This window comes from Anabrus simplex, chromosome 1 (assembly GCF_040414725.1).
Source record: "Anabrus simplex isolate iqAnaSimp1 chromosome 1, ASM4041472v1, whole genome shotgun sequence".
Lineage (NCBI taxonomy): Eukaryota > Metazoa > Arthropoda > Insecta > Orthoptera > Tettigoniidae > Anabrus > Anabrus simplex.
The window spans coordinates 1,262,421,683-1,262,911,222 of NC_090265.1; the positions used below are offsets into that span (position 1 = coordinate 1,262,421,683).

At 38.7% G+C, this 489,540-nt stretch overlaps 2 protein-coding genes across 4 annotated transcripts; one reads left to right on the plus strand and one right to left on the minus strand.

Moving 5' to 3' along the window:
* Positions 1-220: 220 nt before the first annotated feature.
* On the minus strand, positions 221-68,872 carry ND-B16.6 (NADH dehydrogenase (ubiquinone) B16.6 subunit). Its single transcript, XM_067137670.2, has 3 exons — positions 68,679-68,872; positions 26,992-27,142; positions 221-821 (listed from the first exon to the last, which is right to left on the minus strand). Exons 1-3 carry the CDS (start codon positions 68,770-68,772, stop codon positions 614-616), a joined length of 453 nt encoding a protein of 150 aa, XP_066993771.1. The 5' UTR covers positions 68,773-68,872; the 3' UTR covers positions 221-613.
* A 48,155-nt stretch (positions 68,873-117,027) lies between these two features.
* Positions 117,028-449,988, plus strand: Hacd2 (3-hydroxyacyl-CoA dehydratase 2). Of its 3 annotated transcripts, none has more exons than XM_067152070.2 (11): positions 117,028-117,297; positions 117,646-117,738; positions 168,394-168,510; positions 193,810-193,920; positions 194,871-194,991; positions 200,332-200,436; positions 248,055-248,182; positions 322,994-323,106; positions 378,101-378,223; positions 380,262-380,380; positions 443,459-449,988. In XM_067152070.2, the coding sequence occupies exons 2-11, from the start codon at positions 117,655-117,657 to the stop codon at positions 443,539-443,541; spliced, it is 1,104 nt and encodes a 367-aa protein (XP_067008171.2). In that variant the 5' UTR covers positions 117,028-117,297; positions 117,646-117,654; the 3' UTR covers positions 443,542-449,988. The 3 variants fall into 3 exon arrangements, with proteins under 3 accessions (XP_067008171.2, XP_067008173.2, XP_067008172.2); XM_067152072.2 differs by having other exon boundaries at positions 200,335-200,436; XM_067152071.2 differs by lacking the exon at positions 117,028-117,297 and adding an exon at positions 117,452-117,501.
* The last annotated feature ends 39,552 nt before the right edge of the window (positions 449,989-489,540 follow it).

Here is a 489,540-nt window from a genome sequence, read left to right on the forward strand (position 1 = left end):
GTGTGAAAATGGGAAAGAACAGAAAACCATCTTCAGGGCTGCCAACAGTGGGATTCGAATCCAGTATCTCCCGGATGCAAGCTCACAGCCGCGCACCTCTAACCGCACAGCTTCAACCATAGTAAAATATGATTTTAGAGAATTAGTCCCATGTAACAACCACCTATTTTCAAGGTGATGCTAGCTAGATGTGTTAAAGGTATTTAGGTATCAGAAGAAATTAACTATTGAAGGCACTTTATTTCACACAACATGAAGTTCGGGCAAATAAACATACAAAAATAATTATTTTCTACGGAAATCTTACGATTTGTAAATCTATAACAATTTAACTGAGCGAATTTTAAATTAATCCAAAATTACGGCTATTCTGTGACAACCATCCTTCCCTTTTTGAGCAGGTAGAAACTCAACCACTCGATTTCTAGAATTTCATCGATATATACATACAATTTCATCAAATAAAACTCTTTTATTACAAGATTCTCCATGTACAGCAAAGCAACAATCTGGTACTGAAATTCTTCTAGTAAGAATACCTTAAAATGCATAACTATACTCTACATACAAATTACAATAAATACAATCTGAACCCATTTACTAGCGGATAACTTCATGACCAAAGCTTCAAATTGGCTCGCTTAGCATAATCCCTGAATGATGAGTGTACATAGTATTCCTGGAAGAGAGGTTTCACTAAAGTATCTTCTGGCAATGTTTTATAGATGGGTTCCCCGTACCATGTGCCAACTTGCCAACCTTCAACATTCTCCATAAGCTTGGCTTCTTCGTCACGATTTCTTCGCAACTGCTTGAGATACCTGTGAGAAAAAAAGAAAAGAAAAAAAAAAAATCTCATGATTCTGAGGAAGTATTGATGTTGAAGATAAACATCAAGAGAAAATTATATGCAACCTAAACATGCTTATTGAACATACTTCATGGAAATTACCAACCTACTAGAGAAGTTGGTATATATATATATATACATATATATATTTTTTTTGCTAGTTGCTTTATGTTGCACTGATACAGATAGGTCTTACGGCGACAACAGGACAGGAAAGGCCCAGGAATGGGAAGGAAGCGGCCGTGGCCTTAATTAAGGTACAGCCCCAGCATTTGCCTGGTGTGAAAATGGGTAACCATGTGAGCCGTATCCTGATGGCCTATATGGGATATCAAGTCATATATTTGGCATATCAAGTAATTATATAAAAGTGGACTTCAGTCAAGCATTGGAAAAGTAGCAGATTACAGAACAGTTGAGACCCGAAGTCCTGGAGTCGTAATGTCGCTGTATGTTTCGCGAAGCTTGCCTGAAACTGTGGGAAACTTTCAACTTTACCAAGAGATAGCACATCCCAGCACTTGTAGAATTCGTTGGCCACGAGGAGCGTTCAGCCAATTAGGAAGCGAGGGTGTGGCTAATATGAATTCTGGATCGCGCAGAATTAAAATCCCAGGTTGACCAACATTGATATCTGAGTGAAGTGTGCAGTGAGAAAACTAAGTCAGTTCTGTTATTTGGAGGTTTTCCATTGGTCTGAGAGCAAGAAAGAGTAAGGAATAAATTATAGCAATTATCTGAGCCGTAGCTTAGTTATCAGGAGTGCATCTGATATTCATTTTAACAAAGCACAAAGTCAGTGTTTGTAACAAGGACTCTGACTGGTTGAGTATTTGAAAATGTAGGGAATCCCCTAGCCACAACGGCGTTGGCTATGTTACTTAAGCGCCCCACTTGTCGGGAGCGTTCTTCTTCTTTCTGGGTGTGTTGTTATGAAGTGAACATCGTTCTGTACTTCTTTATCCGTGCGCGAGCATCAGTGTCGTACTACAGTGTGCACAGGACGCGTAATTGCTGCAACATGGGCAGAAGTCTAACACTGTAAGGTCGCACTGACCAAAGACAGTGAATTTATTTTTGTGAACAGTGCTATGTAAACTGGGTGCAGTTATAAGTCGCCAAGTGCGCTATGTCGCAAGTTCTTATATTAAAGAAACAAACGGTAATATCAGCCGCAGACTGGTAATTGAATGAGAGATGCTCATCCGCATTGTACTTACGGGCCGGTCGCGTATCGCGAAAGACTATTCGTATAGAACTGCGAGCCGCTCCAAATAAGTGTATTTAAACCCTTAACATCTATTGTACAGTGAATATTACGTGTGTGTTTTGTGTTGTATTAATGTTGGCATTAAATTACGGCTAACAAAGGGTTTATTCGGCAACATGCATGGAGAGTGGTGAAGAGAGATTGACCAGAATCTTGTGCGTTGCTGTTATACAGGAACTAACCTCAAGAAGATCGCATCACCTATAGAAGAAAGAAGATTGGTTCCATGTGTTGAAAGCCTGTTGAAGATGGAGTAGACCCCCATAGGAGCAGGGATGCATGTATTATAATTAAATGGCATGTTTTATGAATTACGATTAATACAAGTGAGGCTTAGATTAAGGATTTTCTTTAGTGTAATTTTTGCCTGACAGCATGTGTTCATTTTATATTTGTGAAGATGTCAATACGATAGGCGGGGATCACATGTTTTCTCTTTATTTCTTTTACTTTATAATTAGCTAGATGGGATATTGAGGGAAATGTCAGGATTTGATTTTATTTGTATGAATTATGCATGTTATCTAGCATAAGGTTATTCCTGTATTTTTGTTTGATAGAAATAGAAGGATTAGATTGCCAAAATCATCAACCTCCCGAGTTACACACTCGCGGCGCCGAGACAAAATTTTATTAATCTATTTAGAGAGATTAGCGACAGATAGGACGCATGCTGCATGTATTACAGGAGCTGTGAGACGTGTGGAGCTGTATATGCACCGTTGACTATAATAGATTCTTCTAATGCGGGTTGGAAACTGTTTTGAACAATGATTTGAGAGGGAATCGAACCATGATCTGTAATGAGAAAGGCTGATGAGATTACAAGATATACATGAGAATAGGCCTGTGATTGTATTCTGAGATATTATTGAGAATCAGAATTGCCGCGAAATAAATGTCAGGTCAGTGAATATGATGTGTGTGTTGAATTATAGTAGCACGCTGGCAATATGTACGATTGTGTATGTGAATTTCCAAGCAGTTGTTGAGATATGAGCTCGCCCTACAGGTTCGCTTATCAGCCAAGGTTATACAGACATCGTGAAGTGAGAAGCTATTTCTGTAATATAATCTTGTCAAAACAGTGACCAATTTCCCAGAGCAGACTTGAGTTTTAACATTCTTTTCAGCCCACTGCAAAGCAGGAAATATGTGCGCAAATGCAGCAAGAGGAATGCAATATTGCCCATTGCTTTCCATGTGTTTATTAAATCATTATTTGTTTTCTCTTTACAGGATGGTGTTTTTATGTGATTTCATGGTGATTTTGATGTGTTTGCTTGTTGATTAATGGGGAACAGCCCGAGTGCTGAGTGTATGGTTGTGGTTAATCTGGTTCTTACTAGATCTTTTGGTGAACTGCGTTTCACGTCGAGTCAGTGTAGTATATAAGTTTTCCCCATCTGATCCAATGTAAATACTTGAATATGTAACTGTTTTGCTTATTGTAAATATAGCGTAGGGAAATGCCACTAGTATTTTTCGTAGTTCATATCATGTCACACTGCGTCTTAAATCACGTTTAAAGGCAATTATCGCGGCAATTACCCTGAATATCAATCCGTATAATGGTGATACTTAAAATGGTGCTACTCCATGCGAACGGGAACGTTGGACTATAATGTGGAGTTATTTTGAAACTCATAAATATTTAATGTTGTAATTTGGAACTTTCATTTAATCATTTTATTTGATCTGCGTAATTAATGCTTGTTGTCCATATTCACTTTTGTTAGATTTAATTTCTTTCAATGCTAGTTTCACAACTTTTTATTATTTGATTTGATTTGTTTTGTAGTATGATTCAGGGTTATTTTATGTAATAAACTCATCTTACCCCATATCAGTGTTTCTTATTCGAGATAAACCTCCATTATTCCTGTCGTACTTAGAGATAAGTTATAAACTTCGACATTTAGACTTACCCACGACATACCCAATCTGAGTTAGTCGGACATTTAATCAGGAAATGGAGGCATTGTCCTAGCGGGTTATTACCCCTGGGTACGGTACACACGGAAAACATCTTCAGGGCTGCCGACAGTGGGGTTCGAACCCACTATCTCTCAGATGCGAGCTCACAGCTGCGCGCTCCTAAGCACATGGCCAACTAACCCGGTTACTAGAGAAGTAATTCTTAATCAGTTATTTCAACGAGGTATGTTTCTTTAACCCAGTCTAGAAAGCCAAGAATAACAGCTGAGAGGACTCCTCATGTTGACCACACGACACCTCATAATCTGCAGGCCTTCAGGCTGAGCAGCAGTCGCTTGGTAGGCCAAGGCCCTTCAGGGCTGTAGTGCCATGGTTTAGTTTCGGTTAGTTATATTTCTTTAATTTTGGTCTGAAGGAGGCGATAAATCTAACAACAAAGGAATATCATACTTTAACATCTTTAAATGCAAATGGATTAAGCTAAGATAACTACCGAGGTAATTTTAGGGAGCTTAACAACAGTTCATCATCCCAATGTCCACCTCCACAGTGAGCTACATGCACCTCAATATTATCATCTCTCACCCAGATGCGCAGGTCACCCATGGGCATCAAATAGAAAGACCTGCAGCAGACGAGCCTAATATGTCCTTGGATACTGCTGGTACTAACAGCAATATATAACTAACTGTATAAATATATAAACTCACTGATATATATACACTGATACTATGAGGAACACCCACTGTCAAAAGAGTACATCATTTTCCTGACATTCAATCCTTATGCCTTTTTGTTCACCTGTACAGTAAGGCTATAAGAGATCTGACAGCTAAAGTGCTTTTTCAAATTAATGTCCTGAAGAACTTCAATTACAGTCCCTAGTCCACTTCCAATAAAGGCAGTGGTGTGCAAATTATTAACAAAATTTAAATACAGAGAGTATTCATTCATTCATTAATTCATTCATTCTGTTTCACCCAGTAATGGAACATCATTTTAACTGTATCCTCGCCCAGCTAAGATTTACATAGTAATCCTGAATTTCTTCCTGGTGTTGGTTTCTTTCTTTCCTTAGTCCATGCCTTTCCTGTTTATAGTTTCAGCTTTTTGAGATAACCCTGGATGTTTAGAAATTTCTTCTTAAAATTGAGTCATGCTCTTGGAAGTCTTAATGTGTGATCCCGTTTCCTTCAAATCTTTTTCACTTCATTGAATCAGGCCCTCTTGGTTTTCTTGTTCCGAAATTAGGTAAAGATCTGTTTGGTCAACCTTGTTGGGCTCATTCGTGTCACATGTGCATAAAAGGCAATCATTTCCTGCATTGTCATTATCATCATTTTTACAGTTTCAGTTTCCCAGGTACTGTTGGTGAGCCTTTTCCATTCTGTCTTATTGAGATATGTTCTATTGTTAATGAAGTCCTTCACGGTCCTTCCCAGATCTGCAATGTCCATTCAGTGTGTTCTTGGTCTTCCTACCAGGTTCTCTCCAGGTTAACATAAGCTGTCCTTGTTGGCTCCATCCTCATTATGTCCAAACCACTTCAATCTGGACAGGCAGACCTGATCTAACAACGATGTATCAATCCCAGCTTCATTTCTAACCATATCATTCCTTAACATGTCCAGTTTTGTTTTTTGAATTGTGGACCTCAAGAACTTCATCTCAGATGCCTGCAACCTTGATGAGTCGCCGTTAGTGAGGGTACATGTTTCGATACCATAGATTGGTATTAAGTTTTGTTTCAACATCACCAGCTTTGATTTTACTGGTTCTTGGGGATCCCAGAGGAGTGTCTGTACTTGCTGGTAAAAGTGAGAGTCTTCTGCACTCTATTTGCCACCTCCTTTGTAGCTAGGGTATCTCGAGATATTACACTGCCAAGGTATGTAAAGTTTTCCACACTTTCTACTGGATGGTTTCCTAGCATGATGTTTGCTGGTCGTAACGACTTAACCCAAGTGAAGGATTATGTAGCTGTAAATAATCGACTCTTCACATATTCAGAAGTTGAAAGATGTCTTTAGGAAGTGATAGGCCTTGTAAGTGCGGAAGACTGGAACAAGGTTGTGAGACACACGAAATCCGTGATAAGTGAAACTTGGGAGAAGGAAAGTATCACAGACGATGACAACGCTGACAGTGATGGTGTATTCCCTTTGCAGGATTTTTTTCCTTCCTTTGGAGGAAATGAACCTATCAGCAATACGAGTTGTTCTGAATAGTGAGTAGGAATTTCATTTTCTTTTTTCCATTGTCATCTTATAGCCTTATCGCCCTACCTTTGTTCATGGTGCAATTTCAAGAAAGCAAATTAGAATGAATTTTTGAGAGACTTGGATAAATATGTTTGATGGATTCCCTCAAATGCCAATAATTACGGAAGATTCGTTGTTGCTGTACTAGCTGTTACAAAAACTCATATTCCAAAAGGCTACAGGAAAGAGTACATTCATGGCTGGATTTATGTTTCCAAGGAACGTTACAAGGTCTCTGTTACTAGCAGAAACTAGGAAGTTGCTGATAGGCTCCTTCAAAGCTTGGACAGTTCTCAAAGTCAAAAATGGGTGTAGAGACTGTGGAATTTATTGACTTCAAGAAATACAGGACACAAGCTTGGTCCCTGTTGAGGAAATTGGGTACTGCTCAACCAACAGTCTGTGAGATAGCCACAATAGCTCCTAACAATGTTGCTGCATGTCTGAAAGCCCAAATTCAGATTATTCTCATCCCTTTCTGCTGAGACTGAAGTAGCCCTGAAGGACATGAAGACTGGAAAAGCTCCAGAATTTGATGGACTACATTCCGAATTCCTTGTCAACTGTGGTCGAAATGCATGTTTATGGTTGAGTAAGTTTGTTACCAACATTCTACAGACTAGTAAGTTCAGGGGTCGAAAAATACCAGGCACCCAGTCGCCATGGTGCCTGAACATTTTTACCTGGCAACTGAATTTTCAAATTTGGTTTTGAAAATTTATTTTTTAATTCCGGAGTTCCCTTATATGTACCACTTTATAAAGTAACAAGTTGTTGGTACTTCACATGTTAACTGTAGCTCATATATTCTAATATCTGCAATAAACATTTTCACTGCTTTTGGCAGTCTTGAATTCTGTAACTGGCGCTTCGTACCTTGGAACTTGACATTTCAGTTCTGCGTGAGAGTTGCCTAGTGGTCATGAGAGACATTGTTGTAACCCGTCAAACAAGTGGCCTTTTACGTGGACACATCATAAATCAAGTTCCATTACAGATGATCAGTTATTGGTAGCCGAGTACAAGGATCAAACCAGAGTTGTGGAGAAATGCAGAGAACTACTATGTTAAATAAATTCACACATTCCATTACCACCTTCCTTCCCGTGACTAGCTGTTCCTAAACTATTGCCGCCAAAGCAGTGCTGATAAATTCCCGTGGAATTCATCCGTTGCATTTAAAACATACGGAATGACGTGTTTATTAATTCTTGTATCTTCACTTAACATTATCTATACTTTTAATTTGATTACAGCATCTTGGTATTGAACGGTTTTCACTTTAGAAACACAGTTGTTTTCATTCCTGTTTGGTCATGGAACATTGGCAACGTTGCATCAGACATCGAAGCATGCGAACTCAGAAGTCATTTAACGCTGGTGATTTATTGTTGTCTATTATGTATTTACGTTTCTGTGTTATATTGAGAAAATTGACAAAATGAAATGAACAGAACAGCACAAATTGACTGATGCGAGTAAAAAAACTGTGTACTCTTTCGATTTCCTCGTTAGTAGACCCGTAAATGTAACACAAAGTGATACAGAAGTGAGTGAATGTGAGAAAACATTTAATGGAATTGCTGATTGTAGTGTTCAGGACGACAATGACCAGTGTGAAATTTATGGTGTTCAAGACAATGAGGAGACAAACATTAAAAAATAGGTTGATATTTCAAAATTCTGAAGTTGTATCCAGACTTTCAGGACCATTTAAACTGGAAACGTTTAAAAAACGCAGACTGACAGCCGGTTTGATCCGACCCACTGAAAGAGCAACATTTTTTCAAATGCCTCGCATTGTATGCTGGAGTAGAGACAAAGCAGGACTTCTTCAAGATAAGTTCCAAATGTCAAATTCCTAGGTGTTTGGGCAGAAACAAACAAATATTTCCAAATAATGAGTGTGACTTGATGAAACCTGAGGATGTTCTTTAAGAACAGAACACACCATTCTTTGTTTAACTTAGTGTGTATTTTTATTCCTTCTTTAATAGTGTGTTTTTACAGGTAAATATTCATTCTGAATTTGTGTGTTCGACAGACTGAAAAGCTCTTAAGTTACATTTAACAGAGTCAACACTGGAAAGTATGGCTTCGTTCTTAAAAAGAAAAAGTTCTAATACTGTCTGGGTTGGTAAAGAACAAAAGGTGACCAAGGGAGGTCAGAGAGGATAGATGAAAGTGAGATGCGTGGCACAATTGAAAGCAATGCCAGGACTCAGCTAAGGGCCCAATGATCGCCAACCCACATTCCCAAGTTAAGAGCCACTGGGGCCCTTTCTAGTCACCTCTTATGACAGGCTGGGGATTACATGGATGAATTCTATCACCCGCACCTACATGGGGAATTCCTTACTTATTGAGGCAAACTAAAATCACTGCTATTCTAAAGCCTGGGAAAATCAATACTAAACCAGGGAGTCACAGACCTATCACCCTATCGAGTGTATGCTACAATCAGTAGAACTGCTGTCTCCCGAACAGAATTGCTCCTAGAACACTAATAGAGGAAATAACCCATAGAGCAAGCAGGATTTAAGGTCTCACTGCAGTTGTACAGACCAGGAGTTTTCACTAACATCATTTACTGAGGCAGGATTCAAACAGTTTTTGAAGACAGCTGTGGCATTCATCAATCTTAAGGCACTGCATGGAAAGGAGGTCTGATTTACAAGCTAATCAGAGTAATTCCCTGCAAGACTGTTCCCAATGTAGTCAATAACATGCCGAGTAACAGACTGTTTGGAGTTGTCATGGGTAGTAGAGTTAGTGCACAAAGAAAACTAAGTGACAGACTACCACAAGATTCTGCCCTAACTCCACTCCTTTACAGCTTTTGTATAGCTGACATGCCTAAGACAAAATCAAGAAAGTGTGGATGTGCAGATGATTGGGCAACAGACACAAGGAACTCAAACATAACAACCACCAAGGCCATATGCACAACAGATCTAAGTGTCCAAGGGGACTATTTCTACAAATGGAGACTCAAACCAAGTATGACAAAGACTGAAGTTTGTTCCTTCCACCTGAACAACCACATGGCTAACATGGATCTCAGTGTTTTTTTTATAATGTCCTTTTACCACACAATCGTCCAGCTCCGTGGCTAAATAGTTAGCATGCTGGCCTTTGGTTACAGGGGTCCCGGGTTCGATTCCTGGCAGGGTTGGGAATTTTAACCATAATTGATAAATTCAATTGGCACGGGGGCTGGGTGTATGTGTCGTTTTCATTATCATTTCATCCTCATCACGATGTACAGGTCGCCTATGGGCGTCAAATCAAAAGACCATCTGACGAGCTGAACATGTCCTTGGACACTCCCTGCACTAAAAGCCATACGGCGTTTCATTTACCACACAATCATTCCAAGTATCTGGATGTTATTTTGGACAGAACGTTATCCTTCAATTAACATTTCTTGAAGACTGCTGCAAAGCTGAGATCACATAACATTATGCAGAGACTATGCCGAAAAACATGGAGCTTTAATGTTTCAACTCTTCGGCTATTGGTCTTGTTCTATCTGCAGCTGAATATTGTACACACACACCTCCGTGATTGAACAGCTCTCACATCAGGAAGGTTTATGTTGAAATCAACAAATCAATGCAACTGATCTCCGGTACGATGAAGTGCACCCTGCTAAGAATGGCTTACGGTTGAGCTTCATCCTTCCAACTGATCTCCATAGGTGTAATGTTCTGGTCAAAGAGTACCATAAGATACTTCAAATTCAGGATCTTCCTATTCATGCTGACATACCTGGTGGTTGTCTAACAAGACTATGCTCCTCAGGAGTTTCAAGACATGCACCATTAGTCACATCTAAAGTTCCTGGATTTGATCTATCTCGCAGGATATGGTCAAAACAAAAGCAGATCAGGACCAACTGTAGAGTTTGTGTGGACTCTGTGTTGAAGAGGAAACAGCTACCTTCTCGAAAGTGTGATATGGAGCCGATAGAAAAAGAGTGAAGGACATCTTTCAAGATTGTCCCATAGAAACCTACGGAGGAGATAGCAACAATTTCACTTGAGAGTTCTCTCCTCAGCATTCGAAGGCAATGTCTGAGTCTATTAGTAATGCCCGTCGACTGCTGTTCTCTAAAAGAAATTCAAAATGAAAGAGGATATCACGTTTTTGCAATAAATGCGTAAATAACATGGCCGATAGCAGTTAACTAGTTAGAAATAAAGGCTGAATTAACCATTGCTTAATTTTTAATGTTACATACCAAAATTAAGTAAGAATGGGATACACCTCAAGCTATGGCAGAGTACATCACTGATTCAGAGGGCAGTTTATATTTTCTCGCGTCTAGTTAAACTGCGGAAAAGCTGTTCCCCTGTAAATTTGTAGCGAGGTTATCATTTCTCTACATGCGCTTGAAAGAAGTTTTCATGATAGATATACGTTATTTAAACCTAAGAATTTCATTTTTTGTCCGTATTGAACTGAGAAGGATGATAGGAAAAACTTAAAACGGTCCACCTTTTCAATACAAAAAGTTATATTTTATTTATAACATGTATTTGTACTTGGAACTAGTTTCGACGCTGTGTTTGCGTCATCATCAGCCAAAATGGGAAACAGGCAAGCATGTAGGCATTTATGTTACACAAGGCGTTACATTAAACAATACACATCTTACAAGGAGATAAAAACAGGGACGAATATAGGAAACAAATGAATCGTTGAGAAAACAAAAGTTATACAAATTAAAAATAACCTTAACCACACATCTTGCAGTGCGAAAGTGTTCTTCTTGAATGATTCCTGAATGTAAAACACACGCGCACACATTTCTGAGGAGCCAGCAGGCAGGACAAAGTAAAGTGAAACCTTAAGAGTTCTTCTGAGAAGAGTTCATCATTTTTCTATGTTCCGACTAACTAATGAAGTCTCCCTTGAGTTCCTGATAAACATATACAACAGGAAATTCTCCTTCACTCTCCATGCCTGGAAGGCATCCTGGAAGGCCTTTTCCGGAATGTCTTTTAGAGCCAATGTAACATGCGCCTGGATTCTTTCAACGGTCCACCTTTTCAATACAAAACGCACGCGCACACACTTCTAAAGAGCCAGCAGGCAGGAAAAAGTAAGGTGAAACCTTGAGAGTTCTTCTGAGAAGAGTTCATCATTCTTTCTATGATCTCACTAACTAATGAAGTCTCCCTTGAGTTCCTGATAAACATACACAACAGGAAAATTAAACAATACACATCTTACAAGGAGATAAAAAACAGGGAAAGTTATACATATTAAAAATAACCTTAACCACATATCTTGTAGTGCGAAAATATTCGTCTTGAATGATTCTTGAATACAAAACACACGCGCATACATTTCTGAAGAGCCAGGAGGCAGGAAAAAGTAAAGTGAAACCTTAAGAGTTCTTCTGAGAAGAGTTCATCATTTTTTCTATGTTCCGACTAACTAATGAAGTCTCCCTTGAGTTCCTGATAAACATACACAACAGGAAATTCTTCTTCACTCTCAACAATAGCTATAAAGATCAACGGTAAATTTCATTTTAAATATTGTGTAGAGACGTGAAAGCATGATCTTGAATATAATATAACTCCTTCATTTAACCCAATTTTTTACACAAGGTGTTATATTAAACAATCCACATCTTACGAGGAGATAAAAACAGGGACGAATGTAGAAACAAATGCATTTTTGAGAAAGCAAAAATTATACATATTAAAAATAAGCTTAACCACACAACTTGCAGTGCGAATTTGCCTTGAATGAATCCTGAATACAAGATGCACGCACACACTTTCTAAAGAGCCAGCAGGCAGGAAAAGGTAAGGTGAAACCTTAAGAGTTCTTCTGAGAAGAGTTCATCATTCTTTCTATGTTCCAACTAACTAAAGAAGCCTCCCTTGAGTTCCTGATAAACATACACAACAGGAAATTCTCTTTAACTCTCAACAATAGCTATAAAAGAGCAACGGTAAATTGTATTTTAAATACTGTGCAGAGATGTGGAAGCATGATCTTGAACATGATATAACTTCTTCATTTAACCACCTTTGAAAGTTTCTCTCTATATTACATAGCTTCATTAACAACCATTCTGTAGCTGCACAAATTAATCTTGTAATCTTCATAGGTCCGGTATTCAGCTTGACAAGAATATAAAATAGGTATTAAGGAATACATTGTTGAGAGTTTGGAGGTTGACTGTGCCAGTATTGGTGGTGTATTGTTGCAGCGTTATGTGTAGGGTGGGGGCAGGTTTCTATGATGATTATTGCGGGACATAAGGCGGTAAAGCTATGGCACGAGATGAAGAGGAACAGAGCGTGTTGGATAGTTTAGGTCTGGGCAGCGGCCGTTGTTGGATTAGGAGGGGAGAGGGGAGGGGCGGTAGGGGAGGAGGGGTGGAAGGGGGGGAAGTATGGAGGGTGATGTGGTGAAAGTGTGTGGCGTGACAAAGTATTATGCATGATTTGAAAGACAGATCTGTTTTTCGGGATATTCATGTTTTTGAAAATTTCAATGAGAAAGTCGAATAGGATCTTTGGTTTCTCTGAGATATCATTTAAGTTTAGGTTGGGATTGAAATATTGGTCTAAATGAATATAGAGGTTTTCAGTGACGTCTAGGAAAGAACCTTTGTTTAGAATATCTAATACTTCAAGATCTTGATTTATTTCAGTAAAGTTGTGCTTAAATTCTTTTATATGTAGGCCGACCGCGGAAAAACGGTTGTGTTTTATGGCATTGACATGTTCTGCATATCTGATTTTAAAGCTGCGTCCTGTTTGCCCTAGGTAAGAACTTTTGCAGTCTTGGCAAGAAAACCTATATACACCTGATTTAGAAAAAGGACTACTTTTATTTATTGATAAAGAGTTGTGTAGGATCTCTGTGCTTCTATTGTTAGTACGAAAGGCTATTTTAACGTTGTGTTTTTTAAAAACGTTAGTGACGTTGTAAATTTCTTCATTGAAGGTAAATGTGGAAAGCGTGGCAGTGCTAGTATTGTCTTTTATTAGGGTGGTTTTTGGGCGGTGTCTGAATTTATTGATTATTCTTTCAATAAAGGATTCATTATATCCATTGAATTTTGCTATAGAGCGAATGGTGTTCAATTCTTTATTTAAGTTTTTTCTTGACATTGGAATTTTGAATGCTCGGTCTACTAAGCTATTATATGTAGCCGCTTTGTGTGTTTGGGGGTGTAGTGAGTCATTTCTTATAGTAGTGGCCGTTTGAGTGGGCTTTCTATAGATACTATATGTGAACGAAGAGGGGTGCCTGTTGATTGTTAGGTCTAGGAAGTTGATGGAGTTGTTTGTCTCTGATTCTAAGGTAAATTTAATGTCATGATCAATATTATTAAGGTTTTTGAGGGTGGAAGGCGCGTCTATGGAGCGTTCATCTAGGATTATAAATGTGTCATCGACGTACCTAGCCCAAAATTGGATATTAGCAAATTTGATGTTATTGTCGATGGCGGTGTGCTCTAGGAAATCAAGGTAGATCTCTGCTAAAATTCCTGAGGCTGGTGAACCCATAGCCAAACCATCTTGTTTGTAAATGATCTTATCGAATGTGAAGTAGTTATTGTTAATTAGTAATCTTAATATGGTCATAAAGTCTTGAACTTCTAGTTTACTTAGTTGATTGTTAGCAAGTAAGTTCTTTTCGATGATCGGGAATAGTGAGTTGGTGTTTATACTGGGATACATGTTGACTATATCAAAGGAGTGCATTGAATGATATGGTTGAAGCTTGAAACTGTTTAGTTTGTTCACTAATTCTACAGTGTTCCTGATGGATTTATTTGATGAGAATTTATAATGTTTATTAAGAAATTGTTGGATAAATTGAGATAATTTATACAAGGGGCTTGGTCTGTAGTTTATTATGGGTCGAATAGGGACACCGGTTTTGTGGATTTTGGGTAGTGCTTTAGCTGTTGGTAGGCCTGGGTTCATAGTAATTAACTTTTGTTTTTCTTGTTCAGTGAGGAGAAAAGATGTGCTCTTTAGAATTTGTTTCAGTTGCCTTTGAATTGATTGTGTTGGGTCTTTCTTAACTATTGAAAAGGATTCATTATCTAAGAAAGTTTTGGTTTTTTGAATGTAATCTGTTTTATCCATAATGACTGTTGTGTTGCCTTTGTCGGCCTTGGTAATGATGAGGTGGTTGTCTTTGACTTTCTTTTTAAGATTGAGAATTTGTTTTCTTTCAGTAAGGGAGTCTTTGTTGATTTTGGTGATAGGGGTCGCAGTACGGTTTTTTGAGAAAAAACTTTTGTTTAATTGTTTTTTTACGTCCATTCTGAGTTCGTCTTGTAGTTCATATGGCATTTTGCTGATAGCAACTTCTGATTCAACTACGAGTTTGGAGGCTGTAAGGGCCGAGTTGAAACAAGGCCAGTTGTGCTTTGGACCTTTCGAAAGAATTCTTATATCGTCCTCATTTAAGTTGGTGGTGGAGAGATTAATTACTGGAGGGTGGAATTGTTGTAGATTGTCATTAACGAGGTTAGGTTTGCTGTTAGGTTTTGGAGGGGAGTTGCTGTGTTTTTCCTTATTTTTAACTGCTACAAGTTTTTTCTCTAGTGTTATCTGTTTTTTGGACAAAATATTGAACAACTTGATTTGGACTTCATCTTGAAAAAGATTCCACTGAGCATTTGAAAGTAAGGTGGCTGCCTCTAAGTGAGTTTCATATAAGCGATGATTTAAAAACGACTTTTTCTTATAGAGAAATTTTAGTTCATTTTCTAACCAAAGTTTGTTTGTCCTAACCTGAACATCTTGTTGATAGGGAGGAACAAAACGTTGTTTCGTGACGCTTTTTAAAAAATTAGGGGTTAAATTCTGTGTAATGCATTGTTTGATAAATGCTATATCCTTGCCTATTTTCCCAATTTTGATTTTTAAGCCCAAGTAATGATAGGCTAACGACTTTGCCTGGTTGGCTGCTTCATTTAAACCTAAGAATTTCATTTTTTTGTCCGTATTGAACTGAGAAGGATGATAGGAAAAACTTAAAACGGTCCACCTTTTCAATACAAAAAGTTATATTTTATTTATAACATGTATTTGTACTTGGAACTAGTTTCGACGCTGTGTTTGCGTCATCATCAGCCAAAATGGGAAACAGGCAAGCATGTAGGCATTTATGTTACACAAGGCGTTACATTAAACAATACACATCTTACAAGGAGATAAAAACAGGGACGAATATAGGAAACAAATGAATCGTTGAGAAAACAAAAGTTATACAAATTGAAAATAACCTTAACCACACATCTTGCAGTGCGAAAGTGTTCTTCTTGAATGATTCCTGAATGTAAAACACACGCGCACACATTTCTGAGGAGCCAGCAGGCAGGACAAAGTAAAGTGAAACCTTAAGAGTTCTTCTGAGAAGAGTTCATCATTTTTCTATGTTCCGACTAACTAATGAAGTCTCCCTTGAGTTCCTGATAAACATATACAACAGGAAATTCTCCTTCACTCTCCATGCCTGGAAGGCATCCTGGAAGGCCTTTTCCGGAATGTCTTTTAGAGCCGATGTAACATGCGCCTGGATTCTTTCAACGGTCCACCTTTTCAATACAAAACGCACGCGCACACACTTCTAAAGAGCCAGCAGGCAGGAAAAAGTAAGGTGAAACCTTGAGAGTTCTTCTGAGAAGAGTTCATCATTCTTTCTATGATCTGACTAACTAATGAAGTCTCCCTTGAGTTCCTGATAAACATACACAACAGGAAAATTAAACAATACACATCTTACAAGGAGATAAAAAACAGGGAAAGTTATACATATTAAAAATAACCTTAACCACATATCTTGTAGTGCGAAAATATTCGTCTTGAATGATTCCTGAATACAAAACACACGCGCATACATTTCTGAAGAGCCAGGAGGCAGGAAAAAGTAAAGTGAAACCTTAAGAGTTCTTCTGAGAAGAGTTCATCATTTTTTCTATGTTCCGACTAACTAATGAAGTCTCCCTTGAGTTCCTGATAAACATACACAACAGGAAATTCTTCTTCACTCTCAACAATAGCTATAAAGATCAACGGTAAATTTCATTTTAAATATTGTGTAGAGACGTGAAAGCATGATCTTGAATATAATATAACTCCTTCATTTAACCCAATTTTTTACACAAGGTGTTATATTAAACAATCCACATCTTACGAGGAGATAAAAACAGGGACGAATGTAGAAACAAATGCATTTTTGAGAAAGCAAAAATTATACATATTAAAAATAAGCTTAACCACACAACTTGCAGTGCGAATTTGCCTTGAATGAATCCTGAATACAAGATGCACGCACACACTTTCTAAAGAGCCAGCAGGCAGGAAAAGGTAAGGTGAAACCTTAAGAGTTCTTCTGAGAAGAGTTCATCATTCTTTCTATGTTCCAACTAACTAAAGAAGCCTCCCTTGAGTTCCTGATAAACATACACAACAGGAAATTCTCTTTAACTCTCAACAATAGCTATAAAAGAGCAACGGTAAATTGTATTTTAAATACTGTGCAGAGATGTGGAAGCATGATCTTGTACATGATATAACTTCTTCATTTAACCACCTTTGAAAGTTTCTCTCTATATTACATAGCTTCATTAACAACCATTCTGTAGCTGCACAAATTAATCTTGTAATCTTCATAGGTCCGGTATTCAGCTTGACAAGAATATAAAATAGGTATTAAGGAATACATTGTTGAGAGTTTGGAGGTTGACTGTGCCAGTATTGGTGGTGTATTGTTGCAGCGTTATGTGTAGGGTGGGGGCAGGTTTCTATGATGATTATTGCGGGACATAAGGCGGTAAAGCTATGGCACGAGATGAAGAGGAACAGAGCGTGTTGGATAGTTTAGGTCTGGGCAGCGGCCGTTGTTGGATTAGGAGGGGAGAGGGGAGGGGCGGTAGGGGAGGAGGGGTGGAAGGGGGGGAAGTATGGAGGGTGATGTGGTGAAAGTGTGTGGCGTGACAAAGTATTATGCATGATTTGAAAGACAGATCTGTTTTTCGGGATATTCATGTTTTTGAAAATTTCAATGAGAAAGTCGAATAGGATCTTTGGTTTCTCTGAGATATCATTTAAGTTTAGGTTGGGATTGAAATATTGGTCTAAATGAATATAGAGGTTTTCAGTGACGTCTAGGAAAGAACCTTTGTTTAGAATATCTAATACTTCAAGATCTTGATTTATTTCAGTAAAGTTGTGCTTAAATTCTTTTATATGTAGGCCGACCGCGGAAAAACGGTTGTGTTTTATGGCATTGACATGTTCTGCATATCTGATTTTAAAGCTGCGTCCTGTTTGCCCTAGGTAAGAACTTTTGTAGTCTTGGCAAGAAAACCTATATACACCTGATTTAGAAAAAGGACTACTTTTATTTATTGATGAAGAGTTGTGTAGGATCTCTGTGCTTCTATTGTTAGTACGAAAGGCTATTTTAACGTTGTGTTTTTTAAAAACGTTAGTGACGTTGTAAATTTCTTTATTGAAGGTAAATGTGGAAAGCGTGGCAGTGCTAGTATTGTCTTTTATTAGGGTGGTTTTTGGGCGGTGTCTGAATTTATTGATTATTCTTTCAATAAAGGATTCATTATATCCATTGAATTTTGCTATAGAGCGAATGGTGTTCAATTCTTTATTTAAGTTTTTTCTTGACATTGGAATTTTGAATGCTCGGTCTACTAAGCTATTATATGTAGCCGCTTTGTGTGTTTGGGGGTGTAGTGAGTCATTTCTTATAGTAGTGGCCGTTTGAGTGGGCTTTCTATAGATACTATATGTGAACGAAGAGGGGTGCCTGTTGATTGTTAGGTCTAGGAAGTTGATGGAGTTGTTTGTCTCTGATTCTAAGGTAAATTTAATGTCATGATCAATATTATTAAGGTTTTTGAGGGTGGAAGGCGCGTCTATGGAGCGTTCATCTACGATTATAAATGTGTCATCGACGTACCTAGCCCAAAATTGGATATTAGCAAATTTGATGTTATTGTCGATGGCGGTGTGCTCTAGGAAATCAAGGTAGATCTCTGCTAAAATTCCTGAGGCTGGTGAACCCATAGCCAAACCATCTTGTTTGTAAATGATCTTATCGAATGTGAAGTAGTTATTGTTAATTAGTAATCTTAATATGGTCATAAAGTCTTGAACTTCTAGTTTACTTAGTTGATAGTTAGCAAGTAAGTTCTTTTCGATGATCGGGAATAGTGAGTTGGTGTTTATACTGGGATACATGTTGACTATATCAAAGGAGTGCATTGAATGATATGGTTGAAGCTTGAAACTGTTTAGTTTGTTCACTAATTCTACAGTGTTCCTGTTGGATTTATTTGATGAGAATTTATAATGTTTATTAAGAAATTGTTGGATAAATTGAGATAATTTATACAAGGGGCTTGGTCTGTAGTTTATTATGGGTCGAATAGGGACACCGGTTTTGTGGATTTTGGGTAGTGCTTTAGCTGTTGGTAGGCCTGGGTTCATAGTAATTAACTTTTGTTTTTCTTGTTCAGTGAGGAGAAATACAAATACAATAGAAATTTAAAATACAATTTACCGTTGCTCTTTTATAGCTATTGTTGAGAGTTAAAGAGAATTTCCTGTTGTGTATGTTTATCAGGAACTCAAGGGAGGCTTCTTTAGTTAGTTGGAACATAGAAAGAATGATGAACTCTTCTCAGAAGAACTCTTAAGGTTTCACCTTACCTTTTCCTGCCTGCTGGCTCTTTAGAAAGTGTGTGCGTGCATCTTGTATTCAGGATTCATTCAAGGCAAATTCGCACTGCAAGTTGTGTGGTTAAGCTTATTTTTAATATGTATAATTTTTGCTTTCTCAAAAATGCATTTGTTTCTACATTCGTCCCTGTTTTTATCTCCTCGTAAGATGTGGATTGTTTAATATAACACCTTGTGTAAAAAATTGGGTTAAATGAAGGAGTTATATTATATTCAAGATCATGCTTTCACGTCTCTACACAATATTTAAAATGAAATTTACCGTTGATCTTTATAGCTATTGTTGAGAGTGAAGAAGAATTTCCTGTTGTGTATGTTTATCAGGAACTCAAGGGAGACTTCATTAGTTAGTCGGAACATAGAAAAAATGATGAACTCTTCTCAGAAGAACTCTTAAGGTTTCACTTTACTTTTTTTGCCTCCTGGCTCTTCAGAAATGTATGCGCGTGTGTTTTGTATTCAGGAATCATTCAAGACGAATATTTTCGCACTACAAGATATGTGGTTAAGGTTATTTTTAATATGTATAACTTTCCCTGTTTTTTATCTCCTTGTAAGATGTGTATTGTTTAATTTTCCTGTTGTGTATGTTTATCAGGAACTCAAGGGAGACTTCATTAGTTAGTGAGATCATAGAAAGAATGATGAACTCTTCTCAGAAGAACTCTCAAGGTTTCACCTTACTTTTTCCTGCCTGCTGGCTCTTTAGAAGTGTGTGCGCGTGCGTTTTGTATTGAAAAGGTGGACCGTTGAAAGAATCCAGGCGCATGTTACATCGGCTCTAAAAGACATTCCGGAAAAGGCCTTCCAGGATGCCTTCCAGGCATGGAGAGTGAAGGAGAATTTCCTGTTGTATATGTTTATCAGGAACTCAAGGGAGACTTCATTAGTTAGTCGGAACATAGAAAAATGATGAACTCTTCTCAGAAGAACTCTTAAGGTTTCACTTTACTTTGTCCTGCCTGCTGGCTCCTCAGAAATGTGTGCGCGTGTGTTTTACATTCAGGAATCATTCAAGAAGAACACTTTCGCACTGCAAGATGTGTGGTTAAGGTTATTTTTAATTTGTATAACTTTTGTTTTCTCAACGATTCATTTGTTTCCTATATTCGTCCCTGTTTTTATCTCCTTGTAAGATGTGTATTGTTTAATGTAACGCCTTGTGTAACATAAATGCCTACATGCTTGCCTGTTTCCCATTTTGGCTGATGATGACGCAAACACAGCGTCGAAACTAGTTCCAAGTACAAATACATGTTATAAATAAAATATAACTTTTTGTATTGAAAAGGTGGACCGTTTTAAGTTTTTCCTATCATCCTTCTCAGTTCAATACGGACAAAAAATGAAATTCTTAGGTTTAAATGAAGCAGCCAACCAGGCAAAGTCGTTAGCCTATCATTACTTGGGCTTAAAAATCAAAATTGGGAAAATAGGCAAGGATATAGCATTTATCAAACAATGCATTACACAGAATTTAACCCCTAATTTTTTAAAAAGCGTCACGAAACAACGTTTTGTTCCTCCCTATCAACAAGATGTTCAGGTTAGGACAAACAAACTTTGGTTAGAAAATGAACTAAAATTTCTCTATAAGAAAAAGTCGTTTTTAAATCATCGCTTATATGAAACTCACTTAGAGGCAGCCACCTTACTTTCAAATGCTCAGTGGAATCTTTTTCAAGATGAAGTCCAAATCAAGTTGTTCAATATTTTGTCCAAAAAACAGATAACACTAGAGAAAAAACTTGTAGCACTTAAAAATAAGGAAAAACACAGCAACTCCCCTCCAAAACCTAACAGCAAACCTAACCTCGTTAATGACAATCTACAACAATTCCACCCTCCAGTAATTAATCTCTCCACCACCAACTTAAATGAGGACGATATAAGAATTCTTTCGAAAGGTCCAAAGCACAACTGGCCTTGTTTCAACTCGGCCCTTACAGCCTCCAAACTCGTAGTTGAATCAGAAGTTGCTATCAGCAAAATGCCATATGAACTACAAGACGAACTCAGAATGGACGTAAAAAAACAATTAAACAAAAGTTTTTTCTCAAAAAACCGTACTGCGACCCCTATCACCAAAATCAACAAAGACTCCCTTACTGAAAGAAAACAAATTCTCAATCTTAAAAAGAAAGTCAAAGACAACCACCTCATCATTACCAAGGCCGACAAAAGCAACACAACAGTCATTATGGATAAAACAGATTACATTCAAAAAACCAAAACTTTCTTAGATAATGAATCCTTTTCAATAGTTAAGAAGGACCCAACACAATCAATTCAAAGGCAACTGAAACAAATTCTAAAGAGCACATCTTTTCTCCTCACTGAACAAGAAAAACAAAAGTTAATTACTATGAACCCAGGCCTACCAACAGCTAAAGCACTACCCAAAATCCACAAAACCGGTGTCCCTATTCGACCCATAATAAACTACAGACCAAGCCCCTTGTATAAATTATCTCAATTTATCCAACAATTTCTTAATAAACATTATAAATTCTCATCAAATAAATCCATCAGGAACACTGTAGAATTAGTGAACAAACTAAACAGTTTCAAGCTTCAACCATATCATTCAATGCACTCCTTTGATATAGTCAACATGTATCCCAGTATAAACACCAACTCACTATTCCCGATCATCGAAAAGAACTTACTTGCTAACAATCAACTAAGTAAACTAGAAGTTCAAGACTTTATGACCATATTAAGATTACTAATTAACAATAACTACTTCACATTCGATAAGATCATTTACAAACAAGATGGTTTGGCTATGGGTTCACCAGCCTCAGGAATTTTAGCAGAGATCTACCTTGATTTCCTAGAGCACACCGCCATCGACAATAACATCAAATTTGCTAATATCCAATTTTGGGCTAGGTACGTCGATGACACATTTATAATCCTAGATGAACGCTCCATAGACGCGCCTTCCACCCTCAAAAACCTTAATAATATTGATCATGACATTAAATTTACCTTAGAATCAGAGACAAACAACTCCATCAACTTCCTAGACCTAACAATCAACAGGCACCCCTCTTCGTTCACATATAGTATCTATAGAAAGCCCACTCAAACGGCCACTACTATAAGAAATGACTCACTACACCCCCAAACACACAAAGCGGCTACATATAATAGCTTAGTAGACCGAGCATTCAAAATTCCAATGTCAAGAAAAAACTTAAATAAAGAATTGAACACCATTCGCTCTATAGCAAAATTCAATGGATATAATGAATCCTTTATTGAAAGAATAATCAATAAATTCAGACACCGCCCAAAAACCACCCTAATAAAAGACAATACTAGCACTGCCACGCTTTCCACATTTACCTTCAATAAAGAAATTTACAACGTCACTAACGTTTTTAAAAAACACAACGTTAAAATAGCCTTTCGTACTAACAATAGAAGCACAGAGATCCTACACAACTCTTCATCAATAAATAAAAGTAGTCCTTTTTCTAAATCAGGTGTATATAGGTTTTCTTGCCAAGACTGCAAAAGTTCTTACCTAGGGCAAACAGGACGCAGCTTTAAAATCAGATATGCAGAACATGTCAATGCCATAAAACACAACCGTTTTTCCGCGGTCGGCCTACATATAAAAGAATTTAAGCACAACTTTACTGAAATAAATCAAGATCTTGAAGTATTAGATATTCTAAACAAAGGTTCTTTCCTAGACGTCACTGAAAACCTCTATATTCATTTAGACCAATATTTCAATCCCAACCTAAACTTAAATGATATCTCAGAGAAACCAAAGATCCTATTCGACTTTCTCATTGAAATTTTCAAAAACATGAATATCCCGAAAAACAGATCTGTCTTTCAAATCATGCATAATACTTTGTCACGCCACACACTTTCACCACATCACCCTCCATACTTCCCCCCCTTCCACCCCTCCTCCCCTACCGCCCCTCCCCTCTCCCCTCCTAATCCAACAACGGCCGCTGCCCAGACCTAAACTATCCAACACGCTCTGTTCCTCTTCATCTCGTGCCATAGCTTTACCGCCTTATGTCCCGCAATAATCATCATAGAAACCTGCCCCCACCCTACACATAACGCTGCAACAATACACCACCAATACTGGCACAGTCAACCTCCAAACTCTCAACAATGTATTCCTTAATACCTATTTTATATTCTTGTCAAGCTGAATACCGGACCTATGAAGATTACAAGATTAATTTGTGCAGCTACAGAATGGTTGTTAATGAAGCTATGTAATATAGAGAGAAACTTTCAAAGGTGGTTAAATGAAGAAGTTATATCATGTTCAAGATCATGCTTCCACATCTCTGCACAGTATTTAAAATACAATTTACCGTTGCTCTTTTATAGCTATTGTTGAGAGTTAAAGAGAATTTCCTGTTGTGTATGTTTATCAGGAACTCAAGGGAGGCTTCTTTAGTTAGTTGGAACATAGAAAGAATGATGAACTCTTCTCAGAAGAACTCTTAAGGTTTCACCTTACCTTTTCCTGCCTGCTGGCTCTTTAGAAAGTGTGTGCGTGCATCTTGTATTCAGGATTCATTCAAGGCAAATTCGCACTGCAAGTTGTGTGGTTAAGCTTATTTTTAATATGTATAATTTTTGCTTTCTCAAAAATGCATTTGTTTCTACATTCGTCCCTGTTTTTATCTCCTCGTAAGATGTGGATTGTTTAATATAACACCTTGTGTAAAAAATTGGGTTAAATGAAGGAGTTATATTATATTCAAGATCATGCTTTCACGTCTCTACACAATATTTAAAATGAAATTTACCGTTGATCTTTATAGCTATTGTTGAGAGTGAAGAAGAATTTCCTGTTGTGTATGTTTATCAGGAACTCAAGGGAGACTTCATTAGTTAGTCGGAACATAGAAAAAATGATGAACTCTTCTCAGAAGAACTCTTAAGGTTTCACTTTACTTTTTCCTGCCTCCTGGCTCTTCAGAAATGTATGCGCGTGTGTTTTGTATTCAGGAATCATTCAAGACGAATATTTTCGCACTACAAGATATGTGGTTAAGGTTATTTTTAATATGTATAACTTTCCCTGTTTTTTATCTCCTTGTAAGATGTGTATTGTTTAATTTTCCTATTGTGTATGTTTATCAGGAACTCAAGGGAGACTTCATTAGTTAGTCAGATCATAGAAAGAATGATGAACTCTTCTCAGAAGAACTCTCAAGGTTTCACCTTACTTTTTCCTGCCTGCTGGCTCTTTAGAAGTGTGTGCGCGTGCGTTTTGTATTGAAAAGGTGGACCGTTGAAAGAATCCAGGCGCATGTTACATCGGCTCTAAAAGACATTCCGGAAAAGGCCTTCCAGGATGCCTTCCAGGCATGGAGAGTGAAGGAGAATTTCCTGTTGTATATGTTTATCAGGAACTCAAGGGAGACTTCATTAGTTAGTCGGAACATAGAAAAATGATGAACTCTTCTCAGAAGAACTCTCAAGGTTTCACTTTACTTTGTCCTGCCTGCTGGCTCCTCAGAAATGTGTGCGCGTGTGTTTTACATTCAGGAATCATTCAAGAAGAACACTTTCGCACTGCAAGATGTGTGGTTAAGGTTATTTTTAATTTGTATAACTTTTGTTTTCTCAACGATTCATTTGTTTCCTATATTCGTCCCTGTTTTTATCTCCTTGTAAGATGTGTATTGTTTAATGTAACGCCTTGTGTAACATAAATGCCTACATGCTTGCCTGTTTCCCATTTTGGCTGATGATGACGCAAACACAGCGTCGAAACTAGTTCCAAGTACAAATACATGTTATAGATATACGTTAGGTTAGGTGACGATGTATGAAGATGAAAACTGGAACATTTGCCACAGAGGCCTCCGGAGTGATGCTATAATTTTTTCAAAATGAAAGGAAATGCACACTTTCACGTTATATCGGATTTCGAAAAATAACAAACGAGCAAGCCAGAGTGTGGATATCATCCACAAAATCGCGAGTTTTGAACAAACCAATTGCCATTTCACACCGATTTTAATATATATGGGGTTTTCCCGATTTAAAAAAAATCGGACATAATTTTTCGCCATTATGAATTCTCACTATACAGTATAGTAGGCTGGAACTTACTCACTTTCTCTCTCTGACTAACCCTCTGAAAGAGTATAGTGGCATCATGTGAAAAGTCATAACAGGATCTCTGTCTTGAGCAAGATTAAATTAATGCATGTTCTGTCCAATCAGATGCCCGGTATGTGTGATAATGCGGGGGCGGGGAGAGAGAAGAATACCTCAATACTGAAAAACATCTGCAAAATTTTGACAGAGAATTAAACGTTGACAGTTTACCAACTTAAGTGCCATAATAATAGCTTTTTAAGATTTTGATTCAATACTATTCAATAAAACTTCCAACAAAGGAACAATAATTATTACACATGTATTATTACCATTAGATAGAAGTATGGTGCGATTATATAATTAAAAATAATTTAGTATTTGTCTACACACTAACTAACACATACTGTCAGACTAAAGAATGTGCGCTGTAAGTGGTCCACCTGTTGAGCTGGTGCTTGTCCTCTTGGACGACCATCAACTTTTCCCTCTACAAGAAGTTTCTCCAACTTCTCTACTTTCCTGGCTATAGGGCCAAACTGTTGGCTATCTCGTTTTGATGCAAGCTTTTGCAATATTGATTCTCTGGTGCTATGCATTGTCCAGGGTATTTGAAGCAGCCACCAATAGCATCATATTTCCGCAGTAACAAAGTGGTAGCAGCCGGCTTTCGTAATGGTCCATATCCCAGCCCCACATGAGGGAACAAGAAAGCTGATTGTTTGGAGAAGCCTGATTTTAGTGTTAACCCATTCAAGTCACATTGTTGACTGTGGAATCAGATTTAATTTGCCCGCCCTTAGTTTGAGCGTACCCTTCACACAAAAACATGCAAAAAATAAAAATGAATGTAGATAATTCACTGACATTTTGCATTCATGCCAATAAAGGTTATGACATATCCATTCTTCATTCCTTGAGTGACTGCTGGTTGTGGTACAATTGTTTCGTTTGAAATAATTTCAAAAAGAGCAGATCCGCGTACTCTAAAAACATTGCAATTTTGGATGGTGGACAGGCTATACATTTTTTGTATTTCTGAAACACCACTCTATTCACGAAATGGATATATATCAGGATTATTGTCATCTCCAATTTTCAATCACAACGATTCTTTTGTGTCACCAGCCGTGCGCGTTTGGAACAACCTGGCACAGCACTTTCACTCTCACATTCTTCAATATTCTGCTCTCTTCAGTAACTCTTACTGTTGTTATCACTATCCTTGAACTCCAATTTATTTTCCAAAATGTAATACTGCCATATTCACCATCTAAAACAATGTCTACAAGTGATTTCCATCTCTCGTCGACATTACCACAAAACTGGTTCTACAGCATTATGAATATTGATGAAAATAAACTGTTATTCAACAATTCCAGTGTCGCATAGAAATACAGACAGCATTGTTTACTAATAGTACATGCCTCTAGTTCCCTACAGTGTGTATTCTTAGAAATTATATTTCAAAAGAAATGTAATATACGATGATAAGCGAGGCACTGAGTCATTGTGAGCTCAGCTCGCCATTAGATTCATGCGCCAAAACACCGCGCGCGACCACAGTTAGCCGTGAGGCGAATGGATTAATGGTAATAGCAGTGTCTTTCTATAGAGGAGCTCCTTGTCATCACAATACATCTGCAGATTAACTCACTCTTAACTACCCTTCCACAATAAACCATAATAAAAACAGCACAATATTTCTGAGGAAAATTTTATCAGATATATGTTTCGAAAAAGGATGATATTGTTATCTTTCTTTCATACTCACTAAAAAATGTAACTGAACTAGTGAATAATAAATTAACATACTCTCTGTCACGTTCAGCAAGAAGCAATGGATAAAGAGCAAGTTTTGAACTTCTCATTTCTATGTCTTCCTGTTTGACTTTCTTGTAGTTCAAGAAGTAGAGGAATATAGCACCAGCTGTTATTCCAAAATAACCAAGGATCATGGTATAACCTGCAAGGAAAAAATATATCAGAAATATAGCACAGATAAAATTATAAGAGATAAGAATAAAACATTGTATGAAGATATAAACACAGTATTTTTTATAGGGTAACCTTTTTACAGTGACCTAAAAGTGGTATTCACCACAGTAGTAACGAGTTCATTCATCCGTCACTATTTCATATTGTACATCAAACGTAAGTTGAGTCAACGCCAATATGGTATTCTACAATGATATTTATAAATTGTTGTATATCTAAATAAGTCAGTGGTAGGCAAGGGCACATTTGCAGTTGGATAGTCATAATGGCACATTCAAAGCCCAAGAATATCAGTGCCTAAATGCAAATTTCATGATTAACGAGAACAGTTCTTCTTTGCTTCTAAAGCAAAGAATGTCCTTAGCCTTTTATAGTCCACAATGCTAATGGGATTTAGATAAGTGTGCCATCTACTCATTCGTGTAAGTAACTGTTTCATGACTGCACTATCAAATTCCAAAACAAAATACAGATCCTATTTGACTAACATCTGTTGATGCAGCTGAAAATAGTTTTGTGCTAGTTACATTTTCTGACGTGTTTCAAAATGGTGTCAAGTAGAGGTATGGACCACACAGGCCGGAGTTGTATGGAAAATAATATTAAGTTGGAAGTTTATAAGAGGCCATGACCAAGTTAGAACATACCATTTGAAAAGGCTGTGAGGAGAGAACAGAACAGTATCAAATGAATTGTTTCGAAAAAGAAGTAAAATATAATATGTTATTATCACACTTATGAAATTGACAGATACAGACATGATGTAGATTAGTTCTGCTGCAAGGGAAGAGGAGAATAATTGCCACGATAGTTGGAATTACGAAGATATTACCTTAAGTAAAAGGAAAAATACAGCCTAATACTTGTTATTTGACATTGAAGAGTGTAATCTGATAAAAAGTTAGATGTTGGCTTTTCCGGCGTTTGCTCTATTAACCAGCGTTTCGTCTTAGGTCTGACACTAGACTCGTCAGAGTGGGATTTGTCAGACCCTACCCACTGACGCTGGGTGTACACAGGTGAACTTATCAGAAGCCTATTTAAGAGGCACAATCTGACGAGTCTAGTGTCAGACCTAAGACGAAACGCTGGTTAACAGAGCAAACGCCGGAAAAGCCAACATCTAATTTTTGATCAGATTTTTGTTATGCTCTATTGGTGGAAAAATATCAAATTCCCTCCATGGGAACTTGGAATTTCCATTGAAGAGTGTAGTCCCAGCGTAAAATACGAAAATTTATTTCAAATACGTTCACCAGTTGGACCGATTCCAAGTGAAACTATACGTCAAAGCTAATCACAAACAGAGTTTAAAGAAGAAAAATATACAGAAATCATTTTCTGAGAAGAAGAATTGAGAAATAATATCGGAGATACTGAACGCAGTATAAAATATTTGACTGTCCGAATTGATAAGACAAGGATATTGAGAAGAGATTAGTATAAATTAGTATAAATGGACGATTACTTGTTGGATTTCTTGGATTTTATCATCAGCTCAAGAATGAAGAAGCAGATGACTTGCTAATTACGAGGTGGATTGATCTGGAGATGAATATGGACCGGCCAAAAGACCAGACCTGATGAAAGGAGAAATTCCAGCCGTTCCACAGACCGCAACCAGTTGAGGACCAATGATGTGATGCGGAGAGCTGCAGAGGATGACGTGATTGTTGAATGACAAGCTAAGTTTGCTAGATATTAGTTCTTAATTAAGCTAGACATAATTATCTAATATAACTTACAATAAGTGTGAAATATTTAAGAAGTTAAGTGACTCAGTGAATGATACCATACTAAGTTATGACAAGATCGATATCTCAAAAGAAGTGGTTATACATATGTCAAGTGGATTAGGATAGCAAATTAGAATGCGATCATTTGCAAGAAGGAATGTAGATTACACACACAGCTGGAAATGAGTATTTGCACGCATAGATTTCATTAATGGATTTTGTGAAGCCATTCATGCAAAGTCAGCATCATTATTGGATGAAATAGAGAGGAGTTATGATTGATACGAGATATTCCTTGTCGAATTATGCCATCAAATGGAATTACGAAGTAATAGAGGTTAAGCATTGTTAAGAAAGATGATCCAAATAAGCTAATATAAATGCAACAGAATTTTATACTTCTTAATAGATGTATTTATTTATGAAGAGGTTATGGTATAAGAAAAATGGTTACGTTGTTAGTTTAATTGAATTGCTTGAGTGATATAGAGTCAAGAATGGATTTAAATGAAGTAATGCAATAGGAAGATATGTTGCAGTAAGACATAAATATGGAGGCTAAATGTTTAAATATTCAAATTTGGATCAAATTCGTGATGCAAGAACACTGAAAGAAATTCATTGAAGGATTAACATAATACAAGGTATGCACGACATACCCATATGTGTAGATGAGAATAAATGGTTTCCGCAATGTCAAATACAGCTGTTGTAGGGAAATACTTTTAGCAAATGACATACTGTGGTAATGCATGTAACGGAAGATGAACTGAGTGTGTAGCCTTATTGAATAACATGTAGAATATCGAGATATCATGATTGAAAGTTAGAGGAATCACTTAAATCAACTTGTCATTAGAATATAAGTTTCGTGAAAGATCAAATGCATGTCATGAGGAAACGATTAGAGTTAATTAAGAACTACTGTAGTTAGAAATTGAGGTAGGTTATTTTATATTTCGAGAGATGATTCATGATTTATTTACAGTAGAAGTCCGTCATAGCGAGAATTCATAACATAGACAAATTTACTCGCTATAACGGATTGTCGTTATATCAGATTTTTGTATAAAAGTCGGAAAACCCTTCATGCACTTTAAAATCGGTATGAAACGGCAATCAGTTTGTTCAAAACTTGCGTTTCCGCAGATGATATCCACACTACGGTTTACTTGTTTATTTTTCGTAATCCGATACTACCTGAAAGTGTATGTTTAATTTCATTCTGAAAAAAATATAGTACCGTATTTCTCCGAATCCAGGATGAACCCCACTTTTTCCTTCAAAAAATTTAAATCAGTCTCAAAAAAAGTTTGTAAAATCATATGAATGCCTTGTTGTACAGTAGGCCTACGCATTTTTAGACGCCGAACATTGACTTTCGTCACCCCGTTTTTTTTTTTTTTTTTTTTTTTTTTGCGGCAGCACAATTATTCTTTATTTCCGCGGGTTTAAGGACTATTAACTTAACATTGGCATCATAATACCGAAGAGAACTCGTTGAAAATTTTCCGGCAATACCTATTCCATGTGTCTCTACAATGCAACGATCCATCAGGTAATTATTCTTGCTGTCTATAAAACTGTTACTTTTACGTAGCGTCAGATATAACCGGCTGCCGCTACACGCACGTCTCGCTTGTCGGGTTCGGCCAAATTCACCGGCTAGCTATGCATAGGCCTAATCGCGAACGTTGAAAGTCAACGAAGTAGTTTATTGCGCCACGGTATGGCCATTCCGCCCTTGCGTTTTTCGTGCACATACCTCACAATTTCATCTTCGACTTCTTTAAAGCGTCCTTGTTGCGGACCACTGAATGCATTTTTTGTACAGTACGCATTTTTTTAGCTCTGTCTTCACGCTAACGCCAAATATTGGCTTTAGTTAGGCCAATGTCGTATTTTCTTGCGGCTGCACAATTATTCTACATTTCCGCGTGTTTAATAAACATTAACTTGAAATTGGCATCATAATATAAACTAGAACCCGTTGAAAATTTGCCGGCAATACCTTTTCCACGTATCTTTACAATACGACTATCCATCACAAAAATATTCCTGCTGTCTATGAACCTTAATTTTACTAAGCGTCAAGTACAATAGACGCGTTATGACTGCCACTGAGTAGCCATGGCTTTTCTAATAATTCGAAGGGTCGCATACTTCGATGCCATTCTGCAGGTTTGAGAAACACAGAGGCACTGCACAACCGATTGTCGCGGCTAGCGATGTGTAGTAAAGAGGCGGTCGTTTATTGTCAACGAGTTCTGTGCGCGTGTGAAAAGAAGCAGCAGTGGTTACCGCGGTAGTTGCCAGTGGTATCCCAAGGAACTTTGGTCAGCGGCTTGTGACGTCAACGGGAAGAATAGGGCTCTCTAAAGACTAGGTATGCTCGCCCGCCATTATGGTTCATTCATGCACTGCGTTGGTAAGGCAGTTGACCGCCCCAGCCTTGTATATCCCTCTTTTACTGTTCTCCTCTCTAGAAAGTAATACTAAACTAACATATTGTAAAAATACTCATTCTCAGTATTACTCAAACGGTTACTCAACATTCATTTGCTTTTAAATAAACTAGGTATGAACTCTCACTGGAGAAATATTAGAAGAAATAGATTACTAATAAACCGGTCTTTATTGTTATTATATTATTGATAAGTAGAATAAGTTGTTCGTAAGCTATGCGCCGCGGTACCGTCAAATGAAATGAGGGACACCGTGGTATTGATATAGGCTACTGTCATTCTTAAATCGGGGAATCTGACGTGGTAATCGGTCAGTGTCGAAGATATATAAATTGTGATATAAGATTTTGATACCATATGATCTCGGACGGTATTTCATACTTGCGTGAAATTGATTCAGCGCTATTTTCAATGTTGCCGAAATAATAAGAAAAATATTCTGAAATGTGATGTACGAAGACGAACACACCCAAGTAACTAGGAATCAATCAATCAATCAATCACTATTGATCTGCATTTAGGGCAGTCGCCCAGGTGGCAGATTCCCTATCTCTTGTTTTCCTAACTTTTTCTCAAATGATTGCAAAGAAATTGGAAATTTATTGAACATCTCCCTTGGTAAGTTATTTCATTCTCTGGCTCCCCTTCCAATAAATGACGTTTTATTACAGTATTTACAAGCAATAATATTCCATTCCGTACATTCTTGTTAAAGTCCACAACAGCATGGGATCGAATTTTGAATAAATGTCTAACAATTTTTCTTTTAAATTATAGCTGGTACATTTATCATTCAAAATTATCTCCTTTACAAGATTTGCACCATTTTGCATTATATAATGCTTATAGTCCCTATAGAAGACCTCATATTTGAAAATAAATTTCATAACTTCACAATTCGGTTTCTTTAGACCAGCCAAATAAAAAAAATACGAACGTTTCACAGCTTGAGTCGGAAAGCTCATAGTTCTGTCTGCATATAGGCCAATAATGCATTTGCTGTAATGCCACTAACGTTAAACAAATTATTTCTGTCATATAAAGTTAGTTTTGACAAATATTGTAGCTGTGGTGTTTGGATGTTGAACTCCTGTTGCCGGACTTTGGGGGCAAAACTGAATATTGAATGATCAATGAGACTGAATTAACGGGTGTAGTAATGTCAGTGGGAGCTGGATGCAGGTTTAAGTTAGCAGTTGAAGTAGAAGGTGTAGCAGAGGCAGTGGAGGCATAATGCAGACCAGAAGGGAATCTAGACTACCTGTATCCCGCAGTAGAGACATTACTGCAATTAAGTGCAGAATAACCCACCATTATGTAATAAATGTCCACACAAATATAGCACTATTCTGTCCCTCAAGTGGTGATTAAAGCAATACGTTCGATGTGACGAAGCGAGCGCTCGTAGGAGAAACTAGAGTTTGATCACATGGCCCATTGTGCATGTATGAACCAAAATGGCGGCTAAGCATACCCATCTTATAGAGCCTTAGGGAAGAACAAATCTACGGTCTGTTATATTCTCTTGCATTAAATGTTGAATGCAAAGTGATATTTATCGTTTCTTTTGCGCTTTCAAATTGGAACGTTTTTCTTTTATGACTTGGAACATATATTTAAATCATGATAATGTTTAATGAATAAGAGAAAAAAATATCGTAGGGCAAATTATAGTGCATAATGAATGTCCCAGCCTCGTAAGTCTTAGACATGTTTTTTTTGTTAATAATCATATTAAAATGAATTAGTAGTTCTTAAAATTGTCTTAACATTTTTCTTCTTTATCAGACAAGACGGGTGTGGATTTCGCAAGGCTATCCTTCCACTATCTGCAGGCTACCACGTCTTAGCATGCTACGGCGCTCAGTGGGCTGTTTTTGCCACGGTATATTTTAAATATCCTTCAAAAGGTGAAGTTAGCAACATTGTCATCGGCTAAAGCTTAATGTTTTATGTTAAAACAGGAACTGCAATCTATGGCTGTTAAGGAGATACAACCCAGAGTAGGTTCTTTACTGCATTCTTCTTCATTGCTTCCCATTTGGACTTTTTGTTCAAATGTCTGTTACGAATGAAAGTCCTTGTCCCTACATATAAGACAATGATTTTCCTATAGACTTTGGAAAATTTCGAGTGTATAGTCGATGTTAAAGTTTCCATTACTTTGTAGCACCTTGAAATACAGTGTCCGTGGCAGGAGGCAAAAATAACTTCAAACTCCATTGTCGTAGCCAACCACTCAGGGGAAAGAGAAGTAAATCCACCTTTAGAAATAACAGTCTTGTTCAAGGGATAGTTTCGGATCATGACGACATATATCCGTTTTTGTTCCCAACGAACTGCCAATGCTTTTACAGTTGTATGCGACGTAACCTGTCAAGTATTTTAAAGCATCGTCTGTTACATCTTCGTTGGGAATCGTTATAACAGCTCAGGTCAGTATCAAGTTTTCATCACTTCCATCAAAACTCAAAACATCGGACTGGTTGTCAGTCACTTCGATGCAAATTTCGCTGGAAAGGAAATTCTGAAATTCTTCCGTTCCTTCGTCAGGTGGCAGGGTGTCAGAAAAAGTTGACTTCTGTCCTCAGCAACAGAGGCTCCACGAGATAGAGGCATATCGTTCGCGTTCCCCGTTAGTATTAAGAGGCGCATTCTGTTCTTCACTTCGAAAGGAGTGGGATTGTTATAAAATATACCGAGACCCCGAAGTCTAGAAAAATAATTTTCCAGACAGTCTTGATTCGGGCTGGAAGTAAAAATGTACTTTGCCCCAATGCCTTTCCCATCTCTATAGAGTCCAATAAGGGAGTTTGTGGATCTTAAAAACAATTTCTGGAACGGAAAAAGACTGCTTCTTTTCCCCAGCAGCATATTCGAGCAAATGTCAAAAAAATCTTTTTAAAGTGTTTTCTTGACTTCGATGTTTGAGGCCACACTTCTAAGGGGAGCTTTTTCGTCGTTAGGGACCCTTGAGTTCAAAACATCGAACACATCATTTATCAATTCAATAATATTCCCCTCATTATGTTTGTGTAAAATATATTTAATTGCTTGGGCAGTGCGACGTGAAAACAGCTGTGCAGCCATTCTGACGAGGACGTCCAGTAACGTTCAGGTGAACCTCTGGTATATGGTGTACGATTGAAAGGTAACTTTTCTGATGCCTTAGGAGATCTATTAGTGTGTGTCACAGTAGTTCCATCTGTCAGTGATTTCAACATCATGGAATTTTTTTCCTTAGCTCCGAAATTTCCTAGTCTTTCATTTATATATCTGGATGAGGAGCGGGTTCTGTGTTGGTTGACTGGTCTAGTGTCAGTTTCGTCGGAGATAAGGTGTCTTATCCCGTTACGGCCCTTTTCCTAACTGATCTCGTGTCACTGTGGTGTTCTCGCTCCGTCATAACCTAAACAGAAAAGAAAGGTACCGGTATTGTTGGTTTCTGAGCATGTTACTGTTAATAACAAGCATTTCAAGTCTGAAGTGTAATTTTAAATTTAAAATACATAAAATAAAAGCCGAGATTAAGGAAAGTTAATGTGAATTACTGCACTAGCCTGTTTTATTTCCATGCCAATTCGGTATTATCTGGGAAGGAACAGCGTCCGATTTCAATATGCTCCGTACTGGGAGACCCAGTGGTTCATTTTTCAAGTTTCGTTCATAATCATCCAGAAGAAATTGTTCTGAACATATTTTTGCAATATTATCTTGTCCATTCGCTTACACCGAGCTACCCATATATTTTGGAGTGCCCCATTCTTTGGGAATCGATGGTAAAGTATGTCCTGAGTTCTGTAACCGATATTATTACACAGAGCAACGGCACAGTTAGTTCTATTTGTACTCATTTCACTTAAATACTTAGAACACTAAAGAAACCAATCGCCTGTTAAATGAGAAACGAAGTGTTTTCACAATCAAGTTAGATTTTATAACATAGACCTCACTATTTATCACACACAAGCTCAACACAACCAAGACTTCAAAGCGAGTGGCGAGTTCAAAGCTTACTGTATCTTCCCAGTGACGTCACATTAGACTTGACTCGTTTGCCACCAAATGCGCGGGAAGCCGGAACACACTCCCCTGGTGGTATCCATTAACTTACTGTTAGGCCGCGAATGCAACAACCCTTGAGTTTTCGCATGAGATTCTGAGAAAAAAAAGTCTTGGATTCGGAGAAATACGGTATCACTCCAGAGATTTCTGTGGCAAACACCTCAGCTTTCTTCTTCAAACAGCGTCACCTAACCTTACCGTATATGCAGCCTATCATGGAAACATATTTGAAACGCATGTAGAGAAATAACCTCCTCGCGAAAAATTTACATGTAAATAGCCGCGAGAAGATATGAAATATCCTCCGAAATCAGTGATGTACTCTGCCATATGTTGAGGTGTATCACATTCTTACTTAATTTCCGTATATAGGCCCCTAACATTAAAACTAAGATATCGTTTACTTCAGTCTTTATTTTTCACGAGTTCACAACTGCTATCGGCCACGTTATTTAAGCATTTATTACGAAAACGTGTTATTCTCTTTCATTTCGAATTTTCTTTAGAGAACAGCAGTCGATGGGCATTACTAATCAACTCCAACATCGCCTCTGAATGTCAACGAGAGAGCTCGCAAATGCACAAAGTGACAAAACTATACCGCACCGAAGATGCAAACGTTTCAGTTTTCTTATTCAAACCGAGTCACGTATCCTAACTTAACCGTACTATACGTATGATTAAAACACACTTCAAGCGCCAGTAGAGAAATTATAGCCTACCATTCTCGCTATACATTTTCATAATAGCCTTTCCGTAATTTAACAAGACGCGACAAAATGTAAACTAACCTCTGAAATCAATTAAGCACTGCCATATCTCGAGGTGTATCCCATTCTTACTTAAATGCAGTATTTAACCTCAAAATTAAGCGGCCGTTTAGTCAGCCTTAATTTTTAACGAGTTAACAACCGTTATCGGACACATTTACGCATTTATTACGAAAATATGTTCTCTTTCATTTCGAATTTTCTTTACGGAACAGCTGTCGACGGATATTACTAATCGACTCCGACATCGCCTTCGAATGTCGACGAGAAAAATCGCTAGCGACACAGCGAGGAAACGATACCGAAGGTAGTCGATCGCATGCACTATCATCGCTGGGGTACATAAATATCGGTAACGGAAAAAATCGCCGCGCTTAGTAACGGATGCGTCAGTGATAGGGTTCTCGCTGTAGCCGAAGGACGATGCACAGGTTAATATAGGAATCTTGAAGGGACAAAAAAGTAGTAGCTATAACGGAGTTCTCGTTATATACCGTACTCGCTATAGCGGACTTCTACTGCATATACGTAAATATGTTAGACTAGGATGATAGGTGCCGAGATTTTGGAAGGCAATAGGGGTAGTAACCTTGCACATCATTCAACATAAAGATCTACATACAAGTGATCAATAAGAAAGTGATTCAGATTGTAAGATTTAAAAAATATTTTTTTGAAACGAATTAAGTGTTATGATAGAAACACGAATCTAAAATTTTCTTTCAATTTAATAATGTAATTGAATAATTGGAGGATTTTTATACAAGATGAAATGTAAAAGATGTTAGCTCATGTCAGATATTAAAACTATTTTTCTTTTGAAAGCCAGCACTGACTTTAATGAGATACCTGTATATAATAATTGATGTTATATAACTGGAAGAATATCAGCATATTCTACGTTATCTTTTCTTTCACATTTAATTAGCATAATAAATTTCTTCTTTTGATTTATTTTTAAATGAGTGGTTATGTGAATTGTAGATGTTAGAGGTATGTTGACTTAGTTGAGTTATTCATGTGGTCTACTATAAGACCTGCAGTCATTGCCTGATTCAAAAATGCGATAGGATGGAGACGTTCATCTGGAGATATACATGTCACGCCCGATCCGAGTCTTTTTTCTGAATCCGCGTTAATCTAAACTTTTTTAAACGGAGAATTACCCCGAGAGAACACCAGCTACTGGGACATTTTTATGTGTGTCGTACCTGGACCCTGGATGGGCGCAGTTTTAACTGAAATAAATCCAAACTTTGAATTAACTACAAAAGCAAAAGAAATTCAATTACAAGTAAAATCTTGTAGGTAACTTATAATTTGTTTAATGTACTCCAAAGTACACATATATATAAAATCAGTATTTGTCCAAGAATCAGCTGCTACCACTGCAGTCATCCATTTGCACATCTATCTACGGGTTTATTCCAAACTATACGGTGTTTGCTAGCTTTGCGGGTTGCTTATCAAGTATTTCAGAGTTTACCCATACATGGCCAACTGCAACGAGTTTAAAATCCACTCAACTGGTCAATCCCAAAAGATGCCTGTTTAAGAGGGCAAAGATAATAATGAAACGATTATTCACCTAAACAGAAATCCAGGTATTATTAGTAACATATTCAATGTACTGTTATGTGTAAACAGGGTAGATAAATGAATACAAAAACTGGTAGTCTTAAACATCCATAAATTTATCGACTGCTACTAAACTACTTTCACATGAACATACAACTTACATGGCACAGTACAGAATTCACAATTACACAGTTCGCACTCGCAGTTGCTGTGTTCATTCACCAACTCTTTCACAGACCTCAGTTCACAGCCCGCACATCATTCTCCCAACTCGGTACAATGTACACTGCATGTACTTCAGTAGATCTTTGTTCAATGTCCCATGCTGATACTCAGTGATCTCTCCCACACTGCACTGGAGAGACAATGCTCCCTCACAACAGCTGGCCCCCAGAGACTCAACTCACGGCAAGACACACAGAACGACCCTCAGTTCTACAGACAGGACACTCCATAGGCTGCCTCATTAACTTCAGGGTGTAAATGTCCATAGCAGTACTGAGTCACACACAACTCACCTACTGAGCTCCATTTGACCAAACTAACACATTGGACCAAACTGAACTACTAACTCGCTGCTGACAAGTCTCGCATGTTATATACCCGAGAGGCTCTTCGACATACATTGGTCACTAGAAGCTCATGGAAACCTCTGGATATGGAAGGCACTCTGTTCACGGTTCTTGTTTCTGCACCTCTCGAGGTCTCCAGCGACATAGTGGCCAATGACAGTAACTACAGCAGGGTCTGACCAATGCGCGCCGGCTCTCCCCCGTCAGATTGGCTGTGCGGTGAGTAGCGGGGCTGGGGGGGCTCCAGCACGGTGACGACACTTCTGGTGGGGCCATAATTGATCACTCCCTTCAGTCTTGCTGCATAAAACAGCGAACATACCACAGTATTTAAAAGCCTGCCTAGTGGCCATGATCAAAGTGGATGTTCAATGGGAGAGATCTCTGGAGATCATTCTGGCCAGAGTGCAGTAGCTGCTGAACACCATGAAGAGCATGTCACATAGTAGCAGCAGTATGAGCATTATCCTGCTGAAACAGTACATCACTTTCCTGTTGTAGGAATAATACAACAGGTCAAACAACGTCCTGGATAAAGCGAGCACTGTTTAGCGAACCCTCCATAAACACCAAAGGTGAATGGGAATTGTAGCTTATTCAACCAAACACTATGATTCCTGGAGTTGTGCCCACATGTCAGGGACAAAAACTCTCAGGAGATGAAGCTCACCAGATCAATGTCACACATGTAAATGGCCATCACTCCAATGAAGGCAAATATCTGCTCTCAATGCTTAACAAAACATAGTGGCATGACATTCCATTCTCAATGCGATCCTTACGTGATACCACAGGAGATGTGCACAATCGTGTTTTAACAGAACACGAAACCGGACCAAAAATATGTGTTCCCTAGTGCCACATTTGTTTGGATCTCTACTGCGGATGTGTTACAGTCTGCCAATGTTTCCATAACAATATGCGGATCATTACATGTCCATAATATGTGGCCGTCTCAAATGGTCTATGGATGTGGGCCTGTTTAACTGTGCACTGCTGATAACACTGCCATAGTAAGGATGCACCATGACCAACGTGTGCAGCAGTCCATCAATATGTCTACCCTGTGTCGCAAAGTACTACATTGCGGCCCTTGTCAAACACCTGTAATTGCACAACAGGGACATGTATCCGTTTTCCTGGCAAGGTTATAACTTGAGTACTAAACACGTAAACAACATTAAACCTTCCAGGCGCATATGATACTATCTAGTGCGTGGCTGGACACAGCACAAATAACTGAATGGCATCATGCAATCTGTTGGCCGATGTCCTTAAAATGTTCATCAGTTAACTACAAAGTGGACCAAAAGTAAGGTTATATGGGGCAAAGTAAAAGTCACTTATGATTAATGAGCACTGGTTACTCGATATTACGTTTCAATTCGATGTTCCCAGTTGTGTAAGACATCTACTAGTGTGGCAGGAGTGATTTTTTAAGCGGCGCTGATAATCCTACCTTTGAGGTGGTTCATGTTGTTAGGGGTGATTGGTGATCTGTCTAGATGTCACTAGCTGGATTCAGTTCACCCATAGTGAAATTAATTTCACTTGTTGGTCTCTTGCTGATTTGATTCCCATGGGTACAAGCTGATTAGCTCAAATTGGCACACTGCTGGCAATCAAGAATGAGTTAGCTAAAAAATTTATTATTTCCAATAAAGGATCAATTATGATGGAATCTTGCTAATATGTCAGAGGTCTGGGAACAAAAGAAAAGACCAAGATTTATCAATGAAACCTGACTTTTGGTCCAGGCTGTACAATCCAGCAGTATGCAACTATTGTACCCATGATCAATACATCACTCTTAAGTGTTTATTTTCTGGCTGTGCATTTTCAAATAGCCTCTTCGATGAATGGTATCGGAAGAGCGTAGTTCATTTAATGTTGACTATCAACTATTCAGTTTTCAAGACCAAGTATGAATTTACTGCTGTATTTTAATTTGAAATTAATATGATATTCTAAATGAACCTGGAGTTTTTTAAAAATATTTTGGGTGTTAGTTTACCATTACTTTTTTTTATCTGTACCTCCTGCTCTACTGAATATAAGGAAAGACTCCATAAGGTGATAACCACCTGCCAATTCCATGTCTGGCTCCATGGCTAAATGAATACCTGAGAACTTTACAAAAACAAATATCAGGAGATTTTGATATGAAAATCAGGAAAAATCGGGAGTTGCAATTGCTCAAAACTGCTTATGCTAAATGTCTTGCACAATACATACATTAATCTAGCAAGCTCCATGCATCATTTCGTCAAGTCCACATTTAAATGAACACATATTTCCAGGGAAGCTGAGTTGAATCTAAATCCACAAATATTTTACTCTCATAGGTATTCATATACCTTCCTTCCATCTTACTGATTTGCAGAAGCTTCTCCATCAGCAGAAAATTGCTGTTGATTAAAAGCAGCAGCAGCAGTGGCAGAATTTGCCTGTCTGAGAAACCCTCTGTCAAAGGTTTGTTGAAAGCAGTTGTCCTGTAGCCTTGATTTTACTGTCAACATCCTCTGGTGGTTTTTATCACCAATAGATGACCTGAACCGTGTTCGTGTTTTAGTCACCTGATAATGTGTGTAAAGAAGTAGAATCAGAGATAAGGCTGTTTGCAGATGTTATTCTATACAGAGTAATAAATAAGTTTGTGAGCAACTTCAAAATGACCTCTATAATGTAGTGAGATGGAGAGTAGGCAATGGTGTGATGATAAACGGGGTTAAGTCAGGTTGTTTCACAAATAGGAAAAGTCCTCCCAGTTTTAATTACTGCGATGATGGGTTGAAAGTTCCTTTTGGGGATCACTGTAAGTACCTAGGTGTTAATATAAGGAAAGATCTTTATTGGGGTGATCACATAAGTGCGATTGTTAATAAAGGGTACATGGCTGTGAGGGTTATTTAGTGGTTGTAGTAAGGATGTAAAAGAGAGTGCATGTAAGTCTCTGGTAAGACCCCAACTAGAGTATGGTTCCAGTGTATGGGACCCTCAGCAGGATTACTTGATTCAAGAACTGGGAAAAATCCAAAGAAAAGCAGCTCGATTTGTTCTGGGTGATTTACGACAAAAGAGAAGCGTTACAACAATGTTGCAAAGTTTAGACTGGGAAGAATTGGGAGAAAGGAGACGAGCTGCTCGACTAAGTGGTATGTTCCGAGCTGTCAGTGGAGAGATGGCATGGAATGACATCAGTAGACGAATATGTTTGAGTGATGTCTTTAAAAGTGGGACAGATCACAATATGAAGATAAAGAGGACAAGTTGGGGCAAATATTTGTTTATAGGAAGGGGAGTTAGGGATTGGAATAACTTACCAAGAGTGATGTTCAATAAATTTCCAATTTCTTTGCAATCATTTAAGAAAAGGCTAAGAAAACATCAGATAGGGAATCTGCTACCTGGGCGACTTGCCCTAAATGTAGATCAGTAGTGACTGATTAAATATCCTCTCACAATCAGTGCTACTGTGAGGGATTGTTATAATACCAAGAGTAACACAAAGTAATCTACAATATTTTAGGCTCTCATCACCACATCTTAATTTTCCCACCATCGACCACTGCACATCAATTCTTTCTTCATTAAGATCTTATCTGGTATACGAGGACGGTTTGAAAAGTTCTCGGAATCACCACTAGATGTCAATGCTAGAGCAACAAGGTTCCCGCGCAATAATCACACATCCTTTGTGAGTGAACACGTTTCGCGTCAGTCCTCTAGCTGCAGGAGTGTGATAGTCACAACTCTTTTTTGTTGTTCCCGCGTAGTGATTTGTGACAATGGAAAAAAAACTGAGATTCAAGCAGTGATTAAATACTTTGTAAAGAAAGGTATGAAAGCAGAGGAAATTCATGCCGACTTTCAGAACACACTGGGGGACTCTGCTCCTTCATTTTAAACTGTTGCCAAGTGGACCAGCGAGTTTAAATTTGGTCGGGAGAGCTTGGATGATCCGCGTAGTGGACGGCCAAAAAGTGTTACGACCCCAAAATTTATCGCAAAAGTGCATAAAATGGTCACGGAGGATCGTCAACTGAAAGTGTGGGAGATTGCTGAAGCTGTAGGGATGCCTTCTGAACAGGCATATTATATTTTAACCGAAGAAATGGGTATGAAAAAATTATCCGCAAGATGGGTGCTGCGGCTCTTGACATTGGACAATAAACGCACCAGACTGGAAATGTCCGAACAAAGTCTGGCCCGTTTTCAGTGCAACCAACAAGATTTTTTGCGCCGGTTTGTGACTACAGATGAAACTTGGGTCCACTGCTATACCCCAGAGACAAAACAGTAGTCCAAGCAGTGGAAACATGCTGATTCACCACCACCAAAAGCAAAGGCAGTGCGTTCGGCCGGAAAGGTCATGGCATCAGTTTTCTGGGATGCAAAAGGCATTCTGCTGATAGATTATCTTCCTACTAGCCAAACAATTACGGGGCAATACTATGCAAACCTCCTAGACCAACTACGGGAAAAGATACGCCAAACAAGGCCTGGTTTGGCAAGGAAAAATGTCACCTTTCATCAGGAAAACGCTCCGCCGCACACAAGTGTTATTGCCATGGCAAAACTTCATGAACTGGGGTACGAATTGTTGCCACATCCACCTTATTCACCTGATTTGGCACCATTAGGCTTTCATCTATTCCCGAAGCTGAAAATTTTCCTTGGTGGATGGAGATTTTCTACAAGGGAAGAACTGACAGCCGAATTGGAGAGGTATTTTGCAGGCCTGGAGGAATCTCATTTTCGAGGTGGGATCAAGGCATTGGAACATCGGTGGACCAAATGCATTAGTCTACAGGGAGACTATGTTGAAAAATGAAAGCAGTTCCACCAAGGTAAGATACTTAATTCTAGTACATTCCGAGAATTTTTCAAACCACCTACGTATCATCTATCTGAAATGCACAGAATTGGGACTGTCATTCATCCATGGCTTCATGCTCTTCACCTGCATCTGCATTCAGTAACACTGGAAACTTAGCTACAAGATACATCACAGATAAAAATGAAACCTCAGATGCATATGTAATTTGTGCAACTGTTATATTCTTCAGCATTCCATTCGTCAATGGAAACTTGTGGACAATGTAGTCACATATGGCAGCGAAGTACTTTCGAAGTGATGAGAATAATTCCTCCTTCTCGTCATGCTTCAGATGCTCTGCGAATTGGGAAGTGCTACTACCAATGGCCAAGTCACAATCATTCTGTTGGTTTCCCCTGCTGTTGTAATCGTCCTCCAAAAGAGAGGAGGATTTAACCACTGAAGGTCGTACAAATTTCGCTATCAAATTCCTTAATGTGTCTCGCAGCAGATCTAGCAGTAAATGGATGTGAGACACACTTGACTGCAAAATTACATTTGGTTTCTCAAACGTAGGTATAACATTTGATAAAATCAAAACAAAGCCTTATTTAAATTTGATGACAGGAACATAAAAATCCTTTCTTCACAAGACAGACTGCACTTAATGAAGGAACCCTGTTTAGTTGATTTAGGTGAAGAAGTACATGAGACTGGTGATTCATTGGTTCTTTTCCTCGAAGGGGCAGTAACCTCTACTGATGTTTGTTTCATCTTTGGAATACAATAATTTGAGACTTCCAAGCTGACCTGTTTTATCAGACTTCACTTCATAATTGAGCAGACTGGACAAAGGTTGCCACTGTTCCAACAACCTGAATAAATATTTGCCCACAGAAAGTCAGTGGGTGCACAGATGCTTTAAAATTTTTCTTGTCTCGACGTAGTACAGTTCCTGAAATTGTTACAGTTTATCTTTTCTCTTAGTACTTATTTGCAGAAAATAGTATACATCTACCAAATAATCATCAATCCTGAATAACAATCATGATGCTCCCTTTTCTGCAGCCAAATTTAACAATAGAGGCTTCTGAGCCAGTGCTGCCAACCAGTGTTAGCTAAAAATCTCCAAATTCGAGATTAAAATTCGCTAAATTGAATTAAGCACCATAATCCAGTTGCACTTTATGCGTATGATAATCATTTAAGAAATCAAATTCACATACCTAGTCAGAAGAAAAATTTCTTAACTTTCCAAATCCTCCACAGCAGACAATGAACGTTGCATGGTTTTGCTGATATAGGCCTATACCAATTTTATACATAACTAGAGACAGGAATTTGCCTATTCCTCTATTTTATTCCTATGTTCAGATAAAACGTGTTATTGGTACGAACTTTAATAACACACTCAATTACTATAAAAGGAATTTACAAACGACGTTTCAATGTTTTCCGGTAACACTCTTGTTCTCTCATGCATAATTTTTTTGTACTGGGAGTAAGATCTCTCAACATCACATGAGGTGACTGGACAAAATAACAATGAAGTTACTTCATCTGGTTTTTATTTTTCTGACAGCGGCTACCTTCCCAGAGGTTTGGTCAAAACTTCCCCTGACTTCTTCCACTTACTTAGGCTTTTGAGATATAAATCTGTTTTAGGGTATTCTTAGCTATATTTCATTGGTTTTGTTGTGCCTATAAATGCCTATTTGAAGTATAATTGCCTATTTGATGCCATTTGATTCTATTTTAAAAAGTCTATTTTCTTCCAGTGCACTATGTTGTAGCTAGTGTGCTCGACAGAATTATCTTTTTTTTTCTCAATATCTGTTTACCCCACAAACAAAAAATGGTAATTCACAGAAGTCACCAGAAATAGTTCTAGGGAAACTTCCATCACGAGAAACAAGAAACAATTTGACCTCGAAGCCTTCAACCCCTCCAACCTCCTAAGACATATGCGAGAACCAGTCAACTTCGAACTATGTTGCACAATCCATATGCCCTGTACCTCCCTTTCGATGCAAACTGTTGTACGCGAATGTTTTACGTTCAGAACGTGCTGTGATTTACTGTGAAGTGGAAGAAGTAGTGGGTTTGCGGCAATGCCCAAAGAAAAATTGTCAGTCCTACTGGCTGAATGAAGCATTGGATCACAGGGGATCCCAATTTCACAACGGATGGAAGGGTAGTCTGTCAAGCTTGCTGTAAGGAGGTAAGTTCGTCTGGTTTTTTTTTTTTGTGATTGAGAACTATGATCGCATTTCATTATAGCATATAAAGGCCTATTGATTTATGTATTGTGGCAAGTTGTTTTGTTGCAATGCTGTATTAGTCGTGAACTTTCAATAATTTATATTGCTAAAATGTAAATAATCATTAAATTACTGAACGTGGAGTTAGAACGCCAGTGGACTGTCACAGAATGGATGAAAATTAAATCAGTATTTGAACTGGGATTCATTTCCTATGAAAAGAGAGATTTAAAACTGAAATGTAATTTTTAAAACTCCCTTTAAAAAATCATGAATTCTATTACACTTCCGCTAAGCCTTTGTGAAACACAGGTTGCAGATCCAATGTAGCCCGGCTAGGACGATGCCACAGCGTGTTTTACAAGGTTGCCAAGACTATCTGTACAAGACCAGGCCAGCAAAAAGACTGTTGGTCTGGATTGGTGAGGCCCGGTTAGTAACCGTTGTGCTTGGGGTGGGGGGAGAGGAAAGAGAGTCTGAGGGGCAGAAGCTCCCAGGTTAACAAGCCTCTAGCATCCCCTCTAGAGTCTTGCTAACTTGTGACAAAAATAAGGTTATGGGTGCATGTCACGACAATTTCAAATTACTGCGGTTTTTAATTTTGAACGAGGGAGATGGCCGTATGGGCACACATGATGCAGGATCTATTACAGGCAACAGAAAATAGTCCTCATGACAGCTGACCTGGCTGACCAAAGCCGGCGAATAGAAACAAAATGTTCACAAATCTGAGATTTATAGTGCCTCTGTTTTCATTCTTCTATATAAGTAAGAATACTGCTAGGGCCAGCTTGGTGGGTCCTTGGCAAGCATAAAGGACGAATCTCTCCTCTACGCTACTCCGGTATCGTTTCACGTCTTTTTTATTATATTTTTCACCCGGTTAATGCTACATGATACTACCAAATTATAACGGAAAATCCTTGAGGACATATTTCCATGTAAGTTACTAATTCCCTTCTTCCTACTTTAAAGTTTTGTACTTCTAGAGATATCATCTGTAATAGTCCTTTTTTATGAAACAAATGCATGATATATACGAAGCATGATTGCCAATTAGTCCAAGTGTAGAAATTTAAGATATAGGGACAGTGTAATTTATGTCAATTTTATTATTTTTCAGATCAAATGTGAGAAAAATACCACATAGATCAACTTAGAAATACTGAGATGCATGTGATACGAGCACAAAAATCTGTATCAACGCAGCCTTTCTACCGGTCCAATTCAGGCAGCGACCAACAACCATTGTCTTCAGACCTATGCACTGCAATGTTGGGAGCTAATATGCCCCTGCATAAACCACAGCGTCTTCAAATTTCAACAAGCTGCTGGGAGCAATCACCAATTTGGAGAAGAGTGGCATGCTCCTGATGAAGTCATTTAGGATTGTGGAAGAAGTCAGGGGAAGTTTTGACCAAACCTCTGGGAAGGTAGCCGCTGTCAGAAAAATAAAAACCAGATGAAGTAACTTCATTCATTGTTATTTTGTCCAGTCACCTCATGTGATGTTGAGAGATCTTACTCCCAGCATGAGAGAACAAGAGTGTTACCGGAAAACATTGAAACGTCGTTTGTAAATTCCTTTTATAGTAATTGAGTGTGTTATTAAATCATAAGTAATTTTCCATGCCTATTTAGTTGCCTATTTTACATGTTAGTGCCTATTTAAATGCCTATTTTGGCTAATATAGGAGCCTATATGCCTGCCTATTTTAACTATTTTTAGTGCCTATAATTCTTGTCTCTAAACATAACTTTTCTGAAAGTTCGTACCAATAACACGTTTTATCTTAGATTTATTGTTGTTATTTTTATTATTTACAATCTGCTTTACCTCACACTGACACAAATAGGTCTTATGGTGACGATGGGATAGGAAGGGGCTGAGAGTGGGAAGGAAGTAGCTTTAGACTAGAGCCCCAAAATTTGTCTGGTGTGAAAATAGAAAATCAAGGAAAACCATCTTCAGAGCTGCCGCCAGTGGGGTTCGAACCATGCAAGCTCAAAGCAGCGCGCCCCTAACCGCACGGCATAAACTCCCTCGGTCCGATTCCTTAGCTTTGCACATATGACAGCTTCCTCATAATCACATATTAAATTCAATAACACTTCTAATAAAAATTAAGAATACTGCCACTACAATTTCAAACAACACAGGGCTACTATGGTATATTATAACACTTATTGTCTCAAAACCCAGCAGTTGCTATATGCGGACACAAGGCTAAAAATTACGCATCTCTATTCCCTCACAGGAAGTATGTGATAGACATGACCGGTCTCTGATAAGCCTTTTGAAAATAGCTTGAACTAATGCTTCACACGTGTGAATCGGTCATGCACTTTGATGCCATTACTTAGCAAATGCATAGATTAACATACTGCATCACACGCCCACGCAATTATGCGAAGCGCAATGCTATTTATCTTCTTTGTAACGTAATCAATTAAAATTTGTCAGAATTGTCTCCAAATGGCTCCTAAAATCACTAGAAAAGTCACTAGTCGCTATCTTTGAAATTCTGTCAATAAATTACTAAAAAAGACTCCATATCTAGCGACTAGTCTTAAGAATAGACTAGACTGATGCAAACGAACAGGAACATATCACCCAAGAACGAGAGATTGAGAATTAATATACGCGTCGCAATATACAGGTTTCAATCAAGAAAGCGGCCAATGAGCGAAAGACATCCAGCCACTGGCGTACAAAGGTGAAATGGCGGGATATGAAAACAAATGTTTGAAGTTCACCAAAGTAAGCTAAAATCGGGAGAAATAATAAAATAATCAGGAGGCGGGAAAAAACTGTCGAAAATCGAGAGTCTCCCGCCTAAATTGGGAAAGTTGGCAGGTATGCTAAATGGTTAGCGTGTTAGCCTTTGGTCACAGGGTTTCCGGGTTCAATTCCCAGCAGGGTCGGGAGTTTTAACCATCGATTATGTAAACAAAGTATCTATGAAATGTCACTGTAATACTTGTCCCAAATGGAACATAATAATTGATTTTACACAAATAAAGTGAAAAATCTGCGGTAAATTAAGAAATACTGTCGTTACTAGAGAAATATGTATACATACTTACGAGCTGTAGACAAGACTCCCTTATGTTGTATTCCGCTGCTCGTGCCGTCTTTTGTTTTTTCTTGAGGTCCAGGGCTAGCACCGATGAATGGGAGTGCTATGTCTCTGAATTCTCATTATCTTTGTCCATATGACTAGCATGGCAGTTCAAACAGCAAAATAACATGATCCCTGGCCCAATAAATATATAATTTAACGAGCGAGTTAGGGTACAAAACGAATGAGCAACACGAAGAAAACAACACCTAATTAATTCAAACAACTTCAGTACGCAAGGACATCACACACGAAAGTGTCAAACAAAACACATACGGAAGCGCTGCGACGTAGCAGAAAAAATAGTTGTAAGTTAGTAAATTATGTATCCATATTATTCTCTACAAGTAAAATATTTTACTATTTTGTAATTTACAGCAGATTTTACACTTTATTTGAGTAAAAGCAAGTATTATCTTCCATTTGGGACAAATATTACAGTGACATTTCCTAGATACCTTTAATTTATGTAACCTTAACCATCATCGGTTAATTCCACTGGCACGGGGCTGGGTGTGTGTGTCGTCATTTCATCCTCATCATGAGGCGCAGGTCACCTACGGGAGTCAAATTAAAAGATCTGCACCTAGGGAGCTGAAGTCCTAGGATACATCCTGGCATTAAAAAAGCCACACGCCACTTCATCATCACTGGGGTACACAAAAGGAGCCTACCCGAAGATTGCAATGATTTGTGATCAAAATAATAAAAGCAATCGGGCGTACCCTGGGCAATGTCAGAGAATGAATAACCTGACGGCTGATCCTTTCACACCATAAACATCCACACCTGAGCCCTTTTCAGGGCCACAGTTAACAATTATCTCTGTTAACATAGAAGGCATAACACCACCCAAAGAAGAACTGCTACAAGAACTATGCAGTAAGCATCAATGCCATATACTGTGCATACAGGAGACACACAGAAGTAGTGATATGGGCAGGCCAAAAATAGACGGAATGCGTCTCGCCATTGAAAGACCACATGATAAATATAGAAGTGCTATTTTTGTTCATCCAGATATCATCCACAGAGGAAAATAACATTGAAATCCTTACTGTCCTGGCTAATTTTAAGGAGTGTCCCAGCCGCAGGGACTTTGAAGCCGCACAGAAGCGACAGAAAACCATCCTCAGGGCTACCGCATGGCCAATTTGCTCAGTCCACTACCATGTTCCTTGAAGAAACAAAGTTGATTAGCTTGATCCCATTATCATATGCAGGCTATATTTTTCAACAGCAGGTCAATACAAGTTTTCCTGTTCTATCTCTGCACTCATATCCCCAAAAATTATTTCGCAGTTGCCTCTTTGCACTCACTATAGCCTACAGCTCAACCAACTCATCATAAAACAATCTCTGCATCGCTTTTGTCTTCAGTTGAACAGTATGTACAGATGAAGCTATAGTTGAAAAACTTTCCTTGAAGTCTGTGGGATTTAGCTTCAAAATTCAGAATGAGGAGTTTTCTTATTCACTGCAAAACTAGTTCCAAATATGTGCCCCTTTGTACGGCACCTGTAGAATGCTATATGATCCTTTTCTAAAAATCCACTATGTGCCCATCTCATTTCTTGGATAGTAGTCAGTGTTCTCCCTAAGACATTTTTAATTGGTGCACCACCCTGCAGTCTTTACAGACTGGCTAACATAACCCAGATATGTGCTAGTTACATAATATTAATACATATTTGAACCATTGGGTGCTCCAAATTAAAATATTAATCCTGTAAAATGTTCCTTTAAATGATAAATCTTAACTATTGTCAGCATAACTGCATCAATTACACCGGAGTTAAAAGGTTCAGCATGACTATTACGTAGTCCCGCGCTAGAGCAGTGTCTTGATTAGCGTGGAATCGCAAGCGAGCACTCTATTCTGCATGATGTCAAGAACCCGTATGGCATTTCACAACAACCGAGTAGTAAGCCCCAGTATTCCACGATTTGGAATGAGGAACACTAAAATACAGTAGTTCAATTTTGCAGTTAATGTTTACCTTTCTGGTATTACTGTTAATGCCCTGAGGGAAATAAATTGAAATTGTATCATATTCAATTTATTTATGTAGTATTCCCCACCCGGCTACTCTTTCCTGCCAACCGGCTAACAAAAAAAATATAGCTGACAGACATTACTGGGAAAACACTGTGCTTCAATGATTTCAAGAAGGTCTTCGACAGAGTTCAGCTGGTGCGTTATTGGACATGGAGTTCAGCATGGAATAATGATAAACATACTGAAGGAGGCAGGTATAGATGACAAAGATAACCACATAATTAAAAACCTATATTGTGACTAGCCTTAGAGATACCCATGCCATTTAAATTATGTCAACCTCTAATGCTTTTGTAGAAAGGGTTTCCTTCCTTAAGAACTTACAATGGGAATACGCAACAATTATGTTCACAGATCTCAAAAATATGATTTTTTTAAAAATGTTACTAATAGTTGCAAGAACTATTTTCTGAAAGTGAAACAAAATAGCTTTTAGAAATAGCCAAATAAAACAATACGGTTTCAAATCTTGAATTTCATAAATAGATTCGTGCTCCTCAAGTGTTTTCTCCCCAATATATGAGTTGAAAGTTATAAGATAATCGGCTATGTGGGAAACGATATGAAAGGAATGTGACTGTAGCAGGTGATCTCAATTTACCAACTATCAATTAGGAAGGTAATATGAACAACAGGGAACAAGACTAACAAATGGAAAATAAGCTAACCTGGGAAGGACACTTGAATCAGTGATGGAACCAACTAGAAGGAAGAATATTCTGGATGTGGTGCTGGTAAAAGCAGTTGAGGTCTATACAGAAACTGATGTAACGGATGGTATTAGTGATCAAGAAGCTGTTTCTGTCATAGTTAAATGTAATAGGAAGGTCGTAAAAGTAGGCTTATTAGGCAGTACCATATAGCTGATAAGACAGGTATGTGGGAGTTTTAAATGTAATTATGATCAGATGGAAAATGGTAAATAAAAATGCAAACAGACAGTGGGATGGGTTTAAAGCAATTGTTCAAGAATATGAAAACAGGTACCGGTATGTACCTTTAAAGGTGGGAAGGTGATGATACTTGTTGTTTAAAGGGGCCTAACATCGAGGTCATCAGCCCCTAATGGTACAAAATGAGACGAAATGGAATGACAAATTAAAAGTCCAAAATCCTCCACTGACCAGAATTCAAAACGTGAGGACAAAGAATGAATGGATGAATATGAATTTAAAACAATCAGTGGATGCGACCCGCAATGCCTTACATTCACAGAAACTGACATAAAACAATAGTATTACTGACCAAGGGACTGCTGCTATAGCAAAGCACTGAATCGATGATGCTTGCAGTCTAAAGGGGGTCCAAAATCCAAGTTATCGGCCCCTCATAACTGTACTTACCGCTAGGAAAGTAGAACCATGGTATTTGACATGTTGTGGCACTAATCAAAAGTAGCAGAGACTCGCGGTATTCCACACATTATGGTACTACTCACAGGTTATGATATTCGACATACTGTATAACACAGACCTATGGTGTTTCTCACATTGCGGTGCCATATTACAGGCAATGCAACCCTATGGTGTTCATCACATAAGAGTACCAACCACAGGGACCTGCACTATCCTGTGGTGTTCCTCATATAGTGGGTACTAATCATAGGCAAGGCAGAACCATGGTAGCTATCCTCCCATGGTCTTGCTCATACAGTGGTACTAATCACAGGTACTGCAAAAGCCGACCGCACGGTGCTCCTGTGTGCTACTAATCACAAACCTATTTGGTACCTAATATAGTGATACTACGTGCAAGTAAAAGCGGCCCATGGTGTTCCCCACGTGGTGGTATTAATCACAAGTAGTTTCATGGTTCTAAGACAATCATCCCTTGTTCAACCCGTTTAGTCACCTCTTACGACAGGCAGGGGATACTGCGGGTGTATTCTTCGTCTGCGCCCCCCACCTACAGGGGTTGTGTGTTTGGTTTGCAAGAGGTATTTTATTTCTGGCAAGCCGGTTAGGACCCTCCTATTCGCCACTAAAGGTGGGAAGGAATGTTAAAGATCTGCTATATTATCACGAAGATTACAGAGACTAAGGAGGTGCAGGTCGGAAAGAAATAGAAATGGTTCTGGAAGTAAGGAGAAATTGAAGGACCTTACTACGAAATTGAATCCAGCAAAGAACTAAAGATAACATGATGGCAAGCATTTTTGGCATTCATACAAATTTTACTGAAAAATGGAAGGGTAAGTAACTTTAAGGCAGAAGGACATTCAAGGAATCATCAATGAACAAGGAGTGTGTGTATGTGTAGATCTAATAACAACAACAATAATGTAATTTGGTTTACATCCCACTAACCACTATGATCATCATCTAATGGCCAGGCAGGCATCAATTTTTGGGAATGAGAATGTCTCTCATAGTGTATTGACACTGCCAGTGGCTCCAAGTAGCCTACGCAGTGGCCTCGACGGTATGCACTAGCCATGCGTCTTGGTGGGTGTGCTATTTACCAACTGATGAGCCCACACTGGGGCGAAACGCTGGCAACCAGGGATGAGTTAATTGGAAAATTTATAATGTCCAATAACGGACCATTTATATTGGTATTATAAATTTACTCATTCTGGACAAATATTTCAGATTACCTATGGGAATCAACATCTATATCATCTGGTGGCCAGGGAGGCATTAACTTTTGGTAATGAGACAAAGTTTCTCATAGTGCATTGGCACTACCGGTGACTCCAGGTAGCCTACGCAGTGGCCTCCACGGTATGCACTAGCCATGTATCTTGGTGGGTGTGCTATTCACCAACTTAGCACACTGGGGCGAAACACTGGCAACCAGGAATGAGTTAGCTGGGAAATGTATAATGTCCAATAACAGACCATTTACATTGCTATTATAAATGTACTCATTCTGGACAAATATTTTGCATTCCCTGTAAGAATCAACATCTATATCATCTGATGGCCAGGCAAGTATCAATTTTTGGTAATGAGACAGTCTTTCATAGTGCATTGGAACTGCTGGTGGCTCCAAGTAGTCTACGCAGTGGCCTCCACGGTATGCACTAGCCATGCGTCTTGGTGGGTGTGCTATTTACCAACTGAGGAGCCCAACTTAGCACACTGGGATGAAACGCTGGCAACCAGGAATGAGTTAGCTAGAAAATTTATAATGTCCAATAACAGATCATTTATATTGGTATTATAAAAGATAGTGTTACGAAAATGTTGCAAACTTAGGGCTGGGAAGACTTGAGGGAAAGGAGACTAGGTCCTTGACTAAGTGATATGTTGCAAGCTGTCGGTGGAGAGATGGTGCATAATAGAATTAATAGAAGAATGGGTGTTGTTTTTAATAGTAGGAAGGATCATAATATGAAGATAAAGTTGGTTTCAAGGGGACAAACTGGGACAAATATTAGTTTATAAGAAGACGAATTAGGGATTGGAATAATTTACCAAGGGAGATGTTCAGTAAATTTTCAAATTCTTTGCAATTATTTAAGAAAAGACTAGGTAAAGAGCAGATAGGGAATCTGCCACCTAGCTGACTGCCCTAAATGCAGATCAGTGGTGACTGACTGAAACAGACTTGCTTTTTTAGTTTTTTAGATAAAACTTTTGTTTTCTAAACATTCTTCTCCAGGGAATTCTAACCAAAGGGCGATGCACCTTTGGACTGTCTGCAAATACTGTTGGCTGTTAAGCTCAGATATCCCGAATTTGTCCAAGCATTTCTGCAATGTATCTGGAGTACTACCACAAGGTAGGTGCTGAAAGATATTTCAGTCCAGTAAATACAATTTCTTGGTAAAGGTATATAATTTCCCTTCAGCATGAAGTACAGTTTAGGATTATGAGTCTTTTAAACCTTACCTTGTAAAACATGTAGGAGGAAACTGTTCGCTGCCAATTCCAACCTGGCCCCAGAACTATTATATATAACATTTACCATAAACACCGAGCAAACATCCACTGCCATTCGCTGAGATTTATTAAATATTGAACAACCTCCAGAATTCAGAACAGATTCTGTAGGCCAATAGTCTGACATTCCCTTCTATAGGCTCTATGCTAAGTATGACCAGCATGTTAGTTCAATGGATTTTATCACTATCCAGGATGTGCACAGACCAATCTTGGAGTGTTTAGTCAACAGTTGACAATCGTGTGGGGGAAGTATGGTATTACCAGTCTTGGCTCAGTGGGAAAAGTATACTGTTGATTGATTTAATTGTAAGTAATAATCAGAGAACATGAATGAAAGTATAAAATACTCAGGTATGTTCTATGATTTCCTTCAAAAGTGTGACTGATTCATGATAAATTCTTCTCTTTCTTATAATTAATCTGATTTTTGCATAAACATAAATTTGTTTTTTTCTGTTTCACTTTATCCTACCTATAAATTTCATACGTCATATGTACATTGTTATTATACTGGCATTTATGCATTTGCTTTTATCCTACTAGAATAATAATTTTTTTTAAGGTAAAATCATACAAATGAAACTTGAAATATAAATATTATTAATCACCCATGCCGAGAGAGTTTGCCTTGCGGTTAGGGTCGTGCAACTGTGAGCTTGCATTCGGGAAACAGATGGTTCGAACCCCACTGTCGGCAACCCCGAAGGTTTTCCATAGTTTCCCATTTTCACACCAGGAAAATGCTGGGGCTGTACCTTAATTAAAGCCACAGCTGCTTCCTATCCTATCGTTACCATAAGAGCTATCTGCATTGGTGCGACAAAGTAAATTGTAAAGAGATTGAATCACCAATACTACCACAAACGTACTTGATGTTATTTCTTTTCAAGAGGTTAGAATGACATATTCAACTTTTTCATTTCATGTATTTAAAGGATGGTGGTGGTGGTTATTGTTTTAAGAAGAAGTACAACTGGGCACATCCTCTATTCATTTAGGAGAGCGGAGGACTTTCATAGATCGTGTCTCTCTCTTTAATTGTATTGCCTTATTAGTTAAGTACTGATGATGACCGTCGAAACATGTATACTATTAGATAATATTTTGTATCAGTCCTAAAGACTGAATAGTAGTGCATTGAACTAGGTGGAATAAAACTAGCTTTTTAACTGTCTTTTGATGTATCAAAAGGTGGCTACCCTACTTTACAGCATAAAGGCTTAGGCTTCAATCAGGTGTGGTATTAATGTATCACCATTCACTTGGCAGATGTGTGGTTACACATTTTAACCCTGATCTTCGACCGGGTTCAGAGATAAATGTTTATAGTTCTTAACGTAGCGGGCCGCTAGCTTCCATCCCCTCGGTACGTTATATTGGACTCGTCCACTATCAGTGTGCGTAAACAATTCACCCCTCATGCTCCTCAGTTTCAGCCTGAGTGCATTGCTTTACGGACCCGGTCTAAAACTCCTGGCGCGCCCCACAGGCAACCGTTGGCCAATGACTGTTTTTTACTATCTTGAACATACAATAAAATTAAATTCTTTCAAGGTCCACCTATTCAATACAATGACGTTTTATTGTGATTTAATCACATGTCAAATAGTCAAATGGTACTAGTTTCAGCATCTATGTGCCATCATCAGCCTTGAGTACAAATTAAAACAAGATATATATTCCTGAAACATATAAAACACATTTTAACTCATTATAAAATAACATACAATTAATGTGGTGATACATGAAATACGATAAAATTATGATACAATTGGTGTGATATAAAATTCTTAAAATTCCGGCTGTTCGTTACATAATTCAGTCTGTGTGCATCCGGGATAAGTGAATTTTTGCAGTTGTATGCTGTCTATGTGAATGACATTTGTTCCTTTAGATATTAGGTGGTACCAGGGAAGTTTACTTTGATCATATAAGATCGTGATGGAATTAGAGATGAATTCCCACTTCAATTTGAACCTGAAGGAGAAATAGCCAAGTTAGACATTGGAAGCAATGTGTGGAAGTTACTAGAAACATTAGAATCGTTGAATGATGATTGACTCACCTTCAGCAGCATGTAAACGTGTTGTTACACAGACGGAGCCGGACAAAGTGTGTGGGCACGGTAAAGGAGGCGGGGGGAAGGAAGGAGGCAGAGCTCTTGTGGGGGAATGGAACTAAGGCGGGGCGGAAGGATGGGGTAGTGGGGGTAATTGACGGGAGTGTGTATTCCGGATTACTTGGAAAATCGAACTGTTTTTCGATAGTTTGGTATTTTTAAGCCAATCGATTAAAAGATCGAAAAAAAATATTGGGTTTCTCGTAAATCTCATTTAAATTGTAATTGGGGTTAAAACATTGGTCGCAGTTGATGTAACAACTTTCAATTATATTTATTATGGGTCCCTTGTTTACTGTTTGAAGAACTTCCATATCTTGTTCAATGTCGGTAAATTTGTGATTAGTGTCGTGCATATGTATACCCATGGCGGAGAAATTGTGTCTCATCGCGTTGACGTGTTCCGAATATCTAATCATAAAGTTGCGTCCTGTTTGACCTATGTAGGAGCTGTTGCATTCATTGCATTTTAGTCTATATATTCCAGATTTGGAGTAGATACTGGGGGTATTGATTGATGCAGAGTTGTGTAAAATTTCGGAGGTTCTATTGTTAGTTTTGAATAAAATTCGTACATTGTGTTTTCGGAAAAGGTTGATGATTTTGTGGACATCATTATTATAAGTGAAGGTGGTTGAGATAGGAGTTTTTTCTTTTTTCTTTTATGAGTTTGGTTTTAGGCCTGTACCTATATTTATTATTTGTTCTATAAACTGCCTGTTGTACCCATTGAACTTGGCAATTGCCCTTATGGTATTAAGTTCGTTATTAAGATCTTTCTTTGCCATGGGTATGGCGAAGGCTCGATGTACCATGCTATTGTATGCTGCACTTTTGTGCATTATGGGATGTATGGAATCTTTGTGTATAGTGTTAGCAGTTTGTGTAGGTTTCCTGTATATTTTGTAAGACAGGCCAGATGTATTTCTAATAATGGTTATATCTAGAAAATTGATTGCTTTATTGGTTTCTGACTCTAGTGTGAATTTAATGTATGGGTCAATACTATTCAAGTCTTGAAGAGTGGATTCCGCGTTCTTGATTGATTCATCCATAATGACGAATGTGTCGTCTACATATCTAGCCCACATGATAATATTTGGAAAATTGTTATTATTGATTTTTGTATGTTCTAAGTTATCTAAATAAATATTAGCCAAAATTCCTGATGAAGGTGATCCCCTCGCCAGTCCATTCTGTTGACATATAATTTTGTCGAAAACAAAGAAGTTATTGTTGATGACCAAGTTTAGAAGCTGAATGAAATCTTGTATTTCTAGTTTGCTAAGAGAACTATGTTTACTTAGATTATTTTCAATGATTTTTGGAAGTTTAGAAATTGGTATGCTCGGGTACGTATTTTCTATATCAAAGGAGTGGAGGGAGTAGTTAGGTTGTAGGTTTAATACCTTTAATTTCTCAATCAGTTCAGTAGTGTTTTTAATGGATTTGCTGGAGAGAAAGTGATAATTTTTTGTTAGGAAATTTTGAATGAATCGGGATGCTTTGTAGAGTGGACTGGGTCTGTAGTTGATAATGGGTCGGATAGCAATATTAGGTTTGTGAATTTTTGGAAACCCAATATTCTTTTCGATCTTTTAATCGATTGGCTTAAAAATACCAAACTATCGAAAAACAGTTCGAGTTTCCAAGTAATCCGGAATACACACTCCCGTCAATTACCCCCACTACCCCATCCTTCCGCCCCGCCTTAGTTCCATTCCCCCACAAGAGCTCTGCCTCCTTCCTTCCCCCCGCCTCCTTTACCGTGCCCACACACTTTGTCCGGCTCCGTCTGTTTAACAACACGTTTACATGCTGCTGAAGGTGAGTCAATCATCATTCAACGATTCTAATGTTTCTAGTAACTTCCACACATTGCTTCCAATGTCTAACTTGGCTATTTCTCCTTCAGGTTCAAACTGAAGTGGGAATTCATCTCTAATTACATCACGATCTTATATGATCAAAGTAAACTTCCCTGGTACCACCTAATATCTAAAGGAACAAATGTCATTCACATAGACAGCATACAACTGCAAAAATTCACTTATCCCGGATGCACACAGACTGAATTATGTAACAAACAGCCGGAATTTTAAGAATTTTATATCATACCAATTGTATCATAATTTTATCGTATTTCATGTATCACCACATTAATTGTATGTTATTTTATAATGAGTTAAAATGTGTTTTATATGTTTTAAGAATATATATCTTGTTTTAATTTGTACTCAAGGCCGATGATGGCACATAGATGCCGAAACTAGTACCATTTGACTATTTGACATGTGATTAAATCACAATAAAACGTCATTGTATTGAATAGGTGGACCTTGAAAGAATTTAATTTTATTGTAATCCCACTTCAATACAGAACCAATGAAATTCATAACTGTAAGTATCTTGAACATTACCCGAATTAATTGGTATATTATTTACAAGCATTCGGAAGGTAACTTCAACATTCAAAGGCATAATTATTTGAAAGAACTGAACCAACAGCTATGTGTGAGATATTTGCAAGAACAGAATTCAAACTCTCCCAACAGGCTAAAAATGAAACATTTGCTAAATATTTGGATTGTCTGAAGAAGAGCAGCTCTCTGCAGCTCCACAAGAACTAGAAGGGCCTGGAAGATGTGCCTACTGTAATAGAAAAATTAACAACAGAAAAACCTAGATGCCATGTGGGTATGCCAGTGACATATCTACAAAGAACACTCGGCAGTTGACATGTGTTCGGTGCAGTGTGAAAAGTCAAGAATCTAGTGACGACGCAGAATACACAAGTATGAAGGACGAGTTCCCCACCTAACCAATACTTTATTTTACATAACGTCAATATTATTTATATAAAAGGACAGTACCGGTTTCGACCTGTAAATAGGTCATCTTCAGCTGTTGAAGAACCTGCTTAATAGCGACTGTACAGAATAAATACTACTAAAATTAAAATAAACATGAATGCCACTATTCTAAAAAATACTTAACGTTAAGATATATACATATGGTACAGTTTTGGGGGTTAGAGGGCTTTTTCCCTGACGCCATGATAGTGTTGGAAATTAACATTAGATATCCGAGCCTGACACCAGAATGTCAGTGATTCTTCATGAACTCTAAGAATTGTATCCAATTTCAACCTCAACAAATATAATTTTTGAAATATGTAAACATCACGGGGCCAGGATAAAAGCCCTTTAACCCCCAAAACTGTACCATATGTATATATCTTAATGTTAAGTATATTTTTTTTCTTTAGTATAGTGGCATTCACTAACATGTTTTTCAGCATTGATATACACTGAGAATACGCTATGTATCTGTAAACAGGTTACTGAACCTCTTATTCTAATGAATACGACGTCCCCGCATATCTGCTGACCAACAATATACTTTGAAACATCTCATAAAACCAATGGACATAGTATTGGCATTTAACATAGATATTCGAACTTGACACCAGAACGTCAGTGATTCTTGATAAACTCTTAGAATTGTATCCAACCTCAGCAAATATAATTTTTGAAATATGTAGAAATCATGGGGTCAGAGAAAAAGCCCTCTAACCCACAAAACTGTACTATATGTATATATCTTAACGTTAGGTATTTTTTAGAATAGTGGCATTCATGTTTATTTTAATGGCATTTTTGTTTAATTTTAATTTTAGTAGTATTTATTCCGTACAGTCGCTATTAAGCAGGTTCTTCAACAGCTGAAGATGACCTATTTACAGGTCGAAAATGGTACTGTCCTTTCATGTAAATAATATTGACACTATGTAAAATAAAGTATTGATTAGGTGGAGAACTCATCCTTCATACTTGTGTATATTACACGCACCTTTTAGTGGTACATGCACACCCTAGTGCTGAATCGGTCTACCTGGGTTATCTTCGCGATTCGTATTGGCAACCTTTGAAACACAAACTATGAATCGCCTATGCATTGCTGTGCGATATCTGGTGTACAATTTACTTACTAGTACTGTTGTTTACACAGCAAAGCTAAACTATAGAATTCATGCTAGGAACAATATTCGCATCGAGAAGTATTATATAATGTTAAATAATGTATGTGTGACACAGTTGTTGGCATAGGATAATTTTTTTGAAAATTCATATCGATCATATTATCGATTCAATTCAGATTTCATTTCCATTCAGCTGGCAGTATAACCGGAACCGGGAGAGCTCCCTCCTTATTCCTCAACCCCGAACAAAGTAATATAGCTAAAAGGTGCATGGACTATACTTGAACTATCAATACGGACTATGAAGCTAATAGATTATAGTATGACGCAGAATGAATGTCAGTTGTTTAATATCAAATTTTTGTTTTGTCAAAATACCCTTGACCATTATTTACAAGTTGGTGCAAAATTATTTACGAGCTCTGTAACATTTAAAATAGTTTTTGCTTAATTTGTGCTATTTTTTCATGACCCGGTCTAAAACACTGTGCGCGCCTCCTCACAGGATTATTTTTACGCACCCTCTCCAGGGTTAAGTAACACAGCAGCACCCACTATTAGTGAGTTTACCAACACTAGATCAAATTTAGTTTACCAACTGTAGACTTTTATCAGCAGCAGCAACTATGAAAAATGAAGAAACATCCTGAAAAGTCTGTTCTTGAGGCCTCTAAATACACACAGTTCAGACCAGTCTACGAACTTGCCAAAGAGTCCTTCCTAATCAAGGACTTTTGACAAATTTGTTCTGCCTTCTACAGGCAGCTGGATAAAACTGCCAGAAGGGAGAGAAGACAGAAGAGATCTCGCTGAATTTCTACATAACAGAGCCATTCTAAACTGAACTTGGTCCAGCAAAAACCAAGAGCTTCACCAATTCATCAATTATCTTGCAGTACATGGTGATCACCACAAAATTTGCAAGACAAAATCATACCTCGATCCAGAACCTGAATGTGCATGTGAATTCCATGATGTGGTGGTTGAGATAATTGTTTTAACCTCTTAACATGAAGCCAGAGTATACTTGGGGTTTTATATATTTATATAAAATAAAATCCCGAGTATACTCGTGAATGTCGCTCATTGGTTGGTACCTAATTTAAAAGCCCGAACATACGCGTTTCTTGTTGTTTCTCAATATTTCTGCCAGATGTTTATAAAATTATTACTTTAGGGTCCTATTTTTGCCAACAGATGTCTCCGACTCAACCGTACTGGATGTCGGTGACTCAGGCAGTTCGTTTTCGCGGCTTTGCAGCGATGTAGCATTGTGTGTTGATCCTTGTTTTAGGACGTTTCAAATAGCCATAAACATTTGAACAGTAGTGAGTGTCATGTTGTATTACTTGCCATCTGTTTAGTGCTGTGTTATTTATTTTAGAACCCGCAAAAAGCAGGAACTTTTCAGTGGCTTATATTTCATTGTTAAGTTCGAAAAATGTATTTTTATTGGTTTTTTTTTTTTTTTTTTTTTGCTAGGGGCTTTACGTCGCGCCGACACCGATAGGTCTTATGGCGACGATGGGAAGGAAAGGCCTAGGAGTTGGAAGGAAGCGGCCGTGGCCTTAATTAAGGTACAGCCCCAGCATTTGCCTGGTGTGAAAATGGGAAACCACGGAAAACCATTTTCAGGGCTGCCGATAGTGGGATTCGAACCTACTATCTCCCGGATGCAAGCTCACAGCCGCGCGCCTCTACGCGCACGGCCAACTCGCCCGGTATTTTTATTGTTACCACTGTCATTAGTTTTCAATAAATAGCCCATTTTAACAATAAAAAATTAGGTAAAAAAGGTCACAATTTTGTAAATAATTGGTATGTTAAGAGGTTAAGAGAAATTTCAAGTGGGCAACCATCCTCTATTAACATTTATCATACATACATACATAAATACATACATAATCATTATAGACTGTTATGCCTTTCAGCATTCAGTCTGCAAGCCTCTGAGAATTTACTAAACGTCGCCACAATCCTCGATTTGCAACTAGTGTTGTGGCCTCATTTAGTTCTATACCTCTTATCTTTAAAACGTTAGAAACCGAGTCTAACCATCGTCGTCTTGGTCTCCCTCTGCTTCTCTTACCCTCCATAGCAGAGTCCATTATTCTCCTAGGTAACCTATCCTCCTCCATTCGCCTCACATGACCCCACCACCGAAGCCGGTTTATGCGTACAGCTTCATCCATCGAGCTCATTTTTAAATTAGCCTTTATCTCCTCATTCTGAGTACCCTCCTGCCATTGTTCCCACCTGTTTGTACCAGCAATCATTCTTGCTACTTTCATGCCTGTTACTTCTAACTTATGAATAAGATATCCTGAGTCCACCCAGCTTTCGCTCCCGTAAAGCAAAGTTGGTCTGAAAACAGACCGATGTAAAGATAGTTTCGTCTGGGAGCTGACTTCCTTCTTACAGAATACTGCTGATCTCAACTGCGAGCTCACTGCATTAGCTTTACTACACCTTGATTAAATCTCTCTCACTATATTACCATCCTGGGAGAACACACAACCTAAATACTTGAAATTATCGACCTGTTCTAGCTTTGTATCACCAATCTGACATTCAATTCTGTTGAATTTCTTACCTACTGACATCAATTTAATCTTCGAGAGGCTAATTTTCATACCATACTCATTGCACCTATTTTCAAGTTCCAAGATATTAGACTGCAGGCTTTCGGCAGTCTCCCATTAAGACCAAGTCGTCAGCATAGGCCAAACTGCTTACTACATTTCCACCTAACTGAATCCCTCCCTGCCATTTTATACCTTTCAGCAGATGATCCATGTAAACTACGAACAGCAAAGGTGAAAGATTACAGCCTTGTCTAACCCCTGTAAGTTCCCTGAACCAAGAACTCATTCTACCATCAATTCTCACTGAAGCCCAATTGTCAACATAAATGCCTTTGATTGATTTTAATAATCTACTTTTAATTCCATAGTCCCCCCAGTATAGTGAACATCTTTTCCCTCAGTACCCTGTCATATGCTTTCTCTAGATCTACGAACCAAACACAAATGCCAATTCCTCTCGTAGCATTTTTCAATTACCTGGCGCATACTGAAAATCTGATCCAGCCTCTCAGTGGTCTGAAACCACACTGATTTTCATCCAACTTCCTCTCAACGACTGATCGCACCCTCCCTTCCAAGATGCCAGTGAATACTTTGCCTGATACACTAATCAACGAGATACCTCGATAGTTGTTGCAATCCTTCCTGTTCCCTTGCTTATAGATAGGTGCAATTACTGCTTTTGTCCAATCTGAAGGTACCTTACCAACACTCCACGCTAATTTTACTACTCTATGAAGCCATTTCATCCCTGCCTTCCCACTTTACTTCACCATTTCAGGTCTAATTTAATCTATTCCTGCTGCCTTATGAAAATGGAGTTTATTTACCATCCTTTCCACTTCCTCAAGCATAATTTCACCAACATCATTTTCCTCCTCCCCATGAGCTTGGTTGTTTGCAACACCACCAAGATGACTTCCTTTTACAATGAGAAGATGTTCAAAATATTCCCTCCACCTCTTGAGTGATTCCCTGGGATCTATTATGAGTTCAGCTGAATGACTCAAAACACTGTTCATTTTCTTTTTCCCTCCCTTCCTAAGATTCTTTATTACTGTCCAGAAAGGTTTCCCTGCTGCTTGACCTAGCCTTTCCAGGTTATTACCAATATCTTCCCGCAACTTCTTTTTGGATTCAACAACTATTTGTTTCGCTCTGTTTCTTTCAGCTACGTACAAATCCCTGTCTGCCTCGGCCCTTGTTTGGAGCCATTTCTCATAAGCCTTCTTTTTACATTTACAGGCTGCTCTCACTTCATCATTCCACCAAGATGTTCGCCTTTTCCCGTCTTTGCACACAGTTGTTCCTAGGCATTCCCTTGCTGTTTCTACTACAGCATCCCTGTATGCCACCCATTCACTATATATATCCTGAACCTGCTTACTATCTACTGTTCGAAACTTCTCACCAATCATATCCATGTACTTCTGTCTAATTTCCTCGTCCTGGAGATTTTCTACCCTTATTCGTTTGCAGACAGATTTCACATTCTCTACCCTAGGCCTAGAGATACTTAGTTCACTACAGATCAGATAGTGGTCTGTATCATCGAAAAATCCGCGAAAAACTCGTACATTCCTAACTGATTTCCTGAATTCAAAATCTGTTAAGATATAGTCTATTATGGATCTGGTACTCCTGGCCTCCCATGTGTAGCGGTGAATAGGCTTATGCTTGAAGAATGTATTCGTAACAGCTAAACCCATACTAGCACAGAAGTCCAGCAAACGCTTCCCATTACCTTAGCTTCCATATCTTCCCCACATTTACCAATCACCCTTTTGTATCCTTCAGTTCTATTTTCAACTCTCGCATTGAAATCGCCCATTAGCACTATTCTATCCTTGCTGTTGACCCTGACCACGATGTCGCTCAATGCTTCATAAAACTTGTCAACTTCATCCTCATCTGCACCCTCACATGGTGAATACACGGAGACAATTCTAGTCCTAATTCCGCTAACTGACAAATCTACCCACATCATTCGCTCATTTACGTGCCTAACAGAAACTATGTTGTGTGCAATGGTATTCCTGATACAGAGCCCTACACCAGACTCTGCCCTTCCCTTTCTAACACCCGTCAAGTACACTTTATAATCTCCCATCTCTTCCTCATTATCCCCCCTTACCCAAATATCACTTACTCCTAGCACATCCAGATGCATCCTCTTTGCTGACTCAGCCAGTTCTACCTTCTTTCTTCCATAAGCCCCATTAATATTGATAGCTCCCCATCGAATTCCATTTCGTTCGCCAAGTTGTTTCCAAGGAGTCCCTCGCCTGTCAAATGGGAGTGGGCCTCCATTACTCCCATACATCTGAGGCTTGCTTAAAACGTTCTGAGCTCGGTAAATTCATGAACCAGGATGCTACCCTACTTGCACATAGTCCAAGTGAGGATCTCTCCTCTTACGGGTTATGGACCACCGGTGAATTGTATAGTCCTAGCCGCCTGAGCACAAGGAGGGCCACGACTCAGAATATGTCTGAGATGCCCACTCCCATTCCATAGCAACTGGTATCCCGACTCTCAGGACCACTTACTAGGCCACTCAGCTGTTGCCCATGGTTCACGAACTAGGACGTGACTACAGTAACCCACAAACATGAAACATTTATCATAGGAAAAAAATAGAAGGTGTTTGACACTTAACATGAAGGTATCAGCCAGTGGAACACAAAGGCTACGAAGGGTGTGAAAATACAAAGACTCCCTAGGCCTTACAACGCTAGTACCATCGGGGTCAGAAAAGAACACGAGTTGACCGAGTGAGGTTGGTTAGGATAGATGAGTCAGGCGTCTGGCACAAATTAAAGCAATGCCAGGATTCATCTAAGGGCACCGTGATCGCTAACCCACGCTCCAAATTAAGAGCACATGAGGCCCCTTACAACAGGCAGGCGATACCGTGGATGTTATTCTACCACTCCCATCCACAGGGGGATGTGAATTCTGTAACCAATAACATGTAGTGAGCTGTGAGAAACAAGCAATTCCATCACAGACTTCAGGACCATCTTAAACTATGAAGCTCCACATTATGCACAAGTTGCGTGCATTGTAATTTAATAAGAATCTTTTATGTCTGATCTTCATTACAAGAACAATATGACAAGCACATGAACATAAGAGTTTTAAATTCTAATCACTACACAGGTTTTATAATAAACAAGAATGTTAAATATAACCAAACAATTACCTTTAAATATAAAATATCAATGGAGAGAAGGAAAGGGCATTAAACATTTTTTTTAAACCAATGGCTACAATAAAAGCTCAACAACACATCCTAAACAATTCCGGATAGCCACTTCTTGCAAGATTCACTGAAGGTTTAGTCCACGTTTATATAGTGAGTCAAACAAACTCATATACCACTGTAAATAGTAAGTGTTTATGAATCGATATGTGGACAATAATTTATGTTCGCATTTCATGTGTGGAACAATACAGGTATATCTTGAATTACTAAGTCACCACAGGCTAGTTAATGTATCCCTTAACTTAAGATATAACAGATTCTTTGTCCATATGTTGTGGGGGCACATCAAAATGAAACTCATACAGTCCTACAAGGGCAGATAAGAGGGCAGTACAAATCATTATCTGCGCACTTTTTCGCGATAGATTTACACCCTAGTGCTGAATCGGTCAACCTCGGCAATCTTCGAGATTCGTACTGGCAACCTTTGAAACACAAACTATGAATCGCTTATGCATCGCTATGCGTCATCTGGCATACACTTTACGTACTAGTACTGTTGTTATTTACACAGCAAAGAAACTATAGAATTCACTCTAGGAATAAGATTCGCATCAAGAAATGTTATAGAATGTGTGTGTAACACAGTTGTTGGCTTAAGAAGATGAAGGTTTACAAAATTCATATCGATCAATCATATTATCGATTCAGTTCAGATTTCATTTCCATTCAGTTGGCAGTACTAACAGAACCGGGAGAGCTCCCTCCTTACTCCGCAAACACGTACACAAATCTATCGCTAAAAAGTGCGCAGATAATATGTATGCTTGTGTTTTGACACAACATTCAGTTTGTTGTGGAGAGTTGTGAAGTACAGACAAGTTCCAGTGCTGTCATGGGGCGTCAAAGAGGACAATCTTCGAAAGAAGAAAGAGAAACTGGTGATTTTTCTCCATAAGAGAGGAAAATCACTCCGAGAAATTGGTAAACTTGTAAACAGGAGTCATGCAACTGTACAGTGCATTATAAATATATACAAAAGTACACGCAGCATTGAAAATAAAGACAAAGTGAGTGGAAGAAAAATGTTCAACCTCAGGGAGGAACGTTGGATAATAAGACAAGTGAAGAAAAATCCAGCGATTAGTGTTCCGAAACTGGCTGTGGTGGCTGAAGAACATACCAACAGGAGAGCACATCCAGAAACTCTTTGACTTATCCTACGGAAAAGTAACAGGCATGGACGAATAGCTAGGAAAAAAACATTTGTTAGCAAGATTAATAGGAAGAAAAGGTTGAGCTTCGTTAAGGAGTATATAGAAAAATATGTTTGACTTCTTGAAGACCGTTATTTTAGCATACGAAAGCAAATACAATCTCTCTGGGTCAGAGAGAAAGGTTAATGTCTGGAGGAAACCGATGAGGAGTTGAAACCTATCAATCTACATCCAAGTGTCAAACATGGAGGAGGTAGTGTAACTGTCTGGTGGTGCATGTCGGCTAGTGGACCAGGAGAGTTGACTTTTATTGATGGGACCATGGACAAATGTGTATCTAAATATACTGAAAGAATATTTACGACCTAGTGCTGAAAAGCCTGGAACACTTGATCGATTTAAGTATTACCAACATAACGACCCAAAGCACATGAAGTACAGATGTGGCTGCTGTATAATTGTCCAAAAGTACTCAAAACACCTCAACAGTCACCAGACTTAAATGTAATTGAAAATCTATGGCATTACTTGGAAGTAGCAATAAGAAAACACCAGATTTCAAACAAAGATGATCTGCAAATGGCTTTTGTGAAGAACGGAAGAAGATCGATCCATCTTATTGCGAATAATTGGTATAATCTATGCCTAACCGTTTGAGTCGTGAACAGTGCTAAAGGGTATCCTACAAAGTATTGACTGTTAAGAACATTGGTTATTAGAGATTGCTCAGGAACTACTTGAAGTGTGTGTTTTACTTTGACCTGCTTCACCCATGTTTAAGAATAATGTATTAATTTTCTTTGCGAGTTTAAGAAACAGGAGTTGATTTACAATGTACCTTAGAAAAATGTGTATTTGTTAAACCAGAATCACGACTATAGTTACTTTTTTGGTGAATCCAAATAAAGAAGATTTCCTCCAGTGTATGCGTTTCATTTTGACTTACTGTAAGTAAATACGACGGAATATGTACATAATTAACTGGCTTTAAAATGGTAACACAACCTCAAAGTGAATGAAAATAAACAATCAGTAGAATATTGAATAGTACTTAACCACTAAAGTAAGTCTTGGCGGGGACTCTTGCATAGTTTATAGGTCGATAGCCGCCCGGGGGCGGCATATCCTGTAACTTTTCGCCACTCGCCATTATACTGATCAACCGAATGTCCAGAGCAAAGAAGATAGGTCCAGAGGATCCCCTTCTTCTTCTACATGGAACGGTCCGGAAGGGGAGCTCCGTAATTAAATTCAGCCGACTCTTCTTCTTATTCTACTGCTTCCTCTTCTCCATGAAAGATTAATGGGCACTTTATTTCCACCCAGTCACATTAAGGATTAAAGAATATACAAGTAACACTTTCTCAAATTACACTCAAATGTGTATACAATTAAATAACTCGCCATATCTCTTGGATAAATGTAATAAGAAAATTGCCAAGAACTTTGTATGGTATTTGTGTAGGACTAAATCTTCAATGATCCACTTCGTTATCTAGGGGAGACTTGCAACGATATTTTGGAGTAATTAATCACCGTTCAACCTGTTAACATTTATTGATGGATGCAGTATTTTGGTATCCGTCTCTTGGCACAGGCCAGAGCAAAGTGTAGCTTACACCCGAAGTCCCAGTATCATCCATGGCTGTGACAATATGGAAGCTGCTGGGGTATGGGTGGTGCTGAGTAATGACATTCGGAGGGTTATGAAAGGTGTTGCTCATAGAATCAGTCATGCTGCAGGAGCACCTTCTGGTCCAGTGAGGAAAGCAATGGCAAACTACCTCACTCCTCATCTTGCCTAGTACGCCACTTTTGGGCTCTGCCATTGGTTTTTGCAGTTTCCTTATAACTGCATAGCATTTAGTGGTGCTATATGAGGATACAAACAGCCTCTAGGCTGATGACCTAACGGACAAACAATCACCGTTATCCTCCCAAATTTGACTTGGTTGAAAAGACGCTTCAATAACAAGGTTACCCGATAACTTCTGTAACAACCTGAGGAAGACACTGTGATGTGGCACATAAACAAACATGTAAAGGAAACCCTACCCAGCCTATAAGGGCCCCATACACACTCAGACTTAGTCGGAGGTAAGTCTGCGCAAACCAGTCTCTTCAGACATGTCTCTGTGTGTATGGCCGATAAGTCTGCCGACAAAAAGTCTGCAGGCAAGTCTCTGACATTATGGCGCTGCTTGAATTCAGCCAGAGACTTTGCGATGAAAGCGCTATCTCAGAGTTGTGGCAACAACTGTAAACTTGGTAACCTACAAATATGAAAACTAAAATCTCTTTTTGCGCGTCTTCTTCGTGCAGAGCGCTACATTATATACAAATAACAAATCATATTCTATACCGACTATCTAATTAATTTCAATCCGTACATATTTTTCAACCATCCGAAGCGCAAAATTGTAAACAGAAAACAGTTGAGCGCGTCGTATTCAACCTCGGTAAATAATCATTTAGTCTGAGCGTGTGTGTGCAACTGCATACTTCCGACTTACCTCCCGGAGGCAAGTCTGTGCAGGTAAGTATTCCTGAAGTTTGCGCGTGTATGGGGCCCTTATGCAATATACACAGAGGAATACCACAAGGTCACAAGGTGCAAAACGCCAGGATGAACCTTCTCGGCGACTTACTACAAGACAAACATGTCCGGATCAAAGAGGGAAAGAATAAAGGAGTAACGAACTAATGGGATAGGTCAAGATTAAATGTAACACGACACAATTTATAGTAACAAATGAATTACCTCAACATGCAGAGTATCGGAAAGACTTCAAATAAATGAAACGACCTGTAAGGATTGTCCTGCTACGTCTAAACAAATGAAATAAGATAGCTGCCGAAACATGTGACTACGTTCCGTGAGGGGTAAAAGTAATATCTAACGAGAAATATAACATTATAACTATATCTTTCTATCGTCCAAATATATATTAAGCGTCGTCAAGAGCTCGGGAGCAGGTTTATGTAAGAGACAAGCCACATTTATCGGTAAAGAATGTTATAGGCTGATTAAGCGCGAAAACAAGGGGTGACGTACTGCATCAATATTTGTGTAGTACTGGTGTAGTAGAGGTATCCATAGAAACTCTTACTACAATTCTGTTGTTGTAATTAGGATAGGCTTAATTGCAGTTTGGAATAGTGTAGTTCATGTATATTACTTTCGATATTCAGTAATTAACAGCAGCTTTTATCCTGTTAGGGGGTGTAGGATAAAAAATAGAGTACGACAAAGTAGTATTGTAGTGTAGTCATATATTAATTACCTTATTGTTGTGTGATATTTGAGTACTATCGCAGACAATATATCCCTCCGTTAATTTATTTTTGCAAATAAGTTATTTCATTTTTATTTTCATTTATTCCTAAAGAATGGCTAAGGAGCGCGAGTATACGAACTGTGGGTGTGGCCAGGATTTGAGGGTATGAGGGAGGAGTTGGAGAGTTTGAGGGAGATAATTAGGATTCTCACAGAAGAGAGGAAGGAAGATAGGACACCCTCAAACAATGTACAGGTTACAGTAGGTGTACAAGAGGGAGAGGAAGGAAAGGAATAGTTGTAGAAGACAGGTGGTCTAATGTTCTAAGGGGAAGGAGATTGCAGGCTAATGGCTCTATTCAGGATCAGAATTCAGGACAGGTGTCTGTGCGAAATCGGTACAAGTCACTCCAAGTAGAACAACAGAGGGAAGATGAGGGACAGGGAACTGTTGCTGAGATGTGTGGAAGTAGGAGGAAGGGAAAAGTTAGGAAAGGGATATGTAGAGTAGAGGATAGGAAAATACAGGTGGAACAGGGTCATGGGAAGGAGAAAAGGGAAGAGGAAATAGCTTCTACAGCTATGAGGAAAGATAGGGCTGTCCAGGAGGGGAGGGAATCAAATGAGATGGTTAGGGTTGAGGCTCTGGTCATGGGGGATTCCATCGGTAGACACGTGGGGAAAGTGTGTGGAGGAAAGGGAACCAGGGTAGAATGTTATCCAGGAATTAGGTTGAGGCAGGTGTTGAGGAAAGTAGAAGAGAGGGAGGAGGATAAGGAGAAGTTGGTAGTGTTTCACATTGGTACCAACAACGTAAGGCAAGCTGATATAAGTACCAACATAGTTGGAGATGTGTGGGATCTGGTAAATGCAGCACGGGTGAAGTTTAAGAAAGCGGAGATTGTTATTAGTGGAATACTGTGTAGGAGAGATACTGACTGGCGGGTTATTGAGGAATTACATGAGAATATGGAGTGGGTATGTGGGAAACTGGGAGTGAAATTTCTAGATCCTAATGGGTGGGTATGAGATAAGGATCTGAGCTCAGATGGCCTTCACTTAAACCGCAGTGATACATATCAGTTAGGATAGTTGTTTGGAAGGGTAATAGGGAGGTACATTCAGGGAAACGGGGTGGCCTAGGGAGCGGTCATAAAGGAACAGGGAATTGGAAACCAAGTAGGGATGACATAAAATTGTTAGTTTTGAACTGTAGAAGTATTGTAAAGAAAGGAATAGAATTGAGTAATTTAATAGATATACATTTACCAGATAGTGTAATAGGAGTTGGATCATGGCTGAGAAATGATATAATGGATGCAGAAATTTTCTCACGGAACTGGAGTGTGTATCTTAGAGATATGATAGGAATGGTGGGAGGGGGAGTACTCATTCTGGTGAAAGAAGAATTTGTAAGCTATGAAAAATTTAGAGATGAGACTCATGGAATTCTAGGTGTAAGGCTCATTTCTAAAGATAATGGGCAACTTGATATATTTGGAGTGCACAGACCGCGAAAGGGTAGGACTGACACGGATTCGGAATTATTTGATAAGATAATCAGCTATGTAGGAAACGACAAGGAAAGAAATGTGATTGTAGCGGGACATCTGAACATAACAGATGTCAATTGGGAAGGAAATGCGAACGACAGGAAGCATGACCAACAGATGGCAAATAAGTTAATATGGGAAGGACAGCTGATTCAGAAAGTGATGGAACCAACCAGAGGGAAAAATCCTGGATGTGGTGCTGATAAAACGAGATGAGCTCTATAGGGAAACTGAAGTAATAGATGGTATTAGTGATCATGAAGCAGTTTTTGTTGTGGTTAAAAAGAAACGTGATAGAAAGGAAGGTCTTAAAAGTAAGACTATTATGCAGTACTATATGGTTGATAAAGCAGGCATGAGGCAGTTTCTAAAGAGTAACTATGATCGGTGGAAAACGGTAAATAAAAATGTAAACAGACTCTGGGATGGGTTTAAAGAAATCGTTGAGGAATTCGAAAACAGGTTTGTACCATTAAGGGTGGTAAGGAATGGTAAAGACCCACCTTATTATAATAGAGAAATCAAGAGACTAAGAAGGAGGTGCAGACTGGAAAGAAATAGAGTTAGAAATGGCTTTGGAAGTAAGGAGAAATTGAAGGAACTTACTAGGATATTGAATCTAGCAAAGAAGGCAACTAAGGAGAACATGATGGCAAGCATAATTGGCAGTCATACAAATTTAGTATTAACATGTCTGATTGTTATCACACAACTTCTTCATGACCAACATTTCTGTTTGAGGCTGGCTCAGGAGACCCATCTCCAGCACTGTCTTCATTCATTAGATCACTTCACTTTACACCCAAATTGACAAAACTACACCCAGTGAGTAACTTCAAAAAACAACGTTAACTGCGACCAGTGGCGTATTCTGGGATCAAGATGTGGGCTACCACTAGACTTATGTTAGCCGTTTTCAATATTTGGTTTAGTGAACATGAAACCTTCATCGTTTTGAGCTGCATCCACTACCCAACGGAGAAGCCTGTTGTGTTATCAAGGCTGCTTCTCAAGCTACTGCCCTGGTCTCTGCCATTGCCAATACTCAACTCCGAGCAGTGGTGATGCTGATGCTGACCTAAGACTTAGCAAATTAAAGTCCCGCTTTGTGGCAAACTGGATGGAATGCTTCTCTTTGGTCCGATGCTCCCGGTTCAAGTTTCAGAGTCATCACCCTCATATTGTTAATACCCCTAGCTTGGGGACTGGGTTTTTATGACATCTTCGCAATTCATTTTATCCTCGTTATGTCACACAGCGTATACAGATGCCATGCACCATTATTATTATTATTATTATTATTATTATTATTATTATTATTATTATTATTATTATTATTATTATTATTATTATTATTATTATTATTATTATTACATTAAATAAAAATGTTGCATTTTACAGCGGCCATAATAGCTTCCTCGAGAGATCAGTGGTGGTGTCCAACCCATGAACGCGGTTAGTTTCCAACCAACAAAAAATAACACTAAACCTGAAAGAATGCATTTCATTTTAGCAGATCTAGCTATAAAAAGAAAACTAAATCTACTCCTATAACAACAGCCCTGCAGTGTCATCTTTCAAGGATGTAGAAGTAAACGGGTGTGAAATACCACCGCTCTGATATCTATAAAATTAAGTCAGAAGTACGAGGTGAGGAAGTATACACGATGAGTAACGCATGGTTGATAGTTAGCAGTGGCGATCACCCCGGTCCCAAGACCTATCGGACATACGTCAGCATGACCCGTGAGGTGGGTCGAGGGGAGAGGGACTACAGTCTGGGCTGCAATATCAGTCTCCGATGCCTTGCTCTCTGAAACACGTGCGACGTCCTAACTCACAACAATTTTTAAGTTTTGTAAATGGAACAATGTGTCAAATGCTTACACTATAATGTGCTTTAGACTTCCATTATTCACAATTGCGGTGTGGGCGTCGCCGATAGCCTTGGTAGCCTTCAGTATACGCCACTGAATGCGACACACTTCACCGCGAGAATAAGTCAACCGCGTGTCGCAAAGAATACTTCTTCTTCTTGAAAGGTGTGGTTGGACTCATGTGTTATCGTCCAGTCACGAAAACATTAATTACTTCAACACTGACACATGTATCACTCGTATTGTACGTTAAAAATGTAATTGATAGAAAAACATACCATAGGAGTCACACAAGAAACGATGATGACATATAAGACAGAGGTTAAAGTGATTTATATCCCACCAAAATTATGATAAACATTTTGCAATGGAAGAGTGAGCATAAAGAGAATGTCAGAAGATTATAATACAATATGTGCATCATCAAGAAACTGATTTATGCTGTTAACAAGAGTAGGAGTTAGAGAGTATAATAAACACTAAATACTTGTGGGGAAGGGGATGCCCATGTTAAGCAAAGAGGATAGGAAGCGCTGGCGGGAACATCAAAAGCAGGACAATGTAACAGGAGGTGATTACTGTCAGTATCAGACAAGCCACAAGCAGTGGAAGTTGGGGGAGGAATGTGAAAACGATTTTTATATTGGGGAGTAAGGGCATGATTAAAACGTAGACGTATAATAGATGTGATATGGCGCCGAGAGTACGTACCATAATAAAACCACGGTTTAGGAGGAATAACAGGTTGTAATTGATGATAAAAACGTCCCTTTTCTCGTGACGTTTCATTCCAATCGGACTGCCAATGTCGATATGCTATATCCCGCACTTCATGAATGAGATCAGAAGGGGGGATGGCAAGAAAAAGAAGGGGGAGATTGTTGTGATGCTCGTTTATCTGCCTGATCAGCAGTCTCATTCCTCATGATACCAGAGTGACTGGGAACCCAAACTAGAGTTGTATAAACACCAGAACGAGTAAGGATATATAAGAGATACTTAACGCTATATAAGTACCAATTAGGGGAAGAAAGAGGCGAGCATAAGGCATGCAGAACATTTTGTGCATCCATGAAAATCGTAACCTTATCATAAGCATGTGACCTGATGCTTGCCGAATAGCAAATAATGCGGCGGTAAAAACAGAAAAGGCAGAAGGGAGGGAAAACTCAGAGAGAGTATACGGTTGGGGGATATAAAAGCTGCTCCAACGCCGTGTGCTGATTTTGATCCGTCAGTATAAGTACTTACTTCCCTTATGTAGAGGGAAAGTCGAATAAGTTTAATTGCAAGAGGGGAAAGAGGAGTAGAATGTGTTAGACAAGAAAATGATTCAGAAGAAGATATAATTACTTGAGGACAAAAGGATTGACTGCCATAAGGGATAGAGTATAAAGGCAATGTGGGTAAACGGAGGAGCTCAACTTCTCTTGGTATTAGAGAACGAAATGCGTATATAAAGCAGGGACACGGTTTCCACGGGGAGATTTGGAAGAATAATAAGAATGTAAAAGTCGTAGCTTGGGGATAAGCTGAGACCGGGCGACAGTAAAATGTTTGAGGACATACTTAGCGGCTATGGTCTGTCGCCGAATCTTTAAAGGCTGTTCACCGGCTTCTATTAATGACATTGGTTGGTGTAGTTTTAAGTGCTCCTAAACAGACAAGTAGTGCGCGGAATTGTATTGTATTTAAACGTGCAAGGGTAGTAGCAGAAGCGGTGTCGATAAAAGGAGCACAATAATCTAGTAAGGATCGAATAGTTGCTCTGTAAAAGAGAATAGCTGTAACGGGCTCAGCGCCCCAACTTCGACGGGTGATCGTACGTAATATAGAAATAAAACGATCAGAGAGATGAAGAGAGACCACATAAGGAGTCCACGATTATTTGTGGTCCAATATGACTCCAAGGTAGGGATGCTGATTGACAAAGGGGATGGTAAGACGATCAAAAAGGAGAGGAGAAGGGTGAGGTGCGCGAGTATGGGTAAAAAGGATTGCAGCACATTTGGAAGGCGAGAGTGAGAAGCCATGTTCATGTAACTAGAGAGCAACCTCATGAAGGACACACTCTATTTTTCTCCTACACACATCAACACTATCATGTGATACGTATAAAGTATAGTCGCCTGCGTAAGCTAAAAATCGTGCGTTCTTTGAATTTATACGTTCTAAATCTCGCATATAAAGCTCAAAGAGGATACAGCTTAGTATATCACCCTGCGGGACTCCATGCGAAACGTGTCTTCCCGGAAACGGGGGGAAGGGGGATTTGAGAATGATAGTACGAGAAGTATACAGGCGTTCTAATAGAGAAATAAAAGCAGAGGGAAAGACAAGCGAATCAAGGCAAGACCATAATAGGTGTAAAGGAACGGAATCATAAGCTCCTTGAATATCCAGAAAAACAGTAATAGTGCTATGTTTACGATGTTTAGCTAGTAGGAGACCAGTCAACAAAATATTGAGTGGATCTTGTGTGCTACGTCCTTTAAAAAAGGTATCCTGATATTTAGGAAGGATTTGATGTTTCCCCATAACCCAAAGAAGACGCCGAAGTAGAATTTTTTGAAAAGTTTCCTAACACATGAACTTAAAACAATGCCACGATAACTTAAAGGAGAAGAGGGATCTTTCCCAGGTTTAACAATTGGCACTAAATGAAAGTTGTTCCACTGCGTCGGTACCTGTAAGGTGAGAAGGATATTATTAAAAAGAGAAGACCTTGAAGACAAGAAGACCGGTATGGGGTAAAAGTCGGAGCATAGTGTAAGTGATACTATCAGGACCAGGAGATGAACTACGAACTGCTTGTAAAACGGACTGTAATTCGGACATTTGGATGGGTTGAAGTAAAACAGAAAATTGGGAGGATATGGGACGGAAGGAAGAAAAGGGAGGCGAAATTGTGAAGTCAGGTGTTACAGTATATAGAAAAGAATGAAGGACATTAGGCAGAATAATCGAATGCGCAGGGTGCACAGAAGTAACACGGGTGAGCGCGCGAATGGCGTTCCAAAGGGATGTTGCAGATACGCGATGATTAAGAGAGGAGATGAAGGCTTTCCAAGACTCGCGTCTCTTTGCATTAAATATGCGTTTGATACATGCATTATGGCGTTTCAATGTTAAATAATTAGCTAGCGTTATATTCTTACGATACAATTTAAATAAAGCTGTTCGCCGCAGTATTAACTTGTGACATTCGTCGTCCCACCAATGTATTTTTTGATAAGGACGGGGACAGAGGGCGGGGATGAATTTGCATGGATGAAAAGTCTCAACATATGAGGAGAGAATGCGTAGAAGGGTAGGATATTCTAAGGTATTGGGCGTGTATTGAAGGAAATGGGTGTGAAGGAAACTACAATACGATTGTTTATCAAAATTTCGGAAAGACCGAATATTACTGAGCTGGGAGGGTGAGAATGAGGAAAAGGGTGGTTTACAGACACCAAAAGAAATACGAATAGGGAAATGATCACTGAGATGAGTGTCACGGAGTGTATGCCACACGGTATTAGGAGTCATGTGGTCATGGCAGAGCGAAAAATCAACAGCACTAGGGGATGAACCAGGAGGGGTGAGTCGAGTTGGGGACCCGTCATTTAAAAGGGTAAAGTGATGGGATTGAGATGTCGTAAGAAAATTTGTCCCTTTAGACGTATCTTTAGAACTACCCCAGGCAGTACGGGAACAATTAAAATCACCAAAGAGAAAAACATTGTCAATGGAATCAAATTGGGTAAGGAATTGGGACCAGTGAGAAGTAGAGATATAAACATCAGGAGGACAATACACATTGATGAAATATATATTTCGCACGATAATACCTAAAGCAAGAGTATTTGGAATGCAATGCGTCAGAGGAAAGGGGACATATGGAATAGACTTATGAATAAAAATGGCAAGGCCTTCACTTCCATTAGTATCAAGGCGTTCGACACGAAACTCAGGAAGATGAAAAAGGGTGTCTGCATAAAACCACGTTTCTTGTATTATAATGATGTTAGCACATGTTTCCTGAATTAATAGTTGAAGTTCATGTTTTTTATGAAAAAGACTTCCTGCGTTCCACTGCAAAACGCGTATCATATAGGGTAAGGATATGAGCGATGCGATCTCGTAGTTGATAAATTACCGGTGAAATGGGAGACTCTCCTCCCACATTCTGAAGAAGCAAGAATAAGATTTGTTGGATTTCTTGATGTACTTGGTTTCTTTGCATTAACAGTTGCGAATCGTGGGATCGGGGCGAGTAACTAGGGCCCGAAGTAGAGGGAGGTGGTGCTGTGGGAAGAGAAGATGATGTTGTAGCAGGCGGAGGAGAAGATAATGGAACCCGGCCCGTAGAACCAGGGTCAGGGCGTACCAAGGCAAGATAACCAGTTCTATCATAACCCGGAGTCAAAGGCCGAGGGGCAGATTTCTGGATTACTTGTGTAAATTTACGTTTTCTACAAAAATCTTGAACAGGGCAAGAAGAGACTTGTTCTGGTACCAGGGGGGGGGGGGGGAGAATCCTGGGGGTGTTGAGACGGATGATAATGAGGGAGGGAAGTCTTGTTCTTAGCATCTTGAAATGAGATATGTGCCGTGCTCATGACCTTCTTTATCTCTTGTTGATATTTGTGTTCCAGACAAGTTATCGCTCTCGTTGATGTGGGCCTTTGCAATACACACATTTTGCAATCTGAGATGTACAATGATCGGTGGCGTGCTCCATTGAGCACTTCCCGCAGCGTGCTACCTATGCACGACATTGGGCCTGCGTATGGCCATATCGGAGGCATTTTCTGCAGAGAACAGCGGAAAAATGAAAGGCTCAACATGCAAGTAGACTTGGAATAAAGACACTTGTGTAGGTAACTTTTGGGCTCGAAAAGTAATTTTAATTGACCCAGTGGGACATATCCATCATTGGAAACAATGCGACGATTGAGACGTTGTACTGCTTTAACCGGCACTGTTGAAGTAAGATAAAGTCGAATGTCGTCTTCAGAACGGTTCTTATCCACATCTCGAATAATCCCCACAAGAAAAATATTAGAAGACGGGATGTATGCCAGGTATGTATTAACGTTCGAAATAGCTTTTTTCGCCCAAAAATGCCATTTTAATTTTTTCACTAGAAATGAAAGCTTGAAGTCTCTACTTCAAAATAAGATATAATTCTTACATATATTCCAACTGTAAGTATCCGAAAATAAGATTTAAATAGCCACGTGCGCGCGTGATAAGGGGCGTGGTTGCAGTGTCCTGCTTACATGTAAACATCTTGTCAGATTTTCTTATTCAAATTTACCTCTTTTGTGTGACATGCTTCCTGAGTACATAGTTCATGGTTCTGACTAACAGATGTCAATACTTGTATATTCCAAAGACTTTTATTTCATTGACAGGCAACAGATATAAACAAACCTTCCTTGTGGCCAAGTGGTCTTTCACATTGTGACCAATGAGCTTGTTTCTCTGTGAGTGTGTATAAAATGGGTTCTAAAAGCCGATGTAGAGCAAAGAAAAAGAGAAATTTTCATGGAAACAGACATAGCAAGGTGAATGTCAGTGTTACTTGTGCTATCAGTATAAATAGTGAGACGGAAAGTTGGCCTAATGTAAGGGAATCATTTGCTAGTGATTCTCAGTCCAAACTTTCGTCTGTACATATTGAATCTGATAGTGTTAGTGACATTTACAATATCATTATTGACATAGAGTGCTTTACACATATATTACCGGCATTAGCTTGCCTTGTTGCTTCAGTTGTAATACAGTTTTTGTAAAAAACCTAGAAATTCTGAGATTTGGTTGGGGAATGTCCCTTGCATTGTTTTGCAGCAACTGTGATCATGAATTCCGCAACTGACAGGAGCACTCATCGATAAGATGCAAAATTATTTGAAATTGCTTTACGTTCCAACACAAGTAGTATTTTCGCCATGTCAGATGGCATATGGGCCACATTGTGCCATTTGACAGCAACAAAGGACCGTCCCACCCACCATAGGTGTCCTGTAGGAACTCATATCGGTGAGCTAAAGCAAATAATGAGATAGCACAATTTTAATTCAAACCAGGCCTGTCCTTTGGCATTCTTCAAGCAGTGAAGCCTATATATGAGCGACTCACCGACCCAGAAATGCTAAGTCATTGCATGGATTGACTCAAAATAATGAGTCATTCAATGCCATGGTATGGGGAAGGTGTCCTAAGGAGACATAAATGTGGGGCTTGATACCTTAAAATTAGGAGTGATGGTTGCTGTTTGCCATTTCAACTGGGAGAACGGAGTGGAAATAGAAATACTGAAGAGGATGGGAATTGATCCTGGCAAGTACACATCATCTGGTGTACTTGGAGCTGATGCAGTACGGTTGCACAAAGGTGCAAATCAAAGTACTGCAGAACAAAAGCAGAGAAGGCAGTACTTGAGAGGCAGAAGGACACTAAAAGAAGACAAGAAACTTCTAAAAGAGGGTTCAGCCTATGGAACAGGCAAGTTTCTAGGTGCCCAAATAAGTGGGTTCTGTTCATAACTTAGTCCTAAAACTTCAGTGCTGTTTTTCTTGAATGTACTTTTTTGCACACCTTCCCACATTTCATATACATTTAAATATCCTTAAAATTGAGATAGAAAAATCAATGATAGATTAAATTAAAGCTAATGAATGTGGGAATGTTGTAAACAAGTACTTTCTTAATATTGTGAATATTGTTATTGTTATTATTATTTTCATAGCCATTGTAACACGGATGATTAATTATTTTTAAACTTTTCACAAAAATTATGTCTAGCTCCCTTTCTGTTTTTGATAATTAGAAGATCCTAGTTCACAACATTCTATGAATGAAATACTTCAACTTGGTGAAAACAATTTCAAGATTATAACATTTTTGGAAAATTTATGACATTTTGAAAATTTATGTGTTTTTTTAATTAAACTAAATTTTGGGGTGAAGGTAAGGCACAAAATTTTGATTGCATTATACGAAACTGTTAGTCTAATATTTTTTGTTTTATGGTACGAAACTCAAAAAAATCGGTTCAGAATTTTGGATTTTCCTTCGAAACTTTAGAACATACCTTAAGATGTAGAGATGTGAGCATAGGGTGGCACAGAAAATCGTTGGCTTGCCCCGCATTATTAAAAATTATTTGTAGGCGATTACGACATTTACGGGAGATAGACTGGACGGAAATATTACGTTCATAAAAATGTCTCCCAAGGGCAATAGAATGGAGTTGCCCTAAAAATTTTTTCCAGAGATTCAACGTATACAATGTAAGGTCCAAAGTGTGAATGGGAATAATGTTCACGTTCCATAGGCGGCAGTACATTGCCACCATTAGAATTAGAATTTTGTGATAATTATGAGTCTGTCAAATTTGATTGAGCTGCCGGGTTTCCAGAAGATTCGTCTTGCATCCGAACATCTTCCTCCTGCGCGACAACTAACTTATCTCCTAACAAAAGGCTATCACCTCCACTGAAGGCAGCCATAATAACACACGGCACTAGCACTAAAACAAGAAAAAGGGATCCTCACAACCAAGTACTGAAAACACGGAGCACACGACTAAGCGTATCGTACTGTGTAAGTACTAGGTAGCGACTGGAGGCACAAAGTTCTTCAAAATATACCAGTAAATAAACTTCAAACTATTTTCTGAAGTTCAAACAACACCTCTCTAACGTTGCCAAGGTAAACAATGCGATCGCAAAGAATACGAGCTAACTGATTTCGCCCAGTCACTACTGCTTTAATTGTTTTCTCTCTTGATGCTTATGGGCTGTCTTACTGTTACCCAGTCACAATGCTTATTGATAGAAGTAATCACTCGAAAAAATAGTGAACCGTAACACACATACAGAAGAAATCTTAAGCATATGCAAAAGGATATATAGACATGTTGAAAAATCTCAATATTGCCAATGTTTTCATAGATCAGATACGAAAATAATGATATTGTACACCGTTCCAACAGAAGCAGGTGCGTACTGTCTGATGTTCGACAAGAGAAATATGAAGGTTTTCAAACTCAACTGAGCGTCATCAAGAAATTGATTAATAACATGGGTTTCCGCTGGGGAGAGTTCTGATAACAAACAGGAAATAGTGGTAGGGAAAGGAATTTTCGTCCATGTGAGACTGCGGAATTAATTACGGCGTGGGGGAAAATATGCAGGACATTGAAAAACTAAATGATTAAGATCGCCGTCTGAATCACCGCACACACAATAAGGCAGATTGGCCAAACGAAAACGGCATTTATACTGGGTGGTATGAATTAACACGAGTAATTAGTATATACTCATCATTTCTGAGTATATACTCCACTTCATAAGAATAAATTTCATGAGAATGCACTCACTTACTGAGTATATACTCATGTCATGGAGGTGGTGTAATATAATGTACCATTCTGTTAATTATAAGAATGGATATTTAACGCTGATAAAATAATGCGCAGCAGGACGCTAACCGCAAAGGCGTGATGCTATACCAAGCGCGGGAACTGAAGGGGATTCCCGAGGCAAAGCGTGGCCATGTGTGACGAAGAAAGAATATGTGAGTAAGAAAGAAAGAGAGATGGGATTTTGTCTGGGGGAGAGACCTGCAATCTTAACAGAGATTTTCAGCGGGAATAGACAGGCTCACCACATTACGGAAATTGAGTCGTAATTCCTATATTTGAAGGTTTTACAGGAAAGTGAAAGGATGGAAATCAGTGCCAGAATTTTACGAAGCCATAGGTACATCAAAGTCTATTAATACATAATCGAATAAATAACTACGTGGGAGGCCTACTGCCGTGAGAAAATATTTCGAGGCCACATGCCAATCTCAAGTTGTTTCCCGGGACTTCCCAGCGCGTCGCGTGGGTTCCTGGATTCTATAAGAGCAGAGAAAGGTGGAAGGAGGTATTCAGTCCATGATAAGATCGCTGTCCGTGGGCGTCGCGTCTCTGCTGATATTAGCGCCAGAAATCTTTGTCTAAGACAAAGATTGTGACTAATAAGTGTTGTGGCGATAATTTGATTCAGTAGCTTCGAGATTCGTAAAATTCCCGGTAGAAATTTAAGTAAATGACAATATGTAGACGTGTGCGGAGAGACCGCGAGTGTTTAAGTATGTGACGCAAAGAGTGCTACCTGTGTAGACTTTCATTATGAGGCGAAGAGAGAGGAGTGGCGACGGGCGAAAAAAAAATACCAATAACAATAAGCTAGGATAGTTGGTTTTATTCCGGTCAGATGTAGAAGACTAGATTAGCGAAGCAGGAATAGTAAAGTCTGTTTCGAGATTCCAGATATCCAGGCCTGATTCCCATGTCAAAGGGAATAAATAGATCGGGAGGTGGTGTGCTGTGAATAAACTGAGTATTTCATTTTAGTGAAGAGCGGTGAGGTGTGCAGGAGACTGGTGTCACGAACTGCCGTCCACGACCCCAAGAAGGTGACCAACGGGCCACCCAGGCGGAAGAAGACATCACGAACATGGTACACTGGAAGAATGGACCTAAGGGAACGATCTGGGACAACGCTGCCGCCATGACTGTTTAAGCATTCGCAGTCAACCCGGACGGTGAGGGAGAGGTCTCTAAGATGATAGATAAGTGAACTACAATTAACATATAGGTGTAGGGTTGGGGGTTGTTATGCAGAAATATGGTGATTAATTTGTAAAGAGTAAGGGATATGATTACGGCCCATTAGGCCATTTATAGAGATGTTTTCTTTATATATCCTAGGGTAAGGCATATACATTTATTTTATAGAAGATATGGATTAAGGAAGCTTATGTGATAGTATTGCGGTGTACATAGTCGTAGGGAAGCTTAATTACGAACTTAGATCAATGTTTCTTAGTGCCTAGCATCAGACGATAGCTGCTTGTAATCATGGGTTATTTATGATAGTGTACCATTTCTCTATATTGGGAAGGGAATCTGTCTGCATAACGTAGAGCATGCATGCTGCCCGGATTCAATTGTTTTACTTCATGTTCGTAATGTGTTTGATCAACAGTGTGTGGGATGAAACTACACCGTTGGCTATGTCACGAATATCTGCGACCCCTCATACTCTGCCTAGTATAGGTTTGAACCCTAGACTTGAGGGTTAATAGGAACACGTCGCATTGGGTTGACGGCGAGGTTGATGTGTATAACAGAGTGTAATACTCCATATGGTATAATCGAGACCCAGGGTGGTCTGTCACGGGTGTTGGACAGTTAAAGAAATGTATGTGATTCCTCACTCATTATGTGGCGATCTTCGTCATGTGTAGAAAAAAGGTTGAAGGAAGAGCAGAGCTCTGCACGCTTGGGAACTAGGCTATGTTTTTATTTTTGTTTGTTGTGAGGGTGCGTTTCACGGCCAAGTCTTGGAGGTCGTTTCCCCTGCCTGCACAGCAGGGAGCCTCGCCGCCATTTTTAAATGGACGGTGGTGTGAGGAATTCTTTCTTGCAGGCGAGACAGGCATAAGACGGCGGTTTCATTCATTCATCTTTCTTTCTCTCTTTCTTTCTTTATTTTGTTTGTTAATTGTGGTGCGTTAGGTAGAAACTGGGCACTAAGAAAACTAGCTTAATCAGTACATTTTGTATATAAAGTTTGTTTATGAACCTAGGCGTGCATCCATTGGATATGTCATGCGAGATAGGAAAGGATATGCGTGTAGTCGTAGATTTAAACTTATTATTTTGTTGTATGCAGTTCCCAAATATGTGTGGGGACCTTTTAGTGGCTATATTTCTGCAGGACAATTTCTCACCCTGGCATCATATACTTTATTTGTAGGTACAGCGATGCTGTTCCGTGTAAGGACACATTGTTTCCTTGTTTCACTTATCGTCTTCCGCACGACATCAACCAGCTAGTGTATATTTTTTTTATGTTTATCTTTGGATTTATGATGTGAGCCTTTGGGGCATCCATTTTAGCACTATTAGTGCAATCAATTGTAATATAAAAGAAAAGAAAATGTTGGTTTGAGAATACACAACTTTGGCTCAAAATGTTAGTAAATGCGTTTGTCTTCCTCATTTCGTAAGCATACGTATAGAACAATTTTTTTTATCTCCCTACTCTCGTTCGCAAGAACCCTGCAAACGACCTTTTCCTGCCGACTGCAGTTGGGCTGGCGCATTCATCAAATAACAGGTAAGAAGGTAAGATCGACCATGCAGTGTTGTTTATGCCCTATAGGGTACAATAAACTCACAATTGTTACAGTCTGAGAGTAGATTTTCATTTGTGGTATAAATAAAAAGGAGTACATCCACAGATTGATGAGTATAATCTCATTCTGTTTTGAGTACGGCGGCTATGCGTCTCAAGTATGAGCATTTACTGACTTTATGCTCTTAAATTTATGATGTAAATGGCTGAGGTTATGAATAATGTGAGAACTGTTTCCAGGAGGGACATGGGCATGTGAATTCTAAGAATCTTACGTCTAACTCAATTTTCAAAATTGAATTTATTTGGACAAGAAAACAAGAGGTGCTATTTAGAATATAGTTAACTTATAAGCATTTTTAAGACTATTAGGTCACCCTGGATTTCAATGTGGCATGGAGGACTTGGTACCTAACAAAAATTGAGTAAACGTATTGTTGAGGTTATGTACTTTGCGACTAAAGCTGCAGTGTGAATTGCATTTCCTCAAAATAATACAAAACTTACTCTTACCAAACCAGAGCGGCATACAGTAAATTTATCCTCAGAAACGGCTGCTCTTGATTTCACTCACGTCTTTTACGTTTTCGCACACGTTTCTGCATTCTACAGTATCAGTACCGGAACATTGCTTATAAATTGTTTTAAACGGACTCTCGAGCGTCGGACCTTAAGAACAGAAGAGAATAAAGAAAAGATGGCGTCTAAACAGAAGTCGGTGTGCGGGAGCTGCAATGAAAATATTCAATTAAAAAGGACTGTATCATATGTGACGGCTGTGGTAAGTCTTATCATAGAACATGTGTCGAACTTAACAGAAGAGTATCTAAAAACTTATTTCCTCTAAAACCAGTAAGTGGTATTGTGGTGATTGTGACGACAGTGAGTGTGTTAGCAAAAACAATAGTGACTGCCCTAACTTCAAGGACCTGGCTAGTGTGATTTACCAAATCAACAATATACTCAATAAATTGAATCTATCGAGTGTGAACAGAAGGATATTCAAAAGTCTGTATCGTTTTGTGCCGCAAGTTTTGACGAAATGAAAGCTGAACTAGTCAAAATGAGTGATAATTTCAACAAAGCTATGACGGAAATCACTGTTCTGCGAAACCATGTTCAAACACTTCAAAAGGGAGCGTGATGTAACTAACAACGAGATACAGCAGCTCAGATCTGAAAATAACGAGCTCCAGCAATATGTTCGCATAAATAACCTAGAAATTCATGAGCTGCCTGTGGTTATCAATGAGAAGCCTGTCCAAATCGTGAAAGATATTGCCAAGTGTTTAGGAATAGACATAAACACCAATGACATTGACGCGTGCAACATACTTCCTCAGAATAAAACAGAACTACCACCTCCTCTGTTGGTAAAATTTTGCAGTCGCTTGAAGAAAGAAGAAAAACTAACAGCAAAGAGAAGCAAACCGAGATTGACCTCCACTGATGCCGGGATTCAAGCTAAGTCACGGAATGTATATATTAACGAACACCTGACATTCCAGAATAAATATCTGCACAAAAAGTCAAGGGATATTCGACAGCAAGGATTTCAGTATGCTTTCTCTCAATTCTTCCCAGCCCAAACATTGCAACATTTTTGTAACGCCAATCTTTTGTCGGAAATTACCCAGAACAAATCGAGCTGCTTTTTTTAAATTTTTTCCAGTTCTTGAATCAGGTAATCCTGGTGAGGGTCCCATACACTGCAACCATTCTCTAGTTGGGGTCTTTCCAGAGATTTATATGCTCTCTCCTTTACATCCTTACTACACCCCCTAAACACACTCATAACCATGTGCAGAAATCTGTAGGTACCCTTTATTTACAATCCCATTTATGTGATTACCCCAATGAATATCTTTCCTTATATTAACACATAGATACTTACAATGATCCCCAAACGGAACTTTCATCCCATCAATGCAGTAATTAAAGCTGAGAGTCTTTTCCTATTTGTGAAACTCACAACCTGACTTTTAACCACATTTACCAATATACCATTGCCTGCTGTCCATCTCACAACATTTTCGAGGTCACGTTGCAGTTGCTCACAATCTTATTTATTACTAGCTGATGTACCCGTGCTTCGCTACGGGATTCTCAGAAAGACTGACTTTGTGGTTTTCTTAACCTGAAATCAACATAGGTCATTACAAAAACGTAAGTATGAATGTAGCGATTAAAAGCAATGCTATCATATAAAATACTCGATCAAATTGAAAGCTGCACATTTTATCACTTTTAACGAACAGTTCTGCGGTTTGATTGCGGTGCCAATCTCTGTCCAAAGTTCCAGAGCTGGGATGACCAGGCCGCAGATTGCCATGAACACTCATCTGCCATTATTCCGCTAAATATGCACACTGTTCATTCCGATCAGTGCCTCAGAGTAGGGATTGAATAGCCCGAATGCTATGATAATCCAGTGTGTTACGTACAAGTAGAATCAGAAAATTTATAAACCAGGGGAACGTCATGCTAAAGAAGAAAGTTATCTAACTCCCCAGCTACTTCCCATCAATATTCAGGCAGGCTATTAAACTCTGTACGACTGTGCGAGTTGACCGTGTGGTTAGCCGTGCGCAGCTGTGAGCTTGCATCCGAGAGATAGTGGATGCGAACCCCATTGTCGGCAGCGCTGATGATGGTATTCCGTGGTTTCCCACTTTCACACCAGTCAAATGCTGGGCCTGTACCTTAATTAAGGCCTAAGGCACTCCTAGCCCTTTCCTATCCCATCGTCGCCATAAAACCTATCTATGTTGGTGCGACGTAAATATAAAAAATACTCTGTACGCAGCAGTAATTCCATCTACCGGAGATGAAGGGCAACAGATGACACAAAGCACATCACGACAATGGTCAATGTAATGTTATTGTTGATCAATGTTATGAGCTTTCTATAATGTAGGCCTTCACATTTAGTTTTCTTTCGACTCTGTGAGTTGTAAAATATTTTATACCATAAACTGTAGTTTCTTATTCTCCGACTTTACATACCGATTTTCATTAAATACTGTTTACCCATTTCTGGTTACTCGGCGCTGAGGGACTTAGTAACAAAAATCCAAAATCATGAATATCTTTGTGATCATAGCCAGTACGGTAACAATGTATAAGACATGAATAATAGGAAATTTAATTCTATATAACCCTAGTTGTATAGCATTCATCGATTACACCTCTAATAAGAAATATTTGAGAATTACATTTTAGTCCTTCCCCTAAACTACCATTTCACTCAGCGTGAATAAAATAATTTACAGCCTAGACTATAGCGACTTATTTCCTGACTTTGCATACCGATTTTCATCAAGATAGGACTACTAATAACAATATTTGAGAATTATATTTTAGGCCTTCCCCTAAACCACCATTTTTCTCAGCGTAAATACAATTATTGATAGCCTAAGATTGTAGCAACTTATTCCCCAACTTTGCATACCCATTTTCTTTAAAATACGACCACTAATAGCATAAATAGTTGAGAAATCAATTTTAGGCCTTCCCCTAAACTACCATTTCACTCAGCGTGAGTAAAATGGTTTATAGCCTAGATTGTAGAGGCTCATCCCCCGACTTCACATACCGATTTTCATTAGACTACTAATAACATAAATAGTTGAGAATTCAATTTTAGGCCTTCCCCTAAACTACCATTTCACTCAGCGTGAGTAAAATTATTTATAGCCTAGATTGTAGAGGCTCATCCCCTGACTTCACATACCGATTTTCATTAAATTCTCTTCAACCGTTTTCTCGTGATGCGTGTACATACATACATACAGACAGACAGACAGACAGACAGACAGACAGACAGACAGACAGACAGACAGACAGACAGACAGACAGACAGACAGACAGACAGACAGAATTTACGGAAAAGTAAAAAGTGCATTTTCTTGTTACTATGGACATGACCGATAGAGAAATAACATTATTTTCAAATTCTGAGCAATGTACAGACAAAACTCTTATTTTATATATATAGACTCTATAGAGAATAACATCATCCGCAGAAAGCCTTACCTTTGATTCCACTCCTGTTCTCATATCATTTATAAATATAAAGAAACATAAAAGGTCCGATAATATCTGCTATATCTTTCTGGAATCCTACAAGTTGAGCTTCAGTGGAATAACCTTTCCTAAAACAGAACTGCCTTCTATCGAACCAGTTATTAATTTCACAAATATGTCTCATATAATCAGAAAGAATGCCTTCCCAAAGCTTACATACAATGCATTTCAAACTTACTGGCCTGTAATTTTCAGCTTTATGTCTGTCACCCTTTCCTTTATGCACAGGGGATACTATAGCAACTCTCCATTTATCTGGTATAGCTCTTCCGACCAAACAATAATCAAATAAGTACTTCAGATATGGTACTATATCCCAACCCATTGTCTTTAATATATCCCCAGAAATCTGATCAATTCCAGCCGCTTTTCTAGTTTTCAACTTCTGTATCTTATTGTAAATATCATTGTTACCATATGTAAATTTTAATATTTCTTTGGCCTTAGGGCCAGTTGTACGAACAAGGAATAAAGCTGGGATAACTCTTATTCCGGCGTTAGCGCCAGAAACCAGTTGTACGACGACTGGATAAGTTGTATTCCGAGTATAAGCTCGGAAAACGTTATACGGGCGTGAGACGGTGGGATAGTGCGTTATTCCGAGAATAAACATGGCGGATATGGTAATAGAGTCTGATAGTGAAGATTAAATCCTTCGTGATTTATTTTTAAGAACAAGGAAGAAGCGGAATGTGAGACCTCGTCCAGATTTATTTAATAATTTTGACGATAATGAGTTTTTCATCAGATTTCGCTTGACGAAAGAGACTGTTTTGCGTGTTCTTGATATGATCAACGATCGCTTGGAGCATACGACTGACAGGTAGGTTAGCCTAATATTATTTTTAATTGATTTAAATTAATCTGCTGTGTCTAAATTGTAGTGTAGCAACGCTTATCATCAAATATAGAACTATGTTTATTGCCGTTGTTGGAAGTAGGCCTATTTTAAGTTTAATAAGTTACTTTGTGGAACTGTATGTCACTAGGAATTTGTTACATATGTGCTCATACAGAAAACTAGTAGTGCTTCCCTACAGTAGTTTCACAGGATTTCTTGATTTGTGAGCCTGCAATTGTTCTATGGTTTTTAATGTTGTATGGAACAGGAAAACATTTGTGAGGATTTAAGAAGTTTTCGTAATGTTTAGTAAACTGTTAAAATTCGCACCGTGTATTCGTGTGTTCTTCTGCTATGTTTGAGTTTACTTATAGTTTTCCTATATTTTTATTATCGCATTTTGGAATGTACGGTAATGCCTTAAATTCTACAGAAGTGTAACAAAAGTGGGGTTAAAATAGAATGCGGTTAGGCCAGTTCTACGAAAATTTATGAACATTACAGAGTATAAAAAGTTGTTTCGAATTAATGTTCCATAGTAGGGCTATTGCATTAGCATCTCTTGAAGAAAAACAAAATAACTGTAGCCTATATGAAATTGCTGGGATTTGAAAAATCAATTCTTAATATAACAGTACAAACAATGTAGTACCGTACAATTACCGGTATATAGTTTAAAAAGGAATTTGCTTCCACAAGATTACTTCATTCAAAAATGTAATTATTAATCACTATAGGCCTATATGAAAGAAAGAGCACTGCAGATAGAAAGCATCAGGCTATAGTTCTATTTCATTGTTCTACTCTTGAAAATATTTTGAAAAAATTTCATGTCTATGTATTAGTACCTAGCCTACTGTACATAATGGAACATCTAAATATTCTTCATAACTCAGCTTACAAAAGTGATCATTATTGTTACGGTGTAACGCAATTTACCCTACCCTGTGAACCTATTTTGAACTGGCAACATCGCCGTAGAAAAAACTTAATTATTCTATACGACTAAGCGTATGGTTTCCCTCGTACACTAAGAGATTTAGTGATACTCATTGAACATTATCTATATGCCTTATTGTGGACTAATGACTACGTCAATACATTCTCGCAATTATGTATGGTGTGGACTGTTTCATTCCTCGTCTAATATGTGCTGCTACCTTCCGTCAATCACCCACAATTGAGTTCCCCTCCCCGCGCGCTCTTCTACCTATCGGAGCGCGGCTACTGCCTGAGGGAGCAAGCCTCGCCATTTTGTACTATAAACAGTTCGTTGTTGAGAGTCATGGAGTGCAGTTGCGTTAATGGGATTCTCAAGATGTTGGCGTGTTGTTGGAAAATAGACCCCGGCTGAGGGACTTGAGATATGGGTTTGAAACCCATTTTACTTCTTCTGCATCGTCCTATTAAAAAAAAGGTTTTAACTAATTCTGTCCTGGGAAACCAAACTCTTCAGGAAGCGTCTGTAAGTATGTGAGGATCTAACTCATCTTCGCTGAGCGTCTGCTTCACTCAAGTAAGTGGTTCATCATTTGGCAAGTTATATCCTGTGATTATGAAACTGCGAGGAAATTCATGTGATCCGTGTTTCGAAATTAACTATTCCATGGTGAAGTTTGTGCAATTAATATTTTTTTTTGGGAAACTACAAACCGGACGGACGTGTGGTTATTTCTACTAAAATATCTAGCTTATAGGCATGTAAAGACTATGAAAATAAGGAGATTTACTTATTAACCATCATTTTCACCCGTTAATTAATCATGTAAATTCAAATTGTGTTGCGGCACTCGGTTGCCTTTATTCTTTGCGAGGTTTTGCAGTAGCATATAATTCTAGTTTCCTTGTTCTTTTTTTAGGGAATCTTGTTTTTTCCTGTTGTTTCGGTATTTTAAGTTTAGTGTATTTCTAGCTTTGTGTTGGGTTCCTCGCCTTGGTTATGCCTTGTACCTTATTGGGGGACGCGGCGTGTTTTTTGGGTTGCCATGGCAACGCTTTGCTTTTGGGGCGAGTTTGTTGATTGTTGCCGGTGGGTTTTGCGTGTTGGTTGTGAGACCTAAGATTACTGATGTATTTTCGACTGATGTGAAAGATTTCCCTATCCTCGCTTGGTCTCTTCTTGTTTTCCTCCTGTTTTTCTGTGTGATTATCGCTCGTGACTTGAATTTTGCCCTTGTAGTTTATTAATTGGGCTAGAGTTTTATGTTTCTGCGAAGCCTCATTTTGCTAACTATTTCAATTAAACTGATCAAATGAGTGGGTTTTCCCAAGGTTTAAACTTTAGTTTTAATTTCATTTTAGTTACGTTAACAAACGGGCACGTGTACACTTTCTGTAGTCAATTTAAGTTTTTATTCGTATAATTATCTATAATAGTAAGGTTATCAATCCGAACCTTTTCTTGTAATGAATTTGGTGTTATGAATTAGAGGCATTTCTTTTTAGCTAATGAGTTCCATCAGTGTTATTACCTGATAGGTCTACGTTTTCAGTCTGTGTTATTCTCTTTTTTTTACTGTTCATTTTCAAACTAAACAATTTTATTCTCTCAGATGGGACGATGTTAGTTTTGGTTAAATGATAAGATTTCATTCCTTGATTAAAATTTTTGAAAAGTTAATCAAGAGTTTTCTTTCATTATCCAATGGTTCAGCGCCGGAACAAGGAATTTTATCCATTTCCTCTGGGTGATTTTATGGGCCCCATGGTAAGTACCTGATTGGTGTAATTTTCCTATCTTTGTTTCTGACTTTCGTCTTGCTTTTGGTAACTGTCTATTTCACACCGATTCATAGGTTGTACCGACCGGTGTTTGTTTGCTAACCGCTAGTGTAGTGACTTACTGCGCTGGTGGCTTAGTAAAGTGGTAGCAGAAAGCTCTGGTTGTGTTTTTTTCTTGAGAGCGCTGCTAACCATTGTCCTCCTTTCCCCCTTCTTTTTTTCCCTGGGTAATTGTACTTGTGACGGCGTTGAATGGCTGGATTATGAGGGAGGACTATGTATGATAACTATATGCATAATTGTGAAAAGAAGTGCAAGTATCTTTCCTAATTCTTTTGAACTCTGTTTCATGTTCATTCATCATGTCCCGAGCGGTGTTGTTTCCATATCATTTGCGGAAAGCCGAACTTCTGTATGAGCTCCAGGTTCGTGGCTTGGAGACTGACGGCACTGCTACTGAATGTGCAGCTCGTTTGTCATCCCATCTCCAGGTTCCGATTGATCTATCTAAGGTAGAAGTTAACAACTCCGGTGAGTCCATTCTTGAGATTAAAAGTAACGTAGAGGAGATTCAATCCTTCAGAAATGAATTTATTGAGGTGACGCCTACCAAGGCCCAAGTAGATCGGCTCAAGGCTAGATCATTCCACTATTGTGGGCGGATTCAAGACCTTTTAACCATTAAACCTGCTGCAGAAAATGTTAGTGAGTTAACACGTTTGTTATGTCTCGCCTCTAGTATCTCAACTGAGTTAGACCTGATGTTAGCGTGTAGAGAGGTAGAAAAGTTATCTGAGGTTGACAGGCAAGGTCCTTTGTGTCCTAACCCTAATAACCATCCTAACCGAGTTGCTTCCAATACTAATGAACAAGAGTCTACCTGTGTTCCTACTTCTGTGTTAAAAAGCCTTATCTCTAGGTTAAACGTTACCCCTTCTCATAATTCCCTTAAGGAACTGTTTAACGGAGTTAAGAATTTTACTGTGAATTCGATCGAAGAAACTTTAAGATTCCTAAGATTCCTTGTAGAAATCAAGGAATCCGCTTGTGTATACTCTGTTGACGATCTGGGCATGTATAGAGCCTTATTTTCCCATTGCGAAGGTATTTTAAAGAGAGAAATTTCTGAGGCTATTTCTCAGAGGTGTAAAATTGATAATTTTCATGAACTAATTCTTGATAAATTTATTCCCTCCTTAGCCCTTCTGAGTCTCATTCCACAACATTGCTTCAGGACTCAGTACCTTCATGAAAATTTGCTAACATACATTGTTGATGTGAAATTCTTTTGTAAGGTGTTCCGAATTACGGTCCCTGAAGAAGAAATGGTGACTCGTATACTAAAAGGGATATCTCCTGCCTATCGGTCTTACCTTTCCCTCACGAGGTGTCCTACTAATTTCAGTGAACTTGAGGCCGCGTGTTCCTTTGCAGAAGATGTAAAGCACGGAGACGCGTCCAGATCGGTACACCTACCTCCCCCTATTTATCCCAGTTATCCAGTGGGTCCTAAAACTGGTAATGGTTCTAATCTTAAAGCATGTTTTGTATGTGGTTCTGTCGAGCATCTCAGGAATTCTTGCCCTTCCAAGAACAGGAAACTGGATATTTGTTGCTATTTGTGTGGTTCTCGGCAACATTCCAAAAATTCCTGCCCTAACTCCTTCCATAGACGTAGCAAATGACAAAAGGGTAATGGTAAACTATCTGCATTTCAAAATTCTGTGAATTCAAACAATGTGAATGAAGTTCTCTGTCCCCCCGAATGTAATAAAATATATGGGCTCGTTTCTTCCCATGGTGCTTTCACTAAGGTGGAAGTAAATAATGAAGCTGTCCTTGCATTGGTGGATTCGGGTAGTATGGTGAATTTGATTGATTTTGATTGGTATAATTGCCTGAAGAGTGGCTGTAAATTTTCTGAATTGCAACCCGTTGGCATTAAATGTGTTGCAGCTAATGGTAAAAAATTGGATATTTTAGGAACTGTGAGAGTAAAACTAAGAATAGGAAATTTCACTTGGAAAATTACCTTCCTAGTGGCATCCCAACTACCCTGCAATGTAATTTTAGGATCTGGATTCTTGTCAAAAACGGGATTAGTTCTTGATCTTCAGGACAAAATGTTCTTTTTTAAATTTTCCCCCACCTGTAAATTTAAATTGATTGAGAGTTCTAGGGGTACCCTTAATGTCTCTTGTGTATCTGGGTCTGTACCAGATGAAAGTAGTGGTATTGAAAACTTAAAACTTGATCATTTAAGTAAAGAAAAGGCTGAGGTAATCCGTGTTCTCTGTAGTGAATTTCCTGAAGTATTCACCAGTAAATTAGGGCTAACTGATGTTCTTGAATATGATATCGAACTAACTGATACCAAACCTGTGAGGTCTCCCCCGTATAGACTCTCTCCTCCACGTATGTTGGAATTAAAAAAGATTATTGAGAAAATGCTCGCGGAAGGGTTTATCCGTCCTTCTACCTCTCCATATGCCTCTCCTGTTTTCCTTGTACCCAAGCCCACTGGTGGCTTCCGTGCTGTTTTGGACTATAGGAAATTAAACCAGAAAGTGGTTCTTCAGTCTATTCCGTTACCTGACCTGCACACCTGCTTTGGGTGGTTTTCTGGGGCAAAGTTTTTCACAGTACTGGACCTTAACCAGGCCCACTATCAGATTCCTTTATCTAAGCGGTCGATACCTCTTACTGCCTTCATTACTGACTGGAATTTGTATGAATTTCTCCGGCTCCCGTTCGGTTTGAATTCTGGTGCTGGTGTTCTCACTCGTTTGCTTGATTCTATTACTCTGATATCAAATTTAAATGCGTTTTAACTATCTTGATGATGTCGTTATATATTCTAAAACCTTTGAGGAACATGTGACCCATGTTCGGGAAGTTCTTGAGCGCTTGAGGAAAGATGGCCTCACCGTTAAGCTATCTAAGGTAGCCTTTGCCCAAGCGAGTATGTCCTTTCTTGGACACGTTGTCTCTTCAAATGGAGTTTCCATTGATCAATCCAGGACACAGGCCATTCGTGAGTTCCAGCCTCCTAAAGATGTCAAAGGCATTGCCCGTTTTGTGGGAATGGTTAACTTTTTCAGAAAATTTATTCCCAATTTCGCTGAGGTAGCTGCTCCTCTCAATCATTTAAGGCGGAAAGATGTGAAGTTCTTCTGGGGTCCTCTTCAACAAGAAGCTTTTGAGAAATTGAAACTTGCTCTGTCGAACGCTCCTGTTTTGGCCATACCTGATTTTTCTAAACGCTTTATTGTTCAGACCGACGCATCTGGAAAGGCTATTGCTGGTGTTCTCCTGCAAGAGTACGAGGATGGACGCAGAACTGTTGCATATGCCTCCCGTGTCCTAACTGATCTTGAGAGTAAATACTCTGTTTACGAGTTGGAGTGTCTTGCAGTCCTGTTTGCCCTCGAAAAGTTTCGGCCATTTGTTGAACATGTAAATTTTGACCTGGAGACAGATAATCAGGCTTTGTCGTGGGTTTTGAACCGGCCCAAAAGAACTGGGAGGATCACTCGATGGGCACTTATAATTTCTGCCTTTAATTTTAAAGTTAAGCATATCAGAGGTACAGATAATGTCATCGCCGATAGTCTAAGCAGAATGTTTGATGGGGAACCTTGTCCTAAGGAAAAATCTGATGTTGTAAATTTTGATGAAAGTAATGTCGTTGGAGTTAGTGCCATCCTTAATAATCTACCTTTACTTTACCATGAATTTGAAGATCATCAGAAATCTGACCCTGAATTAAGTGAGATCATCGACAAAATTAATAATGGAACTCTTGTGAAGCCTTACTCTCTTGTCAAGGGGGTCCTGTGTTGTAAGGGTCGAGGAGACCATAGTTTCAAAATTGTTGTGCCCAAGGTGCTAATACCGATTATCTTCAAGTATTATCACTACTGTCCAATCGGAGGTCATTTAGGTGTGTTCAAGACAAGGCAGAAAATTAGGCAGTTTTTCATTTGGAAAAGGATGGACTGTGAAATCAGAAACATGATTAAGTCATGTAAAATTTGTGCCATCAGTAAACCTAGTTTGAACAACCGTGTAGGTTTGTTATCATCCTCACAAGCCTCTCTCCCGATGGAGCGACTATTCATCGACTACGTGGGACCAATGGTTCGATCTTCTCAGGGGAACACTCATATCTTTGTGTGTGTCGATGCGTTCTCACGGTTCACTTGGATCTTGCCTACTAGGTCTACCACTTCTCGGACTACTATTAACTGTCTAAATTATATCTTTGCTTCTTTCGGCCCTCCCAAGTTCCTTGTTTCTGATAATGCCAGTGCTTTCACTAGTCATCTGTTTAAAAGATACCTTTTCGAGTTGTGTATCTCACATGTCACAACCACTCCTTATTATCCAAACCCATCTTATGCTGAAAGAGTAAATAGAAATTTGAAGTCTGCGTTGATAACCTATCATCACCATAATCAATCTAAGTGGGACTCCTGTTTGCATTGGTTAGCTCATGCTTTCAACTCTGCAATCCATGAGTCTCATGGAAAAACGCCCATGTCCCTTATGTTTTCTTACATTCCATATTCCCCAATGTCAAATGTGCTTGCCATTGATGATCTTTTGCCTGATCTCTCTAAACCACATGATGTTCGGAAGGTTTGGGACGAAGCAAAGAAAAACCTGTCCGTGTCATATGAGAAAGCCAAGAAAAGGTACAATTTGGGTAGGAAATCAACTAGAGTGAAGGTTGGCGATTCAGTCTTCATTAAATGTTATCCCATCAGTAAAGCTGTTAATAAATTTTCTGCCAAACTGGCGCCTAGGTATCAAGGTCCTTGCACCGTATTACAATTTCTGTCCCCGGTATCTATGTTAGTGTGTGACCCGGTTGCTAAAAGAATTAGGCGTGTCCATCTGTCTGAAATTAAACCTGGTTGATGTACAGTACTGTTCTACTATTTCCCTTCCTTTGGGGTTTCTGTTTTGTCAAGCACCTGGGGTGCTGGAATCAACATACAACTGAGAACTGCATTTCAGTGAGCTAATTAAACAATTAACACGTTACGGTTTATTGTAAGTGTACTTGTCAGTTTCATTTAGGTACATGTTTCTGTGACTTTGGAACCTAAGGTTGTTATGCTTCTATTTGTTTTGGTACTGCTGATGTTTCAGGTGTGAACATGGTGGTTTGGTGGTGTGTGGAATTTATCACATGTCTGTTTCTTGGGGTTTGTTAGCAATAAGTTTCCTGAGCTGTACACCTAATATCTTACCTTTTCTGGGTTTAAATTTTTATTTATCATGTCAATTCTGCCTTGGCTGTGAGTAGGATTTGATAATGAATTCTTCGAGTCTGCCTTTTGTCATCCTTGATACTCATACTGTGGTATTGCAAAAATGTTATGACCGTGTCCTGTTGATATGTATTTAACCTCCTGTGCAGGGTATGTAGTTGGTAGCCTTCTGAACTATTGGTTGCTTGTTTTAATTTTGTCACCTGGGTGATCGTTCTAAAATATATTTTTAAAAAAAATTGGTCGAGTTTTAACTATCTGGTGGTTGATTTAATCATGGAATATTTTGTTCCTATCCTTGACTTGTTTCTGGTGTTGGTAATCTTATCATAATTTATCTCTTTGAAATTAGGTTTAATATCTTATTCTGCATCTTATTTGTGGGCTACGATCGACTTTCAATAATAACTGTGCCTGAGTGCCATTTGTTTAAGCTTCGAAGATTAACACAGTTACTTACCGCTGATCAGTTTCTGCTATCCTTTTGTTTTGGTGAAATCCTTTGGGGTGGTCTGTTAACCTGTGTCGGAGTTGGTAGACCGTTTGCTTCGTGCATGGATCTTGGATCTTTATGGTTTTCCATCTCTAGCTATTGGTTTCAGTCCCTCTTCATATCAAATGATGCGTTGCCCTTTGATAATTATTCTAAGTACTGACAGTAGTACCTCTATTCTTAGTAATCTCAATTTATTCCTTATTTGGCTTATGGTTTTCCTTTGGTTGAATGTATTACCCCATCGTTTTGAAATTTGGTCCTGTTTTAAAACTACTCTTCCTCTATGGGTGGTATTAGGTTGTCCTTTATGACGTTTATGGATCTTGTTGTATTTTAATCCACGCATTACCGTTATCGCCACACTACTGAAATATTTTCTTGAATTTACTATCTTCTTGTTGATCTTATCGTTCTGTGCGAGTTGTGGAGTGTATGTTGGGGTGTTATCTGTACCACCTTCCATCTATTGATATTATGTTGAGTAGAGAAGTCAATACATGGATTTGAAGCCTGAGAAGTTATCTTCTTTTACCTTTGTGCTTGGTTTCCTGGTCCTGAATTTGGTGGTGGTGTGGTTTTGCACCATGAATTGGTTAAGATGTTGTGCGGCATGTCGTGGTAGAGGGTCCCTGTTATATTGTCTCTTAGTGCTGGTTACCATTGCTCCTGTGAGGATTCTGTGAGTCAATATTAGTTGTGTTATTGCACTCTGGGTGGTGTTTAAGCACCTTTGATTGAACCATTGTGTCTTTGTGAAGATGGAAATTAATTAAGCAGTTTGTGCCTGCAACTCGTATGGTATGTTATGAACTTGGTGAGTGAAAATTGTAATTACCCGCATAACCTATTGCCCTGATGTCATCCTTTTTTCCACTTATAATATTGTAAAGTTCAATTTTGTTAATCCTACCTTCTATGGTTGTTTTTCCTTTAGTTAATTTGCTAACATTAGTAGTTATCGTTGATTTGTCTGCTTACCGTTCTGCATTCTGGATTGTTGAGCGTGTTATTGCTTACCTAGGTGCTATCTCCTTTTGGAGTCATCCTGCCTATTAATTTGATGATCCCTTAGTGGAATTCATCCTTTCTTCTGTATGTTGTCTAGTAAATTATTATCACCAACATCGTTACCTACTATATATATGTAATATTTCCACTCTCCTGTTGGTGGGGAAGAGGTCCTGCTTACTCATGGGCAGCAGTGTGTATCTACGGATATAACCTATTTTTAAATAACCGCGTAGTGGCGAGGTTCTTTGGGCTATCAGTTATGTGCGATGTTGGGTTATTGCCCATCACGTCCCCAGTAGTCATCTAATTGAGGTATCTCATTAACTTTTCTGTTTTAATTGGGTGTACTATTGTGGAAGGTGTTCTAGTTTTTCCTCTTCCAATGTGGGTTGGTTATGTGACTCCGTGTTATATCCTCCTGAAGCCTTATCCATCAATTCTTGAATGGTACTTTCCTCTGTGCTAGTTTGTTCCTTGCTTAGTGTACCCCCGCGGAATGATTGTCGATGACAAACTGTTGCGCTCCCTACACCTGATAGTACTAGAGGTCTCCAACTCTTTCTACCTAGGGTTTCCTTTGCTTGGAAAGGCAGTTACCATAAACTCAGTTATGGCTTCACAATGTTTGTGCCCTGATCGGTAGTTGCTCAGCTCGATGTGTGCTTTTTGAATAATCTCTTCTTCTGGGTTATGCGAGGTCAATTACTTATGATTTAAAATCTGCCATCCTTTATGATCTAATTAGTTATTTGGGTTGAGTCATGGTGGGTTCTTAACAATTAATGAACCAGTGGCTCACTGATCTGTAGATCTCAGTCTGTTTAAAAAAAAGAAGGCGTTCTTACTCATCTTATCCGTCTGTGGGTGTTTAAGTAAAGCTGTGTTTTGGGGGATTGTATCTTAGTATATTGCTGGTTTTGGGGATTTTTCTTATAGTGATAAGGGTTCTCCGGTGGGGCACGTGAATTGATTGTTCTCCTTGTGGCTCCCTGTATAGGTAGAAAACCTTAGTGGATGTCACGTCCATTGTTCTCATTCACCTCCTACGTTTAAGTTTAGTGTACTGAACCATTTGGTACATTGAGGTAAGTACTGTAAGCTTGACATTTATGTTTCACCCTTGGAGTAGGGTGGGTTAAAATTACCCTTGCCTGTGTCTATCTATTATGTGTAGTAATCTTGTGATTTTTTTGGGTGCTGGTAGATTATTAGGTTCGTACCTACTTAGTTAAACCTAATTTGTTTTCTTGTGTAATTTTGTTTGGTGGGTCAATTGGTACGATTTAGTCTTGAGTCCGCCTTCTACTAAGTTAAGCTATGTGTGATTTATTATTGATTTTATAAATTTTCTTTACTGTATGTATCACCGGACTTGTTTCTTCCTTGTGATATTTCCTTTTCTTTTGCTTGTATGATTGACTATTATGTCAAAAGGAAATGGGCGAGATATTGCATTTCTTGGAAACCTAGAGAATATTTATTTCCTAACCTGTAATAAAGTACTTAATCTTAATATTCTTTAAACGTGTGAATTGTAATATGTAACAGGCTTTACTAGAAGCGCACTGCCTAAAGAGTGTAAATTCAGCTAAACCTAGCTGTTTTAGACGTTAGGTAAATGGAACCCTGTTTGAGGGAAGCGTGATCTCTTTACTAAACTCTTGCCACCACAAACTTGAACTGAAGTGAGGATTGTGATATTAATATGACTCAAGGTCGGTGTGTTATTGTTATGCATACATGATGTCGTCATTTGTGGTCTCTATCTAATGTGGACATGATTTGAAATTTAGCTTACTTCTTGACCACTAAACTGAACTGGGAGCTATATCAGTGAATACACTAGGGTTCGGGGGGAGAGGGCTGTTACGGTGTAACGCAATTTACCCTACCCTGTGAACCTATTTTGAACTGGCAACATCGCCGTAGAAAAAACTTAATTATTCTATACGACTAAGCGTATGGTTTCCCTCGTACACTAAGAGTTTTAGTGATACTCATTGAACATTATCTATATGCCTTATTGTGGACTAATGACTACGTCAATACATTCTCGCAATTATGTATGGTGTGGACTGTTTCATTCCTCGTCTAATATGTGCTGCTACCTTCCGTCAATCACCCACAATTGAGTTCCCCTCCCCGCGCGCTCTTCTACCTATCGGAGCGCGGCTACTGCCTGAGGGAGCAAGCCTCGCCATTTTGTACTATAAACAGTTCGTTGTTGAGAGTCATGGAGTGCAGTTGCGTTAATGGGATTCTCAAGATGTTGGCGTGTTGTTGGAAAATAGACCCCGGCTGAGGGACTTGAGATATGGGTTTGAAACCCATTTTACTTCTTCTGCATCGTCCTATTAAAAAAAAGGTTTTAACTAATTCTGTCCTGGGAAACCAAACTCTTCAGTAAGCATCTGTAAGTATGTGAGGATCTAACTCATCTTCGCTGAGCGTCTGCTTCACTCAAGTAAGTGGTTCATCATTTGGCAAGTTATATCCTGTGATTATGAAACTGCGAGGAAATTCATGTGATCCGTGTTTCGAAATTAACTATTCCATGGTGAAGTTTGTGCAATTAATATTTTTTTTTGGGAAACTACAAACCGGACGGACGTGTGGTTATTTCTACTAAAATATCTAGCTTATAGGCATGTAAAGACTATGAAAATAAGGAGATTTACTTATTAACCATCATTTTCACCCGTTAATTAATCATGTAAATTCAAATTGTGTTGCGGCACTCGGTTGCCTTTATTCTTTGCGAGGTTTTGCAGTAGCATATAATTCTAGTTTCCTTGTTCTTTTTTTAGGGAATCTTGTTTTTTCCTGTTGTTTCGGTATTTTAAGTTTAGTGTATTTCTAGCTTTGTGTTGGGTTCCTCGCCTTGGTTATGCCTTGTACCTTATTGGGGGACGCGGCGTGTTTTTTGGGTTGCCATGGCAACGCTTTGCTTTTGGGGCGAGTTTGTTGATTGTTGCCGGTGGGTTTTGCGTGTTGGTTGTGAGACCTAAGATTACTGATGTATTTTCGACTGATGTGAAAGATTTCCCTATCCTCGCTTGGTCTCTTCTTGTTTTCCTCCTGTTTTTCTGTGTGATTATCGCTCGTGACTTGAATTTTGCCCTTGTAGTTTATTAATTGGGCTAGAGTTTTATGTTTCTGCGAAGCCTCATTTTGCTAACTATTTCAATTAAACTGATCAAATGAGTGGGTTTTCCCAAGGTTTAAACTTTAGTTTTAATTTCATTTTAGTTACGTTAACAAACGGGCACGTGTACACTTTCTGTAGTCAATTTAAGTTTTTATTCGTATAATTATCTATAATAGTAAGGTTATCAATCCGAACCTTTTCTTGTAATGAATTTGGTGTTATGAATTAGAGGCATTTCTTTTTAGCTAATGAGTTCCATCAGTGTTATTACCTGATAGGTCTACGTTTTCAGTCTGTGTTATTCTCTTTTTTTTACTGTTCATTTTCAAACTAAACAATTTTATTCTCTCAGATGGGACGATGTTAGTTTTGGTTAAATGATAAGATTTCATTCCTTGATTAAAATTTTTGAAAAGTTAATCAAGAGTTTTCTTTCATTATCCAATGGTTCAGCGCCGGAACAAGGAATTTTATCCATTTCCTCTGGGTGATTTTATGGGCCCCATGGTAAGTACCTGATTGGTGTAATTTTCCTATCTTTGTTTCTGACTTTCGTCTTGCTTTTGGTAACTGTCTATTTCACACCGATTCATAGGTTGTACCGACCGGTGTTTGTTTGCTAACCGCTAGTGTAGTGACTTACTGCGCTGGTGGCTTAATTATCCTGGCGTGACCTAATGTTTAGTATGAAGTATATCTGTGGGTATGGGCTAGATCAAATTTGTTACTATTATTGGCCTGCCTCGTCCTTAGATTTGACCATATTAAAGTAGCGATGCTAGTAATGCCATTCCTTGTGCAGCCAGTCTCTGTTATGAATGGTGGGAAAATGTCTCTTATAGGGTCGGTTGGTGCATGCATTTCAGTGGGCTTGGCTAACTGGTATGTAATATCAATTTCTGGCTCAGTTAGGTTAGAACAACAGTTGAATAGCTACACTAATAATGGACAAAGTGTCATAGTTTTGAAAGTAAAAAAAAAGAAGATTAAAGGAATAATAATAGCTTCTCCTTTTCAGGAATCATTCCATCTCCCCGATGAACCAGCTGCTGCTAACACTGAGATATTTTTCTTGCGGAGATTTTGTTATATGTGCAGCTGACTACTGCAGCATTGACAAAGGAACTGCAAGCAGAATCATCCACAAAGTTGCAGAGTCAATTGCTCGTCAAGCTCCAACATTCATCAAATTTCCAGACTCACGGATGGAAATTGCTTGCATACAACAAGACTTTTTTTAAATAGCTGCTTTTCCTCGAGTGACAGGAGCAATAGATTGCACACACATAAAAATCAGATCTCCAGGAGGAGAAAATGCAGAGGAATATAGGGGAAAGAAAGGTTTCTTTTCCTATAATGTAAAGACTGTGAGCAGTGCAGACTTAAAAATTATTGACATTGTTGTAAGGTGGCCAGGTGCTGTACATGATCAAACAATTTTTAATAATTCTGCACTCAGAGCTCGATTTGAACGTGGTCTAAATGGGGAATCGTGTCCTTCTAGGTGATTCAGGGTATGCCTCAACACCCTACCTTTTAACTCCCATTACACATCCAAGGACACCTGCAGAAAATCTGTACAATGAGTCACAGATAAGAACAAGGAATGTAGTTAAGAGGACATGCGGGGTGTGGAAGAGGCGTTTTCCAGTACTGGTAAATGGAATTAGATTGAAGACTGAAAGGGTGGAAGCAATAATTGTGGCAAGTGCTGTGCTTCACATTTTAGCAGTCGAAATGAACGAGGACTTACCTGAAATAGACTCCCAGCTTCAGGAAGCTATCAATGCTGCAATTGAAGATGAGAGAGGAGCAGTGGCAAATGAGGATGTGGGATGTCGTGCTGTTAGGGATAACTTTGTGGATTACTTTGGATCTAGGCTTTAGGTTTTCAATCAGAACTGTATGAAACAACTTTTCTTTTTATTTAAATCTTTTATTTTGTCAGATTTTTAAGGGTCTCCTCCTTAATTTTTATATCTAGTTCTAAGCTCCTTTTCTTTATAAGAAAGAGAGCTTCTTCTCTTTCATCTCTTTTCTGCACTTCTCGCAATTGTTCCTCCAGCAGCCTCTTCTGCAGCTGAGCTACTTCAGTCCTAGCTGTGACCCATGGTTCAATTTTCTTCCCCGTTGCAGACAGTGGTAAGCTCTTCTTTCTAAATATTGGCTTACGAAGACTAAGTAGAGGACGTTCTACCTCCGCCTCTCTTGTGTTGGTACCCGAAGTACCTGCAACTATAAAAGCAATCTTATATTTTCATACTAATTGTTAGTATGGAAAAGGATTTTTTTGTCATAATAGGTACATACAATCATGATTTTCCATCTGCAACGGCAGAGTAGGACTACTTGATTGGTCTGTTGAATAAGAGAAATGAAGCCTATTATAATATTGTATCACTTCTTATTTTCACTTACATGCCAGCAGAATGTAATTGCAGTGGGACACAAATTGACAAGATTATCTACAGTTAATGATTTAATTTAATTAATATTTATAGCTGGGCTGTTTGCATAATCTATCACTAAAAATGGTATTTTTTTAAATGTAAGGTATATAGTTTGTTTAGTGTGAGACAGTTCACTGAATGCACACCCGCTCAAACATGAACAATTGCACGGTATTGAGCCTTGTGGTGATTTCTCTACCTGGCACAATAGCAAAGTCAACAGTAACGTAGGAGACAAAATACTGTGTAGTCGACATACTTTGTCCTTGTGGCAGCCTCCGCATGGGGAAGTTGTAATAATAATAATAATAATAATAATAATAATAATAATAATAATAATAATAATAATAATAATAATAATAATAATAATAATAATAATAATGTTTGTTGTGGGTACTCACAAAGTTTGTATTTAAAGGGGAGATAAATTTAATTTTGATCATAATTAAATTAAGAGTCCGCCTCTGTGGTGTAGTAGTTTGTGTGATTAGCTGCCATCTCCGGAAGCCCGGGTTTGATTCCCGGCTTTTCCATTATATTTGAAAACTGGTATAGGATTCAGCCTCAGGAAGTCACCCAAGTAGAAGGTGGTTCGATTGTCTCCTCAGTCATCATCGAAGTGGTCTTCCGTGGTCTCCCCACTTCTCTTTCAGGATATTGCCGGTATGGTACCTAACTTACGGCCACTTCCTTTCCTCTTCCTTCCTTGTCTACCCCTTCCAATCTTTCCAGTCCCCCACAAGGCCCCTGTTCAGCATCACGGGTTAGGTACAGGACCTCATCCACAGTTGTAACCTCAACACAAAATCTCACGCTCCAGGACAGTCCCCCAGAGGCGGCAGAGGTGGCATCACTCACTGAGAGTCCGAGGGGGGGGGGGAACCAACCCTGGAGGTTAAATGGATAATGATGAAATAATTAAATTAAAGCCCACTTTCTTGAACAGTTGCTAAAAGAAGGCTAACTACAATGAGTTGTTTAACACAGTGTAAAGATTCTTGCGTTTCCTCAATCTTTCCCCGGAAAATGTCAGCTAGCATGATGTTCACTTTCGCGAGAGTTACAAACAATGCAAATCTTTAATGCAGCTGTAAAACATGGTATATGAAGTCAACATAAAGACGTTGAACAACATTTGATTCACAGTCCCAAGCTAAGAACGAGAAATTGCCTCTTCCAGACCTTTATAATCCTCCTCACAGAGTTCTGTGTGTGAGTTATGTTGTTATTTATAACGGTTTTGAGGTCTCATCTTAGGATGTAAGTAGCACAGAGTTAAACACTTTTTATTAAATGGCATCCATGATCTCGTAACAAGACCACTTCATTAATTGTCCCTACCGCAAACCGTGCTCCGACATGGGAGTTAAATATTGTACGATCATGTTCAGAACCTGGCCATCTAGCAAATACATCCCTGATTTGAAGGTTAGGATCACTAATCACTTGAACATTAATAAAAAAGTATCCCTTCAGAATGCAGTATATTGCAGCTGTATTGTCTCCAAATGATTGGATTCTTATGTTTGTATTGAGCCATTCCCTGAATGCCTCAATATACGTAATACGGTAATCTTAGCAACGCATCAATTATTCGCATGCAAGAAGCAGGGTACGAACTCTGAAGTTCCGTTATAAGCAAGCTGGGCGCGGTATGGAATGGAATTTTCCAGAGGGTAGCTCTCCAGTTTGAATTCGAAGCGAGTCGTTGCCATGGTTACTATGCACGCTACCCATGTTCAAACTTTCAAACTTTACTGAATTTTGTGTGGGAGTGGCTAGATTCAAACGAAGAGAGCTCTACAACAAGATGCCAGGATGACCAACTTCGAACTCGCAGTAATGCATCTCGAGATCGTCAGCGGTCATTTCCCCATTAAGCTAGGATTCCACAGTTCCAAACTAAAGATCACCTGCAGTCATAACTATCATTCACTCTTGGATCGTAATAATGTCATTTCGAGTCTCTATTCAATAATTTCATTTGAACGAGAAGTCGTTGACAAGGAGAAAGCCGGTCAACCGTCACCCAGCTACCGTTAGCCGTGGGTGCGCCTCGTGACACAAAGGGGTAGGTGGATACTTAAGGAGCCCTAGCGGGATAAGCGTCCTCATTCTTCTGAACTTGGTGGTGCGAGTAACACGCTGTCCGCGAACGGGAGACTTTCTTTGTATTAACAAAGGACCGTTATACACTTGTGCGCGTGTATAGTTTACTTTATTTTCATCTCGAGCAAGACAGTTACAGGACAGTTTAATGTCCTAAGTTATAATTCGCCGTGTCCATAGACCACGAGTTGGTCCCGCGAAGATTTTACTTAGAAATTCAAATTAATTAAAGCTCGAGCGCTGCACGTGAGATTGATGAACACCCGAACTGTGACCGGTATCTCACAGCGGTTTTTTGAGCGGGTTACATGTGTCGTGTGCGTCTCGTACATTTAGCCGCTACATAAACTTATGTCGATTGGGTTTGAACCCTTAACTGATGACACATACTTCGGACTAATATTTATGCGTAGGCTGAGCCAATTACAGCCCAACATCAGGATCGGCATCGTGTAAAGTGTACACGTTAAGCGGCGAAGAAGTTGGTATTAATCTACTTGTATTCTGCAGAAACCCAGGAGAGAATCATGGAGGAACGTGGTATCTACGTCCGGACCTGCTAACCATTGTGTAGCACCGGAATTATGAGCAGCTAAACAGCCTAGACATGTGGCTGTGGAATCCGGGGTGAATGACGACTGACTACGAAAGATAAGTACCAGAATCCAATGTTAAATGGCATGATATACTAGTAGGGAAAGTACATTCAGGTTAGGGAAATTAGCTACTAGTTAGTCTTGTTAAATAACAGCTATTACAGCTGTAGTCTGGTTTGTTTCATGTAACGGTAAATATTTGGCAAAGTGGGTGTGCATTCTCTTCGCCTATGCCGCTTGTACATACTTATTTTAGTTAAAAGGGTAGAGGGTCACGCATTAGGCATTACTTAGTCTGTTTGTGTTCATTTTTTTTTGCTTGTGTGTTTTATGTTATTCCACGTTTGCTGTAGTTATTTGGGGAAGAGAGTCATTGATATGAACAAAGGCCATCCGCCAACACCGTTGGGTAATTTACATAATTAGCAGCATAAAGTTAGTCAGGTAATTCTCTGCATGCTATATTAATATTATTTCAGCTGTCTCGGAAATTGTTGTGCGAGCCTGTCCTACGTTGAGATAGTTAGTTTCTTTCAAAAATTGCGGGAAGGCAAGTCAGGGGTAACACTTGGGGACGAACCCAAGATAATTGAGAGGAGAGGCTTGACATGCTTGAGGCTTGAAATGAGGCCTAATATATGTGTTAAGGCGAGATATGCCTTTGAAAATTGAGGGAGCCTTAATACGTGAGTGCTAAGTTAGCCAGCAGAGAAATGTAAAGAATGCATCGGCTAAGAAGTAGAGAAGACTTTTCTTCACTTGTTTTGCCTCGAGAATATTTGTGTAGCAGGCCAAGACCTGACCACTTGCAGTACCGTTAGTCAAGTGAACCACTGGCAGAGAATATGTCTCCCCTACTGTGTGAAAGTGAAAGTCGCCCTGAGGGTGCCTTCCCTCGACAGCTCAGTATTTGTTTTTCCTCAACAGCTGTTTGTTACAGAGCCGAGAATATTGACAACTTTTTGTCTGTAAAGACGCAAAATCTGACGCCGTCTGCATACGAATTCGACTCCCCAGATGTCATCATTAGTGTGTATATATATATCTGTATGTAGTTCTTTCCACAGGTGTGATCTTCTGCATTGTTTATGTGATTTATGTCTTGTTGTGTAAATTTTGGTGCATGTCAGCTCGTCAGCTGATTTCATTGATTTCCAGTTCTGCCTGGACTGATTTGGTGAGCCCGCGAGCCCACGGTCGAAGCTGTGTAGTACATAAGTTAATTAGGGAACCCCCTTATGCCATAGTGTCTTTATATGTTTGTATCCGCAATTTAGACGGACTGTAAATATTTGTATTAGCTATTTCACGAATGTATTAGTCCTACCGGTTCATCACAGAGACGTTGTGTTACAACACGGCCTACGGGCAATCATATTGGATTTATGGTTCTTATCCGGAGTAGTCAACCATTAAAATACGATGGGTCAAATAATTTAGTCGTCAGATAATTTAGTCGTCAAATAATTTAATCGTCAATAATTTAATTCAATAATTTAATCGTACACAGGTGGTCACTATTGCTGTCGCAAACATACATTTTATTTCTCTCTATTATCCACCGAAAATCAAAGGCTCATATTCTAATTGGACACATTTTTTTCTCGCAACTTCCGCACCCTTTTATCCTCGGCGGCGATCTAAACTGTCGCTATCGGAGCTGGGGATGCGAGGTCTCTCGTTCTAAAAGGGAATAAAGTAGCCAAAATAGCTGCATTATATAATTTCCGCATTTTGAATGATAGATCGTCTACGAGTGAAGTCACTTTTTGAAAAAAAAAAGGGTGTTTTCGATTTAACAAAATATACTAGCGATCTGGCACACAGAGTCGAATGGGAGGTAGTAAAGGACGCTCATTCGAGTGATCGTTTCCCCCTTCTTTATTGTCTTTGCTGACAGTCAACCTGCCGCTATGCCCCTGCTTAAAGTGAGTAGGCGCATGTTACCCTTTAATACAACCCAGTTTCAACTGTTTTTGGTTAAAAAGTTATCTGATTTTGACGGTCAACAGTTGCCCTACAATAGTTTTACATCAATTCTCATTCAGTATTTAGATCTATACCATTCTAAGCGACCACATTTCCGACCCAAAACTCTACAATATGCACGCTGGTGAGATGCTGAGTGTGCTGCTGTAATTTCACAACGGAAGGCAGTACTTCGGTCTCTTCGACGTTTTGGAACTTTCCAAGCATACTTACATTATAAAGTACTGGTCGCCCAAATTAAAACGGTAATTAACGAAAAACGCCGCCTGGCTTTGAAAGCCTTTAGTTCCTCTCTTAATGGGCAGTCATAGTCCAAACATATATGGCGACCGATTGCCGGTCTATCCAACAGTTTTATTCGTACTCCATCTACTGTCCACTTCAATTTGGAGGCTCTTTTAAGCTTCTTTTATCAAGTAACCCCAGATTTTGTATCCCCACAGTATAGTTTTCATTATTTCTATCTCCAATAAATTTACTTCTCTCCTTAGTTCAGTTGATATCAACGAATTAAATCTCGCTCTCCAAACATCACATACTTCGGCTCCTGGACTGGATGATATATCGTCTTCAGTATTAAAATAACTTTCACTTTTGGCGTGCCAGAACTTACTGCAGATTTTCAATCGTTGCCTTGAGTCTGCTCAGATTCCTTCCACCTGGAATGAATTTTATTTGGTTCCCATCTTGAAACCAGGGAAAAACTTTTTTCTTCTCGGCAGTTATAGGGGCATATACCTTGGATAATGCCTTCTGAAAATTTTCCAAGAAATTCTCTAGTCTATTACAATTTACTTCCCAAATACCAATTTGCCTTTCTATCGGGTCGTTCCGCCACTGACGCTATTAACCGTTTGTTAACCGATATTATTCTAGCACGCTGTCGAAAAGAACCCTTGATGGCTATAGTTTTTTGACTTACGTGGGGCTATGATAATATTGACCTCCAAGTGTTACTTCAAAAATTGCTCCTTTATAACTTCCGGCCGTTCTTTGTTAATCTTCTCTTGAACATGATTTCGCACAAAATTCTTCAATTAAAACATTTTCCTCATTTCCAGGCATGCATAACGTCTACGGGGCTTCCTCAGGGGGACATTCTCAGTCCTATTTTATTTACACTATTTCGATGTCCCTAGAGAAAATGATAACACGCAGTGCTCGTATGTTACAATTTGCCGATGACCTGGTTATATATCTTAGTCTCCCGTCCCTCGAAGCTATTTACAGTTCCTTACATACGACTCTTCTGGATTTTGCTACTTGGCTTCACGATCATCAATTAGAAGTGATCTACGAGAAATGTAGAGCGGTCGTTTTCTCTTGGTCCCAGCGTACTGATCACCCGCCTGTCCTCTTTCATGGTCTTTCGATCCCGATTGTGCAGTCGACTAAATATTTAGGTATTTACCACGACAGGAAATTATTATGGCACTCTCAATACTTTGTGGGAATGTCTCTTCCAAAAAAACATTATACTTTGCCTTACGGCGGAGATCCTGGGGATTGGATCCCAGTACAATGCTACTGTTGTATCGAAACATCATTCGTTCGACCTTTGATTATGGCTCGGTTTTCATAGGCACGGCGGCCAATCAAAAGCTTGCTAAATTGGACTCGATTCAGGTACAATTTTTAAACTGTATTGGGGCTCTGCAATCTTCCCCCAATAATGCAACCTTGGTCGAGGCTGCGGAATTCCCATTACATTTGAGAAGTAAATTGCTTGCCTTCATGTTTATTCTCAGAACTCTCTCTCTTACCTTTCACCTACTCCTTCCCAAATTATCGTTACTCGTACGCTACTACCAGGAACGAAGTACTCCCCTACGCCGTTACCCAGCCCTTGCCTGGGCGTATAATTTCTTAAACTTCCTTCGCACTTCTATTATTCGTACCCCGTCCACATCTAATTATCTTCTTCCCTTTCAAGCAAACTATTATGTCCCTTCCGTTATTTTACCATAATTCGGTGGTTCTCAACCATTTGGTCCGTTCTGGACACACAGTGCTAGGAAGTACGTATGTCTAGCTTTGTACTAGTACCAGGATGTTCATTACCTTTCACCAATATTCTATACTGATGGGTCCAAACTTCACAACCCTTCTGGTCTAGGGGCTGCTGTTTTCTCATCCGATTTACACATTTCAAAACAATATTCACTCCCGTCGGAGACAGCTATTTTTACGACGGAGGTTTTTGCTATCCGTCAAGCCTTACTATGCATAAATTATTCGCCAGTAGACAGTGCCTACATTGCATCAGATTCCCTGAGTGTGCTCCAAGCCTTAAATTAACCCCGTTTCCGGAAAACTTGGTATATTCGAAATCTTCGCAAACTCTGTTTCGATTTACACCAATTAGGTAAAAGGGTTACCTTAATTTGGATTCCTGGTTATTCCAATATTAAAGGTAATGAACAGGCTGATGCTTTGGCTCAGGTGGCAGCTTAAGGTCAGGGCGTTGCGTACCATTTGTCATTACCCTTCACTGATTATTGGAGCGGTTGTCGAGATAAGATCAAATAATTTTGGCAGGGTGATTGGAGTCACCCCTCGTGTCGAACAGTTCGTAGTTTGTTTACGCCCCTTCTAAATATTCCGAAATCTCCGTGATTTACTCAACATTATTATACTAGACGTCACATCACTAATATTATTCGTTTGCGGCTAAATCATACGTGCACGCCTGATCAGTTACTTCGTATGAAATTGGTCGATTGTAATACCAAAGGAATGGAAGGAATCTATAATAATACCAATTTATAAAGGAAAGGGTGATAAGAGGAAACCAGAGAACTACAGACCAATCAGCCTGACCAGTGTAGTTTGTAAAATACTGGAGAGTTTAATATCAAAGTACATCAGAGGGATATGTGATGATAAAAATTGGTTCATGAGGAGCCAGTATGGATTTAGAAAGAAATTTTCTTGTTTTATTTGTTTTACGTCCCACTAACTACTCTTTTACGGTTTTCGCAGGATTTTCTTGTGAGGCACAACTGGTGGTATTTCAGAAGCCCATATCAGATCAGTTGGATTCAAGAGGGCAGTTAGATTACATAGCCATAGATCTTTCCAAAGCCTTTGATAGAGTGGAACATGGAATATTATTAAAGAAATTGGAAGGAATAGGATTGGACGTAAGGGTTACACGTTGGATAAAACTATTTCTAAATTCAAGGGTTCAGAAAGTCGAAGTTAATAATGTATCACAGGAAGAGAAAGTTTGGAAGGGAATTGCACAGGGTAGTATAATCGGTCCATTACTTTTCTTAATATACGTAAATGATTTAGGGAATAATGTCACATCAAACATAAGATTGTATGCAGATGACATAATTGTTTATAGGGAAATAAATAACATTGAGGATTATTCAGAATTACTAAGGGACCTTGAGAGTATCCAACAATGGGTTGAAGAAAATAATATGAAGGTTAATGGAGGCAAATCAACTGTTACAACATTTACAAACAGGAGTTTTAAAACTGAATTTGAATATACTTTGGATGAGGTAGTTATCCCAAAAGATGGCAAGTGCAAATACTTAGGTGTGAGATTTGAAAGTAATTTGCACTGGAAGGGTCATGTGGATGACATTGTTGGGAAAGCATACAGATCGTTACATGTCATAACGAGGCTACTTAGAGAATGCAACAAAGAATGAAAAAAAGTTTCTTAAGTATGGTTTGTCTATTATTGGAATATGCAAACAGTGTTTGAGTTCCTCACCAAGAATACCTAATAAAAGAAGTAGATAGCGTGCAGAGGAAAGCAGCAAGATTTGTAACAGAGGATTTCAGGAGAAAGAGTAGTGTATCAGAAATGTTAAAGGAACTTGGGTGGGAAACTTTAAGTAAGAGAAGGGAGAAAACTAGACTTATAGGATTATATAGAGCCTATACAGGAGAAGAAACATGGGGAGATATCCGTGAGTGGCTTCAGTTGGAAAATAATTATATCGGCAGGACTGACCACAAATATAAAATTAGAAGGAATTTTAGCAGAAGCGATTGGGGTAAATTTTCATTCATTGGGAAGGGTGTGAAGGAGTAGAATAGTTTACCAGGGGTAGTGTTTGATCCTTTTCCAAAATCTGTACAGATATTCAAGAAGAGAATAAACAGCAACAGAGAAAATAAATGAAATGTTAGAAATGTTAATTTAAAATTTAGTGCTTGACAATAATGTATTTTAGTGTACCATTTGCCACCGAGGTAGACACCTCATTTGCAAATAAAAGATTTTGATTTGATTTGATTTGATTTGATTTGATTTGAGTCTAACCTCTGTAAATGTCGTACTTCGGTTGGTACAATTAGCCATATATTGTTTTAATGTCCGTTGCTCGAAGTTAGTAGAATAAAATGGTTACAGCCACTCTTTAGGCAACAATTCGTGTTACCCACTCTATTGTCATGTTGGATACTCAATCCCATGCCCACTACGGGGGTTGTTCTATCGAGTTTCCTTTCTGACACCAGCACTTTCCTTTAATCTCTGTCCCTTTGTCTCTACCTTTTATATTGACCCGGTCATGTTCCTGTGGTAGCAGATCGCCGAGATACATTCTTCTGTCGTGAAGCTTTGTACCTTGTGTCCTTGTGCTACTCCTGTGTGTTGTAGATTTGTCGTAGAATTCATAACTTCCTTTTTTTTAAAAAACTTTATTTCTTGCGTTTTCGCCTCCTCCATTTTTTAAAATGTTCCGGTCAGTGATTGGTTACACCGCTATCACACGAAGCCCATTCAATTATCAAGACAAGACAGCCTTCAAGTAGAAGAAGTATTCCTATTCTACCTGTACCTACAGTAGGTCCATAAGTAGGCGATATGTACAATTCTCTTACATGCATTGATATTGATGTGTGTTGGCCCGTTGCCTACGAAATATACAAGGCCGGGACATAGCTACTAATTTGTCGCTGAAAAAGCGGCCCGATCGTGTTCACGGTTTGGGCGCTAGATGTCAGTTTTCTGTTCATTTCTTGGCGGACTTTAACATTGTGATATGCGGAGTAATTGTGATGCTTGTTGATTTTTTTCAATTTATTGTGAATATTGCTTCTGTCGGTGAGTGTCTGTGAGGTTGAGAATAAGGAGCACTGTTGTGTACCTCTCTGTATTTCGGATGACATTAAAAAGGCATGAAAATTGACTTTCCATAGTTTCCCTTTCGAGTACGGTTTAAGGGAGAAATGGAAGCAAACTATTTCTAGACAAGGTGATAGAGTAGGATCTCTTTAGGTACCGGTACCTAGCAATTCTTTTCATAAAACTGACTTCAGTGTAAGCACATCAATAAAATTTCCTTCTGTTTTCTATGTGTATCCTGTTCACAAACAGGAAAATGTCAAACGCAGGGAGCGTCCAGCTCCCAAAAATGATGTATTGTCATCAAAATTTAGTTAAAGTTCCGAATCAGATAAAGATGAACATACCATATCTTCATACGTCAGGCACAAACGAAAAAGGAGTACAAGTCTCGTTTCCATATCAGGAACGTCTACGAGTATTTCTGTTAAATCTAAAAAAATTACGGATGAGAAAATTAAATACCGGATTACAGAAAATAATCTGTAAATTGAGAAGTAGGATACGGGTGATGAAATCAGAAAATAAAGTTTTATTGTCTCTGAACTTGACCAAAAAGCAAACCAAATTGAAAATCGTGCTAAAATTGGTCTTTTAGGAGCTTTATTCTTAGAACGAATTTAATTTTTTGCTTCTTTCTTCATCCGTTTTTCCCTCGGACTCAACGAGGGATCCCACCTCTACCACTCAAGGGCAGTGTCTTGGAGCACCAGACTTTGGGTCGGGTGATACAGCTTGGGAGGATGACCAGTACCTCGCCCAGGCAGCCTCACCTGCTATGCTGAACAGGAGCCTTGTGGAGGGATGGGAAGATTGGAAAGGATAGGCAGGAAAGAGGGAAGGAAGCGGCCGTGGCCTCAAGTTAGGTACCATCCTGGCATTTGCCTGGAGGAAAAGTGGGAGACCACGGAATTCCACTTCTAGGATGGCTGAGGTGGGAATCGAACCCACCTGTACTCAGTTGACCTCCCGAGGCTGAGTGGACCCCGTTCCAGCCCTCGTACCACTTTTCAAATTTCGTGGCAGGGCCGGGAATCGAACCCGGACCTCCGGGGGTGACAGCTAATCACACCAACCACTACACCACAGAGGCGAACACAAATTTAATTTTACAGGAAGAGAAAAGGGAAATACGGTGAAACGTCGCTAAATATTTGCGTAACGGGCATAACATCGCTCACCAAACTGCGGCTTCAATACGAATGTCAAAATATCGGATGTGCGGAGGAAAAGATTGGATCGCTGATAATTGGTGAAAGGTGATTACACCCAAAGTTATTTATGACCTAAATCTCGATCCGCTTGTCGGATACTCTGATGCACAATTAAGGGAATCGGTAAGAAGTGACAAACTCGCTATCAGTTTTTTCTGCTTCTTTCGTGAATTACCGTACTTATTTCGTTTACGCATATTGTAAGAAATACGTTGTAGAAAATAAGTCAGACAATTGCTCTTGGGCTACCTTTGATCTCATATCTGTTTTCTGCCTTCTGAAATTACTAGTTTTAATGAATTTTTATAGTTTTTCGTATTCGAACGTGTTGCAATGAGCGGGCGAGACAGATCAGAAAAGAGAACTCTAGCTGCACTTGTCGAAGTATCTCGAGGACGAGTCTAGTGTGCTGTATTTCCCTGCCTTGTGTATCTCATATCCAACGGTTGGTCATGCTGAATAGAAGAACAAGAACCGTATGAATCCGCTAAATCTAAAGAGGAAATCGATGCCGCAACTTTTCAATAAAATCTTGCATTTTCAATATTGATTGGTTTGTTTCAAATAATTATGAATGCGTTGTTTATACTACCTGTAGTTTATGTTGTAAAAAAATAAAACAGATAATTTGCGAAAAAATGCACAATATCGTAGGAATATTTCTATTTGCGGTAACATTAACGACGTATAATCAAGCCAGAGGTGCCAAGTATTACGTGTTATCTATTTGATTTTGAGAGTGGCTGAGTAAGTAGTCTCGGAGTTCACTTTTAAAGATCATTTGTATATTATTTATATATCAGCTTTTGCCGTCTATGTATTAATAATTGTTCAGTTCAAAGAGTTCTTAGTTAACCTTACTTGGGAATGACATGCATAATTTTATTCCGATGTAATGCTCGTAGTCTCGTAGTACAATAGCGGTTTCTGCCTGAAGTAGAGCTTTTGCAAGTTAGTGGTCTTTCTGTCTATATTTTAGTTTGTCGTGGCTTATGCACATATCCGAGTAGTCCGAGCACATGTAGAATTTCATGTACCGTACAGTAAGTGGCATTTAATGGGTTCACAGCTTCGTTTTTTTTTTTTAATTTTCAGGAATTCGCAATGCCCGAAGTTTTAAGTCCGTTCGTATATTGGGCCCAAACTGAAAGTAATGTGACACTGAAAGTAGAATTGAAAGATGTCAAGGTAACTACAGACTAATTATATTTGTACCACTCTTGAGTTCTCACTTGTGTTTATGTAAGTTAGACAAATTTTGAAACTTTTTGCTGAATCATCTCATAATAAAGTTTTAAGTTATTTCCTGAATTGTAGGCCCCCTAGACATTCCTGTTGTCCACTGTGGTGTGTTCTGTTGGTGTATAAATGTGACAGACTGGACCTAGATGTGTAAGATGAGGTTAAAGAAATGCTGGATTTACCGTTAAATTGCTATTCTGTATGCAAGTGCTCTTCAGAGTTATGTGTAACCTTGTTATGAGTTTGCTGAGCAGCATCTAGCACGTGAGTGGTTGATGTTAAAATCTCTTAGTTGTAACTGACGAAAACCATAAGCTACATTTCTTGGAAGAGACTTTCTACGTATTTAAAAGTGTATTAGATTTGCATAGCCTTTAATTTTCTTTCTTGGGAGATGAATGTGGGGGATAATTTATTTTGGATGCTAAATCATGTCTGTTATCTGGAACACAGCTTTTTTATTTTTTGTGACAAATTTTAGGTTAGAAAATGATAAGACTGAATGGTGATCTGTATCACCTGGAAAATAAATTCATGGCATATTTTGGCAGTACATGATTCTTTTTAAAGATGAAAATTAAACATGCCTCTACCACTTCAACTTGTTTTCCTGCACCTTGAGAAAACCTACCTAGATCATGCATAATGTAGAAATGGGTAGTTTGAGTCATGATGACCTGATTCGGCTTGCACTTTGACAACTCTGTGTCTCAGAGTACCTTGTGAGGTGGGTGCAGCTGCTTTATGCAGTGCAGAGAAACTATGTCCGAGACACTGCAGGAGCATCTGGTGACTTTGACATTACAGTTGACATCTACGAGGACTGGCCCCAATCATTACTTCGTACATTCTTTTGATGGTCATTGTTATGGCAGACTTACACTGATTGTTATCCTGGACCTTTTTACACTGATGGCATCATGCTAGCTGCTGAAAGCAAACTTGATTTGCAGTAACGAATTCAAAAATTGAATAATCAATCAGTTGGAAAAACAATAAACCCTGTGAACCATGTGACCTTGCCGCAGTGGGGAGGCTTGTGTATCCCAGTGAAGCAGATAGCCGAGCGAAAGTTACAATCATATTGGATGAATATCTTGAGAGAGATTAGACTAACGAATGGTTGATCGAAAGTGGGATAGCAGCCTTGCGGAAGTTGCAAAGGGGGCAGTCTGGATGATTGGCTTTGTAATAATATTTAACATTGCTTGATTTGTTTATACTGCTACACGGCTGAAAGCAACGGGGAATCTACAACTGTAACTAACTCCCGCGGACATACAGCTCTCTCTGCATGAATGAATGTATGATGTACTGATGATGGCTTCTGCATGGGTAAAATATTCCAGAAGTAGAGTAGTCCCCCATTCGGATCTCTGGGCGGGGATTACACAAGAGGGCGGGCAACCATCAGGAAGGTAAATACTGACATTCTGCAAGTTGGAGTGTGGACTGTTAGAAGTTTGAATTGTTGTGGTACGGTAGGTTAGAGAATCTGAAAATGGAAATGGTTGGACTAAATTCAGATATGGTTGGTGTAAGTGAAGTACGTTGGCAGGCAGAGCAGAACTTTTGGTCAGAATACAGAATTATTATCACAAAATCAAACATGGGAATTGCAAAAGTTAGTTTAAAATGAATAAGAAAATAGAGCAGCGGATGAGCTACTATGACCTGCATAGTGAACGGATTATTTTTTTCAAGGTAGACACCGAACTAATGCCCATCAAAATAGTGCAGGTCTGTGTTCCTTCTAGTTCAGCAGATGATGAAATTGAAAGATTATCTGAAAAGAGAGAAGATTTACAGTGGTATATAAAAAAGGAGATAATTCATTTTGATGGGAGACTGGAAAGCAGTTGTAGGCCAAGGAAGAGAAGGTAGTGATGTATTAGAAGATTTCAGACTTCACCGGGCGAGTTGGCCGTGCGCGTAGAGGCGCGCGGCTGTGAGCTTGCATCCGGGAGATAGTAGGTTCGAATCCCACTATCGGCAGCCCTGAAAATGGTTTTCCGTGGTTTCCCATTTTCACACCAGGCAAATGCTGGGGCTGTACCTTAATTAAGGCCACGGCCACTTCCTTCCAACTCCTAGGCCCTTCCTATCCCATCGTCGCCATAAGACCTATCTGTGTCGGTGCGACGTAAAGCCCCTAGCAAAAAAAAAAAAAAAAAAAAAAAAAAAAAAAAAAATTTCAGACTGGGACAAAGAAATGAAAGAGGATGTTTGATGGTAGAAATCTGCATCAATCATAATTTAGTCCTTACTAATACTTGGTTCAAACCCCCACAAACAGATGATCAAAAACATTTATACCTGCAGTAAACTTTTTACAGTCTTATTATGCTGCCGAAAACCTGCACGGGTAGGTACAAATGTATCAGACATTTAAAATAGTCCATAATTAGTCAAAAGTATATTTAGACTACTCTAATTAGCCTGTTTTCTGTACAAGACCTGGAGATACTGTAAGGTATCAAACAAACTTCTTAATGATTAGGCAGAGATTCCAAAACCAGTGTTGGATTGAAAGGCCTTCCCAGCAGCAGATATGGTCTCTAATCACAACTCGGTGGTCATGAAATGCCATCTGTTGAAATTGAAGAAAGGAGCTACCTTGCTGGATATTTGACGGCCTGAGACATTGCCAACTAAACCACTACTACTGAATCTTCATCAGATTGCACATTAATTTCAGGTGGTTCAGTGAATATTTCCCTTACTTGGTCCTCTTCACTGTCATCCGTCAGCCTCCAAAATATCCAGAACTTCCTTTTAGAGTTATGTCTCTGCAAAAAAATCAGGACATGTGTAAAGAAAAACTAATTAGAGTAGTCTAATTATACTTTTGCCTAATTATGGACTATTTGAAATGTCTGATACATTTGTACCTACCCGTGCAGGTTTTCAGCAGCATAATAAGTCTAAAAAAGTTTACCGTAGGTATAAATGTTTTTGATTATTGTTATTGAGATGCAGAAGCTAAGGTAAGGACACAGATATGCAGTAAAACAACAATAAACCCAAAGGATTTAAAAGTGTACATTATTATGTAAGGGAGTGTGCTGCGTGTTATGGCATTAATGGAGTAAGATAAGTTGGTATCCCTTTGATTTTATTCAGGGAAAGTCGGTGAAAATGCAAAAAATTTGCATCTTTTTGAAAAATGTTATAAAATGTTTTTAAAAGAACTTAACACTGACCTTTATTGCATAGGGCACAATCAATGCAAGGTGTTGTGTAATCAGTAAAAAGCAAGGTTCCAGGTAAATATTCACTAAAAAAAGAATTGAAATGTTCAGTTTTATTTGTCGGTCAGGGTATATTGTATGTCATATGTCCCTGTTTTATATATACATCCCAATTTAATAATAATAATAATGCTATTTGCTTTACGTCCCACTAACTACTCTTTTACGGTTTTCGGAGACGCCAAGGTACCGAAATTTAGTCCCGCAGGAGTTCTTTTACGTGCCAGTAAATCTACCGACACGAGATTGACGTATTTGAGCACCTTCAAATACCACCGGACTGAGCCAGGATCGAACCTGCCACATTGGGGTCAGAAGGCCAGCGCCTCAACCGTCTGAGCCACTCAGCCCGGCGAACATCCCAATTTAACAGTAGGCCTGAAGACTTTTGAAAATGGAACTTGTCAGCTAAGTGCGAGTAGAGACCCTTTCATGACATTCTTTCATGTAAGAGGTCTACAGAAATAAGGCTGTGGGTATCGGAACTGTCAGTTGCTAGCAGCATTGTCGAGCAAGAAAGGGTTCTTTGTCTAATTTTGCCATTTTTATGTGATCTGTCTAGCTGTGAATCCTGAAGCATTCATTGAGTTGGCAGTCTTATTTGGAAAGATCGAAGAATAACGAACAGGGAACTTAAATGTTTGAATAGCTTGAAAGCAGAGGAGCACTGATTCAATAGCCAACTATTAGGATGTTAAAATATCTGTTCTTAATGGATTTCTTGACTGCCTTTAAGAACTACAGGATGTAATATAAAGAAAAAGTGAAGAATAGTGATTTGCTCAACAAATAAGAGATGTAAACTTTTCTTGAGTATAATCTACAGTAGGCTACATTGCTTTCTGCACTTTGGAATCACTAGCAAAACATCTGTCACTGCTTTCTTCTAGTCCAAACATGCTATTGCAGTTTGCTCTCTTATACAACTTAATCTTAGGAGAATAGGCCATAGACCTGAATCAAAGATATCTGATGGCACCCTCTTCAGCCATCTGTCAAAATTAATTAACCCTCATGGTAGCCATACACCTACAGGACAACTGCATATCAAGATTGAAGCAGACCATTAATTTAAGTAGCTTATAGATGGAGTAAATATAGACGGCCAGTGTTGAAGGCATGTACTGGTTGTCAGCAACTGTCCATCTACTTACCTCGTCTATAGGGGCATTTTCTACTTCAGCGCCTACTTTCATGTGGCAACAAATAAAAATTAATGGCTTGTGAGGCGGACAGTATTGATCACGTGACCTAATGGTGGCCAGTTCTTGCCTGGCTAAACATGCACTTCGTGTCGAAGAACAGTGATTTTCCATCAGTGAATCGTTAAGCATGAGTTCCAGTGCAAATGGGAAGACTGAGAATAAGGATCCAGAGAGGAAGAAAGCTGTGAAATTGAGTTCTGACTATATTTTTTCAAATAAAATTCATAAAATTCTTCAACAATTTAAAATTTATATTTTCCCTTCTGTAAACATGTCACCCCCCCCCCCCCCCCCGTTTTTTCCTTTTTGTGATTACCCCCTGTGGATGGGGGACACTGATGAAGAATGCACCCTGGTACCCCCTACCTGTTGTAAGAGGTGACTAAAAGGGACGACCAAGGGATGATGGACTTAGAACCATAAAACTACTTGTGATTTGTAGTATTACATTAGGAACACCATGGGCCTGTGTTTCCTAGGAGCAATACCATTATGTGAGGAACATCACGGGTCTGCGCATTGCCTGTGATTCGTACCATTATGTGCATACCACCAAGGCTGGGGAGCAGGTGCTCGGCTGCACAGACTAGTGTCCAGCGAGAGAATGTGCTGAGCGCTGCGCTTGAATGTGTTGTATCCACTGTGTCAGAATAGGTCTGCATAACCTGTGAGTAGTACTGCTATATGAGGTACACCATGGATCCACGTTGCCTGTGGTTAGTACCACTATGTAAGGAACACTATGGGATTGTGAATTGCCTGTGATTAGTACGACTATGTGAGGAACACCATGGGTCTGTGTTGCCTGTGGGTGGTACCATAATGTGTGATACACCGTGGGTCTACATTGCTTATGATTAATACCACTGTGTGAGCAACTCAGTGAGTATACATGGCCTGTGATTAGAACCACTTTGTGAGGAACACCATGGATCTAGTCTGTGACCGTGATTAGTCCCACTTCGTGAGGAACACCACAGGTCTGCGTTGCTTATGAGTAGCACCCTTATGTGAAAAACACCATGGGTTTGTGTTCGCCGTGAATGATGCCATTATGTGTTATTTACCATGGGTCTATATTACCTGTGATTAGTACCACCATGCAAGGAACACCATAAATCTACATTCCTTGTAATTAATAATACTATAGGAGGAACACCCTGGTTCTGCTTTATTAGTTATTAGTACCATTATGAGGGGCTGGTGACTTGGATTTTGGACTCTGGACAACAAACATTAACTCAGAAAATACGGCATTGTGAATTAGATCCACAGATTGTTTTGGATTTATGGTAATTTTTTCATCATAATTAGTTTTAGATTCTAGTCAGTGGATACAGTTTGAAGTTTTAATTATTGTTTCATTTCGTTGCACCTAGCTGTTAGACCCCTTTAAACGACAAACAACAACAACATCATCATCATCATCATCATCATCATTTTTTTGTGATTCTCATTAAGCTGCTTCTTCTTCCTCTTGTTTTATTTCGGCCAACTAAGGACCACATCATTTCAACTGTTTCCTTTGAGCTTTAATGTTGGTCTAGTATTCCTTCATTCGTAGATGGTGTTGCTCCTATCGCTCTTTTGTCCATGCCTTTCCAGTTTTCAGCTTCGGCTTTGGTTGGAAACTCTGATGTTTGGAGTTTTTTCTTAAGTGGGTGACGCTCCTGGGTATCTTAAAATTAGATCCTAATCTCCTGCAGATCTTTCTGTACCTCACTGAACCATGCCCTCTTTGCCTTTTTCTCTTGGAGGAAAGTGAAAATGCGGTTGATTAACCGTGTTGACTTCATTTGGGCCATGTGTCCATAAAAAGTAATCCTCCTTTTCTGCATCACGTCGGTTATTTTCTCCACATGCAAGTACAACTCCTGGTTGTGCTGTCTTCTAAACTCGCCATTGTCTTTGACTGGACCTAAGATTTTCCTCAAAATCTTCCTTTCCTTCGTCTTCAATTTCTCCATCATGCCTTGTCTGTTCATGGCAAGACATTCCGCTCCATATAGAGCCTCTGGCTGGATGACAGTGCAATAATATTCAATTTTTGCATTCAGAGATATAGATCTTTTGTTATAGACATTTTTAGTCAGATGGTAAGCCATTTCAATTTTATTCATGCGTGATGCAAAGGCTTCTTTTTCGGACATGTTAGGTTCTATCCATTCACCAAGATACTTAAATTTTTTAACTCGTTTGACTTTTCTGTGAGTCCCTTCTAGCTAATATGGTGCCAGTTTGATGTTTGTAATGAATTTCGTTTTCTCAAAGGAGATCTGGAGGCCCACCTTTGCAGCTTGTGTTTGAAGCTGGTTGATCTGCTTCATGGCCACATCCAAGGAATCAGCGAAAACTGCATGATTGTCTGCTCCTTCATAATTCATTTCTCTGCGCCATTCACGGATCACTTTCTCAAGAACGCAGTTGAACAACAGTGGTCAGAGACCATCTCCCTGCCTAACTTCTGTCTGTATTTCAAAGGCATCTGAAGTCTCTCCTCTGCACTTCACTTTTGAGATGGTGTTGGTAAGAGTCTGTTGGATGATCGCTCTTGTTTTATCGTCCAAGCCAAATTCCTTTGAGATCTGAATCAAAGTAGTTCTGTCAATTGAATCATAGGCCTTCTTAAAGTCGATGATAGTTACTACGAAAGGCTTGCTCCTTAGTTTAAGATATGAAAGGAAAGATTTCAGATTCATAATCTGCTCCACACATGACCGTCCCTTCCTGTAACCTCCTTGGTAATCACCCAGCTCTGGGTCTAGCTGTTCTTCTGCCCTGATTTAAAGAGCTTTCGAGAGAATTTTGTAGGTTATATGTAGGAGGGAGATGCCGCGATAGTTGTTAACATCTGACTTATCGCCTTTCTTATAAAGTGGATGGATTAGGGCAGATGTCCAGTCACTTGGAAGTCTTTTGGTATTCCAGATTTCATGTATGATGTCCGTTAATTTCTCCACTGCATTGTCACTAGCAAACTTCCACAATTCAACTATTATCAAATCTTCACTCAGCGCTTTATTGTTCTTCAAGGATTGGATAATCTGTCTGATTTCCTGTTTCGTGGGTGGGACTGAATTTGGGTGGACTTGTGTTTTATCTTCAAATGTGAATCTGGATATTGAAGCCTTGCAGTTAAGAAGGGATTCAAAGAATTTTGCAATGACCCGGCAGTTTTCCTTGTCGTTATGGGCTAGTTTTCCATTGGAATCTCTGAACTATAGGGTCGGTGGATCGTATTCCCTCATGTTTGATTTTGAATGTTTTATAAAAGTCCGTTGTATTGTTCTTCTTGATCCTGCTCAATTTGAGCCAGCTGTTGTTTATCAAAAGCACGTTTAACGCTGTGTATGTTTTTTGCTGCATTCTCTCATTCAAGAAGTTTGTCCAGTTGACTTGGTTCTTTAGTGAGTTCCATTTCTGCCAGGCTGGGAAGCAGCAACGGAGACGCACCTGCACAGTATGTTCTCAAATGCCAAACTTCCAAGTGGATTCCAACTACCACGTAAAACATGGTCTGTTCTGAACAGAATAAGAACAGGCCATGGCAGATGCAGAGACATGCTGTTTAAATGGAACAAGTTGCCGACAGCCGCGTGTGACTGTGGAGCTGCACGACAAACCATACATCATATTGTCAGAGAGTGTGAAACGCGGGCATACACAGGCAGCAAAGTGGATTTCCTCATGGCAACTTCAGAAGCAATACAGTGGATCAGTGATCTTGACATTCCTTTGTAGGGAGCCTTTTCTTGTTCATTGTTTTCTTGTTATGTAAATATGTATATAATTTATATCTGAACTCAACGTGATTGTATGGGCCATATGCTAAATAAATAAATAAATTTCTGCCAGGCGAACTGTCTTTGCCTTATCGCTGCATCGCATTCACTGTTACACCAAGCATGCTTCCTGGGCTTAGTAAGCTGAACTGTCTCTTTAGCTGTTTCGACCAGGACCTCGAGCAGTTGTTCCCAGTTCTCTGCATTCACAGATTGTAGTTTCTGCATGAACTCATGGTTAGATCCTAGTTTTTCTCTATCAAACCTTTCAAACTTTTTGGCTCATACTCTCCTTGTGTTTCTTGGGAGCAGTTTGATTTTCATCTTGATAGTGATCTGAGTCCAGTTTTGCATTTCTTAGAACTTAAACATTCTGAATTTCTCTCTGAGCGTTCTGTGCGATCGTGACATGATCAATCTGGAATTCACCAAGGTGAGGATTTGAGGATTTCCAGGTCTTCTGTTTCTTGGACAAGTGTTTGAAAGTAGTAGACTTCATTACGAGGTTAGCCTTTCTCCATTACGATTAGTTCTCTGGTGAGCAGGATAGTTTCCAACGATGTTTCGGAACTTTCTCTCTTTGCCTACCTGGGCATTGAAATCTCCAGGCAAATGGTATGTTTGTCTGGCATCTTGGATAAAATATCCTCAAGTTCTTCCCAGAATCTATCTATCTATCTATCTATCTATCTATCTATCTATCTATCTATCTATCATAGATATCTATTACCGAGCGAGTTGGCCGTGCAGTTAGGGTTCACACCAGGCAAATGCTGGGGCTGTACCTTAATTAAGGCCACGGCCGCTTCCATCTCACTCCTAGGCCTTTCCTATCCCATCGTCGTCATAAGACCTATCTGTGTATGTGCGACGTAAAGCAAATTGTAAAAAAAATTACGAGTATGTACTGTACTTTTAAACATATGAAAAGTGTTTAATATAGATGTTTGGCATTGTTTGTAAGAATTAAAATACATTAATTATTTGTACTATAAAGATACTTGCCTCTGACTATTTTTACAGCATTGTAATTATAGCTTTTAGAATTTAGGCAAAAAATGAAAGAGAAAAGCAGATATTGTGCTGGCAAGAATTGGAAACAGTAATGCTAATGATTGCAAACTATCACCACTGGATAGATAATGCAGTGCAACGTCAAGCTTTTGGTGCGCTGATATTGCTTGTCTTGTGTCTTTCATAGAAATAAGTGGTTCCACTATGTTCGAAAGCTCTTCGAGATTTTCAATACTGATTGCAAATGTCTATTGTACTCAGGAGGATCGTCAGATGCTAATTTGCAAAAGAGTGCCACAGATGCCCCTAGAATATCTCTTATCATCATCATCATCATCATCATCATCATTGTACAGTTCCAGTTTTCCGGATACTGTTAATGAGCCTCTTCCACTTCTTGCTGTCCATATACAACTTGTCATGAAGAACATCATCCACTGTCAATCCTACTAGATCAACCTTGATCTTGTCCATTCATTGGGTTTTAGGTCTTCCTGCAGGTCTTCTTCCCTCCACCTGTCTTTACAAATTTGTTCTGGCTGTTCTTGTAGGCTCCATCCTCATCACATACCCGTACCACCTTAGTCTGGATGTGCCGATTCTGTCTAATAGGGATGTCTGTATTCCGGCTTTTTTCCTCACCTCTTCATTTCTGAACTTGTTCATCTTGGTCTTCTGGATGGTGGATCTAAGAAATTTCATCTCTGATGCTTGCAGTCTTGATGAATCTCTTTTTGTGATGGTGCACGTTTCAATACCATAGGTCAATATTGGTATAAAATAGCTGTTAAACATCATCAGTTTGGCTGGTTTTTCTTAGAATTGTTGGTAGAATTCTGATCCCTTTTGCACTCTGTTTGTAATTTCCTTTCTGACCAAATTATCGCTGGAGATTACACTTTCAAGGTAGGCCTAAGGAAAACTATCCACACACTCTAGCTGGTGGTCTCCTAGTTTTACACTTGCTGGATGCCCTTCTCTATTGACTGCAATCACCACTGTCTCGCTGATGTTAAGGTTATATTCCTGGAACTGGGATTTCCATACATTGAGTCTGGTCTGTACTTCCCCCTATGTTTTACCCCAAATCATATCATCATCAGCAAAGACCATTGCATTCAGTTCAGCTAACTTTTCCTTGACATTCTTCATTATATTATCCATAACAGTGATGAACAGTATTGGGGACAGTGCACTTCCTTGCTGAACTCCACTCTTGGTCTCAAACCATGATGATCGGCCTTCCCCAATTTGTACACAACTAGTACAGTCAAGTACAGTAGAGACAATGCGCGACACTCTGTGAGATTCACAATTAAGTATTTATTTATTTTCCACCTAGTCGATACAATGATTGCTTAAGGCAATTTTTAATGGTCAAAAGTGGTACATGTTTCGTATATTATCAACATCTTCAGCCACATAACACTGTTTAGATGAAAAATATATAAAATTGACAAAGTAATGCTTTAGAGGAAGTGTCCTTAAAATTAACATAAGATTGACAAGATTAAAACAAACAAATAACTCAAGAGAAAATATATAAATTATTTCTACAATAGAAAGCAGTCGTCAAGGAAACACTTGCACAATATTCCATACAGAAATTGTCCTAATAAATATTCTTTCTTTAATAATTCATGAAAAAAGATCAATTTATAAATTAAAAATTATACAATTTATAAGTAATTATCGAAATGAAGAAATCCTGATATCACAGTGCGGCTCTTATTATTAATTTAGATGAAAATATAACTAATTCCTAGTTGTCAAATCTTATTAAGCCTGCTTTCCTTTGGAACAGTAACTCCTGTCATTCTTTCACAGTTTTGCGCCGGGTGTAATATTGATGATGCGTTCTTCCTTGCTCTTGCACCTGAGGAGGTGGAGGAGCGGGGGATATAGGTGTGTCAAGAACTTCTTTGCTGTCACCTATAGCTTCAACTGAGGAGGAATAAGTTGTAGGGCTATCTGTAGGTGGAGAAATTCCAATTCTTTTTTCTTGATCCTTCTCAAGCATTTTCAAATATACTAGAATTTGATAATATAAAGGATTCTTATATTCTACAGCCTCATTAAGGTTATCATTTTTCTTTACAAGTTGGTCTAGATGAATGTACAGGTCTTCATAAGTGTTCATTAAGTTGCTCTTTTTTAACTTTTTTATGATGGTCAGGTCTTGTTCTAAGTTGGTAAATTTATGACCTGTGGCAGTCATGTGTGATCCCATTGCTGAGAATCTTCTATGTTTTTCAGCATTCACATGTTCCAAATATCTAACTTTAAAATTGCGGCCAGATTGTCCTATGTATGTATTCTTACATTCAAAGCATGTGAGTTTATATATACCGGAATCAAAAAATTTATCTTTTTCCGAGAGATTTATTGTATCATGGTTGAAAATACTATGTTTCATGTTGTTATTGGTGGAAAATGCAATTTTGAAATTTTTTCTCTTAAATAAATTTGTTATTACATGAATGTTTGGATTATTATATGTAAACTTGATATATTTTTCAGTTTTACTAGGTTCGACTGCTAATTTAGATTGTTGCTTCTCCGAAAATTTATTAATTATTTTATCAATCATGTTATTGTTGAAACCATTCAAGAGGGCTTGTTGTCGGATAAACAACAGTTCTTTATTCCTTTCAGATTTGGATAAAGGAATACTAAACGCTCTGTTAACGTAACTATAATATGCTGATCTTTTCTGTGCCTCAGGGTGTAACGAGTTGTTCTTGATAGTGGTCAGTGTGAAAGTGGATTTTCTGTGTATTTTGAAAGAAAATACTTTTTCTTCTCTTGTTGTGACTATGTCCAGAAAATTCAGTGATTTTTCAACTTCTTCTTCTAAAGTGAATTTTATATTGGAATCCAAATTATTCAATATATTTAAAACTTTATTGCTATCGGTGAGTCTGTTATCTATTATAGCGTAAACATCGTCCACATAACGTGTCCAAAAATCCAAACCCTCTATTTGATTAATAATTTTCGTGTGTTCCAAATAGTCTAAGTATATATTAGCCAATATTCCTGATGCTGGGGCTCCCATTGAGAGTCCTTTTTGTCGGTAAAAAAGTTAAAAAAGGGCAACTTAATGAACACTTATGAAGACCTGTACATTCATCTAGACCAACTTGTAAAGAAAAATGATAACCTTAATGAGGCTGTAGAATATAAGAATCCTTTATATTATCAAATTCTAGTATATTTGAAAATGCTTGAGAAGGATCAAGAAAAAAGAATTGGAATTTCTCCACCTACAGATAGCCCTACAACTTATTCCTCCTCAGTTGAAGCTATAGGTGACAGCAAAGAAGTTCTTGACATACCTATATCCCCCGCTCCTCCACCTCCTCAGGTGCAAGAGCAAGGAAGAACGCATCATCAATATTACACTCAGCGCAAAACTGTGAAAGAATGACAGGAGTTACTGTTCCAAAGGAAAGCAGGCTTAATAAGATTTGACAACTAGGAATTAGTTATATTTTCATCTAAATTAATAATAAGAGCCGCACTGTGATATCAGGATTTCTTCATTTCGATAATTACTTATAAATTGTATAATTTTTAATTTATAAATTGATCTTTTTTCATGAATTATTAAGGAAAGAATATTTATTAGGACAATTTCTGTATGGAATATTGTGCAAGTGTTTCCTTGACGACTGCTTTCTATTGTAGAAATAATTTATATATTTTCTCTTGAGTTATTTGTTTGTTTTAATCTTGTCAATCTTATGTTAATTTTAAGGACACTTCCTCTAAAGCATTACTTTGTCAATTTTATATATTTTTCATCTAAACAGTGTTATGTGGCTGAAGATGTTGATAATATACGAAACATGTACCACTTTTGACCATTAAAAATTGCCTTAAGCAATCATTGTATCGACTAGGTGGAAAATAAATAAATACTTAATTGTGAATCTATTGAAGTGCGATACGGACCATGAAGCTGATTTTATGTAACTCTGTGAGATATCGAGGGACAGCGATTAGAGCTCTGTCTAGCGGAGTGAGATGGGAGTTACTGATTCTGTCATAAGAGCACGTGCATTTGTTTGTGAAGTTTTTAGCGTTATTTATGCGTTTGCATTAAGTTGACATAAGTAAATAGTAGCGTGTGTTATTCCTTTATATCTCCTCTCAATATGAGTGGAAAGATATATTCTTTGTTTGGCTGCAATGGCTATAAAGTACAGAATAATTCACAGTCTTTCTTCTGCTTCCCTCGTGACAAGAAAATGTAAGTAAATATTGTGTTTGCATAGATATTCTTCCAGTTACAAAGTGATTTGTATAGTACTTCCAACATTTCTAACCTGCGCGATCCATATTTTAACTGGTTTAAAATATAATCTTATTTTATTGTATAGTGCAGCAGTTAACCTTCAATACCAATGTGTTGTTGTAAGTGTGATCTGTGGGCTTTGATTTAAATCAATGCAAATGCATATGTGTGTGGCTGGTTGTGTTCCAAGTTAACCCATTTGGAATGCTGTAATGCGTTGTCAAGCACTGAAGGAAATATGGGTGATTTAAGAAATGTACATATTTTGTTGAAACAATATGACAATGCAAATTTGCTTTACCCCAATGTAATGGCAAGTATTGCTTATAGGGAAATTTTGAATGTTCTTGAGGGTAAATTTATAGACTTTCTTTTTGTTACTAGGCTTCAAGTTAAAAGGAAAATTGTCCAGTTCTTAAATATAAATTCATTGAATCATGTGTGTAAGGAAGGTGCCGATATTTTTATTGACAAGTGTCTTAATGTGATGAAAACGAAATGGCATACGGCTCACCAGGTGCAGGTCTTTTGATTTGACACCCGTAGGCGACCTGCGCGTCGTGATGAAATGATGATGAAGACAGCACATACACCCAGCCCCCGTGCCAGGTAAATTAACCAATGATGGTTAAAATTCCCGACCCTGCTGGGAATTGAACCCGGGACTCCTGTGACCAAAGGTCAGCACGCTAACCATTTAGCCATGGAGCCGGACTCTTAATGTGATGATACAATACGTTTAAAAGAGAAAGAGAGAGAAAAAAAAAGACAAATCTAGACATGAAAGTTCAGGTAGGAATACTAAAGCTAAAAAGGTAATGCATGAATGAAAGATCAAGCCCTTTCACAGCAGTCCATTTGACATCTTGGTTATATGTCTAATTTCAGTCTTTAAATAATAACCTGTTAAATAAATTTTCATTTATTTATCCAGAATTGCGTTTGCAACTTTGAAGTTATTAACTTAGTTACACTTTCTTTCTAGACGTAATTTATTTATCCATTTCCGCATATGCATTTCCATTTATATTTGAAATTAGCGGTAATTTTCAGGTCACGCCACTAGGAGCGCCACTTGCGTATTGTCTCCCATTTTAACAAGGCTAAATCTGGAAGTGTCACGTATTGCCTCTACTGTATTTGGTACAGTCTTTGTACAACATCTGAATTTTCCTTACCATTCCTTCAGGCACATTTCTTTTCCTCACACACTTCCAGATCTTATCTTTTATAACACTATCATTGGCCTTTTCTATATCCAGGAATAGAATGACCAGGTTCTTGCCTTTCTTCCAATACTTTTCTATCAGGATGTGGGTGCTAAAAATTAGATCCATTGTAGATCTGTTACTTATGAATCCATATTGCTCCTCCTCTGTGGCTCAATGATGGTTCTCAATCTCCTTTCTATGATCTTCTCTAGAATTTTTAGCCCATAAGACAGCATGGTTATTCCTCTATAGTTGGTGGGTTTCCGTCTGGTGCCTTTCTTAAACAGGGGAATTATAATGCCCTTGCTCCAATCTGCAAGTATTTTGTTGTCTGTCCATACGGCATTTAGTACTCTGTGCAGCCATTGTATACCCTGGATGCCTGCTGCCTTTATAATGTTCACATTCACTTCATCTGCACCTGAAGATTTTCCTTTAGGCATAGATTTTAAGGCTGTCTCAGCTTCTGTCCAGGTGATGGGAGGTTCTTCATTGTAGGTTTGGATTTCCGGTTCTGTATTTTGCTCGTGAACTGGTCTATTCAGTAGGTGGTCGAGATGGTTCTTCAGGACTTCTCTCATGTCACTTTCTGTCCTAACAAGATTTCCATTTTCATCTTCAAGTGCCTTTACAGTATTCATTGGTTTCCTTTTACCTCTGATAACACTGTACAGTAGTTTCTTATTGCCTCTGCTGCCTTCCTCCATTTTCTGAGTGAATATATTTCATGCCTTGGTCTTTTCTTCTGTAACTGTTCTTTTAACGTCCAGTTTCGTGTTTCGGTATAATTGTTCGAGGTTTCTGATCTTTGCCTCATCTCTGGTAAGATCCAGTTTATTTTTCTCCCACATCCAGTTTCTTGTTTCAGTATAATTGTTTGAGGTTTCTGATCTTTGCCTCGTCTCTAGTAAAATCTGGTTTATTTTTCTTCCGATCCCTTTCTTTCCGCAAGAGATTTCTTTCCCTGATTGCTGTTCTCACTCTTTCATTCCACCAAGGTGTTTTCTTCTCCCTTATTTTCATACTTATCTTTCCGCAGACTTCAGTTGATTCCGTAACCAATGTGTCCCTTAGTCTGGTCCATTCTGCCTCTCCAGTTTTCCTGTCATCTCTTGGTAACAGGGTTTTTATCTGGTTCTGATACTCAGTTCTTTTATCTGTTCTGGAGTTCCCATACTTTGATTTTTGGCATTTTCCTGTTCTGTACTTTTGGCACATAGAATTTTCTCAGGTCCGCTACTAATAGACGGTGATCACTGTCAAGGCTCTCGCTGGGTATTACTCTGACATTTGTTATCATTCTGCTCCTTTCTTCATCCGAGATGACATAATCAATTACAGTCTTTTGTAGTCCATCCCAACTGTATTGTGTTATCTTATGGCTCTGTCTCTTGAACCAACTATTTTTCGCCACCAACCCATTCCTCATACAGAAGTCAAGGAGATTTTCACCTTCCATATTTCATCCACCATATCCATGAGGTTCCATTACGTTCTCATATCCTGTTCTATCCATCCCAATCTGTGCATTCAGATCTCCTATGATGATTACTCTCTCTTTACTAATAACTTTTTCCAAATCTTCAAGAAAGTGGTTCTTATCCTCTTGACAACATCCAGCTTGAGGTGCATACACCAGTACCAAAGCTAGTTTTTCTTTCCCTAAATGCTCCACCGTACCAAATCGTATTCTCAGCTTTTGCTGCCGTTGAGATCTTCACTCGTTACCCTGAGCTCTGGGACCCTTTACCAGATGTTACACACCGGGTCAGCGTGCTCTGGGACTCACATAGGCAGCGGCGCCACTCCCTGGGCAGGGCTGCCTCTAAGAGGGTCCCTACCTGTTACCTAGCATATCTCTTCTACCAACCCAAATCCTACTTCTCTTTAAATCTTCTTGAAGTTCCTCATATAAAACCACTACACGCTCATCATACACTTCATTAAATGCCTCAATTAAAGGCTTTATAAAAGTCTGAGATATTACATTTAATGAATTTCAGCTTAGTAACTTAACAATAAAGCAGTGATCTCACTAATGTTGTTCCCTCAGTATTTCACTGCTCACTGGCTGTCTGTACTTGCCCCATGTGTAAGATTTTACCGTCAACCACTTGGCCAGTCCTTGCCTCCAACACTGGCCACCTCCGCTTTCCCCATCTATAAGATGTTTTATTCAGGCTGAGCTGACAGTTGTGGCCTGTCAGTCTGATCTTCATGTCCAGGACTGCAGTCCAACTGTCTGTTCACCATTCACACTCAGTCCACTTATAACTGATAATTGATCTAGGTGAAAAGCTTGATTCCAATTCATAACAGCCTATATTTATTTATTAAAAAATTAATTTTGGTTCTGTATTGACATCACTAAACATGTATGTATGTTGGTTATTCAGCCCAACCGGGCGAGTTGGCCATGCACGTAGAGGCGTGTGGCTGTGAGCTTGCATCCGGGAGATCGTGGGTTCGAATCCCACTGTTGGCAGCCCTGAAGATGGTTTTCCGTGGTTTCCCATTTTCACACCAGGCAAATGCTGGGGCTGTACCTTAATTAAGGCCACAGCCGCTTCCTTCCAACTCCTAGGCCCTTCCTATCCCATCGTCGCCGTAAGACCTATCTGTTTGTGATACAATTGCCAAAGTGGCAATTGGCAAAAATAAAGGAATTGTATCACAAGTAGATCTTCAATACGGACAAGGAAAATGAAGTTTATAACCTGCAAGGCCTATCTGTGTCGGTGTGACGTAAAGCCCTTAGCAAAAAAAAAAAAAAAAAAAAAAAAGCCCGAAGGCTGGTTTGATCCTTCACAGCTCCACCAAAAGCTATAATAGATAGCCTAGCCATCAATGAAGAGGCATATTAGGGAAATGAGGAGTGAGGTAGTTTTCTGTTGCTTTCCTCACCAAGCCAGAAGTTGCTGTTGCACATCAGTCTGCCAAGACCACTGAAATGCATGCACCAACCGACCCTATGAGTGATATTTTCACACCATTCATAACAGGGACTGGCTGTAAAAGGAATGATATTACTAGCATCGCTCATACCTTGGTCGCTTTCATATTGTCAAAGCCAAGGATGAGACTGAGACAGACAGATCAGTGAAAGTAACAAATTGCTGTATCATGTTATCTTATGGCTCTGTCTCTGTCATAGTGCACTGTAAGCACTACATCTTTCCAATAAGGGTTACTAAACATGTACAAATGCAAATGTAAAAGGTCCACCAATTCAATACATCATATATTCAGATAAAATTATTACCTTACAGAAAGTCCAATTATTGGACATCTTCAGCTAATGCCATCAGTACTAAACCATTAACCTAAAATATTAAAGGAACAATGGAATAAAATCTTTGACTCATTAAAACCTAAAACAAAACATCAAATTAAAATATGAATAGACAGTTCATCTATCAAGTTGTAAAATCACACATTCTGGCAAGCTTATCACTAAAGTCTTAAAATTGTTCTTTGATGTGTTGATACATAAGGTCTTGACTTGATGTGGTGAAATCCAAATTATGTGTCGCATATAACAAAGTACATAAAAACGTTTAAATGAGGATATATGGCATGGATTAATCTTCACTACGGGATTGGATTCTCAGAAAGACTGACCTTGTGGTTTTCCTAACTGAAGTCAACATAAGTCATTACAAAAATGTCAGTAGGAAAGTAGGGATTAAAAGCAATGATATAATATAAAATACTCGATGAACTGAAAAACCGCACATTTTGTCACTTTTAACAGAGTACTACGGTGCCGATCTAACAGTCCAAAGTTCCAGAGCTGGAATGTCCAAGCCGCAGACTGCCGTGAGCACTCCCCTGCCATTATTCCATTAAATATGCACACTGCTCATTCCAATCAGTGCCTCAGAGAAGGAATTGAATAGCTCGAATGCTATGATGAATGAACCATTATGTTACGTACCAATAGCTCGAATGCTATGATGAATGAACCATTATGTTACGTACCAATAGTATCAGAAAATTTATGAACCAGAGGAATGGCATGCTAAAGAAGAAAGTTATCCAACTCCTCAGCTACTTCAGGCAGGCTGTTAACACTCGCTACGACCGGGCGAGTTGCCGTGTGGTTATAGGCGCGCAGCTGTGAGCTTGCATCCGGCAGATAATGGATTCGAACCCCACTGTCGGCAGCCCTGAAGATGGTATTCTGTGGTTTCCCCATTTTCACACCAGGCAAATGCTGGGGCTGTATGCTAATTAAGGCCAAGGCCACTTCCTTTACACTCCTAGCCCTTTCTTATCCCATTGTCGCCATAAGACCTATCTATGTCCGAGCGACGTAAGGCTAATTAAAAAAAAATACTTGGTGCGCAGAAGTAATCCTATCTATCGTAAATGAGTGGCAACAGAAGACACAAAGCACATCACAAACAATGGTCAATGTAATGCTATTGTTGATCAATTTTATGAGCTTTCTATATTGTAGCCCTTCACATTCAGTTTTCTTACGACTCTGTTATATTAGGGCATCTTTCAAAATTATTTATAGCATAGACTGTAGTTCCTTATTCTCCGACTTCACATACCGATTTTCATTACATTCTGTTTGCCCATTTTCTCGTGACTCTATGCTGATATGGACTAAGTAACAAAAATCCAAATTCATGAATATCTCTGTGATCATAGCCGGTACGGTAACAATGTATAAGACATAAATGATCGGAAATTTAAAACTATTTAACTTCAGTTATGTAAAATTTATTAATACGACCACTAATAACATAAATATTTGAGAATTACATTTTAGGCCTTCCCCTAAACTACCACTTATCTCAGCGTGAATAAAATTATTTATGGCCTAGATTATAGCAATTTATACTCTGACTTTGCATGTTGAATTTTATTAAGATAGGACCTCTAATAACATGAATATTTGAGAATTAAATTTTAGACCTACCCCTAAACTACCATTTTTTCTGAGCGTGAATACTATTATTTATGGCCTAGATTGTCATGACTTATACCCCGACTTCGCCTACTGATTTTCGTTAAGATATGACCACTGATAATATAAATATTTGAGAATTAAATTTTAGGCCTTCCCCTAAATTACCATTTTACTCAGTGTGAATACAATTATTTACGGCCTAGATTGTAGCAACTTATTCCCCAACTATGCATACTGATTTTCATTAAATTCTCTTCAGCCGTTTTCTCGTGATGCGTGTACATACATACAGACAATACCAATATAAATGGTCCGTTATTGGACATTATAAATTTTCCAGCTAACTCATTCTTGGTTGCCAGCGTTTCGCCCTCGTGTGCTAGGGTGGGCTCATCAGTTGGTACCTAGCACACCTACCAATACGCTGGCTAGTGCATACCGTGGAGGCCACTGCGTAGGCTAACTGGAGCCACCGGCAGTGCCAATGCACTAAGAGACTTTGTCTCATTACCAAAAATTGATGCCTGCTTGGCCATCAGATGATATAGATGTTGATTCCCATAGGGAATCTGAAATATTTGTCCTGAATGAGTAAATTTATAATACCAATATAAATGGTCCGTTATTGGACATTATAAATTTTCCAGCTAACTCATTCTTGGTTGCCAGCGTTTCGCCCTCGTGTGCTAGGGTGGGCTCATCAGTTGGTACCTAGCACACCTACCAATACGCTGGCTAGTGCATACCGTGGAGGCCACTGCGTAGGCTAACTGGAGCCACCGGCAGTGCCAATGCACTAAGAGACTTTGTCTCATTACCAAAAATTGATGCCTGCTTGGCCATCAGATGATATAGATGTTGATTCCCATAGGGAATCTGAAATATTTGTCCTGAATGAGTAAATTTATAATACCAATATAAATGGTCCGTTATTGGACATTATAAATTTTCCAGCTAACTCATTCTTGGTTGCCAGCGTTTCGCCCTCGTGTGCTAGGGTGGGCTCATCAGTTGGTACCTAGCACACCTACCAATACGCTGGCTAGTGCATACCGTGGAGGCCACTGCGTAGGCTAACTGGAGCCACCGGCATTGCCAATGCACTAAGAGACTTTGTCTCATTACCAAAAATTGATGCCTGCTTGGCCATCAGATGATATAGATGTTGATTCCCATAGGAAATCTGAAATATTTGTCCTGAATGAGTAAATTTATAATACCAATATAAATGGTCCGTTATTGGACATTATAAATTTTCCAGCTAACTCATTCTTGGTTGCCAGCGTTTCGCCCTCGTGTGCTAGGGTGGGCTCATCAGTTGGTACCTAGCACACCTACCAATACGCTGGCTAGTGCATACCGTGGAAGCCACTGCGTAGGCTAACTGGAGCCACCGGCAGTGCCAATGCACTAAGAGACTTTGTCTCATTACCAAAACTTGATGCCTGCTTGGCCATCAGATGATATAGATGTTGATTCTCATTCAGGACAAATATTTCAGATTCCCTATGGGAATCAACATCTATATCATACATACAGACAGACATAAATTACGGAAAATTAAAAAGTATATTTCCTTGTTACTGTGGACACGACTGATACAGAAATACCATCCTTTTTAAATTCTGAGCAGTGTACAGACAAAACTCTTATTTTATATATATAGATTGCAGTGAACTTCAGCAGTGAACCATTGAACCTTTTGAGGTCTTGCTATTGACAATTGTATATAATACATAAATAGTGCGAGGTCAAAAAAGATAGAAAAATCTGAATTAAATTAAAGACCAAAGAGAAAGAACCTGAACAAGAATTTGGAAGTTAGGTGACAACTTACTCTCTGCTGGCCCCGTTGGAACTTCTCAGACTGGTCTGCAGCCTTATTACAATGCGACAGGTTCTCTGGAATCTTGGTGGACATCTACATCGACAACCTCGAAAATACAAAAATCAATAATATACAAGGTATCCCTGTCTGGATGAGATGTGGATGACGTTTTTGTTATAATCAACCAATCTATAATTTCGAAACAATTGGAGGAGTATGTGGATATGGTAGAGTACATCAGCAGCAGGATAATGAAACTTAGACTGAGAATTAGGAACAAAGTGAAGGACTTCATACAAGTCTATGCACCATTGACAAGGAACAAAGAGGAGCATATTGAGGAATTCCTGGAGAAACTGGAAAAGGAGATAACTGATGTGGAAGTGATTATAATGGGAGACTTATATGCACAGATGGGAAATGAACGACAAGGAAAGTATGAAGTAATTGGACCATATGGATATAGGAAAGTAATGAAGGAGAGAAACTAGTTCAGTTTTGTGAGAAGAATGGAATGATTGTGGGTAACACATGACTTCAGAAGCAAAACAGCAGGAAAATAACAAGATATGGCTGGGGTGACAGAAGAATAAAGTCAGTAATTGAGTACTTTCTGGTGGAAAGGACAAATCGCAGACAGTTGATGGATGTAACAGCTTTACCAGGAGAAGCATTCGATGGAGACCATAGTCATGATAGTAAAAATGAGAATGGGGAGAATGGAAAAATTAACCCAATGACTGTCAAGATCCGATGAGAGCCGATGTTCTGTGCATCGTAAAACTGCCGCGATCCAATGAGATCCGATACTGTAAAGGCTGGTTTTCAAATACAGTTTGTTTAGATTTAATGCAACAAATTTCTCGTGGGTGCATATTGGTTGATCCTTGGTATCTCTAGCTACAAGTATATACCATTTTTCTCTCTAAAGGGGTTATAACGTCTTATTTTCTTTTTCTTTCTGATGTTGGTCCGCGCTGACCATGTTGTGCATCATGACCGTTGCGTGGCAAATCTCGTAGCACAGGGTCTGTTTATGTTTGGCGTTAGGTATTTTTAAAATCATCTTGTTTGTTATACTGTGAATTTCTGCAGGATAAGATGGCAAAATATTATTTGGAACACTTATGTGATGATGTGATGAAGACATTCAGGCTACGTTGTTAGGAAGTGACAGTGAGAGTGATATTTCTTGTAGTGAATATGAAAACAGTGAGCAGACAGTGACGGTTTACGCCACACGGATATTAGGCCTAATGGTGTTATCCTCCTCCTCCTCCTCCTCCTCCTCCTCCTCCTCCTCCTCCTCCTCCTCCTCCTCCTCCTCCTCCTCCTCCTCCTCCTCCTCCTCCTCCTCCTCCTCCTCCTCCTCCTCCTCCTCCTCCTCCTCCTCCTCCTCCTCCTCCTCCTCCTCCTCCTCCTCCTCCTCCTCCTCCTCCTCCTCCTCCTCCTCCTCCTCCTCCTCCTCCTCCTCCTCCTCCTCCTCCTCCTCCTCCTCCTCCTCCTCCTCCTCCTCCTCCTCCTCCTCCTCCTCCTCCTCCTCCTCCTCCTCCTCCTCCTCCTCCTCCTCCTCCTCCTCCTCCTCCTCCTCCTCCTCCTCCTCCTCCTCCTCCTCCTCCTCCTCCTCCTCCTCCTCCTCCTCCTCCTCCTCCTCCTCCTCCTCCTCCTCCTCCTCCTCCTCCTCCTCCTCCTCCTCCTCCTCCTCCTCCTCCTCCTCCTCCTCCTCCTCCTCCTCCTCCTCCTCCTCCTCCTCCTCCTCCTCCTCCTCCTCCTCCTCCTCCTCCTCCTCCTCCTCCTCCTCCTCCTCCTCCTCCTCCTCCTCCTCCTCCTCCTCCTCCTCCTCCTCCTCCTCCTCCTCCTCCTCCTCCTCCTCCTACTACTACTACTACTACTAGTGACGAAAGTGAAGATGACTATCTTAATTTGAATTGGCGGGATGCAAGTCAACATTACGACTAACCTAACCACAATTTTCAATTTCAAGAAAACACTGGTCCAATACACACACTCCCTTCAGATGCCCTACCAATACAATATGCCTTCCTATTTTTCACAGCTTCACTTCTAAGTATTTTAGTTATTGAACAAATCCTGTAGATATGCCAAACAATTTATTGAAAAGGACATTAATCTCTCTCCATCCAGAGTGAGAAGCTGGAAAAAGGTTACTGTTGCAGAGATGAAAGGTTTTATTGCATGTATTCTAAGTATCGGAATAATTAGAAAACCAACAGTTGAGTCCTACTGGTCTTCTTCTCCATCCCAATACTAGCCCTGGTTCCATAATGTGTTTCCAAAAAACAGATTTCAGCTACTACAAACAGTTTTCAATATGACAAGACAATTGTAAATTTCCTACTTCAGGCCAATCTGATTATGATCCCTGTGTAAAGTTTTCTTCCCTTTTGGAACATGCCAGTACATTTTCTCTGCATTATTATGTACTGCATCAACAATTATGTGTAGATGAGAGTCTAGTTGGAACTAATAGCCATACCCAGTTGAAACAGTGCCTGCCTGACAAGCACCACAGTGGGTAGGGGATAAAGTTGTGGATGTTGCTATTGATGCTTTCACGGCCCGTACTTATAGACATGATACTGTATAGGCTTTTGGGCTTATGCCGTGTCAAGAAAATAAAGTGAAAGTCTTTACGTTTCGCAGGGAACTGTGTTCTGCGTCATCCAAAGAAAATCTTGACTGTCCACGAGAAAGGCTTCTTAAACAATGACTTTTGAAATTTAGAACGTTATAATAGAAGTGGAAATGGTACGTTCATTCGTCACCAGATGGCTCTCAGGACGTGGCACAGTGCTAGCGTTCGAAGCGGAAGCTGACTGAACCATCTGAATCAGTCTAAGAGGTTCACATAACATGTGTACGTAACATATGACATAGACAGGTGTATGACATTGACACAAGCCTGGAGTTGTGGATGTTATATGACACTGTTGTGAACTACTGTCTGGCCTTTTTTGTTTATTGGGGAGCTAAATCATTAGTGGACAAAGATGAAATTAAAAAGGATGGGCTGGGTTTTGTTGTAGTAAAGAAACTACTCAAAATGGGAAATTATCTGAACAAGGGGTTCCATATTTTCATGGATAATTTCTTTACTGCCATTCCTCTAGCCAGATATCTCTACCAAAATTGCACATTTTCAACTGATACAATTAGGAAAAATAGAAAATTCATACCTAAAGGTCTTCTGTTGAAGTTCAAAATGTGTGAGAAGAAATTTTTTAGAAGGGGGCCTATCTTGGTTGCAGGCTGTAGGGAAAAGCAATCTCAAAAACAACAAGTACTACTTCTGTCAACAAAGTCTAGCACCAGGGATAGCAAGAAAAATAAAATTATAAAAAATAAGAGAAAAGAATTTGTAATACCTGAAATTGTTCTGGCGTATAATAACTACATGGGTAGGATTGACACGTCTGAAATGATGATGTATTGCTATCTGGAATAGCACCAAACTGTCAAATACTGGAAGAAAGATACATTTAATATTTTTTGGGCGAATTATTCTAAATTCTTATATTTTATATAAAGAAAATATCAGGCCTAATAAACCAATGACCAGATTACAGTTCACAACTTCAATAATAGAATCTTTGGTGAATGACTGGCTGGAGGAAAGAACTGGCATCCAAGGGGAATTAGTTAAATTACCTGGAACAAAGAGATATACCAATAATTTTCCGATCAATCAAGTACTAAAACAAGGAGATTCTGTATCACCTACACTTTTTAATGTGGCATTGGAGGGGATCATGAGCAAACTGCCAAGCAAGTTAGATGGCACTATATTCAACAGAACATCCCAGAGTATGGCTTTTGCAGATGATATAGCCATGCTTGGGAAGAATAGAAAGTACCTGCTCAAGAACTACACAATTTTGGAAAGTGAAACGGCTACATTGGGGTTGGTCATAAGTAAGGAGAAAACAAAATATATGATCAACACCAGAAATAAAACAAGATGGAGAGGCACAGAGCAGTTCAGGTATTTGGGAGGAATAGTCATGGAAGATAACGTAGTACCAGCAGAGATAAAGGCAATAATAACAGAAGGCAACAGATGCTGTTATAGTTTCCATAACTTGTTGCGATCGTCAAACATTTCAAGGCAGCTGAAGTTGACAGTGTATGGAACGATTATAAAACCTGTAGTTATGTATGGATCGGAAAAATGGCCAATTGCACAACAAATTAGAAATGCTTTGGATGCATGGGAACGTAAAGTGTTGATGAAGGTATGTGGTGCAATATACGAGATGGGTGCCTGGAGAATTAGGACCCACAAAAAGCTGTATGAACTCTATAAGATTCCATCAATAACTGGAGATATAAAGGTTAGAAGATTACGGAGCATGTGCAGCGAATGGAGGAACAGCGAGTGCCAAGGAAGGTGTTAGTCACCAAGCCCGAGGGAAGTTGTTCAGTGGAACGACCAAGATTACGATGGCTGGACGATGTAGACGTGGACTTGAGAACACTAGGAATACGGAACTGGAGAAAGCTGGCCGCTTCAAGAGACGACTGGAGGAGACAAGTAATCGACAAGGCCCAGGTCCTTCAAGGACTGTAGCGCCGGATAAGAAGTAAGTAAGTACATGGAACAAAGGAAAGAGAGTATTGTATGTGTTCTAGAACGGATGGTAAGAGGAAACGATCTAGGTCTGTCTGCGGAAATTGTGAAAAGGGACTCCATCCAGACTGTTTTCCTAATCACAAGGCATTTGCCAAAAAAGTGTAAAACTAAACTTATGAGGACTGTTTTAAATATAGAACTATAAAACTTTTCAGTACAACTACATATTTCAGTGATTCTAACAGTGCCATTAAATTTTATGTGAAATAACTTTTACTATGCCAAATATTTATTCAAATTTACATATTTAATTATAGAAACTAGAAATTAATTAATAAATTTTTTAAAACATAGAAACATAAGTAACAACAACGCAAATCACGGGACATATATAAGGATGTATCATAAACCAAGAAAAAATTTCATCAATATAACTTCAAAACTGAGGTGAGTAAAAAATGATCAGTAAACCATTACATTTTGCCTTAAGTTTAGGCTGGCAGTTTCAGCAGTACTACAGCAGTTTAGCTTGGCAGTGAAAGGGTTAAAGGAGATAAGAGATAGTCAAATACAAATGTGGAAATTACAAGATAAGAATGTACAGGAAGATTTTCTGGAGAGACTGAAACAACAAATTCCAGTTACTGAAGTAGGAAATGTGGACGATGAATGCTCCATATTCAAAAGGGCATTTGTAAGTGGAGCATTCGACGAGAGTGAAAGAATTACGAATTACTTCTAATGAAGTTGAAGTCCATTGGATTATCACAATATGCTTTATCGTGGTTTGAATCATACTTGTCCCGTCTTTCTCAGAAAGTTGTCTTCAGCCTGGAAAGTAGTGAATACTGGCATACCCCAAGGTGACACCATGGTGGAATGAGGTGAGAGAAGCAGTGAAAGAAAAGAAGAAAGAATGGAATAGAGACCAGAAGATAAAAGCAAAAGGAAGTATCTTGATAGTAAAAGTAAATGTAAGAAATTGGTAAAAGAAGAAATGTTGGGAAGAATTTACACAAAAGATGGAAACGGATGGAGCTGGCAGTAAATTAAATGAAGTGATAGGAAAGAAAGAGTTTATTCAAAGCTGATGAAAGGGGAATGTGGAGAGTTGAGTTGATAACACATCCAGAAGAAATGAAGAGATAATGGAAGGAATATTTTTATAAACTGCTGAATGTGAGAAATTGTGCAGAGGAGACAGTAGTAATATGGTGTGATGACTCAAAAATAGAAGATGATATAGCAATGTTAGAGGTGGAATTAGAAGTCCGTAAAGTCAAAATTGGGAAGGCACCAGGGGTGGGTGAAATTAGTGTGGAAATGATAAAGGTTGCTGGACCTGTTGGACTACAATGGATGTACAGACTGCTAAAGTGCATATGGAAGCCAAAACATGTGCCAGAAGGCTGGGGAAAGGAAATAGTAATATCAGTCTTTAAAAAGGTGGACGTAAAAGTGTGTGATAACTATAGAAGAATCACACTCTTATCACAAGTGGCAAGAATACTGGATATTAGCGAGGAAAATGACAAGTAAGGTAGAAAGAGAGTTGCAGGAGGAACAGTGTGGCTTTAGAAGTGGAAGATTTATAGTGGACCCAACCTTCAGCATGAGGCAATCAATGCAAAAGAATTAGGAACATGAAAAGGATCTGGTCATGACATTCATAGATCTAACAAAGGCATACAAGTGTTCTCAAGGAAAGTTTGGCCACGAACCTACTACGCTGGCGTAGCAGGGGGAGAGGTGATACTCCCAGGTGGCGGATAGTGGGGTCCTAACTGGCTTGCTGGTGAACTTGAGTGAAATAAAATATCTTTTGCGGACCAACCACCCCCACTCTATCGGTGGGGGATGCAGACGAAAAATACACCCATGGTATCCCCTGCCTGTTGTAAGGGGCGGCCAAGTGATGATTGAATTAGAACCATGAGACTACTTGTAATTATTACCATCACGCGAAGAACACCATTACTTGTGAGTAGTACGAGTAGTAGTACTATGTTAGGTACACAATAGCTTTGTGATTAGTAGCAACAGAGGGTGAATCAGCATGGGTTTTACAGTACCCGTGACTAGCACCACTATATGCAGAACACCATGGGCATACGTTGCCTGTGATTAGTACCATTGTGAGAAACACCACTGGTATGTGCATTGCCTGTGATTAGTAGCACTATGTGAGGAACACTATGGGATAGTATGAGTCCCTGTGATTAGTACACCTATGTGAGGAGCACCATGGGTTTGCGTGCCTATGAGTGGCGCTGTAATTTGAGGAACACCATATGTCTGCATTACCTGTGCATAATAAATTACCTGTGAGTAGTACCACAATGCGTGGAACACTTATGATTAGTACTGCTACATGAGAAATACCATGGTTCTTACTTTCCTATGGATAAGTACCATTATTAGGGGCCATTGACCTGGATTTTGGACCCCTTCAGACAACAAGCATCATTAATTCAGGATTGTGCTTTGGAAGCAGCCCCTTGGTCAGTATATAGTAGTGTTGGCTACTGAGTGAATGATTTGAAGCAGTGCATCGATTCATTCAAGTGTACAAGTGGATTGATTCATAGGAACAGCGAGCTCACTGCACACGATTCAGTTGACTCGCAGCAGATAGTGTTGAGTGGCGCACTCACGGATCAGTGAGATATAATCAACACACAGTTCACGGTTCATTATCGGCACACTGGACATTTACAATTACAAAGTTTTATTATGATCCACCTGTTCAATATATTATAATATTGTCACATTTAAAATATTTTCATAAAAAAAAAAAAAGTTATATGTGGGACATGTTTCGCTCCCTTACAGAGCATCATCAGCCAAATCTGAATCTCGAAGAATGGTTATGTTCGTAAATAATGACTTAAAAACTATTAAACCATTTTTCAGAAATTTAAACCTACTCTACTAGAATATCATAAAATAGATATTCTACTCTACTAGAATATCATAAAATAGATATTCTACTCTACTAGAATATCATAAAATAGGAGCGAAACATGTCCCACATATAACTTTTTATTTAATGAATATTTTAAATGTGACAACATTATAATTAAGGCTCGGATGTTTAGGAAAAGTCATATTTTTTTCTTTGCCTCTATTTTCTTGCCTGATTGGATGTTGGTGCAAATCAGATGGTTATCGTCGCAATTAAGTGATTTTTATATGTCATATAAATGCATATTTTGGCTATTTTTGTAATAAGGTAATATTTTGAGCTATTTTCGTAGAAGCTTCATATTTCGGTCATATTTTGGTGGCTGGACGACAGCTGTAGCTGTGCAAAATCATCTTTAACTTACCGTATGCGAACTAGTGCTCACAAAACTGCTTCTCTGTATCACATCTGCAGTTAATACAAGTGGAATACTGTGCCTCTTCTATCAAGATTGGACAGGAATTGTTTTCCAACAGTTTGTTAGAAAGTCTGGCATATATACGGTATATAGTCAAACTTTGGAATTATATCGAGCGCAATTAGTCATTTAGAAATTGCTAGCTTAGAAATTCATGCAAGTATTGAAATCCAGTACAACAATCATATGGAATAGTTGGTGAGAATGTAAAACGGAATTTTCGAAACACTCGCCAACTATTTTCGAGTCCTATTTTGTAATTTTTACGTCATATTTCAACACTTTTGAGGTCATATTTGCTTGCTTATTTGGGCTATTTTTAGGTCTTAAACATCCGATCCCTAATTATAATGTATTGAACAAGTGGGTCATAATAAAACTTTGTTATTGTAAATAACAGATTTCAATACGGATTAAAACATGAGATTAGTCACTTACACTGAACATTGGCGGGGAGCCGAACTTCTGCTGCAGCAAGACATACAGGGCCATGGCACACTGAAAAAATCGTAGGCAATCAAGGATCAGTGAGACACAACACATACATGGTTTATTAACAGTACACTGGACATTAGAAGTGTATTGATTGGCTGGATCATTAAACCTAACACTAGTTCTTAATTTAAGCCAATCAAGATGGATCTACATGATGTTCGTAAATTGTAACACTGGACATTGGCGGGGAGCCGAAATTCCGCTGCAGCGAGACATACAGAGCCATGGCACACTAACAGAATCGTACGCTATAACAGACTCCCGCTCTCAGCTCATTTGAAAATAATACACACTTGCATTCACTGTCCTTTTCTTACAGGGAGGTTTAAATAATGGATGGATTTATTTGCAGTGTTAAAAAGGTAGTCAAAACATAATTCCAAAGTAACTAGCTAGTAAATAGGTAGGCTATTAGATTATTCTATTTATTAGTTTAATGAATCAGTATTATAACTTAGTCGACATTCGACAATTAATGAAATCAACTCTCTAGCCTACCTGATGACTGTAAGTCATGCTCGTTACCATTCAAAATTGTCTTTGTATATTGGGAAGAACTGCTCAGTATTTTCTTAGTTTGTGTGTCACATCATTGCACAAGACTTCACTAATCGAATCACGAGATCATCAGTTATGTGGACAGTGGTTAATCGAGCTGACTGATGCAATAACTCAAATAAAAATATGTTGAATTGGAAAACCACAGGGCTAATGTACATCTCGGGTAGCCTAAACAAAATACGGTGATTTAACAAATCATCTGCTGATAGAAAGATTAGACTCGGAAACTGCTAGGGCATGCCCCAGGAGCAATGCGCAAGGATTCCGCCTGCCCCTTGTGAGAAATGAGTGAAGGATACCGGGTCATGGGCGGGCTTGGCTAAAGGAGCAAGTTCAAGTGAGAATTGGAACCCTGAATGTTGGATCTGTGACGAGGAAGGGTAGAGAGGTTGTGGATCATCAAAATTTGATGCGAAGAGGTGGCTGCCAGGAGAAACCTGAATCTGAAAGCTAGATGACGTGTAGAAAAGCAATTCATAGAATGAAGACCAGATACAGCAGCAAGCATTGAATGTTGTTGTTGCTGTTTCATTAGTACACACTACACAGATTCAATAGGATCGGTGACTCTAATGTGCCGTGAATCGGATCACTGTATCGATTCAGTAACGTGAATGGAATCAAATTAATTGATTCAGTAAGATGAATCGAATATCCCATAACTAGTAAATAGGCCTACTATTGTTTTAAGATAGTTTCTGGGAAGGTGGGGCATTGCAGATTGAATCCACTGTTTGTTTTAAGTTCATAATCATTGTTCATCATCTCTTTTTTTGAATTCTAGTCAGTGGATTAATTTTGGAATTATTTTTAACTTTCAATATTGTGAACTGGATCTGCTGATTATTTTAAATTCATATTCATCTATTCATTGTTCTGCTTCGCATTTTGAATTCTGGTCAGTGGATGAGCTTTGGACTTTTAAATTGTCATTACATTTCGTCTCATTTCATACCATTAGGGGCTGATGACTTAGATGTTAGGCCCCTTTAAACAACAAGCATCATCATCATCGAAAAGGTTTGGGAAGCCATGGCCAAAAATAGACCGGGTGCACAAACTGTAAAAATGGTGCAAGCAATGTACAACTGCATCAGCAGTACACAGACTCCAGTTGGAAAGACCAAATGGTTTAGAAATGAAACTGGACTAAGGCAGGAGAGTGTGCTCTCACCTCTTTTATTTTTAATGGTTATGGATGAAATTGTAAAGGAGATAAAAGCATTTGGGAATAGCAAGATGAAGTTATTACTATTTGTGATCTGGAGAACGGACAGCAAAGAAGTATAAGAACAACTTGATGTACTGAACGAGAAAATTGAAAAGTATAGTATGAAAATTAGCACAGAGAAAAGCAAGACCATGGTGATATCAAGAGGAGAAAACTAAGGGAAAGGTAATGTGAAAATTGGTGATCAAAGCCTTGAAATTGTTGACAGTTTCAAATACCTAGGGAGTGAATTAATGCAGAATACAAGGCTGGACATGTAGATTAGCAAGAGAGTGCAACAGGGCAATGCATTCTACCAGAGTGTAAGAAACCTTGTCTGAAATAAGGAAGTACCAAGAAAGTGCAAAGAGAATGTAAAAAATGTATTATACACCCATGTAGACTTACGTGGCTGAGACCTGGACAATGACCGGTAGGGAGGAGAGTAGATTTCTGGCCAGAACTATGATAGGAAAGACAGATTGATAAATGAAGATGTGAGAAAGGAGGTCAAAATTGAAAATCTAAATGAGAGAATTTATAGGAGTATACTAAGATGATTTGGACATGTAAAGAGGATGCAGGAAAAAAAGAATACCAACCCAGATGGTGGAGATGAAATTCGAGGGAAAGAGAGCGAGAGAGAAATCTAGAACACCGGGTGAGTTGGTCGTGTGGTTAGGGGTGCATGGCTGAGTGCTTGCATCCGGAAGATAGTGGGTTCAAATTCCACTGTCGGCAGCCCTGAAGATGGTTTTCCATGGTTTCCCATTTTCACAGCAGGCAAATGCTGGGGCTGTACCTTAATTAAGGCCTTGGCCGCTTCCTTCCAACTCCTAGGCCTTTTCTATCCCGTCGTCGCCATAAGACCTATCTGTGTCGGTGCGATGTAAAGCCACTAGCAAAAAAGTAAAAAAAAATCTAGAACAAGGTGGATCGATTCAATAAGGAGAAGGAAAAGGAGGATAAGAAACCTGGACTGAGACAAAATGATGGAAGAGGAATGATGGAAGGAGAGAGGAACGTGGAGAAGTACTATAAATGCCCCGACCTGTTAGGAGCTGGATAAGGGGAAAGTAGGAGGATGATGGTCATATTATAATTTTAACATTTTTATTTATTTATTTATTTATTTATTTATTTATTTATTTTTTTTGCTAGGGGCTTTATGTCGCACCGACACAGATAGGTCTTATGGCGACGATGGGATAGGAAAGGCCTAGGAGTTGGAAGGAAGCGGCCATGGCCTTAATTAAGGTACAGCCCCAGCATTTGCCTGGTGTGAAAATGGGAAACCACGGAAAACCATTTTCAGGGCTGCCGATAGTGGGATTCGAACCTACTATCTCCCGGATGCAAGCTCACAGCCGCGCGCCTCTACACGCAAGGCCAACTCGCCCGGTAACATTTTTATTTAAATTAAGGCGTTGTTAACATGGTACGTGTTTTCTTTGTCGAGTTTCAAACACAGGATCTTCAAATTGCATAGTAGATATGTTTTTCTTTCTTTTCCTGGAACAGACAGGCAGCTGGTTTAGAAAACCTGATTCCAAGAAGGAGCTGGCAGCTGGTTTAGAAAACCTGATTCCAAGTAGGAGCTGCTGTACAGACGTCTTTTAGCACATCTTTCTGGACAGGTTAGATTGTGACATGATATGTGAACTCACGGAATGTGACGATAGTACGTTTCTGCCTTTGAATTGGATGTTGCTGCAGTAGATATATTTAGCTCAGAAGCAATTAGCAAACAAGGAAATTCCATGTTATCTTTTGCCCAGTTCTTCTGTGACGGGTCCAGTTACAGCTCCCTTCCCCTTTCGCTACCAACGAATTTCAAGAGATTGTCACATTTACAGTACTGCAGTGAATGCAATCATGCTGAAAGCGAAGTGCAGTGAAATGTGTAAAATTAAGAAATTATGTGAAAGAGTTTGGTGTAGAGATCTTCAGTCGATGGGAAGGTTGGAAGGGATAGGGAAGGAAGTGACCATGGCATGAAGTTAGATACCATCCCGGCATTTGCCTGAAGGAGAATTGGCAAACCACGGAAAATCACTTTGAGGATGGCTGAGGAGGTATTCGAACCCCCATCTACTCAGTTGACCTCCCGAGGCTAAGTGGACCCGTTCCAGTCCTCGTACCACTTTTCAAATTTCGTGGCAGATCCGGGAATTGACCCAGGCTTCCGGGGCTGGCAGCTAATCACACTAATCACTACACCACAGAGGTGGACTCATCACAAAAGTGGTCAATATAATGTTACTGTTGATCAATTTTATGAGCATTCGATATTGTAGGCCTTCACATTTAGTTTCCTTCCAACTCTGGGATATTAGAGTAGCTAATATAAAGGCAGTCCTTCCTTCTTTTATGACTCCCTCTTGTCTTATTCTTCAAGTGATCGTTTCTTTACAATTTTTCTCATTTTTTATAACCATCTTCACATTTCTCCTTGTCAACATGGACCGATGACCACACCGTTTTACACCTCAAGACAATCGTGATAGAAACCATCGCCAGTTAACACTATTAAACAATATTTCCATGTTAACAATGCTTGGCGTTGATATGGACCAAGCAACAAAAGTCTAAATTCATAATTCTGTTATCATAGTCGGTATGGTAAAACTATATTAAGATATAAATGATTGAAATTTGTATTCTCTATAACTTGTGTTATGGTATGTAATACTTTTTAATAGAACCAATTAAAAAAAGAAATAGGCACCTTCCTCTAAACTACCATTTCATTCAGCATGAATAAAAATAATTTATAACCTAGACTGTAGCACGTTATTCCCAGACTTTGTATACCGATTTTCATTAAATTCTTTTCACGCATTTTCTCATGGTTTGGTATTGATATGGACTTAGAAAGCTAAATTCGTATCATAGCTGGTACAGTAAAAATGTATTTGACATAAATGATCGGAAACTTAATTATATATAACTTTAGTTATGTAGTATTTATCAATAGGACCATTAATAACAGGAATATTTGAGAATTACATTTTAGGCCTTGCCGTAACTACCATTTCACTCAGCGAGAATAAAATTATTTATAGCCTAGATTGTAGTGCATCATTCCCCAACTTTACATACCAGTTTTCATTAAATTCTCTTGAGCCATTTTCTCATGATGCCTGTACATACATACATACAGACAGACAGATAGGCAGAATGACGGAAAATTAAAAAGTGCATTTCCTTGTTACTGTGGACACAACTGATACAGAAATTCCATTCCTTTTTAAACTGTGAGGAATGCACAGACAAAACTCTTTTTATATGTATATAGAATAGCATGCTAAAACTTCGTTTTTCAGACTTTTTAGGGAAACCAAGCAAGAACTGCACCTCTAGGCTATGATACTGAATGAATGTTGAAGGTTTTATTGTACTGTAGCTCTCTGCCAGTTTGTATGATTAAATGTGTCTGGTGTATTATCGTGGATCACGTTTTGGTACTTAAAGACATATAATGTTAGTAATACTCTAATACTTGTTACCTATCCCTAAAATTCATATAATGTTTTATAATTTTTAGGTAATATTTTGTTTTTATGTCATTTAGGTAGTTTTTAGGGCATATTTGCTTGCATATTTTGTACTTCTGTAGGTCATAAATTTCCGAACCGTACTAATAAAGTAAAATGTTGTGTGTTATGATAGCAGAAAACCATAATAAAGAACACATTATTTGTAATCTTGCTGCTTTTCTTTTGAATTTAATCAAATTACTTCTCTAATATCATATGACAAAATATTGCAGAATTGACAAATTAGGAAAAAAAAAAAAAAAAAAGAAAGAAAAAACCTTTACTTCAATCATTAGTAATTATGTATACTCCATTTTATCCACCTTCATAGCTGAACATTAAATTCTGCTCTATGATAGGACTGAGTAAATGCACTGTTAGTAGATCTGAGAGATGAATTGGGTGTAATAGTGACTATTCTGAATAGTTGTTTCCTCTAGGGTCTGTCTCATACTTCCTCTGGCAAATGCTGGGTTAGTGCCTGTTTTTATTGTATCCATTTAGATTACAGGTCTCATACACTATAGCAAAACCCACCAAATATCGGGTTGTTGGACAATTTCCTTATTCAAAAATTTACAAAGATAATGGTAAATGATGTCCCAAACACCTAATTTAAATAAATAACCACCTTCAAAACAATGTCACGTCGTCATCATTATGTAGTGTCTGTCTCCATAGCATAACGGTTAGCACTATTAAACTGCTGTCCTTGGAGGCCTTGATTCGTTTCCTGTTACTGCCAGAAATTTAAGAATGCCAGGAGGGCTGGTAGATGGCTAAAATGATACATGCAGCTCACCTCCATTGGGGGTGTGCCTGAAAAAGCTGCACTACCTCGGGATGAGGACACGAGTTTACTTGATCACCATTCAGTGCTCTGTCTGTTTAACTGTCTTCTAGCCGGGCTGAGTGGCTCAGACGGTTCAGGCGCTGGCCTTTTGACCCCAGCTTGGCAGGTTCGATCCTGGCTCAGTCCGGTGGTATTTGAAGGTGCTCAAATACATCATCCTTGTGTGAGTAGATTTACTGGCATGTAAAAGAACTCTTGCAGGGCTAAATTCCGGCACCTCGGCATCTCAAAAAATCGTGAAAGTAGTTAGTGAGACGTTAAAGCCAATAACATTAGGAAAAAACTGTCTTCTTCTGCCTTTCTTTTCATTCTTTCATAGCCTTCTTCTGTTGGGCATATATCATCTTGAATCTGGTATCATTTTCTTCTTTTTCTGGCTCTCTTTCCAGATACCAATCCTTCAAGTACCTCCACTAGCAAGCATCCCCTTCTTAAATTATGTCATATCATCAAGTTCCTTTTTTTGTTCTTGACGATCACCACTGACCAACTTGATTAAGAAGATATACTCAAGACAAAGAAAGACACTGTCTCTTGTCTAACATATTTTATGAATTTTAAGATATCTTCCATAATTATTTATTAGCTGAAGATAACCCAATAAGGGTCGAAACATGTACGGATTTTATCATTTAGATTTAAGTGGTTAGTCCAAACTTGTACTGAATAGGTGGACCATTATAAAGAATTGTCTCATCAATAATGATCTGTAATAGGCTTGTTGAAGATAAACTCAAGAGTGGTGGTGGTAGTGATGGTGGTGATCACCAGGTCTGTGAAGTGTACAGCTCCAATGCTATGAGTGATAGAAAAGTATGTGAGTGGGTAAGGTTATTCAAGAGGTCGGGAGAATGTTTATGACAAACAAGGCTCTGGTTGGTCATCTCTGATGAGCTACAATATTGTGCTTGAGGTTGAACACCACCCTTTGTGCAAACAGACAGTTCACAATATCCTCTATGTCACTTCACTTTCCACGTGTTTCAAGGCCAGTTTTCTACAAAATTTTGTCAGAAGTTGAACTAGAGAATGTTGTACAATCATTGGGTTCTGAAGATGCTGACCAAGGAACACAAAATGAAGAGATATGTTTATGCTTTGACATTTTTGACCTGGTACTATGAGGTAGATATTGGACCGCATTGTTGTAGGGGACAAGGCACAAGTGTTCCACGTGACCAACGAATCCAAGCATCAATTAATGAAATGGCAACACACGTCATCTCCGATGAAAGTGAAATTTAAGCAAACTTTCTGAACTTGCAAGATGGCAAACGTGTTTTAGGACAGACGTGGTGTTCTGCTTGTGGGCTTCATGCCACCAGGGACAACAGTCAATGCAGCTACTACATACACTCTATTAAAACAAAAACGATGCACCGGGAAGGCATTGTCCGATTGTAAGGAAATTACGTATGCAAAGATTTTTGGACCAAACATGCAAATGATTAAAGTTTAGTGTCCATTGAATGAATAGCGGGAGCTCCCGTGCATCCGAACTGCGCATGCATCAGATGTATATAAGGTGTGATTCTGAAGTGTATGCTCAAAGTAGCTGTTGCATTCGACTGCGATATGTTAACATTGGCTGTAAGAATGCCATGCCGAGGATTCGTGCTCATTATGAACAGATATCAGAATTTGAAAGAGGTCGTGCGATCAGATTGAAAGAAGCTGGTTGGTCAAATCGAGTTGTTGCTGGACATTTCGGTCGAAGTGATGTGGTGATCAGACGATGCTGGCAAGCATGGGTCAGCACCGGCAGGCATCAGCGTCAGGACGGCAGTGGTCCACCGAAGGCCACAACAGCACGGGCAGACAGAGAGATTGTCAGAACAGCTGTCACAGCACCGGAGTCGTCGTTATCAACGATCCAGCGTGTGACCTGCACACACATGTCCACCATGCCCATCAACAGACGCCTGAGAGAGAGGAATTTGCGCTCACGCTGCCCGTTACGCCGCTTACCACTCATGCCTGTTAACCGTCAAGCCAGATTATAGTGGTGCCGCACTAGAGCAACGTGGAACTGCGCTGACTGGGGACGTATAGCCTTTAGTGATGAGTCCCGTTTCCAACGGTGCCCTGACGACAACTGCAGACGTGCTTGGAGATGTCCAGGCCAGCGTAGGGATTCTGCCTTGAATATCGCACGCCACACAGCCCCACAACAGGGGGTGATGGTCTGGGGTGCCATCTCCTTTGATAGCCGGACCCCACTGGTAGTCATTCCTGGCACACAGATAGCGCAGCGGTATGTTGATGACTAAGGCTCGGAAGTTCATGCCCTAAAAAACTAAGAAATATGCAAGCAAATATGCTTTTAAAAACTTGAAAATATGCCATTAAATATGCACTATTAAAATGACAAAATGGCAGTAGACAAGTCAGGTTAGTATTGATGATAACTAGAGCCCGGATTTCCATGCACTATCAAATCTCAAAATATGCATGCATTCATGCACGATCATATGGGAAAACATGCACAATAAACTGGAAAATATGCACTATCAAAATTCAGTTCCTTTTGAAACATTGTACAACAACTAATTTCTCCAAATAGTCTTGATTTTAGCTCACCCGTTTATATGTCAGCACATTCTTAAGCACAGAAAATGACCTTTCTACGTCACAAGAAGTGACAGGTGCATACTTAATTGTGGACTTTTGGGACAAAGTGAGGTCAAATTGTACGTCATTTGCACTTTCACCACAATACGTCTTTTTTAAGCTTGACGAATTCAAAATCATAACTTGAATGGATCACTTTGTTCAACCTATCTGTACCTGCCCCAGCTACTTTTCCGTGCGATGATTGCAGACACATTTGAATGTCCTCAATAACTGGTAACGATTGTATGCTGCAATAACAAAGACGTGTGGCAATTGAGAGTTCTGGGTAGAAAATTCCAGGATAACAACAGAAGAGGATTCAATGCAAAACCAAGGTTTGGAAGCTAATATTGCAGTAACGCGGCACCACAGAAGAGTGATACAAGTTCTGTTTTGTTCATCTAACATAAAAGAAAAAATGAGCCATCAATGGGTAATGCACAATGTACGGTTCAATTTATAGCAATGTATAACTGGGACACCTTATTCCTAAAAATTACAGAGATCGACGTGGAGCCTTCCGGCTTACGTCAATGTTTATTCAAGCAACAGATAAGAAAGTGCTTGGTTAAATTGGATTATAGGACCTCTACTGTATGTACTAACTTTGGTTGTAACATAGGATACCAGGAATAAACTCTCTCCGTCTGCCAGTAATAGACATACTGTGTAACATGGAAAATCAACATACATAAAAGGCACTATCATGCAAGTTACCATTATATATGCGCCAAAGTCAGAAGAAAAGTCATATTATGCAATATTAAACGTTCAAACATTCGCTATTAAATCCAAAATCTACAAAATATGCATTATGCATGAATTTTGTTCTAAAAAAGGCCGAAACATGCAAACATGCACGGAAAAAGAACGGTTATTTGGAATTGTTAAGCCATAAAATGCATATTTGCAAAGTTTGAGAAGTGTAAGTATCTTATTTAAAAACATGCATTTGCATGGAAATCCGGGCTCTAATGATAACAATAAACTTACATTTATTCCTTGGAGGTTGAAGCAGAAATGGTCCCGCTGTCAATGCTAAGTGATGAATTGCAGTTCACAACCATCACTTTGCACAAATTTTCAACTGAAAAACATAGTTTGTTGTCTTGCAAAACACTTTTGTAACGTGAAAACTTCTTTCCACATCACAAGGTGTTACTGGGGCATATACAAAAATGATGTTAACTGCTCCACAGAAAGAGGCAAGTCTCTTGGTGTGACAGACGGTTTTCCTTCCAGAATGTCTTGAATATCGCACAACTGTTTATAACCATGATTTATTGAAGTTGCATAAAAATAATATTTCAATAATCATTTTTTAAAACTTCGCTCCAGCTTGAAAGTCTAAGGTATAAGACAAAAGACTTTGTCCAGTGGAGCATTATCAGGAAACGAACCCATAACGCTGGCAGCATTTCCTTGCTGGATAGCAATTCCTATCCGCTGCCTCAGGAATTGTGTTGAAGAGGAGTCTCCAGTGATTTATTTATTTATTTATTTATTTATTTATTTATTTATTTATTTATTTATTTATTTATTTATTTATTTATTTAATTTATTTATTTTTTCTTTCACTTTTTGTCCTATACTACCAGGAACAGAATTTAGATTGGCTATTGTTTTTTCAAAAACAGTAATTATTTCCTTTAAGATAGATCCTACAGCTTCCAATGATGTTATGGCGGTTGGCAAAAAAGAGAAATGGGCATTTATAAAAATAAGATTCTCTTCTAACACAATGCCTGACAGAATATTTTGCACTGTTTTTATTGATGCAGTTTCATTCGAGTCCAATGAATTAAAAACCTCTTTGAATAATTATGCAACGTGCGTTCCATAAATAATGCGACCAAATTCATAAAAAAATTATTTATTGAATATATTCGTACGAATAATCAAAAATCTTCAAAATAGCACCCTCTTGCGTCGATACACTTCTGGAGGCGGTGTTTCCATGCCTGGAAGGCCTTTTCCGGAATGTCCTTTAGAGCCGATGTAACATGCACCTGGATTCTTTCAATCGTGTCCCAATGTTTTCCTTTCATGACTCCTTTTAACCGAGGAAACAAAAAAAAAAAGTCAGCGGGAGCCAGGTCAGGACTGTTGGGAGGCTGGGGAACCAATGGGGTGTTGGTCCTGGCCAGGAAGTCGTTGACATTGAAGGCACTGTGTCTTGACGCGTTGTCGTGATGAACTTTCCACGTGTCCTTGATGTCGCTTCAGCAGCGCAAGACCCTCCTTTTCAGTCACAATGCGGAAAACGGTTGTTGTTGCCATGTTTAGAGTTTGTGCTATCAATTGAAGGCTCAGCCGTCTGTCAGAGTTCAAACAATCGTGCACACGCGTCACATTTTCGTCGACTCGTGAGGTTGATGGCCGTCCACTGCGAGGTTCGTCAGTGATCTCCTCTCGGCCCTTCATGAACGACTTGTGCCATCGGAAAACTTGTGATTTGGACAAGCAATCAATCCCAAAGGCCTGCTGAAGTAATGGAAACGTTTTGGTGGCGGACTTCCGAAGTTTAACACAAAATTTTATTGCGTACCGTTGCTCTACAGAACGATCCATTGTGTTTTGTTACATGAACTCAAAACGGGCTTGATGGAAACGCATGCCCTGACTCTCCGGCAGCTCGTTGCTGAATGAGACGAAGAGCGTTTGAAGCTAACACCCCCTCAACCTAGCCCAGCAGGTTAGAACATACTGCGGTGTACAGTTGCGAGAAAAAAAATTGGTCGCATTACTTATGGAACGCACGTTGTATGTGCTGAGCATAGTACAAAGCTGCATCCAGCCATGTTCTCCGTTGTGTTAACACTGTCGCAGGAGGAAGTGGTATATTGGGTGCTGTTGATCTAAACAACTTGACTCTTGAAGGAGATTTAACAAAAATTTTCTTTGAACAGGCCACAAACCGATCTACCAATGGGAAAGAATTGTGTATTGTCTCTGCAATGCGATTAAGAGCATGTGCCAAACAAGTTATATGAATTAAGTTAGGAAAAATGCCTTCAGTGTTTGTCCTGATTTTACCATATAAGTACCTGCATCGGTAACAAATAAAGTAGCCGGTCGTATTTGATTCCAGATGGCCATAATAATTTCAGTGAGTCCATCACACACTGCGTTACAGTTACGTTGTTAGTGGCCGACAATCCACACACATTAAGAAGATATGGTATTGTCTTTTGTTCCTTATTTAAGGCACCCACAATTATATTAGCAATAAATTGGCCCTCAGTATCAGTGGCTTCATCATAGACAACTACACAAACTGATCCGCTAATTCAGTTTGTAAATTTGACAATACGTTATTGTAACAATGTCCTACGTACGTCTTACGCAATGTACTTGCTTCAGGCACATGTTGTCGAGTGTATTTGGCAAGAAAATGTTTTAATGTGGGGTTATTAATTTTATACAAGGGAATATCAGCAGTGGTTCATAGTGTGGGTTACTGTAGTCACGTCCTAGTTTGTGAACCATGGGACCGGGCGAGTTAGCCGTGCGCGTAGAGGCGCGCGGCTGTGAGCTTGCATCCGGGAGATAGTAAGTTCGAATCCCACTATCGGCAGCCCTGAAGATGGTTTTCCGTGGTTTCCCATTTTCACACCAGGCAAATGCTGGGGCTGTACCTTAATTAAGGCCACGGCCGCTTCCTTCCAACTCCTAGGCCTTTCCTATCCCATCGTTGCCATAAGACCTATCTGTGTCGGTGCGACGTAAAGCCCCTAGCAAAAAAAAAGTGAACCATGGGCAACGGCTGAGTGGCCTAGTAAGTGGTTCTGAGAGTCAGGATACCAGTTGCTATGGAATGGGAGTGGGCATCTCGGACATATTCTGGGTCATGGCCCTTCCTTGTGCTCAGGCAGCTAGGACTATACAATTCACTGGTGGTCCATAACCCGTTAGAGGAGGGATCCTCACATGGACTACGTGCAAGTAGGGTAGCATCCTGCTTCATGAATTTACCGAGCTCAGAATGTTTTAAGCAAGCCTCGGACCTATGGGAGTAACGGAGTCGCACTCCCATTTGACAGGCGAGGGACTCCTTGAAAACAACTTGGCGAACGAAATGGAATTCGATGGGGAGTTATCGTTATTAATGGGGCTTATGGAAGAAAGAAAGTAGAACTGGCTGAGTCAGCAAAGAGGATGCATCTGGATGTGCTAGGAGTAAGTGATATTCGGGTAAGGGGAGATAACGAGGAAGAGATAGGAGATTATAAAGTGTACTTGACGGGTGTTAGAAAGGGAAGGACAGAGTCTGGGGTAGGGCTCTTTTACCAGGAATACCATTGCACGCAACATAGTTTCTGTTAGGCACGTAAATGAGTGAATGATGTGGGTAGATTTGTCAGTTAGCGGAATTAGGACTAGAATTGTCTCCGTGTATTCACCATGTGAGGGTGCAGACGAGGATGAAGTTGACAAGTTTTATGAAGCATTGAGCGACATCGTGGTCAGGGTGAACAGCAAGGATAGAATACTGCTAATGGGCGATTTCAATGCGAGAGTTGGAAATACAAAAGGGTGATTGGTAAATGTGGGGAAGATATGGAAGCTAATGGAAATGGGAAGCGTTTGCTGGACTTCTGTGCTAGTATGGGTTTAGCAGTTACGAATACATTCTTGAAGCATAAGGCTATTCACTGCTACACATGGGAGGCAAGAGGTACCAGATCCATAATAGACTATATCTTAACCGACTTTGAATTCAGGAAATCTGTTAGGAATGTACGAGTTTTCCGGGGATTTTTCGATGATACAGACCACTCTCTGATCTGTAGTGAACTAAATATCTCTAGGCCTAGGGTAGAGAAAGTGAAATCTGTCTGGAAACGAATAAGGGTAGAAAATCTCCAGGACAAGGAAATTAGACAGAAGTACATGGATATGATTAGTGAGAAATTTCGAACAGTGGACAGTAAGCAGGTTCAGGATATAGAAAGTGAATGGGTGGTATACAGAGATGCTGTAGTAGAAACAGCAAGGGAATGCCTAGGAACAACTGTGTGTAAAGATGGGAAAAGGCGAACCGAACACCTTGGTGCAATGATGAAGTGAGTGCAGCTTGTAAACGTAAAAAGAAGGCTTATCAGAAATGGCTCCAAACAAGGGCCGAGGCAGACAGGGATTTGTACGTAGATGAAAGAATTACTGGAGAGGTGGTGGGAATATTTTGAACATCTTCTCAATGTAAAAGGAAATCATCCTGGTGGTGTTGCAAACAGCCAAGCTCATAGAGAGGAGGAAAATGGTGTTGGTGAAATTATGCTTGAGGAAGTGGAAAGAATGGTAAATAAACTCCATTGTCGTAAAGCAGCAGGAATAGATGAGATTAGACCTGAAATGGTGAGGTATTGTGCGAAGGCAGGGATGAAATGGCTTCATAGAATAGTAAAATTAGCATGGAGTGTTGGTAAGGTACCTTCAGATTGGACAAAAGCAGTAATTGCACCTATATATAAGCAAGGGAACAGGAAGGATTGCAACAACTATCGAGGTATCTCATTGATTAGTATACCTGGCAAAGTATTCACTGGCATCTTGGAGGGGAGGATGCGATCAGTCATTGAGAGGAAGTTGGATGAAAACCAGTATGGTTTCAGACCACAGAGAGGCTGTCAGGATCAGATTTTCAGTATGTGCCAGGTAATTGAAAAATGCTACGAGAGGAATAGGCAGTTGTGTTTATGTTTTGTAGATCTAGAGAAAGCATATGACAGGGTGCCGAGGGAAAAGATGTTCGCTATACTGGGGGTCTATGGAATTAAAGGTAGATTATTAAAATCAATCAAAGGCATTTATGTTGACAAATGGGCTTCAATGAGAATTGTTGGTAGAATGAGTTTTTGGTTCTGGGTACTTACAGGAGTTAGACAAGGCTGCAATCTTTCACCTTTGCTGTTCGTAGTTTACATGGATCATTTGCTGAAAGATATAAAATGGCAGGGAGGGATTCAGCTAGGTGGAAATGTGGTAAGCAGTCTGGCCTATGCTGACAACTTGGTCTTAATGGCAGATTGTGCTGAAAGCCTGCAGTCTAATATCTTGGATCTTGAAAATAGGTGCAATGAGTATGGTATGAAAATTAGCCTCTCGAAGACTAAATTTATGTCAGTAGGTAAGGAATTCAACAGAATTGAATGTCAGATTGGTGGTTCAAAGCCAGAACAGGTCGATAATTTCAAGTATTTAGGTTGTGTGTTCTCCCAGGATGGTAATATAGTAAGTGAGATTGAATCAAGGTGTAGTAAAGCTAATGCAGTGAGCTTGCAGTTGCGATCAACAGTATTTTGTAAGAAGGAAGTCAGCTCCCAGATGAAACTATCTTTACATCGGTCTGTTTTCAGACCAGCTTTGCTTTACGGGAGTGAAAGCTGTGTGGACTCAGGATATCTTATTCATAAGTTAGAAATAACAGACATGAAAGTAGCAAGAATGATTGCTGGTATAAACAGGTGAGATCAATGGCAGGAGGGTACTTGGAATGAGGAGATAAAGGCTAATTTAGGAATGAACTTGATGAATGAAGCTGTACGCATAAACCGGCTTCGGTGGTGGGGTCATGTGAAGTGAATGGAGGAGGATAGGTTACCTAGGAGAATAATGGACTCTGTTATGGAGGGTAAGAGAAGTAGAGGTAGACCAAGACGACGATGGTTAGACTCGGTTTCTAATGATTTAAAGATAAGAGGTATAGAACTAAATGAGGCCACAACACTAGTTGCTTATCGAGGAAATTGGCGACGTTTAGTAAATTCACAGAGGCTTGCACACTGAACGCTGAAAGGCATAGCAGTCTATAATGATGATGTATGTATAGTGCGCGAACCTTTTGTTGAGCCCTAGTTCCCATTCAGCACTATGGAGCTCAGGGCTCAAGAGAAGTTTTGCGTACTATATGTATGTATGTATGGATGGAATATCAGCAGCTAAAAATGCTTGGGTCAAGTCGTAAGAAAATTCACTAATCCTACTTCCTAAACACTCTAATAGTTGTTTTTGAACAGGCTCTTTATTTGCGAGTTTTCTAGTTAAATTCTTATGTTCTGCTGTGTTTATGTGTTGAACTATTTGAAATCTTTTCTTGCTCCCTGTAGTTTTCTCACACGCTCCACAGAACAGTACCCAATTATCTGTAAATATTAAGTCACCTGAAAACTCCTTCTGTAAATGAGTTAATCTACAACTCGAAGTTGTTCTTATTTTCGGCATTTAAAGAATTTTTTAACAGACACTTTATTTGCGAAACATAGTTTGGTCACAACCAGTTCACAACACCGTTACTCGACTCAATGGACAGCCAGTTGACAGCTAAACACAAAACATGAGGGTAGATGATGAAACAGGGGATTCACTGCGTGACATCATAACTCCTCACCACGTGACAAGTTGCATCATCATGCTCAACATTACTGCCAACATCAACCAGATGAAAAAAGCTGATTAGAAAATACTGTAAAAAGCATTAAACTGATTCAAATGTGCCATATAGGCACTAAAATATTAAAATATCATGCGTTTATCAAAATCACAAAAATATGCATTTATATGCACCATAAAAGCATGTTCAAATGACTGAAAATTCCATAATTTGTGCACATAATGTATAAGCATACATTTTTAGCCCCTAAAAAAAAACCATGCAAATGCATGAACTTCCGAGCCCTATTGATGACATTCTATGGCTGGTTGTGTTACCGTTCCTTCAGCGACATCCAGGCCTTGCTTTCCTGCACACGGCACTTGGTCGCCTGATCTCTCTCCCATAGGGCACATTTGGGACGTCATGGGAAGGCGATTGCGAACATCCCGGAATGTCGCCGATTTAGCCAAACAGTTGGAGACCATTTGGCACAAAATTCCACAGGACACCATCTGGGACCTTTATCAGTCTATGCCATGTCGAGTGACAGCTTTCATCCAGGCCAGGGGTGGACCATCACCTTATTGACGTCCTCACTTTGTAATGCTCTACCTCTGCAATAAATCATTTGATTGTTCTGCACTTTTGATCGTTTGTTTTTCTATGCCTGTTCCTCACATCCACCGATTTTGATGGCCATCGGACAATTCCATCATGGTGCGTCGTTTTTTTTGTTATACAGTGCGACCTCGACTAAATTTTCTCTTCGCAGTACTGAATAAATGCCTTGGCCGAGTCTGCCGGAGTGTTGTTGGTTCACAACAATGCAAGACCTCATTCTGTACCTAGAATGCAAGCTCACATTAAATTGTTTGATTGGCAGCAATTCAAACATACACTAGCCCTGTGACATCCATCTCTTCCTGTATCTGAAAAGGTTCCTTATTGGCAAGCATTTCCATACTGCCGAGGAAGTGAAAACAACATTTCAGGCATGGCTCTCATCACAAGTGGTAGACTTCTATGATGAGGGTTTACAAATACTTATGTTACAATACGACAAATGTTCGAACAAAAATAGAGACTACATGGAAAAGTAGTTGAAAATGTGGGACGAGACATAAATTTCTCAATAATATTCATTAGTTTTTATTTTACTGCATAATGGTCCTTATTAAAAAATATCGCTCGTTGTTCTTAATCCATCAGAATACATGCAAATGATGGATTGGGTGTTGTCGGAGGGATAGCCTCTCGCGATCCCTGTTGCTTGGCTTCTTCTCCGTCCAAGTTCCAGCCGCTGTTTTGGCTTCCTTCCTCGCTCTCTTCGTTGTACCTCTGTAATATGGACTGTTGCGAGGTGGTCTGTCGATATGAAATATGTTGATTTTCAATACAGAAATCTTCAGTTCTGTGTCTACGGACGTTCCTGATTTGCTTGTGGTAGCAGTCTGCTCTACTGGAGCTTCTGTTGCCATTTCTTGTTTTGAGTCAGCAACAGCCTGTCCAATTGGGACTTCTGTCTCCATTTTTAATCTTGGGCTTGCTCCCGGATCTGCTCTACTGGAGCTTCCATGGCTTCCCTTGATGTCGAAGTTTTTGAAATTGGTTCTTTATAAGTATCTATATTTCAATTAATCAAAGGGTTTTTGCCCCTTCTAGGGTCCTGAGCATCGTTCTCACCATCCGTGGTGAGGCACACAGCCAGACATTGTCCTCCCGCAACTCAGGCTCTCCGTAGCAGAGACCACGTCCCTCAGTCGTCCATCCAGCGGTCCGCCTCAGGTTTGTTCCCCCTTCAGTAGGCATACTCACATGGTCTGCACTTTTCATTATCGTGACTGAGTTCACAGTCATGACTTTCCCCCTAGGTTGGGATCGCCCCTTTTCCAACCCGCAGCTCCTCCAGGCTACGTAGAGCAAAGTGATGTGTTGGTTCCAGCGCCCCCCAGTGAGCCTTCACCTCAATCACTAGCCCCACTTCACCTGAACCACCATATCACCCATGTGAAGGAACCATGGATGCCTCTCTGGCATATGTGGGCGAGGCCTTCACTTCCAAGTCTTGACTTGGGCTAGTAGCAATCACAATGCCTCAAGACGTTTTCTGGCAATGCCTGTTTTTGGTCCGCAAGAGGGTATTTTATTTCCCTCAGACCCTCCAGACAAGTCCAGAGGACCCCCTATCTGCCACCTGGGACGCGCCTGATAGGGGAACAGGTAAGAAAGCCCCCACAGGAGTGTGATGTAAAATTCAGATTGTTTCTCACTTTCAGACGAAGTAAACTTAAAACTAGACTCTTTTGTTGAGTATGTAAAAAGCTAGATACTATCTGGTGGGCTGCAGTACCACATACATGTCAGTGGTGACACTGGCACACTGCTAGACAGTGTGCGACTCTGCATTTATTACCCGATACCAGAATCGATTCCGAGGAACTACTAGCACCATCTGTGATGTGGATATGTAAACACATGCAGCACGAATGTGTTCTGTAATGTGAGTTCGTTTTGGTTTATAGCCAGGTTTCTTTACAAGCATCCCTGCTCTCATTGTACTGTCATGGAGTTATACACTCTAATGCGACTGTAATTTGATCTGAAAATATGATTCTCTGTTTGAAACTAATCAAATTGTATGGATTGGAAACAAATCAAAACTTGTATGGGTATTATGACATAATATAACACTACTATTTCAACAAAATACAATTGTACCGAAGCGACAACCTTAACTAATGTTAAGCTGTGATGAAAACAAAAATAGTAATTCTGACAGTTTCTCATTATAATATTTAGCAGTAGTATGAAATTTCTTCTTCCTCTTCTTTTTCTTCATTTTCTACCAATTTTCCCACATTTGTGGGGTCGCGGGTGCGAACTGTATCACACATGTTGATTTGGCCTGGTTTTACAACAGGATGCCCTTCCTGATACCAACCCTGTATGGAGGGATGTAATCACTGATGCATGTTCCTGGGTTGGTTGATTGTGTAGTGTGTTGTCTGAATATGAAGAGGAAATGATGGGACAAACACAAACACCCAGTCCTCTGGCCAAAAGAACTAATCAGAGGCGATTAAAATCCCCCACCCGGCCAGGAATCGAACTCGGGACCCTCTGAAGCGAAGGCCTCAATGCTGACCATACAGCCAATGAGTCGGACAGTAACACGAAATGTTCATTGCAAATTAAATGTAACGGAAGACAGGTATGCTACGAAACAAGTGGTATACTTATTAAAAATGTGACTTAATTCCACAGATTAATACGTTTATACTAGTGATATTTGAAAACCACATTAGATAAATACAGTATTAGCATAAATAACAATGTTGATTGCTACACGCAGTGTCGAAATGTGTAATGTTATTTCCAGACTACCAGGATAAATTGTTATTTCATTAATATGTGGCAAAATTCATTCGTGATAACCAATAAGACATTTCACTGTATACAAAAGAAATAGTAAATATTGTACGTTCAAATTTGCCCCACTTATATACGGAAGACTCACTCTAGTGAGTGCGCCCAGCGCACTCTGGTGACGTAATCGGAAACCGATTCCTCGCATGCAACATTGAGTGCGACCGTGGAGTCGTAGGAACCGATTCTCGCTATTCCAGGCGTCATTCATGCATATCACTACTATATAGTGACAGATTCCTGCTATCATACCACTGGTGTGCAACCTTCACATTCCAGACAAGTGTGCGGCCTCCCTAATTTAGTTTTATAGCTAGTCCATTATTCGTTTGACAATTCACTTCCAATACTACTGTTAAATTTGGAGATACTATCCCATGCAATCTTTCGTTGACATAAGCAACTTTCTTTGCTTATGTACACGTTTGTTTACATACACGTCAGCATGATTTTGCCTTGATTCTTCTCCCTTTGTGCTATGCATAATTGGGATAGCAGCATATTTCACATCTTGAAGTGCCGATCCCAAAACTATGCCTGAATAATACCCACACACTCCTGCAGACCAGCACAGATTGTCAGTCTGTTTGCACGCTCACTAGAACACAGGCCTGATGACCAAAGATGTTACAGTCCCCTTAAAATCATAAGTACAATGGACTCCACATTAACACTTGCTATTAGATACTTCTTTTGTTTATGGGACCGACGACCAAGGGTATCTGAAGCTGATAAAATGGAAACAGAATACTAATATCAAACACAACATATTTTTCTTAGTGCAGCTGCCCATTGACAAATACAAAACCGATCTGGCAAGAATATTTCAGGGCAGCCTTTAACTGCTATCACAATAAATGGATCCTATGTTGTTTTTAAGATCAGAAATGAAAGCCCTTAATTACTGTTGGCTTGCTATTCTGATTTATTCACTTTCACGTATGAGAGAAATAATTTGTTGTTATTGGTGTAAAATATGGAATGTTTGATTTTTTAAATACTTTTTCCACCAGCTTTGAAATATGTTTGCTTTGTTTCAGAACCCTGATGTTACATTATTAGAAAAAAATTTGCAGTTTACTGCAGAAGGACATGGAGCTAAGGGTCCACATAATTATGGCTTCAGCCTCAACTTCCATTCAGCTGTTGATCCAGAAGTAAGTGAAGAGAGAGGAATTAATTGTTTTATTATAAGCATGCATAAAGAAAGTCCATAACACTGAGTGTTGCTCAGAACAGTCTATTGTTTATTATTCTTTGTGGATTTTTGCAGTAGGCTCTTTATATGGATTTGGCCTAGTTTTATGGCTGAGTACCCATTCTGACGGCAACCCTGTGTGGGAGGGATGTAAACACTATTGTATGTTTTGGCATGGAATACTTCTATACTTTTGGAAATATGCTTGGGCTGATTAGTGCTTGAATGAAGTAATCCTGGTGAGGGTCTCATACAGTGGAACCATACTCTAGTTGGGGTCTTACCAGAGACTCATATGCCCTCTCGTCTGCATCCTTACTACAATCCCTAAATACCTTCAGAACCATATGCAGATATCTGTACCCTTTTTCTGTTTATGTGTTTACCCCAATGTTGATCTTTTGTTGTATTAACACCTAGGTACTTACAATGATCTCCATAAGGACCTTTCACCCCATCAACGCAGTAATTAAAACTGAGAGGACTTCTCCCATTAGTGAAACTCTGAACCTGACTTTTAACCCCATTTATCATCATACCATTGCCTGCTGTCCATCTCACAACATCAAGGTCTTCTTGCACTTGCTCACAATCTTGTAACTGCAAAAAGCCCTGTTTCTCCCTGATTCCAGTTCTTTACTCATTCTTATAAGAAAATATTTAAGTTCCAATAATACTGCCTTGAGAAATTCCCCTCTTAATGATTACAGGATCAGATAATGCTTAAACTACTCTAATTCTCTGAGTTCTATTTTCTAGAAATATAGCTATTCATTCAGTCACTCTTTTGTCTAGTCCAGTTGCACTAATTTTTGCCAGTAGTCTCCCATGATCTATCCCATCAAATGCCTTACATTTATGTCAATCGCAATACAGTAGACTTGACGTCGTGAAGCTAAAATATCTGCCATATCTTGGCTGAAATCCTGCAAGTTGAGCTTCAGTGGAATAACCTTTCCTAAACCTAAAATGTCTTCTATCAAACCAGTTATTAATTTTGTAAACATATCTAATATAGCCAGAAATAATATTTTCCCAAAGCTTACATGCAACAAATGTCAAACTGACTGGCCTGTAATTTTTGGTTTTATGTTTATCACCCTTTTCTTTATACACAGCGGCTACTGAAGGAACTCTCCATTCGTTTGATATAGCTCCTTCATGCGAACAGTAATCAAATAAGTACTTAGATACGAGGTGTGTTCAAAAAAAGACCGAACTGTGGCTAGAAAAACTTTATTATGTAGCTTACATCATTTCACAGACTGTCCCCTTCAAAATAGTCCCCTGCACTATCAACAGCGTGTTGCCAACGTTTCTTCCACTTTTGGAATGCTTCCTGGAATGCACTTTCTTTGATGGCGCGAAGTTTCCTCGTCGCATTCTCCTTGATCTCTTCAATGTCTTGGAAACGATGTCCTTTCAAGGTGGTTTTCAATTTGGGGAATAAGAAAAAGTCTCCTGGAGCCAAGTCGGGAGAATAGGGCGGACGGGGCACAACAGGAATTTGGTGTTTTGCCAGATAACTGCGGACCGAGAGAGAGGCATGTGCTGGCGCATTGTCATGGTGCAACATCCAGGATTTGTTTTCCCACAGTTCAGGCCTCTTCCTATGCACAGCATCTCTCAAATGCGTTAAAACATTCTGGTACAGTTCTTTGTTCACTGTCTGGCCTGTCAAACGACGATTTCCACGAATCACTTCACGAACTCTCTCGACATGCCGGTCGTCTGTTGATGTGGAAGGTCGCCCAGGCCTAGGGTCTTCAGTGACAGACGTTCTACCGTCTTTGAAACGTTTAAACCACTCGTAGCATTCTGTACGACTCATGCATTCCTCTCCGTACGCTAGCTTCAACATTTCAAATGTTTCCACAAATGTTTTCCCAACTTTGAAGCAGAACTTCATGCACACGCGTTGTTCCTCAAGCTGTTTCGTTATAGAATTCGACGAACATGTGACACACGCAATCACTTCAGAGGCTCTAACTCAACTGATAATGCAGGCAATGGAATGCGGAAAGCAGCGGTCTGTTGTCAGAAGTTGCCGCTAGGCGCCGCCACAGTCACAACTCGCTCAATGTTGCGGTTTGCGCGCAATTTACAAAGTTCGGTCTTTTTTTGAACACACTTCGTATAATACTATATCCCAACCCATTCTTTAGTATAGATAGATAGATAGATAGATAGATAGATAGATAGATAGATAGATAGATAGACATGATTTATTTTAACTGGCAAAGTTAGGGACACGTGTCCCTGTCTTACACTTAACCAGTGAAATACATAATTAACATAAAAATATATAACATACTGAATAAATGAAAAAAGAGACTGAAACAAATTACTACGGTACTATGCCATCCTGCTGTACATAAAAATAACTATTATAATACACAATATAAATTAACATTTTGCTTCCTGCGAAGAAATTAACATACAACAAAGAACGAATTACAATTTCAATAATAATAATTATATTATTAATAATAATATAGATAAACCTACTAATATTTACAATTAATTTGTCCAATTCCAGAAGTATATCACATTGACGAATGTTCAGTTTTCATGTGTTTACTGTGGGTGAAAAACATTGCAAAATGGGGATAGGGATAAGGATAACTATGCAGGAAAACCACAGCTGAGTACTTTCTAACACTACTGAATAATAATAATAATAATAATAATAATAATAATAATAATAATAATAATAATAATAATAATAATAATAATAATAATAATAATAAGAAGAAGAAGAAGAAGAAGAAGAAGAAGAAGAAGAAGAAGAAGAAGAAGAAGAAGAAGAAGAAGGAGAAGAAGAAGAAGACTGTCACACTACGAGCTCGTTTCATAGAGATATTTTGAACACGTACTTTTAAATCTTCCATGGTTTGATATCCCTCTGACCTCCTGCGGAAGGAAGTTCCATTCACGGCTGGCCACAACAGTGAAGGAATTGTTGTAGGTTGAGGATTTATGCTTAGAAATAGCGAGCAGTGTCGAGCTCAGCGCTGGTGTTTTTATCATTGTGTTCAGAAAGGCTATGAAATCGTTCATACAGGTAAGATGGGGATTGTAAGGTAAGGATTCGGTGCAATGAAGTCAGGGTATGCAGCTTGCGTATGTCTTCAAGGCGTAGCCAACCGAGGTCGACGTAAGACTGGGTAACATGATCTGAAATTTCAGATTACATATAAATCTTACACAGGCATTCTGTGCACGTTGTAGTTTATCTCGAAGCTCGGTTTTCACATCTTTGTAAACTACATCACAATAATCGAATATTGGAAGAATGAGGGTTTCAACTAGTTTCTTCTTTAAACTGAACGGAAAAGTAAATTTGAAATTATTTAATGTGTGCAACGTAGCAAAAACTCGTCTACTCACAGATATTATCTGATCCGTCCACGAGAGGTGCTGGTCAGTGGTTACTCCGAGATTTTTTACGCTCTTGCAAAAGGGCAAAACTTGATTTTGAAGTTTTTTTTTTTTTTTTTGCTAGGGGCTTTACGTCGCACCGACACAGATAGGTCTTATGGCGATGATGGGATAGGAAAGGGCTAGGAGTTGGAAGGAAGCGGCCGTGGCCTTAATTAAGGTACAGCCCCAGCATTTGCCTGGTATGAAAATGGGAAACCACGGAAAACCATTTTCAGGGCTGCCGATAGTGGGATTCGAACCTACTATCTCCCGGATGCAAGCACACAGCCGCGCGCCTCTACGCGCACGGCCAACTCGCCCGGTGATTTTGAAGTTGTACATCGGAGATGGACATGCGGAAATTGTCGGAAATAAGTCTTGGGTGGGCAATTACTATAGTTTGGGACTTTTTTGGGTTCAAAATAAGTCCATGCTGGTAAGACCATTTACTTATGGCCTCTAGATCCATTTTAATTTTCTCGATTGCTGTCAAAACGTTTGTTGGTTTTGCATGGATGTACAATTGTACGTCGTCAGCATAGATGTGACGTTTACAATGTGTCAGCTGTTTAGCTAGGTCGTTGATATAGACAGAAAATAGCAAAGGAGCAAGGGTTGACCCTTGTGGGACACCTCTTTTTACATATTGCCACGAAGAAAATGCACCTTGATTGGTGACACGTTGTTGACGTTCGTGTAAATAAGCTCCCAACCATCTCAGAGTACTGTAGGAGAACCCTAGGTGATAAAGTTTGGATAGGAGCAACTCATGGTCTACAGAGTCAAATGCTTTGCTGAAGTCCAATAATACTAGGATAGTCAGTTTTTGCTCGTCAATAGCCTGTCTTATATCGTCGGTCACGCTTAGTAAGGCAGTACATGTATTGTGATTGCGTCGGAAACCTGACTGGTATGGGTCTAATATGTCGTGGTCGTTGAGATAGTTGGTGATTTGATTATGCACTATGTATTCGAGTCCCTTGGCTACTATTGACAGTAAGTATATTTATAGGTCTGTAGTCACTGTTTAGTCTAGGAGATTTTATCTTTGGTGAAGGATGCACCAGGGCCATTTTCCAGACAGTTGGAAATACACTATTTTGAAGGGAGAAATTGTATATGAATGTCAATACTGGAATAATAGCGTCGATAATTTTCCTTAGCATTATAATACATATATTGTCCACCACTGTGGATTTAGTTTTGATTCGCATGATAGCCGCTTTCACTTGAAGGGGTGAGACATAACTAAAATAAAATTTGTCTCTGCCTACGGGTGGTGTGTTGTAATTTGCACACAAAAGATTTTCTTTTGCTTCTTCGTTTAATTGTACATGGGAGGATATGAAGTGATTATTCAGTTCATCAAGAGAAGCTTCCAAATCGTCTACCTTGTCCGGTTTATTTAGTCCAAAATGGCAGATTGACTTCCATAAAGTAGCGGGTCTTACGTCAGGTTTTATAAGGTCAATTGTCAATTCCAGCTGCTTTTCTAATTTTCAACTTCTATATCTTATTGTAAATGTCATTGTTATCATAGATAAATTTCAATACATGAGTACTAGTCATCTCCTCTATCTGGACATTATCCTTGTAACCAGCAATCTTTACATACTGTTGACTGAATACTCTTCTGCCTTGGGCAGTTCCACACATACTTACTCCCCTTGTTCAGTAATGATTTCTGGAATGTCCTTCTTGGAACCTGTTTCTACCTTGAAGTAACCTATATGTACTCTTCCTTTTTCACTAAAATTTGTATGGCTGCTAATTATGCGTGCCATCATGTTATCTTTAGCTGAATTCTTTGCTAACTTCAATTTCTCCTTACCTCCACAACCATTGCTAACTCTATTCCTTTCCAACCTCCACTTCCATTTTAGTCTCTTTACTTCTGTGTTATAATATAGTGAGTCTACTGTTCCTTATCACCTTTAAAGAAATGTACCTGTTTTCACATTCCTCAACAATTCCTGAAATCCATCACGCAGTCTGTTCATATTTTTATTTACCGTTTTCCACCGATCATAATTTCTTTTCAAAAACTCCTTCATGCCTGTCTTTTCAGTCATGGTACTGCATAATAGTCCTACTTTTACAAATTTTTTTCCATCAGATTTACTTTCAACTACAACAAAAACAGCTTCATGATCACTGATACCATCTGTTACTTCAGTTTCTCTATAGAGCTTATCTGGTTTTTCTGGCACCATGTCCAGAATATTCTTCTCTCTAGTTGGTTCCATCATTTTCTGATTCAGCTGTCCTTCCCACATTAACTTATTTGCCATTTGTAGGTCATGCTTCCTGTTAGCAGTACCTTCTCAGTTGACATTTGGTAAATGGAGATCACCAAGATCACCCGCTACAATCATGTTCCTTTCCATATCTTTTGCCACTTAGCTGATTATCTTATCAAATAATTCTGAATCAGCATTTGTGCCACCTTTTCCAGGTCTGTACACTCCAAAAATAACAAGTTGCCTATTATCTTTAGATATGTGCCTAACACCTGCAATTTCATGTTTGTCATCTTTAAATTTTCATAGCTTACAAATTCTTCTTTCACCAGAATGAATACTCCCTCTGCTACTATAAACGATCTACGATAAACACTCCAGTTCCATGAGAAAATTTCTGCATCCATTATATCATTTCTCAGCCATAATTCAACTCCTGTTATAATATATAGGCCGGCCCCGTGGTTTAGGGGTAGTGTGCTTGCCTCTTACCCGGAGGCCCCGGGTTCGATTCCCGGCCAGGTCAGGGATTTTTACCTGGACCTGAGGGCTGGTTCGAGGTCCACTCAGCCTACGTGATTAGAATTGAGAAGCTATCTGTCGGTGAGATAGCGGCCCCGGTATAGAAAGCCAAGAATAACAGCCGAGAGGATTTGTTGTGCTGACCACACAACACCTCGCCTTCGGGCTGTGCAGCGGTCGCTTGGTAGGCCAAGGCCCTTCAAGGGCTGTAGTGCCATGGGGTTTGGTTTGGTTTTATAATATATGGTAAGTATATATCTGTTAGACATTTGGGAGATAGTGGGTTCCAAACCTATTGTCGGCATCTCTGAAGACGGGTTTCCATGGTTTCCCAATTTTACACCAGGCAAATGCTGGTGCTGTACCTTAATTAAGGCCACAGCCGCTTTCTTCCCACTCCTAGCCATTTTCTATCTCATCATCGCCATAAGACCTATCTCTGTCAGTGCAAGGGAAAGCTAATTGTAAAAAACATATAACTTATATATTTAATTACATAATTATATTCCTTTCAATCAATCAGTCAATAAATAAATAAATAAATCAATTAATCACCACCAATCTGCATTTAGGTGCCGGTCCCCTGGTGTAGGGGTAGCGTGCCTGCCTCTTACTTGGAGGCTCCGGGTTCGATTCCTGGCCAGGTCAGGGATTTTTACCTGGACCTGAGGGCTGGTTTGAATCCACTCAGCCTACGTGATTGGAATTGAGGAGCTATCTGATGGTGAGATAGCGGCCCTGGTCTTGAAAGCCAAGAATAACAGCTGAGGATTTGTTGTGCTGACCACACGGCACCTCGTAATCTACAGGCCTTTCGGGCTGAGCAGCAGTCGCTTGGTAGGCCAAGACCCTTCAAGGGCTGTAGTGCCATGGGGTATGGGGGGTATAATCTACATTTAGGGCAGTCTTCCAGACGGCAGATTCCCTGTCTGTTGTTTACCTAGCCTTTTCTTAAATAATTGCAAATAATTTTTAAATTTATTGAACATCTCCCTTGGTAAATTATTCCAATCCCTAATTCCTCTTCCTCTAAACAAATATTTGCTCTAGTGTGTCCTCTTGAATTCCAACTTTATCTTCATATTGTGATCATTCCTACTTATAAAAACACCACTCAGAGTTATTCGTCTACTAATGTCATTCCATGCCATCTCTCCTCTGACAGCTCAGAACATACCACCTAGTCGAGCAGCTCGTTTCCTTTCTCCTAAGTTGTCCCAGCCCAAACTTCGTAACATTTTCGTAATGCTACTCTTTTGTTGGAAATCACCGAGAACAAATTAAGCTGCTTTTCTTTGGAAATTTTCCAGGACTCGAATCAAGTAATCCGTGTGAGGGTACCATACTCTAGTTGGGATCTTACTAGAGACTTATATGCCCTCTCCTTTACATCATTACTACAACCGCTAAATTCCCTCATAGCCCTATGCAGAGATTTGTACCCTCTATTTACAATCCTGTTTATGTGATTATCTCAATGAAGATGTTTCCTTTTATTAACACCTAGGTATTTACAGTGATCCCCATAAGAAACTTTCACCCCATCAATGCAGTAATTAAAACTGAGAGGACTTTTCCTATTAGTGAAACTCACAACCTGACTTTTAACTCATTTTATTATCATACCATTGCTTGCTGCCCATCTGGCAACATTGTTAAGGTCTCTTTGCTGTTGGTCACAATCTTGTAATTTACTGGTATTTATTATTCTATACAGTATAACATCATCTTCAAAAAGCCTCATCTGTGGATCCAGTTCTTTACTCATATCATTTATGTATCATGTATGTAAGAAAACATAAAGGTCCAATAATACTGCCTTGAGGAATTCTCCTCTTGATGATTACTGGACCAGATAATGCTTTCTTTAGAATACCTCTACAGTTCAGCACTATCATTTTTTTGTCATCCCTGCTTGACTTCCAGATCCTTGTACCCTTATCATCACTGCTTCCTAGTCCACCCCGGTTCCCTGAGTTACCTCCATATAACCCTTATAAACAAACTTCTTAACTTATATATACCACTGTGGTTCGAGTGAAAGCCATCTGAGCGCAAGTTCCTATCTCCTGCTCTCCTGTTCGGATCCAGAAATATTGTTTCCATTTTTCCACATACCCATTCTGTTGTCTCATTTAAATCCCTGATCATCTTCCCGTCAGTACCCTCCTATGCAGTATTCCACTGGTAATATTCTCTACTTCCTTAAACTTCATCTGTGCTGCATTTTACCAGATCCCACACATCCCCAACTATGTTGGTGCTATTGTATTGAGAAGCTATCTTTGACCCATTGTAAGTGCTTTCTGAATCTGTCATCCTCATTATAATTATAATTTCTCCTTATCCAGCCAGGTTGGGCCATTTATGGTACTTCTCCACTTTCCTTCCTCCTTCTTCCTTTCTTCTTCTGTAATTCTGTTTCATTCCAAGCTCCTAATTCTTATACTGATCTTGATCAAATCTATTCGTCTTGCTCTGGGTCTCACTTTGCTCGCTTTCTTTAAAACTTTGTCTTCATCATCTGTTTTGGTATCCTTTTCTCCTCCATTTTCTTTACATGTCCAAACCATCTTAGTCTATTCTTCTCATTTCTATCATTCCTTCCGGACATCTTCATTTCTCACTCTATCTTTCCCTGTCTTTCTGTCACACTTCTTGTGAATTTCATTTCACTGGCTTTCTCTCACTGCCCAGGTCTCCACTGTATATTTCAGCATGGGTGTTGATTATGTAGTTCATCTTGTATATCAATTCCTTCATCCAAATTAGATTCTGTACATTCTGGTAGAATGCATTTACCTGTTGCACCCTTTTGCTTTTCTTTAATTCAGTCTTGTATAGTGCATTAGTTTGCGTCCTAGGTATTTGAAACTGTCCAAATTTCAAGGTTCTTAACTCCAATATTTATGATTCCTTTCCCTACTCTGTCTCCTCTTATCATCACCATCGTCTTGCTCTCCCCCACATTAAATTTCCTACTATATATCATACTTCCTCCCCTGCAAACCATGTGGCCTTGCACGGTGGGGAGACTTGTGTGTCCCAATGATGCAGATAGCTGAGCCGCAGGTGCAACCATATCGGATGGGTATCTGTCCAGAGACCAGACTAACAATGGTTCATCGAAAGGGGGGTAGCAGCCTTTCGGAAGTTGCAAGGGCGGCAATCTAGATGATTGACTGATATGGTATTGTAATTATACTCAACATGGCTTAGCTGTCTTGATACTGCATGTCATAGAAAGAAAGAGATCCACCTTATCAATACTAAATTTAGTATTGATAAGGTGGATACTAAATTTAGTATTGATAAGGTGGATCTCTTTCTTTCTATGACATACTATAGATATCAATACGGAACATCATGAAATTTATTAATCAAGTCTTGATACTGCTACACGGCGGAAAGCAACGGGAAACTACAGTCGTAGCTAACTCCCAAGGACATGCAGCTCTCTCTGTTTGAATATTGTACTGATGATGGCTTCCTCCTGGGTAAAATATTCCAGAGGTAAACTAGTCCCCCATTCGGATCTCCAGGGGGGGACTACACGAGAGGGGGCGATCATCAGGAAGATGGATACTGACATTCTTTGGAGTGTGGAATGTTACAAGTTTGAATCGTTGTGGTAGGTTAGAGAATCTGAAAAGGGAGATGAATAGACTAAAGTTAGATATAGTTGGTATAAGTGAAGTACGTTGGCAGGAAGGGCAGGAATTTTGGTCAGGTGACTACGGAATTATCAACACAAAATCAAATAGGGGAAATACAGGAGTTGGTTTAATAATGAATAAGAAAATAGGGCAGCGGGTAAGCTACTTTGACCAGCATATGAAAGAATTATTGTCGGCAAGATAAACACCAAACCAATGCCCACCACAATAGTGCAGGTCTATATGCCTAGTAGTTCAGCGGATGATGAGGAAATCGAAGGAATATATGAAGAAAGAGAAGATTTAATACAGTATGTAAAAGGTGATGAGAATCTGATTGTGATGGGAGACTGGAATGCAGTAATAGGTCAAGGAAGCTAAGGTAATACTGTAGGAGAATTCGGATTGGGACAAAGGAACAGAAAAGGAAGTCGGCTGATTGAATTCTGCACTGATCATAATTTAGTCTGTGCCAATACTTGGTTCAAATGCCACAAACGACGGCTGTATACGTGGACGAGACCTGGAGACATTGGAAGGTATCAGATAGACTTCATTATGATTAGACAGAGATTCAGAAACCAGGTGTTGGATTGCAAAACTTTCCCAGGAGCAGACGTGTACTCTGACCACAACTTGTTGGTTATGAAATGCCATTTGAAGTTGAAGAAATTGAAGAAAGAAAGGAATTCAAGGAGATGGGATCTAGACAAGTTGAAAGAAAAGTGTGTGGGGGATTGTTTCAAGGAACATGTTGCACAAGGACTAAATGAAAAGGCTGAAGGAAACACAATAGAGGAAGAGTGGATAGTCATGAAAAATGAAGTCAGTAGGGCTGCTGAAGAAATGTTACGAAGGAAGAAAAACTCAACTAAGAATCAGTGGATAACTCAGGAGATACTAGAACTGATTGATGAACAACAAAAATACAAGAATGCTAGAAATGAAGAGGGCAGAAAAGAATATAGGCGATTAAAGAATGAAGTGGATAGAAAGTGCAAGGTAGCTAAGGAAGAATGACTGAAAGAGAAGTACAAGGATGTCGAAGATTGTATGGTCCTAGGAAAGGTAGATGCTGCATACAGGAAAATCAAGGACACCTTTGGAGAAAGGATATATAGGTTTATGTATATTAGAGTTCAGATGGAAAGCCACTTTTAGGGAAAGAAGACAAAGCAGAAAGATGGCAGGAACGTATCCAACAGTTGTATCAAGGTAAAGATGTAGATGCTTTGATTCTGGAACAAGAAGAGGCTGTTGATACTGATGAAATGGGAGACCCATTTTTGAGGTCAGAGTTTGACAGAGCTCTGAGAGACCTAAATAGGAACAAGGCACCTGGAATTGATGACATTCCGTTTAAATTACTGACTGTCTTAGGAGAAACCTGCATGGCAAGGTTATTCCATTTAATGAGTAAGATTTATGAGACAGAAGTGCCATCTGATTTTCGGCCGAATGTTGTTATACCTATTACCAAGAAAACCGGTGCTGACAAGTATGAAAACGACTGTACCATTAGTTTAGTATCTCATACCTGCAAAATTTTAACACGTATTATTTACAGAAGAATAGAAAGACAAATTTAAGCTGAGTTGGTAGAAGATCAATTTGGCTTCAGAAGAAATGTAGGAACACGTGAAGTAATCCTGACTTTAGTCTGATCTTAGAGGATCGAATTAAGAAGGATAAGCCAACGTTCATGGCGTTCGTAGCTCTAGAAATGGCATTCAGTAACGTTGAAAGGACCAAGCTATTTAAGATACTGAAGGTGATAGGGATCATATACCGAGAATGAAGAATTATCTACAATCTGTATACAAATCAGTCTGGAGTGATAAGAATCGAGGGCTTCAAAAAAGACGCAGCGATCCAGAAAGGATGAGGCAGGGCTGCAGTTTATGCCCCCTCCTTTTCAATGTTTACATATAACAGGCAGTAAAGGAAATCAAAGAGGAATTTGGAAATGGAATCACAATCCAAGAAGAGGAAATCAAAACCTTGAGATTTTCCGATTATATTGTTATTTTATCTGAGACTGCAAAAGATCTTGAGAAGTTGCTGAATGGTATGGACTACATCTTGGGTAAGGAGTACAACATGAAAATAAATAAGTCCAAAAAAAAGAGTGCAGTCGAACGAAGTGAGGTGATGCAGGAAATATTAGATTAGGAAATGAAGTGCTAATACAAGTAGATGAATATTGTTACTTGGGTAGTAAAATAAGTAACGATGGCAGAAGTAAGGAGGATATAAAGTGCAGACTGGCACAAGCAAGGAAGAGCTTTCTTAGGAAAAGAAATGTGCTCACTTCAAACATTGATATAGGAATTAGAAATTTTTTTCTGAAGACTTTTATCTAGAGCGTGGCATTGTATGAAAGTGAAACATGGAGATAACTAGCTCAGAAGGAAAGAGTAGAAGCTTTTGAAATGTGGTGTTACAGAAGAATGCTGAAGGTGAGATGGATAGATCGAATCATGAATGAAGAGAGATACTGAATCAAATTGGTGAGAGGAGATAGATTTGGCTAAATTTGACTAGAAGAAGTGATAGAATGATAGGACACATCTTGAGACACCCAGGACTTGTTCAGTTGGTTTTTGAAGTAAGCGTAGGCGGTAAGAACGGTAGGGGTAGACCAAGGTATGAATATGTCAAGCAGATTAGAGCAGATGTAGGATGCAATAGTTACGGCCAGTATTCAGGAGATAGTGGGTTCGAACCGCACTGTCGGCAGCCCTGAAGATGGTTTTCTGTGGTTTCCCATTTTCACACCAAGCAAATTCTGGGGCTTACCTTAATTAAAGCCACGGACGCTTCCTTCCCACTCCTAGCCTTTTCCTGTCCCTTGGTTGCCGTAAGAAAAAGCCTTACATCTGATATGTTTTTAGGCCTATCTGTGTCAGTGCGACGTAAAGCAACTTGCAATAATTACGTAGAAATGAAAAAGGTAGCACAGGATAGGGTGGCATGGAGAGTTGCATCAAACCAGTCTAAGGACTGATGACTAAAACAACAACAACACCACCACCACCATTTCATAGTTTTGTCATTCAATATGTCCAGATGTGCTTGTACTTCCTTAGTGTCCATTCCCCACACCACAATATCATCAGCAAATGGCATTCATTATCTTCATCGTTCTTTCACCAAATACATCTTTCGACTTCTTCATAATTTCATCCATTACCAATGTAAATAATAGTGATGACAGCATGACAGCATGCTTCCCTATCTTAGCGCAGTGACGTTCCTAAACCATATTGTCCTCCAAACGTAGGTCTGGACACATCTAAAACATTTGCCATATATTTATTGCACGTAGAATTTTTGTGGGCTGTTTGCCAACCCCCTTTCTCACCATTGCTTACCATACCTTTTCTCCTGGTACATTATTATGTCTTTACTATATTGAGAAATGTCATCACTAGATCTTTGCCATACTCCCAGTGACTTTCCATCAACTATTTCATACTAAAGATGGGATCCACTGTTGATCTGCCATTTCTAACTGTCTTTCCACCTTTTCTCTCAGTCTCGTTTCTATTATCCTTTACTTTTTTTTTAACTTGTGATATATCGTGTGATTCCTCGATAGTTATCACATACTTTCTTGTCCTCCTTAAACACTGGTATTATTGTTCGCTTTTCCCAATCCTGTGGCACATATACATTTTACCAATTTATATGGCAATTGTAGGCCAACGGCCCTTTATCATCTCCATGCTTATTTAATCTATCCAACTGTTTTTTCCACTTTCATTCTTTTGACTGCTAGTTCCACTTCTAACATAGTAATATACCTCTCTCCTTTTAAGTCCACACCCTGCACTACTAGCATCTTTTCTGTGATATTTTCCACATTTAATAGTTTGTCTCTTCTGTCTGTGTTGATAACTCTTCACTCTCAAACAATTATGGGGCAGCATTCTTGTACACCGAGGAGAAGTTTACGCAGCGGAAATCGATAATATTATTATTACAATTATTATGCTGCTGATTCTGGACCTCGAACAAAACTGACCGAAAACCAGTCATTAGCTGGCCTTGGGTCTCATAAGCCAAATGAACTAAGCGTAAGAGAGTAAGCCACAAATAATTTAATCAAGATGTAAGATTGAATGAGAGATTTATTCTAATAAAACACCAAGAAAAATAATGACCCTAGGAAAAGGATTGAGAACAATATCATTGCAATTCTTACATCAGTCATTCATCATCACCAAGACCGACTACAAATATTGCAGTCTACTCCGAATCAGTTTCATTCCTTGTGCAATATCTTTTTCTTTTTTTTTTTGCTAGGGGCTTTACGTCGCACCGACACAGATAGGTCTTATGGCGACGATGGGATAGGAAAGGCCTAGGAGTTGGAAGGAAGCGGCCATGGCCTTAATTAAGGTACAGCCCCAGCATTTGCCTGGTGTGAAAATGGGAAACCACGGAAAACCTTTTTCAGGGCTGCCGATAGTGGGATTCGAACCTACTATCTCCCGGATGCAAGCTCACAGCCGCGCGCCTCTACGCGCATGGCCAACTCACCCGGTATTGCAATATCTTTACCTTTTTTCCATCATAATCGTCAGCCTTGACCCAAAATGAGAGTGAAGTAAATATTTCTATTATATTTCCACCTTCACATCAGATCAAGCTAAAATAGTGTTTCTGCCACACACAATCAAAAACATTTTCATCAACTATCAACTATGTCCCAGAAAACTCAAGGAACGGTAAAAAATATCATGGTTGACATCGAGATGCGCCGAGCACAAGAGAAAACAACTCTAATTTTTCAATTTTAAGATTGTATATGAACTTGATGTTCACGAGTGTATAGAATAATGGCCATCACTCAATATTGAAGACAACTCATCACCCAGAGATGAGATTTTATATTTTTGACTCACAAGCATTATCTTGTTGTAAATTAGGGTTTTTAAACTTAGCATAAAATAGATATTAAGGAGTTAATTATATCAATTTGTTGTATATTGTTATATTGCCTGGTTTTTCATTACTTACTATGCAGCTAATGATGGTGTCTAAATGAGCGCCAAAACTAGTTCTGCAATAAAAATATAAAATATATGTTGTAAAAACCATCTAACAACATCGTACTTTTAGTGAAAAAGGTGGGACCTACAAGATTTGTAATTCAATTGTGACCAGAAAAATTAATCAAACACGATTAAAATCCCTGACCCGGCCGGGAATCGAACCCGGGACTCTCTGAACCGAAGGCCTCAACACTGTTCATTCAGCCAATGAGCCGGACATCTTGCATAGGAAAATATCATGGCAATATTAAATATCATAACACTCCAATATATTTAATCTGAGTGATAGACAATATACATAAATCATTAGTATCCAATACAACTCCTCATTCTTCAAATTTGACGTATAAGCCATATTTTTATATTTATTGCTCTAGATCACATACAATACTTTTAAATCAACTCTCTATCTGCTATTTACAACCTTTTCAATAACAATTCATTAAAATAATAATTCAGTCAATAATTTCCTTTTTACATCTCTTTCCTTTTTTCTTTTTCTTTTACAACATCTGCCTTACTTCATATCTTTTTTAGACAACATGGCAACACACAGTTTTTTTTGTTGCTTAAAATAATTTAATTTTAAGTGAATATGAACGTGTATAGATTGTCCATGCTTAGGCAACTACATTACAAATACAGTACAATATAGCGGGCAGCCAGAGCAGGTCAATCTAGAAAAGATTAAAAAATACAAACCCACTATCCCATACTACAAATCTAAATACCACCTTCAGGAAATTGAAATAATAGGGATAGTAATAGAAATAATAATTGTCGCCACGCGGAAGTGCTTCCAACTTCTAATGAAGCTCATCCCCGAAATTGTGACTCTTGTCGTCAGAGGGACCTTCAAGATCCTGAGACACCACCTCTACAGTCCGGCTTCATGGCTAAATGGTTAGCGTGTTGGCCTTTGGTCACAGGGGTCCCGGGTTCGATTCCCGGCAGGGTCGGGAATTTTAACCATCATTGGTTAATTTTGCTGGCACGGTGGCTGGATGTATGTGTTGTCTTCTTCATTTCATCCTCATCATGACACGCAGGTCGCCTACGGGAGTCAAATCGAAAGACCTGCACCTGGCGAGCCGAACTTGTCCTCGGAGACTCCCGGCACTAAAAGCCATACGCTATTCATTACCACCTCTACAGCACTGAATTTAATTTAGAGTTTTCTTCAATTAATAGAACTGTATAAATAAAATTTGATATGTTTCACCTTGTTTTTTTAATGGCAGCCTGTAAATACAAGAGCTTTTCCCTAAATAAATGGAAATGTATATACAAATCAATATAACATAATATTCAAAATTAATAAATAAAATATACATACTTCTACTTGTACACCTACATATAATACAATTGAATGCTGTTTCATGACTATTACCAATAACTGGAAAGTGCATGAAATGGTAATAATAACCAAATACATATCAATATACGCAGGTGGTTTGAAAAGTTCTCGGAATGTACTAGAATTAAGTATCTTACCTCGGTGGAACTGCGTTTATTTTTCAACATAGTCTCCCTGTAGACTAATGCATTTGGTCCAGTGATGTTCCAATACCTTGATCCCATCTCGAAAATGAGATTCCTCTAGGCCTGCAAAATAACTCTCCAATTCGGCTGTCAGTTCTTTCTTTGTAGAAAATCTCCATCCACCAAGGAAAATTTTCAGCTTGGAGAATAGATGAAAGTCTGATGGTGCCAAATCATGTGAATAAGGTGGATGTGGCAACAATTCGTACCCCAGTTCATGAAGTTTTGCCATGGCAATAACACTTGTGTGTGACGGAGCGTTGTCCTGATGAAGGATGACCTTTTTCCTTGCCAAACCAGGCCTTGTTTCGCGTATCTTTTCCTGTAGTTGGTCTAGGAGGTTTGCATAGTATTGCCCCGTAATTGTTTAGCCAGTAGGAAGATAATCTATCAGCAGAATGCCTTTTCCATCCCAGAAAACTGAGGCCATGATCTTTCCTGCACCTGGCGAGCCGAACTTGTCCCAACTGACGAGCCTAACTTAGCACACGAGGGCGAAACGCAGGCAACCAAGAATGAGTTAGCTGGAAAATTTATAATGTCCAATAACGGACCATTATATTGGTATTATAAATTTACTCATTCGGGACAAATATTTTAGGTTCTCTATGGGAATCAACATCTACATCATTTGATGGCCAGGCAGGCATCAATTTTTTTGAGTCCAATGGTCCAGTAATGGACCATTATATTGGTATTATAAATTTACTCATTCGGGACAAATATTTTAGGTTTCCTATGGGAATCAACATCTACATCATTTGATGGCCAGGCAGGCATCAATTTTTGAAAATGAGACATAGCTCTCATAGTGCATTGGCACTGCTGGTGGCTTCAAGTAGCCTATGCAGTGGCCTCCACGGTATGCACTAGCCTTGCGTCTTGGGTGGTGTGCTAAGTCCCAACTGACGAGCCTAACTTAGCACACGAGGACGAAACGCAGGCAACCAAGAATGAGTTAGCTGGAAAATTTATAATGTCCAATAACGGACCATTATATTGGTATTATAAATTTTCTCATTCGGGACAAATATTTTAGGTTTCCTATGGGAATCAACATCTACATCATTTGATGGCCAGGCAGGCATCAATTTTTGAAAATGAGACATAGCTCTCATAGTGCATTGGCACTGCTGGTGGCTTCAAGTAGCCTATGCAGTGGCCTCCACGGTATGCACTAGCCTTGCGTCTTGGGTGGTGTGCTAAGTCCCAACTGACGAGCCTAACTTAGCACACGAGGGCGAAACGCAGGCAACCAAGAATGAGTTAGCTGGAAAATTTATAATGTCCAGTAATGGACCATTATATTGGTATTATAAATTTACTCATTCGGGACAAATATTTTAGGTTCCCTATGGGAATCAACATCTACATCATTTGATGGCCAGGCAGGCATCAATTTTTGAAAATGAGACATAGCTCTCATAGTGCATTGGCACTGCTGGTGGCTTCAAGTAGCCTATGCAGTGGCCTCCAGGGTATGCACTAGCCTTGCGTCTTGGGTGGTGTGCTAAGTCCCAACTGACGAGCCTAACTTAGCACACGAGGACGAAACGCAGGCAACCAAGAATGAGTTAGCTGGAAAATTTATAATGTCCAATAACAGACCATTATATTGGTATTATAAATTTACTCATTCAGGACAAATATTTTGGTTCCCTATGGGAATCAACATCTACATCATTTGATGGCCAGGCAGGCATCAATTTTTGAAAATGAGACATAGCTCTCATAGTGCATTGGCACTGCTGGTGGCTTCAAGTAGCCTATGCAGTGGCCTCCACGGTATGCACTAGCCTTGCGTCTTGGGTGGTGTGCTAAGTCCCAACTGACGAGCCTAACTTAGCACACGAGGGCGAAACGCAGGCAACCAAGAATGAGTTAGCTGGAAAATTTATAATGTCCAATAACGGACCATTATATTGGTATGATAAACCCACCAGATTGGAAATGTCCGAACAAAGTCTGGCCTGATTTTGGTGCAACCAACAAGATTTTTTGCGCCGGTTTGTGACTACAGATGAAACTTGGGTCCACTACTATACCCCAGAGACAAAACAGCAGTCAAAGCAGTGGAAACATGCTGATTCACTACCACCAAAGAAAGCAAAGGCTATGAGAGCTATGTCTCATTTTCAAAAATTGGTTGCCTCATAGTGCATTGGCACTGCTGGTGGCTTCAAGTAGCCTATGCAGTGGCCTCCACGGTATGCACTAGCCTTGCGTCTTGGGTGGTGTGCCAAGTCCCAACTGACGAGCCTAACTTAGCACACGAGGGCGAAACGCAGGCAACCAAGAATGAGTTAGCTGGAAAATTTATAATGTCCAATAACGGACCATTATATTGGTATTATAAATTTACTCATTCGGGACAAATATTTTAGGTTCCCTATGAGAATCAACATCTACATCATTTGATGGCCAGGCAGGCATCAATTTTTGAAAATGAGACATAGCTCTCATAGTGCATTGGCACTGCTGGTGGCTTCAAGTAGCCTATGCAGTGGCCTCCACGGTATGCACTAGCCTTGCGTCTTGGGTGGTGTGCTAAGTCCCAACTGACGAGCCTAACTTAGCACACGAGGGCGAAACGCAGGCAACCAAGAATGAGTTAGCTGGAAAATTTATAATGTCCAATAACGGACCATTATATTGGTATTATAAATTTACTTATTCGGGACAAATATTTTAGGTTCCCTATGGGAATCAACATCTAAATCATGGTGGGTTTATTGTCCAATGTCAAGAGCCGCGGCACCCATCCTGCGGATAATTTTTTCATACCCAATTCTTTGTTTAAAATATAATATACCCATGCAGAAGACATCCCTACAGCTTCAGCAATCTCCCACACTTTCATGACCATTTTATGCACTTTTGCGATAAATTCTGGGGTCGTAACACTTTTTGGCCTCCACTACGCGGATCATCATCCAAGCTCTCCCGACCAAATTTAAACTTGCTGGTCCACTTGGCAACGGTTGAAAATGAAGGAGCAGAGTCCCCCAGTTTGTTCTGAAAGTCCGCATGAATTTCCTTTGCTTTCATACCTTTCTTTACAAAGTATTTAATCACTGCTCGAATCTCAGTTTATTCCATTGTCACAAATCACTATGCGGGAACAACAACAAAGAGTCATCACTATCACACTCCTGCAGCTAGAGGACTGACGCACCACGTGTTCACTCACAAAGGATGTGTGATTATTGCGGGGGAACCTCGTTGCTCTAGCACTGACACCTAGTGGTGATTCCGAGAACTTTTCAAACCGTCCTCGTAAATACCAATCTACAAACAAAATTATTTTTTAAAAAAAATTAAGGATTCAGTTCTTGTACAGTTACACTGTATACTCTTTCTTCCCACTTCTTGTAAGTCCATACAGCATCCTTTTACCCCCATTAACATTCTCTTCTATCTCTCACTTGAGTCCCTCCCAACTTTTCTTTAACCACTACTTTTTTACATTTCCACTTTGTATTATTTTCCTGATATTTCGTTCTGCTTTTTTTTGTCTCTGTTTTATTCTTGTTATGCTTTCATAATTTCTGCCACTGCTTTCTTCACCTTCTCATTCCACTGTGACATCTCATTCTCTTTCACTCTTGGGGATGTTCTGCCTCAATGGGGATGTTCTCGGCACAACTTACAAATCCCCTTTTAAACTTGGACCATTTCTCTTCCACACTTCCCAATTTCGTGTCTGGAACAAAGTCTTAATGCAGGGGGAACATAAATAAATGCCACCCCCACACCTTTTTGCTGAGGGGAACGGTTTTTTCCCGGCTGTACTAGCATTTTTCTTGGTTAAATGTTGACATTGTTGTCTGAGACCTGCAACAGGTAACTGAGATACTCCTAAACACATCAAATTCACTACTGTTTTGTTCTGGTGGCTACTATAGCAAGAATTCACAACTGCAAAAAAAATTTACTCACCATAGCAGATTGTCATTATATCAGATTTTTCATAAAAGTCGAAAAAAAGACCGTGCATTCATAAAAATGGTATGAAACAGCAATCAGTTTGTTCTAAACTTGCATTTTTGCAGATGATTTCCATACTGCGGCTTACATTTTAGTTGTCAGTTTAATTCTTTAAATTGTAATAATATCACTCCAGAGGCTTCTGTGGCAATAGTTTCCTATTCGAACAGCAGCACCTAACCTAGCGTAACCGTATGGGTATGTATCATGAAACATCTTTTAAGCCCCAGTTGGGTAACAATAACCTTTTCACAATAAATTTATGTGGGAACCTCCGAAATTAGTTATGTACTCTGTTGTATCTCGAGGTGTATCACATTCTTACTTAATTTCAGTACCTAGTATTAAAATTAAGCAATTATTAGCTTCAGCCTTTATTTCTAACAAGTTAACAACTGCTATCGGTCACGTTATTTACACATTTATTATGAAGACATGTTCTCCTCTTTCGTTTCAAATTTTCTTTGCAGTACACCATTCGACAGGTATTACTATTAATAATACCATAGGTTGCGCCATTACTGCGTCCAATAACGGCGTATTAAAATTCTCCGACTTCTCAGATGATCTTAGGATATATTTATAGTAAGTCTTTGTTTAACGTGGATCCTGAAGAGTGGTTCAGTAGCTCCAAATATCGTGACCTATCATATCCTGAGATGGACGTCTCCACCCTACGCACCGGATTTAATGATTTGGAAAGACAAGAATCACGTCACACTTACCAATAAACTACTATAATCTATTAGTTTCATGGTCCGTATTGATAGTTCAAGTACAAGTATGAAGGATGAGTTCTCCACTTAATCAATACTTTATTTTACATAGTGTCAATATTTTTTACATAAAAACAGTACCGGTTTCGACCCGTACATAGGTCATCTTCAGCTGCTAGAGAACCTACTTAATACTTAATACTTAATACTACTAAAATTAAAATTAAACAAGAATACCATTAAATAAACATGATACCATTATTCTAAAATTACTTAATGTTAAGATATATACATATGGTACAGTTTTGGGGTTAAGGGGTTATTTTCAAATATTATATTAACTGAGGCTGGAATCAGATACAGTTCTTAGAGTTAATTAAGAATCACTGATATTCAGATGTCAAGTTATCTGTGTTAAATGCCACTATTATGTCCAACAGTTTATGAGATCTTTGAAGTGCATTGTTGTGCCGAAAATATTACGGGGGTGTCGTGTTCCTTAGAATAAGAGGTTCAGCAACCAGAGTATAAGCTATGTGTCCGTGATCTGGTTGCTGAACCTCTTATTCTAAAAATATTTTAAAATGTACATGGAAATATCTACAACATTTGTAATGTCTCTACATGTATCTGGATAATAAAACCTTACAGTAAGTTTCCAGAACCCTTCATATATACCAAATTATAGTACAATAAGTCTAACATACGAACATTATGGAATTTTCTACCGCTTTCGACTCTATAGATTTTGAGGTTAAACAATACACAATACGTATTTGAGGTTATACAATTCTATACTACATATTTACAGGGAAATCATACATTAATCTTATTTAACATTTAATAAAAGATAATTTAGCCTTATATAAACTAAAATTAAAATATATTACACATAATAATTGAAGGTTTTACACCAATTATGATGTCGTACCTACGACACTATGTAACTCCTTCCGTGTGTTCCCTCAGTCTTAATCTTTTAGGACATTGTATCCATGATTGATTCATGTTGTGGATTCGTGTAGTAACATCCTAGTTTGTAACCACAGGCAATGACTGAGTGACCTAGAAAGTGGCTGTAAAATTCAGAATTCTGTAGGCGTAGCCATGCATTAAACTGTCAGGTGACCCCTCAAAACAAAGTGAATAGCGGTGCGTCTGAATGTCGTAGAATAGTAGCGTGCAATTCAGACATATTCTGTGTTATGGACTTCCTTGTGCTCAGGTGGTTTGGACTACCTGTTCAACAGTGATCGTAAAGTTGTTAGAGTGAAAAGTTTATCACAGAGACTATGTGTATGCTTAACATTGTCTTTAGCAAGCTTTGAATCTATGGGAGTTTCACATCCGTTTGACAACCCAGGGATACTTCGTCTTTAATAATCACAAACATGATCACCACCACAGACCAGGGATTCCTTTAAAACAATTTTGAATTTGTAATTTTTTGGGATATCATCTGGGTTTGCAGAAGAAAGCACATAGAATTGGCTTAGTGAGCAAGGTGACCCAGTCTAAAGAGAGGAAAAATATGGGCAGTACTGTATGATGGGAACGAGAAACATGTTTAGAGTGTAGTAGTGATGATGACTACAATAATGAGGATAATTGTTATCAGTTTTAATATGCACTGATGTGCTAGAATTCTATATGTAGGAGTTACTGAAGTCTGGGTACGGAGTGATAATTAGGAAGAGACTGGGGATTATAAGTCTTTCTTAACAGGTATAAAAAGCAGGATAGGGGGAGTGTGGACTGTCGTTAGGAAAACCTTACTACATGACATACCAGTAGTTTCTGTTTGCTGCATTATTGAATAAAAAATATAGATGGATTTGGTGGTAACAAGAATTGGGACTAGAATTATCTCTGGAATAGATGAGTGTGAAGTTTCATGGAACAGTGAGTGATGAAGTAGTCAGAGCCCATTCTTGTTTAATTTGGTTTGAATATTGAATATACTGTATCTCTTTATCCTTAGTATTTTATGAGAGCGCATAATGTATTATTGTGTGGTACTTTGCTTCATGTAAACAATTTTGTGTATGTACTGTTTAAAAATTATATTTTATGTTATATATATATTTTTTTATTGTTGGTAAATTGGTATTATTATTGTAGTCTCTCAAAACAAGGTGACCCAGTCTAAAGAGAGGAAAAATATGGGCAGTACTGTATGATGGGAACGAGAAACATGTTTAGAGTGTAGTAGTGATGATGACTACAATAATGATGATAATTGTTATCAGTTTTAATATGCACTGATGTGCTAGAATTCTGCTCTAAAAAGGGGTTCTTCAGTGAGTTAATAGATTTACTTATGTATATTCTACATTAGTATATATATATATATATATATTTATTGAACAAATCAACGACTTCCCGTAATTACGGGTTGCCACAATGGACAAAGTAAAGCTTATCAGGATACAGAATGTTTTTATCACATAGAAATATAGTGATGATATTGATTTTTTAGGTTATGGAGGTCTGAACAGGTGAGATTTTAGGATGTGTACAGATCCACGTATGGTGGTGGTAACTATTCTTTCAATGCTGTTCATAGGCAGGTCAAACTTCTTCCAGAATTCTACGAACAAGGCAGGTATTGTGCCACGAGCACCAATCATTAGGCTGTTAATCTCTATTTCATTCAGCTGGTATTTATTTTTGTAGAATGGAATGGTGGGTGCATAAATGTTCTGCCTTTCAAGATGAACTTCAGTAGACTGGCCACCATGGTGCTCGAATCGGATGGTCGGATCGATAATGAAGCCTTTCTTGTCATTATCTTTAAAGGCAAGTATGTCAATTCGTCTTGTACTCCCCTGTCGTAGACAAACCGTGGACTTCTTCATATACACGGAAGTTTTTGCTATGGAGTTCTTCTGCAATCAGTGATCTTATCTTGTGCTGACGTGAGTTGCTCAGTACTTCGTCGTAGGGACAAGAACCCAGAACATGAGCCAGTGTTTCTTTCTCTCTGACGCATCTGCGACAGAGGTTTCCGTCCTGAGTTCTGCCCGGGATAGTTCGTACTGCGGAAACATTTGATGTCATCTTGATTGCCTCTCGCCATTTGCTACAAGAAAGTCCCTGGTGATGCCTAATCCAATTATTGGCCAGAGTGTATTCTTTATACAACTCTACACCGATCCTCTTCTGAGGCGAAGAGCACCAAGTTGCCATTTCACGACTTCTTAGTTCTTGGCGGATTTTTCTTGGATTTGGAAGGTCACTGCCTTTATTGGAGGATCTGTTTATATCTGTGATGTTGAGGGACTGTAGACAATGCGTCGTTGCGGATGTCAGAGCATCTTTAAAACGTAGCTATTGCTGGCTCGGCGAAGAGCGTTGCATGCGCTTATTTGTTGCAGATGTACTTCCCAGCTTGCTTTGAAAAGTCCGAGGCTAGAGAGGAATGCAAAGTGCCTATTTTACTAATACTATGTAATATTCTAGTCCTTTTGAGATGAGTTTTTTAAGATGGTTAGAAATAGCTTTAGGTTTCAGATTTTCCTAAAAACTTTGTTCATTGTTGCCATAAGAACTATCTGTGTCAGTGCGATGTAAAGCAAATTTTAAAAAGTAAAACTTGATTCTAAATTAAGATACACCTGATACTTATACCTCAACCCTCCCAGTTCGTGTTGCCAGAATGATCACTACCCAAGAGCTTGATTTTGCCTTATTGGATATACATAAGATACTTTAATTTCCATGACTACTCTGTCCCACATTTTTAGGCTGTCAGAACACAAACAAATTGTATTTAAGACATAAATTACTTTAAAGGATTTTATAAATAGATAGTACAGTGAGATTCTCAACTGATGTTTGTCTGGCAAAGTGACTTCCTTTTTATTTTGTAATTTTTTCTTACAAGTTACATTGTAAGCAGCCATAATTAAATAGTTCCTTTTTATTTTTGGACATGCAGATTATTTCCTTATCTATGAACAATATTTCTAGTTACGTAAAGAATTTCTGCTCAATATATTATTCAAACTTACTGCTTAATAATATGTCTGTACAGTGGTATATTTCTGGTTTGTGCTCCTAAAAATGGACTCATTATATATGGTACCTTGTAATTTATCTCTTCTTTATAGGGAAGCCAATTTAAAGTTTCAGAAAGACAAGTAGATTTCATCTTGAAGAAGAAGGACAGTGGATGGTGGCCTCGTTTAACTGGCACACCGCAGAAACCAGTATGGTTGAAGGTATGGAAGAGTGCTCACATTGTACTTTATGCAGAGTATTTCAGAAATATTTATACCACTTGTAAAAGCGTCTCAGTGTTCTACATTCTGACTTTTCATTCCTATAAATCAGGTTCAGATATCATTTACTCCTAAAATGGGAGGCAAGATATACAGGGTGAATTTTTCTGCATAATCCGTTCTGGATTTTACCGTTTGAATTCTTGAATTGTGTTGTACCCAGGTATAACTTTGACCATATCAGTTACATTGTAAGGGCAATCTCTGAGCCTGTGTTATATGGATCTGTATTGAAGAAAGTAGAGTAGTTATAGAGCCAACTGTGGTGGCACAGTTGGTCAGTCATTGACATCATAATCCTGACTGAATTCAATGTACTTGACTTCCAACATGTTAAAGAACTTTTGCAAGACAAAACTCTAAACACTCCATCAACTGTTAAGATTATTTGATGAAGTAAAATCTTTTTCCTACTGCAGTTACCATCTTCACAGATGATTTAAATTATAAACTAAGTAGTATATTACTTGCAATAATTTCTTCATTTTTTTGCATGTATGTAATTGCGGGCTAACTTACTAGTGTTCATGAATCTATCCTGTATAATATTGCTATGAAAGATCTATTTTGTATTATGAAATTAATGTAAAATTAATTATTATGAAAGACAAATGCCACAAGAGATGATAGGACACTAGAGCTTCGACTGTCATTACTTATGACTAGCTCAGTTTGGAAATTGAGTGTGTGTTGGAAAAATCATATAGCATATTATATTTTAAAATACAGTACAGAGCAGAATAATAAGACTAATTAATTAGTTAGATGATGCAGGATCCAAACATTGTAGTTATAATGCTACTAAAATTATCTTGGCTAATTCTATAGTTTAAATTTTACTCATTCTCATGTGTCAACCTGTGATTTGATGGTAATATTATATTTTTTAGATTGATTTTGATCGTTGGAAATCTGAAGATGATTTGGATGATGAAGAGCCTCGTGATGTTATGGGTGATTATCCAGGGCTATATGACAGATTGGAGAAGGAAGAGTTGGGTTACAGAAAAGGTTAGGTATAAATATGGCAAAATTAAAAATACCCTGATTTTTAAAAATTTCTTTTTCATCACATTGAAATATTTTATACTATAGCCTGCCTGTTACATCTATTCACAGTTTTTCACTGGCTTTCTAGCTCCCTCTGTGGAGCACTGGTAAAGTGTCAAACACTGGACCCCAAAGTCGTAGGTTCAGACGTGGTAGAGGTAGACAGATGTTTGGAAGGTAGATGTTGATACTGTATATAAATGATCTCTGGTTACACTTCACTGTCAGTGTTAACCAGACAAAAATGACTGAAATTTGGCTATAGCTTGTCCATTCAAATTCCTCTTCCTTTGCTATTTGGTACAGTAAAACAGAACGTCTAAATGGATAGGCAACCAACATATATGACATCATATCAAAATGTTGTTCTACTACTGTCTGTCTCCATTGCATTACAGTTAACGCTATTAGCTTCTGTCCTTGGAGGCTGGGTTTGATTCCCGGTACTACCAAAGATATAAGAATGACAGGAGGGCTGGTATGTTGTTCAAATTGTTCACGCAGCTCACCTCCATTGGGAGTGTGCCTGAAAAGAATTGTAACCCATTGGGATGAGAACACGAGTTTACCATCTACACCACCAACCACCAATGATAATTGCTTAATAAATTTGAGCAGGAGAGGAAATTTTATTCTTGTAAAGCCAGAAAGCTAAGACTCCATGGTATCATTATTATAACTTTGTAATATGCATCATTCATTGTTGCTATAGCTTTCACTGGAACATCTCTGTACCTTAATAAATTCCGTACTTTGTGATGAAAACCACTCGTAAGTTGTATCTTCTTGCTGATTTTCATATCTGTTCTTGAATTATCCTTTATTTCACTTCATGAATACTAGAAGTTTTCCACCATTTCAGGGTCTTTGTCTTTATGTTTTATTGCTCTTTTCCTCCTTTCTTCAGCATCATACTTTTCTCTACTTGATAGTGGGTGTGCATACATATTTCTCTCTTTCTCTCTCTTTCGGGTTAGGGGTGTGGAATAAATCCTTGGTGAGTAAAAGGGGATAACCCTAAGGGGTTCTTAGCTTTGGGTGGGCTAGAGCGCGTATGTGTGCACGCCACCTTCCATTGATTTCATCCTTCCCATCTGACGTTCTTCAATGGATTCTTGTTTGCCTCTGACTCTAGCAGTTTCTTCAGTTTGCAAAGCCTATGAGTCTTTAATTTTCATGGTCTATGTGGTCTTTTCTCTTCTTTTGGGGATACCCTCATTTTTTGAAGGATCAGACTGTTTCAGTTTTTTTCTCTTCTGATTAATGTTAAAGGGTATGGTTGCCTAGTTGTATTTCCACTTAAAAATCACTCAAACCTCCACCACTCTTTTATCATCAGTCCCCATTATAAACTGTAAAGGCTGAACTGCACTATACTGTATCAGTCTCCTTTCAGTTTCAAACTGTCCTGCTTATCCAATGGCATTTAGACACAGTTGTAGCGTTTACTTTCCTATATTCATTAATTTTATGTATAGGCAATTATGATAGGGTCCTTGCCCTAAAAGTTATTTTATATCTTCTGTGTTTCATTCAACCAATCCCAACATGGAGTCGTGATCTTTGGAGTCACCTCTAACGTGGGGAATGGCAATTGTGTGATGGATTGTATGGTAAAGTACCAAATGAAAACACTCTTTATATGGAAGTATTGTTAAGAATGCATTATAGAGTTTACTTTCTATTCTGTGTGTGACGTTTCTTTTTGACGGCAGATTTGAAGATGCCATCTAAGGACAGATCTTATTAAATATAGTATTATAAATAGAACTGGGCTGAACAATATTGGATAACATCAGAGATTGAACCCATCGTAAGTCCTATCAGTTTGTAGACAGGACATCAGGCATTTTGCAGAACTTTTAACAAATAAGATGACCTGTTGGGAAATTTTTTAATTATTCCTGTTAACAAATGCTGGGATGATTGGCATACATGTTGGGCCACTGGTTTTCTGAGCCCAAGTTACCAGGCCAGCACAGTTAGGTGGTATTTGAAGATGTTCAAACATGTCAGCCTTATGTTGGCAGATTTATTGACATGTAAGGCAATTCCTTTGGGACAAAATTTTCAGCACTTCAGCATTTCCGTAAACTGTAAAAGTAGTTCATGGGACATAAAACCATTAACATTTGATATACAGGGTGAGCAAAAACTGCTGCACGTTGAGGCCGGCATGCAGTTCCTCGTCAAAATTCATGACAGAAGTTTATCTTGTAAAACCTAGTCCCACCAATAGGTTTTATAGAAATGTGAGTTAAGAAACGAGGCTCTGGCTACGCTGTAACGGTGTGCAGCGTGGCCAGGCACAGGTCGCATGAACTTGGCGCTCTGCCGGAGCTGTCTCATTAGCTCATTGAGACGAGGTAATGCCATAAATACCGGTTGTGCAGACGCGCCGATGTTCGAGACGCGTTCGCGCCGATTTTTTTCAGTTAATGTATCAAATTGTATCCAATGTACACCTCCACTATGCAATACACTATGTTCTGTCTTACTGTTACAGTTACCTTTATTTAAAAATTCAAACATAACATAAACTTCTGACAGACGTAAACAACCACTTTGTTTCGGCCATGGCACAAATAAAGCCAGTACGTAGAACATAATAGTGGATACAGTAACATCATCTCTATCCAGTGCGGTACAAGGAAACACAATACAGTACAGTAGGTAGGCTACACTGGCTTGCCTATTATGCTACGCACAGTAATTCCATAGTGTGCGTGTGACATCCAGTTTTATCTTCACGGAGCCAGTACGTACACTTATGAGCAACATCCACTTCACAGCAGATGTTCAAAGCGACCACTTTGCATTTGCAAACACTTCGCCACTCACTGGAGCATACTTTGCCGGACCCTATGCAACACACCTGCATCCACCATTGCCGATGCAGCATGCACACGAACTATTAGTTCTTGTACATCCATGGGTGGAATACTATAAACATGTTCCTGTAAGGGTCCCCACAAATAAAAATCTAGTGGATTAAGGTCCGGGGAACGTGGAGGACAGAATATTGGACCTCCATGACCAATCCATTTCCCCGGAAATGCTTCATTTAACCAGTTACGCACAGTCATTCCAAAGTGTGGCAGTGCACCATCATACTGAAACCATAGCTGTCACCGAACACCAAGTGGAACGTTTTCTAAAGCGTCAGGCAAAGTATTGATCAGAAATGTACGATAGCGGGGTGCATTCAACTTGTCTGACAATAGGTAAGGGCCTAAAAGCACTCCTCCCACGATTCCAGCCCACAGGTTTATGCCAAAGCTTGCTTGAAAGCCACATTCATGGGTGACATGTGGGTTGTTGTCAGACCAATAATGGCTGTTGTGATGGTTGAAAATACCTTCCCGAGTGAAGCTACATTCGTCACTCCATATCACATTCTTTATAAAATATTTGTTATCTTCAACTTGTTGCGAAAAGCCATTCATAGAACTGTACTTGTTGAATGTGTTCTTTTGGCCGCTGGTGTTGAGTTAACATGTAATGATATGGATCCAGTTCTTCATCGTGCAACACGTCAACAGCCAGTGTTCGAGATACCTGGAACTACCATGCAATATAACAGGTACTTCGCCGAGGTGATTGGTGAACAGCTTGAAGATGTCGTCCTCTGTTTGTGGAGTGCGTGTAGTCCTTGTATGACCTCTGTCCACTACTTGTGGACGAAGATTACCAGTTTCCCTCAGGCGTTGCTTAAGGCAACGAGAAAGATGGCCATGGCACAAATAAAGCCAGTACGAGATGGCACCTTTGAGGGTACTGTGCTGCATACTCACGAGCAGCAGCAGAAGCCTGGCTATTGGATGCATCCAATACTAAAAGCATATCGACGTATTTGCCGTTTGTGTACTCCATCAGGAAGCTGCCCTACATGCACTTTACAGGACCAGTTACGGTTGTGCACTGCGTGGTTAGTCGACTCATGCATTCAGTTGAATGGATCACACTGTCATGTGTTCGACTATTGTCATGTGACAACAGGATGTCATGCTTACAAACGCAGTTACACGATGGGAACTAGGGACCTGACGTCACACACACACAAAAGAAAAAAACAACCTGACATAGATTCGAGCCGTTGCTCCATGCAGCATATGGGTTTGATAACCCAGCAGTCTACTCATTGAGCTGCGCTGGCGGGTACAATAAAGAGGGATGATGCTTATTTCTCTATTACATTCCAATGCGCTGTAGGATGTGACAGTGTTGCCAGCTTCTCGTTTTTGACTTGTTTTCCAACAGCACCAGATCCAATTTGGCTATAGAAACTTTTGTCTTGCAAGAGTAGGCTATGCGCTGGCATTAGATTTTACCCTCTCCCTTTCTACTATCATATATCACATCCCATTTCATCTCGTGAACTACTCTGATGTGGTTGACGTCAGGCATCTGATCATAAAAACTTACTATGAAGATTCATCTCGCTTCATACCCAACCCCATAGAGAAACAGGATGAGGGTTGGACACGCGCGCGCGCGCTCACACGCACGCACACACACACACGGACACACTCTTCTTTCTCTCTCTCGCTGATATCCAGGGTGGTCGGAAACATGAACTGGGAATATGAGCATTAGAGTGTTGGCCATACTGATAAATAATTTGTAAAAAATTATTTCATATATTGCACCGTTGTCATTTTATGAGCTGTGGAAGTTAGCTGATAAGATGACTTTGCGGGCGAATTAAAATGGGCTTTGTGAGGTGGCGTTGCTAAATCTGCACGTGGTTTAAGGCTGGCTTGTCAGTGGGAGGATTTGAATATGGACCTCTGAACTTTCAGGATCTGCCATAGCAAGTACGCTATGGTGACACCGGCTGAAACCCACGGTGTGTTTTGTTTGATGCTGATTTCTCAGCGTGACTCTCAAGTTAGTGCATCCGATTTCTTGTAGTTATCTTGCACATGCTATATGATTGTCCTGTCAACAACGGGTACTACAGCTAGTATATATTATTGCATAACACACACCTCCAGCCTCACCTCCACCCCACACTCGCAGCAGGAACTGATTTATTTGTGTCTACTCTGTGAATATATTCTTACTATTGTCAATCATTTTTTACAATTTGTTTTTGGTGTCTTCTTATCTCTGGTTGTTTTGGTAAAGATAATAGTTTTGAGGGTTTAATTACTTGTTTATTGGATTTTAACCAATGGTGATACCTACCATTTTTATAACAGAGGGGAAGTCTTAAATTCAGTTTATCTAATTGTTTTGCAAAAATATGTGGTAATGATTACCAGAATTTAACTTTGCAATTCTTACTTTTTCCTTTAGAAGACATGAGGAAGGTGTACTTAGTATTCTACAACCTGGCACAGTTCATAGGATTCATGTATATTCTCACAGTGATAGCAGTCAGATACTCCCGCGATGGGCCTGGTAAGTATTTGGTATATTTTGTATGTAACAACCTATTGGAATTTTAACAGTCAGAGTAAGGGAGGGCATGTCTCGGAATTTTCTCTATTCTTTTCTGTACTAACTGATATCCTGACTCTCAGGCCCATGTACTGGGTCACACTGCTATTGCGAACTAGGATGTGTGAACTTTGTGAACTAGGATGTGTCTGCAAGAAATCTGGCCATGAACTATAGAGCAAAAGTAATGGTCAAAATTACTTGCTTTTTATTGGAAGAATATTTCAATATTTTCCATCCCAAGTTGAAGATAACTCTTGGGTTTATTTATCTTGATATTTCCTTTTTCTGAAACAGTATGAACATTTGATTGTGATACTGATTACATTTTAGGTTCCATATTACCTTGAAATTTCCTTGGGTAATTGGAAGGTTTTCAGATGTAAGCCTTGTCTGATACGTATGATAACAAATAATAGTACCCTTGGATGTTGGTATAGTTGGTATTGTTTGAACTGTTTAATGAAGAGGGAAAGTGAGGATGTATTGGCTTACGTAAGGGTTTGATTTTTTAATTGATTTTCTAAATAGACCTCATCTTATAAAGTACTTTCCTGTCAGAATTGTGCGAATCATCATCATTGTTGTTTTCTGTTTGGTCAGTGGTATCCGTTCAACAAGTGCTCATAGCAACTCACCTTAAACTTGCAATGATAAGTGATGTCCGTAATGTTTGCAAGCAGGAAATTCTATAACTTGGATGGAAGAACATTGTAAGCAGTAGTATGGTGTAGGGGTATGTTTAGAGTAGTTGTATTTTGTACTGTGGTCTTGTGACGGGATATTAGATTCATTTTATTCCGTTCATGTTACTGAATCGATACAGTGAGCCGATTCATGGTTCAGTAGATTCATCGATCCTATTGCATGTGTGTAGTGTGTACTGATCAGACAGCAGCAACAACATTCAATGCTTGCTGCTGTCATCTGGTCTTCATTCTGTGAACTGCTTTCCTATGCGTCATCTAACTTTCAGATTCAGTACTATACTTGCTTATTATATTACAGCACAAATTTTACGTAGTTAATAATAATGATGATGATGATGATGATAATAATTGACATAACTCAAATTTTAGACACTACCTAATGGTTTTCCACAGTTCTCTGAATGTGAATGTCACAACTCTTGTATATATAGATTTAGATGTAAAAATACCTGTGTCCACAATGATGATGATGATGATGATGATGATAGCAAACACTCGTAATCGAGTAGGTTTGTCTTCCAGGTAGGATGTCTCTTCATCTATGTGTTCGGAGGTGACTATATAGTCCAGTGCGGGAGTTACACAATTTTCCACAGTGATGACAGGTAGTCCTAGGTGGAGCAGTCATGTTATTTCTATGTCTTCTCAGCACTTCTTTTTCTTTCCTACGTTGCCTCTTGTCATTCGCTGTACGTCGGCGGTTTTCTTCAAAAGACAGTGTGCCGTAATGGACTAGTGATCTCCAGGATGAACGGTCAAGCGCTAAGCTCTCCCAGTTATCAACATCAATGTTACATCTCTTCAAGTTAGCCTTGATTACATCTTTAAATCGCTCCCTCTGACCGCCTACATAGCGTTTACCTACTGATAGCTCAGAGTAAAACACTTGTTTGGGAATGCGATTATTGGGCATGCGAACTATGGCCTGTCCATCGTAGCTGGCGTCTTAAAACCATCAATTCTATACTTGTGGTGTGTGCCTCTTCAAGAACGCTGATATTTGTGCGCCTGTCTTGCCAAGTTATTTGCAGTATTCTCCTCAAGCAACGTTGATGATACTGTTCCAGATTCTTATGGTGTCGACTGTAGCATGCCCAGGATTCAGATCCGTAGAGTAAGGTTGGAACTACAACAGAATTGTACACAAGAATCTTTGTTGTGACATTGACATCGTGGTTGTCAAAAACTCGAGATCTTAACTTAGCAAAGGATGCTCCTGCACGGTTAATTCTGTGTTGGATTTCTGAATCTATATTTGCGCTTGATGAGAGGGTGCTGCCAAGGTATGGGAAGGTGTTTACAACTTGAAGGCTCACTCCATCAATTGTGACATTGATATCTCTTTGACCTTCCCCAGGGGCTGGTTGGTATAGGATCTGTGTTTTGCTGGTATTCAATTTGAGTCCGATCTTGTTGTACGCAGCAGAGAAAGCATTCAGGATTTTCACAAGCTCTTCTTGTGTCGGACCTACGACAGCATTATCATCAGCGTACTGTAACTCAACTAATGCTGCAGATGATGTCCGAGTTCCTGCCTTTAAACGGCTCAAATTAAAAAGTTTACCATCCATCCTGTAAGTTATATGAATTCCTGGAGGGAGATCATCTCTGACAAGTTCCACGACAGTGGTAATATACAAGGAAAACAAAGTGGGGGCTATCACACAGCCTTGCTTAACACCGGTATTGATATGGAATGGCTCTCCAATAGAGCCGTTGCGAATGACAGCTGCCATCATATCAGTGTAGAGCAATTTCAAGATGTCAATAAATTTCTGCGGAAAGCCATATAGAGCTAAAATTTTCCACAAAGCTTCTCGGTTCACAGAGTCAAATGCCTTAGTAAGATCAATAAAGGCAATATAAAGAGGTCTATTTTGTTCTCTACATTTTTCCTGGAGTTGACGAGCTGTGAATATCATATCTGTGGTTCCTCTAGAAGGCCTGAAGCCACACTGACTTTCTGGAAGTATTTTCTCCACCAGGGGTACAATACGATTTGCCAAGATTCGAGCAATAAGCTTTCCCAGGCACGACAGTAAGGATATTCCCCGATAGTTACTGCAGTTTGTTCGATCCCCTTTCTTAAATATGGGAACTACCAGACTGTCTCTGAAATCAGGAGGCATTTCTTCTGTGCTCCAAATTTTGACAATCAGTTCATGTATGTGTCTTACTAGTTCCTCACCACCTTGTTTGAGAGCTTCCACTGGTATACCATCAGAACCAGAGGCTTTGTGACGCTTCGCTTGATTGACAGCATGCTTAACTTCATCTAATGTTGGTGGGGAGCCAAGTTCATCATTGATGGGATCTTGTTTTAATATATCATTCACCTGTTCATCAATAATCGAATCCTGGTTCAAGAGGTCTTCAAAATGCTCTTTCCAACTATTCATGATGGAGTGCTGATCTTTTAAAAGTATACTCTTATCGCTGGACCAAAGAGGATTCCTCCCAAAGGTGGTGGGACCATAAACTGCTTTTGTCGCTTGGAAGAACTGTCGTGAATCTTTATCTGCTAGATATTCTAACTCTTTTGCCTTTGCTGTCCACCATGCATTCTTGAGCTCACGGGTTTTTCTTTGGACATTTGCTTTGGCAATATTTACGGCTTGTTTCTTAGAGTGGGAGTTCATGTCCCTTCGCCATGCTTGCAAGGCTTTTCTCTTCTCTGAGATCAATGCTTCAATTTCTTCATCATTTTCATCAAACCAGTCCTGATGTTTTCTGGTCTTATATCCTACTGTTTCTTTGCAAGCATCTTGAATAGTGGTCTTCAGACTCTCCCAGTGTTGCGTTACATCAGGTTGATATTCCTTCGGCAAAGTCCGACGAAGGAGCGCTCTGTATTTTGAAGTAATTTCTGCATTGCCAAACTTCTCAGTGTCAAAAGTATGTCTGAAGCTCTTCCGTTGTTTCCTCCTCTGGGTGGACAGTGACAAATGCATCACTGATCTAATAAGTCGGTGATCTGTCCAACAGTCATCAGCTCCCGTCATTGCTTTGGTGATGAGAACATCGCGTAGATCTTGCTTGCGGACAATCACATAGTCAATGAGGTGCCAGTGTTTCGACCTAGGATGCTGCCATGATGTTTTGAAGCGATCCCTTTGGCGAAAGATGGTGTTGGTGATTATCAACCCATGCTCAGCACATTTTGAGAGGAGTCTAGTATCATTGGAGTTTTCACTACCAACTCCCTCCTTGCCAATGACACCATTCCATACTTTATGGTCCTTTCCCACTCTGGCATTAAAATCACCAAGCAAGATGATTTTATCTAGTCGATTGATGTTTGATAGGATGTTATCCAGATCTGAATAGAATGTTTCTTTGATGTCATCATCAGAGTCTAATGTGGGGGCATATGCGCAAATTACTGTGGCATGCTGGTCGCCATTTAATCGAAGTCTTAATGTCATGATGCGTTCATTATGTCCAGTTTGGAAGCTCCTGCAGGTCTCTGAGAAGCTTATTCTTGATAGCAAAGCCTACTCCATGTGTTCCACAATAAGTAGCCCACATATTAGATAATTTTGCAGTGCTGATGATATAGCTTTAGCTACAAGTCATAGTAACCTGAAAGAAACGAAGAACATTTTAACTGATGACCTTTCCATTCTTAGTGACAATTTTCTGAAATGGACTGCAACCAAACACCAGCAAAACTGGGGTGTCCTGCTTCCATTTAAATAACAAAATGGCAAGCTGTACTCTCCAAGTGTCCTTTAACGGTAAGGTCCTCAGACACAATAACTATCCAAAGTACTTAGGTATAACATTAGATCGGACACTCTCCTTCAGGCAACATCTAGTAAATACAGCAGCAAAGATTAGGAGTCGTAACAACATTCTGCAGAAGTTGTGTGGTACAACGTGGGGTGCTTCTGCAACTACCTTAAGATCTTCTGCCCTTGGTTTAGTTTTCTCTGCGGCAGAATATTGTGCTCCTGCGTGGATCATCTACTGCCATGTGAAACTTGCGGACACTCAACTCAACAGCACAATGAGGATTATTTCAGGCGTAATAAGATCAACTCCTACCCACTAGCTCCTGTCTTGAGCAACGTCATGCTTCCTTCATTCCATAGAGCACAACCACTGTTGAGAGAATACTCCAAGATAAATGAGAACCCTGACTTGCCCATCCACTCCAATATTCCTGACCTTCCGAGGAACTGGTTGAAATCTAGACATCCACCAGTTAAGCTCGCTCAGAAGCTCACAGAAGACAATTTCAACCCCTATGCCCAATGGAAGGAAGAATGGATCTCAGAAGCAGGTGAACATCTCTAGCCTTTCTTCCCACCTAATTTGAGGTCTGATCTCCCAAGAACAACTTGGACCATCCTTAATAGGATTTGATGTGGTCATGGAGTCTGTGCTGCATCCCTGTATAAATGGGGAAAGCTACAATCCCCCAAATGTGACTGTGGTGCTCCTTTTCAAATCATTGAACACATTGTAAAGGTGTGTAGCAGAACAGCCTGCCCTGGAGATTGGTTTGATTTTCTAGAGGCCAATACAGAGGCTCTAGAATGGATAACAACTTTGGACATTAAAATATAATGTACTTGCTTTCCTGCTTCTGTATATATATGCCATATGATTAAATAAATAAATAAATAAATAAATAAATAAATAAATAAATAAATAAATAAATAAGCCCACATATTAAATATAAATCAAATAAGTTGCTTTACGTCGCGCCAACACAAATAGATCTTATGGTGATGAAGAGATAGGAAAGGGCTAGAAATGGGAAGGAAGCGGCCGTAGCCTTCATAATTGTATGGCCTCAGCTACCGTTTGCAGACATTTCGATTTGATGCCATCTGGCTGTCTGCTCGTCAATTTCGACGTTCCGTTTTTACTATAGGTCCGCTAGATGGCAGACAGAGTAAACCGGATTTCTCTTGGGTGTCTATGGCTGAGATTTAATTAATTTTGTCGGGTAAATACCAAATGTATCACCAGAGATCTTTTACATGCCGTAGCCTTAATTCAGATACATCACCAGCATGTGCCTGGTGTGGAAATGGGAAATCATGGAAAACCATCTTAACGTTTGCCGACGGTAGGATTCAAACCCGCCATCCCCCGAATGCAACTCGTAGCTACGCAACCCTAAACGCATGGCCAACTAGCTTGGTCATCTTTGAAAATGTCTTTTCCTATCAGCAGAGGATTTTCTAAATCGTCATATTTGTTTGACTACACGAGATGTACAGTATCCCACTGGTTTTCGGATTAAACATCTTTTTATTTAAGCTATTGCATCAGTCTGCACACTTATTCACTGTCCATGTACACCAGTGATCTTGTGATTCGATTATTGAAGTATTGTGCATTGATGCGACATATGAACTGAGAGAATACCGAGCGGTTCTTCCGAATATAAAACAGACATTTTTGAGTGGTCATGAGCCTGATTCGTAGTCATAGGGTAGGCTAGATAATAATGTTATTGGCTTTACGTCCCACTGACAACTTTTATGGTTTTTGGAGATGCCGAGGTGCTGGAATTTAGTCCCGCAGGAGCTCTTTTATGTGCCAGTAAATCTACTGACAGGAGGCTGTGCACCTTCAAATACATTGCACTGAGCTAGGATCGAACCTGACAAGTTGGGGTCAGAAGGCCAGCACCTTAGCTGACTGAGCTGCTCAGCCAGGCAGGGAGGCTAGAGAGCTGAGTTTAATTATATGTTGAACGTCAACTAGTTATAAAAATACTGATTAAACTAATACGGTAAATAGAATAACCAAAATAGCCTACCTACTTACAAGCTAGGTACTTTGGAATGATGTTTTGACTACCTTTTTAAAACTGCAAATAAATCCATCTATTATGTAAAACTCCCTGTAAGAAGAGGGCAGTGAATGCAGGTGGGTATTATTTTCAAATGAGTCCGTGATTGCGTGCAATTTTTTCGGTGTGCCATGGCTTACTGTATGTTTTACTGCAGCAGAAGCTCGGCTACCCGCCAGTGTCCAGTGTTACAAGTGATTAAAATCATTTTGGGTCCGTATTAACTCTCAGTATACTTCTTAAAATATACAATTTGTTTATTAAACAGTCACCTATTCAACAAAATAAAATCATTATAATTATTATATGATCTTTTTTACATTTGATTATAATGGGACATGTTTCGCTTGTATTACAAGCATCATGAACCAATTATATCTTCTCTAGGCTACATCAGGATCCTGATTTTGTTATTTATATATGAGACTAGCTGATGTACCCGTGCTTTGCTATGGGATTCTCAGAAAGACTGATAGTGTGGTTTTCCTAACTGAAGTCAGCATAGGTTATTACAAAATATGTCAGTAGGAAAGTAGTGATTAAAAGCAATGTTATCATGTAAAGTACCCCATCAAAGGAAAAACTGCACATTTTCTCACTTTTAACGAACAGTACCACGGTGCCAATCTAACAGTCCAAAGTTCCAGAGCTGGAATGACCAGGTCGCAGACAGCCGTGAACACTCCTCTGCCATTATTCCGTTAAATACGATGCACACTGCTCATTCTAATCAGTGCCTCAGAGTAGGGATTGAATAGCTCGAATGCTGTGATGAACCACTGTGTTATGTACCAGTAGTATCAGCAAATTTATGAACCAGAGGAATGGCATGCTAAAGAAGAAAGTTATCCAACTCACCAGCCACTTCCTGCTGATATTCAGGCAGGCTGTTACACTCGTTATGACCCGGTGAGTTGGCCGTGTGGTTAGGGGCGCGCAGCTGTGAGCTGGCATCCGGGAGATAGTGGATCTGAACCCCACTGTCAACAGCCTTGAAGATAGTATTCCGTGGTTTCTCATTTTCACACCAGGCAAATTCTGTGGCTGTATCTTAATTAAGGCCACGGTCGCTTCCTATCTGTATCGGTGCAACGTAAAGCAAATTTTTAAAAACTCGCTATGCAGCAGTAATCCTATCTATCAGAGATGAGTAGCAACAGAAGACACAAAGCACATCACAACAAACAATGGTCAATGTAATGTTATTGTTGATCACTTTTATGAGCTTTCTATATTGTAGGCCTTCACATTTAGTTTTCTTTCGACTCTGTGATATTAGGGCGTCTTATAGAATTATTTATAGCATGGACTAGTTCCTTATTCTCCGACTTTACATATTGATTTTCATTAATTTCTGTTCACTCATTTTCTCGCGACTCGGCGCTGATATGTACTTATTAACAAAATCCAAATTCATGAATATTTCTCTGATCATAAGCGGTACGGTAACAATGTATGAGCATAAATGATCGGAAATTTACTACTACATAACTAAAGTTATGTAGTATTTATCGATACAACTATTATCATATAAAGAAAGATAATTAAATTTCAGGCCGTCCCCTAAACTACCATTTAACTCAGTGTGAACAAAATTATTTATGGCCTGGATTATAGAGACGTATTCCCCGATTTTGCATACCGATTTTCATTAGGATAAGACCACTAATAACATAACTATTTGAGAATTAAATTTTAGGCCTTCCCCTAAAGTACCATTTTTCTCAGCATGAATACAATTATTTATAGCCTAGATTGTAGTGGTTTATGTTCCAACTTTGCCTACCAATTTTCATTAAGATACGGCCACTAATAACATAATTATTTGAGAATTAAATTTATGCCTTCCCCTAAACTACCATTTCACTTAGCGTGAATGCAATTATTTATGGCCTAGATTATATTGACTTATTCTCCAACTTTGCATACCAATTTTCTTTAAGGTATGGCCACTAATAACATAAATATTTGGGAATTAAATTTATGCCTTCCCCTAAACTACCATTTCACTTAGCGTGAATGCAATTATTTATGGCCTAGATTATATTGACTTATTCTCCAACTTTGCATACAGATTTTCATTAAGGTATGGCCACTAATAACATAAATATTTGAAAATTAAATTTTAAGCCTTACCCTAAACTACCATTCCACTCAGTGTGAATAAACATTTTTATGGCCTTGATTGTAGCAACTTATTCTCTGACTTTTCATACCGATTTTCATTAAGATATGGCCACTAATAACGTAAATATTTGAGAATTAAATTTTAGGCCTTTCCCTTAACTACCATTTCACTCAGCGTGAATAAAATTGTTATGGCCCTAGATTGTAGTGACTTATTCCCCGGCTTCGTATTCCAATTTTCATTAAATTCTTTTCAGCCGTTTTCTCGTTATGCGTGTACATACATACAGACAGACAGACAGAAATTATGGAAAATTAAAAAGTGCATTTCCTTGTTACTGTGGACACGACTGATACATAAATTACATGTTATAAATCTCATATTATGTTCCGTATTGAAATGTACTTAAAATCAAATAATAACATTAGATTAAAAATTCCACCTGTTCAATACATAAGTGTTTTTTATTTAAATTTAAGATATAGTTCTTAAGATATTACATACAGGGACATGTTTCACCCATGTTGAGGGCATCATCAGCTTAAAAATCTCAAACCTAAAAGAAAGATAGATCAGGATCCTGTGTTTTTATACTTAAGTAAGAGGTACAATTTGTATAGATTTTTGCGAATGTCTTGTTTTTTAAAATGTGGTAACAAGTGGTTAGTTAGAAGTTTAAAAATAATATGTAAAATTGCTGCACTGAATTAAAATTTGGTAAATTATGGTGCCTTATTCTGGAGATGGCATAAGTAGCTTATAATAGCTTAATAAATTAGGAATAAAAAACACTCTTAGTGGTAGTAAGTTGTTCAAGTGCTTAGGAGCGAAGACAGGTTAGCTGGTAGATAAAATTGCTGCGCTGAAATAAAATTTGGTAAAATATGGTGCCTTATTCTGGAGATGGCAAAAGTAGCTTATAATAGCTTAATAAATTAGGAATAAAAGTCGCTCATAATGGTAGTAAGTTGTTCAAGTGCTTAGGAGCGATGACACACACTACATATTTTCTTCAACTCACATCACAAAATTAACATCACAACTGTCAAAGGGACATAACACCTCAAGCTCTACACAACCTCATATAGTTTCCTTTTGACTTTTAATACAAGAAGCTACAACCACATCTACCAGCTAATTTTATTATAAATATAGCTACGTTTTCCGACGAATACCTGTCAACGCTCCTAAGCACTTGAACAACTTACTACCAGTAAGAGTGACTTTTATTCCTAATTTATTAAGCTATTATAAGCTACTTTTGCCATCTCCAGAATAAGGCACCATATTTTACCAAATTTTATTTCAGCGCAGCACTTTTATCTACCAGCTAACCTGTCTTCGCTCCTAAGCACTTGAACAACTTACTACCACTAAGAGTGTTTTTTATTCCTAATTTATTAAGCTATTATAAGCTACTTATGCCATCTCCAGAGTAAGGCACCATATTTTACCAAATTTTAATTCAGCGCAGCAATTTTACATATTATTTTCAAATTTCTAACTAACCACTTGTTACCACATTTTAAAAAACAAGACATTCGCAAAAATCTATACAAATCGTATCTCTTACTTAAGTATAAAAACAATCAGGATCCTGATCTATCTTTCTTTTAGGTTTGAGATTTTTAGGCTGATGATGCCCTCAACATGGGTCAAACATGTCCCTGTATGTAATCTTAAGAACTATATCTTAAATTTAAATAAAAAACACTTATGTATTGAACAGGTGGAATTTTTAATCTAATATTAGTGTTTGATTTTTTGATACATAAATCCTCTGAGCAATGTATAGACAAAATTCTTATTTTATATATATAGATTATCCCTAAGAGTCTGCTAATATTTTACATGTTATGATTAAATCATACACAGTTATTTTTATTAAAACATTCAACATTAGACTGTGAAGTGTGGATTGAGTTAAACTTTCTATAATGTTCTTTTCATCTTAACCTCAATAATAGAATGCAAGTTGTAAAACATCGTATCATAATAAGATACTAGTAAAATACTGGTTGAAAAACTCGTGTTAAAGTTCATGATCTCTCATTACAATGTATTTAAGCATCTTATTGTTGAATTGTTTACATAAAATGTAGACTCCTTCCTTAATTATGTTAAAGAAGCTTTAGAAGTAACTAGCTGATGTACCTGTGCTTCACTACAGGATTCTCAGAAAGACTGACAGTGTGGTTTTCCTAACTGAAGTCAACATAAGTTATTACAAGAAACGTCAGTAGGAAAGTAGCGATTAAAAGCAATGTTGTTATATAAAAAACTCCATCAAATGAAAAACTGCACATTTTCTCACCTTTAACGAACAGTACCACAGTGCCGATCTAACAATCGAAAGTTCCAGAGCTGGAATGACCAGGCCGCAGACAGCCACGAACACTCCTCTGCCATTATTCCGTTAAATACGATGCACACTGCTCATTCTAATCAGTGCTGCCTCAGAGTAGGGATTGAATAGCTCGAATGCTGTGATGAACCACTGTGTTATGTACCAGTAGTATCAGCAAATTTATGAACCAGAGGAATGGCATGCTAAAGAAGAAAGCTATCCAACTCTCCAGCCACTTCCTGCCAATATTTAGGCAGGCTGTTACACTCGGTACGGCACGGCGAGGTGTCCGTGTGGTTAGGGGCGCGCAGCTGTGAGCTTGCATCTGGGAGATAGTGGATCCGATCCCCACAGTCGGCAGCCCTGAAGATAGTATACCGTGGTTTCCCATTTTCACACCAGGCAAATTCTGTGGCTGTATCATAATTAAGGCCATGGCCACTTACTTCTCACTCCTAGCCCTTTCCTATCCCATCGTCACCAAAGACTCATCCGTGTCGGTGCAACGTAAAGCAAATTTTTAAAAACTCGCTATGCAGCAGTAATCCTATCTATCGGAGATGAGTGGCAACAGAAGACACAAAGCACATCACAGCAAACAATGGTGAGTGTAATGTTACAATAATCAATTTTATGAGTTTTCTATATTGTAGGCCTCCACATTTAGTTCCGTGATATTAGGGCGTCTTATAAAATTATTTTTAGCATAGACTGTAGTTCCTTATTCTCCGACTTTACATACCGATTTTCATTAAATTCTGTTCCCTCATTTTCTTGTGACTCGGCGCTGATATGTACTTAGTAACAAAATCCAAATTCATGAATATCTCTGTGATCATAGTTGCTACGTAACAATGTATAAGACATACATGATCAGAAATTTACTACTATATAACTTTAGTTATCTAGTATTTATCAATACGACCACTATTATCGTAAATATTTGAGAATTAAGTGATATTAGGGCGTCTTATAAAATTATTTATAGCATAGACTGTAGTGCAAGTAGGGCAGCATCCTGCTTCATGAATTTACCGAGCTCAGAAAACTTTAAGCAAGCCTCGGACCTATGGGAGTAATGGAGTCCCACTCCCATTTGACAGGCGAGGGACTCCTTGGAAACAACTTGGCGAACGAAATGGAATTCGATGGGGAGCTATCAATATTAATGGGGCTTATGGAAGAAAGAAGGTAGAACTGGCTGAGTCAGCAAAGAGGATGCATCTGGATGTGCTAGGAGTAAGTGATATTCGGGTAAGGGGAGATAATGAGGAAGAGATAGGAGATTATAAAGTGTACTTGACGGGTATTAGAAAGGGAAGGGCAAAGTCTGGGGTAGGGCTCTTTATCAGGAATACCATTGCACGCAACATAGTTTCTGTTAGGCACGTAAATGAGCGAATGATGTGGGTAGATTTGTCAGTGGGAGGAATTAGGACAAGAATTGTGTCCGTGTATTCACCATGTGAGGGTGCAGATGAGGATGAAGTTGACAAGTTTTATGAAGCATTGAGTGACATCGTGGTCAGGGTCAACAGCAAGGATAGAATAGTGCTAATGGGCGATTTCAATGAGAGAGTTGGGAATAGAACTGAAGGATACGAAAGGGTGATTGGTAAATGTGGGGAAGATATGGAAGCTGATGGGAATGGGAAGCGTTTGCTGGACTTCTGTGCTAGTATGGGTTTAGCTGTTACGAATACATTCTTCAAGCATAAGGCTATTCACCGCTACACATGGGAGGCTAGGGGTACCAGATCCATAATAGACTATATCTAAACAGACTTTGAATTCAGGAAATCTTTTAGGAATGTACGAGTCTTTCGGGGATTTTTCGATGATACAGACCACTATCTGATCTGTAGTGAACTAAGTATCTCTAGGCCTAGGGTAGAGAAAGTGAAATCTGTCTGCAAACGAATAAGGGTAGAAAATCTCCAGGACGATGAAATTAGACTGAAGTACATGGATATGTTTAGTGAGAAGTTTTGGACAGTAAGCAGGTTCAGGATATAAAAAGTGAATGGGTGGCATACAGGGATGCTGTAGTAGAAACAGCACGGGAATGCCTAGGAACAACTGTGTGTAAAGATGGGAAAAGGTGAACCGAACACTTTGATGGAATGATGAAGTGAGAGCAGCCTGTAAATGTAAAAAGAAGGCTTATCAGAAATGGCTCCAAACAAGGGCCGAGTTAGACAGGGATTGGTACGTAGATGAAAGAAACAGAACGAAACAAATAGTTGTTGAATCCAAAAGGAAGTCTTGGGAAGATTTTGGTAATAACCTGGAAAGGCTAGGTCAGGCAGCAGGGAAACCTTTCTGGACAGTAATAAAGAATCTTAGGAAGGGAGGGAAAAAGGAAATGAACAGTGTTTTGAGTAATTCAGGTGAACTCATAATAGATCCCAGGGAATCACTAGAGAGGTGGAGGGAATATTTTGAACATCTCCTCAATGTAAAAGGAAATCATCATGGTGGTGTTGCAAACAGCCAAGCTCATGGGGAGGAGAAAAATGATGTTGGTGAAATTATGCTTGAGGAAGTGGAAAGGATAGTAAATAAACTCCATTGTTATAATTGTCCGGTCCCAAGTCCGGAATGAGAAAGGAGGAGGGTTTGCTGGTCTGGCACCCAGCTGTAAAATTGCCAACGCCGAGTGTTGGGCGGCGGGAAATAACCTGACTCCCTAAGGGGGCCAACGGCTTCGGGCGAATGAGCCCCTTTGGGTGGGGTGATGGTCCCCACAGTGGAGGAAATGCCACTGGAATCCATTATGCAGCGTCTGTTCTCCAGGTTAGGGGCGGCTGCACAAGGCGTCTGTACTCCAGAGGAGCGGCCTCATTATCACCTCACTGGATCACATCCAGAGTTGTAATTCGGGACCTAGTCCCACACAGGTGACACCTTGACAGTCAACCATGGAAGGTCTTTTAAGGAATACTCCACCGGCTGAACCAAGAGTTCAGAGAAGGCAGCATTCGGATACGGTGGGCTGCCACCTGAAAGATACCGTGAAGCGAATGAGACAAAATCAAGAATCAAACCAAAGCAGATAACATACTTCTCTACACACAACATAAACTCACTCATGCAAACCGGTAAACTAAAAGTGATCACCGACATAATGGACCAACACAAAATTCTTATCATGGGATTACAGGAAATTAGAAACACTGACCAGGATGCCTTGGAATCTCAAGGGTACAGACTTTATAAAGGTATACCCGGGAAGAGAGTGATGAAGAATGTCCCACAATTTGGAACAGGATTTTTGGTCAGCCTTAAAATAATAAACTCAGTTCAAGAATTCAGATCACAGTCTCCACGACTCTCAACGCTCACCTTAAAGGCATCTAATAAAATCTATACTATAATAAATGCCCATGCTCCCACTAATGATAAAAACAACTCCTCAAAAGACCAGGAGGAAACAGGAGAATTTTGGGACCTATTGGACCAGACCATAGATAACATCCCCAAACACCATATAAAATTATTAATAGGCGACTTCAACGCTCAACTAGGCAGAGAAAGAAAATACCGTGACATCATCGGAAAATGGCCAGCACACAAGAAAACAAATAAAAATGGAGAGAGACTAGTTGACCTGTGTAGAAACCATAATTTAATCTCAAAATCTACATGTTTTAAGAGGAAACCTCAAAAACTCAAAACATGGAAACACCCTGACTACACTAAAGGAGAATGGCAACTGGACCACGTCTGCATGGACAAATACCACCACAAAGAGATCTATAACGTCAAAGTCCTCCGAGGAATAGACACAGGTTCAGATCACTACGTAGTTAAAATTAAAATTAAACTCACTCCCCAGAGGAGACAACAAAAGCAAGCCCTTAAAACTAAAAGAAAAATAGATCCTACCCAGCTAATCAACAACAAAAATTACCAGAAAGCAACTGAAAAAATAAAAATCACAGACAAACTTGAAGACTTAGTACACAACCTTAAACAAATTGCAGAAGACCTAGCTCCAATTAAACCACGTAAAAAACACCAATGGTGGAACAGTGAATGTGATGAAACAGTGGAGAAAAGACATCAGGCATGGCTATTACATCAGTCCCAAAAGACAGAAATATCCTATCAAAAGCTAGTAAAACAGAGAAAAGAAACTACCCAAGTCTTAAGAAGAATAAAAAGACAACATCATAAGGACACCCTGCAGTTAATTGAAGAACAGTTCAGTAAAACTAAATCAAGGGACTACTACAAAACCTTCAGAAAGCAGCTCCAAAAATATGAACCCCCGACCCTACTGATGAAGGATGAAGATGGTAAGCTGGCCCATAACAATAAAAACAATGCAGAAATTCTGGCTAAACATTTCAACAAGCTTTTAAATTGTGAGGAACCTACAGAACTCCTTCATTTGGACACCAACACCCCGATAAAAACATCACCAGAAAACATCAATCCCCCCACAATAAAGGAAGTCTACCAAGCTCTGAATAAATTAAAAAACTACAAAGCGCCAGGAGAAGATCAGACCTTTGCGGAAATCTGGAAATATGCAGGAACCTCAGCAAAAGTTGCCCTCCATCAACAACTTGTCTCTATCTGGATTAAAGAAGAACTACCAGAACACTGGACAACAGCCCTCATTCATCCTCTGCACAAAAAAGGGGACAAAACCGACCCTAATAACTACAGGGGAATCTCTCTCCTAGACATAACATACAAAATATTTTCAATAATCATCCTTAATAGGATAAGTTTACAACTTGAGAAAGAACTAGGAGAATATCAAGGAGGTTTCAGACCCTGGAGGAGCTGTCCTGATCAGATCATGAGTCTTAAGTTGATAATGGACTATAACAGGAGAAGAAACAGAGATATGGTGATAACATTTGTAGATTTCAAGAAAGCTTATGATTGCATCCATAGAGAATCTCTGTTTAAAATTTTAAGACACCTTGGACTACACCCCAAATTAATAAACATGATAAAATTGACTCTCACCAATACCAAGTCAAAAGTGAAGTTTAGGGGGGAAACATCAGAGACATTTGAAATTAAAACTGGACTACGGCAGGGAGATGGGCTCTCACCACTATTATTTAACTGTGCTCTAGAAATGGTAATGAGGGAATGGTTTAGAAAATGTCCCCCCAAAATAAAGATTGGCCGAAAAATCAAAACAAATTGCCTGGGTTTTGCTGACGATTTAGCATTACTAGCAGTGGACATAAAAGAAGCAAAAACCCAGATATCAGAACTTCAAAACATTGCAAATAAAATTGGCCTCAAAATATCATTTGAAAAAACAGAAATTATGCCCCAAAAACCAACACAGCTAAAAGAAGTCACCATAAATGGTAATAAAATCAAAATAGTAACTCAGTTTAAATATCTTGGAGAAGTAATAACACATAACTTAAATGAAAAAATCTCAATCCAAGTAAGAACAAATAGATTAGCTAAAGCACAAAAATTAACATGGGATATCTACAAAAAGAAATGTCTATCAATAAATACAAAAATAAAACACTACAACACAGTTATAAAACCGGAAGCTACATATGCAGCAGAAACACTCTTTTACCTGAATAAACAATCAAAGACTGACAGACTTCAGAAAATTGAAAGGAGGATTGGAAGAACCTGTATCAACAAAAAATATCAGAAAGATGGACAGTGGCGGTTAATACCTAACAAAGTCGTGTACAAAGAGCTAGAACCCATTACAGATACTATGCGTAAGAGGAGACTGGGATTCTTTGGACATATCATGAGGATGCAGGACTCGAGACTTCTGAAACAACTAGTACAACACAATCTCGTCTCAAAAAATACCACAACAGGATGTAAATGGATCAGAGAAGTAAGAGAGGATCTGAAGGAAATAGGCCTTACAACAGAAGACACCAAAAATAAGATAAAATTGAATACAAAACTCAAGAATACAAACCTCCGCTTTACCCTTACACAAAACAAACCAACAACACGCACATTTTCAACTGAGGAAAGGGCACGAAGATCGGAGCGTCTGAAGAAGTACTGGGAGGACCGCAAAGCCCGAACAATCCCTTCAAAGAGACCTGAACGACGGACTGACTAAAGTGATCCTATGTGGTCATAAAAGAAGAAGAAGAAGAAGAAGAAGGCAGCAGGAATAGATGAAATTACCTGAAATGGTGAAGTATAGTTGGAAGGCAGGGATGAAATGGCTTCGTAGAGTAGTAAAATTAGCGTGGAGTGTTGGTAAGGTACCTTCAGATTGGACAAAAACAGTAATTGCACCTATCTATAAGCAAGGGAACAGGAAGGATTGCAACAACTATCGAGGTATCTCATTGATTAGTATACCAGGCAAAGTATTCACTGGCATCTTGGAAGGGAGGGTGCGATCAGTCGTTGAGAGGAAGTTGGATGAAAACCAGTGTGGTTTCAGACCACAGAGAGGCTGTCAGGGTCAGATTTTTAGTATGCGCCAGGTAATTGAAAAATGCTACGAGAGGAATAGGCAGTTGTGTTCATGTTTCGTAGATCTAGAGAAAGCACATGACAGGGTACCGAGGGAAACGATGTTCGCTATACTGGGGGACTATGGAATTAAAGGTAGATTATTAAAATCAATCAAAGGCATTTGTGTTGACAATTGGGCTTCAGTGAGAATTGATGGTAGAATGAGTTCTTGGTTCAGGTTACTTACAGGAGTTAGACAAGGCTGTAATCTTTCACCTTTGCTGTTTGTAGTTTACATGGATCATCTGCTGAAAGGTATAAAATGGCAGGGAGTGATTCAGTTAGGTGGAAATGTAGTAATCAGTTTGGCCTATGCTGACAACTTGGTCTTAATGGCAGACTGTGCCGAAAGCCTGCAGTCTAATATCTTGGAACTTGAAAATAGGTGCAATGAGTATGGTATGAAAATTAGCCTCTCGAAGACTAAATTTATGTCAGTAGGTAAGAAATTCAACAGAATTGAATGTCAGATTGGTGATACAAAGCTAGAACAGGTCGATAATTTCAAGTATTTAGGTTGTGTGTTTTCCCAGGATGGTAATATAGTAAGTGAGATTGAATCAAGGTGTAGTAAAGCTAATGCAGTGAGCTCGCAGTTGTGATCAGCAGTATTCTGTAAGAAGGAAGTCAGCTCCCAGACGAAACTATCTTTACATCGGTCTGTTTTCAGACCAACTTTGCTTTACGGGAGCGAAAGCTGGGTGGACTCAGGATATCTTATTCATAAGTTAGAAGTAAGAGACATGAAAGTAGCAAGAATGATTGCTGGTACAAACAGGTGGGAACAATGGCAGGAGGGTACTCGGAATGAGGGGATAAAGACTAATTTAGGAATGAACTCGATGGATGGAGCTGTACGCATAAACCGGCTTCACTTTACAATGGCGAAAAATGAAAGTATCCTCCTAATCAATACATCATATATTCCGTCATTAGACGGAGTAAACAAGATCAGACATGTTTCGGCTCGTTTGAGCCATCTTCAGTGAAAAAAATTAGGGGGGTTGGAATAATTTACATAATATGAGTTGAAAAAATGCTAAAAAAGATAATGAAAGCGCAAATGAAAAAACAAACAAAAGAGAGCCTATACGGAAACAAAATTAGCACAAATATACAATATTTACATCAATATGCAGAGCAAAAAACAACTTATTGTGACAAAATTCAGTGAAACAGGTGTTAATTTGAAATAATAATAGATACTAAAAACTGCGTTAACCTAAGAAACAAGGGAATGAGAAAACAAATGATGTAGATGGAAATGAATAATAGTAGCACATGGTGAGGTTGTGGACCTCATAGTTTACAAACTATTGGTTTATAAAAATCACAAAACAGTTTGAAATCGCTGTCAAAATCATCTTAGTGGAAACCCATCACGTCAAATTGGTCAGGAGGAGAGCGGGAGCAAACATTTTAAGAGAAACCAAGCCTGAATTAACCTGCAGGCGAAAAGCCTGTGATAAGGAGGAAAAAACACCATGAAATTTAAGGCTTTAGAAATAAACCGGCTTCGGTGGTGGGGTCATGTGAGGCGAATGGAGGAGGATAGGTTACCTAGGAGAAGAATGGACTCTGTTATGGAGGGTAAGAGAAGTAGAGGGAGACCAAGACGATGATGGTTGGACTCGGTTTCTAACGATTTAAAGATAAGAGGTATAGAACCAAATGAGGCCAAAACACTAGTTGCAAATCGAGGATTGTGGCGACGTTTAGTAAATTCTCAGAGGCTTGCTGACTGAACGCTGAAAGGCATAACAGTCTATAATGATAATGTATGATAATGTAATGTAGGCTGTAGTTCCTTATTCTCCGACTTTAGATACCGATTTTGATTCAATTCTGTTCACTCATTTTCTTGTGACTCTGTGCTGATATGTACTTAGTAACAAATTCCAAATTCATGAATATATCTGTGATCATAGTCGGTATGGTAACAATGTATAAGACATAAATGATTAGAAATTTACGTGTATATGACTTAAATTATGTAGTATTTCTTGATACGACCACTATTAAGAAGAATGGACAACTTGTAATACGACCACTATTATCATAAATATTTGAGAATTACGTTTTGGGCCTTCTCCTAAACTATCATTTAACTGAGCGTGAATAAAATTATTTATGGCCTAGATTATAGAGACTTATTCCCCGACTTAGCTTACCGATTTTCATTAGGATAAGACCACTAATAACATAAATATTTGAGAATTAAATTTTAGGCCATCTCCTGAACTACCATTTATCTCAGCGTGAATACAGTTATTTATAGCCTATAGACATGGTACTGTATAGGCTTTTGGGTTTATGTCGTGTCAAGAAAATAAGATGAAATTCTTTACTTTTCGCAGAATCTGTGCTCTGCGCCATTAGAAGAAAATCTCGACTGTCCATGAGAAAGGCTTCTTAAACAAGTGAGGCATAAGCCCGAAAGCCTAAACAGTATCATGTCTATAAGTACAGGCTGTGAAAGCATCAATGGCAATATTTATAGCCTAGATTGTAGTGACTTATTTTCCAACTTTGCCTCCTGATTTTCATTAAGATACGGCCACTAATGATGTAAATATTTGAGAATTAAATGTTAGGCCTTCCCCTAAACTACTGTTTCGCTCAGCGTGAATACAATTATATATGGCCTAGATTATATCGATTAATTCCCTTACTTTGCATACCGATTTTCATTAAGACTAGCTGTTACCCACTGCTTCGCTCGCGAGGATTTCGTAATTTGATAAAAATTACTTGTTCCTCGGTACTGCACTAAGACATTATCTGTAAATCCCTAAAGTATAAAAACTCACACAAAAATTGCATTTCATTTACCCCAGAACCTCTTTGTGGCATTCCCTTTTGGGGCTAAGATAACCAGGCTACTGGCAGACCTAAATCTGGAACACGGGACATGGAACTCTATCTTTGAGAAACAGTCCTCTTTCATATCGAAAAAGAAGTTTTCTTTATTTCTAAAGGAGATTCCAAATACCAAATTTCATGTCTGTAACATCTTAGTTTTAGAGATATAAGTATCCTCATAAAGAGAATTCAACTCCTTCTTCACTTATTTTCGATTTCCAGCTTAAGTTGATTTTCCAAAAACAAAAAGTACGTGTTTCTTTATTTTTAAAGGAGACTACAAATACCATTTTCACGTTTGTAACATGTTACATTCATGAGACATTATGTAGGTATACTCATTATAAGAACTGCCCCACTCCTTGGCTGAGTGGTCAGCGTTGAGGTCTTCAGTTCTCAGGGTTCAGAGTTTGATTCCGGGCTAGGTTAGGGTTTTTAATCGCGTGTGATTAATTCTTCTGGCTCGGGGACAGGTTGTTTGTGTTTGTTCCAACAATCTCCTCTTCATAATCACTCAACACACCACATTACCAACCACAACAGGAACACGCAATAGTAATTACATCCCTACACATGCGGTTGCCATCAGGAAGGGCATCCAGCCAAAAAACAGGGTCAAACCAACATGTGCGACACAGTTCACACCCGCAACCCCACAGATGTGCATAAAATGGTAGAAGAAGGAGAAGAAGATACTTATTTTAAAAATTCACCCGCTCTTTAAAATTCTTATTACCCTCTTAAGTGGATTTTCCAAAAAAAAGTGTGTTCATTTTTAAAGGAGATTCCAAGTACCAATTTTAACGTTTATAACTTTTCCTGAATTATACTGTATGTATCCTCATATAAATAATTCAACTTCTTCCTCACGTCTTTTCACCCCCCCCCCCCATTCTTAAGTATATTTTCTGAAAACGAACATTTGTGTTCTTTCATTTTTAAAGGGGATTCCAAATACCAATTTTCCATGCATTGGTTATCCACAAAATTGCTTGGAGAACATTCAGTCCCTTTGTCAGTGTTTGAAGGATTATTTCATTCCCGTTAAGTTCTGTCTGATACTATGTGTTTCATCACTAACTGTCTGTACATAACCTTGAAGTTCTGGATCACTCCTTGGTCAAGCGGCTGAGAAACTGCTGTTACATTTGGTGGGAAAAAGACAATCTTCACATTTTGCAAGTTAATTGTATCCGGATGCGATGCTGCATAATCGAGGAATAATAACATTTTTCGTTCCTGGCATGTCATTTTTCTGTCCAATTGTCTTAGCCACTCTGTCATTATTTCTCTGGTCATCCATGGTCAAGCCTCAACAATTCGTAACTGCTTTCTGAAAGCTGGGTTTCCCGCTAGTGGTGGACATCCCGAAATAGAATTGGATACCCTTCCTGACAGCATGGAAACAAGTCAACAGTTGATTAATGCAGTAGGTTACAGTGTACAAGTGAACACCTATATCAAAATTGATTCAGATATTCCAACAGAGTGTGAGAGTGGAGACACAAAAATTATTTTTCAGTCAATCCAAGGGAAGAAGGACAAAAATAAAGATTCTGACGAAAGCACGAGTGAAGGTGATGCTAATGACGACTTATAAGAAAATATGGAATTTTTTTTTTTTTTTTTTTGCTAGTTGCTTTACGTCGCGCCGACTCAGATAGGTCTTATGGCGACAATGGGACAGGATAGGGCTAGGAGTGGGAAGGAATCGGCCGTGGCCTTAATTAAGGTACAGCCCCAGCATTTGCCTGGTGTGAAAATGGGAAACCACGGAAAACCATTCTCAGGGCTGCGATAGTAGGGTTCGAACCTACTATCTACCGAATACTGGATACTGGCCGCAATTAAGCGACTGCAGCTATTGAGCTCAGTAATATGGAGATTAATGTTCTGCCAAAAAACCTCATACAGTGAGGCACTCGGCTTTTTTTTTTTTTAAGCGATTGAAAGAATTCTATTATAAACAAAACGATGAAAAAGGTGTAAGTTTGACCCAGGATTTAATTGCACATAGTGAAAATATCATTGCTAAACCGAAATGGTCGAAACAAATGAACATTAAGGATTTTTTCAAGTGCTAATGTTTTACTGTACTGTGCTAGAGATTGCTACATCTACATATTGATTTAAAGTCTCAAAAACTCGTATGTTCTTCTTAATTTTAACATGGTGAACGGTAATAGTGTACAGTGTGCTCAATAGAGGTTTCCATAGAAGTGTTTTTGTCTCTTTAATACAGTACATCGCAGCTGCAGCAGCCCATCTACAACTTTCTCATGTGATTACAGTGCAGTATATTTTACAATACTGTATACAGTATACAATTAAAGGTACATTTGCGAGAATCGTTAACACATACAATACATAGGTTATTGTGTTCCAACTTATGTTTAATGGTACCGGTTTTATAACTCTCTCGAGCGGTCACCCCTTCATAACAGACATTTCTTTTGGTCCTGAAGGTGTCTGTTATAGAGAGGTTTTACTGTATATAGATATATAGATTAGGGTTGATATTGCCGCTTAGTTGGAAGTGCTTGGAATCTTGTAATATGAGCTAGTCAAATGGGATTGCGTGTTGAATTTCCCACAGCGGACTCACAATTACACCCATCGTTTAAGTTGAACATTCCCTTTTAGACTTTTTTTTTTTTTTTTTTGCTATGGGCTTTACGTTGCACCGACACAGATAGGTCATATGGCGACGATGGGATAGGAAAGGCCTAGGAGTTGGAAGGAAGCAGCCGTGGCCTTAATTAAGGTACAGCCCCAGCATTTGCCTGGTGTGAAAACGGGAAACCACGGAAAACCATTTTCAGGGCTGCCGATAGTGGGATTCGAACCTACTATCTCCCGGATGCAAGCTTCACAGCCGCGCGCCTCTACGCGCACGGCCAACTCGCCCGGTCCCTTTTTGACTAGCTGGTATTACAAGATTCCAAGCACTTCCAACTAAGCGGCGAAATCAACCCTCATTAGTTCTAAAGCTTCTTTAACATAATTAAAGAAGGAGTGTACATTTTATATAAACAGTTCATCAATAAGATGCTTAAATACATCGTTACGACAGATCACGAACTTTAAGACAAATGTTTTTCAACCAGTATTTTTCTAGTATCTTATTATGATACTATGTTTTACAACTTCCATTCTATTATTGAGGTTAAGAAGATCAGAACATTATAGAAAGTTTAACATACAAAAGTATTCAATGTGGTGTGCTCAATCCACACTTCACAGTCTGACGTTAAATGTTTTAATTAAAAAAAAAAAAAAACTGTATAGAATCTTATATCATAGACTTATAAATATTATTAGTGTGACCTTACCATGCTACATTCACTAATGGTTCGAATGAAATTATGGGTATGCCTCGGCTGGTGTCAACGGAGATCCATGAAAGTCCACTCATGGGCGCGGAACTTTGACGAGGATTGGTCGTAGGTCACACCGTTTAATGTTCAGCCTTAATCGACATCACGAGAATGCATTTTCTTATAACTACTCAAAATTAATCTAAATCTTAGTCTACAAATAAGAATAACGAGAATCATTTTGACTTGGAAGGATATTCCGATTTAATGAACTCATTTCCGTATGAAATCTACCAATAATATTAATTGAGTCTGACAACATGATTGGATAATCAGTAAAATTGAATATAATAGTAATAAACGCAAATAATTAAATGTCTCCATACTTTTGTTGGTTACTGTATCAGTCACAACAAATGCAATAACATTATACAATTGGTTAAACATATTGGCGATTATCCTAAAATTTCAAATAATACATCAAAAACCAACATGAATTTGCTGAAAGCTTAAATAATTGATCATGACTTTAATTAACCACATCATCCGATTCAGTCCATGACAAGAAATATGAAAATATTTATTCATTGATATCTGTTTTGTTGGCTCAAAAATCATGTCTTCCGGTATTCTATTACTATCAAATCATTGCATAGTTTAATGAAATCTTTTTAACTGTTAACAATAGTCTACATCCAACGTTGTGTTATTCATTAATAACATTATCATGAATATCCAAGAATAAGATCGTAGCTCATTTCTAACAAATAATAAACCAAGTTATAAGACGGGATCAGCATATTCCTGGAATTCTAAATTGCTCCACCTAAATGAACAAGTATCTAAATACCAATATCATCTAGAATAAGAATGATCTGGAATTGATGATTCCATAGCATCCAGCATCGTCTGTGACTCCTCCTATAAAATCTAACTTCCTACCAATGACTACGAATGCTACGTGCTACATAAACAACTACTTAGCAGGAAATACTAAATAAGGCATTACATTATATGACACTAACATCATGTCCAATTACATCATAATCTGCATTTCTAAGTGATATCATTCGGTATCGAGGATCTTCCAACCACAATTAAATACTGAAATGAAAAAAAAAATAAAAAAATTAACCTCATAACCGCATCACTGATTATTGTATATAAAGACTATTCACATGATCTACATTAATATCCTTTGGGAAAATATCATTTTGAAAATCAACTATCCACTCTTAAATGCTTGTATATTCTCAACATTAATCAACTCCTTCGCATGACGAACACCAAACCTACTCCTTTCACATTAATCTCATTGGAGTTCTCGAAGATTGCATTACCCTATTCATAATGCTTCATCCCCAATAAACAGTTACACAACAAAATATCACACACATAATCCTTTCATTTATATTGACGATCCTATCTTCAACCTTCCTATCTTTTTTATGTGTGTGTCAGGCTCAATCCTAATCCATTGTCCACAGTATACAAGCATATTCATCTCTGAAGAAATCTCTTTTATTTAAAATACGCTTGAAAATCACCATAATCAATGCCATGAAAACGTAATGTGAAAGATACCAACCTTGACACATATTGATTACATTATTACCATTCCAATACAAAATATCTATGGTTCGTTGGAAAATCATTTTACAAAGACGATATTTCATAAATATAATGGACATATTTTTAGTAAAATTCCTGCATAGCTCTCACGATTGCGTGCACAACCAAATAAGTAACATACGGATAATAAGGATCCCGATGGTACCATCATAAAGAACTCATCACACTCCACAAAATATCACGAAATTATTTAGTGACGATCCTATTATATCACTCAAGGTTTCTTCCATAAATCGTGTCACATTCTGACAATGGGAAATAAACTACTCTACTATAAAACAGCTACATAATAGAATAATGAAAGACAATCCCTTTGGGGTACTTATCATGCTGACGGATTCAGGAAATGCAGCTCCATCGTCTCACCTGTTAAATATTATGGATTGGACACTTTCAATATATTTCGAGACCCTCCAGGACACCATACTGGGTTTAGGCCTGCATGGTCTTCTTGGTTGACATCCTACAATAATAATCCATTACATATATCGGCATCATGACCTGAAACTTGTACAATAGTATTAATACAATGTCATATACCAATATAAATCTACCAGCGTTTTAACTTAACACCCGCCTTATTATCCTTAATTAAATTCTATCCTATGATTTACAATGCAGTTCTCGTATTTCCTAGATATCAGCTATTCAGATTTTGAATAATTTATAATCGGATCTCTTTCTATCGTAACCGTCTTAATTTATGTTCAATCTCCTTCTCATAAACACATTGTTTTCCTTAAAACAAACCCTATTCTGATGTTCAATAATAATATCAGCTTGCGTTCTTTTAGTTCATCATAAATCCTTGGCCGGTAACCTCCTTTCCATATGTTTTTGATATTTATGGATAATCTCTTGGATATTAAACATTCTTATAATTGGGAACCAAAGTACAGGAACATGCTTAACAATCCATTTCATCTTCTCAAGTTATGCACCAATCGATTGCTTCATAATATGACTATTTGAGTACTCGGATTTATTCCGTGACAACTAGATAATGTATAACCAACGTAGATAAAGCCGAACTTAGTCCGTATCATTCAATCCATTCCATGGCCTCCATCGTATATCTTGTTATCGAAATTAGACGTCACACATACAGTAGATATTTACTTTACTCTTCCGTTGAGCTATGACATTTCATGTAGTAGTATTTGTTTATACAGACATTACTTTTCTGGACATGAATTATATGTATACCATGAGGTTCTGAGCTTATGAATTTATCTATATCTCCAAAATTCCGTTCCATTTATTGTTCAGTTGAGCGAGTTCTCTCGACTTACTAGTGTGTGGGGACATATAATGACTGGATGTGGTTTCCGTAGACTTCTTCTTCTTTATCATAAACTTCAATTGTTCCTAAATTCCCAATCCGGAATCCATTGGAAGGTTACATTAGATTTTTAAAGAGTTGTGTTTAACCAGTATTTTACTACAGATGTGTTATGACAGCATGTTTATAACTTTCATTCTCTTATTGAGATCAAGAAGACAAGAATTTAAAGAGAGTTCAGCATAGAAAAAGTATTCAATGTACTGTTTTTAGTCAATCCACACATCACAGTCTAATGTTGAATGTTTTAATAAAAATATCTGTGTAGAATTTAATCATAACATGTAAATATTAGTAGACTCTTAAGGGATAATCTCATATACTAGGTGTCCGGGTTGAAGGTATAATAATATAAAATTTAATAACCTGAGAAATAATGGAGATATTTATTTGCGGTTTGTTTCTACAACTAGGGTAACTCAAAATATTTTCTGTGTTCGCTTGCGGTGGTGGTACCACATGCGCATGCGCGTAACTGCATTGTTCATGAGAAGTAACCCTGTGGACTTCACAGCAGAAGGTGTTCTGTGTGCTTTCGCTCATGGAGATAAAATCCGTTACACTAGTACAACATAGATTTGGCGTGAGTATGGACTGTTACCAACTGATGATGTTCCCACTTAGGTGACAATCATGAAATGCGACAGGCGCTTTTGAGAATCTGGGACCTTGCTGTCGATGTCAGGCCACCACCCAAAGCACGGAGTTTCAGAGGCTACTGTTGATTTAATCCGTGAGTCCTTCAAGCGGAGCCCCTAGAATCCCCGACATTACGCCACTTGATTTTTTCCTGTGGGGGTTTGTCAAGAATCAAGTGTACCAGACACCAGTTCGTGATCTACCAGATTTGCGTCATCGCATTCATGCAGCTATCGCAAATGTTATGCCTACAATGCTGCAGAACACTTGGAGAGAAGTGGAATACCGATTAGATGTCTGTCGTGCCACTAATGGTGTGCATATCGAGTTTTATTAGGTATGTAAACGAACATTTTGAGTTACCCTACTTGTAGAAACAAACTGCAAGTAAATATCTTCACTACTTCTCAAGTTTTTAAATTTTATATTATTATACCTTTAACCCGGACACCTTATATAAATAACAAAATCAGGATCCTGATCTAGCCTAGAGAAGATGTAATTAGCTGATGGTGCTTCTAATACAAGTGAAACATGTCCCATTATAATCTAATGTAAAGAAGATCATATCCTAATTATAAGGATTTTATTGTATTGAATAGGTGGCTGTTTAATAAACAAATTATATATTTTAAGATGTGTGCAGTGTGCTGATAAGGAGCCGTGTGTGTCTTGTGTCTCACTGAGCCGCCGTAATTGTGCACGATTCTGTCAGTGTTCCATGATTCACTGTATCTTGCTGCAGCGGAAGCTTGGCTCCCAGCCAATGTCCAGTGTCCTGCTAAGTGAGCCGTGAGTGTGCCACTCAGCACTGTCCACTGCGAGTCAGCTGAATCGTGTGCCATGAGCTCGCCGTTCCTGTGAATCGATTCACTCGGACACTTGAATGAATCGATACACTCCTTCGAATCATGCACTCAGTAGCCAACACTACTGTGGTCATGATAGGATGAGATATAAGAGAAAAGTGAAGAAACCTATATGAGAATGTTTGTGGAAAATAAGAGATTTATATACTTAATATTCTGCATGTAAAATGCACAAATCACCGGGCAAGTTGGCATTGCGGTTAGGTGCACGCAGCTGTAAGCTTGCATCCGGGAGACAGTGGGTTCGAACCCCACTGTCGGCAACCTTGAAGATGGTTTTCCATGGTTTCCCTTTTTTCACACCAGGCAAATGCTGGGGCTGTACCTTAATTAAGGCCATGGGTGAATTGTAACTTTTTTGTGACTATTGATAAATAATGTCATGAATAAAAATATATAAATAAATAAAATACTTGAAATAAATTATTAATAAAAATAATTAACTGATATGTCCGTAGTATGGGCGCCACAGTTCACCAGAATGGATCCCTCGAATTTAGATAGAGCATGATAATTCTTTATATCCCAGGGCGTGTACATAATACTGCGTACTGGTACATTTGCTTCAGGCCTTTCCTAACCTTCTGAAAATGACTAAATAGGTAGGAACTGCACCTAGGTTCATCAATAACTCCACTGATTCTAAAATATCTAACTATTTTCTTAATAAAATCCGTGCATGAGCACCTCATCAACACACCAAAATACACTTATATTGCACAAACAAAAGATTGCTGGAAGACTCCATATTTACAACAACAACAATGAAAACAGTGGGAAAACGAAAGCGAGAACTAAGTCACCATTTGCAGTTAGTTCGTTGAACAATGTACATACATGTATATAAGAACCCTTCACTGTCTTTGTATCAACACGACTTGTCGATTCTCATAATCGGCCTCCGAATCCCAAAATAGCGGGATCAAACCCGGCAGAGGTAGTCGGATTTTTGAAGGGCGGGAAAAAGTCCATTCGACACTCCATGTCATACGATGTCGGCATGTAAAAGATCTCTGATGATACATTTGGTATTCACCCGACAAAATTAATTAAATCTCAGCCATAGATACCCAAGAGAGATCCGGTTTACTCTGTCTGCCATCTAGCGGACCTAGAGTAAAACGGAACGTGGAAATTGACGAGCAGACAGCCAGATGGCGTCAAATCGAAATGTCTGCACACGGTAGCTGAGGCCATACGATTATTATTATTATTATTATTATTATTATTATTATTATTATTATTATTATTATTATTATTACATCACACAGGTACTATACCTCGTAATACTGTGTTCACAGACTTTAACACTTGTTGTAAAGATATATACATTTGAGCAACTCACGCTTGTCAATCCTGAGCATAAATTATGGAAAGTCTGAGATAGCTTTCACCAACATATAATGCCAGGCCGCCACAAGTGCTACAATACCTAATGCGTAAGCACTCCACAATTTGTCGATCAGCCACTTTCCATGAACATAACAAGACTACGTTCCACGAACGTTTGAAGTCCAGTCCATTGTAGCAATGGCACTCGAATACCGTATATCCAGTTTCACTCCCATGTGTTAGCACTACTTCCTTCCCTACAATGTGTTGGCACTACTTAATTCTGGTACAGTGTGTGAGCACTCCTTCTTTCTCGTACCATGTGTCAGCACTCCTTCTTTCCCGTACCGCGTGTCAGTTGTGGTTCCTTTCCGCTGTGATGTCGAAGTATACAAAGACCTCATCTCTCACATGATTCGCCGTGATTGATCCTTGTCAGCCAATCATGGTAGATCCTCTTGTCAAAACCATGCCCTGAACTACTTCTTGATCCCAAGACATAAACAAACTCTCTGGGGTGTTTCACATGAGTCATAGAACTTTCCTAGTACAACATCAACAAGCTCATGTGATTCTGGGCTATTCACATGATTCATCAAACTTACCGATAACAACAAGTACATCTCATAAGACACTGGGATGTCCGCACAAGTCATACAAATTACCAGAGTCCAATATAGCAATGTTTTCCCACTCGTTGTTCAAAACAAATTACTCATACTACATATATGGAGATCTCCCAGCTTACAAATATAAGTGACAAAATATACAAATAAAATACTGATAATAATAATAATAATAATAATAATAATAATAATAATAATAATAATAATAATAATAATAATAATAATAATAATAATAATAATAATAAAAAATTGAATGTTGACAGTAATATCTCTCACTTGTACATATAGTGCGAGGGTGTGATATATGTACTATCACATGCTTCCTTCCCACTCCTAGCCCTTTCCTATCCCATTGTCACCATTAGAACTATCTGTGTTGGTGCAACATAAAGCGCCAGGCCGAGTGGCTCAGACGGTTAAGGCGCTGGCCTTCTAACCCCAACTTGGCAGGTTCGATCCTGGCTCAGTCCGGTGGTATTTGAAGGTGCTCAAATACGACAGCCCCATGTCGGTAGATTTACTGGCACGTAAAAGAACTCCTGCGGGACTAAATTCCGGCACCTCGGCGTCTCCGAAGACCTGAAAAAGTAGTTAGTGGGATGTAAAACAAATAACATTATTATTATTATTCAACATAAAGCAAATTATAAAAAATAAAAAATAAATTTAAAAATGCGCAAAATTAACTTCTGAACTGTTCATTCAATCCAATTAATGTATGATTTTTTTTCTCATATAGAAGAGGTAACATATGAAGTTCATGGTACAGTTGCACTCAGAGGAATGAGACCTCTTTTTAAGATAGTGATTTATGAGCATCATATCACAGATTCTGATCATGTCTTGTGCAGCTATTCATTTTCCAGTCAATTTTCTTTTTGCTGTCATAAGCTATTTCAGATGACATAGTATCACAATAGTCAAATGTAGGTAGTGTAGAGTGTGAATTAGTCAGACTCTACATTGAATTGAGAATATACTGGCACTACCTGTGAAATTTCACAGCTTTCTTCACAAGTAAACAACACAGAGAGATATATCTACTTAATATTTTGCATGTAAAAAGCACAAAATTAATTTCTAAACTGTTAAATTTAAATCTATTTGCTGTATGATTCTCTCTTTCCAAGTCTGTGCTTAAACTGACCAAGTGGTTTAAGCATGTTGTTGCTTATACTTCTGAACAAAACCAAAGGATAAAATCACAACAGAATGTTTGAGCAATCGCTATTCCTAAGTGGAAGAATAATTCTGATAAAAATATAACTATTACTTTTTCTCGTACCCAGCTTGGAGGACCAAACGTTGTGTGTCTGTCCAAACAACACCTCTGTGGGTATTCACAATTACAAACAAAAAAATAAATAAATAAACCATTGGCTAAATTTACTCATTCATTTATTATTTCTCTGTACATAACTTAAACTACTGTAGATCATACACACTAACTGTTGGCAATGCTATGACCTGAGGAGACCATGTCACCCTAGCCTATGTCTAGTGGCCCATGTGACACCTAAAATTGGTCTCTGGACAATACTTCATTATCTTTACAGTCAACCATATATTGCCACTTCATTGCCTAACATGAACAGTGAAGAGATATTCCTCTAATGAAAGTAACGTAGTAATTACCTCAATATAATGCCACTCCTGCTTACCACCTCCTGCCATTGGTAGCAAGGTACATTAAGTGCCATACAGTGTTAAGCGTGTACTTTATATATTGTCACCTGTTGATTTAAAATTAATGGCAGGAACCTGGAAAATTTATCTTCAAGTGGAAACATGGCTCTTATATAATTCTTTAGGAATGTGAATAGGCTGGGTGCTATCGACCCTCATAAGTAACTCATTATCTTGTGTGATGTAGTGCAAGGGATTTACTGTACCTGCTCTGGGAGAATGATCGTGGCATACAGTGGGAATTTCCTTATTGCATAATCACTGTGGACTGTTTCTGAGAATAACTTTGGAACTCTGATCAAAGCAATTTGAGGGTAAAGATCTGTCAGCACCTCACCTTGATTTATTTTGAACTTCAGTCCTCTCTGTAAATCTGCCCTGTGTGTGCAAATTTTTACAGTGAATAAATGCACAACAGTAAGTGTAAGAGAATGAAGTGTTGGAGACATTCTAATTGAAAAAGTTATGTGGGCAGATGAATCATCTGTCAGCCAAGAAACTGAAATGTGATAAGTGTGAAACTAGAAGAATGTTTGGTTATTCTGATACCCCTAGTCAGGGAACAGTCTGGAGAAAAACACATAAATTTACCTAATGCATGGATTTTCACAAAACTTTGTGGGAATGTCACCTAAATAAAAGTAGGGATATAACAAAAATTTATTTCATATACAAATGGTCTAATAGTTTTTCCAAAAGAAATTGTTTTGAAACTATTTTGTGAAATGTTTAAGTTGTAATTCCATTTTTTCATGAAATTTAATTGAGATGTTAATGAAAATTTGGAATTAGGCAGATAATACTTATTTAAAAGGCACTGTGTATTGATTTTTCTTTACATAATTAGAGATATATTGTACTAAAGTTTGTGTAATTTTTATGTTCTAAAATTTTGGATTTAAAGGAAAAATTCTGTAGTCAAAAATTCCATACACAAATTTCCTAATATAGCTGCAATACATATACCTTATACATTTTGTTACATTTGATAGAATATTATGGGGAAAAATGGGAATAATATGTAAAATTAGAATTGGCAGGAAAATGGAAGTGAAGTTCAAGTGACATTTTCTTCCTGATCCATTACCTATAAAAGTCACCAGAACTGTATGTTTTTCTTTCCTTTTCTTTCTTAGTATATTCTGCATCAATATTGGCAACTCTTCTTCTTCTCCAAAGAATGGTGGACACTTTGTTTCACTCTACAACGATCTCTCTAATTACTCAGGTGTCTCTTTACTTCGCACATCCAACTCCTATCTGGAGTTTTGGCAACTTCAGTACTATATTGTCTTTGGTTGACCAATGAAACATACGAGAATAACAAAGCTTGTATTTACAAACTTCATAATCCATTTACAGGAAAACCAATACAAGCATACAATGTTGCTCAATGATAGTCGAGTACTGAAAATTTAGTCCGTAGCAGGTTTTATAAATTCATTCGGAAATATGGTAGATCTCACAGCTCAGTTTAGAAATTGCAAAGGACATGCATATTTGAACAAATGAAAACATGACAATGACATCGTAACCTAACAAAGCAGTTCAGCTGTGTGCAGAGTGGCAAACAAAGCATTATTAAAGTGATAAATTGCTTGAACTCAACGGACTAACTTTGTGACAAGAACGAAAAATATATAAGTAATAATAATAACAACGTAAACGTTTCCACCTTTTCAATACTAAAATATATTCACAACATTATAAATTACACGGTACTAGTTTCGACCCAGCTAGGGGTCATCATCAGCCGTATTGGAGCAAAGATCACTTTTGGCGAAATCCTAAGAAAATGTTATTTTAAAGAATAACAAGTGAAATGAGATGTTATTATGGTAATAGTTAATAATACAAGGAATATACATACTAAGAGGCTTTTAACAAAGAATAAAGTATAAATGGGGTGTTGTAAAAATTATAATCATGGAAATCAGTAAGTTCTTGTATTGAAATGACATATATAAAATTATATATGGCTTAGGAAGAGGGCTTAAGGTGGGGCTGAAGGGTGTGGGAGAAAGTGTAATTGTCTTGGAAAAGTACCTTTGATTAAATTTAGGATTGAGTTTAGGTTGGCTGCATTATTGTTTCTGAGGATAGTGATAAATAGATCGAAGAGTATGTTGGGTTTCTCTGAGATTTCATTGAGATTGTGACTGGCATTAAAGTATTGGTCTAGGTGTATGTAGTAATTTTCCATTATGTTGAGTAAAGGGCCCTTGTTTGCTAATACGAGGATGTCCATGTCTTGTTCAATATTGGTGAAATTATGGTTATAATCTTGCATGTGTTGGCCGATGGCTGAAAACCTGTTGTATTTTATTGCGTTAGTGTGCTCGTGGTATCTGATAATGAAGTTTCTCCCGGTTTGCCCGATGTAGTTTTTTTTACAGGTGGTACATTTGATCCTATAAACTCCTGATTTTAAAAAACTGCTGGTCTTGTTGATGTGTGAAGTATTGTATAAAACGTTCATGTTCTTATTGTTGGTTTTGAAGGCTATTTTAACGCCTTGTTTCTTAAAGATGTTGGTTAACTTGTAGATATCATTGTTGAACGTGAAGGTGGAAAATGTTAGAGGTTTGGTTATTTCTTTTTTGAGGGTAGTTTTTGGGTGATGTTTGTGTTTATTGATTATCCTTTCTATAAAATGATTGCTGAAGCCGTTGAATTTTGCGATTCCGCAGATTGTGTTGAGTTCGTTTTTTAGATCTTTATTGGACATAGGTATGCTGAAGGCTCGGTGAACTAGGCTGTTGTATGTGGCTCGTTTGTGGGACTGGGGGTGCACTGAATCTTGGCGAATGGTGGAGGCTGTTTGAGTGGGTTTTCTGAAAATTTTATAACTGAAAGAATCTGAGTTTCTAGTGATGGTTAAATCTAGAAAGTTGATTTTTTGATTTGATTCGGATTCTAGTGTGAATTTGATATGAGGATCAATATTGTTGGGTCTTAAGAGGGTGGTGGGTGCGTTAATTGATTTCTCATTCATGATTACAAAGACATCGTCGACATATCTGGCCCAAAAGAGAATGTTTTCGAATTCGTTGTCAATTTTGGTGTATTCGAGGAAGTCCAGGTATATTTCTGCTAAGATACCTGAGGCCGGTGACCCCATTGCCAAACCATTTTGTTGATATATGACATTGTCAAAAGTGAAGAAGTTATTGTCGATGATAAGTTTTAATATTGTGATAAAGTCTTGTATCTCTAGTTTGCTTAAGTGGCTGTTTTTGTTTAAATTGTTTATAATTATCGGAATTAATTTTGATACTTGTATGCTTGGGTACATGTTTACAATATCGAAAGAGTGGATGGAGTGATCCGGTTGCAAATTGAACTTGTTTAGTTTTTCTACTAGCTCAGATGTGTTTTTAATAGACTTTTAGTATTGAAAAGGTGGAAACGTTTACGTTGTTATTATTATTACTTATATATTATTCTCAGTTCAATACGGACCAAAAATATGAAATTCATAACCATTAAGAACGAAAAACTCAATCCTTTCAAATGTAGCCATAATTTTTTTCTGCCAAAATGACCATAATATTGATTTTTATCTCCAGACTGTGGCCTTAAGTGTAAGAGGATGAAGTGTTGGAGACATTCTAAGTGGAAAAAAGGTATGTAGACAGATGAAACATCTCTGTCAGCCAAGAAACTGAGAAGTGCTGAGTGTGAGAAGCTAGAAGACGCTTTGGTTATTTTGATATCCCAAGTCAGTGTAAAAAATGGAAATGCTACCGATGAGGTCATTGAGGAACAAGCAAAGCTTATTGATGACAAATTAGGTGTTACAGACATGGCATATAGCAATGGTTGGCTATTTATTTACACTGTTTATGCCCACATTGGAGTACCAAAATCAAACCTTATGCAACAAAGTTTTCAAAGAAGAAGTTCAGCTTTTAACATTTGACAACTTTTTTCTGTCCCAAAACTTCTTCATTGAGATGATCTTGTGGTCCGTTCTTCTGCAGATATAACATACCGCTTACATTGCAAAATTTTTAGTGATAGTCTTGTGTACTTGTTATTTAGAATCCGTTTCTCTTCTCTCTTTTCAGTTTGATCTTTAGTACGTAATTTTCAGGTCATCTGAATCCATTTGTATTTCTTTAAACCGTGTGTTTTTGTTTTACTATTCCAAAAGAAATCAAAAACTTGTTTCAGGAGTCTAGTATTTGGTAAGCGGTATTGCAATCCTCCATTTTCACATCTTGTCAATGATCAATTCACTTTCCTTGTAAAGTACTGAATTCGGCAAAAGTATCCATTGGCCATCAATCTGGTGTTTTTTATTAATAATTGTCCAAAGAATTCTTCTATCAACTTTCTGAAGTTTGTCTGTTGTTGACTGGGTATTCAGTTTAAATAATGTTTCACTTGCATATGTTGCTTCTGGCATAACGACGGAGTAATAATGTCAAAATTTAGCATTAATCGAAAGAGACTGTTTCTTGTAACTTGGCCAGGTAATTTGTTGTGCTCGTCTCAGTTTTTGAGTTCTACTATCTATGGATGCTTTTTCTGTAGCATTCCAAGTCATAATCACACCAAGATATTTAAATTTGTCTACAAACTTTATTTTCTGACTGTTATTTAACATAATATGTGAAGTGTCAACTTGAAAAGATGGCATCATTTCTGTTTTCTCAAAATAAATTTTCAACCCAACCTTCGCTTCTAATTGTTCCAATTCCTCTACTTGAAATTTAGCTCCTTCAGTATTATTTGCTAATAATGCTAGATCATCAGCAAATGCGAGACAATTTAGTCGAATATTTCTTCCAATCTTAACAGTCGGTGGACATATCTTATTCCAATCGTGCATAATTTTTTCCAGCACACAATTAAACAACAACGGGGACAATCTATCTCCCTGCTGAAGATCATTATGAATTTTAAATGGCTCAGAGGTTTAATTTCTGAACCTAACTTTAGGTTTTGTTAACAATTTTCCGATGTAAACCAAATTCAGTAAGGATATGCAGTAATGATTCAAGATGGATACTATCATAAGCTTTTTGAAAATCAACAAAAGTGTTCACTAAATTTTTGCTCCTAATCCTTTGATGTTTTATAATTCATCTGAGACTGGCAATTTGATCTGGCCGTGCGGTTAGGAGCGCGCATCTGTGAGCTCGCATCCGGGAGATAGTGGGTTCGAACCTTACTGTCAGCAGCCCTGAAGATGGTTTTCCATGGTTTCCCATTTTCACACCAGGCAAATTCTGGGGCTGTACCTTAATTAAGGCCACAGCCCCTTCCTTCCCATTCCTAGGCCTTTCCTGTCCCCCCGTTGCCATAAGACCAATCTGTGTCGGTGCAAAAAAAAAAAAAAAAGATCTGGACAGCTTTGTCCTGGACGAAAAACACCCTGATATTCACCAAATTCACTACCAAGTTGTTCATGAATTCTGGAATATAAAATCTTAGAAAAAATTTATAAGTGATATCCAGCAAAGAAATTCCTCAATAGTTACTAGGATCTGATCCATCACCTTTTCTTGTGTAGTGGGTGTATAATTGCAACATTCCATTCTTCAGGAAATTTTTCGGTATTCCATGTGTCAATGAGATGTTTATGTAAATTCCGAATAGTCTGTACATTTGCATTCTTCCAAAGTTCCGCTGCTAGTTGATTCTATCCCGCCGCTTTAAAATTTTTAAGTGAATCAATAGCTGCCCACACTTCATTGTAAACCGGTGGTAAGATCTTTTTCAGAGGTGTTTTATTTCTGGGATACAGATCAAATTCAAAATAATCTTCAGATTCATCACTATTAAGTATTGTCTTGAAGTATGCAGCCAAAATTATTGCATTGTCATAATCATTATGGGCCACCTTTCCATTCGTATCCTTCATCAGAAGAGTAGGGGGAGTATAATTTGTTTGGTATTGTTTAAATGTCCTATAATAGTCTCTTGTTTTATGGCAATTGAAAGCTTCATCAAAAGATTTTAATGTTTCCTTCTGATGGTTCCTTTTAACTTTCCTGATTTCTTTGGCTGTTAATTGTTTAGCATTGATTAATTCTTCCCTAGAACTTTCAGTTTTTTGTTGCTGGTCATTAAACCAAGCTTTATGCCTACGTAATATTGCTATATCACTCTTTATTCCACTGTGCATGTTTTTTCGTTTTTTAATGGGAGCAACTTCTTCTGCTAAGGTTTTTAATTTGTTAACAGTGATCCCCAAGTTGTCACATAAAAGTGTTATGGGTTTCTCAAGTAAACTGGATTATTAATGACTGAACTAGGATCATACATTCTTTTTCTAATGGATTTTTGCAGTTTATTTCTCCTTCTAGGAGTTAATTTGATTTTAATCTTTGAGATGTAATGATCTGAATCAACATTGACACCACGAAGAACCTTTACATTATAAATTTTTTAATGAAATTTCCTATCTTTGGCCACATGATCTATCTGAGACTCACCTAACTTAACATTAGGACATTTTCAAGTCATTAATTTATGCGGTTTTCCTTCAAACCTTGTCGTCTCCAAAAATGAGTCCATGGTTAATACAAAATTCAGTTAACCATTCATCATTCTTGTTTGTCAATTTATGTGCTGGCCATCGCCACACCACTACACAAAATCTCCTCTCACGTCCAATCTTTGCATAGAAATCTCCAAGTAAAATTTTAATGTTAGTATCAGGTATATTCATAACCAATTGGTCAAGTTCATCCCAAAATTGATCTGTTCCCTCCTTGTCAGTTCTGTTTTTTTCATTTGTTGGTGCATGGAAATTTATCAATGTGTATATCTTGTTTTCAGCTCTAATCATTAACAATGCTACTCGTGGGGAATTTGAGGAAAAATCAATAATAGAATCTAGAATTCTATTGTGTACCAAGAAACCAACTCCGAATTGAGGAACATTCCACATAACTCTCTCACCTGGAGGTCTTTTATAGAGATGATACCCACCTGATTCAATTGGGTTCTGATCATTATTACGTAATTCTTCAACAGCTGTGATCACAATTTTGTGTTGATCCATAATATCAGTTAGATGCTTTAACTTACCAACCTTCATCAATTGATATTTAACATTGCCAAATATGAGAACTTTCCTGGCTTGTTGAACTTAAGTACATAGTTTGATTAGTCTGTATGATTGTTCATTATGTCTCTAGGCGCTCAAACTCGCCTTAATCTTCTATCTGACACTCCACCGCATCCGAATGGTGTCTTCGCTTGGATGATTATATAATAGCTGTCCAAACCGGTGGATTCTTTCAATAGAGGCCTCCTCATGCTAGGTTAATCGTCTGATCAATGATCAAAAGTCTGGCCGTGGTCAGGGTTTACAATTCCAGACGTGATCTGAAAAGGTGATGAATGAAATATGATGAAAAATGAGATTGTGGAGAGTGTTTGGTCCGCGAGAGCTATTTTATTTCACTCAAGTCCGCCGATAAACCGGTGAGGACCCCCTTATCTGCCACCTGGGATGTGCCACATCAGGGTATCACCCCTCCGCCTGCTATGACACTGTAGTAGGTTTGTTTGGCTATTTAATAAGAATTAAAAAACGCCATGGACTGACGGAGCATGTAAAGCATGGTGAGACTTCAGAAGTTGACTTAACGGTTGTGCAAGAGGGCCATGAAAACTTTTCAGCATTCATTAAAAATGATTATGCAAGTGATGTGAATAATTTGGATGAAACTGCTTTATTTAATCGTATGCAACCTGATTGATAAAACTATATCCAATGCTACTGTAAAGGGTTGCAAGAAATACAAGGACAAAATAACCATTCTATTTTGTACCAGTGCCAACGGAAGTGATAAAAGAAAGGTGACAGTGATCGGTAAGTCTACTAAACCTTGGTGTTTCTAAACTTTTAACTCATTGGTTTATGTTGAGTATAGGAATAATGGAAAGGCATTGAATGACTGCTGTTGAATTTGACAAATGTATCAAAGACTTCAACAATGATGTGAGAATAAAGAATGATGTTACTCATTCTTGATGATGAACTTTGTCACAAACTCCCAGCTAAAATAAACAACATCAGGGTGGAATTTCTTTCTCCTCAATGCACTCGATATCTTCAGCCTATGGTTACAGGAATAATCAAAAGTTTTAAAGGACATTCTAGGTGATATCAAGGAAAAAAAAAAAAAAAATCATCTCCGACCCCTTGTAGAGAAATGGGACTAAAGGGTAGACATACAAGTGAAAAAAAAAAAAAAAAAAAAAAAAATCATTCAAAGATGGGGATTCAGGTGTCAGGTGTTTTTTTTTTACAATTGGCTTCACGTCGCATCGTCACAGGTAGGTCTTATGGCGACGATGGGACAGGAAAGGGCTAGGAGTGGGATGGAAGCGGCCGTGGCCTTAATAAGGATGCTTTGTTCTATATCAAAGTTGCTTGGAGAGAAGTTTCAACTACAATAACAAGGAGCTCCTGGTCCCACACTGGAATCACTACTGAAGCTGATTCATATGAGGAAGACCAAGACAGTCCAAGCATTAGAGGAAACTCTTAAACTTCTTCCAAATGGTGCAACTCTCACAGTAAAAGAACTCATAGCAATGGACCAAAAATAGCCAGTGTTTCAGGGACTTGTGGCTGACAACATTGTTAACTTAGTAAAACCATCAAAAAGTTCAAATGACAGTGAAATACCTGAACTGGTGCATCAGAAGATCACTACTAGAGGGCCTGAAGATTGCGTAGACCATTTGTACGGTTAATTTTGAACAAATTTCTTTCTCAACGGAAATGGTCAATCACCTCATTGCCATTCATTCAGCTATTTTAGTTCACAGTGAGATCTGTTCAGTCCAAGATCAGTTCATTTTTTGAAAGGATTTAATTTGCAGTGTTATATCAGAGATGTACTGTATACTCCATTGAAATCATTTTTCAGACCTGATTTAAGGTTCTGTACTTTTCTTATGATAACTGTATAAAAATTGCATGTAATATCTGCCACGTTATTGTAAGAATACAAAACCTACATAAATTAAATATTGAATGAATACTATTCCAGAACATTCCTGTAAACGATGTCTCTATATAGCATAAGTCATTGAAATTAATGTTTTAAAATGTGACCTCAATTTAACACCACCCTCTTTATTGCGCCATTTACACTCTGAATAAATGATGGCAGTATAACGAGGATAACTGTATGTAAGTTAATTACTTTTATTATACTCTACGTATCTACTAATATTTTTTATTAAAGATAATTATAGATATTTATTTAAAATATCTGGTTTTCACTACCTTGGATGGGAACAAGTATCCTCTTCTAGAAAGTGAAAGTTTGCTTCAAGAAGTATTGAAATTCATAAGAAAGCCACTCAAATTCAAGGGACAACATATTTGTGTAAAATTCAGATTCTACTTCCGATCAATGAAAACCTTCTACACTTGGAAATAATTGAGCTGAGATCGGCACATGGATAGATTGGCCGCTTGAAAGAAGTAGGAATGGTTCAGTTTTGGACTGATATTGATTCAAGGTTATTCCCATATGTTGATGAAACGTGATTTACTCTTAATAACGTTGATTGGCTTAATGTACATTTGTGAATCAGCCTTTTCCCAGTAGAGGAGATTACTCTGACATCATATGAACCTCAAGTTTTTCAAGTTAGTAAAGAACAAAAAATGTCTCTTTGCACATTGTCATTTATATGTATAATTTTCAGTTATGCAATCTGTATAATTTCTGGAGGTAAAGTACTATAAAATTGTATATTATTTCTGTATTTTCTGTTAATACCACCTAAAGTTAATAAACATTACTCCATATGCAAATATGTATGTCTTTGTAGTAAGTAAGTGTGGCCTGCCTGTCATTATAAATTTTTCAGAATGGTCCGATGGCAAAACTAACTGAATAGCTCTGCCCTAGATCTTCAACCCACCCTGACCCTGTACTACTTTCAAAATCAAATCAAATCAAATCAAAATCTCTTTATTTGCAAACGAGGTGTCTACCTCGGTGGCAAATGGTACACTAAGATACATTATTGTTGAGCACTAAATTTCAAATTAACAAGAGACGAAGAACATTTTCCTAGAATACAATATTATACAATTTATGCTAAAAATTTTTTTCTATTAAACACACAGCTCATCCTTAATAATTTTATATTGTTTACAAAATTCTACTTATAATATCTCCTGTACTACTTACAAATATAGTCAACTGATATACAGTATGTGGAATTACTTCAAATGATACTATACAACTGGTATAAGATTAAAATTTACATTCATTGCATTTATTTTTTTACCCATTCTGGAACCTAAGTAGCATAACGACCCGCTACGTCTTAACCAGAGCCCCTTTTGCCACCACTTTTCAGAGTTCCTGAAGGGCCTTCACAGCTACCGTAGCGGTCCCAGGGCCCACGAAATCCACACTGTACTTCACCCCTACAGGCAGTCCCCTACTTTGGCTGTCCAAACTCCTTAGACCAGGGGATGGAATTAATTTATTCACAGACATTTTTTATTTACATTAACCTGCACTGGTCGAATGCCCTCTAACATTTCATTTATTTTCTCTGTTGCTGTTTATTCTCTTCTTGAATATCTGTACAGATTTTGGAAAAGGATCAAACACTACCCCTGGTAAACTGTTCCACTCCTTCACACCCTTCTCAATGAATGAAAATTTACCCCAATCGCTTCTGCTAAAATTCCTTCTAATTTTATATTTGTGGTCAGTCCTGCCGATATAATTATTTTCCAACTGAAGCCTCTCACGGATATCTCCCCATGCTGCTTCTCCTGTATAGGCTCTATATAATCCTATAAATCTAGTTTTCTCCCTTCTCTTAGTTAAAGTTTCCCACCCAAGTTCCTTTAACATTTCTGATACACTACTCTTTCTCCTGAAATCCCCTGTTACAAATCTTGCTGTGTTCCTCTGCACACTATCTATTTCTTTTATTAGGTAATCTTGGTGAGGATCCCAAACACTGTTTGCATATTCCAATAATGGACGAACCATACTTAAGTAACTTTTCTCTTTTAATTCTTTTTTAATTCTTTATTGCATCCTTTAAGTAGCCTCATTATGACATGTAATGATCGGTATGCTTTCCCAACAATGTCATCCACATGACCCTTCCAGTGCAAATTACTTTGAAATCTCACACCTAAGTATTTGCACTTGCCATCTTTTGGGATAACTACCTCATCCAAAGTATATTCAAATTCAGTTTTAAACTCCTGTTTGTAAATGTTGTAACAGTTGATTTGCTTCCATTAACCTTCATATTATTCTCTTCAACCCATTGTTGGATACTCTCAAGGTCCCTTTGTAATTCTGAACAATCCTCAATGTTATTTATTTCCCTATAAACAATTATGTCATCTGCATACAATCTGATTTTTGATGTTATATTATTCCCTAAATCATTTACATATATTAAGAAAAGTAATGGACCGATTATACTACCCTGTGCAATTCCCTTCCAAACTTTCTCTTCCTGTGATACATTATTAACTTTGACTTTCTGAACCCTTGAATTTAGAAATGTTTTTATCCAACGTGTAACCCTTACGTCCAATCCTATTCCTTCCAATTTCTTTAATAATATTCCATGTTCCACTCTATCAAAGGCTTTGGAAAGATCTATGGCTATGCAATCTAACTGGCCTCCTGAATCCAATTGATCTAATATGTCCTGCTGAAATCCCACCAGTTGTGTCTCACAAGAAAATTTCTTTCTAAATCCATACTGACTCCTCATGAACCAATTTTTATCATCACATATCCCTCTGATGTACTTTGATATTAAACTCTCCAGTATTTTACAAACTATGCTGGTCAGGCTGATTGGTCTGTAGTTCTCTGGTTTCCTTTTATCACCCTTTCCTTTATAAATTGGTAATATTATAGATTCCTTCCATTCCTTTGGTATTACACTATTATTTATGACATAGTCAAAAAGAAATTTTAAATAAGGCACTATGTACCACCCCATTGTCTTTAACACCTCCCCAGTAATTTGATCACTTCCTGCTGCTTTTCCTTGCTGAAGCTGTTGGATTTCTCTGAAAATATCTTCATTTGTGAATGAGAAGATTCTTGTTTCCCTCTGTGTCTCTCCCTCTCTATCTTCTGTTTCGGTTTCCAACTCCTGACAGTCATCTACTGAATCTCTGAATTCCCTACTAAATAGGTTTGCTTTCTCAGTATCTGTTAAATAGTGTTCACCCCCTTCTCCCACCATTGTAGGAATTTGGATTCCTTTTCCTTTTTGATTCCTGATATATGAATACAGCTTTTTCCATTTCCCTTTGTGGTCATTACCCTCTTGAAGTATGCCATTCATATAATTCTCTTTTGCTTCCTTTTTCACTCTATTCAGTTCCCTCATTAGCTGTTTTCTAGTTTCTCTACTCTCCCTACCCCCTTGGATTTTCCTGTTTACTATTCTACATTTTCTTTTTAATTTCCTTATTTCCCTTGTATAATAAACAGGGTCTGAAGTCATTTTACCCTTCTTAACAGGTACAAATCTCTTCTCTCCTTCCCAAATGATTCCTTTAAATTTAGCCCAAAGTGTATCCACATTACTCCATTCACTTATCCAACAACTGAATTGTGATTTAAGGTAAGTCCCAAATTCATCAACTTTAGTTTTTCTGTACAATTTCTTGTCTTGTGTGACCCTCTTATTAAGCCTTTTTGGTACGAGTCCTACATCCATTATTACAGTCTTCACCAGAATCACCCTCCCCCCTCCCTCCCTTTTTATCTCCTCGGTCTCTATAATAGACTGTGTACCCATCTGGAAATACTTCTCTATTACCCAACCCTTCTCTCAACCACGATTCCACTCCTATCACCACATCAGTCTCATAAGATTCCATTGCAAGTTATGAATCTCATTCCGTATTTTACTTTACAAAAGAAAATATTTATAAAATCCTCCTATCAATACAAGTCAAGTCATCTGTTAGATGAAGCAAAGTCTATACATGTTTCAGCCTAATCTCAAGGCCATCTTCAGTAGTAAAACAATGATTACATAATATGCAAACAAATTAAAAATCGTAATGATGTGAAGTGACAGTGATCATGATCCTTCACCAGAATAAACACCCCCCTCCCTTTTTATCTCCTCGGTCTCTACGATAGACTGTGTACCCATCTGAAAATACTTCTCTATTACCCACCCCTTCTCTCAACCACGATTCCACTCCTATCACCACATCATGATCACTGTCACTTCACATCATTACAATTTTTAATTTGTTTGTATATTATGTAATCATTGTTTTACTACTGAAGATGGCCTTGAGATTAGGCTGAAACATGTATAGACTTTGCTTCATCTAACAGATGACTTGACTTGTATTGATAGGAGGATTTTATCAATATTTTCTTTTGTAAAGTCATAAGATTCCATCAATGTATCGAATTTTAATTGTTTATTTACTACACTCTGACAGTTTACCAAGAGCAATCTCAGACCCCCTTCCTCCCTAAAACTTGACTGTTGCAATCTGGTAACTTGAAATTCCTTACTTTCCTGAGTTTCATTTTCTAGTTGACTGAGCCAGCTTGAAGTACATCTGGCTCTTTCTACTAGTTTTCCTGGTCAGTATTATAACTCAAGGGAGTTGCCTTTTTTACAGTACATATCTTAAGATTAATAAAATATAGACCAATATTTGCTATCTTTTGTTTACCTGAATTGTTTAGATGAAGGCCATGCTTTGTGTAACAGTGTCTCTCGAAACTGGTGCTATCAATTACCTGTGTATTACGAAAATGTTTAAAATTTTTAACCATATCTGTATTAACTTTTGTCCACTTCAGTGTTCACACATGAGTCTAATCAAATCATGCCTGTGGGGCACGTTCACTACAAAGATGTTAGTGTGAGTCAGCTTACCTAGTGTATATTTAAGTTTAGAAATGACTTTCTTAGGTTTTGAGCTACGTCATTCGTCCCGCCGATGATCACTACTGCATCACAACTTCCAAGATTTCTTGCTGCCTGTTCCGTGTTTTCCAATACCTTCTTGATTGGGGCCCCAGGATAGATGACGGCCGATGCTGCAATATCTTCATTGTTCATTTTCTCCGCAATTCCCCTCGCCTGGCTATCACCAAATATAAGAATGTTCGACACTTTCGCCGGTGCACTGTGTGGGATTTTAGGCCTAACTTTGCTGCTTCTCGTAACGGATTTTGCGCTATACGTTTGACTGCTTCCCATACGGATAAGTCCTTGCGTATCGCTTACTTCCCTCAGGACTGAAAATCTATTTTTGGTGTGAATTACAAAGTTGTCCTTATTTAACGGTACACTTTTCCTCGTAGAATCTGAAGCAACTTAACACCACGTGCTAGAATTCACGGAGCCATCTGTATTCTGAGTGTTTACTGGTACCGGTACTTTCGATTCCAGTAAACGTATCTTCTCCTTTAAAATCTCATACTCCGCTTTTAATGCTTGTAAATCCTGTTGCAATAAAGAGAGAATTACAAGTACATTATCATTACCTCCATCCTCCAAGGAATGAGACGCCTGCGATTCGTTGACCATTGTAGGCCTAGGTTTGTTACCGCTATTGAAATTGCTCTCGGCACAGCTCACGTAGGTCCAAGTATCTTCATTTTTAGCAAAACCAGCACTACTCATACACTCAAAATGGTACCAAATTAAACACTTTTCACACTGGATACCATTCTTCACTCGCTTCTTGTTTACACCACACTTATTCCCGATTATTTCGCAAGAGAACCGGGAGCTATCTTCACTCACATCCTTCGCTGACGCTATCTTGACCTTACACTTTGTATCAAAGGGAACCTCTAACAGTTGCTGCTTCCATGTTATCTTCTGTGATTCATCAAAATGAATATGTTAAGCAGCTTGACAGAAGTATTTCTTGAAATTTTTTACAGTTATAAGACCAAAAACATTTTTCTACAAAAGAAATCAACTTGTAAAATATCTTGCTGCACTTCCTCACTGCATATACTACCTCATCAGATACCACTATCACGAATCAGACCTTCATGATCATTTTATACGTAAAAGCAGCAAGATGTTTTACAAGATGATTTTAATATGTTTGTGTGTCATCTATGTATTTTAAAATGTCTTTGTATCCAGGGTATTTTAACTTGTATTCTTTATGATTTTTAATATTAACTGAGGACGATCCCATAAGGATTGAAACATGCACTCATGTCAAATACACTGTTTATTGTAACTGAATAGTTGACAAGAGTATTGTATAAGTGGACATGTTTTAATAAGGTTTCTTTTGTAGTAACATTTTTTGTCTTATAGTTGTAAGTCAGTACAGAACAAAACATGAAATTCATTTGTTGTAATTCTTTTACAGTGTCGATAATTATTATTTTTATCATTGCATAATACAGTAATTAAACCTATGATGAAGAGCTCATGTGAATTGGAATATGCAATGCAAGTTACTTCTTTTTGGCTTTTTCTAATTTATATGTACCCGATCTTGTTACTCAGTTTGTTACATTTCGTTATGAAAGTTTGTTCGTTAATTTGTTGACAGTGCAAGTGAGAAATGCTCACTGTAGCTGCATTTTGTGCTTTGAACTTAAATATTGTTTGTAAATTTGTGATACTTACTGTACAGTATGTACATATTGATATAAGTACAGAGGATATTGTAGAATTCCGTTTATAATAATATGAGTATATGTTGTGTGATATCTGTGCAGGCTGTATATGTGTTTTATGTTTCATAATTTTTGTGTAATAATGTGACAACGTTTTCTTGATAGATTCTATGGAAGGAACCTACCAGGCTGTTGGCGGTGCAATGAAATTTTGCCAGCTTATGCAAATTCTGGAGATCATGCACCCTTTGTTTGGATATACAAAAGGAGGTGTCCTTGCACCATTTATGCAGGTGATTGTATTTATATTTCTTGGCTATTTCCATAAGTATTTGTAAGGTTTTTTCCCTCTAATAGTTGTTAATGGGCATTCTTCTTCTTCTTCTTCTTCTTCTTCTTCTTCTTCATCTTCTTCTTCTTCTTCTTCTTCTTCTTCTTCTTCTTCTTCATTATCATCTTGCACAGTTTCCAGCCACTGGCCAGGTTTGTTTAGAAAAAACTCTCCATCGTTTTCTGTCTTCCCACGATCTTTATAGTTACTTTGGTCCAGTCCTCCCCAATTTACTTCACCTGCTCTTCCACTCCTCTCAGCTATTGTCAGCTATCTTGTCTCCTCAGTTCTACTTCCATCTCTTGCATCTTCCCAGGTATCCTTTTTCTCTATATTCTCTTCAAGTGTCCATATCAAGTAACCCTTGATTCCTCTATCCTATCCTGCAATGGTTCCACTTGCACTTCTTATTTCTTATCCTTTTCTGCTATTATTTTTCTCTCTATGTGCCATCAAATGGATGTAAACTGTGGGTGACTGTGTGGATGGAGTGCCTCCAGGTGTTTCTGTTTTCAACTAGACATTTCAGATCCTTCAGTGATGAATTTGTTGCTTCTTTGATGAAGTCCATCCACGTCGGTGGCAGCTGTCCTCGTCTCTGTGTTTCCTTCAATTTTTTAAGTTTAATCATTTTCTTGATAGAATAAGAATATCTCAATATATGCCCGAAGTAACTCAGCTTTAACTTCACAAGAAAGGCCGCAAGGGATATAGATCTGGTCTGAGCTTCTGAATAACCCACTTATAGTAAAATCTCATTAAGACATTTCTGCAGGGAACAAGGAAAAAGAACGTGTTAAGCGAGAAAACGTAGTACTGAATACATGAACAAAAACTATCCAACAGGGATATGAAAACACTAGATACGATTTTTTCCAAAACTTCGGCATTTTACATCGTGTATCCACCTTTACAGTGTGAAAACTATATCTACCATTTCTAAAGATGAGAGGTGAATATTAAAAGGTGTGAAGAACATGAGAGAACAAATATGAAAACTTTTCCCGTTAGGGATTATAAAATAACAACAGTGCACTCAAATGTGTGAAAAACTGACAAATATGAAAACATTTGCATGGGTGCCCATGAAAATATCAAGTATTATTGCAGATCACACTCTTTCTAAAACAAATGGTGGTAGAATCCTTTTATTTTGGACCAGTGTGTTATTAAACTTGATTTTATGGTCTCACGCTTAAACAAAGAATTGGAAGTTACACTCGACCATTTGTGGCTGCACCATTTTGAGCGCAAAACTTCAATTTGACTAACTTGAATGATCGAGTCAAGACTCGAAATCGAAACTCAATGGTGCGAGTTTTGACATTTACGCTGCCCCTGCATGCTTAAAGGTGCATGTGCCAGTCCACTTTCTGATAGATTTTAATTTTGTCTTCATTAGTACGGAATTTTACAACTTTTTTCCGAATACATAACTAGACTGTCACAAGACAAATATGCACCACGCTAGCCAACTTCACACGATTACATTCCTAATCCAGATGCAGGCTAACAATTGACAAATATTCGCTACCCTTCATTGTACCACTGAACAGAAAATAAATTTTGAATTTCTTAATGGAGTGCGAAATACGAGCACAAACAGGCTCACTGTGTTATTCAGCAATCTCGCTGTTAACCGGCAAGCAAAACTGAATGGCTAATGGCTCGCTCCCTGAAGGTGCAACATCCTGTGAAGTTTAGGAATTCAAGGCCTTTTCTTTTCCCATTATCACGCAACTGTAGTGAGGGCTCTTTCTTACCCGAATTGGAAATCTTCCTTTCACAAGGAATGACAAATGACATTTTCAAGGCTAGGAAAAATGTGATCATACTAAGCAGTAATAGCGAATATTCATGACGCGAGAAGTGAGGTATTTTTATATGCATTTAATACGACAAGAATCGGGACTTCAACTTTACGACGTGTTAAGCGGGAAAACGTGTTAATGAGGAATGCACTAACAAGGTTTCACTGTATTTAGTTTCTTGTCAGTCCAAGGTATGTGTAATTGTCTTCTCCAACACCATAACTCAAAATGCATTAATGCATCAATGTGCTTCCTGTCCTTTCTGATTGTTGTGTGCACAGATACACTAGGGGGATCTGAAGATCTTATCAAGTCTTTTGAATGCTGCCTTACTAAGAGTTTGTCTGCAGTGAATTTCTGGACTGTCAGAGTCATTGTCATTGATGTTTGATCCCAAAAGAGAGAAACTATCTGCCGTATTAATCACACCATCATGCATCTTCATGTTTGATGGTAACTCTGTTGATAATCTTGGTCCCATTCTTTCACTCTGCTCCTTAATTTTAAGTATGGTTTTAGCTATCAAAGTGGCATCATCCGCTTATCTTAGATTATTTATATTCAGACCGCTTGATCATAAATCCTATTCTTCATCTCATTGGCCTGGATCTTGCATTTCTATCTTCTACTCATTAACCATTAGTATTGGGATTTACACTGATGAGCAACTGAATTAGAGATAGCTGCCATTTTGGATGAATGGCGCTGCAATCAACCTGGCAAATGTAATAGTACATGACTGTGATGTCTTCAGACCTTGCACTGGTCGTATGAGTAAGTTAAGCTCAGGATGAGTAAGGCATGAGACCTCAGCACATTTGATAGCAGCCAAATTGTTGATTCCAGACCTATGGGACATTCTTTCTCCAAAGTCTTGCAGGCATTGAGCTTTCCACTGCTAACTCTGTCAAGAGGGCATCATGAGTACGTGGATTTGGGAGAAACTACTGCTTCCAGGGTCAACTCCCATGGTATACCGTATTTACTCATGTATTATACTCCCTCGCGTATTAAATCCCCCTTGGCTTTTTGAGATGAAGAAAATAAAAAAAGCAAAATTCGCATATAAGACACCCCAACGTAATTCGTCAGAGAAGAACGATTTTGCTTCAAAGCAGGTACAGGCCTTATACAGTTCTGATGACATCACACAAATTTGTGAATAGTTTTGTCCGTACGACCCATGCAATGAAAACGCGTCGAAGTCGTGCGGCACATCTGTGTTTCGTAGTTTAGAAATGTCCACCTCCATAGCGTAGGCCTACTGCAGCTCTGATGACGTCGCACAGATAGGTGAATAGTTTCGTGTCCGACCCATGCATTGCAAGCACACATCAGTCATGTATATATGTCTGTTTTGTAGCTAAGAATGTCCGCCAGCATAATGGTTAGCACAATTAGCTTCCATTCTCGGGAGCCGGAGTTTGATTCCCGGTACCGTATTGCCCGAGATTTACGAATGGCAGGAAGGTTGATATGCGATAAAAATGGTACATGCAGTTCCCTTCCTCGGGATGAGGAAACAAGTTTACTTTAGTTAAGAAATATTCACGGTCGTTGCTAGGCCATTAATATAGGCAGGCAAGATTATTAACAAAGTGATCGTTTAATATCTCGTAACTCGGGCCAATATAGGGCTTTTTGAGAGAGAAGTAGGTTTAAAACATGATAAAAACAATCCGTTTAAAGATAAAAATTTCATGATGTTCTGTATTGCAATGTATCACAATTAAATTGAAATAATAAATAAGGTAGTTCAACATATTCAATACAAATAAATAAGAAATGAAGTGTTACATTCCTATTTAATTATAAGCGGAAGCGGTACCGGTTTCGACCCCAATCCGGGTCATCATCAGCCGAATAAAAACAAAAAAAACAATGCATAGGTATGAAAGAAATTAAAGAACAAGTCCCCACAAAAACAGTTGAAGAGGTAATATAAAACAACGGGGATAGGCTCTGTAAAATTCAGAAGAAGTAGAAGGTAAGTCACTTAAAAGAAGCAAGGCGCAATCTTCTGAACAGCAGCATAGCACACGCAAAGTTCGGCACTGTCTCATAATGTTTAAGAGAAGCGGAGAACAGTTAAGTGAGCCAGCTTGCATACACTATCAGGCACGAAGTCACAACACAATCGAACAAATATGAAGATCCAGAATCGTGCAGAAGCCGAAGGCAAGTCGCTCGATTGAAGTAAATTGCCAGCTCCCAAAGATCAGCACGACATATTCAACGTCTGGCACTGTGCTTTCAAACGCCGGCAGAACTCAGTGAATAGCTTAATGATCCAGTATTCGCTTTGGTCGCGAAAATGTATATATATACATATAATATAATTCAATATAATTGAAATATGTAACAATGATCTTGTAGATTTTTTAGAACAGTTGACGTAAAAAACAATTGTGAAGAGAAAAATGGTAAAAAGCGCAATACCAGAAACAAATGAAAAACGCATATGCACAGTGCGCTATTTCTTGAAGATAAAAATTCAGATCGTAATTGAAGTAATCAAAGTCAGCGCAAGGCATGAGTTTAAATTTGAATGTGAAGACCCAAAAGTCAGGTGGCACTATAGTATATTAGTATACAGTTCAATTCAGGAAGTAGGGTTTTTTTTTTTTTTAGAGGAGAGGTAAAAAGAAAAGATAGGATAAGTTAATAAAGGAAGAGGATTAGTAGATGAGAGAAGATTAAAAGGATTTGAAGTTAAAAGATGATAAACACTACTGAAAATTGTTTTATTCACCTTGACCAATACTTCAACCTTAATTTCAATTTAAACGACATTTCTGAGAAACCCAATATCCTATTTGACTTCCTAATTCTTCTTCTCAAAAATTCTAAATTTCTAAACCCGAATTCAGTTTTCCATGCCTTTCAAAGTTCCTACCCATGTTTTCTACCTCCAATAACCCACCCTAAACTACCCCTCCTTTATTTCCCTATCTTATCCTTTCCCATCGTCTTTTAACTTCAAATCATTTTAATCTTCTCGTATCTACTAATCCTCTTCCTTTATTAACTTATCCTATCTTCTTTTCTTTTCACCTCTCCTCTAAAAAAAAAAAAAAAAAAAAAAAAAAAAAAAAAAAAAAAAAAAAAAAAAAACCTACTTTCCGAATTGAACTGTATACTAATATACTATAGTGCCACCTGCATTTTGGGTTGCAGTTGCTTAAGTGCGGCCAGTATCCAGTATTCGGGAGATAGTGGGTATGTACCCCACTGTCGGCAGTCCTGAAGATGGTTTTCCGTGTTTTCCCATTTTCACACCAGGCAAATGCTGGGGCTGTACCTTAATTAAGGCCACGGCCACTTCCTTCCCACTCCTAGCCCATTCTTGTCCCATCGTTGCCATAAGACCTACTGTGTCGGTGCAACATAAAGCCAATAGCACATTCAAATTTAAACTCATGCCTTGCGCTGACTTTGACTACTTCAATTACGACCTGAATTTTTATCTTCAAGAAATAACGCACTGTGCATATATGTTTTTCATTTGTTTCCGGTATTGCGCCTTTTACCATTTTTCTCTTCACCATTGTTTTTTACGTCAACTGTTCTAAAAAATCTACAAGATCATAGTTACATATTTCAATTATATTGAATTATATTTTATATATATATATTTGTATGTATGTACATTTTCGCGACCGAAGCAAATACTGGATCATTAAGCTATTCATCGAGTTCCGTCGGCGTTTGAAAGCACAGTGCCAGACGTTGAATATGTCGTGCTGATCTTTGGGAGCTGGCAATTTACTTCAATCGAGCGACTCGCCTTCGGCTTCTGCACGATTTTGGATCTTCATATTTGTTGGATTGTGTTGTGACTTCGCGCCTGATAGTGTATGCAAGCTGGCTCACTTAACTGTTCTCCGCTTCTCTTAAACGTTATGAGACAGTGCCGAACTTTGCGTGTGCTATGCTGCTGTTCAGAAGATTGCGCCTTGCTTCTTTTAAGTGACTTACCTTCTACTTCTTCAGAATTTTACAGAGCCTATCCCCGTTGTTTTATATTACCTCTTCAACTGTTTTTGTGGGGACTTGTTCTTTAATTTCTTTCTTATCTATGCATTGTCGTTTGCGTTTTATTCGGCTGATGATATCCCGGATTGAGGTTGAAACCGGTACTGCTTCCACTTATAATTAAATAGGAATGTAACACTACATTTGTTATTTATTTGTATTGAATAGGTTGAACTACCTTATTTATTATTTCAATTTAATTATGAAAAACAATCCGATCACAATTGTTTTACTTGCCAGCGTACCTAACAAATAATAATTAGGGGGCGGATTTCTATGACAAGTCATATTTTTTCCCTTAACATTATAGCTTATAGTCTTGTATTTTCAACATGTTTCCAAGCATGATAATCAAAATTAAACAGGTTTTATTGCTCACTAGCTGATGTACCCGTGCTTCGCAACGGGATTCTCAGAAAGACTGACTTGGTGGTTTTCCTAACTGAATTCAGCATAGATCATTACAAAAACATCAGTAGGAATGTAGCGATTGAAAGCAATGTTATCACATAAAATCCTCGATCAAATGAAACACTGCACACTTTCTCACTTTCAACGAACAGTACTACGGTGCCGATCTAAGAGTCCAAAGTTCCAGAGCTGGAATAACCAGGTCGCAGACTGCCGTGAACACTCCTCTGTCATTATTCCGTTAAATATGCACACTACTCATTCCAATCAGTGCCTCAGAGTAGGGATTGAATAGCTCGAATACTATGATGAACCAGTGTGTTACGTACCAGATATATCATAAAATGTATGAACCAGTGGAATGGCGTGCTAAAGAAGAAAGTTATCTTACACCCCAGCTACTTCCCGCCAATATACAGGCAGGCTGTTTACAGTCGGTACAACCAGGCGAGTTGCCCATGTGGTTAGAGGCGCGCAGCTGTGAGCTTGCATCCGGGAGATAGTGGATTCGAACCCCACTGCCGGTAACCCTGAAGATGGTATTCCGTGGTTTCCCATTTTCACACCAGTCACACCAGGCTGTACCTTAAAGCCAAGGCCGCTTCCTTCACACCACTATTCATTTCCTATCCCATCGTCGCCATAAGACCTACCTGTGTCGGTGCGACGTCAAGCAAATTAAAAAAACTCGGTACGCTGCAGTAATCCTATCTTTCGGGGATGAGAGGAAACAGAAGACAAAAAGCACATCACAACAAACAATGGTCAGTGTTATTGTTGATAAAGTTTATGAGCTTTCTATATTGCAGGCCTTCACATTAGTTTTCTTTCGACTCTCTGATATTAGGGTGTCTTACAAAATGATTTATATCGTAGACTGTAGTTCGTTATTCTCAGACTTTACATACCGATTTTCAATAAATTCTGTTTACCCATTTTCTCATGACTCGGCGCTGATATGGACTTAGTAACAAAAATCCAAATTCATGAATATCTATGATTATATGCGGTACGGTAACAATGTATAAGACATAAGTGATCGGAAATTTAATAACTTCTTACATAACTACTACTAACTTATGATATAACTAAAGTTATGTTAGTTATGTATTATTTATCGATACGACCAATAATAACAATAATAACTTATTTGAGAATTACATTTCAGGCCTTCCCCTAAACTGCCATTTCACTCAGTGTGAATAAAATAATTTGTAGCCTAGATTGCAGTGGTTCATCACCCGACTTTACATACCGATTTTCATTAAATTCTCTTCAGCCGTTTTCTCGTGATGCGTGTACATACAGACAGACAGACAGACAGACAGACAGACAGACAGACAGACAGACATGGCGAAAAAGTAAAAATGCATTTCCGTGTACTGGGGACATGGCCGATACAGAAATACCATTTTTTTCAAATTCTGAGCAATGTACAGACAAAACTCTTATTTTATATATATAGATAAATGAAAATTAATACCTATTAACTTCAAGAATCAACGATCATTGCCAATGCTCAACTTTCCTGAAGTTTTTAGCAACACGCCATTTGACAGTTAAATGGAATGTGCTTTCTGATTTTTATCTTTATTGTAATATCTTTTAATGTCAAGAACCAATCACCTATGTTGTAATCTTCAAGTAATTGTCATGTTTTTAGACTCAAATATTAACACAATATTGTTAACACATTGCTGACCGGATGCTTGAGCTTGTCACATACCCTGTGGACCGGACATTTCTCTACTAAGCATACTAGGGTGCACTTGATTATAAAAATGTACATAAATATTAAACCAGTCAAGATTTTATCTTTAAAGTTGGTATGAGTACCCACCAATGCCCCTAGTAGTACTTCAACATATCTAAGATAAGCAAGCAAGTGCGTGTTAATTTAACAACACATCATTAATGTTTACATCGTTGTCGTCGTCAGAGTCACTTGAATAAATAAGCACACTGGGTAAATTACAGTGTGTAGAGGCGTGAATATCACTTCCACTATCACTCTCACATTCAGTTTCCACTAATTCATTATCACTATATCCATTTGAATGATCATCGGCATATAATTCTTATCGTCGTCAGCTAACATCATATTCCGCAGACGCTCCATTTTGTCATTGACTGAACTGGCAGAAAGGAAGTCGACATTTCGAAACTAAATCAAAGAATAAAAGAGGCCGTGAATAAAAGAAAAGTAGCAGATATACATCTACGATTTATTCTACTCAATGTGCAAGTCCGAAATAATTCAATATATGGTCAAGAGATGTCACAGGATGACCGAAAACAATGTCGTGATTAAAACCGAAATTTCTCGGGGCCCGTCACCTACCGCTGGTGAGCGTACAACGAGATTTCTCGGGGCCCGTCACCCATGTGTTAAGTGTCACAGGTGAACAATGTAGTGGAAGTGGAAAATGTTTATTGAAGACTTTATTTGTAAAGTGTGGTAGTATGTTTTATTTGTAACGACCTAACCTGTACAGTGTAATATTTGTAACATATGTATTTGTAAATAGTAAATTTCAATTCTGTACTTGCTGGAAGTATCCAGAAATTGTTACATGAATTTTTGAACAGGGTGTGTTGCCTTTTGTTGGTTATGTGTTCTAGAAGGCATTTTCTAACTATTCTAGAAATGGAAGATTCGCGAACGTGCGTATTCGAGAAAATTATTTAAAGTTCGCGACTGTAGTAGGAATTGTGATTGGTGAACCTAGGAGGGGATAGGTGGACTCATGCATTCTGAATGGCTACTCCAAGGACAGGGTTTACCTTTATATAGAGTGCGAGGCAGCATTTGGTCGTCTTGTGTTGGTCTTGGTCTCGTCTCGGCCTGGTCTGTCTGAAGTTTTACGTCGTGTGCGACGCCTCGCTATCGGGATGGGCCACCTTCGGGTAAGCACTCTTGCATTCCACTCTGGCTAAAATTTCCGTAATGTTCGGTTGCTATTTCGTATAGGAGTCTGCCCTAGCCTGACCTAGATTCACCAAATTAATTATTTATGACGCCTTAGCTTTTCAGCTGGGCTTGCCTGTTTGTTGTCGAGGCATTCCCTTTTCTTGTTTCACTAAATATGTAGATTGTAGTTTAATATATTTACCTTGCGGTTTGTCTCTGATAGTTCAGTGTCACTTGATGTACCCTAGAGTTTTGGAGAGTACGTTTACTTCACTGTAAATTGCATTGTAAAACTGAATTTGTAACTAGATGTATAGTTGGTTTGAAATGTTGAACTTGTACGAAGGTGTTATCAAAGAACCTCTAAGTTATGTGTGCCAGAGAGCATATAGTTCATAAGTTGCAAGTTGGCAGATTTTGTTCGGAATGTATTTGTAAAATCCTTTTGTAAATTATATTTTTAAATTTAAGGATCATGGTTGATCATGTCAGAGTCTGCAATCTAAGCCATGTCCATGCCCTTGGTAAGTCCTAGCTCTTTCCACCTTCCTGATTTATTATCCACTAGTTGGCCCTACTGATATTTTTGCGTATGTTGTTGTCGGCGGAGATCCGCGTAGTTCCAACTGATGTTCAACTGTGTGTGAAGTTTTTTGATACTGCGTATAGGCACCTTCCCCTCCTTTATTGTGTTTAGTGCTTTGTTTTGTGTAACCACTGTAGTAGCGGTTACATTTGGTAGCAGAGCGTTGTAAATTATATTTTTAAATTTAAGGATCACAGTTGATCATTTCGGAGTCTGCAATCTAAGCCATGTCCATGCCCTCGGTAAGTCCTAGCTCTTTCCACCTTCCTGGTTTATTATCCACTAGTTGGCCCTACTGATATTTTTGCGTATGTTGTTGTCGGCGGAGATCCGCGTAGTTCCAACAGATGTTCAACTGTGTGTGAAGTTTTTTGATACTGCGTATAGGCACCTTCCCTCCCCTTTATTGTGTTTAGTGCTTTGTTTTGTGTAACCACTGTAGCAGTGGTTACATTAAGTAATAGTATACCAAATTTTATTTTGTAATAGTTATTTAACGATCTCCAATCCATTTTACAAGGCATGGTTTTTAACAGTATTCATAAGTCATTCCCAATCAGGTACCTGATCTATTCCTAAGGTAAAAAATAGCTGATGATGCCTACTATTGATAGGTGAAACAAGTACCATCCAATGTATTAATTTTATGTTAACATTTTGATAAGGACAAAGTCCTAATTTTTAAGATTGTATTGTATTGAATAGTGGGGAGAACAATAAAAACATAAAAAAGTGTTATTTAATACAGCACACATCTGCCGCCAACATGCAGGTCCAGACTAGAAGTTTCCGATTTCACCCTACATCTGCTTCCACCAGGGGCGGTTTCTCCATAAGGTTGCATGTTTGCGCTACCCCCATTAAATTTTTATGTTTATTTTAGGTAAACTTTTATCATTTGGATTACTCAACTACTGTATTTTTATTCAGCAAGACAAACCTTTCAAGAGCTTGAAAGAGCAAATATTGACTACAGGGTACTTAACAAGCCGCTACTCTTAGATGTTCACTGCAGGAGTCGAAAAGTTTGCAGCGAGAAGTCAACCTGAGGTAGGATGAAACTTGGGCTGCTCGAGGGGTGCGCGGGGCTGTTAGAAGTGTGCTTTTAGGCTGCTAGAGGGGTGCGCGGGGAGAGGAAAAGATAGGCGTGGCTTCTTATACATTGCTTAAATGGAGGTTTATCAACCTGGCTCCTCCTACCACGGCCAAGTGGATCCCTCACTGCGCTAAGGAGCTACCTAGAGCGACGCATCAAATCGGCCGTGCTCGTACGTAACCAACTACTAGCGAAGTCGCTAGAGACCGTTGCTGCTCAATGTGAGATTCTGTTATAGAACAGGAGTGTCATCTAGCGACACCAGATGGAAGTTCATCTGCTGGATCACGGCCGGTTGGATCCCTTGCTGCGCTCGGTAAGGAGCTAGTTGGAGCTATTCGTCCTGGCTAGAGCGACGCATCAAGTCGGCCGTGGCTGGATATATAACTAATGTCTCTAAATTTGATAATAAAAACCGCCATTTCTTTCAATATAGTCGTGAGCTTTGTTATGTGCGTACAAGCTAAGTAGATTATTGATTTCATTGTGTAAACATTCGTGTCAGCATGTGTGTTTTTATTATTGTGCGTTTTTATCAGTTAGTGGTATTTTGCCAGATCATGAATTCGGTGCAGTCTTTAATGTCTGGGCCGTTTCCGCAACGGACTGCTGAGGAACAATCCGAGGTGAAACGAATGGGAAGGCCCACGCGACGTTTAATTTCGAAACCAGATACGTTACAAAAGGATATTTTTTTCAATACCGGAATTAGGCTACCTCAAAATGTTTCATTTCAGTATGGTAAAAGAGTTTTTAAATGAAAAAAATGTTAATGCGTTATAGTAATATTCCTGAAAATAGAAATATAAAATGTTTGTTTTATTTTTAATAATAAAAAGGTATTGTTGATGTATCTAGATTTGAAAATTAGCCTGTAATCATATTATATCATTGGTAAAAACTGTGCACCACTGAACTTTTAAACCACCAGCCGCCACTGGCTTCCACCAAAAGCAGAGATGAGAGTGATGAATTTATCTCCATAGAGTGGTATGAGGAAGGTCATGAGACTTTCATTAACTGCAGTAGGTCGTAACCTAAGCATGTTTACCAGTTTAGTTTTCACTGCAAATCCAACACCATGAATTCGATGTTCACCTTCATTTTTACCCTTCCAGAAGATGGTATAGCCTGAACTAGATTCAGTAAGTTTTCCCTCATTCAGTAATCTTTTTTCACTTAATGCGGCAACATCGATGTTAAGTCTTGCTAGCTCATGAGTGACAAGACCCGTTCGTCTTTCAGGCCTGGTATTACTGACTAGTAAAGTTCTGATATTCCACGATCCTATAATCAAAGTTCTCTCATGTATACAACCGCAAAATTGGGGTGTCCCTCTGGGTGCGGTTTCTCAGACAGGATCTGAGTATGGCTACCGATGTTTAGTCCACATTTTCTAGGGCCTTCCCCATTTGGGTTGGGAGCGGTGATCTTAAATCGGCCTGCCCAGACACAGATGAAGGACCAGATTCCTGCGTAACCACTAATTCTCCACATCTGCCGCCAACGTGCACGTCCAGACTAGAAGCTTCCGATTTCACCCTAAATCTGCTTCCACCATCCTTATCCCATCGCCGTTGGACTTTGTAGGAATAGCAGGAGAAAATGCCATAAGCATGACTTTGTTTAAGGTGGACCTTAACTTGCAGGGAGGTGGCCCACACACTATGATTTCAGAACCTTTCACCGCGGCACATGTAGTATGAGACAGGCAGCAGCAAGCTCCAAAACTGCAACAGACTGCCGCAGACTCCAAAATTAGTTGAGTTGCGCCTTTATAACCAGTCCATCTGGCTTTATCCTCTTCCGCCTCCACAGCCGTGGGAAACCATAACATTGGAAATGGATCATCTTCTGCCTGTTTTGCCGTTGGGCACATTACCTTGTGTTAGGGCCCTCCATATTTATGTCCCCTGGAGAGAGGGTGCCCCAGTATTTTAAAGTCATACCATCTGTACTACCACCAGAAGAACGGGTTGCCTCCTCTGCCAGCTCCACCGTACCGAATCATATTTTCCGCTTTTGCTGCCGTTGAGGTCTTCACTCGTTACCCTGAGCTGGGACCCTTTACCAGATGTTACACACCAGGTCACTGTACTCTGGGACTCACATAGGTAGGGGCACCACTCCCTGGGGACGGCTGCCTCTAAGAGGGTCCCTACCTGTTACCTATAGGTAACATATTGCATATTGGATCTAATATGTGAGTAAATACGGTACAAGTTATTTATGACAGGGGTCGCCATCGGCTAGCTAGAATGATAAAAAGCAGGTAGATGGGTCACAATACAGCAGATCACTCGCAAATTCTATGTTAGATAACAACGATGTGTGAGGAACCGTACATTCCAGAACCATTTTCTGGCAGTGGGGTACAGAAGCTGCCATCCTACTAGAGGATCTCTCCTCATCCTATGTCAAAGAAATACTATACAGGAGGGTGATAGGGGATTAAAAGGAGAGTTTGGAGTGGATATGTGGGAAATTGTGAGTGAGATTTGTGGATCTTAATGTGTGGGAACCACTCTTAGATGATCTTCACTTGAATCACAATGGTACATTTAGGCTAGGGGTGTGTTTAGAATTGTTATAGAGAGATACGGAGAAACAGGATGGACTAGGGAGCAGTGATGAGAGTATAGAGCGCTAGAAGACAAGTAAGGGTGACATAAAATTGTTATTGTTAAACTGTAGAAGTATTGTTAAAAAAAAGGGAATAGAACTAAGTTCAAGGTTATAAACTTCATAGTTGGTTCTGTATTGAATTAAGATTACACATAAAATAAGTACAAAATTTAATCCACCTTCTCAATACTTAACAATCATGCGATGTTTATAAAAACATTACAATATACTATTACAAGGTACTAGTTTCGGTCCCCCCATCATCAGCCTAGCCAATATTAATTTCTTTAATTTAATTTAATTTCTTTCTTGCATTAACTCAAACTTTCTTTTCTCCAGGTTCATTTGGTTCCTATTGAATTGGGAATATTCCTTTGTAACACAGCAAGATTTCAATATATCACAAGATATGTCCAACAGTTTTATCAACATTTAACCTCTGTTGTGGATTTATTGAACATCGCGCAAAATAATTCTTTCTGCGCCAATGTTGAACTTCATATCTTCTAGAACTCAATAGAAACATTGGACATTGTTTAAAATCCGGCATAACCCAAATTTTCAAATGTGCAACCTTAGACTATTCGTCAAATAGAGCCTATTTTATTCAATTTTGAGATAATTGTTGATTAATATATAATTTTATGAGACATAATATATCAAAAGATTTTATTTGTCACTGATCAACACAACATTGCTACATCTACAACGGTTTATGTATTCACCATTTTATATGTATATCATTCCACCACATCACCAGTCCATTCTTTCATCTTTCATCTCACGGCACAACTCTGTTTTAGGACTATGGTATACACATATGTATCTTGGCTAGGCTGATGATGGCCCTAATAGGACCGAAACTAGTACCTTGTATTAGTATATTGTAATGTTTTTATAAACATCACATGATTGTTAAGTATTGAGAAGGTGGATTAAATTTTGTATTTATTTTATAGAACTAAGTGAATAGATATACAGTAGAAGTTCATTATAGCGAGAATTTATAACGGTGAAAAATTTATAGTATGCAAACCTTTTTTTGAGCCCTGAGCTCCATAGTGTTGAATGGGAACTAGGGCTCAAGAAAAGGTTTGCGTACTATACTTGCTATAGCGGATTGTTGTTATATCCAATTTATTTGTAAAAGTTGTTGAGGGGGGGAGGGGGGGGCACACACATTGAAATAGGCATGGAACGGCAGTCCGCTTGTTCAAACTTGCTTTTTTGCGGATTTGCATAGTACAGCTTTCTCGTAAGTTCTTTTTTTAAATTCCGAGACAATTTGAACGCGTATGTTCAATTTTATTCTGAAAAATTCAAGTAGTATCACTCAGTGGCTTCTGTGGCAAATGTTTTTTTTTTTTCAAGCGCCAATAGAGTAATGATAACCTTTTCGCTATAAATTACAGTAAAAGTCCGCTATTGTGAGAATTCATAACAGTCAAAATTTACTCGCTGTAGCGGATTGTCGTTATATCTGATTTTTTGTAAAAGTTGGGTAAACACCCGTACACATTAAAATCGGTATGAAACAACAATCGGTTTGTTCAAAACTTGCATTTTCGCAGATGATACCCACACTATGGCTTACTTGTTTGTTATTTTTCGAAATTCGATACTACGTGAATCTGTATGTAAAATTTTATCCAAGACGACCCTGAATGCTATATGACCCCACTTTTTCCTTCAAAATGTTTAAATCAGGCTTAGAAAGTCCTTGTAAAATCATATGAATGTCTTTCTTGTACAGTACGCATTTTTTGACTATCTTTGTCTTTCACAGCAATTATAATAAGTTATTTCTTGTTTGGTGTTTACAATTTCATACAATTAATTTCTTTAATGGACATGTTTTGCTCATTTATTGAGCATCTTCAACTGTAATTTTAATCTTAAAATGATGTTCTTGAACGGTTGTAAACATATTAAAAAGTCAGTAGTCAATATTAAAATTACAATAGTCTAAAAACCAATTTACATTACATCTAAAAAGAACAACATTAAAGCACTTCTTAGAAATGTAATAACATGAACAATTAAAATTATCACAATGTCAATCCAAAACCTTGTGTCTGAAATTAATGTTGAATCTTCGTCTTAAGAAGAATAATTTATAATAATATAAGGAATTTATTTTAACTCAACCTATTCAATACAGTACAAGATGTTAACATATTAGTTAAACATCGTTAAACATCTTAAAGCCATTTCTGATTAGACTGCACCAGGATGCAATATGAGCTAAAAAAAAAAAAAAAATTCTTTTTATGGAAATTAATATAAATTTGGAATGCTTTTCCACATTATTTTACAATGTAAAATACGCGTACAGTAAATTGTAACTATATGTATTCTGCATTCATTCTCAATATTTGTATATAAATTTTAAACTGTCTTCGAACTTAACATCAAATAAGACTTTAACTACCATTATTGTCAATACTGTACATATGACGGCCTTGTTTTGAGTGAAAATTCACCAACGTGTTCACTAGTGTAACATTTTTTAATCAATTTGATATTTTGTTAATGATAAGATCTCGTAAATGTTTTTTAATGTATTCACTCATGCAACATATTTTTATAATTTCCAACCAGATGTCTGGTAGAATTTTGAGGTATTTGATATGACTGATGATGCCCCACAGATGGGGCGAAACATGTCTCAACTATTTTTAATGATGTTTAACTAATATGTTAACATCTTGTACTGTATTGAATAGGTTGAGTTAAAATGAATTTCTTATATTATTATAAATTAAGATTCTTTCATTATGGAGAAAATGATTTTCATTACTTGTAATTAAGAACTTTAGTAAATGTTTTTCTATAAAACAGCACCAAGGTGAACACCAATCTTACGTATAAATGAAACTGAAATGCAACTTATGTGATGTGGTGTATCCAGAATGTGTGTGTTTAAATAGAGTGCTCACAAGATGAATTGTGAAAACACAATAATCCATATTGCTTTAAAACATAACAGACAAGATACAGAATATGTGCAGGAGTCAAATGTAGGCTCCAGTTGAAAATGCTGATCAACTTGTTTACAAATGTAGGTAGTAAGTTATATTGAGCAAATTTGCAAAATTGTGTCTAGGTTCCGCCTAGTCAATACAATTCTGAATGTATTATTATTTAAACTATCATTTACTTATGTACACACTTATATACAAACACAAGTACATGTTTCAAGAAAACAACAAATTTTCTTCTTCAGCTTGTTAGTAAAATCACATGTATCAAAGATCTTATTTATAAGGAACTATGTGCTGACAAATTGCGGACAAAATTACAATGACGGACCATTAGTGGTCATCATGGTCAAGTTAATAGATATTGATTATGCCAGCCAGGCAAGAAAATTGATTAATAAATTTAAGAACTTTTCTTATTGTCATTTTGTCTGCAATCTGTCAGCACATAGTATTTTAACATACATTTTAACTATATAACATAGCTTTTCTTTCTTTATTCCTTTTATAGTACTAGAGGAGCATTTGCAGAAACATAACGGGAGGTTTGTTCCGCTCTGATTTTAAAAGCCCGGTCCTGTAACAATTGAGCAAATGTCATCTGCCTGATGGCACATACATGGCTAAAAGTTTTAATATGTATACAACTATGAATAAACCAGTGCAACCTATAAAGGGTATTAACTTCAAAAGATGTCAAATTGGATGATAAGATGTAGATTCCTAGTGGCAGCAACAATACAAGCAGTGACAAGTAACATTTTATCAGTGGCTGACTCAGCTAATGGATCCATCCAGGGTGATGATACATGTTGTAAGAGTGTAAAGGATAGGAGGAATGAGTGAACTATTCAAGAGTGTTTTTAAATATGTTCCATGTCTTACGTGTTGGGTTACAACAGGCATTATTTATACAAAAAGCAAAGTGTGCATATAGTGGTCTAGAGTTGAGGTTATACAGGACAATGCTTAATGTTAATATGATAAAATGTTGTATCTTGAGACTTGGGTAAGGTAGATTTTGACGTAAATACGCTGACGAAGGGAGTTAAGGCTCTCGAAACATGTACATATAAATTATTCAAATATCAATAATATATTGACAGGGCAGACCAAACAATCACCCGTTTTACATTATTATCTTTGGATTTCTCTTTTCGAAAGTTGCCAGGTATGGTATTACATTTGGAAGTACAACTCTTATCATACGCTAGTTATCAGCTGGTGGTTGGGCATGCCTTGTACAGCATGGCTTTATTCGGAAGGAGTGGCTTCTGCTACACGTACACCAACTCAGAATATCAGAGACCATCTCCAGATACCATTTGGGAATAGATTCACACTGTTTAGACTCTATAGTTGGGAACAAAACTATTTTTAAAAGGTTCAAAATGACGGGACCTCATATGCTCTCGATTGCAGTGCTGCAGGGCATGGCTGACAAGATGGCAGTGAAGATGGCATCACTTAGAATGACGACACACCGGTAGCTGGGAAGATAGCAGCGCAAGACAATTAAAATGAAAGCAGTAATCAGGTTTACTGTGTGGTAGGCCTACTGCTCAACTGACAGAGACAAATGACTGGCCATTAAGTTCTTTCGTATCAATATTGCATAATATGATAATACTATACCCTTATCCCTTTCCTCTGCGGCAGGGCCTCTCAAACGCCCAAAATCTCTCATGTGCAAATCGAGGCGCAAAAACTCCGTGCACTGTATATGCTCTCGATTGCAGAGCTGCAGTGCATGGCTGACGAGATGGCAGTGAAGATGACGTCACTTAGAATGACGACATGCCGGTAGCTGGGAAGATAGCAGCACAAGACAATTAAAATGTAAGCAGTAATCAGGTTTACTGTGTGGTAGACCTGCTGCTCAACTGACAGAGACAAATGACTGGCCATTAAGTTCTTTTGCATTAATATTGCATAATGTGATAATACTATACCCTTATCCCTTTCCTCTATGGCAGGGCCTCTCAAACGCCAAAAATTTCACGCGTGCAAATCAAGGCGCAAAGACTCCGTGCACTGTGCATCGGTCCGACTTGGCTCAGTTCGGCTTGACTCAGATGGTCTAGTGTACTGAGAGTGATGAAGCGTTCACTGATAGATGGCTTGTTTATCAGTGAAATAGATAAGTTCAAGACAGAAACATAATAATGGATCAACCTGTTTGGAAGAAAGCAAAGACTTCTGAAAATCCATTTCAATCGAAGTGGGAACGTTCATATTTTTTCTCAGTCATGACGATAAAGCCAAATGCTTAATCTGTGTGACAATAATTATGTGGCCATCAAAAAGATCTGTTTTTCAATACAAAGGCTTTGCTCAAATTCTACGAGAATTTGTCAAAGGAAGATTTTCCTAAGCTGCATCGAGAAGCAGCTAAGATTACCTGTATGTTTGGTTTCATTTTCATATTTGAAAGCTTTTCTTCTGTTTTGACTTGTAGGAAAACTAGATTGCGTGTGAGTATTTCTGGTTGTAATTTAAAGAATTATCCACTACACAAACCAACACATTAGCATACCCAAAAATATGCCGTGGGATCGGTCAAAACCGACAGTTTACTAGTCGGGAACTAGATCCGGGCCTCTCTTAAAATAAAGTACGATTAAGAAAGGCAAACCCCAAGACAGAAACACATTAGTGTAAAGAGGAGTTTATTAAAATTATCTTCGGGTTAAGGCAAAACAAAAAACAAATATAAAGAGAACACATAAATCACAGGAAGCAACAAATGCATGACATACAGCTCAGGTGAGTCAGCTTGAATATTTTTAAGGAATTTTAGTTTTTATGGACATCTCCTTCATTATTCATTTGAATCCACCTTTTGTAATATCGCAGACATTGTCGTAAGACTGTAGTACATGGGCAGGAGAATTGTCATAAACTTATCGCATACAGAAATTAGAATAATATGTTTTCCTTATTATTTCTCCTTCAAACAGCCCTCAAAACAATTAACCAACACTTTTATATGAAGGAGGAGGAGGAGGAGGAGCTGTCTCAACCAAATTGAGAGAAAACTTCTTTCTTTGAGACATCTGGGCAAATGCAGGTTAATATGCTTATTCTCATGGTTTTCACGCTATATTTCTCACAAATCTCTTTAAAATCATGTTAGGTCTCTGTTCTTTCAATTTAAAACTGCAAGTCAGTAATACCTATTTCTCTTTTCCTTACTGCAGATTGTGCTCCCAATGGTCCAGTAAGGAAATTGTTACATCTGCTGTTTTGTAAATATTTTCTGTTATTCTTGTGTTAATTTGACTTTTTAGTATTAATATGTTCATTTATTATTTCTTGACATTACATTAGTTAAAAACATATTTCTTGCCTATTTTCCTTGAACCCTTTTCAAGGAAGAAATATCAAATCCCCCTGAGATTCATTAAAAAGGGGTTCTACTGTCTATCTATATCCCACGTCGTTCCATCTATATGATGGGTCGGCGAATGAAGCCCCTCCTCCAACTTCTGTCTTTATTTTTCTCCTTCTTCAGTGCTGTCCCAGTCCCCTCTGCATTGCTGAATGTCGGTTTTCACCATGTCTGTAAATCACATTCTTGGCCGCCCTCTTGGTCGTGAATATTTTAACTGCAGATCATACATCTTTCTGAGTATGCGATCAGGATCCATCCTTTGCATGTGACCATATCATTTGAGTCTACACAGAGTTATGTTATCCTGCATTCTGCCAACTTGAGCCATGTCGCTGATGTTCTCATTATGAATTTTATCTCGTCTTGTTTTGCCAACCATCGCTCGGACGAATCTCATTCCAGCTGCCTGAACCCTTGCTTCATCCTTTTTCCTCATGGTCCAGGTCTCACTCCCATATGACAAAATTGTCATGTAAGAAGTCAGATAAATTGCTCTCTTAATGTTCTTCCAGCTTGAATTCTGCTGGTAAGTTCCTCTTCAATGGAGCCTGTTGCTGATATCATGCCTCCTAGATATTTGAAATTGTTGGACTCTTGAGTTGTTTACCCTCTGTTTCAATGTAACCTTCAGGTTGACCATTTCTCTGTATAACCAACACTTCACTTTTTTCCTGACTGAATCTTAGGCCGTACCCTTTAGCTGTTACTCTCCATGCATTGATCTGATCCTGAAGTTCCTCCTTGGAATCTCCCTATATACAGATGTCATCAGCAAATAGCAGGACTTTCGTTTTGTTTTCACCGACGTTTTGGCATACTTGTTGTTGAATCTCATTCGTCACAGTAATGAAGAGAAGAGGTGACAGAACTCCACCTTGTCCTAGGCCCATAGTTATTCTAAAGGGTTCCGTCATTCCTGATGATGTTTTGACGTGACTACTGATATCTTCATATAAATTCACAATTCGTTTTATTATGTCATTATTTCCACTGTATAACAATAAAATTAAGAATTCGTTTACTTCAGCCTTTATTTTTGATGAGTTAACAACTGCTATTTGTCTCGTTATTTTCGCATTTATTACAAAAATGTGTTATCCTCTTTCATTTTGAATTTTCTTTAGAGAACAGCAGTGGACGGTTATTGCTAATCGACTCCGACATCGCCTTCAAATGTCGATGAGAGAGAGAGCTTGCTAGTGGACATCGTGAGGAAACGATACCAAAGGTGATCGATCGCACGCAACATAATCGCCGGGCTGCATAAATATCAGTAAAGGAAAAAAATCCTGCATGCTTAATCGCTCGTAATAACAGATGTGTCAGTGATAGGGCTCTCGCTGTAGTCACTGATTCAGTCGCTCTTTTCTCTAGACCAATTGTATTCATTTTTGCCTGTCTCTATTGTTCTACCCTATAAAATGCCTTAGATAGGTCAATCACGATACATTCCATTTGACCTCCTGAATCTAAGATACTGAGCGAGTTGGCCATGTGGTTAGGGGGCGCGCAGCTCTGAGTTTGCATTCGGGCAGCCATTTTCACATCGAGCAAATGCTGGGGCTGTACCTTAATTAAATTACGAGTGATTCTTTAGTTCAGCATTCAAATCTGTTAATTTATATTCAAGAAACTCTTTCCGTGTCCCAGGTGCAAATGTGTACAGTCATAAGTCATTCTCCATGCAACCAAATCTCAATGCTCACATTACTACATTATCTCGATCTTCTGGACGTCGTATGGATATTCGAGCACTTCTAGAATTTCCATAATGGGAGGAATCATTGTTCCATGGTGCAGAGAGGAGACTGATGGCAGTACGAGGAGAGCAGCTGGATGTCGAGTACATCACCAGCCCGGATGAGGAAAGAACCTTTCCCATTGTCGCCGTATGACGTGTGTCGGTGTGACGGATATGGTGATAGGAGTAGAATCATGGTTGAGAGCAGGGGTGGGTAATAGAGAAGTATTTCCAGAAGGGTATACAGTCTATCGTAGAGACCGAGGAGATAAAAAGGGTGGGGGTGGGGTGGGGGGTGTTTATTCTGGTGAAGAAAACTTATTGTTCACATGAATGGTTTACCGATGAAAGGGATGAAATATTAGGGATAAAATTAGTTTGTGATAATATGAAGGAGGTAGGAATTATAGGAACATGCAGGCCTGGAAGAGAGGAAAGAGACATGGAAATATTTGAGAAAATAATAGATTATACTCATAAAAACAATAATAATGATATGGTAATAATTGGGGGAGATCTAAACTTGCCTGAAGTTGAATGGAATGGAGCTGCAAGTGAAGCCCATGAACAGAAACTGGCAAATAAGTTAATTTGGGAGGGAGGATTTACACAAGTAGTACAAGAACCGACTTGTCTCAACAACTTGCTAGATGTATTCTTGGTTAAACCATGGGAAATTGTTGATAAAACTGAGGTAATTGAAGGAATAGGTGACCATAAGGCTGTAATAATGGATGTAGGACTTGTACCAAAAAGGCTTAATAAGAGGGTCACACAAGACAAGAAATTGTACAGAAAAACTAAAGTTGATGAATTTGGGACTTACCTTAAATCACAATTCAGTTGTTGGATAAGTGAATGGAGTAATGTGGATACACATTGGGCTAAATTTAAAGGAATCATTTGGGAAGGAGAGAAGAGATTTCTACCTGTTAAGAAGGGTAAAATGACCTCGGACCCTGTTTATTATATAAGGGAAATAAGGAAATTAAAAAGAAAATGTAGAATAGTAAACAGGAAAATCAAAGAGGGTAAGGAGAATAGAGAAACTAGAAAACAGCTAATGAGGGGACTGAATAGAGTGAAAAAGGAAGCAAAAGAGAAATATATGAATGGCATACTTCAAGAGGGTAATGACCACAAAGGGAAATGGAAAAAGATGTATTCATATATCAGGAATCAAAAAGGAAAAGGAATCCAAATTCCTACAATGGTGGGAGAAGGGGGTGAACACTATTTAACAGATACTGAGAAAGCAAATCTATTTAGTAGCGAATTCAGAGATTCAGTAGAAGATTGTCACGAGTTGGAAACAGTAACAGAAGATAGAGAGGGAGAGACATATTGGGAAATAAGAAGCTTCTCATTCACAAATGAAGATATTTTCAGAGAAATCCAACTGCTTCAGCAAGGAAAAGCAGCAGGAAGTGATCAAATTACTGGGGAGGTATTAAAGACAATGGGGTGGTACAGAGTGCCTTATTTAGAATTTCTCTTTGACTATGTCATAAATAATAGTGTAATACCAAAAGAATGGAAGGAATCTATAATAATACCAATTGATAAAGGAAAGGGTGGTAAAAGGAAACCAGAGAACTACAGACCAATCAGCCTGACCAGTATAGTTTGTAAAATGAGACTATAAAGGCAAAGTACATCAGAGGGATATGTGATGATAAAAATTGGTTCATGAGGAGCCAGTATGGATTTAGAAAGAAATTTTCTTGTGAGGCACAACTGGTGGGATTTCAGCAGGACATAACAGATCAGTTGGATTCAGGAGGCCAGTTAGATTGCATAGCCATAGATCTTTCCAAAGCCTTTGATAGAGTGGAACATGGAATATTATTGAAGAAATTGGAGGGAATAGGATTGGAAGTAAGGGTTATATGTTGGATAAGAACATTTCTAAATTCAAGGGTTCAGAAGGTCAAAGTAGGAAATAATATATCACAGGAAGAGAAAGTAAGGGTAGGAAGGGTAGTAAAATTGGCCCGTTACTTTTCTTAATATACACAAATGATTTAGGGAACAATATAACATCAAAAATCAGATTGTATGCAGATGATATAATTGTTTATAGGGAAATAAATAACATTTAGGATTGTTCAGAATTACAAAGGGACCTTGAAAGTATCCAACAGTGGGTTGAAGAAAATAATATGAAGGTTAATGGAGGCAAATCAACTGTTACAAGATTTACAAACAGGAGCTTTAAAACTGAATTTGAATATACTTTGGATGAGGTAGTTATCCCAAAAGATGGCAAGTGCAAATACTTAGGTGTGATGAGATTTGAAAGTAATTTGCACTGGAAGGGTCATGTTGATGACATTGTTGGGAAAGCATACAGATCGTTACATGTCATACTGAGGCTACTTAAAGGATGCAACAAAGAATTAAAAGAGAAAAGTTACTTTAGTATGGTTCGTCCATTATTGGAATATGCAAACGGTGTTTGGGATCCTCACCAAGAATACCTAATAAAAGAAATAGATAGTGTGCAGAGGAAAGCAGCAAGATTTGTGACAGGGGATTTCAGGAGAAAGAGTAATGTATCAGAAATGTTAAAGGAACTTGGGTGGGAAACTTTAACTACGAGAAGGGAGAAAACTAGACTTATAGGATTATGTAGAGCCTATACAGGAGAAGAAGCATGGGGGAGAAATCCGTGAGAGGCTTCAGTTGGAAAATAATTATATTGGCAGAACTGACCACAAGTATAAAATTAGAAGGTTTTTTAGCAGAAGCGACTGGGGTAAATTTTCATTCATTGGGAAGGGCGTGAAGGAGTGGAACAGTTTACCAAGGGTAGTGTGTGATCCTTTTCCAAAATCTGTACAGGTATTCAAGAAGAGAATAAACAGCAACAGGGAAAATAAATGAAATGTTAGAGGGCATTCGGCCAGTGCAGGCTATTGTAAATAAAAAAATGTGTGTTAAAAAAAAAATTAATTCCATCCCTGGTCCATGGAGTTTGGACAGCCAAAGTAGGGGACTGCCTGTAGGGGTGATGTACAGTGGGGACTTCGAGGGCCCTGGGACCGCTATGGTAGCTGTGAAGGCCCTTCAGGAACTCTGAAAAGTGGTGGCAAAAGGGGGCTCTGGTTAAGACGCAGCAGCTCGTTATGCTACTCAGGTTCCAAAATGGGTAAAAAAAAAAAAAAAAAAAGTAAATAAATGCAAAGTAAATTTTAATCTTATACCAGTTGCATAGTATTATTTTAAGTAATTCCACATACTGTATGTGAGTTGACTATGTTTGTAAGTATAGGAGATATTATAAGTAGAATTTTGTAAACAATATCAATTTATTAAGGATGATCTGTTTGTTTAATAGAAAAAAATTGTTAGCATAAATTGTATATTATTGTATTCTAGAAAAAAAATTTCCTTCTCTTGTTAATTTAAAATTTAGTACTTGACAATAATGTATTTTAATGTACCATTTGCCACCGAGGTAGACACCAAATTTGCAAATAAAGAGATTTTGATTTGATTTGATTTGATTTGATTTGATTTGATTTGATTTGATTTGATTTGATTTGATTTGATTTGATTTGATCTCAGGGGGTGTTATGGTCCGAATCTATCGCAACTAATAAACAATAAAAAAATTATGAAGATATAAGATCTCCAATTAAATGTATGGGCGCCATCCAATCAGTACTACAGGGTTGAACGGGACACTCTAATCATAAACTTTAAGGCTCAGCATAATAAAAGATTTATAAAATTATATTAAATCAGATCAAAGGGCAAAATTTGAAGGCTCTGTCCTAGAAATGGGAACGGATATTTAAACGGTCACCAAGGGTTTACTATACTACAAGAACAAGAACCTGAAACTGTTTCCTTGCAAATGCTAATGGAGCATTTTGTTTAAGATAAAAATTTAACACACAACAAAATCCGTTGACCCTTATTTGCCGGTAATTTTTGCAAATCATTCCTGAAAATTTTACATAATATTTTACACTTTTGACCACCCATCCACTTGGGTGGTGGAACCGTTGATCTCTGAGGGTTACAATTCGACCCTCGTGAACACAATGACCATTTATGGTCATGGACCAATTACCTGTTGGCCAAGTGGGCGCGATCACATGAATCATGTCATCGCCTCCACTTTTATTGAGATGAGACAAACCCGGGATAATACAAAACTCTCCCAAGGTTCCTAACCAAGATATGCTAATTGTTAACTGAAGGAAACGACAAAGAGACTCTAACCTAATGGTCCAGATGTAGGGATTTGCCATCTCATTACAATACATACATACATAGATACATACATACATAGATACATACATACATACATACATACATACATACATACATACATACATTATCATTATAGACTGTTATGCCTTTCAGCGTTCAGTCTACAAGCATCTGAGAATTTACTAAACGACGCCACAATCCTCGATTTGCAACTAGTGTTGTAGCCTCATTTAGTTCTATAACTCTTGTCTTTAAATCGTTAGAAACCGAGTCTAACCATCGTCGTCTTGGTCTCCCTCTACTTCTCTTACCCTACATAACAGAGTCCATTATTCTCCTAGGTAACCTATCCTCCTCCATTCGCCTCACATGACCCCACCACCGAAGCCGGTTTATGCGTACAGCTTCATCCATAGAGTTAATTCCTAAATTAGCCTTTATCTCCTCATTCCGAGTACCCTCTTGCCATTGTTCCCACCTGTTTGTACCAGCAATCATTCTCGCTACTTTCATGTCTGTTACTTCTAACGTATGAATAAGATATCCTGAGTCCACCCAGCTTTCGCTCCCGTAAATCAAAGTTGGTCTGAAAACAGACCGATGTAAAGATAGTTTCGTCTGGGAGCTGACTTCCTTCTTACAGAATACTGCTGATCGCAACTGCGAGCTCACTGCATTAGCTTTACTACACCTTGATTCAATCTCACTTACTATATTACCATCCTGGGAGAACACACAACCTAAATACTTGAAATTATCGACCTGTTCTAGCTTTGTATCACCAATCTGACATTCGATTCTGTCTTACCTACTGATATCAGTTTAGTCTTCGAGAGGCTAATTTTCATACCATACTCATTGCACCTATTTTCAAGTTCCAAGATATTAGACTGCAGGCTTTCGGCACAGTCTGCCGTTAAGACCAAGTCGTCAGCATAGACCAAACTGCTTACTGCATTTCCACCTAACTGAATCCCTCCCTGCCATTTTATACCTTTCAGCAGATGATCCATGTAAACTACGAACAGCAAAGGTGAAAGTTTACAGCCTTGTCTAACTCCTGTAAGTACCCTGAACCATAAACTCATTCTACCCTCAATTCTCACTGAAGCCCAATTGTCAACATAAATGCCTGTGATTGATTTTAATAATCTACCTTTAATTCCATAGTCCCCCCGTATGGCGAACATCTTTTCCCTCAGTACCCTGTCATATGCTTTCTCTAAACACAACTGCCTATTCCTCTCGTAGCATTTTTCAATTACCTGGCGCATACTGAAAGCCGCTCTGTGGTCTGAAACCACACTGGTTTTCATCCAACTTCCTCTCAACGACTGATCGCACCCTCCCTTCCAGGATGCCAGTGAATACTTTGCCAGGTATACTAATCAATGAGATACCTCGATAGTTGTTGCAATCCTTCCTGTTCCCTTGCTTATAGATAGGTGCAATTGCTGCTTTTGTCCAGTCTGAAGGTACCTTACCATCACTCCATGCTAATTTTACTACTCTATGAAGCCATTTCATCCCTGTCTTCCCACTGTACTTCAGCATTTCAGGTCTAATTTCATCTATTCCTGCTTCCTTAGGACAATGGAGTTTATTTACTGTCCTTTCCACTTCCTCAAGCATAATTTCACCAACATCCTTTTCCTCCTCCCCATGAGCTTGGCTGTTTGCAACACCACCATGATGATTTCCTTTTACATAGAGAAGACGTTCAAAATATTCCCTCCACCTGTCCAGTGATTCCCTGGGATCTATTATGAGTTCACCTGAATTACTCAAAACACTGTTCATTTCCTTCTTCCCTCCCTTCCTAAGATTCTTTATTACTGTCCAGAAAGGTTTCCCTGCTGCTTGACCTAGCCTTTCCAGGTTATTACCAAAATCTTCCCACAACTTCTTTTTGGATTCAACAACTATTTGTTTCGCTCTGTTTCTTTCATCTACGTACCAATGCCTGTCTGCCTTGGCCCTTGTTTGGAGCCATTTCTGATAAGCCTTCTTTTTACGTTTACAGGCTGCTCTCACTTCATCATTCCACCAAGATGTTCACCTTTCCCCATCTTTACACACAGTTGTTCCTAGGCATTCCCTTGTTGTTTCTATTACAGCATCCCTGTATGCCACCCATTCACTTTCTATATCCTGAACCTGCTTACTGTCTACCGTTCGAAACTTCTCACTAATCATATGCATGTACCTCTGTCTAATTTCCTCATCCTGGAGACTTTCTACCCTTATTCGTTTGCAGACAGATTTCACTTTCTCTACCCTAGGCCTAGAGATACTTAGTTCACTACAGATCAGATAGTGGTCTGTATCATCAAAAAATCCCCAGAAAACTCGTTCATTCCTAACAGATTTCCTAAATTCAAAGTCTGTTAAGATATAGTCTATTATGGATCTGGTACCCCTAGCCTCCCATGTGTAGCGGTGAATAGCCTTATGCTTGAAGAATGTATTTTTAACAGCTAAACCCATACTAGCACAGAAGTCCAGCAAACGCTTCCCATTCCCACTAGCTTCCAAATCTTCCCCACATTTACCAATCACCCTTTCGTATCCTTCAGTTCTATTCCCAACTCTCGCATTGAAATCGCCCATTAGCACTATTCTATCCTTGCTGTTGACCCTGACCACGATGTCACTCAATGCTTCATAAAACTTGTCAGCTTCATCCTCATCTGCACCCTCACATGGTGAATACACGGACACAATTTTTATCCTAATTCCTCCCACTGACAAATCTACCCACATCATTCGCTCATTTACGTGCCTAACAGAAACTATGTTGCGTGCAATGGTATTCCTGATAAAGAGCCCTACCCCAGACTCTGCCCTTCCCTTTCTAACACCCGTCAAGTACACTTTATAATCTCCTATCTCTTCCTCATTATCTCCCCTTACCCGAATATCACTTACTCCTAGCACATACAGATGCATCCTCTTTGCTGACTCAGCCAGTTCTACCTTCTTTCTTCCATAAGCCCCATTAATATTGATAGCTCCCCATCAATTCCATTTTGTTCACCAAGTTGTTTCCAAGGAGTCCCTCGCCTGTCAAATGGGAGTGGGACTCCATGACTCCCATAGGTCCGAGGCTTGCGTAAAGTGTTCTGAGCTCGGTAAATTCATGAAGCAGGATGCTGCCCTACTTGCACATAGTCCAAGTGAGAATCTCTCCTCTAACGGGTTATGGACCACCGGTGAATTGTGTAGTCCTAGCCGCCTGAGTACAAGGAGGGTCATGACTCAGAATATGTCCGAGATGCCCACTCCCATTCCATAGCAACTGGTATCCTGACTCTCAGGACCGCCTACTAGGCCCCTCAGCCGTTGCCCATGGTTCACGAACTAGGACGTGACTACAGTAACCCACAAACATGAACCATCCACAAACATGAACCATTACAAATATCAACTTAACTTATTATTTACAACAACTTGACATTATTACGTTATTTCGCCAGCTGACTTCAATTTCATTATTATTATTATTATTATTATTATTATTATTATTATTATTATTATTATTATTATTATTATAACACACAATCATCATTGTTTTAATGTTTCAATTTCAATTTTTCACCATTATTATTATTATCCGAAATAATATAATACATTCTTCTTCTTAATCTTCTTAAAAATATTATTATTATTGTTATTATTATTATTATTATTATTATTATTATTATTATTATTATTATTATTATTATTATTATTATATCGCTGCTGCCATCAAGGACCATGTTAAGTCTTGTTGCATTTGACTCTGAACTTGGCCTTCTTTAGAGCCCAAATTTCCCTCATTCTTTGTGAGTGGGCCTGCTTACGCTCCTCTGTCCAAGGGGCATCGTGTCTTCTCTTCTGTTGCTCGTCTCGGTTTAGCCCTTCGTCAATATTTTCTTGCGGAAGAGATCTCTGTTAAGGAGTCTTCAGCTGAGATATGTAGCATTTACAGGTCTTCTTTGGTATTTATAAACCAGGGAATTGTGGTTTTGGGGTTTGAATCAAAAAAGTGAAAGATTTCTTTAGTTAACTTTCTTCCGTCCATTCTTTTCTGATGACCGTAAAATCATGCCCGTCTTTTTCTGATTGTGTCGGTAATTTTCTCTATTTTGCTGTAGACTTCCTTGTTGGATCTCTTTTGATGGATTCCATTTCTGTACTTTGATCCCAAGATTCCTCTCACAATTTTGCGTTCTCTTTTCTCCAGTTCTTCAAGGAGTCCTTTGTTGGCATTTAGAGACAGGGTTTTGGCTGCATATAGAACTACTGGCTTCAGAACTGTTTCATAGTGACGTATCTTGGTGTTTTGGGAAAGGCAATTTTTGTTGTAGATTGTGCAGGATGTTTGGTAGGCTATTTCCAGTTTGCGTACTCGCTCCTGAAGTGCTTCTTTGTCCAGTCCATTTTCCATGATGATCTCACCCAGGTATTTGAATTTGTCTACTCGGGTGATGTCCCCGTATTTTGTATGGAGTTTTGGTGGAGCCTTTTTGATGTTAGTCATTACTTCTGTTTTCTCAAACGATATCTGCAAACCAGTTTGTTCAGCAATTTCCTTTAAAATTTCAACTTGAGCTCTAGCGGTTTCTATGTTTGAGAGAACAGCAATATCATCCGCAAATGCTAAGCAGTCTGTTGCGATCCCCTTGGATTTGGTTCCTATTCTCAATGGACTGTAGTTGGTTTCCTGTAATCTCACCCGCCAGGTTCTGATGATCTTTTCAAGAACACAGTTGAAGAGTATCGGGGATAGCCCATCACCTTGTCGGACTCCTGTTTTGATGTCAAAGGAATGCGAGAGACATCTGTGGAACTTCACCTTGGATTTTGTATCGATCAGGGTGGCTCTAATTAATGCCAGCAGTTTCAAATCAACTCCAAATTCATTTAAGATGTTTAGCAGGACTTCCCGGTCAATGGAGTCGTATGCTTTCTTAAAGTCCACAAAGACAGACACATACTGCTTGGACCTTAGTGTACAATATCTGATGATTGTTTTGAGATTTTGGATCTGTTCAGCTGTTGTGCGACGTTTTCTGAACCCTCCTTGTTAATCACCTATTTGATGTTCGACTTGTGCTTCCAAACGCTCCAGGATGGCAAGTGATAGAATTTTGTAAGTCACGGGTAGCAAAGATATTCCTCTGTAGTTGTTGATGTTCTTCATGCTGCCTTTTTTGTGTAATGGATGGATCAAAGCTATTTTTCAATCTCCGGGTAGGCCTTGTTCCAAATTTCTTCTATTTGCTTTTGCAAGATATCAAGTGATTCCTCTGGGGCATATTTCCATAGTTCTGCTACTACTGAGTCTTCCCCCGGCGCTTTGTTATTTTTGAGACGGGCAATGTGGTGCTTGATTTCATCTCTGTCGGGTGGTCTGGAATCTGGGTACCTGAGTAAGGGTTCCTTGGTCTCAATGGCGCTTTGCGATTTAGAGCAATTAAGTAAAATCTTGAAGTAATCTGCCAGAATGCTGCGATTTTCTTCATTTGACGTCGCCAGTGTGCCGTCCTTACGTTCAAAGCATAGAGATGGTGGTTTATAGCTAGTGAGTTTGGGTTTGAAGCCTCTGTAGTACTCTCTGCTTTCATTCTTCCTAAAGCTTTGTTCTATCTTTTCAATGAGAGATTTTTCGTATTTACGTTTCTCAGTTCTGAACAACCTAGCTGCTTGGGCACGTTGGGTTTTGTAGGTTTCCCAATCATTTTCTGATTTTGTAGAGTAGTACTGTTTCTACGCATGGAGTCTTTCTTGAAGGACTGATTCGCAGGTACTATTCCACCAGGCATGCTTTTTGCTTCTCTTGATTTCTGCAACGTCTTTGGCGGCCTCAACAAGGAGACTTTTGGCGTTGTTAAAGTCACAGTCATTTGGTCTAGCCTTCTCCTGGAACTCCTTGACCCTTTGCCGAAGTTTATCATTGTCGAAGCATGTGATCTGTTTGGTTGTCTTCCTTGTGTTTGCAGGAATTGGTTTGAATTTGATAAGAGACATATAATGATCTGAGGCCACATTGATGCCTTTCTTTACCTTGACATTCATAATCTCAGGGCTGATTCTCCTGGAGATTGCAACATGATCAATTTGGAACTCTCCAAGAGCTTGGACGAGAGAACGCCAAGTCATTTGCTTTCTGGGTAGATGGTGAAAGTGTTTTGACATGACCTGCAGGTTGTGATTTTCGCAAATGGACACGAGTCTTTTGCCGTTGGGATTGGTTCTTTTGTGAGCAGGGTAATTTCCTATAACTTTTTTGTACTTCTGTTCACGACCTAGTTGGGCATTGAAGTCACCCAAAAGAAGCTTGACATGGTGTTTGGGGATTTTGTTTAATATTTCATCCAGTAGGTCCCAGAAATCATCAACTTTGTCTGGATCAGACTTGTTCTTATCGTTTGTAGGAGCATGTGCGTTAACTAGGGCATAGGTTTTGTTCGCGCATTTAATTGTGAGTATAGACAATGTCATTCACAGGTTCGAAATTTGCATCCGATTTAAGGATCTTGGTTCTAACAGCAAACGCGGTTCCAAGCATCACAGCTCCATTGAGGATTCCTCTTTGCGCTTTGCTCTTGAAAAATCGGTAGCCTTCGGATTCAAAAATCTCTTCATCTGGGTACCTTGTTTCCTGTAGGGCCATTATGGATATCTGATTTTCGTGAAGAGCTTTGGTGAGGGTTTTCAGCTTGCCAGTTTGTGTAAGTGAATTTATGTTGAAAGTTGCTAGAAAGGTTTTAGATTTTGGCCTGTGTTTTTGACTCTTCGGGGTACACTGAGACGCTCTGACTCGTCTCTTGCATGATGTCGAGTCTCCCCCAGAATCCGAACGAGACTTGTGCGCCGTGGCTTTCACGACGAGGGATTTATCCGAAGATTTACCCCCTGGGGTATGTTTCTTGAAATGTTGTGCCATCATGCTTTTTGACTTGACTTTGCATTGGATGGGTACCCATCCTTTTACAACTAGGGTTGTTAGCCCCAGAGGTTGCCTCAAGATGTTTTCTGGCTTCTGGTCATTTACCAGTCTTCGCCGTAACCCTGGCAAGGGACCAGTTTTATTTTCACGGTGGTATTTTATTTCCCTACTACACTCTGACTCTGCTGGTGGCAGAGCCAGCGAGCTTTCCCAGTTCCAATGTGACGTGCCCAATTGAGGTAACCGGTAAGTCCCCACACGGGTATTATTATTATTATTATTATTATTATTATTATTATTATTATTATTATTATTATTATTATAAATTAATTTCACCTGTTACATGGCAGTTCACTATTATTATGTTTAATGTATAACCCTTTTACAATTTCGGTCTAGTTTGGCACTAATCAATCAATTAAGACATGATTTACTTGGAATATCATTATTATTATTATTATTATTGTTACGGGGTTACCCGTAGAGCAGAAAGAGGTTAAAGAAGGTGCCGGGGTGAATGGATCTAACTAGAATGTCAAGAATTGAATTTAAAACTTAAACTGGAGGTTATATTTTCAAAAACTTCAAACTTAACCATTTTTACCGGTACAAGTAGCAATCATTAAACAAGATGGGGAAAAATCCAAGATACAGAATCTTAACACTTTGGGCTTTAAGCCCCTAGCTTTACATTTGCTAAGCTACTAGCTCAAATTTACCAAAGAGCACAAATTTATACCAGGGCAGAAATCCCCTAATTCAAAGAGCACTTGCTCCTAAAATTACAATATCTGGCCTTCAAGAGGCATACAGTAATCTTACTTGATAAGGAGCTAACAGGCTCTCAGTTTTCCAAGCCTACTCAAGGCAACATTGCATGAAAATCTAATAATCTCCGGCCTTACAAGGCACTATTTACAAATAGAAATCTCATTACACAGAGGTGTCTTGTACCCAACCTACAGGGTCTTAGTAAGAAAAGAATAGATTAAATAAACGGCCTGAGTACAATTTGAATGGAGCCGATGACTGAGCTACAAAAAAATTTATAAAACCTATAGGGCGCTTGGCCGACGAAACGGGCTATTCCCAAACTACTGAGGTTGCTTGGATGGAAATAACTTTAATACATTGCAGAAACTAAAGATTACAAAAACGTGGCACCTGAAACGAAAATGAAAGGGAGCTCGAGAGGGTACTTCACTCTCTATCCCCGATTTACAGTTAAAGATTTTATGAAGTTTTTACATTAGCCGGCAGAGAGTTACATTTTTAGAAAAGTAGGTTACATAGTTTTCCCCTCGGGTTAAACTGCGGAGCTAGCAAGAAATAAAGATGTTATGTGGCCATTACCTTGTAGAAGTTCTAGCAGCTGAAGAAGAGGCCTCCTGCTTGACACACACACTCGGTAAGATGATGATCAATTGGCCAAGAAACGAGAAAATCCGCAGTTTATAAACCTTCAGGGAAAGTTCAAGACCATTCAAGATTAAACTAGCCACAACCTCTCATGTTTATTGGTCAGTTTAAAAGTTACACTCAAAATCGAATAAGAAGAAGACTGCGATTGGTAGAAAGTTAATTACAGAAATTAGGGATTGGCTAGATTCAAAACTGGCGGAAATAAAAAAGGAAATATTGCCAACCCAAAAATAAATGAACATCAATCAATAAAAAAACTTATGAATACAAAACTTCTCTGAATTATAAGTTCTTGTACCTCGCACCAGGGTGCATGATCATAGTTTTTTGGTAGTGTCATCTATGAGATAATGTCCATACTTCTTGATGAATGGAAAACAAAACAAGTAGAAATTCACACAGTTCAGGAAACTTCACAATAACAAAATTACATCAGATTTTAGTGGTGACATCTTCAGAGTAAGGTTCTAAGTTGGTGTAGATTCAGTGTCACTGTTTCACCAATAGAGGAGTTCTTTTAGGTGCTAGATTTAAATGTGCGGCGTTGGGGTGTACCACTTGGTATTATTATTATTATTCTTGCGTTCCGGCCTTCTAAGGACCACGTTACAATTTCAGTTCTTCATCCTTAGTTCTTTCCTTTTCTTCCAGTATTCTTTCATTGTTTCACTGTGCTTCTTTTTCCTGTCTTCAGTCCACTTTGTGCCTGTTTTCTTTTCCTTCCTCCCTTGGAATCCTTCCATTTGTAAGACTTTCTTCCTAAAAATCTTTCTTTCCAATAATTCTTCTTCTCGTATGTTGTTCCTTTCCAGGTCTTTCTTGACTTCTTGAATCCAGGTGCTGGTTGATTTCTTTTCCCAAAGGTACTTGAAGATTCGTTTAGTTAGTCTGTTGTCATCCATTCTGTAACTGTGTCCAAGAAATAGCAATCTCCTTTTTCTTATTGTTTCTGATATGTTTTCTATGTTCTGTTAAATTTCATTGTTCTTAATTTCCAAAACTCTGCAATTCTTAGAGGACCTAATATTTTCCTTATAATTCTTCTTTCTAATATTTCTAATTTATCGAGCTTGTAGTTCAGTGCTAGACATTCACTGGCATAAAGGCATTCTGGTTTCACTACTGTGTTGTAGTGCTTTATTTTATGTTTTCTTGATAAGCACTTTTTGTTAAAAGTATAAGTTATAAGTTATACCATAAGCTCTTTCCATCTTTTGTATCCTCTCCTCTATAGCAGATTTTTCTAAACCATATTCTTGAATTGTCTCACCCAAATATTTGAATTTCTTTACCTTTTCTATTTGACCAATATCCGAAACTAAAAACTTCGGGGCACTTTTTATATTCGTCAAAAATTTTGTTTTCTCGGCAGAGATTCTCAAGCCTGTCATGTTGGCTGTCTTTTCAAGGAGATTGAGTTGCATTGCTGCATCTGTAAGGCTTTCTGAAAGTATGGCAAAGTCATCTGCAAATGCTAGGCAATTTATTGCAACACCTTTGTTCTTCTTCCCCAGCATGAGTGGCAATATTTTGGATTCTTTCAGTTTTTCATTCCAAATTCTTACAATTTTCTCCATGACACAATTGAAAAGGAGTGGAGATAAACCATCGCCCTGCCTGACACCTGTATTTATTTTGAAAGGTCGAGATATTTCACCCATAAATTTTACTTTCGAGATAGTGTCTGTAAGTGTTTCACAAATTAGGTTTGCCAATTTAGTTTTAACTCCAAATTCCCGGATTACTTTATCTAGGGTTTCCCTATCAACAGAGTTAAAAGCTTTTTTAAAGTCAATAAATGTTACAACTATGTGTTTGGAGTTTATTAATCTGTGTCGAATTATAGATTTCAGGTTGAAAATCTGTTCAGAGCAAGATCTTCCCTTTCTAAACCCACCTTGATATTCACCCAATTGACTGTCCAGTGTCGATTTTACTCTGTTTAGTAGTATTGTTGAAAATATCTTGTAAGCAACTGGCAAGAGAGATATACCTCTGTAGTTGTTGACATCTTGCTTGTTACCCTTCTTGTGTAATGGGTGTATTAGGGCCACTTTCCACTCCTCTGGCATCTTTTCTGTTTCTCAAATTTCTTCAAAGATTATTTGTAGATCTTCTATCAATTTTAGTTCAGCCCATTTTAAAAGTTCAGCTGTTATGGAGTCTTCCCCACTAGCTTTGTTATTTTTAAGATTTTTTAATGCTTCCTTAACTTCTTCCGCTGTTGGAGGTGAATCAGCTTCTAGATTTTCGTGAATTTCTGAAAATTCTAATTTATGATTTGGCTCAGGGCAGTTCAGCAGGTGTTCGAAGTGTTTTGCCAGAATCTCACAGTTCTCGGCATTGTTAAGTCCAATATTACCATTTGCATCTCTGAAGCAAATACTCCGGGTTTGATAACTTTTCAGGTTATTCTTAAAGGTCTGGTAGAAATTTTGGGAGTTATTTCTTATAAAATTATTTTCAATTTCTACTAGCTGCGATTTTTCAAAAGATCTTTTAACCTGCCTTATTATTCTTGTTGTTTCTTTTCTTTGTTGTTTAAATAGCTCATAGTGCTCATTCTTTCCGGAACATTTCCATTTTTTCCACTTTTTCATTCTGTCCATAAGTGCTTCCTCAGGTACGTTATTCCACCATACTTTCTTTTTAGTTTTAACTGATCCAAATACTTTCCTTGCTGCACTATTAATTTTAGATAATTCTGGCCATTTGCCATGCTGAGTTATTTTAATTTCTTCCTGAAAGTTTTCTATAGTTGCTTGTGTAATGTTGAGCCTATCTAAATTGTATTTTATTTTCTCGACCTTCTTTGATTCCTGCGAGGTAGAAGCTTTAGCTTAATTGTAGAGAGGTAGTGATCGGAGTCAAACTCCCCACTTCTTATTACTTTAACATTCATAATTTCCTTAATATTTTTTGAGAAATAGCTACATTGTCTAATTGAAACTCACCTAACATCGGGTTTGGGGACACCCCTGTTTTAGCCTTTCTTGGAAGTTTCTTAAAGAAGGTCGACATTAATTTTAGGTGAAAGGATTTACAGAGATTTACAGAGTCTCATGCCATTTTTGTTTATTCTTTTGTCTGCCGGATATGCCCCTACTGTTTTGCTGAAAACTTTTTCTTTGCCCATCTGTGCATTAAAATCACCTAGTAGAATAATAACATTTGATTTTGGAATTTTTGACATTTCATCATCTAGAAGACTCCAGAATTCTTCAGTTTTATTCGGGTTCTTGCTATCATTTTAGCTGTAGTCGCTTAAGTTTGGCCAGTATCCAGTATTCGGGAGATAGTAGGTTCAAACCCCACTGTCGGCAGCCCTGAAAATGGTTTTCCGTGGTTTCCCATTTTCACACCAGGCAAAATGCTGGGGCTGTACCTTAATTAAGGCCACGGCCACTTCCTTCCCACTCCTAGCCCTTTCTTGTCCCATCGTCGCCATAAGACCTATCTGTGTCGGTGCGACGTAAAGCAACTAGAAAAAAAAAAAATCTTCATTTATTGGTGCATGACAGTTAACAAATGTATACTTTTTGTTCTTGCGTTTAAGTGTGAGAAGAGATAACCTTTCTGAACTAGATTTGAATTCCATAACATTATCAACTATTGCTTTATGGACATAAAAGGCGGTACCTAGTAGTGTCATTCCTTTCATAATTTTGATTGCTGGTTTACCTTTAAAGATTCTATAATTTTTGGTTTCTGTTACATTCTCATCCATAAACTGTGTCTCTTGAGCTGCTAAGATCTGGATTTCATGTCTGTCTAAGAAAATTTCCAGTTCTTTCTGTTTGCCAGTTTTTAGCAAGGAATTTACATTAAGTGCCTGCAAAGAATTTCCTCTTAAATTTAAGTCTGAAAGGATTCCAAGGATGCTCCGACTCACCCTTATTGCAGGTGTTGGGACTCCCCAGAACCCGAGGTCCCGATGCATTGCATAACGCAATGGTGGATTTCTCTTCCGACCTACCACCTGGGGTAGTGCTTTCATTCAGCGGTCTTTCCATTCTGCAATTGAAATTGTACATTGTACAAGGTAGGAAATTAATTCCAAGATAAGATCGGATTGTTAGTCCGAAATTATTTTTTATTCGTGCTTTACTCCACTAGGTTCTTCCGCTCTCTCCGCTGTTGGGACATTAAATTCCTCATCCGCCTTCAAGACCGTTGACCAGGTTTCACCTGTAACCCTAGGCAGGGGCCCTTACAGGGTGCTACCGTCCGGAGCCAGATGGACCCAGGTTTTTTTTTACGAGGTTGTTTCTCCTCCCCCTCCTCCTTCCCCTTCACTTGCAAGATGAGGCCCCAGGCTTGGGACCGGCAATGGCGGAGTTATTATTATTATTATTATTATTATTATTATTATTATTATTATTATTATTATTATTATTATTATTATTATTATTATTATTATTTCAAAAATTTACATTTTAAATTTCAATCTTTAGAATTTAGTCACATATGTTAACTCCCAATATGAACCATCAAGCTGTGTGTTTACATCGGTCGGGACATAATAACGGTATTCGAACCCGCAACCTTATTTTCGTACTGCCGTTAATTTATGGGATCACCATGTCCTCCCAAGACAAATCTCAAATCCCATGGCATCTCGCCGTTGAGCAAATACATCCAAACTCTGCAAGTGCTAAATCATTCCTTTCTTTTCATTTTGAAGTCCATTTATTCCACTGGACTCTTCAAAACATTTAATTCACTAATTCATCTTCGGTGCGTGGACTCTGTTCTGCCACTCATAACACTGGAATCGGCATGTTATCTCAACATAGGCGTCAGGATACATCTATTTCTTTATCAACTTCAGTACGACTCAATTTCATCTCATGCCGGATTTTTGTCCCGCACGAATTCCAACATCAAAATTTGACTCAAACCACTCTGGGCTTTCAACATAGCGTGGCCATCATATACAAGTGCCTCTATCGCTTTTAAACAAATATTTATGATTATTACGGAGTCCAAAAACATTAAATCAACAATTAATGTAAAAATCAAATTTACTGCCCGAATTAAAGTATTCTACGCCACATGTTATCTCCACATTTAAATTACTTTAACTTGCAATCATTCTATCAAACTAGGCCCGTGCCATTATTCACAAAGCATTATTATTAAACACCCATTTACACATTACCCATGTTCATTTATCACTCCGATACTTCTACTGATTATTATATTCCTGTCCACTGGCAAAACTTCACGGCACAGATAATCATCGATATTTACAGACAATTCAATGGACTTCGTTCCATCCCACAACAGTTAAATTCACTTGGCAACCCTCTGCCTCTGGATAATCTTACAACATGCCTTAATATCTGTTAAGTTTCCGACAAACTGAAAAACACATTTGAGCACTTCTAAAATGAATATTAATCTTATCTTTACGTGAAACGTGCTCCTGTATAATTACGACTTGAACAAACAAATCAACCCTAATCTACTCTATTAAGTAATCAAAATTATGATGAGTGCTTGATCTAATTATGTACATATTAATTTGTCCCTTTGTCTATCTATGTCTGAATTTATACGAGCTGGGAAGTGGCTCGTTTCACAATCAAGTTACCATATTGAAAGAATATGATTTCCTCTCGCTAATGTTAGCAATCTACAAATTTATATTAATAGGTACTCTTCCCAGCCTTGTAGTTTGCTAAACTGGACGAGGATCGTTGCCCCCATCCAAGTTTAGCACTGCATCCTACTGGTATTCACGCCAGCTTGAAGAGGTAATCCTTGACGCTTTTCAATATTACACATTTTAAAACTTATAAAAACAAATAACTTTTTGTACTTGGAATAATTTCCACTCTAAATTTAACACATAAATTTTACACTCTTGGCTTTTTATCTAGCCCACTTAATGTAAATATACATTCTTCGTTCCTTCCCCGGACATTAGGAACACGGGATACATCGGTATCCCCTTGAACGGCCTGAAGCGCACTCGAAATTCCTACCCAGCACTTCCGTGTCTGTTCGCGTTTCTCCCGTCTCACGTTCGCGTGGCTGACCAGGTATCAGTTAGTAATTGACTGTTCACTTGGTGAAATTACGTCGAACACCCTTGACCATTCTCACATAACATACTTCCTATTCTTGATATAGAATCTCACACTCCTATCCGTAGGATTTGATATAATGAGTTCTCTGAATATTCAAACTCCTGCTAGTAGACTGTTCAAGTCTGTAATACGGACTAATTCACATCATGGATCACTGTGCTACGTAACATACTAACACCTCAAACAATATTCCACGAGTGGGTACACACACATACTGGCATAGTAACAGCTCGAACAATTCTTCACAAGTAAATTACTTCCGTCTCTACGACCACTTATTTATATTCATCTCACCCCTCCTCCACGTTCACGAGAGGTCATCCAAGGCGCGTAGTTCCAATATCCTCATACGGCTATTTGTGGCCCTGCCAGTGGTCTAAACTAGGGATCTACTGATGTAATTATGTTATTATAGCCTCTGTGCCAATTCTCAAATAATATCGTTCGCTGGTAATTAATATAATTGTGAATTTAGCTCCCGTTTCCCGGGCAGGGGATTTCGCGCTGTTTGTAGCATCTCTTGCCTGCAGCCAACCAACAAATAGCGTCCATGAATTCTCAGAATTACGCCAGTCAATCTCCCTCAATTAATAACTTTTAATAATTTTTATTATATGGTTAGGCTTCTAAATTTCATCTTATCTCAAATTTATAATCCATTTCCTTCTATAAATTTAATCCATGGAGTTAATGTTGATAGTGCTTCTTACAATACGATTTTGTCGTGACTGCTTCTGCCCGGCGATTTTTACGATTAGTGCAAGCTTACGCGGGACTGAGAAGTTTCATATTTTTTTCCCGTAAAGTACCAACCATGCGCCCAGCCCTCGGTTAGTACACTGGAGTTCCCCTGACTTCATTTCCAGGAATTCTACCCTCAGCCCATCCATTTTTCCAACTATAACATCGCCCGTGGCCGTGGAACTTTCCGCTGACTCGGAAATAACTCTGCCTTTCTCCTTTTCCCCTCGTCACAGTTTCTGAGAAAACTAATTCTGCTGGCCATTGTATTAATCTTTGAGGAGACATCAGTCTGTGGTTGGTTTCACCATACCATTCGAACTGGCCCATACTTACAATATATAAAGTAAGATATTCTTGCTTCTGAAAATGAAATATATATTCCTCAATAATTAATTACAATTGAATGACGCCTATCACACCCCCACCAGGGTGCATTACTTCTACCATTTCCAACCTGCACCTCCTTCTTGATCTCTTTATTTCTCTGTTATAATATAGCAGGACTATAGCATTTTTTACCACCCTTAAAGGTACATACCTGTTTTCACATTCCTCAACAACTGTTTTAAACCCATCCCATAGTCTGTTTACATATTTATTTACTGTTTTCTACCGATCACAATTACAGTAGACGTCCGCTATAGCGAGTACAGCATATAACGAGAACTCCGTTATAGCGACGGCCTTTTCTGTCCCTTCAAAATTCCTATATTAAACTGTGTATCGTTCTTCGGTTACAGCGAGAACCCTATCACTGGCGCATCCGGTATTACGAGCGATTAAGCGCGCGCGACTTTTTCCGTTACCAATATTGATACACCCCAGCGATGATATTGGATGCGATAGATTACCTTCGGCATCGTTTCCTCGCTATGTGCACTAGCGATTTATCTCGTCTACTTTCGATATCTTCATTTTAATGTAATATGCGGAAATTAAGTAAGAATGTGATACACCTTAAGATATGGCAGAGTACATCACTGATTTCAGAGGATATTTCATATCTTCTCGCGTCTAGTTACGGCTATTTACATGTACATTTTTCGCGTGGAGGATATTTCTCTACATGCGTTTCAAATATGTTTTCATGATAGGCTACATATACGGTTGGTTAGGTGACGCTGTTTGAAGAAGAAAGCTGAGGTGTTTGCCACAGAAATCTCTGGAGTGATACCGTATTTTTCCGAATCCAAGACTTTTTTTTCTCAGAATCTCATGCGAAAACTCAAGAGTTGTTGAATTCGCGGCCTAACAGTAAGTTAATTTATACCACTGGCAACTACCGCGGTAACCACGCTGCTTCTTTTCACACGCGCACAGAACTCGTTGACAATAAACGACCGCCTCTTTACTACACATCGCTAGCCGCGACAATCGGTTGTGCAGTCCCTGTGTGTTTCTCAAACCTGCAGAATGGCATCAAAACATGCGACCCTTCGAATTCTTAGAAAAACCATGGCTACTCAGTGGCAGAGTCATAACACGTCTATTGTACTTGACGCTTAGTAAAATTAAGGTTTATAGACAGCAGGAATATTTTCGTGATGGATAGTCGTATTGTAAAGATACGTGGAAAAGGTATTGCCGGCAAATTTTCAACGGGTTCTAGTCGATATTATGATGCTAATTTTAAGTTGATGTTTATTAAACACTCGAATATGTAAAATAATTGTGCAGCCGCAAGAAAATACGGCATAAGCCTAACCAAAGCCAGTATTTGGCGTTAGCGTGAAGACAAAGAGCTAAAAAAATGCGTGCTGTACAAAAAATGCATTCAGTGGTCCGCAACAAGGACGCTTTAAAGAAGTCGAAGATGAAATTGTGAGGTATATGCACGAAAAACGCAAGGGCGGAAGGGCCATACCGTGGCGCAATAAACTCGTTCGTTGACTTTCAACGTTCGCGATTAGGCCTATACATCGCTAGCTGCTGAATTTGGCCCGACAAGCGAGACGTGCGTGTAGCGGTAGCCGGTTATATCTGACGCTGCGTAAAAATAACAGTTTTATAGACAGCAAGAATAATTTCCTGATGGATCGTTGTATTGTTGAGACGCATGGAATAGGTATTGCCGGAAAATTTTCAACGAGTTCTTTTCGGTATTATGATGCCAATGTTAAGTTAATGGTCCTTAAACCCGCGAAAATAAAGAATAATTGTGCAGCCACAAAAAAAAGAAATACGGCATGACGAAAGTCAATGTCCGGCGTCTAAAAATGCGTAGGCTTAATGTACAACAAGGCATTCATATGATTTTACAAACTTCTTTTTGAGACTGATTTAAATTTTTTGAAGGAAAAATTGGGGTTCATCTTGGATTCGGAGAAATACGGTACTATATTTTTTTCAGAATGAAATTAAACTTACACTTTCACGTAGTATCGGATTACGAAAAATAACAAACAAGTAAGCCGTTGTGTGGATATCATCTGCGGAAACACAAGTTTTGAACAAACTGATTGCCGTTTCATACCGATTTTAATGTGCATGAAGGGTTTTTCTACTTTTATACAAAATCGATATAACAACAATCCGTTATAGCGAGTAAATTTTTCGCTGTTATAATTCTCGCTATAACGGACTTCTACTGTACTTTTTAAAAACTCCCTCATGCCTCTCTTATCAGACATATGTTACTGTCTAATAGTCCTATTTTTTCAACCTTTCTTTCTGTCGCATTTGTTTTTAATTATGACGAAAACAGCTTTGTGATCACCAATACCATCTATTACTTCAGTTGAGGGTTAGAAACTTCTTCTCAACTGGTCCAAATTGAACTGAGATCACATATATATTTAAGTAAAATTTGAGATTCCACCTTTTCAATACAACATAATTTTTCAATGCAGTTTTACATTACAGTTTAATATTTATTTGGTACCAGTTTCGACCCTGTTCGGGGTCATCATCAGTCATAAACGTAAATTGTACAATTCATTTGAAAGGTCCTAAAACAATACAGTTTTAGCATAATATTAAGATTAAAATAGACAAATATGACACTGTCAAGTTAAAATGTTAGATGTTGATAAGACACAAAGATGATAAAGGTCTATAGATAAGCACAAATACTTTTAGAGTATGGCAAATTGAATGCCGTTATAGCATGGCTATAGTTGACTCCAGATACTAAAGTTCTTAAATGTGTATCTTTCACACAAGTCCTAAAGGTTATATGACCTTGTGTAGCACTGAACAATGAATTAAGTACACACAAATATGATATAAGTTTATAAAATAAGTACAAATGCTTCAGAATATGGTAATTATATGCCATTGGAGTGGTACTAATATATTTCTAGGTACTAATTGGTCTCAAATTGCGTATCTTTCACACAAGTTCTGGCGGTTGTATGACCTTGCTTAACGCTGATGTATATGAAATGAGTTATACACATGACGTAAAATAAATTAGAAAACATGTCATTGGATGAACTTCAAGTAGATATCTAAGATGCTGAAGGCAAGTGCTGTGCGTGAAGGTTGAATAAATATTTGTAAGAAAAGGGTGGTGAAGATTTCTCAGTTCATTGCGGAGCAATTGGACCTTGCACAGCGGTGTGAAGAGGGTGGCAGATTGTGTATGACACTGTGTATTGTGTATTACTTCAGTTTCTGTATAGAGCTCATCTGGTTTTACCATCACTTTCTGATTTAACTTATTTGCCATTTGTTTGCATTTGTTCGCTTGCATTACCTTCCCAGTTGACAGTTGGTAAATTTAGATCACTCATTACAATCATGTTCCTTTCAGTATTGTTTCCCACATAGCTGATTATCTTATCAAATAATCCTGAATCAGCGTCTGTGTCACCCTTTCCAGGTCTGTACACTCCAAAAACATCAAGTTGCCTATTATCTTTAGAGATGAGCCTTACACCCAGAATTTGTGATCTTTAACTTTTTCGTCGCTTACAAGTTCTTCTTTCACCAGAATGGATACTACTCCTCCTATCATTCCTGTGTTCTCTGTATGATAAACACTCCAGTTCCATGAAAATATTTCTCCATCTATTACCGTATTTTCTAGCGTAATTAACACATTTTTTTGATGAAAAATACAGACGAAAAATTCAGATGCGTAAATTATTCAAGGAATTCAGATTTTTAAAAAGTATTTACAACTCATTTACATTTAAAAGATACATCAAATATAATATAAACACAATTGGTTCAACTCATTTGCGGTTATCGTCATTTGGAGTAAAATTCCGCTGTGAGATTTTTTCTGAAAAGTCAGATAGGGTACATCAGGTAAGTTGGATACGTGTGTTTGACGTACCAACACTGGAAAACATTCTTCCCGTTACGAGCTGACAGTACGACCTGAAGTGAAATAAACTTGAACTAATAAAAGTACAATTTATATAAGTACATAATAATGACATAACGGCAGGAAAAAAAAAAAAAAAAAAAACTGTCCCAACACGAGAAGGGCTGGGCATCGAAGGAGGGACCCTGCTAGATTTCTCCAAACCGTTCGTATCCAATCTTGTACGAGTGACATATCCATCCACCCTTTTTCTTGGATACGAACGTGGAATCCCTCGTGGAAATTTAACTTTAGTCATTGTTTTTCGTTTTACAACAGCGAAGGGTGCAAGCTTTCTGCTATCAGCTGTTACAGCAAGCATTGCAGTACATCATTGTCTTTTGCCTTCGGTAGTGCGTACAATAACACTCGATGTCCCTTTCTTATCGATTGTTCGACTTCGACTTTGTGGCTCATGGAAACTGATTGGTGGTTCCTGTTTGGGAGATTAAATATTCCTTCACTTTATGCTTCTCAAACATGAAGCAATAAAAATCAATTACTTTTTGGTTGAAATCATTCGGTATTCTTGTGAGAATGTGTTCCTCTGTTGACCTTCCACTTCTGAATCTAAATTGTTTCTCTTGTCTTTTCCGTTGTCTTAGCAACATGGGAGATGATGGTGATTCCTCGGTAATTACCGCACATCTTATTATCTCCTTTTTTTGAAGATTGGTATTATAACTCCCTTTTTCCAGTCCTCGGGCACTTTTTTCCTCTCTCCATACACACTTGAGTATTCTATTAGTCCACTGGAGTCCCACTAGTCCGGCAGCCTTGATTATTTCTATGGCTACTTCATCTATTCCCACAGCTTTTCCCATCTTCATCTTTCATATTTCTAGGTGCCCATTCTCCGTCACTGTAATGTCTATTATTATTTAGCGTATGGCTTATACAGACAATATCAGTAATATATGTACATATTTACAGCTGAGAAACAAAGTAATTTGTGCTCCACAATTGAATATCAAGTTTTTCAATCCAACATACAGCATCTGGAGATCCAAGCAGGAAGTCATCTTCATCACCGTGATGGGCTTGAATCTTACATTCCTTGATGATATGACGAATAGTCTGGTGTGAAGCTCCACAGTCACAGTCTGGAATAGGTAGCTTTTCCCACTTATGGAAAGCGGCTCTGCACCGGCCATGCCCTGTTTTGATTCTATTCAGGGCAGTCCAGTTCTTGCGTGGTAGGTGGGATCTACTTGGAAGTCTGGGACCTGAGAAGGTATGAAGGCGCACATCCGTTGCTGCTTCCCATCTACTTTTCCACTCGTCAAGAGATTTAAAATCCTTAGCATCCATGTTAGCAGCATGACGCAGAGTTGGATGGCGTGATTTTAGTCTATTTTCAGAAGTGGCAGGTCACTATTCACGGGTAGACTAGGATTTCTTGAGATCTTGCGGAATTCCTTCATAAGGGCATTAGATTGGCGTAGATCAGGTGGCATTATACCAGTTAGCAGTGGAAGCCAATGAACTGGAGTAGATGTGATTGCACCAGATATGATGCGCATTGTGGTATTAAGCTGGGTGTCAACAAGCCTTATATGATGAATGTTCATCCAAACAGGTGCACAATACTCAGCACTTGAATACACCAAACCCAGGGCTGAAGATCACACAGTGGTTGCTGAAGATCCCCAGGTAGTTCCATACAGTTTATGAAGGATGAAGGACTTTTGTGCTAAGTTCAGGAGGTGTTGTTTGAAGGATAGTGTACGGTCCAAGATGACACCAACGTATTTTGGGTTCCAGTTATGACGAAGAAGTCTCCCTCTGAAACTAACATTAAGTTTCACGTTCGCCAAACGATTATTTAAATGGAAGCAAGACACTTCCGTTTTACTCACATTGGGTTGAAGCCTCCAGATTTTGAAGTAATTTTCCAGTAAAGACAGGTCTTTGGTCAACTCTTCAGTTGTCTCCATTATCTGATCTTGTACAGCTAGAGCTAAGTCGTCGGCATAGCAGAATTTTCTGGATGAAGTGTCAGGAAGGTCAGAGAGATATAAGTTGAACAATAATGGTGAGAGAACTGATCCTTGGGGCAATCTGTTGTTTAGCTTCCTCTCCTTGCTTATCTTGCTTCTAGTGATTACTTGGAACTTCCGATCACTTAATGTGTTATTAATCAGTTGAGCCATCGTTCTGCATGGTATGATACAAAGAAATTTGTAGATAAGGCCTCCCCTCCATACAGTGTCAAAGGCAGCACTAAGATCAACAAATGCTACAAATGAACGAGTATTGAATTTTCACGACCGCATTGTAATCGAAACCGACTTTCAACCTATTAGGTCGTGTTACGTACATTTAGTACGTGTTGAAGAGATGTTGAGTACAGAACAAAAAAGGCCAACCAGACACCAGTGGGATCCAAACCCACAACCTCCCGATTTCGCGTCTGTTGCTCTACCAATTGAGCTATGGTGGCCCAGGCCATCTTTGTTCTGTTGGAAACTTAAACGCACTCTACAGTGTGATGGTAGTAGTACCAGACCTGTAGCTTAGATCCTTTCCAACAGAACAAAGATGGCCTGGGCCACCATAGCTCAATTGGTAGAGCAACCGATGCGAAATCGGGAGGTTGTGGGTTCGGATTCCACTGGTGTCTGGTTGGCCATTTTTGTTCTGTACTTAACATCTCTTCAACATGTACTAGATATACGTAACACGACCTAATAGGTTGAAAGTCGGTTTTGATTCAAATGCTACAGATGTTTTCAGCTTCATTTGATATCGTGCCTCAATGAAGGATGTAAGAGACAATACTTTGGTCACAGCAGCTACGTCCTGGTCTGAAGCCTGCCTGTTCAACTGGAATACGCTCTAGGATTGTGCTACTTATTCTGTTATATATCAACCTTTCAAAAAGTTTGTAGCAGCAGCTAAGAAGGGCGATGGGTCGATAGCTTTCTACCTTGTTGCTGGGTTTGCCAGGTTTCAGAATAGAAATTATCTTTGCCTTCTTGAACTCCAGTGGAAGTTGACCAGTCAGCAGGATGTCTGTAAAGAACTCTGCCAACCATTTCTTAGCATGTCCTCCCAAATGAATCAGAAATTCTGGATGGATGCCATCGAAACCAGGTGACCTAAAAGGTTTGAGGTCCTTCAGTCCCATGTCAATGTCTAAAACTGTGAAGGGACGTGCATATTCAGATGAGGGAGATGATGTCTTTTTCAAATTGCGAAGCTGTCGTCTAATATGTTTGGTATGTTTCTTGTCGGGAGTCACTCTTGATGTGGTAATGATGTGGGAAGCAATTTGGTCAGGTGTTACTCCTGAAGGTTTTCTGCATACAGATCCACTTCCTCCCAATCTCCTCAGAAGGCTCCGTGCTTCCCTGCTTGAGTGGATAAAGTCCATACTTTCAACTGTGTCTGTCCATTTCTGCCTTCGAGATAAGTCTAAGCTGGTCAAAAGTTCTGTAGCTATCTCTTGGTCGCTACTTTGCTAAATTGTTGGTACAGTGTTTCACTTTCATCACCCCATCCTGGGATATATTCTTTTCGATATCCTCTTGGCATACACTTTTTAACTGTTGTTACTGCACCGATGAACCGATGGTAGTTCTTATGAGATGGAGGGATCCAGCGAATGCACTTATCCAGTTCCCTTGAAAACTTTGCCCAGTCAGTTTTCTGGAAGTTCCATCGAGCATGTGGAGTTGATCGTATGATAGGGACCGTGCAACCAATTTGTATTATTACAGGTCTGTGCTGGCTGTGGGGGAAGGCATCTATCACTTTTCTTGTAGCATTGATTTGGAAACGTCTTTCATTGCAGGTAACAAAACATAAGTCAGGATTAGAATCCTTGCCCCAAGCTGTTGACCTGAAAGTACCTTGATCTTCGGCATCGAACACTTCAGCCCATTTTGCAAGCATACTTCCATTTTCATCATTGTCAGAGTATTTCCAAAATTCATGGTGACTATCAAAGTCCCCTATATAAATTGCAGGATGTTCTGCAGTTTGTAAGACAAAATCGGGTCAGGGTGTCTTTGGTGGTTTATAAACATTTGTTATAGTGATATCATGCACTTGTATGACAACCGTATGTATATCTTCCTTCACATTAACAGAAATTATTGAAGCCTTGTTTAGGTTGCTCTGAACATATGTAGCAATACCATATACCTCATGATAAGTTGCACCAAGAGCAGTATATCCAGGAATTTGACCTCTGCTTCAGAATGCTTTTTCGTTGGAAACATGAGTTTCCTGAATAGCGTTAATTTCGATGTTGTTGTCCAACAGGAATTTCGACAGATAGTCACACTTTGCCTTACTAATGCTCTCGACATTCAGTTGTAGGAGTCTGATAGATGGACCAGTGTTTCTCATTAATGAGTTCTGAGAAGAACTGTTTCTATTATTTAGTCGAAAATATGTCATTGCCAGGAGATCCTGTGGACAGTCTGGCTGCCTGTTTTCAATGTTGCTCAGTTAGCACCACCCAGGAGGCACATGTAGGGCAATGTCTGATTCCTTCTCTGTTACTTCTATTCCTGTTGCCTGAATACCTTTTCCATTTCTGGTTTCTCACATTCAGCAGTTCACTGAAATATTATTTCCATCTGTTCATTACCTCTTCTGGTTTTGTCAATATTACTCCTTTATTCTTTAAAAGCCCTTTGTTTACCATTCCATTCCTACAGTTTCTTATAATTTCAAATACTAATTTTTTCCCACAGTTCAAATCTTCCTTTACATCCTGCTGAATGTTTCCCAACTTTTCTTCAGTTACTACTTTTTTCCCAACTCTTTTCACTTCTGTGTATCTTGCTGTACTCTGTTTAGTCTTTTGTGTTTTCCATTCCTTCCAAGATTTCTTAATCTTCCTGTACTTTATCTTTCACCATCTTTCTGTCATTTCACCATGTTGTCTCTTTCTCTCTTACATTTCCTGATGTTCTGACATGCAAACCTGCCAACCCTTCCGATTTACCTGGAAACGTTCCGGTTTTTAACTCGTCTTCCGATTTTCTGATTTATTTTTACTTCTTCCTGTTTTTGACCAATATAACCTCTAGTGTGGCCAATACTCTTCCCCTAGGATAAAGGATAAATTCTTATTTGCTTGTGTAATTTATGAAACCTCATTTTCAAGTGTATTTATTTGATGCTTCATTTTGTGAGTTTCATCCATCGCGTTCGTGTATCGTAATTCCCGCTCACCACAGCAGCATGTGCGCTTTATACAGTTGGGGATTCAGGGCGGCATTCATCGTGCAAGCAAGAAAGGCTAGCGACTCAGTTAATCGGGACGAAAGAATGAGTTTGTTATTGTGTGGTTTGCGCGCTGTTAACATCGTTTCTGTGCATAGTTTCGTTGCTGTTGTAGGCCCCATGTTTTTTCTTGCATTTTTGTGCTTTCCCCCCCTCTGTCAAAGTCGTATGTTAATAATGTATGGGACATATAGTTTTGTACGTATGTGTAGTTTTTGCATATTTAAGTGCATAATTTTAATGACACTATAATCTATCAGCTTCATTGTCCGTATTGATGAATTAAGAATGCAAGTATGAAGAATGAGATTTCCACCTAATCAGTACTTTATTACAAAATGTTTAAAGTTATCTACATTGAAACAGTACCGGTTTCGACCTAAAAAAGGTCATCATCAGCTGTTGGTGAACCTGCTTAATAGCGATTGTACGTAAAACATTACTAAAACTAATTTAACAAGAATCCTGTATTCTATAGGAACTGTATTTTCAACCTCTGTTATACAATTTTTGGAGTGTGTGGCATTCAAGGGACTCCAGCAAGCCAAAGCCCTTTATTGCACCATATGTATATATGTATATTGTTTGACATAATGTTGGCAACAAAACAGATTTTCGAATGGAACTCCAACGAGTCTAAGCCCCATATTGTACCATATGTATATATCTTAATAGTAATATTATATTAGAATAAGGCATTCTTGTTAAATTAGTTTTAGTAATGTTCTACGTACAATCGCTATTAAGCAGGTTCACCAACAGCTGATGATGACCTTTTTACAGGTCGAAACCGATACTGTTTCAATGTAGATAACTTTAAACATTTTGTAATAAAGTATTGATTAGGTGGAAATCTCATTCTTCATACTTGCATAATTTTAATGAGTTGAATGTTTTTAAGGGGGTTGTGTCAGTGACAGTTTCTGGTATTTTCTCTTCTTGTTATGGCCAAAAAATATAACGAACGTTATCTCCAAGTGTTCAGAGATGCCTATATATTTCCGTTCATTTTACTGTCTGATAAAGGAAACTACCGTATTTTCTTGTGTAATTAACGCCCTTGTATAATTTACGCATCCCAATATTTTTGGGCCCAAAGTGGAGAAAAAGAAATGTTCACGTATTTGATGCACCCAGAACCTCGACATCCATCACGCAGCTCCGAATGCATTTCGAAATAAAGATGTCAACTACTCAAGTAGCAGGCTTCATATTGCGAATGCCGGGCTGAGTGGCTCAGACGGTTAAGGCGCTGGCCTTCTGACCTCAACTTGGCAGGTCCGATCCTGGCTCAGTCCGGTGGTATTTGAAGGTGCTCAAATACGTCAGCCTCGTATCGGTAGATTTACTGGCACGTAAAAGAACTCATGCTGGACTAAATTCCAGCACCTCGGCGTCTCCGAAAACTGTTAAAGAGTAGTTAGTGGGACGTAAAACAAATAACATTATTATTATTATTATTATTATTATTATTATTATTATTATTATTATTATTATTATTATTATTATTATTATTATTATTATCTTATTGCGAAAGCGGGCATTCCAAATACAGGGCAACATGCTGTTATTAGCCGGCAGGAAATCTCACTGCACTAGTTAAGTGAGAGAATCAGCCCAGAAGTGACTAGTGACGCTCTATTCCAGTCTGATACAAACATGTTTTACGAGTGTTTCGGGTACTGATTATTTTCACCATGTTGGTCCGTATTGACTTATATTCAAATCTCTATAGAACATTTTCCCGCCTTTGAAAAGGTGGACCGTTTTAAAGTTTTCCTATCATCCATTCTCAGTTCAATACGGACAAAACATGAAATTCTTAGGTTTAAATATGCCACAAAGTCGAACAATCGAAAAAAAAGGAAAATAGTGTTATCGTATGTGCTACCGGAAGCAAAAAGCAACGATGTACTGCAATGCTTGCTGTAACAGCTGATGGCTGAAAGCTTGCACCTTACTTTGTTCTAAAACAAAAAACATTGCCTAAAGCAAAATTTCCGTGAGTGATCCATGTTCGTATTCAAGAAAAAGAGTGGATGGATACGGCATTCGTACAAGATTGGATGATACGAACGGTTTGGGGTGATCTAGCAGGGTCCCACCTTCAGCACCCGGCCCTTCTCGTGTTGGACAGTTTTCTTTTCCTGCCGGTATGTCATTGTTATGACATTACATGAATTGTACTTTTATTAGTTCATTTTTTTCACTTCAGGTCGTGTTGTCAGCTTGTGATGGGAAGAATATTTTCCAGTGTCGGTACTTCAAACCCACGTGTCTAACTTACCTGATGTACCCTATTTGACTCTTCAGAAAGGATCTCACACCGGAATTTTACGCCAAATAACGGTGACCGCAAATGAGTTGAACCAGTTGTGTTTATATTATATTTGATGTATCTTTTAAATATAAATGAATTTTAAATAATTTGTAAATATCTGAATTCCTTGAATAATTTACGCATCCGAAGTTTTCGCATTATTTTTCGTCAAAAAAGTGCGTTAATTACTTTTTACTTACTTAATTCGGTCCTCTTGTACCATGAGCTGTCAAGGATACAAGAGATCTCCATCTACTCCTATCTCCGGTAATGGCAACAGCCTCTCGTACAGTGTGTCCACTCTCCTGTAGTGCTTCTCTAATCCCCTCCTCCCATGTCTTCCGTGGTCTTCCTCGAGCCTTCCTTCCTTCCACTCTCACCTCCCTCATTAACCTCGGCAAGCGGTCTGTCGACATTCGGTGGACATGGCCAAACCATCTCAATTGATATTCTTGGATGGTTTTCTCCAGTGGCTTCATATTCAATACTTTCCGGATGGCTGTATTCCTGATCCTGCCTCTCCTGGTTTTGTCCTCTACTTTCCGGAGGTACCTCATCTCTGCTGCCTGGATTCTGCTCTTGGTTCTTTCTGTTAGCACCCAGGATTTGCAGCCATAGGTCAATGTGGGTACAAAGGTGGATTTGTAAACGGCTAATTTTGTGCCCTTTGAGATCTCCTTCTTGTTGAGGAAATTTGTTCGGATGGCATTAAACAAGAGCCCTGCTCTTCCTATTCTTTCTGTTATTTCCTCCTCCATCTTCCCGTCTGAGCTGATGATTGAGCCAAGATACTTGAACTTGGTGACTTGCTCTAATGGTTTACTTTCGACCATGATACAGTGTTTCTCCTCATTTCTGCTGATAACCATAGTCTTTGTCTTGTCCACATTCACCTCAATTCCTTTTTTCTTAAGCTCTTCCACTCATACATTGATGTTGTGCTGCAGGTTTTGTTCGCTGGAGGCAAAAACAATCAGGTCATCAGCAAATGCCAGGTCAGAAAATTGTACTTGCCGCATGAGGTAATTTCCGACCGTCAATTTCTTGATTCTCTCATGACACAGCTTCATAATTTGGTCGAGGTACACGATGAAAAGCAGAGGGCTAAGACTGCAGCCTTGCCGGACTCCTTGTCTCGTAGTGAACTCTGCTGACCTCACATTTCCTGTCCACACGTAATTCCAACAGTTCTTATACAGACTCGTGATTGAAATGCAAAGTGACTTGCTAACTCCATACTCCTTTAGGACTTTCCAGAGTTTGGACCTCGGGACTCTGTCAAATGCCTGTTTCAGGTCAATAAAGGCAGCATGTTCTTCTCCAGTAGCTTTGCACTGGCCATCCTAACAGTAAATATGAGATCTTGCGTGCTTCTATTTGGGCGGAAGCCACACTGGGCTTCAAGTTTAGCCTCTACCTCCTTTCTTAATCTAGTCTCCAGGACCTTTGAGAAGACCTTCCCAGGCAATAACAAGGATATGCCACGGTGATTACTGCACTCTCGATTGTCTCCTTTCTTAAAGATGGGGATGATGACTGCTACCTCCCAATCCCTAGGTACCTTTTTTGTTCTCCAGGCCTCCACCATAATCTTGAATAGAAAGTCTTCTGCTTTCTTTCCCAAGTTCTTAATCATTTCTGGGGCATTTCGATCATGTCCTTGAGCCTTCCCATTCTTGAGTTGTTTAATAGCCAACTGCATTTCTTTTATCCTTAAAGTCCTCTCCTTCTCCTTCTCTCACCGTCTCCTCTCTTTCCTCACTTGACCATGGGCTGTCCTCATTCTCATTCAGTAAATCATTAAAATATTCTTTCCATCTCTCCATTATTTCTTTCTCTTCTGTTAAGATTTTCCCTTCCTTATCTTTTATAAACTTTAGAGGGCATTGTTTCTCCTTTCTCATGTTTTTCAGTGCTCTATAGAACAGCTTCTGGTTCTCTTTATAATTTTTCTCCATTCTTTGTCCGAATTCTTCCCAAGACTGTCTTTTTGCTATTTTCACTAGGTTTTTAACCTTTCTTCTTTGTTCTTTATACATCTCATGGTCCTCAGCATCCTTGCTTCTTAAGTATTTCTTCCATATTTCCTTTTCCTTTCTTACTTCCTCCTTGATATCATCATTCCACCAGCTTGTTCTTTTCTTGTACTCCCCCACCTTTGTTGTTCCATATACTTTACTTGCCACTTCTAATAGTATCTTCTTGAACATGTTCCACTTTCCCTCCAGGTCCATTTCCTCGATCTTCTCCTCTATCCTCTGACACTTCTCCTCCACTTCCTGTGTGAACTGCTCCTGTACCTCCTTGTTCTCTCTTAACTTGTACCCCTAATCTTTTCTTGCTTCTTGTTCTTAGGTTGTTTCCTCTTTACCTTTGCTGTTGTTTCCATTGTTGTTATCAAGAGAAAATGGTCACTTCCTATTTCGTAGCCACGGTATACTCGTCAATCTGTCACCTTCTGGAGGTGATCTCTCTTCACTAACACATAGTGTATGATGGAGCACTCATCTCGGCTGGGTTTCTCCCTGGTGTACATATTTATCATCTTATGCGGGAACATGGTGTTCACTGCGATGCGATTATTTGCAAAGCAGAAATCAATAGTCCTCACACCATTGTTGTTAACCACGTGTTCACCATGCCGGCCAACAGGTCCGCCACTTCCCTCTGGCTGGTTTCCGACTGTGCTGTTGAGATCTCCTAATACAACGATTTCCCCTCGAGTGTCATCCACCACATTCTGGAGCTCTTCGTGGAACCTATCCTTCTCCTCCTTTCTTACATCATCGTTCACTCCGTAAACCACAATAAACGTCATCAGCTCTATCTCAGGATCTAATCATATGCTGATCGTTAGAATCCTATCTGTGTGGAATTTCCATTCTTGAATCTTGCTTCTGAAGTTCTTGTGGATCAGTAGTGCTATTCCTGATTTGGCCCTTAGTCTGATGCTAATTCCACTATAAATGAATACATGATCGTTCACCATTGTATCCACCCGTTGACCTTTCCTTTTTATCAGTGCCAGCACTACAAGTCTTACTCTCTTGAATTCTGGCACTAGTTCATTTTCCTTTCCAGCTAATCCTCGTTTATTCCATGTTCCAAATCTCATAATCCTTTTTTCTCGCCATGTTGCCATCGGGTTCAGCAGTCCAGTGTATCTTTCGTTTTGACTTTTCATGGAAGTTATTTCGGGCATGTGAGATATGGGCCCACAGTGCCTATAGGGCAGTGAGGGGGCTGCCCTCTTTTGGCCTCTGCCCCTGCCATGCTGCGACTTCAGGGCTGATGGTGTTCTCATTCCCTACTCCCTGAGACAAAGATTTTCTTCCTTCAGGACCTACAGCTGAAGGTCTGTCATTTAGTCGGGATCCTCACCCTCAACCTTACCGGCAAGGGTGAACCTGCCAGGAGCCGAAACTCCCGCTGGCATCGCTCTTGGGATCGCTGAGGCACACAAGCCTCCCCACCACGTCTAGGTACCAGACCATGGGGGAGGAAGTGCGTTAATTATGCGAGAAAATACGGTATTATGCATTTTGTTGCGTGTATTGGTGTGACATAAATATTATTATTCGTATGTGTCATAAATGAGAATGATTGATACATTTTCTTGCAACCATTTTTGTGTTTTCTTAGTTTAAGATTTTAAATTTAATGGTCAATTTGCATTGTAGCTGTAGATATATATGCCTTTTATCCTGACCTTTTTTCACCTAGACCGTGGTGGAATATATGCGATGAAATACTGATGCTTGCTTGTTGTTTTAAGGGGCCTAACATCAAAGGTCATTGGCCTATGATGAAATCCAAGAATTAAAAGATCTTCCTTTTTTTTTTTTTTGGTTTCTATAAGTTGGCAGGTATGCATGTCTTTTCTCTGTACATCTTACAATGCACTCTTAAAATTATTCCATTCCTATTCATCATGACTAATATCTGTGGGTGTTATCGGTTTTTGTAATTCTTTCCTAAGCTCTTCCTGAACGTCCTTTTTCCTTCAATCTCCAGATCCTAATCTTTCTTTCTCTTTTTTCTCTTGTAGGCTTCTGACCTTGCCTAAATTCAGCTTTGCTGTTGCTGCTCTCTATGGCCACCCCCAAAGGCTTCCTCAAGCTAACTGTAACATCCATAATATCTTTCCAGTGTCCTTTTTCCACTCATGTGTAAACAATCAGCGTTTTCGTTCTTCTGTCTCCCCATCCATAACTGGTAATCCTCTGGATATTCTTCTGTCAACCAGTAGTTTCAAAAAAAGAAATTAACGTATACAATATTGCGCTTACTAATGGTTATAATAAGTATTTTGTTGACAAATTGAAAAATAAACCATCCACTACCTTCAGTAAAAAAACCAAAAGCAAAAGGAAATTTCTCACATATACTTACAAGTACAGGGTCTTTATTTATGCTCGGCAGGGACTTTCTCGCTCGACCTTGGCCGTCAGTGACGGTTCAGTTGCCGGCTACCGCGTGTGTGTATGTACGGCAGAATTTGGTGCTCAAAATCAATCATGCATTTTTCTCACCATGTTTACAGTTTATGCTCAAAATCATTACCATGCATTTATCATGCATTTTACTCACCATTTTTACAGTTTATGCTGAAAATGTTCCCCATGCGCTGCCAAACATAATCGGCAACTCCTAATGAAGTTTTCGGTTACTCTACCAAGTTCTTCAGCACTGATGAATTCAATTGCAGCTCTTATATTGTCTTTAAGTTCATCTAGTGTGTGATGGTTGTTCACATAAACTACATTTTTTAACATTCCCCACAAATAAAAATCACATGCCGTTAAATCTGGGCTACAAGGGGGCCACAGATTTTTACTTATGATCCTCGTACCAAACACGCTTCAGTAAGGAGATAATGACCTTTACGTCTATTTTTATTGTTTCCTGAACCTGTACGTTTGAATCTCTTAGCCAGTTGTTTTATTGTCCGATTGATAGGTATGGGTCTCCGTGGAAATTTCGCTTGAAACTATTGTCTTGTCCTGGCGCATGATTTTCTGCACTTAATGTAAGTTTTGTGCAGATATACACGTTCACGTAATGAATATTTCACATACCTTACAGCACTATACACAATCACAATAAAACACTATACAATACGACATACAGTACGCAGTAGCTTCATTGAAACCCTACTGTCTCGGAGGTCAGCTCTCAGCAACTGCAGGAAGTGCCGGAAACCGTGCGCAGTAGTGGCTTGTCATTGGCGGCCAAGGTCGAGTGAGAAAGTCCCTGCCAAGCATAAATAAAGACCCTGTATAACAATTTTTTTTCTTTTCAGTTTGCCAACCATATTCCAAAACCAAAATTTTAATATACTTTTTAAAACTCACAATACTATTTCAAACATTTTCTACAGGGACTATAATTTAAGACTTCGCACTTGCTCACAGGCTGCGGGAATCCCCAAGCGAGCTCCATATCACTTGTGTCAAGCTTGGCATGATAAGTTTTGACAGCTGATGCAGCAGTTCGCTAGTAACTGTTGGACTTTTAAGGTGTGTTGTGAGGTTATTATCACGATTGTTAAGTACACTACAGTGCACAGTATATTTTTGGTCGTGTGTTATTTGCCCAAGAAGAAGAAATCAATTGAAAGGTGCCTTCGAAAATTTCGTAGGCAGTTTCCGGGTCCTATAGTACCATTTAAACAATATGTGTAGCAACTCGTTCACAAGTGGCGTAGTACTTATTCCATAACTAATAAGAAAAAAAAAAAAAGAAAAAAAAAAGCCAAGCAGAACAGCTCTCACACAGGAGAGGTTAGAAGATATACAGGCAAGACTGCAAGTCAGTCCACATAAATCGCTTTGGAGAGTAGCTCAGGAAACTGGTATTTCATATTCGTCAGCACATAATGCAAAAAAAATGATTATATTTACAATCTTACTGGACTCATTTAGTCGTGAGTTCAGTTTCATTTACTAGTTTATTCGTTTGCTTTATTTATTTATTATTTATTTATCTATCTATCTATTTATCCATCCATCTACCTATCTATCTATCTATTTTATTTATTTATATATTTATTTATTACTCCACCACCGAAGCATGTTTTTGCGAACAGTTTCATCCATTAAGTTCATTCCTAACTGTTTGTACTAGCAATCATTCTCGCTACTTTCAAGTCTGTTACTTCTAACTTATGAATAAGATATCCTGAGTCCACCTAGCTTTCGCTCTCGTAACGCAAAGTTGGTCTGAAAACAGACCGATGTAAAGATAGTTTCGTCTGGGAGCTGACTTCCTTCTTGCAGAATACTGTTGATCGCAACTGTGAGCTCACTGCATTAGCTTTACTACACCTTGATTCAATTTCGCTTACTATACAGTGGAACCTTGGATTCCGAGTAATTCGTTCCGGCAACATGCTTGTAATCCAAAGCGCTCGTATATCAAAGCAAGTTTTCCCATAAGAAACAATTGAAACGTGGATGATTCGTCCACAACACAAAAATATTTATTTGCATACCATTTCTGAAACAAAATATAACTTAAAACAAATTAAACTGCACTTTATCTTACAATAGAATCATTGCTGGTGTGAGGGAGACGAGAGATGACATGAGAAGAGTTACTGTGTAGCACAAATTTCACTAACGGAATAACTGCTGTCTGTTGGCTTACTGGAATTGTTTCCTTTTCATGCAACTTTAATGAGGAACTTGTCCAATGATTGTTGCTTTTGCCTCTTTTTGAGGATTTCATGAAAATGTGACATTGCATTGTCACTGAACTGATTCATCGCTCGTATTGCTTCAGCCTTATTTGGGTGGTGTTTTCCTACAATATTTAGCACCGTTTTCCACATTTTCCACTTCTCCTGAGTCTCAGTTGAAGTGAGAGATTCTATTGACTTTTCCTCCTCCTCTTCCCCTCACGAGATCTCCTCCATAACCTCCTCCTGTTGTTGTTCGCGATGCAGGTTCATTAGTTCCTGGCTATGTTCTTCCACCAGCTCTCGAATGTCCATGTCATTCACCTCCAACCCCATAGTCTTCCCTAAGGACACAATTTCATCGACAATCGGCAGCTCATTTTCACCAACAATCCTCTCAAAGTCACATCCAAGAACACAGTCAGGCCACAGCTTTCCACAAGCGGAAGTGAGAGTTCTCTTGGTGACTCCAGTTCACGATGGGAAAATGATTTTTCCCAAACTCTCGGAGAGTAAGGTTTGTTCCTTCGGTCACTTCGAAGCATCGCTGACATAGTGCTTTGGTGTATAGCTTCTTGAAGTTCGAAATGACTTGCTGATCCATAGGCTGGAGTAGTGGAGTAGTGTTGGGAGGAAAGTACTTAACCTTAACGAACTTGAATTCCTCCAGTAAGTTGTCCTCAAGGCCTGGAGGATGAGCAGGAGCATTGTCCATAACCAGCAAGACTTTGAGCGGCAGATTATTTTGTGAAAGGTATTTCTTCACTACAGGACCAAAGACCTCGTTCATGCATTCAACAAAGGCATGGGGGAGGGGAAAACATAGGCACACGTGACGCTCGTATTGCAGCACCTCACTCGCTTATCAAGTTGCAATTTATTTAAAGTGTTTGCTCGTCTTGCAAAACACTCGTAGACCAAGTTACTCGCATTCCGAGGTTTCACTGTATTACCATCCTGGGAGAACACACAACCTAAATACTTGAAATTACTGACCTGTTCTAGCTTTGTATCACCAATCTGACATTCAGTTCTGTTGAATTTCTTACGTACTGACATCAATTTAGTCTTCAAAAGGCTAATTTTCATACCATACTCATTGCACCTATTTTCAAGTTCCATGATATTAGACTACAGGCTTTCGGCACAATCTGCCATTAAGACCAAGTCGTCAGCAGAGGCTAGACTGCTTACTACATTTCCACATAACTGAATCCCTCCCTGCCACGTTATACCTTTCAGCAGATGATTCAAGAAAACTATGATCAGCAAAGGTGAAAGATTACAGCCTTGTCTAACCCCTGTAAGTACCCTGAACCAAGAACTCATTCTACCATCAATTCTCACTGAAGCCCAATTGTCAACATAAATGCCTTTGTTTGATTTTAATAATCTACCTTTAATTCCATAGTCCCCCAGTATGGCGAACATCTTTACCTAGGTACCGTCATATGCTTTCTCTAGATCTACGGAACTTAAACACAACTGTCTATTTCTCTCGTAGCATTTTTCAATTACCTGGCGCATACTGAAAATCTGATCCTGACAGCCCCTTTGTAATCTGAAACCACACTGGTTTTCATCCAACTTCCTCTCAACCACTGATCGCACCCTCCCTTCCAAGATGCCAGTGAATATTTTGGCTGGTATACTAATCAGTGAGATACCTTGATGATTGTTGCAATCCTTCCCATTCCCTTGCTTATAGATACAGTAGGTGCAGTTACCGCTTTTGTCCAATCTGAAGGTACCTTACCAATACTCCATTCTAATCTATTCCTGCTGCTTTATGACAATGAAGTTTATTTAGCATCCTTTCCACTTCCTCAAACGTAATTTCACCAACATCATTTTCCTCCTCCCCATGAGCTTGGTTGTTCGCAACACCACCAGGAATATTTCCTTTTACGTTGAGAAAATGTTCAAAATATTCCCTCCACCTCTCCAGTGATTTCCTGGGATCTGTTATGAGTCCACCTGAATTACCCAAAACACTGTCCATTTTCTTTTTCCCTCCCTTCCTTTCTTTATTACTGTCCAGAAAGGTTTCCCTGCTGCTTGACCTAGCTTTTTCAGGTTATTACCAAACTCTTCCCACGACTTCTTTTTGGATTCAACTCCTATTTGTTTCGCTCCATTTCTTTTATCTATGTACAATTCCCTGTCTGCATCGGCCCTTGTTTGGAGCCATTTCTCATAAGCCTTCTTTTCACGTTTACAAGCTGCTCTCACTTCATCATTCCACCAAGATGTTCCCTTTTTCCCATCTTTACACACAGTCGTTCCTATGCATTCCCTTGCTGTTTCTACTATAGCATCCCTGTATGCCACCCATTCTTTTCTATATCCTGAACCTGCTTACTGTCTACTATTCGAAACTTCTCACTAATCATATCCATGTACTTCTGTCTAATTTCCTCGTCCTGGAGATTTTCTACCCTTATTCGTTTGCTGACAGATTTCAATTTCTCTATCCTAAGCCTAGGCCTAGAGATACTTAGTTCACTACAGATGAGATAGTGGTCCGTATCATCAAAATCCCGGGAAACTCATACATTCCTAACAGACTTCCTAAATTCGAAATCGGTTAACATATAGTCTATTATGGATCTGGTACCCCTAGCCTTCCATGTGTAGTGGTGAATAGCCTGATATCTTTCTATTAAATAATAACTGATAATGAATAAAGGAATTTGGGAGCCATTAAAATATATAAATAAATAATTCTTAAAACTGCTGGCTGTTGAAACTCATCTTCAGGGTCGTTGCCTTGTGACAAGGAGATCTGAATCACTTGATACCTGGAAAATAATATTGGAAAAGGAGTCCATCTGGTAATTTCCCCCCACCCATAGAAATCAAACAGAATATATCTTAATCTTAATCTCATACAATTTACTTGGTCTATTGAGCGTCATAAATTAAACCAGTATTTACCTTTAAATCTGAGCACAGCTCGTCATGATAGACCCTTGAACATATATCACAAAATAAACAGAATATTGATGTGAATAATTAATGTCTCTTAATTATGAAGTAACTCTCTCTCTCAATCTCTCTCAATAATTGGTACTCAGTTTATTCCGAAACGCAAAATATTCACACGCAGTCATGACTATTTTTATGAGAATGGACTCCACTTTGCTGATAGTGTTGATATAGTTTGGAAAAGGCCCAACACGTTACCTTATGTAGACATTCAAAACCATAGAATGTTGTTACACTCCAGCATCTCTCTCCCTGGTTCTGTCAACAGCAGATCTCAAACTCCCAGCATGGTATGGGACATCTTCCCACAACTCGTACAAAACATCTCTTATTACACTCCGAATGAAAGCAAGTATCACATCTGCTCACTGCAAGCTCCAACTTGAGAATCCCTCCGACCATACGTGTGCTTGCTCCACGCTAGTCCAAGCCCGCACAACAGCATTCTAAAATAGCATAGTTCTGGGAATTTTCCACCTCAGCTCCGTCAACACGTAAACACCCGCTCGGAGAATCGTTACGCACACAACCGGGAGATAAACTGAGTGATCGAAACACGCTAGTCCCAAATAAAATATAGAGAGTACCCATAATAATGAGAGTTCCTATAAGAGTTACCATGCCGCAACTGATAAATACACATATTTGAAATATACACATTAAATAATAATAATAATAATAATAATAATAATAATAATAATAATAATAATAATAATAATAATAATAATAATAATAATATCTGACCGGGGCTTGTCAGGTTACAAGCGTTATGCTTGAAGAATGTATTCGTAACTGCTAAACCCATACTAGCACAAAAGTCCAGCAAACGCTTCCCATTCCCATGAGCTTTCGTATATTCCCTACATTTACCAATTATCCTTTCGTATCCTTCACTTCTGTTTCCAACTCTCGCATTGACATTGCCCATTAGCACTATCCTATCCTTGCTGTTGACCCTGACTACAATGTCACTCAGTGCTTCATAAAACTTGTCAACTACATCCGGGTCTGCACCCTCACATGGTGAATATACTGAGACAATTCTCGTCCTAATTCCTCCAACTGCCAAATCTACCCACATCATTTAACATAAGAAATTTCATCTTAATTTACCTGTATTGAACTGAGTTTACAAATACTTATAAAATCTGAAAATTCCACCTATTCAATACAAAACAATGTTGTCTGATTGTGTTACAACATAATCACTTTATTAGCAGTACTAGTTTCGATGTTTTTACCACACCATCATCAGCTGCCTTAAAGTAAAGAGAAACCGGCAATTAATATAAAAATACATCTCAACATTATTTACACAAATTTGCTCCATTAGACATTATATTAAATTATAAATACAGTAGATAAAACTGACTTGTAATACTACCAGTTAACAAATTTATAGATCAAAAACAGTTTTTAAAAAAACATTAAAAGTTTTTCCATCTTAGGGTACTGAGTTCGATCACTTTTTACAACTGGTGTTGCTAAATTACCATTTTTACACCTTGTGTGTCATTCCAATGTCTCTGATCTTCAAGATCAGAAAAAATCACTAAGTTGTATAGGTCTATATTTAATTTTATTGCTATTGAAATCAGTGTTAAACTTTTTTACATTAAAACCATATTACACCAATAAAAACTCATTGTGTTGACATTCATTTATGATATATACAATAAAATGTGCCATCTTCTCGAAGTGTTTTCTTATTATGCTTAGCTGTGTTGTAACCTGATATGTTGGAACTGTAACAAGTATGTCATAAAGACTATGCTTCTCAGTTCAATATTGGACACCTGCAAATGATGAAAATCCAATTAAACAAACCCTGTCAAACTGTTAAGCTTACTTTTTGTAGAACTCTCCTCAATTGGCCATAGATCTAACTCGGCAGTTGTTGTACAACGAGTGGGGCCTGTTCTGTGTCATGTGCATGACACCAAGAAGCGTTGAGGAGGGGTTGGAGAGGTAATAAAAATAGTCGCCTGTGGAGTGATAGCAAAGGATGGGTCCAGCGGACGTTGCAGACGAAAACAATAAATGAAAAACTATTACTTGATGCACGAAGAACAGTAGTATTTCTTGGCAATTTTATATTTGTCAACAACATAATCAAGAAATCAAATAAAACCCTAGGTTTTTCTGAAATTCCATTTACATTAATAATGGCATTGAAATATTGCTCTAAGTGTATGAAGCATGCCTCTGTAATGTCAAGCACAGGCCCCTTGTTGAGTCTCTCCATAATCTCAAGGCCTTGTTCTTATATTCGTGAACTTGTGTTTAAGATTATGGACATACTGGCCTACAGCTGTAAATCTGTTGTATTTCACAGCATTAAGATGTTCATTAAATCTAATACTGAAACTACATCCAGTTTGCCCTACATATCCTCAGCCGCAATCATTGCATCTAAACTTATATACTCCTGACTTGGAGTAAGGATTAATCCTATTAATTGTTGTTGCACTATGTAATACCTCTGTGCTTCTATTATCCGTTCTGAATGAGATCCTAATGTTACGCCTCTTAAAAATATTAGTGATCATATAAACGTCATTATTAAATGTAAATGTCGAAACACCTTTTTTTGATCAAAGTGGTGCAAGGGTGATGTTTAAACTTATTAATTATGCGTTCTATGAAGTCCTCTTTAAATCCATTAGCCTTGGCCATTAACTGGGTGATATTCAGTTCTTTGTTTAAATTGCACATGATATCAGGCTTGCTATGGATAAGCGACAGGTGACGGTACTAATGCTCCTTGATTTTAGCAGTGCATTTGATACAGTCAACATACAACTACTCCTTTCAAAATTGTACTCCCTTGGCGTTGACCGGAATGCCCTCAATTTCTTTATATCCTACCTCACAAATCGTCGTCAGTGTGTCTCAGTAAACGATGTTACGTCCAAATGGGCTATCAGAATATCTGGCATGCCTCAAGGATCTGTGCTTGGACCTTTATTATTCAGCCTGCATATCAATGATATTTCATCCCCACTTGTTCACTATAAATACCATCTGTATGCTGATGACCTACAGGTATATTACCATACCAGTGTAGATAGTATATGCGAAGCGATCCAGCATATGAATACAGACCTACAATGACTCACAACGTATGCCAGGAACAACGCCTTACTCATCAACCCACGAAAGACCCAAAGCATAATAATTGGACACAAAAAATTACTATGTGCTCTAAATAGTAATCACAATCCTCCTCCAATTACCATTGATGATACCGAAGTGCCATACTCCAAGATTGTTACAAACCTTGGGGTCATCTTAAATGAGACTCTGACCTGGAATGAGCATATAACCAATGTGCGCAGAAAAGTACATGCATCTATTTATCCTTTGAAGCGTCATAAAAATGTTCTCCCACTGGACCTTAAATTAAAACTCATACAAACACTTCTATTTTCAATCTTTGACTGCTGTGGCAGTTTATTGGCTGATCTAACCTGTGAACAAGCAACAAAGCTACAACGTGTACAGAACTCTTGCATTCGATATGCCTTCCAGCTCCGACATGATGCTGGTATAACACCATACTACAAAAAGTTGGGATGGCTACGTTTAAATGACCATAGAAAAACGCACCAAATGACTCTTGTCTATCAGTTGCTTTCTTCAAACAGCCCCACCTACCTATCGTCCAATTTTAGGCTTCTTTCTTCGTTTCACGAAATTAACACTCGTTCCGGATCACTGCTTGAAATAGCACCGCATCGAACAAATACCTACAGCCATTCATTTCTGGTCTCTGCTACGAGGTTATGGAATACGATCCCGGATGATATTAAAAAGTCGTGCTCGTCTAGGACATTTAAAACAGCCTACCGTAAATTCCTCCAGAGTATATACAGTTGACTCGAATGAATGTAAATCAGACCCTACACGGTCAGTAATACTGTCAGTACCGAAAAATATTGACAGTAATACTGATCGCGTGTGGACTGGAATGATGGAATGAAGGCCAGTACTGAAGCAGATCCGGATTTCCTGATCTGCGAGCGTCAGTACTGTAGAGTGGTGGGGATACTGACAGTTATACTGACCGTGTGAGTGCGCTTGTCATTATTTCTGTCAGTATCAACGGAGCAGCGGTGGACGACAAATGCGTTTCTCACCAAGGCCAAGTAGAGGTGCTTGTGGAACCGTCAAGTAGGCCTATTGCAAAAGTTTATCGAGCTATATGAAACGCTGCCAGAATAAACGTACTTAACACAATACTTTACATGTTTCCACAACTGCTGTACTGATGGAAACTGGTGACATTATAGCAGAAAACTTTAAATCTTCAAAATTTATACCAGTTGTAAGATACCTCACTGTCACCGCTAATCTCTCTGCCACCGATAAACAGCACCGCATGTTTGTATTTTGCCTTATTACAAAAGGCTCTACCATTCGTAGTAATTTCGAAAAAGTACCCTCACGCATTCGGAGATAGTTCTGATAATCTTCTGCTTCGGTATATTTTGTTTCCCTCAACACTTCATATGAGAATACTTTTCTCTTTTCCTAAGCCAATCTTTAACCCATTGTTTATGTTTAAAACTGCGTTTCGTGCGGTACTAATATGATAGCTACAAAATGCCCGTCTTTTACGATCCATTTTGATAGAATACCGCAATTGCATGTTATAAATCTCATTCCGTAGTGACGGTTATTGACTTTTTTGTAAAGTGAGAATACCGCAATGGTAAGCTAGTGCACTGGTACTGACCAAAATATTGACAGTAATAATGATCGTGTAAGGTCGCTACAATATTGATGCGTACTGTCAGTATTATTGACTCAGTATTACTGATCAGTATTACTGACCATGTAGGGTCTGCTTTAGAGTGGATGACATGTGAATGAAACCAAAAATGATGTACTAGATTTAAGTTCTTAGGCTATCCCATTTACGTTCTTAATACTATCATTTAAGGCTATAGACTGTTCGTAGAAGTAGACTACAAAGTAACATCTATTTTAGTACACTCAGATCATAACATACTAGTTAATTTATTTTAGCCTTATATTTGAATAAGTTTTCCTTTAAGCTATTTGTAGATATATTCTGTAGGTTATAAGTTGATATCTATATATCTTCTATATATATAAAATAAGAGTTTTGTCTGTACATTGCTCAAAATTTGAAAATAATGGTATTTCTGTATCGGTCATGTCCATAGTAACAAGAAAATGCACTTTTTACTTTTCCGTAATTTCTGTCTGTCTGTCTGTCTGTCTGTATGTATGTACACGCATCACGAGAAAATGGTTGAAGAGAATTTAATGAAAATCGGTATGTGAAGTCGGGGGGTGAGCCTCTACAATCTAGGCTATAAATCATTTTACTCACGCTGAATGAAATGGTAGTTTAGGGGAAGGCCTAAAATTGAATTCTCAACTATTTATGTTATTATTGGTCTAATGAAAATCGGTATGTGAAGTCGGGGGATGAGCCTCTACAATCTAGGCTATGAATCATTTTACTCACACTGAGTGAAATGGTAGTTTAGGGGAAGGCCTAAAATTAAATTCTCAACTATTTATGTTATTAGTGGTCGAATTTTAAAGAAAATGGGTATGAAAAGTTGGGGAATAAGTTGCTACAATCTAGGCCAGCCCTGTCCAACGCGGCGCCCGAGGTGCCCTTTTATGGCGCCCTTCGCAATTAATTTCCAAATTAAATTTTACTTATTATTTGAAAACAATGCTTTTGCATTTCAATAAATATTCTTACTTTTCTCTTAAAAATACCGTCCTCAAAGTCAGGAAATTTGTTATATCCGTACCTCCAAATACAGAAAGAGCTTTGAGTAAGCCATAAATGTGATCTAGGTCTAACTGACTTGTGTCCGCAATTAGTGAAGAGATAGAAGAAAGGTTCAGAATGAGAGCTATTCGACATGTAAGTAGTTGCGACAAAGGGAAATCCTCCACAAACCTCTGTGTGGGGGCTAGCGCCAGGTATAAGGCCATCTCTACTCACGGAGCCAAATAAAGCCGTATATTTATTCTGCCAAACAGAACCGCTTCCTTATGATTCACTTGATTGCAATGCCATAAACTACCTACCATGACAGAGTTTCACCAGGACGACAATAGGACACCCAATTTGCCCACAAAGTAACTTTAATCCCAACAAAGCTGTGCCGTTAACAATGAACAAACGATTTATGAAAGTCTTGCAGTTGGGATGTTCCCAGTTCCTAGCTTTCAGGCGAACATTCAGTATTACTTGTGAGCTTATGCAGGGCTTATGGAATACGTTTTGAGTGCCTTGTGTTGTGATAAGTTGTACATTCAACATGTTTCGTGTGCTTTTTCTTTTTTTCATTACTATTTAAACTTTATAATCAGTTGCATTTCATTAAACATAACTGTTCTTAACATGGCTAAAATGCAAAGAAATTATAAGTTCAACAGTGAATGGGAGGACCAGTATTGCTTTATTGAAAACAAAGGAAAGTCTGTGTGTTTATTGTGTAATGCTAGCGTTTCTGTTCCTAAAAGAAGTAATGTACAGCGACATTTTTTGACTAATCACAAAAAATTTGACAGTGAGTTTCCTGTTAATTCTGAACTAAGAAAACACAAAGTGAAAGACCTAAAATCTAAATTAGCATTGCAACAATGTGCGTTTAAGAAGCCAGTTCAGCAAACGCGTAACATGACAATAGCTTCTTACAAAGTTTGTTACGTCCTAGCTAAAAGGAAAAAAGCTTTAAGTGATGGGGAAGTAGTGAAAGAAGCTATGCTAAATGCCGCTGAATCTCTGTTCGAATCTCACAAAGATAAATCTGAATTGATATCTTCAATCAAAGGACTTCACTTGTCTCACCAAACTGTTGCTAGGCGGGTTGAACAGATTTCTAATAATATGGAATCTCAATTACATCAGGATTTGAAATCGTGTGAACATTTTTCGCTCCAGTATGAAAGTGCTGATATGTCTGACACTGCTGGGTTGTGTGTATTTGCTAGAATGGTTTTTAATGATTTTACAGTAAAGGAAGAATTTGTCAAGCTATTGCCACTTCATGGACGTACTACGGGAGAAGACATATTTAATGCTTTCGTTAAATTCACCAAAGAGAGTAACTTACCATTGTCAGAGCTTGTCGCTATAACAACAGATGGGGTTCCGTCTATGACTGGTAGAAATAATGGATTTCTTTCTCTTTGTGCTAAGGATGGATCATTTCCAAAATTTATTTCTTATCATTGTATTATTCACTAAGAAGCTTTATGCGCAAAGGTTTTAAAGTTCGATCATGTCATGAAAATTGTAACTCATGTCGTGAATTATATAAGATCGTCGTCTAATCGTCATCTATTGTTCAGAAATATTTTAAGTATGTCAGATTCGGAGTATGGTGACGTCATCCTTCATGCAGACGTAAGGTGGCTTTGTAGGGGGAAAACACTCGAACGGTTTTGCTGCCTGTTGGATGAGATACGAGACTTTATGAAATCATCTCCTGGGAAATATTATCACGAACTTGATGATATATCTTGGCTAATCGAATTAGCATTCTTGGCAGACATCACCTCAAAATTAAATGAGTTAAATCTCGAATTGCATGGAAAAGATCATAATATTTCATGTATGATAAGTATTGTCAATGCATTTGAAAAGAAACTTAAGGTATGGATTGTCCATTTAAATAGAAATTCCCTTTCACATTTTCCAAATTTGAAATCTATGGCAGATACAGTAAATGGCGGCAAGCATGATTTTTCATCTCTTGCTAAATATCTTGAAACTCTTGGGTCCGAATTTGGCAGCAGATTTAGCCAGTTTTCAGTGCTTGAACCAGTGATCATGTTTGTCAATAATCCCTTCGCTTCTGTTGACGTTTGTGAGCTTGGAGGGAGGGTGTGTGAAATATTCGAAAATTATAATCCTGAAGAATTAGAAATGGAAATGTTAAGCCTTCAGTCAGACCTTTCTTTGAAATCCTCCTACGCAACATGTGGCAATTTCTGGACTCTGGTGGGCGTTAAATATATCCCATTAGATTCAACATATCTTTGTGAAGTCGCGTTTTCGACTATGAACATAATAAAAACAAATACCGATCCTGCCTGACAGACTCACACCTGAATGACACGTGAAGAGCAGCCTGTTCTAGTTACACACCAGACTTTCCTCAACTTGCAGCGAGCATGCAGTGCCAGATTTCACATTAATTATGTGAATAAATATATTTTCATATAATTTTTAATTCTAGATTTATTATTATTATTATTATTATTATTATTATTATTATTATTATTATTATTATTATATAGTCATTGTAGTAACGATAACAGTAGTCGAATTAGTGGAATCGTACCTGGCGCCCGCATACCCTTAGTTATCATGTGAATGTGCTCGCGTAGAAACGAACGTTGGAGAGTCCTGATCTAGGCTATCAATAATTGTATTCACGCTGAGAAAAATGGTAGTTTAGGGGAAGGCCTAAAATTTAATTCTGAAATATTGTTGCTATTAGTAGTGCTATCTTGATGAAAATCGGTATGCAAAGTCAGGAAATAAGTCGCTATAGTCTAGGCTGTAAATTATTTTATTCACACTGAGTGAAATGGTAGTTTAGGGGAAAGCCTAAAATGTAATTCTCAAATATTTCTTATTAGAGGTGTAATTGATGAATGCTACATAACTAAGGTTATATAGTATTAAATTTCCTATTATCCATGTCTTATACATTGTTACCGTACTGCCTGTGATCACAAAGATATTAATGAATTTGGATTTTTGTTACTAAGTCCATATCAGCGCCAAGTAACGAGAAAATGGGTAAACAGTATTTAATGAAAATTGGTATGTAAAGTCGAAGAATAAGAAACTACAGTTTACGGTATAAAATATTTTACAAATCACAGAGCCAAAAGAAAACTAAATGTGAAGGCCTACAATATAGAAAGCTCATAACATTGATCAACAATAACATTACATTGACCATTGTTTGTCATAATGTGCATTGTGTCTTCTGTTGCCCCTCATCTCTGGTAGATAGGATTACTACTGCGTAGAGAGTATTTTTATTTGATTTACGTCGCACTGACATAGATAGGTTTTATGGCGACGATGGGATAGGAAAGGGCTAGGAATGCCTTAGGCCTTAATTAAGGTACAGACCCAGCATTTGACTGGTGTGAAAGTGGGAAACCACGGAATACCATCTTCAGCGCTGCCGACAATGGGGATCGAATCCACTGTCTCTCGGATTGAAGCTCACAGCTGCGCACCGCTAACCACACGGTCAACTCACCCAGTCGTACAGAGTTTAACAGCCTACCTGAATATTGATGGGAAGTAGCTGGGGAGTTAGAGATAACTTTCTTTAGCATGCCATTCCCCTGGTTTATAAATTTTCTGATACTACTGGTACGTAACACACTGGATCATCATAGCATTCGGGCTATTCAATCCCTACTCTGAGGCACTGATTGGAATGAACAGTGTGCATATTTAGCGGATTAATGGGAGATGAGTGTTCATGGCAATCTGCGGCCTGGTCATCCCAACTCTCGAACTTTGGACTATTAGATTGGCACCGCAATCTAACCGCAGCACTGTTCGTTAAAAGTGATAAAACGTGCGGCTTTCCATTTGATCAAGTATTTTATATGATAGCATTGCTTTTAATCGCTACATTCATACTTACGTTTTTGTAATGACCTATGTTGATTTCAGTTAGGAAAACCACAAATTCAGTCTTTCTGAGAATCCCGTAGTGAAGCACGGGTACATCAGCTAGTATATATATTTTTTGTTATTATCCACTCTCTATTTACCCTATAATTTTTTATCAGTAGTAACCTTAATTAATAGTATTATTGTAATTCCTTATCTGACTTACATATCTCAATAACAGTAATTGATTACAATGATATTTTAGATTAATACTGTAAAAATAAAAATTGTATGTGGTTAAGTGTAAGAGAGGGCCAAGAGCCCTAACTTCGCCACTTAATAAAGACACAAATAAATAAATAAATGCACGATCTACCAGGCTATTGTAAGCCGCATAGTTATGTGATTTTGGGTGTGACGAATTTGCCTGATTGTGACAGCTATCTGTGTAGGCTTTCTATAAATGGCAAAAAAAAAATGAGGAAGAGTGCCTATTAATCTTGAGGTCCAAGTAATTAATTGACTTTTCTTTTTCGGATTCCAGAGTGAACTTTATATGTGTGTCTATTGTATTAAGTTTATGGAGAGTGGTTACAGCGTCACTTACCCGCTCATCTAGTATCACGAACGTGTCATCCACATACCTAGACCAAAATAGAATATTCTTGAATTTGTCGTCATTAATTATTAATGTATCCTCTAGTAAATCTAAATAAATTTCTGCCAGAATCCCCGAGGCTGGTGACCCCATTGCTAGGCCATCTTGTTTATAGATGATTCAGTCAAATGCAAAATAGTTGTTATTAATAAATAAGCAATTTTAGGATAGCCATAAACTCTTCAGTTTCCAGAACACTCAGATGACTATATGTCTTCAGATTCCTCTTGATAATGGGAGGTAATTTATTAGTTTTTATGTTAGGAAACATATTAACAATATCGAAAGAATGTATGGTGTGATGGGCTTGTAATCCAAATTTATTTAACTCATTTATCAGTTCTAAGGAATTCTTTATAGATTTGTTAACAGTACATCTGTAATGCTGTTTAAGAAATTTCAGGATTTACTGTGCCAATTTATAAAGAGGGCTGGGCCTATAATTTATAATAGGCCTAATGAGGACACTGGCCTTGTGGATTTTTGGCAGCACCCTTGCGGTTGGAAGACCAGGATTCATATTAATTCATTTCTGTTTCTCGAGTTCATTAAAGAGAAATGAAGAATCCTTTAATGTCTGTTTTAATTGACTTTGAAGCGACTGCACTGGGTCTTTCTTCATAACCGAAAAGGCGTCGTTATCAAAAAAACTTTTGGTCTTTTAATATAATCCGATTTTTGCATGACCACTGTTGCGTTGCACTTGTCAGCCTTAGTAACAGTAAGTTCTTCGTTTTTAATCTTCTTTTTTAGTTCTATTATACGCTTCCTGACTGTAAGGGAATCTTTAGTGATGACAGAAGTTGTATTATTATTATTAATGAAAATTTTATTTTGTCTTTGTATGTCCATTCTAACCTCATCCTGCATGTCATTTGGTAATTTCCCTACTGGAACTTCTGCTTCTATGGCAAGTTAGTGGCTACTTTGGCTTGATTGAAATTCGGTCTGTTGTGCTTAGGTCCTTTTTCTAGAGTAACTCTTTCGGTCTCGCTCAAGGTAACATTGGAGAGATTGATCACTGGAGTATGGAACTGTTTCAAAGGATCTTTATTAGGTGACGAATCGTTCCTTAAAAAATGGGAGGGGGGGTCGGGGTTTCCCTGTGGCTACTTCCTCCTTTGAAGCTTCTAGTTTTTTCCCTAATGTTAATTGCTTTCTTGAAAGTATGCTAAATAATTTATATTGAACTTTATCTTGGAAAATATTCCATTGAGCTTTAGAAAGTAGAGCTGTGGCCTTGAGGTGGAATTTGTACAGTTGTTGATTCAAGAAAGCTTTTTCTTTTATGAAGAAATTTTAATTCATTATTTAACCAAAGTTTCTTGGATTTACTCAAAGTTGTTCGTTGATGAGAAAAACTAAGATTCTGTATTCACCCTAGTCCACATCCTCACTGAGTGCGCCAATCTCTCTTGCAAGAAACATTCAAACTCATACCAGCTGACGACAAGAATGCTGTTAATCTCATCATTTGCTTTATGTGAGAGTGGATTAATCAAGCACAAATATTATATTTCAAGTGTTCTCTTGATTTGTTTGCCTCCATTTTGGCGTGATAACATATTTTTTGTTATATTTTTTTTATATTTTCAAATTCTCTTTTTGAATAAATTTTATTTTCAATTTTATTTCCAATTAATTTGTTCCGAGAGGATGGTTACCTAGTTGTACTTCATCTTAAAAACAAAAATCACCACCACCACTACCAGTTCACATCTTCTGTGGAGCACTAGCCATTCTATAGCATCTCTTGATGCAAGATCTCATGCTTCTTTCTTCCCTTGTATTTTTCTTGCCCTGTTTTAATTCATAGAAATCATCATTTTGTAATATGAACTGCCATATAAAATTAGTGTTGTATCTTTATAATTTATATATATATATATATATAAAAAACATTGGTTATCTTGCAGGTTGGAGGTCGAAACTTTGTCCTTTTCTTCATGATTGAAGCTGAACCTAGAATGGCAGACAAACCAGTAGTATTCTATTTATTCATTGTTTGGAGTTTGATTGAAATTATTCGGTAAGTCTTGTACAATAATAAGTATGGTAGACTTTTTTTTTTTTTTTTTTTTTTTGGGCAGAACTTTGTATATTTTCACACCACTGCTGCCACTACCACCTCTCCCCACCTCCCATACAAGGCTGTTCTAACACTCTTTCTCCTATGTATTTTTCTTGTCCTGTTTTATTCATTGAAATAATAATATTGTGATATGAGAAGCCATATAAAATTAGTGTTGTATATGTTTTAACTTTAAAACATTGCTTATCTTACAGGTTGCTTCTCAAAATTTGACCAGACAGGTCAGTTTTTCTTTTAGTTCAATATATTTTGATATCCAATGCTAATATCAGCTTTTCTTAGAATTCACTGTCTGGAACTATAAATAGAAAAAAGGAAAAAAGATAGGAAAAAGGAATAATAATGGTATAGTATTGTAAAGGTGGAAGAATGATTCCAGAAGCAGAAAGAAAATTACATTCAGAAAGGATGAAACAGTATTGGGTTGACAAAAAGAACAACAACCTCTATAAACCTGACTAAGTAGTCCTATGTTGGCTAAAAAATAAAATAAATAGTAAAGATGGAATTGCCCAACCATTAAGAACTCCTAACTTGTTAAGGTTGACAATATGGACTAACTTTAAAATTCATTTCTTGTACTATTTTATTAGTTACTAGGTAAAGTACCCATTCTTCTTACAGATTTATTAACAAGGATTAAAGTGGTTAAATTAAGGTGAGCTGTAAGTATATGTGTTTTGCAACATGCTCTTGTAGACAGTATTTACAACCTTCTCATCAGGTACATAAATAAATACATATGTTATACCCCCTTGACACTTGAAAAGCTGCCACGTAAATCTGGCCATAACTGAAGCACTGGTTGTGTAGATAATGATGCAAAATGAAAAATGAATTATAAACCCACCAAATATGAATTCTGAACCTCCACAATATTAAATAGATAGAAACACGGAATATACATATAATACAGTGATGATGATGATGATGATGATGATGATGGTGGCCGAATAAATTAACTACAGCCCACAGTAGTTCTCAGATATGGATATAACTCTAGAACCCAAATGCTCTCTGCAGAATTTCATGCTCATTCTTCAGCTGGCCTGTTAACAAAGAGCTATCTGTGTCGGTGCGACGTAAAGCAAATAGAAAAAAAATATAAAAAAATATGTTAACACATGAATGACGACTTATGTGCGAAATGTGTAGCCAGTTGATTAGAGAAGGCACTGTACATATTGTCCAAAATATTTCTAGCTTTTGAAATCTCATCTCTGTTTAAATCAAAATTTCTTATGTTTGTCATAATTTTTTAAAACTACATGGACTTTTCAAAATTTGTGGTTCTTAAATCTATTGCTGTGTAATACAACATGCCAAGTGGGCTATTCCAGCAAACTTTGGCTGTCAAATTCACAATTTTATTCTTGGCTTCAGTTTGCTGGAAATAACATTTTTTCAGTTGATGGAAGGTATATTAAAAAAAGAGGTATTCTAAATAAACAAATTTCACTTCCTTAAGTCTTCTTGTGCGCTTTAGATGTTAAATATTTTGTTAAATCTGTGCATTATGGCATGGTAAGGCTAGATTCCAATTTACAGTGCCTGTATACTGCATGTTACTCTATGATATTTCTTTAGATATAGGGATTTCTACTCCAACTAATGATACGAGTTCATCTTCCAGTGTGTTTCTGCATGGTTTTTATTCAGACTTTTCAGTAACGATATTAAATGCAGTGGAACCCCAAATTCCTTTAGCACCTGCCACAACTTGTCCCACATAACACAATCAAAGGCCTTTTTGTAGTCCAGGAAGCAAATAAAGGCGGGGACACAAAACTCGCTTTTGGCCTTTGGCCAGACGGTTCTGCAGTGTTTCAAGATGATAACACGCTGCCACATTGCTCCCACGTCGCCCAGGAATGGTTGCAGGAACATGCAGCGGAGGTCTAACGACTGCCATGGCCACCCAAGAGCTCCGATATGAACCCTTTCGAGCATATCTGGGATGTCCTGGAAAGCAGGCTCTGTGCCGTGGATCCTGCACTCATGAACAAACCAGCATTGGCGACCGCTCTGCACACGATTTGGTGTCAGCTGCGTCCAGAGGACTACCAGGGACTTGTCGACTCACTTCCACAGCGTCTCACTGCAGTTCGCAGGGCCAGAGGAGGCCCCACACGCTATTAGGCGACTATCTCATGACATTTGCTAAGTCAGTGTATATCTCTGCCAAGATCCCTGAGGCCGGTGATCCCATTGCCAAGCCATCTTGTTGGTATATTATATTGTCGAATGTGAAAAAGTTGTTATTGACTACCAATTTTAAGACAGCCGTAAAATCAAGAATCTCGAGTTTACTCAGACGACTATGTGTTCAAGTTTCTTTCAATAATGGAAAATATTTTTTTGTTACTAATGCTAGGGTACATGTTGACAATATCTAAAGAATGTAAAGAATGGTGTGGTTGAATTTCAAAGTTGTTCAATTTCTCAATTAGATCTATAGTGCTTTTAATAGATTTTTTAAATAAAAACTTAGAATTATTCTTAAGAAATTTCTGAATGAATTGGGCTGATTTGTAGAGGGGACTGGGTCTGTAATTAATAATCAGGTGAATGGGGACATCAGCCTTGTGGATCTTAGGGAAATCTTTTGCAGTGGGCAGACCCGGATTCATGTTCAATAATTTCGTCTTCTCATGATCAGTAAATAGGAAAGAGGTGTTCTTTAATGTTTGTTTAAGATGTTGAATCTGTTGATTAGGGTCTTTATTAATTATAGAAAAAGAACTATTGCAGAATTTTTTTTTTGGTTTATTCAACTTTATCCACAACAACGGTCAGCTTTTGTAATGATGAGGTTATTATCTTCAATTTTTTTTTAAAGCTTGATAATAAGTTCTCGTTCAGCAAAAGTGTCTCTGTTGTTATCATTCTTAGTAGGTTTTGTATTTGTAATAGAGGTGTGAATCTTATTTAATTTTCTCTTTACATCTAGTCTTACTTCGTCTTGTAATTCTTGGGGCATTTTACTGATAGCTGTTTCAGGTTCTGTAACTAAGTTAAAAAATGTATTAACTTTGTTTAAGTTATTCCAATTATGTTTAGGGCCTTTTGAGAAGATTGCTCGGTTCTTTGGTTACTTTCGTAGCATTTCTATGTAATGCTGAGTTGTTTTTGAGTGTGTTGAGCTTTCTTTCTAAGATACTCTGTTTTTTAGAAACAATCTGTTGTCAACCTGGGTTTGAAATATGTCCCATTGAGCGCTTGAAAACAGGCAAGCTGCTTCAAGGTGAGACTCATAGAGTCGATTGTTCAGAAAAGATTTTTTTCTTATAAAGGAACTTAATTTCATTATTTAACCAAATCTTGTTAACTTTGGCTTGGGTTCTGGAATGGTCAGCAGAAATGTTTTCTATTGCTAGTTTTAAGAAAATTGGGAAATAATTTGTGTGCAATACATTGTTTAAGAAAGTTTATATCTTTGCCCAGAAACATGAAAGTGGTATATAACTCCAATTCAGTAAGCAGAATTAACATCTTTTCAAGGCCAAGCATATACCATTTTAAATGCAATAACTGTAATTCTTCTTACATAGGATAAACCGGTCGCAACTTCAAAATTAGATACTCTGAATACGTTAACGCGATAAAATACAATAGGTTTTCAGCAGTAGGGCAACATATGTAGGACGTAAAACATAATTTCACTACATTAGACCAAGATATTGAAATTATCAGTGTCCAAAACAAAGGCCCTGAAACTGAAACTGAAAACTGTTTAATACACCTTGATTAGATTTTTGATCCTAACCTAAACCTTAATGACTTATCTGAGAAACTGAATATCCTTTTTGACTTCCTTATCTTAGTTTTCAAATGCTTCAAGTAGACAAGTAGGCGGTCGATCTTTCACGTCATACACAGCACCTTCTCACGCTAATTGCCCCTACCACAATGCCACCCCCCCCCGATCCACCTTAGACAACTCCCCATACCCCCTTATCTCTTATTCCCTCCCCCTTCTACCTCTGCTCAATTTCTGTTCTTACTTCGTCTTATACTTCATTTATTAGCTCTTCTAAACACGTCTACCCAACATGGCGAGCTAAACAAGGCGAGCCTCATAATATTACTTGTTTTTATCTTACCACTTTTCACCGTTTTTATTTTTAACAAATTTTTCCATTTTTCTATGGACTTCATAAATCCACATTCAACTGATAAATTTAGATCCTACAATATATCTTAGGAGCTTATATGTCGCTACCCAACTTTATAAGTGCCGATAAAACAAAAGTATGTTATTCCTTGCCTAGCAACAAGTGTACACAAGCTGCATCCTACAAGATGCTTTTTTTAATCACAGTATAATAAGCCAACCCTCAAGATTTAATATATATGATTTCAATGCTCACAGCAGGAGTGTACAAGACCGTCACAGTGCTTACAAACTCCAAATGAAAAATTCTATATTTGTGAAAAGTGTTACATTTTACATGTATCCTTCAGTTCCTTTACATTATAACACTCACAGCAAGAGTGTACAAGACTGTTATGAACTTCAATTGAATACTTTTTCGTGAAAGTGTTATATATTTTACTTATATCCCTTAAAGTGTTATGTGTGTTGATAATTGTATACTTTTTGCCCTGCTTTTTTCAATCAGCTGAGGATGGTACCAAATATGTGTCGAAACCGGTCCCGAATTAAACATGTTGTAACATAAGTTTGTTCAACTGTATATCAGTGTATTGAATAGGTGGAACCTCTTAACTCTTTTTAACATTGTAAAGGGGATAGTGTTACGAAAATGTTGTGAACTTTGCGCTGTGAAGACTTGGGAGTTAGGAGATAAGCTGCTCCATTAAGTGGTATTTGCATGAAATAAATTTAATGTTTAAAGGCCTGTATTGACAGTGATTAAATATTTATATTTAAGTGGTATTTTCCGAGCTGTCAGTGGAGAGACGGCATGGAATGACATAGACAATTAATCTTGATTGGAGATTTTAAAGGTAGAAAAGCGCATAATATGAAGATAAAGTTGGAATTCAAGAGGACAAATTGGGACAAATATTCATGTACAAGAAGAGGAATATTCGGGAATGGAATACTGTAATTAAAGGGAAATGTTCAATAAATTTCCAGGTTCTCTGAAATCATTTAAGGAAAAATTAGGTAAACAGTTGATAGGGATTCTGCCACTTGGTCGAGTCCAAAATGCAGATCAGTGTTGATTGATTGCATTTATTTATTTATTTATTTATTTTGACTTCCTGCTTTTTTTTGAATGGTGGGGCTAATTGTCACTGTAGAGAACTTGTTAATGCATCAAGTTCCCCGTGGTGTGCTTGTAAAGAACAGTTTAGAAAGTTAGCACGGATAGGGTTAATGTAAATTTGAAAGGATTCTCTAAGTGATGATATTCCTTATGAGTAATTTTGGGAGCGAAGATGACTCGTATATTGATTTGAAACCTGTGGCCAAGTGCAGATCCTTATCTCCAACCCACCCATTAGGATTTACACATCTAGCTTCCCGTTTCCCACATACCCATTCCATAGTCTCATTCAAATCCCCGGTCACCCTCCAGTTAGTATCCCTCCTACACATTAATGCACTGATAACAATCTCTGCTCCCTCAGACTTCTACCACCCCCTGCGGGTGGAGGACGCACATGTAGAATACACCTGCGGTATCCCCTGCCTGTCGTAAGGGGCGACCTAGGTGCGGACATGGATTGCGGTTTGGTATAATGTGTTGTACCTCCTGTAGATGGGAGGGGCTGAATACATCCACAGGTAATCCCTGCCTGTCGTAGAAGGTGACTAAAAGGGTCATGTGGCCATGGTCCCCTCTCTATTTTTTATTGTTTTTCCGAGGGTTAGTTGTAGATCATTTCAAAATTTTTGATGTGCATGCTGCTCGGAGATGGACCTCCTATGTGTGTGACTATGCTCGAAAGCCCGTGTCAGTAACCACCCAGGAAGCGGCAGCTGGGAGTGTCATGTACCCAGGCAGTAGTATCTGCCTGACAACACAGGTCCCCGCACAGCCGAATGCCAGAAGGACATATTAATTATTTTTATTTATTTTTACCTATATTTAGTGCTCTGTACACGCTATGGGGCATGCTATTGCGGGTGACTGGAGGAAGGGAATCCTAGTACTCATTGCCTCAGTCCTCCCGTATTAGGCATCGTCCAACATCAGACCCCGGGCAATACCGGCTATGACCAGGTGGGTATTTTCTTGGCTGCTTGGTTCGGCTACAGAGACCCCTGATCGGAGTAGGTGGCATTCGGGGAGGATGATTTCTGGCAGGGCGTCGAAACAACTTCTGCCTGCCTCCTCAGGTAGTTCGCTACCCAAGTCTTAAACTTTTGATTCCCTAATGGGGGCAACCTGAACTGATGGACACGATTACAAGCTGGTTAAATCTATTCTTTTCAGTCGACACATCGAAGGTGTATACAGTGAACTTGGGGATCTGAAGATGATGCGCAATGGTGGTTTGCTTCTGAAGATGAGCACTGCGCTCCAAGCAGATCGGTTGCTTAAATGCGACCACTTTGGTGACATCCCCGTCAAAGTGGAAGAACACAAAACCTTGAATCTGGTTCGTGGAGTTATTTTCCACCGTGATCTCGTTCTGAACACTGACGATGAATTGATGGAAGACATGAAGCCCCTTGGCGTGACACACGTCCGGCGTATCACACGTAAAGTCAACGGTGAAGACGTTGCCACAGGTGCATTCATAGTCTCCTTCAAATTGTCAGTGTTGCCAGAGAAAGTCAAGGTAACAACCTATCGTTGCGATGTGAGGCCGTACATCCCGCCTCCTATGCGATGCTATCAATGCCAGAGAACTGATGGACACGATTACAAGCTGGTTAAATCTATTCTTTTCAGTCGACACATCGAAGGTGTATACAGTGAACTTGAGGATCTGAAGATGATGCGCAATGGTGGTTTGCTTCTGAAGATGAGCACTGCGCTCCAAGCAGATCGGTTGCTTAAATGCGACCACTTTGGTGACATCCCCGTCAAAGTGGAAGAACACAAAACCTTGAATCTGGTTCGTGGAGTTATTTTCCACCGTGATCTCGTTCTGAACACTGACGATGAATTGATGGAAGACATGAAGCCCCTTGGCGTGACACACGTCCGGCGTATCACACGTAAAGTCAACGGTGAAGACGTTGCCACAGGTGCATTCATAGTCTCCTTCAAATTGTCAGTGTTGCCAGAGAAAGTCAAGGTAACAACCTATCGTTGCGATGTGAGGCCGTACATCCCTCCTCCTATGCGATGCTATCAATGCCAGAGATTCGGACACATGGTATCTCGTTGTTCGAATCAGTTTGTGTGTGGTACATGTGGAAAAGTAGCCCATGGCGCAGAGGAGTGCACAACTCCGTACAAGTGCACTAACTCCTCTGGTCTTCATTCTCCTCGAGATTGGAACTGTCCAACCTATCTGAGTGAGAAGAAGATCCAGGAGATCAAGACCCTGGATGGTCTTTCCTACCAGGAAGCGTGCCATAAGTTTAATTCTCTGAATGCACCGGCCAAGACACTAGACTTCAGCATGATAGCGCAGTCTCTCCCAGGTTCCTCATTTTCAACTGGAACACCTTTCCAGAAGATTGCTGCGCCCAAGGCGGCAGTTGCTCCTGTGAGCAATGCCGCTAAGAGAATGAGCTCGAAGGTGGGTCCATCCCAGCCTTCGACCACCAATAAGTCTGTGCCGGCAAAGAAACCTACGCCGTTACAAAAGGTCGGCGAAAGCCGCGCCTAAGCCGGTGGAGCCGGCATCATCGACCAGGTCTGGGAAATCACCTCCCAGCCCGTCTAAACAAGAATCAACGGCGGGGAAGAAGAGCGCCCTTACCAGGCGTTCTTTCACATCTCCTAGGAATCAGGCCTCACGCCCTCCACCCGGAGGGTCTGATTCTGCGCCAGCGGGTTTTCCTCGTGGAAAATCTGTGCGCTCCCCTCGTAGGAAGAAACGCTGCCCCTGGACTATGTCGAAGAAATTCAAGGCATGCATCACCTCTGGTGACGAGGTGATGCACATGTAGCATTTATCTCCATCTTCGGATGGGGATGTGAGTGTAGGTTGGGTAGCATTACACTGCGTCTAACCTAAACCTCAGAAGTCCACACTCACACTATGGCACTGTTACAGTGGAATGGTAACGGTTATGATAGGCATCTTGCTGAACTGTGTCAGCTCATTAGCGAGTATTCGGTGAGTATAGTCTGTATTTAGGAAACAAATTTCCGACCGGGTCATCATACGGTCTTTAGAAATTTTCGACTAAACTCGACAGAACAACATTATGCTCACGGGGCTTTTCCAGTGGCGTTGGCATTTTTGTCTGTTCTGATACCTACAGCAAAGAGATTCCACTAAGAACTCCGCTGCAGGCTGTAGTAGTTCGCGTTCTGCTGCCTGTCATAGCAACAGTGTGTAATGTTTATTTTCCACCAGGCCAGCCTCGTAGCATAAATGATCTTATAGGTCAGCTTCCCCCTCCCTTCCTCTTATTGGGAGATTTTAACACCCATCATCCTATATGGGGCTCCGAGACGCCTTGCCCCCGGGGAAGAGAGCTGGAAACATTAATAACAGAGCTGGATTTATATATTTTGAACACAGGGTAACCAACTCACTTTAGTGTACATTACGGCACATATTCTCGCATAGCTGAACGTTAGTTCCGCTGTTTCGGTGAAATACACACGATGATCTCTGTGACAGTGACCATTTTCCCATCATCCTTACTTTGTTGAAACAAAAATCTGTCGAGGCTCCTCCTCAATGGATTCTTAAACATGCTGATTGGCCAAAGTACACATCACTAGCTGTCTTCAACGACGATACCAGGCGGACCGTCGGCGAGGAAATAACTTACATCACCCAAGTTATTCTTGCTGCTGCTGAGGAATCCATTCCATCCTTCTCAGGGACTCCTCGCCGAAAACTCGTTCCTTGGTGGAACGAAGAAATTGCAGCAGCTATCAAAGAACGCCGTCGTGCAACGTTACCGTAGACAGCCTACTGTGGTCAATTTGGTAACATTTAAAAAACTCTGCGTTAAGGCCAAGGTCAAAGTATTCGCCAAAGTAAGAAAGCTTCGTTTGAGAGATATGTGTCGTCAATGACGTCACATACTCCATCATCTCAAGCATGGACTAAACTTCAATGTATTTCGTGTATCCAAGGGTCATCTTCTGTACCGGGAATTTCCATTGCAGGCAGTGTCGACACTGAACCACTCTCAATTGCTGACCATCTAGCTAGTCATTTCGTGGATCTATCTGGTTCCGGGAATTACCATTGTGATTTCCTCGCTCTGAAGCGGGAGGCAGAACGTCATCACCTTAGTTTTGCCACTCAAGCTTCAGAGGACTATAATGTGCCCTTTACGGAGTGGGAACTCTGCAGTGCCTTAGCGCTTTGCAAGGACACAACTCCTGGACCAGGCAGTATCCATAACTAGATGTTGAAACACCTTAGTGAGGATAGTCTACTTTATCTCCTTCGTGTGTTCAACCGAATCTGGATAGGGGGTGATTTTCCATCTCAGTGGCGAGAGGGCATAGTTATTCCTGTCCTCAAGCCTGACAAAGATCCTCAGTATGCAGGAAGTTACAGACCGATTTGTCTTACAAACTGCCTTTGTAAGCTCTTTGAGAGGATAGTAAATCGTCAACTTGTGTGGTGTCTGGAGAAACAAGGACTCCTGTCCGAGTACCAGTGTGGTTTTTGAGCCACTCGCTCGACCACTGACCACTTGGTAAGCCTGGAGAGCTCTATCCGGGATGTTTTTCTCCGCATACAGCATTTGGTAGCTGTTTTCTTTGACTTAGAAAAGGCCTGTAACACCACCTGTTGATATGGTATCCTTTCAGTCCTGCATCAATAGAGATTCCAAGGTCACTTGCCAGTATTTATTGCGAATTTTTTGTCCCTCCGTCTATTCCGTGTCCGAGTAGGGAGGACATATTTGCAATACCACGTTCAGGAAAATCGAGTCCCACAGGGATCGGTTCTTAGTGTCACTCTGTTTGCGATTGCCATAAACGGTATTGTTGCTGCTGCTGGTTCAGCAGTCATACGTCGCTATATGTGGACAATTTTGCTCTGCACTATAGCTCGCATAATATGGCAGTCGCAGAGCGACAATTACAGCAAGCTATTAGGAGAGTGGAGCAGGGGACCTTCGAACATGGCTTTCGGTTTTCCACCACAAAGACCTGTGTTGTCCACTTTTGTTGCCAACGTTCTTTTGACCCTCCTCCTGAACTTTGTTTAGGAAATATAGGTCTTCCGGTAGTTGTCACTTACTGATTTCTTCGGGCTCCTTTTTGATGGCAAATAATCGTGGGAGCCACATGCGCGGGAGTTAAAAGTGCATTGCACTAATAAGCTGAATATCATGAAGTTTCTTAGCAGCATTAATTGGGAGGCTGACCGCATGGTGCTCCTACAATTCTATAGGGCACATATTTTATCCCAGCTAGACTACAGCAGACTACAGACTCGAGCAACGCGGCCGGTTGGAATACGCTTGGATAGCAGTCACAGATTGTTTCACGTACCTTCGGTTCCTTGCCTTGTCAGACAACGAAGTTGGGTACCTCCGTGGGTAGTACGATGACCTGAAATAATCCTCGATCTGCACTCTGGCCCGAAGGAAAACACGATCCCTTTGATTTATTGGAGGCTCTTCCTGTCAGTTGTTGTCCAGTATCCAAGTTCAGTCATCGTTTACACAGATGGCTCAAGAACAGACACGAAAGTGGGCTGTGCATTCGTTGTTGACAGTGATAGGTTTCTTTTTGCTCTCCCAGAAACTTGTAGTGTGTACACAGCGGAGCTCTATGCCATCTGTGAAGCTCTGCGGTATGCACTGTCCGATGAGCGCTGACACTTTCTTCTGTGTGCTGACTCCTTGACCTCTCTACAGTGTATTGATACCTGCTTCCCTCGCCACTCTCTCGTGCAGCAGATCCAGGACCTGCTGGCCATGTGTTCGGATGCTGGCACCAGAATCACGTTAATGTGGCTCCCAAGCCACATGGGTATAGAGGGAAATGAGTTAGCAGATAAGGCTGCCAAGGAGGCAGTAACACTGCCCCCATTGCCTTACAAGGTTCCAGCAAGTGATATTTGCTCTCAGCTGAGACATCTAGTTATGTCCCATTGGAAGATGGAGTGGCAGGCCACTCCACTTCCAAATAAGCTGAGAGCGATAAAATGTACGAAGGTATGGAGGACTTCCCTTCGGGCTTCTCGGAGGGAAGCAGTTGTATTATGTCGTCTAAGGATCGGCCACGGTATAATGACGTACTCCCATCTATTGAAAGGAGAACCCCCTCCGGTGTGTACTTGCGGCGATCATCTTACCGTGGTGCGCATCCTTACGGAGTGCATGGACCTGATCGATCTGTGCTGTAGGCTAACACTCCTGAGTACCATCTTCCTCATCCTGCATGATGACGAGCAGTCAGCAGACTTCATCATCCGTTTTATGAGGGATAGTGGGTTTTTTATGGCGTGTAATAATGTATCTTGTGTTAGTGTCTTTGTGTTAACTGCGCTTTTGTTCCTTTGAATCTTAGTTTGTGTTTGCATATTTTAATGTGTTATTTTAACTTCTGACATATCTGTATTTCCAGGCAGTGCCTCATTCGATTATCACCCCTATTTTCTACACTTTTATTAGAAAACCAGCTGATATACCCATGCTTCGCTATGGAATTCTACATTGTATACAGAATTCTAGGTTGGGTAGTGTACACGTTGTGAGCAAGATTGTAGTAAATTGCACAGTTCTTAACGTTACCCTAGAAACACAACGGGGAATTCACCAAATGTCTTTTCTCATATGAAGATTGGGTTAGGGAATTTTCATTGTAATGGTAGGACCGCTTGCCTACCATCAGTCACAATCAGGTTGGGGAGTTTTTGTTATAATGGCAGATACTCACTCTCCATGTGCCTTTTTATGTCTTCAGAAAGACTGTCTTAGTGGTTTTCCCAACTGAAATGGACATGTCATTACAATGACGTCAGTAGGAATGGCGCGATTAAAAGCAATGCTTTCATATAAAATACTCGATCAAATGAAAAGCCACACATTTTCTCACTTTTAATGAACAGTAGGCTACTACACTGCCGATCTAACAGTCCAAAGTTCCAGAGCTGGAATGACCAAGTCACAGACAGCCATGATACGTTAACACTCTATGTCAGGGCAAAAACTATGCCCTTTTACTAATCTGTTTCCTACGAGTACTTGATGAGTTAAAAAAATTTCAATTCACTACACTGGTGGCAGAAAAATCAAATTTTTCCTCCAAGCCAGAGAATAAACCCCCTCTTTACTGCTAATTTGAAATTAAATTAATGTAGCACAATTAATAAAAGTGAAGAGGAAGAAGCTTTTCTTAAGAAACAGCTCTTTTCAGGGTTGAAGTTTGAGTTATTTAGTGAATTGTGGTGCTATAATTTTGAATAGGCCTAAATTGTAATTCTAGACCAGGTCATACTACTACTACTACTACTACTACTACTACTACTACTACTACAATTTTTTTGTTGTGGCAGGGAAAAATCTTTTAAACACACCACTCTCTGTGGGAGTTGGATTTCCACCAACTAAAAACCCCTGCCCTCTTCACTCAGCCCATTCTGGAACTGCTTGACGGCATGACATCAGAATGGAGTGATGTATATTATTTCTTCCTTTCTCTTCTTTCTCCTTTGTCCCCATAATGCATGTCGCCATTGCCGTTACTGTGTTCCAGGCAAGCGGGCTCTCCCACATGATCTGAGCCAGATTCCCTGACGTGAGTCGTTGGCCAAGTTGTTGGCAGGCTTTCCTTCGTTCTTCTTCCCATCGAACACAGTAGAAAAAAGTGTGTTCTACTCTATCCCTTTCAGAACAGTACCAACAATCATCTCCCTGCATCTTTCCCATCTTCATGGCGTATACCCCAAATCTTCCATGTCCTGTCAGGATCTGTGACAGAAAGTAATCTACCTGCCGATGTCTACATTTAAGCCAGCTTCCTATGTCCGGTATTAGCTTTTTTGTCCATTGGCCAACATCGGTTGTGCTATCCCATCGGCCTTGCCAGTCTAGTAAGAGCTGGTTCCTCAAGGCTTTCTTTTCTTCAGCAGATATAGCCGCACCCCTTTCATGCCAAAGTTTTCTCTCTACCACGAGGAGGTCAATGGGAATAGTGGCAGCTACAACTTGTAAAGCTGCTGTCGTAACAGTTCGATATGCACAGATAACTCTGAGCAGCATTTTCCTCTGTACTCTTTCCATAGCTCTTTGGTGAATCTTCCTCCTGAGTGCATTGTGCTGGATAGGTGCAGCATAAAGTAAAATGGAGTATACCGCAGAGTACATAATCTGTCTCTTAACTGTTTTTGGTCCCCCGATGTTAGGCATAAGTCTAGCTAATACCAATGCCTTCTTCTCTGCCTTTTGTGTTACTGCCTTCACATGTGCCCAAATGTGCAATTCCTGTCAGTAAGAACCCCAAGGCATCATACAGACTTCCCTGGGATAATCACTGTATCATTTAATAAGAAGCGGACATTCTTACAATTCCTGGAATCTTTCAAAATTACAGCCTCAGTCTTATGTGGAGCCAGTCTCAATTTGTTATTTACCATCCAAAGGTTAACTCGTCTCGGTGATTCATTTACTCGGAAGGTCAGTTCCTCTGCATTCTCTGCTATTACCACTATTGCAAGGTCATCTGCATAACCGATAGTATTGTCCCTTTTGTCAGCTGCAGGCGTAGGACGCCATCATATAGAATGTTCCACAAGGTGGGTCCTAGGACAGATCCCTGTGGAATGCCAACACTCATTTCAAGGTCGTCTAAATCATCAAGTCGTATTTTTCGTCCTTTGAAGTACTTAGCAATTATTTGTTGTAGATACTGAGAAACGTTCTTCCTACGAAGTTCTCTCAAAATAATGCTCCAAGAACCAGTGTTAAAAGCATTTTTGACATCTAGCGTTATCAAAACAGCCCATTTCTCACTGCTTTCTGTCTTTATTTGAATCACCCTCTCAGTAGCTGGGGTTGTGGTTCTGCCCTTTCTAAATCCAAACTGGTTCAAAGAAAGTCTTCCCTGTTGTTCAAATTCTTTCTCCAGTCTCGTTTTAATCAATCCTTCGTAAAGCTTGCTCAAGGTGTTTAATAAGCAAAGTGGCCTGTACGCTGATGGATTTAATGATAGTTTCCCTGCCTTCAATAACAGCACTAGCTCGGCTACTTTCCACTCGTCAGGGAATTCAAGCTTTTTCAGTAAATCATTGAAGACTGATAAGATCCAACGAGGTTCCACCTCTACTGAATACTTGATGGCTTCTGGTGGGATGCCATCTACACCTGGTGCCTTACCAGTCTTCATATTGCATGTTACCTCTTGTAACACAACCACAGTAAATGGTTCTGCAACACTAAAATCTGATTCCATTTGAAGTCTGTCATTAGTACAAGGAAACAACTCCATCGCTATGGCTCTCCTTCTATCAGCTGGGAGCTGAACTGGTACCCTGTTGATTAATCAACCAGTCACTATTTTATATCTCGCCCCCCAGATATCACTGTCCAGATCTTCACATAGCTTTTGCCAGAAATTTCTGTTAGAATCCTTTATTAGTTTCATTAGTTGCCTCTTTGATGCCTTATAGTCATCTTCTAATTGTATTAAGTTGACCTGGCTGGATTCTTTTCCTAGATCTTTCTCTTGCGTTTGCAGTCTTTCCTTTGCATGTCTATTTCATTGTTCCACCAGTAAGGGACACGTGTTTTATATTTTGTTGATCCCCTCAATCGGCTAGTCCTACAAACATCTTTAAGAACAGCAGTTACATCTTTTAGAGTATGTTGCGCTGTATCTACAGTTTGTAACATCCATTCGATTGCAATTTTTAAAATTTCCCAGTTATAATTCCACACAGTTTTTGTGATATCATTAAGCTTCTTTGATCGCTTAACTTGAAAATAAATGAAACGATGGTCGCTGAGATATTCATCTTCCATAACCTCCCAGTCAACAATGCATGATGCTATACCCTGCGTTGAGCAGGTGACATCTATGAAAGACTCTGAGCTCCCTCTGGAAAAAGTTGGTAAGATTCCAGTGTTATGAACCACCAAGTCTAGGGTCGCTATCCATTCCGCCCAATATTCTCCCCTACAATCTGCAGTTGGTGCCTCTCACACAGGCGACTTGACATTTAGGTCTCCCAGAATGATAGATTCACTACCTGATGCCATACACTCCTGAACTATTAAATCTACCTCAGCTTTGAAAATATCAAAAGGGATGTTAGGAGAGATATTAAAACAATAAATCTTAACATTGTTGAAGTTGAATGCACAAATATCCTCCTTCTGCCCATATTCTCAGCACCTCCAACTTATCATTTTAAAAGTATACAGCTACATCACATCTTTCGTGCGTGAACCAACCACCTTCAGCTACTCGCCTTCTGTTTGGCTCACTAACAAGCACTAAGTCTACTTTCTTTTCCAAGGCTGCACACTGCTCATTCAAAACAGCGCGTCATAGTAGCGATCGAATAGGTGCAATACTATGCTAAAGAAGAAAGTTTTATAACTCCCCAATCATTTCCCACCAATATTCAGTCAGGCTGTTATACTCGGTACGCAGCAGTAATCCCATCTGAGTTGAGTTGCAGCATAAGAGACAGAGAACATCACAAGAAACAATGGTCAATATAATAAGTATAATACCAAGACTGGGCACCACCTGTAAAACAATTACAGGAATATGTAACTATGTAGAGCAATGAGCCACTCCCTCTCCCAAGGCGACGGTCATCAGGGTGACGAAGCTCCAGACTTACTTTATAACCTTACCTGTTTACTCCTGAAATTAGATGTGGGTACCATGCCAGGTTCGTCCTCACCCCACTGATAAAAAGATTTACTGCAAGTTTCATTCCATGACTTTACTCCCAAAATAATAAAAAATATATAATAAATAGCACAATAATCATCACTTGATGAGACCCACTCCTGATTGCCGTCCACAAAAGCAACTTACAAACAACTACGACCAACATAAATCATTACTTGACAAGACCTACTCGTTTGTCATTTACTAAGGCAAATATACATACTAATACCACCAACAAAATCATTACTTTCATTAGATATACATTTCTTAACATACCTCCAGGTAAGAGTCCCACAACACTCTCCACTGTTACAGAACAAAAATCGTATTCTGGTAAAGAAAAGTACGACGACTTTCTCTACGTATGGATGAAACCTTCTTTACGAAGTGCATCCCTAACCTTATTTACACCTTCATCGACGCCTTGAGTCCTTCCCGACTGCTGCACAGGTTAGTGTAACGCCTCACGTTTCTCCAACTGAAACTGCATACTCGGCCAACGATTTCCTTTACCAAGAATTAGCTCTGTGCACAACCACACATCCACTACCGAATGTAGATTTGGTACACATCACCACATCCACTGTACATTATCTCGTAGAAGAATTATAACCTAATTATTATACAGAGTTGGAATTACACATAAACACTTAGTAGCGTCTTTTACACAACTCGTAGCATCAACGATATTTAGCGTGCTCACTCCGTAGGTAAAATATACTTAAGAACAATAGAGCATCGCCTAGGAATCTGCACAAAGTAGCTGCCGCGTGCCAGTCTGAGTGAGAAACACACAGAATCAAGAACACAAACACAATCAGAAACAGAATCAGTCAGAATGAATTGCCGCACACGCGTACATATTTATATAGGCTTGCTGCACGTGGTTATATCGTCCTGAAAAGTTTACTAGTAGCAACGCTCTCACAGGCACTTCTTCATGCGTCACTCAGTTAACCCAACCTCGCTTAAAACAAAGCCCTCGTATTGGCTATCGTGCGTCTGATGTGACATTGAACGTCCACTCACATACATCCACATTGATCCACTCCAATCTTCAGCCTATACTACCTGGCCGTACCTCGTGTTTCCAAGCCACTTTGTTGCAACACATTCAGCTGACTTCAACCGTCCTTCCCGATATAGTCGCTGTTTTCCCGGTTGCACAATCCTTACGGCTAGGCCATATTTACAGACTCTTACCCAGACGGAAATTTAAACAAAATATAATGATGTACATCTGCAATATTCCCTAACTACACATTCTTCTTATAATATTATGTTTTTACATTCTAAATAAACAAAATTATGTGATTTTCATGACTTTAACATTACAAATTATTTTACAAAATTTCTTAATCTAAAATTTGGGGATTGTACTTTTGTACGGTTATAATACCTCCCCTTGATTTGTGAAGATTTATATGCAATACATCTTAGCAAATCACAGTCTAATCAGTACAGAAGTCTACACACCATGTCAAGTTAACTCAAGATTTTAAAGAAAATTCACACATTCTTCTTAACATACTCAGAACATCTGAACTTAAAATACTTCACCTTACATACCTCTTAAGGTTGTGAATATTGTGTGTACCAATCATGTCACCTTTGTTATTCCACAGGTGATAAGCTCACTTGCCAACTTTCTTACCTATTGTGTAAGGTCCCTGATACAATTTAAAAAACATGAATTTCCTTATTGTATGCAGATGAAATGTGTGGAACCTTTAGTAACACCTCCTCCCCTACTTCAAAACTATCTCCATGATGCCTCCCCTGCTGTACCACTTCTGCTGAGGATAGATCTACCATGGTTGCCAATCTCACACAAAAACTCAATTCCCATTCTTTCACACACAACTTGCACAGACTTTCATTCGGAACACATATACATTTCACAATCAAAACATCCCTCTTCTTCTGAAAACACACCACAATCGCACATCTTGCATCAATACTCTTCAACACTTCATTGAAATCATTTGTACTCATTTCAGCATCAGATATTCCACTCAACATACGTTTGAATCGACCTCCTGTTCTCTCATACACATTGTCACTCTCACTTTCTTTGAACTTTCTCCAAGTACCAAAAAGCTTTCCAACACAATTACTCTTCACAAAATCTTCAAACCCTGAATCCCCATAATATTCACAACCCCTCTTATGATTCTCATTATGCACAAAATGTGACCTAACCTCCACTTCACAAAGACTTTCACCCACAGCATCGACAGTTTTCATCCAGTCATCCTTATCGGACATACCAGCTTCAATCACCTCAATCTCATTTACACAACCCTTCTCACATTTTCCTTCACTCACACTGTCTCTCTTCCTGAAATCACTACTATCACTGACTTCGAGATCCTGACCATTACTACGAAATTCTCCCACAATTCCTACATCTTCCATATCTTTCATTGCTGTTCCCACTCTCACATCATTCATGCCATCAACACTGTTGCTCTTGGCCCTCTTAATGGAAGTTTCATTTATCTCAAAATCATCACTACTCTGATATATTATCGACGTAACATTAATCTCCTCACTTACACCAATATCTACAACATGATATGTCTTCCTCAAAGACTCCTCCTCCACAAAATAATCATCACCACCTTCACAACCAACTTCCTTTTCAATTTCTGCAACTTCCAAAGAGTATCAATTACCACAGTGTTATCACCATCAATTTTAGCACATAGTAGGTCCTCCGACAAATCCTCCTCCTTTTCTTCACACCCCTTGCCCCCAAAATCTCTCGGATCATCACCTTCCCTCCCTACATTATCAATTGCTTTCTCCACTGCCCCAATCATTAGCTGCCGTGCAATGCTTATCAATTAAATTACTTACCTCCTCCCCTACATTACTAATTTTATCACTTAATTCCTTCCCCTGATTACTAATTTGACTACTTAAATTATTCCCTTGATCAATCAATTTGACCAACTGCTCCAATACTAACTTCATAAACTCATTATTACCCCCCATGTTACTTTGATTTTGCTCACTACCGTCCCCTTCACCCCCCATTACAATTCCATACACTTTTTCCATAGACATATTATCACTCTGAAAACTACTTTCATCAAACTTTGTGGCTTGTGTCAAAGCTGCTCTCCTCATCATTAACTGACATACTTCCCTTAGGCCTATGCACTTTTCTCCTTCTCAAATTCATTACACTACTATTACTCTTACTATTATTCATATTCCACTGATAAAACACAGAACTCAAAACATGACAACACCAATACATAACTCCTAACACAAGCTCACTAAAACACTGGACCAAATGTGCCTATCAAGGTCATATAGCAAGTCTGGATATCATTCTGCCTCACGTTGGCGGCGCCAATTGTAATTAAAAAAAAAAAAATCACTTGATGAGACCCACTCCTGATTGCCGTCCACAAAGGCAACTTACAAACAACTACGACCAACATAAATCATTACTTCACGAGACCTACTCGTTTGTCGTTTACTAAGGCAAATATACATACTACCACCACCAACAAAATCATTACTTTCATTAGATATACATTTCTATTAGAACTTCAGTCTATGTCACGCAACATTAGTACCATGGTTACCGCTTGCATCGGCAATATCTACGCGCGTTATGACTGTCCTATGTTTATTTTTCTCGCAGACGACTTCCACGACTCGCCGATGCTGCCAACCACTGTACTTAGGAACTAAATGGTACTGAGCCCTGGACCACAATTACATTTGTTTTCACATAGGTTAGGTTAGGTTAGGTTAGGTTAGGACTATGTTTAATTTTATCGCAGGTTAGGTTAGGTTAGGTTAGCCCTGGACTATGTTTATTTTTCTCGCAGACGACTCGCACGACTTAGCCCTGGACCACAATGACGTTTCTCTTCACATTAATACACCACGGCATTCTATGTCTCTTACTGGTCACGAAATGATAGGATTGATAGAAGCAAAGCCTACTACTTCTTTCTTCGTACATAGCGCATCCAATGCATCTGGCCATTGTTGATACAGAAAACATACCCAATTATATTGACATGGCATCGTGCGATGGATGTGTTATTAATGTAACAAGTTTTTCAGCGAATTACAAGAACAACTTCAGTGATTTACTTCAATTCTATGTACGTCACAATTTGATTTCAAATAGCAGAGTATGTGAATGGTGTGGCCGTCACGTCAAATTATTAGTGAATGAGAAGTTCAATCGTGTTGTTTTTCGTGTCGTCGCCTAACCTCCACTACATTAAGGTTGGTTCCATTTACATACATTCTTCTTCTCTATTATACATTGTTTATCATTCAGGTTACATTTCCTTGTGATTTTTTCTTCCGGTGTCGGGAACGCTACGTACTACTAATAATTAGGCCTCTATTTCTTTTTTATAGTCAATCACAAGTCGCGCGGATTTAAGCCTCTACTTCGTATTCATATTTAAGCATAACTAGCGCTATCTATGGTTTCAAGTGTTTAGAATCGTAATTACTGCATCGAAACGTCTCAACTATTTCATCACGTTGTTATATAATCGTGGCTGGCGTTGGCACGAATGGACTCTGCATCGCCTGAAGATTTGCCCTATGAAATGTCACTACCATAGTTCAACATAGTCAGATATTCTTACTCTTATTTGTTTCATATGGTTATTCTTTGACATTGCCTCACTCTTAGGTCTTTTCATCGCGTAAGTTGGTCATAACTTCTGACTGTATTGAATTATGGGAACGACATTTCACTGGACTAGCCGGGCAGTGTCCATTCGCCCACCGTCAGCCATGATTACTATTATACAAACTTGCGTGACAAGGTCTGAAGTTTTACCACATTTCTTTAACATACCTCCAGGTAAGAGTCCCACTACACACTCCACTGTTACAGAACAAAAATCGTATTCTGGTAAAGAAAAGTACGACGACTTTCTCTACGTACGGATGCAACCTTCTTTACGAAGAGCATCCCTAACCTTATTTACATACTTCTTCATCGACGTCTTGAGTCCTTCCCGACTGCCGCACAGGTTAGTGTAATGCCTCACGTTCCTCCATCTGAAACTGCATACTCGGCCGACGATTTCCTTTACCAAGAATTAGCTCTGTGCCAAACCACACATCCACTACCGAATGTAGATTTGGTACGCATCACCACATCCACTGTACGTTATCTCGTAGAAGAATTATAATCTAATTATTATACAGAGTTGGAATTACAAATAAACACTTAGTAGCGTCTTTTACATAACTCGTAGCATCAGCGATATTTGGCGTGCTCACTCCGTAGGTAAAATATACTTAAGAACAATAGAGCATCGCCTAGGAATCTGCACAAAGTAGCTCCCGCGTGCCAGTCTGAGTGAGAAACACACAGAATCAAGAACACAAACCCAATCAGAAGCAGAATCAGAGTCAGAATGAATTGCCGCTTTTTTTTATATGGGGGGTCCCCGTAGCCCGCTCCCGTGCCGTGCCCATCGACTCAATCTACATGGCCTCCGACATGCTATTAATTTCTAAGAAGAAAGAGATAGCTGGGAAGAGGGAAGTGATACAAGGAGTATCAGCCTGTTTCCATGTCAGACACGCTACCAGGCAAGGTTGTATTGTTTGGATAGTGTTAAGGTATGGTATTGAAGGGTCAGAGAAAAACCACATAGACAGAAAGAAGAAAGAGCCTACATGTAAAACCTGACAACTTTTGATAGCACATGCAAGGATGTGGGCTGGAAAAAGACCAGAGGTTGTGTTAGTTAGGAACAGGTAACATGCACAAGTCGTAAACCTATTCCTTGTCGTTCCATCTGCCTTGGGATCAGTCCGTCTGGGCATTGCTGTCGCTAGCGCGGCCCTTCCCAGCTGCGGAGCCGTGCGTCGAGTGCCACTACGGCCCACCGCACGGCACCACCTCCTTGGGGTCCCTCATACCCAGTCTCCGATCCTGGAGAATGAGGCCTCCTTCCTCTGCCCGCGCCATGGCCCGGTAGATAGGGCAACTGCGATGGGAGGCCATGGCCTCCCGCGCAGTTGGCACACACCGGCGCCTCCTTAAGTGTTGCGCAGGCCGTGTAGTGGTGATCACCACCACATCGGTTGCTCCTCACTTGGAGCCCACAGCTGACCTGCCGGTGGCCCCACCTCAGACAGCGGAAACACTGCCAGAGCTGCTGAGGGGGACTTTTCAATCTCACCTGACTGCCGCTACTTGCTGAGGCCCTCTCCTGGTTGGCTCCTCGGTCGGCTGATGTCCTGGGAGCAGTCCTGGGTTGCGGCTGGCCAGCCAGCGTCGCCTTCTGTTTCCTGGTCCGGCATCGTCTTTTTCTTCTTCCCGGGGTTGCTTCTCGGCTGGGGAAGAGGCCTCGTCCTGGTGGCCCTCCTCCCGACCTGGTGACTCCGGGGTAGCTGGTGGCTCCGTTGCGTCGCCATCTTCTTCTTTCTCCTGGCTGGCGGCGGCGTCGTCGGTCGGTGCTAGCACTCGACTGCTTTTCCGATCCTGGGGGGCGCACATCGAGGTCTACAGCTCAACAGACGTGCTGGCAGGCTGGGCCTGGACCGCGGCCTCAGAACGCCAAGGGGCGTTCTTCCCCACTGCCGTGCTGCCATCCACCATCACGGGCGATTTCCTGGTTTGCGCCCGGGTAACAGGCCCTCCTGGTAGGCCTGCATCTGCGACCACTTCGCCTTGGTAGGTGGTCGACGATCCAGGTTGGTGGCCTTGTTGGTCTGCGTGTACTTCGTAAAGTACAGCTTTCCAACTAGGGTTGCGCTGTCGCGGCGCTCGGGAGCGCCGCCGTCGTCCTCGGTCCCCGGCTCCGTTTGCGTGGCTGCCTCCTGGTAGCCTGAGACGTCCAGGTGCTCACTGAGTCCTGGGAGCCGGGCAGCCTGGAACAGCTGGGACGCCTGCTCCTCGTAGATCCGGAAGCAGGCTGCGTCCTTGGGGCGGAGGATGACCGCCCAGCCAGGTATTACATCGCTGATGATCTCGTAGTACTGCTGCCCGATGGACAAAGCGATGCGCTCGACGGTAAGGGCCACGTAAGCCGTCTCCTGGTAGGCGGGCTCCCCCGACCGGTTGAACACAACCAGCGCCGGAAGTCTGACGTCGGGGGCAGTCACTGTTCGGAGCGCCGCTTGTGCTGCCTGTACAGTTATCTTGTAGTTGTAGTTGTCCGGTATCTCTACGCCAATTATTTGCACCATCCTGGTCCTCCTGAAAGAAATCCTGAAACAGAGGAAAAGAAAGAGCGAGCACTGAGAAGTGCTACAGCTCAGACAATGCTCTTTCCAAGATGTACTAATAAGTACAAGTGCCTGGCTGATACTTGAAAAGTACAGAGCGCCTGACAAGGAGAGAGAAGCGCAGCGAGAGACACGTATGTCCTTTCACTACGACCTTCAGCTCGTCCTTATGAATTGCCGCACACGCGTACATACTTATATAGGCTTGCTGCACGTGGTTATAGCGTCCTGAAAAGTTTACTAGTAGCAGCGCTCTCACAGGCACTTCTTCACGCGTCAGTCAGTCAACCCAACCTCGCTTAAATAAAGTCCTTGTATTGGCTATCGTGCATCTGATGTGACATCGAACGTCCACTCACGTACATCCACATTGATCCACTCCAATCTTCAGCTTATACTACCTGGCCGTATCCCGTGTTTCCAAGTCACTTTGTTGCAACACATTCAACTGACTTCAACCGTCCTTCCTGATATAGTCGCTGGTTTCCCGGTTGCACAATCCTTACGGCTAGGCCATATTTACAGACTCTTACCCAAACGGAAATTTATATAAAATATAATGATGCACATATGCAATATTCCCTAACTACACATTCTTCTTAAAATATTACGTTTTTACATTCTAAATAAACAAAATTACATGATTTTCATGACTTTAAGATTACAAATTATTTTACGAAATTTCTTGACCTAAAATTTGGGGATCGTACTTTCGTATGGTTACAAATTATCAGAAATTGTATTCTCTGTAACTTTTGTTACGTAGTACTTTTCAACAGGACCAATAACGTAGGTATTTAAAAGATAAATTTTAGGTGCCTTCCCCAAAACTACAATTTCATCCAGGGTGAATAACATTGTTTATAGCTTAGAGTGTAGTTTCTTATTCCCAGACTCTATATTGTACCAGGAAAGCCTATGTCCTGGCCCATATCAATCGAAAGAAACGTTATTCCAGCATAAAATATCCGTCCGACGTACGAACATTTAAATAAAGGAATGTTCCAGCAGGTGCCAGACTTCACGAATGCACTAGGCGAAGTCAAGTGACGTCACCTGTCGCTCGAAGCTCACCTCCCCTAGATATATTTCTCGAAAAGAATTTTCTTTTCACAAGCTTTTCAACGCCTTAACCAATATCAACGGGACAAACGCTGAATTGTAGCGGACGTCATAAAAATTAATACCTGTGAATTTCGAATTAATCCATCCCATGGTTGTTGAGTTATAATAATTTAAAGTCTAAGAAAATTATACACTCACGGTCACATGGCCAAGAGAAACCACCCCTCCCAGCGCCGGCATATACATGTCAAGGCTAACAAGCAGAGCAGCGCAGTACAAGGACGAGTACACAGATGTGTTTTAGTCAGACAGAGGAGAGACCGACACTCGTACAGTATATCCGCGCAGTCACGGCGAAAGTACTTGCCGTCGCGTTTCCGGAACAGGAAGTTATATCGCCGACAAAATTATAAAAGACGTCGCATTGTATTTAGTACATCGCGTCGCGACTACAGTCTGATTCTAAAGATATTTGAGAATATAATACGAGTGAACTTAATGAAGTGCAAATACCAAATATTTAACGTTCACAGAATATATCATTACGTGTAGACTTAGTTTACTTCACATGATATTGAACTTCTACAGAAACTAATGTGTAGAATTACCTGAACTCATTTCTTTTCGAGTATTGAACTGTATTTCTTTATTCACGCCATATTAGTATACGACTAACAGTAGTAATCTGGGTGAATACTAAGTACTTTTTCTGAGGTAATATGACGTTATAATAACAAGATAATCAGAAAATAATCGTTAGTGACTTAATGACCGTGTTCAAAGACTGTGATTATTGACTATGATTTGCCTTTTTCAAGTGTGAACTGTGTAATTATGGACGTTTCAGTAACGACTTTAAATAGTATTTCATACAGGAAGGACTGTGATTATTCATTTAACGTCTTAAAGTTCAATTACACCATAAACTGTGTTCAACAGTAAATTAGGGTTGGGCAGACCGGAACATTCACTTGTTCCGCAACATTAGGAACTTGAGGCGGAGTGCTTCGGTACAGAGTGCCGAGACACGGGACACAGGACACAGGACTGTAACTGCGTCCTAGAGAGAACTTCGAGAGGCAACAGGACATGCTCCGCTTCAGCTGGAATGTGCCTGAACCGAACGTGCTGTGCCAAGGCCGCACTAGATAGATTAGTTGGCCTTGGCTGTGTCTGCCTGTCGATACCGGCTGTGTGCCGCCCTGTGTTGGAGTGTCAACATTTTTTCATCTAGTTATATCTCTAATTCCAAAGCAATGACCCGTATTTTTCTTGGGCTTAAAAGTTTCCTTAAAGTCCAAATTAATTTTTAACATCAATCCCCGAGAAAGTGTTGAGGGAAATTTTCGAGATATTGAAGAAAGTAAATGGAAGTTGAGAGGGAAGGAATTCGAAGTGCAGAGAACATAAGGCGGGGCGCACATTGGGACGCAGGCGAAGCAGCTAAAGCAGTGCAGCGCAGAGCAGATTATTGTAATCCACACAAATCATTGCACCATCGCAAGTTGACAGACAGGGCAGGACAGAGCAGAGCAGGCCGGTTCTGCACGTACTTCCGCCTACCACGCGATGTCTTCGAAACACAGTTTCCTGCGCACGTGTCACGCAGTTAAGAAATGGAGGAGAAAATTACCACAGCCATTCAGTCTCACCATGTTTTGTAGGTACTATGTGAATCATGTGGACTGCAATGCAGTATGTACGTATGTATGTATGTATGTATGTATGTATGTATGTATGTATGTATGTATGTTCGTGAGAAAATGGCTGAACAGAATTTAATTAAAATCGGTATGTAAATTCGGGGAATAAGGCACTACAGTCCAGGCTATAAATCATTTTATTCACGCTGCGTAACAAGGTAATTTAGAGAAAGGCCTAAAATGTAATCCACCGAGCAAGTGGCCGTGTGGTTAGGGTCGCGCATCTGTGAGCTTGCATTCGGGAGATAGTGGGTTCGAACCCCACTGTCGGCAGCCCTGAAGATGGTTTTCCGTGGTTTCCTGTTTTCACACTAGGCAAATGCTGGGGCTGTACCTTAATTAAGGCCACGCCCGCTACCTTCCCAATCTTCCACCCTTCTTCCGTCGCCGAAAACCTTCGATATGTTAGTGCGACGTTAAACAAACAGCAAACAAAACAATGTAATCCTCATATATCTATGAAACAATCCATGACCCAAGTTCTCGCAACATATAGAATTTAAGACAAAGATCTAATGCTGATTATGGAGAGCATCATCGCCGACTCCGTCGCCGTCATCCATCATCACATTTATGTGAAGAGATAAATACGGAAAATCATTTATCATGTCTTGTCAAATATAAATGCAAACGCGTTCACAACAGATTGTCAATGTTGATTGATTTTAGTATCTTGTGTCTTGTGACAACTAGATGAAAATCTAGCAGTACATTTGTAAATACATATTTTTCCCTCTCCCCCACTGTGATCCTATTAATGAATTTACCATGCAAGTTGGTCGTGCGGTTAGGATCGCCTTGCTATGAGCTTGCATTCGGAAGATAGGGGGTTCGAACCCCACTGTCGGCAACCGTGAAGATAGTTTTCCGTGGTTTCCCATTTTCACACCAGGCTAATGCTGGGGGGCTGTACCTTAATTAAGGCCTCGGTCGCTTCCTTCCCATTCCTAGCCCTTTCCTATTCCATCGTTGCCATAAGACGTATCTGTGTCGGTGCGACGTAAAAAGTATAAAAAGTAATCATGAATTAAATTCTTTGCTTAGTCCATATGAACGCCGAACATCGGTAACATAGAAATATTGTTCAGTCTTGTAAACTGGCGAAGGTGGTTGTTTTTATTGCGATTGTCTTAAGCTGAATAACCGCGTTGCCATCAGCACAAGGGAAATTGTGAAGATGACTAACAACATGAGAAAAATCGCGAATGCTTGAAGAAAAAGAAAAAAAGAGCCTCTTTATACTGGATACCCCCGTATCACAGAGTCTAAAGAAAACATGTTATTTCTGAAAACCGACGAGACCCTGCGTGGCAATGTGCGCTCACGTCCACTTCGCAATTTCGTAAGCTTCGCGGTGTTCTGCTCTGCTCTTCCCTGCTCTGCGGCCAACTGCTTCTCAATGTGCGCCCGGCCTAACAGCAGGAAAGTACAACAATGTATTCATCCAGTTATATTTTTAATTCCAAAGCGACGACCCATATTTTTCTTGGGCTTAAACGTTTCCTTAAAGTCCAAATTAATGTTTAACGTCAATCCCCGAGAAAGTGTTGAGGGAAATTTTCGAGATATTAATTACTCACTAATTACTCACAATACAGGCCAATACATTCAACTGCTGAAAATATTCTTGAATTGGTTGCTTTTAAACACCTGTACTGCCATTGTAACCGTGTTATGAGTAATTTATATTGACCGGAAAAATCTTAACCTAATAGCAGCCTTTAACGTGATTATTGGGCGCGAATTTCAGTGTCCCGACTGTTCGTTCACGTTCCCTGCAGCTTTATGCTGAACCATGTCCATAACTACACACAGGCACCCACCACACAGCACGTTCCGTACAGTTCTCACTGGCGCGGAGCATGTAATGTTGCCTCTCGAAGTTCCCTCTACACTGCGCAGTTGCAGTCCCGCGTCCCGTGCGCCCGCTGCACAGTTCAGCTAGTAGGCGAAGGGCAGTGCATAGCGGCGCTTCTGATGGGACAGCGAGTCAGTGTCTCCGGCTCGCTTGAGAATGTTTCGGAACAATTGACATTCGGTGTTCTGGAACAGCGGAACGTAACTGTGCACCGGCACCTTGTGCCGAAACAGGGACATAGTACCCAACCCTACAGTAAATGACAGTGTCAGTGATAACTACTCGCACTAAGTGAATTTTTCGTGTGCGAAAAATCACCTTAACGAGCTGCAGTTCTACACGATCCAGTTTCAGCCGTCATCACCTCATCGGGGGACGTCAACATGTTGTGTTAAGGGAACATCGCCGACCCTGATTCTCCACGGAACATTCCAGACGTCCATCCTTCAACATTTGTAGCAACATTTCTTTCATTAAGTGAGTAGTAACAAACTGACTAAAATTTTCTCATTAATTTTGAACAGTGGAAACTTCAGTGCCGCGTGTGAACAAATATTTCAGAGTTCTCATAGTTTCTCAGAAGTGATTAATTTAATTTTCAAATTTAATTTTCATATCTCATAGAAAGACTTTAGGCTTTTCAAGTGTGCTATACATCAAGGTTTACAAACTGAAAAACTGAAAAACCTTTAACAGAAATTTAATTTCTCATGTCAATTTGCAATTACAAGTGTGTGTTCATATTTAGAAAGACTTCAGGTGGAAATCTAATACCTCGTCTTCTCACATATGAAAGACTTTGGAATCAGTGATATTCATTTAATTTTCATGAACAGAATTCAGGAAGATTACGTTCAAACTTTTAATTTCAATGCCAGATTTGAGTCCAATAATCATATTGCAGGGTGAAGAATTAATAAATTGTTTTAAATTTTTTTAACCATCTATTATTCGCTCTGCGAGTCTATCCTACTCTGTATCGGCTCCAAAACCAAGTTCCACTCCCTGAGGTCCTACTCATGCCCTTTTCCAAAAAACGTTTCCTGGCACAGAGAGGATAGAATATATAATAGATGGCCCGCCAACTTAAAGGGGCTCGATTTGGAGCCACGCCAAAAATAATAGAAGGCGCTGCACATGATTAGGCCTCGATTGGAGTCACGATATCAGATATAATAGATTGCCGCAACACTCAGGATTCGATTTGCGTCATAATAAATTTCAATTTGAGTACAGGATTCGACTGCAACTATTACGAACACGAAGAAATTGTTGTATTTGACTTATTCGAATATTCCGGAAACATGGATAACTTACTTGCAGCAATCGAAGCTCTCAGGCTTAGCATTAACGATCAGAATGCTAAGATTGTTAGGTCTAACAGCCAGATAGCACAAATGAACACGCAAATAGATCGAATTAATACGCAAATGGTAGAGTCTAATAATCAAATGAACACACAAATAACCGCACTACAGTCACAGATAGTTGACTCTAATTCTCAACTGCAGTCACAACTACAGGCGCAGATGGTAGTCTAATAACCAATTACAGGCTCAAAATACTAAACTGCAAGCACAGTTAAATGAGTCAAGCAGCAAGGTCGAAGACTTAACTTCTAAAATTGATAGGACCTTGAACACTAAGTTTGCAGAGGCCGATAAAGTCATTAATAAAAGGCTCACTGATTCCAGTGCCCTTATCGAGCAACGATTCCGTGTAGCTGGAATTCGCCTCGAAAAGAAACTTACTGATTCTAGTGCACAAGTCGAAGCCACATTGAAAAACATGCGGGATCAGTTTGTTGAAAACTTAGTCTATCAAGGAAGAAATAAAGACAGAGGTCGTCAAGTCTTTAGACAATGATCTTAGAAATGTTCTTCCTTCCGTTCAAGCATTTTCCACCGAACTCAAAGATTTACGGACTGAATTTCAAGAATCCCATGGTAACATCTCACAAGCTCAAGTAAAGCTAGCTCAGGTGCAGGAAAACCTGCGAGATGCATTAAAGAACGACGTGGGCAAATTACGAAGTGAGATAGGATTAATTAAGTGCACGCAAGGAGAACTCGATAAGCGTATTACAGGACAGCTAGACAGCACTCATACCCAGATAGCTGCTTTCTGTAAAGACGTAAAAGTCATTAAAACTGACTTGAGAAATGAAATAAAAGATTTAGACGCCTCAATTAATTCCAAAATTGAGAATTTGTCTGAAGAAGTGAATCAAATTAAACTCAAAGAACATACAACTGACGTCACAATTCCTGGTTCATCGAGGGAAGTACACAGCACAACAACCCTCATTAAAGTACCAGATGACAAACCAGTCAAATTTTCAGGATGTGACGAGTATACTGCTCGAGAATTTTTGTTAAATGTCGACGATTACCTGGAAGAGAATAGGGTAGATGACGATAGAAAACTTAGAGTAGTATCCAAGCTTCTAGAAGGACGAGCCTTGTCATGGTTCATAGCTTTTAAGAGCAACTTTAAAAACTATGACGACTTTAAAAAGGCACTTCTTAAACGCTTTTGGGATTCTGAAAGACGACACCTCGTCAAGATGCAACTCTACTCTAGTAAATACGATACTTCAGTCAATACTTCCCGATATTCAGATTATTGTTTAATGCAATTAAAAAATTACAGTTTTTAGATCCACCTTTGCCAGATATCGAACTCATTCAGATCCTGACACTTCAATATCCGCCTCATGTTCAAGAGATACTAGTCGCTGCCAACATTAAAACATTGGAACATTTTGACGCTACTTTGCGCAGGTTAGATAGGCTAATATCCAATCTAGTCCGAAAATTAACAGGAGTTGAGAAATAAATACGAACTCTGCGGAAATAAAACCGCCGGAGAGAGAGGAACCCAGGACACGTGAAGGCAGATTAAGCCCTACCAACCCAACCAGATTCCGGAATTTTAGACGTCAGAGGAATCAGGATAGACACCTTTACCAACCTAGGAATTCATGGAGACAGCGTGAAAGCACTGCTGAAGGAAATCGTGAGTCCAGACGACGAGAACTCGAAAGTAGATTGAAGGATGCACGGGAATACGTCAGGGAGAGAAATCGTAATCCTGATGAGCTTGGAGCCACGTCCCTGGAATACCAACGTCAATTCGGACCAAGAGAACAAAGACCACCTGATCCTGAATCAACAGACGCTATTTAAAAAAACACCGATCTCACAATAGGGAGATTGACTACAGAACACGATGAGGACGAGATTTAAAACTATTGTATTGCTGTTATCGATTACTGGTACATTGACGATTCCGAATTACCATTCGAAGACGCACAAACACCAAGGCCAATCATTACCTGTCATAACAGTACGCACAGGCAACCTACAGGTGATTACGCTCATCGATTCTGGAGCGCAAGCTTCTTTAATTTCTGATAGGCTTGGTAGACTCGCTTAAAAATCAGAACAATGCTTTGTTATTGCCTGCAGCTCAGATCAAAGTAAGAGGAATAGTTCCTGATAAAGTTAAGTGTAAATCCCAGGCATTTTTAGAGTTTGAAATTAAGTCAGACATTCTAACACATATTTTTGGTAGTATCACGTCTTAACTTCAACTTAATACTTGGATCAGATTGTATGATCAAATACAAAGGAACCATTGACTATGACGCCAACCTCGTAAGATTAAAGAATAATTCCGTAGGACTACAGCTGGTAGGACGAAGCGACCTGGAAGTTCATGAGAATGGAGCCCGTTTCGAAGAAGCCGGTGGTGACATTATTAAGCCCGCTGTAAGCGAGGTTGCGCCAGCCGTAGCAGAATGTAGAAAGGGTGACCAAAGTGAGGACGATGCAGAGTCCCTATTCAATGAGAACTCCATCATAGGTCCGGATTATACAGGGTGTTAGGTGTATACGTGCAGATATTAAGCTAGTCGGCAAAGATAAAGACATATCACAATATATGCTATGTACTTTTTACCTTGTCCTATTAGTTTGCCCATAACTGAGCCAAACATTTCAGGACCTAATGTGTTTTGAACGGCCGTAGCAGGATATACCGGTTACGTCATTCTGTCCACGCGTAGTGGAAGTACAGTAGCAGAATATAGGGCTTGTTGAACCTGTTTCTTATCGCAGGCACTTCCCCTAAAGGCTTGGCAAGTAGGAGAGGATGACTCACATGCCAGCCACTTGCTGTACTTGAAAACCGGTCTAGGGTACTCTGTATAAAATGTACACAGAATCCTTACAGTGACCTCGAAGATACGTACCAGCACATACATGCGAATCAAGTATTGTGTAGGTGTGTGTGATTCATAAGACGTCAGTGGCAATACTCAGTGATCCTAGCTGACAAAATGAAAGGAAATAGTTAATAAGTAAATGAAAAATGAGCGCAACATTTCGGTGCTGTTATTGCGACAGGCTGCGATGAATTTCTGACAATAGACAATGCGAGTTGTCTATGCTTATTCATAAACTTTTCAGGTCAATGAAATGACGGTGGACACTGAAAGAAAAGGCTGTAAGTATTCAGGAAAAATAGCTACTGTGGATTTTTTTGCTAGTTGCTTTAAGTCGCACCGACACAGATAGGTCTTATGGCGACGATGGGACAGGAAAGGGCTAGGAGTGGGAAGGAAGCGGCCGTGGCCTTAATTAAGGTACAGCCCCAGCATTTGACTGGTGTGAAAATGGGAAACAACGGAAAACCATCTTCAGGGCCGCCGACAGTGGGGTTCGAATCTGCTATATCCCGATACTGGATACTGGCCGCACTTAAGCGACTGCAGCTATCGAGCTCGGTCTACTGTGGAATTGCCGCCGGGCATTTCTAATAGAAGGCTTATTCTTCTTTTTCCTAATCTGTTTACCCTCCAGGGTAGGTTTACCCTCGGACTCAGCGAGGGATCCCACCTCTACCGCCTCAAGGGCAGTGACCGGGAGCGTGATACATTGGGTCGGGGATACAACTGGGGAGAATGACCAGTACCTCGCCCAGGCGGCCTCACCTTCTATGCTGAACAGGGGCCTTGCGGGGGAATGGGGAGATTGGAAGGGATAGACAAGGAAGAGGGAAGGAAGCGGCCGTGGCCTTCATGACGTTACAGCCCTAGCATTTGCCTGGTGTGAACATGGCAAACCACGGAAAACCATCTTTAGGGCTGCCAACAGAGGGGTTCGTACCAACTATACCCCACTCATGAGCTGTGGAACATCTCCATTCAATAGGACAAGGTGATTTCCAGCACCGGTTCTAATTAACATCTGGACGGATGTAGTTGGAGGTCGGTTACATCTTTTTATTAATGTTATCTTGCTCCTGTAGAGGCAGTACGTTACTGGAGCTTTCAGAGGATGTGTCGCTTCGACTACGCCGAACCACGTGGATTTTACACGATGGTGCAGACATTTCTTCAACGGTAGACAGGACGATGTGGAACTATCAATTGGCCAGCCCTTATTCCAGACCTTATTCCAGTGGATTGTTATGTCTGGCGGGACATGAAACATAAAGTACACTGAACTGAAGTAACCACTTCGGATGACCTCTGTAAACATATTTTTTCGGCACCAGAGGATATTCTGAACAACACAGGTTCCTTGTCTCGAATGCGTCGCAACTGCATTCGGAGAAGTGAAGCCCGCAGAGAAGCCCAGGGTGGTCACTGTGAACAATTGCTACGAGTTTCGCTTTGGTATGTCAGATGTTAAGCCATTTCTGCACCGTAATGGCTTGGGAGTACAGTACAGTATCGATATAGTATTTTGAGTCCCGATAGTTCGATATTCTCATAAATCCGAGCAGTGAAATTGAAGTACCGGTAACAAAAATTATAAATCGAGAGTTTCAGTGCGCGAGTGACTTGTACGTGCCGAAAGCTGAACACAACACAGGGAAGACATGCTTGTTAAAACTCTAGACATTGACCTTGAACGCATTTTGGCAGTTCCTCAATTCTACCCTGCATGTGGTTTTGGTTTTTTACGTGTGTTCGAGCATTTTATATTTTGTTTCTTATTCACTACGAGCTAAAACAAAACGCACGCGCTTTTAAGGGCCGATGACCTTAAAACAGCAATCATCATCATCATCACCATGAAAAATGAAATGGCGTATGGCTTTTAGTGCCGGGATATCCCAGGACGGGTTCGGCTCGCCAGGTGCAGGTCTTTCTATTTGACACCCGTAGGTGACCTGCGCGTCGTGATGAGGATGAAATGATGATGAAGACAACACATACACCCAGCCCCCGTGCCATTGGAATTAACCAATTAAGGTTAAAATCCCCGACCTGGCCGGGAATCGAACTCGGGACCCTCTGAACCGAAGGCCAGTACGCTGACCGTTCAGCCAACGAGTCGGACATCACCATCATCATCATTAACACGTATAAAAATTCAATAAAATGCTTGTGTTATATTCATCACTACTGAAATAGGAAAAAATTCTATCAAATTAGTTATTTCATTCCCAGACCTCGTGGAGGAGTGGGTGGGCCTTCAGCTATGCGTGTAGCTCATGGGCCATGTAGTAAGGAAGTAGAGTTGTGAGGATGAAATAATTCAAGTTGGACGTATGTCTTGTACATACAATAAATTGAATTGAATACGTTAGTAAATATGCTTGTTGTTTAAAGGGGCCTAACATCGAGGTCATCGGCCCTGTTAGTAAATACCTGACCGCGCAGAGAGATAACCGCAGCAACAACACGGACCCCAGAAGAGGTCCGCAGAGCACCCCACCCAGGACAGAGGTCCCCCCAACACCCCGTTTATTGAGTAAATTTTCATGGTACGATGTTTACATAGTACAATGTTGACATAGTACAATGTTGACATACATACATACTTGGTAAATAAACAAACAAACAGAGAGAAGTGGTTGGCCTTGAACTTGCTGGGCCGATTGAGACGAGTTCTTAGTCCAGTTATGTGAACAAAACAAGCACTGAGGTCATTGACCATGCTACACTCTTAAAGGCTACAGGGCAGATTAAAGGTGATGTATCACAAGGTCAAACTTAAACATGTAACAGAACGTAAGATGTAATTGTGACACATGAGAAACGAAACGCAATCCGGGCTGGGAAAACAAACACAGATCCTGCAACACTGTCTTGAAGCACAGACAGAAACATAGATGTACACCGGCACACGACACAAAAGGTGAATTAAAGACGGAAAATGTATTGTGTCACGTGAAGCTAAAGAGAAGTTATAAATAAACGAAATAAACTAAATCTAAATAATAAAAATAACAATAATAATATAAAAATAACAATAATATTAATAACAAAATATCAAATATGAATAACAAGTATACGACTTAAAAGGAGAGTAAAAAGGGGAATAAGACGAAAATATGAACAGGTGAATAATAATAATAATAATAATAATAATAATAATAATAATAATAATAATAATAATAATAATAATAATAATCAGACGAGGAAAAGAGTAATAAGAAGTAGTTCAATATGAGTAGTAGCAATAATAATAAGACTGCTTAATAAATATTATAATAATAATAATAATAATAATAATAATAATAATAATAATAATAATAATAATAATACCGGTAATGTTATTTGCTTTACGTCCCACTAACTACTCGTACTGTTTATGGAGGCGCTGTAATTTAGTCCCACAAGAGTTCTTTTTACGTGCCAGTAAATCTACCGACACCTTCGAATACCACCGGATTGACCCAATATCGAGCCTGCTAAGTTGGAACCAAGAAACCAGTGCTTTAACCGTCTGAGCAACTCAGACTGGCCACTTTTATTTTGATAAATTTATTAAGCACTGCAAAGGAAGCAGTACGTTATACTTTATTTTACCATTACACACATGCTTTTCGTTTGTAAGCACGAAATAATAATGTAATTTTTTACGTCCTAATAATTACTTTGACGGATTTTGGAGACGCCGAGGCGCCGGAATGTTGTACCGCAGGACTTTTTTTAATGCAAGTAAATCTACAGACACGAAACTGGCGTATTTCAGCACCTTCAAATACCCCCGAATTGAGCCTCCATCGAACCTGCCAAGATGGGATCAGAATACCAGCGAACTATCGTCCGAGGTACTCAGCCCGGCATTAGAGCTTGGAATACGTTGGTCGTGCGATTAGGGGCGCGAAATTGAGAACTTTCATTGGGGAGATACTGGGTTCGAACTCCACTGTCGACAGCCCTGAAGATGGTTCTCCGTGGTTTCCCATTTTCACATCAGAAAAATGCTGGAGCTGAACCTTTATTAAGGCCACGAACGCTTCCTTCTCACTTCTACACCTTTTCTGTCCCATCGTCACCATAAGACCTATCTGTGTCGGTGCGACGTAAAGCCAATTTTGAAAATCATCATATTTAGGACATTATACAACTGTCGAGATCCATAGTTATAAACGATGAGAAGTATTTTCTGGGCAGACATTATTGGCGAGTAGTCAATAATAATAATAATAATAATAATAATAATAATAATAATAATAATAATAATAATAATGGTATTTGCGTTACGTTTACGGTTTTCGGAGACGATGAGGTCTCGCAGGGGTTCTATTTACGTGTCACTAAATCTACCGGCACGAGTGTGACGTATTTGAGCACATTCAAATACCACCGGACTGGGCCAGGTTCGAACCTGCGAGGTTGGAGTAAAAAGGCCACCACCTCAACCGTCTGAGCCATACAGCCCGGCAGGAAGCACGAAATGTAGGTACGTACACTGGTAGCAGCCTTCAGCTGTTATGGTAGTTCAGTTGCTCGTAAACATAAAACCAGTTTGGCAAGTATATTACGTAACATCTCGTTACAGTAGTACATTTGCTCTGAAACATAAACAGAAACCGGTTTGGCACGGGTGGCGCGTGACTTGCCTGTTATCAACGGAAAGCTATTCATTCACAGAACAAGGCATACTACCTATTCTAAAAACATCGTACCCCTTTGCTTTCGAAAATAACTTCCGCTGATTACTAAAAGTTTGATATATAGTGGTTCGTCACATCGTTCTCTATTGCTACAAGAAATATCTGCACGTATACACCTAACACTCTGTATAATGTCAATAGCCAGTGTGGTTGAAGACCCGGAAATTAAATTAAAATTGGAGGAGGCTAAAAATGATGTTCTACAAAAATTTGCATGTGTGTTCGATGACAAGCCTGGAGAGATAGCTGGCTACGAATATTATCTTGATGTAAATGACTTGTCCCCTTATCAGAAGAAACCATATCCCGTCCCCGAGAAATATCGAGAAGAAGTTCGTGACTTAATTCATAAAATGACAGATGATGGGATAATTTCGCCTTGCGTAACTAAGTACCTGAATCCATTGACCATAGTACGTAAGCCTAACGGCTGTATCAGGATTTTCCTTGATGCGAGTGTCCTAAATGACCGACTGACCTCAGAATATGACCGTCCTCCATTACTTAAGGATATCATCAGAAGATTCCACGGCATGAATTTCTTTAGTTGCCTTGACGGAACTTCTTCATATTATCATATAAAATTGGATGCTGAAAGTAGACTTTTCACAGGCTTCTTATTTGAAAATAGGACCTATGTTTTCAACAAAATGCCCTTTGGCATTAAGAACTCGGGAGCTATTCTGATCAGAGCCCTGGAAAAACACTTATCAGATGACGTAAAGGACATAACTACGATTTATGTTGACGATATTTTGATTGCCTCGAGAACTTTCGAAGAGCACGTGAGAGATGTCAGTCTGGTCCTACAGGAATTGGAGAAGAAGAATTTCAAGATAAATGCCCAGAAAAGTCAGCTTTTCCAAACATCAGTATTATTCTTAGGACACGTAATTAGTGGTGATGGAATTCAACCTAACTCTGCCAAGATTAAGAGTATCATTGACTTTCCTAGACCTCAGCGCATTATAAACGTGAGACAGTTCCTAGGACTTTGTCAGTTCTTTTCTCAACACTGTCCAGATTATACGGAGACGGTAGCTCCTCTTCAGCAACTACTACTTAAGAATAATAGATGGAAGTGGACTGAGGAATGTGAACGAGCTTTCCTTGCCACCAAGGACATGTTGAAAAACTCTGTTAAACTAGTTTTTCCGGATTTTTCTCTTCAATTCTTCATAGAGTGTGATGCCAGCTCTGTAGGAATAGGCGCAGTGCTGTATAAATTGAGACCTGAAGATCCCGATCACAGACTTTACATCTCGTTTCTAAGTAGAAAACTACGACCTCACGAAAAGTCCTATACCATAACTGAACTTGAAGCTGGCTGTTGTTTTTTCTCTCCAGTATTGGACGAAAATCATCTGCGGCTATCCCATTACGATTTACACAGACCATAAAGCTCTGACATTCATACTGTCATCTGACATGACGAATGAAAGAGTTTCCCGATGGGCTCTTGTCATTCAGCAGTTCGACCTCACAGTAATACACAGGCCTGGTCGGAAGAATGCCTTAGCAGATGCCCTCAGCCGCAACCCTGCTGAAGTTATCGAAGTTCACGAGGTTAACATCATGAATGATGATGACGAAAAATGTCTTCGCAAACTGCGCTACCTTGCCCAGATGCAACGAAGAGACGCCAATTGTAGGGAATTAATTCGATTTTTATCAGGTTCGATTCCCGCCGATGATGATGAATTCCCACGTCTCCAACGACTTTCTTCAAACTTCTGTTTACGGGATGGGATTCTTATGAAATACATTGACTTAGCCAAGACGCAATGCAGGATTTATGCACCTGTCAAAATCAGGAAGGGTATCATATGGCATTGTCACTCAATTTCAGGTCATGCTGGTACGGATAAAGTTTTCAACCTTATTAAGGAAAGGTTTTCATGGGAATATCTTAGGCGAGACACTAGGAGAATTTTGCGGTCTTGTGATTTATGCCAGCGGATGAAACCAAATAATTACCTACTCAAGGAATTTCCTAAACCGCTGATCCCGGAAAAGCCCGGAGAAATAATGGCAATCGATCTGTACGGCCCTTTGCCAAAGGCGACCAGGGGGAACAGACATGTCATTGTTGTTGTCGATGTCTTTTCCAAGTATACTATGCTGTTACCTATCCAGAAAGCTAATGCCGGTAACATCTTAAGGAGGCTGAGAAAGAACATCATCCCTGAGATGGGAAAGCCTGAATTCTTACTAACGGATCACGGAACGCAATTCACTTACGTAGAATTCCAACAGGCCTTAGAAGAACTTAACATCCGTCATATCATGAATTCTATTAGGCACCCGGAAGCTAACCCTGCTGAAAGGATGAGAGAACTCGCTAAATTCTGCCGAATTTATTGTAGCGAACATCACTGGAAGTGGATCGACGTCTTGCCAGTAATGCAAAAGATTATAAACTCTATTGTGCATGAATCCACTAATGACATTCCTCTCAGCCTGCATCATGGGATAAAACCAGAGCGACCTTGGGACAGAATTCTACCAGCTCTACCAGATGCCATCGTGCCGCAGCAAGTTAAGATCAACGACGCGCTGACCAGGCTAAGACATGCAGCTGCCATCAGAGAACGACGCCAGCGTAATAGGAAGTTCAGAAGACCATTAAATCTTGGAGACCTTATTTTAATACGCAGACCTGCTACTTCCAACCCTGAGAGAAGGATTTACGCTAAGTTCTGCCCCTCTATTTGTAGGTCCTTACCGTGTCCGCACTGTATTGAGAAACGGAGCTTATGAAATTGTAAGATTGGATGGCACTTTTGAGGGTATTTATAACTCAGCCAATTTAAAACAATATGTAGGCCTACCACAGGAAGAGTAAAGACTGGAAAAGAAAATCCTGCGTATTTTCTTTTCGTCAAACCAAGGGGAAGATGTACCAGGAAAGCCTATGTCCTGGCCCATATCAATCGAAAGAAACGTTATTCCAGCATAAAATATCCGTCCGACGTACGAACATTTAAATAAAGGAATGTTCCAGCAGGTGCCAGACTTCACAAGTGCACTAGGCGAAGTCAAGTGACGTCACCTGTCGCTCGAAGCTCACCTTCCCTAGAGATATTTCTCGAAAAGAATTTTCTTTTCGCAAGCTTTTCAACGCCTTAACCAATATCAACGGGACAAACGCTGAATTGTAGCGGACGTCATAAAAGTTGATCCGTGTGAATTTCGAATTAATCCATCCCATGGTTGTTGAGTTATAATAATTTAAAGTCTAAGAAAATTATACACTCACGGTCACATGGCCAAGAGAAACCATCCCTCCCAGCGCCGGCATATACATGTCAAGGCTAACAAGCAGAGCAGCGCAGTACAAGGACGAGTACACAGATGTGTGTGAGTCAGACCAAATGTCAGACAGAGGAGAGACCGACCCTCGTACAGTATGTCCGCGCAGTCACGGCGAAAGTACTTGCCGTCGCGTTTCCGGAACAGGAAGTTATATCGCCGACAAAATTATAAAAGACGTCGCGCTGTATTTAGTACATCGCGTCGCGACTACAGTCTGATTCTAAAGACATTTGAGAATATAATACGAGTGAACTTATTGAAGTGCAAATACCAAATATTTAACGTTCACAGAATATATCATTACGTGTAGACTTAGTTTACTTCACATGATATTGAACTTCTACAGAAACTAATGTGTAGAATTACCAGAACTCATTTCTTTTCGAGTTTTAAACTGTATTTCTTTATTCACGCCATATTAGTATACGACTTATAGTAGTAATCTGGGTGAATACTAAGAACTTTTTCTGAGGTAAAATGACGTTATAATAAGATAATCAGAAAATAATCGTTAGTGACTTAATGACCGTGTTCAAAGACTGTGATTATTGACTATGATTTGCCTTTTTCAAGTGTGAACTGTGTAATTATGGACGTTTCAGTAACGGCTTTAAATAGTATTTCATACAGGAAGGACTGTGATTATTCATTTAACGTCTTAAAGTTCAATTACGCCATAAACTGTGTTCAACAGTAAATGACAGTGTCAGTGATAACTACTCGCACTAAGTGAATTTTTCGTGTGCGAAAAATCACCTTAACGAGCTGCAATTCTACACGATCCAGTTCCAGCCGTCATCACCTCATCGGGGGCATCAACATGGTGTGTTAAGGGAACATCGCCGACCCTGATTCTCCACGGAACATTCCAGACGTCCATCCTTCAACATTTGTAGCAACATTTCTTTCATTAAGTGAGTAGTACCGGTAACAAACTAAAATTTTCTCATTAATTTTGAACAGTGGAAACTTCAGTGCTGCGTGTGAACAAATATTTCAGAGTTCTCATAGTTTCTCAGAAGTGATTAATTTTCAAATTTAATTTTCATATCTCATAGAAAGACTTTAGGCTTTTCAAGTGTGCTATACGTCAAGGTTTACAAACCGAAAAACTTTTAACAGAAATTTAATTTCTCATGTCAGTTTGCAATTACAAGTGTGTGCTCATATTTAGAAAGACTTTAGGTGGAAATCTAATACCTCGTCTTCTCGCATATGAAAGACTTTGGAATCAGTGATATTCATTTAATTTTCATGAATAGAATTCAGGAAGATTACGTTCAAACTTTTAATTTCAATGCCAGATTTGAGTCCAATAATCATATTGCAGGGTGAAGAATTAATAAATTGTTTTAAAATTTTTTTAACCATCTATTATTCGCTCTGCGAGTCTATCCTACTCTGTATCGGCTCCAAAACCAAGTTCCACTCCCTGAGGTCCTACTCATGCCCTTTCCCCAAAAACGTTTCCTGGTACAATATACTGATTTTCATTAAACCCTTTTTTTTCGTGGCTCGGCATTGATATGGACTTAGCAACAAAAATACAAATACATGAATATCTGTGTTATCATAGCCGGTACGGTAAAAATGTATAAAACATAAATGATCAGAAATTTAATTCTATATAACTTTAGTTATGTAGTACATATTATTTATCGATAGTACTTAATAATATAGATATTTGAGAATTACATCTTAGGTCTTCCCCTAAACTACCATTTCACTCAGTATGAATAAAATGATTTATAGCCTAGATTGTAGTGGCTCATCCCCCAACTTTACATACCAATTTTCATTAAATTCTCTTCAGCCATTTTCTCGTGATGCGTGTACATACATACATACATACATACATACATACAAACAGAAATTACGGAAAAGTAAAAACTAGATTTCCTTGTTACTGTGGATATGGCCAATACAGAAATACCATTATTTTCAAATTCTGAGCAATGTACAGACAAAACTCTTATTGTATGTATGTATATATATAAGGCATTGCGAATTATATCCACTGATAATAAGGATGTAAAGGAGAGGGCATATAAGTCTGGTAAGACCCCAGCTAGAGTATGGTTCCAGTGTATGGGACCCTCACCAGGACTACCTGATTCAAGAACTGGAAAAAAATCCATAGAAGAGCAGCTCGATTTGTTCTGGGCGATTTCCAACAAAAGAGTAGCGTTACAAAAATGTTGCAAAATTTGGGCTGGGAAGAATTGGGAGAAAGAAGACAAGCGATACATGTCCCATGTTACAACGCCTGTTATAATGTTTATATCCTAAATATAAGGAAGGATAAGTATTGGAAAGGTGGTGTTAACTATTATTCTTATAATGTTCATAATTTGATGTCCAATAGGTCTACAATGAGTTTTATTACTTGTAATGTAAGTGGTATATTCCGAGCTGTCAGCGGAATGATTGCGTTGAATGACATTAGTAGACGAGTAAGTTTGAGTGGCGTCTTTAAAAGTAGGAAAGATCACAATATGAAGATAAAGTTGGAATTCAAGAAGACAAATTGGGAAAAATATTCATTCATAAGAAGGGGAGTTAGGGATTGGAATAACTTACCAAGGGAGATGTTCAATTTCCATTTTCTTTGAAATCATTTAAGAAGGCTAGGAAAACAACAGATAGGGAATCTGCCACCTGGGCAACTGCCCTAAATGCAGATCAGTATTGATTGATTGATTGATTGATTGATTTATTGTTTGATTGTTTTAATCTCTTGATCATTTTTCATCACCATTTATTTTAAACTCTAGTCAGTGGATACATTTTAATATTTTAATTATAATCTCGTGTTGTCCATTCATGCCATTAGGGGCCGATGACCTTCAATGTTAGGCCCCTTTAAACAACAGGCATCATCATCATCAGACTTCTACCACTCTGCATTAACCAGATCCTATACATCTCCAAATCCCTAACTAGGTTTGTGCCTGCCTTACGTTGTTGGTACCAACGTGAAAAACTACCTCCTTCTCCTTACCCTCCTTCTTTTCTACTTTCCTCAACATCTGCCTTAACCTAATTCCTGGATAACACTCTAGCCTAGTTGCCTGTCCTCCACACACTTGCTCCATGTGCTTAACAATGGAGTCCCCCATGACCAAAGCCTCATCCCGCACTCATGTCATTTGATCCCCTCTGCTCGTGTGGTCTCCCTTATCTTCTCTGATGGCTGCAGAATTTACTTCCTCCTCCTGTTTCTTCCTCCAATGACCCTGTTCCACCTCCCTCTTCTTATCCTCTTAGTATGTTTCTTACCTTGCCCTTTCCTCTTTCCTCCCCTTCCTCTGTAACACTTTCCTGTTACTCAGTTTCCAGGAATAATTAACAGAAAATTATATAATCTGTGAATAAAAACTCAGTGATATTAGAATCATTCCGTATTGACAGTTTTCACTTTACTAAGGAAAATTAAATGTGTCCTATTCAATACATAACATAACTCCATCATTAGATGGAGTAATAAAAGTCGAACATGTTTTGACTCATTTGAGCCATCTTCAGTGAAAAAAGGGGGTTAAAGTTATTTACATAGTAGAAGCTGTAGCTTTTTTCACTGAAGATGGCTCAAACGCGTCGAAACGTGTTTGACTTTTATTACTCCATCTAATGATGTAGTTATGTATTGAATAGGACACATTAAATTTTCCTTTGTAAAGTAAAAAGTCAAAGGAAAGAAAGAAATACTGTATACTACACAAGGATTACAAGACAGTAAATCAAGCAAGTTACTAATAAAATAATTACACTAGAATACTACTTAGGTGATAAGGAAAATTTAGAGAACTATCGTCCTGTGAGTTTATCACACCTTTACAAGCTCCTGACTAAAATTGTAACTAACCGCCTCACAACAGAACTGGATTTTCATCAACCTGCCGAGCAAGCGGGATTTCAAAAAGGTTTCTCAACTGTTGTACACATCCAGACTATTCGTCTTCTTCTTGAAAAAACCACTGAGTACAGAATCAAGATTCATCTGGCCTTAATTGATTATAAAAAATCTGTTGATTCAGTAGAGATTTGGGCAATCATGATGCCATGATAAACTCAAGGTATATAAAGCTCCTGGAAAACATTTATGATCAAGCAACAGTGGTAGTCAGAGTGGACGAAAACCTCATCACCAATAAAATTCCAGTTGGCAAAGGAGTTCGACAAGGTGACACAATCTCTCCAGGGCTATTTACCCTTGCCTTGGAAGATGTATTCAAAACCCTTCATTGGGATAATAAAGGAATAAAAATCAACAGGTTATATTTGAACCACCTGTGTTTTGCTGATGACATTGTGCTCATAAGTGAAAATCTAGATGAGCTAGGAAGTGTGAACCAAGAATTAAAAACTGCCTCTGCTAAGATTGGTCAACCACTTAACCAATATATAGAAGCAGTCGATGTGTAAATCTATTTTGGACACAAGATAAAACTTGGAAAAGACAACCAACGTGCAGAAATTCCTCGCAGAATAGGTATGAGTTGGATAGCATTCCAAAAACTAAGATTCATCCTGACCAAGAAGGATGTTCTAATTAACCTGAAGACCAAGGTTTATAATGTGTGTGGTGCCAGTTACTACTTACGGTCTGGAAACGATGACTATGACGAAGGAAAGTGCTCGCAATCTTCAGCGAACATGAGCCATGGAGTGACAGATGCTAGGAATCAGCTTTAGGGATAAGATCCGTTCAGAAGACATAAGAAGAAGAAGAAGAAGAAGAAGAAGAAGAAGAAGAAGAAGAACAAATGTAACAGACATCCTAGAGAGAGTAGCAAGACTAAAAAGTCAATGGGTAGGACACGTAGCTCGACAAGACTACAAGTGGACCTCTAGGATTGTTCACTGGAGACCATGGGAACACAAGAGAGGCATTTGAAGACCCCAGAAGAGATGGCTCGATGACATAAAGCTGTTGGCTGGAACATGCTGGTTCCAAGTGGCTCAAGACCAAAGACGATGGAAGCATATGGAAGAGGCCTATATCCTGCAGTGGACTGAAATAGGTTAGAAAAGGAAAAAAACTACTTAGGAATATCCTAATTATAAAATAATAGGTAATAAGGTAACTGAAACTATATGAACGTGGCACCTACAACCAAAACCTGCCAAGTCCACCAGAGCAGAAAGCTGAAGTTGCTTTTCTATGTAACTTTGCATTGCGAATTCAATGCTGACATTATTTATCTTCAAAATCATCTTAATACCATTGAACATGCCGGAGAAAAGTCAGGTTAATTTCTATATCCGCTAGATCCAACTGGTTTATCATGATTGCTATTTTCAAAAGCTGCCAGTCCGGTGTAGAACTGTATTATCCAGTGCTCAGTGCTCCTGTACTGTTGCAAGCTGCATACATTATCAGGTTCAAACCTGTGTGATCCTAATGGAAAATATGTTATTTGTCTTTGTGCTGATGGATGTGTAGCACAAAATAAACACACAACACTGATTTGAATGTGTTCCAAGTGGTTACTCTCTGAAGCGCCTGTGAATATGAACCAGGTTAATATTACATTTCCTGTAGTTAGGCACTCCTTTCTCTGTTCCCTCGCATATTTGGAGTAATTGAAAAGGAACTATTTTTTTTTTTGCTAGGGGCTTTACGTCGCACCGACACAGATAGGTCTTATGGCGACGATGGGATAGGAAAGGCCTAGGAGTTGGAAGGAAGCGGCCGTGGCCTTAATTAAGGTACAGCCCCAGCATTTGCCTGGTATGAAAATGGGAAACCACGGAAAACCATCTTCAGGGCTGCCGATAGTGGGATTCAAACCTACTATCTCCCGGATGCAAGCTCACAGCCACGCACCTCTACGCACACGGCGAAAAGGAACTAATGAAGAAGGAAGTTTCTGTAGATCCTCAAATATAAGGACATAATTTGCAAACTTGAATCAGTCTTTAACTTCAAAGCTGAAGGAAAGAGACAGATAAAATACTAAAACCTTCTGGAAACTGGCAGGTCAAGGTCAGCCAATGTAAAAAATATATTTTAGGTTTATCTGAATTGAAAGAATAAGTAACAGTGCAGGGTGAGGTAAATAAAAAATTGGATACAGAAGTTCAGAAGGTATGCACTGAAAATAATAATAATAATAATAATAATAATAATTTTACAATGGATCCTTTTCTTCTAAGCTTTGGCATACCTCTGACAGCACCATAAAATATGTGGACCTAATTGGTAGTTGTTGGAGTATTACATAGAGATATTAAATTCAAGTAATGTCACTAGTAGTGAATAGTGTCATGGTGGCGTAATTTGCGGCTCATAATTCCAGGTGTTTTGAAGGTGTATAGTACTCTTAGTACGGTCCCGTGTGCAAGCATTGATTTAGTGAAGTGAAAGTGACCTGTGAATGTGTTAGGGCAGTGTATCTCGTTGTGGAAATATAGCATTTATTTCTTTTAAATCCATAAGTTTCGAAGTTAGGTTAGGTATGGCCGGAAGTAAGAAAAACAGAAGAAATGTGGCGCGATCTTCAGCTGTCCAGGGTCAGGGAGCAGCTACGATTCCCACATCATGCTTGTCAACTGTTACCAGACAGCGTTCACAAACACGGTCAACCCTCCACCCTTCTGCTACTCTACCTTCGGCTGAACGCAAGCACTCTCCCTCGGAGACTGACGGGACCACCACCTCCTCGCAGGAAGCAGCGCCATCCCTTCAATCTGGCTCGACCCGGGCCTCACGATCGTCAGCTGTAAGTGAGCAGCTCTCCCTCACAACACCAACTAGTGGCAACACCAACATGCCGAACACAGAGCCCTCCTACATCACAGGTAACACTAATTTAACTGAAGACAAGATTGTGACCCTGGTGCAAGGTATAGTGGGGAACTTATTACAAAATAGCGACTTCCTTCAACCCTTGGTAACAGTTCTCGCACAAAAAGTTTGTGAAGAACTAAAAGAAACAATAGACTTCAATTCTAAAGTTATCAGCGATTTAAGAAATGAGTTAAAAGCTCGCGAAAATGAAATTCTGGAATTAAAGTCTTTATTGAATTATAAAATGGACGAAATTGAACAATACCAAAGGCGAAACAGTATTCGAATTTTTGGGTTGCCCGAAGAATCTGGTGAGGGTACGACTCACTTAGTGCTCAATGTGGCGCAAAAATTGAAAGTCCCCTTAAGCGCTGAAGATATTGACTGCTCGCATAGGGTTGGTGCCCCTGGGTCTGGGAAGTGAAGGGCTATCATATGTAAATTTGTCTCCTACACCAAGAGATCGGCACTTTTCCGTGCGAAGAGGCTGTTACGTGGATCCAAGGTGACGATTCGTGAAGATCTTACCTCTACCAGACATCATCTGTTGAAACAGGCAATTTCCATCTTTGGCGAAAAGCAGGTGTGGACTTCTGATGGCACAATTATCGTACTACAAGGGGGTGTTAAACACCGTGTGAGAAATACTGTTGAACTTAAAAAGATCTCTCCTCACTGAAGTTATATTAGTATGTTCTATGCAGTATTCTCTTCTCTACTTTGCTTCAGGTAATCTAAAACTGTATGTAATTTTATTAGGACCTATAACTGAATATTAATTTTCTGGAATTGTGCAACCAGCCAAATTCAAGTATGTCTTCTAAACTTAAGTGTTCTGAAATTCACAAAATCATTGAAGATCTATCAGAAACCTATCCCTCTGATTTGAAAATAATTCACTTAAATGCTCAGTCATTAGTTGATAAGGTACATTTGGATGAGTTTTTTGACTGCTTTGTTGATTCAAATATTAACGTTATTGCTGTAAGTGAGACATTTTTCAAGGGGTCCATTCCGGACTCAGAGATTAACATTCCTGGCTTTAATCTATATAGAAACGATAGATTGGGCAAGAGAGGAGGAGGGGTGGCTGTGTACGTGAGGAGCAATATAAAATTTAAAATAATTCACACCTCCCCTGCAGAATATTGTCGTAAGCCAGAGTATATTTTCCTAGAACTTGAATTACCTATAGGTAAAGTATTATTTTCATGCATCTACCGTCCTCCCAAAATTGGTTTCATGGATTCGTTTGTAGAGGCGATCTATAATTACGTTTTTCATTATAAATATGTTATACTTGCAGGTGATATGAATGGGCATTTTGGATCAGGGTCCTCGGAATCTGTAGTAATCGATGATGCCCTTGACTCGTGCAATTTAACTAGAATACCATTTGATGACACATACCATACTGCATATTGTCATTCTAATCTTGATACCATAGCTTCAAATTGTAATGATACCCTTCTTAAATTTGGGCAGACCCCAGCTAGTGGATTTTCTGGACATGATATGCTATATGCTATATGCTGTCTTCTCTATATCGACACCCAAATATGAAAGAAAATGAATCACATTTAGGGATTTCCGCAGTTTTAATCCTGAAGATTTTCGAAAAGACGTAATTTCCGCTCCCTGGTATGAAGTATTTTCTCAGCGTAATATCGATGATAAAGTCATCAAATTTAATAGTTTAATTTCCGCGTTGTACGACAAGCATGCCCCATTAAAACTAATTCGAGCCAAACACCCACCTAACCCGTGGATAACGTCTACAATAAAGAAATTAATCTCTGCGCGGGACAAGGCAAAAAGAAAGCACATCAAAACCAGGAAACCTGAAGACTTTGAAACCTTTCGCATCTTGCGTAATAAAACCAAACTCGCGATCCGTGATGCTAAAGTCAAACACATGCATTCTTTGTTCAGTAAGAGAACAACTCCGTCTGCTCTCTGGGGAACTATAAAATCACTAGGTATTGCTAAGAAAAATTCGCAACATACTTCCTCATTCATATCTGCAGAATTGCAAAATGATTATTTCTTAAAGATCTCACCAGTGAACAATTCTCACAGAATATCCAAAATTATTCATAGTTACATGAACACAAATGAACCTCAACATGATCTCTTTCACTTTTCGTACATTTACCCAGAGGATATAGTCAAGGTATTTAAGAGCATGAATACCAAGGCTGTTGGACCAGATGGTATCTCACATCCCCTCCTAATGAACTGTTTGGATACAATCACTCCGGTTATAGCTCGCCTGTATAATTTCTGTTTACAATCAGGAGTATTTCCAGCTGTATGGAAAATGGCCAATATAAGACCTGTTCCTAAAGTTCCTTCTCCTCAAAAATTTGATTTCAGGCCAATCAGTATTTTGTCAATATTAGGGAAAGGATTAGAAAGGATTGTTTACCAACAACTCACTTCGTATTTAAATACTCATTCTATTCTTAACACATTTCAGTCTGGTTTTCGAACAGGCCACAGCACTACGACGGCACTTCTCAAAGTCACCGATGATATCAAGTTTGCAATGGACAGAAAGGAACTAACGCTTCTGGTATTATTCGATTTAAGCAAGGCATTTGATAGAGTTCATCATGACCTCCTTCTGACTAAATTACGTACAATGGGCATATCTCTATCAGCTCTCTCTTGGTTTGAATCGTTCTTGAAAGGGAGATCTCAGCGTGTAGTATTTGACAAACAAAATTTTTCTAAGTGGTCTAGTGTGCATTCTGGCGTCCCTCAGGGTTCCGTGTTGGGTCCCATTTTGTTTTCGCTGTATATAAACGATCTGCCTGGAGTTTTACGCTACACGAGACATCATATGTATGCCGATGATTTACAGATCTATTACCACTTTCCTGTGAATCGTGTTGTCGAAGGTATTAGTAAAATAAATCTAGATATAGAAAGACTACATCAATATACACTAAGTCATAATTTACTATTAAATGAAAACAAAACTTTAGCTATTTTTCTAGGATATCGAAGAAACTTAGCAAATCTTTTCAACAGGGACATTCCTCCAGTAATTGTAAACGGTTCTGTTGTCAAGTATCAGGAATGTGTTAAGAATTTAGGTATTCTAATGGATAACACTCTGTCCTGGACCTTTCATGCCAAGCACTTGGTCAAGAAAGTGTCTGGCATATTGCATCAGTTTCGATGAAACTTGCCGTATCTTCCTTTCTCGGTGAGAAAGATGTTGATCCAGACTATGGTATTTCCTATTTTAGATTACGGCACTGTAATTTACAGCGATATCTCTGAGAAATATAATAGCAAACTCCAACGTATTCAGAATGCCTGTGTTCGATTCGTCTTCAATATTCGTAAAGACTGTCACGTAACATCTTACTACAAAGCCGCAGAGTGGTTGAAACTCAGGGATAGACGATCATACTCAGCTGCTTGTTTACTTCTGAGAATTTTAAAATCTAATGCTCCCTCATATTTGACCAAGTCCTTTGTCCAGATGAGTCAAGTGCACGACCGGGACAATAGGTTTACAGCTAACACCCTTCAGGTTCCACAGCATCGTACGGTAAAGTGCAGTAAGTCGTTCATTGCCACTGGCTCTCAATTATACAACGATCTTAAATATGAAATTCAGCAAAGTAGTGTTGGAACTCCACTTATTAAGCCATGTAAATGAATTTTCACCAAATTAATTAAATAGTACGAAATATCATAATCCCCTAGATACATTTTAGATGCTCAGTTTTACTCTTAATTCATCCTCGGCTTTAAAATTCTTAGGTTTCTGTTTCGTTCTGTTCCTTGTTAGTATAGTGTATGTTTATGAAATGTTAAAAGTATTATTGTAACCTCCTAGATGTTTAGTTTTTAATCTTATTCTTATATCCTCAGTAGGAAAATGTATCTTACGCTTTTTATGTATTCTTTCATTAGATTTTGTATGTTAGGTGATACATTTAAGTTAAAGTGGCAGTTAGTTACATCCAAAGGGACCTCTGGTCCTACTTGTAATTAACTTTAAATAAATATATTTCTATTTCTAAAGAAGAAAAAGAAGATATTAATCTGGAGGAGTGAAACAATATTTTGTAAGAACTGTGTAAACTCAAAAATTGTCTGAATTTTGCTGCACTAGAATTCTAAATTGATATTGCCTATAGATGCCATTCTTTATAAAATAATATTAATATTGTTATATTATGAAGTAGTGTCATGTGTAATAATATAGGTAGATGGAACAAGTTCGCAGTGATATAACACAGGGAGATTTGGAAATATCAAGTTCGTACAGTACGCAGTACTCCGTAATCATCCAGCTACGATCAGTGAGTAATAAGAGGCCATGGAGGTGGAAGATAATAGGAGTACCCATAGAAATAGCAGCCTCGCCCCATACAACACAAAGGAAGGGAGAGAAAAATGGCGCAGTAGAAACCAACGCAAGTAGCCTCCGAATAACCGAGAGTGCCAAAATCATTACAAGTTGTCTCGGAACATCACTAATTTGTACAAATATGCCATTTTCCCAACCATTGACCTAAATACGACTACAATCAGTTTCGTAATAAAGTACACATATGGACAGTCTATCCCAATGAGGATGATGTTAGGAAAGTTCATTAACCTATCCACATCACGGTCATCGAAGAAGGCTGTTTAAAGAGTCTCATTCAACCACAGATAATGAAAACATAATTTCGAAGCACCGGTCATACGTAACTACGCATGGGACTCACAATGGCACGAACATAGAACATACCCAGCTCAAAAGGGAATTCCAACTGAGTCCATAGTTTAGAATAGTTCATACATAGAGAAAAAGGGTGAAGTTTTGGCTAAGAAATGCCGTGCTCCCAGATTAAATTGACTCGAAAGGAAAAATTTTCCTACAAGATTGAAAGTTTAAAAGAATGAGTAAAAATGTTTGTCATACCTCCTCATATCAAAGTTCATAGCACTTGAACAGAAAAGGCGCTAAAGTGCACATTTTCACAATAACGGAGAGGACACTCCATGCTCCACCCTCCACACAGGCAAAATCCATCTCGTGTATCATATGAATGTGTAGAGGGGGAGAATTGAGGAGAGGCAACTTGAGTTGGTTCTAGAAGTTACGGGAGCATGCAGTAGCGAACAAAACAGTATCGGGTGACGTCATCAGAATTGTAAGCAAGCCTGCCGGCAGTCAGTTGACAAAGGACGGCGTAGACGAATAGAGCTGACATCCATGCAGGGTATTGTTTTTTAAATAAATATTAACGATGAGGTTATTCACTACCAGTTGCAGCGAAGAATACAGTGTGTTGTCGTAATAAAGGTGAGTCCATAGCAACAACAAAATGATGAAGATTAGTGCGTGGCAAATTTCCTTGGAAGTAGATGCCGGCGATGTGACGAGTCCGTTACAGTAGGCTAATATTTAAATATTCTGCTCTTTGTGACATATATTTCTTTAGAATTACTTCTCTTAATTTCAGAAGCCTCAAAATCAAATTTACAGTTTCAAAAACAGTGAAACCCAAATAGAATATTTAAATATTGTTAGTTTCCTGAAGATGCAAACGTAGATGCTGCATATAAGAAAATCCAGTAAACCTTAGGAGAAAGGGAAACTAGGCATATCATTCTTAACAGCTCAGATGGTAAACCACTTCTAGGGAAAGAAGACTAGGCAGAAATATGGCAGGATATATTAAACAAATTTTTCAAGGGAAAGAAGTAGATGATAAGGTTCTGAAACAGGAATAGGCTGTTGATATTGCTGAAATATGTGATGCAATTTTGAAGATAGAATTAGGCAGAGCTTGTTCTTCTAGATTGCTTAACAATACTTTTGAGGGTGTAAGCCATCAGTTGTAAGGAAATACCTCTGTAATTGTTGTGGTCTGTCTTAACCCTTCTGATGTAAGGGGTGGATTAGGGCCTGTTTCCTATCATTTGGTATTGTTCATTTTTGCCTATAATCTTTGATAAGTTTGTGTATGGCTTTAGCACCCAGCTCACCACCTACCTTCTACATTTCAGTTAGTATCCCATTCTCACCTGGTGCCTTATTATTTTTGTTGTATTAACAACAACAACAATAATAATAACCAACAACAGCTCACAGGGACTGTAAATTTACGTTGATTTTTGAGAGGTCGGTTTGCTGCTTCTTTGTTGATCCCTTCGTTAATTGATATGAACCTGTCGGATTTATGGCTTCCTGTCAGATAGGGTTCTTTAGTCATGAAATGATGTGTTTGTCAGTAATGTATGTATACATTGGAACCTCGATATTTTGAATCGTCTCGGGAGCTAAATATTATTTTGAGCTATCGAAATTTCGAGATATAGAAAATATAGTGTTTGAACATGTGTAGCACATAATTGAATCATGTATCTAGGGGCTTATACTGAATACATTATTTTTAACAGTATTTAAAAATTTACAAATAAACTCCATTTTACGGCATCACTTTAATTATAACCCTTATTATAGTAACTTTCTAGAAGACAGGATACAGTACATACAGTAGTGAAAGAAGAAACATACCTCAGTTAACACCTCTGGAAACAATCCGTTGGTCTCTTTTGTTTGTTACTGTTAACCTTTCCTCCCCTCACGTTGAAACTTCTGGTCAATATCACGCAACCGAGATTCGTACATGGAGCTTGTCATCCATGACTTCTGGAGTTGCTTTCGTATGTGACTGATAATTAATTCACAAATGTCAAAAACATATCAGATTTAAGGATTTTCAGGCGTTTGCTCTATTAACCAGCGTTTCATCTTAGGTCTGACACTAGACTCATCAGAGTGGGATGTGTCAGACCCTACCCACTGACGCTGGGGTGTATGCAGGTGAACTTATCAGAAGCCCTTGTAAGAGGCACAGTCTGATAACTGCATACGGGAGATAAATCTCCACAATGGAATTATTGCCCACCTAGCAATTCCGAATGGAAAATTCTAAATTCCCATGGAGGGAATTGGATATTTTTCACCAATAGAGCATGTTAAAGATGTCAAAGACATATCAGATGTAAGGCTTTCAGGCATTTGCTCTATTAACCAGCATTTTGTCTTAGATCTGACTCTAGACTCATCAGAGTGGGATGTGTCAGACCGTACCCACTGACGCTGGGGTGTATGCAGGTGAACTTATCAGAAGCCCTTATAAGAGGCACAGTCTGATAACTGCATACGGGAGATAAATCTCCACAATGGAATTATTGCCCACCTAGCAATTCCGAATGGAAAATTCTAAATTCCCATGGAGGGAATTAGATATTTTTCATCAATAGAGCATGTCAAAAATGTCAAAGACATATCAGGTGTAAGGCTTTTCAGGCGTTTGCTCTGTTAACCAGCGTTGCGTCTTAGGTCTGACACTAGACTCATCAGAGTGGGACGTGTCAGACCCTACCCACTGATGTTGGGGTGTATGCAGGTGAATTTATCAGAAGCCCTTATAAGAAGCACAGTCTGATAACTGCATTATTATTATTATTATTATTATTATTATTATTATTATTATTACTGCATACGGGAGATAAATCTCCACAATGGAATTATTGCCTGCCTAGCAATTCCGAATGGAAAATTCTATATTCCCATGGAGGGAATTAGATATTTTTTACCAATAAAGCATGTCAAAAATGTCAAACATATCAGATGTAAGGCTTTTCAGGCGTTTAAATTCACACCCGAGAAACAGCAAGGCTTCGCCGATTTTTGGATCACTAGAAGTTTTAGTTTTTTGGCTCCCGTCATATTAGTTCCCAGCATCACTGTTAACCTTTCTTTACTTGTTAACTGTTCCTCACAAACCACAGATGCTGTATTGCAGAGTTAGTGTTGTACAAAATTGGAGTTACAGAGTATTTTCTGCTTCAAGTGAGGAAATGTTTGATTCGAGAAATCGAGAAATTCGTGTAACTGAATTTCGACTAATAGAGAAATAAATACACGTGCAGAATAGAACAAATGGCCGGGAAATTTAAGTTACTTCAGGATTCTGAAAATTCGAGTACTGGAGATTCGAGATATTGAGATTCGAAAGTGTGTGTATGTATGTATGTATGTATGTACATATAATAAAATATAAAATATATTTTTTTTCAGATATCCTTACTATATTGCTCAGCTGTACAAGAAGAATATAGGTCTGTTAACATGGCTCAGATACACAATTTGGATCCCATTGTATCCACTTGGTGGTTTGTGTGAAGGTGTGATTATTTTAAGGTTAGTTGATTATTTTGTTGGATATAAAAAAATCATTCAAGTATATTCTGTGCTATTTATGTCAGAGATCATATTTCTATGAAGGCTATTTTTAATGGAAAGTGGAAGTTCCCAGTAAGGAAAATAGATTTTTCACACCAATGGAGCATGTCACTACATATTATTGGTTAATTCCTTTTCTTATGACGTTCTGCATGCACTAGCTACTTTCCCACATGCTTTAATGCTTATTGAAGAATTCGTCGTAGCATGGGATAAGTTTGTTGACCCTAGTCATAAAAGTCGGCTGTCCACAGAGTAAACCAATTCTGAATCACTGTTTTCACTTCATTTAATTTAATAGAGAAATGTACACTCAAGTTTGAGCATTAAATACATTTCACATTTCAGTCTTTGCTATAGTCTGTAATTGTCCTGGTTCTTTTTGTGCAAGTTATGATGTGGTATCTACTACACTTCTGTCCACACAATGTGCACTTACAATCTTCGCCTGGCTCATGGAACTTCTGGTTTACACATATCATGTGGTGAAACCCATGTATGGAGAGTCGTGTTATTACGTGGCGCTGTGTGTTGCACTCTCTAGTCCATATATCGCCCGTCATTGCTGGTGAGGTGTAGAAGTCTAGGTCAATTTCGCTTTTCTTCCTTTCCCTGATGTTTACTAGTGCCCTGCTTGCTTCCGTTGATTGTAGGTAGAATTGTGATCATATGTATTCTATGAAATACGTCTCCCACATCATTTCGTATACCATCCGGATGGTGCTGTCTTTCCAACTCGGGTAATCCTCTTCATAAACATTGCTTTTATTCTTTCTATTCTCATCAGCTCTCCGATCTTTTCTGAAGGTCATTTGTACTGTCTTTTCTTCATTTATCTGTAGGCTGTTTTCCTCCGCCCAGGTCTCTAGTCTGTGGACTGCCCTTTGCACCTCCTCTTTTTCTTTCGCTCTGATCAGCATGTCATCTGCGTATAGGATCAGCTCTGCTTTTGATTCTTCCTCTACTATGCGGTTCACATCTGCTGTATAAATGTTGAAAAGTGTGGGACTCATGGGATCCCCGTGCATAACTTCATTGTCAGTGTGAAAACGTTTGCCACTGAGGAACTTTTTCAGATGCAGCGAGAGGTGGTAGTCTCTAAGTGCTGTTCAAATGCAAACACTCATCCAGTCTCTTGGCCCACTCCCTGTCCCTGCAGCCCTGACCATACGACTAGTGACTACCATCTCTTTTTGCATGTGAAGAAGTTCCTAGGCGACAAGCGTTCTCACACTGATGACGAAGTGAATAATGGTTCAGAAAGGGTCCGCATTGTCAGTGACTTCTATGATGAGGGTCATCAGAACATTGCCCCACACTGTGACAAATGTTTCAATAGGGATGAAATTATGCAGAAATGTAGCTGAAATTATTTAGATTGGAATAAAAAGGAATTAACCTATAATATGTAGTGGTTCGTATTTTATTGACAAACAGTCTCTAATTAAAGAATAGCCCTCATATTTCAATCTGAAACCAAACCAAACCCTATGGTGCAACAGCCCCAAAGGGCCTTGGCCTACCAAGTGACCACTGCTCATCCTGAAGGCCTGCAGATTACGAGGTGATGTGTGGTCAGCACGACAAGTATTCTTGGCCGTTATTCTTGTTTTTCTAGACTGGGGCCATTATCTCGTAATTGGATAGCTCCTCAGTTGTAATCACATTGGCTGAGTGAACCACGAATCAGCCCTCAGATCCAGGTAAAAATTCCTGACCTGGCCAGGAGTCGAACCCTGGGCCTCCGGGTAAGAGGCAGGCACGCTACCCGTATACTGCGAGGCTGGCTTGTTTTAATCTTAGCCTTCATCCAATTATGATTTCTTATTGTTTGAAGTAGAAAATGTGGAAGGGCACTTATTTAAAGGTTTGTTGGAGGTGTGTTAGAATTAATGATTCTGATTAATGCTTATTAATTTTATATACTGGTAATAACATATTTTAATCCCTATCACATACATACTTGCCAATAAAATCATCTTATTACTTTTTTCAGAAACATTCCATACTTTGAAGAGACTCAGAGATTTACTGTTACACTTCCTAACTCTTGGAATTTTGCATTTCATTTTCCTTCTTTATTAAGGATATACCTACTCATCTTGTTTATTCCAGGTGAGTTATAAGTTCTTTAAATTAAAAAGTGGCATATCATAAAATACATTTGTAAGTCATGAATTTGAATTACTCAGCTACATGGAATCACAAATTTTTCATGATCTGATTACCAAAAAGGTCTGTTAATTAATTTTATGAACTCATTTTTATTTTATGATTGCCTCAAAGGATTATGTAAGCATCATATATGTGTTGCATATTGTGTACTAGTTGTAGTACCCGTCGTTGATGGGACAATCATATAGTGTAGAATGTACTATACAAAGTTATCTAACTCCTCAGCTACTTTCCGCCAATATTCAGGCCAGTAGCAGCGATTGTGAATTAGAAGTAGGGGGGGCAAAAAATGTAAAGACAACAAAGTACCCAAGTTTGTGGGATATTACAAGTTATCCATTTCATGACCGTATCGATGTTTAATCAAGAAGTATAAATAACCACCTAATCGATACTTTATTAATGCCTCAGGCAAAATTGAATAAAATTAAAACTTACAGTGAATAAAATTAAAACTTACAGGACATGTTTCGACCACTTAGTGGTCCTCTTCAGCTGTATAAATAAAGAACTGAAAAGAAAAACATTATGACAATAAGCACAAATAAAAGTTCTTTGGAGACTCCTTTGATAAAAATGGAGGTCATCAGAATAGGTCATCTTGCCTCTTGTTCTTGTTTGGAAAAGATGTTTATTCTGCGCTGTCTAGAGGGTCTGTCTTTGAGCGCGACCTGGTGAAGTAACGATGTGATACAGTTTGACAGTTCATGGAAAGCTCTGGAGAGAAGGGAAGTAGAGTTTTATCGTCATCTAAAATAACGTGTGAGGGAGGAGGGAGATTGGGCTGTGCTTCTGCGATGTCGTGTTTGATTATATCTCTTGATCGTCTAGTCTGTTTCATGTCTACCCATTCTAAGTATTTGCTAATATTCTCATATAAGATGTTTTTATGCTCGTTGTTTTCATTGAGATTCTCTTCACCGTTTTCCAATTTATCAAGAACGATGTGGATGTTTTCCAGGTTGTTCATAAGATTACCTTTATTAATCATACATATAATTTGAAGGTCCTGTTTTATATTGGTGAATTTGTGGTTGGACTCTTTCATATGGGATCCCATGGCAAAGAATCTTTTGTATCTTTCAGCATTGACGTGTTCTTGATATCTAATTGAGAAGTTCCTTCCAGATTGTCCCACGTAAGTTTTTTTTACATTGAGCACAAGTCAGCTTATAAATACCCGATTCCTGGAATTCGTCACCTTTAAGTTTATTAGCTTTATTATGACTAAAGAATCTATGTTTCGTGTTGTTGTTTGTAGAGAAGGCTACCTTGGTATTGTGTTTCTTGAATAAGTTGGTGATTTCGTAAATCTTCGTGTTATTAAAGGTGAATTTTACATATCCTTTTTCTTTTTCTGAATGCTGTTTAAGTTTAATTTGTTGTTGGTATTTGCATTTAGTGATGATTTTATTGATGAATTTCAAACTGAAACCATTATGTAGAGCCTGTTGACGAATGAAAGAAAGTTCCTTTTTTCTGTCTGTTTCTGTTAGCGGAATTTCAAAGGCTCTGTTGACGAAACTATAATAAGCTGATTTCTTTTGCGAGATGCGATGTAAAGAATCACTTTTGATTGTAGTTGGGATAAAAGTGGGTTTCCTGTATATTTTAAATTGGAAATGGTTGTCTTTACGAATTGTTTGGATATCCAGAAAATTGAGTATGCCTTTCTCTTCTTCAGCTGTAAATTTTATGTTTGGGTCTAAATTATTCAAAGTATTAAGGATACTGTGACTATCTTTTATTTCCTTGTTAATTATGGCATAGGTATCATCAACATATCGAAGCCAGAGATCGAGTCCTTTAATGTGACCTACTATCTGAGTGTGTTCCAAAAAGTCGAGGTAAATGTTAGCTAAAATTCCAGAAGCCGGCGCTCCCATTGGAAGTCCATCTTGCTGATATATTTTATTATTAAAAGAGAAGAAATTGTGGTTCAAAACGAATTCCAAGATAGTAATGAAGTTTTCTATTTCAGGTATACTGATACGTTTGTGAATTAATAAATTCGTCTTTATAATCTCAATGGTGTTCTTAATAGGAATGTTCGTGTACATGTCCTTGATGTCGAAGGAACTTGTTACATGAGATGAAGTTAACTTGAAATCTTTAATAGCAATGCAGAACTCTTTGGAGTTTTTTAACGAAGATTTGGTATAAAATACGTAGTTATGAATTAAGAACCTATGAATAAATTGGGATATTTTGTATGTGGGGCTTCTCCGAAAATTAATTATAGGTCTCATAGGTGCATCCTTTTTATGTAATTTAGGCATAGCTCTTGCTTTAGGAAGTCCTGGATTCATATTAATGAGTTTTTGGATATCTTGGTCGTTAAAAAGGAAGGAGCTTTGCTTCAGTATCCCTTTCAAATTCTTTTGAATTTTTAGGGTGGGGTCTTTCTCAATTTCCTTAAATTTTGTTGTTAGTGAAAAAAGTTTGTTTTATTGATGTATTCGGTTTCATTTAATATTACTACTGTTCCACCTTTATCAGCTTTCGTTATCACTACATCACTTTGTCTAATTTTACGCTGAAGATCCTTCTCGATTTTAGTGTTTGTGGAATTGGTTAGTAACCCTCTAATTATGGAGGGAACTTTTTTCTTTGCTTCGTACCGTACGTCATTCTGAATGTCGACTGGAAGGGTTTGTATGGCTGTCTCTGTTTCTGCTAAAGTTTGTATTAATATTTGTCTGTTATCGAAACTATGCCAATTGTGATTAGGCCCTTTGCTTAATAATTGTAATTCTTGTTCTGTAAACGTCGTGTTCGACAAGTTCATGACGAGGGGTGGGAATTCTTCACAATTAAAAGAAGATTTAGGTTGATGCTTATTTAGATTTGTTGGGGGATTGTTTTTTAGGTTTTCTAACTTCTTATTCAAAGTTGTACGTTTCTTGTTTATTAGAATTTCAACTTTATCTCTGCCGTATTTTTGTACAGAATCCCATTCTAGCGGAACTAAGTTACTAGAAGCAGAAAGGTGCGCTAGGTAAAGCTCCCGGTTGAGGAAAGATTTCTTCCTATACATAAATTTAATTTCTCGTTTAAGCCATATGCGGTTAACTGTTCTTTGTGTAGAAATTTGGAAAACTGAGCGTATGTTGTTTCTTTGTGCCCCTTTTAAGAATTTAGGAATTAGATTATTATTTAGATATTCTTTAAGGAAATATATATCTGTGCTTACTTTTGCAAGTTTCATCTTCAGATTAAGATAGATGTTCGTAATGTTTCCTGCTTGGTTAGCATTCGTATTACAAGTTGTCCATTTCATGACCGTATCGATGTTTAATCAAGAAGTAAGTATAAATAACCACCTAATCGATACTTTATTAATGCCTCAGGCAAAATTGAATAAAATTAAAACTTACAGTGAATAAAATTAAAACTTACAGGACATGTTTCGACCACTTAGTGATCCTCTTCAGCTGTATAAATAAAGAACTGAAAAGAAAAACATTATGACAATAAGCACAAATAAAAGTTCTTTGGAGACTCCTTTGATAAAAATGGAGGTCATCAGAATAGGTCATCTTGCCTCTTGTTCTTGTTTGGAAAAGATGTTTATTCTGCGCTGTCTAGAGGGTCTGTCTTTGAGCGCGACCTACTTCCCTTCTCTCCAGAGCATTCCATGAACTGTCAAACTGTATCACATCATTACTTCACCAGGTCGCGCTCAAAGACAGACCCTCTAGACAGCGCAGAATAAACATCTTTTCCAAACAAGAACGAGAGGCAAGATGACCTCCATTTTTATCAAAGGAGTCCCAAAGAACTTTTATTTGTGCTTATTGTCATAATGTTTTTCTTTTCAGTTCTTTATTTATACAGCTGAAGAGGACCACTAAGTGGTCGAAACATGTCCTGTAAGTTTTAATTTTATTCACTGTAAGTTTTAATTTTATTCAATTTTGCCTGAGGCATTAATAAAGTATCGATTAGGTGGTTATTTATACTTACTTCTTTGTGGGATATAGCGGGAGGGGGTGTGTGTGTGTGTGTATACGTTATACATTAAAACTGGAAAAGAAAGCTACTAAATGGAATTTCGACAGAGAGGTAAAAATTCTCAGCCTAACAACTTAAACTGTGTTGATAATATTTATTTGAGATTTTGATTCAATACTATACAATAAAACTTTCACGGGAGGAACGATATTACACATGTATTACAATTAAATAGACATATGGTGTAATTATATAATTAAAAATCATTTAGTATTTGATTAAAAACTAAAAAAAAAACTAACAGACACTAAAGAGACTGCCAGACTAACGAATGTGTGCGTACCCTTCCTCACAGCACATAAAAAGTCTCCACTGGCGCTATACAATTCGGTTAACCGCGTGAACGACTTTGTTGCATATTTCCGCTAAGAATTTCATTATTAATTAATTAAAGTGAATAATGAGCTGATAAAACAACAGGGCTTGTACAAATTGCTTGTTTTAATAATTCCTATAATTCCTTATTTCATCCAACTAACATGGAATACAAATGCAATGTTTTCTCCACAAAGTAGGGGGGGGGGGCGACTGTCCCCCCTCGCCCCCCTAACCGCCACTACTGATTCAGGCAAGCTGTTTTACTCGGAATGCAGCAATAATCCCATCTGTCGGAGATGAGTGGCAGCAGAAGAGACAAATTACATCACAACAGTAGTCAATGTAATGTTATTGTTGATCAGTTTTATAAGCTTTCGTTATTGTAGGCCTTCACATAGAATTTTCTTCCGACTCTGGGATATTAAAGCACCTAATGTAAAGGAAGTCCTTCCTTCTTTTATTTATTTATTTATTTATTATGCCTTTGTAGGTGGCGAAGTTAGGGCTCTTGGCCCTCTCTTACACTTAGCCACTGTAGTAATACATCACTGAGAGCAGAGTTTGAGTACATATTATATAGTAAATAAAAACCTACACAAAAATACATTACACTTTTCTAACTCACATTCATTCGATCATTCATTCATTCCAGTCATACAAGTTAGTCAGCTGCATTCAGCAGGTAGTCTTGGCAAGCAGTCTTAATGAGGTGGACATTCTGACACTGACAGGCAGGGAATTCCAAAGTCTAGAACCGGCCACAACAAAGGAATTGTTGTACATAGAGGAGCGGTGAACAGGAATAGAGAGGGAGGAACCAGAGCGGGTATTACTGCTGTGAAAGGAGGACAAATACTTAAGCTGGGATGAAATGTATAGTGATCTGTCTTCAGAGAGCAGTCTGTATATCTGTATCAGTATGTGATTCGTTCGTCGTTTGTCAGGTTTCAGCCATGTAATAGTGTGATAGTATGGGGTGACATGTGTATCATAACTCAGACTGTATATGAATCTAAAGCAACAATTAAGCGCTCGCTGAAGTTTCAAAGTCTGCTCTTTTGTTGCGTCTACCAGAATGACGTCACAGTAGTCGAGGACGGGAAGCACTAGCGTTTGTATGAGTTTAATTCTCACATTACAAGGTAAAATATCGCTGTTTCTTGTCTTATTCTTCCTTTATAATTTTTCTAATTTTTTAATAATCATCTTCACAATTTCCCTTCTCGATACAAACCGATGGCCACGCGGTTTTACACCTTAACATAATTATGTCAAAAACCATTGCCAATTAACACTATTAAACAATATTTCCATGTTAGCAATGCTCAGCGTTGATATAGACTAAGCAACAAAAGTCTAAATTCATGAACTATATTATCATAGTAGGTATGGTAAAACTGTATAAGACAGAAATGATTGGAACTTGTATTCTCTATAACATTAGTTATGTAGTACTTTTCGATAGGACCAATAACATACAATTTTTTTAAAAAATTGTAAGCGCGTCCCGTAAACAACCATTTTATCCAGTGTGAATACAAATTATTTATAGTCTAGACTGTTGTACCTATTGCCAAACTTTACATACCAATTTTCATTGAATTCTGTTCACCCATTTTCTTGTGGTTCGGTGTTGGTATGGATTTACAACAAAAATAAAAATTCATGAATATCTCTGTTATCATAGCCGGTACGATAACAATGTATAAGACATAAATGATTAGAAATTTAATTCTATATAACTTATATAGTATTTATCGATATTTGAGAATTAAATTTTAGGCCTTCCCCTAAACTACCATTTCACTCTGCGTGAATAAAATTATTTATAGCCTAGATTGTAGTGCCTCATTCCCCAAATTTACATACCAATTTTTATTAAATTCTCTTCAGCCATTTTCTCGTGATGCTCATACATACATACTGTACCGGTACGTCACATACATACATACATACATACATACATACATATATACATACATAAATATATACATACATACAGAGGTGACAGAAAAATTAAAAAGTGCTTTTGCTTTATGTGGACATAAAAGATACAGAAATACCCTTCTTTTTAAATTCTGAGCAATCTACAGACAAAACCCTTTTATATTATTATATTATTATATTTTATTATATATATATACACAGGGTGTCCCACCCAACTCTGCGACCCCAAATATCTCTGAAATGAAACAAAATATGAAAATTCCAATTGGCCAGGAACATACCCATGTCAGGGGCTCACACAATGAGAAAGCACGCATAATTCACAAAGGCAAACAAATAACACCTCCAAAACCAAGTTGCGCTTTTTAAAATGTAACATGTATGTTTATTCTAGCAAAATGACAACTAGAGCTACAACTAGTGATAACATTTTTGGTTCCGCTTTTCTAAACACATTTACTAGTGGCCTATAGCCCTCAGAAACTTCATTGTTGTGCAGTACATCTGGCATGGAAAATGCACCCACAAATCACCAGTAGCGTCTTGTCCGATGAAACTGTATCACTTCAACAGATGTTCACAAGTGTCCTCCGTTTGCATCAATACACTTTTGGAACCTGGTAACAAGAGAGTGTTTCACGGATTGCAGTGTTTCTACAGATATTGCCACACACGCCGCAGTAATACAATGTTGCATATCCTCTACTGTCATTGGGGGCTCTTGATACGTTCTATCTTTCACTGTGCCCCAGAGAAAGAAGTCTAATGGCGTCAAGTCAAGTCTGTAGACCGAGGTGGCCCTCGCACAGGACCTCCCGGTCCTATCCACCTATTTGAAAACGTCGCATCCACAACATCTCTGGAAACTCGTGCAGAATGTGCGGGACATCCATCATGCTGGAACTATGTTGATAGACACTTTTCCAATCCCACATCCTCCATAAGGAGGGGTAGAGTGTGTTGCAGAAATGATGAATATCGCTGTCTGTTTAATGTTCCCTGATAAAAATAGGGACCTAAAATACGGTTACCAATGATACCGCACCAAACATTGACACTCCACTGTCATTGATGAGCAACATGGCGAATCCAGTGGGGATTTTGCTCGGACCAGTAGTGCATGTTCCTCAGATTCACATGACCATTATTTGTAAATGAAGCTTCGTCTGTAAACAACGTATTACCTAGGAATGCTGGAGTACTTTGCAACTGCTGAAGTGCAAAACGACAGAATACAATGCGGGATTCAAAGTCCGTCCCGTACAGTTCCTGGTGCAGTGAGATATGGAACGGATGAAACCGATGCCTTTGCGAAATTCTGCTCACACTACTGCGGCTTATTCCAGAACATTTATTATAACTCGACCTATTCAATACAGTACAAGATGTTAACGTATTAGTTAAACATCGTTAAAAATCGTTGAGACATGTTTTGCCCCTTCTGTGGGGCATCATCAGTCATATATAATACCTCAAAATTCTGCCAGACGTCTGGTTGGAAATGATAAAAATATGTTACCTGAGTGAATACATTAAAAAACATTTACAAGATCTTATCATTAACAAAATATCAAAATTAACTAAAAAATGCTACACTAGTGAACACGTTGGTGAATTTTCACTCAAAACAAGGCCGTCCTATTGTACAGTATCGACAATAATGGTAGTTAGTCTTATTTGGTGCTAAGTTCGAAGACAATTTAAAAATTTATGTACAATTGTTGAGAATGTCTCAACGATTTTTAACGATGTTTAACTAATACGTTAACATCTTGTACTGTATTGAATAGGTTGAGTTAAAATAAATTTCTTACATTATTATAAATTAACCCTCTACTGCATACTGTTGCCATTAGGCAACAAATAACTTTTCACCTGTATACATGGATAAATATTGTAGGCAGAGGTAGTTTTACGCCACAATCAATTAAACATATATTCCAGTGATGCCTTGTTTTTTTTTTACATAACTTAAGACAAAACAGCCCTACAACCAAAGATACTCCTTCCACCCCGTCAACATCCACGCGTACCAACCACCGTTTATTTTATGTGGGCCCTCCCCATCATATTACCACAGGCTTCAGGAGTACCTCTGGCTCAACCTCAAAGACATTACCGACCTACGGTCGTGCAAGTATACTTGCGCCCTGCAATACGTACCCATGGCCAGTAGGCAGTAATGTTCGGTCTTTGAATGTTAAAAGCTTAGCGTAAAATCGTGAAAAATCGTATATATATTCCAATATGGCAATCCACATCACATACGAGTGTTAAGCTATTAGGCCCAGTCACGAATTGCTGGTACATCTAAAACACTGAGCGTATGTTGAACAGTAAAGCTTGAAATTTTCTTCACCAAACGGAAACGAAAAATAATTCATGCAGTAGAGGGTTAAGATACTTTCAATACAGAAAAAATGTTTTCATTTCTTGTAATTATTCCAGAACCTCATGCAATCTGTCGGACACTCACCTGAGGATTGTGCGCTACAGCAGCTAGAACAGCAATTTCGTTTTCAGTGCCAGTCGCTGTCTTTGTACGTTGTCGCTTTGTGGTAGCCCAGCTTCCTGTTTCCCTGAGTTTCGTGCAGATGTTGGCAATGGTACGAGGCGAAGGACACCGTCGATCTGGGTAGCGTTCAGCGTACAATGCCACAGCTGCGGTTGCATTTCTGCGACATTCGCCGTAAATTAAAATAATATCCAGGTATTCTTCATTACCGAAGGCCGGCATATCGACTAGATGACGGCAATTGTTACACACCACACAAAAACACGGTTTAATGTGTCAATATGGAAAGCAATATCCGAAACGTACGTGAATTACGGTACAGTATGACAGCAGACCAGATCAGGAGACACTAGTACACTGAAGCTAGAACGTGCCGAGCTGATATCGATTCGTTTACAGCAGGCTACAGGCCAGTGCAAGCAACCCCTGCTCTGAGCACAGAAGTACATGCGTTGCAATACGTCAGAAATGCTGGCGCCATTGCCATCCCCTAACAGACACGTATTTCAGAACGTATGAGGTTTAGAAACGTGAAACCAAGTGTGTTATCACCAATTGCAGCTCTAGTTTTCATTTTGCTAGAACAAGCATACATGTCCCATTTAAAAAACTGCAACTTGGCGTTGGAAGTGCTACTTGTTCACCTTTATGGATTGTGCTCACCTTCTCATTGTGTGAGCCCCTGACATGGGTACGTTAATTCTATATAACTTATGTTATATAGTATTTGTCGATATTTGAGAATTAAATTTTAGGCCTTCCCCTAAACTACCATTTCACTCTGCATGAATAAAATTATTTATAGCCTAGATTGTAGTGCCTCATTCCCCAACTTCACATACCAAAGCCATTTTCTCATGATGCCCATACATGCATACTGTACGTCCATACATACATACATACATACATACATACATACATACATACAGAGGTGACGGAAAAATTAAAAAGTGTTTTTCGGAGATATTTGGGGTCGCAGAGTTGGGTGGGACACTCGGTATATATACGAAGGCTGATCGACAAAGACTGAGACTGATTTTTTTCTGTAGCTTCTGTGATAAGTTTCCTATCTGTAATATGAATATTTGGAAAGAGAAGGTTTTTATGTATAATGTCTTTAGGTGGCAGCACTCTCATATCAGTAGGTTGGTAGTAATGCTCTATTTTGTAGACGCTACGTGCATTTCGCATACCACACAATGGAGGTGATGCGAGAGGAGCAGTACAGCGCAATCAAATTCTGTTTTTGTTTAAACCATACAGTCACTGAAACTTACGAAAAGCTGAAGCATCATTATGATCATGAAGGAGAACAAGCCAGCACAGTGTGGAGATCGCCAGAAAAGGCAAAAGGTGTTCCATCTCCAGAGAAAGTGATGGTGATCACATTTTTTGACTGTAATGGAATGATTTACCAGCATGCAGTTCCCCCTCACACTACTGTTACTACATGTTAGTATTGGCTGCATTGAGGAAGCACATTGCAAAGAAACGACCAGAGTTTTCTCGGACTGGGTGGCGACTTCATCATGACAGTCGCAAATCAAGTCGTGCAGTTTCTGGCCCGATTCAACATTACCAGTGTACCACATCCACCTTATAGCCCTGATCTTGCACCTGTGATTTTTTAAATTCTCATCACTAAAGGTAAAGCTTAGGAGCATTCGATTTGAGAACTCTGAAGTAGTGCTCAAGAAAAGTGAGGCGATTCTCAAGGACCTGACAAAGAATGGTCTGCAGCATGTGTTTAAGGACTGACAGAGACACTATAAAAAGTGCGTTGAAGTAGAAGGGGATTACTTTGAAAAAGATCATGTAAACCTTGAAATGGAGTAATAAACATCTGAGAAAAAAGTCAGTCTCAATCTTTGTTGATCAGCCCTTGTAGATAGATGGAATGGCTTATATGGGATAGTTTTCTCTTAACAGGGCCTACATTGTGTTTTCTCCCAAGATGGCCTATTTTAATATACAGTAAATCCTGTGTAAGTTGACCTCCTTTCGTTCTGGCCAAACGTGGTCGACATATAGAAGTGGTCATGTTAACCCTCTTGCACTCAGCCTATATGCAGGAGTTTGCTTGAAGCAACTCAAAGTAATTTTTGTGATTTTCAACCAAATTACAAAAAAACATGTAAACAATTTAACACATATTAAAATAAAATAAATCGCTCTAATATAGGAAACTACGAGCATTTCAGAACTGAATATACATTGGACGTATTATTATTGGTGAAGCCGAAAAAATTTTATTAAACTTTGAAAATAGATTTTGGAAAATAAAAAATGGTTTTCAGTGACTGAAAGATCAGACATTATTGCATCTTTCTTCTTTACTCTTAAACCTGAAAGAAAGAACATTTAATTCGGAATAATTTGATATCAATATGATGTGTGTGTGCTGCAGTTCACTCGTGAAGTAATTCACTGTACACGTAAATGTCATCGATGCCAGGTTCTTCACGTCCGATGCATGGTGAGCAGCTGTGACTGTGCGAAAATCTTCAGGGGTAAAATCGTCACTTCCCACATAATGGGAATCACTTTTGACAAAAAGTCACTATTACTGTCCAAATCATCTGAAAATTCATGGATATCAGAATCATTCTGCCTTGAACATGGCCCAGCCATTACAAGAAAAAGATGACGCAAGCACGTGCATCAACGGAGTAATGAGAAGATGTATAATTGAATCTTTTTTTTTTTTTAACAGCACATGTCAATAAATCTTAGTTTGGAGATATCCACTTAAAACGTACAGTGTCAGTGACAAGTGCTGTTTCTCCAACAAACAATTATTACCAGGCAGAGCTACCAGATAAAGCTATGCAGTGACGTGTGTAGTTTCTGCAGAAAACGATAGATCAATACTTAAAAACTGTATTACTTGTCTTAACTCAATTGTGGCACAATCTTGACATGTGTCATTTCAAAAAAAAAAAAAAAAAAGATTCAATTATAGTTTGAGAAGTGCAGCAAACACATGATATACCAAAGAAATGAAATAAACTCTAAACTAAACTGATAGCAAGATCAAACTGTTGTATTCATAAACCAACCAAATCCAGATCCACGCAATAACAACTTCGAACACCCTCAACATAAACATTCATGGACAACAGATTTCATTTCAATCAATCAATCAATACTGATCTGCATTTAGGGCAGCCGCCCAGGTGGCAGATTCCCTATCTGTTGCTTTCCTAGCCTTTTCCTAAATGATTTCAAAGAAATTGGAAATTTATTGAACATCTCCCTTGGTAAGTTATTCCAATCCCTAACTCCCCTTCCTATGAATGAATATTTGCCCCAGTTTGTCCCCTTGAATTCCAACTTTATCTTCATATTGTGATCTTTCCTACTTTTATAAACGCCATTCAAACTTATTCGTCTACTAATGTCATTCCACGCCATCTCTCCGCTGACAGCTCGGAACATACCATTTATTACATGTAATAAATATCATTTTTGGTCCGTATTGATGATATTAGATTGAAATAATAACATTAAGTTATTTATTAGACCACCTAATCAATACAAAATCGTCTTGGATGATTTACATCAATTTGTTAGCTAATAGTGGGACATGTTTCGCCTTCCCTGAAGGCATCATCAGCCATAGTCTTAACCTTAAATTAATAATAAGCGTCTAAATAACATGTAGTAATGAAATGAATTTTAAAAATCTTGAAGAGATTTGAAGTAAAATAACATTAAAAATAACAATGATGGTTTGAAAATACAGTGTGATGAGATACAATAGTGGAAGTATTAACAAAATTAACATTAGAAGGCTGCTAAAATAAGTACAATGGATAAAACAACAGATTGTTATACAACAAGTAGTAAGATTGCATAAAAGTAAAGTTGATAGTCATGGCGGTTATAATTAGATGATGGCGAAAAATCTTATATAATCAAAGTAAAGAGGAGAGAATAAAAGTCAAAGTTAGTCGAGAGATCCAAAGTTCATCATGATCTTGAAGATAAAAGACGAAAGTCAGATGCATATGGTGAAGTTGTAGAACACGTTGAGGATATGAAGTAGGTGAATAGAAGTTGAAGAACAGTTTCAAATAGGATCACTATGGACCATCTCAAAATTTGAAGTGATGTTCAAATGTTGTAAATTGTGAGTTTGTAGAAATTCTAGTTGAAAAAGCATATAAAAGTGGAATCTGTAAATGGAAGCAAGAAACGTAGAGTTAATTGTGTGAAAAGATATTTGAAAAATATTGAAGTAGAATCGTATGCACTTACCATTTGACGGTGACAAAGATAGCTTGTAATATTATGAGTTAGAAGAATTTTCAACCGTAGACTTCTTGCTACGTGTGTTATAACTGAAGTTTTGTGCTGGAGGGGGATCTGTTTGCGTTGACGTAACTATTGGAGGGGGGCTGCTATTGGTGGGAGGGAAGGAAGAGAGTGTATTACTGCGCGTGTTGTAACGGTGTAAGGCTATTGGAGGGAGCGATGTTCCGGTGGGTGTGGCTATGGGTTTATTGGTTGTATTTGAATTAGAGGTACTAGCGGCGGGGGGAAGGGAGGGGGGTATATTAGCTGTAGGGGAGGTGGGAACTCTAATTGATGTGAGGTTGAAGATTTTTAAGAATTTGTTGGTGAGGGAAGTTGATTCTCGTAATAAAATAAGAATCTGTTCATACAAGGGGCTTTTTTTATCAATAGTGTCATTTAGATTTTTATCTTTATTAAAATGTTGGTCGAGGAAAATAAATAAGTTTTCATATTCTGTCATGAGTTTGCTTTTATCGACTCTTTTTAGGATATGGAGGTCTTGTTCTATTGTGGTGAATTTATGCCCGGTGTCCCTCATATGGTTGGCCATTGCGGAGAATTTGTTGTGTCTTTGGGCATTGTAATGCTCGGCATATCTGGTAGAGAAGCTGCGGCCAGTTTGGCCAACATAAGAAAAATTACATGTAGAGCATTTCAATCTGTATATTCCTGATCCAGAGTAACTATTGTCTGTGATGTTGATAGAGTTGTGATTGAAGAATAAATTACGATTAGTGTTTTTTGTTGTGTAGGCTATTTTTATTTCGTGCTTCATTAATGAATTGGTTATCGGGTAAATGCTATGGTTAGTGAACGTGAATTTAGCGTATTTTGGTTTGACGGGTTTTACTGGGGTTAAATTGGTAGCTAGTTTCAGTTTGGTTTTATTGATGATTTTATCAATCATACTCGTGTTAAATCCATTGAATTTAGCTATTTCCTTGATGAATAGTAATTCTTTCTTTAAATTAGTAGAGGACATAGGGATCTTTAATGCTCTATATATTAAACTGTGATAAGTGGCTTTTTTATGTGAGTTGGGATGTAAAGAATCATTTTTTATGGTTGTTGGAGAAAAGGTGGGTTTTCTGTATATTTGGAAGTCGAATTTGTTCAATGCTCGTGTGATTTTGATATCTAAGAAGTTCAAAGAGTTATTGAACTCATCTTCTTTAGTGAATTTAATATTATTATCTAAGTTGTTGAGGAATGATAGTATGTTATTGCTGTTGTTGATTTGTTTATCAATGATAGCTATGGTATCATCAACATAGCGATGCCAAAGACAGAGTCTGTTGATGTTATTAATAATCTTACTATGTTCGAGATTATCTAAGTATATATCGGCTAGTATTCCAGACAACGGGTCTCCCATCGCTAGACCTTCTTGTTTGTAAATTTTCTTATTGAAGGTAAAATAGTTGTTGTCTAAAACGAAATTAAGTAATTTTAACCATTCATCAATTTCGATTTTACTCAATGTGCTATGTTTCAACAGATTGTTTTTTATGATGTTAATAGTATTGTTGATAGGGATATTAGTATACATGTTGGTGATGTCAAAAGAACATAAAACGTGGTTTGGTTGTAGACTGAAATTATTTAGGGAATTACAAAGTTCGATCGAGTTCTTTATGGGGTTGGAGTTGTGAAATTTGAAGTGTTTTTTTAGGAATTGAGAGGTTTTATAGGTAGGACTATTGATACTATTAATTATAGGCCGAATGGGGACATCATTTTTATGAATTTTGGGCAGTGATCTGACTGTAGGTAATTTTGGGTTCATTACAGTTAATTTCTGATAATCTTGATCATTTAAAATGAAGTTAGAATTTTTAAGAAGGTTCTTTAAGTTACGCTGTATTTTGTTTGTTGGATCTTTGTTAATTAAGGAATAGGTATTGTCTGAAAAAAAGGTTTCAGTTTTATTGATGTAATCTTGTTTGTTCATTATTACTATGGTGTTGCCCTTATCTGCTTTTGTAATTACCACGTTGTTGTTATGGATTTTGGATTTCAGGTTTAGAATTTGTTTCGAGACATTGTAGTTATTATTAGATGTTATCTCATTAATCAAAGTTGGGAGTTTCTTTTTTACTTCATATCGTACGTCATTCTGTTTATCAATTGGGATTTGTTTATCGATATTAGTTTCGGTTTCAGCGATGGTAGTGATGATGTCTTCTGCCTTTTTGTGATTAGGCCAATTATGTTTGATGCCTTTATCTAATAGATTTAATTCTTGGTTAGAGAAGGTTGCATTAGATAGGTTGATTGTAGTGGGAATGTTAGTCAAATGGGAAGGGGACACTTTGTTGTTTGTATTTTGGTCAGAAGTTTTACATTTGTTTTCTTGAAGACAAAGTAATTTATGGTTTAGGGTTTTCTGTTTCTTGTCTAATACGTAAGATAGTTTGATGTCAGTGTACCTTAAAAATGAGCTCCATTCGAGTGGGGGTAATTTCTGAGAGATGGTCAAATGAGTCCTATATAATTGTAAATTTAGTAAAGATTTCTTCTTGTATAATAGTTTAATTTCATTTTTCAACCATATGTTGTTTACTTTCTTTTGAGTGGCATTAGATTTTGAATAGGGATGACTTTTTCTTTGTAAAGATTTGAGAAATTTAGGTACCAACTCTAATTTCAAGCAATCTTTAAGAAACTTGATATCTCTAGAAATCTTGCCTATTTTAATTTTTAGGTTCAAGTACTTGTTAGGTTTTACTATTGCCTGGTTGGCATTGACATTACATGTAATAAATATCATTTTTGGTCCGTATTGATGATATTAGATTGAAATAATAACATTAAGTTATTTATTAGACCACCTAATCAATACAAAATCGTCTTGGATGATTTACATCAATTTGTTAGCTAATAGTGGGACATGTTTCGCCTTCCCTGAAGGCATCATCAGCCATAGTCTTAACCTTAAATTAATAATAAGCGTCTAAATAACATGTAGTAATGAAATGAATTTTAAAAATCTTGAAGAGATTTGAAGTAAAATAACATTAAAAATAACAATGATGGTTTGAAAATACAGTGTGATGAGATACAATAGTGGAAGTATTAACAAAATTAACATTAGAAGGCTGCTAAAATAAGTACAATGGATAAAACAACAGATTGTTATACAACAAGTAGTAAGATTGCATAAAAGTAAAGTTGATAGTCATGGCGGTTATAATTAGATGATGGCGAAAAATCTTATATAATCAAAGTAAAGAGGAGAGAATAAAAGTCAAAGTTAGTCGAGAGATCCAAAGTTCATCATGATCTTGAAGATAAAAGACGAAAGTCAGATGCATATGGTGAAGTTGTAGAACACGTTGAGGATATGAAGTAGGTGAATAGAAGTTGAAGAACAGTTTCAAATAGGATCACTATGGACCATCTCAAAATTTGAAGTGATGTTCAAATGTTGTAAATTGTGAGTTTGTAGAAATTCTAGTTGAAAAAGCATATAAAAGTGGAATCTGTAAATGGAAGCAAGAAACGTAGAGTTAATTGTGTGAAAAGATATTTGAAAAATATTGAAGTAGAATCGTATGCACTTACCATTTGACGGTGACAAAGATAGCTTGTAATATTATGAGTTAGAAGAATTTTCAACCGTAGACTTCTTGCTACGTGTGTTATAACTGAAGTTTTGTGCTGGAGGGGGATCTGTTTGCGTTGACGTAACTATTGGAGGGGGGCTGCTATTGGTGGGAGGGAAGGAAGAGAGTGTATTACTGCGCGTGTTGTAACGGTGTAAGGCTATTGGAGGGAGCGATGTTCCGGTGGGTGTGGCTATGGGTTTATTGGTTGTATTTGAATTAGAGGTACTAGCGGCGGGGGGAAGGGAGGGGGGTATATTAGCTGTAGGGGAGGTGGGAACTCTAATTGATGTGAGGTTGAAGATTTTTTATGATTCGACTTCCAAATATACAGAAAACCCACCTTTTCTCCAACAACCATAAAAAATGATTCTTTACATCCCAACTCACATAAAAAAGCCACTTATCACAGTTTAATATATAGAGCATTAAAGATCCCTATGTCCTCTACTAATTTAAAGAAAGAATTACTATTCATCAAGGAAATAGCTAAATTCAATGGATTTAACACGAGTATGATTGATAAAATCATCAATAAAACCAAACTGAAACTAGCTACCAATTTAACCCCAGTAAAACCCGTCAAACCAAAATACGCTAAATTCACGTTCACTAACCATAGCATTTACCCGATAACCAATTCATTAATGAAGCACGAAATAAAAATAGCCTACACAACAAAAAACACTAATCGTAATTTATTCTTCAATCACAACTCTATCAACATCACAGACAATAGTTACTCTGGATCAGGAATATACAGATTGAAATGCTCTACATGTAATTTTTCTTATGTTGGCCAAACTGGCCGCAGCTTCTCTACCAGATATGCCGAGCATTACAATGCCCAAAGACACAACAAATTCTCCGCAATGGCCAACCATATGAGGGACACCGGGCATAAATTCACCACAATAGAACAAGACCTCCATATCCTAAAAAGAGTCGATAAAAGCAAACTCATGACAGAATATGAAAACTTATTTATTTTCCTCGACCAACATTTTAATAAAGATAAAAATCTAAATGACACTATTGATAAAAAAAGCCCCTTGTATGAACAGATTCTTATTTTATTACGAGAATCAACTTCCCTCACCAACAAATTCTTAAAAATCTTCAACCTCACATCAATTAGAGTTCCCACCTCCCCTACAGCTAATATACCCCCCTCCCTTCCCCCCGCCGCTAGTACCTCTAATTCAAATACAACCAATAAACCCATAGCCACACCCACCGGAACATCGCTCCCTCCAATAGCCTTACACCGTTACAACACGCGCAGTAATACACTCTCTTCCTTCCCTCCCACCAATAGCAGCCCCCCTCCAATAGTTACGTCAACGCAAACAGATCCCCCTCCAGCACAAAACTTCAGTTATAACACACGTAGCAAGAAGTCTACGGTTGAAAATTCTTCTAACTCATAATATTACAAGCTATCTTTGTCACCGTCAAATGGTAAGTGCATACGATTCTACTTCAATATTTTTCAAATATCTTTTCACACAATTAACTCTACGTTTCTTGCTTCCATTTACAGATTCCACTTTTATATGCTTTTTCAACTAGAATTTCTACAAACTCACAATTTACAACATTTGAACATCACTTCAAATTTTGAGATGGTCCATAGTGATCCTATTTGAAACTGTTCTTCAACTTCTATTCACCTACTTCATATCCTCAACGTGTTCTACAACTTCACCATATGCATCTGACTTTCGTCTTTTATCTTCAAGATCATGATGAACTTTGGATCTCTCGACTAACTTTGACTTTTATTCTCTCCTCTTTACTTTGATTATATAAGATTTTTCGCCATCATCTAATTATAACCGCCATGACTATCAACTTTACTTTTATGCAATCTTACTACTTGTTGTATAACAATCTGTTGTTTTATCCATTGTACTTATTTTAGCAGCCTTCTAATGTTAATTTTGTTAATACTTCCACTATTGTATCTCATCACACTGTATTTTCAAACCATCATTGTTATTTTTAATGTTATTTTACTTCAAATCTCTTCAAGATTTTTAAAATTCATTTCATTACTACATGTTATTTAGACGCTTATTATTAATTTAAGGTTAAGACTATGGCTGATGATGCCTTCAGGGAAGGCGAAACATGTCCCACTATTAGCTAACAAATTGATGTAAATCATCCAAGACGATTTTGTATTGATTAGGTGGTCTAATAAATAACTTAATGTTATTATTTCAATCTAATATCATCAATACGGACCAAAAATGATATTTATTACATGTAATGTCAATGCCAACCAGGCAATAGTAAAACCTAACAAGTACTTGAACCTAAAAATTAAAATAGGCAAGATTTCTAGAGATATCAAGTTTCTTAAAGATTGCTTGAAATTAGAGTTGGTACCTAAATTTCTCAAATCTTTACAAAGAAAAAGTCATCCCTATTCAAAATCTAATGCCACTCAAAAGAAAGTAAACAACATATGGTTGAAAAATGAAATTAAACTATTATACAAGAAGAAATCTTTACTAAATTTACAATTATATAGGACTCATTTGACCATCTCTCAGAAATTACCCCCACTCGAATGGAGCTCATTTTTAAGGTACACTGACATCAAACTATCTTACGTATTAGACAAGAAACAGAAAACCCTAAACCATAAATTACTTTGTCTTCAAGAAAACAAATGTAAAACTTCTGACCAAAATACAAACAACAAAGTGTCCCCTTCCCATTTGACTAACATTCCCACTACAATCAACCTATCTAATGCAACCTTCTCTAACCAAGAATTAAATCTATTAGATAAAGGCATCAAACATAATTGGCCTAATCACAAAAAGGCAGAAGACATCATCACTACCATCGCTGAAACCGAAACTAATATCGATAAACAAATCCCAATTGATAAACAGAATGACGTACGATATGAAGTAAAAAAGAAACTCCCAACTTTGATTAATGAGATAACATCTAATAATAACTACAATGTCTCGAAACAAATTCTAAACCTGAAATCCAAAATCCATAACAACAACGTGGTAATTACAAAAGCAGATAAGGGCAACACCATAGTAATAATGAACAAACAAGATTACATCAATAAAACTGAAACCTTTTTTTCAGACAATACCTATTCCTTAATTAACAAAGATCCAACAAACAAAATACAGCGTAACTTAAAGAACCTTCTTAAAAATTCTAACTTCATTTTAAATGATCAAGATTATCAGAAATTAACTGTAATGAACCCAAAATTACCTACAGTCAGATCACTGCCCAAAATTCATAAAAATGATGTCCCCATTCGGCCTATAATTAATAGTATCAATAGTCCTACCTATAAAACCTCTCAATTCCTAAAAAAACACTTCAAATTTCACAACTCCAACCCCATAAAGAACTCGATCGAACTTTGTAATTCCCTAAATAATTTCAGTCTACAACCAAACCACGTTTTATGTTCTTTTGACATCACCAACATGTATACTAATATCCCTATCAACAATACTATTAACATCATAAAAAACAATCTGTTGAAACATAGCACATTGAGTAAAATCGAAATTGATGAATGGTTAAAATTACTTAATTTCGTTTTAGACAACAACTATTTTACCTTCAATAAGAAAATTTACAAACAAGAAGGTCTAGCGATGGGAGACCCGTTGTCTGGAATACTAGCCGATATATACTTAGATAATCTCGAACATAGTAAGATTATTAATAACATCAACGGACTCTGTCTTTGGCATCGCTATGTTGATGATACCATAGCTATCATTGATAAACAAATCAACAACAGCAATAACATACTATCATTCCTCAACAACTTAGATAATAATATTAAATTCACTAAAGAAGATGAGTTCAATAACTCTTTGAACTTCTTAGATATCAAAATCACACGAGCATTGAACAAATTCGACTTCCAAATATACAGAAAACCCACCTTTTCTCCAACAACCATAAAAAATGATTCTTTACATCCCAACTCACATAAAAAAGCCACTTATCACAGTTTAATATATAGAGCATTAAAGATCCCTATGTCCTCTACTAATTTAAAGAAAGAATTACTATTCATCAAGGAAATAGCTAAATTCAATGGATTTAACACGAGTATGATTGATAAAATCATCAATAAAACCAAACTGAAACTAGCTACCAATTTAACCCCAGTAAAACCCGTCAAACCAAAATACGCTAAATTCACGTTCACTAACCATAGCATTTACCCGATAACCAATTCATTAATGAAGCACGAAATAAAAATAGCCTACACAACAAAAAACACTAATCGTAATTTATTCTTCAATCACAACTCTATCAACATCACAGACAATAGTTACTCTGGATCAGGAATATACAGATTGAAATGCTCTACATGTAATTTTTCTTATGTTGGCCAAACTGGCCGCAGCTTCTCTACCAGATATGCCGAGCATTACAATGCCCAAAGACACAACAAATTCTCCGCAATGGCCAACCATATGAGGGACACCGGGCATAAATTCACCACAATAGAACAAGACCTCCATATCCTAAAAAGAGTCGATAAAAGCAAACTCATGACAGAATATGAAAACTTATTTATTTTCCTCGACCAACATTTTAATAAAGATAAAAATCTAAATGACACTATTGATAAAAAAAGCCCCTTGTATGAACAGATTCTTATTTTATTACGAGAATCAACTTCCCTCACCAACAAATTCTTAAAAATCTTCAACCTCACATCAATTAGAGTTCCCACCTCCCCTACAGCTAATATACCCCCCTCCCTTCCCCCCGCCGCTAGTACCTCTAATTCAAATACAACCAATAAACCCATAGCCACACCCACCGGAACATCGCTCCCTCCAATAGCCTTACACCGTTACAACACGCGCAGTAATACACTCTCTTCCTTCCCTCCCACCAATAGCAGCCCCCCTCCAATAGTTACGTCAACGCAAACAGATCCCCCTCCAGCACAAAACTTCAGTTATAACACACGTAGCAAGAAGTCTACGGTTGAAAATTCTTCTAACTCATAATATTACAAGCTATCTTTGTCACCGTCAAATGGTAAGTGCATACGATTCTACTTCAATATTTTTCAAATATCTTTTCACACAATTAACTCTACGTTTCTTGCTTCCATTTACAGATTCCACTTTTATATGCTTTTTCAACTAGAATTTCTACAAACTCACAATTTACAACATTTGAACATCACTTCAAATTTTGAGATGGTCCATAGTGATCCTATTTGAAACTGTTCTTCAACTTCTATTCACCTACTTCATATCCTCAACGTGTTCTACAACTTCACCATATGCATCTGACTTTCGTCTTTTATCTTCAAGATCATGATGAACTTTGGATCTCTCGACTAACTTTGACTTTTATTCTCTCCTCTTTACTTTGATTATATAAGATTTTTCGCCATCATCTAATTATAACCGCCATGACTATCAACTTTACTTTTATGCAATCTTACTACTTGTTGTATAACAATCTGTTGTTTTATCCATTGTACTTATTTTAGCAGCCTTCTAATGTTAATTTTGTTAATACTTCCACTATTGTATCTCATCACACTGTATTTTCAAACCATCATTGTTATTTTTAATGTTATTTTACTTCAAATCTCTTCAAGATTTTTAAAATTCATTTCATTACTACATGTTATTTAGACGCTTATTATTAATTTAAGGTTAAGACTATGGCTGATGATGCCTTCAGGGAAGGCGAAACATGTCCCACTATTAGCTAACAAATTGATGTAAATCATCCAAGACGATTTTGTATTGATTAGGTGGTCTAATAAATAACTTAATGTTATTATTTCAATCACATACCATTTAGTCGAGCAGCTCTTCTTCTTTCTCTCAATTCTTCCCAACCCAAACATTGCAACATTTTTGTAACGCTACTCTTTTGTCGGAAGTCACCCAGAACAAATCGAGCTGCTTTTCTTTGGATTTTTTCCAGTTCTTCAATCAGGTAATCCTGGTTAGGGTCCCATAAACTAGAACCATACTCTAGTTGGGGTCTTACCAGAGACTTATATGCACTCTCCTTTACATCCTTACTACAACCCCTAAACACCCTCATAACCATGTGCAGAGATCTGTACCCTTTATTTACAATCCCATTTATGTGATTACCCCAATGAAGATCTTTCCTTATATTAACACCTAGATACTTACAATGATCCCCAAAAGGAACTTTCACACCATCAACGCAGTAATTAAAACTGAGAGGACTTTTCCTATTTGTGAAACTCACAACCTGACCTTTAACCCCGTTCATCAACATACCATTGCCTGCTGTCCATCTCACAATATTTTCGAGGTCTCGTTGCAGTTGCTCACAATCTTGTAACTTATTTATCACTCTATAGAGAATAACATCATCCGCAAAAAGCCTTACCTCCGATTCCACTCCTTTATTCATATCATTTATATATATAAGAAAACATAAAGGTCCGATAATACTGCCTTGAGGAATTCCCCTCTTAATTATTACAGGGTCAGATAAAGCTTCACCTACTCTAATTCTCTGAGACCTATTTTCTAGAAATATAGCAACCCATTCAGTCACTCTTTTGTCTAGTCCAATTGCACTCATTTTTGCCAGTAGTCTCCCATGATCCACCCTATCAAATGCTTTAGACATGTCAATCGCGATACAGTCCATTTGACCTCCAGAATCCAAGATATCTGCTATATCTTGCTGGAATCCTACAAGTTGAGCTTCAGTGGAATAACCTTTCCTAAAACCGAATTGCCTTCTATCGAACCAGTTATTAATTTCACAAACATGTCTAATATAATCAGAAAGAATGCCTTCCCAAAGCTTACATACACTGCATGACAAACTTACTGGCCTCTAATTTTCAGCTTTATGTCTATCACCATTTCTTTTATACACAGGGGCTACTATAGCAACTCTCCATTCATCTGGTATAGCTCCTCTGACCAAACAATAATCAAATAAGTACTTCAGATATGTTACTATATCCCAACCCATTGTCTTTAGTATATCCCCAGAAATCTGATCAATTCCAGCCGCTTTTCTAGTTTTCAACTTTTGTATCTTATTGTAAATGTCATTGTTATCATATGTAAATTTTATTACTTCTTTGGCCTTAGTCTCCTCCTCTATCTCGACATTATTCTTGTAACCAACAATCTTTACATACTGCTGACTGAATACTTCTGTCTTTTGAAGATCCTCACATACACACTCCCCTTGTTAGTTAATTATTCCTGGAATGTCCTTCTTGGAACCTGTTTCTGCCTTAAAATACCTATACTAAAATTCGTATGACTGCCAATTATGCTTGCCAACATGTTATCCTTAGCTGCCTTCTTTGCTAGATTCAATTTTCTAGTAAGTTCCTTCAAATTCTCCTTACTTCCACAGCCATTTCTAACTCTATTTCTTTCCAGTCTGCACCTCCTTCTTAGTCTCTTGATTTCTCTGTTATAATAAGGTGGGTCTTTACCATTCCTTACCACCCTTAATGGTACAAACTTGTTTTCGCATTCCTCAACAATTTCTTTAAACCCATCCCAGCATCTGTTTACATTTTTATTTACCGTTTTCCACCGATCATAGTTACTTTTTAGAAACTGCCTCATGCCTGCTTTATCAGCCATATGGTACTGCCTAACAGTCCTACTTTTAAGACCTTCCTTTCTATCATATTTATTTTTAACTACCACAAAAACAGCTTCATGATCACTAATACCATCTATTACTTCAGTTTCCCTATAGAGCTCATCTGGTTTTATCAGCACCACATCCAGGATATTTTTCCCTCTGGTTGGTTTTATTACTTTCTGAATAAGCTGTTCTTCCCATATTAACTTATTTGCCATTTGTTGGTCATGCTTCCTGTCATTTGCATTTCCTTCCCAATTGACATCTGGCAAATTCAGATCTCCCGCCACAATCACATTTCTTTCCATGTCGTTTCCCACATAACTGACTATCCTATCAAATAATTCCGAATCCGCGTCAGTGCTACCCTTTCCCGATCTGTATACTCCAAATATATCAAGTTGCCTATTATCTTTAGAAATGAACCTTACACCTAGAATTTCATGTGTCTCATCTTTAACTTTTTCGTAGCTTAGAAATTCTTCTTTCACCAGAATGAACACTCCCCCTCCCACCCTTCCTATCCTATCTCTACTATACACACTCCAGTGCCGTGAGAAAATTTCTGCATCCATTATATCATTTCTCAGCCATGATTCAACTCCTATTACAATATCTGGTAAATATATATCTATTAAATTAATTCTATTCCTTTTGAAATAAAATATTTCGTAGGGTTGGTGGATATATCTGTTGAGTAAAATGCAAATTCACCGCTTTAAGTTACTGTCACGGTCATCTGTTAACATTTAACAGCCACACATATGACCAAAATCCTTAAATAGGACAGAGCCGATCTATCGGCCATAATCTCTCCCGCCAATAGATTGGCATGCTGAGTGCAAGAGGGTTAAGAGATTATTTTGCCTGTGACTTATGAAGATGTCTACTTCATGTAAGTACAGTATACTGTACCCTATAAAGAATAAAACTTAAAAGGCATAAAAGAGTAATGAATACATTACATACAATATATTTCATTCATTCATTCATTAATTCATTTGTTTTTGGCTATCTATGGACCATCTAAAATAACTTCCTCATGTTTGTCTCTCCTCTCTTGAATTTTAGTCTCTCCGGTATTTCTTCATCCTTTCACTGTGTTGTTTTCTTCTGTCATCGGACCTGGCAGTTGGACACTTTCCATCTTTTCCTGAAAACCCCCAAACTTTCTAATCCTATTGCAAAATGTAGGCCTGTCTGGAATTTCTGCTTTCTTTATTTCTATAATGTACAACAGGTCATTGTTTAGTCAGCCCTGTCAATATATTATCAATATTTGCTTTTTTACAATGTTTCAAACGTACATGTTTCAGGAGCCTTAACTCCCTTCATCAGCGCTTTCTGCATCAATATCAATCTTCCCCAAATTCCAAGATCTAACATCACTCTGTTTTATATTAAACATTGCCATCTATAATATTAATTCTAACCACATATATATATATACACACACACACACACACACACACACACACACATATATATATATATACTGTTCATTTTTTGTTAATGTCTGTTGTAATGTAACACATTCACACATACTAGAACGTTTTAAAACACCCGTGAAAAGTTCAAATATTCCTCCTATATTGTACAACTTAGATGGATTTACTAGCCAAGTCGGCCACAGATAAACTTATTCTTGTTACTATTTGAATTGTTGTTGCCATTTAAGCATAGGCCCATTAAAAATCAACTATCTTATTGTCAAATTTAAATCTTGTTGATGTTAAAATCCTTGCTAGGAAGCACTGATTTATTATTAAATTATAAAATACATTAGGATTTAGTCGTGTATTATTGCTACGGTATCAGGCCAGATGAAGTCATGCTTTACTGTTGTTAGACTGGAATTTTTAAACAGAGCAGAACAAACCTCCCGTTATTTCCTTGAATCTGTTCTTCTAGTACTACAAAAAGAAAACACTATGTTACACAGATAAAACATATTCTAACATATTTTTAAATAAGTATATATTAATAGAACTTACTGAAATGTTGAAGCGGAGGAAGCCTACCCGCTTGCCAGCCAGACACTCATTAGTGTGTATACTGCTATTGTTGCTTGTAACTTTGACCGCCTAAGAGGAGGGAAGGGGAGGGTGTTGGGCTGAACGGTTATAATTGATGTTGTCCATTATCCTTTTTTCTTTCTTTCCACATATTGGTTAGCTAATTTAAATAACGGTGCTTGCTAGAAACGATTTTAACGTCAACAACATTTAAATTTGATGATAAGATAGTTGACTTTGAATGGGTCTATGCTTAAATGGCAACAACAATTCAAATAGTGACAAGAATCAGTGTATCTGTAGCTGATTCGGCTAGTAAATCCATCTAAGATTATGATACATATCTGTAAGAGTTGTACAATATAGGACGAATATTTTAACGTTTCATGAGTGTTTTAAAGTGTTCTAGTATGTGTAAATGTGTTGCATTACAACAGACATTAACAAGAAATTAACAGTGTATATATATATATATATATATATATATGGGTTAGAGTTAATATTATAGATGGCAATGTTTAAGGTAAAACAGAGTGATGTTAGATCTTGGGACTTGGGGAAGATTGATATTGATGTAGAAAGGGCTAATGAAGGCTGTTAAGGCTCCCGAAACATGTACGTGTGGAACATGGTAAAAAATCAAATATTGATAATATATTGACAGGGTGGACTAAACAATCACCTGTTATACATTACTGTTACGAGTCAATACGGACCAATTAAGGACCGATAATGGTCAAATTTGTCAATTTTGAATTTGCCAGCCAGGCGAAAAGGTTAATTAATAAATTTAAGAACATCAAAATCAAGATTTCCTGCATTTCTAAAGGTATAACATTTCTCAAAAATTGCTTCACACACAATTTAATTCCAAAACATCTAAGAACTTTTCACAGAAAGGGTAAAGCAAACTATCACAAAAGAAAAACAGAGATTAAGGTTAATCAAATTTGGCTCCAAAACGAAATAAAATTTTTAGATTTAAAGAAAATCTAAATTAAATAATACACTTTATGAACTATATGTGAAACTAACGAAAGAAATACTTGCCGTAGTATGGGACTCGGCCCAAGTTAACATAGTCAATGCTCACCACTCTAAAGAAAAAAACAAACAACACTAGATAATAAATATGAAAGTTTACTTACGGAGAAAAATCATAAACATCTCAGTTCGACAACCAATCAAGAGAATACTGAACACACATTTTACCCACCAGTTAAAAATGTAACCAAAATCAATTTTAATAAAGAAGAATTAATAATCTTAGAAAAAGGCCTAAAACACAACTGGCATTACACTAAAAAAAGAAATGATGCAGAAAAAGGTAGTCAAAATGATAGCAGAAACTGAATCAGCTATAACCAACATTCCAGTCGGCCAACAAGAAGTGGTTAGGTATGAGGTAAAGAATAAACTATCCAAAATAATAGAATATGAAGAAATAAATTTAGACAAAACACATAATAATGTACAACAGCTTAATAAGAAAATCAAAGAGAATGAAATTATAATAACTAAAGCATATAAGGGCAGTACCACCGTCTTATTCCATAAAGAAGATTACATTAAGAAAACAATTGATTTTTTAAATAATAATAATAATAATAATAATAATATAATAATAATAATAATAATAATAATAATTTTAAAGTACTTAAAAAAATCCAACCAATACAATGCAAAAGAAACTGAAAAAAAATCCTTATTGAAACCAATTTTCTACTTGATGCTAAAGATATAAAAGAATTGATGACTATGAACCCAGGACTGCCTACTGTAAGACCTCAGCAAAAAATCCATAAAGAGACTTACAAAACTGCACAATTTATACAAAAATTTCTTAATTTAGTTAACACCATTGATTTTTGTAACAAAACGAAGATCACACTGACTAAATATAACTCCATTCATAGCTTTGACATTATAGATATGTATTCCAACATACCAACAATAGAAACATTTAACATCATAAGAAAGAATCTGTTTCAACACAGTGGGTTAAATAAATTAGAAATCGAAGAATTCATACAAATTCTAACTTTCACATTGGAGAATAACTTCTTCTCATTGAATAATAACATTTACAAACAGGAAAAGGAGGTAGCAATGGGCTCACCAGCTTCAGGCATTTTTAGCAAATATTTATTTGGATTACCTGGAGTTCAATGAGATAGTAGATAAAATACAAGGGTTAGAGCTGTGGCTGAGATATGTAGATAATGTTTTTGTGATTATTAATGAACAAATACTAAAACCGAAAGAACTATTGAATAATCTCAGTAACATGGACAAACATATCAAATTCACGATAGAATCAGAAAAGAACAAACCCTTAAATTACCTTGATATAACAATTTCAAGGCAGAATAACCACTTTGAATACCAAATATATAGAAAGCCAACACAAACCAATATAATAATTAAAAACGATTTCAGTCATCCAGGACAGCACAAGAAGGGCACTTTTTATAGTTTAATTAATAGGGTGATAACCACACCTCTTTCTGAAACAGAACATAAAAGAGAAATGACACTTATTTACAATATAGCAAAAAGCAATGGTTACACAAGAAATTGTGTCAATAAAATAAAGAATAAAATCATCAACAAACCAAAAACGCTTCTTGAAAAACAGAAAGAAAAGAAAAAGTACGTAGTGTACACATATAGCAACAGGCATTCATATGTCCAAGACTTTAAACAAATTCAATATTGAAATAGCATACTGAACTAATAATAATAATAATAATAATAATAATAATAATAATAATAATAATAATAATAATAATAATAATAATAATATTTTCAAAAATGCAGGTAAGATTAATACAGACAACCAGTTTAATAAATCAGGGATATACAGACTGACATGTCAAAACTGTAACCAAAGATACATTGGACAATCAGGAAGAAACATATCCGTTAGATATAAAGAACATACTAATGTCAAAAAGTACGGGAGATATTTGACTATGTGCGAACATATGCATGAAAATAACACTGGTCAACAATGAATTTGTTACAGAAACGAATTCAGGTGTTTCTTATGTATTTTCATCTGCTGATTCCAAAAATGAAGTCAGAAATTGTCCATCAGCCACCATTTTTTTTTTTTTTTTTTTTTTTTTTTTGTAATTTTGAAAAGAATGTTTTCCTGTTTATTAGCATTGGGGGTATATAGGTTACTGATTAGAAGGAGTATTTTACATTTAAATTTAATTTCATTTTGTGAACAGTTTGGTCAAACGTTTGATGATTGTTGCCTTGAATTCACGAGTTACAACAATTATATTCTCCTACAAAACAGTTATTCTATGGTAAAGTTTGCAGATGAGTCAGTGTGCCCAACTGTAGCAGAATGTGTTGTTGCAATGTATTTTAAATTGCAACTAGCGTATTCTAAATGGGTTTAGAAAGGTTATTCCACTGAAGCCCACTTGTAGGATTCCAGCAAGATATAGCAGATATCCTGGATTCAGGAGGTCAGTTGGACTGTATTGCGATTGACTTATCTAAGGCATTTGATAGGGTAGATCATGGGAAACTACTGGCAAAAATGAGTGCAGTTGGACTTGACAAAAGAGTGACTGAATGGGTGGCTCTGTTTCTAGAAAATAGAACTCAGAGAATTAGAGTAGGTGAAGCTTCATCTGTCCCTGTAAAAATTAAGAGGGGAATTCCTCAAGGCAGTATTATTGGACCTTTATGTTTTCTGATATATATCAATGATATGTGTAAAGAAGTGGCTTTTTGCAGATGATGTTATTCTGTACAGAGTAATAAATAAGTTACAAGATTGTAAGCAACTGCAAAATGACCTTGATAATGTTGGGAGATGGACAGTAGGCAATGGTATGATGATAAATGGGGATAAGTCAGGTTGTGAGTTTCACAAATAGGAAAAGTCCTCTCAGTTTTAATTACTGCGTTGATGGGGTGAAAGTTCCCTTTGGGGATCATTGTAAATACCTAGGTATAAATATAAGGAAAGATCTTCATTGGGGTAATCACATAAATATGATTGTAAATAAAGGGTACTGATCTCTGCACATGGTTATGAGAGTATTTAGGGGTTGCAGTAAGGATGTAAAGGAAAGAGCATATTTGTCTCTGGTGAGACCTCAACTTGAGTATGGTTCCAGTGTATGGGACCCTTACCAGGATTACTTGATTCAGGAACTGGAAAAAATCCAAAGAAAAGCAGCTTGATTTGTTCTGGGCGATTTCCGACAAAAGAGTAGCGTTACAAAAATGTTGCAAAGTTTGGGCCGGGAAGACTTGGTAGAAAGGAGAGGAGCTGCTCGACTAAGTGGTATGTTCCGAGCTGTCAGTGGAGAGATGGCGTGGGAGGACATCAGTAGATGAATAAGTTTGGATGGTGTCTTTAAAAGTAGGAAAGATTACAATATAAAGACAAAGTTGGAATTCAAGAGGACAAATTGGGGAAAATATTCATTTATAGGAAGGGGAGTTAGGGATTGGAATAACTTACCAAGGGAGATGTTCAATAAATATCCAATTTCTTTGCAATCATTTAAGAAAAGGCTATGAAAACAACAGATAGGGAATCTGCCACCTGGGCGACTGCCCTAAATGCAGATCAGTAGTGATTGATTGATTGATTGATTGATTGATTGATTGATTGATTGATCGATTGATTGATTTAGTATACCAAGAGGTAGGTTAGTTCTGTTTAGCCTCATTAATTTCAGACAACTTACAGTGAATGATCGGAAACAACGAGCAGAATAAGTACTTGAGAAGGTTTTTTTCATGTTGTCCACAAATCGAAAACAAGACCTCTTCGAAGAAGAATAGACCAAACTTCCACGAACCTACTACGCTGGCATAGCAGGGGGAGAGATGATACTCCCACGTGGGGCGTCCCAGGTGGCGGATAGGGGGGTCCTAACCGGCTCGCCGGCGGACTTGAGGAAAATAAAATACCTCTCGCGGACCAAACACACTACCCCCTGCGGGTGGGTGATGCACATGTAGAATACACCCGCGGTATCCCCTGCCTGTCGTAAGAGGCGACCAAGGGAAGATTGAATTAGAACCATGAAACTACTCTTGATTCGTACCATCATGCGGGGAACACCATGGGTCACTTTTACTTGCAAGTAGTACAACTCTGTTAGGTACTGAATAGTTTTGTGATTCGTAGCACTCAAGCGGGGTTCAGTGTGGTTTACCAGTACCCGTGAGTCGTACCCATGTGAGCAACACCATGGGTCTGGGCGTGTCCTGTGTGTTGTACCACTATATGAGCGACACCGTGGGTCTGCGTTGATTAGTACTCACTATGTGAGGAACACCACGGGAATGCCGGCGCCCGTGATTAGTACACGTAGGTAAGGAACCTCATCGGTTTACATTGGCTATGAGTGGCGCCATTGTGTGAGAAACACCATAGGTCTGCGTTACCTTTACGACGTACAATACTAGTGAGTAGTACCTTAATGTTTGGAACACCGTGAGTTTAGGCTACCTTTGATTATTACCGCAGCTTGAGAAATATCATGGTTCTACTTTACTCGCGACATGTACCATACTGAGGGGCCTTGTACCTGGTTTTTGGACCCCTTTAGACATCAAGCATAATCGATTCAGGACTGTGCTTTATAAGTGGTCCCTTGGTCAGTAATACTATTATTTATGACCGTTTTTGAGTCAGATCTACTGTTTTTTGTTTATTTGTTTCTTGTTTGTTTTTGTTTGTTGGGTTCATGTCCATCCATACATTTTTCATGACATTTTTTTATTTATTTTGGTCAGTGGATTTTTTGAACTTTTTGTTATTTCATTTCGTACCATTAGGGGCTGATGACCTCGATGTTAGGCCCCTTTAAACAAGCATCATCATCATCATCATCATCATCATCATCATCATCAATAGACTAAACTTGTTGGAAAATAGTAAAATTCGCAATTGTATTTCCAACATTTTTGCACATAGGCAGAAAGCTTGTTAGAATTTATCTTCCGACACTGCGTGGCAGAGTGTAGCACAATTTCAGAGAACCCGTAGCGACTTTTACTATGGGCACACTGCGAGTTGGAGCTTTCTTAAAAGGAAGAAGCTAATTCTCTGCTCTCTTCCGTCGTTAGTTGGATTGTAATAGAAGTGTGTAATACGATCCATAGTTGTGCATTATAAGGAGTAGTGTAAAGTGTATTGTGCGTGTAGTGTGTATAAGAAATATGTCTCAAAAGTGCATAAAGGATAAAAACAACTTCTGTTAAGTGTGCGGTGAGCTGACTTTCAAAGCGCAGAGATGGAAGTTTACTCCTCTTATAAGAAGGGCTTATCACTTTTATTTTAACTAACTAACTAGACCAGAACAAGACATGGACCCCAGAAATATGTTTACAAAATGTGGAACACTATTGACTGGCTGGTTGAAAATATCCCGCCACATACCTTTTGCAATACTTGTGATATGGTGCAAACCTAAGGATCATGTGACAGACTGCTACTTCTGCTTGACAAATGTATCTGGAATAAGTTCGAAGTCCAGACATACTGTTAAATATCCATCTTTGGATTCAGCAATTCTACCGATGCCTCATGGGCCAACACTTCCCATACCAACTCCACCAGATGACAAGACTGAAGAATTTTTCTAACATCAGGATGATTTACAGAAGGATCCAGATTTTGTGGAAGATGATACTATAAATGAACCTCACTTTGTAACACAGGAGGATTTAAATGATTTGGTTCATGATCTTGGTTTAAGTAAACGCAAGGCAGAATTACTCGCCCCAAGATTGAAAGGATGGAAGTTACTGCAGGGTGACACCGAAGTAAGTTTTTTCTGCAAATGTCAAAAGGAATTGGAATATTTGTTTCCTAAAGAAGAGGACCTAGTTTTCTGCAATGATGTTGAGAATTTATTCCAGTCACTTGGTGTTGAGCATAAAGATGAGGATTGGCGTTTGTTCATAAGGCTCCTCAAAAACGAGTTTGAAAGGAGTATTAATACATAATGGAAACATATATCCATCCATTCCCTGGGTGATGGAAATCAGCACAAAAAAAGTCAGAAACACCTATTGTTTCCCTTGTAACAAAAAAAAAGTTCAAATTTCGTTGACCAGTGTAATCATTCATTTACCTGCATAGAACAAGACATGAAATTAACACATTTGACAAATAAAGAAAAATACAGTGACAAATAAAGAAAAATACAGTGAAACCTCGTTAGTGCATTCCTCATTAACACGTTTTACCGCTTAGCACTCCGTAAATTCGAAGTCCCAATTCTCATCGTATTAAATCTATATAAAAATACCTCACTTGTCACTTCACGAATTTTCGTTGTTATTGCTTAGTATGATGACATTTTTCCTAGCCCTGAAAATGTTATTTGTTATCCCTTGTGGAAGAAACGTGATTGCCAACTCGGGCAAGACCCTCACCACAGTTGCTTGATAACTGGAAAAGGCCTTGAATCCTTCAACTTCACAGGATAAATTGCACCTTCGGAGCAAGCCATTAGCATCAGAAATGCTCAGTTTTGCTTGCCGGATAGCAGTGAAACTGCAGAATAACACAATGAGCTTGTTTGTGCTTGTATTTTGCATTCCATTCAGAAGTTAGAAATGTATTTCGTGTTTAGTTGTACAATGATGGGTAACAAATATTTGTCGCGCGTCAATAGCCTATATCTGGAACATAATCGTGTGATTTGACCGGCATGGTGCATATTTGTCTTGTGATAGCCTAATTATGGATACGGAAAAAGTCGTGAAATTCCTTACTAATGAAAACAAAATTAAAGTTTGTCGGCAAGTCGACTGGCATCTACATCTTTAAGCGCACAGAGTTGGCGGAATGTTGAAACTCGCACCTTCCAGTTTCGACTCGGTCATTCAAATCGATCTTGGTAGGTCGAAGTTTAGTTTGATTCAAAATTCCAGCCAGAGCACTACCTGCTCGATACGCACCCAGTGGCTGCTTGGCAGTGGCCAAAGTCATTCTGTTGCAGTCGCACATGGCCGTGTATACCCTCCAATTCGTTGTCTAAGTGTGTGATCAGAAAAATAATATGTAATAACCCACTGGTCCGAAATAAAAGGCTTTCTCTAACATTTGTTTTAGAAAGATTGTGATCTGCAATAATACTTCGATATTTTTATGGGCCCCATTCAAATGTTTTCAGATTTATTGTTTGATGTTTTTAATACTTTTCAGTGCATTATTATTATGTTATAACAAATTCAGTAGAGACAATATGCGACACTTCCGGATTTAGCCTTGTTAAAATGGGAGACAATTCTCAAGTGGCGTGACCTGGAAATTCGTGCTAAATTCAAATATAAATGGAAATGCATATATGGAAGTGGATAAATAAATTACGTCTAGAGAGAAAGTGTTATTAAGATATTAACTTCAAAGTTGGTAAAGCAATTCTGGATAAACAAGTGAAGAATTATTTAACAAATTATTTAAAGACTGAAATTAGACATATAATCAAGATGTGAAATGGACTGCTGTGAAAGGGCTTGAACTTTCATTTATGCATTACTTTTTTAGCTTTAGCATTCCTGCCTGAACTTTTATGGCTAGATTTGTCTCTTTTCTCATTTAAAAAACACTGTATCATCACATTAAGACACTCGTCAGTAAAAATATCGGCACATTCCTTACACAGAGCTGGACAATTTTCTTCTGAACTTGAAGCCTACTAACAGAAAGAAAATCTATAAATTTAGCCTCAAAAACATACAAAATTTCTCTATAAGCAATGCTTGCCATCACATTAGGGTAAAGCAAATTTGCATCATCACTTTGTTTCTTCAGTGCTTGACAACGCATTACAACATTCCAAATGGGGTAAATTGGAACACAAGCAGCCACACACATATGCATATGCATTTTCCTGAATTAAATCAAAACCCACAGATCGCACCTACAACACATCGGTACTGAAGGTTAACTGCTGCACTATACAATAAAATAAGCGTATTATATTTTAAGCCAGTTAAAATATGGATCGCGCAGGTCAGAAGTTCAGGAAGTACTATAAAAATCTCATGTCACTTGAAGAATATATATGCAAAGACAATATTTACTTACATTTTGTTGTCGCGAGGGAAACGGAAGAAAGACTGTGAATCCTTCTGCACTTGATAGTTATTGCAGCCAAACACGGCACATATCTTTCCACTCATGTTGAGAAGAGAGATAAAGGAATAACACACGCTACTATTTACTTATGTCAACTTAAACAAATACACATGCTCTTATGACAGAATCATTAACTTAATTAAGGCCATGGCTGCTTCCTTCCCACTCCTAGCCCTTCCCTGTCCCATCGTCGCAATAAGACCTATCTGTGTCGGTGCGACGTAAAGGAACTAGCCAAAAAAAAACTCTCTTCTTACAGAGTTTCACTGTACCCATGGATATACTACGTAAAATCCCCACGTGTCGGAAAAATCGTATCTAGTGTCGCTGTTGGATAGTTTTTATTTGTGTATTCAGTAGTAGGTTTCCTCGCTTAACACGTTAATTTTCCTTGTCCCCTACAGAAACGTCTTAACAAGGTTTCACTGTATATGGATGTCCTGGAGAAATTATAAATTTACTTAGAACAGAAACAAAATATTGACAGTAATTTAAATTAACACTTCAATGAAGAAAATCCGTTATTTAAATTAGCTAACCAATATGTGAAAAGAAAGAAAAGGGATAATAGATAACATCAATTATAACCTTCAGCCCACCCTCCCTCCCCCCTCCCCTTCCCTCCTGTTATATTGAATTGAAATAATAACATTAAGTTATTTATTAGACCACCTGATCAATACAAAATCGTCTTGGATGATTTACATAAATTTGTTAGCTAATAGTGGGACATGTTTCGCCTTCCCTGAAGGCATCATCAGCCATAGTCTTAACCTTAAATTAAAAATAAGCGTCTAAATAACATGTAGTAATGAAATGAATTTTAAAATCTTGAAGAGATTTGAAGTAAAATAACATTAAAAATAACAATGATGGTTTGAAAATACAATGTGATGAGATACAATAGTGGAAGTATTAACAAAATTAACATTAGAAGGCTGCTAAAATAAGTACAATGGATAAAACAGCAGATTGTTATACAACAAGTAGTAAGATTGCATAAAAGTAAAGTTGATAGTCATGGCGGTTATAATTATACGATGGCGAAAAATCTTATATAATCAAAGTAAAGAGGAGAGAATAAAAGTCAAAGTTAGTCGAGAGATCCAAAGTTCATCATGATCTTGAAGATAAAAGACGAAAGTCAGATGCATATGGTGAAGTTGTAGAACACGTTGAGGATATGAAGTAGGTGAATAGAAGTTGAAGAACAGTTTCAAATAGGATCACTATGGACCATCTCAAAATTTGAAGTGATGTTCAAATGTTGTAAATTGTGAGTTTGTAGATATTCTAGTTGAAAAAGCAGCCGGTCAAAGTTACAAGCAGCAGTAGCAGTATACACATTAATAACTGTCTGGCTGGCGAGTGGGTAGGCTTCCTGCGCTTCAACATTACAGTCAGTTCTATTAATATATACTTCTTTTAAAAAAATTTAGAATATGTTTTATCTGTGTAACATAGCTTTTTTTTTTTTGTAGTACTAGAAGAACAAATTCAAGGACATAACGGGAGGTTTGTTCCACTCTGTTTAAAAAAATCCAGTCCAACAACACTAAAGCACGACTTTATCTGGCCTGATACCATGGCAATAATGCACAACTAAATCCTAATGTATTTTATAATTTAATAATAAATTGGTGCTTCCTAGAAAGGATTTCAACATCAACAAGATTTAAATTTGACGATAAGATCATTGATTTTTAACCCTAGAGCGGTAGCGCTCGCCTCTGCGACGAACACGTGATACACTTAAGCTTCCCCCAATTCTCCCCTTTATTCTATCCTCACATCTGGCAGTGCCTAGCACAATGTTTAGGCTCCTTCCTGCTAGCAGAGATAGTGGACAGAAAGTTGAGTTAAGTGTTGTTTAGGATCAGTTCCTAAAATCGTAGTCGTCGCCGATACGAAGCGCTACATATAAACGTTTACTACTTCTTTTGTCTCCAAGACGGACTGCTACAAATGATCACCATATAGTTTACATTTAATTACATAAAGTAGAATATTTCACTTAGTAGTTGTGTGTAAATATACACCGGGACCCTGTATCTATATTTTTTTAGGTTTTTGGTGTATGGTCATCAGTATGAAATGGATGGAGATCTCACGGAAGAAGAAATCCAGAATATTCTCATTGAACCTTCCGATAACGAAGGAGAAATCAACGTTGTTGAACAAGATGACGATTTTGAAGATGATGATAGTGACCTAGGTCCAGACTTCATACCCAGTGGGCAGTAGTTTGATACAGAGAAAGATGAAAATGAAATGGTGTATGGCTTTTAGTGCCGGGAGTGTCAGAGGACAAGTTCGGCTCACCAGATGCAGGTCTTTTTATTTGTCGCCCGTAGGCTACCTGCAAGTCGTGATGAGGATGAAATGTTGATGATGACGTCACATACACCCAGACTCCATGCCAGCGGAATTAACCAATTATAGTTAAAATTCCCGACCCTGCCAGGAATCGAACCCATTACCCCTAATAATTTAGCCACGGAGCCAAACACAGAGGAAGATGAAGGTAACTTCATTATGGCAAACATTAGAATTGAATAGTGTGTCATGTACTATTATTCATTGTCTTTTATAAAATGTTTCGTGTAACTGTTATATTGCTCCTCTGCTCCTACTCATGTACCTCACTAAATCTGAGATGTACTTGTAATTATAATTTAGTGATATCAAATGAAAAAACCCATACCATTGATATTACCATTACAACACGGACTTTAACAAATATTTAAACCCTCTTAAATCGACAATGAAAAATAACAATTCATAAAAACTAGTAAAAGTGTACAAGTCGTTGCCCCGACGAAGCGCTACCAATAACAACATTGCGAGTAGCGCTACAGTTCTAGGGTGAATGGGCCTATGCTTAAATGGCAACAACAATTTAAATGGTGACAAGAAACAGTTTATCTGTGACCAACTCGGCTAGTAAATCCATCTAAGGTTATGATACATATTTGTAAGAGTTGTATAATATAGGAGGAATATTTGAACTTTTCACGGGTGTTTTAAAGTGTTCTAGTGTGTGTGAATGTGTTACATTACAACAGACATTAACGAGAAATTAACAGTGTATATATATATATATATATGGGTTAGAGTTAATATTATAGATGGCAATGTTTAATGTAAAACAAAGTGATGTTAGATTTTGGGATTTGGGGAAGATTGATATTGATGTAGAAAGGGCTAATGAAGGGTGTTAAGGATCCTGAAACATGTATGTGTGGAACATGGTAAAAAATCAAATATTGATAATATATTGACAGGGCGGACTAAACAATGACCCGATATACATTATTGTTACGAGTCAATACGGACCAATTAAGGACCAATAATGGTCAAATTTGTCGATTCTTCATTTCTGCTAAATCCTCTTTGGTACTTTGATGAACCAAGTTACATTTTGGAATTTTTGTCATAATGTTTAAATATTCTTTTAGTTATTACTTTTACTATTACTAGCTGAAACCCGTCAAGACATGACGATCGATGGGGGTAAATATTTATCAAAGGATTTCCTTATATACGACATTCCATGTACTTTATTTTTTTTACATACTTTTTTTTACGTCACACGGACACATGTAAATCTTACGGCGATGATGAATTAGAAAATGGCTAGAAGTGGGAAGGGGGTGACCGTGGCCTTAATTGAGGTACAGCCCCCAGCATTTACCTGGTGTAAAAATGGGAAGCCATTGAAAACCATCTTCAGAGCTGCCCACTATCTTCTGAATGCAAGCTCACAGCTGCGCACCCCTAACCACACGGCCAACTTGTCTTAATTAAGCTGCCTGGTGTGAAAATGGGAAACCACACAAAACCATCTTCCGGGCTACCGACAGTGGGGTTCAACCCTACTATCTCCCGAATGCAAGCTGATAGCTACGTGACCCAAACCGCGCAGCCTCTTGCTTGGTGCATTCCATGTACCTCAAACCTGGTACCTTTCGGCACTATTGCATCTCTAAAATTCTCTCTCTTGACATTGCAACATTTAACTGGCCATGGCTGAAAACTGGCTGAGGTAAATAGAGACTTTCACGTCCCTTGAGGTTTATTGATTGCGATACCAAATGCCAAGCGAATTGGAAATAGGAACAATTTTCATATGTACTTCTTAGAATTAGGCCCTAATCTGGTTTCATTTAGGAGTCATTGGAAAACGTTCCCATTTCTAAGTAGCATAACTATGGCTCCAATTTTTAGAATAAGAATATGTGGAGGCAAACCATTATTAATTCCAAGGAATTCAAGAATTTAGGAAATTAAAGTAGCTAGCTTTCATATTCAGTATTAATTTGTTGATGCTAGTGTATGATTAAAAATTTTCAACTTTCAAGAAAATGAATTCTTTTGCAGGGTGAATGTTTTGCTATAAATTTAAATTACGATATGATGTGCTAAAATAACATTAGTGAAATTTTTTAAATATTTGTTCAGCATGATGTCACAAGATGGAAATTTGGATGGAGAAATTGATTTAAGAATTCAGCAGTCTGCAAGTTTCTACCATTGTGTGAGAGACATTGTATGGAACAAAGAGGTGCCAATGAAGTGCAAGAAGGTTTTATACTCGTCCTATTTTAAACCTATACTGACGTATGCTTCAGGAGCCTAGACATTGACTAAGCGGAGCCAAAGTAAGATAGAAGCAGCTGAAATGAGGTTCTTGAGGAGCATACAGGGAAAGACAAGATGAGATAGAATTCGGAATGAGAAAATAAGGAGAAGCGTGGGAGTGTGTAAACTTCAAGAAGAGAGTGATACAGCAAAGCTGAAATGGTTTGGACACTTGATGAGAATGCCAGGAGATACAATACCAAAGAGAACATTCATGGATACAGAGACTGCAGAGAGACCTAGGGGACAGCCTAGAATGAGATGGAGGAGCTCTGTTGTGAAATGTATTGCAAATAGAGGAGTTGATAGCAATAAAGTACTAGAAGAGGAGTGGTGGAATGATCAAGTAAGGTGTAGGGCTTTACTACAGTACCCTACCCAGAGAGAATCTGTAAAAGGGAATGGATGAAGAAGAATAAGAAGAAGTGTATGATTTTGAATTACCGGGTATAAGCCCAATGACTTTCAAATTAATGAATTAATTAAGAATTGCAACTTTCAAGAAAATTATATATTTTGAAAAGTGAATGTTTTGCTATATTTTTCAATTATGATATGATGTGCTAAAATTCTGGCTGGTAGTTCAATAACATTAGATCTGTCACCATCTACAGAGGGGCACTTACTATTACCAATTTCTTGCAAAACAAATGAATGCATTCCATTTCTTTTGTGATTTTGCCCGCATATTTTTATGTAAGTTAAGTGGCGAATTTTGAAGAAGGTTCAAAGAGGAGATTATTTTTAAAACAATTATAAATAAATACTGTCTAGAAAACCAAGAATAACAGCCAAGAGGATTCATCATGTTGACCACATGACACCTCGTAATCTGCAGGCCTTCAGGCTGAGCAGCTGGTAGGGCATGGCCCTTCGGGGCTGTTTCACCATGGGGTTTGGTTTTACTCTATAAATAAATAATTGTTTGGCGATAAGCATGTGCAGAACAGACAAAATCTTTATGAAATCTCACCCAAGAACAATAATTATACCACCAGAAGGAATGTAATGTTGTTACCTGTGATATATTTTAGATGATGATTTACACACATTAATGAAATGAAATGGCGTATGGCTTTTAGTGCCAGGAGTGTCCGAGGACAAGTTCGGCTCGCCAGGTGCAGGTCTTTTGACTTAACTCCCGGAGGCGACCTGCGCATCATAATGAGGATGAAATGTTGATGAAGACGACACATGCACCCAGTCCCCCATGCCAGCTAAATTAACCAATGATGGTTAAAGTTCTGGACCCTGCCGGGAATCGAACTTGGGACCCTGTGACCAAAGGCCAGCACCCTAACCATTTAGCCATGGAGCCGGATATGAATGACTATTTGCCATTGGGGCTTTGTTCCATATTGAGTCATGCTAATCGAATATCGCCAGCTGCTTTGGAATTTGATTTTAAACCAGACACAGAATTATTTAAATTTAGAGGAATGCTGAATGTAACATGCACTGTTCAACAGTTGAGCAGCAATACAGTAGTCTTCTCTGTCCACGAAGTACCAGCTGACCAGTAAGATACTGACTGCGCATGCGCTTAATCAGAATGTTACATTTTTCTTTAATAGTTTAAAAATATATGGCAAGAAATGTGTATGTTTTTAAAGACACACTGCAAATCCACAGGCCAAGAGCTTTCGTCAAAATGCTTTTTGATGTCCATCAGTTCAGCCGTTCTCTCAATATAGATGTAACAAAAATCAGCCTAGTGTTTTAAATATATAGATTATTATTAGGATAATTTGGTTGTGAAAGTGAAATATTCAGTTTGAATAGCTCACAGTGGGCAGCTAACACATTTTACGATTGTGCTCGCAGTAATGCCAGACTTGTACTATAATAGCTTAACCAACAGCGCAGAAATGGCAAGGCCACACACAGTAGCTCAGGCATTAGAGCAATGAATACAATATCCAAAGGCGATGGGTTCAAGTCTCACCAATATCTCGTTGGCCTGTTGCTCTGTATTTACCATCTCTTTGTAATGTGGTATGTGTTTGAACAATCTATCTGCTGAAAACCTGTCTGAAGTAAAAGGTATCAAGTTCAACATCATCTTCAAATGATGAAACACTGTAACTTTAAAAAGATTAATGTAAAACAAAGACACAGGCTCTTGTAAATATAGCTTTAGTTAAATATGGATCAACATGAAGAAAAATTCAGTGAAGAGTTGTGTAAAGCTCATGTCAGGGTTTTCTGGGCTTGTTGGCCATGATCCAGGAGCCAAAGACTGCATTCTGCATTATCAAGGGTTCCACCCGACTTCGATAACAGCGAAGCTCACAGTGGAATAGAGTGGTGTTGCAATTCCACCCCATTATATAGTGCAGGCTACGGTGCTGCTCGCCTATTGGTCCACCCTGCTGGAGGGGTGGTCGCTGATTAGCTGTTTTTCGGCCAGTGATTGAAGCCTTAAGGAGCCCAGTGTATGTCAACCTGCCTTGGTGGAACTGCAACTGAAAAATACATATTTGATCCTAGACTTTTTCATAACATTGAAATTTCAACACACAGTGCTCCTTAAAAGTGTTATAGTGCTTCATAAACAGTATCTGATGGAATTATTTAATTTGTTTGTTTGTTTGTTTGTTTGTTTGTTTGTTTGTTTGTTTATTTGTTTGTTTATTTATTTATTTATTTATTTATTATCAGCTGAAATTTCAACACACAGTGCTCCCTAAATTGTTTTAGTGCTTCACAAACAGCAACTGACGGAATTATTTAAACCACATTTTATTTACCTGTGCATTGTCTTGTATACTTATTTGTGATCGGCTGATGACCTAGAATAATGCTCGAAACTGGTACCAATTATAATTAAGTAGGAATGTAAAATTTACATTTCTTTTAATAGTATTGAAAGGTTGAACCATCATATATTTTCTTTCAACTTAATAGTGCCTTGGTGAAGACAGGCAACTGAACACCCGTAGCTTTTTCCGGTCTTCCGTGGTCATCGTGTCCTCCAGAATTTAGGCTTTCAGGACTGGAAACCAGGCTTTGTTTACCCGTTCCAATTCCTTCTTGTGGTTGAAACTGTTGGCATGCTTCAGAATATCAATGGCTTCCCTTTGTAGCCAGGTATGATACAATACAGTAGTTGACAGTACTTTGGTGTCACTGTACTGTATGTCAATGCCTACTAGCAGTGAGCGTTCAGCATCTGATGATCTTTCTGCTTGTCCCAGTCGGCTATGTCTGTTATGCTCCTTCAGTCATGTGGTGATGCTGTGTTTGGTAGTGCCTATGTATACCTGGCCACAGCTGCATGGGATCTTGTAGACACCTGCTGTGGAGAGAGGATGGCGCTTGTCTTCAGCAGACCTTAGTAGTTCCTGGATTTTCTTCGTTGGCCTATATATGGTTTTTACTCTGTGGGATTCCCTACGGGAGTTGACAGTACTTTGGTGTTGCTCTACTGTATGTACTGTACTCCCTACTGGAGATGTCGGGAATAGTTAAAGATATTGTTGTTGGGCATATTTAATGTAGATTGGTGTGTGGTTGTGCGTTATTTGCTGAGATGCGATAGAGGCCCAATTCAACTGGTTGAAATACGAGTAGAGTGAATTTGGAGCAAACACAGTTTAAGCAACAAAGACTTTGAATGATTTCATGAGAACATGGTGGCACATGTTGGCCGTTAAATTAATGGATGATGATTCGTTAGGGAAGCTCAACAATCACTGTGACGGACGAGTAGATTTGCGGACCAAAACTAACCCAATGCGCAAGTGCCACGACGTCCTGGCTGGGCTCTACATTTGTGGATTTATTGGAGGGAATCAGTGAAAACTCCATATAGCCTATCTGTCCAACAAAGGAACAGGATTGTTATTTTCTAATATTTAGAGAGAGAGAGTACCATTGCTATGTGTGATTTCTTTGTTGGAGATTCATCTGAAAAATTTCCATTGGAAGCATTTCTCGGCTACAAAGCAAGCCAAGATTTCACTTGAATATCATTACATGTGTAATATTTATAGATGTTTTGTGCAACATATATATTTTTAGCTTGCATTCGGGAGATGGTGGGTTTGAATCCCGCTGTTGGCAACCCTGAAGATGGTTTCCCATTTTCACAGTAGGTACCTTCCCAATCTTAGCCCTTTCCCATCCTTCCATCGGTAGAAACCTGTGATGTGTTAGTGCGACGTTAAAACCACTAGCAAGAAAAATATAAATATTTTTTAAAGTTTGAATTTCCATATAGCCCAAAATGTATGTAAGTTACTTTGTTTAATTTATTGCTAAAAGCAATTAAGCTTGTATTTTTACATGACACTTGATATAATTTAAAGATAAAAATTTCATAGTGTTCCGTATTGAAATGTATCACAATGAAATTGAAATAATAAATAATAATACTTGATATCATGACGACTGGAACTCCATTCTTACATGGAATCCAAGCTACAGGATGTGACTTTTCATTTAAAAAATTCCACATACATTGGTCGAGTTTCACAGCCTGGTGACTGTGGTGAGGAACCTGTGATTGTGCTACTTGGCTGTCATCCATCATCGTCCTCAAAATCACCATCCATTTGCCCCATACAGCTCCCGCCAGGTTGGATAGTTATGGCACCTTTCCATTCTTCCTCTATCCAACCACCATTGTTCCAATCCAGGTTTCTTCTAATTATACTATTTTTGATCATTTTCAACCACCTTAGTCTGGGTCTCCCTCTTGCCCTCCCTCCCCCTGTCTGGATCTCCATCATCTGCTTTTGGATCCTTCCTTTTCCATCCTTGCAACATATCCAAACCATCTAAGTTTATCCCTCTCATTTCTCTTGTAAAGCTTTTCCAATCCAATTTATTTCCTGATGTCCTCATTTGCAACTCTGTCCTTTCTTGTCTTTCCTATCATACTACACTAACAGGCATGAAAAACGCAACACCCAATAAATGATGTGTAATTATCTATTTAATCAAAGTGAAGCACTTCAACCAATTTTTTAAGACGGAGTATGTTATTGGCGTTGCTGTGCGAGCAAGCAATGAAGTGTTGATTGTTTATTGCACTAGCCTCAATTGTTTTTTCCCACGCAACCTAGAAAACACATCACTGGATGTGAGCCAATAATGTTTTCTCCGCTCTTGTAGCACTTATTGTTATACCTTTAATTGTTCCCCTTTCAATCACACGTGTTTGTAGAATCTTTCTGTGATTGTTTTAATCAGCTTTCTGGAGTAAACATGCCGTTAAGCCCTGAACAAGCTGCGGAAGCTGTTGTTTTGGTAGAAGATGGTCGCAGCATGCATTACGTTGTAGAAGTATTGTGGATTACACCTTCCACAATTTTGAGAACCGTACGAAGGTACAGAGTAACTGGAAGCTTTTCAAGGAGACCAGGATCAGGCCCAAGAAGAGAAACTTCGGAGAGAGATGACTGCTTCTTACAACTTCAAGTTCTCCGCAACCATCACACCGCCAACGTTGAAGCACAAAATCGACTCCACCAAGTTCGAAGGGTCAGTGTTAGTGAGAGAACTATTCGAAGAAGACTGGAAGAAGCCAATCTTACTTCCAAAAGACTTGCTACAGGTCCGGAACTCACCAGAGAGCATCGCACAGCTCAACTACGTTTCGCTAGGGAACATCTTGGGTGGACAGTATAACAATGGGATCAAGTGTTATTCACTGATGAGTCATGATTTGGCCTCCAATCACCTGACGGAAGAGAGAGAGTCTGGAGAACGCCAGGACAATGGTATTCCCCTTGCATTTCAGGATGTCTTTTCAGGGTGGTTCTGTGATGGTGTGGGCAGGAATCAATACAGCTGCAAGGACAAATTTGGTCTTTCTGGAGAATGGGAGCCTTACTGCACATCGGTATGTGGAGGAAAACCTTCTGGAGCATGTTGTGCCTTTCGCTTCTCTTATTGGTGATGATTTTACAGTAATGCACGACAATGCATGCCCACATGTTGTGAGAATTGTGCAAGAGTTCTTGGATGAAACAGAGATTTGTGCTATGGCTTGGCCTGCTCGAAGCCCGGATTAAATCCTATTGAGCACGTTGGGGACCAGCTGGGGAGAAGAGTCCGTCAGCACTATCCAGAGACCCTACATGACCTATGGAATGCCCTCCTGGAAGAATGGGAGATGATTCCTCAACAGGACATTACCGCATTAATCAGTAGCATGCCTGAAAGATTGTATGCCATCATTGGTGCAAGAGGTGGCAATTCACCCTTTTGAAGATGCAAACAGAGGTCCCCGAGATCGTCTCCAAGGTCTGTGAAGTGAAAATGTGAAGTGTATAACATCAAAACAGAAGTGCATTACTTTTATGAGCTTACTCAATATTCCCTTGAAATGTGCAACTCTGGCTTAATTTGTTCACTTTGTTTATAATCATCTTTTCTTTTCATTTTTAGACATTTAGATGGCTGTACCACAATATTCTATCATAAGATAGTGGATTAGTGTCATAAAAGTGTCATAAATTTAAAATAAATTTCAGTTTTGAAAGAAATTGAAGTGTTGCATTTTTCATCCTACTCAGTCTACTTAAAAATTTCATTTCACTGGCCCAGATTTTATCCTGTCTTTTTGTCAGTGTGCTTGTCTCCATTGCATATGTCAGTATTGGGCAGTAGTATATCTTATACATAACGTCTTTACACTTCATTGGTACTTCCTCCACACTAGGTTTCTCACACTCTGATATAATTCATTTCCTTATTGAATCTTTTTACTGATCTCCATGTCTAGTCCTGCATCAGTTCAATTCCCAAGTACTTGAAGCTCTCCACAATATCAAGGTTTTATCTTTATAATTCCCTTCCATTCCTTTTCTTGTCTAGTCACCACCATTGTCTTACTCTCTTCCATGCTGATTTTGATTCCATAATTTTCAAAAACCTCTTTGGATATCATACCCCTATTAATTTCGTTGTATTGCAGACGAAAGACACCAGCCTCATATTGGTAGGTGTACCAGCGCATAAAAGAACTCGTACAGGACAAAATTTCTGGGACCTCTGCAAAGTACTTTGTTGTTGTATACCAACTCAGATACACTAATTTTATCTAAATATTTAAAATACAGTAGAACCCCGTCTTAACATGCCCAGTTTTAAGGAATATTCCTGCTTTTAATGAAGGTACTCCTAAGTTCTACCAAATTGCCATAAGCACATTGTTACTTCAAGCCCCTTCTAATGAACCTTGGTGTAAAGAAAAGTGCTTCTAAGGAAAGTATTTCATATAAATTGTGATCACACGTCCTGTTTTAAAGAAAATTCAAGTCTTTTTGATCTTCGCATGTTGATTGGTAGTGTTGTGACTTTGTGCAGGACAGAATGTGGTGTCGTGTCTTTGTGCCTAACAGAGTGTAAAACTGACCTCCAACATTCATAAACATTTTACATGTTTTTTATGGCTGATGATGACCTAGACTAAGGTCGAAACCGGTCCCATTTAAATAGAAATGTGATTGCTACGTTTCTTTGAGTATTGAATAGGTTGAACCTCCTTTCCAGTTATTTAATTTTTAGCATGATCGTGACTATTGCTCGCCAGTAACTGATTTCCAGAGGCAACGTTATTTTATCATGGTTTCACACATCACTAAAGAAGTCTTTTCATTTAGCATGCCAAATTCGAACTGAGATTACGAGAAAACGGAAGTTAATTAACATCTAAAACAGTTTTTTCAAGTCAACTGTTTACCAAGAACTTAACTGGAGTACGGGTGCTCATTCGGTTGTACTAATTGGCGTCGTATATTTTTATATACGTACTTGGCTCCCCGCAGCCGTGACAGGTTCTGGACCTTCGAAACGTTCTCCACTCTACTTTGGTGTTTGGCCGCAGCGCGTGACCTTGAGTGTGCCGCGCTGGTCACCGGGAGCTGGCGGCTTTCTACTACAGATCTGTTCGTCTGCGAATTCAAGTCTTTTTGATCTTCGCATGTTGATTGGTAGTGTTGTGACTTTGTGCAGGACAGAATGTGGTGTCGTGTCTTTGTGCCTAACAGAGTGTAAAACTGACCTCCAACATTCATAAACATTTTACATGTTTTTTATGGCTGATGATGACCTAGACTAAGGTCGAAACCGGTCCCATTTAAATAGAAATGTGATTGCTACGTTTCTTTCTTTTGAGTATTGAATAGGTTGAACCTCCTTTCCAGTTATTTAATTTTTAACATCAATAATTTCAATACGGAACAATGAAATTTTTATCTTTAAACGATCACGCTAGTCGCTGTTCATCAGTCCGTTCTCCAGTGAGAGCAGCTGCCTTAAGAATATCTCCAGCCTCATTCACTATTCTTCCCCCTTGTGTTCCAAGTTGTGCTGTGAATTGTGTTTGTGTCTGTGTTAGTTATACTGTGGTTTTTTTAAATTATTATTATTATTATTATTTTTTTTTACAATGCTATTTATAGCTTTATAGGTGGGCCTCTTAGAGAGTAACATACACTTTCAGGCCAGGGAGATTTGTGTTGGTGATTTGAAGTGTGGAGAAGATGAGGGGTAGCGGCTGTGCCTTAGAAAAAGTTCTTTGTTGGCATTTGCCTTAGTGCAGAAGAATAGGAAACCTCAGAAAACCATTTTTAGGACATCTTATGGTAGGACCAGCCCACCGTCTCACGAGTGTTGGGCTGTAGAGCCATGGTAAAGCCACGGCAACTGTTAAACCAAAGCCTATCCTGCTCGGTGTAGTTGTGCTTAAAATGAAGTCACAAAGTTATTTCATTCCTTTCCCACTAGATGCTAGTTGTGCTGCGAGTCACAGTGGACTGTTTTTGTTACGGCTGCTAAACATAAGATAAACAAAGATAAACATCATTAGTGATGTTGAAAAGAATAGCCAAGTTCCTTTGTCAAAGATGGCAAGAAATTATGACTTGGCACCCACTACACTGTTTGACATCATGACACAGGAGGACACTATTCTGACCGTGGAAGTTGAGTGTAGCTCTGGGAAAAAAAAAATAGAAGAATATCCATTCTTTGCCATATGAGGAATTTGAAAAGATTTTAATGAAGTGGTTCAAGGCAAAAAGGAGTAAGAATGCTCCAATTGATGGGAACGTACTAAAACAAAAGGCGACCGCTGCTCAGCCTGAAGGCCTGTGCGAGGTGTCATGTGGTCAGCACGACAAATCCTCTTGGCCATTATTCTTAGCTTTATAGACTGAGGCCGCCCTCCACGTGTTAATTGTTATGATTAAGATGCTTTTTTTTTTTAATGCATTGGGTAGGTGGAACATCAAAATAATGTACCCTGACAAATTCATCTGAAATTCTAGCAGGTATACGAGTTGAAACTCTCCCTCTTGATGGCACTGCAGTTGCTACATGTACAGTGTTTGTGATGGCACCAATTCTGTACTTTTGGAAGAGGATGTGTACAAGAGCAGTTGATAGGATATTATCTTGGGCCAATGACCTTAGATGTTAGGCCCCTCTAAACAACAAGCCTCACCATCATCACAATATTCGCTTGCACTTCCTCCTCCTCCAGTCAAAAAAAAGTATAAAATGACAATTTTCTTCAGCCAGTGTGCAGCCCTAGGAGAGGAATGTTCTTTTGACAAACCAATACAACAAACATACACCATGCCTTACGTGGTCCTTATTAAGAAAGGGATGACCCCCAGCAGTTGGTCTGGTTACAATCCAGCTCTCTCACTCCCTCGGATAACCAGCGCTAATGTTACCTGCCTATCAGAGTTTTACTTCATCTGCTTAGATAGTAACACCAAAATACTCTTGGAATGGCAGGCTTGCACAATTATACTAGTGTTCTTGCCGTATGGTGATGGGTGGAGAATTCTGCTTCAACTGTTGAATGCATTGTAGCATGTGTTTATATCTCTATGCTATTCCTTGCTTGTTGGTGCAAGTTTGTGTTTCAGTACTTGTTTCATCTTGTTGTGATTATGTAAATTTGTTCAAGAAATTGAACTGTTGTGTTGTGATTTGTGATACTTTTTCATTTTGTGATGAAAATGAACAAACAGGTGACAAATCAAGTTATATGTAGAAAGGAGCCTGTTTTCATGTTTGTCCTTGTCTCATCTTTCTGTTTTTCCCTCTTCCCGCATTAACCTTTAACCATGTTCCTACCTTCCTATATACACACAGGAGAGGAGAACTGCAAAATTCATTGATCAAACTGGGTGAAGCGCTTCATTATCCTGGTATCTTTTTCAGTCAAACAACCTTTCACTGCCAATGCAGTTATGAAAAATTTACATAGAAAATTAAACTTGCTTACTTCTTTGCCGCTGCTTAAAACAGATCAGAAATTTTTTGTGCTGAGTACAGTATATTTACCCATTTCAAATTGCTGAAATGGCAAAGATACAAAATACTTTTTTAAAAGATGCTAATAAAATAATCATTGAAAGAGATTTTACTTCTACCTACCGACTTCCCCGACAGCACCTTGTATATTGATAAAAAGTACAGAGCTCTTGGACTTTTTAAAACATTGTAAGAAGGTTCAATTCAACACATTAGCGCCTGCAATATGTTTATGAAAGCTGCTAACACATATGTGTTTGATAATCAGGCCCCATCTGATGAAATAACAGTATGTTTGCATTCCCTGAACACTCAGGTTACTAATCAGCGGAACAGCCTTCTTGAAACTAGGAAAATTCATCAAGAACTAAGAGAACATAAAATGGTAGTTTGGTCTGCATTACCTCATAAAGGCATTGAAGTGGAGTTACACAGAGTATACACCTGGCAATGACTGGATAAAATATCACAAAGCCTTTCCTGCAGTGAATGGCGTGAAGCTTTTAAAATGACAATCAACGTTATTGCAGTCAGAACTGTTATGAGCAGATCTTTGGAAGGTAACTTCTGCCAGCAATGCCGCAGGGAGAAAGAAACACTGGCTCACGTCCTTGGATCTTGTCCATTCAGTGATGTACTGAAGAACTCCCGCCACTATAAAATTAGGTCCTTCAATGTTGATGAACTTCATAGGAAAGACTTTAACGTGCATGAAGTAGTCCAAGGCATATAATGTAATAGCATTTCCAGGAGAAAAAAACATGATTGCCTACAAGAACAAACAAAGCTACATGATAGACCTGACTATCTGGTTTGAACATCATCTAGGCCTGCCTGAAGAAGAAAACCCTACGATACCTTTCTACAAAGGAAAATACTACCTTGTTGAGACTGAGGTAATAGTGCTATAGTGCTAATGCTTTTAGCTCTTGGTGCTGTGCCAGTCTTCTTCACTAAGTTCTGGAAATGGTTCAGTTTACCAAAGGACAGGATTTCAGACCTTGTCATATCTAATACACGAGTCAGTGGAAATAGTGAGATATCTAATATACAATCTGTAAACGTCTTTTATAATCTACATTTTTTATTGATAGCCTGGCATCAGTTGACTTACTGATAATACATGCTAGTTTTAAGCTTTGTAGCTTTTACATTTTTCATGAACCTCTTGTATACTTTGTCCATTGTTGATGGTTTGATGAATTTTAGGCCATAATTGCAGGTAGCTTGGAGACTATTCATTAAGATACATCGAAGTAGAACAATATTTTTATGTCCTCATTCTTATGTCCCTACCTCTGTAGTTTTTCTTATTAAACTTAGTGCAGATTGTGGAAGTAAGCATTGAGTAGGTGGAGAGGAAAGTAGTAATAAAGGTGATAATTTTTGCTTTAAAGGGAATAACAGAAATTTATTAACCTCTCTTAACTCTAATCAAATGAGAAAGAAGAAGAGGTCTGACACTGTGAAGAATGAAAGGCTTAAAAATGAAAGGCTCTCTAAGGCCCAGAAAGCTAGTATTGTTGGGGTTAGAAAAGACTTAACTGAGGGAAGTCAGATAAGAGAGATGAAAGTAGCATGTCATAAGCAAATGGAAGCAATACCAGACTCTGCTAGTAGCCCCATGATCACCACTCTATGCTCTCAAATTGAGATTTCCTGGGAGGGAAAATAATGTCATTTATTTGAGGTTAAGGCTGGGTTCTTTCGTGTATTTTACTTCCAGCTGATATCTAAATCTTGGAGTTTTCCAAGGCATTTGTTTGGCAGGATGAGAGTAGATGATCCAGGAGTTGCTATAAGGAAAATATCTTATTCTAGTTTGAAACCTAGCCACATTTGAGTAATTTATTAGATATGATTTGTAATAATATTGTTTTTACGGCTGGTGTTGTAGAGCAAGTAGATAGAAGACTTTCAGCCTGAATGAGACACATGTCGTAAGTTAGTCTTCTTTCTCCTTTTCCTTTTCTCAATTCATTTGGGGTTGGATCTCATACTGTGGCACCAAAACCAAACCAAACCCCATGGCACTACAGCCCTTGAAGGGCCTTGGCCTGCCAAGCGACCGTTGCTCAGCCCGAAGGCCTGCAGATTACGAGGTGTCATGTGGTCAGCACGACAAATCCTCTCGGCTGTTATTCTTGGCTTCCTAGACCAGATACTATGGCACCAGGTTGTTCAATTTTGTGTTGCCATTGGTGGTAAGCTGGTGATCCTCGTGCCATTTTCTGTGTTTGTGCACCATGTTGCAGTTGACCTGCCTCTTCCCCTTGGTGAATTTGGGATGCTAAGTACTTCTTCGACAATGTAGGTATCATCCTTCCTCATTTCATGACCATACCATTTCAGCGGTATTCCTCGAGTGTCTGTGTGGTCGGGGCAACTTTAACTCCTATGTATTAACTAGCTGTGCCCCGCAGTTTCACTTGCGTATTATTTGAAAGAAATCACTGGCTGATGAATTATAATACTTCAGTATAGACAAAACATTTTTTGTAACATTTCCTTGTGGTATTAGAATATATTGGTTTTCACTGCACCCTGTTCTAGATAAGGCAAAATATAACTGCCCATGGGAAAAACAGCATTCCCTTAAATCTATCCCCCGTGCTTAAAGGCCCATCCCTGTGCTTTATTTATAGTAACTGAAAACGCTACCTTTACGGGAAATTGTATTCTTTTGAAACTAAATGGTAAATCTGTGGGTATCGTAGGAATTCGAGGCATTAGTACCGTTTGCCCAACTGCTGGCCCAGTCAAAACTAAAGCAACTATGATATTTTTTCTAAGAAATTTAACTTGAAGTCTAGTTCCGTTACATAAACTTGGTGGTCTGAGGTTTCGTGATAAAATAATGGGAGTGCCAGTTTTTAAGTTCAATGAATATGAGGGTAGCCCACAAGGATTCAAAGAATTTAAAAATTCTTGAGGGTAATGTACCGCATTTTCTTGTTCCATGATGGTATCAATGGCAAGGTAGTTTATGTTGTCGCCTGGTAATTTGACCATTATTTTGTCATTGATGTCATCAACGGTTGTATTTTTTGCAGTTAAAATTGTGCTCTCACACATCCATTGATCATTTTTGGCCACGTCCGAGTACACTCTAGAAATGAGGTCTTCAGTGTTGGTTACAATTTCACCAAGGTCTTTATCAGTGGTAATTTTTTTGTCGTGTGACTTGGGTACTTTCCCGTTACCAATCAATAATAGCTTTTTTTTTTTTTTTTTTTAAATCTGTGCTTCCTGCAGCAAAGTGACTCCTCATGTTGGTATACAGCTTCAACATGTGAACAGATTTCCATAATGGGGAAGATTTTAAGCAAGATTGAATAATATCTGTTCTAGTCCCCCTAACTATTACAGGCAATGTTTCTCTGAAATCACCAGAAAACATGAAAGTAATTCCACCCATCACTTTATTTGAGCTCCTTATATCTCTGAGAGTTCTGTCTAATGCCTCTACATGAGCTCTATGAGTCATGGTGCACTCATCCCATATTATTAGCATCTTGCAAGATTTTGCCCAACCGGCAATTTTTATGGATAGAGCACACACTGTCTTTTTCAAGTGACACAGTAAGGGATAGTTTAAAAGTAGAATGAGCTGTTCTTCCACCTGTCATTAGTGTAACAGCAATACCTGATGAAAGCGACGGCACTGACTATTTTTTCCCTGTGACCTGACTTTCACTAATATTAAATTAGTCACGAAAGTCTTTTCAGTTCCACCTGGAGCATCAAAAAAAAAAAGTTTTTCCTCCATCAGAGGAAACGTTTTTTAAAACAGAATTATAACATCATATAGGCCTAGTCTCCACAAAACTTTTTCTAGAGGCTCCATATTATTGGGATTATTGAAAATCGGGGTTGGAAGTCCGAAATCTGTAAGAATTTTTTTTGACATTTCATGAATTCTATCTTCAATCAGTGTAAGACCTTCATTGTCTATTTCATCATCGTATGGCATTAGCAGATCCTGATTTTCATTGCGAACTCTATGTAATATGTCATCATCATCATCGTTGACCAACTCCAGTTTCCCAGGTGTGCTATGCGAGCCCCTTCCATTTTGTTCAGTCCATGAACCATTCTTCGTTCACAATCCACTCCCAATCCTGTCCTCTCTCCTCTACATCCTTCTTCACTAAGTTTGTCCATTTTTCTCTAGGTCCGCCCACTGGTCTCTTTCCCCTTATTTCTCTTTCACACTCCTTTCTTGCAGACTATTGGCACTCATTCTTTTCACATGACCAAACCACTTCAGTCTTGCCTTTTGGATCTTCTGGAGTAAGGAGCCTTCTAGTCCTACGTCTTCTGTCTTTTTCATTCCTGATTTTATTCTTCCTGGTCTTCTGGATCATTGTGTATAGGAACTTCATTTCTGCTGCTTGGACTTTTGAGTTGTCCTTTCTTGTTAATGTAGTGGTTTCCAGGCTGTATGTGAGGATAGGGATGTAGTATGATTTATACAGTGTCATCTTGGTTTTGAGTGGTACCTGTTTATCCCATAGTAGCTGTCTTACTTCGAGGTAAAAATGTATTGTTTTGCTGATTTGACTGTTTGCTTCGTATTTAGCTAAGTTATCCTTGGATATCATACTACCCAAGTACTTAAATTCTGCGACACACTGTCCAGCTTAGTGCCATTTAACATGATTTCTGGCTGATTGTCACCCTTCTGTACCTTCAACACCACTGTTTTAGCCTTGTTGATGTTTAATGCATATCTCTCAAACTCCAGACTCCAACCCTGCAGTCTCTCTTCCACATCTTTCTCTGAGTTACCCCAAATTACTACATCATCTGCAAATGCTTTTAAGTCTTGTTGCCCCTTTTCTTTTGGCACCTTTAATGTGGTATCCATTACAATGATAAATTATAGGAGCGACAAAGCACTACCTTGTACTCCCCTTTTTGTCTCAAACCAGTCTGACAGTCCAGAATCGACTTGTACACAGCTTCTGGTTGTCTTCACACAAATTATTAGAATTTTTTTCTTCATATTTCTATTAGCTCTGATGCTGGCAAAATATTAGGATGATGGCAAATAATTATCTCAATTTTTCTGGCGACTCAGAAATATTCTGAAAGAATATTTTCCCAATGTTCATCTCCTAATAATCCTAGTTCCTTGTAAGTGCCTTGATACGTGGCTAAAGTAATGCTATTTACAGTTCTAAGATGCTCGAAGGAAGTTGGTCCGCGTACATTCATCAATAACATTCTTAAATATAAACATTCCATTTTGAGTTTGATAAACATTATAAACACGCCCTAAAAGCTGTGTCCTTTTTTACACCAGGGTATCCGTCAACATTTTACCCACATTTCCTTCTGGAAAATTTCTTTCTTTCGCAGGTGTAATATTGAGGCACTTCATGGTACAACAAAGTTTTTGCAAAATCACCATTTCTGGAGAATCGAAAAAGCCATAGACACAATTTACAAACTTCATCATATAGATCCATATTGATACAGTTAAAATTAAGAAACAAAGTTAGATTTATAGTCCATCCAATCAAGACATCACTTTACAAGTGAAAACTATTTAATATAAAAACATATTAAACATATTTTGGGACATGTTTCGTCTCTATTTGAGACTTCTTCAGCCATAAAATCACTTGGTAGATTACAAAAGTCATTGTTCAGAAATTGAAAAAAATGGAAGAACCCAATGTCTTTTTAAGAACTATTTGAGATACGCTATAATATAATATACACTTATTTACACAAAATTGTCCTAACTTCTTGCAAAAACTTTTGTTATCTTCAATGTTAAAATTTGAAATATAACTTGAAATATGACATGCCAGCCGTAACGTCTCATAACGGAATACAATGTTCATTGTTGCTGTCTAGTAATTTAAAACGGAAGTTCCTTTATGAACTGTTGAGAAAGCACTGAAGACAAAATTATACATTATTTAATAAAGTAGTTTAACACTTCTTGCAAACAATCTTTTTTCAATGTTAAATTTGAACGTCCTTACTTGAAAATGTTACAAGCAGTGTTGGTATCTGGTAGTTTCAGCGTGTTGTCTGAGAAAGATTGAAATTCTGGCCTCAGAATAGAATTGGGACTGAATCCACCCCAGAATATATAAAATCTTTAACTCATATGGAAAATTTGTTTCAAAATTAAGCTACTGGTAGAAGAAATCTGAAGCCTTTTGAGATAACCTGTCGTATGGCAAAGATCAACGCTGCATGACCACCATATTCATGGCTTAAATGTTATGAATATTCCTTTAAAAAAAAGACAAGGTCTGGTAAGAAAGGGATATAAAAATTAATGGGTTTAAAACCCTCGAGAATTTAAGGAAAGAAATTCCGTCATGAATGCTTGATGTAAAAGCATACCATTAAACTTGGTGAAACTCCCTATAGCTGGTTCACGACTGAGCCTCGCTCTGACTTGTTTCTTGCCACGCTACTGTGCTTGTTAAACCTATGTTTTCTTTTGCCCTGCGGAAGTTGGCTAGGAGCGGTAGGTGGGGGGAACAGTGTTCTTAATGGGGAAAGGGGAAATAGCTCGGCCTATAGTTGGAGCGGGAGGGTGGGATGTTTGTTTTAAAGGAGGTGACTTCAAATTATTAATTTTTCGTGATGATAAAAGCGATGGTATCTGTTCATACAACGTGTGTTCCATAAGTAATGCGACCAATTTTTTTCTGACGCAACTGTAGACCGCAGCGTGTTCTAACCTGCTGGGCTAGGTGGAGGGGGGTGTTAGCTTCAAACACTCTTTGTCTCATTCGTCAGCGAGCTGCCGGAGAGTCAGGACATGCGTTTCCGTCAAACCCGTTTTGAGTTCATGTAACACGGCACGATGGATCGTTCTGTAGAGCAACGGTACGCTATCAAATTTTGCGTTAAACTTGGAAAGTCCGCCACCGAAATGTTTCCATTACTTCAGCAGGCTTTTGGGACTGATTGCTTGTCCAAATCACAAGTTTTCCGATGGCACAAGTTGTTCATAGAGGGCCGGATCACCGATGAACCTCGCAGTGGACGGCCACGAGTCAACGAAAATGTGACGCGTGTGCGCGATTGTTTGAACTCTTGACAGATGGCTGAGCCTTCAATTGATAGTACAAACTCTAAACATGGCAAAAACAACCGTTTTCCGCATTGTGACTGAAAAGGAGGGTCTCGCGCTGCCGAAGCGACATCAAGGACACGTGGAAAGTTCATCACGACAACACGCCGAGTCACAGCACCTTCATTGTCAACGACTTCCTGGCCAGGACCAACACCCTATTGGTTCCCCAGCCTCCCTACAGTCCTGACCTGGCTCCCGCTGACTTTTTTTTTTCTTCCTCGGTTAAAAGGAGTCATGAAAGGAAAACATTGGGACACGATTGAAAGAATCCAGGTGCATGTTATATCGACTCTAAAGGACATTCCGGAAAAGGCCTTCCAGGCATGGAAACACCGCCTCCAGAAGTGTATCAACGCAAGAGGGTGCTATTTTGAAGATTTTTTATTATTTGTACGAATATATTCAATAAATAATTTTTTATGAATTTGGTTGCATTATTTATGGAACGCACCTTGTATAACGGATTTTTGTTCTCTTGTACATCATTCAAATTTTTGTTTGCGTTAATACTCTGGTCCAATACTATATAAAAATTTTCCTAATTGTTCATCAGGTTCCCTTTGCTCACTTTTTTTTAAATGGTCAAGTCTTTATTTATGTCAGTATATTGGTGACCAGTATCTCCCATATGCACACATTGCAGAATACTTTTTGTGTGTCTGTTGGCATTGTCATGATAGAGATATCTATTTTTAAAACTCCTACCTGTTTGCACCATTTGTGTGACAAAGCATTGATTGCACTTAAGTTTATAGATTCCTGAATCTAAGAAATCCTCTTTATTGTAATTTACACTATTATGGTTATAAAATATATGACCATTACTGTTCTTAGTTGTAAATGAGACTTGACAGTCGTGTTTCTTAATAATTTTGTGATTTGAAAAATCCCTAGGTGTGTAAATGTAAAATTCGTGTATTTTGAACTCTTGCAATTCTCTGCTGTTAATCTTATGTTGTTCTTTCTTTTTACTTTACTTATAATTTTATTAATGGTATCAACACTGAACCCATTCATAATGGCTATCTTCTGTATTTATCGTAATTCTTTTTCTCTTTCTGTATGAGATAGAGGTAAATTGAAGGCTCGGTAAACTATACTGTAATAAGCAGCTCTCATATGACTCCCAGAATGTAAAGAATCATTTTTAATGGTCACTGGAGTAAATGTATCTTTTCTGTATAGTTTATAATAGAACTTACCGGGTTCCCTCGTAACGGTCACATCCAAGAAATTCAAAGCATTGTCCTTCTCGTTTTCAAGTGTAAATTTTATTCTTTCATCTAATGAATTTAAAAACTCTAAGATATTGTTACTATTGTTATAACGCTTATCTATTATTACAAAGGTGTCATCCACGAATCGTGTCCAATAATCCAAACTTTGAATATGTCCAGTTATTTTTGTGGTGTTCTAGATGGTCTAAATAAATATTTGCTAAGATACCCGAGGCTGGAGCTCCTATTAGTAGTCCCTCTTGACTATAAATGGTGTTGTTGAACGTAAAATAGTTGTGTTTTTTTGTGACAAACTCTAGAATTTTCATGAATTGTTCAATCTCTAACTTCCCTAGATGACCTTAACTAGTTAAATTTGTTCTAATAATATCTATTGTTTTACTGACCGGGATATTTACATACATATTAGTTAAGTCGTATGAACATAAGTAATGATGTGGCAGAAGTTTGAAACTTTCTAAACTTTTACAAAAATGTACTGAATTTCTTGTTACAGTGTATGAATTTTTCATCTAAACAGTGTTATGTGGCAGAAGATGTTAATAATATATGAAACATGTACCACTTTTAACTAATAAGTTGCCTTAAGCAAGCAATGTATCGGCAAGGTGGAAAATAAAAAATACACAGTTGTGAATAAGTGGTATGTTCCGAGCTGTCAGTGGAGAGATGGCATGGAATGACATCAGTAGACGAATAAGTTTGAATGGTGTCTTTAGAAGTAGGAAAGATCACAATAAAGATAAATTTGGAATTCAAGAGGACAAATTGGGGCAAATATTTGTTTATAGGAAGGGGAATTACTTACCAAGGGAGATGTTCAATATTTCCAATTTCTTTGCAATCATTTAAGAAAAGACTAGGAAAACAACAGATTGGGAATCTGCCACCTGGGTGACTGCCCTAAATGCAGATCAGTAGTGATTGATATCAAGTGGTAAACCTGTCCATGTATTTTGAAGGTAGGCATAAAATTCCCCTTAACAAATTTCTTTTGCACCAAATGACATCATTTGAAATAGTGTGTTATATTGTCTTTTATGACTCAGAAAAAGTTTTGAGCCTGGATGTGTACCTAATAATAATTCTTTCAAACCCGGTGTCAGTTCTGGAATTTTAGGGATATTCACTTTACCGTTGCTGCAGCATTAAGCTGGCACTTAAGTTTTCCATTTTTGTGCCAGGCAATTGTTGCAGATATTATTCATTCTGCCGATGTCCACATTGTTTAAACCGGAATAATCTACATTAGAGTCATCCACAAAGACTGAATTTAGTAGGTTGGTTTGCCTATTTGCTCTATTGACATTTGATGTCGCTCTTTGTACAGTTAAATGGCATGAACGTTCGGAGTTTGACTGTTGAGCATGGTTTGCTGAAGTTTGTGCATTCTGGTCAAACATTGAGAAAGTTCAGCGCTTGATTCTCGAGCACAGCTAGCAGCATTTTGTGCATTCTGATCAATCAGATGTTGAGAAAGTTCAATGCTTGATTCTCGAGCACAGTTAGCAGCAGTTTGTGTATTCTGATCAGTCAAATGCTGAGAACATTCACCGCTTTATTCTCGAGCACAACTAGCAGCAGTTTGTGCATTCTGGTCAATCAAACGCTGAGAGCGTTCAGTGCTCGTTTCCCTAAGCCGATTTTGTCCGGAAATGTTATATTGATTGTCCAACGTATTAATACTCTCATCTTCTGTCTCATTGTCACGCGTAAGTCTCAGACTCTTTGCTGTAGCAGAACGCTGAGAAAGCTGAGATTTTCTTCGAGACATTTTGAATCAAAGAAAGAAAATTGAAACAGATACATAGAAAGTAATATAAAGAAAGTAAATAAACAAAAGCAATCAACTAACCCACAAATTGAACAAAGAAGTTATTATTAGAAGTGGAAAACGAACAGAGCTATGCAATCTACATACCCTAAAGTTATCTTTACAGACCTATGAGACAAAACAAAACAATCATGAATCAATGATCCAGTACCAACCGCTACTGCCATAATAACCTGCTTAGTACTAACCAACAAACAGAAAATAATGAAGGATTATGGTTATTTACAAATTACAGATCAGATGTAAGGCTTTTCAGGCGTTTGCTCTATTAACCAGCGTTTTGTCTTAGGTCTGACACTAGACTCATCAGAGTGGGATGTGTGAGACACTACCCACTGACGCTGGGGTGTATGCAGGTGAACTTATCAGAAGACCTTATAAGAGGCACAGTCTGATACGGGAAATAAATCTCCACAATGGAATTATTGCCCGCCTAGCAATTCCGAATGGAAAATTCTAAATTCCCATGGAGGGAATTAGATAATTTTCATCAATAGAGCATGTCAAAAATGTCGAAAACATATCAGATGTAAGGCTTTTCAGGCGTTTGCTCTATTAACCAGTGTTTTGTCTTAGTTCTGACACTAGACTCATCAGAGTGGGATGTGTCAGGCCCTACTCACTGACGCTGTGGTGTATGCAGGTGAACTTATCAGAAGCTCTTATAAGAGGCACAGTCTGATAACTACATACGGGAGATAAATCTCCACAATGGAATTATTGCCCACCTAGCAATTCCGAATGGAAAATTCTAAGTTCCCATGGAGGGAATTAGATATTTTTCTCCAATAGAGCATGTCAAAAACAGATCAGATGTAGGGCTGTTGAGGCGTTCAAAATGACCTTCACTGTTTTAAATTAGGTACTTCCTAAGTACATACTCAACTATCAAAACGTAATTGAAATTATTCAATGATAGGTAGAAACAATCAATGTAGATAACGTCAGAGAAACTCCGTATGAGGCACGTCTGTAACGAAGTGAGCCCATCACGCAACTGAGCCAAGCGGCATGGAGGCATTCACAGTTCATCTCTTCTCGGCAGTGCCTGGTTCTCATCGGGCAGCCAAGGTAAGGCGTCACATGGCTCATTCGTGCCACTATTAAATTAGTCATAGACCTGAGCCGAGTGTTGAATTATTTTTCTTTTCGATTATCTCGTAAACTATGCATCCAAATAACATGCTGTAAAGGGCAAAGTTTATCTTCATGAAATTGTCTTGATGATGAAGTAACTTTCATATGTAAGGATTAATATGCCATGCCTAATAATAACGCTCATGAATCACTTTGTAATTTTCAATATTTTTTTTTTCATAAAATACCTTATTGTGGCTTATGTATAAGTGATAGGCATATGGTATCGCAAACTTTTTAATAGATGTACTAAGGAGCAATATTTTTGTTGAACATTGTATGTATGTATGACGAACCATAATGCCAGCGTAAACGGATAAAGCAGTTCGGGAGCGCTTTTTATTCTGTCTTACAGTACTTAACAAATATAAATATTTGAGGCTACCTGAGAGATGTAGCCTAATGCTAGATAGCCTGCACTATTCCTGATGAATCTGACTATCATATACAAAAAGAATTTTTCAAATCAACTGCTAGTTCCAAGGATTAGCGCGTTTAAACAAACAATCAATCAAACAAAAAATCTCTTCAGTTTTATTACATTAGTATAGATTCCAGATCTTATGAAATTAGGTGACACCTTCTGCCCATTTAAGCATTCGCATTTCGTTTATGTGCAGTTCTTGTTGATGCACCTTTTTGGTGGCCCAGCATTCTGCTCCATGTGTAACGACAGTTGTGTAAACCTTGCCTTGGACAATAGTGGGAAGCCTCACTAATCCCCTGATGTTGTAAGGATTGTCACACAAGCTTTTGGGGTACTCTATTTTTTTCCAGGTCTATGAATAGTAAATACAGGTTTTCTTTGATGAACAAATGTTTTTCCTTTCGTAAACAAACTATTCCGATATCTTCTATAGTGGACTTCCCAAGAGTAAACTCAAACTGGTGGTGGTTGTCGTCATTATCGCTGCTGCTGGTGCTGCTGTTTTTAATTTTGAGAGTTCTATAATCCAAGCATTAATATTATTCTTTCTCATATTACAGATGTATGTTAGTATTTGCATATATTGTAGGCAGTACTTATGAATAATGATTTAATAGAAATCCTGATCAGTAATTTGTCTTCCATATTTTGAATAATTCCTGGCAACATATCTTCCCTGTTTCAGGTACATTGTAATAATCTTTTCAATTACAGCCATATATATATATATCACTGAATGGTAACTGCTAATGGTTTGCTTTTATTGACACTTGTAGATTCAGTAGTTAAAAGCATAGAAGTTCTAAATGGAAAATGTAACATGGCGAATGATTATTTTTTATTACAGGTTTGTACGTGATGATGAGTCATATGTACAGGGCTCGCATACAGAAGTTGGGACCGAAGAAATGGCGTTCCAAATTTGACTGATTATTCTATGCAGTTCACTGATTGACTGGAAGATGGTGATGGTGTGTGCTCTGCTGTAGAAGTGGAATAATTTCATTTTGTGCCCAATAAGTTGGAAAATTGTTGTCTGCATTTCACATTTATGGAGCAACTGGGATTAATATTCTGTCATTCACTTACTGAGGTTACTGGAAATTTTTATTACAAAAGAAGGTACTGGAGGGAAGATAATGCAAAGAGGACATGAAATCCAGAGAGAGAGTGTGTAATGTAAGCTGCTCTAATTCAGTAAGAATATAATAGAAAAAAAAAAAACACAGTGTTTGGTTGAGTATAGAGAAGGAAAGAAAAGAAAGGGCAGAACAACTTGAAGCAAGAATCACAATAGATACTTACTGAGGAGAGTAAGAGTTGGCCTTTGTGATTTGCTTTGTAAAAAGAATAAAGCAGTATTAAAATAAGTCACTAATGACAAGACATGGTACAGACATCCTCTACCAGACTACTGAAGTGGTAAAATTTATCATCTTTATTATCATGTATAATTTATAGTGGCTGAAATGAATTAAGCTTGCGTATGTAACTAAAGCTTTTCCAGTGTGTTGAAAACACTAATTATAACATATGTGAAATATAACATATCTGTAAACAAGTACACACTATTTAACAAAGAATGACAAAGAATACAAGAACATCTCACATTCAATCAAATCACTTCAAATCATTCACATATATGTACAATATTGTTTACATTGCATAAACTTGTCATTGATTATGAATTGGTGATGTTATGAACATGTGAGACAAATTATGATTGTTTTTTGAAGTCCTCCACTGTCGCTTAAGTAACTTTGAAAAATTGTACTAAACTTATCTAAGCTGCTAATCGTCCGTTACCTTCAATGACTACATTCTCTGGTCATGTTTGCACTTTTTGCTTTGAACAGTTATAGGTTCCCACAGGAGGTTATTCTGATGCTAAATGTCTGGAATATGAGTTAGGATATTCTTATCTGTAGTAAATTCTCTGAATGTATGCAGTGCTCTCACCACTCAAGATGTTTTAGTGGGTTATTTATCACTAAAATGAATATCTTGCAAGATACTCTTTTAATTCAATTCCATAGTTTTATTTCAACAAAATCATTAGCTTACATTTATTCCCTAATACATTATAAAATGACAAAAAAAGCACTTTCCCTTCCCTCTCCAAAGAACAGAGTTATTGCTTACAGAATTTCTCTTATGCCCCTACTTAGCAGGCATAACCAGAGCAAGGGAACTGGCTTCAGTCCAAAGGCAGTCCCCAAGGGTAATAGATGATTAGCAACTTAGATAAGCACAGAAAACTTTCTCAAAGTTACTAAGGTGGAATAGAGGACTACTACAATCATAATTTGTCTCATATGTTCATAACATCACCAATTCATAATACTTAACAAGTTTATGTACCATAATATAAACAATATTGCACATGTTTTAAATGATTTGTGAGAATCTGAGAATGTTCTTGTAGAATGAAACATGTCATTATTTGTTTAATAATCATTATCATCATCATATGCAGTTTCCAGCTTTTGGCCAGGTCTGCTTATTTGTTCAATAGTGTGTATTTTTTTTTTTTTTTTTTTTACTGGTATGTATTATAATTAGTGTTTCTGATGACTGAAAAAGCTTTAAAATTACATTAACTGAGTCACTACTGAAAAGTATCAGGTGTAGGACAACCGGCATTCTTCATCTCATTCTTCTCAGCAAGCGTTAATTGTGAAAATGAAATGCCTTGTAAATACCTACCACTATTCTTTTCCATGTGTATTCATAAAATTTTTTCTACAATTAACAGTCTCCTTGAGGCATTGAAACTGGTAAATGCACACTGTACAGTTCAAAATAATTGACACTTTATTACTGATTGTTAGAAGGCGCAACAAACATGACATGCTACTTCCTCTTCTAAAATACTCCAGCCGCTTGGCTGGGGGCTGGTCAGGCTGCAGTCCGGCTGGCATGCTTACGCGCCCAACTCCCTTTCCACTTCCTCCGTGTGCAGAGTGAACTGCGCAGCACGCGAGTAGTGCACAGCCCGAACAGTGGGTATCCAGCCTTGCTGCTTGCTTGTGAGCTCCTGACAGTGTGTCACATAATCTTTGGAGTGCTACTACATGTACCTTCTCCAGCCCTGGCGGATTTAGAATGAATTACCCTAGTTTAAATACTTCAAGGGAAGTAAACATTTCGGATGTACAATTATATTTTTGTTTGCCTTCACCAAGCACTGGGAGGGGCTGCAAACCTTATGGAGAAACTGCACCTGAACCTCACCACCATAGTCTTTTTGTTTGTATCTGTTCTTTGTGGCCTGCTGTATTCCCCACACTGTAAATATAAATGACAGACAACAAATGTAGTGATGAAGACGTGTGAAAAATTCTGTGAATGCTTTGGTCACAATCCTTTACCCAGATATAAAACAGAAATGGCTCAACAGATGGGTATTCCATTGTGACACAAAACTCATAATCAGTTATAACTTTACTGTGTAGTTCTTGAAACAATCAACATTCAGCAATAAGGTATTCATTTTTTTTTTTAAATTATTGTCAACAAAAGAGAGATCTGGCTGCAATTGCGGGTGACCGCAAAGATCTCGAATACAGTACAACTTTTTAAAATATATAATAGAAATGTAATATAATGAGTCATTATTATATAATGACAAGAATATAAATGGTGGTTTAATATTGTCAACGAATCCTTCAAAATATTTAATGAAAGATGTATATCTGTCAATGAAAGGCCCACCTTCTTGAGATAGAAACTCATGTCCTTAAACGAAGTTCCTCTGGCTCTGAAGAGAAGTCCCGATACTTCCCATGTGTAACCAGTTGTGTTATAGTTCTCAGTTAAGTGAGGGACACATGGGCAGTAGAGGAGCCTCTTGTCATCATTCACCACCAGTGCCTGCTTGGAGCTGACCTCAAAATGTATTGTGGGGTCCAATATGAGGCATTTCTTTTGTTTATGGTTGATGGTGATAATATCCGCTCACCTAGTCAATCAATCTTCTGAATGCCAGTGCACTTCCTCATGAACCTCCCACTTTGCTCTCCGCAGGGCCAACACAATGAAAGAACGGACCCGTGTGATGGCGCATGTTTCTCTGTAAATCTCTCTTGGAGCAGTAGCCCAGGGTCTCAGGTTCTTCACATCCTGGGTGGCAACATTTAATGGTAGACTGTGAACGCCCTGGTACCGTTCTCACTGCTTATGTATTGCATGATATCTTTATTGTGTTATTCCACTCTGATGATGAAGGACCTCTCCTCATTCATCCATGGTGTGGCCTTGGGCTCATCCTTATTGGTTTCTACACCTTTGCCTTTGTGAGGAAGATGACACCAATCCTCAAACGATCGCTGGCGATGTTCATTCGTCAACTTCTGGGCAGAGGCTGACTGGTACCTCATTTACTGGCAAGCCTAGATGATTTAGAGCTTCTTGCTTCTCTGATTTCGAGTCTCGACATCTGTAGAGAAGTTTATCACTAGATCGGAGTAATCATTTTAAAATGTTAAAATTTTGAAGGTTTTTATGATGTCCAAACCTCTGAAATTTCATGGAGCATAAAGCATGTCATTAGGGCAATTATGAGATATTCCTATAATATCTTTAACAGTTGCATGGACAATTTTGTCAATATCAACCAAAAAATTGTGAGGTATCTTGTTTAAGGGAGTACTTTGGAGTGAATATATTAACCTTGGCCAAATGTATTGGTTAAAAATGTTCAATTTTTGATCAGGTTTGAGGAGAACTGTAGTGGATGGGCTGTTCAGATCAGCTGACAATTTGTGAATTAAAGTTAATGTGTCCAAGATAATTTCTTTCCCACAAGTCGCTCCTAGATATTTGATAATTTCTCCTCTTCAAATGCATTGCAGATCATTTCCATCTGACACTGTCATATTACCTTTATTTAAGATCCCATTCTGAATGTTTATAACCTTGCATTTACCTGGATTGACTTTCAGTCCTATTTCAGATAAATGATCAACAGTTAAATTTACCAAAGACTGCATTAACTTGATATCTTTGCTAAGTAATGCTATGTCATCAGCAAATGCTAACGCTTAAATGCTTTCAACGTTCCAACACAATTTGAATCCATAAATATCAGATATCTCAGGTTTGGTAATGTTGTTAATTACATCATCTATTTCCAAATTAAACAAAATAAGTGATATAGGGGGAACGTTATGCTACTCCTTTGAAAAGCAGAATACTTTTAGTTTTATTCAGTCCAACTTCAGTGTGCATTTTATTACCGTGGATGAGATCAATAACCAGGTCTCCTAAATTATTAGGTATATCATTATGATATAAAAATCTGTTAATATGCGCATGACCAACATTGTCATATGCTTTAGTTATATCAAGAAGTCCTATACAGCAGTTCCTGCTATTGAATTTAGTGTTTCTCAAACAATCATTTATGATAGAAGTGTTGATATGCGTTACTGGGACAGAAACAAACCCTTGTTGTTGAGAAAAAAACTAACAAATATTCGTAACCTTCTCTATTCTTCTTCGTATCACTGAGTAAATCAAGACAGGTCTTCAGTTAGTTACATCCCAGTCATCTCCTTTAATACATTACAATACATGAATCTGATTTTGCATAGAGAAGCAGATGACAGCACACACATCAGTCAGCTGATATTGTTAAATACCACTGTGAATGTCCTGAGTGTGCTTGTAATGTGAACATAAAATGAAACCATAAAAACAATATGGAGGGGATTTTGAGCTAGTGAAGCAGAGAGCTTGTGCATTTGTTTTTGGAAGGTGTCACATGCTGGTCTTGTGAAGCACTCTTGGAATCTTTAAATTCCATTTTCTCAGAATTGGGTGGGACTTACACCTTGCAGTTTGAGCCAGTGAAAGTCCTCACCATGCCCAGCACATATACCGAAAATAGATCAGATCGATGGGGGACAAGTCAACAAGGTCTCCTTGTAAGTTGAATTAGAATATATTCTACACAGCAGAAAGCTGGGTGCAGAACAAAACACACAGAGCATTGAGAAACATCACTCAGTTTTATTGAAATTCAATAAAATCACTGTTTTATTGAAATTCAATAAATTAATAACCTAAAGTCCAGAGTAACCACAGGAACCATGTAACTGATGTATCATGTATTAGCTAATAAATACAGGCCAAGACAAACTCAACCAACAGCCATTTTCAAACAGGACCTTTCAGATTCTGTGGCCTCCTGACTAAATTTAGCAACAAAGCTAAATGTCCTTAATAATATGCTAAACTAATCATGAACAGACACTTGTGATGAAAGAGAAAGTTGTACATAAAAGATATGTGTACTTTTTTAAAGAATTAATGAAAAACAGTTTCTGCATTGGATATGAAGAGAGGCATTGTCTAAACTAAGTTGTTAATGAAAAGAAGCTTCAAGAATTTGAATGAGAATGGAAATGCACAGAAAAGTATAACAAGGACTCATGCTATAATATGCTTTTTGACCTTCTGTTGAGGGAGACCAAAATAGATTGAAATTTTAATACTGTAATTCAGACTGCCATTTGCTCATAAATTTCAACCAAAATGAACAATATTACCAGGGAACTGCTGGGAGTTTTCAAAAGTCTCCTTTGCTAATGCAAAACATGCTTGGTTGTAAACAGTGATCACATTGCAGCAAGTTGTTCAGTAGCTGATTGCATGCCCTTAATGGTAAAAAACATCTGTGGCAAATCCTGTGATAATAATGATAGTTTGTCAGGTTTTGCTTAACTGAAAATTCATGGATATAGTGATTTATATAAAACGGTATAGTTACCATAAGCTTATGACTAATACTTACATTTATTCTTTTCATAATAAACTTGTTTTTTTAGAAATTATTTTATTTGTCAGAAATGCTGTTGTTATGCCATGATGCCCACATTTTTAAGTAATCTTTGGTTTGTGCAACTATACTTTCCTACCAGGAAGAATAAATCTCAGTGTGTCTAAGAATAAAACATGCCAATAATTTTTCTTGAACGAAAATGTAACAAATATTTTTGTGTTTTTCATACCTTAGATGATTTCATTTGATATTTTAAAATTATTATTATTATTATTATTAATCACAATCCATCTAAGGAGTATTCATGGACTGGTATCAATATTTGCAAGTAATTGTTGTTTCTAAAGACAAGTCATGATATCCACTTTGAAAGGGAGTTTCATTGATGAACTTTATAATATGATGTATGTATTTTACACTTTGGATGCAAAATAGGTGTACTTTTAAGATGGGTAATATTGACTTAGAGAAATTTTGTGTGCCTAAAATATTAAGAAGTGAATAATGAAATCTGTAGTTCAGTACTTGATATGTAAAATTGTAACTTTATAAAATCTACTTAAATAAACACTCAGTTATACAAAATCCAATAATGCATAATTTTTCATTTAATTCTCTTCCACAGTAATATTTAACCCTTAGCACTTGAATAAATTTGTCTGGTTACACAACTCTACTCGTATTTACTTTTCTGGGAAAGTATGGGTGTATTCTTATGGCTAAAACTGACCAAAAACTGAAATGAAGTTATTTACATGATCATCTAAATTTAGAAATGAAGAATTTGTACGTATGTTTTTGTTTTATATTTTTACCCTCTGTATAGTATGTCTCAAAGCAGACATCTTGATGAAGGCCTGCAAAGATTTTGAAGAAGTGGATTTCTTTTCACCTTTCTTTCTTCGATCCACTACTGCACTTAGCACAGCCTTTTGTAATATTCCGAGTGGAGTGTGGTTCTCCTCATCTTGACTGAAAAAAATACATTCCATAGACCATAAACTGGTACTTTACCAACATTATATTGTCCAAGAGTTGCTAAATGTTTAAATGATGATGTGTGCTTGCATAGGGGAGATAGTGGGTTTGAATCCCACTGTCGGCAGCCCTGGGGATGGTTTTCCGTGGTTTCCCCATTTCCACACTAGGCAAATGCTGGGGCTGTAGCTTAATTAAGGCCACAGCCGCTTCTTTCCCACTCCCAGGCCTTTCCTATCCCATCATCGCCATAAGACCTATCTGTGTCGGTGTGACATAAAGCAACTAGCAAAAAAAAAAATGCTGTAAACGTGCATCATTAATGTGAAAGGTGGCAACACTGTTGTTACGTATTGATACTGCCATCATGTGGTTGGAGAACTGCAGAGTGACAAGTCACAGGTGCACACAATTGTTGGATTATGTCTTTGTTAGTGCGCGAACTGGTCTAATGTGTTCGTCCAGCGGTAGAAATGGAGGCAAGGAAAGAAGAGCAGAGAACTGTGGTTTGTTTTCTGGTGACTGAGGGTGCAGGAGTATGCGAAACTTATCACTGCATGTCTGCTGCGTATGACGAACACTGCATGTCTACGACATGTGTGTGTGAGAGACAGGAGATTCTGAGAAGGGGACACATCACTGCAAGACGATGCGTGCCCAGGACAGGCCTATCTAGCCATTACTGCTGATGTGCTAGGGCGAATTGATGGTCTTATTTGGGAAAACTGATGAATCACGGAGGAATAAATTCCTGTTCAGGTTGGCATTAGCCATGGCTTCGTGCATGTCATTATCAAAGATCACTTGCATTTCCGCCCTGGAATGCTGTTGAACAGAGTCATACTGTTGCATGATAATGCTTGCCCCCATACTTCCAATCTGGCGAAGGCTACACTTCAGCGATTTGGTTGGGAAAAACTTCAACATTCTCCGTACAGCCCAGATCTTTCACCTTGTGATTTTCACAGTTTTGGCGACTTGAAAAAAGACACTCGTGGACGTCAGTTTCATTCAGACGAGGAAGTGCGGTTGTGGATCCGTCAGCGACCTCTCTCTTTCTACAAAACTGGAATTGATTGTCTCTTCTCCGAGTGGAATAAATGTATTAACACTTTTAGTAATTACTTTTGAATAAAATCATTTGATGGTCACATTATAGCAGGTGTAATGTTTCTGATGAGAAAATTTCATGACATCGAATAGGTACAATAGCCCAAAGTCTTAAAAGTTTTGCACAGTTACCAGCTGAAGATGACCCAAAAAGGGGTTGACAAATGTTCCAGTTTTTATATGACTGTACACATCATTTAATTTTAAATGCATGGTCTTAAGTTTGTATTGAATAGGTATACCACCAAACATAAATTCTTATAAAGAATTTTAAAAAAGGAAGGAGGAGTTGTCATGTTTAATTGAACTCTAACAGTAAACAAACATATCACCTGCAACTTGTATCTACAAATGATTGTATGTTTGTTTATATAAATCAATCATTATTATGTTCAAGAAGATTACATAGTTGGTTCATTCGGAAACAACCAGTAGAGTATCTATCATAGCATCGTTTTATAAACAAATAGCCATACCTCATCATTAAAGCGAAAATATTCTGCAGCCGTCCCATCCATGACCCAGAGATCTTGATCATTCTAATGAGGTTTCATGACCTGCTAGGTACAATAGTCTAAGAAGAGCATTCACTTATACATTCTTCTCTAACACTTCCCTTGGATGACTGTAAGCCATCCTTATTTTCTGTAGCTGCACATTTGTGAATTTTATGATACACTCTAGCATTTCATTAAGGAAGAACAACTTCCAGCATACCATAATGGTATTGGCACCCTTCTCTGCACTTTTTATCCAGGTGAACAGAGAATAATGTACCTTTTTTATGCCATCTGTTTCTTGGTGGCGCATGAATTGTCCAAGTAGTCTTGTTGTCACATCATACATATTGTGACCCAAGATTTAAATGAAAAGCAAATTCGTCTTCATCCACTGAAACAATTCGTACCATTGTAGTTGCTTTCTTTTTGCAGCTTAATTATCGGAGTAATCCGTCTCAAGACTCATATTTACATAAAATAAATTATCAAGAATTTCTGGCAAGGTGACATCATCATCTGATGAATCCTGAAGTCATCTGCATATATCACTTTCTTAAACATTCAGAATATTGGTCAATAAACCAACTGCTGTAATTACCAGTTAAAAATATGTGGTTGGTTGCAGAGTGCTGCAGGGGAGCGATGCATCAAGATGTTGGAGATCAGTTTTCCCAAACTCTATTCACATGTAATCACTTGCATTCGGATTTGCCCTTCGCTCGCTTGGCATTGCCCGGCTGATTGCTTCCTAGTCAAAGGGAGTGCTCGCTTTCAAACTCTCATATGTATAGCTGTACCACAAAAAACAGTCTCTCCTGAAACACTAGTGTAACCTGTGCAGTACAAACTAACAGTAGCATCTGAGCATAAAAAATATAATTTTATTTACTAGCCAATGTACCCGTGCTTCGCTATGGTATTCTACATTGTATACGGATATCGAAGTAAATACTGTACGTGCAGTAAATAAGATTGTTTAAAAATTGCATGTCTCTTAGCGTTATCCGAGAAATAGCATGGGGAGGTCCCCATATGTTGTTTCCACTATAAAGTGTGGGTTGTGAAGATGTGATGATAACGGCAGGCTCACCTACTGCCATTCACAATCGAGTTGGGAAGTGTACATTATAATTGCAGGCCCCATTGCCTACTGCGCAGTAACAATTGATTTGGGGAGTTTTTGTTACAATGGCAGGCCCCTTTTCCTACTTCCAGACAGATTACAGTTGAGGAGTTTATATTATAATGGCAGGCAACTTCCCTACTACCAGTCAAAATTGAGTTGTGCAGTTATTATGACAGGCCCTTTTTCCTGCTGCCAGCCGGCTTACTGCCAGTCACACAGAGTTGGTGAATTTGCATTAAAATAGCAGGCCACTATGCTTAATGCTAGTCACATTTTAGATGGACACACTTGTTTATAATGGTGGGCACCCTGGCCTACAGCCAAACACAATAGGGTAGGAGAGTTTTGAACAAAATTGCATGCTCCCTTGCCTTCTGCAAGTCAAATCAAGAAGTGAATTATTCATTAGAGTGGTAGGCCCGGCTTACTAATGTCAGTTACACAGGAGTTGGAGAAGGACCTCTTTCCTACTGCCAGTCAAAGTCTGTGTGGGGAGTACTGATTACAATAGTAGACACACCCTTTCTCGATCGCTACAAATCGACATCAGTGAATATATAGATCGGCATACGAAAGTATATGCATGTTTACAATATTAGATCTTCATTTACAGATTAACTGCTGCTAAATGGTACATCATATCGACAAAGGATTGTACCATAAGACGCAGTATTTAGCGGCATAAATGGCTGGTCCTGATATTTTCTCGCATCTCATCTATTCATGAGTCAGATCGAGTTAGAAATGTTGAATAGGGTGAGATTTGTGTAAGATTATCTTACATTGCATTACTTTTTGGATTGCCCTGATCATATGAAACACGAGGTATTTACAACATCAATATTTGCCATGCACCGTAATAAAATGACAAAGATTATATAGTAGAGGAATAAATCTGAAGAAAGTATGGACATATGGAGTTAAATAGGCCGTGATTACGTTATAATAAAAAATCAGACAGTTAGAATCAAAGAAGCCGTGAATGTCTCGAAAAGAATACTAATTTAACGAATCAAATAAGCCATAGTCAGGAAGTATAAGTAATTGCCACGTAAGGAAATACCCCAGAAAGTAAATATCGCCGCCCGATGCTCTTCTTTTCTCTTTTTTGTAATGGCTGATCACTGCTGCCAACCTGCCTGGTTACATATTAAAATCACCAGACATACCATAAAAAACTAACCTCAATGTAAACACCGATAATGAATGTTTCCCTACCCTGGTAAATGATAAAAGATCAGATGAAATAAATCAAGATAATTATGAATATCTCGTCGATTTCCACGCTCAATGAGGAATTAAGGAAATAAACACACTTTCTCACTCAAATTATCTGTCTTTATTTTGATATACAGTAGGCGTACTATAACCATATTCTTGAAAAGCGGGGCATATTAAACGATGCAGTTTATTTAATAAGTCTTTGCAGTGTGATTTTCGAAAGTTCCAGACATCCAATGACTTCCCTTTCTTTTGCGCGAACATTTCCTTCTCTCTTCAATACCGGTAACCAGTAAGGAGAGAGATTATTGGGCATATTTTCAGCCTGCAGGCTGGTTATATCTTCAAGCTTATCAGGAAACATATAGGAATACTAATGTGCCAAGCTCCGTGAACGGAATTTAGGTCAGCTTTCAAGTTCACTGCGGATTTTAAAATAATAATGTTACAAGTTCTACTGCCAAAATTTCGTCCCGCAAGAGTTATTTCATGTACCGGTAGATCTAGACATGAGACTGGCGTATTTGAGCACTTTCATCATTTCACACAAACAATGTTATTAAATGCATTATCCGAACATGCCACAATTCTACTTAGCTGGTATTAGCCAAATATATTTACAATCGCACAGAAAAACAAAATATACTTTAAATATTCTCTCAAATATATCACTAGTGACTTTAACGGCGATGCGGTGGCAACACGCAATTCACGCTAGAGCAGTGATTGAACGTTGCCAACGTGCCAGATTAACGGTAAATGTAAGACGTCGTATCGGCAAGTAGGGTCCCTAAACTGTATGGTTACTGACACTGAAAAAGACCCAACAGCAAGAAAAGTAACTATAAATCAGTACCTTAATATTACAGGGGAGAAAGGATAAGGTTGCACCCTTAGGGTACGTCCTTACACGGAGAGGACTTTAAGACATTCAGACCAAGACCGACTACAATAATATCAGACCTTAATGTTACTATCGATTAGGAGGAAAATATATTGTAGTCGGTCTTGTTCAGACTTAAAGAATCCACGCGGCCGTGATTAAGAAAATGCAGAGTGATTTAAATTGTTAAAATGGCAAAGTGAACAATCAATTACGTTGAACATCGAAACGAAATTATTCACGCAAAAATTCGTCACGTAAAGGAGGAAGTTTCTGCGGAGCAAGAATTGAAGAATAATACATCAAGTAATATTATAAAGATATTACGCCAGTCTACAACCTGATATCAAGGTTAACGAGGAGGAAAACTTAAAGAAAAGAGAAGAATAAATAACTTATCGGAGACCGAAGCAGCTCAAACCGAAAGTTGACGCGAGTCGCCTAATGAAAATAAGATATCGCCAACTTAAAACATATTTACGAAAGGCTAGAAGTTAACTAGAGTACCATTACAAAGCTTATAACTGAAAATTGACATTGAATTTTGGTAGAATAACCTGTTTAAAATTATAATTTAGATACAAGAGAAGTTCTCGGAAAAAACTGAATTGTGATACTAATGATGATGTTGAATATGTTTTTATCACATGCAATCAACGGCCTCGACATCAATAACTAAATCGGAAATGGGCCTGACGTCTGATGTATACCGTGCCAGCTGATTCTACAAGCCCGTAACTGGTTGCTACTGCCCATGTGTGACGCAGCTATCACCTAGAGCCCGCCAACGATCCAAAGATGACCGAATTGGAATCTAGCCCAGTCCAGTAACGCCAGCAAATTAAAGATAAGTTCCAAGCATTTTTATTTTGTATGAATGCTTAAATTTGAGATTGTAGTACGTAAAGGTTAGTAGTGTGATTTGTGTGAAGGTCGTAATTTATATCTTCGAGATTTAATTTCAATGTGCAGTGTCTTCGCCGTTGCCTACGTTATAATAGAAGGCCTGGAAATAGAGCCCGTAAAACGCTATCGAAGTGGTCACAATGAAGTTCAGTGCCGGGCCGCCTGGGTCGCTTTCTTGCACCCTTCTACCAGGTTTGCGCCTTGAAACGTGTTTATTAACTGATTTGGTTGTGACTGTATTATGCATTCGTCTGATGTTAAGCATTCGCAGTTCCAGTCATGGTTTATTCACGAGAAATTAAAGGTAGTGGAATTTCGTTTCACAAGTTTCCAGTGAATGTTCAATGTTCGAAACATTATACAGAGGAAGTATTACGCATGAGATACGACTTCCACCTGATGAAATTAGGTTCCTAAGTTTTGATCCGTTACGTCATAAGAACCGGGCGATCCCAAAATTTGTCACTGGACTTTGTAAACATTGCTACCGTGACCGGCGATCATTTGAGAGGTCTCTTCAAACTCAGAAATTTTAAATGAGGAAACCAACCAGAATAATAATTTGCCCAACAAATTTGGAGAAAATGAATGTAGCAAGAGCTAAAAATATCGTATTGTATTTCCCCCCGGAACAATCTCTGGTTTGAAAAGTATGGAGGTGATTTGTCCCGAGAGCATTAAATACAGTTTAAAATAAATCATTTGTTTTATGGAGCATTTTATGAAATTGTTCGATGCGCATGACGTCTGCAACACCTCACATGGGACATATTCCAGGAATGAGAACAAACGAGCATCTTTTAGTACTGAAGATGAACGCCTCAGTTGGTCAATTAATGATTTCCTGTCGTATATTAAGGAGCCGGCCCCTTGGTGTAGGGGTAGCGTGCCTGCCTCTTACCCGGAGGACCCGGTTCGGTTCCAGGCCAGGTCAGGGATTTTTACTTGGACCTGAGGGCTGGTTCGAGGTGAAATCATCCTACGTGATATGAACTGAGGAGCTATCTGACGGTGAGATGGCGGCCCCCGTCTAGAAAGCCCAGAATAACGGCAGAGAGGTTTCGTCGTGTTGACCACGCGACATCTCGTAATCTGCAGGCTTTCGGGCTGAGCAGCGGTCGCTTGGTAGGCCAAGGCCCTTCAAGGGCTGTAGTGCCATGGGGTTTGGTTTTTTGTTTGTCATTATATTAAGAAAATTCAAATGCATTCAGAGAAAATAAAAAAGATTCATGAGGGAAATATATCAGGCATAGATCTTGACTACCCAATCCACTGTGGCCTGCATAAAATACCTCATAAGTATACATTTGCATTATGCATTGACGAGGAACCTAACAAGCGATGGCATCGAGCTCTTCTTCAGCTACCTAAGACGCCAAGCGGAATACAATGACATGGTTCGTGTAGCGAAAGAACAAACAGACTGTAAAGGCTGTTTAGAACATATCTCTTCTCCAGCTATTCAAAGTCCATCATTGGGTCTTATTCGTTTTCAAGATCGAGGAGCCCTCAGATACCGAAAATCATCGTCTGTGGCACTTCTGCACTGATCGACGGAATTTGTCACCTCCGCTACGCAGTACTTGCCCCGAAGAGAGTTACTAAAAAGTGTACGGTTTTTTTCGAAAGACATTTTCAACATTGAAATTAAGTGTAGAAAGTGTAAACACGACAAACCAGCTGTTTTTCTACAATGAAAATTTCTGAGACCTCTATTAGTCAACATTGCTTCGAGCCACTCAAGTAGAAGAGGGAAAGTTTTGAAACTTGATAAGAAGCCCCTGAAAAGGAAAGTTTTGAAACTTCAATGACATATCCAAGCCAATGCAGTACCGCTCTATAAATAAAGTACTGTCAATACTCGCAAAAACAGTCAGCTCTTTTTATTTAGGATATAATTTACTTATTGGCATATACGGCCATGCGAATACAAGGGGGTAAGAACGCGATCCTAGCGGCTGAATGGTGAACTAGAATGCTACCCGTTTCCATGAGTGCATTTCAAGGCCTTGTATTATAGCGTAGGCAACGGTCTTCGCAAAGAAATTATCATAATTGCTTTAAAACCATGGATGTAGGTAATCTTCGATTACGTAAACTAATATCCTTATGTAAGGATGCTCATAGTCAAATGTGGAGAGATTGAAAAACGATGTTTCGACGATTACCAAAGAAAGGTGTTTCGCATAATGTGATATAATCTAACTGAAATGCGGAGTGGAGTTAGATGTTTTCGTTGGTTATTAAGACTTGGTTATCGCCAGTACGTGACTACATGTAAGTAAGTATGAACCTGATTTGTTCATACATGTATTTCTTTTTCAGGAAAGAGTGATTATGTGTATTTGAGTAGAAATTTAACCCATTAATGCATCGTTGTCATTTGATAATGGAATATTGAAACGATACGCCGTTAAAGGAGAAATGATTGATATTTATATGTGTAATTAAGAGTTTATACGTCGTAATGATGAGATTATAAGTACCGGTATAAATATTCTGAGTGATATATTTGTTGATATGTATAATGCGAAGTTATAATGTTTACGGTTGGAATATGGAGGGATATATATATTTGTGATTTATTGGTAATAATTACGTGACGTGATACTAACCATTGATTATAATTGACGTGTTCGCGGCATGATTTTAATAGCAGCATAAGATATTTTTGGGTTGATAGGATATTCATACGGTGAAATACGTTACAGAATCCGTAGGCTTACAACCATATACAGTTATCGAAAATAAAATCTCCAGATAATAAATATTAAGGTGTAAACCGGAATTCTTCTAGGAGGATTTCACATGTTGTAACGAGTCTTGTTTGGTATTTGTTGTCGAAGCCATGATTTGATGGAAGGAAGCATCTTAATTTAAGTCTCTACCATTGACAAGTAAATATTGTCACCAACTATATTCTCTAGAATTCCATGAAATAGTAATGGAACTTAGATGCGATCGTGAATCTCGATAGATGTAAGACCTGATAGGATAATGGTTATAATTTATTATTAGGCGATACCTACATTTACTTCTTAGGAAATAATATGGATATATTTATCCAGTAACATAGTGAAACTGACTGATATTTTTTATGCATCGGGATATATTTTTTTTGCTAGGGGATTTACGTCGCACCGACACAGATAGGTCTTATGGCGACGATGGGATAGGAAAGGCCTAGGAGTTGGAAGGAAGCGGCCGTGGCCTTAATTAAGGTACAGCCCCTGCATTTGCCTGGTGTGAAAATGGGAAAGCACGGAAAACCATTTTCAGGGCTGCCGATAGTGGGATTCGAACCTACTATCTCCCGGATGCAAGCTCACAGCCGCGCGCCTCTACGCGCAGGGATATATTTAAAATAGCTATTTGAAGCTATAATATTTGGAACTTTGCGTTCTCTGCTAGCGTTACAATTGAAAATCAATCGAAGAAGAATGAGAAGATTAATCACTTAACGTAAAGAAGAAGCATTTTTCATATTTTGGAACTTTGATTTTAACCACTTTTCATTTACCGTATTTATGATTTTATTCACATTTTAACTTTCTTGACACTTTAATTTCATGAATATCCAGCAAGATTGCTACCTAATGAGATTGATAATTTCGACTTATGAAACTACGTAAACTTTACTTTGTTTTATGTTGTGAGAACCAAAATTCTTAACGAAGAGAATGTTTAAGCTCAATCAAAGATTTTATTGTTTTATCTTTTGAAAGAAGAGACGCTGAATGTAATTAAACTTTATATCAATATATTAATTCATCCCAAAGTAATTCATGATCATGAATAAATCAAGAATTTATACATTTAAATTATTATTGCAATTTATTTTCATTATTGTAGCAGATCAGCTTACATTGAATTCTTGCAGGATTATTTTTGGTTAAATGAGTTTGGATGATGATTTTTTATTGATATTCAAGTAAGGATGGGATTGCTGGTAAATTATATGAAAGGATATGCGGGTTCCCAGTCGATATCACGTAAAAAATGCTTTATTGATGCACATTAGTTACCCCTGAGAGGTATCGTGTAGCAAATCGGAAAATATTTTGACGCTAACAGTGAAACGTGGAATGGAGATAATTACTTTAATTGGAATTTTTACAGGCGTAATGAATTTATTATTCGCCGATTAATGGAAATAAACGTAGCTGTTGGTACTTACCATCATTTTTAATGCATGATCCATTCAGTTGATTCCAATACGTGATGTAATCGGAAGAGGGGAAACAGCCGATGGGTCACCTGTCGTGGCGCAAGAAAGAGGTTCCCCCGAAGGATGGTGCATATATGACATAGCATTTGGCTCACATATGGGTACTGGGTGGTCAATGTTCGTATAGAGTTTGATGATTCTATCTTCCCTGTAAGTGATTGAAAGTATGAATTATGCATGTAAAAAGTCCAAATTTACTTAAAATCGAGAAATAGAGATGAATCTAATGTATAAGGGATACATATAGACAAAAAGTCATAATACCAACTTTGAAGATCACTCCAAATTGAACGAAGATTGTGCCATCCGTTACGTGATAGGACTTCCCGTTTATCCCACGAAATACCTCGAAACGAATGTCTGCACCATCATTCAATTTGCCTCCATATTTTTATATTCTTCGGGGATAAAAAGTGAAAAATTAAAAAATGTTGGAAGTTCTCCGTCCGTTACTGGCTAAAACGTATAATTTTGCCATAATTCAATTTTCTTATTCGTCTGGCAGATTATGCCGCAATCTGGATTTTGGGCGAGGGGGTTAAAAATTAGGACTTTCAGGAAACTACACCAAAAATATGCAGATGGTCATTATTACACCTCAAACGGGTAGCTGTACGAAAATTTCACCAAAATAGTCAATGTACAGGCACACACAATCGTTATTATTTGATTTATATAGATAGATAAGGAATTTGCTCCACGTACAACACCTTTTGGGCTATATCCGCTGAACTGAAGCTGCAAAACCGACCGTTCATGATATCTCACTTATTAATCCTCCTGTCGAAAAATGCACATGAGAAAAACAGTTTCAGAAATGGATTTCCATTAAGGACAGTAGATTTCCATTAATTTCGGATGTGCATATTTTGAGGGACTGCAAAATCATGGTTTCAGTTTGGATAAACCCCCATAAAATTTAGGTATTCAGAAATAATATTGGCCCTAAAACCTACTCATGGACAGTTTGATTGTAAAAATCAAGTTTGGTAGAAATATATTCAGTAGTTTACAAGATATAAGAACTCATACAATCAAACAGACCAAACAGACAAACAGGCACCAAAGCTAAGATATATGCAGATGGTCATTATTACACCTGAAACGGGAAACTGCACGGAAATATCGCCAAAATAGTCAATGTACAGACACACGTTCGTTACGATTATATTTATGTAGATGACAGATAAGCATATGCACGTTTGTAAGTGCAAACCTTCATTTCGAGATTTGCTGCTCCTAAACTGTAGCTCATACCAATAAACGGTTTGCACCCTCAGAGATCCCTTTTATCGCTCTACATGTTTGGTCTTAAAACATTTTCTCGTATCTCCCATATTTATGGGTTCGATTGAGGTACGATATTTGAATGGAGTGAAATTTGGATACATTTTTAACATTTTACATTATTTTTCACATACTTATGTCGAAGCTACGATAATGAAATTTGGTTCGCATATAACCATTGATCGTGTCAATGTGCGTGCCAAATTCGATGACTCTCTTTCCTGTAAGTATGTCAAACTAAGTAACATGCGTGTAAAAAGCACGAAATTTAGAACAATCGAAATATACAGCCAAATCTATTCTATAAGGCAGAGAGAGAGAGACGACAAAATATCTCAGAACCAAAGTTGTAGATCCCTCCAAATTGAACGGAGTTTGTGCCATCCGTTTTGTGATAGGACTTACCGTTTGGCCGCGAAATACCTCAAAACAAAGTTCTGCACCGTCATTAAATTGCCTCCATATTTCGATGTTCTTCTGCATAAAAAGTGAACAATTTAAGAATCTTGGAAGTTTTCTTTAGGCTACCGGCTAAAACTTATAATTTTTCTTCATTTCAACTTTCCAACTTGTGATTTTGGGCGAGAGGCGTAAAATATGGATTTTCAGGAAACTATAGCTAAAAATATGCAATGGTCATTATTACCCCTTAAACAGAAAGCTGTACAAAAAATTCGCCAAGATAGTCAATGCACAGACACACGGTCGTTACGATTTGATTTATATAGATAGATAAGGAATCTGCTCCACATATAACACCTTTTGGACTATGTCTGCTGGAATTAGCCTGAGAAACCGACCTTTCATGATATCTCCCTCATTAATTCTCCTGTTGAAAAATGCACATGAGAAAAAATTAGAATAGGATTTCCATCCAGTTTGGTCGATTTCCAGTCAGGTTGGTCGTGTACGTTATATATTGTGGGAGAGTAAAATCACCATTTCAGTTCCCTATAAAACCCCAGTCCATTCCGGGAATTTGAAATGGTATGGATCTTAAACCTACCCTTGGACAGGTACCTAGATCCTAAATATAAAGTTTGGTTCAAACATCTTCAGTAGTTTTCAATTTGTAAGAAATACGCTTTACATGCACTTGTTCTTGCGTTAAGTCCGGTGGGACTTGTATCGAAAAACGGTCCGTTAATGATATCTCCCTTATTAATCCTGGTATCGAAATGATGCACATGAGCAGAAAGGTTTAGAAATTAAATTCCATTACGGCAGGTAGATTTTCATTCAGTTTGGTTGGGTATATTTTGAGTGAGTGCAAAATAATGGTTTTGGTTTCGTATAAACCCCCAGACATTTCAGGGATTTAGAAACAATATTTGCCCTAAAACCTACCCAAGGACAGGTGGATTCTGAATATGAAGTTTGGTGGAAATATATCCAGTAGTTTTGAAGTTATAGAAGGACAGACAGACACACAGACAGACAGACACCAAAGCTAAAAATTATGGAGATGGTCATTATTACATCTGAAACGGATAACTGTACAGAAATTTCACCAAAATAATCAATGTACAGACACACGATCGTTACGATTTTATTTATATAGATCCAATTATTAATTATCTTCAGTTTTAATCGCCATTGTTGTGTGTTATAACATCAGTATATATATTGTAATATCAATATTTGTTGTTATACTTTGCAAAGCATCTTGTCACTTCCCAGATGATTAGCAATAATTTTCTTTCATTCGCTTTCCATTATTTTTATTACCGGTACTGCCATCTCATGGATACAGCAGAACATATACTTCTTTCAGAAAATTGTTTATATACTTTCATCGAACTGAAACAGTCTAAGATAATTTAGTGTACAAATAATACTGCATTCAAGTTCTACTCAGTGTGATATTCATCTTGACAAAATACGTTTACTTCGAAAACAAATTAAAATTGAACATGGTGTTGAAGAATTAAATACTTTATTTATACAATTTGCTTTACGTCTCACGGACACAGATAGTTCTTATGAAAACAATGGGATGGCAAAGGGCTAGGAGCGGGAAGGAAGTAGCCATGGCTTTAATTAAGTTGTAGCCGTAGTATTTGCCTGGTGTGAAAATGGGAAACCTTAGAAAACCATCTTCATGGCTGCCCAAATGCAAGTTTACAGTTGCGCGCCCCTAACTCCATGGCCAACTCGCTCAGTAAAGTAAATACAATTTTAGGAAATACGAAATCCTCAGAAAATGTATGTAATACATGAAATTAATTTCACTGGTGAAAAAACAAAGCACTATTTGGCATTTAAAACTATTTCCTAGAAAATATTCCTTACAACAATTATTGTTTCAGAAGTGAAAATGGCTAATTTCTTTATCCTTAGTTAAGAGTTAGTTATGAAATAACTGAATGAATGAGTGGAAAGTAGTTTTTGCGGAAAAAGAAACAACCCTACAGTGATAATTGAAAACTCCCAGAAAAAGTGTCTAATTGTAGACATCTAGGTTTTCCCACACCATAGACCCTAGGGAGGGTTATTAAATTCTTTTAATAAGGTATAAAATAGTGATGTTAAATTTGAAAGGGCCTGCCTCTCCTGCAGATGCATCTATGCATCAAAGTACCTTTGCAAAAACCTCAAACTTAGCCTCCATAATACAATAGTTAAACCATCTGTTCTCTACGCCTCTTGAGTGCCGTGTGATGACCAGGAAAGTCCCTCTTAGGAAACTAGAACTCAAGGAAAGGTAGATCCCGAGGATAATACTGGATCCCGTAAGAGAAGAGGGAGGCACCTACATAAATCGATACAACAATGAGCTACACGAACATCAGGAAAACAGTGCCACATGTGTAAAAGAAAAGGCACCTGGTCGTCTGTGGGCACCCACATGAATCCCTCCAGCCTTATCAGAAGGATCTTCAGTGTGGTGGCAGTTAGAGGGAAGACATCCAGAAACAAGTGGATCTCCTCTGTCTAGCCAGACGTAGAACAAATGGGGATCCCACATGAGTCCATACATGACTCTTCCGTAAATATTCTTCCAATAGCAGCGTTATAAGAAGCGGTAGGCCTAGGGGCTGTATATTAAGGAGCCATGAATAAAATATGCTCAAAGTTTTATTTTACAAATAAATAAATTGCCTTCCTCCGTTTTCACAGAATTGACGTTATTTAACATCATTAAACCACTCACATTTAAGTAATGCTAAAACACGATAATACATAATAACCACCTTAAAACAACGAGGGAACCAGCCCTCATGAACAGGTACCAATAAACGAGGAAAAGGTTTCTTTCTGCGAACAATTGCATTTTCTGGCTATCAGACCACATTACAACAGAACTTACAAGGCGCTCCAAACTAAGCGGAGAACGTTAAACAAATTGCATACCAAAGTGGAACCAGGGTTTCCACTGAACTAGTTAACAGCCTCCGTTTCTCGAACTTCCATTATCCAAGGTATAAATTTACAGTAAATAACATTCTACACTAAAAGGAACCTTCAATGTTACATGACCTAGCAGGGGGTTACTCCTCTACATACGGAGGGTACAGATTGCTCATAGCACAGAGACTTCCCTGAAGGGGAAAACCTTAAAAATACCAGTTGTTTCTACACACCAATGAGTTTACCCCCTTAGAGCACTGAAAGAGTAGCTAAAACGTTACCGGTTTACAATAGATACATGTTAATAAAAGGCGTTTTCTAATACCTCAGGCCTATCCAATACGTAAACATTACAAGGAAGGAAACGAAGTCCCACTCTCTTACCTTCACGCTACGTGACCGGGGACGAAAGGCCAGAGAAAAGAGCCCGTCAAGGGAGCTCACAGCTCAAGTGCCAGCAAGCAATTGCCCGACGCAGAGGCTACACCACAAGTCGCCGCCAAGGTCAAGTCTGACGCAACTCCTCAAGGGGCGAGGGGAGAGGGGAAGAGCCGTAAGGCACAGAGAGGGGGACCTCGATCCAAGGGCGGCGCTTCAGAGCGAGAACTTTCTCGATTACTCTGAAGCCATGCGGGGGGGGGGGGGAATTTATTATGTAAAAGGTAACCGCATAGCTGGATAACAAATACATTTAAAATACATACAACAAGTACACAATACACAAGGCAGCTTGCAAGCATTATAAGACACATAAGAACAACCAAACGATGGGAGGGGAGAGTAAAAGTTTTTCATGGCACAATGACCACCCACAATTCGGCAATCCGTCCAACGAGGAATTTTTCCAACGTCACTTGCTAGTAGGAAGAATACAGGTATCAGCAGACTTATGTGGACGGAGGAACGAAAGCTGGCTGGCTCTCAGCCAGAAAATGAAGGAGTATAGGAAGAAGAGAAAACAGAAGGCTCACGTAATGAGAAGATACGAGCTCCATTGTCCTCAGTAGGCCCAAACAACAAAGAAAGGAGAAAGAAAGGGACATTAAATAATAAAATATTTACAATAAATAACCCAGCAGACAGGAAAACTGTTATATAACAGGAATGCCCGTACTTTAGCTTAGTGGAGAGCATGGATTAACGCCAAGGCGTGTACGGTTCATGCTCAGAGAGTATAATAGAGAACGGTAGTGCAATGAGTTCATTTTTAAAGTGGAAGTTGCAGTTTATTCAATAAAACATTGAAATTATATAACCTTTAGAAATGAATGGTTTGAATGTCCTCAAAAATGTGGAGAAGGCGTCGTCCCTCGGCGTCGGCTTCGTCCCACGGCGGTTGTCAACCCTCGATGTTGAAGGAGACTCGAACCTGGGGCGGTCGTCTGGTGATGGTGCAGCGTGGAACAGTTGATTAGCTTTGTATTCCACTAAAGCCCCGTGAAGGGAGTAAAGAAATGTAAGAGGTTCGCACAGAATGTCAATAGAATCTCATACGACACTTCTCTACCGCACGGCACTGCAAGTTGTGGCGAGACACTGTTTATTAGCCGAACAATTTCCACTGTAAATGGTGTTGGACGCACATTACTTTTGGAAAAGAAATGGATTCAAAATCACAGTTCTGTGAAAATAATAGAAATTAATACTGTTCATGAAATAGTCACTGGCGAACTCAAAAGTGATAGGCAATGAAGAATAATCTGGAACTTTCTGAGATTCAACTGTATACAACTTCACTTAATCTCAGTGCGAATAAGAAAAATAAATTAAGTCCTACGGACACAGTCTTTCGTACTGTTTGTAATGAGTACGGAAAAGCAAATGCAATGATCTAGCACACACACACGTGGAAATATATTAAAGTTTCTATGAAGACAGTAAATAAACAGTTTATGACTCTTAACACACAGTCTTGTGAAAAAGAACCAAGTTCCAATAAGACACAGTCTTAATCAAAAAGTCACATAGTTTCTCAGAAATAAATTCTCCGCCGAGGCACAGTTTACAAGTAGCTTAACTCAACTTCTCGGCAATAAATGTAGACACAGTCTTTCACGAGGGGAATTAACATAGTCCCTTGAAAAGAAATAAAGGCACAGTACTTCACGAAGCGAATCAACACAGTCTTTGAAAAAAATGTCGGCACAGTCTTATGAAAGAAAATGTTAACACAGTTCCACGAAGTGAATTAACACAGTCTTTTGAAAATGAAGGTTGGCACAGTCTTATGAAAAGAAACGTCGACACTACTTTTCACGAAGTGAATTGACATAGCCTTTGAAAAGAAAGGTTGGTACTGTCCTTTATGAAACAAATTAACACTGTCCTTTGAGAAGAAATGTACTTTCACGAAATAGCTCAACGCAGTCTTTTGAAGAGGAAACAATATTTCACTAAAGCACAGTATTTACGCCCCAAATCCTTTAAGCATAGTTTCAAAAATATCTAGCGATCACTGTATAGTCTCTGCAGTACAAAATTCACAAGACGAAACTAATGTTAATCAGCTCGACAGATCGAAATTATAAATGAACAAGTTTTCTGCTTGCACGCGAAGTTAGAGTCCGATGAGAATATGCTCGACACTTGTATCGCGTATTTTCTATTACTGGTCGTTAGTCGGACAGAGTAATGGACAGTACTACCTCAGCCGGCATGCACAGCGTGGCAGCTTGTACACGACGGAATCACACACTGTCTACTCCGGGGCTGACGACCTCCTTATATTGCTCAAGGTCGGACGGCCAGGCCGGAAACGTGAGCTTCTTTAAAAATTTATAACTCGGCCATCCTTCTGCCGTTATTCATGAAATTTTGGGCAGTAGTATTTGTTGTCCAGGCCTACAAGGTGACATTCTTCAAATCACGATCTGACATTCCGTTCGTAATATAATGACATCGAACCGAATGGAAGATTCGATCGTGACGTCACTTGGACTTGGCTGGTACTCTGCAGCAAGCGATCACTTGCATGCTGTCACCCATGATGCCTGCGCGCTCGGTGTTCGTTTTAAATCCACACAGTCGGGTGTAAGTGGGTTCTCCTCAAGAAATACATGAGCCGCAATGCTGACAGGGCATTGCCGTTTCAAGATGTAGTCTGTTACTTATTTTAATTTTAATAATAACTTATATTTTACGACTGAAAAGTTTAATTCTTGCAATTACTTGTTCTAGATGTACAGGGACTTTCATTAAGAATGAACCGATTTTGAAGGCTTATTGTGCCGTACGCAAGCCATGCAGCGGAACGAGTCGCATATCGTTACAAAGGGCGTGGCCTCACATTTATATTAGTAGTCAGTAGAGTGCTCCATGTCTTCCTCTCCTCCCCCGACTCCGTTCATCCTGCACAGCAGTGAGCTCAGTTTATTGCCGTGTGAGTCTAACAGTGGCAACACCTCAGCACAATGTGTTCTGTGTTGTTGCGTTCGCATGGAGCAGGTCTGTGATCATGGTGCAACGCGAGTTCCGTAGGAGGTATAACAACGACGTGTACAGGCCCTCTCCGAAAAACATTCGACGGTAGTTCCAACAGTTCCAGGAAACAGGAGGAGAATCCAAAAGTTGTTTACTCGGAGACCCCCGGAAATCCATATCTTAAGGTCGCCGTCAGCTTCAAGTGAGCAGAACCAGTATCTGGCGTGTCCTGAAAAGACGCCTGCACATGAAACCGTACAGATGTCAGCTGGTTCAGGCACTGAGACATGTTGACAAGGGTCAACAGATGGAATTCTGTGCTGCGATGCTGAACATGGAAAATGATGATGAAGACACCCTTTCGCACCGCATTTTTAGTGACGAAGCAACCTTTCATATCAATGGCTGTGTTAATCGTCACAATGTTCAGATTTGGGGAACCGAATACCCACATGCTACATTTGAGCACAAACGGAATTCTCCCAAGGTAAATGTTATCTGTGCGGTCAGTAATGTTAGGGTTTATGGCCCTTTCTTCTTCAACAGCAACACTGGCACAGGACAAAGCTGTCTCGCCATGTTACGGACCTGGCTCTTCCCTTTGCTGCAAATACACTCATGCGACTTCATTTTCCAACAAGATGGAGCCCTGCCCCATTGGAGCTTACCAGTGCGAGCATTTCTGAATGAAACAGTCCCTCAACGGTGGATTGGTCAACGCACTGCTATGGATCGTGCTCTACTCGCATGGCATCCCACATCACCAGACCTCACTCCTTGCGATTTCTTCCTGTGGGGATACGCCAAGGACAAAGTTTACGTTCCGCCATTACCCACTACACTGGATGACCTTCAAGAGCAGATAAAACTTGTGATCAACTCAGTGGATCGTGATATGCTGCAACGCGTTCCACCGGACACGCACGGACAAACGTGAAACATACATCTACTCACCCATTTACCTCAGCTCTGTGGGCTTGGTCAGAACAGGCAAGGAACTGCCTGGAACTGAACCCGTGCCTCTTGAAGCAAGTGCGATATCTGGTGTAACTTGAGAACAATATCTTTCACCATGGGTAGATGGTACAGATATCGAGCTCGAATTATTATGGTTATTATTATTATTATTATTATTATTATTATTATTATTATTATTATTATTATTATTATTATTATTATTATTGTACCGGGCGGTACACCTCCACGTCGCTAATTCAAACTTTGCACCAGTTGAAACTCCCCTACTGGAGGAAGTCTGAACTTTATCTAAGGTGTTAATTTTCAAGTTTCTCAGAAGATGTCACTACTTGGGAATTTTGAAGTTTCTGAACTGGGTCGATTTCGATGTATTTTTGTTTTGCCTGTAGTAAGAAGTGTGAACTTTCTCTTCTAGAGGACACTACTGAAGAACTACAATGGTGCACCCTAGTGCGAAGTGAAAGAACTGTTTTTGGAGAAAATTTGAATTCATAAGTTTGTTCTTTGTTAAATTTCTTGCAGTCATGGTTTAAGTTGGCAATATTAACCCCTTCTTTCCCCTTGTTTTGAATTTAGCCAATCCCGAATTTCTTTAGTTAATTTACGACCAGTCAGGTGTATCTTCCCCAAAGGGGATATGTTGCTTAACCTTAGCCAATAAAATGATTGTGGGCGGGTGTTCTCATTCCTGAAACGCCTCGAACTTTCCGCGAGAGTATATAAACTGCTGATTTTCAGGTCTCCGCGCCACTCCAGTAACATCTTTTTGTGTAAAGTACATAGCAGGGGGCGGGAAGCGCCTCTTTCTTCGGGCAGCAGTTCAACAACAAGGTAATGGCCGTTTAATAACTTCTTTTCTTGCTAGCTCAGCGGTTTAACTCTCGGGGCAAGTCCGATGCTTTTCCACCATGTAACCTTTCCCTAAAATGTAAAGACTCTTAATATCTATTCTCTCTTAAGCTGCATATTGGGATAGAGAGTGCTTAACCCTCTCGAGCTCCCACTCATATTGCATTGAGGTGAACTTATTTTTTTCTCAACCGTTTCTTCCTTAACGTAATGTAAATTGTTTCATTCTAAAGTCACCTCTTTAGTATGGGAATAGCCCTTGCATTAGCGGCCTAGAGCCAGATTAGGTTTTAAACAAAATGTATTAGGAGTGCAGATCGCCTCCTCTCAAATTGGTATTTTAGAGGCCATGTAATTAACCTTTTCTCACTTAATAGGCCTCAGTAGGTTGGGTATTTCACCCCTGTGTTTATGTCCTTAGAGGACAACTTGAAGGTGGAGTTTGGTGTGGCCTTTTATAGGCTTGAACGTTGAGAGCGGTTTACTCTTTTTGAAATTTGGTTCTGCGTGCCTCGAGGAGGCTTTACTGTGTAATTTGGAGCAAGTGCTCCTGGGCATGAATGGGGTTTTCTGCCCCTTTGTTGAAACTTGTTTCGGGGTAAAGCTGGGCTAATTGCTCAAGAATTGTGAGTTCGGGGCTCGAAGCCCAAATCCTGTAAATACTGTAATTGTACTTTTGTTGCCTTGCTACTCTGTACCTGCCATGCTTGTTATTTCTTGATTTTGCAAAGAAAATATAACCTTGTTAAATTTTAAATTAACTTTAATTTCGTAGTCTGAGACCTGTTCACCCCGCACCTTCTTTCACCTCTGCTGTTCCACAGATACCTCGGAACAATTATTATTATTATTATTATTATTATTATTATTATTATTATTATTATTATTATTATTATTATTATTATTATTATTATTATTATTATTATTATTATTATTATTATTATTCCCAGAGCACACTGACCCGGTGTGTAGCATCTGGCAAGGGCCCAGCTCAGGGTTTCGAGTGAAGCTCTCAACGAAATCTACAGCAGAGAAGGTGGACTTCTGAATGGTTGAGATTGCGCAAGAGGCAGCCCAGTACTCAGGGAATAATACGAGTACGCATGGCATCAGCAGCGTCTGTTTCCCATGTTAAGGGCGGCTGCAAAAGCATCTGTTCCCCATGTAAGGCGCGGCCTAAACAATTGCTGGCAGTAGCTCTAAAATTCCTTTGGGAGTGGCGAACCCATTGTAATCAACGCTCCTGAATAAGATTCAGAGTGCCCAACCCTGAAGGCGTTTAGTCTTCACCCCTAGTAAATTTTCTTACTATTTCGCATACTATGATAAACAACGACGCAGATGTCACTACCCCAGGGAGTATCCAATCTCCCGTCACCAATGGTGGCGCATTCCGGCCTTCGGATTCTGGGGAACCTGACCTCATCGTGCGGGGAAAGTCGGAGTTCCCAAATGTTACCAACCTATTGAGACTCAAAACTGTCACACACTTTGGAACCATCAATATTCAAACCCTCTGTAAGACCGGAAAACTCAAGCAATTGACCGGCATCCTGCATAAGCGCAAATTTGCAATAACAGCAGTCCAAGAAACCCGATTTACTGATGATGTGGCTTTTGAGTCAGAAGGTTATAGAGTAATTAAGGGGAAACCAGCGTCTAAGAACACACATGGCTCCAGCGTTCTTGATACAGCCTTCTTAGTTCGATATGATATAATGGATTCTGTCATCGGATTTATATCAGCTAGCGAACGCATCTCCGTGTTATCTCTAAGATGTGGCAACAAGGGATACTCTATTGTAAATGCACACGCTCCAGTTAATGATGACAATAAGAAGAACCCGGAAAAGGTCCACAGTTTCTGGCAGATGCTAGAAGACGAGATCGGTAAGATCCCCGGTCACCATGTCAAAATCCTCATAGGTGACTTAAACGCTCAACTGGGAAAAGAACGACAGTACCAAGATATACTGGGCCTTACACATTACATAGACGAACAAACACCAACGGCAAGCGCTTAATTGAAGTGTATAGATTATATCAGTTGAAGATCATGACCACAGTTTTCCCCAGAAAGGCAAATTCCAAACCACTTGGCAGTCACCGAACGCAGCTATAGTATAATTTCAAATCAATCATGTTGCAATCAGTGTAAAATGCAGGAAAGAGATCATGAATGTCAGAGTTCGTAAAGGTGGAATGTTGATTCTGACCATTTCTTCACACAAATAAAACCAGATTACTGCCCAAAAGAAAGATGCCTTCTACCACAATTCCACCAAGGATTGATCCCCAATTCCTGTCGGAGAATAAAGAACGTTTTGCAGCTGACATCTTGCAAAAAGATATGAAAGACTGGAACCAACTGAAGTCCACCATATGCGAAACGACCAATAACCTCGGACAACCTCGAAGAAGGAAGAGATGACGACTGCGATCTTGCAGTTGATGAGCGCGCCGCGGCCTGGACGAAGTGGTACTCGACTAAGCGAAAGGAAGACTGGGAAAATTTCAGAATGATACGGAAACTGTCGAGTGAGAGCATCAGACGTGTGAAAAGATTTTACGATCGGTCAAGACTGGAGAAGTTAGATGAAGAATTCAAAATATACAACACCAGAAACATTTATCTGGCCTTCAAAGAGGAACTCTCGGGTTATAAACAATGTCTTCACTTTAAGAATACACCTGTAACCGCCGGAATGTGGAACTTCTGGCAAACTACTTTGAGCAGTTGCTCAATTGTGAAGACCCCACGGAAAGATTACCTGTTGAAGATCCTCCAGAGATACACCTCCCATCTAACCCACCAACAATGTATCAAGTTGCTAATGCCACCGGACATCTTAAGAACTTCTAGGTACCCGGGGAAGATGGCATCATTGCGGAAGCTCTAAAAGCAGGTGGAAATAAGATCACAGAGGCCATACACCAGATCTTGATCGACTGCTGGGAGACTGGCAGGATCCCTGGTGACTGGAAATCAGCTATCATACACACTTTACATAAAAAGGTGACCGCAGTGATGTCAACAACAACAGAGGGATATCTCTGCTGTCAGTAGCATACAAAGTGCTATCAAGGATTTTACTGGACAATGTGGAAAGCCAATGTGATCGAATGATTGGTGAATATCAAGGAGGATTTCGGCGGGTACGGTCTTCAACTTAAAAACTATTCTCCAACTAAGACGTGTAAGGAGTATGAACATCGCTGTGGTTTTCGTCGATTTTAAAAAAGCTTATGATTCCATCGACCGCCAGGCTCTCTTCTCCATACTGCAAGTACGAGGTGTCGATTACAACACACGCACCCTCATCCAACAGACTCTTACGGATCCAACATCTAAGGTGAAGTTCAGGGGAAAATTATCTCGGAGTTTCAAGATAAAAACTGGAGTACGACAGGGTGATAGCCTCTCACCCATTCTGTTTAATCTAGTGCTTGAAAATGTCATCAAGAACTGGGAATGTACACTGAGGAATCTGGAAATCAAACCAGTTGCCATTGGAGCCAGGACCCGAAAGATTGAGATCAGGTGCCTAGCATTCGCAGATGATATTGCAATCCTAATCAAAACTCGAAGGATGCTGTCATTGCTATCGAAGCCCTGCAGGAGATAGCGGTGAAGGCAGGATTACACATATCGTACGACAAAACTAAGTACTTTGAGACTCGGCATCCCGGAAACACCCCTTTGACGACTATACGTGGAACTATTTCGACAGTCAATCGCTTCCGCTATCTTGGTGAATGGGTTCACCCTAATGGTACATCCATCTTAGAAAGATGTAACAAACTCAATGCAGCGTACCAACTATCCCACAACCATTATAATAAGAGGTGCATTTCGATCTAGCGGAAGAAGTTTAGTACGCGGGTCGATGCATGTAAAATCGATAGGTGATGTGTACACGCTTTGAAACATGGGTATTCATACTGCTGCTCTGTTCCCAAGATTTTTAAACATAGCTAATCCTAATGCTGCTCTTAACGACGTAGAGCTAAGGATTGATTACGTGACCGTGACGTCACAGTTACGTGCTCTTGTTTAGTAAACCAAGCCACGTGCTTTTTTGACAGCTGTCTTCTTGACGGACAATAACCTCACATTGAAGGACAATAGAGCGTCGCTAACCTCACTGCTGCCATCTTTACGGCGGTAAACCTCAAGGCTGCCACCTTATGCATGTTATAGCGCGGAATTTAAAATCCAACAGCAGAACGTCGCTAACCTCACTCTTGCCATCTTGATGGGCTTAAACCTTACTGTTGCTACCTTGGTTATACGCTTTTGTGTTAGTTTACTGTTAATCGCAAAGCTGTTCGCATCATCGAAGTAGAGAGTAACAAATGTCAAGTAGATTTAAAGAAGAATCTGTTAGCAGAAGATAAAAGTCCGTCATGGAAAAACCTATTTCTAGGTATATTTGCGAAGAGTGTGGAAAAGCATTTTCCCGAAGCTATCACAAGAGACGTCATGAGATATCATGTAGGACAGTTTTTCAATGCAAACATTGTAGAAGAGAGTTCAAGAACGCATACAACGCTCAACGTCATGAAGCCGCGTGTAATGTAGCTTCATCGGGAACAAAATACAAAGAGCTCAACCATATTCAAGCGTACAGTGATTTTAAAAAGTACACCTTTGCGAGATATTTTTAATTTTCCCTTGTTGTCTAGGCCTGCTGCAAGTTCTGTTGCTAAGCACAAACTTCAAGATAAAGAGAGGCAAGATCATGATTATGATAATAAGGATAATGATGTTGATCAAAACAGTAGTAAAGGGAAAGTAGAAGAAGAAAATCTGAATGTTTCATTGCCATTACAGCTTGATGATTTTACTTCATTTCCTAAGCCTACTACACGTTCTGTCGCAGTGCAAACATCTCAAGAAGAGATGCAAAGTAAAGAAGAAGGAAATTTCAACGCTTCATCGCTATCGAAACAAGTTAAGTTTGTACCTAGAAACGCTACTGCTGAAGCACGTATTACATCAAAACAAGTCCCTACCCATCAACTGTCTGCATATAGACTCAAAGTTCACAACAAGCCTCTGTTACCCTATGTAGATATAAGATACTGTAAAGACCCCAACGTACTCTTAAAACGTTTACAACTGCTAAGAGCCTATCATGATGCTGGTTACACACAGTACAAAGAAGATATTTTTGAAATAGAGTATGAATTACGTCGTGTATGTATTATTAAGTAAGCGCTTACCCTCACCTAAGTCATCCATCTGTAGTATATAGTCGATCGAGTAGCTATATTCGTATAGATTATTTCCCAACATTCTCCCCTCCTTAGGATTTTTACTCCGCTTCTATTTGTAGAGCCGGTCTCAAGCTCGGATAAAAAGAGGAGAGGCACCCTAGCCCTTTAGCCCTTTTTTCCATTAGCCCTTTAGCCCTTTTGCCCATTAGCTCTTTAGCCTACTAGCCCTACAAGGAATGTGCGATAATCTAATCTTCTTAGAACAAAAGTATCCCCTGACATGTTCTAAACACATATTGTATCGAGTACAGTGTTCTATTTTAGCCTTGATCACTTATTTAGTGTTCTAAACACTTCAGTCAATGTTCCGATCACGTGATAAAGTTAACGGCGTAGAGTGCAGTGTTCGATTCTAGTTTTGTTATGTTTCTTTAGTGATTTGCAAGTCTAAACATGCATAGTGACGTCATCACTGCAGCACGTGCTTACTCTAGCTATCCCGATGCAGGTTTAAACTTGTCCGATAGAGCTATGCCTTGACATAAGAGGAGGCCTTAACAACTTATGTATATCCGCTATTGTTTAAAGATAGCTGTTGTTAAGAAAATAGCACGTAGAATTTTTCAAATTACCCGCCACCACATTTCAAAGGTATGAGGTTTAGTGCTGTAAGGATACCTGCACGATGCAAAGCTAGCTTTCTTCATCAGAGCAGCCACCATCTTGTGTGAGCACCCTAGGCCGTATCATAAGGAGCTGTGTACAATCACCGTCTTGTCGCTGCGCAAGCAACCCTAGGCGTCTGATAAGAACAGCAGCCATCTTCTGCAAGCGCTCTTAAGCTGTCTCATAAGAAGCTATGTATAGCCGCCATCTTGTAGAATTAGCTAGCTGCCAATGCCAAAGGCCCTAAGTAGGAATCGAACTGTCGATCTCATCATTAGACTATGTTTTTCTTATGCTATCATGTTCCTGATACTGCAAACCTACGTATTAGGTGGACACATCTTGTCCGTTTTGCGCTACGATGCACCGTTTTCGAGATATTTAACATTTTGCATTTAAGCCCCAAATTTACTGAATCGAACTTTCTACCATAGGTAGACCTCATCATGTTAGGAAGACTTGCTTCAATACAAGCTAAAACAGAGCGAATGCCAAAGGGCCTAAGTAGGAACCGAACCGTTGACCTCATCATTAGACTATGTTTTTCTTATGCTATCATGTTCCTCATACTGCGAACCGAGGTATTGGGCAGAATAATTTTACCCGTTTTGCTCTACGATGCACCGTTTTCGAGATATTTAACATTTTGCATTTAAGCTCCAAATATAATGAATCGAAATAGCACGACCCGTTAGCCTCTAAGGTAGCTTTCTTCATAAGAGCAGCAGCCATCTTGCGCAAGCAACCTTAAGGCGTCTCGTAAGGAGTCGTGTATAGCCGCCATCTTGCGTCCGCCATCTTGCGCAGGCATCCTTAGGGCGTCTCTAGCCATCTTGTGCAAGGACCCTTAAGCCGCCTCATAAGAGCAACCGCCATCTTGCGCAAGCATTCCTAGGGAGTCTCATAAGGAGCCTTGTATAACCGCCATCTTGCGTAAGCATCCCAATGGAGTCTCATAAGAACCTATGTATAGCGGCCATCTTGCATAAGCACCTTTATGGATTCATGTATTGCCACCATCTTGTGCAATTAGCGTCGAGAGATGGCTGCTGTAGAATTTTTCTTTTTAAATTATCCGCCACCATATTTCAAAGGTATGTACCTAAAGAGTGTAGCACTGAGGTTTGCGATGTAAGATGGCGGATGACAGCTGACAAAAAAAGCGCGTGAGTTTGTTTACCAAACAAGAGCACGTGGTATTTTTCAACTTGCCGCCACCACATTTCAAAGGTATCTAGCTAAAGATGGCAGCACGGTGTTCTCTTGATTAAAGATGGTGGATGACAGCTAACAAAACTTTTCAAATTTCCCGCTACTACATGTCATAAAGAGGGCAGCATGGTGCTCTGTGGATTAAAGATGGTGGATGACAGCTGACGAAATTGCCCGCATGATAGCAGCACAGTGCTCTATTGATTAATGATGGCGGATGACAGCTGTCAAAAAAGCACGTGGCTTTGTTTCCAAACAAGAGCACATAGAATATTTCAAATTGCCGCCACCACATTTCAAAGGTATCTAGCTAAAGGGTGCAGCACTGAGGTTTGTGATGCAAGATGGCGGATGACAGCTGTCAGAAAAAGCACGTGAGTTTGTTTCCAAACAAGAGCACGTAGAATTTGCCACCGCCACAAAGAGGGCAGCATGGTGCTCAAAGATGGCTGCTGTCACGTGGAATTGCCTGCCACCACATTTCAAAGGTATCTAGCTAAAGAAGGCAGCACGGTGCTCAAAGATGGCTGCTGTCAAAAAGCATTTTTCAAATTATCCGCCACCACATTTCAAAGGTAAGTAGCTAAAGAGGGCAGCACTGTGCTCTATAGATTAAATATGGCGGATGACAGCTGTCAAAAAAGCACGTGGATTTGTTTACCGATTCAAATCTCGCGCTAGTGAGGTTAAGTTTGTAGCACTAAGGTTTAGGCCCGTGAAGATAGCAGCACTGCGGATGACAGGTGATGAATTTGCAGCTACTGCGATAAAGAGGGCAGCACGGTGCTCTGTAGTTTAAAGATGGCGGATGACAGCTGTCAAAAAGCGCGTGGATTTGTTTACCGATTCAAATCTCGTGCTTGTGAGGTTAAGTTGATAGCACTAAGGTTTAGGCCCGTCAAGATGGCAGTACTGAGGTTAGCGATGCGTTGTTGTCTGTCAAAAAGCACGTGGCTGTCAAAAACATGTTGATTTGTTTACAAATTCAAATCTCCCGCTTGTGAGGTTAAGTTGATACTACTGAAGTTTAGGCCCGTCAAGATGGCAGTACTGAGGTTAGCGATGCGTTGTTGACGATGATAGCTGTCAAAAAGCACGTGGCTTGTTTACCAATTCAAATTTCCCGCGGGTGGTGGAGCGGGCCTCTGGGAGGCCTCTGGCTGTGGTGGTGGTGGAGGAGGTCTCTGGGAGGCCTCTGGCTGTGGTGGAGGTGGAGGAGGCCTCTGGGAGCCCGAGGTGGAGGTGGCGGCCGAAACCGCCTATTATACTACTTAGCTGTGATCATGGTAGGTGGTTCACCACTGGTCCATTGGGAGCATGGAATGTGCCTTTATGACATAATATTGTGACATTCCCTCTCATACTTCAGTTTTACTATCATCCAGTCACCTCACAAAACCTCCTTATTTGTGCCGGGCACCTCACTTTCATCTATTCTACTATTCGACATCCTTTGGCCAACTCTTGTTCTTTTCCGACCACAACGCTATTAGGTCACGAGTCCTAGGCAGTCTTACACTTTTACGCCCTTCGTGGTCCTTGTCTTTCTTTGGCCAACATCCTCATTTTCATTGTGTCAGACCCCTTCCACTTTTTCTTTCTAATTATTTTTATACAGGATGCTTGCCCAGTTGTACTTTCTCTTAAGGCAATAATCACTAACATCCCCTCCTGTCAGGACTAGCTCACTATAATACATAATATTGAATATAAATGGTTTGTGGCGATAGTACTTTGCTAATTGAACAGAACAAATACCAATTTCATTCTCTACCCGGTCAGCAGTGCTATAAATATTTGGCTTATATTTTAATTTTTCTACTTTTGATTTAGCTTGTTACTATAGTTGGGTCAACGAGAGTTGAAGCCTCGCATTTGGGCGTAGAAAGCAGTATCTGCGAAGTACGCTGCGTTGTCATAGTTACCTCAATCTGTGGCATATCACCCTTTCATACAGGCTGATTTTTTAATCAACTATGTCGGCCCCATGCAATTCAATAAACTTTGACACATTCCTAAGTTCATGCTAATAATCCCGGCATTTAAGACAGAACACGTCATTGCCGATAAATATGAGATTTCATATTCACTAAACTGACAATAACCTCAACAAATGCACATGTTAAATAAAGAATAGGACTGTACAACTGGCCGCTGATTAACTTACAAAAAATAAACTAACAACGAAAATAATATTCAAGAAAGAAACAAACAAACATTGTATCACAGGAAGAGAAAGTTTGGAAGGGAATTGCACGGGGTAGTATAATCGCTCCGTTACTTTTCTTAATACAAGCAAATTATTTAGGGAATAATATAACATCAAAAATAAGATTGTACGCAGATGACATAATTGTTTATAGGGAAATAAATAACATTGAGGATTGTTCAGAATTACAAAGAGACCTTGAGAGTATCGAACAATGGTTTGAAGAGAATAACATAAAGGTTAATGGAGGCAAATCAACTGTTACAACATTTACAAACAGGAGTTTTAAAACTGATTTTGAATATATTGGATGAAGTAGTTAACCCAAAATATGGCAAGTGTAGATACTTAGGTGTGAGATTTGAAAGTAATTTGCACTGGAAGGGTCATGCGGATGACATTGTTGGGAAAGCATACAGATCGTTACATGTCATAAAGAGGATACTTAAAGGATGCAACAAAGAATTAAAAGAGAAAAGTTACTTAAGTATGGTTTGTCCATTATTGGAATATGCAAACAGTGTTGGGGATCCTCATCAAGAATACCTTCAGTTGGTAAATAATTATATCGGAAGAATTGACCTCAAGTATGAAATTAGAAGGAATTTTAGCAGAAGTGACTGGGGTAAATTTTCATTCGTTGGGAAGGACGTGAAAGACTGGAAGAGTTTACCAGTGGTAGTGTTTGATCCTTTTCCAAAATCTGTACAGATATTCAAGAAGAGAATAAAGAGCAACAGAGAAAATAAATGTTAGAGGGCATTCGACCAGTGCAGGTTATTGTAAATAAAAAATGTGTGTGAATAAATTAATTCCATCCCCTGGTCTAAGGAATTTGGACAGCAGAAGTAGGGGACTGCCCGTAGGGGTGAAGTACAGTTGGGATTTCGAGGGCCCTGGGACCGCTACGGTAGCTGTGAAGGTCCTTCAGGAATTCTGAAAAGGGGTGGCAAAAGGGGCTCTGGTTAAGACGTAGCAGGTCGTTATGCTACTTAGGTTCCAAAATGGGTAAAAAATAAGTAAGTAAATAAATGCGGTGTAAATTTTAATCTTATACCTGTTGTATAGTATTATTTGGAGTAATAATAATAATAGTATAGAATTTCACACAATGTGCATGGAAATAATTAATTTTCACAGAAATTTCTGAGAGAGGAGCCGCGTCGATTTCATCACAGTACGTGATATCTGTCACTTGGCCGTCCGCATAGTTCACACAAGCACTGTATATCCGGGACGTGCAACTTCTTCATGCTACACACTCTATGGTGAAACCCATGAACCGCAAGGAGGGAAGCTACATGTCGCAGCTCGTAGTTCGAGTGCACCCAGTCAATCGACAGCATTGCTTCGGTCGCATAGAAATCGTCCCATATTTCCTTCCGTTTCTCTTGCAGCTCGTGCAATAGTTGTTGATAAGCCTTAGTAGATGGCTGATGCAACTGCATGCGAAGTTCTTCACTGTAGTATTCCTGCCGAGCCAGAATATACGCCAGGCGGGGAGGGATGAATTTTGAAAGATTCATAGCCTTTTTCAAATACCTTGCCTTGACACTTTCTAGTAGTTTCAGGTCTTCCTTCTTCAGGTGGTCCCATATACATTCCAAAGCATACGTCAAGACTTGAGCTTAAATATGTCCATAGCCGTTTTGAGCGAAAGTTTACTAATATTCCTCACTTCGCTCATTGAAGCCACTGTGGACGCTACCTTCTCTTTCATATGTATGGTAAAGATATCACCATGTGTTTTGAATGTCAGACCCAGATACTTGAAGTTGTTCACTATTTGCAAGTTTATCCCTTCTAATTTTATTTCTTGGTTTGTAGCTAGTCTTCCTCCATTTCTGAACGTCATCATGACAGTTTTCACTTTATACATCCTTAACCCATTCTCTTTAGACCATTTCAGGAATTTGTCGAAAGCTAATTGTAACTGCTCAATCGATTCCGAAGTTAGAACCATGTCGTCCGCATACATATAGATCGCGACGTTGTTCATGCTAACTACTTGTACTACATCCAGAACAGCTGTTAAACTTTAGGGGGCTTTGGGGGTCGCCCTGCAATATACCGTTCGTTTGTTCTAACACTCTGGATACTGATCTGTTGTTGTCGATCTGGACCACGTTGTTCGCAAGAATACTCCTTATAAGCATTGCTATGTAGTTTTGAGATCCAGTTAGGGATTCTAGTTTCTCTATTATAAGCTTTCTGCTCAACAGGTGGAAGGCCTTGCAGTAGTCAATAAATATGGCATGTAATTTGCCACCTTTTAGTCTCAATGATCTCTCGATATCATAGTTTAGTCATTTTATGCCGTCGATTGTTGAACGACCCTTCCGGAATCCTAGTTTTTCCTCAGGTAATCTCCTATCCACTAAGTCTGATAGTCTTTCCGTCAATAATCTTGTCAGTATTTTAAAGCCTGCACATTCCAAAGCAATGCCCCTATATGAGTTAGGGTCACCTGTGTCTTTCTTCCCTTGTATAACACCGTTAGTAATGAACATCTCCACTTGTCTGGCACCTTGCACTCTAGTAGGCAGTTATTAAGCAAGTGTGTCCAGTCTTCTGTCAGTACATTTGTGCTCTCTGTTATGTGTTCGTTGAAAATCTGATCAGGGCCACATGCTTTATTCTTCTTCAGCTGTTTAAATGCTGTTTCTACTTCCTTTACAGTAAAGAGTTCTACGTTTACTCTGCTGTTGTGATCTTCAGCTGATGCCTGTCGTGTTTCTTCCTTCTGTAACACATCTTTGAAATGCCTTTCCCAAATCGCCATGGGTATATACCTGGGGAACTGAGGTTGTTTTGCTTTCAGGGCTTTATATGGATGTTCATTGGCTCCTTCTGTTAGCTTCTTTTCTTCCTCCAGCAGAAAATCTTTCCTTCTAGCTCTCAATATTTTTTGTGTTCCCTATTTTTCTGACTGAGACTAGGACTTTCTGAATATATGCAGGGCTTGTAGCGCTTCCTTGCGGGTTTTGTAGCATAGCTTATTAATACATAGCTTTGCGCGCCTGGGGTTAACTAATGGTCGTTCAGCAGCTATTTTAATAATGCTCTCCAGATAATCCAGTATCTGATTCAGATCTCGCCCATCTGTGGGATTTATGCCTTCGCGTGCCTTTTTGAGGGTCTCTTGATTTAGTTTCCTGGAGTACGGATTTCTGGCCTCGGTCTTCTTCGGTGACAGTCGTTCTACACAGAGTGTGATTTCCACTGTTAAATGCTTTCTGGTGACCACATCATCCCTTACTCTACCGCCTGTTACTGTGCACGTTTTGATGTTTGTAAAAAACAAGGTCTATTGTGCTGCTCTCATTGCTGCATATATACTTCTTGCCTTGGGGATCATTTACAAGGGACAGCCCTACCCCTTGTATATAACTGAGTATACTGTCTGTTTTCTTGTTAACTCGATCCACCCGACAGTTCAAGTCTCCCGCTTGTATAACTGTCTCACTAGTGCGAACTTTAGCTAGCGTTGTGCCTATGTCGTCTCCTCTTTGCACTCTGGTTGAAAGTATGCTCCGATAATTACACATGAGTTTGCTCTCACTGCCAATACATTGTCGGTATTATATATAGTCCTGATCGGTGCTAGTCTCGGACTCACCAAGCATGTTATGCCGCCTTTCGGTCTGCCTTTCTGGAGTAATTCCACATACTGTATATGAGTTGACTATGTTTGTAAGTACAGGAGATATTATTAGCAAAATTTTGTAAACAATATAAATTTATTAAAGATGAGCTGTGTGTTTAATATAAAAATTGTTAGCGTAAATTGAATAATTTTGTATCCTAGGAAAATGTTCTCCTTCTCTTGTTAATTTAAAATTTAGTGCTTAAAAATAATGAATTTTAGTGTACCATTTGCCACCGAGGTAGACACCTCATTTGCAAATAAAGAGATTTTGATTTGATTTTGAACACTTAAATTATTACATAAACCAGCAACAACTAACACAGCTAACACAGTACTACTCCAAATAATATCACAAAAGCCAAACCGCGTGGCGATAGCATCTTTAAATGTGGTATCTCTGTTATCGTTGCCATAGCAACAGACCATTTTCGAGCAGTGTTAGTCAACTTTTTTCGCCCGTGGTGCTAAACGTCTTTCCTCAACTTTCGTGAGCCCAGCTATAGCTATTTGATGATCTAGCTTATGGGAAAAGAAATCACAGGGAGCCCAATACAACATTTCAAGAAGAATTTCCTTATTAAATGAAAATTGTGTTGGCAGTTCGTCCTTGTGTCTCGTACAGTGCGGGCCGTTCTTTGGTTGCAATCTGGTGTTTGCTTGCGATGACAAGTGGTGTGGGAAAGTTGGGCGAGTGTGTGTCCGTGGAAGCTTCGGCGATGGATACCGATAATGGAGGAGATGAGGCACCGGATCCCTCATCCAATGACAATGTAGGTCATGAAGAAACCGTGTCTATGCAAACTGATTTGATTAATCTCAATTCAAATATGAATTCATTAGAGCAACCCTTACAACCTCAACAGTCTAATGACGCTCAGCCACCTCCCCCACCTCCTATGGAGTTGGAGGTTTATCAACAAGCTCATTTTAGTCCATTTATTGTCTTTGTTGAATCAACTAAGTTGACAAACATTGGTGGGCTGCATCCCATTGCGCTTGGGCGATTGTTTTAGGATAATGATATTTTTGTGAAAGGTATAACGCCCTAAGGATGAAATAGATTATTGGTGGAATTTAGTTCCGCGATCCAAGGTAATTCCTTACTTCGTCATTCAATGCTTGAAAATTACTCTTTGAAAGCGTATATTTCCAACTCCAATATCTTCCGCGTTGGACTTATACGCGGTGTGGAAAAAACGTTTCTGATTTCTTAAATACCTCAAATCTGATTTTCGCGTCAAATCGGTCAAGCGGCTTAACCGTAAGATTGTGGAGTCCAGTGGAGTGACCTACGTTCCTACTATAATAGTTAAGATTGTTTTTCACTCTCAGACTCTTTCCCCAATACGTCCCGTTGTTTCAAGTGCATTTGGAAGTTCACCCTTTCATATTCTCTCCGACAATAGGCTCTAAATGTCAGCGATATGAACATACGATCAAAAACTGTCAGGCTAAGTCATCCCGATGTGGGGCGTTACGTCATCTTACATCTGAGTGTCAGGAAAATATTCGTCGATGTGTTCACTGTCATCAGGAACAGTATACTGGTTCATTGAACTGTCCTGCTCATAAACAGCAAACTGCTCTTAAAAAGCTTATGTGTACAGAAAATCTATCCTTTTCAGAGGCATCTGCTAGAATGCCCTCAACCCAATTTGACATGTCCAATACTACCCATCAGTTTCCCCCTCTTCCTTCTACTCGTTCCTCTTCACCATGGAAAACCCTAGGAAACGTAAATTTACTCAGGGGTATGAAAGATTCCCGTCCTATTCAACCACCTGGTTTTTATAAGTCTCGGTATCTCACTCTCATCAGACGCAATCCAGTGTCTTCACATACCCCGGTCTTTCCATCCACTTCATCTTCATATTCCCCGTCCCCTATTCCGTCTACGTCCCGTAATTCTCAGTGTTCCCTTCAGCTCCTTCTCAATCATCTAGTTCCCCTGTGCTACGCCAAAAGGCTCATCTCCAAAATGGTATTCATCAACTACTTCTAAAATTTATTAAATTATTAGGATACCAGCCACATGTTACACATACACTTTATAAGCTTCGTGATTGTGTGCACAATATGTTCTCTTTAGATGCTACGAATCCTGCAGTGGCTCTCCACCTTCTAAACGATATGAGTTACAATTTTTGATAACCGAAATTTCCCCTTTCATTATAGCATTACAGGAGACTTGGTTTTCCCTATCCTCTGAGTTTTATTTAAATGGCTTTAATGTTGTGCGTTGTGATGGTGTTGGTTTCGGTAGTGTTGCTTTATTTGTTCACCATAGTCCATCCTATTAACGTATTCATATCTCATATTGTGTACCACATGCCTTTGTTATCGGTATCTCATATAATCGCCTTTCCATTATTAACCTTTACTGCTCTCCAGATCTTTCTATTTCTCATATTCAGTGGTGTCGATTCTTACAGCAATTTTCTTCTCATAACGAGCTTTTCCTCTTAGGGGACTTCAATAGTAATCATTCTGTGTGGGGAAGCAGTAGTGATACATCCCTGGGTACTTCTTTCCTCACTGCTTCTCAATCGCACGACTTTGTCATTTTAAACGATGGTTCACCCACGCGTCTCACTCCTCCCGGCTCCTCCAAGTCGTACTGCAATGGCTTCGGTTGTAACTTGGCATCGCCTTTCTGATACACATTCTAGCGACCATTTTCCTGTTATTCTTACGTATGGTCTTGGTAGGTTTCCTAGTTCTTTTTCCACTCCTACATGTATCAGTAATGTTCGCTCCCTCCGTCACTTCGATCGAGTATCTTCCATCTCTTATGTTACCCATCGTCTTGAGCTTCTTTCGGATAATATTTCGTCCTTTACTACTCTCTTTTAAATTATACAAGATTATCTCGATCTGTACCATTCCTATAACATTGTTTCTCCTCACTCTTCTTTTCTTCTCTTCGTTCTCAATCGACGCCGCTTATTTCAGATATATAAGACAATATTAGCCCCCATCATTATTTCAGTCTTAAACAACATATTGCTTTTGCTAGACGAGTTTTTCTTTCTAAACGCCGTGCTGCATGGCGATTCTTTATTTCCTCCTTAAACGCAAATACTTCGTCTTCTCATTTATAAAGTGCAATTCGCTCACTCTCCCGAGCTTCTCAACACATTCCATCCTCTGTCACCCCTCCACAGATCCTATCTATCTTTCTCAATTCACTCACTCCTGATTATGTCGTGCCCGATCTTAATATTCCCCTGTCTCCTTTCTCTTCCCACTTTTCTGTATTACTCCAACCTATTCACCTTCCTGAATTTGAGGCCACCTTGTGTAATGCAAATAGTACGTCTCCAGACCCTAACTATATAACATACGATATGCTCCGCATCCTCTCCCTGCGTGCTAAACAAGCTTTATTAGCTCTCTATAATAACATACTTCTCACTACTTCTGTTCCTACCTCTTGGAATGATTTTTGGTGCCTATCCTTAAACCCCGTCAACTTCACACTGACGCTAATAGCTTTCGAGGTATTGTCCTTGGTTCGTGTATCCGAAAGGCTTCTTTTAAAAATTCTACTTCAACGACTCCTGTGGTCTCCTGAATATTACAATTTAGTTCCCAAATATCAATTCGCCTACTTTATAGGTCGTTGTGCTCAAGATGCTATTAACATTTTATTTATAGATATTAGTACAAATTCGTAAGGACAGTACTTTGCTATTTTTTGGACATAAGAGGAGCCTTTGACTCAATACCCCTTCATCTTCTCTGGGCTAATCTAGTGCAGAAAGGTTTTCCTGCTCTTTTTCTCCATATCTTTCGTAATTTGTTTATCTATCGGAAGCTTTCACTTAAATCCGCTTATTCTTCTCTTCCTTTTCGTCTGTCATCTGTCGGTGTTCCTCAGGGAGACATTTTAATTGGTCTTATGTTCGCCCTGTATATGAGTAACCTTGGAGAATTGGTTACACAAAAAGCTCGCATTCTCTTTTACGCTGATGATATAGTTATTTATTATTCTCACAGTAATGTCGACGTGTGTCGTCACTATATACAGAATGTTAGGGGAATACGTGCAGATATTAAGCTAGTCGGCAAAGAAAAATACATCTCACAATATATGCTATGTACTTTTTACCTTGTCCTATTAGTTTTCCCATAACTGAGCCAAATATTTCAGGACCTAATGTGTTTTGAACGGCCGTAGAAGGATACGCCGGTTTTGTCATTCCGTCCACGCGCAGTGGAAGTACAGTAGCAGAGTATAGGGCTTGTTGAACCTGTTTCTGATCGCAAGCCAACACATGATGTTGTGTACTTAACATAAATGCTTGGCAAGTAGGAGAGGTTGACTCACGTGCCAGGCCACGTGCTGTACTCGAAAACCGGTCTACAGTACTCTGTGTGAAGAGTAAACAGAATCCTTACAGTGACGTCGAAGATCCGTACCAGCATATGCACGCGAATCAAGTGTTGTGTAGTTGTGTGTGATTTACAAGACGTCAATGGCATTACGCAGTGATCCAAGCTGACAAAATGAAAGGAAATAGTTAATAAGTAAATGAAAAAATGCGCGCAACATTTCTGTGCTTTTATTGCGACAGTCTACGATGAATTTCTGACAATAGACAATGCGAGTTGTCTATGCTTATTCATAAACTTTTCAGGTCGATGAAAGGACGGTGGACACTGAAAGAAAAGGCTATAAGTATTCAGTGAAACTGTTATTAATGAGGCAAATTTCAAAAATCGCAGTTGCATCCATGCGTGAACATTGCTCGAAGGACAAAGAGCTACTGTGGAATTGCCGCTGTGCATTTGTAATAGAAGGCTTATTCTTATTTTTCCTAATCTGTTTACCCTCCAGGGTTGGTTATCCAGCGGACACAGCGAAGGAACCCACCTCTACCGCCTCAAGGGCAGTGTCCTGGACCATGAGACATTGGGTCGGGGATACAACTGGGGAGAACGACCAGTACCTCGCCAAGGCGGCCTCACCTGCTATGCTGAACAGGGGCCTTGGAAGGGATAGACAAGGAAGAGGGATGGAAGCGGCCGAGGCCTTATGTTAGGTACCATCCCGGCATTTGCCTGGTGAAGTGGGAAACTACGGGAAACCACTTTCAGGATGGCTGAGGTGGGAATCGAACCACTTCTGCTCATTTGACCTCCCGATGCATAGTGGTCCCCGTTTCAGCCCTCGTAGCACTTTTCAAATTTCGTGGCAGAGCTGGGAATGGAACCCGGGCCTCCGGGGGTGGCAACTAATCACACTGACCACTACACCACAGAGGCGGACAGAAGGCTTATTACTGGAGAGTAAGTGCCAACAGGTAAAATGATGACTGTAATGAACCCGTTTAATTAGAACTTCCGTACTAATAATGTTACTACTACTACTACTACTACTACTACTACTAATAATAATAATAATAATAATAATAATAATTGTTTAGGTGTTACCCATGGATCAGCACAGGTGAAAGAAGGTGCCGGGGTGAATGGGTCCAACTACCAAATCAAAATTTCACCAAAGGTCATATTTTCTTTTCTTTTTCAAAATGAACAAAATAACAGGTACCAGTAGCACTAACAGGTCTAGTAAAGACAAGATTGCTGGTATACACAGGTCTTGGGCTTCAAGCCCTTACTAATCATTTCCTGAGATACACGCTCAAAATTACAAAGGTCACCATTTATGCAAGTGCAGAACACCCCTCAATACATGGAGCACTTGCTCCCAGCTTTTTAACCTCAAGCCTCCCAGAGGCACTTTAACAACTCTTGAATAGAGCTGACACGCTCTCAGTTTTTCAAGCCTATTCAAGGCAATATCAGACTATACAATTACTTGCCATCAAGACATTACAGAAAGGAAGAAAACCAGTTACAAAACGTAGTCACCTCAAACCAATATGAAGGGGAGCTCGAGAGGGTAAATCACTCTCTATCCCCGAATTACAGTTGCAGATTTTATGAAATTTTCACATTAGTCGGCAGAACTTACATTTTAGAGAAGAACTTTACATATTAAAGTTTCGGACCTATCCCTCGGATTAATTTGCGGAGCTAGCAAGAAATAAGGACGTTAAATGGCCATTACCTTGCTGAAGAACTGCTGCCTGATGAAAGCGGCACCACCCGCCTCCTGCTTCACATACACACACTCAGTTAGATGTTGATCAAATGGCCAAGAGACGTGAAAATCCGCAGTTTATAAACCCTCGGGGAACGTTCGAGACCTTTCATGAATAAACAAGCCACACCCTCTCACTTTTATTGGCTAGCTTAAAGTTACACACCAAATCGAAAAAGAAGCGTGTGATAGGCCGAAAATTAATTACAGAAATTAGGGATTGGCTGAATTCAAACTGGCGGA

Coding starts and splice junctions, on each gene's coding strand:
- Hacd2 (XM_067152070.2), top strand. CDS start 117,655: ATGCCCGAAGTTTTAAGTCCGTTCGTATATTGGGCCCAAACTGAAAGT. Junction 117,739..168,393: donor TAGAATTGAAAGATGTCAAG/GTAACTACAGAC, acceptor GCTTTGTTTCAG/AACCCTGATGTTACATTATT. Junction 194,992..200,331: donor AGAGTTGGGTTACAGAAAAG/GTTAGGTATAAA, acceptor TTTTTCCTTTAG/AAGACATGAGGAAGGTGTAC.
- ND-B16.6 (XM_067137670.2), bottom strand. CDS start 68,772: ATGGCGAGTGGCGAAAAGTTACAGGATATGCCGCCCCCGGGCGGCTAT. Junction 27,143..68,678: donor CGCCAAGACTTACTTTAGTG/GTTAAGTACTAT, acceptor TTTTCCTTGCAG/GTTATACCATGATCCTTGGT. Junction 822..26,991: donor CTTGCTGAACGTGACAGAGA/GTATGTTAATTT, acceptor TTTTTCTCACAG/GTATCTCAAGCAGTTGCGAA.